Source organism: Staurois parvus, unplaced genomic scaffold (assembly GCF_062004578.1).
Source record: "Staurois parvus isolate SC_StPar_1 unplaced genomic scaffold, SC_StPar_1.0 ptg000017l, whole genome shotgun sequence".
Taxonomy (NCBI): domain Eukaryota; kingdom Metazoa; phylum Chordata; class Amphibia; order Anura; family Ranidae; genus Staurois; species Staurois parvus.
In genome coordinates this window covers 18,848,279-19,360,000 of record NW_028317813.1, presented here as the reverse complement: position 1 = coordinate 19,360,000, position 511,722 = coordinate 18,848,279, and the positions used below count along the sequence as shown (strand labels likewise).

The 511,722-nt window shown below is 40.8% G+C and overlaps 1 protein-coding gene across 2 annotated transcripts; it reads right to left on the bottom strand.

Annotated features, from left to right (window-relative positions):
• Window positions 1–25,565: 25,565 nt before the first annotated feature.
• LRP1 (LDL receptor related protein 1) lies at window positions 25,566–466,739 on the bottom strand. 2 transcript variants are annotated; one of them, XM_089681129.1, is made up of 89 exons: window positions 466,441–466,739; window positions 372,396–372,518; window positions 347,575–347,712; window positions 325,276–325,395; window positions 319,635–319,763; window positions 318,267–318,530; window positions 266,768–266,930; window positions 250,774–250,996; window positions 248,709–248,898; window positions 240,991–241,134; window positions 230,569–230,805; window positions 221,833–222,013; window positions 215,041–215,263; window positions 213,384–213,573; window positions 205,827–205,952; window positions 198,796–198,936; window positions 197,645–197,770; window positions 197,389–197,505; window positions 187,174–187,254; window positions 179,980–180,147; window positions 175,992–176,174; window positions 175,233–175,433; window positions 171,186–171,431; window positions 162,253–162,450; window positions 154,463–154,667; window positions 147,259–147,423; window positions 145,055–145,299; window positions 144,489–144,620; window positions 140,862–141,089; window positions 140,561–140,735; window positions 133,245–133,339; window positions 127,359–127,508; window positions 125,856–125,996; window positions 125,056–125,181; window positions 124,519–124,650; window positions 122,529–122,663; window positions 120,360–120,489; window positions 119,632–119,758; window positions 118,120–118,271; window positions 112,565–112,689; window positions 108,449–108,820; window positions 107,161–107,350; window positions 106,292–106,496; window positions 102,806–102,998; window positions 102,002–102,124; window positions 101,364–101,492; window positions 99,710–99,829; window positions 99,152–99,265; window positions 94,668–94,817; window positions 93,773–93,895; window positions 92,230–92,346; window positions 92,018–92,146; window positions 91,026–91,148; window positions 90,239–90,379; window positions 87,955–88,142; window positions 87,656–87,848; window positions 86,777–86,862; window positions 81,402–81,521; window positions 80,934–81,121; window positions 80,630–80,835; window positions 80,002–80,190; window positions 78,972–79,120; window positions 76,623–76,716; window positions 75,549–75,665; window positions 75,116–75,235; window positions 69,947–70,069; window positions 67,689–67,814; window positions 67,458–67,574; window positions 64,003–64,109; window positions 63,230–63,362; window positions 60,191–60,313; window positions 59,421–59,543; window positions 58,214–58,351; window positions 55,632–55,766; window positions 54,752–54,871; window positions 50,941–51,206; window positions 50,472–50,650; window positions 50,137–50,243; window positions 48,785–48,901; window positions 47,761–47,937; window positions 46,064–46,210; window positions 45,802–45,975; window positions 43,315–43,479; window positions 38,291–38,459; window positions 36,994–37,098; window positions 33,854–33,918; window positions 30,331–30,424; window positions 29,410–29,554; window positions 25,566–28,806 (listed from the first exon to the last, which is right to left on the bottom strand). In XM_089681129.1, exons 1-89 carry the CDS (start codon window positions 466,523–466,525, stop codon window positions 28,666–28,668), a joined length of 13,635 nt encoding a protein of 4,544 aa, XP_089537255.1. In that variant the 5' UTR covers window positions 466,526–466,739; the 3' UTR covers window positions 25,566–28,665. The 2 variants fall into 2 exon arrangements, with proteins under 2 accessions (XP_089537255.1, XP_089537266.1); XM_089681140.1 differs by having other exon boundaries at window positions 60,191–60,310.
• Between the last annotated feature and the right edge of the window lie 44,983 nt (window positions 466,740–511,722).

The window sequence follows — 511,722 nt, the reverse complement described above, 5'->3', positions numbered from 1 at the left end:
TTTAGGAGTACAATGAAAGAACAGGTAAAAAGTAAGCAACAATTATAAGCTTTGGAAGTCTTTTTGGATATAAACAATCCATATCAAAGATCCAAGTAAGGAACCACTGGAGAGGGAATAATTTGATTAGAGAAATTGCCAAGAAAGAAACCAAATGGATCTTTGATATGGATTGTTCATATCCAAAAGGACTTAAAGCAGAGTTGCACCCAAAAGTGAAAGCTGGAGCCAGAACTTTAAATGTTTATTTTGGTGGGGGAGGGGATTGGGGCCAGAACTCCACTTTAACATAGAACTGGATATAGAAGCCGTTTTATTAGTGAAACATAAATTACTTATTCTGTATTAAATACAATTTATTGTAGGTAATGCAGATTTTTTTTTGTTTATGCTAATGTTTGTTTGTGTTGTAATGTATATATACAGTGGATATAAAAAGTCTACACACCCCTGTTAAAATGTCTGTGATGTAAAAAAATGAGACAAAGATAAATCATTTCAGAACGTTTTCCACCTTTAATGTGACCTATAAACTGTACAAATCAATTGAGAAACAAATTGAAATCTTTTAGGTGGAAGGAAGTAAAAATAAAAACAAAAATAATATGGTTGCATAAGTGTGCACACCCTTAACCACTTGCCCTCCTGAGGATTTACCCCCCTTAATGACCAGGCCTCTTTTTGCTACTCGGCGCTGCACTAATTCAACTGATAATTGTGCGGTCATGCAATGCTGCACCCAAACGAAATTTACATCCTTTTTTTCACACAAATAGAGCTTTCTTTCGGTGGTATTTGATCACCTGTGCGCTTTTTATTTTTTGTGCTATAAACAAAAAAAGACCGAACATTTTGAAGAAAAACGATATTGTTTACTTTCAGCTATAAAAAATATATAGTAAACTCAAAGTTAGTTATAAATTTAGGCCAAAATGTATTCTTCTACATGTTTTTGGTAAAAAAAATCCCAATAAGTGTATATTGATTGCTTTGTGTGAAATTTATAGCGTCTACAAACTATGGTATAGATACTGCAATTTACGCCATTTTTTTGTTATACAGCACTACACTAGTTTAACTGACAATTGCGCGGTCATGCAATATGGTACATAAATTAAATTTATGTCCTTTTTTCACACAAATAGAGCTTTCTTTTGGTGGTATTTTATCACCTGTGCACTTTTTATTTTTGGTGCTATAAACGAAAAAAGTTTTGAGAAAATTTTTTTTTTTTTTTTTTTAAAAACAATATTTTCTCATTTATGTCATAAAAAATATCCAAAAAAACAAAAATGTAATCATAAATTTAGGCCAAAATGTATTCTGATACATGTGTTTGGTTAAAAAAAATCCCAGTAAGTGTATATTTATTGCTTTGTGTGAAAGTTATAGCGCCTACAAACTATGGTATACATAATGGAATTTACACAGCTTTTCCTTTCTGACTGCTCATCACATTTCTTGAGGTGCTAAAATACTAGGACAGTACAAACATCCCCAAATGACCCCTTTTTGGAAAGTAGACACCCTAAGCTATCTGCTGAGAGGCATACGTGGCTAGACTGCCAAAATGTCTCTCACGTGGTACCCCCATGCTCGGGAGAAGTAGCAGAATGCATTTTGGGGAGTAACTCCCCATATACCCATGGCATGTGTAAGCAATAAATCATTTAAGTGACAATTTTGTGTAAAAAAAGAAAACATTTTTTGTGTGTCATTTTCCAAAAATTTGTGGTAAAAAAAAAAATTCTTCTATTGATTCAACATGCCTCTCAGCAAATAGTTTGGGGTGTCTACTTTCCAAAAAGGGGTCATTTTGGTGGGTGGGGGCCAGGGGCGGACTGACCATTTGGAAACTCGGGCACTGCCCGAGGGCCCGGGGTCAGTAGGGGGCCCCAATGAGACCGGGGTCAGTAGGGGGCCCCATGAGATGCCCCTGGTACCTTTTTCATAGGCTTTTTTGAGTTTGGGCAAGGTCACAGGGGCCCCATGATCCCCTATTGTCCGGGGACCCCAATGATTTGTCAGTCCACCCCTGGAGGGTGTGCACACTTATGCGACCACATTATTTGAGTTTTTTTCTGTTTCCGTCACCCCCCTAAAAGATTTCACTTTGTGTTTCAATTGAGTTGCACGGTTTACAGGTTACATTAAAGGTGGAAAATGTCCTGAAATTATTTATCTTTGTCTCATTTTTTTTACATCACAGAAACCTGACATTTTAAAAGGGGTGTGTAGACTTTTTATATCCACTGTACATGAAATTATTACACATTGGTAAATTAATTTTATATACTGTACATTAATATGATCTAATTTTATGGATTGATGCCATTTTATGGCTTGTTTTTTATACTGTATATATTATGGACACAGGGATTAGAAATGTGTAATGATGATTCCCATTTCAGGGAGATAGTTGTTTACTTCCAGAACATGCCCTTGCCAAAGTCGTGCGATGATGAAATGTGTTGGGACAGAGACTGGCAGTATGCTGAGAACCCAGGTTGTATGAGGACACAAAGCAATGTTTGGTCAAAGAGCAGTCATCCCTGCTTCTGGTTAAAGCTGGAGATAGATTTGGGACAGCAGTGCTTGTTTATTAAGTGTTCTTACATGGCAGACCACTTACTGTTATCTCACATATATATTCTTATTATTACAGCCATATTTACCACCCTAACTCCTCCCACAGTTTTTACACTACATAGACAGTAATTTAACCGAAACATGCGGATTGTTCCCGATTGGTGTGCTATTACTTTGTGGAACGTTTCGCCGAATGGTTCACGAAATATCTGCGTTTTTGTGGTGAAATTCGTCCCATAGGAATGAATGGCAGAATGTTCAAAACTAGAGTGGGAGCTGACAAAAGCTAGGGTGTGAGATGAAAAATCAGAACATGATTTCTAAACTGCCATCACTCCCTCATTTTCAAGCCCACCTACACAAATCTTATATCAATACGTTCAGCTATCCCTGCTGCCACTAAAAATGTCCACGGCTAAGCCATAGTACTGATAGTTTTTACAATATGACCATTTGTTTGCAACTCACGCCGCCCATTGACATTCATTGAAACTCCACTCTAGCCACCTCAAATTTGAAGGGCAATTTCTAAACTGCGACTGTGCCTTCATTTTATTTCAGAGACATACTATGCATCAAAATGTAGGTCTGGGTCTTGTGATTCTTACAATATAAAGCTCTTCGGTGTAGGATTTATAATTTTTAAACTACAACCATTTGAAGATGGCAACTGCCAGTGAAGTGAGCAAGTTGGAGCAGTTTGTTACTCCAGCCACTCCAACCACACAACAGTTACTCAAGCCACTTCACCCAGTTGCTCCACCCACTCCAGTTGTAGACTACTGGTGGAGGCAAGAACACTTCACACAATTTCCCCAGAAATTGTAGCTTTTCTAGTTATTACGTGCTTTTCTTTGCATTGCCTCTGGTAAGTGCAATTTTTAAAATTGGCCCTGGATCGATTGGTGGGGCACCAAATCCAAATATTTGAAATGTTTAAAAAGGAAGAACTCAACACATGGACTTTTAAGGCACCCCAAAGAGTAATACACAAGATGTTAATTGTTAAAATAACAAGGGAGAATGCCTCCCCAATTGCCCTTTATTAATACAAAAGTTAAAAACAATACAAATATGTCCAAAATAAAATGCCTAAGCAGCAAATGTTATATAATAATTTGATCCGACATTACAATATTATTGGAGCAACAACTCTTAATATATTCAATTCAGTTATAATTGGCTGCAATTCCTCAGCATGTTTCACTAGAAATTTTGCCTCCTTCCTCAGAAGGATAAGAGCTGCTACTCTATATAAAACAACTATAAAACGTACATCAATATCTACAGAAGGTATATAAGGTATGCATAAAGAAGGTTACAGTCTGTGGTAAAACCTGATACATACAGTCAAGCTGTATGAAGACGAATATGACTACAATTTGCTCACGTGGTAAACATCGAATCAAACAAGATGGAAAGAGGGGGAAGAAGTGCAATTTTAACCTGGAAGGTTTTCATCTAGAAAAAATGTGTTATTGCCTGTCTTGAGAGAAGCTAAAAAAACAACGGGTGAGTGAATTTCCAATCAAGGGTGGAGCTGCTCACATTTACTGGATGAAGAACCTTTGTTTGTAAAAAAGAAAAAAATGAACACAATGAAGATCAGTTTACTCTAGTTTACGAAGATGAAAGATGTGTGTTAGTTTATGAGCCTGCGATTAACTGTTAACACATTGTTTAGTATTGTACTACATGGTTTCATTTTTTTTTCTTTTTCTATTTCTGTGGACGATTAGTTAGGCCTTGTTCACACAGGGCAATTAGCTGTGTGTCCCGTGCATGGCCATGTTTTAGCAGTATGGAGATGCACAGGTGTTGCATTGTTGTTTATTGGGACATGTGGCTGCATGGACACAGCTGCTGTGTCTCAATAATGAAATGCAGGTGCATGCGGGTTCCTGAATTTACTCTGTGTGCATTGAATCTGGGTTCACGCTATTCAGTGCAGGACACCACATGTAATTCGCCCAAGAACTATGCCACATTCCTGTGCGAATTACATGCAAATGTGTCTACAGTGCCATTTGAGCCATACATTTTGTATGGCTCAAATCGCATCCGCACCAAATAGGTGCAGGACCCTTTTTTAAATCTGCACCTGAATTGCATCGCATGGGTGTTCTCACCCATGCAAGGTGATTTCTGGCAATCGCATCGCGTTTTGCAATCTGTTTTGGGGTGCCATTAATTTATCATTGACCCCCACACCAGATCGAATGAACGTGATGCAACTGCAATGCAGTGCGGGAAATGCACAGGATTCGCAGTGTTTCCCGCACCGCATTGGTGTGAACCCAGGCTCAGAGACCCACACCAGTATGTCATATTGGAACCAACACAGTCCTACAACACCTGGTGTGATTTTACCCTCACAAATTGTAGCTTGTTAATTAAAAAAAAAAAGTCCAATTAGCAAATTTAAAGAGACATCAACACAAGCATGTGCCCAGAGTTAGAACTCCAAGTATTATTTTCCACCCTTTTTATAAATAATGTCTTAGCTACTAACTAGCTAGATGATTTGACATAAACAACCTATTGCTTCTCCACAACCTGTGCAACTACCTCCACTTTATATTTTTTGGTAGATCTAAATGAGATTGTACATTCAGATTGTAACATTTGTGGTGAGCTTTGTATGGAGCTCCATCAGGTTAGTTCTGGCCATGGAGAGCTTACAGGCAATGTAAAAGGTGCACATTCCTTTTCACTAATATCATTAGTATAACGTGTTTTTTTTTTTTGTTATGACAAATACTCTTGCAAGTTCTAAAGAATTGTTAGGATTTTGAACCAAGGAAAAAACATGGATCCTAATGTAGTGAGATCCCGGAAAAAAAGAAAATCCCACCTAATATTTTATCAAGGTTTTGGCCCCACCTACTGGTCAAACCTTTCTAACTCAAACAAAAGCTACCAATTACATGAATTAAATAAACACGACATGCTGCCCAAAATGACCTGAAGATTCGATCTCTCCGGGACTCCAGGATCTCCACTCCCCGTTAAAGCTTAGTGGTAGATCTCACCAAAAAGATACAAATCCTCTTTTAGACACTTGTCACCAGAACAAATGTCTTCACTGGAAGATGTTTCCCCTATTTCTGTTCTGGTGACCTCTCCAATTTTTTGTGATTTTCTGTTTTCACAACAGTGATCAGGAAAAAAAAAGAGAAAGAGAATTTACCCAATGGGAATATGCATCAATAAAAACCTGCCAGGGGTTTTAACCATTCCCTTCTCTGTCAAAAAAAATATGATTTTAGGTACACTTGGGCTGTATTTCCATTGGAGTACAGCATAACACATGCACAGTGCATGCACACTACACACATATACGAACCACTTGTGTGCTGTGATGCACTACAGGGAGGAAAATGTCTGCTAAAACCTTCATTGGGCTGCAGCATATTCAATGGGCTGTTTTACAAAAATGCATATGTAACACACTCACAATGGAATAAGTGTTACTAAACCCTGGACCCTGCATTCACTATATCTGGTCTCCCACAGTACACACAACATGGAAGTGCAATTATTTTAGTAAATATAAATTGCTAAATACCTTTTCTCATCAGCAGTATATAGTAGTCTTGTGACTTCTATCAGTGTCCAGCTGAGCACTGGTTAAAGCTTGTAGGAAGAGTTTCATTCTTCTCTCAATGCTCTATGAGATTGCATAACCCGTGACCCTCTGTGTGGACAGTGCTGATTGGCCCTGTGCTGATTACATGCACCAGCCCAAGAAAAAGAAAAAAAACTCTCTAGCAGTGCACACCAAACTGAGCATGTACAGAGTGTCCCCGAGGCTGTGTTCTATCAGGAGATACAATGGGGGACGTGGAAGAAGGGGAGGACCAGACAAGACAGGATCAAACATCCTTTTTACACAATGCAGAGGATTTCCCCCTTGAGTTCCACAGTGAGTATAACAAGCATGCTGTACTGCATATACAGACTGATTTTACCATTGTGGGTTTAGTAACACTCTAAGAGGAATTAAATGCAGCTATGCATACTTTCATATGCTTCAGTGATGCAATGTGTTTTAGTTAACCTAACTGACATCTTTGCCTGGGTTTCCTCCAGGTTTGGCACCATCATCTTGATGAACAACACAGGATGATGCACACAGGAGTTAATTTATCCTGGCACCCTGCAGATGCCACAATTGTACACTGAGCTGGGCAGGTTTCTGCTGCAGAAGAGACCTAGGGGGTGTATTTATAGAAAAAAAATGCATAGCTGTTCATCCTTTGAAACTGCATGTAAAGTTATAATCAAATGTTCTCAGGTTATATTCTCTGCAGACAGAATTCATGGAAAAAATCAGAGTGAATGGGGAAAATTCCACATTATGGCCACCAGATGGAGCTTAGGAGCACACTTATTTTCTAGCATGCTCAGTGCCATCTAGTGGCCATAATGTGGTATTTCCCCAAGTCACACTTTTTTTGAGCTGCAGAAGATATATTGTAAGCTAAGAACACTTGATTTTTGCCATGCAATTTGTTTTTTTTTCTACAGATACACCTCATAGTATGTCTCTTCTGCAATAAAAAGTCATCCTGCTTGCAATGTTAATATTTGACAAAGTTTCACTTCAAAATTTACTATAAATTGTGAAACAACAGGGCAGACCAGGCAGACCTGATTGGAAACTCTATGCAGGTCTATGGGGGCAGGTGGATGTAAATGGACTTGTGACCAGGGATTCTATCCAGGAACAGAAAAAAGTCCCGCACTTAAGCATGACAGGTCAGAAGTAGCCTGATGTACAGTAAATGGACACAAGTCTGGTTACATCCCATAAATCCAACATGGGCCCACCAATGTCCACTGTAAAAATGTATATTAAATGCCATACAAAGCATACAAAAAACTGAAAGGGCATGGATGTCACAAAACTGACAGATGCCCTGCTAAATGGAGCAGAGCCCACCCGTGTGAAAGGACCCTTCTTTAGATGAAAAGGACTATCCTGGATGCATTGCACAGACAACATAATCTATTTTTTCTTAACTCCAGAAGGGCTTTTTCAGATGGGCGTTTGGGGGCAGTAAAAACAGACAGTTGAGCCATGGTTTTATACTTACCCCCCTCCCGCCCACCCAAATTTTAATAATACAGCTGAACAGGGCTGTACAGATACCGCGGCCACAATGCTTTGCGCCATTTTTAACTCAATCGTTTGACAGGTACCACCTCTGGTCAGATTCACCTATTGAGTTCAATGGAGTCACACTGCAACCACAAGCTGAACACTTGGCTCAAGGTTGCAGCGCGGTCCCACAATGTAATATTGCAGTTCGACAATTTAAAACTAAAATACATTTAAAAAAACAAGCTTTCAGGAGACCAAAGTAGTTCCACCCAAATGCCTGTCAGTCAGTGCTATACTGCCACAAGTGTAGAAAGTGCAGCGCTAATAATAAGACTGGATAGGTAGCTGGATATTATCCAAATAAAGTGCTTAAAATGATGTGCCTGATGTCCAGATAAAGTGCTTAGTTAATAAACACCATATGGAATAATTAATTTTCAAATCAATGAATAAACATTAATAATGTCCAGATATATAATAAATAAATAAATAGAAACAGTCCCAATAGGTGCAGGAAATTCGGATGTGAACTAGTAAATCTTGTTATCCCAGTAGCATATAAACAGATATTCCGGTGACGTGCGGGCTATGGTAAAAATGCACACTCACCAGATGCGCATTTTAGTGTATTATTATGTTGTAGTCAGCCAGAGGTCCCCCTTAGGGTGGGATGAAATACAGCCCGGGCTGGATATCCCTCCTCTGGAGCCTGAGGTGGTTAGAAGTCAGCCAGAGGTCTCCTTTAGGTGGAATGGAATACAGCCTGGTGTGGATATCCCTTCATTAGCTATACCGCCATACAGCTAATGTGAAAGAAGCCAAAAGGTGAGATTTCTCCAACTATCACAGCCCCCTTTTCCACCACAGATTCTCACTCAGGGCTGGATCTAACCTGTCTGATCTGGAGGTGCAAACACTTTCATATTATCTTTGTGGCTATGTGCACCGCAATGGTTGGGCTAGGCTTCAGTGCCTCATTATAGAGTCCGCCCTGCTGAGGCCACTGATCTTGGTGGGGGCAAGACCAAAATCTGGGGGGGACACAGCCTACCCCAGCACCCTCCTAGATCCGGCCCTGTTCACACTCCTATTGTTGTATTTATTGTAATACTAAATAGCTGAAAAAAATCTGTCAATCAAAACCCTTTATTATCAGCCGCTGCCAGCGTGTGTCTTCTCCACTGACAACCACCTCTCCATAGGGAGCTATGAATGGTCCGATCAGGTCCACCTAAAAACTGACAGTGTTCCTAATTGAGACAAGTACACACTGTAGAGGGATATGCTTTATTCATATTTCATGTTTGAGGTTTAGGTGCAGACTCACACTAAGGCCACTCACACTCCTCTAGTAGATGATGCCAGTCTGAAAAGGAAGGGGCCACACTGCTGGTATCCTCCATAAGAAACTTTATTGGAGACTGTTCAGACAGAACATGGTTCTTCCATCTTAGCAGTCTCCAATAACTTTTCTTGTGGATGACACCAGCGGTGTGCCACCCTCCTTTTTAGCTGGCATAGATTTGTACTATTCTCATAATAGTTATAATCAGATGTCCAGGGCACCCTAATCCCTTTTATATCAAATGTCAAGAGCCCCCCCCCCCACCATCAGAATTCAAGGTTCCCCCTCCCTCCCTTACATCACAGTGCACCCCTACTTACCTTGTACTGCTGCTGGGAAGAAGCTGGGGGAGGAGCTGAAAGTGCAGGGTCTGGAGGATGACTGGAGGAGGGCTAGATTCAGCTGCCAGAGTCTGCTGAATGCTGAGACAAGAGGCGGTGGAGACAAGGGGGTGCTGCAGCTGCACAGAGAAGTGCAGGATCTGGTTCTGTCCTCTCTGCTGCTGACTGCTGAGACAGGGGGAGGGGGGTGGAGAAAAGGGGGGTGCTGAAGAAGAAGTGTCAGGGGCAACATAAAATGGTCTGGCCAGCTTAGATCTGGCCCATGGATCTTGTATTTTTGACGCATATATACCATAGATCCTGGTCAGTAAAATTTATGAAAACATTTGCTGCTAATCTTTAATATAAACAAATATATGACATTAAACTTGTCTATAGGGTTGCCATTTGGCACAACACTTTTCTTCGCACCTTTCATATGCAGTTCACTAGTTTTTTGGCCTATAGATCATTGTTTTATACATGCTTGGGAAACTGTTCCAGAACATCAAGAACTTTCAAGCCTGATTCAGTTTGAAGCCTCTTCATAAATAAGTCCTAAAGTGTTTCAGCAGTAAGATTGTCTTCTTCATTCTGCTGCACTGCAGAGGGAGAAACTGGGTATTTCCCAGTCATTTTAATAATGGAGCCTACAGTATTTATTCTGAATTTTAAAAAACCATAAATCTAGACTGAATGACACGTGTGCACACGTGCAATATTTTCAACGTGTTGCTATACACATTTGTTGTATAACATCTATGTCAATTGCCTCTCTAAACATGATCACTAATGAACAAGGCCCCAAGAGTCTCATTTCCATTAAGCCTTAAGTCTCTAATTTCTCTACGATCAATCAGGAAAGGGAGAATGATTAAAATCTGAATCAGGTATTGTATAAAGAAGGCCACTAATCAGTAGGGAAGATGCTAATTGTATTGCAAACTGCTAGAAATAAGGATTAAATACACATTAAATGCACCTAGTGTAACATAGCAGTTTCAATATGTCTTAAACCAAATACAAAAATGTAATATATTGCAATTTACTAGCCCTTAGATGTGGTGGCTGCATTAGTTTTATTTTTTTCAGGCTTTTTCATTGTTTTTAGCTGGCTATCCTGCCAGCAACGTTAAGACTAAAATGAAGACTAATCCTGATATGTAACCCTTAAAAGAGAATTCTAGGTTTCCTTGCACTTTAAAGAATTTGGGTCAGCTTGGACCATGCAAATTATTTACATGCCAGAACAGTAAGGCTTCTGCTTAGGCTGCAGTACACTTTAGTTGCTCAAGCTATATACAGTAAACACATGGTGTTCTGCTAGCAGTACAATAGACTTCCCCTCTTTTCCTGAATATAGAAAGAATCAGTGGTATCGTATCTTCACCATTTGGGAGAATCTTTGTTTTTTTTATCAATTAATATAAAGCTTCTTCTAATTGACCAAGGTGTACATCAATAATTATGCAGACCAACATGAGCCAAATATCCATCTCAAAAAAGAGGCTCAACGCAGTAGTGCAAGAAAAATAATGGAAGATAGATGAATCCCTCAGAATGGATCCAAGGTCTTGACATATGCTTTTGGACCAGCCAGAGAGAACAAGGCCTTGAAGAGAACTGCTATCTTTGAAAACAGTCCACCAGTGGGACAGCCCATTTCTACAGGAACTCTTCCTCAACAGTGCAATGCTGAGCAAAGGGCTTGGGAGGGCCCATAAAATTTTCCTTCTGGATGAAGTCAGTCACCATACATCACAGGTTCTAGGAGCGAGTGCTCAGGAAATGTTTTGACAGGCCATGTGACAGACGCAAGATCGCTGCCACCAATATGCGATGATCCCACGATCGCTGTCACCAATATGTGACGACAGCGGCGTCAGACCCCAGCCCTTCTCACTAAACTCGAGACCGAAGGACTAGCCAATCTAAAATCGCGATGTCACGTGTGTAACAATGCCACACCCAGCTGCACCCTGCACAATGATTTTCCAGCTAATTGGACCACAATCTATGTACCGGCAGCCTGAGCGATTGTTACTGGGTCAGGTTAATTACGCAATTAACCCTTCACACTGCCACCACCTCCTTTTTGTACAGAGAAAGAGGAAACTTGGCGATATCCATAATAACACTATAATTGTGGAGGTAATCGTCTGTATAACACGGTCACCGCAGGCCGGTTATACAGAGGGTTAAACAAACACAGTAGCGTTCTCTTTAGAGGCAGGAGTTCATAAATAGCAATAAGAGCTATAGAAACAGTTCAACACTTTCAGAAGTAAAGATTTATTACTGAAAAGTCAAAAGGGGGTGCAATAAAATATTTACAGAACAAAGATGTAACCTATATATATATATCTATATATATATATATATATATATACATAAATATACAGAGAACAGCAGCACAGCAAAGAGAGAACAGAGAGAGGTTAAAGGGTTAAAGTACTTGCCAAAGTCCTGGGTTAGCAAATCAAGTTTCAGAGCGAAAGGGTACGGATCTCCCCAGGTGATATTGGTGTTAAGAGGGAGAATTCTTCAACTTACTCTCTTAGGCCTGACAACCCATTTTGTAGTCCCCCAGCAGGGGGCGTCTCTAAAGCCAAGGACCAATGCCTCATTTAGGGAGGGGTGGTCTGGGCGGATACCTCAACTAGAGCCAAAATCTCTCATAACTCATATTTTGGCTCATAATTTTCCATATGCATAAGTGATACTCCACCTGCGGGTAGATTATTATGTGGTCACGTCTCAGGATTGATTAGATATGAATTATGAAATTCTACACTGAATGGTTCACGAGATCTACTTTTCTGCTTTCCTATGTATTCGAGACAAGGAGCGTGACCTACCAAACTGTTCGTCTCCTCTTGGCCAATCTGACGATATTCTGTTTTTTATGTAAGTCTCTCATATTCCAAGATATGAGACATAAGGGAAAAATGGATTTTTAAAAAGGTTATCTGGTTCAATGTCTTTTGAACTCCTGGGAAGGCTGCGTTATCTTTTTACGAGGTGTTAAATGGCACAGGTTCTTTGGACAGCGAGGCCCCAGCTCCCTTGGGGATTTTATAGCTCCTAGCCCCCTGCTGGGCTCTGGCCTCCTGTGACACTGCTAACACACACACACACACACACACACACACACACACACACACTGGCCAAATGTCACTGTGCCTCTCAGAGAGGGAAGGGGAAAGTATGAGGGGAGAAAATGGAGATTCTTAACAAAATAGAGGCTGCGTCCTGCCTCTGGTGCGCACGTTCGCGACAGGCCAAGGCATTTTTAATGAACCTAGGCTGATGACCCTTGGCCAGGACAGCACATGCTGTTCTAAGGCAAGAAATATATCTGTGCACTGAAACAATAAGAATAGAAATATAAGGAAAGTGAAAGTTATGACTTGCACTTCTAGATATTCTGGTACTAAAGAGTGATTGGTTCAAGAATAGTTTAATATAGAGGTCCTGCAGCCCCATACATAATAGGACAGGGAAGATCCATAATTCTAGTCAGAACAAATATATATACATTTACAAACAAGGCTCAGAGATTCAGATGTGGTTTAAAACAGTGTGCCTTTGAAAACATTAGTTGCATTTACAGGAGTGATGGAGTAGAATCAGCTTGTGATAAAACTTGTATGGGAACAGTATCTGATGGCTCCCTGTGACCAGTAATAGGACTTTGAGCTAAGGCAGGAGAGCAAATGTCCTGCCTCCCAGCTGAAGGATGGAAGCAGTGAAGCCAATGCTACCAGAGCTGGCCCCATGGCTCATGGCAAAGATTCTTCCAGGTTAGAGGAAGACAACTAGAGTTGTTAGGCAACACGTTTCAGAGGAACTCTTCTTTTGTCAAGCCTCTTATATATATTTTAATAGTCAGTCAAGCCAAAAGGCGCGAGACTGTGCTCTGCCACAGCTGGACAGCCAGGACTCAAAGGACATTCACTTACAGACTGTTCTACCATGAACTTTTAGCCAATTCAAACAAAACAAATGTATATATATATATACTGCTCAAAAAAATTAAAGGGACACTTTTTAATCAGAGTATAGCATCAAGCCAATTCAACTCCTGGGGTATTAATCTGGTCAGTTAAGTAGCAGAGAGGGTTGCTAATCAGTGTCAAGTACTTAATGAAATTAACAACAGGTGCACTAGATGGGCAACAATGAGATGACCCCCAAAACAGGAATGGTTTTATACTGACATTTTTTTTCCTACTCATCTTTTCTGACTGTTTTCACTGGTTTTGCATTTGGCTAGGGTCATTGTCCCTACTGGTAGCATGAGGCAATACCTGGACCATATAAAGGTTGCACAGGCAGTCCCACTTCTCCAAGATGGCACATCAATACGTGCCATTGGGGGTCATGGTCTCAACATGGCCACGAGAAGACGTGCTTCACCAGAGCTCCCGGCTGGTGGCTTCTCCAAAGCCAGCCTACCTAGATGGCACCAACCCGCCCTGTGACTGCAGCAGCACCCACGGCCCCTGTCCTGGCGGAGCAAGATACGCAGAAAGCGGACACATATCTACTACCTCCCTTCACTCGCCAAGCGATCTCTCCCCCTGTATCCCTGGCTTGTTCTCCCTGACACCTGAAAGGAATCTGTGCAAGCACAGCCCGGCACCATGTGGCTCTGATGAGGGCCTGGCCTCTCCAAGGGACTTTAGCCTCAGCCAGACAGCGACACCAGCCTGCATGGACCCAAGGTGTTCCCCTCAGGGCACTGTAAGTACTTTGATGCCCTCTATCTTTGAGCTACAACCTATGACTGAATTACCTACAACACAGGCTCTATGGTCTCTACTTCAACAACTATCTACCAGAGCTGACTTTGAGACACTTGCAAGCAGGGTAGAGACTGCATTGAGGGGTGAGGTACAGGGCATTAAACAAGAGGTATCTGCCCTGGACTCTCGGTTGTTGGTGGTAGAACACGATTGTGATGTTACGTCCCACTCTATCCAGTCCCTTCAATCCTCACAAGCAAACCTACCAGATAAAATTATTCACCTCCAACTATCACTGGATCATCTGGAGAATCGCAGCTGGCGACAAAACATCCAGCACCGCGGGATCCCTGAGTCGATAAAACCGGGAGAGCTTCGATCTACAGTAACAGCCATTTTCAACAGACCGTCAACAGGACACGTCAATTATTATTGACAGAGTACACAGGACCCTTGGGCCTCAACACCCTCTACCAAATAGGCCTAGAGATGGACTGTGCGGTTTACATTCTTATATCCTAAATGAGGAAATTCTGCAGAGTGCTTCACAATGCAGTTGTACATCTACTGCCTGATGTCTCGAGACAACCTCTGCTAATGCGCAGGATGATCAAACCCCTACTTGAATGGCTTGGTGAGTCGGGTCTAACCTACATGCGATATGTGATCGTTCGTAAGGAGAATCACATGTTCTCACTACGTTGACCTTCTGAGTTGCCAGATCTCTTTGCTTTTGCGGAATTGGATCCTTTCCATGTGCCAAACTGGCTAGCCACTGCTGCCTCAGCAGACCCTCTACCAAGAGCTCCTGGGAGCCAACCCCAAAGGGAAAGATCCAACCGACAGGCCCGTAGGGGTCGACAACGGAACTCTCAACGGCATGCATCCTGAAGACGTAGTCCTACACAGGAACTTTTTCATAGTTCATATGAGCCGTCTACCTTGCCTTATTTTTCCTCTTTGATAGTGTCCCCTGGTCCCTATAATTTCTCTGGTATCAATAGTTAATTTCAATTGTTCCCTATTGCCTTATCCGTTTCGGAGACCTCTCATCACTATGGTTCACTCCGAGGGGGTCCCTGAGAAAGGGATTCCTTCCAGAGTGCATGTGGTGGGGCTTTGCCCCATTGCCCTAGGGGGTCCCTAGGTGTAGTGCCAATTGGTGGGTGGAGACCACCCTCCTAACACATGTGCTAGGTACATGGTACTGCAATACTTGAATTTGATCTATGTTATTGGTTTATCCTGCTCAGTTTTGCCTGAAATACCAAAGCTCTCCTTCAAGGAGTTATTTGTTAATTCGTATTCTGAATGTTAATGTAATTTCATGTTAAGGTATACATTTGTTGGTTACCGATATATCTTTAACTAGGCTCCCCGGGATGACTTAGTTTGGCTCACAGAAACCCCCCATACATGCTGTGGGGTTTCATATGGCTGGGGCTCTGTAATTGTTAGTGCATTACCACCTCCCACTATAGGCCTTCTCTGCCCTGGTGGCAGTAGACTTTCTCTACGGAGACTGCATTTTAGGGTATCATTTTTCTGCATCTTGTGCTAATTTTTTATTTTTTTTTGTCTATTCTCTCCTTTCCCCTTCTTATCTGAATCCCTTGCCTTCTTCTTACCTGACTTTCCTCCCCCTCCCCCTTTTTTTTCTCTTCTTTTTCCACTTTCAGTAGAAAGGGGGTTGACGTGTTGTGCCTGGTGCTGCTATAGCATTGAAGATCCTATTTTGGAACATTAAGGGATTAAACTCTCCCAAGAAACGGACGAGCTACCTAGCAGAACTCTAGAGACAGAGTGCAAATAGTCTTTCTACAGGAAACCCATTTTAAAATTGACAAAATTCCCAAACTATATAACAAACGCCTTCCAACAGTTTATCGTAGCCCATCTCCATTCTCTAAATCCAAGGCCACCAGCATTCTAATATCGAACTCCCTTCCCTGGCAATTCCTCAATGTCCGCACGGATCCTGAGGGCAGGTTCCTGCATCTCAAATGTGGTATCTACACACATACATTTACCCTTGCAAACTTTCACTTGCCCCACTATGACCCGCTCCCAACCTTAGAGAAGTTTCTCTCTACCCTCGACTTCTTTTTGGAGGGGACATTGATCTTAGGGGGTGATTTCAATCTGACCCTAGACCCTCGCCGCGACTCTAAGGGTTTTCTCTTATATACTGAAGAAGGGTAGGGACTATCTTTTAGACCCTCTCCATTGCCATCAACTTGTAGACATCTGGAGGATATTACACCCACAGGAAAAAGAGTTTAGCTGCTATTCTTCCATGCATGGCTCCTATTCTAGACTCGACTTCTTCCTGCTCAAACACTCGACCATCCCTCAGGTCTCCAGGGCAGAAATCGGTAATATCGCCCTATGGTATCATGCGTCGTTCTTCTTGGAATTGTCGGTACATACGGCAGCCTAAATCTTTGTCTTGGCAACTCAATGAATCTCTTTTAAAGAATCCAAGCATAGCTGCAGATGTACTTCAAGAACTTACCACATTTTTTGCCAATAATGTGGGCTCTGTGGAAAACCTGCTCTCGGTATGGTCTGCCCATAAGTGCTTTATACGAGGAATTTTGATTAAGTATGGCCACTTGGCCAAGCAGAAAAGGGGCAAAAACATTGTCCGATCTCCTGACTCAGCTTCATGTCATCGAACGTGCGCATAAGAGGGGCTTGGATCATATGGTTGAAACTGACCTCGAGGGTCCGCAAATCTATTCACGAGCATTCCCTTTATGAAGCTAAACATGTCATAATAAATACACATAAATAAAATAATGGTAATAAAGGTATATCCTGTGCCGTAATTTAAAATAGCCAAAAAAACGGATGGAATAGCAATCCGTATTACATGGTATCAATATGTACTACACAAAATGACAAGAAAAAGTCCCATAAATAAATGCAGGATATGATGGTGATAAGGTGAAATCTCAGCAATAAATATGTGAGCAGTTCTAAAAATCAAGTGCACATCTTTATGGCCCCAGCGTGAAACAATAGAAATCCGGTGGTGTACGATGAGTAGTAAGATTGCAAACTCAGTGGTTCTACAACAGTGGTTCTCAACCTTCCTAATGCCGCAGTTCCTCATGTTGTGGTGACCCCCAACCATAAAATTATTTTCATTGCTACTTCATAACTGTAATTTTGCTACTATTATGAATCATAATGTAAATATCTGATATGCAGGATGTATTTTCATTGTTGCAAATTGAACATAATTAAAGCATAGTGATTAATCACAAAAACAATATGTAATTATATATTTACAGTACATGATTTTACATTTACCCAGTAATTATAATTCATGAAGTGTCGTTTTACCTCCAATACTGCTGCTTTCAACACAGTAGCTGCTTTTAACAGAGTATCTGCTTTCAACACAGCAGCTGCTTTCTACACAGTATCTGCTCTTTACACGTGTGACTGGTCCACATAAGTACATTATGGCGCCAACCCTGTCACATACACCTGTATTTGTACGGGGTATATGTGATGGGGTTGGCACGATGATGTCATCACGCCGGGTACTCGCCTGGAGACGGATAGAGGAGCGGTGTCTCGGTTACGAAGACCATCAGAAATACAAGATAGTGACACGGTGGTATAGAACTCTGTTGGTCCTTGCAAAATTGTACCCTCAACAGATTGATTGTTGTTGGAGATGTGGTTTGTCGGTTAGTACTCTAACATGTCTTTTGGGAATGCCCTAATTCACAAATTTATGGATATCTCACTGCAAGATAACCCTGCTGCGATTCTGCTTAAACTCACTCCTTTATTGAAGAAGCGATATCACAAATCTCTTCCGAAACACCTGTTAAATGCGGAGAGGGCCTGCATTCCTAGCCTATGGAAACAAAAATCTCCCCCGACAGTTGCCCATTGGCTTGCAAGGGTGAATGATATAGAGCAATTGGAAGACCTGACCTCAACCCTGCAAGACAAGCATGAGGAACATAAGACCAAGTGGTTTTATTGGAATCTCTTTTGTTTCTCCGATGAATACATGCAATACATATGAATATGACTAGCGTAGTCTCCTATAAGATTTTTCCTTGGAAAGAAGTTGAGACGCGCACCCTCCAGGTTCCTTCAGAGGCTTTCCTCTGCCCCCCCCCCCTCCTTGGTTTTTTTTTTCTCCTTTTCTCCCTTTATCATTTTTCTTCCTTTTTCTGTCTTGGTAAATTGTAAAAAAAAATTTTTGGTTGGGGATATGCACGCCCTTAGCTGTCTGCATCCGTATTTGACTCTAACATAGCAAACTTGTATCTGTTGCAAGAGCGGTCTTATATGATTTGATCTTGCAGTATGTGTCCGTTTATTATTATTATACAGTATTTATATAGCGCCAAAAAGTTTGCTCAGCGCTGTACATTAGAGTGGGAGACAGTACATGAGACAATACAGTAACAATACAATACACGAGGGGTTCGAGGGCCCTGCTCCTTGAAGCTTACAATCTAGGACGGAAGGGATAGTGGTACAGGAGGAAATGGCTGTGGGGGATGGAGTGGTAGGAAGATATCTGTGCATAATCGGTATTTACATGTTGCTGTTTCTATGTAGTTTCTACAATGTTCCTTGTAATATGTGAAATCTTACGCTGGGTATGTACATGGTAGTCAACATATTTTTCTTATGTTGGATGTTGCAATCCCTTAAATAAAGAATTAAAAAAAAAATAATAATATGTGCCATTGCCAGGTTTGCTGTGTCTCCCAGCACAGTCTCAAGAGCATGGAGGAGATTCCAGGGGACAGGCAGTTACTTTAGGAGAGCTGGACAGGGCCGTAGAAGGTCCTTAATCCATCAGCAGGACTGGTATCTGCTCCTTTGTGCAAGGAGGTACAGGATGAGCACTGTCATAGCCCTACAAAATGACCTTCAGCAGGCCACTGGTGTGAATGTCTCTGACCAATCAGAAATAGACTTTTTGAGGGAGGCCTGAGGACCTGACATCCTCTAGCAGGCCCTGTATTCACTGCCTGACACCATAGAGCTCGATTGGCATTTGCCACTGAACACCAGAATTGCCAGGTCTGCCACTGGCTCCCTGTGCTTTTCACAGATGAGAGCAGGTTCACCCTGAGCACATGTGACAGACATGAAAGGGTCTGGAGAAGCTGTGGAGAATGTTATGCTGCCTCTAACATTGTTCAGTATGACTATTTTGGTGGTGGGTCAGTGATGGTCTGGGGAGGCATATCCATGGAGGGATGCACAGAACTCTACAGGCTAGACAATGGCACCCTGACTGTCATTAGGTATTGGGATAAAATCCTTGGACCCATTGTCAGACCCTATGCTGGTGCAGAGGGTCATGGGTTCCTCCTTGTGCATGACAATGCCTGGTCTCATGTTGCAAGAGTATGCAGGCAGTTCCCGGAGGATGAAGGAATTGATACCATAGAATGGCCCCCATGCTCGCCTGACCTAAATCCAATAGAACACCGCCAGGTTGCATCTCACACAGTCCAGGAGCTCAGTGATGCCATGGTCCAGATCTGGGAGGAAATACGCCAGGACACCATCTGTTGTCTCATTAGGAGCATGCCCCGACATTGTCAGGCATGCATACAAGCACGTGGTGGCCATACAAACTACTGAGTACCATTGTGAATTGCTGCAATGAAATTTCAGCAAAATGGACTAGCCTGCTGCATCATTTTGTCACTTTAATTTTCGTGGGTATCTTTAAATTTAGTCCTCTGTAGGTTGATAATTTTCATTTCCATCAAACAATGGAGCATTCTTACGTTCCTAACACATTAGCCAGTCCTTACTTACTTAAAATGCATTATGTATTTATACATGGTGATCATATCCCCCCTTAAATACATCTTTTCATGGTAGAATACATTCAGTTCAGCCAATCCTTTCTGATACCTGAGGTCCTCCATGCCTCTGATCAGCTTAGTTGTCTTTTCCTGCACCAGTTTCCCAATATCTTTTTTGTGAATTGGTGCCCAAACCTGAATTGCATATTCCAAATAAAGGTCTTGCCAATTCTTGGCAAGATGTCTCTCTCTCTCATGTCTTTACCTCCAATACAGGAATAGCTCTAATACAGGAACATATTTTGCTTGATTTAGAAACTGCAATTTGGCATTTATGAAGTCTACAATGTACCAGAACTCCCAGATTCTTCTAAGTATTGACTTCCCAGTTATAGTCCCCTTAATATGGATGATGTATGCATGTTTTTCGCCGCTAAGCGCATCATTTTATTAAAAACCAAACCAATATGGCAATACACAGGGCTGCCAATAAATCAGTGCAGCTGGCCCTCCTGAAGGGGAGTAACAGGGGCAATCCCTGAAACCGTTGCCCTCTGTGGAGATCCACCCCAAACTGGCTCATTGTCATGTTTCACGACTGTCATATGCCTTTAAGTGTTCTTTGTATTTTGTCTCTACTCCTCCCTTTCCTTTGGTTTAGTTCATGCTGTATAGACAACTCCACCCCTTTGTTCATGTTCCCAGTAATGTGTCTGAGCTTCAAGCCTCATGTCTTATAGAGTAGATCACATTATGATCTTTTGACCTATCCACTGTTCATTGTTGCAAGATTCTCTCCGTTTATGGAATAAACTTCACAAGATCTACAAGGTGTCATCTGATCGAGTCACTGCCTGTCGTATTCAAAAACAATTGGAGTTATCGCTATCTCATCACACCTGAAAGTTACAGAGATCAGTTTCAAATGTATAGAGTGTGACAGTGATGACCATGTGCAAGCTCTTCATCAATATTCGCATAACTCTATTACGCTCACAAACAATTTTCCTAAGGCAAAGCAAGGCGGGGAGCGCCCTGATCAAGCAGCACTTACCACCTCAGTGTTCTCTACATGTACAGAGGTCTGTGGAGAAGGATTCTGTGACAAATCCTGTGCAAAGATCTGCTTGGTCCGTGTATACCCTAAAGGTCAACCTGAAAAGGCCATAAGACTGTATACTTTCTGGATGATCAGAGCAACAGATCTCTTGCAAGAACACAGTTTTTTGAACTGTTGAACATAACTGGAGGTGCTCTGCCTTATACTCTAAGCACTTGTTCCGGCACTACAGAAGTCTTAGGTAGGAGAGCCAGTGGTCTTGTAGTTGCTCCTCTGAATGTCAATGAGGAAATATCTTTGCCCACGATCACTGAGTGCAATCAGATTTCAAACATCAAAGAGGAGATCCCTACTCCTGAAGCTGCCTTTCACTATTCTCACCTAACCACTTGCCTACAGGGCACTTATACCCCCTTCCTGCCCAGGCCAATTTTCAGCTTTCAGCGCTGTCACACTTTGAATGACAATTGCGCGGTCATGAAACAACGTACCCATATGACATTTTTTTGCTTTTTTGAGACATATAGAACTTTCTTTTGGTGGTATTTATTCACCTCTGGGTTTTTTTATTTTTTGATAAACAAACCAAAAACAACTGAAAATTTAGAAAAATAAAGTTTTTTCTTAGTTTGTAATAAAATTTTGTCAATAAGTGATTTTTCTACTTCACTGATGTGCGCTAATGGGGCAGCAGTGATGGGCACTGAAAAGGAGGCACTGATGGGCATTGACAGGCATCACTGAGGGGCACTGAAAGGCATCACTCATATATGGCACTGTTAGGCGACACTGATAGGCGGCACTGATATGTGGCACTGAAAGGCAGTTCAGATGGGCACCGATATGTGGCACTGATGTGCACGGATATGTGGCACTGATGGGCACTGACAGGTGGCATTGATGGACACTTACAGGTGCCACTGATGGGATTACCGGCTCTCCTCTCCTCACAAGCTGTCAGCGTGACAACTCATGAGGAGAGAAATGCCGATAACCGGCATCTCCTTGTTTACATGTGATCAGCTGTGATTGGACATAGCTGATCATATGACAGAGCCGACGTCTTCAGCTCTGTTGATTGCTGATCCGCTGTGTCCCAGGGACACAGCGCACCACCACTCACCACGCACGTGCGGTTGGAGTGGGAGGACGTCATATGATGTCCTCCCAGAAGGAGTGAACCGCCTTGCACCCATCATTTCCTTATATGGTGGGTGGGAGGCAGTTAAAAGGACATAGCCAACCAAATACCAGCCCTTGACAAAAATGCTGACATCCTGCTGTTACTTGGTCGAGACATGCTAAGGGTGCACTAAGTTTGTCATCAAATCAACGGTCCAAACAATGCACCATATGCTCAGTGTCTGGATCTAGGATAGGTCATCATAGGCAAGGTCTGCCTAGACAAGGACAGAAGGTCCTACTCAGTCTCTTCCTTTAAAACAAAAGGCATGTCAAATGGGCGAACAACTTATTCTGAAACCGACCACATAAATATATCGTGAAAGAAAGACAGCAAGGTCTGGGTTCTCTATCCCATATTTATTGGGGCAGCCCACTACTTCGCCAAGGCAAAAGTACATAAAATAATGCGGCAACTCACTTCAATGGACTTAGGGAGTAACCCTATTTGCCATCTTCTGCAGATTACTGCTGTGCCACTGAAACGCTCCTTACTGAGGCTTGAGCATATGTTCTGGCCTTTTGGAAATCCACAACACCCCCCCTTTGATTTGGATGTGGCTCACTAGAGTTGATGAAATCTACAAGATAGAGCAGTTGACAGCCACTCTCCACAACCATGAATAAAAAATTTACAATATTTAATCCAGGAAAATAGGCAGTACTCTTGTTCTACTAATTGATATTACCAATATACTTGTACAGAGTTATGTCTTGGGCCCCCAATGGAGGATTCTGTCCTGTCCCTAGTGCACAGGTTTTTTTTAAATCTTTTTTTGTCTCTTTCCAGTCGGCAATTTTTTTCTTTTCTTTTGTTGTTTTTTTTTTTCTCTTCTCCTTTTTCTGTTTTGTTACTCTCAAAATTCTGGACATTCTACTTCCTACAGTTTAACCTCCTTATGTGGTAAGCAGGCTTCGGTCGGTCTTGTTCTGACTAAGATGGCATTTTTTTAAAATTTTTAATATGCTTGAGTTTATGTCAATACTACCTTACTGGCTGTATTTCAATTGGTTGTATCTTTTTTAAATCTTTTTCCTTCTTATGCAAGGGCATGCTTATCTGATATAAATAATTTGTGAAAAAAACAAATTAGCACAAACGCACATGACACTGCATTGAATTATAAGAACATTTAATACTTGCAGTAAACGCAAATGTCATCCAGATCATGTGGCATCATTATTGTAACCTGGAGAGTCATCTGGGATGGGAGTATTTTTATCTATTTTTAGCATCACTGACAGCCATAGTTTCCAGTGCGAGATGGCACCGGGACCCACAAAAGGTGCTAAATCTGGATGCCTTTTTTAAGGACACTGTTCCTGTGCCATTTTAAAATGGCAACCAGGACTCAAGTGGTAAACTCCAGGCAAACAGCTAAATACTCACTGAAATATATGTGTTTTACCTGCAGCCACTATTATGATCCAGCCACTCCTGCTAGGTCCAGGGCTTCAAACGCTCCTTCACCACTAATGCAGTTCCCAGTCCCGAACAACTTCCCAGTCTGTTAACTAGACAGTGAAAAAGTGAGAGTGTATACCCCTTCCAGACAGCATTGTCACTGCTAATACACACATCTGCAGAGCTGGATTGGCTCCTAGTGCTGGTTCTCTCTTGGTCTAAGTGTTATTGCAGAAGGATGATATGAAGACAAATTCAAAAACTTACATTAGCTGAGCTTAAAAATATATTTTTCAAATACAATGCTGATTTTTTTTTATACCTGGAATTCAGCTTTAAGAGGGCAAAAAAGTTTTAATATCGACATATTCACAAGGGTTAGAACATATTTATTGAGAACAGGAGGTAAACACCATATTATGCAAATGAGGGAGGCAGGCTAAAAACTGTATTTTTGTTACTCACCATAAAATCCCTTTCTTGGGAGTTCATTGATGGACACAGTTTCCTTATTCTGGATCACAGGGTTACAGCACCACCTACAGGAGTAGGACACTAGGCAGAAAATTAAACTCGGCTATGGGCCTATGGGTCCTAGCTGGTGTAAAACCCATCTCTGCTATAGGCCAACCAGTTAGTAACAAGCAGTACAACCACAGAGGGGTGGGTGCTGTGTCCATGAACTAACTCAGAGAAAGGGATCTTATGGTAACAAAAAAAAAAATCTAATTTTCTCTTTCGTTCATTGACGAACACAGATTCCTTATTCTCAGCAACAGGGATGTCCCAAAGCAGTGCCAATAGATGAGGGGTGAGAGAAACCAAAGCAAAAATAGTCTAACAGGAGTTCAAACAGGAGCCCAGACAAAAGGGCTACTCCCCCAAGAGGGAACAAAAAACCTCAAACAGCCACCTGCAATATCTTACTGCCTAAACAAGCATCTGAAGATGCCAAAACATCCACCTTGTAGAACTGAAAGCGAAGGTGTGCACAGATGACCAAAGTAGCCACCTTACAAATTTGGGACACAAACGCCTGATGTTGGAAGGCCCAAGAGGTACTAATCGACTTAGTAGTGGCCATTACGGAAGAGGAGAAACCTGACACTTATTGGTATAGGCCTAAATCAGCATTTGCCTAATACACCTAAAATGGTGGCAGAAAATGCCGCCAGACTCTCTCACAAAAAGAATCTTGACTTCTGAAAGGACTCTGTCGGGGACAAATTCTTCCAAATTGCCCGAACCACAACTAAGGCGTGCAACGCAAACTCCTTAGGATGCAAGGAATGACGTGTGGTTTGTCGCGGCCAACCCAGTGCTTGGCTAAAGGTCGGTGCGCTCTCATTGGCCAGACTGGGTTGACCACTGGATCTAGATTATTCAGCCTGGCTATTGACTGCATATCTCTGCAGGAAATCTCCCAGAAAAAGGAGAAAAGGTATACAAGCTATGAAACCAAAGGTCCTAGCAGGGAACTAGGTCCTTACTCCTGAAACATTAGGCAGAAAACAAATGGTTGGCCTATAGCAGAGAGGGTGTTTATACCCATAGGCATTGCTAAATTTCTTTTTCTGCCTAGTGTTTCCCTCCTGTAGGTGGCACTATAACCATATGGTCAAGTATAAGGAAGCTGTGTTCATCAATGAACAAAAGAGAAATCCTATTTCTGTGCAACAAAAAAGGTTTGGCAACAAGCAATCAAAGGATCAATAGTAAGTCACTGATCAGATAAAATGTGTTTGAAAAGGATTATTGTCTCCAAACAATCAATGGCAGAACCTGGATTTCCCATTGCAGAATTTGAGTGAATGGCAATGAACATTACCTGCACATATGCTTTATAAATGTCTCACATCCTCAGCATCTGGCAGCAAATACCTGGAAGTTAATGACCAATTAAGTGTGGAGTTGTAAATATGCCCCTTTGCTTACCTTCTGGTTTTCCACAAAATTCTATTCCAGAGTCATGCAAATGTTATGATAAAAAAGTAAAACAAACTTCAGTATAATTTTCAATTTTATTTATAACAATATTCTGTGTTATTTAAGTTGTAAAGTAATCCAGCAAAAATTATTAAAACTCTTTTTTTTGTAACCCTGCCTCCCTCAAATCAGCCCAATAAAACATTTTGAAATGAGTGCTTTCCAGATTTAACAAATAAAAAAATACTGTATGTGAACATAACATATCTTTTAGCACATCTGAGAAAATAAAATGAGAAAAAAAAATAGATTTCCTGGATGTGACTGAAAAAAAAGCATTTCTTACAAAGGCCATTGGCTGAGTTGAATTTGGAAGGGTGTGCTGGTGTATCACATGGAATGTGTTCCTGTTCTAAAAAAAATAAAAAAATTAAGCTTTTGTGCTAAAAATAATCTTGAACATTTCCATTCCATGAAGTATGATGAGCGACAACGGTGGAATATTACTTAACATTGTAAGGCTTATAGTGCAACATTGTTTTGAACAAAGAGAAACATGTTCTATGCTGTCCATGATCTAATATGGCTGGGTTTTTCATGGTCTAGAATTCAATGAAACTACAAAACCCATATTAACCATATATTTATTTAATATCAAATTCTGCTGAAGCACTCACTTGACTTTAGGTGTGCATTTTATTTTTATGTGTTTAGAGTAATAGCCTCTCTTTTTGAATATTACATTTTGTATTATGGAAATGGCTTATATTACTGTGTTTTCAGATTAGTGAAAAGCTTCTTGTTGTAATGGATTTTGCCCTCAAATACCTGACCCATCTTCTGTCTGGTGGTAGAAAAGGTGGAGAGCAACTACAGCATACTAATACACTAAACTATGTGTGCACAATGCCAAAGTGCTTTCTTATGAAGGGTTTATACCTTCATATACATAAATATCCATAGCACAATTTCTCCCTGTAATACTGTGCTGCTCTATGTGCAAATTCAACAACGTATAGTGAAGAATTAATTAGAACATTGTGCTAAAGCAGAATCACTTAAACGCGTCAGTATTAATGTGACCCTGTCCTCACACTGCCACCCAAACCTGACCAGGATATCTGTCCAATCTCCCATAACTTCCAGCAAGGCCAAGTTTTCAGAAGTAATATTCTGCTGTAGCTACAAAGGATAATATTTGTAGGGGAAATATGTAAAAAAAAAAAGAGGAAAGGTGATGTAAACTCATGACACAACAAGGCAGCTGAAGGCAGGTAAACCCCCTACACTGTCAGTACAACTTTGTGCTGCAAGGCCACAAGGCAGGAAAAAAAATAGTGATCACACAAATAACTAATAGACATTTACTTCTATCACACCTGCCATGCACACAGACAAAGTAGCCATTTTGTCAGCTGAAGGCAGCTATTTAATAAGGGCAACAGTAAGATGAGATGTAAAAATTTAATAAAACCTCACAGTGCTTCAGTTTAAAAAATACACATGGTGTATTATGATAAAAAGCGCTGTGATTTTCTGAATAAAGTTTTATTTCCAAGTTATTGTGCAAATTAGGCAATTTCCAAACCTCCCATTAGCTATTTTTTTTGTACCGTTGTTGTGTTTTTTGTTTTTTTTTTACTTCAGTGATAAAATGACTCTCCACCCAACCTAACTGACAGATACACTTAAAGGTTGCAACGCTACAGACACAAACTATTCTTAAAAATAATTTAAGATAACCTGTTAAGGTGCACCTACTTTGCTCCTGTGAGCTATCCATAACCAAAGTGTTCTATGTGAAGGCTTGTGGGCTTGAAATAAAGTCTTATATCACAATTAAGACATTAATAATAAAAAAAAAAATAAAAAAAATAAAAGGGGGTTTAGTGAGAAGAGTGTTACAAAGGTGAATGCATCATTGAAGATTGAAAAACAAAAACAGTCAGGTTTTCTTTAAACATTTTAGCTTGGGAAACATACATAAATGAAAATAAAAACACCTGGGCACATTCATTTTTGGAGATTACATAGCATTGCTTTAAAATACACAATCATTTCAATCTCCCCGTCATCCATCCCTCTTCTTTTCTGGATTCTGAGGGAAAAAAGCAAACATTTTCTTCTAGACTTGTATAGTACTGAAGATGACTGCAGCAGAACCAAAGTAACAGAATACAAAAGCCCTTAAACGCTATAAACTTGAAGCTACTGGAAGCAAAATACAGTTTTTTATGTTTTTTTTTAGCTAAAACACATTCATTGGATGGGGGAGTTGTTCCTCCAGCTAGAAAAGGGATTGTTTTTCTGGTTCTCCAGTAAGCAGGCACAGTAAGATTTGTAGAAGAAGCTCCTCAGGTGTTGGGGAAGATGCATGGACCCTGTTGCCCGTATTGGGAGTTTTTGTGGTTATGACTTCAGACGTGAGGCTTTCCAATTTCCTGCATGACATACATGTGGGTAACAGCTCCTGGTCCACTTGCGGCAGTGAAGGTGTTCAGAGTCACTTTGCACAAAACCAGTAACACCCAGGAATTATACTTCTCTCTCTCCAAAAGGCTCAGCCTGAAAAATGGCACTGCTCTCTCTTCTTCACATCGTTAAAAAAAAATTAAAATTTGTAAAATGATTGTTATTTACGGTATGCTGTAGCTAAAAACATAAAGCAAATAACGAAAAAAAAAAAAAAGAAAACAGAAAGTAATGGAAAGAGCTCGCCTGGCACGTTTTGCTCCATTTACTTTGTACCATTCTGATAATTCTTGAAGTGAATAAAATAACGTAACAGTCTTGTTTAAAAGGCCAGCCCTTGAAAATATAAAAGCACCCCCTCTTGTTGATGTATAATTTGTCTTCTTTGCTATACAAGCTGCCTTTCCTTTTTATCTTCTGTAGCATCTCTCTTCAACTCTCCTGTCTGCAGTGTGCCACTTTATGTTTATTGCAGAGCCCCATTACAGGCAGGTTCCGAGCATGTATGGGCAAGGAGCTGAAGGATTTCAGACAGGTTCCAGAAAATAATGGCAAGGAAAAAATATATTTATAATACTGAGATCAATATAAAAGTAGTCCTTCATTTATACACTTTATACACCGTTAGGTTGTGTGTGTGTTTTCGCCATAATTATTAAAAGTTTTTTTTATCTATTTTTTCTCTTTTTACTAAAATTTCATCCCTATGCCAGTGGGTCTGAGAAATCATCCTCTCCTCCACGAGGCAGCAGTTCTCGCTTCTCATCCGTGCTTGCTAGAGAATTTCGGCTGTTGTGTGCTCCCATGTACAATGTGGCATAGACTGGGTTAGTGAAGTTTGTTGGCTGGAAGGAGAGAAAGGGATTTTGAGAAAACATATTCTAGCAATCATTTATTTCTTGTCTAATCAGTCACGTAATACTCAGTGCTTTTCTGCTGGTAAATTGATTTAAAGAGATACTGTCACTTTGCCCATTCAGATCAAAGTAACAGTTTTTTCCAATATGCCACCCTACCCAGCAAGTTATTCAACCAAATCTGCACTCTTCTTGGTATAGGAGGGAGCATGAGACCTTCCCCATGTGACTGTGCTTGGGCCTAAGTGGCGCCACGGATGTAAAGTTACAATAAATGTTCAAGCAAATAAACCTAGATTGCTCATCAAAAGAACTTATTTCAACACAAAATCTAAATAATTTTGGCCAAAAAATGAAAAAACAAAACTTCCTGGAAAAGACTCTGAAGCTTTCAAAAGGAGAATGGGATGAGAGAGGCTAAGGAAAAGAAGCAGCATCAACAAAGCAATGAATCTAAGCCTGAAAGAGGTTAGAGGAGTTATGGACTAAGAGGCCTGACATATCAATCCATGAGGTCATGAAGATCTGACTAGCCAGCAATAGTTAATGTAGGAGCACTTAGACAGCCAACAAAATTTTGGGTAATTTTACCTTATCTGGGTCTAAAGTGAAGTCTGCATCGATCAATTCTCCCACATCATCGTCTGGCTCGCCTTCATACATTTTGTAGGTTGGGTTGCCGATCTCTACATTCATTGCTCCGTTGGTCATTCGCTGGTGCTGGAAACCTTTGGCCCTGTGAAAACATTTCCTATCACTAATTGAAGAGAAGTCTACAGAAATATTATAGCTGATGGTATATAGTAGACAATATAAGAGAGTCTCTAACAGCAGATTTTAAAGGTGGAACCTCTGCATAGTGGCCTCCTAGAAATATGCTCATAATGGGTATAAATATTACTTAGTTTACAGTACAGAGACTATACTGAGTTTTACTGTATCTGTAGTAAATATTGCATTCTTCACAAGAAAGGGGTAAATAAGAATACTACTGCTGTATACAAACATTACATACAGTACCTCACAATACAGGGAATACACAGTAGTATGATTGTAGCCAAGGTAAATAGTCTACTCCACAATACAGAGGTACCCAGCAGTGTTATTTTATCTGGAGTATATACTGCAAACCTTATAATATAGGGAAGTCTCCAAATATTACTGCAATGTGTGGGATATAAAACACATCCTTTGCAACACAGGTGTATCAAATGCTGATACTGTGGCAGCTCTAAATGCTGCACCACTCATAATACAATAATTCTCATAGTATTATAACGTCATTAAATACCATAAATTTGATCATACAAGAGGTGTCAAGAAATATTTTCACTAGTGTGATTAATACTTATCTTACACCACAAGGAGAATCACAAGTACTATTAATGTATTGTAGCTAATGGTACAAACAGTATGTAAGAAATATTTTATCACATTTATTTTTTACATTCACAAACATACACAGCCATTGCAGGAGATCACTAATGTCATTTATAAATTAGTTGTTTTTACCCGCTCATCCTGTGTCTGTACCAGGCAAATATTCCAATTCCAAGAAGGAGCAGTAACAGTATTACCACAATTGGAATTACAATGGAAGTAGCCTCTGCAGAAAATACAACAAATAGAGAAAGCATTAGTCACTGCATTAAGAATTAGGTGTAGATGAAATAAGATTTCTTTTTGTTTCTTACTTAAAGTGTTACTAAATTCAAATAAAAAAAAAATAAAAATAAAACAACAAAACATGTTATACTCACCTGCTTTGTGCAGTGGCATTGCACAGAGTGCCCCCTATCCTCCTCTTCTTGGGTCCCCTGAAGGCGTTCTTGGCTCCTCCTCCTCTTCGTGTGTTCCCATGGCAAGCTGTTTGCTATGGGGACACACAGTGTCTGCTCACTCTCGAGCTGTGTGTCTATGGAGCCACACCCCATAGACACACGCTGCGTGATGTAGCCCCACTTCCCACTCACTGCATTTGACTGATAGCAGCAGGAGTTAACAGCTCCCGATGCTGCTCAGGTGCTGTGTGAATAGGAAAAGAGGGGAGAGGAGATGGAGCCATGCACAGGGCTTATCTCTTCTCTCCTCTTATCCCCTTCACACAGGGAAGGGCGAGGACAGAGGAATATAAAACTTTTTTTTTCCTTAATGCAAAGAATGCATTAAGGTAAAAAAATGTTTTTTAGCTTTTCTATCACTTTAACTGTGTTTTTATGAGCAGACAATTAAGGGTGATTAAAGTGACCCTGTCACTACAGAGTTAAAGTAAAATAAAGCCAGCATGTAAATGAGGATGCTTACGTAGTTAAACTTCCAGAGGACAGTGTGTTAAAATTATGCCATGATGCTAATCATCCACTGCAGGTATATGGTACATCCAGGTGTGTTGAATGCCTGCTCCTTTGCTTCACACTATGATTCCTTCCACCCACTGGTAAGCATGAAGCAAGAGGAGCAGGTATTCACACACACTGAAGTATCAAATATCTACAGCGGCCAGAGATCATAAATGTGTGCATCTAAATTTTAACACACAGGCGGCTGGAAAGCCATGTATATGGCATCTTCTTTTACTGGCTAGCGTTATATTACTTTAGACTCTGTAGTGACTGGGTCACCTTAAAGATCACCACCTAAAATGTAGTGATCCCGAATCTGTGTTGTTATTACCATGATGACACAGTCTGTGTGGCTGCCATTCACTTGCCTCTAATTTTCCCAGTATTTCATGGGAGTCAGAATTAAACCAAAACAAAGGGTTGCTACAAAAAGATAGATTAAACTAACATATAAAGTGCAGAATCTGCTTTTTAACTTAATTTCACAAACTGCTTAAAACTACTAATAAGAGTGATGTTTTCAAAGATTATTTTATCTCATTGTGTAGACAATATCTCCCAATATACTGTATATGCACCTATAAATATCAACATGTAAGGCAAAGATTCACCAGAGCCATTATTAAAAATGACCCACCAGACCCATGCCTCTCTTAACCCAGCACAATCCTTACCACATACCCACCAGCTATGGAATGTTTGGAGGAATCACCATGCAAATATCAGAGTACACATTTTATTCCCACACTTACGAACACTATACACATATTAACTTTTTTCTTTAGTGAAACATGGTGATCTCAATTTCCCTAATACCCTATAGGAAACATAAAATTTTCATATCATGCCCCTGTATCCATAGATCTTTGTATCCCTCATATGCCCATCAGTGACAAACAGTGGAGTCTAAATGAATATTTTACAATAAACACTATTTCTGAAATGGACTCGATTACTGTGTGGACAGCACACAAACCTTTTGTAAGGAGACTTCTCATGGCTCCAGAGAAGAAACAAAAACTGACTAAAGTAAATGACCTCCACAGCAATATCCACACCCTAGAACTACCATATAAAACACAGACTCCTGCTTCTTTCTACTGATGCAGAGAAGGCCTTTGATTGTCTTGACTGGAGTTTCCTGGGTGAAGTTTTTAAGCATACAGGATTGTGAGTCAATGATTTCTCTTATTATGGCTATGTACTCAAAACCAACATAAGGCAAATGGTATTTTATGTGACTCCTTTCTGATACACAACTGTACCAGACATGGTTCCCCCCACCACCACCACTGACTTTGATCCTAACACTAGAACCCCTATTACATAGAATTAGTAAAAACCCAGGCAGCTAAGGCATGACAATGGGAGAGAATAATCATAAAATCCTGCCTATGTTTACTTATGTTAATTATTTTCATTACCAAAGCAATCTTCACTCTTTCCAGTGGGGCCAGCACATGCTGCAGCACATAGTGCGCAGAAGTCGCCAACTGTCTACAGAGTCAATAGCTAAAGACATCCAAACTTTGTGTGCCCTTCAGATTAGCACAGTGCGTAGAGAGCTTCATGGGTTTCCATGGCTGAGCAGCTGCATCAAAGCCTTACATCACCAAGTGCAATGCAAAGCATCTGATGCAGTGGTGTAAAGCGCACCGTCACTGGACTCTAGAACAGTGAAGACATGTTCCTTGGAGTGATGAATCCTGCTTCTCTGTCTCGCAATCAGATGGATGTGTCTGGGTTTGATGGTTTCCAGGAGAACAGTACTTTCCTAATTACATTTTGCCAAGTGTAAAGTTTGGTGGAGGGGGGATTATGGTGTGGGGTTGTTTTTCAGAGGTTGGGCTTGGCCCCTTAGTTCCACTGAAGAGAACTCTTAAGGCGTCGTCATACCAAGACATTTTGGACAATTTCATGCCCCCTTGTGGGAACAGTTTGGGGATGGCCCCTTCCTGTTCCAACATAACTGCGCACCAGTGCACAAAGCAAGGTCCATAAAGACATGGATGAGCAAGTTTGTGGTGGAGGAACTTGACTGGTCTGCACAGAGTCCTGACCTCAACCTGACAGAACACCTTTTGAATGAATTAGAGCGGAGACTGCAAGCCGGGCCTTCTCATCCGACATCAGTGCCTGACCTCACAAATGCACTTCTGGAAGAATGGTCAAACATTCCCATAGACACACTCCTAAACCTTGTGGACAGCCTTCCCAGAAGAGTTGAAGCTGTTATAGCTGCAAAGGGTGGGCCAACTCAATATTGATCCCTACAGACTAAGACTGCGATGCCATTAAAGTTCATGTGCATGTAAAGGCAGGTGTCCCAATACTTTTGGCAATGCAGTGTATATACTTCCTAATGTTGGTTATGGCTATCCTATAAAAAGTCCAAACGCTGGACCTCTTCTGTCAAAAAGGACACCTAGACGCATTGATACATTTTAAAACTCATTGCACTGAGAGAGGTTCCATGAGACATACATTATCTAAACTTTCTCCAGCACTGACAAACCCAGGCTTGGACTACTCTCAACCCTTCAATAAAAAGTGGGAAGATGACTTACAGACCACGTTATCACCAGACCAAATAGAAAAGCAAATTCACCTTACTCATAAATCCTGTACTAACCCAATAGTATTTGGCACAAAGCTTTGTGCACAGGCATAAAACCGCAAAGATATTCACTTACTTGATGTTGGTTGTGACTGTCCTACAAATTGTTCACATGTTGGACCAGTTCTGTCAGATGGACACCTAGAAAGACAATGTAAAGTTACATACAGGAAGATGTATTCTACACATAAAATTGTAAATATCAGCTGTATATCACATTAAAACTGATCATTACAGGATACATGTCTTCTTACGTGTCTGCATTATTATCACTACAGTAACGACGATCTTTTCTTGCAATATTATCTCAGTCCTATAGGTTTAATTTAAATCATGATCTTTAAATTCACTTTTTTGTGAACACTGTTTATTTTTTTTTAAGTGAATGTCTGGGTAAAATTAAAAGAAATGCAGCACATCTCCAAATTACATACACCATTTCCCTATGTTTTATCCCTTTAAAATGAAACTGATAATGAGCCAATAATGAAAGTTTTTTTCTGCCGTGCTATACATCCGTTTACAATGTGTATATATACTGTAAACTTGATTGTATATAATTACTGATATGACATTATTGTATTGTAGTATCATTATACCAGTAATTTCCCCTGAAGAAGGAACTCCATTCCGAAACATGTTGGGAACTATGGGAAGATTTTATTATCGCCAAGCAAGACATGTATCTATATCGTTGTATTTCTAAATACACTTGGGTATATGCTGGTTCAATTATTTGGTGTATCATATTGTATTTTACCTTTGTCCCATTGGCCATTTTTTTTGAATTAATAATAAACATTGATTACTTTTTTTAAATATATTTCATGTTTCATATCTTCTGCCTCTAAAATCCCCTGGGGAATCCTTTGACCTTACGGTCGCCTTTCTTTTATTCCTTTAAAATATTAAGGAAAAATACCTGTTGATCTGCCAGAAATACATTGAGTGGCTAATTTCCTGTTTAAGCTGGCAAAGATATCTCTGCTGCCCTGAAATCCCAAGCAGTGATGCCAGCCTTGCCCAGTTCTCTTCTCCTGGACTACAGAACATTTCCACCCTCAGCACCCTCTCTCTGTAACATAATGGTTGAGGAACTACTGCTTCTAAAACATAATTAAAAGTACTTTCTAATAAGGCAAGATTAGTTCTGTGAGTGTATGAATGAACCAGCCCCCTGCAATTATAGCCTACTAAAATGGTGTTACAGTGTATGTCTAGGCAAAAACTACAGTGGGGCAAAAAAGTATTTAGTCAGCCACCAATTGTGCAAGTTCTCCCACTTAAAAAGATGAGAGAAGCCTGTAATTGGCATCATAGGTAGACCTAAACTATGAGAGACAAAATGAGAAAAAAAATCCAGACAATCACATTGGCTGAATTGGAAAGAATTTATTTGCAAATTATGGTGGAAAATAAGTATTTGGTCAATATCAAAAGTTCATCTCAATGCTTTGTTATATATTCTTTGTTGGCAATGACAGAGGTCAGACGTTTCCTGTAAGTCTTCACAAGGTTGGCACACACTGTTGCTGGTATGTTGGCCCATTCCTCCATGCAGATCTCCTCTAGAGCAGTGATGTTTTGGGGCTGTTGCTCGGCAACACGGACTTTCAACTCCCTCCAAAGGTTTTCTATAGGGTTGAAATCTGGAGACTGGCTAGGCCACTCCAGGACCTTAAAATGCTTCTTATGAAGCCACTCCTTCGTTACCCGGGCGGTATGTTTGGGATCATTGTCATGTTGGGAGACTCAGCCACGTTTCATCTTCAATGCCCTTGCTGATGGAAGGAGGTTTGCACTCAAAATCTCACGATACATGGCCCCGTACATTCTGTCCTGTTCATGGATCAGTCGTCCTGGTCCCTTTGCGGAGAAACAGCCCCAAAGCATGATGTTGCCACCCCCATGCTTCACAGTAGGTATGGTGTTCTTTGGATGCAACTCAGCATTCTCTCTCCTCCAAACACGACGAGTTGTGTTTCTACCAGACAGTTCGGTTTCATCTGACCATATGACATTCTCCCAATCCTCTTCTCCATCATCCAAATGCTCTCTAGCAAACTTCAGACGGGCCCAGACATGTACTGGCTTAAGCAGGAGGACACGTCTGGCACTGCAGGATCTGAGTCCCTGGCGGCGTAGTGTGTTACTGATGGTAGCCTTTGTTACATTGGTCCCAGCTCTCTGCAGGTCATTCACTAGGTCCCCCCGTGTGGTCCTGGGATTTTTGCTCACCGTTCTTGTGATCATCTTGACCCCACGGGGTGAGATCTTGCGTGGAGCCCCAGATTATTATTATTATTATTATTACTACGAGTTTATATAGCGCCAAAGGGTTTGCTCAGCGCTGTACAATAGGGGGGACAATACATGGCACAGTACAACAACAACAAACAACGTACGAGGGGTAAGAGGGCCCTACTCTTACGAGCTTACAATCTAGGATCAAGGGAGATTATCAGTGGTCTTGTATGTCTTCCATTTTCTAATTATTGCTCCCACAGTTGATTTGTTCACACCAAGCTGCTTGCCTATTGCAGAAATCTTGCTTGTTTGTAGGTGACCAAATACTTATTTTCCACCATAATTTGCAAATAAATTCTTTCCAAATCAACCAATGTGATTGTCTGGATTTTTTTTCTCATTTTGTCTCTCATAGTTGAGGTCTACCTATGATGCCAATTACAGGCCTCTCTCATCTTTTTAAGTGGAAGAACTTGCACAATTGGTGGCTGACTAAATACTTTTTTGCCCCACTGTATATGTAATACATCTCTGCAATACATGCAAATTTCCTCGCATTTTGTCTCTTTAAAAATCTGTTAGCCTGCTCCTAATGTCCTGTACTTAGCTGACAATTCTGACTGCTGCACTGAATTCCAAGCAGTGTTATCCACCCTGCCCAGTTCTCTTCTGCTGGAGTACACAACACTCCCTCTACTCTACCAGTGAGAAATCATGCAAGACTGACAATACTGCTTGGAATTTCAGTACAATAGAGGCAGCTCACAGCTCATTACAGGAAGTTAGCATCTTGCTGGGTTTCTGATAAAATCAATAGGTATTTTCTGTACTTGTAGTGTTTCTGAAGAGACTACAAATGGGGATATGTGTAGAGATGTAATGCATATAACTGGTTTAATTTTGCCCTGACATACACTTTAACTGATGTTGGCTTTGAGCATAATTTCCCAATTCCCACTTGGTACTTACTGGCACTCTGGCATCTCAGTGTAACGGTTGATACTGCATATTCCTCCATTCAGACAGTAATTGTCACATGTCAAGCAAGACTTGGCTACCCGTCCATCAGTACACCTTTAAAAATATGAAATGTACATGGAAACAGTCAACCTTATATAAATTAAGAACAGTTTTGGTCTGACTATATGTCAAACAGCTGCAACACTAAACTTTACTTATTTATTTTATATGTAATCTTTCCCTTGCATACAAAAGAGGTATAAAGAATGGTTTCTGAAACTGCATTAAGTTTATATTATGGGGTCAATTTAAATGCAACTACTATTATAATACTATTTTACTTTTAATAATATTATTAGTATTAATACTTACACTTTTCTGTAAACAGTACAGCGCACAGCTATCTAACATAGCATCTTTGGAGTTACCCTACTTTGGAGCATACGTAACACAGAATTATTTTTTGGGGGATAGAGCTTTGGATAGCGTGGGGATGGATTAGAACACCTGTCAGGTTTTTCATGCTGTCTGTACTCCGGTTTGGGAGATTTACTCTTGCTGTTTTTCCTGTTTACCATTATCATCGAGTATGAAAGTGAAAGAAAATCCCAGATTTTGGGTTGTCACCATAACAGGAACAAAGGGAAAATCTTCCAATGGGAACACTAGTTTTGCCAACCCATGTGAAAACCAGGAATTCTCTCACTTTCACTCACCTTTTTGAGAGGGATTTCGTCTCATTTACTGCTTTGCTATGGAACAAGAAGTGAAGGGAAAGCTATTCAATGGGACTTATGTCAAAACTAAAACCCCAATAGGGGTTATAACCTTTCCTCACTCTGTCCAAAATGATTTTGCCTTTAGTTCTACTTTAGGTGAGTGTGCATTAAAGTGTTACTAAACCCACAACAGTAAAATCAGTCTGTATATGCAGTAAAGCATGCTTGTTATACTCACTGTGAAACCTAAGGGGTTAATCCTCTACATTGTGTAAAAAGGCTGTTTGATTCTTTCTGCTCTGTTCCTCCCCGTAGGTAGGCAGATGCTTAGTTTGGTATGTATTGCTAGAGAGGTTTTTTTTTTTTCTTGGGAGAGTGCATGTGATCAGCACAGGGCCAATTAACACTAGATATGTCTAGATAGAGGTCAGGGGATTTCCATCCTCTTCCATCTGATGCCATCAGGTTGCACCTCAGACTGTCCAGGAGCTCAGTGATGTCCTGGTCCAGATCTGGGAGGAAATACCCCAGGACACCATCCCTCATCTCATTAGGAGCATGCCCCGCCCATATTTTGCAAGACTTACACGCATAGAACATCTCCATTTTTCAAGCTGCATCTTCCATCCTTGCATCGGTCACATCTTTTTTTTTCACAGCGGCTGCCTTCAAACAGTGGTGTACAGCGGCACTGCCTGGTCCCGTTAGCACTGAGCTGGCAGATTCCACCATTATCGCAGTAACTGTAACATTTTCCTTTAAGACACACATTTTTGTTAGATTTTTAAGTACTCAAAATGTGACTAAAACAGAGTGAAAATCACAAAGCACTATTATATTTAGAGAAGAAAATTTAGGTTTCAGCACAAAAATGCAAACCCCTTCTACAGGTTACCCTCCAAGGCAAAGATGTAGGAATCTCCCTGCTCACAAACCTTAACAAGTAAAGATCAAAAAGGCATATACAAAATTGCAACATACAGTTCTGACTAAGCAACAGGTTTGTGAGATGCAATGGTGTATTGACAAAAATAGGCACCACTGAGTACAACAAAAGCAGCTGAACGCCTTTTCTAAAAGCAATTTATTGGTGGAGGTCCTGAGCCGAATACCCAACCTGCATGTATAAATTAATTTCTACTTTCTGAAAGCCTGTTTAATTCTCCCATTTTATACCGACTTCATACAGTAGGTATTTTGATTTTATTATTCTACAGTATCATATACTGAATAGTAAGCTGCCAGGATCTTGTAAACTGAATTTAATTTTTAGGTATAGGATGGAGAATTCAATCACCTAATGGCTTTAATGTACACTGCTCAAAAACATTAAAGGAACACTTTTTAATCAGAGTATAGCATCAAGTCAATTAAACTCCAGGGATATTGATCTGGTCAGTAAAGTAGCAGAGGGGGGTGGTTAATCAGTTTCAGCTGCTTTGGTGTTAATGAAATTAACAACAGGTGCACTAGATGAGCAACAATGAGACAACCCCCAAAACAGGAATGGCTTTACAGGTGGAGGCCACTGACATTTTTTTCTCTACTCATCTTTTCTGACTGTTTTTCACTAGGTTTGCATTTGGCTAGGGTCAGTGTCACTAGTGGTAGCGTGAGATACCTGGACCCTACAGGGGTTGCACAGGAAGTCCAACTCCTCCAGGATGGCACATCAATACGTGCCATTGCCAAAAGCTTTGCTGTGTGTCCTATCACAGTCTCAAGAGCATGGAGGAGATTCCAGGAGACAGGCAGTTACTCTAGGAGAGCTGGACAGGGCCGTAGAAGGCCCTTAACCCATCAGCAGGACCAGTATCTGTTTCTTTGTGAAAGGAGGAACAGGATGAGCACTGCCAGAGCCCTACAAAATGTCCTCCAGCAGCCACTGGTGTGAATGTCTCTGACCAAACAATCAGAAACAGACTTCATGAGGGTGGCCTGAGGGCCCGACATCCTCTAGTGTGCCCTGTGCTCCCTGCCTGACACTATAGAGCTTGATTGGCACTTGCCATTGAACACCAGAATTGGCAGAACACCACTGGCGCCCTGTGCTTTTCACAGATGAGAGCAGGTTCACCCTGAGCACATGTGACAGATGTGAAAGGGTCTGGAGAAGCCATGGATAACGTTATGCTGCCTATAACATTGTTCAGCATGACAGTTTTGGTGGTGGGTCATTGATGGTCTGCGGAGGCATATCCATGGAGGGACACACAGACCTCTACAGGCTACAAAATGGCACCCTGACTGCCATTAGGTATCGGGATGAAATCCTAGGACCCATTGTCAGATCCTATGCTGGTGCAGTGGGTCCCAGGTTCCCCCTGTGCACAACAATGCCCGGGTTCATGTGGCGAGAGTTCCTGGAGGATGAAGGAATTGATACCATTGACTGGCCCTCATGCTCGCCTGACATAAATCCAATAGAACCCCTCTGGGATATCATGTTTCGTTCCATCTGACGCCATCAGGTTGCACCTCAGACTGTCCAGGAGGCTCAGTGACGCTCTGGTTCAGATCTGGGAGGAAATACCCCAGGACACCATCCATCATCTCATTAGGAACATGCCCCAACGTTGTCAGGCATGCATACAAGCATGTGGGAGCCATTCACACTACTGATATCATTTTGAGTTGCTGCAATGAAATTTTAGTAAAAAGGACTAGCCTGTTGCATCATTTTTTCACTTTGATTTTTGGGATGTCTTTGAATTCAGTCCTCTGTAGGTTGATAATTTTCATTTCCATCAAACAATGGGACATCATTACGTTCCTAACACATTACCCAGTCCATATCAGTATAGATATCCAGCATGATATTTTTCCCCATTGACATCTGATGTGTTTTCGAAGTGTTCCTTTAATTTTTTTGAGCAGTGTATTTCAAAGACTTCAGTGGTGAGGTCTCCATGCTTTCACAGGTTCGATTACCTCCCCTTCCCATTATACTCCAGCTGGAGTTTCAATTTGTGGATCAGGTGGGTGTCAACAAAGCTAGCAATACTGCAAAAGAGGTCTGAAAAACCTGAGAGCTATAAGAAGCCAGCACCTGATGAAAATTACTATGTTCCGCCAAGAAATTATTTTAGATGCAAATGTGTCAGGGCTGGGCTCCTGCTACTTAACGAACAGCTCTTTTCTTTCAGTGTTCAAAAGCTGCTCAGCTGTTGGTTAATTACCAACCACTCATCTCCACAGTGACTCACCTGGTTATCATTACATGCCTCATTAGTCCATCCCACAGCCAACCCTTTTTCCTATTTTAGCAGCTTAGCTCATTTTTGCCTTGCCCTTGCGTTGTCTATGATCTCCTGTGTGTTCCTGCCTACAGCTCGGTCTGGCTGACATTTTGGCTCCTGAAGACACTGACGTCTGGTTTCCTGACTCTGGCATCTCATCTGATTACCTGTTTTGGCATCCAAACCCTAGTTTCTGTTTTGACTACATTCCTGATCTATGTTATATTTGCTATTTCAGGGGTTAAAATTTCGAGTCCAGACCTACTAGCTGGTCGCAAAACTTACTCTCCACCAGTTGCCCCACCCAACCTTGCCCAGGTCCGCCCCCAACCCCCCTGGCCCGCCCAAACCCCACCCCTGGCCCGCCCCCAACCACCCCCCCTCAAAGCTTATGAAATTACATTTTTCTTTAGAATAAAGAGTCCAAAATATAAAACTGTACACAGTAATGTGTATCCCAGCTCACCTGTACTCCATTATAGTGATATGACATGTATACAGTAATCATTACTGTATACATGTCATCACTATAATGGTGTACAGGGGAGCTGGGATATACATTACTGTATACATGTCATATCACTATAATGAGTACAGGGGAGCTGGGATATACATTACTGTGTACACGTCATATCACTATAATGAGTACAGGGGAGCTGGGATATACATTACTGTATACATGTCATATCACTATAATGGAGTACAGGGGAGCTGGGATATACATTACTGTATACATGTCATATCACTATAATGAGTACAGGGGAACTGGGATATACATTACTGAGTAATACACTGTTGTATACAGTACTTACTCCTAGTCCCTCCGAGTTCCCCGCGGCGGTGGAGAGGGTGTCTCCTGTCCCCTCAGCGGCGGTGCCGCAAAAGCCGGAAGTTGTAAACCAGAACTCGACTTCACAATGAGGCTTGGAGCGCAGGTGCAGTCGCTCCATGCTTCATCTGTGCTCGCTGCTCACCACAGAGGAATATCTCCTTGCATTTGGCGAGCGGGCGAGCGGCTTTTTCAAGCCCTGTGCTATTTCATTAAAGGTGTAATTTTAGATGCACTTTCTGTCTCTGCCTAGCTCAGGGTTCCTGACAAAATGAAACAGTGAAGAAAGACTGGCAAAATAAAGCTACTGCCAAAACTGACGGTAAAGAAAAAAATATCAGTTAAAAGAAATGTTCATGTTTTTCTGAAAACAAAAATAATATTTCTTTAGTCCTCTATCCTTTACCAAATACTTTTTTTCCCCCACAGCTGAAGAGAAAGCATCAACTGCAGTTTACACAGCAGGAACACAGCATGTGTGCCACTCAAGAGGAGAGCAGAATGCTTGCACTCACCTCGCCCTATCTCGCTAATATGCTCAAAGACATAACACATGAGACTATGCAGAAAATGTGTATTTGGACAAATCTGGCCACGGTATGTCACAGCAAAGCTGCCAATATACTGTACAGTATGTAGCAAATCAAAGGGACAGAAAGACACTCAAGCAGCTTCTCAACTCAAAACCGCTGAGCATATCTAATAAATCAGTCTAATCACAGACAGAAAAACTGATTCAAAACTGTAAAAATGCACAGATACCAATGACCAGACAAATGTGTTTTTTTTTCTTTTTTAAGTTACAATTTTTTTATGAGTATGTTTGTGGAAATAACCAATTAAACTGGTTAAACAATTGGTTTCTGGTCTGGTTGTTTGCACAAAGTTCCCAGCTTAGTACAAAACAATGAAAACAACATTGACATGAGGAATGAGGCAATAGAGGGGGAAAGTTGAAGGGGGAGTGCAATTTGTGCTCATGTAAAGCTAGCCATACATGTTCTTTCTTTCAATCACAGGTTGAAGGAAAGAAAATTACTTGATTCCCACATCAACACAGTCAGTGTTGATAAGGGAATCCCTCCAGCTGCATTATTGTATTCTACAATGCTTGACCTGTATCCTTGGACCTGTGCGCAAGACCAAAACATGCAAAAGTAAGTAGGGACATGGGGAAAGAATACGAACCCATTTTTGTATCTCAGAAAATATATCTTTCTCATGGACCAGATATCAAAAGCCAGCAATAGGTATATCTGTTGGGCAATGTACACTTCACCAACTTCTGCTGTGCTGATGAAATCTTACATGGATTTGGAGTTCTGTACACAGGAAGGATTAACCCTTACATCTCCACTGGTATATGTTACTTGGCCTAATAAGCTGGTGAGTTGTATTTTGTGACATTTTTTTTTTTTTAGAGTTTTTTTTTTGTTTTTTTTTAACAAAGAATTAGGCTAGCAGTAATAATAGTTTTAATACAAGCATTATTTTTGTTTTTAAGAAGCTTCACACATGACCATATAATGTATAAACTTCTTACGGTATTGACATTTGTCTCCAATGTAGTCAGCGAGGCAGCGGCAGTTGGGTTGGTTGCCCAGGTTCACAGAACAAGTAGCATTGTTTTGACAATAGTTTGGTGTGCACACTTGCTGCTCACATGTAGGACCAGTAAACCCAGTTGAGCAGCGGCATGTTGGTAAACCTAGAAACAAAAACAAAAAAAACAAAAAAAAGAGAAAGTTGAAATCCAAAAGCTGCTTAAAATCTATCACAAATCCTTATAGTTTGTAAGCATATCTGTAAGGTTAATCATATTCAACCATTATCTACATATGCTGTACTTACAGTCGCTTATAGGTCCTATCTCTCTTCAATTGACCATACATTTGGTCATTTCACCAAGCAAGGAAACTTTTAATTCCATATTGCAGAATAATTGGCGATGGGCTTTAATGGTCCAAAATGAGATGGAATCAAAGTGACCCAACTGCTTTCTTTAAAACAACTGTAGCTTTTTTCCTGTATTGATTCCACTGTAATTTTGGCTAAATGTTCTTACCATATTGAAAATGTCTGTAACTTACAGATTTTTCCTCACTTCCTTTATAGTAAAACCATTGTCTCAGTGACATTAAATGAGAGAAAATCTCTCCAATGGAGCCCAATATAGCAGGAAAAAGATAGAGGGGGTTGTTATCCCTCCTAAAACAAACAAAAAATTCTGAATGGAATTTTATATCGAATACAATTCACACCAATGATTGCACTATTGTTAAAGTTTCTGTCTGCATTGCTGTTAAAGATTTTTCCTCACTTTCTGTCTGAAGAAACCATTGTCACTGTGATAAAAATAATAGAAAATCACTCAAACAGAAATAACCATTGGTTTTAGACCTTCCCTATTCTATCCAAAAAAAAAGAAAGAAGAAAAAACATATTTTTGCTGGACATACTCTATCATTGCATGTTTTATAAGATGTGTGGAATTTAATTTGTGTGTGTACAAGCCCAATTCCAAAAAAGTTGGGACGCTGTGTAAAAGCTAATAAAAACATAATTTAATGATTTGCAAATCTCAAAAACCTATATTTTATTCAAGTAGAAAATAAAAAAACATCATAGAAAATGTACCATTTGAAAAAAAAAAGTGAATTCTGAGATTGATGGCATCAACACATCTTAAAGTTGGGACAGGGCCATGTTTACCATGCTGTAGCATTCCCTCGTCTTTTGACAACACTCTGGAAACATATGGGAACTGAGGAGACCAATTGCTGGAGTTGTGGGAGAGGAATGTTGTATCCTTCTTGCCTGATATAGGATTCTAATTGCTCAACAGTCCTGAGCCGTCTTTGTCATATTTTTTATTTGAAGGTGTGCCAAATATTTTCAATCAGTGAAAAGGTGCAGACTACAGGCAGGCCAGTTAAACACCCGGGCTCTTCTACTAAAAAGCCATGCTGTTCTCATAGATGCAGCATGTGGTTTAGCATTGTCCTGCTGAAATATGCAAAGGCTTCCATGAAAAATATATCATCTGGATGGTAGCATATCTAAAACCTGGATATATCTTTCAGCATTGATGGAGACTTTCCAGATGTGAAAGCTACCCATTCCATACAAACTAATGCACCCCCATACTATCAGAGATGCAGACTTTTGAACTGAGCTGATAACCAGACAGAAGTTCCCTCTCCTCTTTAGTGTGGAGGGTGCGGTGACCTTGGCTGCAAAAAGAATGTCAGATTTGAATTTGTCTGACCACAGAATAGTTTTCCACCTTTCAGCAGACGAGCTTTGGCCCAGAGAAAATGGCGGCATTTCTGGATCATGTTTAGCTACACTTCTTATTTGTATGATAGAGCTTTAACTTGCATTTTTGGATGGTATGGCAAACTGTGTTTACACACAGTGATTTGTGGAAGTATTCCTGAGTCCATGCAGTGATGTCCATCACAGAATCATGCTTGATTTTAATGCAGTGCTGTCTGAGGGCCTAAAGATCATGGACATCCAATATTGCGTTTCGGCCTTGTCCCTTGCACAAAGATTTCTCCAGATTCTCTGAATCGTTTGATAATATTACGTACTGTAGATGATATATTTAAAATTTTTGCAATTTTACAATGAGGAACATTATTCTGAAATTGTTCATTGGATGCAGCTTTTTACAGATTGACAAATCTTTGCCCATCTTTGCTTCTGAGACATTCTGACTCTGAAAGGTTCTTTTTATACACAGTCATGTTACTGACCTGTTGACAATTAACCTAATTAGTTGCAAAATGTTCTTCCAGCTCCTCCTTGTTCATACCAGTTGGTTTGCCAGCTTTTTGTTTCCCTGTCTCAACTTTTTTGGGACTTGTTGCTGCCATCAAATTCAAAATTACCTTTTTTCCCTAAAATGGTTAATTTTATCTGTTTAAATATTTGATATGTTTCTATTGTGAATAAAATATGGGTTTATGAGATTTGCTAATTTTTTGGAATTGGGGTTGTATTATCTAAAAATCAGTTGCATTACCTGTACGTGATGGTGCACAGTTTCCTCCATTTTTACAGTACTCCTTACACTGATCATTCTCACACCTCTCTCCACTGTAGCTGGGTGAGCAGCGACATTTGGCTTGTTTTCTTGCATTAAAGAAGCATTTTCCCCCGTTAAGACACTCTAGAGGGCAAGAATCAGGTATGGGTTCTAAAAAGACAGAAGCAAATATTAATTTCAGAAGATATTAATTCATAATGGAGAAAAATACAAGACCATTCCACCTTGTGCCTCTTACCATCAGGTGACTGGGTAGGGGATGGGATAAGGATACATGTTCCGTTGTCCAATCTTCTTCCATTAGGACATGTGCACACTGGTCCGCTGGGGCTAAGTAAACACAGCCACTCACATTTTTTGCGGTCACATGGATTGGTCACTAAAGCTACAACAAATATAAATTGTGATTAATGAGACACAGATTCTGTGAGAAAGAACTACTCTGCATGGTGATTAGTTTGGCAGTTCCTTCAAAGTTGGCAGAACTGATGCCTATTTGAGGTCTGACTTTCCAGCTGAGCTAGATGTAGAACTGCCCCTTACCCAATTTCATGAGCTCTATAGTACACAATTACTGGAATACAAAAGTAGAAATGTTTCACAAGGGTAAATGATCAGAAAAGAATTGCTGCACCAAAGAGCCCCCATCTCAGATAACAAATAGAACAGGAGTCAGAAGATCTGACTTATGGTGTGAAAATAGCTTTGCCTCTAAAGTTTAAAGTGGTTGTAAAGGGTAAAGGTTTTTTACATTCATGCATTCTATGCATGAAGGTAAAAAATCTTCAGTGTGCAGCTCCCCCCAGCAGCCCACCCAATTCTTACCTGAGCCTAATCTTCATCCAGCACTGTGCACGGGACACTCAGCTCTCCCGGGTCTCTCTCTCTACTCATTGGCCAAAACACAGCAGTGGGAGCCATTGGCTCCCACTGCCCGTCAATCCCAGCCAGTGAGGAAGGAGTGGGGGTGGGACTGAGTTACTCTTTGTGTGTTCCATAGACACACAGAGCTGGCTCAGTAGCGAGTACACACGCTGGGGGCGCTTAGCAAGGGGAGGGGGCACAAGAGCTGGCGGGGGACCCAAGAAGAGGGGTATTTGGGCTGCTCTGTGCAAAAGCATTGCACAGAGCAGGTAAGTATAACATGTTTGTAATTTTGAGAAAAATAACCTTTAGAACCACTTTAAAAAAAACATTATTTCTTCAGTTGCCAAGACCTGAAATACTTGGATGGGTGCAGATGACAACCACAGTGAGTGCCACTGATGCAAAGCTGAAAAAGTAGAACTCTTTGCAATGGTACAAAATGCACATTACTGGATCAGAGCTAGAGCTCTGTGATCAGCAGGGAGCATAAATGTTGTGAGTTTTAGCAAACTACAACTGGGCTTTAAGTACCATGAACCCACAATTGGACTGTTCATGTCAGGAACAAGGATAGTACCATATTAGCCATTACCAAAAGGCAGCCAAATGATTTCCTTATACATTATATAATATAAGCAGTGTAATATTTCTTACAGTTAGTTTAAAGCCATAAGCTGGCCTTAGATGGATCGAATTTCAGCCGGTTCAGTGACGTGCCAATATTAGATCCATCTATGGGCAGGCTGGTTGTACCCAAGTTGATCCATTGATCGACTTGGGTGCAACCAATCTGTCAGATTTTTCACATGTGATTACTGCTACTGGCTATAGCTGCTAGCAGTATTTAATGTGTTCTGCCAGCCGGGAAGGCTCCCAGCAGGCAGAACCCAATAGTGTTGCGGGAGGGTGTTGATGGGGGAATCAAGCGATTTTATTTCCTTCCACCACTAAATCAAAGCATCTACAGCTTGCCTTAACTGTCTTTAGTTACATTATGTGCTCCAGAGCTGAGCCAATTTTGCATACAATAAAACAGAGCTTGTTAACTTGTTAAATTAATGGCGTTACCTTCAGGCTGCTTGTACTGGTGATGAAGAACAACATCAGTGACATGGTTTATTCCCCAGGTAAGATTGGTAACAGGGCCATGTCCAAACTTGTGCACTTTAAATATAAGGTTGTTAACATATGTTACTCCATAGATGTAATCTTCAAAGATATCAATGCTGAACGGATGGGTGAGGCCTGGGAGTGGCAGAAAGAAAACAAAACAAAATAGTAATTGTAGGCTGGTGTGTAAAATTAAAACATAGGCGTTTTTAAAAGTGCATATTTGTCCTAAACAAAAGTGGCACATCAGCTACATCTACTATCAACAACTCTGAGAAAAGAGAAAAAAAAAAAAACAACCCAATGCTGTGGGACTCATTTACACATTACTGTGCTGTCAGCCCTTTAACTACCATAAAATATCACAGTATTTACTGCCCTTATAATGCTTTGTTTATGGAATGTGCAATGTCCCACCACAATTTCAATACATAAAGCAGCAGATCTCACACTGCGGAGAGGAGAATACACAAGCATAGCTCAGTTTACATTCCAGCTCAGTTCCTCTGTGATGGATGACTGATGTCATTCTGTACCCGACCAATAAAGAAGGCCACAGTCCAGCACCCAGAAGAAGCCTGGTAGAAGAAGCTAGCATGAAACACTGGACCACTGAAGGAGAGGTAACTATCAAGGACTTTAATTCCATGTCCTCTTTTTAAACTCTCTTGAACACCTGTCTGTATAGCTATTATATTGTAATAAAAATATTATTTAAAAATACAGGTCAAAGCCATCTATTTAGGAAATAAGAAGAATCATGATAACACACTGGCATCTACACAAGCTCGGACATGTGACACATATCCTTAGCTAAGGGTGCTGCTCTGACCAGCTTCTTACTTAGACACATTATCTATACCAGTTTTCTTCATGAACATTTTAAACAGCTGCATGATGATGAGGCAGAAAGAAGGGCTGAGCAGATATTGTTGGGGCACTCTGAGTGAGATATGAAGCGTATACAGCAAACATATATTACCATTCTTGCTATTGATCACCACAACTGGATCGGTCCCGTTAAGACGAATACTGCTAATGATGGATAACTTGGCATCAGCCCAGTAAAGGCGCTCATTATAGTAATCCACTGCTAAGCCTGAAAGAGCAATATATGTTACATCATAACACTGCTCCCTTTAAAGGGTTCATAGCTTACTGAATGTTAACGAGATTTCAAACTACTAGTTTAGACAAAAGAGACACAAAAGAAGATAAGCACAATGCTGAAAACACCCTTGGCTGGATAAAAACACAATCTGAAAATTGATCATCCTGTATAAAGCCAGCCATAGATGGAGCAATTTTCTTTCCTGCAACCGTGGGTTGCAGGAAAGAAAATCACTTGATTCTGCCATCAACACAGTCAATGTTGATGGGGGGAAACCTACCGCGGAGCCACTGTTTTGTCCTGGCGGGGGAGAGGGGAGCTGTTCCCACCAGGAAAACAGTGATTTCTGCTACCAGCTATAATAGCCATTAGCAATAATCCCATGTAAAATCCAACATGCTGGTTATACCCAAGTTGATTGATCGATCAACTTGGGTACATTCAGCCTGCCTAAATAGTTTGAATCTCGGCCAGTCCCTGCTGAACCGGCCGAGATTTGAACCGTATATGGCCAGCTTAAAATTTGCACTGACTTTAGTATAAACAGTTTATTTTTGTCATTTGCAACCACAATTAGTGTTTATAGGCACAGAAGTTTAACTGTTAAGTAGGGGATATTTTACAGAATGTTAATCAACATGGCATCTAGTGAATTCAAAATCAGGCTTTGCATGTCCTTTCTTATACTACAACTTTCTGGGCAGTGAAAATTAAACATTCACGTCATGCTATTAATCATTTTTATTGGCTTAAAATTCCTTGTACAGCTGTAAGATTTTATGGGACTTCTGCAGAAGTGCTGTGCTTTCTACTAATCATTAGTGATGTCTACTATCCTTATGGCTTATTGCAGGGTAATATTCTTCAGCCTGTACTTCACTCCCACATTTGATAACCAGTATAAGGTTTTCAGATGACTGCCTGGTAGAAGAGTATTTAACAGTAGTCGTTTAAATATTATATCCGTGAAAGGGTTTTTTTGTTTCCCACAATTTATGGTCCAATACATTTTTAAAATAATTTTTTGCATATTTGTACAAAAAAACAAGGATAATAAAGTGATAACATTGTATCTCAATACTATTATCCAGCAACAATTTGCTCTTGAGTGCGCAAGAACATAGTATAAAGAAACTAGAGATAGGTGGTAGGAGAACAGGTCATTTGAACCAGGCCTGTCAGTGATTAGAGGGTACTACTTAGCAGAACACTATTATATATACCCGTGGGCCACTGTATGTTGTTCTCTACAAGAGTCTCCCTCATGGTTCCATCCATAGCTGCCTTTTCAATCTTTGGGTGGTTACCCCAGTCAGACCAATACATAGTCCTATACATAACATAAATGAGAAAAATTGCTTTAATGCAGGTTTGTATTAGACAAATGATAGCTGTAGAGATACACATTTCAAAATAAGTAAAAAATCAAAGATCACATTGTAAAACAGAAGACTAAGAAATTAGAAAGTAACATTTTCACTTATCTTTATAGTGTGAGTGTATTTGTGGTCAACAATGACAACAGAAGAATAACTATTAAATGTAAAGCATTTCATACCCTCTTAAGGGATCCACAACTATGGCATGTGGTTCGTCAATCATGCCAGAGATCAATGTTTTTCTATGTTCTCCTTTCATCTGTGCCACCTCAATGACGTCACGGCCAGAATCAGTCCAATAAATATTTCCAGCCACCCAGTCAACAGCTATGCCTCTAGGCATCTTCAGGCCAGGTATCTGTACAAACGAATAGCAGAAATATATACTTCCTTAGAATAGACATTGTGAAGAGATGTGTGATGTTCCTGCCACAATATATTATATAAATGTTAGAAATGACCATTCCAAAAGGAGCACCAAGTGAGCACTTATCTGGTTGTATGGTTCAGCTAGTAGTAGTTAGTCACATTCCACTGAACATGTTCAGAAATGATGAAGACCTTTCACCATTCATCCAAGCTATACAGATCCAAGTATCTTCTGATATATCTAATAAAGTCTACAAACACAGTATTCCTTCCACTTACATTTAGGTCAGTTACTCCCTCATCAATCTGTCTCTTGTTACGGTTAGAAGTAGTAGAGGAGGTGGATGTAGGCAGTACTCGAAAAGAGATCTTCCCAGTGTGCCAGTTACTCCAGTAGATTTTGTTCTCTTTCACATAGACATCCATGGCATCAATGCGCACATTCTCATCACCTCTAAATGCTTGCTCATATGCAGAGTTGGGATTGAATGGATAAAGGCTTCTGATCTCATTATCATCAGCAATGTACAACACTTGATTAGCCTCTGTGAAAAACAAAGGAACAAACATGTACCAGCAGTTAACCAAGATAGCAAGACTGAGGAATCCATTACACTGTGGCACAGACATTAATTAAATGAGCACTAGGATGCCATTCATAAAAGGCAATATGTAAGCAATGGACCAGTTCAAGAATTTGTGATCTTCAGACCATGTTGGACATTTCTAAGCTCATTAACAAATTCTTCTGAATGTTTTTGGTGCTTGCTATTAGACAGAGATGATCTACAAATGTTGTAAAATTTGCAACAGCAGATGTCATCTGTTCCCCATTTGCAGGGATTGAGTATTTCCCTGGGCATGTGCTACCTTTGTTGGTAAAGTCAGAGTAAAAACCCAACAACAGTTATTTGCATCTCTTACACACTTGGGTAGTAAGATGTCCTTAGCGGAATCCCAGGCTTTAATGCGTGCTGCAACAATTACAGGGAATTGTACTTCCTTGTTTGGTTTTCCTTATTTAAAATTGCTTTCAAAAAGGTCAACATACGAGATACAAAGAATGAATTGCATAAATCAGGGCCAATTATGAAAAGGTTATACAAATGTGGTACAGACACTGCTGGTAAAAGTGCATTCAAAAGAATAATTGTTCAAGGATGCCTGAATGTGAAACATAATAGAGTGAAGGGCATATAGAAGAAAAAGATTTTCACAGCACTACATTTGTAGAGGAGTATTCAGCATTCTCTGGTCCTGGTGAGGGGATGGAGGGCACCCCATTCCCCATTACATTACATACACCAACCTGGCTATATGGTGTTTACAATGAGAACACCCCCCCCATAATGTGACACATACATAGGTCCAGTGATCTAGAATAGATCATAGTACAGATAGTGTTGAGACTCTCTTAAGGGGTCATAAATACTGTATATGTATGTTATCAAGGATGTGAGGGCATACAAAGAGCAATATACAAAGTGGAAGTTACAAAAGAAGTTGAGAGTATTTGTGTGGGCGTAGTAAGCAAGTAATATGCTAGTGGAATTGAAGTTATGAACGAAAGGGTAAGAAAGGGAGGGTAATGGAGAAAGGGGAAGGGAAGATGAAGAGAAGGAAGGTGAGGAGAGAAGAGAGTAGGAAAAGGGTTGAATCTCCCATCCATGGGGGTGGCTTAACCACTTCAGCTCCACAGGACATACCGGTGCATCAGGTTGAAATGGTTGTACTGGAATCATGGCTGCAGCTGTACCCATGATCCCGGTGCCAAAATTTTCTGGTAGCGATGGACTTTAACCACCTCAATACTGGGCACTTTTACCCCCTTTCTGCCCAGGCCAATTTTCAGCTTTCAGCACTGTCGCACTTTGAAAGACAATTGAGTGGTCATGCAACACTGTACCTATAAGAAATTTTTATAACGTTTTTCACACAAATAGAGATTTCTTTTGATGGTATTTATTCACCACTGGGTTTTTAATTTTTTGCGCTATAAATTAAAAAAAAACCAACAATTTGTGTTTTTCTTAATTTCTGTTATAAAATGTTGCAAATAAATAATCTTTCTTCAAAAACTCTAGGCCAAAATGTATGATTGCGTATATCAGTAAATTTCACTGATAAAAACAACCACTTTTACTAAATAAAACTGATTAATTCAGTAGGTATTGTTGTGATTAGTTGTGATTGGCCACAGCTGATCACATGGTACAGATAGGCTATGATTGGCCCTGTCTGTACCATGTGATCACTGTGACCAATCACAGCTAGCCACACAATTGTAAGAAATGAATGGCATGAAAGACATTCATTGTTTACAATTGTCATGTGATCTGCGGTGATTGGCCATCCATTGTTTTCAATTGTCATGTGATCTGCGGTAATTAGTCACAGCAATCACATGGTACTGGTAGCGGGTCGGTACAGTGATCAGCCTTTGGTTGTGTCCAGTGGACATAGCTGGTAACAGATCGCTCTGGAGTGTGGATCGTGGGGCACGCAATGCCTGATCCTGGGAGGATGTCATATGACCTCCTCCCAGGATAATAGGGATCCCGCCTGGCCTATTGTAATATGATTGCTGGGAGTGGCCCAACAGCCGCTTGGGCACTTCTACAGGGCGCAAAACCCACAGAGGCCACAGCACCATCAGTTCTAATCATTAGGATAAGAAAGTAAAATAACACCCCCATATAATGCCTTGATTAGCAATTAACAGTTAATATATAGACACAGAGCCAGGGGACAGCAATGCTCTGAGCATTGAGCTCCCTGAATCGATCAAGACAGCTATGGACAAAAGCTATAAAAAAAGGCGGGGGGGGAAAGGGGGGGGGAGGAGGGGAAGGGGAAAGGGGGGGAGGAGGGGAAGGGGAAAAAGGGGGAGGAGGGGAAGGGGAAAAAGGGGGAGGAGGGGAAGGGGAAAAAGGGGGAGGAGGGGGAAGGGGAAAAAGGGGGGGGCAGGAGAGGAGAAGGGTAAAAAAAAAAGAAAGGTGAGACCGTGGGACCAACAGAAAGGAAGAAAAAAGGAGGAGAAGGGAAGAGGAAAGAATGAAAGCAGAATCAGAAGAGAACCACTCCGTCCAAGAGTCCAGCACTCACCATTCCAGGAGTTAGTCCCATCCGAGTTTCAGTTTTATGTTTACAAGTAGTTATTATCTGCTCAATTGGATCTCAGTTTGATCAGATGCTTTTTAGGGCAGACCCCAAGACCCAAGATCTTTCAGTAGAGAGTACTTGTCAACGACCATGCTGTCACAAAGGATGTTGTACATTCTTTGTGATAGCAATAAAGTTAATTGGAAAAAATTGAAGGGGCAGTGTAAAAAAATGTTTATTCAAAATAAATAATAAAAAAAAAAATGTAAAGTGCCCCCATCCTCACATGCAAATGTAAACAATGATTGCAACACACATGTGAAGTATCGCCACTAATGTCAGAGTGAGAGCAATAATTCTAGCACCAGACCTCCTGGGTAACTCTAAACTGGTAACCCATAAAGGCTCTTAACGTGCAGCCTATGGAATTTTTTTGGTACCGTAGTTTGTCGGTGTTCCACTGGCATACCAAACTTTAAAGCATGACATGCTAGTTATCTATTTACTCAGTGTAACATCATCTTTAATATTTTATTCAAAAATTGGGTATTATATTGTGAAAAAATATATAATGTTTGTGGGTTTTAAGTAATTTTCTAGCAAAAAAAATGCTGATTTTTACATGTATGTAAAAAGTATCAGTATTGGCCCAGTGGTCAACAAATCACCTATCTTTATAGTTGTAAGGCTCTGGTATTGGGTTGGGAATATCCACAGAGTCCAAAATTTAGGGAAACTCTCATGGATATCGAGTTTAATAGCCTTTCATCACTTTGTCTTTGTGCCAATTGTCACCAGGTCAAATGGAGAGGGTGAAGCTCTCTAGTGGGGACAAAGCAATAAAAAAAAACTGATTGAAAGTCTGATCTCTCCTTACCTAAAACTAACACAAAAGGTTTTGGCTATACATGCACTTCAATAATTGGTGCTCAAAACATATAACCCTTTGTGTCACATGTAGAAGTGTAGAAGCCTCTCACACTCTTACCATCTGCCTTGCAAGTGTGATTATGCTTGATGAAGTTCTTTGCACAAGTGCACATGTAGGAGCCTTTGGTGTTGTTGCAGATCTGAGTGCATGTGCCAAATGCCAGACACTCATTGAGATCTATAAGAAAGAGGAGAATAATGATGGCATTGAAACTGAATGCAAGAGAATTGAATGCGGTCTCCCTGAATGTAAACCAAGGAAAAAAACAAAGCTATAAATATTGTCTACAAGCAAGATAACATAATAGAAACTATACTAACAAAAAACTACAGATGAAAAGTTTTTCAAAAGTAGCTTTTTAATACTGTTCCTGTACTTTGTTACTTTCACTTACATAAGTTACAATTATTGTGGACATACAGTAAACTGTGCAAGTTGGGCAATTCCTGTAATTTTCTCCAGTGTGTTCAAATAACTTATTTACAAATAAATAAAGATATACTTTGCACCACCTTAGGTGTGTCTTTCTAATGTTGCCTTTTCACAAGGAATAAAGCAGGCAATAGATGGTTCAAACCTTTGCCAGATCAGCAGGAACCGGTTAAGATTCAATCTATGTATGGGCAGGATAATTGTACCCAAGTCGACCCCGACAGGCGAACGCAACAGCTCTGTAGAAGGGATTTGAGCGATTTTCTTTCCTGCAACGACAGATTGCAGGAAAGAAAATTGTGTAGTCTATGGCCTGCTTAAGTATATCCACGGGTGTCTGAGCAAGGACCTTCATGGCAGGACTGCCAGATATTTTGTTAATGAAAGATGTAGTTTTAAAAATAGTGCACATGGCTTTGAGGTTATGTTAACTTGCACAGCTTATATGAGATATTAGTAAAATAGACCTTCATCGCAGTAAGACTGACTAAAATATAGGTGTTACCTCTGCAACCGTTCTCCCCTGGGATCTTCTGGAATCCTTCATTACATCTGCAGTACACACTGGTTGGAGTCTGGATACAATTCATCTCTTCTCCACAAATGGTGCTATTGGCATGACAGCCATAATGTTTTGCATCTGCAAAATTAAGAATCATAAATGGTGCAGGGTAACGGATCAATTTCCTTTTCATCATGTAGAGCTTCCAAGTATAATATTATGAGTAAAGCATTTTTGAGTAAGCAACACAGATTTATTTTTTATACAATAGCTGTCAGTTTGTCTGGACTTATTTTAAAGTGAAAATCTGAGAGTAACACAGAAATGAGCAAACAGGGTACAGCCATACACTGTTTGAATTTTTCCAGTTACTACTGAAACAGCTGAAATTTGCTTAGTGGGTGGCCCTGTTGCCTCCTCCCACCGTTTGATTCTTCAAAAAAGATGAATGCAGGCATAAATTTGTAGGCCAATTAGCTTTTGAACACTGCAGACTTGTGTGACACTGTGTGCTCAGAGTAAAAAAAGTAAGTGTACAGTTTGAACAAAACACTGGAAAAATGGTCAGTATTGGTGAACTTGAGGTTTGGAAAAATATACACTGTAATATAGTAACGTTGTAAGGTGTACTAAAACACATCTTTTGGTTGTAAGTCTATTATTGTATGTGTGTAGATTGCGCTGTAAGATCTTTTCAAGAATGTGTACTTTTTAGCTATTACCTGACTACATACACATATATTATGTCCTATCCACTTGTAAGAGTAGGTAAGCTCTCTCCTTTGGCTTAGGACAAACTCTGTTCCCCTCTTATGGTTGCTGTGAAATGACAACCATCTATCTGTAGGACTAAACCTGATACAAAAGGTTGTCCTGTGTTCTGGAGTCTATAGTCCACCAGGGTTTGATGATCTTATCTAAGACTTAGGTTAAAATGTTGAGAAATATTCTAGAAAATACATAGCGTCAAGTGTTTATAATGTAACAGTTTGTGATAAACATCAGAGGATGGTTGCACATGCAGACAGGATTGGGCTAAAAAAAAGATCTTTACTGCAAAGGGCCCCTCTGTTAATACACACAGGATGGGACTACCCAAGTACGAATGTTTATAGTTACAAAGAAGGAAGGGGGAAAGCAGAAAAACACCTCAAGTCTTACCTTTGCATGGCAAAAACAACAGTGAATGGTTGGTATGTACAATTATTATGTGACTTCAGACTGCTTAAAGGGTTAGTTCATCTTTACCAAAAAGCACCTATGAAGTTGCATAATGCCCTTGCTATAGGTGTACACTATTTACTTGCCTCACGAAGCCTGACCTGACAACTCCCAGGAAGCTGCTAGGATGTTAAGGCCTAGCTGTTACTGTTCAGTACTAGGGTCGTTGGTTCGAATCCCAGCCACGGCACCACCTGCCTGGAGTTTGCATGTTCTCCCTGTGCCTGTGTGGGTTTCCTCCGGGTACTCCGGTTTCCCCCCACACTCCAAAGACATGCTGGTAGGTTAATTGGCCCTAATATGTGTATGACTGTAAGTTAGGGACCTTAGACTGTACACCCCTTGAGTGTTAGGGACTGATGTGAATGTACTATATATATATATATATATATATAAAGCACTGTCTAAATTGACAGCGCTATATAAGTACCTGAAATAAATCATCACAAGAGTGAGCCTAAAACTCTGAGCTCAGAGCTACTGCATCAGGGGAGAAAAAGTGGATGTGAAAGGGCTTGAATAAGAGAAAGAGCTCACTCCTGTGATAGTGAAGGTGAATAGTAATAGCTGGGCCTTGCTAGCAACGTCCTAGCAACATGCTGGGAGTTTTCAGGTCAGGCTTCATGAGTGCTGTATGTAAATGGACAACACCTATAGCAAAGAGCATTTTTCAATTTGGTCAAAGCTGTACAGTTTGTTTATATCTACAAACACCCCTTACCTGCACAGGCAGTTTTAAGTAAAGGTAAACCAACCCTTTAAAAGAGATTCTTGTGGAAGTCTGCTTGTACCCATACACATAGGGATCATTGCCAAGTTTAGCAGAACACGCCAAGTCGCCTTACCTGGGTGACAATCATCTTATGTCTATGAAATCTGATAAATCATCTCTAAGTAGGGATTCTCCTATATAAATTATAATCCTATATCATAGCTATTATATAAAATTATTGCTTGTTCTTTTTATTTCTAAGTCTACTCTTCGTGGAGAGCCATTCCAATAAATTAAAATCCAGACAACAATCACACAAATACACACAAAAGCCAACTGAGGCAGAAGTCATTTACCCTGAAAGTGTTTTCAGGAGATGTGGAAGGAAATCTGTACTACATGTAAGAATAAATTACACTGAAATAAATAAGAAGACTACACAACAAAGTTGCAGTTTAATCCATAGAATGTGCAATTTATAGATGATATCTTTATCTACAATTTAAGGTCAGCTTTAAAACAACAACATTTAGCGGTGATGGAAGAGTTTGGATCGAATGTTTATTTGCAGGTTCACCTCAAATGTAATATTTTCCCAAGCATTTACTAAAAAGTGTCAGCACAGCATTCAATGCAGGTGACACACACTTACTGTGAGGACAGTTTTCTTCATCAGAACCATCTCCACAATCATCAAACAGGTTACATCTGAAATCGGAGTTAACGCATTTGCTGTTTTTACACTGGAATTCCTGTTTGTCCAGGTCACAGTTCTTCGGTTTGTGCAAGTCTGAATTGTAATAAAAATAAGAAAGCATGATTAGTGGCATGCAATCTCTACAAATATACATTACCTTGGATTGATTAACCTGAAGTGTTACTAAACCCACAACAATAAAATCAGTCTGTATATGCGGTAAAGCATGCTTGTTACACTCACTGTGGAACCTAAGGAGTCAATCCTCCACACTGTGTAAAAAGGATGTTTGATCCTGTCTTCTCTCATCCTCCCCTTCTTCTACTGTCCCTTAATCCATCTCCTAATAGAACAGAGCCTTGGAGGCAAGCTGCACATGCTCATTTTGGTGTGTATTTCTATAATTTCTTTTTTTCTTGGGAGAGTGCATGTAATCGGTAGAGGGCCAATCAGTGCTGTCCAGACAGAGGATCAGGGGCCATGCAGCCTCACAGGGGAGAATTAAAACTTCTCCTACAAGCTTTAACTAGTGCTCTGCTGTAAACTGCTAAAAGTTACAAGACTGCTATATACTGCTGATGAGAAAAGGGATTTAGCAGTTTATATTCACTAAAATAATTGCATTTCCATGTTGAGTATACTGTGGGAGACCGGATATAGTGAATCCAGAGTCCTGGGTTTAGTAACACATTAAAATATGTACATATCAAACATAGCTTATTATAACAAGTGACATTTAAAATAAGATATTTCAGAATTAAGTGGATTTTGACAAACTGAATCACATGATGGCTTCTTATCTCTCTTGGTGGTACTCTACTTTAAGATTAAACTGCCAGGGTAACCTAATTAAAGGATGCACTGCAAATCTTGCATTTTTTTTCAGGAAAGCTGCACTGCATTGCACCTTTCAATTAGGCCATTGACTCTCCATACATCTCATTAGGGATTGATGCCTAACAATAAAGGGATTATGTAAAACTGGATCATATTAAATAATGGACATTCTAAGGTGGACTATGTCCAAAAAGAATTTCAGGCTTTTATAAGTGCCAAGGGCAACAATGTGCTTAAACTCAAAGCAATCAAGCTTCCTTTAGCTCACATGGGTTTGGTTTGCTATAACCCTACATGTCTCTGGAAAGCTGGACTTCCCACTCACCACAATTCTCTTCATCTGTTCCATCTCCACAATTATCAATCCCATCACACACACGTGATGTGCTCAGACACACGCGGTCATTTCTGCAGCGGAACTGTCTGTATGGTGGACAGGAGAACTTCACTGGTGCAGACATCAACAAAAAACAGAGCAGAGTGTCAAAAACAATACACAATTAAAATACTATTTTATATCTAATTACTATTCAGGCAAAAGCATTTCTAAATGTTCCTTTCTTTTTAAATGATTCTATGAGGCCCATAGAGTGCATCCCGTGAATGCACTACATGTCAAGGCAACCATAAGACATAAGACTTTATTTTTGTAGATCCGATTGTGCAGCTTAAAGGAGAAGTACAGCCAGAGCTCTTTAGGCTATACTTCTTCTGTGGATCACAGGAGTGGGGGTACAGAACAGATAACAGTGACTGACGGTCACCGCTCTCTGCTCAGATTGGCTGTGAGAACTCAGCGACCAACAGCACTGTGATCGCTGGGTTCTCACACTTAGAGCCGGAGGGGCCAGATGCAGCATTCACTTAGGTAATTATAATTGGGGAAAAGCCCATACTTCTCTTTTAATGCATGGTTATATAACATCATTCTCTGTATCTAACCATTGTGTTACAAAGGCACAGAACAAACCTAAATGAAATTGGTATGACAAATGGCAGACACCTGGCAGCACTAGTTGTATTATTTCCCCATGCTCCATTTGCACGCTCACATTCTTGGGTACAGAATTCTGTTCAACACTAGTAAATACTCACAACAATCCTCTGGTCTCTCATCTGAATTGTCTCCACAGTCATCTTCTCCATCACATTTCCAAGCCAATGGTTTGCAGAGTGTGTTGTTACATTGAAACTCATCTAGAGGGCAGGTTCGGACTACTGAACAGATATAAACATGATAAGCATCACAACTAGAGCTGTAAAACCCTCAAACTTTTGCATTACTTAGACTCAAACTAGTGTGCAAGGGATGCCAGTTGTTGGGTTATTCTTAATCACAAGGAGACTATAATTGTTAGCATCTATCTATCTATAAATACATTTATCTACCCTTTACTGAAGAGAAGTCTTGTTTCCAACAATACTGCTTGCAACATCCCAGCTCTGAGTACATCCCACTGTACTGTGAAATTTCTACTCATTCAGCTTAAAGAGACCCTGTCATATTATGAAAAACTCTCCAGAGCATGTACCTCTAAACAGAATACTTACCTCTCCTGCTACCCATGCAGCTTATTTCTGCTTCGATTCTGAGAAAGCGTAGCCAGATGTCTGCTGGGGAACCAACACTTCTAGAAGGGTCAATCTCCTGGGTCCCCCACGCTCTCACTGGTTCCTTCTGTTGACCTTCACATCACCGCAGGAGACAGAATTGTGATAAGGTCAATAGAAAGAACCATTGAAAACTCTAGGGGACCCAGGAAAGTGACCTGCCACTGTGTTGTCCGCTCAAGCAGGAAACTCACTTGATTTCTGTTATTTTCCTATAATTGAAGGGATAAAACATGGAGAAATGTGTGTATTGCTAAGTGAAAACATAAAGTGCTTTATATTTTTACAAATATTATAAATATATGTACAAACAATCCCAAAATCATCAAAAAAGAAGAAAATGGGGAAAAACCATCCCCTAAACAGGATTATTGGTCAGTTGGTCTCTGTCCACACCCCCTTGATATCATAGAAAATGACTGACAGGACTTGTGACAAGGGAGCTCTCGTTTAACATCAATCAAGGAACATCTTAATGGACTTGAGAGCCAAGGCAACGTTTTTGCTCGGACAATTGGGCTCTGCTAAAACCAGGACTTTGCAAGTATTCTGCCTTCTTAACGCCTTTCTTTTATTTCTCTGTTGCTTTATTGTTCTCTTTATGTCTTTGTAATAACCCTTCCTATAAATATTGAAATTGCATCATTTTGACCTTTTTAGTAATAAACCCTATTTTGAAAAGGGTTAAAACTGTCTTAAAAGCTTTTATTGCAAACTAAAGAATCCCTGTCTCTTGAAGAGTGCTACTGTATGTAATAATCCTCTGAATACACTTGTCTGTGGTAACAGTGTGTGTTGCAGACATTTATTGACAACATTTGTTCTTGCTAACATTGTGAAGGGTTGATAGTCCCAAAACTATCTGGTGGCAGTTTGGTGTTTAAAGGGTTAACTGCGTAATCATTAACCCAGTGACAATCGCTCTCAGGCTGCTGGCACATAGATTGTGGTCTTGTGAGCTGGAAAATCTTTGTGCACCTGAGAGAGGCAGTGTTACGCAAATGATAGCACAGTGCGAGATCGGCTGGTCTTTTGCCATGAGTTTGTGAGAAGGACAGAGGTTGGGCACCGCTTTTGTCACACCTTCCTGCTGAGTTCCTACACTTTGTGCAAGTGTACCTAGAAGAACTGATGCTATTTTGAAGGCAAAGGGTGGTCACACCAAAATGCTGATTTGATTTTGATTTCTCTTCTATTCATGGACTTTCCATTTTGCTAGTTACTGAAAATAAACTACTGTATTAACACTTCTATTTTTGAAAGCATTTATGGAATTTATAACACGTCTAAAACTTTTTGCACAGTAGTGTGCATATAATATTTGTACACATATAAAGCAGCGCTGCATTTTATTTTTCTTAGCAACGTGAATTGGGTGTGGTACACTTGGTAGTGCAAACAGCAGCAAATAGGAGAGGTATACAAGAAGGCATATAAGCTATGATTGAGCAATAACTTATTGCAATATTCAAAGTGTGTATTGCAGAGATGTATTAATGTACTATTACTGAAACCCTAACTCATTATAATAGCATTATTTACACAGGATGTAAGGAGAAGTACAAATGCATCATCTTCTCTTTACACCTACCAAATATTTATCAAATAACATATCTGAAAAAGGAGACAGTGAAGGTGGTGATCTAAATGTAACTCTAAAGGATAAGTTCCCCTTTTGACAAAATATAATATATGCACATTTTTTGGTAGGTTAAAAAAAATGTTTATTTATTATTTTTTGTTGCAGGACCCTGGAAAGCATTGCACCAGCGATCAGCAGATCGCTGGGGCCATTCAGGACTCCGGCAGATCTGTCAGTATATCTGCTTGCCCTTACATCCCATGCAAGCAAGCTAATACACTCTGGCAGGAAGAATCAATGACTGCCACAGCACTCACAGCGCCGTGGTAGTTCATTGAGAACTACAAGCCGACAGCTGCTGAGGTAGTTTTCTCCCTAATTTTAAAATCTGGTAGCTAGCAGGAGGAGAAGATCCCCCACTAGCTGTCAAAGTGGGGTAGCAGGGAGGAGCTGGGGCAGGTCATTTCATAACATGTTACACGCTGCATATGGGTGTAATATATAACATGTTATGAAAGGTGAATTTATCCTTTAAGTATGTTATATATGGATAAAGAAGGTAGCTAATGTCAACTGAAGATCGTGTCATACTTAAAATATTTTAACCATTTTTAGCATAGGAAATACACAAGCAACGTAGGCAAAAAGAGTGACCACTTTGCAAGTGGATTGCTCCACATCTTAGTGAATGAGGTGAAGCTTTGCGGATTTCCATCATCCAGTCATGTGCAATCAAAAATGCTGTTTCTTTTTATTTTCCTTGTGATTGGGTATTCTTTGCAAAGTGAAGCTTCACCATACTCACTATGCTCTGAGGATAATTCCCTTGCAAAGTAATCCGTCTACTTGCCTTTAGTAAATTAACCCCAGTCTTTTATGCTGGGGAGGTCTACATATAAATCCATCACATACTGAACATCAACTAAAAAAGGCACACGTACCTCTAGTACTGCAATTCAGCTCATCACTTCCATCCATACAGTCAGCATCACCGTCACAGGCCCAGCGGTGTGGAATACAGTGGCCGTTTGTACACGGGAACTGGTCTGGGTCACACCTCAGCACGCAATCTTTCTGTTTTTAGACAGCAGAGGAAATACTCTTAATTTTCTAAGAAAATTTAGCTAATGCCTGATAATACAAGCATGCAAGATTGTCAGCAAGCATCCCAATAATGTCCAAAGCTCTGATGTTATAATGGCCTCTTGTCTACCTGGATACTTGTATATTTTTACTAAACTACTGAGCTCCAGGTCATCATTGAAAAAATGAAACAGAAGAACAAACTGAAGCATTATTTTAGGCAAAGATCCGAATCTTTACAGTAGTTGTGAGATAAATACCACAATAACAAGTTAGTAGAATATTACAATTCATTTTCATCATCATTTTTGTGACAGTTGCACCCTCTAGTGGCAGACTTACAGTACTTATCACGTTATTAAAAGATCCTGTACTAAGAGGCATTGCAGACTTGCAAATTTTTAGTCGGCTGTCTTTCTGGTCCTCTAGCTTCAGTACTTTCTCAGCCACTGACCAAGAACAATCCTTCAGCCTTAAATTCAGAATTCTTGACCAGCACATCAGGTCAGCGACTCAAAATATTGAAATCATTGCAACCAAATAACTAGCATTTTCAGAAGAAGAGATCCTAATGACAGCTTATATATTTCTGTCAGTATAGGTTTTTAGTGACAGCATAGTTGGTGCTCACCTCATCTGAGCCATCAATGCAATCATGATCGCCATCACACTTCCACCGACCAGCAATACAACGCCCATTGGCACAAGAAAATTCACTTTCTGAACATGGCCGCGGTGCTAAAAAAATAAATAGGTAGGAAATTGTGTAAGATGGCCTATAGCAATAAAAAAAAAACTGTGCTAAATGGTAAGACTCCACTTAAGTTTTCATCTATTAAAATGAAGTAAAGAGTAACTGTATTCTCCAACTGAAAAAACAAAGGATGCGGTATAGAAATGTGACAGGCTAGTACAGATTCAAAGCAACATTTTTGAGAAATATATAACTTAAGTTTCCTGTCTATTCAAACTGAAGGCCAGAGCAACCTACTGAAGTGTGGTTAGAAATGCGCTATGTTGCTCATTAAAATGCTTTGTGTTAAAACAGGCTATTTGTTTGAATGAGCTGCCAAATTCACAACAAAGGATCTAAAGCAGTACCTGCTGCATTTTTTCACGGCGCACAGCAACACATGGTGGCACACAGGGGTGCTGTGGAGGTGCATTAGGGTGCCACTCAAAATGATTGGCACTGCAGTTCACCAACGCACATAACCTGTATTACCACACACGTGACCGCTACACATTGGTGTGAACATTAAAGCTCAACTGCGTTTCCAGTTTAAATCAGCTAAACAGATTCCAGACGCAATTGTTTTTTTTCAGTAAAAGATCACAGCCTGTTAAAAAGTCTATCCCTTACCAGCATGATGCAGAAATGGATCCTTGCTCTCTATGTGTAAGTAATGGTATCTCTGCATAAGTCCCACATGCCCCCTATAGCTCTGCAATCAGAAAAGCTGAAGAATCTCGTTGACTGGAAAGCTTGGACTTAGCAAGGAGTGTGTTGGACCTCTGCAGAGGGATTACTGCTTCCACACAGAAAGCCAGGGTCTTTGCACACCATTTGTCTTGATCCACTAGGACTACATTTAGCAGATTTAAACAGAAATACTTTAAAACTGCATGTCTCTATGATGTTAATTATAACAAGACTAATAAGGGTGCTGAGGTTTCTCAAATATTGGAAACTGACAGGTGGTTTAAGTTTTCATCATCTAGCAAGGACTAAAATACAGTACAAGGTTCAGGTGAACTGACAATATAATGTTGATGCTGTATGTATACCTAAACTACTACTGCATTTTATATTAAAGAATAGGACTGCCTTAATGCCTGGTATTTCTCGCCATTTTATTCAAAGCTAGAAGGGCCTTCTATGTGGAAGAGTTGGAGGCTTTATTCATAGATATCAAAAATCCTAAAAGCTGGTCAACACTGTTTAATGCTGTCATCACCAAATTTTCTAGAAGAAAGCTCTTTACTCTATCGCATTACATTTCACATTTGCCAAATTAAAGCCAACCAATTCTTTTTATTTAGCCTTAGACAGGTCAGAAAAATGTTGCCTGATTTCTATTGCTATTGTGCATCAGTTGAGGAGATTTCTCCTCACATCCCGTAAGGACAGGAATTGATGAAAAATCTCCCCAATGCTAGAAGAGTGAGGAAGGGCTAGAACTTCCGACAATGGTTTTATGGCAGTCCATGTTTTTCCTGTCTTAGTGAACAGTGCCTGTTTTTTCTAAAGGCGGCATCGAAAATAACGGATAAATCTAATAAGGCTATAAAAAAAAAATGGCCGGAGGTATGTTTAAAAATGTGTCTTGAAATATGAGAAAAAAAAAATATGCAGTACATTACTTTCAATTATGCACATTTTCTTCTTTGTCTCTTTAAAACACTAAGAATAAAAAGTTGGATCTGGAGTTCTCTGCTGGATTGCAGAACATCTCCCATCACCTCACCAAAGTGTAAGCAGGTGGTCTGTAGTCCAACAAAGAAGACCTCAGGACTGACAGCACTAGAATTTCAGTGTAGCAGAGGCAGGCTTTTGTTTTCTATTCAGTATAGTAAGTTAGAAGCTACATATGTAGCTTGTAGCTTCTAACTTACTATACTGAATAGAAAACAAAAGCCTGCCTCTGCTACACTGAAATTCCAGTGCTGTCAGTCCTGAGGTCTTCTCTGTTGGACTACAGACCACCTGCTTACACTTTGGTGAGGTGATGGGAGATGTTCTGCAATCCAGCAGAGAACTCCAGTAGGGCTGCTTGAGAATCCATAGAGGCAAAATTGACTGTTCACTACAGGACGTTAGGAGCGTTTTTATCTGCAGGAACAACAGCTACTTTTCTGTAGAAATGTGCATGTACTGCAGAGATATACAGCATTTGTTTATATATTGTCCAGATCTATAGACTAGTCCTACTGAACACAAATCAGCATGTAAATTCAGATAGAAATCACACATTTGAATGCTTTAGTCTGTATACACAATCCATTCTTCCTGTCCTGGGTTTTTATGAGACATGCTTGGGTCACAATACACCAGGAGGAGAGAGCAAGCCAGGAAGCATATAGCAAGGAGATATAGAGGGAGCGGCATGGTTAGTCATGTTAAATGTAAAGACTGTTCTGCACCTACCTCTGGATGCCCCCAGGGACGACAGTGTTAAAATGGAGAAAAACATAACATGAGGTGAAATGGAACCAACACAAGTACACATGTGAGAACAAAAGGTGAGCTTCTATGCTGAAACAAAACTTGTACGCGCCCCAGACAGATGGTTAAGGAAAATGGTGTCAACAACAGGAGCATGTGATGCAGTGAGAAAGCAAGAGGACCTGAAATAACAGGAGGAAAATCGGACAAGTTTCTGGAAATCAGATCTCTGTTTCATGTATCATAATGACAGCAAAGAAATTAGAAGCATTAGTCATACCAGCCAGAATCCAACCGTTCTTATTATCTGAAAATCAAGGAAATCAAAAGGAGTGGACATGACTGGTTGATGCAGCCACACCTCCACTTCTACACACACAATTCAGGTTAATTATTTAGGCCCCTTGCACACGGACCTAATAATTGACAGATATATATATATATATATGCATGATCTCATTAGCAGAAAGATCCATAAAAAAAAAAAAAATCCATAATGACCTTGCATATACATGTAAATTCTTCTATATCTTCTTATAGCTACCAGTGTTGCAATCTACGCGTATACTCTCATATATATTTTACTGCACTTTTTTTTTTTTCCTTACTGGCTCTGAACACATCGCTGCATCTTTACACAGCTGTATGCACTGTCCCATAGACAACAATGCACCAGTGTTCAGATCTGTAAACAAACTCATGGCTACAAACACAGCTTATTTTTTTTACCCGTGTGTAAGAGGCCTTAGAGTGGGTCAGGTTAATTATTTAGAATAGAGTCAGGTTGATTATTTGGAAATGTATATTAAAAGAAGGCTATTCTATCTGCCAATAACTGATTTTTATTCATCCTTTTACAATGTGAATGACTGAGTTGGTCAGCAGTAAATGACAACTGAATGCAGGTAAGATGCACATACTGCAGGTCTCCTCATCAGAGTTGTCACCACAATCATTGTCGTAGTCACACTTCCAGCGGCCAGGGACGCAACGGTTGTTCTTGCAGCGGAACTGATAAGGTTCACATGTTCGCTCATCTGGGATTAAACAAAAACATCATCTCTATTTACAGTGTGTCACAAACTGGAATAAAATCACCATTGTAGAAAAAAATCTTATGAATCTGTTGGTGATTCAAAAGCGTATCATACCACATTCCTCTTTGGGTTCATCTGAGCTATCTCCGCAGTCATCTTCACCATCACATTTCCAGCGTGCGGGGATGCACCTTCCAGAGTCCTTACACCTGAACTCATCCACACCGCATGTCATTTGAGCTGCAGAGCAAAAGAACAGCAAGTGACTCAACAAAGATTGTGAAATACAGGTGACACAAACATCTGTATGTGTTCTAATGCCTGCTAGGGGCTGAAAGGGTGCTTTTAGCAAAATGGCTCAGAGGACCATTCAGGATAACAAAAAAAAAAAAAAAAAAAGCATCTGCCAGTTATGCAGGCTTTGGCACCACAGCTCAAGCTGTTATGATTGGCTGCCCTGGGAGAACCCCCTCCTGTTTGGAAGTATAATAAAATGGCATTTTGAAAAAACATGCACAGGATACATACACTCACTGTATGAGACATTGTAAGTATTGAAACTCCATTATCAAAAGTATTCACAAAATTGATATGAAAAAGTAGCAATTTTATATGAAAGGAACATGCTGAACACAGACAGACAAATCACTTACTGAGAACAATGAGCAGCAGTCACATAATTGCCAGACCCACTGCAGCTATTCCCCCCATGAGTGTCTGACTAAGGAAAGACGCATTGCATTTTCTACAGGGAGAAGAGATTTTCCAATATCCCTGTGAGAGATAACAAGCACTTCTGATACTCATTATTGCACAGAAGTTCACCGTACATGCTGACTATTGTAAGTGATGCTTGTAAAGCTTGTCGGTGTATGGCTGACTATATGCAAATACTATTTATCGGTGACTACTTTTCTTGAAGTTTACAGTTACCCAGAGTAAACCTGTGGTCTTCATGTACTTAAAGCCTTACTTCAGGATTTGTTCATTTGGGCCAAGCTGGCTCAAACAAATGATTTCCATTACTAAGAAATGCAGCTGCTGTCAGTGCTGTATGAACTCTATGTAGCTGATGCTACCTACAGCACTGTGTCCTTGCAGAGGTACAAGGACTTCCCATTTGCTGCTGGATCAAACTCGACTCGGGATGAGCAAGTTTGATAATTAAAGACAAAGCTTCCCCTGACTGACTGAGGTGAAAATTGTGACATTGTCTGCCCGCTTCTCCACCTCAGCCAATTACAGGAAGCCTTGTATTCATACAAGGCTTCCTGTGAGTAGCTGAGCAGCGGCTCAGCTTCACTCGATTTTGTTCCAGTAGCAGACATAGCGCTGTCAGAACACAGCGTTCTCTACTACATGTAGCGGGTACTATACACAAGGGGCTTCCAACCTTTTGACCTTCCTAGGCCACATTGGAAGAAGAGAAATGGTCTTGGGCCACACAAAAAATACACTAACAAAAGGGATAGCTGATGAGTAGTTCCTCCTGCGTCACTCAACGGGTAGGTGCGGCCACTGGGCCCATTCACTGTAAAGACAGGTCGCTGGCGGCTACACCTATTCGCTGTTTTCTGCACAGCCAGCGATTACCTGTGGTGATTGCTGCTGGACAAAAACAAAATGTGTCCAGCAGTGATAGGTAATCACTGGCTGTGTAGAGAGTCGCGAATAGGTGTGGCTGCTGGTGAACTGTCATTATACTGAATATGGCCGGCAGCTGCACCCACCCACTGAGAGCTGCAGGAGGAATTGCCACTATAATTCCCACTGGCCCTAATCACCGGGGTGAATGCAGCCAATGTATGTGCTATATGGGAAGCTGGGGGGGGGGGGGGGAGTTGTGGGCTGGGGGGTGTAAAATCTGAGGGGGGTGCATCCCAACCTAGCACCCCCCTAAATCTGCCCATGCAGCATTTTCTTATCTGGCATCCCTGCTGCCAGTTCTACTGCAAACATTGCAGCCCTGGCATTCCTCCAGTCATGCAATTGCCTGGCTTGCCAATGTTTGCATTGCATCCCTTCAAACGTGCATGGGCCAGGCTGTGTCGGCCGACATGGCTGCTGTGATTGCGCTGCATCCTCGGCGTCCCTCCAGGGCCAGGGCCGCATGCTAAACTATCTGGGGCTGCATGCGGCCCAAGGGTTAGATACTCTTGCTATACACAATGTGTACAGTGCTGACATCAAACATTTCTTGGAAGCTGTGAACAAACAAACAATTTAGAGTAACACAAAACCTGTTATGTTATGCTTTTTAAAAGCCCTGATGGGATGCTATGGACAAATGTTTGAACTTCGAACTGTGTAACCCCCTTCAGCACCCCCAGTAAATATTTTCAGGATTGTGTCACAAAAGCCAAGTTCCTTACTGCAGTTATGCGGCTCATCAGATGCATCCACACAGTCATTGTCCCTGTCACACACCCAGACACGGGGGATACACCGCTTGTTGATAGTGCACTGGAACTGATTTGGAGCACAGGTGACTTCGGCTGGAAAAAAGAGGGAATGGCAATATTTAGGCTGAAGCAGATTAAAGATGGTCATGCACACACAGATTTCTTTTGTTCAGCTTGCACACTGAATGAAAGACATTTAATAGATGACTCCATCCATGTAAAACAGCGCAGATAGACAAATCTGCCCAGCTGGCTATATATTCTGAAAGCTGGCACCCGCGGCTGTCAAAATACCAAATGGTGCTTGTTTGACAATTTTTTGCATGGCTCCTTCAGGCTCCATACACACTAGTGGGTTTTTTTCTGCTTCTACAAGCTAATAGTGTTATCCTATGTGTCCATGCACACTCTTTTAGGCTAGATGCGTTTTCCAAGCTTCAGATTGTAGAACCCAAAAAAAAAAAAAAAAAAAAAGAAAGCTTGTTTTTGCATTTTTAGGAGCAATATGTCAGCAGAAAAAAAAACGCTGACAGCTTCTAGAGCTCCTAAATGCTTTCAACCGCTGCTAAACACCGGTTTTCAGTGCTTTTCTGCCACAGCCAGCAGCCGTCGGCGTCCTTAACAACCAGTGTACAGCTGGTTGTTAAGCAGCGGGCCAGCAAGCCGGTCACCACGTCCTTAACAACAGATGACTCAGTACCTGTCTGCGGGGTTCCCTGCTGACAGCTGCATGTAATATAAACAATTGCCAGCAACAAAAAATAAGGAAAAAAAAAAAAAAAAAAAAAAAAAAAAAAAAAAAAGAAGAGTGCCCCCTCCTCCTCCTTCCCAAAATCCATACCAGACCCTTAGGTCTGGCATAGATTTTGAGGGGAACCCCACGCCAATTTAAAAAAAAAAAAAATGGCATTGGGTTGTTCCCCCAAAATCCATATCAGACTCTTATCTGAGTATGCAACCTGGCAGGTCTCAGCATGCCAATTAAAAAAAAAAAACACAATCCCCCCAAATCCATGCCAGACCCTTGGGTCAAAAAAAAAAATAGCGTTGGGTTGGCAGGGAGACAAGCAAGCAACTCTTGTCCTCACAACCCTGGCTAGTGGTTGTGTTGGACTGTGGGCTTATTGGAATCTGGAAGCCCCCCCCCCCCGCCTCTTTCCTGGCCTGTCAGGCTGCATGCTTGGATAAGGGTCTGGTATGGATTTTGGGTGGGGTGGGGGGATGGAACTCAATGCTATTTTTTTTTCCTGCAAGATTCCCCTAAAATCCATACCAGACCCGAAAGGGCCTGGTATGTATTTGGGGAGGGGGACCCCCACACTGCTTTTTTTCTCAATTTGTTACTGCAATTGTTTTTTTTTACATTCAGCTATCAGCAGGGAACCTTCTGTTGTTAAAGACGCAGCGGCCAGCTTCCCGGCCCACTCCTTAACAGCCAGGTATTCTCTAGTTGTTAGGGACGCCGGGCAGCCGCCTGCTTCTTAACAAAAGCACTATTGCTCCTAAACACTGAAAAAAACAGTACCAAAAAAAACCCACTAAATATTAGCATTTTTATCCAGTGTTATTTTCAGTGGTTTTTGAATGTCTAGTGCGCATGGAGACTCAATCTTCAGATCAAAGTTTGTCGAGACAGATGGTGCCAGAAAGGTCACTGATCAAATTTCAGCCGATTCAGAGGAAATTGACAAAATTTGATCAGTGCTTTAGCCAAGCAACAATAAAATTATACTGATAAAAATAACAAGGAATAAGAGAATATTCAGTGAATATAATACAGTGGGTATGATATATAACAATATACAGATTTAAATCAAGTAGAAAATAGAGAGGGAATCTTCAGGGCATATATTCTTACAATTCTTGTCCCTGCTTTGCATACTGTGGGAGAACCAGAATATCTAGGAGGCATTTTTTTTTAAATATTAGCTTATAATTCATTGTACATAAAGACAAAATTTCAGCCCAGCTTTATATTGGTAGTTTGGTATATATTAAAAGGTTTCACTCCTGTTCATGTAGTGCCTGTACTAAAAAAAGTTAGCAATCAGTTCCCATCATGAATAAATATTTGTCTGCGCCATGGATCTCAAAACACTACAATGTAGTTCCCATCATGTACTGTATATGAAGTCCTCCTGCATCAAAATAAATTGAAGGGATTTGGGAAGGGGGTAAAGCTACAACCACAGAGACCCATTCTGTCCCCTTGTTCTTCCAGTAAAAGATTTGCCCTAGGTCTTTACCAATCCTCTGATGGTAGTAAATGTTTTTGTGCTACTTTAAAGAACACTATTGGTTTAGCATGCATTTTTAGGGAGTACATGTATTATAGCTTGGTCTGTATTTTAGATTTCGGGTATTCACTTATCGTTATCAGTCTATTGCATTTTAAGCAGAAATTAACTCTCATAATCAGCATTAACTACTTTTAATCCTCATGCTTCTAGCATTTGTCAACAGATAGGTAGGTATACTATATCTACTTATTTTAACTTTTTTTTTCTTTAAATTTATTCAGTTACTTCCTGGCTTCCAGCCTAGACCAAAATGAAGTCATAAATGCCTGGATTCTTCATGGGCATTTTTTTTTATATCTAGAGGAGGGAAGGGGCTAAGCACACCCTCCTGCCTACATGCCTGAACTAAGGGCAGATGGACTCCAAGATTATTCATCTGAGCTTACCCAAGATGGTTGTAGCCAAAAATGCTAGGGTGGTGATTTCAAAGAGATTTCTCAACAAAATAAAGTATGAAGACATGGATGGATGGGTACGTTTGCTCTGAATATGAGACATGAATTGAATAGCGTTTTCAGTTTCTGGTGTTTAGAGTGTGTAGTTCTGTTTTATCATTTTTTTCCTATGATACAATTTTAGGATGTGTTTTTAACAGCTGCCCTGCTATTATCTGGGATACAACATGCTCGTAGTTTGGGTTTTGAGCACATGGTGTTTGCTGTGGCTTTATAAGTACTTTAGGAATACTTTTTTGTATTTGTATAGTTTCTGATATAGTCACATGATATTTTTGCACAGGTCCAGCTTGTCCCTCAAAGGAGTCAGAGCTCTCCATTTAGCAGGGAGCATGAACTTTACCAATTGTGGAGCTATAGGGCTGACTCAGTGAGCAGATGTTGGACCTCTGCAATGAGATCACTATTTCCAGCCAGCAGCAAGGGTCCCACTCTGCAGCTGCTGACAGGGGACATGTTTTTGTAATTGGAATGCGGCTACTGTAGAAAGAAAATTAACGTAAAACACTGAATATCTTTTTTTGTGCACCTGGAATTTATTCAGCTAATTTAGGCTAAAGGTTCACTTGGGCTTTAAAGAAGAAGGAAAGTGTATCTACTAAGTAAGCTTTGAAAGTTGCCTGCACTCTGCCTGTAATAATGTTGTTTAAATGCAATGTTATTGTAATATTAAGCAGTGTATATTCCTTTTTTTTTTCTTTTTAAAGTCAACCACGGATCAAATTTTGGCCGAACGGACAAAATTTCATCAGTGCTTCGCCAGTTTTAGTCAAGAAGAATTTGCTGATAAAATTAACAACAAAAAGGTAAAAATGCTTTTTTTGGTTTCTCAGAGGTCCCTTGACCACACAGCTCGGGCAGCTGATGCAAGAGCAGACAATGGTGAGGAATTCCCAGAGCAGTGACAACACCCCACCAGTGCCCATGCTCTGGGCATTGTCAGAGTCACCTCCCACTAGCCCCCCAAGGACTTGGAGCAGTCATTGGACCGCTAAGAGGAAACAGTTAAAAAAAGCAAACAAAAAAAAAAGAAAGCACTTCACACTGCATATTTTTGCAAACAATGTGCAACATCTGTTAAGGCAGAGTGCAGGCAAAATTTAAAGCTTACTTAGTAGATAGCCTTTCTTTAAAGGCATAGTTCACCATTAGCAAAAAAAATGTCTATGCATGTAAGGAGCATGTGTATCAAAAAATAAACTGTGCAGCTTTGACCAAAGCTGAATACTTACTATAGCTGTAGACCATTTACATACCTAATGAAGCCCAACTGATAGACTCTCAGACAAGACATAACCTTGTGCTGCCTTGTTGCTAGAAACTCACAGCTGCTATTGTTCACATCCACCACCACCACAGGAGCAAGCTCTCAAACGCTGAGCTCAGAGCTACTGCATCAGAGGAGAGAAAACACATGTGGGGGGGATTGAAGCAAAGAAAGTGCTTACTCCTGTGATGGTGGAGGTGAGTAGTAACAGTTGCGAGTTTCTTAGCAACATCATAGCAAATGGTAGGACAGAGGGATGCAATCTTTGGGAGTTTACCAGTCACGCTTCATGTAACTAAATGGCCTACACCTACTTTGACCAACGTTGGTTCAAGCTGAACAGTTTGGTTTTATCTACGTGCCCCTCCCCTGGCATATGCAGTTTTTTGATAAACTGGAAAAATATATGCACAATAATCCCACAATTTATATCAGTGCAGATCAGACACATTTAGAACACTTTTTATTAAATGTCTCTACAGTACATTTATTTATACAAGTAAAGCATTCATGGAAAAAGCAGACTCTAATTCACCACTGCATGGACTCATGTCCTTAAAGGAGAACTAAACTCTCTCAATCAACATCAAATATTTTGTATCCTTATACTGGTATCACCAGTAAATAGATAGGAAAGTATAATATATTTACTTGTCTAAAACTTTTTTTTTCTTAGATATTTTCAGTTGCTTCCTGGTTTCTGGCATAGGCCAAAATGAAGCCAATTCTTCCAGGAGTCTTCATGGAATTTTTTTTTTTGCTTTCATCTGGAGAAGGGGTGGAGGGAATTTTTCAGATAAGCACACCCTCCTGTCTGCATGGATGTGCCAAGGGCAGATGGATTCCAGGAAGTACAGTAAATGCTACATTAATCATCTGCCCATTTTCAAGATGGCCACGACCGGAAATTCTAGGGGGGTATTATTTAAAGGGATTGTTCAACAAATAAAGCATGCAGACATGGATAGGCAAGTTTGCTTTTTAAATTAAAAATGATTTAAATAGTGTTTACAGTTTGTTGTGTTCAGACAGTTGAGTTCTGCTTTACATTGTACAGCAATGATTTTTTACAGAACATGTGAGAATTGGACAAGGACACATTCTGTATGATACTTACGACAATCCTTTTCATCATCACCATCACCGCAGTTGTCTTGGCCATTGCAGCGGAAAATTCCTGGTATGCAGCGATTAGTATTGGTGCACTTGAACTGGCTGGGCAAACACACATGGATATCTACAGGGGACAAAAAACAAAAATACATAATGACAAAAAGAAAATGTATGTATCCAGATTAGGTGTAACAAAATGAGTGACTGTAAGAATTGCAGGAAAGAGAAATGTAGTAGTTTAATCCCACAGCAATCAACACTATTAGAGGCTATTTTATTTTTTTTGTAGCATGTCAGTAAATAAAGAATTTGTTGCTAAATCGGCTCCAATTATGCATAGAATCGACATGCTTAACACACAAAAATGCAACATTATTTTGCCAGTACGCGTAATTTGTGTAAAACTTCACATGCTGCAGCTGTGCTAACAGTCTCACCGCAGTTGGCTTCATCTGAGTTGTCCTGGCAGTCATTGTCTCCATCACAGATGAAGGCGGGATTGGTACAGATTCCAGTGGAGCACTGGAACTGCCCTGGGCGACATTTGAATTCCGCTGAAGAAAAACATAAAACACTTTAGAAACATAGCAAAAGATGTACATATTCCACTCTGTGGTAAAGCAGACCCCTGCTGAAGAGTCCTCTATCTTTCAACTCTCAAAGAAAGCTACTAACACAGCCATATCTCCCTAACAGCAATATGTTTAGTAATAACTAAAGGTGCTCTTTAAGGAATAACTCCTAAAAGGCAGATCTGTAGAGATGCTAATTGGTGAAATTTGATTAAAGATCCAGTTTTGATCAGTTTGTAAGTAGGTGAAGTCTGCTGTCCACTTTCCACTCTCTCCACTGTAGGTGGCACTCGACCAGAGCAGTATGACATGGAGAGGAAGTCATGAGATACCTGGTTTCTCCATGGTTTACTGGTCCCCTGAGGCAGTGTTACAGTGGACTACGCTGCATTCAGGTGAATGTTGGTGGCTATCTGGGGTCAGCAGAGTCTTTTTAAGTCCCTGCCCTCAGGTTTTGGCATGCATTTTGCAAAGTGGATAGGAGAGGGGAAAAGCATCCGTCTGTAAGGAAATCTGATAGTGGTAGGGAGAGGTTCCTAATGAGGAGGGACAGGCTAGGTATATGCCATTCTACTCCTGAGGCCTCCCCATTGGGACTGGGCTGGCCAGGCCGCACTCCATCCTCTGAGACAGAAGCTGTTGCTGCATCTGAACCTGCTGTGTACTCAATTCACACTGAATTGTGAGTGTTTCCTGTGATGGGGCTCTCCTGCTGGGTTGTCTGTTGAGTTGACTCTTTCCTCTAATACAAGTTCTTGTTCCTTCAACCAACTATGTGTAATTACTCCGTTGCATCACGCTGCACCGACCCACAAGTTATATAGTTTTTATGCGTCAACAAGCGGAAAATGAGCATCAGTTATATAAAGCAATAGAGTTTAATGAAGAAAAAAAAAAAAAAAAAATTACAAGGCAGAAAAAAAATGTAATTATACATACGACAGTCAGCAGGCTCATCTGATCGGTCTCCACAGTCATCCTCAGTGTCACACTTCCACCAGAATGGAATGCATTTATCATTTTTACATACAAACTGAAAAAGCAAAAGACATTGTTATTACCTCCCCTATATTAAGGGGATAGGAAGTGAAGGTTGCGGTTCTGTAGCCCCGCAGGGAAAACACACTACTTGGGGTGATTTCAGTGCAGAAGAGGCACAGTTAATAGCTCAAAAGCAGCTCACTGAATTTCTGTCAGATCAGGTATTTTTCTGCACTTTCAGCATTTATTAAGGGATAACACATAGGGAAATGTGCATGTATTGCAGAAATGTACTAAATGTGTTTTATATGTACTTAGATAACCACTCATAAAATACCAAAAGGTCTGCTTTGGTCAATGGTAACAGTACACTAAAATAGAGCAAGAATCCTGAAACTTATCAACATTGAAGATATTTATGGTCAAGTCTTCCTGCCTGCTTCCCCACAACGAAGACATTCTTCCTGTACAGGAATGCTACCAACTGCCACAGGTTAAACTTCCAAAGGTTAACCTGTAACACCTGTTTTCCTAAAACAGACTGGGCAGAAATCTGAAATACAAGATCATCTATCACTATCCCTATGTAGATATGGTAAGGTATACCTGTGAATGGTATTCATTGTTATTTAAGGCTTTCTGCAATAAAGAAATGAGGCAAACTAGCAGCTTTAGCAGACAAGTGACACCATACCAGGCAGTTTGTGCCTACTGCTTTATGGTATGTCTGTCCAGCTACAGCCAGTGCACTATTTGTATGCCAATTCATCATTCTTTGAACTGTCACCCTGTTCTAAGCTCTGGCCCGCTTATAGGTGGCTAGAAACCTATGCACCTAAATGTGGGTTACAGGAAGAGGTAGTGCCTATTCTGCTATTTGCCAAAGTAAATGCTATTCAGGAAAGTTCTGGAAAAAAAAAAAAAAAAAAAAGTATAAGCCAAGTTGCTAGCTTTCTTATTATTTCTCATAGGTTCATGGTAAGCTACAAATGCATCATGTAATCATAGATTGTAGAGGGTGGCTAAGTATAAGCTATTTGGCAGGCTGGTTTATCCACAGATGGTTCTTGTTCTACAAAGCTAACAATCAGGCTGAGACTAGTTCCTCAGTTCTTCTCCTAGATGCAGGAAACAAGACCTTCTAGCAACTACAAAAGTGGATCTCTCTATAAGTGTGCAGAAGGTAAGCTAGCAAGCCTTCCCCTAAACCCGCTTAGTTACCCACTTGGCACTGCCAAAGTCTTTATCAGGTGCATACAGTATTATAAAAAGACTGTATAAGTGTAACTGAAATGCAGTAAAATTAGGCAGCTTAAAGTGGTTGTAAAGGCTGAAGGATTTTTACCCTATGCATGAAGGTAAAAAAGCTTTTGTGTGCTGCTTCCCCCACAGCTCCCCCCTAATACCCACCTGAGCCCCTTCTTGATCCAGCGATGTGCACGAGAGCCTTGACTGTCCTGGATCTCTCTCTCATTTGCTGAGAAACAGCAGCGAGAGCCATTGACCAATGCGGAGAGAGCGGTGGGCAGGGACGCACCGCAGCTCTATGTGTCTCATGGATGCATAGAATGGGGGCTCAGGAGCGAGCACAAAACAGTGCCCCAATGGCAAGCAGCTGGCTAACTGGGGGCACTGGTTAAGGGAGAAGAGGCAGGAGCACCAGTTTGGGACCCAAGAATAAGTGGATTGGGGGCTGCTCTGTGCAAAACCACTGCACATAGTAGGTACGTATGACATGGATGTGATGGGTATATCTTGACTCCTAGTACCTAATTGGAGTGGCAGGGGAGTAAATGAAAGTTGAGTATATGCTGTTGTGGAGGGGTATTAATGCAAACCTGTTAGCCCTGGATAAGCAAAGCACAGGTTTGCTTTAAGCAAATACCTATTAAAGCTGGGAACACATTGACTTTTTTTTTCATTCAACTAGCAGGTTAAAAAACAGAAAATATTCACAGATCCCTGCATCCATACAAGCGATGTGGATACAGGGAGCTCCCCCACTGCACTATTGTATGCTGACTGCAGGGCCACCCCATCCTCCTTGTCAGAATACACTGAACAGAGCTGCAGCAGCTTATCGAATGCTGGTGGTCCAGCAGAACCGTTCGATAGAAGCTGAATGACTTCTGTTAAATATACAGGGCTACACACAGATCAAAACTGTGCCGGTTCCTGCTGAACTGGCCACATTTCGATACATGTGTACCCAACTTAAGTGATCAGCAGATAAGGCTTCTAATAACCCTCAATATTTATGATAAAAACCCTTTAACCCAAAGCATAACCACTCCCAAATATACTTACTTGACTGGCAGTACAGTTGGAGACACAAGTCTTCCCATCAGCCCCAAGGTAGAAGTTAGTTGGGCAAGCACATTTGTATACACCGCCAGGTGACAGAAGGCACAGATTACTGCATCCACCATTGTTGGATTTACAGGGATGATTGGGAACTAAAACAGGAAGAAAGACTCACTAACAGAAGACATTCTTATCAAAACAGACTGGTGGGATCATTACTAACATAATTAAATGTGCTGTTGTTGAGGCCTCTTGAATGAACTCTAACATGAGACCCATACAAAAACTCCCCAGGTTAGAAAAGTTTTGGTAAGTTACAGCTTTTCTTCAGCCCTTAGATTTACACATCAGCTTGTAATTAGTACACCGCAATAAAATAGTTTTTCTTGAGTATATATTCTTTCAAAGATTGAATTATATAAACAAACGACATTTGGTTCATGAAAGGACAGATCTGTTCATCCCAAAAGGAAGGCCACAACTGCAAAGTTAACCACCCTCAAGAGGATGGGCTACAGTAGCAGCAGACCATGGTGCATTCCATTCAGACAATAGGGTCAGAGATGGACCTACATGGAATTCTCCTACAGATCCACTTCCATTCTTATCAACTGTTTAGGCTGGTAGTGGTGAAATGGTGTGTGACAGTGTTCTTGTTATACAGGGGGCCGCAGCTAAGAGTCATTTAAATATTACAGCATATGTAGTTACTGACCAGGAGCATCCTTTTATGTGTATTGCATACTATACATAACAAGGTGGGCAGTGAGCAGGGGCGGACTGACAACTCATGGGGCCCCCGGGCAATAGGGGATCATGGGGCCCCTGTGTTCTTGCCCAAACTCAAAAAAGCCTATGAAAATGGTACCAGGGGCATCTCATGGGGCCCCCTACTGACCCCGGGCCCTCGGACAGTGCCCGAGTTTCCAAATGGTCAGTCCGCCACTGGCAGTAAGCATACATTCTTATGAATGCTATGTCAACTCCACATATATAAAGCGGGTATGAGGCATAAGCATCCTAGTATACACACCATCAGGCTGTCGGTAGAGATGGTAGATGTGTATGTCCATAGGTCGATGTAAAGTGCTGATCAACATGGTCTTGTTTACTCCAGTGGTCTTGTGTGCTCGGTTAATTGACTTGGTTTCCCAGTCTGTCCAATATATGTAATCTTCAAAAAGTGTCAGTGCAAAGATGTGTGGGATATCTTGGCTGAGCACTGTGAGGAAGAAAAAATTAACTTTATAAAAAACAAAGAGATAAACAATTACAGGTTTAATTTTGTGTTGATTTGTACAGATTCTTTAATTCTGTACTAGGCTGTACGGATTTGCGATTTTTTTTAGATGTGCCACCAATTTTTTTTTTTTTTACACAAAGTTTATATTCACTGCCACAGAAGGTTGTGAGGAGGGCAGTGGTAAAAGTGAAATTACATGTGGATTGGAGGTCTTCCTTACTTATAATGGCATTTTAATGACATTTGTTTTTCTCGATGAAATGATCAATTAAAATATGCTTCACTGCGATTTTTGATTTTGACAGGCTAGGAATGTTTCTACCTTATTTTGCTACTAAGATTGTAAATATATATCCTGAGACAATATTATTTATTGATCTGTTTCGTAACAAGTGTCAGATTTCAATGCAAATCTTACCTGTGTGCCGGTGGCTACCATCAAGGTTGGCAAACTGTATGTAATCCTCTCTTGCATCAGCCCAGTATATTCTGCTGTTGACATAGTCCAGTGTCAGGCCATTGGGCCAGGTTATCCTGCTTTCAACAATGACACTCCGATTGGTGCCATCCATACCAATCTTACCAATCAAAGAGTTGTCCCCCCAGTCTGTCCAATAGAGGTAGCTGGGAATACAAAGAAAGGCAGATACTGTATTGGCATATGCTGACCTCATAACATGATCTCATTAAAAAAATAAATAATAATTATAGGAGATCCTTACCCATGTTTTACATCCACCACCAGTGCACGTGGCTCTCTCAGACCAGAGTTCACCAATACTGTACGATATGCCCCATTTAGCTTTGAAACCTCAATAGTGTCCCTTCCTTTGTCACACCAGTACAGGTTACCTCCAACCCAGTCCACTGCCAGTCCATCAGGATTGCTGAGCCCAGTACGATGCAGAACCTGCAGTGAAGAGTTAATCTTTCTTATCAATCCTTAAAACTATGAGGCAAAAGATGAGTTCATAACCTATGCCATCAAAATAATTTAGATTTTTGACACACATTAAAAACAAGTGTCTATAAATATAAACTAGCAATATATTTTGAAGTATAATACACCAATTGTTATTGGGATTTTTAACCTAGAGTTATCAACACATTTTGTCAAAATAAGTTACCATGCTCACAGCTGACTTGCCCCTCATTCTTCATAATAACAACTGTTAGCAATTAGCAAATACCTGGACATTGCTGCCATTGATATGCATGCGGCGGATCATGCTTCCTTGAGTTGTGACATCAGTCCAGTATATCATCTCTTCTCGATAATCAAAATCTAATGCAACAGCATTATTCAAACCCTACAATCAGATCAGACAGTATAATCAATGTACACACTTAAGAGCAATCAGTACAGCACTTTAATAGCACAAAGAACAAATCTGAGTGAAATACAATATGTTTACCAGAAGGAGTGAGTTACCATAGGATAAAACATTTGATAACAAAAGGATAATGGAAGCACCAAATTTGAAGATTAACATTAGAAAAGGGTAATGGAGGCTCTAAATCTTTATATTTACAGTCTTGCAATGCAGAGTGGTGGAAACACTAGATGGGTAGCTATACGCTATACAATAAAGCTGCAAAAAATAATGTTGAGTAATAAATACAAGCCTGTAGGGTTACAGGATAACAGAAAATGGTAATAGAGTAAATAGATCAGTTACTCAAGGAAGTAGTGAGAAAAGTAATGGAGACATTAACTCTCTAGGCTTACAGGGTACCTAAAAGGGCATAGGAACAATGTCTTATGTTCAAGTGTAAGAAGACCAGTAATGAAGACTATGCTGACTTATGGAGCATCAGTGAAAGGTAATGAAGACACTAGCCCTGTAAGTTTATAGAGTGGCACAGAAGAACAGTAAAGATACAAATGATCATTTGTAAAGAAAATTGGATTTGCTGAAACAACACCCTATTATCAGTGCACATTTCTAAAGAGAGGGCGGTAGAGAGGGCAGTATTTATAACTGTGCTGTCTTCTAACAATCTGTGATATGTGTTTTTCGTGCCTTCCTTCACTGAAAACAGCAACAACAAAATTTCACCACCGTCTTAGCAGGCCTGACCACCTCTGTCTACAACAACTTACTCTCATCCTCCTTAGACACACTTGCTCCCCTCAATTTTTGTAGACCCAGGCCTCATCCACTACAACCCTGGCAAACAGATGACACTTGAAGTCTCAAGAGCCACAGCCATGCACTTGAGCAACTGTGGTGTAAAATTAAATCCCTTCACCCTAAGTAGAGCTGCTCTTCTGTCCCCTCACACCTACTACTCTGCTCCATTCTACACTTTCTAACTCACATCTTCTCAGTAACTTCACATCACTCTCAGTACTACTTAGACCTGAAGAAGGGGACATTCCCCGAAAGCTTTTCCTCAAAATTGTATGTTAGTGCAAATAAAAAAAGTATCACGGACAGTACTCAATTGTTCCTGTCGCAAATGCACTAATACGGCTACAATCACCTTAACTCACATCTTCAATCTCTCCCTCCCTTCTTAAACATGCACTGATCACCCCCCATACTTAAAAAAAACCCCACCAGTTAGAACAACATGGGACCCATCTCTCTTGCTACCTCACTGATAACCTTCTTGACCCCCTACAGTCTGGTCCCCTCCCACAACATTCCACTGATACTGCCAGACTCAAACTCATTAATGACTTACTAAATCCTAAATCCAATGGCCACTATTCCATAATCATACTCAGACCTTTTGGCTGCAACTGATACAGTTGACGACCAGTTCCTCCTCAGTACACTCCACTTCCTTGCCCTCCGCGAATCTGTTCGTTCCTGGTCCTCTTCCTATCCTTCCTCATCACACCTTTAGTGTCACCAACAACTTTATCTCTTCTTTCTTCTATTGGGGTACACTAAGGCTCTGTCCTTGGGCCCCTTCTATTTTCTCTCTATACCTCTTCCTTGGGTCAGTTGGTAACCTCCTACAGCTTCCAATACCACCTCTACCCGACAACACCCATATTTATCTCTTCATTCCTCAGTTCACCCCCTTGATCTCCTCACATATCACTAGTTTACTGAGTGACACCACTTCCTCTAACTCAATCTGTCTAAAACTGAGGTTGAAATTTTTCTTCCTTCCCAATCACCCCCTGTTGACTTTACCATTGAGATCAACAGCACAACTGTCAGCCCCTCCAGGTATGCCAGAGTGCTAGGTGCAATCCTAGACTCTGACCTCTCCTTTGGGCCCACATCAAATCACTGGCTAAATCTTGTCATCTTAAACTCCATACCATTTCCAAAACGTGCCCCTTCCTAACTAATGACACAACTAAACAACTCATTCACTCCCTGGTTAATTCCCACCTCAACTACTGCAACTCTCTTCTCACTGGCCTACCTCCATACAGGCCACGCCCCTTTCAGTCTGTCACGAATGCTGCTTCTAAACTTATCCACCTTACTATCTGATCAGTAGTTGCTACCTTTCTCTGTCAACTACTCCGCTAGTGTCCACTAACCTAACATGTAAAATTCATCCTCAACCTCATCTCGATATTTCACCTACATTGTCAACTTCTCTCCTCAAAGTACTCCTCTCTAGCTTCCTTATCACCTCCTCCCATGCTCACTTCCAGGACATCTCCAGAACACCCCCCCCATCCTCTGGAACTCCCTACCCTAATATGTATATCTACTACTCTGTCTGCTGTTAGGCCATTCCTGAAAACTAATCCTTCTGTATTGAACTGCATTGTAATTGTACAGTACAGTACTGTCTCTCTTTATATTGTAAAGTGCTGCACAAACTGTTGGCGATATATATATCCTTAAAGCTTCACCCAAAAGGGGAAGTTCCACTTAAAGGCCTCGTCCTCCACTCCCCGTTAAGGATTGGCACCTTTGGGGAGTGGGGGGAGCAGGTACAAGATTTTGACGGGTATCCCCTCCCACCTCTACTGTGATCGCCTAGGTGATCAAAAGCGGAAGTTGTCCTCCGTACTTCACCATATTCTTCTGGGACACGTGACTGGTCCCAGGAGACTATGGGACCATTCACAAGGTGCAGCACTGCTCGCGCATGTGCAGTGGGCACCCGTCTGTAAAGCCACAAGCTATCGCAGCCGGGTGCCCACACTTAAGATTCCGGCGCCGGTGAGAGAGGATGCCCAGTGAAATCGATTTCGATAAGGACACCACTGGATCGAGGGACAGGTGAGTGTCTGTTTTTTGTTTTTTTTTTAGTCAGTAGCTGCAGTTTTTGTAGCTGCTGATTGTTATTCTTTTTCCATTTTGACTGGAGCACCGCTTTAAGTCTAGGTTCACACCTATGCTTTTTCTGTTTTGCAGAAACGCACAGCAGTCAAGTTAACATGATTTCCTATGGGACAGGTTCACATCTCCACATTTTTTGGAAAGGGTCAGGGACTTTTTTAACCACTTCCCGACCGGCCGTTGTATATAAACGGCCGGACGGTGGCACTGCAGGGTCGGGTGGCCGTCTATAAACGGCCTCCCCGCACCCTGCTTGTGCGCGCTCCCTGGGAGCGCGCAGCACCGCGATCCGGTGCCCGCTGTGTCCTCCGGACACAGTGAAACACCGATCGTCGGACGGGACCTCTGTACGAGGTCCCGATCATGTGATCACTGATTGGCCTATCAGTGATCACATGCAAAGTAGTAAGCAAGATGTCACTTCTGACATCATTGCTTACTATGTGTGAAATCTGTGAATGATCACAGAGGTCACATGGTACAAGGCTATTCACAAAAGCCTTGTACCATGTGACAAGCTGTGACCAATCACAGCTCACTCAGTTCTTCTCAATGAGTGCAAGAATGCACACAGAGAGAAAGAGAAATGATTGCTTTTATATCCTATATGGGTGTAAAAGCAATCAGTGTAAAAAATAAAAAAAAAATCTTCATCACCCCTCACAAGTAGTACAGTGTCACCATGGTGACACTGTACTGCTAGGGTGACAGTATGTAAAAAAAAAAAAAAATAATAATAATATAAAAAAATAAAATAAAAATGTAAAAAAAATGTTTAAAAATTATAATTTTTGCTTATAAACTAATTTGGATTTTTTTTTTTTTACTAAAAAGATAACGGAATAAATTTTGGCTAAGATTTATGATGAAATATTATTTATTTGCAAAATTTTATAAAAAAAACACTTTTTTTCAAAATTTTTGGACATTTCATTTACATAGCAAAAAAAATACAAATCCCAGTGGTGAATAAATACCACCAAAATAAAGCTTTATCTATCTCAAAAAAATGGTAAAAAATTCATTTGGGTACAGTGTTGCATGACTGCGCAATTGTCATTCAAAGTGTGATAGCGCTAAAAGCTGAAAATTGCCCTGGTCAGGAAGGGGGTAAAAGTGTCCGGTCTGGAAGTGGTTAATCATGAAACATTGCGTTTTTGGTTGTATAGACATCAATGGAGATGCTGCAGAAAAGCATGTAGTGCATTTTGATGCATTTTAATCTGCCCAGCAACAAGTAGGACAAAAACACAAAATGCATCAAAAGTACAGCAGAAACGGATGAAACGCAAACTACATAGGTGTGAACCTAGCCTTAGGAAGGGTGCTTCAAAGCACATGTCAATATACTGCTCAGAGATACAATATTATGTTTACGGTGTGGCATCCCTTTGTTTTCTTGGAAAAACCAAGAAGAGGTACACTGGTACAGAGAAACTTGCCTGAATTCATTTGTATATCACCTCTACTGGATCTGAAAATTTATGATGCAGCAAACAATTAAAATTCTGCCATTCTGCTCTCTCTGCCACATAAGGTAAATAAATAGTCCCAAGAATATGGAAAAACGGAATATCTGTTAGCACAGTGACCCATCAGAACAGTCAATGTGTCCATCATACTTAAAGTCAACATTTACAAAGGCCATTCTTCAACACTCCTTGGCATTCAGAAAAGCCTTCCACCAGCAGTACACCAACATTGAAGCTTGAAGCACTGGAAGGAATCTGTGTCCTGCATGAATATAGTTATCCTTGATCCATTTTTTTTACCAGTAAAGTAGTGCTCATTATCCCTAGTGCTTGATCCAATAACGCTACTGTTAGAGGATCATTGCTGCAAAGTTCAGGTACCTACAGTTTAATATATATGAAAGAATTGAAGCTGCACACCATCGATCCCTTGCATACAAAACTCTTTTCTGTCAGCAGTAACAGAGACACTCCACCAATATATCTTAAAGTGTTTCACCTGTTGCTGGGCTCAGAGGGAGGACGTGAGTAAAGTGTCTTTTTTGTAAGCAAGTGATCAGTGGTGTGCAGGTTTACTTTCATCTATATATTGAATTGTAGGTTATTATTTTCATGTGTAAATAGTGTAGCAAAGTGATGAAATCCAGAGGTTGTTGGCACTCATGACTAAAGGAAGAGAAAGGACCTAAGGGTAGTGTTTTGGATATGTGCGTGTACAGTTCAAAAGTCATTAGAGTACATGTTTATCAGACAATATGTAATTAGTCATACTTCATAATCTGTTTTTTTTTTTTTTTTTGCCTCAAGATGTCTCTTCCTTGCTCTCACCTGCTTTAGTAGTGTGTAATTTGTGCCTCCCAAACTCAGTTTTCGCAAGTAGTAACGGTTGGCAAAAATGAGGAACGGTTCTTCAACTAAAGGAAATAAGAAGAAAGAAAGCCAATTAAAAATGTGCAAAAAAGGCAGGAAATATATTTTTGGCCATATACAGAAACAATTGCTTTCAAACTAGATCTTTGTGTTTCTACTGTTGAGGAACAAGTTCTGAATTTCTGGAGGTCCTATTAACTGAACACTGATAAGCAAAGTGAACCAGAAGCATCTAATTACTTCCTATGGTGCTATTTTGCTACTAACAAGAAATTGAGCCCAAGATGCAGAGTGAGGCTGCTGCTTTATTTTGACACAGAGTTGGGAGAATATTCTTGCGGACAGAGAGGGGCAGATGATTACGTACATGGAGAACAAAATGCACTGCAGAGAGAGGCATACGAGTAAAAATAGAGGCTAAATAGTGGAAAATAACTTGAAAATGTGTCATGAAGAAGAAGAGTACAATGTGGCCAAGCAGCACATGTACTAGCTCGCAGTGGCTAACCTGAGACTATCCATACTTCAACATGTGACCTGTACCAGCACTGGGACCCCAACAATTTCAACTGCCTGAGATTATTATCACCTTCCTGGAATGCAGAAATAGTATGCAGAAATGGCACACAATGCTTGAATTTGGGAACTTTGCATGCTTTTATCAAGCATTCTGTTGCCATAATGAAAATGTTACCCTGTATTTTTTAAACCTGCTCTCATAACATCTAGTGACCGAATAAGCAATTGAAAACATATTGTTCCTCTCCTATATACAGGACTTGGTATGAATAAGAACAAAAATATAAGAATAAAGATTTATTCTAATGACTGGCTCACCTCCGTCAGAACCAACTACCTTGCAGCTGGTAGAGTCATCAGGTCTCATTTCATAACCCTCCACGCAGAGACAGCGATAGCTACCAATTGTGTTGATACACTTCTGGCTGCAGGGGTAAGTGGTTGTGCATTCATCAATGTCCACACAAGTTTTACCATCATCCTTTAGCCAGAATCCAGGACGGCATCTGCACTGCACGGGTTACAGGAAACATCAACAGAATTAAGAAAATCACAATTGGTTAAATTGTACATAAAACAGTAAATTGCATCATAAAAACACATAATTGGATGTCTACCTTGTAACCCATTTTAAGATCTTCACACTCCTGGCTGCAGCCACTCATCCTCTTATTTAGACACTCATTGACAAAACAGTTCCGTTCATCTGAGCCATCACCACAGTCATTGTTAATGTCACACAGTAGATGTTCTGGGATACATTTGCCATTCTTACACTGGTAAAACGTCTCATTACATTTGCCCTCTGTAATGATAAAAATCAACCATAAAACAGAATCTCAAATTATGTAACTTCAGCACTTAAGGAACTGCATCTGTGTTAAAGCGGAACAATCAACACTGACTATTTTTAATCCTTATATAAAAAAGATAATACTTTATTGTGACTGTATACATACAACAAAATATATCTAGGTACTCTTTACATTTTACAACAGTAATATAAAATGCTGCTAGCATTAGTAAATAGATAGGAAAGTATATCATATTTACTTGTTTTAACCGGTTTTTACATTTCTTCAGTTACTTCCTGGTTCCCGGGCCTAGGCAAATGATGCCATACATCTCAGTTTTTTTTTCAGCTAAGCACACCCTCCTGCCTGCATGCCTGAGCTAAGGTCAGATGTATTCCAGGTCATGCTTCATAAATCATCTGCCCTTACTTAAGACAACCACGGCCAAAAATGCCAGGGGCTGTTTTTAAAAGTGATTTCTCAGCAAAATAAAGCATGGAAACATTGATGGATGAATAAGTTAGCTATGAATATTGAAACATCATATAATTATTAAATTATATAGCCTTTTTGGTTTGTGATGCTCAGATGAAGTAGTCTGCTTTAAGCGCCTCTTCCAAGATAAATGTAAGAATAAAATTAAAACAAACCTGCTGGAACATTTTAAACTGTTTTAATGTCCAGCCTAGTTTCACTTTGTAACTGAGGGTTCGACTTTGTGACTAGGCCCTGTGCAGCCAGAATTCTTCTGCCCAATGTGACTGCCAGATCTGTAAAACAGAAGGGCGCTAGCAGGGCTTAGCTGGAATTTAGGCAGTGCAAGCTGTACTAACAAACAGAGCTAACAGATGAGGAAAAAGAAATGTTCAGCTTTAGGTCATGGCCTTAGTAATCAAGAGAGACTGGTTTAAAAGGATAAGTTCACCTTTCTGAACAGGTTATATGTTACACCAGTATTTAGCGTGTAAAAATAAATTTAGTGTACTAAAGATTATGCGGCTGCAATAATTTGTGTCTTTTACATCTGCCTATAGTTCAGTTTTAAACATTTAACAAGGCTGAAAGATTTGCTTTAAAATCAAGAAATGGATTGTGTAAATTATTTTTTTAAATTGTAAGAGCTATACATGTATGAAAGGGAATATATCACAAGTAATAACAATATTAAATGGAAATATAAGACATAAACCACAATGGAACACATCCATTCTGTCAGTGGTGTATTATGCCCAGTATTAAGAGAAGGACTAAGCATGTTTATGAAAATAACCACTACGTACATGATTTACCATTTAAATCCTTAACATAACTTTCATGCCTGGCAGTAATCAGTGTAAAAGAAAAGAATCATCACCTGCAAATTGCAAGATCTTTTAAGGTCACAAGACTTCTGTGAGTGCCAAAATTATTTTGACTGGACATAGGTTATTCTGGAGGACTTGCTCATAGTCATCTATGAATGTGTCAATACCCAATACCCTACAGAACATGACGTAGGCACAGATGATATATTTATGCCAATACCGTGAAGGTAGCAGATGTATGTATCCTGAAAGGATTCTGCTCTGAATGGTGATCAGTCGCAGAAACAAAAGTATTTCTTACGCTTTGCAAACAGCAGTACAATGGCTGTATGACGTATAGCGGTGTTCCAGTGAAAATAAAAAAATAAGTTAGCAGCTACAAAAACTGTAGCTGCTGACTTTTAAAAAACGGACACTTACCTGTCCCTCGATCCCCCGCAACCTGTTTCACTGGCCGTCCGGTGATACCGGCGCCGGCATCTTCAGTGTGGGCACCTGGCTGTGACAGCTTGCAGCTTCACAGCCGGGTGCTCACTGCGCATGGGCGAGTAGTGCTGCACTTTGTGAATGGTCCGGTAGTCTTCTGGGGCCTCGGCGATTGCAGCACATATGGGAGTGGATACCTGTCAATTTCGGGTACCAGCTCCCCAAAGGTGTCAATCCTTAACGGGGAGCAGGAGACCAGTCCTTAAAGTGGAACTTCCCCTTTTAGGTGGAGGTCTGCTTTAAGCTGGGAAACGCTGCATATTGTATTATGCATACTGCATAATACCTGAATATTGGTTCTGTGTAATTTGTTTTACCTGTGCTGGTACAACGTGGATTTTTGGGAGCTTCATCTGATTTATCGTGACAATCAAACTCTCCATCACATTCCCATTGCTTGTTATGTAAACAGCGACCATTAGCACAACGGAATTCCTCAGGGCCACATGTGGGATATTCTGCACATAATATTAAAAATACAAAACCGAAGCATTAATAAAGAGACAGCACCTGAATAGCTTGAACTGATTCAATAAATGTGCATGTATCACAATGGCCTCGATACACTAGAATGTTCCTATGTGAGACTGTTTCTGGCTTGAAAACAAGCTGCCATTAAATGGATGCAAACTTCTCCCCCCTCTGTCTTGCAATGGCTCCATGCTGGTAATCAAATACTACCATATATGAAGGTTTTATAGGAAAATAGAGGGTGTCCATGAAGATATAACAAAGTGTGGGATGTCTGGTGCTCCTTTAATCTTACCATTACCTCTGAATAATAAATGTCTGGTTCTATGATAGTTTGTGCGTGGATGGATACCTTTATGTACCTTTATGTGCTGGTCATTATGTACATTATGTACCTTCCTAATGTACAGATTGAGACAAAGACTTGTTTTGTTTTTGGTTCACTGTTTTACTGCTTTTTTTTTTTTTTTTTTTCAAGTGCTGGTACACATTCCAGTTTGTAAGCTTTTTGTATGGTGACATACATTTCTGTAATTTGCTTACTCTTGCAATAAAAAGTGTTAAAAAATATCAGTAGCAATATCTCAAACATGGTCCCATACATGGTATACACAACAGTTAAAAATAACTCACCGCATTCAGGAGACTCATCAGAACCATCACTGCAGTCCGTATCGTGATCGCACACAAACTGTTTCGGGATACACTGCCGATTCTGACACATGAATTCCTTGGAGTCACAGGTGTTGTTGAAAACTAAATAAAGAATATGAATGTTTGTCAGCAAAAATACTAAATAGCATCAGATAGGCTAATCAGATATTAAGGTCATTTTTAATTCTAATAAAAATCACATTTTGATAAGGTAATGAATAAAGGACAATTTGATTTTTTTATATCTTGACATCTTATATATTTTGTTCTCCCTGGTTCCTACTTTTCCCCCATTAACATGCTAGGGAAATTTTTTTTAAAAAAAACCTGTTTTAATTGCATATACTATTTTAGACTCTGTGACGTCTCTGTGCTTTTCTATGCGATGCAGGTAATGCATCATGGCTGATGGGAAAGGCCGGCAGGGTGGTACACATAGATTTCTAAAAACAGGAAGCTGAAATAATTGATATCCATTAAATGAAAAGAATTGGCAAGAGACAGTAAGACTGGGAAGGAAGGGGCTAGATGATGTAGGACATTTTCCAGCCAGGAAATGAGGCAGGTTCTGTCTTGCCTCAGCTTCTAATGCACACTGTGAGAATCTTACTGTGTACAGTGAAGTCAGAGAAAGCAATTTCAGTACAGGAGAGGAGTCTGTACAACTGTGCAAGTTAGAAAGTTAATGCTGGAGTTCAGCTTTAAGACAGATTAAAAAGTAGCAGCCCTGCAAAATCGTGCATAAATCTCCTATATTAAAGGGAGACATATAAGAAAAGCTAATTTGGCTCTACTTCTCCTGTGGATCACAGGAGTACAGTTCATTTTGCACTTCTGTGACCCATCAGTCAGCTGGTTTAGGCTCAGGAAAGCTCCAGCAGCTGGTTCAGCCTCTCAGTGAGACTCAGAGCCTAAACCAGCTGCTCAGACATTACTGCCATTTAAAGTAATTTAAGCAAAGTGTCACTTACTACAACCAGCCTGGACACTTTCATCTGATCCATCTTGACAATCCTTATCTCCATCACAAAGCCAGCGTCGAGGGACACACACATTAGTACCAGGGCACTGGTAGGATTCAGGGCTACAAGTGGCAGATTCTAGAACACAAAATAAAGTGTTTCTATCAGATTCACAAATGTTTCTTACTAGAGTGGAAGCAAACTGAAAGTGGGTAACTTACGACAGCGGGCATCCTCATCTGATTTGTCCCCACAGTCATCTGAGCCATCACACACCCAGTGTTTAGAAATACAATGATGATTGTTGCATTCAAAGTGCATAGATGTACAGAACTTGTCTGGGAAGAGAAAGAAAAAATGGAAGGATTTTTTGCATTCTTACCCGATTTCTACTGCTCTTCCCTCCATGGAGATGGCATCCTCTAGCACAAAGGTCTCCAGACTTTTTAAGAAAAAGGGCCAGTTTACTGTCTTTCAGGCATTAAGGGGGAAGACTCTGATTTAAATATTCCCCAATAATTGGTTTTAATTGGAAGAACAGTGCCCCATTTATAGTGTCAGCGGAAGCAATAGTGAACCATCAATGGTGTCAGGTGGATTAGCTGTGCCTCATCATTGGCATCAGTGGGAGGAGTAGTGCTTCATTGTTGGTGTCATTGGGAGGAATAGCATCCCATCATTGGTTTCAGTGGGAAGAACAGTGCCCCATCATTGGTGTCAGTGGAAGGAATAGTGCGCCATCACTGGTGTCAGCGGAAGGAATAATGAGCCATCATTGGACAGTGGGAGGAATTCCTTCAGAGCACATGCGATGGCTTAAAAAAAGAGAGAATATCTCCTAAACAGTGCCGGTTTAGGAGATATTAATTTTGACTACAGGTAGGCTTTATTATGCGCATACCTGTAGGTAAAATAATAAAAAAAAAAAAAAAAAACAAGTTTACTACCACTTTAAAATGACATATTTAGACTTGGAATTTAGAAAGCTTCTATTATTCCTTCAAATGTATACCTAGAATCTATTGTGTAATTTAAATCTAAGATTTCCCAGCCTTCAGTTCATGGTCTTCTTCTTTCTAGGAGGAGCCTCTGCACGCCTTGACGTTACGCCACCGGATCAGGAGGTCCGGTGGCCATCATTTTTTACCCAGTGGTCAGTGCATTCTAAGAGCTCATTCACACTATATCTGTATAGGTACTTTAACCCTGTACGTGTATTATTTTATCATAATGATTTATACTTAATAAATACATTTCATAATACTACACCATGAGCATTTCCATCTTTATTACCTGGCACTGAGCCTTCACATCTCAGCCCAGCATTCTAGGAGTCCACCCGGGCAGGAGAAATTGGGGATATAGGTCCAGACCATCATCTCTGGCAGCCGTCACCCCATTTACCACCAGAGGGCACCTTTATCATCAGGCTGTACCTTCACGGGACTTCCGGCTTCATGGAATTTCTATGTGCACATTAAATTGCACTTCCGGTGAGTGGGCATTTTTTCTACACCTTCATGTTAGGATGTTGGAATATACCCATTTGGATTGAAGTCATTCACACTCCATCACTGGAATATACCTTTTTGGACTGATATCACATCACCTTGGACTGTATATTATTCAGTTTATAGGACTTTTTGTCATATTCTGTCATACTTGTGACAGTGTGTTTTATTTGTATAGCGCTGCACACCCCATTTTTATGTCTTCTTCTTTCCTGTTAATACATTCCTGTATGTAACATGATCAGACACTTACCACAGTGACTCTCATCCTCCCCATCATCGCAGTCATTCTCTTTATCACAAGTCCAGCTCATTGGTATGCAGCGCCCACTTGAACAGGCAAAGTAATTCACTGAGCACTTTGGCTTCCGAATACCTGTGTGGCAAAAGAGTCATTTGAAGCCTTCATAATCTTAATGTAAAACCACTTTGTAAAATAAATTATGTAAACCATTGGTACAGGTGTACTTGTATTGGGGTGTGCAGTAAATTGTCTCTGCAGATTAGAATTAAAGAAACACTGTCAACTCTAATCTGCAGAGACTATATTATATTCACCTCTCCAGCTCTAATTATTTTCTCCAAATGTCCAGCTGATCCAAATCCTCATACTCACCTCTCTAGCTCGCCTTGCACTCCATCCCTCCACATTCTCCTCAACAAATCACCTTTTACGCCAACTCTCCATACTCACGTTATCAGATCACCTCTCATCCCACCTCTCCAGCTAAACCTTTACACCAACTCTCATACTCACCTTTTTAGCTCACCTCTCTCCCCATCTCTCTATACTCAGCTCATGTTTTACTCTGTTTCATCTTCAGCTCCATCTCCAGCCAAGCTCACCTCCTGCTCTAACTATTCATATTCACCTTTCCAGAGCTCCCTTCAGTTTCATAATCATCACCAAAATACTCCAGCCCGTGCACAAGCGGACCATACCTGAAAACACCAGGTACTTTGCATTGAAGGCTACAGAAGATGAAGTGGAAAGGAGCACTGGGGAGGGGAGTATAAATTGATCGGTAGATGGGCTTTCCACAGACAGTCATGGTTAGATTGAATAATTGTGGCAAGTCAACTACTGATAACTGTCACTAAGTGCATTAGTATTACTACAATATGGCAGCGCAAAGTGCAAATATTACCTGGGCAGTTCATCTCATCTGTGAAGTCACCACAGTCATTGGATCCATCACAGACCCAGCTGGAGGCATAGCACAAAGAGGTCTTCTCACACTTCAGAAAGGTGGTTCCTATTACTCCCAGTTTGAAGAAACTACCGCAGTCAGTGATGTCTGGGGACATGGAAATGAGAAACAATTAGGAGGGCACAGGCTCGGGTTTTTGTGAGTACTGAGGAGTTTAAAAAGAAAGAAAAAAAATGTATCTAAAATAAAAAGAGCATGAAGGAAAGCATTTTTTTTGTGTATTCTATACGCTATACTATTATCATGACTACACAGTGTTACATGCCATATGACAGTGAATTTATCAAATACAGTTAGGTCCATATATGTTTGGACTCAGGCACAATTTTAGTTTTTTTTCAGGAATTTACCAAAACATATTCAAGTTATAGTTATATAATGGATATGGGCTGAAAGTGCACACGTCAGGTTTAATTTGAGGGTATCTACATCAAAATTGCAGGAAGGGTTTAGGAATTACAGCTCTTAAGAGTAGCCATCCCCCCTTTTTCAAGGGACCAAAAGTATTTTGAAAATTCAATATAATTATAAATAAAATGTTAATTTTAATATTTTGTTGAGAATCCTTTCCTGGAATTTGGACCTAACTGTATGTTCAAATCGGATGGAGAATGCTGTTGTCTTGCTGCAAAGACCACATACAAACAGGTCATGATTAGGAAACTAGTACTGGCAATGTATCCGAGTCCTTCCCACCTCCACTGGTTAAACATGAATGCTTGCCCAACCAGGGCATTCCTCTTTACAGCAAAAACAAGGCCAAAAGACAACACAACAGGTCTGTTCTCTTATTTGGGCAACACCTAGTGTTATCTTAATCAGTAACTCATTATAAAGAGCAGAGAGGAGGCTGGTTATCTCAAGCACTAGTGTAATAGAAAAAGAGTGATTTCTGCCAATACTGATTAGAACAGCTACAACATACTACATAAGATCATCTGCTGTCAGTAAGAACCACTAAAAATCGTTAGAAAACAGTATTACCTCACCTTAAAGGCTAAGAGCATCTGTGGCTGAACCTAGAGCTTAACTCTATATTAAAGAAATAACAGTTTTGTATTTCTGTAAAATACCATAAAATTAAAATTGTGACATCCCTTGCACAATAACAGATAAGGGTGCTCGGGGGCGGGGCCAGCAGTCAACCAGACTCTGCCAAATGCACATGTGCAGACAGCGAACACAAAAAAGAAAAAAAAAGTGCAGGGGGGCAGAGTAAGGCTGCTAATACAACTTTCTTGTACAATTTTCCTTTAGATTTAACAAAACCATATAATGTGAGGTTAAACCTAAACACTTTCAATTTGTATGCAATCAGGCGGGCCCTTGCACTACATAGTTGAAGGTAAATCTAAAGGAAATTGAAAAAGAAAATTGTATAATGTATGGCCAGCTATAATGATGACTTGTATGTTGCTGCCCCTTTATTGTCCGATCTGGAAGTGGGGAAGCAATATCACCAAAGATCACAACTTAAAGCAATATCACAGGCTCTGTTGTCATCTGGTAGAAGTGTATTTTTTGGCTGATAAGAGAGCTCTCATATGTTTATTCAAGCCTATAATTATCTGTTTTTATGGAATTATGCTTTGACCACTTGCCTACCAGGTACTTTTACCATTTTCTTTAAAAATGTTTTTTAACCACTTCCCGCCCGGCCCATAAAAAAATGACGGTCGGGCAGGACTCTCGTCGAACCAGGTGGGCGTCATACAACGCCCTTCCCAGATTGTGCCATACGCATGCCCGCAGGGCTGCACTGTGGCGAGATCTATCACTGACTGTGTACCTCTGACACAGCCGATGACAGATCTGTGTACCGGCCATTACCAGTACCATGTGACCTGCTGTGACCAATCACAACAGGTCAAATGACAGCTCTAAACAATGGATGGCTTCCTTTCATGCCATCCATTGTATACAAGTGTGTCTAGGTGTGAATGGTCACAGTGATCACATGCACAAGCTGGGCCAATCACAGGACACACATGTCATGTGATTAGCCATGGCCAATCACACCTAATCACAACAAAAAAATCTGAATTAATTGATTTAATACAGTTAAATGCTTGCTTATAGCAAATAAATTGTTTGCTATAAGCAAATTGTGTAAAAAATAAACAAATACTGATCACTTCCCCAAAATAGTACAATGTTACTATGGTAACATTATACTACTTTGGTCATAGTGTAATATGAAAAAAATCTTAAAAAAAGAGAAAAAAAAATGTAAAAGTTTTTTTTAAAAAATTTATTTTTTTTTGCGTACTGTCACCAGTGTCCCTGTCACACCAGTTATATGATGATGCTGTACTGCACTGGTATATGTAAAAAAAATTGTTAAAATAATTTTTTTAATATTTCTTCATTTTCCAAAAAATTATGACAAAAAATTACATATTAAAAAACTTGCCATGCCTCTTATGAAATACGCCGGACTGTCTACTTAGCAAAACAGAGATATTTGGGGGATTTCTGTACTGTTCTGACATTTTTGGGCCTCAAGAAATTAGATTGGCTGTCAGTACTTCAGGATTGATCAATTTTCAGATATATCCCATAGTTTGTGAACTCTATAACTTTCCTACAGACTAAATAATGAATACTGATTTGGGATATTTTCACAAAAAAAAGTAGCAGAATACATCTTGGCCTAAATTTATAAAGAACAAGTACTGGTACTTATTTGCAAACTTTTATAAAAGAAACAAAGAAAAACGTGTTTTTTTTTCCAGAATTTTCTTTTTTTGTTAATTTAGCAAAAAATAAAAACTCCAGTGATGATTAAATACCACCAAAAGAAAGCTCTAGTTGTGTGCACAAAATTATAAAAATGTAGTTTTGGTACAGTGTTGCATGACCGCGCAATTACCATTCAAAGTGTGAGAGCGCTGAAAACTGACCTGGGAAGGAAGTGGGTAAAAGTGCCCGGTATTGAAGTGGTTAAAAAAATAGAGCTTTCTTTTTGTAGTATTTAATTGCCACTGGGGATTTTATTTTTTGCACTATAAACAAAAAAAGAGCAAAACATTTGAAAAAATAAAACTTTTTCTTTGTTTATATTATAAAATTTTGCAAACAGGTAACTTTTCTCCTTCACTGATGTGCATTGATGAGGTTGCACTGATAGGCAGCACGGATGGGTACTGATAGGCAGCACTGATGAGGTGGCACGGATAGGCAGCACTGATGGGCAATGATAGGCTGCACTGATGAGGTGGCACTGCTGAGGCAGCACTGGTGGGCATTGAAGAGGAGGCACTGATAATGCTGCACTGATATGCAGCAATGATGGGCACTTGCTGGCAGCACTGATATGTGGCACTGACAGGTGGCACTTATGGACGACAATGACTGACAGCACTGACTGGCGATACTGACTGAAGGCACTGATGATTAGGGCGCTGGTAATCAGTGCCAGTGCGGGTGTCCTCTGACATTTGCCGGTTATCGGCAGTACTTTCCTCGCGAGGAAAGTGCTGCCGATAACTGGCAATTGTATTTACTTTGTGATTTGCTGTGTTGGACACACCAGATCACATGGTAAAAGCCGCTGTGATTGCCATTATACCATGTCAAGTGATCAGCTGTGTCCGCAGGACACAGCAATCACTGATAGCGCCAGGTGCACGCCGCTGGGGGAGCATTCTGGGAGGACGTCATATGACGCCTCCCAAAAACGGACAACCGCACTGTAGCCATCTTTCAGCTATAGCGCAGTTGTAAAGTTGTTAAAGAATAAATTGCACTTTTGCAGACAAAAATTAAAGTTCTTCTGCATGTAACTGGGCAGGCAGCACAAATAGGTCTGCATCTTTTCTTTCCTAATACCAAGGAATTAACTGCACAAAAAGATCAAATGCTGTATATTACACACTGAAAAGAATGTGTGCTTAATAATAATTTCAAAATATGGTTATTATGGAATAATCTTTGAAATAGCCACGTGATTTCAAACAGTTACACGGTAGCTGATGCTGCAAACAGTACGAACTCTTAGGCAGGCCATAGGTGGTGAACAAAATAGCTAGATTCCCCCATCAACACAGACTGTGTTGATGGGGGAATCCCTCCCATGGAGCTACTCTGTTCAGGCAGGGGGGCGTGGGGAGTAAACCCTGCCAGGAGGACACATGGATTACTGCATGTAAAACTCCAGCATGCTGGTTGTACCCAAGTCAATTGATGGATCGACTTGGGTACAATCAGCCTGCCCATAGATGGTTCGAATCTCAGGCCTGTCCGTGCTCAACTGGCTGAGATCTGAACCATCAATGGCAGCTTAAGTTTGCACATTTGAAAAGATGAACCAATTCTAGTCTCCTCTAGACCATCGAAAACAGTCATACTTGCCTGGAATGTTACCAGACTGTAATGTAAAAAAAATCTAATAGAACATATTCAACAACCAGTGTACTTACTGCAATTCATCTCATCAGAAGCGTCATCACAGTCAAGGAGCTGGTTACAATGGCTTGAGTTTCCGATACAGGTCCCATCTCGGCAACGAAACTCTGTAGGGGCACAGCTGGTTTCTGCAAGACACAGCAGGGTTAAACAGGCCTCATACTATTCACTGCCTAGTACAGGGACATGATGTCAGCCACAAGACCACCAAATGTCTGTATCTTTGATATGGATACAAGAAATGGCCAGCTTGAAGACACTTTTCTCTGCTCACATGCAGCTCTATGCAGACCTGCATAGAAGCCAATCAGCTTACAGTTTTTTTTGTCAAAGCTTAATTGAACAAGCTGAAGTTAGAAGCTGATTGTCTACCATGCAGAGCTGCACCAGATTTTGCACTCTCCAGTTTTATTAAATTACCCCCATATTGTCAGCTCCAACAGAGGCAAAAGCGTACACTAATATTCAAAAGAATGCATGCAATTTTTTGACGAGCTGTCCATAATTGCAGCTGTAGCTGAAGTAGATCATAAGCTATAGTCAGGACATTCCGGGTAGCTGGACATACTCACTGTTGCAAGATACCTCGTCCGAGTTGTCACCGCAATCATCCAAGCCATTGCACCAGTAAGCACTGGAAATGCATCGCCCATTCAAACAGTGACGGAAACCTTTCTTACATTGACGATTAGCTGTGGGGACACAGGAAACAAGTATTATTACATTTTTTTTTAGTCATGGTTAGGCATATGTCAATCATTAGTTTGTACACATAATGTACATTTTACAAATCTATTTAAAAAAATGAAAAACTGAATACCTCATTGCACAATCGTTCACTCTACCAAAAGGTATACTGGATATAGGTGATCAGTTCTCTTTTGAAAAAAAATGCAGTCCTCCCTAAAATTTTCTCACCACCAGCAGACACTACAATCACCCGAACCTTGTTATGAAATGCAGCAGACCACCGTCATTCACTGGACAAGCATGATGGCACAGGGGCTTGTACAAACGTGGTTTTCCTGCAACAACTATGTCTGCCAATGTGCTTCAACATGTTGGGAAAGCTACAGTTGTTTAAAATAGCCTAAATCTAGTTTCCGGCATTATTCCTGATGTCTGACTCTAATCTATTGACTTATCTTGCTGCCTTGCCAAAGGGCACAATGTCTGCTCACTGCTGCCTTAATCTGCTTTCAGTCCTACTCTCTCATCTAGCACATCTCTTGGTGCACATGCCACTCTACTCTACAGATGTTCTCCATTCCTTTTCAAACCTTTCTTTATAAGGTTCCCAAGCTACTACAGCAGCATGTCATTAGATCAATAGGAAAACATTCTCCCTTAACTTTCAGTCATACCATCATAGCTTATGTACCAAATTACAACACAAAAGCTTTGGAATTTCACTCAATGTATAAATAAATAATTTCTCATATCAGGTATTGAAATAGAAGGTTGCACAAGGATATTTCTATAAATATAAAGATATTACATTTAAAATGGAACTTCACTCTCTTGATCAACATTAACTATTTTGAATACTTATGCTGCTAACATTAGTAAATAAATAGCAAGGGATATTATATGTACTTGTTTTAAACATTACATTTCTTTAGTTACTTCCTGGTTTCCATGCCTAAGCAAATGATGTCATACATCCAGGAGTCTTCAGGAGGGGTTTTCTCAGCTAAACATAGCCTACTGCTTGTATGTCTGAGCTAAAGGCAGATGAATTCTAGGAAGTAAATGGTACATGAATCAGCTACCCTTACTCAAGATGGTCACGGCTAGAGTCTGCTTTGAATATTAAAAATGAATTAAATAGACCTTTTTTTCTGTGGTGCTCAGATACATTGTAGTTCCACTTTTAAGACCTATATGTTGTCAAGATTATGATATACTGTACAGTTGCTCCTCACCCTTTCTTACAAATACAGGTACAAAGGAGGCAAAAGTTGATTCATCGATTGTTTTTATGATAAAGCAAAGTTTAAGCAAAATTGGGGCATTTTGATGATTATTGTCAAGAAATAACTAGTAGCTGATGTCTTCAAATGTTGAAAATTCACTACATCAATGACTGCAAGTAACACCCTGAGCAACATAACATGCACAGCACAGTATCACCCATTTATTACAGATGTAGCGCTGTCCCTGATGTGGGAAAGTCTATCTGATCACTGCATGACCTGCTATCAGTCAGAACAGGGTTAAACTTACCACAGTAGGATTGCTTCTCATCTGCCTTGTCCTTACAGTGGGCCAATGTATCACATGTCAAGCTGTAGTTGATGCAGTCACCATTGCCACACTCAAATTCATCATGGGGATTGCAAGTAGAGTTGGGAGCTGATCAACAGAAGATACAAAAGAAACAACAAAAATGTTATAGTAGAAAAGCCTGCATTTAGTACCAGCGAATATTTGAAGAGCTGAAATTTCAGCTGTAGTTTTTATAAGGGTGCTTTTATGAAAAATGGTCATCTCGAGGCATTATCACCACTTAGTCAGTAGGCAGCACATAAAATAAAAAAACAAAACAAAACTCAGTTTTGAGCAGCAGCCATGGCTCTTCATGGGTTATAAACTTTTAAAATATAAAACTATTTTGCCTTCTCTTCTATTCCCATATTAGCTGCAGGAACTATTATAAAGAACTAACAAAAGAATGTTTTTAAAACAATAAATAATAGTAACACAATTCACATTGCTAGAACATTCTAAAATTTGATGACTGACCGCTTTACTCTGGAGGGGATTACATAAGCAGAGGCCCCTCCAATCTGAATCTCACTGCATGAATTTGCTGTATCCATCCAAATAATTGTATTCCCTATGATTCTGCAACCAAAAAATACCTTTGCATGTAAAGTCATCCTGTAGAATCCTATCTCCTCGGCAGGAGCAGTTCACCCTTCCATCAGCAGTGAGAAGACACAGGTCTTGACATAAACTGTTATTGTTGCATGGAGATAACTCGCCTAATACAGAGTAAAATAAAACATGTTAGCTTATCAGGCCGATTGGGTTATTATCTGTAATAATATTATTTGACATATGGTTTTTATATATTTCATCTTTAAATGCTGACCAAGCTGTCTAGCAAAGCTGATTGCTACTGTTGTTGGTAAAAACCACTTAACATTTTAGGCCATGGGTGCCTAAAATGGTCAACTTTTATCATATGGCTCAATCTTTTATTTTAACCTACTGTTGTTGCCCATTCATTCAGATATCAAATGCCTTGATCTCTTACGTGTGGCCATACCCCTATAAACCATCTGTAATGATAAAACAGGCAGCAGCTTAACTGATGTTCTGTTTCTACTTCTTCTAGAGCGCCAATGCCAGAATTTCTAGAATTTAAGTAAAAAAAAAAAAAAGTACATATAATTCCATACTGCAGCGAGTGACAGTGCCATCCATCCGGCAACATCTCAGGGAATGCTGAGTATACAGAATCTCATGAGATCTCATGGGATTTTGATGGGAATATAAAGACATTACCCTTGCGTACACACCATGTGTGGACAGAAGTTAGGAGTAAAGCAAGTAGATTTTTTTCGAAAACGTTAAAGCAGCTTTTAATTATACAGGAGGGGTCAAATATAAATTGCAGTTAGGAAACTTGTGAGGAATGTGACATAAAAGTTTCTACTTACAGCTGTTAGTATCATTTGCCACAGCAATAATTCCCATAGGTTGCTGAGGAATATCGCCTCTAAGAAGTTTCAGGTCTGAGCCATCATGTTTGTTTGCCCGCTGAACTGCCCGGCGCACCCAGTCTGTCCAAAAGATGTAGTCTCCATATACCGCTAACCCGAAGGGGTGCACAGGATCAGACTTTAAAATCCACTAAAAAAAAATCCATACAATGCTATATGAGCTTGACCTTATCCCACATCACACACACAGCAATAAACACACAATGTAGGGAAAATAAGATGAAGAAATAAATGGCGACAAAAGAAGAGAAGAAAGACAAAATACAAAGTACATCTAAGGCCATATATGTTTACCGCTGCTCAAGGTAGAGAGGCTCCCAGTCTCCAAGCACAAGTCATCCTGTAGGTGCTAGCCCAGCTCGTGTGCTGCATAGATGAGAACAAAGGAAGTCTAATTGCCTGAACTCCAAACAATCCACTTTATTGAACCAGGATAAAACCAATACAGATAGTGGAAATACAGTGGCAGACAGGCAGGTAAACACGTTTCACGCTAAAGACAGTGCTTATTCATTACCCCATGAATAGTAATGAATAAGTGCTGTCTTTAGTGTGAAACGCATTTACCTGCCAGTCCTCCACTGTATTTCCACTGTCTGTATTGGTTTTATCCTGGTTCAATAAAGTGGATTGTTTGGAGTGTCGCTGATCGGACTTCCTTTGTTCACATCTAAAGCCATACCTTTGGATCTTTTGCCAACTTTCTGTCCCAGTGACAATCATCACTGGGACAAAGAGAGAGGTTACTTGTCCCCATTGGGGATATGGACAACATTAAAAACTTCACAGGGGCTCTAACCCTGAACTGCTCTATACAAGGCTTTAGATATACTTTACAAGTTCTGGTTTTAGATAGTCTTTAAGTATTAATTTTTCATCTGCTAAAAATCTTATTACCTTCTTATTTCAAATAATTTAATTGGTAACACACTAATGAATGCATACACGCACCCGTTTTGAAACTAAGCTTCTTGGATTTGGTGTTAAACACAGTGTACAATTTCCCCTGGTGAAACGGTTAGGATATGGCCGTTTTCCATTTTTTTATGTTCTGTGTATGATTTTTGGACAGTGTATTTTATGTGATTCTTTAGTTCCTTTGTTAGAGGAATATAGTTCACAATTACTTATTTTTCTGGGGAACAACGGGAGGGCTTCATGTCTATGATACAAAACCAACAAAACTAAGTAACCCAGTCCACCAATGAGGCTGATACTTTTTGTTTTCAAATTACGTTGCCTTCTAGTAAAGAAAACTAATAGATTTTGGCATGAAAATTTTTTTGATAAAAATGTGGAAAAACAGGTGGTCCCTTGGACACTATGCATACAAATATTTCTGAATTTAAAGAAAATTGACCAACTACTTAAAGAGGATTGGGGAAAAAAAATTACATGATTGCTCATTTAAAATGTTGCAGATCCTGAGTGATCAATATGAGCAGCAACGGAAAAAGATTGATCAGAAGATCCAACAACTGTACCAGGAATAGACAGTTTTAACACCACTGCCACTTGGAGGTTGTGAGAAACAATTAAGGGAGCACCTGAAGAAGTTTACCTCGGATCTCCTGATCAAAAACAAAAAAGTTTGCAAAGGATAGTAGTGCATACAAGATAGGCCAGGCATAAAAATGGACTAATGCGGACTAACTGATGAAGCGCAAGAAACATATTGAAACCATCAATGATGATTGTTTATGCACAGGAATTATGACGGGAAACTTTATTATACAGCACTACATGCATTTATTTTGGGGAACAAATAGATAATTTTTATCCAACTATCATTGGTTTTAACAATGTCTGATTTGTAAATTCAACCGTTATGTAATGACAGTGATTTTATGTATGTTGTATTTGTGTTGTAAATTTTGCCACCTAACAAGTCCCCTTTATTATTGTTTTTTAATTAGCTACTGTATGCTTAAAAGGCACATGTCCAATAAAAAAAAAAAACTATCAACGTATAAATATAATACCCATTTCTATTTCAGGCTTTACAGAAACCAACCAACCCTTTTATGAAGAAATCAACTGAATCTTCTAGACAAAGTTCTTGTGTAGTATTATTGCACATATTCACAGCTCTTATTGTACAATAAAGAAGCCTTTCTGTATGCAGAGATTAAACCCCTTCCAGTCACAAGCATCCTCACATCTTTGTGGTGCCATTCAATTAAAAAAAAAAAGGTTTTACCTGAATTTTCTATATTGCTCATTTACTGCAATATACAGTAGTTATACAAGGTAATCATATCCCCTATTCACATCACTTATTCTTGGCTAATCTTTCACTGAATCTCCACCAAGCGACTTATTACATTTAGCTGCCCTTCTCTGAACTCCCTCCAGGACACAGTTTCTGTGAACTGGTACCTACAATTGAACTGTATATTTTGAATGAATCTAACTAATGCTTTGTAAAGGAGCAAAAATATTTCTTACACTTCCTCTCTGCTGAATATGGCTTTAGAAGCTGTGATATTTATTTTAAAAACCAAGAGAGCACAGAGGACCTCTCTCATCACTTAGGAACCGAATCTTATACCCATTAGATGGGCATGCTGCATACTTCGTTTTGGCCCAAATATATATTACATTTACCCTGGCAAAACCCCATTGATTGCCTAATTAGCCTAAGTGTCTAGGTCAGATTGTAAATTAGAATCATCTTGCAAGAAGGATATTCCACATTATATCTTTGTCTCATCTGCAAAAACAGATAGACTATTTTAATTGCAAGCCATTATAAAGGATAAGTTAAAAATAACAGTCCTAATACTGAACCTTGGTACACCACTAAAATTCTTGGACCATTCAGAGTGTGAATCACAGACCACAGATTAATGCGGTTTGTAAGCACTTTTTATATCCATTTACAAACTGAAATGATCAAACCAACAGATCTTAAATTACATATTGGCTGTCTATGAGGAATAAAGTCAAATCATTTTGAAAGTACAAATAAATTACAATCACAGCTATCTCTCATTCCTGTAGATTTCCTGCTCATAACTTATGACTATGACTTTTTTCTATTCTGTATGTACTTGTTTTCCGACCACCCAAGTATCTTTTCTACAATGGAAGTTAAACTTACAAACGAGGCCTTTTCTTGTTTAGTTCTATTGATCACTACGCATGCTATAGGATAAGGTTTCTCTATCTTATATTAAAGCACGTACAGAATATTATAGTAACAATCATACTAAAAAACTCTCATCCATACCACATTCACAGAATAATCTTTGCATCGAGTTACGTAAAAAAAAGGAATTACAAACCAATTCACTAGCTAAACCAATAACTGTTATTTTAAACCTGGCTTAACTTGTTGACCTTCCTTAAAGACGAAAATGAAGGTGTCACTCTCTTAAACGCTGGATCATGGTCTCAAGGTGTATACCGTAGAGGACTTACTTGTCTGTTGGTACCATCATATTCACATCTCTCAATTTTGTCGAGAGTAGCATCAGAAAAGTATAGTTTCTCAGCTCTGTGATCAATAGCAAGACCATTGGGTGAGCGGATGTCACGGTCAATAATGAAAAGCACATTACTGCCTGAGAGTGTTGCCCGCATAATGCTAGGATGTTTCTCATTCCAATTGGTCCAGAACATAAAGCTGTTGAAGACACAGATACATACATATTAAAAAGATGTCTGAGTAACATTCAGAAAAATGGGAAGGAATGTGATCTATGTACTGGACATGTAATATAGGTAAGGAACAAGGGTTAAACTCATTACAAATTGAAAGTAAAATAACAAAAACATGACCACGAGAGTTAGGACCACACATACCAGTTTCTCATATCAACCCCATCTGTATTAAAGTGTAAGTAAACCCAATCACTTAAATCTCAGACGCTTAACATGCCCATGTCAATGCAACCACCAAGCAAACAACCGTTTATTATACACAAAGCTTCAGCAAACTAAATGTCATTCAGTTATGGTGTACACAAACTTTAAGTGGTGTGTGCACTTTCTGCTGTACACATGGTAAACATATAAGATGTTGGGAACACTGCTTCCCAGCTATTGATCTATGTCAGTAGATAAACATAGCCCTATGTAAGAAACACAGCTCTATCAAAAAAATCTTTGTTCATTCAATACTGAATCTCATGTAGACCAACCGCTGTGCTGTTTTTCAATTTACAATAGAAAACCAAATTAAAAAATAACCTTTAAAATAAAGAGTTCAAGTAGAAGAAAAAAAAAAAAGAGAAATCAGCAAAGATAATATGTTTGCAGAACACAAAAGTAGAGGAACCAACACCCACTTTTTACACTCATCCAGAACAAAGGCCCGAGGATGGTCATCTCCAGACATAGTGACTACAGTCTCTCTTTCAAAGGCCCCAAAGCGGCTTTGGTCAACAGTATGGCGAGTAATTGTTGATGTAGTATAACTGGTCCAAAACAGGGTGTCCCATGCTCGATGATAGGCCAGGCCTTCCACTGATCCAACATCTGTGGTAATAAAAGGACAAGTTCCCAGTATGAAAAGTGTTTTTTAAGCAATACACAAAACCTCTATTTTAATTATGTATGGGCATGAACATTTTATGTGTTGTGCAGAAGACACAACTTTTATGGAAACAATAACTATTATTTTGCCTGGGTGACAGTTCTTGGAAATAGCAAAACATACTCAGGCTTTGTTTTTAGATTTTTAAAGTTCAACCAAAATTTTATTTATTTGTTTTACTTTGGATAGAATGGGGAAGGTTAGAACCCCTGTCAGGTTTTTGCAGCTCTTCAGGGCTCTGTTAGAGAGACTTCCCATTAGTTACTGTCATGGCTTAACCAGACAGAATGTGAGGAAAACTTTGCAACAAGGATATAGAAAGCAATACACAACTAATATGGGTTATAGCCTTTCTCTAGTCTACCAAATCTCTCTAACAGTGAAAGAAAAGTCTGATAAAAATGACATATGGACATGCCAAAGCTAAACTCATGACAAGCAAATTTAAAGTCATATGCATAGAAGATATCCTGGCTTCCCTGCAATGAAGATTTTTCAATGGAAGTGTTCTTGTAGATTTGATAAGAAAAGTGGATATTTGATCATGGGAAATAGTTTCTTCTAAGCAGCTTCCATCAACACCAGTCATTATTGCAACTTGTATATGCACACAGTGGTCTAATCCTGCTTGCTCACCAATATGCTGGCATCAATGCACAGTAGTGGAGAGCACTACTCAGCTTATCAAATTATGGATGCCACCACAGGGCTTCTAGTTCTATGTACAACAAAATAAAAGTAAAAGAAAAAAAAACAAGCTCTGGGGGCTCAGTCTGTATATTTATTTAAATTCTTAGGGTTTGGCTTTAACAGTAGCAAAATAGGCACTTCATGGTTGTTTCTGGCATATTTAATCAACCCTGGTTTCCCACAAAGCCAGTTGCTGCAGATTTAGACAACACTTTTTAGAAAGTTAACTACGGTTTGCATTGCAAAACGTACTGAAGATTTTTCTTTGTTTTTTTTTTATAGTAGTAAGATACAAAAAACAATACATGGTATCCAACTCTGAATTGTATTTAGTAGAACAAAAATCTTACTCTCCACCACTGTCTTGCGACCAGTCCCATCGTTGTTGATCTGCTGGATGTTACCAAAGTGGATGTCACTATAGAAGATGCGTGTTCCCCCTTTGTCACTTTCCCGATAATCAAATGCCAAAGCTATTACGTTCTTCATATGATCGTGATCTTCAAACGGTTTCACTGGGGCATTGAGGCTACTCTCATCCGATAAATGAATGCTTTTTAGGATTGTTCGTTCTGAATACAGGAGGTAACCATCATACTCTCTGCAGCTAAGGCCATTTTCTGCTAGCATGCCATGAGCACAAGCACATGTACGCTGACCTCCACCTCGATATAGACACAGCTGTTGACAACCACCATTATTTTCGGTACAGACATTGGTTCCTGTGAAATATAAAACAAACATGCTCCTGAACATATTTAATAAATTTGTTCAAAAAAAAAAAAAAAAATCCCAGCAATACCAATCTCTATTTGTTAAACACCTTTCAATCTTCAAACTTAAAGAAATTTCTAATGTAAGCTAGAAGAAACATAGCCCTTAACACAACCTGAGGCACTGAATCAATTCCTGCAAAACTGCACTTACCTTATGGAGCACTAGAAGCTCACAATCCTGTACGAAGAGCTCAGTCCTGAAAACAGCTTTACCATTTGTATGAATGGCCACCTCAATTTAAATTTGCAATGATAGAAGCTGGAGGCTTCCAGTGTTGTCATCCTCTGAAAATACTAGTTGACTAGTTGTTGTGCTTACCCACCAGCTACAACGTGTAGATATGTAAACAAAGTGCTAGGCGTGTCCCTTTTTGCCCAAATTACATAAAGTGCTGGTGCTATACACTGTGACATAACATCAGTACAAAATTAGAAAAAAATCGTAAAATCTTCATAACCATTTCCATTACACACAGTCCATGTTAAGCTCACGTGCAAACAGTGTTACGGTGCTTCTTCCATACAAAAGTGCTTGCAGTGCAATACTTTTTCCAGACAGTGCTTCAAATACTTAAAGCGATTGTACAAACCTCTTCACCCCACTCTCTGTGAGTTTCACTCACCAAAATGTTTGTGACCCCTTATGAAAATTAAGAAGGTCACTAGCACTTATGTGTAGGTTCTCTCTCATCCGAGTCTCCGCCTGCTACGGCTTCCTGGGATGCCTCCCAAACAGTTGCTTCCATCACCAAACCACTCCCAGGGATTAAGACAAGAAAAGAGACCAGCAATAGTGTAATACTATATATTTATTGCTTTTAAAAACACAAAATGTCCACACAAGATCAGCCTCATAACAGCCCATCTTTACTTCCTAGTTAAAATGGTCATGCATTGCAACACACCAGAGGTTATGCCATTGGATGTGATAAGCCTGGCTCTGCCCAATGCATTTCATCCGTATTGTATCTTCAGGGGATCGATCATCATCCGTATGGCGTCTTCAGGTGCTGATCTTGTATGGAGATTATGTAAGTGTTATGTGTTTTTAAAAGCGGCAAATAAAACAGAATTACACTATTGCTGGTCTCTCTTCTGGTCTTAGTCCCTGAGAGTGGTTGGTGGTGGAGACTGGGATAAGGGAGAACCTACACATAAGCACTAGTGACCTTCTTATTTCTCATAAGGGGTCACAAAATATTTAGTGAGTGAAACTCACAGAGGGTGAGGTGAAGAGGTGTATTGCACAAGCACTTTAAGTAATGTGAAGCACTGTCTGGAAGAAGTATTTCACTGCAAGCACTTCTGTATGGAAGAAGCACCGTAACGCTGTTTGCACACAAGTTTAATATGGACTGAGTGTTATGGACGATTATGAGGATTTTAAGATTTTTTGTACGTACTGTTATGTCACAGTTTCATAGCACTAGCACTTTATGCAATTTGGACTAAAAGGACCACATCTAACATTGCTTAATTTATTGAATTCATCTGAATATTTAATTTATTTATATTTAATTAGCACTACACCATTTCATGTATATTAATAGCAATATTTCCCCGGAGGGATTATAGGAGGTGCATAGCAATTTTGTAATAAGAGGAAACATACCATAATGGCAGAGTTTTGTTTTTCTGCTACAAATAATAGGTATACCTGCTCATGAAATAATGTGAACACTCATGATTATTAGAAGCAGTAATGAAGCAATTTTCCCTGCCGATCTGCTGGTTACAATGTCCGGCACAGAGGTTAAAGTGTTACTAAACCCACAACAGTAAAATCAGTCTGTATATGCAGTAAAGCATGCTTGTTATACTCACTGTGGAACCTAAGGGGTTAATCATCTGCATTGTGTAAAAAGCCATTTGATCCTGTTTTCTCTGCCCCTCCTCTTGTTCAAATGTCCACCTGATAAAACAGACTGAATCCGTAGCCACATGCACATGCTCAGTTTAGTGTGAATCGCTAGATAGGTTTTTTTTTTTCCTTTGGAGAGTGCATGTGATCAGCACTGTGCACACAGAGGTCAGGGCTTCTACATCCTCCTAGAGCAGAAACAAAACTCCTCCTACAAGCTTTAACCACTGCTCAGCTAGTCACAAGACTGCTCTAACTGCTGATGAGAAAAGGTATTTAGCAGTTTATATTTACAAAAATAATTGCACTTCCATGCTCTGTGTATTGTGGGAGACCAGATATAGTGAATGCAGGGTCCTGGTTTTAGTAACACTTTAAATAACTGATTTGTCATTCTGAATGCCGATGTGTGACCGACAAGCTCAGGGAGATAACTGGAAGAGCTACAAGCATTGTGACTGGAAGGAGAGTGCCTGAGATTGGTACAACAGGGATTTCTGCAGATCCTGACCTACACTGCAGAACAGGTACATGGCTCCTAGGGTTTCCAGCGAGCAGAAGCTAACAGGAAGAACTTGGCTGGGTAGCAATCAGCTCCTCAGGCTTTCTCCTTCCAGTTCTTGCGGCTCTCTAGACAGACATCTGTCAGCATTCCTCTCTGAGCCTGTTCATTCCCTTTGTGTGAAAGCTGACAGGCTCAGAGGTTAGGAAGCGAACAGGCTTGGAGAGGCTGTAATTTGCCCAGACCTGCTGTAAAACTTGGCCATCTGATATGAAAATTTAAAGGATAAGTTCACCTTTGGAACACGCTACATGTTCCACCCGTTTTTAGGATAGAACATGTAACATGTTCCCATAGCTGTAGCCTCACCCGCCGCCCCCCCTCCCTCTGACAGATAGTACGGGGAGACGTTTCCCCGTACTGTCAGATTTAAAAACAACGAGGATGTGCGGGGCTCTGCCCACACGGCCGCATCACTCATTCACAGTGTCCTGTGAATGAGTGCCTACAAGTCCTGACAACCTTAGTGGCTGTCGTTTTTTAGTTTTTAATGAACTACTACGGCGCTGTGGTAGTTCATTGAAGCTTCATGTCAGTATATCTGCTTGCTTGTACATCCCATACGGCAAGCAGAAACACTAACAGATCTGCAGGAGACCTGCATGGCATCAGCGATCTACTGATCCCTGGTGCAATGTTTCACAGACTCCTTTGGACAAATATAATAAATGCACATTTTTTTACCAGCAAAAAAAGGTGCATTTATTATTTTTGTCCAAAAGGTTAACTTATTCTTTAAGCATTCAGTTGAGATGGAACCTAGCCTGTCCATTTCCATGCACTCATATAATTTAGTGAAATCATCCATCACATGCCTTAACCAAAACTGAAATACAGCATACAGGAAGAGGTAGGACAAAGCATCAACATTCTAGCAAACAATAACTGAATATTACTAGGTTTAGGAGCTCCTGGGACATTTTAGAGAAGATCTGCAACTGCATGCAGGCACCTGCCTGCTAATAAATATAAGTAACCACTTAATGACATTTATACAAATGCAGGTACATTTAAATAGGTGGATTCTAGTTTTGTATCAGTTAATAATATTTTTGCTCTTTGCTTGGCAACATGGAATCTTTAAATACTGAAATTCTATACACAATGTTAAAATGTACAATGTAGTTATAAAAAAATGCTCTCTAGCTGAAAGAAATAGTACAGTTGTTTCACTAAAATAGGCAGTACTGTTCTTTATAATCTAATTATCTGCAATTGGAAGTAGGTTTTATATACTGTCAATTGCAATACTGTGCACCATATTTACCCTTCTGTCTGTTTTTGTTGAACACCTTGATGTCTTTGAGCTGGACTCCAATGCCTGTTCTTAGAGAGACAGAATCTGTGGCATTGTCCTTTTGCCCTCGCTTAATGGAGCCGTTAGCATGAGTCCTGCAAGGTAGCCAGAAGTTAATGTACACTAAAAAAATAAAATAATGAAGTAGAAAAAAATTATATACCAAATATGAAAAATACTGGAGAGATTTTGACCCTTTCAGCACTTTTATTAACAGGACTGCTATGTGGAATGGTCTACCTTCATTGTACCCAGCTGACCCATCCTAATAACTCTTAAAAGTATCTGACTAAAATGAAACTCCAAAAGCAGCAAAAACATGTAATTTGAATTTAATGACAGCCATACAAGCAGGAAATGAGATCGCCCATGTTTTCCCATGAGTTGCCATGCCTGCGAAAAAAAGCATTATTACAGTTTTAAAAAAATGTTGGTTAAAAAAAATTATAAACAGCCTTTGACTGAAATGGAAAGGCAACTCTTGCAAAACAGCCTGTGTGCCAATCAACTTTTAGATAAAAAGCCTTTTCTTTTAAAAGCGGTAATAACTTGAAACCCAAGTTTTTCCAAAATGCTGAATATTATGTCCTGTATTTGCTCTGAATGCTAAATGCAAATTGCTGCTCCAAGTTATAGGTTTCAGAGAGCCTTAGGTAATCCTGCAGTATCATTTATTGTGCAAATAGTCAATCATAAAGATTATGTATATACAGTTAGGTCCATATATATTTGGACACAGGTACAATTTGTTTTCAGGTATTTACCATAACATATTCAAGCTATAGTTATATAATGGATATGGGCTGAAAGTTTAATTTGAGGGTATGTACATCGAAATTGGAGGAAGGGTTAAGGAATTACAGATCTTAAGAATAGCCATCCCCCTTTTTCAAGGGACCAAAATTAACTGGACAAATTGAATCAAAAGCTGTTTCACGGCCATGCTACTCTTTCGTTATTTCTTCATCAATTAGGCAGGTAAAGGGTCTGCAGTTGATTTTAAGTGTGGTATTTGCATTTGGAATCTATTGCTGTGAACCTACATCATCAGGGATGTGCAATTCATATCGCCTGATGCCCAGGACATGTAGTTTTATTTTGCTTTTAGCCCTGCTGCGGGCAAGCAACATGGCTCATCTATCATGTGGAAGCATTCAGGCAGCAGCGCTATCACCCAACTGCTTCTACACAGCACACAGTGCCAGCTGACATCCTGCCCGCAATATGTCCCAGCCTCTACTTGCCCATCTGCAGGCCCAAGACTGGTTCAGTGGGTACCAGCGGTATGTCGTGATGTGGTATAGAGGAGAGCGGACATGTTCCGCTCCCCTCCCCTTCTTGTCCTGACCCAGAAGTGATGTGACATCACTTCCAGGTCCCCATTGACAGATTCCTGGCCATCGAGGCCGGGAAAGAATGTAATGCAGTGCAATGTGCACTTTATTACATTCAGTGTAGTAAAGGGGAGACATGCAGAGTCTTTTATACCCTGGATGTCTCAAAAAAAAAAAAGAGAACCTCTCACCAAAAAATTATCACATAGGGGACTTTTTGTCCCCTATGCGATTGATAAAAAAAAATTCAGTTACATTTTTTTTTTTTTTTTTTAAATGTAAGTTACACCCAAGCATATAACCCCCCACATTTTTCAAGGCCCCCCACCCCCACATACAGTCATGGCCGAAATTGTTGGCACCCTTGATATTTTTCCTGAAAATCAAGTATTTCACACAAAAAAGGTATTGCATTAACACATGTTTTGCTATACACATGTTTATTCCCTTTGTATGTATTGGAACAAATATAAAACAGAGGCAGAAAAGCAAATATGACATAATGTCACACAAAACCCCAAAAATGGGCTGGACAAAAGTATTGGCACCCTTAACTTAATATTTGGTTGCACACCCTTTGGAAAACATAACTGAAATCAGTCGCTTCCTATAACCATCAATAAGCTTCTGACACCTCTCACCCGGAATTTTGGACCACTCTTCCTTTGCAAACAGCTCCAGGTCTCTCTTATTGGAAGGACACCTTTTCCCAACAGCAATTTTAAGATCTCTCCACAGGTGTTCAATGGGATTTAGATCTGGGCTCATTGCTGGCCACTTCAGAACTCTCCAGCGCTTCTTTGCCATCCATTTCTGAGTGCTTTTTGACGTATGTTTGGGGTCATTGTCCTGCTGGAAGACCCAGGATCTTGGACGCAAACCCAGCTTTCTGACACTGGGCCCTACAGTGCGACCCAAAATCCTTTGGTAATCCTCAGATTTCATGATGCCTTGCACACAGTCAAGGCACCCAGTGCCAGAGGCAGCAAAACAACCCCAAAACATCATTGAACCTCCACCATATTTTACCGTAGGTACTGTGTTTTGTTCTTTGTAGGCCTCATTCCGTTTTCGGTAAACAGTAGAATGATGTGCTTTACCGAAAAGCTCTATCTTGGTCTCATCTGTCCACAAGACGTTTTCCCAGAAGGCTTTTGGCTTACTCAAGTACATTTTGGCAAACTGTAGTCTTGCTTTTTTATGTCTCTGTGTCAGCAGTGGGGTCCTCCTGGGTCTCCTGCCATAGCGTTTCATTTCATTTAAATGTCGACGGATAGTTCGCGCTGACACTGATGCTCCCTGAGCCTGCAGGACAGCTTGAATGTCTTTGGAACATGTTTGGGGCTGCTTATCCACCATCCGGACTATTCTGCGTTGCAATCTTTCATCAATTTTCCTCATCCGTCCACGACCAGGGAGATTAGCTACAGTGCCATGGGTTGCAAACTTCTTGATAATGTTGCGCACTGTGGACAAAGGCAAATCTAGTTCTCTGGAGATGGACTTGTAACCTTGAGATTGTTGATATTTTGCCACAATTTTGGTTCTCAGGTCCTCAGACAGTTCTCGTCTCCTCTTTCTGTTGTCCATGCTTAGTGTGGCACAGACAGACACACAATGCAAAGGTTAAGTGAACGTCTCTCCTTTTTATCTGCTTTCAGGTGTGATTTCTATATTGCCCACACCTGTTACTTGCCCCAGGTGAGTTTACAGGAGCATCACATGCTTGTAACATTCTTATTTATCCGCAGTTGTGAAAGGGTGCCAATACTTTTGTCCAGCCCATTTTTGGAGGTTTGTGTGACATTATGTCGAATTTGCTTTCTTTCCTCCCTTTTTTTGTTTTGTCCCAATACACACAAAGGGAATAAACATGTGTATAGCAAAACATGTGTTAATGCAATACGTTTCGTGAGAAATACATGATTTCCTGGAGAAATATCAAGGGTGCCAACAATTTCGGCCATGACTGTATGTACCCATGTACAAACTTAAAAGAACGTGCTGGGGCACCTACGCATGAAACGATGATTTTGATATATATCGCCGTGCACGCCAGAATGAGAGCAAAAATTCTAGCACCAGATCTCCTCTGTAACGCTAAACTGATGACCTATAACCGGCTTTAAAAATGTCACCTATAGAAAATATAGGGTACTAAAGTTTGTTGCCGTTTCACGAGCGCACGCAAATTTAACGTTTGACATGTTTGATATCTATTTACTTGATGCAACTCATCTTTTATATTTTACAAAAAAATTGGATTATTTATTGCTTTTTGTGCCCTAAATTTAAATTAAGTGCATTCTTTACTGAAATTTTGCATTTCCTAGCCCTTTGTGATAATATCGTGTGACATAAAAAATTTAAGCTACCGATATTTTATTCTCTAGGGTCTCTGATTTCAGAAAACATATAATGTTTTGGAGTTTTGTGTAATCTTCGGGCCTTAAATTACTATTTAAACGTGTGCAAAATATGCAAAAACAGCAGCGATAGGGATAAATAAGCCCGACTCCCCCCCTTTCCTGACGAGCACCCAATCAGTGCACATTACACTGCAAGGTCTCCCTCCCTGCTAGTCCCTGGGTGCAGTGCTGGAGACAGGCAGGGAGGGGAGGAGGAGATATACAGCGCAACATTAAAAACATTAAACATTTAAGTCGCCATAAAGCCCCTTTTGTTTTTAAAAGCCCCAGACATTACTTCAAGCAGATTTAAATACGGTTTTGGTTAAAGTGTATTCTTTTTTTATCAGGACAAGTAGATTGTCATGAGGGAGAAGTAGACTGGGACACAGATTTAGTCACTGAACAAGGAGTTTTTTAAATTTAAAAATTTCCACACCCCTGATCATGCGTTCAAAAGGAGCTGTCCATGCAAGAGAAACAGGCCATTGCAAGGCTTCAAAAACAAAACAAATCCAACAGAAATAGCAGCAACATTAGTAGTGGCCAAATCAACAGTTTGGTACATTCTGAGGAAAGAAGAATGCACTGGTGAGCTCAGCAACATAAAAAGGCATGGACGTCCATGGAAGGCAACAGTGGTGGATGATCGCAGGATCTTCTCTATGCTAAAAAAAAACCCATACACAGCATCCAGACAAATGAAGGACACTCTCCAGGAGGTAGGCACATCATTGTCAAAGTCTGCAATCAAGAGAAGACTTCACGAGAGCAAATACAGAGGGTTCACCACAAGGTGCAAACCATTCAAAAGCCTGAAGCCAGATTAGACTTTGCCAAAAAAAAATCTAAAAAAAAGCCAGGCCAGTTCTGGAAAAGCATTCTTTGGATAGACAAAAATAAGATTAATCTGTACCAGAATCACAGGAAGAAAAAAGTGTGGAGAAGGCTTGGAACAGCTCATGATCCAAAGCACACAAGGTCATCTTTAAAACATGGTGAAGGCAGTGTGATGGCATGGGCATACATGGCTTCCAGTGGCACTGGGTTATTAGTGTTTATTGATGATGTGACAGAAGACAGAAGCAGCCGGATGAATTCTCCAGTGTAAGTGAAATATACTGTCAGCTCAAATTCAGCCAAATGCAGCAAAGTTGATTGGACGGTGCTTCACAGTACAGATGAACAATGATCCAAATACACTGCAAAAGCAACCCAGGAGCTTTTGAAGGAAAAGAAGTGGAATATTCTGCAATGGCCAATCACCTAATCTCAACCAAATTGAGCATGCATTTCACTTGCTGAAGGCAAGCCTAAAGGCAGAAAGATCCACAAACAACAAGAACAACAACTGAAGACCCCTGCAATTAGAACCTGGCAAAGCATCAGAAAGGAGGAAATCCATTCTTTGGTAATGTCCATGGGTTCCAGACTTCAGGCAGTCTTTGCCAGTAAAGGATCCTCAACAAAATATTACAAATTAACAGTTTATTCATGATTATATTAATTTGTCCAATTACATTTGAGCCCCTGAAATTGGAGGGACTGTGTATAAAAATGGTTGCAGTTCCTAAAATTTGTACTTAATATTTATGTTCAACTCCCTGAATTAAAGCTGAAAGTCTGCACTTCAAAGTCATTTGGATTGTTTCGTTTTAATTTATTCTGGTGGCATACAGAGCCAAAAATATGAAAATTGCACCTGTAACCAAATATATATGTACCTAACTGTATAACTGCACAACACAAAGGAAAAGCGACTTGACAATGCCAAAGTCCTCACCTGTCACTCCAGTAGATGAAATCTTCGAAGACTGATACAGAGAACATGTCCATGTTGTTGTTAGACAGCACTACCTCTCTGTTCTTCCCTGTCTCCAGGTCAATCCTCTCAATTTTATCAGTGCGAGCATCGCACCAATACAGCTTTTCGTCCTGCAGAAGAAGCAGTGTTAACAGTGCCTGGCTGAATACAGATATTATGAGTAATATGTGATGTGACCATCCCATCTAAGCTAAAAAGTCTGAACTATAATATTTAGTGAGTGAAAAATGTAAAGTATACCCATGCACATTCAAATATTTACAATTTCTGAAGCAGTAAATGGGCATTAAAACAAACACTCACTGACCTCTGGAGCTGCAGACACTGTGGGTGATTTACTAAAGGGGTAAAACATGTCAATGATGAGGTAAAGCTGTGCTGACTTCTCATTTCAATGCAGGCAAAAATACATGTATTTTATTTTATTTTTATTTCGGGTACGCTTTGCATTGTGAATTTTTACAATATTTTCTAAGGTAAGTGAAAAATCCAATGCAAAGCAAAACTTCACTTTGCAAAGTGAACATGTTCAACTCCTTTAGTAAATCAGCCACACTGTGTAGAAATTCATCCTTAAAATTCTGTGCTGAAGACAACCTCCCCCCACTTCCATGCCAAAAGTATCTAGGCTGGCCATACATTATACAATTTTCTCATTCATTTTCAATTATGTAGTGCAAGGACATGCCTGATTGCATACTAATTGAAAGTGTTTAATTTTGATCTCATATGATATGGTTTTGGTAAATCAAAAGGAACGTTGTACAAGAAAATTGTATAATGTATGGCCAGCCTTAGAAACCTTAATGTAAACACAGAGCAAATGATCAAGGAGGAGAGGTGGTGGAGTGCTCAGATCCAAGTTCACCTTTTAGACAAAAATAATGAATGCACAATTTTTTGCAGGTAAAAAAATGTGCATTTATTATTTTTGTCTACAGAGATTTCAGATTTGACAGATAGTATGGGGAAACTTTTCATTGTATTATCTGTCAGAGGGAGGGGTGGGAGGGGAGTGTGTGGCTGAAAATGGGTGGAACATGTAATGTTCCCAAAGGTGAACTTATCCTTTAAATTACTTCACGTCTTCTGCTGAGAACTTTGAGGAATTATTATTGCTCCACAGTGTCAGCAGCTAAAGAGGTTAGTGATTACTTTTTTTTTTAAAGCATATTGCTTAGTAAAATACATGAATAATTGAATGTCCATAGACAGACAAGTTTCACTTTAAATAGATCATTTAATATAAAAAACATATTTTGAAAAGGAAAGCTAATATTTAAAATGGTGAGTAATATGCCCTAGTTTAGAATTTCAGCTGAGCCAAAAAAAGAAAAAGGGGGAAGTTGCACTTTACAGTAAGGTAAATATGCACGCACTAATGTACCCAGCATAATAATGAAGTCTGTTTTTCCTGTTTTAGCGTCTACCTTTACCTCTATATCAGATAAACTGTGATGGATTACATACCTCATAATCTATGGAGATCCCATTAGGCCAGCTGATACTGACATCTACCAGGATGATCCTCCCACTGCCATCAAGATAGGACCTCTCAATTCTAGGGAACTGACCCCATTCTGTCCAGAACAGATAACTGCAGGCAACAGATAAAAACATAGAAGAAGAGCAGGTAAGAAGGCAGACATAGAACTCCTGCTGTACCTCCGATAAAATGTAATTTCTATGCAAACCACCACAAGGCCATGATTTAATTTACCCTTTTCAACTGTTTCCTGTGCTTTTTCAGTCTACAGTGAATACATTAATTCACATATCTCTATTGCTTTTCACAGCTTTCTATTGATGCAAAGACACATACTAACATTAGATGGGCTATCTGAATTATTAGATTGGCCTTTGGAATTCCACCTGGGGAAGATAATTCAACTGAATCAGATTGCCTGTGTATGCATGCTAATGTTCAAGCAGGAGGGAGATTAGTCAAATTAAACCCACTAACAGCAGTATGTCAGAGAAAAATATTCGTCAGGTAAACATAAATTACACAAAATGCTAGTTTCCTCAGCAACGATTAGCCAGAGATGTTTGGATCCATCAACAGACATGTAGATATGGTCACTTGATCTGGACAAAATCATTACAAGAAAGAATTGTCCAATCTCTACAAGTACATTATGAAAACAATACAAATGGTACATCACAACAACACTTATGTGCTCATTCATGATTATTACCCTTTTGCAGGGTGAACAGTGATGGCTCTTGGCTTGTCCAGTCCCTTGGATATCACAACATAGCGGAAGGAGCCATTCAGACGAGCAACCTCAATGACATCAAAACCCTGATCAGTCCAATAGATATTACCTGAGAAGAGACCAATAGTAACAGGCAGATGAAAAAAACCCACAAAAACAGCAGTTGAAAAAGAAAAAAAAAAAAAAACCACACAAATCCACCAATGCATTTAAAATCAAACCTTTGGTGCTACTTTCGTTCATATGTATCCAGGCTCACCATAAAGGAAGATACAAATATAAAGGCTCTAACAGATTTTCCAATACTAAAACGAGTACAGGGAACAAAGCAAGGCATATATTTCTGTAATCTATCTTACAGGTTGGAAAAGAAAAAAATAGGCAAATCAATACTACAGAATCCAGGTTGCTGCCAAACATCCTGCCTGCTATTTGTATTGCTAGTAAATGATGTCACATCCGTAACACACACAGCAAGCCTGCTGCATCCAGCAAGCATTTGTTATTAGGATTTCGATGCACACTAGGATCCAATTCAGGTAAAGACAAAATACAAAAAGAAAATGCAGAAGTTATCTTCAGTGAAAATCATTTCATAATGAACAACAGATCCACAGATAAATGCAACTGAAGATGAAGACAAATTCTGAAACACAACCCTTTTACCTCTACTAGGAGCCCCTACTAAACAAAAAAGGGACTCTGTAACATTAAGCTCCCACTCACACTTGAGTGCATTTCTGCTTGTTTCTCTACACCTGACTATGTCTTACTACATCCAACGATGCAGAATCCCGTTCTAACTGTGCCTGTTCACAGTTGCACTGCGCTCTATGCCCTACGCTCAAAAATGTAAATGAGCTTTTTTTTTTAACCTATTCAGGCCTTTTTAATAACATATATTTTAATGGGAATGCCTGTAAATGTGATAAACACAAACTGTTGCATGCACTTTTACGCCTGAAGAGTTTTTCTCATTGGGTAGAACTGCTCTCCTCCCGTTGTGCAGCCCAGGAAACAAGCTCCTAACACTTGACACATGCAAAAATTACTACAAAGCTCCTATAATACACTTGAAATACATCTGTAAAATACCTGAAAAAAACTCTTCAAAATCACTAGGAACATTCAGGTATGAATACAGGCTATAAAGACAGGTTGAAAGGTTGAGAAGGTGGGCCAAGCTTATTCCTACATCTACTGATGACAATACTACAATCTGCCTTTCTCTGAACACTACCACTGCCCAGGTTTGTGTCGGAGTTTTATGCTTTTCCAGGCAATAAATAAAGTGCTATCCAGAAAACAATGTAGTGTTAAAGGCAGAAAGTCCACTCAGTTTACTTAACTTGTGTGCAATGTAATGCACTACAGCTACATGAACAGCTCACTAGGGGGACAGGAGGGTTCACTTCCTGAAACCTTCACCATGTAACTTTTCCAACACTGCCTGAAGTTTTTCAAAGGAAGTGACCAATTATATTCAAACATCCAAGAACAGTAAGTGTCAAAGAAATCAGGCTTTCTGTATGTGAGCGAGAGCAAGGGCCTCCAGTGGACATTTGGGGAATATTTCACCTATGTTACAAACAGGTTAGCAAAGGTGAACCCATTTACAGGTCTGATTTATAGTTCTATCTAGAGCAGTGGTTCTTAACCTGGGTTCGATCGAACCCCAGGGGTTCAGTGAGTCAGTCTCACGGGTTCGGCAGAGGTGAAGACCCACACCCGACTCATATGATTCGTGCAGTAAATATTCATTATTATGTTTTTGTTTTTGTGTGAAAATCATGTTTTAATGGTTTTGTTCTTTGTTCTTAACGGTTTTGTTCATTTTGTGCACCTATGTATAAATATATACCTATGTTTTGAATTTTAAAAATCATATTTTATTTTTCCAATTAAGAAGGGTTCGGTGAATGCGCATATGAAACTGGTGGGGTTCAGTACCTCCAACAAGGTTAAGAACCACTGATCTAGAGTGAACCTTTATTGCATGCTTCGCTTTTTATTTTCCTATTATGCACACTCATTTTCTATATACAGGTTACTATCTGAAATTCTACTAACGCCAACCTAAAAATGCAATGCAGAATTATACGAAACAAAATAATACAGTAAGTAGAAAAGCAGTCCCTTCAGTCTTACCAGCTATCCAGTCTACAGCAATGCCTTCAACTCTGCCAATGCCATTAGTAATAACATCTTCTCGCCAGGTCTGGTCTCGCTTGGCTCGACTGATGGTGCTGAGCCCCATGTCCACCCAGTAGATAGTGTCATTTTCTGGACAAATATCAGGGATAAATGTTTGCTGTTTTTTCATATGTTTTTATATTTATTACATGACAGATGATTCCCAGACAGATACAATGTGCCCAATTCATGAAGGAGAGTGGATATTGCAATCCACTCTTCTTTGGACACTGCAGATTTTACACTATAAAATGCATTTGATTAGCAATTTATCAAATTCAGCCATGGTGTGGAACCTGCAGTGTTTTACAGATTAACTGCTTATTGCTGTAAACACTAACTTGGCTCTCGGTCTCTTGGCTTTTTCTTTTCACATGTAAGCTCCAAGGAGCAGGGCCCTCCTTTCCCTCTTGTATTGAACTGTATTGTTGCTGTATTGTCTACCGTTATATTGTAAAGCGCTGAGCAAACTGTTGGCGCTATATAAATCCTGTATAATAATAAATGGCTCTCCACCCACTTTGAGGCACTGGTGCACTCTATAAGTGTGCATTTTATTTTCAAAGTAGTGGTATGGCAACAGTAAGGCAAACCCATTGTTTTTTTTAAATGGGGCACTAAAGAGGACATCAGTACCCTCCCTTTCAGGTAATGTTGTTTCTCTTGAAAACTCAGATAGAGAAGTTCTGGAGGAAGCAGAAATAAGAGGGAGGAGTAACTGCTTATTCCCATGTGGTAATTTCAATTTGAGCTATTGTGCTCGGTATCTAATTGGATTTTTAAAACAGAGGGGCAAAGGAGAGTACAAAGCATTAATATGTAATATTTCATATTTAGCTAAATACAAAATATGTATATGGTTATTGTTCAGGGATATGAAAAATACATGGTGTTGAATAAAACACTCCTCATGTAGAGTAGTGCAAAATTCTATACGTTCTTGCCACACTATACTTTTCAGAAAATTTGCTAGAAAGACATATTATTCAAAACCAGTGGGAGTGGTAAAGCTAAGCTTCAAGCCACATTAAAAATGACAGGAAATAGCCTAAATAGTGCCAACATTATTATATGAAAATACAACTACAATAAAACTTGTTTCTTCTTATTAAAAAGTATTTGTTTGAGCCTCAGCTGTTCAGGGACACATGGGGGGTGGTAAAGAAGGTGTTCAATTTGGTGGCAATTTGCATTAGCATTTGCTGCTTCTGTTATTGCTGATGAGTCACTCATAAGTAGAGAGCTAAGAACTGGGAGTGTTTCTCATACGAGTAACTTAAAGCAATGCATTTGGGAACTAGATATTCATAATGTAGCATAAGATAATATAAAAAGCAGTCACTCAGCTGCCACACCTACAAATAAGGACTGTTACTCTCAACAAAGTGCTGTTATTTTTCTGAACATAGTTGGCTTATAACAGCAACTCTTCTATGTACAGTATACTGGGAAACTCTTATTGCGGGTATGTTTTCTATAAGCATATAGAGTTTTGCTTTAAACACTGTTTGATTGCAGCTATCAAAATGATTTTATCACATAAATGACAGGAAGTCAGCAATGAGTTTTCATTTATTATAACAATTAACCCTATTTTACTGCGCCTGGCGTTGAGCCCGGTTGGTTGTACAGTTTGTAGGTTCAACGATTTACTGCTTTAGTGGATCAAGTTTAATATCTAACCTCTTAATATCATAGCTAGTGCTGTAACGATGACCAAGAATGGTTTATGGAGTGTTTCATCCAGTGCCCTGACTCCTAGGACAGGAATATAACTCACTGTCTATGCATTCTTACTTTTTGAACAAAAAACACTTTTGGTTGTTAAAAATGAGCCCTCTTTTGAAAGAAAATGCAATTGCAAATGATGTGGAGAGGTGAATGAGAAGCATGGTTAGAGAAATGTATTTAAAGTGTAGAACGTATGAAGGTAAGCCATTCTCACCTGCATGGAAATCCATTCCAACTGCCAGGGATGTGCCAGAAACAGGAACCAAAGCATCAGATTTGTCTTGTGGATCCAAAGGAATTCCTCGTATGCCTTCATGCACAGAGTACAGCAAGAAGGAACCAACACCTGCAAGAGACAAAGCACTATACATTACAGGGGGCTCACCACAAGACTAGAAACACAGGCAGTGGTAAAATGCAGACACACAGCAGCGGGTTTTGCAAATATGTAATGTACTCCACTTGCACTGGAGATCCAAGGAAGTGGCATCACATTGAAATGAATGAAGAAAACATGTTTGGAGGAGGAGAGCCTGGTTACATGACCTGTCAAAGTACTGTATTGTGACCAGCCCCTTCTTCAATCACAATGCTCTTTTGGCACTGTAAAGCAGGCACTTCATCGCAGTCTGGATTTTTTTAATGTAATGTAAAATGTAGGCTGCAAAGTAACATTTTGATGTTCAGTGAAGAGCAGTGTTTACTTTCTATAAATAAGGGCCTTTGAATACGACAGAAACAGGAGACTCACCCTCACAGGTCTGTTGCCCACTCCTAAGGCTGTATCCTGCAGTGCACATACATGATCTTGTGGTAGCAGAGGTTGGGAGGCATAGCTGAGAGCAATCTCCATTATTAACTGAACAATTGTTTGTGCCTAAAAAAAAAAAAAGTGAGTTTCTGAAACAGATTCATATTTTATTTTATTGCATTTCCAAATGGCAGCCCTAATAGCGGTTTTGATGTCATTTTATGAAATTATATTCCAAATTCCACTCTTCCATGTTACACTGGGTTGGGTGAATGGATGGGAAAGTGTATTTATCGTCAGCAAAGAGAACAGTTTCATAGTGGCAGTAAAAAAAACAAAAAAACACAAAAAAAAATAATTTGGCATATTTACATATTATTGTCAATTTACTAAAGCATATTGTATGTAGTATTTTGATTACCATGCTTTAGTCACTCATTTTAACAAAAGCACATTTTCAATTCACTGAGGGTTTAAATCTCATAAATCTGCTGAATTTACTGCATACAATTTAAAATATGTAAAACTCAATTGCACAGGTTGTTGCTCCTAAAACTAAAGATTCTTGTCAATGTTAGTATAAGCCACAAGTTTCTTTGAAGTGTTTCCTTCAAAGAACATATATACTCCAACGCAATACAAAAGAGGTTTTCAGATTTTCAATTTACAAGCTACATTGCTATTTTCTATAACAAAATTATCATGAACTAAAAAACAAAGGCACATAACTAATGTTTTTTGTGATGACATCATTGTTCTTTAACTTCAGTGAATACATTTACTTTTATAGGATCTCCTACCTTTCTGTATCTCTTCATCATACACCTTCATATGCATGACCTGGTTCGTGCTATATCGTAGAACTTTTGGATCTGACCCATCCTTTTTATTACATGTCCCCATTTTGTCATATGCATGGTCTGCCCACCACAGTTTGTCACCTAAGTGAAATAAAAAATATTCCATCAGCCTTGCTATGTAACTGACAGAACGCAGAATAAACAAAAGGTGAAAAAATGTCTGAATTTGACTTGTATCTCTGGGAAACATGTCCACTAAAGTTTGCTAAAATTTTTCCCTGACAACAGAATACAGGTCTACTACAAAGGAGATTAGACTTGTTTGACAGAATTGGTGTTAATGACAGTGGTTTTAGTGGCAATTATATCAGTCTATAAAATTCATACAGAAGGCAGGACAGAGACTAGATCCACTACCGTGTATTTTAATTCTTTAAGAAAGTTGTCCTTTCTGCAGTTAATATTTTTCTTTATAAATAACATTCAAGCATTGGCATTGTGCTTTGATAAAAAGTAACTAGCCAGGAGCTCAAAATCACTAGGGTATGCACATTAGAGGACACAAAGTAGAGTCAAATCTTTGCAAACCCTACAAAAAGAATTCCACCTTCCCATCCATGAAACCTTTCATAACTTACAGGTAAAACATATTCTGATGCATGCACCTAAAGTGTTGGACCTCCCATGCGCTCTCATATTTTGAACAGAGCTCCTTAAGAGACACAAACGTCAGGCTTCATTTCTTCACTGTACTCCATCATAATTATTAGCCTGTCTATATAACCTCCTTCATACACACATACAGTAAGTGAACAGCTGACCTCAATATCATTCATAAAGAAGACGATTGGGATCAAATTTGGGAAGCAACAAAATTCTAAGTGAAGCAACACTGGAAATGTACTACAAATCTAGTCTATCTAGTCGCTGCCAGGATACACAAGTTTGTCCCTAATTGCCTATCCTCTTGCTTTCAATGCTGCTCAAAACTTGTATTCCATGTGCATATGTGGTGGTCTAGTAGCTGAAGCTATTTGGAACAAAACATTTGAAGTCTTGACCAGCCGACCGGGCAAAAAGGTCCCAAAATGACCTCATGTTGGTGGTCTTTAATAAACAGCCTCCAGATATCCCCAATGAACAATGTAGACTTCAACTCTGAGCACTCACAGCATACATACTATAGTCAAGGCCAGAAAAAAAAACAAGCTTGTGCCTAGACAAAACTAAAACAGGATTACACATTCTAAAAATAGGACTCACAAAAAATTTAAGGCAACACTGGAGAATAAACCTTCCAGATATAACAATGTTTGGCAACTCTGGTTAGATAAATAAATACATGCCGTCAAGCCTCAATACAGCAACAAATACATTTACAATGATTATACTCTGTCACACTTATCATGTACCTAGCAAGTTGCTTTAACTATATAAATGTACTCTGTTATTGTACGCTTCCCTAAAATGGAGTAAAAACTTTGGAAAGAAAACATAATTTACCCATAATAGCCAGGGCTGTTGCCTTTCCCAAATAGGATTTCATGGTAAACAGATCATCCCGTCCTTTGCCATTGAGATTACATCTGTTAATTGTACCTGTGCCAGAATTGATCCAGTACAACTTTTTGTCAATATAATCAATGGATAAGCCTGCAGGGAAGCAATGAAAGCAATATAGAGTTAAAACAAATAACATTCACCACAAATGTACTCTACTCTCTAAAATGGTTAATTTTTTTTGCTCCACAAGGTGGTTTGTGCAATTGTTTAGCATTCAGGTGCATGAAGACAATCTGTGTAGTGGGTTAGAGCTTCACCTTAATGACAGCCCCCACAGCAGCTTATATGTAAGCATTTCTTCTCTACTCTGCTGCTTTGCTTGCTATCAGGAGCAGCGAGAGGAGGGCACTAGGAGTGTACACAGGACTGAGCCCTTTCTCCTCACCCCCATGTGACAGTGCTTGTCACTGATAAAAAAAAAAAAAAAAAAAGGAGTGAGTCACGTATCCCATGCCCCAAATACCTGGTATTTCTCTTCCTTTCATCAGCTAAACTCAGGAAATTCTGAATGTCTCCCTAGAGTCAGGGGAGTGTACATGACTTAGGCACAACAGATGCCATCAGCCCATTGTAATAGTGAATGCTATGCTCCTCAAAACCCTTCTACCCCAACTTATCTACAATAAGCAAACCAACACCAATTTGGAGTAATGTGTGGCCATTTATTAACAAATAACCAATACAAACATTCCTTAACTGCCTCCCACCCGCCATATAGTAAAATGACAGATGCAAGGCGGTTCTCTCATTCTGCGAGGACGTCATATGACGTCCTCCCATTCTAACCGCGCAGTGCGGCGATTGGCGGTGCGCTGCGTCCCTCGGACACAGCAGATCACCGATCCACGGAAAGAGATGAAGATGTCGGCTCGGTCATGTGATCAGCTGTGTCCAATCACAGCTGATCACATGTAAACGGGGAAATGCCAGTTATCGGCATTTCTCTCCTCACGAGCTGTCATGCTGACAGCTCGAGAGGAGAGGAGAGCCAGTAATTGGCATTCCTCAGAGGGGACATGTACACAGATCATCAGAGCACTGATGATCAGTGTGCCCTGATGATCTGTGTAGCCCCAGCAGTACCACCTGTCAGTGTCCATCACTGCCAGCTGTCAGTGCTCATCCATGCCACCTGCCAGTGCCCATCAGTGCCACATTTCAGTGTTCATCTGAGCTGCCTTTCAGTGTCACCCATCAGTGCCAGTCAGTGCCACCTATCAATGCCAGTCAGTGCCACCTATCAGTGCTGCCAATCAGTGCCAGTCAGTGCCGCCTATCAGTGTGCGTCAGTGCCACCTATCAGTGCCATATATGAGTGCTGCCTTTCAGTGCTCATCAGTGATGTCTGTCAATGCCCATCAGTGCCACCTACCAGTGCCTCCTCATCTGTGCCCATCAGTGCCACCTATCAGTGTCCATCACTACAGTCTCATTAGCGCACATCAGTGAAGGAGAAAAATCACTTATTTACAAAATTTTATAACAAAAACTAAGAAAAAACTTTTTTTTCAAAATTTTCAGTGGTTTTTGGTTTAAGAAAAAATAAAAAACGCAGAAGTGATTAAATACCACCAAAATAAAGCTCTATCTGTCACAAAAAAATTATAAAAATTTCATATGGTTACAGTGTTGCATGACCGCGCAATTGTCATTTAAAGTGTGACAGCACTGAGAGCTGGAAATTGTCCTGGGCAGGTAGGGGGTATAAGTGCCCTGTAGGCTAGTGGTTAAAACAGAAATAATAATAATAATAATAACCTTAAGGTTGCCGATCTTTGGAGGCACAAAAGTAACAAACAAGCACTTTATATCTGTGTAACTACCTAAACGTCCCCAGCCACACCACACCAGCTCAGGGACAATCCCATCTCTATGCAGATACCTCTCTGTTCAAATGCCCAGTTAACCCACCATTAACTGGTATTCCACAGGGGACGCCATACCTTGGATGGGTCCCTAATATGATACATATCCCAGCACATTTTAAATGCCTCTGAAGAACCCAACTGCCAGACCACTATAACCACCAAAGAGAATTAATCCAATGCAGGGTGGGAGAGGGGCACATTTTTCCTCATTGGCTGCTTCAAACTGCCTGGAACTTTCCAAATCCTATCTTGATGACCCCACCCCCTACAGCCCCTAATTTCTCCACAAATCACCAACCTCTGTAAGCGCCTCACATTTCTTGTTTTTAAAGTTAAATCTCTCTCTCTGATTCCCCTGTTTTCCTAGTCATGTTAGCTCTTCACTTATTTTATTTGTCCTTCAGGCTTGTCTGACAGAAAAAGAGTACAAACTGCTGCAGTAACTGTCATTAAAATAAAACTTTTTCTTTAAAGCAGCACAGTAGCTAAATGGTTAGCACTTCCACCTGGCAGTACTAGGGTTGTTGGTTCGAATCCCAACCACGGCATCACCTGCCTGGAGTTTGCATGTTCTCCCTGTGTCTGCGTGGGTTTCCTCAGGGTACTCTGGTTTCCTCCCACACTCCAAAAACATGCTGGTAGGTTAATTGGATCCTGTCTAAATTGGCCCTAGTATGTGTATGTATGAATGTGAGTTAGGGACCTTAGATTGTACGCCCCTTGAGGGTTAGGGACTGATGTGAATGTACAATATATATGTAAAGCGCTGCGTAAATTGACGGCGCTATATAAGCACCTGAAATAAATAAATAAAGCTTAATTCCACACAATCTGCTAAATACACAAAATAAATAAATATAAGGGACCTGGTTACGTGTCCAAGCATTTGTATATCAGTCCAGCAAGTCCTGATTTTCACACAGTCCTGCTGACAGCACAGGAAGGCTGGTGACATGCATTTTCCCTGCTGTAGTTAAGCAAAAAGCTATGTCACCACCTGACCCCAGCCTGCTATTGGACAGAGAAGGAGCAGAAATAGATCTCCTCCCTGTTCACTCTGCTTTCTCTTCCTGCCAGCATGTTTTAAATCATAACATGTTCATGAAAGACAGCCTGTTTATGTCATAGTGCTGCTCCTTCCTCTTCCAGCCTCAGTGTCACTGTACAAGGGAATACAAGAAGCTGATACAAAGGTAAATTCATGTACTTACACTAGCTGCACTTACAGTACATTTACAAACTGCATTTACAGGTATACTGTAGGTGTTTTTATATCTGCCTATTGCATATTTTCAATAAACTCTAACATGCTTCCAGTGCTGTATATTTTTTGCAAATGTGTAGGTCAGACAATTAACAATTTTGATGGAGACCCACAAGAAAGAACCGGATAAATCACCTCCTAGAGGGTATGGTGTTTTCACTAAAGTCTTTTGAGAGATTTTTCTTGAGATATAACAGCAGAAGCAGCACATCACTGTACAGCAATAATAAGCACTAATTAGTAAGGAACAAAGGCTTCCATGCAAATATGTAATTATGTCAGTATATAAACAGAAAAGGTGTTAAAGCCATTAACACTTTCTGCTGAATATATTTATATAAAGATCTTCACACTTAAAGCATTAAAATAAATAATACAGGCACCCTCTCAATATGACCATCAGTGATTGGTTTTCCAACTGCAATCTGACCATCAAAAGATCTTTCTATAACTATCCAAGTGTGCATACGGGGGTTGGACAAAAATATGGAAACACTACATGATTTGCAGGTGTGAAAGTGTTGACATGTTTTGCGTTGAAAGCGGAAGTGATGTAACATTCTTCTGCTTCTGCTGTTTGATGAGACACCTAGCTAACAGGTGGGAAGTTTCACTTGCGTCATTCACTGCATGCACTGCTAATAATTCAGAGTCATGTCAGGGCTTTACAAAGTTTCAAATTGGAAAGATTATTGGTGCTCACTTAGCTGGTGTCTCTGTGACTAAAGGTGCCGTGCGATGCACAGTGTGAAAGGTTATGACGGCATATATAGTTTCCAAGAAAACATCATCTGATAAACATAAGTGCGGTCAACATGGTCAACTGACTGAAAGAGACACAAAGTACATTGACCAGGATTGTGACCAGAAATAAGAAAACAATTGCTGCAAAAGTGACTGCACAGCTCAATCTCAGTTTTCCAAAGCCCCTGTCCACAAAAACTGTGTGGAGGGAACTCCATCAGCAAAACATTCATGGGCGAGCTACAACTGCCAAACCACTAGTGACTGATATTAATGCTCAAAAGAGGATAAAGTGGTGCAATGCCCATTTATCGTGGACTGTCAATCAAGGGAATACTGTAATATGGTCTGATGAATCGAGCTTCACACTCTTCCCCAGCACTGGACGTGTTTCCGTCTGGTAAACACTGTACCAAGCTTATGATTAGGACAGTCTTGTGCCAATGGTACAGTATGGTGGCAGTGCAATCTTGGTTTGGACAGCCATATCTTGGTATTCTGCAGGTCCCATCATCACCTTGAAAGGTAGAGTTACTGCCAGCGACTATGTACAAATTTTGGCTGGCCATGTGCACACCATGGTGCAGACATTGTTTCACAAAAACAGCACCATTTACCAAGATGATAATGCTCCCATTCACACAGCTGGTGATGTCAAATTGGGGTTTGACAAGCATTCAGACGAAGTCTTGCACCTTCCCATGGCGCTGTAATTGCAGGACCTCAATATCATAAAGCCACTATGGTCAATTTTGGAGAACAAGGCTAGTTTTCCACCTTTGGCATCTCTGCGAGAAAGTGAATGACTTTCGCATGAATAATGGTATCAAATTCCATTATCATCCATCCAAAACCTAGGTTTGTCAATTCCCAGGAGAATTCAGGCCATCTTGGATGCCAAAGGCAATCCAACACCATATTAGATAACGACTTTGTTCTTTTACCTGGTATTTCCATAATTTTGTCCAACCTCTGTATGTACGTCTTTACCAGCCAAACATTTCCAGCAACCAGACATTTTTTCATCTCAGGTACATACATCCAAAAGGTGTCTGATGTTGTTGAAGTGTTCATAGAAAGAAAATAATTTTAACTAACTGGATCACGTGATGTTCATCCTTTTGTCAAGGGACAAGAAATCACGTTTTCTAATACTGTTGGTGAAGTGCAGACAATTTGTGATGCCTTCAAGATTCTGCACTTATTTTCAACTCAGTTCCATCAAAGAGGATGCCTCCAAGTCAAGAACACCACCAACCTGCCTCCATTCAACAGTCTAATGCCTGAACATCAGTGGCCAGTAGAAGTTCTGGCTATGGACAGCTAAAGTGCATGTTAATCGAATCACGGAAATCTGCAACATGTTCAAGTCATTTTAAAAAGTTTAAATGTTTAATTTTCAGTAAAGTGATACTTGGTGATCCAGTCATGAAGGTCCTTGTGTGACTTTGCCCCAGCACATGCTTTCCTAACGGAGTACAAAAAGGGCTATGAAAAACTGCACAGGCAAGTTCCACATGCAGAAATTATCTGCATGAAAGTAGACAGGAAGTGACTGCAAATATGCATCAGGAGACCAGCAATGCTGATATGCACCACACAATGAAAAAAAAAAAAAGATAAAAACAGTATTGTATTTAAAAAAAAAGGCAATTGTTTATGATACACCATGCTTTACTCATACTGAATGCAATTTACCTAGAGTTACATGTACTTTTATGACAGGTTGCCTTAACACATCACAATGCTGTCAAAAGGCCCAAAATGTAATACAAAAAAGTAGCACAGACAAATATTTAAAAGCAGTTGTATGCTCTGGCCAGCTGTAAAATCTAAACCCATTCTAGTGAGAAGTTATGGCAGCAGATGTTGCATTAAATCTGACCACATGTGAGAGCAGAAAGCACACAAGCGTGGATAAGGTAGTTCTATTCGATGAAAATCTCTTACCAACTGGTTTCTTCTGATCAGTGAACAGGACTTGGCGCTCTGTGCCATCCATGTTTGCCATGCTGATATTGTCACCATCTGTCCAATACATCTTCCTAGAAAAAACAAACTGAATATTAAAGTTCTGACTAACTGTAGCATGTGCCCAGTGCAAGACGCGCTTCACCCCGAGGCAATCACCTCACATGAACCCATCACAAGTTAAAGCCACTGCTAAAAATTCAGGGATATGGGTATTCTTTACAGAACGATTGGAGGCAGCAAAATGATGCCTTCTTATATGAAGTTGATGAAACTACTAGGAAACAGAGATATGACTGAAGCTGTAGTATATGGCATTGTGGCTCATTATATTATTATAAGGGCACATTCAATAAATACATTGCATACAGCAATAAAAAAGTACAAACTGCAGTAACTGATATAAATGGTGCTGAGTGGCTGCTATACCTTGATCAACTCCTACCCTACCTGATTCATCTAACTATGGTTAAAGTATAACTAAAGAAAAAACTTTTTTTTTTTTAATTTTGGATAGAGTGGAGATGGATTAGAACACCTGTCAATTTTTACACACCCACCATTATCACTGAAAGTAGAAGTGAAAGAAAATACCAAATTTTGAGTTGATATGTAATAGAGGGTAAATCTGCAAATGGGGACACTAGCTCTGGTGACCTGGGGGGGTTAATTTTCAGGGATTCCTCTCACTTCCTGTTTGACTATGGGACAGGAAGTGACAGTAAATCTCCCCAATGGAACTCTATGCAAAATGAAAAAAAAAACGTTTTGCCTATAGTTTGACTTCAAACCTATGAAGTCTAAGATAAGCAAGTGTCAGGTTTAAGCTTTGTAGATAGGAAGACATTTCCCCATGCTGAACAAATGGGGAATACACATAATGCAGGTATGACAAGAGAAGCAACCAACCTGAGAACTGCCTTCAGCAACCACTCCATATATTTCAAGGGAGACCGGCTAAACTGGTGGTGGCAGCAATAAACCATACATAAAACAGAGACAGCCAGGAACAACGCAAGCGAGTTTATCCTGCATATTTATTCAGCAAGGCAGCAATTTCAATGCAGAAAGGTTTTATACAGCAACTCTGTAGCATAAAACAAATGCTCTGTTCACATAAGCCACAAACTAAACTTGGGTCAATTCCTGTCTAACAGGGTATCCCCTTAATAGGTTTCTTACAATAAGTAGCACATGTAGCTTTTCAGTCTTTTGTCAGAAGTCAGCCTTTTCACCCAGCAGCAGGCCCTCACAGCTGAGAGAGAATAAAAGAGAGACCTGAGCATCAGTCAGCTCACATATATAAAGGTCTGTGGATGGCTAAGACTAATAATAAGCTCCATCTAACAGGTAAAAAGTGGACCCAGGAATTGTGTTTTTTTCCCCACTCTGAGCTCTACAAAGCCTCCAGGCTCCAGGACTCAGGATGGAACTTATACTTATTAACGTGATAAGGGCAGTCACCATTTCAAAGTGCTGAAACAATGGGAGATGTTATACAGAATGATGCATCTAATGTTAGGTTCTCTTGTACATTTACCACATGGAATGTATTACAATTCAAGTGCAACAATTGCAGCAATACTCAGTACTTCTGACTATATCTGTGGTTAGACTAGATCATCCTTTCTCAACCAGGGTGCAGTCATGCTTTTTTGCCCAAAAAAACTGCCCAAAAATTGTATACTAGCCAGTGGGTGGATCACGCCTGCCTTTTAGTTACACAAAGCCATAGGTTTTCATTGTGCACTTTTACAACCTGCCAGTTGCCAGCATCATAACAACCAATTACATCATTAGTTGATAAGTAGGATGTCGGGTGCCTGCACAGCATCCTTGTTTGACACCTTTCCATCAGCACTGGAGTCAAATTAGCTGAGTGAGAGAGAGGAATTGAGGGAAAAAAGGTTGAGAAACACTGGACTAGATATTCTGTGGGGTATTCAGTTCTTTCAGCTGCATTCTAAGATAGAAGAGAGTCAACGTTGCTCTGCAATTTGCTAGTAAAACAATGTGTACTGATAAGTTTATAATCTATGGCTAAATACAGAGGGCCAGCACCATGACAGCAGTCACAAAGAGGTTTACTTGGTGACTTTCATGCATTAAACTACACATGCAGGAAAAAAAACCCAAAACATAAAACACCGATACAAATTGACCTTAGCCCTAATTCACAACAGAGGATTTAGTATCTTAAAGTTACAATCAAAATCTCATTCTCCCAGCCTAAATACACCTGAAAAAAACACACTAAGCACAGAAAAAGACACTTCAAAAGCAGTTGTGAATGCAGCCTTAGGTATTGGTCATAATTTAACCTACACACTCTTCACAATCAGAAAAAAAATGAAGAAGATACATGAAAATATACATATAATGTAAACAGAAAATTTTCTATGTGCATGTGTGATAGGTAAATTATGGGACATTGCTCTCAACATTTTTGGATATTTACAGTAACACTTTAGAGCTAATCTGGAGATTTAAAACACACTTAAAAACATTGTTCCTGAAAAGTCTCCCATCACACAGTGAATTGTGGTGTACTGTTTATATACATAATAATATACAAAAAGGTGCAGCGCTAAAACACAAATAAATAAATGTATATACATATACGTATAGTCATAGGGTTTTGGCTATGACTATGACTAAGAGCATTCGCTCGAAACGCGTCAGTGTCAGGCTGCAGCTGTTTGACGCTAATACCGCCGGCACCACGAGGGGTCCCGGCGGCAACTTTATATCGGGTCAGTACTTCATTTTATTCCTTGCTTTGTACCTATGAGTATCTGTTTGTGAGTGGGAATAAACATCCTAAGACATACTGCACTACTGGCCTCCTCTGTTTCTTCTGAGCTCCTGTGGGAGCCGGTTACATTTACAGAGTGGTCATCACCTAATGAGAAGGCTGAGTGCAAAGCGTGGGATAGCGAAGGGGACTTGACCAGACCTCTGATGAGATATTTGAAGTCTCTATATTATATAAAAGCGCACAAAGGTTGCGCATCTGGTGAGTGCGTAATCTGTACCCTAATTGTTTCACCGTGTGCACAGTCTGTGTCGTTTGGAAATCAACAGATCGGTTGAGATCTTGCTCACACTTTCACGTTGGACTTATTCTTGGATATAGCAATTTTCCTCACGTTATAACAGCCACAAATCTGGTGGCATATATATGAGTGCACAGTGTCACTTTATATCTTTGTATGATCTTATGTACGTGTATATACGTTTATTTATTTGTTTTTTAGCGCTGCACCTTTTTGTATATTATTGTCTATTAGAAGGTCTTATATGGTGCCTTTGGTGTACAGCTGCTGCTATCTAGAAGGCGCTTACTTATTTACACATTTTTAGTGTTTATATACATACTCATGCTTCAACACATGCTAGATGTGATACTAAACTGTGGCCATTAAAAGCCAAGTGATAATGATGCAGGGAGCAATCACCATCTCATCGGCACCGCTGAGTATTTATATCTAACTAGGTGAAGGAAATGTTACGGACAAACAGGTTGTACTGTCCCATTAGATAATAGATATTATTGTATGTTTTGTCTGCTCAGATACAGACTCAACATACTGTGTGCCACTGTGTGTATGCAAAATATCAACATTAATAAGTCCATAATGTCCAATTCTGTTACAAAGGAGGCTACATTTACTATAATGTAGGGATGTACAAGTACCGATACGTAAAGTCAAGTACTCACCGAAACAGAGTATCGATTGTTTGTGGTGTGATTTGAGTTAATGGATGGTGCTGACCAATCAGATGCTGTCTAGCCCGAACTGTCATCGTTGCAAGGAGAGGAAACAAAGTGGCAGGGATTTCAAATCCCCACCGCTTTCTCTCCTCTCATACCACTGACATTTAGCATGGGATGCCTGCAGGGAGGTTTCCTGCACTGCTCCTGTGTAAACTCGGGCTATAACAAGCAAATAATCGAACTACACAGTGTGCAGATAGGAGCTGTCTGTATAAGAATCGATCAGAAGGGCTACAGGGGAGAGTAGGAGTTAAGGGCTTAATTTAGGGTTAAATAAATGTGTCCACATTTATGGTAATTGCTAAAGTGTATATAAAGTCAAAACTTTATAAACTAGGGGTAAAATCTACGCCAGACTTATTTCTGTCAATGTCCACAATAGGGAGACATCTCTCTCCATGTGTGTTCTAGCGACTATTGTCACCAGCACTAAAAATAAGGCAATAGCCTATATTTTGAGTTATCACCAGGACAGGAATATTGGCAAAATCTGATGGGGGCATCTGTTCCAATTACAACTGACTAAGAAGTGATTTCCTTTATTTTGGAGAGATCTGGTCTTACTTCCTATTTTGCCTACAGGACATGAAATGAAGGTATTTCTCCCAAAGAGGGCAACAAACCCTGACAAGTGTTAACATTTCCCTACTCTATCAAAAACAAAAATGTTTTGGCTTTAGATATACTTTAAGGATACCTTTCACGTTAGTGAATGTTAGCAGAGCTTCACTTTCTCTTGAAATCAGAAATCCAGCACTTAAAACTACCAGCGCCAAGCTCCCAGTGCTAAGCACCCAAGGCCAATAAAAGCCAAAAGGTTCTTTATCCAATTGGTATGCTCCTGCCAACAACAGAATAGTCTTGCTTAGTTTTGTTTGTTACCTTCTTCTCTCTAATAGTCTGAGACAAGTTCACTGAGTTTGTGATCAATTACTCATAGCTTTGGAGAAAAAGAACATGAAATGGCATTGCTCATCACCCCCACTTTCGTATTTCTGCCACAATAAATAGCAGATTCTGTTATCAAGAATGCAGATTGCTGCCCATTCATACAAACCTTTCATTGTTTATCAATAAAAAAAAGCATTCTCTTTCCCCGCATGCCTAGTGTGCACACCTATTCAGCCATCCAATAAGCCCAGCAGCTGTACTGCATTAATATCAGGTTCCCGCACGTTAGCTGGTGGCATACATACAGTTTCTTGCATGTTTGTTCAACATATTTCAATGTACTATGAATGTAGGAGGGTTAGGAAAAAAGAAAGTCTAAACCTCTATACAAAAAAAAAAAAAAAAAAAAAAGCTTCTTAAGGGCAGCCAGAGAATTCTTGGATCTGTCCTGGGGTCTGCGTGACATTATCGCCATGTCTGATCCACCATTTCCTCACATTAAATTCCCGTAATGAACCCAACTCTCCCACACAGATGGCTTTGCTTATTTCTATATTACTGGAAACTGCTGTGGTCCACCCCCACGTGCAGGCCAGCCAGAGTGAAGAAAGAAAAAAAAAAGTCTGGACGGGAAGTTGTCACTTTCTCCTATATGCCACTACAGATATAAGTGTGTGTGTGTGTAAAAACAAAACTACTGGAACAGCCTCTGTGATCATTAACGTCATAAGAGCTTTACCCAGATTTTCTTTTTTAAATGACTGGAAAACTTACAATCCGGCAGTATCCAAACCACAAAATATGAGAGCTGTGCTCCAGATGCTCTTCTAGACTACTATGAATGGATGATGGAGACTGTAGTAAAAAACTGTAAGTCGACCAACTAATATCACTAAATAGATATCTAAATTTGCTACATAATTGTTATTATAGTTGCACTACAGTGGGATGAGGTGTTCAGGGTGGCTATTACTACTGTCACTACCAGTGCTTAAAAGAGAAGTATGGACTCTATATACAAAAAAAAATCAAATACTCACCTAGGTGGATGCAGCATCGATACAATGTTGCATCTGTCCACTCCTGGCTCTGCAATGTGAACTGAGCAATCAAACACCGCTGATCGCTCAGTTCTCCCCTCTGCTCGGAGCAGAGAGCTGTGACTGTCATTCTCAGGCTCTCTTCTCTGCCCTTCCACGCTCACTGGAGCACTGGGCTGTGGAGGGGGCAGGAGGGTCTGGCTCAGGCTCTCGGAGGATCGCTCTGAGACTGAGCCCGTTGCGGGTCCAGGCTTCTAGGTGGATCCCGACCAAATGGTCAGGATCTTTTAGGAGCCTGGACTGCCTCAGTGATGTCAGGTGACAACAGACAAGCACGCTGTCGGCTGGAAATGGGTCACAGAAGTGCAGAACAAACTGAACTCCTGTGATTCATAGGAGAAGTATTGCCAAAAAAAGCTTTGGCTATGCTTGTCCTTTAAGTCTTTAGCTTGTCAATCAGAACCTGGCAATACATAATCATTCCCACTGCGCTTTCTGGATTGACAACACTGCGTCTGTTCTTGAAACCCCCCCCCCTACTGTAGACTGTAGTGTCTGGAAGACGGAGCACAAAAGACACAAATAAGGGATTTGGCTCAGGCAGGGGAGGAAAAGGAACGTTTTTTTTTATTTACTTTATCAGACTTGTACATCACATAGTAAATGGATTTGGGATTTACACTTTCGATTGAGTGGCTAGAGGAAGAATTGCCTCATAACCCACTGTTCAGATACCAGACAGACACTGTTGCAGGAAAAAGTCTTTACATGGCAGCTGAATTAATAAAATGCAGCGGTAATGATGTTCATTATTCAATGTTCTCACCCCGCCCCCTCCACATGCGCACAGACACAAAGTAAATATCTGCAGGCTACAGATCTTGAAGTGTAGGAAAGTCCTTAAAAAAAATCACATAAGTGTAACATAAACAACTTCAAAATGTAGCCTGCACTACTCAGGGCTGTCATCTTTCAGCAGTTCTATGAGTTCAGCATTTCATAAAAGAGAGATTAAAATAACTGACAGAAGCAAGAAGAAACCTAGGCAAAGATCTTCGATTAAATTTGGGGACTATAAAGTAGACTGAGGTGAACAGACAAATTACTGCCCTTAAGGACTGCACTTCTACATGAAGTTCACATTTTAATATATCCTAAAGTACAACCAATAGCATTTTTTTTTAAATTTTGGATAGAGTAGAGAGAAATTAGAACACCTGTCAGTTTTTAATTATTGTTTGTGTCCCCGTCAGGAAATCACCCTATTTGCCAGATTACCATTATCATTGAAAGCAAAAGTAAAAGAAAATCCCAAATTTGGTTGTCCACACAAAAGTAATAGAGGGGAAATCTTCCAATGGGAACACTAATTCCCAAGTGATTCCGCTAATTTGCAGGTATTTCCTCTCGCTTTCTGTTTTAGCTATGGGACAGGAAGTGAAGGAAAAACCTTCCCAATGGGACACAGATGACAAAAAAAAAAACTGACAGGGTTTATAACCCTCCCTTATTCTATCCAGAATGAAAAAAAAGGTTTGCCTATTGTTCTACTTTAATGGATAGTATTAAGCAATGAAAAAGCATACCCTTCGAGTGGATTAACCACAAGGCAGTGTGGTTTATCCAAACCCTGAATGACTGCATTCTTGAATGATCCATCCAAACGAGCCACATTGATTTGCTTCTTATTGGCATCATAGCTTGTCCAGTAGAGATTACGGGACACCCAATCAACAGCCAGTCCATGGGCGTTAGGCAGATCTGAAAGTGTTATTCGAATAATAGATTTGTTAATTTGCGAGAAATTATTTAGCCATTACAAATATTCAACTTACAGCAAGCAAGCAGCTATCAAATTTACATTTAAACAAGGCTTGAAGTTCTTACCAGCAGACACAACAGTCTCCACGCCTGTGCCATTGATAAAAGCTCTCTTGATGGTCTGAGTACGGACGTCTGACCAGTAGATACGCTGTTCAAAGGCATCATAATCCACAACAGTGACATTGTCAATATCCGGGACAGTAAAAGAAATAATATAGTTGTAATATGGGTTGTCAATATCCACCCCTCGGATTTCCATCTGACGAGCATACAACAGGAACTTCCTAGACTCTGAAAAAGGTTAAAAAAATATATATATATCAAGTACACATTTCTATACAGGGCCATCTGGTTCTGTTGGTGAATTCTGCTAAACAATCCAAGTAGAAGCAGCATTTCCATTCTGCTAAGAAACAGATACTGTTTAGAATACCCTACCTGCAATATTTTTTTTTTAAAACATTGCCCAAAAGAAACAAGTCTACAATATCTCTTTGGACAAAAAGGTGGTTGTGCTATAATCAAAATTATTTTCAAAGCCCAACTAAAGTAACCTGTAAATACTGTAAGCGAATCAGCTCAGAATGTAGCCAAACAATAACTTATCAAAATATTACTGTTTGTTTCACTGGATCTCTAGCTACTTTAGGAAGAAATGAACCCGTTCCCAGCAATCAGCTACACAGAAGGACCCTTGCTCTCTATGTGGAAGCACTGGTCTCCCTGCATCAGTTCAGCTTAAAGTGTTACTGAACCCAGGACCCTGCACTCACTATATCTGGTCTCCCAGAGTACACAGAACATGGAAATGCAGTTATTTTAATACCTCTTCTCATCAGCAGTATACAGCAGTCTTGTGACTTCTATCAGTGTCCAGGTGAGCACTGGTTAAAGCTTGTAGGAGGAGTTTCCATTCTCCACTGACTGTCCTATGAGGCTGCATGACCCCTGACCCACTGTTTGGACAGTGTGGACAGCTTTTTTATGTGGGTTTAATAACACTTTAATTCCTGCTGAGTTAGAGTTACAGCTGCACACATGCTTTGATGATTGGGAAAATCCAGCGGTGATCAAACATGGGGTGTGTCAGACTGCTAAAGGAGAAACGCACTATTTCTACACAGCTGCTTCTGCAGCTGACTGCTGAGGGACAAACAGATGTCTTCCTTAATCAGCTCCAACCCTGCCCCCCCCCCCCCCAAACTGCCCCTGTAGTTTACCAAATGAAAACAAAGCAAAACCTATCCTACAAAAGAAGACGCTGAACACGCGTCTTTCAAAGAGAAGTTGCGGTTTGTTTGTTTTTTTAGAAATCATACTTACCTAAGTGGAAACAGCATCAGTCCAATGCTGCACCTGTCCCCCGCCGGCTCTAAGACTGGTAACTGAGCAATCAAAGACCGTTGATCAGTCAGTTCTCAGTGCTCCGTGAGAAGAGAGCTGGTGACTGTCAGTCACCGCTCTCTGCTTTTCCTTCCCCAGCACTCACTGGAGCGCTGGGCTGTGGAGTGGGGGAAGCAGCTGACTCAGGCTCTCAGGGGATCGCTGAGAGTCTGAGCTAGGTGCCAGTCCAGGCGTCTGGGTGGATCCTGACTTTAAAGTTGGGATCTTTCCCCAGCCTGGACCAGCTGAGTGATGTCAGCTGACAGCAGACATTAGCCCACTGTCGGCTGAAAACAGGCCACAGGAGTGCAGAATGAACTGCACTCCTGTGATCAATAGAAGAAGTACAGCCAAACGAGCTTTAAGCTGGACAGCATCTTGAAATTTTGCTCTAGTGAAAAAGGGGTTGACAGAAGGAACCCCAGTGGCCAACAAGGGACATGCTATCTGAAACTCTGGGCTGTTGGATAGTAGGGGTGCTCACAGCTCTCCCAGTGGAGTTTTCACACACTGCCCACTTCTCTAGCAGGGTACTTACTGTTTCTTGAGCAAGAAAACACTGGTGATGGAATCACTATTATTTTTTATTTATTTTTTTTTAAACAAAGCTTTTTAATTTATTATGATTATTGCTACAAGTACTTATATAGTGCCATCAATTTACGCAGCGTTTTACATATATATTGTACATTCACATCAGTCCCTAACCCTCAAGGGGTGTACAATCTAAGGTCCCTAACTTACATTCATACATACATATACTAGGAACAGAAACAAAACCTCCTGCATTCTAGGACTCAAAACAAGGGTGGAAAGGTGGAAGGAATCCTTGAAAAAAGTTCCACAAATGCATGGAAAGTTGTGCAGCACTAAAACAAGGCTGGGGAAACCCGAACAAAACTTTGAAATGAAGCAAAAAAGAGAGTGCAACCAACCTTGCACTTTACCTCAGTAAACTATGATTTTATTAAATAAAAAATATATATGCTCACAAACAAGGAAGTATAACAAGCAGGCCTTACTTTGAGAGTCTACCCTCATGATGTGACTCACTTTCAAGTTTCTTTGAGGATCGGTTTATGCTTGTTATAGTTCCTTATTTGTGAGCATATATATTTTTTATTCAATAAAATCATAGTTTACTGAGGTAATGCACAAGGTTGGTGCGCTCTCTTTTTGCTTCAATACATATACTAGGGCCAATTTTGACAGTTCTAACCTACCAGCATGTCTTTGGAGTGTGGGAAGAAACTGAAGCAGGCACAGGGAGAACATGCAAACTCCAGGCAGGTGGTGCCATAGTTGGCATTCAAACCCACGACCCTAGTACTGCCCGGTGGAAGTGCTAACAACTTAGCCACTGTGCTGCCCACAAATTTATTAAAAGAAACGAGGAGAAAAAAAAAAAACATAGTTGTCACCTGTGGCATGTTTTCTCCCCCCTCTTTTATTGTTAAGCTGGCTTACTTTTTGAATCCTTTGTTCTTAATGCTTACCTATAACCAAAAACCTTTTTTAGTATGGATAGAGTAGGAAATTCTTAAAACACCTGTCAACTTACTTTTTGCTCAGTCCATTGGGGAGACTTCCCCTTACTTTCTGTTCTGGAAATGCAGCAAGAAGGGAGAGAAAATGTCTCCAAAGTAAGGGAAAAAAACTACTTTTAGACAGCTGTCACCAGAGTTAGTGTCCTTACTGGAAGTTTTCCTCTCACCGCCTGTAAAACGTTGGATTTTCCATTGCATTTTATGCTAGTGCCAATAGTCACCAGAACAAAAAGTGAGAAAGGGAATCTTCCAACCACAGACACACACTTACAGGGGATCTTACCCTTCAAAAACAAAAAAACAAAACAAAAAAAAACAACATTCAGGTAGAGATACATGTTAAAGTCCAAATGAACTATCTAAAAATGATTACTATAATGCAGTCATTATGCAATAATAAATATGCCTTCGTTTTTAGCTTTTTTTTCTTCATCTGCTTAAAACACCCTGGCTGACAGCACAATGAGAGGTGTACTATTGCTCTCACACACAGCAAGGGCCCAGTCTATCTGCCTACCTGTCCATTGCTCTAATCAACAGCTCTACTCAGGAAGCAACAAGAATGTTGCTTAGAACATGTTTTAATGGGGCATGCTAGACTGCAGGAGAACTTGTGTGAGTTGTGGCCTGTGCTGACGGCACAGGGGTTTTTAACCCTTGCTGTGGCACTTACTTGATAAAATACATCACTACATATCCAGCCTGATTACACTATAGTTAAGATGGTTCTTTGGTTTGGACTTTACATACATAAGCTTACCAAGGCAGGTCTTTTTGTCTGGAGAGAGTTTCATAAGATGTGGACACGCACAGGCAAATGTCTGGTTGTAGTTAATGAGGCACAAATGGCTGCAGGGCCCTCTCCCATCATTTTCTGCACATGGATTAGGAGCTGATCGTTTAAAATAGAAGAAAAAATAGTCACATTTTCTGAAACAACAAATACTATACTATAGGGCAAATAAAATCTGGAAAAACATCTATATGACCTCCCAAGTAAAGCATACTAAAGAAATACAAAATTTCTCATGTTGGAGCTGCCAGGTATTTTGCTCGTCTCCATATATCATATGAACCAACACAGACTCTGCCAGTGCAGAATTTTATTCATGGTAATTAATTTTATGTCTGTGGTATGACCATCAGTGGGTTTATGCTGCAAATGTCACCCTTTCTTCAAAAGATTTATAGGAACTTGAGTTGGATGACTACTTATCCTTCTAGTCAAGCATCACATCCAACACACACACACCAGAACACCCATAGCATGTTGAAATATGGAATTTTTTTAATGTATTCTGAGACCAAAACGATGTATGAGTTTACCTAGTGGTTGTCTGGATGGATGATAAACCTGAAGGTCAAAGGGCTGAGTGTTTGTGCGCTGTACAACGGTCACATTGTGGCCAGTCCACTTGTTTGCCTTTGCCAAGGTGTTGGTCCTCCAGTCTGTCCAGTACACCTCTCCACCATACAGTGTGACAGCAAAAGGATGTGACAGATACTCATGGCCTTTCAGTACTTCAATGTGTCCACTGCCATCATACTTCGCTGAGTAAATTGCATCTGATCTGAGAATTAAAAAGAGCTATAACAACGTATCATGTGTAGAACACACAAAATCAAAATTTCATCCTCAGTTCAACATTTCCCACAATAACAAAAGTCTTGAAAATGTATATTCATTTATCCAGTCATTCCTTTATATATATGTTGAGAAAAAATAACATAAATCATTCATAAATAACAAAAAAAACTGTGAATCTAAAAACACAGCCATTCTGTAGAATATCCAAACTTTATTGATAACATTCTGGAATTTGTTGAGAGGTTTGTACCATACTAATGTACACAAGGAAAAACAAGATACTGAAAATTTACACATAAATTAAGGTGAATCTGTGGTCTGGCTACGGGCAGTCAAGTATTTACGCTTTCCTAACAAGCAGCAAAGAATCTCTAAAGTGTATATATACTGAAAACTTAACTTTTGGATGGAATGAGGAAAGTTTAGAACCCCCAATAGGATTTACTGCTATCTGGGGCTATGTAAAAGAGATTTTGCCTCACTGTGGAAACTCTGCAATAGGAAACCAGACAAGAATAAAAAAAACTGACATTGGTTCTATCATTCCCCTACATTTGTCTCTTTTGCCATAATTGAGTTTTCCCCTCACTTCTTGTTCTGGGGACAACCTTTTTTTCACCAGATAGGCAGTGAAGAAATCTCTCCAGCCAAGCCTCTGACTGCAGTAAAACCTGGCAGGCATTCTAATCCACTCCTGCTCTGTCCAAACGAAAAAAAAAGGTATATATACATTTTGAAACAAGCCTTTGCTGAACTTTGTAGTTGCAGGCACTCTGGAGTAATTAATCCAAAAATATAGAACATAGGCACTGTAATTTGATTCTGGTCAGTATCTCATCAGCTTTAGCTTACTCTGCTTCCTTTTTCAACAGTGACTTGAAAGTCTTCCAATTTTCCAATGTAAATAAAGAGCAGATGCTTGGAGGTGGAAGCACCTGTTGTGTTCACACTGGAGTGCTAGAAGGCTGCCCAGTCACTGCTGACAGGGGGTACCAAGGTAAGCTAAAGCTGTGGAGTAACAGATTAGACCTTGGCTACTATATCTTTGTTATGAGCTTTGAGGCTGAGCTCCTTCATAATTCCTGCAGCTACAGAGGTCAGTGAGTGCTTGTTTTAAAGCTTATTTACTGCTTGTTAAGAATATGTAAATACTTGAAAGTCTGTTGTCTGACCACACGTTTACTTTACATCAATATGGTGAAAGACACACAAGCACAAAAAATTTGATTTATAATGAAAAAAAAGCCATTTATTTTGATAATGATATAAACAGAAGACAGGATTACATAACTAGTGTAACAGAGATGTGTCTTTTTCTGCTTTCACTCTCAGGTGGGTGAAGTCGAGACATTGTTAACATTGGACTACATTTCTAATGCGTCAAAGCACTGCATTAGTTACACGCCCATGTCATCTGTTTTATCAAGCAGTATAAAGTCCATAGACAGTCTTCTACCATATAGGGCATAAGGCTTTCAAATATGTTACGATAACTTTCTTTTATGTCACAGCATGTCCATTGAAATTAGGGCCATCTATGAACGTATCCCTAAAACAATACCTACCACATAAGGCATCTACAGTAGATAATGCCTTGCACTCTAAAGTCTAGTACACAGGTGCATATATTAGACCTTACATCAATGAAAGAGTTCTTTCATCTCTAATGTGGTTTTAACTAGACTTAAACTAGATAAAAAAACACGGAAACATTTCTACATTTGTAAATTAATATAATAATTTCTCCATTAACTTACAACTTACCAAAAACTACTATTATGTACTTGACTTTTCGTCCTATATCAGGCACGATAAATGCAAAAGTCAGAAAATAATATTGTTTAGTCATGTCTACATTAAGGCAACCTAGGAGGTAAATATTGTTTTGGGTTTTTCAAGCTTTACTGTACAAGTGAATACTAGATAAGCATTGAAGTTGTACCTGGCATCAATCCAAAGAATACGTTCTTCCAGATAGTCCACAGTGAGGCCATTGGGCCAGCCTCCTGACCCAGTCTCTTTATGTATGATCCTTCGACCCTCCCCACTCATGGATGCAGCTTCAATACGTGGCATGCCTGAGTCCCAATCAGTCCAGAAGAGGATTCTATAAACAGAAGCACAAGCCAACAATCTAATGAAATAATATTTCTAGTTGCATACTAGCCCTAAGCAATGACCTGTTTTTGGCAATGACAAAAGACATGACAAAAGGCAAATGACCCAGACTGGGTTGATCAGCCATTATTAGCAATTATTAGCCAACCCATCAGGCCCAGTCAACTATTTTTCTCAGCACAAAAATAAATGTATACCACTGTTCCATAGTGTGTATTCTTTTTCATTTAAATGGTACCATATTTTTTCTTATTTAGCTTGTTTAACATTCGAATAAAAAACAATTTGTTTTTTTAAGCATTTCTTGCAATCTTTCTGGACTTTTCCTTTCAGATTTTTTTCTGTTGAATCTGATGAACAGATTCTCATTAGTAAAATTGTCAAGGGACTCCTAAAATGTAGTATAGAGGTTTCTAATATATCTGTATATATCCAATCCCACACTTTATCTTTTAATAAAACATATAATATATTAATTTGCAGAATGCTACTGTTCAGCCTACCCTTTCAGTGGGTACCCCCTTCACTGCATGGGTAAATAACCAATTTGGCTTGGATGGGGAAAAGGATGGGGAAAAGGATGGGGGGGGGGGGGGTTGGAGTGGGGCTTTAACACTCATCCTGCATGTAAGTGGGAGGGGCATTTTGTTTATATCTATTACAAAATTAAATCATCATCATAAAAAATGCTATTTTTAAAAAAAATAATAAATAATTTGGCACTTATTAACGTAGTCATATATGGTTCATTCATCACCACCTGACCTTTTAGCAAAGGCAACATAAACTAATTAGTAGTATTAATGATTATACCTTGTGTTGACTCAAATGGTATTTTTTCTTCTTGCTTCCTAGACAATACATTGTTTGGCAGCTGCAGGCAGACAGTATCGGATAATGGGGGCCTGTCAGCCCATCAAGCAGCCACATAATTATCATCCTTGCAAAGGTTCTAGTATACTTGTATAAGCTTTACCAATGAAAATATTTTGTTATGGTAGGTATAAAAAATGCAGCAATGTGCACCAGCAGTGCATACTAGTTATTAGCTTTGCTGTGTCTAGCACATGTTTAATAATGGCAACTTATTTTAGAGGCTCCAACAATGCCAGCTGATTATACTATTACATTAAATTATTCATTGCAATGGACAAAGCAGGATGTGAGATGGTGACCCCCATATTCTGCCAGAATTATAAGGCTGGTTGAGGTGCCGCTGGTTATGGAAATTTCTACCACTAAGCAAGGTGATAATCTCCCAAATGTCTTCTAGGGCTGGCATGAAATGAGACTCCAATCTGGTTCCTTTAGCTGTCTCCTGCTCTAGACGCCACAAGCCCTTTCCCTAGTGGCTATACATACAGATACAAAGGAAGTCAACGCTTGATGTTCTAGAATGGGTGGCACAAAGACACAAAATCGTTTTGCATTTATAGACTTCTAGACACACCTAAAATACCTCAAAATGCATTCAAGATGTTTGCAGTGGTCACCAATGGGTCTTTACTCCTGCATCCATTATATTAAATATCCTTCTGGCAGGCACTAGTATACAGTGTCCCTACTAGTTGCCAGGCGGCAGAGTGCCCATGTGAGATGTACTCATCAGACATGGTCACTGATAAGAAAAAGTGAGAGCATGTATGCAAAGGCAGCCAATACATCAGTCTTTTTTTTTTTTGTTCAACCCATCTACTCTATGTGGGAGGGTGAATCCTTCCCGTTGAATTATTGTATTCTGACAGCAGGGAGACTTCTCCACCATCAGAATACACTTATCACAGCACTGATCGATTTGGGAAAAACTTGATGGGGTAGTTATACTTTAGTCAATCGGTAGGTGGACTGCCACCAGCCTTCGCATACAAGGATCGAACATTTTGGTCCATGTATTCCAGGCGTAAAGTGTTACTAAACCCAGGACTCTGCATTCACTATATCTGGTCTCCCACAGTACACAGAACATGGAAGTGAAATTATTTTAATAGATATAAACTGCTAAATACCTTTTCTCATCAGCAGTTAGAACAGTCTTGTGACTTCTTTCAGTGTTCAGCAGAGCACATATTAAAGCTTGTAGGAGGAGTGTTAATTTTGCTCTAGGAGGATCCAGAACCCCTTGACCTCTGTCTGGACAGTGCTGATTGGCCCTGTGCTGATCACCTGCACTCTTCCAAGGGAAAAAAAAAAAAACCTCTCTAGCAATACATACCAATCTGAGCATGTGCAGAGTGACTCCACACAATATGCCTTATCAGGAGATAAGAGGGGGACACTGGAAGAAGGGGAGGATCAGAGAAGTCAGGCTCAATCAGCCTTTTTATACAATGCAGAGGATTAACCCCTTAGATTCCACAGTGAGTATAACAAGCATACTTTACTGTATATACAGACAGATTTTACTGTTGTGGGTTTAGTAACACTTTAAGGAATAATATATACAAATCAACAGTCTACACACACATTTACCTAAGAGCTAAACAAACACCCACCAAACTCATTATCACCATCCAGGAATGCTATGTTTAACAACTAAGTATCACTGCCATTATTACAGTCAATAGGTTCAATTCACAAAACTGTAACACATGGATAAGGAGCTTTATTTTAGCCCTGTGATTGGAATTTCCAAATCTCATTGGGCTTACTTAGACATATCTGTCACTTTTCTTAAGAAAAAAAATATGAATCATTATCCTGGTATGTTAGCTTTGTGAACTGAGCCTAGTGTCTGTATTGGAACCAGCTAAAATCTGTTTCAATTGAATTTGTAACAGTTGCAAGAAACTCCCATTGGACTGATCAGCAATATCATTTAAAAAAATCATTTTTTAAGACCTTGAATAGAGTGGAGAGGGATTAGAACTCTTGTCAGGCTTTGTTGTCTGTGCCTCTGTTAGGGAGGAATTCACTTTATTTGTCCTGTTTACCATAATCATCGAAAGTGAAATTTTGAGATAACATCAGACCAGGAATTTAGAATAAATTTTCTAATGGTGACATTAGTTCTGGTAACACCGTAAGATTCCCTCACTTTGGAGGAGTTTCCTCTCACTGTTTGCGACAGGAGGCGAAGGAAAATCTCTGCAAAGGGATAAAGATGGCAATCAAACTGACAGGAGTTATAACCCTCCTTTACTCTGACCAAAATGAAACAAATGCCTTTAGTGACACTTTGAAGTTCATAAAGCTTATTTTTGGAGTGGGCCATTGAAAACATGTCAGATATGCCAGTATTATGTATAATTCTAATGACTAAACTAAAACTGTAAAACCAAGGTTGTTCTGAGATCCATCCAAATAAAACAGAAAAACATGTTGTGCTTTCCTAAATCTGTTGAGCATTGCAAAATTAAGACTGCATTTTGCAATTAGTTTCCGTAAATGAACATTTAAACAAAAGAAACTTGAATTTTGGCATCATTCAGTCTTTTACTGGATTTGTGTTTACAATCAGTAAGCATAGTGAATAAGCACCTATTAACCAATACATGACCTTGGCATGAACATTAAACTTTTACATCCTTAACTGTAGTGATGGTAGGTATTAATTTAGAGAAGCTGTAATCATGTAATTGGTGAATTACAGAGCATACTAAGTATACATTATATGCCATTTGTCCCTTATAAAGTTTATCTTATTTTCAATTCTACACCATTTAAGCACACAGCACTGCCCTCTACTCAGAACAAAGCCCACACAGGTCTGAACTAAGCCCAAGATGCCATCGGTCTCTGAAACAGAATATAAAAGGCAGAGACCAGACCCAGCTGAAGGAAGAAGAGAATTTATGCCATACGGTCTGGGGTGAAGCCCCTAGACTCACATCAAGCTGTTAGTATCTTTGGAATCACAGAATCAGAGATGTCCTTGTTCCTCACAATCTGAGTTTCAACAGTAATGCCATTAAAGTCAGCAAATGTGAAGTGGGATGGCAGATCAGAAGATACAGATGATCTGGTAGAGCTCATAGAGCGTCTGCCATGAGTCTTACTAGGTTGGAGAACCACATTTCACCTTAGTGAATACAAGGTAATCAGTATGCCATCCAGCTTGACCTTTGAAGGAGAAGGGGAAGAGGGTTTAGAGAAGAAACGTGTAGATCAGGATATATTGAACCCACTGAACTACCAGAGCATCCACTGGTTCAGCTGGAGGTACCTGTACCTGGAGACAAATCTGTTCAGTTTTTCATTAAACCTGGGAGGCCAAAAGGTAAACATCTGACTTGTCCCACCTGGGATATGGCCTGGAACATCTCCAAGTGTAGGAACCACTCCCCGGGGTCCAGGCACTGAGGGCTGAGGAAAGCTGCCTGATAATTGTCTACGCCTGGATTGTACACAGCTGACAAGGCTGGAAGTTCTGCCCAGGGCAGGATCAGATCTACCTCTCTTGTCATGTCAAGACATCTGGCTTGCTCCTTGATCATTGAGGTATGCCAGCGCTGTGGAACTGTCTGACTGAATCTGGATCTGTTTACCCTTCATTATAATGGTCCAACACTGCAGAAACAACCAAACAGCCCAAAGTTCCAGGATGTTGTTGGGGAGATTCATTTTCTTTGACAACCATGTACCCTGCACTGACAGCATGCTCAGCTTGTCAGTGGGCAAATCAGGTAGAGAATATGCAGGAGAGGGCATGAAAGCATGTTTGTGCCCTCTGCAATCACAGTCATCAAATTACTAGGCTCATAAAATCTGGCATCACAATGGCAAAAACCTCAGCTGAAAGGAGAGAGGGCCCTGCCACACCTTATGAATTCTAAGAAGAATCTGAGCACACAACAGACTCTAAGATCAAAGGATAACAGGATACCAGGCTGCAGACATCTACACCATCAGAAGATGCGCTGCAAGCAGCCTTGGAGCCATTAGTAGCATGTGAGCTGGGGACATCAGATACAGTAAAACTCCCATATCTAGATTCAGACATGCTGGGACCACTGATTGTAAGAGGCATGATCTCAGGTACTCACTAAACCCAGAACAGCTGTCAAAGGTGAGGGAAGATGCCCCAAGCTTACCACAGTCATGGTAGGTGGGCAGCAGGAACAGACTGAAGACCAAAGAACAGCATGGCATTTTTCAAGCAGGAGAAGCAATGGAGAGATACTCACTCAATGATGTATGGCAGAACAGAGTGTGGAGCGTGCGTGACACTCCACTCAGTGGATGACCTAAGCAATCAGTCCCACAAGGTTAACCCCCTCCATGGAAGAACAATGGGAATAAGGGCACCCAGCAAATAACTGTTGTAGCTCCCAATGCTCAGTCTGAACAACCTACTCACTAAGTGAGTCTTCAGAGAGGGCAAGCACTAAGGAAATGTCAACAGCTCTGGACCTAAAACTTTTAGATAACTTTTAGCATATTCCCAAAATCTGGAAAGAGCCCTATGAGGAACCCAGTGATTGAATATAATTTCCATGCAATCCCTGCATGTCCAGTCAAGTGGGTTCCAAATGTGGTACCTTGAATGCCATGCTAAGGGCGAAGAGTCAAAGTTCCAGTAAAGATGTAGGAAAGAGTATTAATTGAAGAAAAAAAAGGAAAAAAAAAAAAGATGTTACAAAAGAAAAGTCAAGTCTTAACACAGCAGAGCTGTAAAAAAAAAAAAAAAGATCCATCCCTCCTAGGACACTGCCAAAAAAACAGGGATTGGGTAATCCTAAATTGGTCCAAAGTTTTTTGCTGCCAGTGTCCAATTGTATCCGAAGGTTTATAAGTTCTTGTGTCCATCAATGGATGATAAAGAAATCCATTTATTGCAAACAAATAAAATAAAAAGTACGTAGGTGCCAAAAAATTTTTTTTAAAACCATTTAAATTACAATTAAAGTGGTAAATATATATATTTTTTGCTACAGTTTGTAAGAACTTAACCTTTGTAGAAAGGCTGCTCCCACAGGATTAATTGCTCGTTTAGGTCTAGGGAACATGTCAAAGTACATTTACTTATCTGATACTCCATGCTGCTAGACTGGCCCCACAGCATTTTCTCCCCCTTTGCTCCAGCAGTCAAGATCCTGATGTCATCAAGAGCAATGCAGAGTCCATAGCCCTGTTCTGGACTTGCTGACACTGAGGGACAGTCCACTGCTGGAATGTGGGGAGCAGAGGACCAGGAAAGTAAAGGCAATTTTACTCTCCCCTACACTAACCAAGCAATTAACCCATGCAATGCAGGCACAGGCACACTGCAAGGAAAATGTTTAGGTTTCCTGGAGTTGGCCTTTAAAACATGGCCCATTTCCATATCTATTTTTATATAAGCATATATCCCTTTCATCATTAGTCTCTGCATGAATTATGCACACCTTACTTTGTATAGCAGATCCTTTTTGTGCTCATAAAACAATCCTCATTTACTCAAGTTGTCAGACATTATCCTACCACCAACACAGCCTGGTACAAGTACAAAAGGAGTCTTGAAAATATATCCTCCAGTATTCCTAACCAAGAGACTGGAAGTAAGTAGTTCACAGTTACACAGACCATCCAAGTAAGTAAAACAGTAATTGTTCCTACTGCAGCACTATGCAATGCGCTGGTGTAATGTATCAAGTTGACTGTAGAATAAAGAACAGGGCAACAAAGGGTGAGTGTATGAGGATTTCCTAATCTTCGCTGTTATAGTCCTTCCTCTGATACTGACTTTTCCTACGCTCTAAGGAGGATTGCACCCTATGATGTTTTCAGAAGTATTACTTGAGGCATGTTATGGGTAATATAGAATGCATACTTAAAAAATATCTTTTCTAGCAACACAATTTAAAAAACCGCCAGTAAACACTATCTGTATCTAAACTGTCTGCATGATAAAAGCAATGAAATGTCAGAGAAAAAATTCAAACACAAACTAATATTGTATCAATAAAACATGTTCAGTAAACAGCTTTACAATTAGGTTTGTGACTTAAAATTAAATTATAACTCAGGTGTAAATGTGCATGTCTGACTGTGCAAGTCATCTTTTCCATTTATTACGATTGTACAAAAAAAGAACCTTTACAAATACAAACCCATTTCGAGGATCCAAAGCAATGGCGCGAGGATGTTCAATGTCTCCAGCCAAGAGAGTTGTTCTCATAGTACCATTTAGCTTGGCCACTTCAATCTGGTCCAGATTACTCTCTACCCAGTAAATATTCCCAGCAATCCAATCCACAGCCAGACCCTCAGGAGTTGCAAGGCCATACTGGATAATGACTTCAAAACTGGTAAGCGCTACAAAAGCAAAACATTAGCAGATGGTACATAATGATGCACATAGAACTGCTACAATATAACATGATCATTTAAAGAGGAGCTCCACTAAGTGGTCTATCAATGCAATTCTTTATTAAGGGTTTGTTCACACTAGATGCAGTCCAGTGCATCTATAATCTGCATCAAAAATGCATGCACAGAATTCAACACTCTAAATTTAGTGTTTCAAAGTACCCTAACTCCAGACCCTAAACAATGCCTTTTGGGAATTTTAGATAATGTTACCCAAGATACATTTCTACTAGATGCCCTTTCTAAGGCCCTGTTTCAGGCACGCAAGACCATTCTTGTGCATTGGAAGTCGGAAATTCCCCAAACTATGGAATATTGGAGACAGAATATGGAAACCATTTTATGATATGATCGTTTAATTTACAAACATTATGGGTGCCCAGGTAAATTTGAGAAACTTTGGGAAGCATGCCTGGCCATTCTGGGTCTTGCCCCACTTGATTTGATAATACATAGGTTGCTGTAACTACCCTTTCATGATGTATTATGCCTGCTGCCTTTTTACAATCTGCCCAGGTTTACTTAGATCACTATGTAGGGAGATCTGTATACTCTATTCTATACGGTTTTAATGCTAAAGAGGAACCTCTGCTGCCCTATGCGTGGGATTCGTGTAGGACTCTGCTGCATAATGTCACTAATTTTTTGTTTCTATTTGTTTATTGGGTGGCTGGTAACACTGCAAATTTTCTAATTTTTGTTATTTTTATTAATGGATGTACCTTTCTGTTTTGTATTTGGTTATATGTACTGTCCTTTGTACGCCTTAAACACTAAAAAATAATACTTCTGATTTAAAAAAAAAAAAAAGCATGCACAGAGTTTTCCATGTATTCCAATGGTCCTAGTTCACACCAGTGCAGTGTGTTCTAGTTCAGTTAGCAAAAGCAGAACATGTTACACTTTTTCTGTATGGAACAAATCTGTAATGTGGCAAAATTAATAACGTGAAAAAGTTCATTTATTTCAGTAATGCAACTTAAAAGGTGAAACTAATATATGAGATAGACTCATTACATGCAAAGCAAGATAGTTCAAGCTGTGATTTGTCATAATTGTGATGATTATGGCTTACAGCTCATGAAAACCCCAAATCCACAATCTCAGAAAATTAGAATATTACATGCAATCAATAAAACAAGGATTGTACATAGAACAATATCGGACCTCTGAAAAGCATAAGAATGCATATGTACTCAGTACTTGGTTTGGGCCCCTTTTGCAGCAATGCGTGGCATGGAAGCTATTAGCCTGTGGCACTGCTGAGGTGTTATGGAAGACCAGGATGCTTCAATAGCGGCCTTCAGCTCTTCTGCATTGTTCGGTCTCATGTCTCTCATCTTTCTCTTGGCAATGCCCCATAGATTCTCTATGGGGTTCAGGTCAGGCGAGTTTGCTGGCCAATCAAGCACAGTAATCCCCCGGTCATTGAACCAGGTTTTGGTGCTTTTGGCAGTGTGGGCAGGTGCCAAGTCCTGCTGGAAAATGAAGTCAGCATCCCCATAAAGCTTGTCTGTGGAAGGAAGCATGAAGTGGTCCAAAATCTCCTGGTAGATGGCTGCATTGACCCTGGACTTGATGAAGCACAGTGGACCAACACCAGCAGATGACATGGCTCCCAAAATCAACACAGACTGTGGAAACTTCACACTGGACTTCAAGCATCTTGCAGTGTGCCTCTCCATTCTTCCTTCATACTCTGGGTCCTTGGTTTCCAAATGAGATGCAAAAGTTGCTCTCATCAGAAAAAAGGACTTTGGACCACTGAGCAACAGACCAGGTCTGTTTTTCTTTAGCCCAGGTAAGACGCTTCTGACGTTGTTTGTTGTTCAGGAGCGGCTTGACAAGAGGAATACGACATTTGAAGCCCATGTCCAGGATCCGTCTCTGTGTGGTGGCTCTTGATGCACTGACTCCAGCCTCAGTCCACTCCTTGTGAAAGTCCCCAACACTTTTAAATGGCCTTTTCCTGACAATCCTCTCCAGGCTGCGGTCATCCCTGCTGCTTGTGCACCTTTTTATTCCACAATTTTCCCTTCCACATAACATTCTATTAATGTGCTTTGATACAGCACTTTGGGAACATCCAACTTCTTTTGCAATTACCTTTTGAGGCTTTCCCTCCTTATGGAGGGTGTCAATGATGGTTTTCTGCACAACTGTTAGGTCAGTAGTCTTTCCCATCATTGTGATTCCTACTAAACCAGACTGAGAGACCATTTAAAGCAGTGGTTCTCAACCTTTCTAATGCCGCGACCCCTTAATACAGTTCCTCATGTTGTGGTGACCCCCAACCATAAAATTATTTTCGTTGCCACTTCATAACTGTAATTTTGCAGTGGGAGGACTAGCGCCCCATCATTGCTACAGTGGGAGGAATAGTGCCCCATCATTGATGTCAGTGGGAGGAATAGTGCCCCATCATTGGTATCAGTGGGAGGAATAGTGCCCCATCATTGGTGTCAGTGGGAGGACTAGCGCCCCATCATTGGTGTCAGTGGGAGCAATAGTGCCCCATCATTGGTGTCAGTGGGAGGAATAGTGCCCCATCGTTGGTGTCAGTAGGAGGAATAGTGCCCCATCGTTGGTGTCAGTGGGAGGAATAGTGTCCCATCGTTGGTGTCAGTGGGAGGAATAGTGTCCCATCGTTGGTGTCAGTGGGAGGAATAGTGTCCCATCGTTGGTGTCAGTGGGAGGAATAGTGTCCCATCGTTGGTGTCAGTGGGAGGAATAGTGTCCCATCGTTGGTTCAGTGGGAGGAATAGTGTCCCATCGTTGGTGTCAGTGGGAGGAATAGTGTCCCATCGTTGGTGTCAGTGGGAGGAATAGTGTCCCATCGTTGGTGTCAGTGGGAGGAATAGTGTCCCATCGTTGGTGTCAGTGGGAGGAATAGTGTCCCATCGTTGGTGTCAGTGGGAGGAATAGTGTCCCATCGTTGGTGTCAGTGGGAGGAATAGTGTCCCATCGTTGGTGTCAGTGGGAGGAATAGTGCCCCATCATTAGTATCAGTGGGAGGAATAGTGCCCCATCATTGGCATTAGTGGGAGGAATAGTGTCCCATCATTGGTGTCAGTGGGAGGAATAGTGCCCCATCATTGGTATCAGTGGGAGGAATAGTGCCCCATCATTGGTATCAGTGGGAGGAATAGTGCCCCATCATTGGTGTCAGTGGGAGGAATAGCGCCCCATCATTGGTATCAGTGGGAGGAATAGCGCCCCATCATTGGTATCAGTGGGAGGAATAGCGCCCCATCATTGGTGTCAGTGGGAGGAATAGTGCCCCATCATTGGTGTCAGTGGGAGGAATAGTGTCCCATCATTGGTGTCAGTGGGGGGAATAGTGTCCCATCGTTGGTGTCAGTGGGGGGAATAGTGCCCCATCATTGGTATCAGTGGGAGGAATAGTGCCCCATCATTGGTATCAGTGGGAGGAATAGTGCCCCATCATTGGTATCAGTGGGAGGAATAGTGTCCCATCATTGGTATCAGTGGGAGGAATAGTGCCCCATCGTTGGTGTCAGTGGGGGAATAGTGTCCCATCGTTGGTGTCAGTGGGGGGAATAGTGCCCCATCATTGGTATCAGTGGGAGGAATAGTGCCCCATCATTGGTATCAGTGGGAGGAATAGTGCCCCATCATTGGTATCAGTGGGAGGAATAGTGTCCCATCATTGGTATCAGTGGGAGGAATAGTGCCCCATCATTGGTATCAGTGGGAGGAATAGTGCCCCATCATTGGTGTCAGTGGGAGGAATAGTGCCCCATCATTGGCGTCAGTGGGAGGAATAGTGTCCCATCATTGGTGTCAGTGGGAGGAATAGGGCCCCATCATTGGTGTCAGCGGGAGGAATAGAGCCCCATCATTGGTGTCAGTGGGAGGAATAGAGCCCCATCATTGGTGTCAGTGAAGGAATAGTGTCCCATCGTTGGTGTCAGCGGGAGGAATAGAGCCACATCATTGGTGTCAGTGGGAGGAATAGTGCCCCATCATTGGTATCAGTGGGAGGAATAGTGCCCCATCATTGGTATCAGTGGGAGGAATAGTGCCCCATCATTGGTGTCAGCGGGAGGAATAGTGTACAATCATTGGTATCAGTGGGAGGAATAGTGTACAATCATTGGTATCAGTGGGAGGAATAGTGCCCCATCATTGGTGTCAGTGGGAGGAATAGTGTCCCATCATTGGTATCAGTGGGAGGAATAGTGTACAATCATTGGTATCAGTGGGAGGAATAGTGCCCCATCATTGGTGTCAGTGGGAGGAATAGTGCCCCATCATTGGTGTCAGTGGGGGGAATAGTGTCCCATCGTTGGTGTCAGTGGGGGGAATAGTGCCCCATCATTGGTATCAGTGGGAGGAATAGTGCCCCATCATTGGTGTCAGTGGGGGGAATAGTGCCCCATCGTTGGTGTCAGTGGGGGGAGGAATAGTGCCCCATCGTTGGTGTCAGTGGGGGGAGGAATAGTGCCCCATCGTTGGTGTCAGTGGGGGGAGGAATAGTGCCCCATCGTTGGTGTCAGTGGGGGGAGGAATAGTGCCCCATCGTTGGTGTCAGTGGGGGGAGGAATAGTGCTCCATCGTTGGTGTCAGTGGGAGGAGGAATAGTGCCCCATCGTTGGTGTCAGTGGGGGGAGGAATAGTGCCCCATCGTTGGTATTAGTGACACAAATGATGGGGCACTATCCCTCCCACTGACACCAATGATACTTACCTTGCTGACTCCTGCTCCAGCCTGGGCTCGCTCTCTCCCTCTCCCATCTACAGCCTGCATACCTGGCTGCAGCAGCAAAATTTGCACTTACCTGTCAGCTGTCTTCCTTCTCTGGCCTCTCTCTTCACTCGCTCCTGCAGCTCCCTCGATCTTCTTTGATCTCCTCGCGCTGCCGCTCGGCTCCTCCTCTCCAAGCTCCACCTCCTCGCCGGTGATTGGCCGCCTGTGTGCCTCTCCTGAGCTACAGTTCCGGTGGCCAATCAGCCGCGAGGAGGCGGAGCTGTTGAGTGATCCCGGAGGTGTGGCCAGGTTACAGGGGCAGCATATCATCCCGCCCACAGATCGCCTGAGACAGGAGCGGTGTCTCGGTTCCTAAGACCATCGGAAATATGTGTTTTCCGATGGTCTTAGGCGACCCCTGTGAAATGGTCATGCGACCCCCAGGTTGAGAACCGCTGATTTAAAGGCTCAGGAACCCTTTGCAGGTGTTATGGCTTAATTAGCTGATTAGAGTGGGACACTTTGAGCCGAGAATATTGCACCTTTTCACAATATTCTAATTTTCTGAGATTGTGGATTTGGGGTTTTCATGAGCTGTAAGGCTGGCCATACACTATACAATTTCTGCCCAATTTCCTTTAGATTTACCTTCAACTAAGTAGTGCAAGGCCCTGCCTAATTGGTATACAAGTGTTGTTAGTTTTTACCTCCCATTATATGGTTTTTGGTAAATCTAAACCAAAAATCTCAAGAAAATTGTATAATGTATGGCCAGGGTAAGCCATAATCATCACAATTATGACAAAGCATGGCTTGAACTATCTCGCTTTGGATGTAATGAGTCCATCTCATATATTAGTCTCACCTTTTAAGTTGCATTACTGAAATAAATGAACTTTTGCACGATATTCTAATTTTTCGAGTTTCACCTGTATATTGTGGTGTGAAGTGGCTCTTAAGCTGAATTCCATTATCTTATTACAATAATAGATGCTAAAATTAGGGCAAGGCCTTCAGAACTCCATATTAAGGCCCCTGAAACCACACCAAAGCCAAATAAAGTTTTGTTTTACACCATTGTATTTGAACTTTCCAATTGCTATTTTACAGAGGCAGTCTCATAACAGCTGCCAAATCACTGGTGGCTGCAAAGCAATAGTTCTCTCTAAACATCAATGTTCAACTCTGTTCTAGGTCACCTTTCCTGCCACCTCATTCTCCAACCTTCACTCGTCACCTTTCCTGCTGCCTCATTTTCCAACCTTGACAAAGATAGTTTTCAGTAAAAAACATGGAAGTCACCTACAGTCTAACTACCTAGTCATATACCTTTCCCAAGTGCTTTGTAGGAAAATAAAAACACAACATAAGTGAACTCTGCAGTAGACCTACTTGTACAGGGCTAAGGAAGAATTAGCATTTTGTTTTCCCTGTACCCTCCTCCTTGTAATTGCCATCAGACTATAATTAGCATTAACAGCAAGCTCTGAATGCTAATTAACTCTGGTATCATGATGAATGTTTTCCAGCTAGGAAGGGTATCATTAGGCAGATCATGATGTGCAGTCCGGACCAGACAACACTCTAAGCAGTGCTGAATTGTGGTAATAGACTCTGATGCTTAATTATCACTGCTGAGTAACTTTTAAACAGTCCTCCTATGTGTAACCCCCCAATTTTACCTAATACAGCCCGGTTGGAGACTCTGCTATACGCTAAATAAAGATAGTATGCATACAATATGTATATTAGAAGTCAAGGCTAAGGCACTGAGAATGGAGTTCCACTTTGCCATTCTCTAGTTGTGTGATTTTTTTCCTACACGGAAAACATTTTGGAATTCTGTATCAAATCAAGTGAAACTTGAACATAGAATGCCTCCATATGTTTCAAGTGACCAGTCCACTGGAAATTTGTTAAAAAAAATATGCCTTTGAACTGCAACTAAGTGGGTTTTGATGCATTTCCACGGGTATTTTAATAACTCGGTCACTTGAAACCAAGAAGAGTTAAACACCATGGGGTTGATTTACTAAAACTGGAGAGTGCAAAATCTAGTGCAGCTGTGCATAGAAACCAATCCGCTTCCAGGGTTTTTTTTTTCTTTTAAAAGCGTAACTGAATAAGCTGAAGTTAGAAGCTGATTGGCTACCATGCAGAGCTGCACCAGATTTTTCACTCTCCAGTTTTAGCAAATCACCTTCCATCAGTATTTAAATGAATGCACATGGCCAGCATCAGGGTTTGCCAGTTATATTTCACAGAACATTAACATATTAGAATTATAGCCCCGTAAATAATGAAAACCCAGATCTGTAACAACATGTAGCACTTGATCCTTTCCTTTAATCTTTTGGAGATTTTGCTTTAGATATAACACATTTCTTGGCATTACTTATTTTCAACTTGATGTTTTGCTGAAACTGACAATTGCATACCCATCACTTTCTATTTCCCAAGTGATAAGAGTGGAGTCTGTCTGCTATAATAAAATGCTCATCCCAGCAGAAAACCCGCTAAAAAGAAAAATCAGCCAATTGAGCAAAATGGCATTTTTTGGGGCAACAAAAAGTGTACAGAATGCCTCCATTCTGCAAAAAGCAAAATTACTTATTTCTGAATGCAGGCTACCACAGAAAATTATTATTTAATAGCATCAAGTACCCACAATGGCTTGAGTAACAAGTGCATATATTTTATACATTTTAGTGAAAGTGGATTGTTTACTTTGCTCTCTGGTTAGTGAAATGCCCCTAGATACTTTGGCGTACAAAATGCTATAAACTGCATTATGATGTCAGTAAGCTATATCACACTTACCTCCACTTTCAGACAGCTTCCCCCGATATATTTTGTCCTCAACCACATCTGTCCAGTAGAGGGTGCTCTGGTTCAAGTGGAAATCCAAAGCAATTGTGTTCCTTAGTCCTGGTACAAGAACACTGTAATCACCTTTATTTAAATCTATTCGGCGGATTTCATGGCGGTTTGAAAATATGATGAAAGGTTTAAAGGGATCTAAAATATAGAAGAAGAAGAAGATAAAAAAATAACATTCCTTTTTACATATGCTACTCCACAATGGCAGGACTGAGCCTTATAAAACAAGAAGGAAGTACCAAAGCTCTTATAAACTGTGATCATTTTTTTAAAATGTATATTTGTTGATTAATATGGTTCAGGTACTATTTCAGGTACTTTTCAATGGTGATAGATTAGTTAACTCTGGAATAATGTGCAACAAAATTATGAAACCATCTATTATTGCCTCTCAGCATTTTCTTCCAAAGGCTCAATACAGCGATATTTCAGTTATATATGGATTCTCATTAGCTAAGTACCTCCTGGATTTCTACAGGGAGGGATTTCAATGGTGGGAATTCTCCCTACCATTACACCTGGTGTTTTTTTTCCCATCCCTGATATATTCTTCATTTTACAAAGTAAATTAACCTACCTACTGTCTTATACCTAAGCAAAGTCTTAGGCCCCTTTGTAATTGTTTTGGTCGATGTGCAAACTCTACTACATAAGTTCCCCAAAACTATCAGTTGGTTTAACCTCCCTAGCGGTATGATTATTTCAGATTTTTGGTGCTGAAAGCGGTACCATTTTTTTGCATGGAAATATGTATTTTTTTTTATTGTAGGCCTGTAATTTAGGAATAACTCACTGAAATCTGTCCGAACAAGAGTCTAGTAAACATTCCGGACATGATAAAACTTGAAACACGAAATCATAAATTATAATTTAATAAATAATCATAAAAAATAATAAATTTAATTAAATAATATAATCAAACCAAAAACACTGAAATTTGAAATATAGCGCCAAGTTCGCACATCGCTGAGCAAAGTCGCAGAATCGTTTTCAGTGTCTGATGCCGAATTTCCCCACGAATCATCACTCAATACTGCAAGTGGTTCTGATTTACTATCGCTGTTTTCTAGCTGGTCTAAAACCGCTTTTGACATAAAGAGCCGCTTTTTGGACGCCATGGACTTTTCTAAGTTTCCAGGCAGAAAGAACAGTCAAAATACAGGCAGGGGACAGGACAAAGCAGTAGGGACAAAATGTATGTGAAATGTTTTGAAACAGCAAAGTTTTACTATGTAATAATCATTTTTTAAAAAAAATGAAATGTTTAAAAAAAAATTTCAAATTTGCCGCCGTACGTCCCAACGTCACAGGGACCGGAACACGGAAGCCGGATGCCGACATCGGCCGGAGGAGATGGCCGGGGACGCTGCAGGGGACGCATCGTGGGAGCGAAGGACAAGGTAAGCTCTGCAGGGAGTCCTTATGCAACGCTGCATGGTAAGCCAGAGTGTAGCTCGAGGTTACCGCTTTTGGTACTAAAACTCTACCTCGAGCTACACTCAGGAATACCGCCAGGGAGGATAACACTCAAACTAGTTCTGAGATCAGAAACATTAGAGTTGGTGTTTAATTTATATCTAAATATAAGTAAATGAAAGCAATACTAAATCCCCAAATAAAAATATTTTAAATCGCAGATCACCAAATCTTAGATGTGGTGGCCGCTTTAGTTTTTTAAGCTTTTTTCCTTTATTTTCAGCAAGTGATCCAGCCAGGGTGTTTTATTTTTCAACTTCCTTTAACAGATCAAACTGTCCAGACAAAGTAGCAGTTAAGCCCTTTCACACCTTTCTCCAGTGTTTTTGGAGGGACACTATTCAATTGAATGGACTGCCTTCAGCTCTGCTAACAGTTTGTCCCATTACAAAACACCTGTTTTTTGTCACATTTAGGGTGCAATTTAGAATGAATGTCACCCATCTGTGCATAGTGCACTTTGCCACAATTTTAGCGAGGTGCGGAATTATGGGCAAAATCACACGATTCTGCCTTATATTCTGAGTCACTCAGATGTGAACAGGGCGTTAGAGGATTTGTATAAACTGTTGAACACTGCAAAGTGTGCTTACATAGATCAGCTTTCATTCATTTATGTAAAACCTTTATCACAAAAGGAACAAACTGTTGCTGCTTAAAAAGTGTTAGTTGGTGTTCAGCTTCTGTTAGCCAAGTCCATCTAAATCTGCTAGTGTAACACTACACTGCGCCAATATGGACAATGCTGCCATAGTGAAATAAAGGAGAAAAAAAAGAATAAATTTAATGCAGACACCACATCTAAGGTAGACTGCAATATATTGCTGGCTTGTATTTGGGCTTAACACCACTTTAAATTAAATCTGGGTGTTTAACATACAGTATCTAAAAACCAAAGCTTTTTTAACCTGTTTTGCATAGAGTGGGAAATTGCCCAAATGTCCCCATTGGGTTCTAGTGCCCATGTCACTATTTAGATTTTTCAGCACTTTCTGTCCAGTAACATAATCAAGGACAATAAAAGAGGGTTAATCACCCCAGTGCGAAGAGCAATATAAAATGAAAGATACACACTTTAAGAAATTTTAGTAAATATGTTTAAATAGCTTGATATCTTATGAGAAATGTTTGAAACTGCCTCCTTTATATGAAGCAATTCTTAATATTGTAAGACAATAGCTTATTTTCAAACTTTGTACAACTGTTCACAGAACAAGCACCTACTCATTTTAAAAGAAAAATAAGATTGTCAAAGTTAAAAGGTATACAAAAAATTGCTGGAACTTCACCAAGTTATCTTGGACATTACAGCAACAGCTTATGCTTACTTCCAGCAGTATTGAGTAGTTACAGTCTGACATAAGAACCCCTATGTTAAACAAAGCACCAGTACTTCAAGCAAGCGAATGTAAATTAGATTTAATGATCACATAATTTCGTGCTGCTGAATCAAAACATGATGGTCATCGGCTGCACTAAAGTAAGGCCAGCTGAGTTCTGAGTTCTATGGAAAATATCTAAGCTATGTTGAAGTGGAGAAGGAATTAAGTCAGAAAACATACATATTGGCATTCATAGATCGCCGCAGTGCTTTGAAAAAGCAAGAGAGAATTCCAGATGCTTAATCACCTTCCAAAAGCAATAGTTTCAATACAATAATGGCTCGAGCTGGGCAGATTGCATCTTCCGTAACTCTCTTTCGCAAGGCACATGAACAGAAGACATGAATAGAGGGGTATGAGGACTTTACCAAATATGTAGATTAAGGTATGGCTTTAAGCTTTAGTAGATGGTACAACTGAGATGATGAAAGGGTTATACAGGCACGGACTGTTTGAATGCAAAAAAAAAAGAGAAAAAGTGCTTTGCACATCTTTTGAAAACCCTGATCTTGGCATCCATTCCTCAGCACAATGGGGCTATTATAAGGGCCTGTTAATATGCTGACTGCGCCTCTCTGAGGACGACAAGAACTGGATGAATGGCTGTGTCACTGTTTCCTTTGGCACACGTCTGGAGCACACTGAACTCATTTGGATAGTACCAGTGCTCCCAGGTCATGGGATAAACAAATTCCCCCATGTATAGAAACTGTAGTACAGCTTCAAATTGGGTCATTGCTGCTCTGGAAAATGTATTGGCAACACAGAGCTATAGCATGATGAGAAACGACAAAAATATGAACCAGGGTTGGGTTTGTTTACCCTCTGTTGGTGAAAATTCCAAAGTAGAAGCCCACGAAACTGGAAAGTTTGGCTGTCTAAAAAGGTCACCAACACATTAAATGAACAGCTGCAGTAGATTGTTTTGTACTTTGAGCCAATGTCTATGAAAACAACTCCTTGGATTTACCATCCTCAGTGCAATAATGCTAAACTTCCCAATTCAATAAATGTGTAAACATTGCAGACCCAAGCCAAAGAGTTACTTCATATGCCAACGTGTAATTGTAACATGAAAGAAGATAAAAAGCAAAAAAAAAAAAAAATGGTGGAATTTATTTTGAGATAATACAAAACATATTTAACTTTTACAGTGAGGCAAACTAGACTTTTGCCTTTACAGTATATTTAACAAGGACAATGTAAATGTATTTCATAGAAACACAAAATAATTAAGGTAGAAGAAGACCAAGTGGTTTATCAAGTTTATTCATTTTTTTACTTTTTTGTAGAGATTTGGGACTAGGTTTATCCAAAGCATGCTTAAATTTACTTACTATTGATTGACTTGACTGGGATTGATTTACTAAAGACAAATAGGTTATTCACTTTGCAAAGAAAGTTGCTCTTTGCAAGAAAAGTTACCTTAAAGCTTGGTGAATGAGGTGAACCTATGCTGACTTTGATCATCAAATCATGTGTAAGTAAAAGTATAACTTCATCTGCCTTGCATGTGATTGGGTACTCTTTGCGAAGGGAAATTTCACTACATTAATTTTGCTCTAATATAATAATTCCATTCCATTCCGGATAATTCCATTGAATAATACAAGTTTCCTGTTCAAAGTGCACAGCCCATTTGCCTTTGGTAAATCAAACCCTACTATCTCTGCTGAAAGTATGTTTTTAATATTAAAAATACTGCCCTCCTGAACTTTATTCACAGCTTTAAAGTATGTAAAGGTTTCAGACTTGTCAACCCTTTCCCTTCTTTTCTCAAACCTGTGCATATGAATTTACTGCAGCCTTTCCTGATATGTTTTATTCCTTAGACCTTTCTCTGTTTTATTTCCTATCTCTGAACGTGTACTATCTTACATAGATAAGCGGTTTAAAAAAAGGTACAAGTCCATCTAGTTCAACCAATAAAAGGAAAAAAAAATACAAATCTTATGTACACAATACTATACCCACAATTGATCCAGACTAAAAACCCCAATAAAGCATGAAACTATTTTCTACAGCAGGGGAAAAAAATCCCTTCCTGATCCCCCAAGAGGCAATCAGATATTCCCTGGATCAGCTTTACTTATAAATATTAGTATCCAGTTATATTATGTACATTTAGGAAGATTCCACGGCTATTTTTAAAACAATCTACTAGGCTGAGCAGAACCTCTTCTTGAGGGAGTCTATGCCACATTTTCACAGCTCTTACTGTGAAGAAGCTTTTCCATATTTGGAGATTAAATCTATTTTCCTCCAGACATAAAAAGTGCCCCCTTGTCCTCTGTGATGACTTTAAAGTGAGTAACTCTACTTCAAGTTCATTATATGTACCACCTATGTATTTATACATGTTGATCATATCCCCCCTTAATCTCCTCTTCTCAAGACAGAGGAAATTCAGTTCCTGTAATCTTTCCTCATAGCTGATCTCCTCCATGCCTCGTATCAGTTTTGTTCCCCTTCTCTGCACTTTCTCCAGTTCCCCGATATACTTTTTGTGAATGGGTGCCCAAAACAGAAATACATATTCCAAATGATGATTTGTACAGGGGCAAAATGATATCTCTCTATAGAGTCTATACCTCTCCATACAAGAAAGGATTTTGCTCACTTTGGAAAACGCTTTGGTTAAACCTCATATTTGCTCAATTAAACAGTGTATTGAGGTCAGCTTGTAAGTCAGAGACATCCTCTAAGGATGTTATTCGACTGCACAGCTTGGTGTCATCTGCAAAGACTGAAATGGTACTTTTAATTCCAGACCCTATATTATTTATAAACATATTAAAAAGTAAGGGTCCCAACATTGAACCTTGGGGTATACCACTGATAATCGTAGACCATTCAGAGTATGAATCATTAACCACTACTCTCTGAATATGGTCTTTAACTCTGAATATGGACATTAACTTATCAATGTCTCCGTGATAGTGAGGTCCCCAGAACTAGACATTGTTTTCTACATGAAACCTAACAAATATTCTATATAGGTGAATCAGGTTTAACTTCCTCCTGCTGGTGACCCCTGTAGCGATGCACTTTAGAATTCTATTCTCTTTCTCCAATGCCAAGCTTGTTTGCTCATTTTGCAATCATCTGAAATCAGCACCTCCAAATATTTTTCTCCTGTAGCTCTGGTCAACAGTGTATCCCCCAATATTGTACTCTGTCAGAGGATTGTAATAGGGCTGTTTTTATCTAAGTGCATTATTTTGCATTCAGAAATGTTAAACTGCACTTTCCACTGCTTTTTTGTTCCACGTTACAAAAACCTCCATGAATATCAGCATTATATTACACCTTGCCCACCAAACTCTCAGTTAATGTATATCCCTTTGTAATGCCTATGAAATGTGTTGGCCTTGGGCCCTTTGTTTCTTGGGTAATTTTTACAATAAAGCATTGTCGCCCAGATGCCAGGGGCATGAAAAGTGACTTGATGTCATTTCTTTAGCCAAAGGAACAGAGTCACAAGATATTCTGCTGAAAGCAAGATAAAAAACTTGTTTATGGAATGAACCGTGTTTATGACATCTAGTAACCACCTCACATTAGGAGCTAAAAACCTGTTTAAGGACATCTAAGTTAAAAATCCTTAAGTCTTGGGGAGATGAAAAGAGGTTTTAGGGTAGATAAGCAAAAGTGTAACTTTTCAGATAATGACTATGGTGGTTGAACATGACTGTTATCCTCGCGGAACCCTTATGCTAGCCCCTCCTGTGGTGGGTTTGGTGCCTCCCACTATTGGACCGCTTCCAGAAAAAGGGTTTATAAGGTGGTGGTCCGGGCAAGACCAGCAGAAGCTCCCCTAGTGGCCAGAGGACCTGATCTCTGATCAGATCTGATCTGATCAGAGCTCTGATGCTGGGATTTTTACCAAGGCTATATGGGCTCACCGACTGGTCGCGCCTATGGCTTCTCTGTGACCCCCTGAGCAGTTTGGTTCCGTTGGGATTTGTTCCTCCCAGCTTCCACATAGCTTTGGTAATGTATTATATTTATGCTGTGTCAAATGATGTGTCTATTTCAAGCTGTAATGCTCACATTATTATTGGTGTGTGTTATTATGCAGACTGTAATGACTATAAGTTATATCCTCCTGTGTGTCATGTGTTAATAAAAGTGAAGGTTTTGACAGTACAAAAATATTGCAGTTAGATTCTGTTATTTCTTGGAGTACCGGGTGAATGCTATGATGTGCCAGGGCAGGTATTCATTTGGTAGATGGTCTTTCACAATGCGTAGAACATGTAATGGTTTAAATGCTGATTAAAAGTACCAGCATGACTGCATGTTGATTGTGTGCATGTATAGGACTTGTTTTTAGTAATTGCACCCAGCATCACTATTACACCCTTCAATCAAGTTTTTCAAAATGCAGCTGAAAAAATTAGCAATAGAAGATGAATTAAAAGAAAAAATAACAAAAACAACAACAGGGCTGGATAAGACAGCAAGGTGTGAAACTGAGAAGGGTGCATCAGGGACACCAGGAATTGAGCCCTCTGGAGATTATGTGATTCAAAATTAGGAATATCTAGGCTCCAAACTCTGACCAGCTGTCTCCTACTACTCTTGCATGCTTATCAAAGAAATATCAAAGATGGAAAGTGAGCATCTATTGATACAGATGATTTACCACCACTCTTCCTGTCACCACAGAAATTTTGCCAGGAGTACTAACTCACAAAAGGAATTGAAATATCAAGTCCTATCAGCTTTACTGATTGTATGTGCATGCACCGTTTAAGGAGATCTGTATGTGAAACCATATTAAATGCTTTGATGAAAGCAAGACAGATTTTACCCACTGCCCCACCTTGATCCAAAACATTTGTGATGTAGTTAAAAAAAAAAAAAAAACCTGATTAGTCTAATCTTATCTGCCCTCAGTAAAGCCATATTGCTCTGGGATCAGCAAGTTGTCTCTTTTAAATGTACTAATCATTAATTTTAGGAGTAATTAATTGTGCTTCTACTGATGTTAAATTCATTCGCCTATAGTAGCCAGCTTCTTCCCTACTACCCATTTTGTGGATAGGTATAATGTTAGCTAGGTGCCAGTCATCTCCTTTATTATTCATGTACTATACTACTTTTGCTTCTATCACTTATAGTAACATTATTACATTTCCTTAATCCTAAATACATGGAAAGTAGTATACAACAAAAATCCCATTTCAACTAGTCTGCCCTTTTCTACATTTTGAGGAAGCCATCTTAGTCCCATTTAGTCTAGGTTACACTTTCTTATAGCTATTGTGGCTACTTGAGCCGTGTGTAGAAGGTGACAGAAAGTGAAGTTTTTGGTTTATTCTTTATTTCTTTCATGCTTCAGCGGACCAAGAAAATGGGAAAAAGGGACAATACTCAGAAGAGTAAACCTGAATAGCCTACAGCAGAATCAATAATACATTAAGTTCTGCATCCAAAAGAAAGAGGAAATGGATGGGACTTTGCAAGAGAAGGAATAAGTAGTTGTCACACAAATGACATACTTAGAGGTTCAGATGTCACGATTTTATTGAAGATGCCTAAATATATATCTTCACGATTCAATTTCCAAATGCATTTTAAAAGAAACACACATTGAGCTATTTAAGTCTATAGTTCTATAATCTCACCAAATTATCTTCAAGGAATGCAAAATTAATCTGTATTTGAAAGTATATATCTGGACCATTTCAATAGCAAAATAACTAAAATACTTTACTATAGGTGCTTGCATTTTATAATTTGAAACCTAAACAGAGAAAAAAATAAGCTCTGAAAACCATAATATGGTTATTCTGAAAAAGAATAAGAATCACCATGAAGCAAAATGTAACGGATAATGCAGTGAAATGCACTCTTTGGAAAACTGTATTATTGTAGTAATTGTATGATCAGTGCTGGCGAATATACAGTATACTGGTCAGTATACAGTAAGAATGAAAAATACATTTGCAGCAGTTGAAGCCATTTGCACACATACATATATATATACGGTATATGTTATGTACTCACCTAGACTTTTGCAGGTGTCATGGTCTGGATCTAAAACCCAGCCATCGTAACAGGAGCACTTCACTATAAACTTCTCCTGCTCACACCTCTGGCTGCAACCAATATGTTTAGGGCAATTGTTCTGGATCTGGCAGGTCTTGTTGTCAGGACCGGTTTCCATGCCTAGAGGACAGGAGCATACAATCCCTTCCCCAGGGGCAACTGTGCAGTTGTGGCTGCATCCACCATTGTTCAGTGAACACTGATCTGTACAAGAAAATGTAAAAGACAATAGGCACGCAAAGTGAAACAAAGAAAGCTCATGTAAATATATATATTAAAATTACTTAATTAATATTTCCTAGCAAGTAAAAGACAACAAATCAGAGAGAGAAAATGTTAAATAATAATTACAAATTCTTAATCTTCCCACTACCCAGAAACCGAGTAAAGGAATCTACCTAATGATTTTAATTCTGGTATTTATACCAAAGTGCTGATTTATCATAAAGCACCCAATAGAGTTTATAGATCCATTCAGCTCAGTCCCTGTTCCTCAAATGAGCTTGCACTTTTATATCCCTACCACACTCCCTGTCACACAGTTTTAGAAGAAGCTAATCCCCTACTACTATGTTTTTCACTTGTGTGAGGACGCCAGGGCACCTGACAGAAGCCCCAAGCAAACATGGTGAGAATATACAAATAGCATACAGAACACAACTGGAAGGAGATTAACAGATTTAAACAAAACGGCAGATAGGAACTCAACATTTGTTGACTCAGCATTACCTCAATGGTTTCATTGGATAATGTTATTGTTATGGCACATGATGCAATGTATCTGAATCAGTTAAAATGGGAAGGATAGGCACCATGACCATGAGAATATTCACTTTGCCTTAAACTGGGTGCTATATTTTCACCACTTTTTGTGTAATAAAGTTGGACAAGTGCGCTTGTGTCAGTTGGTAGCTTTATATCTCTTATATATGTTCTGCTGTTTTTTTGTCATTACGTGGTTATGGTGCTATCTGATATGGCAATGTAACGCTGCCACTTGATAATGTTGTTTATACTTTGTCTTTTGTAAAACACCTTTCAATAAAAATGATTAGAAATGGAAAGCCATTTGTTTCTTTTGCTGTGATTTTGTTGAAAGTATTTTTCTTATTGTTACATTCACCTATATACATCTGTGCAATGATTTTATTTGGACTTTTAGGTAATGTCTTATTATTATGCATTATTTATATCCCAAAAGTGGCATGTTATGCATCCAAAATATACATACAAGGCCAGTGAAATGCAGACATAGAAGACTGTCCTTTTCATAGACAGAATGTTTTAATAGTACAGGAAGGAGCGTATGATTGACAAGCTTGGAGGCAAGCAATTAAGCTATTTAAATAACTTTATGCAAAGGCAATATGTGAAAGAAAAAAAGACAGGGACCTGTGTTCTTCCCATATGGAAATCAAGAATACCAAATGTATGCATCATGTGACAATCTCAACAGACAGATGACAAGAAGGCAGAATTAACCCAATCTTTTTGCATGGAGATCCACATCTAATAGTTACTATTCTGCAACTGCATGTGTAAATCTTTAAGATCTTGAGAAGGAATTGTTCCCAAATACATTCTCCACTAAAGAGCAATATATACAATGTTTTACAAAAACATCCTTAAACATCTGAACTTAAAAAAAATAAAGATTTGCAGACACACAGTGCAGAATAAGTCAATGTAAGTTAGTAATCAGTAAGATCAGCTGCAGACCACAGGCAGAACTGGTAATAGTCATTTTCCTTCTGCATGGCATTTTGGGCAAAGCCTCAACAGATCAGGTCCTTGTTAATATAGATGAGTGTATATATACGAGTTTAATTCCGGATTTCTTGCTTACAAAAACTTAATGAGAATCACTGATGCATCCCTCCACAAACTGATAAAAATGTTCTTTGAATCTCTTATCTTTTTATGTGGGTACACTATCTGTATGAAGATTTCATTCCTAGAATGAATGCCCTCACTCACCAACTTCTGATGCCAAGTGATGATACCAATCTGATTTAACTGCAGAAGGCATAGGGTTTAAATAACCTCCCTTCCTCCTTACAAGAGTAAAACTGTTTAGTAATTCACTATATATTGAATATTACCTTCAACTCTACAGGTAATTTACCGGCAGAACTAAATATAAACACTAGGAACTGATATTCTTCAATAAAACTTGCTTCTCCGCTATATTTTGTTAGCTGACTGCATAGAGTGCCAAAGGCAGGACAGAGGAAGCTCTTGCTGGTTTATAGGGAAGAATATATTTTCTGATTCAGGTCAACTCAGCTATAGGGAATTGGTCTATTCTGAAACCTTATATTAGATGCAGATACTGCTTAAATCAGCCATAAATGGTTCAAATCTCTGCCAGTTCAGCAAGGACCAGATGAGATTGGAACCATGCATTGGCAGGCTAGTTGTACCCAAGTCGATCCATCAATCAACTTGGGTATAACCAGCATGTCAGATTTTTACATGCAATTGTTGCCAGTGGCTATAGTCCCTAGCAATAATCCCTGTGTTCTCCTGGCAGGGATGGCTCCTCACCCTGTAAGAACACAATAACTCTGCGGGAAGCATTCCACCATCAAGGCTGACTGAATGGAGTGAAAGGAAATTGCATCATCTATGGCCTGCCTCATCAGAGCCATTTTCTAAAGCCAACATTTTAATGGGATTAAAATGTTTGGGAATTTAACACCTTCCCGCCTGGCCTATAGCAGATTGACGACCGGGTGGGACACTCCTTCTTGTGACTGGGTGCCATATGGTGTCCTGTCAAAAAGGGTGGCGTGATCTGTCACCGGCTGTGTCCACAGGACAAAGCTGATGATATATTACAACATCGATAAATTGCCAGTGTCATGTGACCGCTGTGACCAATCACAGCAGATCACATGTCAACCGTATACAATGGATGGCTGTGATTGGTCAAAGCAGTCACATAGTACAGACAGGGCCCATCGCAGCCCATCTGTATAATGTGATGAGCTTTGCCCAATCACAGCAAATCATAACAAAAAACTGAATTAATCAGTTTAATTCAGTAACAATGATAGCGAATATCAATGAAATACATTGGTATTAGCAATCATAATGTGTAAAAAAAAAATCCTCATCACTTGCCCAGAGTAGTTCAATGTTACTATGGGAACATTATAGTGCTTTGATTATGATGTGTTGAATGAAAAAAAAATTGTAAAAAAAAGAAAAAAAATCATGTAATAAAAAAACATTTGAAAAAAAATTAATTTTTTTTTTTTTACATACTGTCATCAATCAGTGTCCCTGATCACTGACACACCAGTTATATATTAATGCTTTACTGGACTGCTGACAATATGTTAAAAATAAATAAATAGTGATTTTTTTTTTTTAATTTCTACATTTTCAAAAAAATAGTTACAAAAAATTACAACCTCCAAAAAACTCACCATGCCTCTTACTAGATACCTTGGACTGTCTATTTTCCAAAAATGGGTAATTAGGGGGGTACTTGTACTATCCAGGTGTTTTTGGGCCTCAAGAAATTAGATGGGCCGTCAGTACATCTGGATTGATTGATTGTCAGATACAGTATATATACCATGGTTTTTGGACTCTATAACTTTCCTACAGACTAAATAATACACACTAATTTGGGGTATTTTCACCAAAGAAATGCAGCAGAATACATTTTGACCTAAATTTATGAATAAATGTTATTTATTTGCAAAATGTTATAACAGAAACAAAGAAAAATGCTTTTGTTTTCAAAAGTTTCATTTTTTTTTGTTTATTTAGCAAAAAATAAAAAACTCAGTGGTAACTAAATACCACCAAAAGAAAGCTCCATTTGTTTGAAACAAATGATACAAAATTTCAATGGGTACAGTGTTGCATGACCAAGCAATTGTTATTCAAAGTGCAACAACACTGAAATCTGAAAATTGGCCTGGGCAGGAAGGGGGTAAAAGTGCCCGGTATTGAAGTGGTTAATATTAACGGGTTTCTTATCCCACTTACCACACAGTTCTCCCTCATCAGAATCATCTCCACAGTCATCATTGCCATCACACAGTTTCTCAGGAGGCAGACATATGGAGGTGTTGTTGGCACAGGTGTGAGATGGAGGTTTGCACACTAACATGTCGCAGTTCTCTTCATCGGAGTTGTCCTCGCAATCATTATCGCCATCACACACCCAAGCTTTACTAATGCACCTTGCTGTACAAAAAAAAAAAAAAAAAATAATGAATGATACATACATTAACAGCATTCATTAAAGTACAGTCAATAGTGCTCATTGTACTCTGCTATATTCCTTATACATTTTTTACATTGCCTGACTATATACTGCAAGTGATCTGAAGACTTATATTATATATAGGATAATTTAGAACCAGTTGCATTTCATAACAACCAATCAGAAATCAGCTTTTATTTTTCTGAATACTGTAGACTATAGGCCAACTTTTAATTTGTTGTCACACCACTGAATTACAATATGTAATTATAAAAACCCGTCAATTAAAAAAAAAAACCTTTGTATTTTCCTAAATAGTCTATGGCCTGTCTTGGAACAGGCACTGTAGAGAAACACAGATCATATTAGTTATAGCACAACTAGAATTCAACATGTATGTCCTTTGTCCCTGCTGTCCCTGAAGGACTGGAATATTGGCCAATATCTAATAGGTGTTAATAGTTCCACGGCAAATGATACTACAAAATACTGTTAGTAACACAGTGAGATTCCTTAGCGCCCTATGTAACTATCCTCACCAGAGTCCTTGCAGCCAAACTTGACATTTGGGTCACATGCGTGTGTTACACCGTCACAGTTCTTCTCATCACTAGTATCCATGCAATCTGTATCTCCATCACAACGCCAGCGGCTAGGAATGCACAGCCCATCCAGACGACACTGGAATTCATCAGTATGGCAACCACCAGGTGGACGAGTTGCTGTTCACATGGTGAAAGATGGAATTCAAAATTGTCCAATCACAGGAAAAATACACATGCACATTGTTCAAGATTTAATTTAAACATTTTAAAATGACATTAAAGGTGAAATTAAGACAAACAGTTACACAAATGAAATACATATATGGGGCTGTTTTACTTGCAAAGGATTTGTATTGTTGCCTATCCTCTCCTACGATTTACACAGCCTTACCACACAGCACAGCCAGAATGGTGGCCTGACTCTACTGCAGCTCAGAAATACAACTAGGTTCTTCGTCTTGCCCCCCAAAACGTGAATAGACAGTGAAGGAGAAGCAGCAGACTCATGAACTCATCCCTCTGTCATGCATTTCAGGAGGCTGATATAAAATCAATTTCAGGTACTCCATTATTGTTTAAGTAGCATTAATAAGATAGGGAAGTATATCATATTTACTTGTTTTAAACTTTTTTTTTTTTTTTAACATTTATTCATTTACTTTCTGGTTTGCAGGCATAGGCAAACAAAGTTGTACTTCCCAGGAGTCTTCAGGAGGGGAGGAGGGGCTCTCAGTTAAGCACACCCTCCTTCCTGTATGCCTCAGCTAGGGGCAGTTTGACTCTAGAAAGTAAATGTATCATCTGCCTTACTCAGGATAGTCATGGCCAAAAATGCTGGCGGGGGGTGTTAAAATGATTTCTCAGCAAAATAAAGCATGAACGCATAGATGGATAGGGGAGTTTGCTTTTAATAATAAAATATATTAAACAAAGTTTGTGGTTAGTGGTGCTTACAGTAGACACAGTGCAGGTCTGCATTAAGTTTTTAGTTAATTTCTCGGGTTTGTTTTTGTATCATCAGGCAGACAATCCTGACTCCACGATGGCATAATACCTCCAAGTAAGTCAGTGATAAAAACCCAAGTTTTAAAAAACATTCAATTGCAAATGACATTCCTCAGCAAATACAGATCATTAAACTAGAGCATTGAAAGCAGGTCAGGCACAACAATTATTTTTCAGATCTTTGCTGACACATTAAATAGTACTTCTGAAATACTTTGTTTCAGTAGTAGTGCTGGGTGTGCAAATGCATTGCCATTAGTGTCAAAAAGTAGTTGTAAAAAAACAAATTCCACATTTTCAGTGACAGAAATATTTAGGGTGCAACTTGTAACATGCTCCAGACCTGAACCCCGCACCTCAATTTTCTCCCTCTCTGTGAAAGGGGGTGGAAGATCCCTTCCCTACACCCACTGTCACATTTTTAAAACGGTGCAGCTGTGCAACAATCTTTGCATGAAAGTCCCATCTTCCACTGTGACAAACCGCTTTAGGTTTTCAATGGACCGCAAGCATGTGTCACCACCCCACCTCCATTCTTTTCATAAGTCTATGAATGAGCATTAAAACACTGCACTGAGTCTTCCCTGTGTGCTTTCCCCTTCTGTAATCCCAACAAAACACCTTTCCAGGCTACAAAGTCTGAATCGTTTTAGACTTGCTGCATTGTGCAACGTAGTAGTGCCTGATAGGATCAAAGTGCGCAACCTCCCATTTTCACCTTCTGCTGCATGAAGGATTATGGGAAGCTTATATAAAGATTAATGAATGTACTTAACTATCAATGTTGGAATGTATAGCTTTCCAAGCATATACAAAATCATTAAGCAATGCTGCTAAAAATCTCTCTTCCTTATTCCTTTTTCTTGATGGCTGTCATCGCAGGTTTCAGCCAGTGTAAACAATGTTTTGCTTAAATTCAGCATGTCTGCAGCCGAGTTCTCATCAATAGGATTCTGTGCAATTTTATGTCTTCTGTGCAAGCAGCCATACAGCAGGATTTCTATATTGCACAGCTGTAAACACTGGAAAGCAGACTGCCCACTGCTACTCAATTCCACTTAGTCTACTGAAATCAAAGGTTCCTTTATTGTTCTCAGTCTCCAAACCCTTTATTTAAAAGGACAACTATAGGCAATTTTATTTAAATTTTAGATTGAGCAAGGGAGGGTTATAAACCCTGTCAGATTTGTTTTTCCATTTTGGAGATTTCTGTTCACTTGCTGTCCCATAGCCAAAAAAGTGAGAGAAAATCCCTGCAAATTAACGGAATTCCTTGGGAACCCCAAGGTCATCAGAACTAGTATTCCCATTTCCCCCCTATCACTTTTCTGGGAACAACCCAAAACTTGGGATTTTCTTTCCTTTCAATGATACTGTTAAACCAAACAGAGAGGGTTAATCTTGATAACATGGGCACAGACAGCAAAGACTGACAGGGGTTCTAATCCATCTCCACAATACCCCTCCCCCCCAAAAAAAAGGTTTTGCCTCTAGATATACTTTAAGCCTTCCAACGTTGAAGACATTACATCAAACTGATAGTTGCTCTTACTATTAATGGGAGCAGAAAGCAGAGAGGCTCAATGTAATCAATGCTAAGTTTACACTGGCAAGGGCCTGTACGGACAGCTCTGAATGCACAAAGAAATGAAATGCCCCCCCGCAATATGTCATTACACTTGTGCTCCACTGAGAATTACAAGTCCCTCTGTCACGGTAGTTTCTATTCATTCACGGGTTTCTGAAAGGACCATGCCAATTTCATATCAGAGAGGAGCTAGCAGGGAGAAGAACCCTTGGATTCTGCAAGCAATTTGAGGGTGAGGGAGCTGTGCACATTAACTATATTTCATGTTACACCCAAAATTTGGTTGTAACATGAAAAATTCTCAGAAGACTGAATTTAGCTTTTAAAGTGTTACTAAACCCACAACAGTAAAATCAGTCTGTATATGCAGTAAAGCATGCTTGTTATACTTACTGTGGAGCCTCAGGGGTTAATCCACTGCATTGTGTAAAAACGTTGTTTGATCCTGGCTTCTCTGATCCTCCCCTTCTTCCAGTGCCCCCCTCTTATCTCCTGCTAAGACATATCATGTGGAGTCACTCTGCACATGCTCAGTTTGGTAAGTATTGCTAGAGAGGTTTTTTTTTTTTTTTCTTGGGAGAGTGCATGTGATCAGCACAGGGCCAATCAGCACTGTCCAGACAGATGTCGGGGGCCTGTATCCTCCTAGTGCAGAATGAAAACTCCTCCTACAAGCTTTTACATGTGCTTGGCTGGACACTGATAGAAGTTACAAGACTTCCTCAGTATACTGCTGACGACAAAATGTATTTAGCAGTTTATATTTACTAAAATAATTGCATTTCCCTGTTCTGTGTACTGTGGGAGACCAGATATAGTGAATGCAGGGTCCTGGGTTTAGTAACACTTTAAGGGTTTAAAAAAAAATACACAATTGAATTAAACTGTTTTCCAGCCTTGAGTAAAGATTTGTCTTTTAAAGATATGTTAGAATACTTTATTCCAACATTTCTCAGCTTTGTACAGTATGTTCATGTCTGTACTCAGCCAAAAAAGCCATTGTAATTCAATTGATCTAGTCCGTGAAACCATGACCTAAGTATGAGGATTCGTGATTATCTCTATTCCCCTTCAGCTGAAATTGTTTTTCTACTGGCAGCTAATCAGAAATTGAGGGATAATGTGATTGTATCTGCAAAGATTATGCAAAAGCCAACTTTAAAGCAAAATGTCTGATTTCCACTCGGAGTTTTCATAGATGCTATTTAGGAATTTTCAGAAAGTTATTTTATAAGAAAAGAAGCAACTAAAAGCAACTATATACAGGTACTATTAGGTAGGATAGCATGAGGAATGGCATGGTTAAGGCTAGACACTGCAACATAAATACTAACATATACAACAAAATATATGGGCTGTACAGGCATATTGCACAATGTGGTTTCTCACCTTGATTGGTGCAGTTGGCATGGGTTTCATCACTGTAGTCCCCACAGTCATTGTCCCCATCACATGTCCAGTGTTCTGGGATGCAACGGCCACTGTTGCATTTGAACTGGGTGCTGGAACAAGAGTGACTGCAGCCATCCTCGTCACTGTTGTCTCCGCAATCATTGTCTGAAGGTAAATATCAATAGTTAATTAACAAAGACAACCAAGGAATTCTTCAGGTAAGGGTAAAACAAAGCAAGCAAGCTGATTACAAATAAGGTTGCAAAGCACCATAGGCATAGGAAGCACTAATATTTTAATGAAGGAACGCTGTCCTAAATCATTCTTACAGTGTACCTGATTGATTTTCTGATAAAGATAATATACTTGTAAATAAACCAGATTTGCAGTGAGATGATATCATGAAAGACGTTTAGCAAAACTATTAATTTTGTTTTGACTTGACAGTAATGGGGTCCAGCTTAAATTAAAGCTCATGCCCATTTTAGATACAGTGCCACGAAGTTCCTCTGGAGGTCCCAAACCCATGCTACTCCCCTCATTTACAACCATTTGGAAGGCCAGAGAATACCATCTGAAAAATGAATGGGCCTATGCATTATTCCGACAAGGACATGGCCAAAGAAATTTCTTGGCAAATCTTGGAATAGCAGAGCTGAAAATGTCAGTATAGTTTAAATTGTATCCTGAACAGTAAAGGCAAAGCATGGAAAGCATGAATACCAGAAAATACTGACTTCTGCAGTGAATTTACATTTAAGTTGGAATTCAGCCAATTTTTTAGTAGAGTGAAGAAGAGTTGGAACCACTGCTATGTTTTCACTCCTCCCTCTCTCCCTCCATTTCTATGAAGAGGATTTGCCCTCACTTCCTGTTCAAGTGGTTGTGTTAATCAGGACAGGACTTGACAGGAAATCCCCAACAACAGTGATTTGAATACCAGTGGATACCAGAAATTAAATTTGTTAGCCTACTCTAGCCAAAACATTTTTTGCTGGAAATAAACATTATTTAAAATATTGGTTTCTAGTGTAGAATAATAGAATTACGAAAACTTAATGACATACAGGACAGAACATGCATTAAAACACAAACACTGCAAAGAATTTGAGGAAGAAATGAACTTTCTCAGAAGTCAAAATGCACAGGCAAAAAGTTAAAAGCAATAAGAGGTTATTCCCACCCTTATATCATATTACTAAAAATTTACTTTATTTAATACAGTAGGGAACCTGTCCCTACTACTGGTGACCATTCTCTTAGGCTGGACATACAGTATACAATTTTCTGTACAATTTCCTTTAAATTTACCCTCAATTATGTAGTGCAAGGGCCTGCCTAAATGGATACGCCTGAAAGTGTTGTTTAGGTTTGACCTCATATTATATGCTTTTTTGGTAAATCTAATGCAGGCCATACTGTACATGGGTTGAATTCCGAACAAATTTTCTTTAGAAAATCGGAAATTGTGTGCATTTTGTAATCCGATGGTGCCAACATTGATTTCGAAATTCAAACAACCAAGCCTTCAGTTTCACCATATGTTGTTACAGAAAATAATTTTCGTGGCCAAGAATTTTCTTTTCTTTCCAGGTCATGCTCATTTCTTTTTCGTTTATATTTCTCACACGATTCTCCCATCATTGATTTAAAATTCATCAATGTTTCAAAAAATTTCCAACATGCCCGATCACTCAAATTTGATGGCCACACAAATTCGGCCTTTTCTGTGACCCACTAATGGTGCAAAATTTGAGCGAACATTTTTAGAAAAGATTTTCAAAAGAAAATCTTTTGTAATTCGACCCGTGTATGGCCGGCTTAAAGGAACATTGTACAAGAATAAATGTAAAAAGCATATAATATGAGGTCAAACCTAAACAACACTTTCAGTTGCATCCAATTAGGCAGGCACTTGCACTACATAGTTGAAGGTAAATCTAAAGGAAATTGCACAGAAAATTGTATAATGGATGGCCAGCCTTACTTCGCACTGTCCCACCAAACCTCTAATCATTAGATACAGCTGGCACTATCCATGTCAGTAAAAAGCAGGCACCTGGGCTTAATTACAAGCCAAGGACACTCAAAGCTGATAGCTCAGTTTTCAGAAATTGTTGGCTTCAAATATCTCTAGGGAACACCAGAGATGACATACTGCCCAGACGTCATGGCCATTATAAATCCTTTGCATGTTGTTAAGTCTTACCCTCCTGTCCCCCAAATTAATCCCCCCTAGATTGTGGTTTCCAAAACATTTTTTCATGTGTTTACAACTATCACAGCCTTTGTAGTGTAATACTTAGATGCACATACAAACTGTTTCAGCATGCTCCGTGTGGTATCTTCCAATGGTAGCTGGCACTAAAATATATTTTTCTACAAGGCAATCCTGCAAAAACATTCTACACCCAACAGTGTCCCACCAATAGTAACGGAACATGTAACACCTGCACTTTATGTTCTTTTTGGGAAACACGAGTGTACAATAAACAGATATTTGGGAAGCACAACTTTTTTTGGCCTTGTTTGAGGGTGTTGAGCAAGAAACTATCATTAGAAAATCTCACCACTATAATCTGCAAGATGTAAGAATCCAAGGGGAGATCCAGAACTTAAATATCAGTTTTGGTTACATTTGACCTTTAATATTGGAATATTGGTGATGCAAGCAATGATGATGTACAATGTAGTTTTAAGCAGGGTGTAATGTCCTCTAACCTGTTGCTCCGAGTTCTGGCACATTGCCTTATTAAACTTAAACACTGATGCCACTAGGAAATCTTAGCTGCCTACAAAACAGCCAAAAAATTAGAAGTACCAATGGGCAGACTCCACAAATACCATTAGTAAGCAAGAGAATGGGTTTTCACCTGATCAAGGATCACTGATGGGAGCTTGTCATAACAGATAAATGAGCACTGCCATTGGTGAATTACATATATATAAGCAAGAGGCCCGGAATAAGCATGTATGCAGAAGAGTGAGCAACAAGGGATTAGCAAGTTCCAGAAAAATTATGCCATGACAGCTCCCATAGTTCTGTCATGCCAATAAAGCTAAATAAGCATTGAGAGACAGAGAAAAAACAAACTGTTGAAAAGCACAACAAAAGGCCACAAAGATAAAGCAATGTTCTTTGTAAAAGTATCAAGAAGGTAGCAATAGAGAGTGCAAGACAAGAAAAATATCAAATCACTTGATAGCAGATATCCCCAGTTATTTAATAGATAAAAAAAAAGCAAGGTTGACATGATGTGAAAGAGATGATTAACTGAAACAAAGGCTTAGAATTAGGTGTCAGTAGAGAGATCAGTCCCTGGTTCACAACCTCCACCCCATCTCAGCCAGAGCAGAAAGAGGCAGAGATATAGCAAGCTCTACCAACTACAGAGAAAGTGAATACAGATTGCATAGATCACTACATGCACCATATCAGATTGGAAGATATCTCATTTTATGCATGGGCAGGCCTTAATTACAAGCTATCTCGTCTACTGAGCACAGTATTTCCTCTGGATTTACAGCAAGCCGACTAATGAATAAGCCACTTCTTTCTCTAAGCTATTTCCATCACCAACAATGACTGATTTGCTCTCAATAATTCTAATTCCTCTTTGTAGTTTAAACTAATTCCTTCTCTAAAACAGGTCACTGGTTGCATTACATAATAACTGCAACAGCCATATGACTGTAGGAAATATAATTACCTGTAACAAGAACAAATTTGGAAAATGAAGGCCAGCATCCCCCAAAACAGATATTTAGGAATTGAATTATTGCCAGCAAGCTAAATCACATGCCGGCATCTTATGTTTTTCAGAAGTTTCAGTGGCAAGAAGTACCCACCAGAGTGACTAAAGCCGGTCTTGTTGAAGAAAAAACTGGGTAAACTGGGATGCCATAACTGCCTGGATGGTCATTGGAGCACAAAGTAATTTATAGGTTCAAACATCTACTAATCTAGCATAGTTAGCAAGCTTGCCGCAATGAGTAGGCAGCGTCCCTCAGCATTTACTATACTGAATGGTGAAGTGCAGCTATTGGAACTTACACACTAAAGAGTAAATAAAATAGAGATGAGCCTGTGTCCAGTTCAGACATCCAATTATGTGAAAGGGAATGGGATTGCAGGCCGTACCCCCCCCCCCCCAATACCAGAACATTCCCCAAATACGACCATTAAGAAAGAAACCATTAGGCCGATTGTGGTGAGAAATGGCCACGGCACTTTATTGGTGTTACACAAAATAAACCATTTACAAAACTACAATAATCGTTGATGAAATATAATAAAACACCTTCTTCTGGCTCAGTTATTGGAACTCGAGCCATCACATAAAACATCTGCACTTCTGAAAACGTCCCCCCTGACTCCAAGGTGACAGCACCACAGAAAGTGCGCGCGACAAAAAAAAAGGGGGGGGGGAGCTCTTCTGCTTGCAGGCTGGCCACTGACCCAAATGATCCAGGTGCCCCTTATATCCTGTCAGCCAATGCTCCAGACACTTCCGTGACTTCCGATTGGATCCCAGGAATTCTGCTTAACAAAATTTAAAGGGGCCAACACCAAACTTTCCCACACATAACAAACCCACCATTTACCACTACAAACAAGCCCATTTGAGAGGGGAGGGGGCAGGGGGCGGCTGCAATCCCACGAAAGTGGTCCCAAAGGTTTGTGCCCATCTTTGCCATTGTTTTCACATCAGTTTACATTTTAGCAAATTTAAGCTCAGGGAAGCTTCAGCCATTTTTTCCCTTTAGTAAATTAGGCTGTATTAGTGTTTATAAGCAACAAACATCGGCAGTGTCTGCTGAAGCAATTTTCTAGTATGCTGTAAGAAGCCTGTTGCTTAAATGTACAACCAGCTTGGAGAAACAGCAATTAACTCAAGTTGGTAGGGTGAGGCCATGGAGTTGTAATGTTACCCTAGATCCTTTAGATAAAATGCAGAAAAATGAATTGTTTGCATACAGAGCTGCTTGCATATGTGAAAAAACAACATCAATTTTATCAATGTCATCATCAGACAGCACACGAAAGATGAAAGCTGTATGATCAGCACAGCTAACACTGCCTGGGCCATAACTATATAAGAATATCATATAGATAATGAAGGTGCATGTTCATCAGTGACAAAATGGGACTGGTGACCAACTCTCACTTTTTTCCAAAAAGGTGTAACACCGAGCACTAAAACTGTCTACTTTGGATTCCTGGAATGGATGGCAGACCTATCAAACAAATTTACCAAAATCAATTTATTAAAATTACAGACAAATTGCCTAGTTACAACTGAAAGCCCAGCCCAAGAACCTTTCAATTTGCTTATCTTGGATCTACTCTAGATCCTAAATAAGCGCTGCAGCTGCTGCTATCCCTAGCTGGCTGTATGGTGCATGTTGACCTATGCACTAACCGGGAGACATTGGACAGTTCATTTCGTCAGAGCCATCCCCACAATCCTTTTCTGCAACAAAGAGAAACCAACCAAAGACAAGACATTCAAGACATTAAAGACACAGAACAGAAGAAATCATACAGAAACTATTACAAATAAAATACACTGTAAAAGTTGACACGTGGTTATTAATCTATTAAATGTAAGTTGTGTGAAAAAGAATATAAATAGTGTAAAGGAGCATGACGATGAGAAGGGACAATGAAATAACACAAAAAATGTCTACATATACATGCTGGATTTTGTCAACATTTTACCACATGAAAGCACACTTAAAGCCGACCATATGTATAGGCATATTTAAGCAAATCTGTTTTGTAGAGGAATATCTTGTGTTTATTAAGACATGTTCATAGTTGATTAGGGGCATATGGAAAACTTAAAATAACATTATAAAACGAGGTCAATCTGTCACCATGGCTACTAGCCTGGATTTTTTTCTAAAATGACTAGATAATTATACTTAGAAACATATATCCCTGATAAAATAATATACGACAAAATATATAGTGGGGAATGGCCTATGATCAATCAATATGATGTCTCGAATTTATAGCAAGACCCAATGTTTTACCATAAGCATTGTTAAGCACTGGTGAAGTGTAAGAGACAGACTGAAGAATGAAGACGCAATGGGGTTTATTTACTAAAGCTGGTTCACTCAGAATCTCATGCAGCTGTGCATGGTAGCCATTCAGCTTCTTACCTCAGCTTGTTTAATTAAGCTTTAGTAATAAAACCTGTAAGCAGATTGGTTTCTATGCAGAAGTGCACAAGATTCTGAGCGAAACCAGTTTTACTATATAAACCCAAATACCCTGTGTGTTTACTTAGAAGTCAAATTACATGGTCAGCTGAAACAAATTGACAAGTCTGCTTGTGGAAAATGTGGGTAAGATCACTTAGGCACTGACAACTTTGGTCTTATGGGACCCTGGTGATGAGACCTACCCCAGTCAACTTCTCTGGCCCTGCTGCTCCTACAGAACACAACGTAAATGAACAATCTAAGAAGAACATGTTTTAAATAATTCTTGTGACAGGGGAGCCAACCTGGAAACAAGTGGAGGCATCTCACCATTGGATCAGTAAACGAATTGGGAGAAATAATTCAACTAACCTGTATCTACCAAATACAATCTTTTGGGTTTATTGTCCCTTTATTTGACCTTCAGGCTTGTATCAGAAACTGCACCAATTGCAGGCTTCTTGGTAGGTTTCAAAGTTCTTATCGAGGAACCCTCTCTCTAATGTTTCAGCTGATTCAATTAAAAACTATTCCTCATAAAAAGCATGGGTAGGAATAATACTGAGAACAGAAAACAAGGCATTACTTAGCAAAGCAGTGTGGGGCTTAAGTCTGCTCAGATGTCTAAAAAAATAAAACATCTTGATTGACTTCCTAGCCATTAACGTCACATAAAAGTCAACATTTACCTTTGGGTAAAATTGTCCTACATGACAGGCAGTCATGGGAAGTCTGCACTTATCCTAAGTTTGTATATGACATAACAGACTTCACTTTTCATCAGTTTTTAGCAGTCAGAAAAATGAATGATTTTTGACTGCTTGCTGTGGGTCATTTTGCACATCACTTTTAGTCACATTGTGAAGGCCAAAATTAACAAAACAGATCTTATCATCAGAATGACAGGACAGTCTCAAGCCATTCTAAATGAGAAGAGATGATATGAAAAGCTGAAGGACAAACAACCATTCCACTTACCATTATCACAGCGCCAGTTTATGTTAATGCATCGGCCACTGTTACAGGTGAACTGAGTAAGAGGGAAGCAGGTTGGGTAAGCTGTAAAGAAACAAATGCTCACATAAATTAAAGGAGAAAAATAAAACAAGCTGGAAATATTGTAGATTTCCCTCAGACCTGTTGGAAAAAATGGAATGCTAGATAAAACTTCAACATGCACCAATAATTCACTCATGATAATACCTCAGTTAGGCAAGTCTTTACAGAGGCACTCTACTTGAAACTTGTATTTTTTTTAGTTTTTGTATGTGCAGAGCAGTTACCTTTTTTATACGATTTTTAATTGCTGTCTGTGTCCTCTTTTGTGATTTTTATTCTGTCAGTCAAAATGATTTTATTAAAATTTGGCAACTAATTTACTATTGTTAAACAACATTGCCACCAATTGGACATTTAGGTCTAATTCCCAGAATTGCATATTGGAATATAAATATATATATATATATATATATATATATATATATATCTCAATCACACATACATGGTAGAGGAGCAAATAACTTAGAGAAGAGATGAAAATGATTCTCTGATTCTCCATCCCGATGCAGGTATCTTCCTGGATGTATGAACTCCAGCCTTGCACAGGAATTTTGACTTTTCTTAGACTTTCATATGCTTTAAACATGTTCCAAACATGCAATCCAAAGTACTAAAGCCAGGAAACCAGTATTGTAAAAAGAAGGCTAGCAAGAGCAAACCTCAAATTTCTCTTATGACAGTTGATCACAGATTGACAATATCATGCTTATAAGGTCTGCTTGCTGTGAAATATATATTTAACAACCAAGCTCATCAACAAAAGTGATGGTGACAGGACTGGGAATTTAACTAGCAACACTAGCAGGGGGGGTTTAGCAGATACAGTGGTTTTTTAAGGTTTTTTTTTCTTTTTAATGAAAACTGAAAAAGGGACGACCAAGCTTGGCAGTCCTACAGTTTGTCACAAACCCGGTCACTGTCACTTTTGTATCTGGAACATATTGGTCTGCATGGTAATGTAGAGAAATACTTGAATAATACTATGGGAAAAAATTAGGAAATACATATACTGCACAATATCATTAAGTGCAGTAACCCAATACCGTGATCAAAATGTAATATTTTTCAACACTTAAAAGTAATTAAAAACTAACAAAATTGTAAATACAAGGCACAAAGTGAGCTGAGAGCATACCAGTGCTCACTAATACAACATCACACAGCAACTAAACAGAACACAGACAAGTTGAAAGGTTTTTTTTCTTATTAGACCTAAGTGTGGTCACCTAAATTTGGTCAACTACCACAAAATCTTTACTTTCAAACTTTTTTTTACATATTTATTGTAGGATATTTAGATTTTTGTACTCTTCAACATAAATTTTGTAGATTTTAACATAATGCCAGCTTTAGGTCTGACATATTCAACATCTCTGAACATCACTATCTCACTAAACCCTTCCCATAATAAACTGTAGATCAGCCATATGCAAAAAAGGTGGACCTTAAAAGGGAATGAACGGGGATAGGCTAAGTAGGCAGGATTAGTATTAACCTTCTAAAATACTCCAAAACATTTGGACTACAAGAAACAGATGCATGCCAGTCCCATATATCTGCAGTTTATTTTCTCGACCACTACTAATTGCTATTTTAGCTTTTTTAAAGCAAGACTAGAGTGACTGATAGACATGTGCCCCTTTACTGGTTCTGGAGCTATAAAGCAAGGTATATTCACCAACTAGAACTAGAATGTGAAATAAGGGGTGTTAACTTCTATTGGGGATTTCTAATTCCAATCTATGGCCTAATGACACAGCTCTTCTCAGATGCTTAGGAGACAAGTCAGTAAAAAGGAGAATAGAAAAATGTACCGTGAAGGTAAACTGCAAACTTAAAACATTCAATATGTCTGTGAATCAATCATTTATTCTGCTACTTCACATAAAGTCAATATAAACATTTTCAGTATGACATGTGGTACTGTAGTGCTTCTAAAAGTTAAAGATTTATGCACACAGGGTGGTTTTTGTAGCCACTTTTAGGGGCGTCAGGTATTTTCTTTTTACTGCTACCAAATGCCCCTCCATGTTATCCTATGTGTCCATGCACAGAAGCTTTTAGTGGCAGGGGCTTTTAGAGGCAGGAAAAAAAGCCACTGCCAGTGCACCCAGAAGCAGAAGAGTTTGGGCAGAAAAAACACTTGAGTGCTAAAAGCTGCTAAACGCGCCTAAACGCTAGACATGTTTAGTGCTTGAGCATTAATTCATTTCAATGGCCAGAATAAATTATTTATTCTGGCCAATGAAATTAATTAACAGCCAAGAGCTTGATGCCTGTAAAAGCTTTAAACACTTTTATACGCATCAGGCATTTTTCCTGCAAAAGCGCTGCTGGCTTTTAGGAGAGGTAAATAAACATCCTGTGTGCATGAGGCCTAATTATTTAAATGATCATTTTTTTCCAGTACTTTCTTTTTAAACTCTTGACAGTGTGGGGCGTAGTTCAATATCCCCGTGGGACTGAGCAGCAGGCAAATGGCTAAACACAGAGATGAAATACATATATGGATGCCATTTAACATTCCAAAGAACTTCTATTTCTGTTTCTTGGATGAGTTATGTATTTCTTAAAATTCATTCTTGAGATTTTAACACTATAGACTTGGCTTTTGTTCTACTGCAGTTAATGCAAAATAAACCATAGAATTTAAATTATCTTTTTTGCTACCTTTTGGACTGCAAAAACAGCGTTGTCACCCTAAGGCCTCATTCACATGAGGGTACCTATCTGCACCCCTTGTGTGAAGGGGCTATCTTCACTAGCGAGGGATGCACAGATGTTCCGTGCAGACCCTTGCAGGCAGCCTGTTCAAATCAACAACTGCCTACCTGGATCTACACAACTATCCATGTGCCAGGAGTGTGCAACGATGCAGGTCTAATGCATGAATCAGGACCTGGTAATCTTGCCAGTGACACACTTTCTGTCCAAGGCCTTATTCACATAGACATAGTGATCATCTATACCTCCTGTGAAGGGGCCCTCTAGACCCACATAGGACACCCAAATCATTGACAGATGACCAGCTGTGTGAAGCTGCACATATCTCTATGCACATCCCAGAGTGTTGAACTTTGCTTTTTGATCTGTGCATTAGACATGAACGGATGCACACTCTGGGATGTGCATAGACATATGTGCAGCTTCACACAGATGGTCATCTGTCAATGATTTGGGTGTCCTATGTGGGTTTAGAGGGCCCCTTCACACAAGGTATAGATCATCACTATGTCTATGTGAATAAGGCCTTGGACAGAAAGTGTGTCACTGGCAAGATCACCAGGTGAAAATAAAGGTTAAAAAAAGAGCCACTACATCTAAGGACTGGTATGCTGCAATAAAATGTATTTTTATTCTTGGCTCTAGTAATACAACTATGCCTTGTCCCTGTTCCCAGCTTGTGAATGGTCAATGAAGAAGCAGCACTAGACTAATGAATTCATCTCCGCCACTCTACGCTCTCCTCCTACCAGCAAACCCTTTGTTAGCACAGGAAAGTTTTAACTCAACTGCCTGCATCCCTTTTATGCTACTCTCTCTCTCAGTTTGAGAACAGCTGTACAGAGACAGCCAGAGGCCGATACCAAGTCAAATTCATACACTAGATGCCTATACAAATACACATTTTTTTGAGAACTTAAGTTTTTACCTACTTAACCTCCCTAGTGGTCTGCTTATGTCCATATTTCTGTGCTCAAAGTGGTACATTTTTTGCATGGAAATATGTATTTTTTTTTATTGTAGGCCTGTAATTTTTAGGAATAACTCACTGAAATCTGTCCGAACAAGAGTCTAGTAAATATCCCGGGTAGGATAAAACTTGAAACACAAAATCATAAATTATAATTTAATAAATAATCATAAAAAATAATAATATAATAATAAATTTAATTCAATAATATAATCAAACCAAAAACACTGAAATTTTAAATATAGCGCCAAGTTCGCACATCACTGAGCAAAGTAGCAAAATCGTTTTCAGTGTCTGATAATGAATTTCCCCACAAATCATTATCACTCAATTTTGCAAGTGGTTCTGATTTACTATCGCTGTTCTCTAGCTGGTCTAAAACCGCTTTTGACCTAAAGGGACGCTTTTTGGACGCCATGGACTTTTCTAAGTTTCCAGGCAGAAAGAACAGTCAAAATGCAGGCAGTGCACAGGACAAAGCACTAGGGACAAAATGTATGTGAAATGGTTTGATACAGTAATGTTTTACTATGTGATTTTAGTGTATTTAGTGAATGTCACGTTTTGCCATTTTCAAATTTCCCGCCAGTTCCATCCCCCGTACGTCCCGTCGCTCGCAGGGGACAAAACCCAGATGACAGATGCCGGCATCCGCCAGATTACATTGCCGGGGACACTGCAGGAGGGACATCGCGGGAGCGCAGGACAAGGTAAGTGATCGAGGGATCATGGAGCAGAGCCGCATGGTAAGCCCGAGAGTAGCTCGGGGTTACTGCTTGTGGTACTGAAACTTTACCCCGAGCTACACTCGGGAATACCACTAGGGAGGCTACACAGATAGAAAGATAGATTTTATTTATTTTATTACAGGTACTTATATAGCGCCATCAATTTACACAGTGGTTTACATATATTTCTTATTGCCCTACCCTCGAGGAGCTTACAGTCTAAGGTCCCTAACTCACATTCATACATACACATATTAGGGCCAACTTTGACAAATTAACCTATCAACATGTCTTTGGAGTGTGGGAGGAAACCAAAGTGCTTGGAGGAAACGTACGCAGGCACGGGGAGAGCATGCAAACTCCAGGCATGTAGGGTTGTGGTTGGGATTTGAACAGACAACCCTAGTGTTGCCAGATGAAAGTGCTAGCCACTGTGTTGCTGATAAACTAATATACAGATGAAGCATTCTGGTATGTAACTACATGTTTAGGCATGCTTTTCCAGCCCAATTGGAAATTGTAGTTCTGCTGGCTATCAATCTTTGGTATTACAATATATGCCTAATTAGTGATCTGGTGTGAAGTAGAAACTTCTTGAGAGAGGCATATAATAAGCAGAATTCAATGCAAAAACATGGTGCTTTCACCAATGCTCAGGATCATTGATAAATCTTTCCTGGATTTAATCCCTTTTAGCAGCTCAGACAAGATGAATAGATGGTTCCGAATCATGAAAAAATGAACAATAACGAATGCAGTATCTATTTTCTACTGTGAATAATGAACTACGCCTGCAGGAGACTGCCAGGATGTCCAATTCAACTGTGAGCCAAGCTGATTCTGGTAAACTTTCAAAGAGGCCCATTTCAGGGGATAACAAAAAATAACACAAATGTTAAACAAAAAACACATTAGCATTACAAAAGTCTCCCTCCAGCACTTAGTATTACAAAGAGGCAAGCAGGGCCATGTACAGCTAGATATAACCCTATCCCGGAAACTAGATCTACTTGCTCTGAAAAGGGTGCCGAACTGGTGGTCTGCTAGGCACTGTGACGCTAATTGCCATCTATACTAACACCCCTTCCCTCCTAATATTCACACATTCAAAGCCTGACTGGGATTAAAAACAATGCACATAGACAGTCCAGGGAAGGTTTTATGAAGGACAAAAAAAATGGCAGTCATGCTCTGCCCACCAAGAAAGCTAACTAACTAACTGTGTTTGCAACAGAGCTTAAAAGGAGAAGTCCTAAACACCTAATACCAAAGCACTCCAAACAATTTATGAAGACAAGTTCTCCCTATAATATAAAGTTCGTTGTCAGATTTTTACATTTATTCTGAGTTATCCTTATTTATGAAACTACAACAAAAATACACAACTAATTATGTTTAACTTAATTTAAAGCGAGATTTGATAGAAATGTACTAAAATGCTTTTATATTTTATAAAAATGGATTAAATACTTTAAATAATGTCCCAGGTGGTTTACGTTCATAAAGTTGCTGTACACCAGATAGCTATATATATATATATATATATATATATATATATATATATATATATATATATATATATATATTTATTTCTTTATATATATATATATATATATATATATACACACATATATACACATATATACATACATACATATACACACTGTATTGCCAAAAGTATTGGGACACACCTCCAGATCATTGGATTCAGGTTTTCAAATCACCTCCACAGCCACAGGTGTATAAAATCAAGCTTGGTACCGTGATAGGTTGCCACCTGTTCAATAAGTCCATCTGGGAAATATCCTTGCTAATAAATATTCCACGGTCAACTGTTAGTGGTATTATAACAAAGTGGAAACAACTTGGAACAACAGCAACTTGGGCCATGTAAAATGATAGGGTCAGAGCATGCTGAAGAGCACAGTGCACAGAAGTCACCAACTGTCTGCAGAGTCAATAGCTAAAGACCTCCGAAGGGAGGGGATCATGCTCTGCTTCAATATGTCACAGTAAATGTTGGAATTCATGGTTCCCTCTATGAATTGTAGCTCCCCAGTGTCGGCAGCACTCATGCTGCCCCAGACCATAACACTCCCACCACCATGCTTGACTGTAGGCAAGACACACTTGTCTTTGTACTCCTCACCTGGTTGCCGCCACACACGTTTGACACCATCTGAACCAAGTAAATTTATCTTGGTCTCATCAGACCACAGCACATGGTTCCAGTAACCCATGTCCTTAGTCTGCTTGTCTTCAGCAAACTGGTTGCAGGCTTTCTTGTGCATCATCTTTAGAAGAGCCATGCAGACCAATTTGATGCAGAGTGCGGCATATGGTCTTAGCTCTGACAGGCTGACCCCCCACCCCTTCAATCTCTGCAGAAATGCTGGCAGCACTCATACGTCTATTTCCCAGAGGCAACCTATGGATAGGACGCTGAGCAAGTGCACTCAACTGCTTTGGTCGACCATGGCGAGGCCTGGTCTGAGTAGAACCTGTCCTATTAAACCACTGTATGGTCTTGGGCACCATGCTGCAGCTCAGTTTCAGGGTCTTGGCAATCTTCTTATAGCCTAAGCCATCTTTATGTAGAGCAACATTTCTTTTTTTCATATCCTCAGAGAGTTCTTTGCCATGAGGTGCCATGTTGAACTTCCAGTGACCAGTATGTGAGAGCAATAACACCAAATTTAACACTGCTGCTCCCCATTCATACCTGAGACCTTGTAACACTAATGAGTCACATGACACCGGGGAGGGAAAATGGCTAATTGGGCCCAATTTGAACATTTTCACTTAGGGGTGTACTCACTTTTGTTGCCAGTGGTTTAGACATTAATGGCTTTGTGTTGAGTTATTTTGAGGGGACAGCAAATTTACACTGTTATACAAACTGTACACTCACTACTTTACATTGTAGCAAAGTGTAATTTATTCAGTGTTGTCACACACATGAAAAGATATAATAAAATATTTACAAAAATGTGAAGGGTGTACTCTGTGAGATTGTGTGTGTGTGTGTGTATGTATATATATATATATATATATATATATATATATATATATATATATATATATATATATATATACACACACACACATACATACATACATACACACACTAAGGGGCCAATGCCTGAACAGCTACCCCACACCATAATCTCCCCTCCACACAAACTTTACACTTGCAACAATGCAGTCTGGCGAGTATCGTTCTCCTGGAAACCGCCAAACCCAGACACATCCATGGGATTGCCAGACAGAAAAGGGTGATTGGTCACTCCAGAGAACATGTCTCCACTGTTCTAGAGTCCAGTGGCAACGTGCTTTACACCACTGCATCCGAAGCTTTGTATTGAACTTGACGATGTAAGGCTTGGATGCAGCTGCTCAGCCATGGAAACCCATTTCATGAAGCTCTCTATGCATTGTTGTTTTGCTAATCTCAAGGCCACACAAAGTTTGGAGTTCTTTAGCTATTGACTCTGCAAACAGTTGGCGACTTCTATGCACTGTGTGCTTCAGGATGCTCTGACCCCACTCTGTCATTTTACGTGGCCTACCACTTTGTGGCTGAGTTGCTGTTGTTCTCAGTTGCTTCCCCGTTGTTATAATACAACAGTTGACTGTGGAATATTTAGAAGCAAGGACATTTCACGGATGGACTTCTTGCACAGGCGGCAACCTAGCACAGTATCATGCTTGAATTCACTGAACCCCTGAGAGTGACCCATTCTTTCACAAATGTTTGTAGAAGCAGTCTGCATGCCTATGTGCTTGATTGTATACACCTGTGGCCACGTAGGAGATTGGAACACCTGAAACCAATCATTTGGAGGCGTGTCCCAATATTTTTGGCAATATAGTGTGTGTGTGTGTGTGTGTGTGTGTACATATACATACACATATACACACACACTGTAGATATCACTGCAAACTTGGTATGTGAAGAAACGCAATTAAAAACCATGCATTTATTCTAATGAAGTCTGACCGGTTCACAATTGTCCCTACAAGTCCATAAATACTGTTGTACATGCACATATGAATTTTGATTGGGTTTATAAACCCAAAAAGTCACCACTCCAGCCCTGTCTCTGGCTTCAGCACCACTCTCCTGTCACTGCAGAAACCAATGGCAGCAAAGCCATAGACTCCTACTGCCGCATTTTAAACTCCTTTGAAGGAGGGAGCAGAGACATGGCTTACCAGCATTGTATGCATCTATAAACACACACAGCCTGGCTCGGAAATGCTCATGCACAGGTGCCTCCTCAGAACCGGGTTTGCTAAACGAGGCGCCTGATGGAGGAGTAGCAGAAAGCCCCAGTGGGGACTCCCAGAAGATGAGGAAAGTGACCTTTCTCTGCAATATTGTTGCACAAAGCAGGGAAGTAAAAACTGTTTTTTATTGAAAAAATAACATTTAGTAATAAACAACAATTCCAAAATGCACTTCATTTATAACAAAACTATACACTATAAACCTTATTTAAAACCATGAGCTGAGTCCTTTTTCCATCAAATTGCTCTAATAATCTTGGTGTACCTAACGTGTCTTTGGACAGAAAAAAATCCAACAATAAGGTGCATCAGGAATGGACATGCGAATTCATAATCACTTGCTAGTAATAATGAATTGTAATCTACCCAGACATATTCCAATAGACTGATCTATCAAAATGATGGATTAAAATTAATCCATAAATGTATGAGTACCTATTCACCTTAGCATGCATATTAACCTAAATAGTACATGACAGAGGCTAACTGACTTGGCACAACAGAACTCCTGGAATTAAGAGCTGCCAAAATGTGTCCTTAATCCACCATATATAAATGAACTGTTCAGTGAACATGTGTGTTCAAGTAAAAGTGTAGATTGGTAAAAATCCAGAAGCAGCAATGAGGATAAACACACAGCTGTACCAACTGCAACTGCTGAATGCAAAACTATGCATAAGGTTAAAAATGGTAAAAGCTCACAAATTAAGTACAAAAAACACTGTCTGCAACCATGGGATAGATATCAATGTGGATAGAGTTACATTCAATCCAAACCAGCAATGACAAACAGGCAACTGCAGTCACTGAAGGCAAGATTATACATGTAACTTGGACTGCTCAGAATGTCTAGAAAAATTGCAGTTTTCTGTCTTGTAATAAGTCACCAACCTGCTAGTACTAAGTTCAGTGGTTTGTTAGCAAATCAACACAAATGTGCTTCAATCGCAAACATTTCAGTGTCTACTTCAAGGAAGATAGTTGGTGATATACTACTGGATTCATTGTGATTTAGACAGTGCCAACAGTCATTCATTCCAAACATCCCTCCATGGTCATACATTGTAAAACATGAAGAGACTATACATGGCATGAGTTCTATATCAGTCTAGACCTGCATGTGTCAGAGTGCAATGCCTGATATTGGTATATCTAAATACTTGACTTTGCGTTGACATGTTGATTGTATGTGTTAAAAAGGCAATTCAATATTATTTTTTTCTCTCAAAATTCTACTCTACTCTACTAATTTGTAACATCTATTTATTTTTGTTTATTTTTCTGGAAACGTTATCATGGATATACAGAGATATGATCCCTTGCACAGGTTGTAAAACTTAACTATTCAACCAGTTGTAATGGATGTTGGCTGTGAACTACAATCTCCTTAGTTGTCCATACAGAAAGGTAAGAACAACTTACCACAAGTAGAGGACTCATCTGAACGGTCACCACAGTCATCATCTAGGTCACAGGTCCATGAATTAGGAATGCATCGACCACTAGCACAAGAAAACTGATTTGGAGGACAAGTACGGGCTGTGGAAAAAGAAGGAGGGGGTCATCTATAGGAAAAGAAAAAAAATTACACACAAACAGAGTATAGGAGAAAGTGAAGTTTATCAGAAGTCAAATAATGGAAGTAGCACATGTTATTTAATACATAATGACATGTTACCTGAGCATGTAGAATTAGATTCATCCTCTCCGTTTCCACAGTCATTGTCACCATCGCAAAGCCACCGGTTAGGGATACATCTGTTGTTCTCACATTTGAATCGATCTGATGGGCATGTGTGCTGGTCTAAGCAAAAGGAAACCAATATGAACTGTGTACCAGCTCTGTGAAAGACAATACTAACTGCCTATTATAGAAGCAGAAGCACACAACTAATGAAAGCTTTCGCATAAAACACATCCAATGTTAAACAATATGTAGAGGCATTGATTGTTCTCACAAAGACTGCCCACTTTAGAAAATGAAGGGCACAACATAATCAAACTAGAGATATGTATTTCAGCAAAGCATGGAATTTAATTGCTAAAATGTGTAAGTTGTTTCGTGCCAGAACTGCAATAGTAATTACATCTTTAAAAATGTCTGTAAACTACCAGTTAAAGGAGTACCAATGCTCCACAGTAAAATAGAGATAGCTGTGCTTACAATCAAATTATCTGTTAAGTTCTATCACAAGGCACAGAGCCAGTCCGATCGTCTTACAAGTAGTAAATGGAGCACCATGTTAAAACTGTACTCCAGAATATCAAGGCCACCAGTTTGTTGTTTGAAAACATACAACATACTTCAGTAGGCAAGTTGTTATTCAAGAACTGATTGCTAGCCCTTGCAATTAACCAAGCAAACATGTGGCCTCCAGCAGGGTCCTAAAAGGGGAACTGGTCCTTACTGCATGAACCTCCAATTGCCTTTACAGGTTGGTTACATTATCTGGCAACTTGTGTCTCTGATACAATCCATTAGCCAGTTACCTGTGTTTTTGCCCCTTATCCCAAAGGCCATAACTCAAATGTTACTTTCACAGCTCGAAATGACAATTATTTATTTTACATTACAGAGAATCCATCAGAAAAGCATGACTTTGTAATGAATGATGTGGGAAACTGGGAACTATGGTCGAGATTAAGCATTTCTCACAACTGGAATCCCCAGAGGAAAATAAAAATACAGCATGTGATTCAATTTGCCAACAACCACATCAAACCAAACCATCCATTCCTGTTGGATTGGGTCCTTAATTATTCAAATTAAATGAAAAAAGGGAAGCCATTTACTTCTCAGAATTTTACTACAAGCAATAGGGCACTTACGACACAGATCTGGGGCTTCATCGCTATTATCCAAACAGTCATTGTCTCCATCGCACTTCCACCGTTCCTGAATGCAGCGGCTGTTCTTACATGCGAACTCCTCAGACTGGCATTGAGGGGGAGGGATGTATGATGGGTTGGCTGGGAGCAGAACAAAAGTACATGAATGCAAAGCTTGCAATGTGATATTTAAAGCAGATCCTAATTAAAGAGATCTTAAAAAACATTGGGGAATTCTATGTAGTCTATTTTTTTTAAAGTAAATGTCTTCTTTAGGGAATATATTAACATATTGAACATACCTGCCAAACAACAGGGCTGTGTTCTAAATAGAGTAATTCACTATAATATTTTACACTTTTGCTGTAAAGTAAATGTATAATCTGTTAAATGTTTTCGATAAATGTTCAAAATAAATTAGGTTGAACTAAATAATTGCATCATTATAGTGTGTTAAACCGTTTAGGTTTACATATGTAAATAGGGATAAACCTTATTTGTTTACACTCAGGCTCTACTTACCGTTCTGCAGTGCTACAAAATGGTGGTATTTGAATGGTACCCTACCATTCAAAAGTGGCCAAAAGAGGTCCTGCAATTTTGACATGGTAGGGCTTAATGTTAGCAGAAGTCAAGGCCCCATGTACATCCTGGGCTTAGTGTCCAAGGACACTCAACAAGGACTCAGAAGTTTAGAACATTAATGCAGGCAAATGTTAGATTTTTTATATGGGTGTAGAGTTGCAAGGCAAGGTACCTCTCTCTGCACACTAACCCTATGCAACCCATCAGAAATTACTCAGCTGAAGTTTTACTGACAGAGATGGATTCTGCTAGGTTGCTAAAATGTGCTTAAAAATGAGCAAACAGGAAGAAAAACTCTTTTTCTTTATCGTACATCACAGGACACAGAACAGGCTACTCATGACAATGTGGGTTATAAGCCACCCATAGGTGAATGGACACTGGCCGACCAAACGGAGATGAGGTCCTCCTCTATATAACCCCTCCTATACAGGAAGTACTTAAGATTTTAAGCCAGTGTCTGTAAAGTGAATGGTCACTGAAAGTGTTGCTGTGCTTTTGGAGCATACCTGAAGAATCCTCAAGGTTTTGCCTGTAATGCAGCCTTACCGCGCTGGACTCCGCGCAGATGGAACCCTGTGCAGTTTTAAATCTAACCAAGGAGTTTCCAGAGGGGTTCTATACGGGTCCAAGGCAGTGGCCGCTCAGCACAGGGACTAAATCCTTGAAGGTCTGTATGACAATGCCCGTCGTGATGGGTTAAGGTCGGTACCTGACAGAAGTCAGGGACCTGTGGTGGGATTGGTAAGAGACCTCCTTTTTTTCTCTCTGTAAAAAGAAACAAACAAAGCTCTAAACTGGAGGGAAAAGCAGAGGTGTTGTGACGGAGTTTCCACCAAGGGGAGTGCTCGCAATTATTCCCGAGATGTGCGGGCTCTTCTGTTTTTTGGCCACTAGAGGGAGTGCAGCCGCCGCCACGCACGTATTCACAGTAGTGACTGGAAATGGACATTGGCCATATTTGTTTAACTGAAGGCCAGGACACACATGGGCTGCTTCTGCTGGGGAATCTCCTGTGGTTGGGACACAGAGCGGGCTATTCTGCAGGGGCACGCGAGTACTCCCGAGGGGGAAGCGTGAACCAGTCAGTAAGGAGTGGCCCTAGGTGGCTCATAAGGCAGCATTTGCATTGAGTGTTTTTACTTCAGTACACTACTAGCATAGCTGTATCTTGAGATCTGTGTTTACTAGTGGAGGTGCACAGGTTTGCGCTATCTGAAGTGATGTCTTCCAGAAAACGGAGTGGGGGAGGTGCAGCAGGAAAGGGCACTAATGTACCACTGGCAGGTCCTAAGGAACCTAGCTGAAGGTTCGCTGCAATATCCTCTCCTGACAGGCCAGAAGCGACTGGGCAGTCTGTGCCGCTGCGTCTATCTTCCATTATGGCTGCTACTGGGGCTTCAGCCTCAGCATATGTAACCAAGGATAATCTTGTTTCAGCCTTAGTGGGTTTAGAAGATAGGATCACTAGGATGATTGCATCGGCTTCTTAGAGGACTAAGAAGAGGGATAGATCCCCGTCACTAGAACCACCAATCCTGGAGCAGGAATGGGTGGAGCCTGAGGAAAAGGAAGAGCTGGAGGAAGGTCAGGCAATAGAATTTCTGTCCGAGGAGTCACAGCCTGAGGAGAAGCAGGCGGTCTCTGCTTCCCAGTTTCAGAGATGTTTAGTCCAGGACATCACTTACATATGGTAAGGTCTGGATTCAGGCTACCTCCGATAGAAACCTCTGAGGTTACTTATTCTTCCCTGGGCTCTTTGAAGCCTTCACAGAGTACTCAGGCCTTCTCCTCTGGAGCAAATTATGTATGCCAACTGGGATAACCCAGTTTTTGTTCCACCAAAGAGGTTTTCTTTCTTGTACCCCACGGAACAAAAGTTTAAGCAATAAGGGTTGTCAGTGGGTGGATGCAGTGGTTTCATCCCAGAATAAATCTTTAACATGTCCTGTGGATAATGTACAGGTTTTCAAGGACCCAGTGGATAAGAAACTGGAGTCTCTCCTTAAGGCCTCCTTCTCCCTGGCAGGTTCTGTCGCACAGCCAGCTGTGGCAGCTATTGGCATTTCTTTTTGACCTTGTCAAGCAGCAGATTGGAGGACCATCAGTGCAGGGGGAATGCTAGGCGGAGGATTTGGAGGATGTTCTGCATGCTTTGTGTTTTGAAGTTGATGCTCTTAAGGACTCAATTCAGCAAATTTCCCACTTGGCCCTCTTATCAGTGCACATGTGCAGGGTTTTGTGGATGAAGAGTTGGTCGGCAGAACTATCATACAATAAATTATTGGCAGGTTTTCCCTTTCATGGGGATTGGATGTTTGGGGAAGATTTAGAGAAATCTATCCAAAAGATTTCAGGGGGTAAGAGTGCTCTTCTGCCCTCTAAGAGGAAATCCAAACGCCCTTCTTTTAAGGTGTCAGGGTCTATGGTTGCTTGGCCCTCATCTACCAAGTAGTCGTTTTGCCACACACATGTCCCAGCCTCCAGATGAATCGGTTCCCCCACCTGTTCAGGTTGGGGGGGAAGGAGAAGACTTTTGAATTTTGTGGATGCATTGAGGGCTCTAATCCAAGACAAATGGGTCATTACCAGAATTTCGCTGGGGTACAAGCTAGAATTTCGGAAATTTCCCTCTCCCTAGGTTCTAAGATCAAATTTACCAATAAATCCAGTGAAAAGAAGAGCTTTATTTCAGGCACTCGATTGTTTATTGTCTCAGGGAGTGATCATGAAGGTTCCAGCGGATGAAAGATTTCAGGGGTTTTATTCAAACCTGTTTACAGTCCCAAGACCAAATGGGGATGCAAGGCCCATTTTGGATCTCAAGGGGCTAAATCAGTTCCAAAATGTCTGATCCTTTCGTATAGAATTGGTTTGGTCTGTAGTGGCCTCCCTACAGGAGGGGGATTTTTTTGCCTCCATAGATAATCAAGGATGTGTACCTGCATGTACCGATATTCATTCCTCACCAATGATTTCTGCAATTTGCAGTAGAGGCTCAGCATTTCCAGTTCACAGCACTACCATTAGGGCTGGCCAGAGCCCCCAGAGTTTTCATAAAAATTCTTGCTCCAGTGTTGGGGATACTCAGAACTCGGGGAGTATCGGTCCCAGGTTATCTAGACTATCAATTGCTCAGAAATCGGTCCATGCCAGATCTGAAGCAGGATGTGGTCCTTTAGATGCAGATCCTCGAACAGCTGGGCTGACTCCTCAACCTCAAGAAGTTGGCCCTGGAACCAGTGCAGAGCCTGGAGTATTTGGGGATGGTCCTAGACATAGTTAAGGCAAAGGTATTTCTGCCTCCAGGGAAACGTTGCACCCTGAGGAACAAGGTTTGCAGTTTGAAGGCCAAGAGGTATCCTTCAATTCGCCTCTGTATGAGGTTGCTGGGGAAGATGGTGTCCTCATTCGAGGCTATTCCTTATGCTCAATCCCACTCCAGATATCGTATGTACTCTCCAGCGCTTCGGGAAATGGACAGCCAAAGGGAAGCCAAGGGAGCCAGGACAGAGATAACCAAAAGGAGATGCTTCAGGGGTGCAGCCCTCCTCAGACAGGGAGATCGCTGCAAAGGTACATTGTCTTTTTGAAGAGTAAATTGGTGGTTGATAACGCACAATTTTGAGAAGGGAAGATCCTTTCAGTCAATGGTGTGGAAGTTGTTAACCACCGATGCCAGCCTTTCACGCTGGGGGGCTGTTCTGGAGGAGGTCACAGTTCAGGGAACATGGCTTCCACGGGAAAGGGTTCTTCCCATCCATGTCCTGAAACTTCGAGCAGTGAGACTGGCTCTCAGGTATTGGACATCCAGGCTCCAGGGATGACCTGTAAGGATTCAGTCCGACAATGCCACAGCAGTCGCATACATCAATCACCAGGGCTGTACTAAGAGTCGAGGTGCTCAGTAGGAGGTGAGCTACATTCTGACCTGGGCAGAGAGATATTTTCTAAATCTGTCAACAGTGTTCATTCCAGGTGTAGAAATTTGGCAGGTGGATTATCTCAGTCCCTGGCAGTTGATTCCAGGGGAATGGGCTTTGCATCCCGATGTTTTCAGGGAAACCTTCCAGCGATGGGGTTGCCCAGATGTAGATCTATTGGCATCCAGGTTCAACAATGAGGTTGGTCTTTTTGTGTCCAGGGTAAGGGACAATGCAGGGCATGGGTAGACACCATATTGATTCCTTGGAACCTGTTCTCACCGATTTATGCCTTTCCTCTGATCCAGCTGCTGCCGTGTCTCTTACACAAGATTTGGGAGGATTCTATTCCGGTGATACCGATTGCTTTGTCCTGGCCCAGGAGGGTCTGGTACGCAGACATAGTGAAGATGTCAGTAGACGGGCTGTGGGCACTACCATATCGGCCAGATCTGTTGTCTCAAGGTCCTGTATTGCACCCAGCTTTACGGTCGCTAAATTTGACAGCGTGGCTATTGAAACCCAGTTCCTGAAGGATAGGGGAGTGTTGGATTCTGTCATCCCCATCATTTTGGGTGCTAGAAAGTAAGTTTCTAGGAACATTTAATAGAGAACCTGGAAGGCTTACATTGCCTGGTGTAAGGTTCACAAATTGCTGCCACAAAAGTATGTGATTGGCAGGATTCTGTTGCTTCTTCAAACAGGGTTGCAGAACAATTTGGCAGTTGGTACCATTTAAGGACCAGGTTTCAGCATTAGCTATTTTTTTTCCCAAGAGGCCCATTGCGTCTCACTCTTTGGTCCACACTTTTTTACAAGGAGTTATGCGTATGGCTCCTCCTGTCAGGTTGCCTTTGTGTCCTTGGGACCTGAACTTGGTTTTGGAGGTTTTGCAAAAGCCACCATTTGAACATATTGGAAAGATTTCACTGATCCTGTTAACTCATAAGGTGTTGTTTCTATTGGCAATTACTTCTGTGAGAAGGGAGTTGGAGCTGGCAGCTCTATCTAGCAGAGAACCATTTCTGGTTTTGCATCATGATAAGGTGGTGTTGCGACCTCATCTGTGCTTTTTACCAAAGGTGGTTTCTAGCTTTCATCTCAATCAGGACATAGTTCTGCCTTTGTTCTTTCCTAGGCCTCAGTAGCAAGAGAAAGATCTCTGCATACCTTGGATGTGGTATGTGGTGTAAGGGTCTTCTTGAAGACAACAGCACAGATCAGGAGTTCAGATGCTCTATTTGTGCTGCCAGAGGGGCCTAGTAAGGGGCAGGTGGCATCCAAGTCAACCACTTAAGCCTATGGTTTGTAAGGTAAAATCCCACCCTTTCAGGTGAAGGCACATCCTTCCAGGAGTGTGGGGGCATCTTGGGCAATCCACCATCAGGCGTCAGTGGCTCAGGTTTGCAAGGCCGCTACATGGTCTTTGGTTCACACATTCACAAGGTTCTACCAGGTGGATGTCAGAGCCTCAGAGGATTCTGCCTTTGGCAGTGTTTTACGGTTGGCTGAGAAGGTCAGGAGGGATTATGGATGGTGGCTATCATGGTATCATCCTCCCCTCAAATTTCTTATTGCTTTGGGACATCCCACACAGTCATGAATAGCCTGCTCTGTGTCTCGTGATGTACGATAAAGAAAATTGGATTTTTTCGACATACTTACCTGTAAAATCCATTCTTTGGATTTTACAGGCAAGTACATCACGGGACACAGAGGTCCCGTCCCTCTTTCTGGAATTTTCATTGCTTGCTACAAAAACTGAAGTACTTCCTGTACAGGAGGAGTTATATAGGGGAGGACCTCCTCTTATTGGTCGGACAGTGTCTATTCACCTATAGGTGGCCTAACACCCACATAGTTATGAATAGCCTGCTCTGTGTCCCATGATGTACTCCAAGAAATGTATTTTACATGTAAGTATGTAGAAAAAATCCAATTATCTCAGTATTGAGGAGGTAACACAATATTGCCTTATAAAATTTAAACAATCTACATTTCACTATTTTTCTCAAGTATCAACTTCATCAGTTTAAAGTCGGTCTATCTATCGAGCTTCCTTATGCAACTTCTCTGCTCCTTTTTTGTTTTGTTGGTTTCAACAAAAGTGAAAATACACTTGCTAATCTACAGACAGATTTAGTCAACTTAAAATACTTTATCGGATAATGCTGTACATACGGATAGTGATTTCATGCAACCTTAAATCAAATGTAATCTATTTTTTTAAATGGAGGGAATATCGAGAAGGATCCGTTTTTTTTTATGTTTTTATGTTTTCCCAATTGGACTACTTTCACTTTTTTACAAATAATTTCAACATCACAATTTTTTTTCATGTATGTGTTTCAAAGTTACTTAAAAAAAAACAAAAACAAATTGTAGCAGCCAAAGAGCATAATGTGTCAGTCTTATATAAACAGACCTAATATTTTACATAACAAGAAATCTGAGGGGTGTAAAAATCCACAAAAAAATTATATATAACTGTAAGGTCATAAAGCAAGTAACACGTATATTTACCTTTACAGGTGACACCATCCTCATCGAGAATCTGGTCTTCAGCACAAGCGCACTGCCTGCTTCCAGGTATGGCCAAGCACAGGCTGCTGCAGCCACCATTGTTTACACGACAAGCATTAGAACCCACTTTAAAGGCAAAATACAGAGGCATCAGAATTTAAAAAAAAAACAAAACAAAAAAAAAAACCCTACAAAACCCACATATAATGATCACTTTTGTCAAAACACATTTTTTATCTATAAATTGTAGCTTTTTGGGGAACAGAAAATAGTACATTAGGGGACCCTACATTGCAATTGCCTCAACAAGAGGTTTATAATAAAAAAAAAAAAATATTTAAAAACTCTGTGCGTCCACACATAGAAACATAAATGCATGTGGCAGGTGTGCCAATGTATGAAAAAATGTAAGGTATCATCACCAAAACGAGTGAGAGCAACAATTCTAGAGCCATCACTCATGCTTAACACCAAACTGAAAATCTGCAAAGCCTTTTAAACACCATCAATAATTTTGAGTATCAAAGTTTGTCGCTGTGTCACTGGCACGTAAAGCACAAAAGGGTTGACAATTTTGGTATTTACTCACTGAATCTTTTATATTTTACCAAAAAAGTGGGTCATATATTATGTGTGTGGTCTCACCAAACTTGTGTGCAGTTTAACATGTGTATAAAAACTGAAAATGGCTCTGGTAGCAACATGTTTACCACTACTCTAACTTCCCAAGTTAAAAAAAAAAAATCTTATTTCATTTCTACATCATAAATAATGATAAAATATTTTGGGAATTAAATAACCGTCGCTACTACATAAAAACTGCTTTACATAACAGTTTTTATTGTAGGACACCGTGGAACCAAAGCCTGCTGATCAGGGGCCTTTAAGAGCTCAGTATGACATGGGAGCAAAGCATGCTGAAAAGGAAGCTCTGAGAGCAGATCTGTTGAAAGATTTCTGGAGGGTTACCAAGCTGGAAATGTTTCTCTTACATTGTAGAAGGATATGAAGGGGAATGACTGTCAGAACGCATGGGGCCACTTGCTTTTTTTTTCATCATTTTACACCTTGAATGTACTCAAGTATGCAAATTATTTGTGAATGTTCTTTACCAATAATATTGCAACTGAATAATCTGAGTATATAATAACGTTTTTCTTTTAAGACTTCTAAATTTTTGATTTGTTGGATATAACAAAGAATAAAAAAGAATGAACAAAAATCTAAGAGATATGCTCCCAATATACCTACAGAGTACATTTTTATTTACTATAAAGAGAATGATAACTAGGTATATTTGTGCAAATAGAAAACCAAGAGTAAAGTATAACATTTATGTAAGGACAAAACAATTGGGGGGTTAAACGTTCCGGATTTTAAGAGGTACTATCATTCTGTGTTAATTTCACAAATAGTAGATTGGAAAAGTTGTGTAAAAATGCAAAAAGACACTACATAAATCACAATTAGATTAGGATTATTTGGATTCCACAGCAGTTTTGTAGAGTAGATGAAAATACGACACGTTATGTAATGAGGGTTCACGAAGGGGGTGGGAATATAACTCACTGTTAATTCTGTTGGTGGGTTCAGAGTTTTTCCCACCAAGGAAAGATAATATTGAAGGAAAATTGGGGCATTGGGGTGACAGAGGAATACACTGTGGGGAGTTCTCTTAGTGCTCTCAGGCCGGGTAACTGATTTACTTATTCTGGCCCCCAAAGTAATAGAACAGAAGTGGCATTAATCGCTAAAAATAAAAGAAAAAGAGCCTCTCCCTGGGGACAATTTTCTCTGTATTAAAATGGAAAACCCAGTGCAAGGATACACAGGTGATTACCTGTGGCAGTTATTGGAAGCTGAGATAATAGAAAAGTAACAGGAGAGTTGAACCAGGAATGAAGGGAAAATAAGCTAAAGGTGGGGGCTCGAAAACCTCCCAACCGAATACGAATGCCACTACAATTAAAAAATATATGCCCCTTCAGAAGAATAGTCCGGAGACTCGAACTCAGGAAAGTCAACAAGGAAGGGAACCAGACTAACAAATCAATAAGTTTGGGTAGTGTTATGGAACAAAGTGACACAGAACAACAAGGAGCCATGTCACAACACAAAAACAGATATGGCAGAAATGTTCGCGAAACTGGAGATGTCTTTGAAAAATGAGATGGGGGCACAACGCAATGTTTAGGTCAGATATTAACGCGTGTGGAAGAAGTAAAAGGGAGAATGGAGGCACAAGCTCAGTTAATCAATAAATTAGAAATGCGGAAGGAGGAGATGTGCAGAGAGCAGAGAAATTTCTCATTTAAATTGGAACATCAGGATAAATGTGACAGAAGAATCTAAGGATCCAGGGCTTACCAGAGGAAGAACAGGAAGAGGACTTAGTGGAGAAAATTAAGAGAGTGTGTAACTCAGTAATGGGAAGACCAAAATCTGAAAATTGAGAGAGTACATAGGATTTGACGGCTAAAAGGAGTAACGGCGGAAAACCCCAGAGACTTGATAGTTTGGTTTCATCATTACAAAGATAGAGAAAGAATATGGAAAAGCTTGCGGGACACTACTGAATTAAAATATGAGTAAACAAAGTTGTAAATTTTCGCTGACAATGCTCCAGAGACACTGGCTAGAAGAAGATTGCTGTAACCGTTGTTGGAGCACAAGAAAGAGAAAAAAGTTTGATATAATTAGGGCTTTCCAGCCTGCTTGATTGGATAGAAAGATGGAAAATTGGCAAGGCTGAAGTTACCAGAAGATCTCAGTAACGTTTGTGAGAAATTAGACTTACAGAAAAAAAGACCTTGAAGGGTGGTCAGAGGGGCTTAAAGAGAGAGGAGGGTCGGGGTCAGATAAATGGCAGCGGGTATCTAGGAAAAAGAAATAGGGAATCATGGTGTGGGGGGGATAGGCTTGGAGAGAGGGGGCTGTCCTTTTTTCTTTTTTTTTCTTCCCTCTCTCTTCTCTCCTCTCTCCGTTTGCTGATCCTCTGCCCGCCACATCCCTCCTTTCCCTGCGAGATGGCGGGGGGACAGATGGAGGAGTAGACAGGGCATGGATCTGGCGGGTGGCCTGGAGGTCAAGCACGCTGTCATCTCCAATCTGACGGATGTTATCAAGCAAGGGATTGGAGTGGGCATGAGTGTTCTAAGTCTCACCCCAAATTAGGAATCGCGAGTGGAAACAATCCATGTCAGATTCCAGGGCAATATGTAGACCATGAGGGTTTTAGGGGTAAGAAAAGTAGGGGGAAATGAAGGTGGGAATCGGGGTGGTGAGAGGGAGAATGGGGGGGGGGGAGGGGGGAGTCTTTGGTGGCGAAAGGGGAACATCCATATCTTAAATTGTCTATGTCTGTCTTCCTTCAATGGGAAATCTGGTAGAGTGGTGAATTAACAGTAGAAATGAGCCTAAGTTTATGACTTATGTGAAAGGGTTAAATTTTCCGACAAAGAGACATAAGATACTGAGGGAAATCCTTCATCCCTCCATAGATGTAGTGTTTCTTCCAGAGACACAACTCACGATACAAACGTCAAGTTATGCTTGAAGTTTTATCCATGGTGTTATTATGCTGATTCTCCAATTAAAAAGGCCAAAAGAAGTAGCAATTGGGTTTTCAAAAAATGTAGACTTCACCCTGGAAGGGAGATTAGAGGACCCAGAGGGTCAGTTTCTATTCCTGAGGGGAAAATTACAAGGATCTGATTACACATTAGTTAATATCTACTGTCCGAATAAAAGCCCAGTAACAAGTTAACAGCTTCACATTAAGACCTTTTTGCTGCTAACTATCCCCCAATGCTCACATCTGTATCTTCTTTAATGATTCGCTGGTCCTCGCTTCCAATTTACTGGATAGGTAGAACTAACGTTCTTAAGATGGTTATTTTACCAAAATTACTATATCTCTTTTGAGTCTTGCCGATCTCTGTCCTGGCCTACTTCCTTCGTATTTTGCAGAGGCGAGCCTTGTCTTATGTTTGGGGCACGAGAAAAAACGTGGATACCTAGCTCCACATTGTTTCTCCCCAAACCCTGTGGTGGGCTGGGTTTACCTCACTTTTCCTCCTACTACTATGCGGTGCAGCTAGCTCAATTGCCTAAGTATCATAATGTTGCTGAAACCCCTTTATGGGTTTCCATAGAGTCAGTTGATTGTGACCCCCTGATGGTAGCTAACCTGTTATGGCTTCGTCTGGCATATTGAACCGTTTTTCATAACCCGTCACAAAACATTCTCTGTCTACCTGGGATAGATTCAAGGCTACATACGGATTGCAATCCGATAACAATCCATTGCCCTCCTTTTTCAAAAACCCTGCTTTTCTTCCGGCTTGGGAAAGTCCTACCTCGTTTCATGTTTGGAATGCCATGGGCCTTATACACCTATATAAACTAGTCAATGCATCATCTTTTCTGTCCTTCCCCACTCTCTGCGACTCCTTTGGCCTTCCGCATTCTGAGATATTTCACTACCTACAGATAAAACACTTTTACTCCTCCGACAACACAAGTCCTGAAGGATTGACTCATCTTTCCCAATTTAAACGGACATGCCTTAAAGATCCACATGCCAGAGACCTTGTTTCCTCCTTTATAAACAGATTATTTTTAAACCTAATTGTGACACACCATCTTATGTTACAAAATGGGAGAGGGATTTGGGCCTCCTGTTGGACCCAGATGACTGGAGGGAGATCTGGCAGGTTGCCAAGTCCTCCTCCTCCAATGTAGTGGCATTGGAAGCCAATTATAAGGTTCTGACCAGGTGGTATCTTGTACCCAAAAGAATTGCTAAATTTGCTCTGAACAGTTTGGCGCTCTGTTTTCATGGCTGTCCCCACTTGGGCACATTTTTGGCACATTTGGTGGGAATTGCCAGTGGCTTGTTCGTTTTGGGCACAAATTGTTATTCTTGCCTCTATCCTGTTTGAGACGAACATTAACACCTGACCCGACTACTGCCCTTCTTAATTTCAAACCTGCTGCATTGACTCGCATACAATTTAAACTTCTTCAGCTTTTGACAGCCGCTAAACAGACTATAGCTCAGACATGGAGATCCCCCCACTTAACTATCATGCATCCACTGTTACCTTTTTGGATCTACAGGTTCACAAGGATCAGAATAACGGTTTAGCAACTACCCTTTTTTCGCAAAACTACAGCTGGCAACACAATTTTGTATGCAGCCAGTGCCCACCCCCCTGGCCTTAGTACAGAGTATTTCATATGCACAGTATGTCCATATTAGACACAATTGCACACATGACAGGGACTTTAAGATTCAGGCCAAACAACTGCCTCAACGTCTCCTGTTAAGAGGATATTCAAAATCACTGTTACGCAAAGCCTATAATAGAGCTTTAGGACAATCGAGGACCTCTCTTCTGTACCGGTCCACTAGACATGGCAGTTCCCAACATCAGATAAAAGTTATCACTAAGTTTTCGTCCCAACATCAGGCCCTATGTGGGGTCTTACAAAATCACTGGCATTTATTGTTGAAGGACCCGATTGCAAGAAAATATATCAACAATTACTAAATTGTATTTAGGAAAGCTACGTGACAAACTCACTAAGAGCCATTATATGCCTTATCCAACTTATACTAAAGTCCACTCTGCAGGGATGTATAAATGCAACCAATGTAATCTATGTTCTTTGATCAAATCAGGTAAAGTATTTACCTTACCAAACAAGGAATCTTCCACCACAAATTTTTGTGCGGATTGTGACGCCGAAGGTGTGATGTGTTTTATGAGCTGCAAATGTAAGGGGCCTTCTATGTGGGCAAAACTATTAAGAAATTATGGTCCAGAATAAGTGATCACATCTACTACTCTGCCAATGGCAAAATGATAATTGACTGGTTAAACAGAGTGGAAAATATTTATAGGATGGAGGAGCTATATCACATAGAGGAGGAAAAAAAAGAAAAAAATCAGGAAAACGTGTAGTTGGGTAAATTTTAAAATATCTAAAAGATACCTGGAGTTGGTCGGAGCTTAGGGGGTAAATTTAGAGATGGTCTATCGGATTACCCAAAAGAGAGAGAGGAGGTGGGTGAGAATGGATACGGATATAGATAGATAATTATGAGTGAAGATGGAAACTATGTATAAGGATGTGGATAGGGGTGGACGGAAGGGTGGGGAAGGGAGGTTGGGTGATGTAAAATGGAATTTATATACATGTGATGTGTTTGTATATCAGGTGTTTTTTTTGTTTTTGTACTGGAAAATTCAATAAATTAAAAAAAAAAAAAAAAAGATATGAATGCTGTAGAAATGAATTATACATTTACGGTTCGATGGTACATTACATCAAGTGTGGCTCATAAACAAAGGCCGGAGCTTTCACCTTTATGTTGGTGGGGATGTGGAAGTAAGGGAACAATGGTACATATATGGTGGGAGTGCCCTAAAATCCAGGAGTTTTGGTGAATAATAACCCAGTATATACAAGAACGGACATTAAAGTGAAGGATTATAACAATATGTTGATATTTCATTTAATAATTGCGGCAAAAGGACTTATCCCCAAATTTTGGCAGGTCCAGGAGACCCCAAAAAGAAGATTGGATAAAAAGAGTGGAGTATATATACAGGATGGAGGAACTATACCATATCGAAGAAGATAAAATGGAGAAATGTATAAAAACATGGGAAAGATGGTATGAATTTAAAATATCAAAAAGATACCTTGAACTGATTGGAGTATAAAAAAAATAGGGAGAGATAAAAGATAAGACGGAAGGTTTTGAGGAGTGATAGAATTGAGAAGAATAGAGAGGAGCGTGGCGAAGATAGATGGATAAATATGAGAGAAACAAGAAGTGGTGGAGGGGGTAGGATGTGGTGGGAACGGGGGGGGTGGGTGAAGGGGGTAGGATGTGGTGGGAATGGGGGGGGGGGGGAGGGTATTGGATTACATTTTGTGAGAAAGTTTTTGTTATGTAATGTTTTGAGATAAAGTGGTTTTGTAAAAAAAATTCATAAAGATAAAATATAAAAAAAAAAAAAGTCCAAGAGATAAAACCTTCACAGTTCTCATCACTGAATCTGTATTAAAGTGGTAGTGAAGTCAAAATTTAAAATGTCGCTGACATGCAGGGTCTATATAACAGAAGAGCCCCTAGGGGCCTCTTCTGTCATAAATCTCCCCTTTGACGGTTAGCGGTAATGTGATCTGAGCTTGTGCATGCACAGCTCAGACCACATTTACAGCCCTGCGTGCCACTGTAATGTGACTCCTGTGCACATGAGTGGGAGTGATGTCATCATGGCAAGGCCACTCAAGCGGCTAAACATAAGAGACCAAGAAGGAAGACCACGTGAATATGGAAGTGCCGGGGGAGCCATTACAGTGCTGAACTGGAGGACTCCGTTTGCAGGAAAGACTGTCATTATGTGCTAGTATTCAGTGCATACTAGTACATTATGAATTATACCTGCAGGGGCCCATATACAGTATTTAACATTTTTGTGGCAACTTTCCAAATTTTAAAGCAACAAATATTCTTGGGTTATTTTGTCAGATACTCACCTTGCTGCTGCTGTGCATCATACATTCGGATTTCAAAGATTGGTGGTCTTTCGTTTCTCAGAAGTGTAACAGTTTTTGAGACTTGATCCAGCCTATAGATGCTACCACTTCTGTATTCTGTCCAGAAAAGAAAGTTACCGTAGTGGCACAGACCAAATGCATGATTCAGCTCTGGACCTTCATATACCGCCTAACAAGACAAAAATAAATAAATTAAAATATTTAATCTCCTACACGCAGTAACTTAAAAAGATAGGCAATCTCTTCCATAAATATTAAATGTCTATCAATAAAAATGTCCCCTTAGTCTCACCTCCTTCCATATGTTATGGAGATAAAGAGAGGCGGAGGATGTCTGTACTAACACGCTATCCTGCGACAACTATGCTCCTCACTTTATTCAGTACAGTGAGCAAGCACTATCACCCTGGGAAAAGTAGTATGTTACTAGCAGGATTCACCGGGTGAAAAAAAACACATGCAGCCACCATTTCTCTGCCTGGTAAGCTGCAGTATATAACAACATATAAATTGTTTTCTAAACTGTAGACACGCTTTAAAATGCACTTATAAAAGACAGAAATATGGATTTTGCCATTACTAGCTGCATGTTTGTTACAGGTCAGCGGCTCACTATTTTTTTTTAAGGCCAAGGACAGGATGAATTTCCTTTAAAAAGTTTTTAAAAAAAGTTAAGAAATGACAACTCTTATACTTCTAATTTCACAGATTCCCTTTAAGAGTTAAAAAAAAATCATTCTGAAAAAAAAAATGCACAATTATAAAAGAGAAGCTTACATCTTTCATTTGATAGGGGGAAATCTGAAAGTGATGGGCTAGCCCAGCAATGGGCAAACTACGGCCCGGTGGACCTTTTAATCCGGCCCGCGGAGCTAAGCTCCCGCTAGGCTCCTCTCACAGTCCGCCCTGAAGACCGCTGTAGCATGAAAATCTGTCTCCTATGAGGATCTGTCCCCCTCGACGTATCTGCGCATGTGCCGGAGATCGCCGATCGGCTGCTAATGCCTGAAACTGGCACATGCGCAGATACGTCGAGGGGGACAGATCCTCATAGGAGACAGATTTTCATGCTACACCGGAACGGAACACGGCGAGAGGAACGCGCGGAGCAAAGGTATGAATTACTATGGGGGATGAATTACTATATGGGGGATGAATTACTATGGGGGATGAATTACTATGGGGGGGATGAATTACTACATGGGGGATGAATTACTATGGGGGATGAATTACTATATGGGGGATGAATTACTATGGGGGATGAATTACTATATGGGGGATTAATTACTATGCTTACTATGGGGGAATATTACTATACTTACTATGGATGACACATACACATCATTCATCTACTCTTGGTCCGGCCCCCGGGTCCAATATATGAACCCATTGCGGCCCTCAAGTCAAAAAGTTTGCCCACCCCTGGGCTAGCCCATAATAAGCAATTAAATTGATGTCCCAAAGGTGAGCACAACTGAAATGAAACCTGATTAGCTGCTGCAGACAACAAACCTATGTCCTTTACCTTGCTTTTCATAAGCTATTTCTACTAATATATGTAATTCCCTCAATATTCCCCTCTCAGGGGTCTGAAGAATTCAAATTACCATGTATATGCTACAAACATTTTTCTAACCTTGCGGGCAGTTCCGTTAAGGTAAACCATTTCAATGCGGTCATAAAAGGCATCTACCCAATAGAGAATCTTGTTTGGAATGTCAATACTTAGTCCATTGGGCCAAAGAACTGCTTTTGATGTGACAAAAATGTTGCGGTTGGAACCATCCATCCAGGCTCTTTCAATTTTTCCACGCTTGCTATCCTTGGGATCTTCCTCCCAGTCTGTCCAATACATCCACCTTGAAATATCAAGGAAATTAACATTGCAGAAAATCAGACACAGAAACATAAAGACAAGAAAAGAAAAATCCTAAAGCCTAGTAAAGACAAAACAACAAAACACATGTTTGCTGCAGTAAACTTTCACCCTCAGTAGTTTTTTTCTGCCACTACACGTCCTCAACATTCCTCTGATCCCAGGTCATCCTGGACCAGTGCCAGACTGTAACTAGACAGTGAAAGGAAAGACAGTACAGTATGTCACTCCACTCTCTCCTCCTATCAGCATGCTTTATGCCAGCTCAAATATGGATTTCTTTCCAGTACAAACGCTTCCTTTCACAATAAAGCCCTTTTATACAGGACTACATAAGGTTTATACCAAGTTGAATTCAGGTATTTTACAGTGCTTGCATTTTAAAATACACTAAGGTATGCATTTATGATTGCATTCAGTTGTGTCTTTTATTCAGTTTAAAAGCATAACAAAACTGTAATATACTGCAGCTTTCCATAAGCTTTCTCTAGATGTGGTGGCTGCATTATTTTTTCCCCTCAAGAATGTTTTTACAGCATATACCTGTTGATCTTTCCATTGTAGTTTTCTAGTTAAGATTTATATTTAGGGCTCTATAAACTCTATAAACAGATTATATTGCTTAAAATAGATGACAATGTATTAGGTGCACTAAATACAATGCAGAACCCACGCTTTAAGATATAAAAACCCTTTGTTAGGACAGAGTGTTTTCAAAGCTTATCTACAACTGAAAATCAGATCTGCCAGCAAAGTACAGACAGGGTTAATTATGGTAAACATAACTCCAAAGCTCCTCCCTAAATGTTACAAAGCAGGGAGAGCTAGATAGGATTTTTAAACAAAAAATAAATGAAAAAGCTAAGCAAGAATTGTGCAGAATACAGGTGAGTTTGCCATTAATCATAATCCAGTTAAGTTTTTTTTTTTAACATAATCAAGTTGAATGACCAATGTGTGGCTATAGTAATTCTCGCTGCCAGAAACATATATGAAATCAGTTATGGGAATTCTTGGTAGCATTACCTGGAAATTTGTGAAAGAACGCCATCTCCGAGGATCTGTGAATATTTATACCTGTCACTGTGTTCACCAAATTGAATATTCGAATCCAAAACCTAGTGACAAGCGGGCATTGCCACCAAATGTGAAACATAGACCCAACCTGGCCACAATGCCGGAAACACATCGCAGAAGCAGACAGATGCATCCTTGCAATGCAGGTGGAGACCAGATACCATCTCAACAAAGTTTTGTAATTTGCTTCAATTAATGTGGTATTGATAGAGATCTTGTGCACTGCTAAGGCAATAATTTGCCATTCTGATAAGTCATAATTCACAGTTAAATCTTTTTCCCAATGTTCCATATAAGGGAGTTTACAATTTGGGTCAGTGAGGAGAGCATATATTAGAGACCCGAGCTCTTGGAGAATCCCTATTTCTGCAGGAAAGTTCGAAGTTGGCGAGCAAGGGTGACTCATCCAATAAAGCGAGCTTCGAGCCAATCTGGTTGTATCTGAAGATTTCAGTAATAGGCATATGTAACTTGAAATATTGCAGAGAATGTATATGAATACCATTAAGATAGTCCCCTATCCGCCTTTATTGATCCACCAATGGTGGAGCCTTTATTGATCCACCATTGAAAGAGGGCCGGTGTTAAACCCGGCACAAATTCAGAGTTGCAGAAAATCGGAGCAATAGGGGCATGTGGGGATGCCAGTGACTTACGATGTCGTACCCTGTGTCAAATAAAACGACAAAGTGGGGCACAATCGATTATGGAGCCATAGTAATACACCATTAGCTAAAGGGTGACAGGAGAGAGCTTCGATAGAAACCCAATGGGGGGTATGTCCCCCAACCGTGGCATAAGCTGATTTGCACGGCTTGAAGTATGCATGGAGATTAGGGAGGCCAACACCACCCTGCGATCTGGAAACATACAGTGTTTTCTTGTTCATCCGAAGCAGTCTAATATTCCAAATAAAATGAAGAACCTCAGCTTGTAGGGGCCGTAAGTCTTGTCGCGGAATCGCCATCGGTAAGGTCCTAAAATATTATAGTAGTCGAGGCAAAAACCATAAGAAATTCTAAGATGTTGCTCTTCAGATACAGGCAAGGAAAGACTAAGGGGAATTGTTTTTTGGGAATTTGGGGAAAGCCCAGAAAGTGGAAAATTGGTGTAATAATGCAAGTAAATTGCGAATAGCTATAGAAGGGGGAGTAATATACATAAGAACGTCATCGGCAAATAGGGCATATTTATGTTCCTGTTGTCCGCAACGGATGCCATGGATTTGGGGATGAGACCGAACAGCCATAGCCAAGGGTTCGATGGCCAGCACAAAAAGCAGCGGGCAAAGTGGACAGCTCTGTCTAGTCCCTCTGCGGTCAGGAACATGGAAGATTTGCAACTTTTACTGGAAACCTGGGCCGAGGGATTAGCATATAACGAATGCAGCAGGGCAAGAAACATCGGGCCAAATCCAAAGGCCTGCAAGGTAATAAATATTCTCACGTCAGACTATCAAAGGCCTTGTGAAGGTCTAGAGAAAGAAGTAAGACGGCGCTAGAGAGAGGAGCATCACAATTGGAGCGGGCAGCCAATATCAAAGTAATAGATCTACAAATCTGGTCCAAGGTTTAATGTCCTGATATAAATCCCGACTGGTCTTTATGAATATATTGTGTCAAAAAGGAGTTAAGGCGTACAGCTAGGAGTTTCGTTAAAATTTTCAGGTCGCAATTAATTAATGAAATAAGACGATAATTATGAACATCAGTGGAATTCTTATTAGGTTTAGGAATGACACTGATATATGCTTTATTCTCATCTAAAGGGAACACCCCCTCCTCTCACAATGGGTTAAAGTATATTGTCATATGAGGAAGTAAGTGTTCACAAAAAAATTTGTAATACTGGTTGGGGAGGCCGCCAGGGCCTGGAGATTTATGTAACGGTGGTGATTTAATAATTTTAAGGAGCTCCTCAGAAGTTGTTCCATAAGCTTTCTATGGGCTTCAGTAAGCGAAGGGATAGGCAAGGACTCTAGGAAGGAATGAATAGAAGATGGTTCCGTTGGCTGCGGTGGACCATATAGAGATGCATAAAAATTATGAAATTCCGGAAGATTCTTCTGAGGATCCTGCGTAATAGTACCCCCTGTCTTCCGGAGATTAGGTAGTGTTGATTGAGTAAATTTAGGGGCAAACTTACATGCAAGGAGAGAACCTGGTCTATCTCTCCATGTGAAATATTTATGATTCATCCAATATAATTTTTTTCCGCCCTCGTAGTGAGGCAAAGATTAAGCTCCAGCCGGGCGTGTTCCATCTTACATAAAAGATCTGGGGTTGGGGTAATTTTATGGTGAGCAGTCAACGATTCGTATTCTCTAGATTTGGTAGAGATCAGCACTTTGCGGAATTTTTTAATTCTGGAGGACAGCTGGATATAGAAACCTCAAACCAAGGCTTTATGTGCAGCCCAGTCGTATCCTCCGCTTTGTTAATCACAAAATAGGATTTTAGATGTTCACACACGTCCAAGCAACAAGCTTTATCACTTAATAGGGATTCGTTTAATCGCCAGCGTGGTTTAACCATTTTAACCATCAAATTAGAAAGCATTAAGAGTAGAGGGTCGTGGTCCAACCAAGGTGTCGGTATAATTTTAGCTGAACGTAGCTTGGTAATCATGTTCAAGGGGAGGAAAACATGGTCTATACGAGAATAATGACTATGAGCCCTAGAAAAATGGGAATAGTCTCTCGGCGTGGGGTTGGCCTCCCTCAACGCATCAATTAGGTCATGGTGATGTACAAGCTGCGCACAATCGCAGCTTTGTTTAGAAAGTGATTTAAGTTTGGTCATATGGGATTTATCACGTATATGGTCTAACGCCAGGTTTGATTCTCCCGCTAAAAGAGAGAATGGAAAAAGGACACCTGGTTTATATTAGGAGCACAGTAAGTAAGAAAAGACACCATACTACCCTCTAAATGGCCTTTCACCAGAAGGTATCTTCCCTCCCTATCCCTGAGAACTTTAGTTTCAGTAAATGATAACCGTTTAGAGAAACAAAGTCGGAAAATCCCTATTAATATATCTGGGAGTAAAGTTAGGGGAGAAATGTGTTTCCTGTAGAACCACTATATCGGCCCCCAGAGACTTGTAATTGGAAAATATCTTGAGTCGCTTAGAAAGGGACCCCCAAGCCTTGGACATTATGAGAGAGCAATCGGATTATGGCAGAGTGTTGTTTTAGGGTAGATATGGGAAGCAAATAGCATGGTCATTATCGGACAAGCTCATCCATCAATATAGAGTATCAAGTATCCAGAGGTAGGTCAAAAGTCCCAAGGTGATCCTCAGGGGGAAAAAAAAAAAAAAAGAGTAGAAAAAATTAAGAAAATGAAAGCAACAAGAGGGAAACCAAGGACGCCAAGGCCGGTGAATGGCATCCAACCATTGATTAATTACCAATATACAACAAAAGATAATTAAATACCAATATCCTAGACACTAGGTCAAGGACCAAAAGAGTCTCCGCAAAGTCAAACAATGGGGAGTCTTTTAAATGAAGAGTGAGCATAGACTTTTTCCCGGTGTCCCAGGGTCTACATGTAATGTCCATCACACTTTTAAAGCCACCAGCGTATTTTAGCAAAATACATCAAACATAACTATAAACCAGTTCGTATAACCAGAGGCCAATGTCCCATAATAGGGCCACTGAGAGGCCTCCGTTAGAATTTAACAAATAGTAAAGCGGGATTTCACGGCACCAGGTGTGATGTTACAGCAGCAGATTTCTTCCTGGAGGCTGGTAACCACAGAGACGACAGAGTGTGTGTGTGTGGGGGGTCCATTATTTTAAGCTAAGTTCTGGGAGGAGGGACTAAGGGAAATAAAACCCAAATTCAGCAGAAGTCTTTCCCCCTCAGGGAATGTAGAGAAGGCATAGGATTTGCCATGATACAGAAATTGCAAGCAAAATGGATCGTTACAGCGATAATGAATATCCCTCTGGTTCAATGGTGAGAGTAGCGGTTTTAAAGCCCTTCTCTTTTGGATGGTAGCTTGATGTCTGCAAAGACTCGACTCCAGGGTCCCTCAACTTCTAGATCTGGATGTTCCCTAGCATAACGCATCACTGATTCTTTAACTTTGAAAAAATGTGGTTTCACGATTATGTCCCGAGAAGGGCCATCCGGCCACAAAAGGACCAAGACCCTGTCGATATGATCTATTTCCAGATGAATATCATCAATTGTCGGATCAGCTGCATGAATAAGGGAACGGGCAATGGGTTCAATATCTTTTACCATTTCGGGGAGCCCTCTAATTCTGAAATTGCCACGTTTGACCCAATTCTCAATATCATCTATTTTATTGTAAGCCTCATCTAAGCGATCCTGTAAATTGGCAATCATGCTAGAATTTTGAGTCACTCTGTGGACTGTATTATCATCTTTAGATTCAATCTTTTCGAGACCATCCCCCAATTCCCGAAAATCCTGTTTCAGGTCACAGGCCAATTTAGTGGTAGCTTTATCTAGTTCCCGCTGCAGTAAATAAGCAAAACGTGTGATAAGTATGGAATCTCCAGAATAAAGTGGAAGTGCAGGAGGAAAGACAGGAGAGTCCACTGGACCATCGTGAATCTTGAACCACTAGAATCTTGGCTGCATGACTGACTAATGAAAATGTTCACCATCTCCCTGTCTAGCATGGAGGAAGTGTGGGAGTCGTGGCCTGGAGAGAGGCTTGCAGCTTGTGAAGGCGACATAGGAGGACTAGGAAGAAAGCCAGAAAGTGCAGGAAGAACACTCACGTGTGCCACATCTGCAGAGGAGCTGTCATCCTGGTATCCAGGGTTAGATGAAGAAGGTGAAGGCCGAGAAAGCCTTGGAGCCAGAGCCGGGCACCAACTTGCCTCCCCTGCCTGCTCCTTTAAATGTAGTTTGGGAGCTGCCCACAAACTTTCCAGACAGTCAGATGGGCATGGAAAGAGCCCCCACCATCTCAACCAAAGGCTCAGGTACGTGTCCGGGGTGCTGGTGACCTGGGGTTGCTGTATTTTGCCCCTGAAGCGCCGGGATCGTGCGTAGCGGTCAACAGGACATCCGCTCCAGCCGCCCATGCATGCACACCTCTCATATTCATTTTAATGTAACAATGCACAACAGAAAGGGAAATGGCTGAGCTTTCATCTGAATGATCTAGTCAGCACAATATGCATCTTCTGTGCTGCCCCTGGGAGCACATGGGGTGCTTCAAGACTTAACAGTAAAAGCTCCCATTTTGGTGATTGTGTCTATGAAGACATAAGCCATCCAATTTACTAGTACGTGAAAAAGGCATTCCATTTGGAAATATCATTTGTGTTTGTTGCCCTGTAAATTATATATCACCACTTCTTTATTAATAACGATAAAAAGATAAAAGCTGTAAGAATGCAGTCATTGTCAGAGATCCCTGTAAATTTCTGTTTCGTGACATACAGTATTGATATCCAAAACAGATTGACATTACTATTTCTTACCCATTCAATGGATCCACTACAATGGCTCTAGGATGAGTCATCTTCCCTTCTATCAAGGTTTTTCTGGTCTGCGATGCCTTTTCTAAACGAGCCACACTGATGGTCTTCTTAGGCCCATCATCTGTCCAGTACAGGTTGTTTCCCATCCAGTCTACAGCAACACCTTCTACATTGTGTATACCTTTCAAGAATGGTTAAAAAAAGACATTTAAAAATGATGTTAATTAATATCAACAAAATATTGTAATATCATAAAAATAGGGAATTCTAACGCCAGCAACTTTGAAAAAGTATAAACTATTGTAAAATACTATGGTACTAAAAAATATTGTTTCAAGAAATAGTGTGTATTTTAGCAATTTAGGTTAACACCTGTCAATTACCATCTATACTTAGGAAAGGGAAAAAAAGGAAACTAAATCTAAAAACAAAGATATTACAATTAAGGTACATTGGTACCACTCCATACAAAGTTATACAGCAACTAGCCACAGGTACACAGGCTCTCAAGGATCTGCTTTCTCCCCTCCATACAAATACATAAACCACACACTGTTGTGTTTTTTTCTTTTTATTTACTGAGCTGAAACAAACTTTATTGGTACAAGAAAGATCAGACAGACATGCTTTCACTCATCAGATGTGACTCTGTTCTTGAAGTGATGGTCTTAATCAGAGGAGGTGGATAGGATGCTGCATCTTAAAGTGTTACTAAACCCATAACAGTAAAATCAATCTGCATATGCAGTAAAGCATGCTTGTTATACTCACTGTGGAACCTAAGGGGTTAATCCTCCACAATGTGTAAAAAGGCTATTTGATCCTCTCTCTTCTCTAATCTTCGCTACTTCTACTGTCCTTAATCCATCTGCTGATAGAACAAGGACTTGGGGGCAAGCTGCACATGCTCAGTTTGGTGTGTATTGCTAGAGAGGTTTTTTTCTTGGCAGAATGCATGTGATTTGCACATGGCCAATCTGCACTGTACAGACAGAGGGTCAGGGGTCATGCAGCCTCATAAGACAATCAGGGGAGAATAAAAACTTCTCCTACAAGCTTTAACCAGTGTTCTTCTGGACACTGTTAGAAGTCACAAGACTGCTCTAACTGCTTATGTGAGGTATTCAGCAGTTTATATTTACTAAAATAATTTCATTACCCTGTTCTGTGCACTGTGCAAGACCGGATATACGGAATTCAGGATCCTGGGTTTAGTAACACTTTAATTTCCACAATGCAATGTTACAATCTCAAAGCACTGATCTTAAAATATAAACACAAAGTGATATCCATCACCAAATCATATTACAATTCCTTAAATACTGCTGGGTAATAATCCTAAGAATGCTTTGCATAAATATAGTTTATGTTGCAACCTCTTATGAAAAAAATTGTCCATTATGACAAGGCCTTATCGCAATATATATATATATATATATATATATATATATATATATATATATATATATATATATATATATATATATACACACATATATATATATATATATATATATATATACACACACACACACACACACACACAGATAGATCGATCTAATCAAAGATTCCCCCTTGATATAAAACCAGTAATCATTAATAACATATACAAATTAACAAGAAAAATTAAATTTCTATTCACTTTCCCCACTTTAAAATTTGCATTAAGCACCTTCATATCTTTTTCCTCTGAAGTTCTGGCCAACATTGTACCCCAATTTTGAATCATTTTCGCTAAGTTCATTATTCTGCATTTAGAAACATTGAACAGCATCTTCCATTGTTTTGACAAATCTTTCATCAATGCTAAATCATGTTCCATGTTACAAACACCTCCAGCAATATTTACCCTTTGGCACACCTTTGGGTCACCAGTATCAAGATATACTATGTCCACAGCACCACCCTGCTTCAAAACATTAGTGATATAATCAAAAGATTGAATCAAAATAGAATGACATGATTTGCCCTTAGTAAAGCCATGCTGCTTTGGGTCCAGCACGTGTGTTTTTAAATAAACATTGATCCTTCTTTTTAGGAGAGTTTCCATTAGTTTTACTGTAACAGACATGTCAAACTTACTGGCCTGTAATTGCCAGCTTCTTCCTTTCTACCCTTCTTGTGGATAGCTACAATATTAGCTGTCTGCCAATCATGGGTAACTTCTTTAGAAGAGATTGATTATACAATGGTCCAATAACTATCCTCAAAGTTTGAACTTAGAACTCTGGGGTGAATACCAACCGCTACCATTTTTTTTATTAAGCTGGTTTATCTGCTACCTCAAAAAAAAAAACATGAAATTTAACCTTCACCACTGCAACCACCATGATCTCCAGCTTGATTTTGTTAGTGGAATTTACTTCTGAGAAGACTGAAGAGGAGCACTTGTATAAATGATCTGATACATTCAGATCTCTCTCAGACAGTTTTCATATTTGTGATCTTACAGTATTCTCAGTTGGGTGTTACCTGGGTTTCTCTGGTGCCAACATTTTTTGAATTGCAATAAACCTCAACAAACCAGTTAAAGGATCAAGTGTGCTGTCATTGGTTGTGTCCTAGCCACCAAGAGCAGACTTCAGCTCTTTTCAAACCTTTTACATATCTCGAGTGGGTCTCAGAGGAGAAGGGGAACGGAAAAATACACAGGAGTTTGCGCTTTCCATTCTACTAGATGCACAGTGATCTGCCTCCTGTGACTATCCCTATCCCTGCGGTTCCCTCTAATTACCTGCTGCTAATATTGCATCCTAATCACCATAGGGACATGTCTGAGCTCTGGAAAAGAGGGTTGGGGGAGTGTGAGCAGAACCACAGTGACAAAACAAGTGGAGCACTTTTATGTGTATGAGTGGCCTGGGGATGATGGAGACACTGGTTGTGATCATGTCCTTTTGTCTTTCTATGCCTGTCTCCATGAATCCATGTCGTTTTCATTGCCATTGCAACAATCAGTGGTTTATATAAGATTCAAAATTATTTACATTTGTCTGAATATACTGTAGGTATATTTTGTACATTAGTGTACTTTTGGTTTTGTGTTTATGAGTTTTTTTGTAGGATATCTGAAGCTCTTCCTACAGTGTTGCTTCCATTTTATATAGAATAGTTGATGCCTTGTGTGATTTTTGGTTGAAAAATGACCTACATTGAGCACACAGCATACCTTATCAATATCTTTAAAAAGTCCTTTATAATAGGTAGAGCTGAGTTTTTGAGAGTTAGTGTTGCAGATATTTGATTTGGATTGCAATCTGATATTCAAACATTTGAATGAAAATTCTCAGAACATTCAATGACTTGACAAGTACTTAAAAAATTTTGTATGCTTTTAACATTCAATTTTGAATGTAAACCCAAATGAAAACCACATTTACTATTAGAAATTAATTCCATTGAATGTTCTTGTCACAGTAGTTGGTCATGTGTCAAATTCACCCCACTAAGGATTAGAAATCCTTCTACTATTATATAGCCAGCTTTAGTCTCACTATTTCTCCAGCAAAATACAGACGGAAGAGCCTTAGATTTTGCATATTTTGAAAGGGTGCCTTGACTGAAAAAAATGATAAATTCTGTCTTTTCTATTCTTCTTCTCACTGATAAACCTACAAAAAGGTATTGTCTCCTCACCTAATGAATTTAATGATCTACTGATGTTTTCTCCTTTACGATCCTATGTTGGTAGCAAACCAAATATATATGATTTTCTATTCTGTTTACTCATACTAATTTGGCATACTAGTAAGGTCACGAAAACAAGACTGCAGAATATTTTGATTAAAAAAACTGAACAACATTGGCTGTTTTGATTCACATGTAAAATTGTTAATGCTCTTTGCTTATATATGTGTAAAATTAAGATGCACAGCACCTCATTCTAAAAAAAATGTATTACCTTTATCTTTCTTCCTTTAGCTTACTTTTATGCTTAAATCTAACATTTTCCTTGACTTGTTCTTGAAGCTATCAGTTGAAAGACAAGGTACATAAAGTCATATAAAAAAAACCATATGTATTACATAAGAATACATTTGGGTTCACGTAATTCTTCATGATGCCTTACAAGTTTTCTTGATGAATGTCTCTAGAAGCTACCAGAAGTACGGTTTTAATTTTTTCACTACTCTTTTTATTTAGTACATGGGTTTCTCTTCCTTGCTCTTACAAGAATAGTGATTGCATTTTATAAAATGGTCAGATCATGTACAATTGGTTACAAGTTTTGCTTATCAGCGCAGCCATCTTTTAGGGTGCCGTTCTATACAAGTTGTGACATCATTTATTAGCATTCTGGTTACTTTTTAGTGCATGATAGTAAATGCAATTCAGGGTATGATTTGTAAATGTACCACTCTAAATAGACTGTGATGTCTGTGTACACCCCTCCTCTTTCTTTTCTGCTTTTCCTTTTTAACAATATTCTTACTAATATGTAAGTATATGGTTGTATGCATCCTATTTATTCGTGGTGTATAACTGCAAGATTACTAAGGGAGAATCAATAAGGTTTACGGCTACAGAATGTAGCCAACCTAGCACATCTGCTGGATGGATATAGAAATTACAATAATGGAAATAAAATCATAACACCAGATGGAAACCCACTGAGTAAACAAGCCTGACACATGCTGCATCATAATATGGGTACTTGCTTTAAGCAAAACCAGTGTTATGTGCTTTGTAAATTATGTCGTCATGACAAACACTCGATTTTCGTATAGTTCAATGTACAAAGCAGTGTGCTCTCTGTTCATCCAACTCTTAGGAAAGCAACCCAGACATTGCGATGAAAGACCCCTACTGCAACTCCACTACTTATGCAAGTTACCATTATAGGAACTGGATAGAAAGTCGTGGGCTGAAAATAAGCAGCATGCTAGTTAATACCATTAGTCACCATACTAGTAAAGAAATTGAAAAATATTTCAAAATATTAGATGTTAACTGCATATCAAACACTTATAAGTATTTAACCAAATTATATACTGATATTTTGGTAGATTTTTTTAAATATCTAAAAACGTACCATACTTCTATGTTGGCATCAGAGTTCTTGCAGCTGTGTATCTGAAGATGTCACAATAGAACCCACTACAGAAATAGTACATTGCTAAAGTTTTTTGCTTTCTTCTTTTCAGATGTCCGTTTTACCAAACAATTACATCTTTATATATTTATGCTGCATTTGGAGTTAGGAACCTTAATCAAGAATTTCCATTGTAATGTGTAGATCAGTGGATCATAATATCTGTACATTGTCAAGCCAGCCATAGATGGTTTGACTGGATGGTTCTGATTCGAACCATGTATGAGCAGGCAGAATGTACCCAAATTGACTGATCAACATGGGTACAACCTGCCTGTCGGATTTTACATACGGTTATTGCTAGCGGCTATTATAGCCACTAGCAGTAATTCGTGTGTGTTCTATCGGTGGGGGAAGAACGCAATGTCTCAGAGGGAGGGATTCCCCCATCAACACTGACTGTGGTTGCAGGAAAGAAAATCACTCCATCTATGCCTGGCTTTAGAAAGGGAATATACTGTATTCCCAAGTAAAATGTAGTATATAGTGCTTTAAGATGAAAACCTGAAAATGAAAATAAGGATTGCTCAAATGGTAAGTGTGATTGTTGTTTTCTGTTGTACAGAGTATAGCAAAGCTAGCAAACAAAGCTACAAACCAACAATGTGACAGATGTCAGGCACTTTTAGATCTACTCTATCAGTAACTAGCTTGCGTTTGTAGAATGAACTAATCAAGGAACCCCTCCACAAAACTCTTGTCCACCCAAACACGTTGTCACATGTATGCAGATATCATGACACTGTCTCAAACTCTTGAGTCTGGAAGGGCAGCACAAATGGCAAGCATCCAGACTAAACAGATTTGGACAAACATACAGTGCATCCAGAAAGTATTCACAGTGCTTTGCTTTTGCCACATTTTATTATGTTACAGCATTATTCCAAAATGGATTAAATTCATTTTTTTCCTCAACATTCTACAAACAATATCCCATAATGACAATGTGAAAGAAGTTTGTTTTGCAATCTTTGCAATTTATTAAAAATAAATCTCTGAACATCTCTGGAGAGATCTGAAATTGGCTGTGCACCGTCGCTCCCCATCCAACCTGATGGAGCTTGAGAGGAACTGCAAAGAAGAATGGGAGAAATTGCCCAAAAATAGGTGTGCCAAGCTTGTAGCATCATACTCAAAACAATTTGAGGCTGTAATTGATGCTAAAGGTGCTTCAACAAAGCATTGAGCAAAGGCTTTGAATATGTATGTACATGTGTATTTTTTGTTTTTTATTTTTACTAAATTGCAAAGATTTCAAAATGAACTTCTTTCACATTGTCATTATGGAGTATTGTTTGTAGAATGTTGAGGAAAAAAATTAATTTAATCCATTTTGGAATAAGGCTGTAACATAACAAATTGTGGCAAAAGTTAAACGCTGTGAATACTTTCTGGATGCACTGTACGTATGGTCAATTCCGCCAAATTACATGACACCCAGACATGAGTGCATGTTGGCCTAACTAATGTGTACAACCAGCCTAAGGATTTACATAGTAAAAAATAAAGGGTGTCCTAGACTTTAATTCATGCTCTAACATAATATATATGGATCAGTGACATTTCCAGAAATAGTATGAACTTGATACCTTAAATCTGATAAAATAAAATTCTCCCTCATGGTGAGGCTTTCAGCACACTGCAAAAAAAATGCTTGTTTAGGCCTTGAGTACCGAAAAAAGCAGTTATACTTACCTAAATCGTAGCTCTTCTGACAACCAGCATTCCTTCCTTCTCCCTTACGCTCTGGCTTGTGAACTGTTCCTTGGTGACCCTATGTCCAATGCAAGGCCTAAAGGCTAAAGGCCTTGCATTGAAGGTGAAGACTTCAGAGGACCTGGGAAGCCAGAGCTTAGAAGGGAAAAAAGCTGCAGGGACTGGTCTAGCAGCGCAGAGAAATGAAACTGCTAGACCTAGCAGCATGGTTAAGTAAAACGGCTAGGCCTAGACCTAATAGGGAATTTAACTTTTGTAATGTGAGGGAGGCACCACTTCAAGGAAGGATTTTTGTTTTCTCCAGAGTTCAGCTTAAAAAAAAAAATATAAAAATTACAGAAACCCCACTAAAATGTAGAAAGCTTGAAACTTTAAGAACCTTAGCTATTCTAACCAGGGATAAAAAAAAAAAATTTTCATAAATACAATAATCTAGTGGAGCTATAAATAAATCAGCCATGAAAGCTCATTTCCCCATCTTTTTTTCCAAATCGGAGCTCTAAATTACATCTGAAATGTCAGAGAGACAGACATCTATGAACCATCACACCTAGTTAATTAGCTGGATTTTACCAACACAGACAGCTCATGTCACACACATAAAAGAGTGCATAAGCCTTTGGGATGTAATGGGGGAGGAGAGGGGGAATAATCTGGCATTGAGTGTGAGTCTATTCTGTAATTTCTCCACAACAATAAGACTCTATATACAACTCTGTAATGGCTACTCACACAGAAAGCTCTAATAAGACAAGCACATGTGAATAACCATTGCACAAAATACACAGATCTGTGCTGAGAATCATTCATGACACTGTGAATGCACGGATTAGCCAAATAAGCTCCTGTCCCATCATCACGTTCAATTCTACAATGTATGTTAATGTAAATCACAACCAACAGAATACTAAACACAAAGGTATTCATTTTCATGCAAAGAAGCTCATGTATAAATAGCATCTATGAATAAATCTGAAGCATTTCTCATTTTCAGAGAAACCCCAAAATTTGAATAAAACTTACTTAAAACCTAAATTTGCTGAATATAAAATGTCTGGATAGACAAATTTTAGAGAATATTATGTGTTATTTTAACTCTGTCTCCTGACTGCTATGGGCTCAAATCATGAAACTGTATTTACTTTAAGATAAGTGGTAAAATAGTGCGTAGCATTTTTCCAAAGCCATTCATCAAAAAATGCTTGTAAAATAAGGCAGATCTTATCCCTTTGAAATGTGCAGTACTTATCCCATGACACTGATCAGTATTTTATCGCATTATGTCACATCCAGCAGGCGTTACTTATTTTCTGGTGGACACTTCTGAGGAAGGAGCGATTGAAGAGAGTCCAGAGGAAGAGCCCAATGTAGCCCAAATATTGCATGCCTGGACGCATGCATTTATTTATGTACTTTAGTGAATTTTATGCAGTATTTACTGAGCATTTTTTGCTTTTTTTAGGTAAATAATGGATTAAGGGATAATGAATTGACATTTTCAATATAGCATATGATATTTGGAAAAAATCTGTCACATGACTCAAATACAATATTCTTTAGTCAGCTGAGTCCATTTTCAGTTAATGACACTTTACCTTTTCAAATAGAAACCTCTGTTGCATAAAAGAATAAATTAGAAACATGGCCAAGGGCACATTTCTTTTAAGAAAAACAATTAAAAAAAGACTACGATAAATTTGTCTCAGAAGTTCACTACTGTTTCCCGTGTTCATTTTCAAATATTTCAGTGCTGTGACAGCTTACAAGAGCCCTCTAGTACAATATGCATTCATGTGATTTGGCCCGTGGCATCCAATAGCATAAATCTGATCTGTGTGGTCAGAGTAACAAAGGTGATATAACCGGTTGCACAAATCTGCTATTTTCTTCATGTTTAAGGGCAGCTTTATAGTAACATGAAACCTCACCTTCTTGAAGAATGTTTTCTCGGCCAGTACCATCTATTTTCTGTCGCCCAATCAAGAAACTTGTGGTGTCTGCAAAGTACATGTAGCCATATTCAGCATGAAAGTCCAGAGCCCGAGGGTTCATGAGGTTTTCAATGGGTATCATGTGTTCATCAGGAATATTGGCTCCCATATCCATCCCTCGGATGATACCAGGACGTCCTCGACCATAAACTAAGAACAGCTCATGTTCAGGCTCTGAAATAGTAAATATTTGATTACTGTTTGCAGATATAAAATGTGTTGTCATATTACAATTTTAATCATGAAAATTAACTATTATACCTTAAAGGGGGATTTAAAAGAAAAAAATGAGGAGTTCCAATCTACTATATTAAATGGAAGTCTGGAATGCTTTCAGAAACTTACAATGGCATATAAAAAATAAATAAAAAATTTGATCAGCAAGTCAAAACTAACTGGTGCAACTACCTATCTTCCTCTGGTATTTGTTTCTGAGGCTACTCTGTTCCAGGAGAAGTCCTCCACATGTGGTGGACATGCCCTATGTTCTCTACGTTTTGGATAACAGTTCTTAAAGTGGTTCTCTAGCCTAGAAAACAATACATAAATGTCAGCAGCTACAAATACTATAGCGGCTTCCCAAAGTAAACATTCCATCTGCAGGTCCAGATGCCAGCATGTTTACTTTGGGGAACTGGCTGTGATGGCTTGAAGCCTCACTGTGCTATGTGAATGGTCCTGCAGCTTGCTGGGACCTGTGACTTGTCCCAGAAGGTGGGGGGGGGCAACTTCCACCTGGACTGCCACAGGGCATGGACCGGAAGAAGAAACTGGTACCTGTCAACCACCCCCCCCCCCCAAAAAAAAAAAAGTGCCAAAAGGGGGGTTGGCAGACTACTGGACATTACCCTTTCCCCTTCTGGGTGAAGCTCCGTTTTAAGCTCCTATGATCATTGCTGACTTGTCCCTTCACTATAGACTTGTGATACATCCTGTTACACTTGCAGCCTCCGGGCCTCAGAAGATCTCAATTTAAACTGGCAATGCACGCATTACTGGCAGCAAAACAAAGCATAGGAACAGCTTGGAAACTCTTTGTTCCCTTCACAGAAGTTCACCATCACTTTTTTTTAGCAATGAAAAGCTCACCAGCATTCTCCTAGACACATACACACACAAGAAATTTCTAAAAATATGGACCTCATGGATTCAGTATGCTTACCCTTCCATGTCCACAGCTAGATATGTGCTGTTATAAGCGCTGAGGCCCTATGACTCTGGCTGGGGTGTATCTGACTTCCTTCTCTCCTTGCCCTATTTCCTTTCCTTCCTACTCTTCTTGGTTCTCCCGCTATGAAGGTCCCGTTTTACATATTACTTTGCTCTCTGCAAGGCGGACCCAACACTACCACCAATCTTCTGAGTGTCTACTAACATGGTATTAGCGATCAGTCCATATTTCTGAATACATTTCTAAACCATATTAGAATGTTATCTGGAATACTTATTGTTCTACAGTTCAGTTACTCCCCCCCTTTGATGTTTGATGGATACTGTTTTTAAACTTACTGATATATGGGTCTCACTCATATATTTATATGAGGTTGTGCTCTGTATCCTTTAAAAATCTAAATAAAAAATGTATTGGAAGTGAAAACTAACTACTGCAATACATGAGCTGTAGGATATAGGAGGAATACTATGTCCCCAACCAATAATGGGAACTGAGAACAGATTTCTATTTTTTTTTCTTAGAAAGTGCCATTTAGTTCTTAAGCACACATGGGGAGGACAAGATTATATTCAAAGACATGTCTTTCAAATAGACCATGGTAATATATGCCAGCTTTTAAAAGGTGTCTATGAATGTCCTCATTTATGCAGTTCCTGGTATATCTAGCCGTAGTTAGTCACATTCAAATGATCTTGTTCTGTAATGCTGAAAATGTTTCATAGCTTGTCCAAGACATTTCTTTATTTCTAATTGGTGTCAGGAAACAAATGGCTATAAATGCTGGGGTATTTTCCTGACACTCATTAGAAATTAGGAAATGGCTTGAACAAGGTACAAAACATCTTCAACATTTCAGAACAAGTCCAGTTGAATGTGACTGTTTCTAGTTATACAATGACCTAAATAAATGAGCATTTTCACAGACATATTTAATATGTGACCAACTGGGGATGTGTGGCCGGCCGGCAGAAAAGATGGCTGCATGGCAACACAGCTCCTTCCCATGCTGGCTCACCAGAATGATTCCCAGACACACAGGGCTTCGGTTCATGCTGCAAACAACTCCCTGAGGGTCAGACAACATCAGACATGTAGTCCAGGAAGAACAAAGATAGAAGCAGACTGGGAAAAATGACTGACTTCTTTCCTCAGCCGCAGCGCTTCAGCAGCCAAGATAATGCCAGCGGCTCTCCAAGCTCCTCACACGGCCGCTCCCTGGAACACAGCTCTACATACAAATACCCTTCCAAACAAATGTCAGAGGCCGGCCTCAATCAAAGACCGCAATCTCAGTCATCCTCATCCACCTCAAGCACAGCGAAAGTGAGACCTAAGCTACAGGGCACAGTACAGGAAGTGAGTGCATTGGATTCTTCATTAGAAGATGCCATGGAACTACAGGACTTCATTTTGGAGCTCTCTACAACTAATCATCCAGTCCTTGATACAACTCTAAAAGGAAAAGCTAGTAATCTCTGCGCACTACTATTCACTCTGACATTATGTCACTGGCTCAACAGTTTAAAGCAGATGTGGAAGCTGTGACTAAGAGAGAGTGTCCCATATTGAAAGCAAAATGGGGGCATTTGCTTCCACTTTTAACGAACTGGTGGATTCCCATACTGAAAGAGGTGATGAGCAGCATTGGATCAGAGCAAAAATGTGCAGATCCAGATGATAAATTTTAAAAATTGTATTCCTGAGTTGGTGAATCCATCAGATCTGAAAGCTTACTTAAACATGGTGTTACAGGAAGCTCCTCCAGAAGCACCAACAGTGGAGCTACTAATTGATTGCATACATATGTTACCTAAACATCTCTCAAAGTATCTGCCAAGAGATACAATTACAAGAATTCACTTATTCAGTTATTAGCAGCGTTCAGAAATAAATAAGTGCTTCCGCAAAGCTTACAAGTGATCGCACTGTTTGCAAATCTCTCAGCATACACAATGCAACAAAAAAGGCAGTTGGCTACTATTAACAAACCATTGCACAACCACCATATTCCACATTTCTGGGTACATCCAGCAAAATTGTTAATAACAAAAGGAGAAGACACCCATGATATTACAACTGTGATGGATAGCCTTCTGCGTGCATGGAACAGCCTGGATCCACGACACCCCACTCAAGACGACTCTCCATCAAGGTTGTCTTACACTGAATCAGATACAGACACAGGTTTGCTCTGTGTGCTCTCTCACCGGACCATTGTCTCACCAGTGAGCCTCTGGAATTTGATTATTTCATTGCTTTTTGACCCCACTATTATAAGCGGGTTTATTTTTGCAGATTCAATTGTGAATAATCTAGCTTTTATGATACCTACACCTGCATAAGTTCTTGTTGTTGGTGTAGGATAGTGTCTGTTTCTGTTGTTGTTTTTCTAATCTAGCAGGATATTTAGCCATATAGCGCATTTTGCATTTTTCTACCAATTATCCAAGACTTAAAGGAGAACTTGCATTTTTTCCAATTCTGCAATGGTTCTGTTCAAAAGGGGACATTAATCTAATCCTGTTGAAAAAGACCACTATATAGAGACACTATTACTTTTTATCACTCTCTCTGCTAAATTTTCCCAATATGTCTTTCAATATCTCCTCATTCAATGTAAAAGGGCTTAATAGTCCTTTTAAGAGGAATATGACATGGAAGAAAGCTAAAAATGTTACAATGTGAAATTTTATGCTTACAGGAAACTCATTTTTCCTCTCTTAAATCGCATTTTCAGCACCGCAACTTTACAAATTTTTTTTACTAACGTTCATAGAAAAAAAAAAAAGAGGAGTAGCTGTTGCAGTAAGAGACAGTCTCCTTTAAGCAAACAGAAGTGCTTGCTGATGTGTCGGGTAGATATTTGATAGTGATTTGTGAAATCAATAAGGTTGTATATAGCCTTGTCAATATTTACCTGCCTAATGTAAAACAACTTTGTTTTTTAAACAAATTATGGAGGAAAGTTACCTCCATGCTTTGAGGTCATATGATCTTGTGTGGCGATTTTAATTCTATTCCAAATAGAGAATTTGATTTTTCTACATCCTCTAAGCTCAGAGTCTAGAGCTACACTTGCTCATTTTATTGCCACATCAAATAGATTTTACCTACTTTCTCATATCTATCACTTATACTCAAGAATGTATTTTTTTTGGTGGACAAATTTATGTTGCAAAACATTTGTAAATCTGATAAACACACTATCACATGGTCCGACCATGCCCCAATCTCTATCACAGTGGGAGAGGTTTGCATCGAAACAAGGGCTAACAGATGGCGCAATGACACTTACATACTATCACATCTGCAATATAAATCTGAAATTACCAAAGCCTTAAAAGAATTCTTTGATACTAATGCTCCTTCGATTGAGAACCCCTCCACTTTGTGGAATGCACACAAGGCCTTTATAGGCATTTCTAATATATATATATATATATATATATATATATATATATATATATATATATATATATATATATATATATATATATATTATAAGATATCTATGTCTCAAAAACTCTGCGATCAATTATACATTGCTAGACAAGATTTAAGGTCCCTACTAATACACCAATACAATCACCATATCAGAGCAATGAAAGCTAACAACTATAGATTTGGTAATAAGGCTGTTAAAATACTGGCAAATCAAATGAAAAAAAAATTTATTAGACAAAAGATTTCTTACATTCATGATCCGAATACTGATAAAAGGGTTTACAACCCCAAAGAAATTGTTGACGCCTTTAGCATCTACTGTAGCGCACTATAAAACCTCCAAAAGGAGTCTAAAACAGTTCAACCAACTCCAGAACTGATTACTGAATTTTTGCATCAATTTCTCCGCCTACCATCCAAGAAGCAGACTTGGATTTTCTCAATTCTCTGTATACTACCCTAGAAATTGAAACAATCATTCAGAATCTACCCCATAATAAATCTCCGGGCCCAGATGGATACAAGGAGTATTGTCAAATTTACAAATCCATTCTAGTACCACATTTGATTCCAATCAACACTTCTGTGACTAGTGCCTTGTTTCCCCCTGAAATGTTAACTGCCACCATTATTACGCTACCCAAACCTTGGAAACTACCAGACACACCTCAAAAATTTAGACCAAGCTTGCTACTAAATGTTGATGTGAAAACATATGCTAAACTGATAGCAAATAGGTTGGCTAAATTTTTACCATCTTTAGTGAAAAATGATCAGGTGGGTTTTGTGTCTGGTGGCCAAGCTCCTGACGCTACCTGGAGAATGATTAACCTCATTCACCTGCCAGAAAAACACAAAAAAACAGGAAAAGCTTTCTCTGTTCCTTGCTTTGGAAGCTTTTGACAGGATTCACTGGGGTTACCTCTCTAAAGCACTCAATAAATTTGGCCTTAATGAGCAAATACATGGATGTTTGTATTCTACTCCCTCAGCTGACATATTTACAGAAGGTATATACTCCACAGCATTTCAAATAACGAATGGTACGCGCCAGGGATGCCCTCTGTCACCATTGATATTTGTATTGCTTATGGAACCTTTGGCAGAGAAAATCTGAACTCATCCACATTTACAAGGCATAACATATCAAGATAAACAACACAGTATTACGTTGTGTGCAGATGACGCAATACTGTCCCTAACCAACCCACTCCAATCACTCCCAATAGAATATGACATTTTAGACCAATTAAAATTTCTTACTATAAAGTAAATACTTCCAAATTAAATATTCTAGGTTTATCTGTGGATGCAGCCACAAAAACACACATTAGAGAAGAAGTTTCCCTTTCAGTGGTTCACCAACTCTCTGCAGTATCTAGGCATTAAGCCAACAGCCTCTATAGCAGATCTATATAAAACAAATTTCTCTTATAACTGAATTGCAACAGGTACTCTTCCGACTACAAAAACAAAATTCTACCTCTCATGGTCAGGAAGATTAGCTGTATATAAAATGTTGGTATTGCCACAAATATTATATTACTTCAGAATGATACCTATTCACATACCAGCTTCCTTTTTTTCCACCATGCAAACACTAATGTCTAGATTCATATGGGTGGACAAGAAAGAACGTTGTTTCTGTCATATTTTGATAAAAACGGAAAAAAAAAAAACAGATCAGTATGGGGCATGGCCTTCCTAATCAAAAAGATTACTATACAGCATCCCCATTAGACCAAATCAGAAGTGTAGAAGAGGATGAAAGAAAGAGCGCACAAACCTTGCGCTTTACCTCAATAAATAATGACTAATTTTATTTAATTTAGGAAATATACTCACAAAGGTGACGGTAAAACAGGCAAAAGTAAACCATATCCACACAGGGTTACAGGTAAATCCAAAGGGAGCACCTTTCGAAACGTGTTATTTTTTATCCCCCCCTTTGGAGGTAATGTGCAAGGTTTCTGCGCTCTCTTTCATCCTCTTCTACAGTTTTATCAAGCTTCCCCAGCTTCATGATAGAGCTGCACAACCTCTGATCACCAGCGGATGAACACGCTGTTGTTACTAATGCCCGTTTGATCTGAGTCTTTGAGCGCAGGAGATAATGGTACTTTAGAAAGTGACTGGGCCCAACCAGGAAACCTTAGCTCACTATTATTGATCAGGAGTGCCATGAAATCAATGCATGTTGTAGATCATCCAATAATCTCAGGAACCATACATACCTGGCTAGATCCAAGTAGCCACTATGTCACATCTATTAAATGTGAATTGATCCCTATTGCACTAACCTCATTGAAATATATAACTCCAGATATTTCCTTTGCGAAATGGAATCATATAGGACTCATTAATTTCAACGTTGTAGTTAAAGATAAAGGTCTACTCACATCTGAGGAACTTACTAAAGTTTATTCTTTGCCTGAAGAGGAGTTTTACATTCATGTTAGACTATCTCATTTAATGACACGTTTAAAAACATTACAGGTGATTGTTCCATCTACTGAATGGACGTACTGGCATGTGGAAAATCCCAAACTTAGAGGTATTACCTTATTCTATATGTTAAGTGCCAAATCTTCATTTGTTAAAAACCCTCAATTACATAAGTGGGAAGGGGAGCTGGATTGCTCTTTTTCTGATTCACAATGGAAGGGAACAATTCAGTGCAATTGCAAATATTCAAAATGCTCAAACTATTGGGAGATGGCACAGAAACTTCATTTAATGTGGTACTACACTCCTTACAGGCTCACAAAATTTTCCCCTCAAGTTACCAACACTTGTTGAAGAGGATGCAGAAACACAGGTATATTACTTCATATAATCTGGTCGTGCCTTCATCTCCACAGTTTTTGGGCAAATATTTTTGGGTTAATTTCTCAATTTACAGGATTCTTAGTAAAACCGAATGTTGAACAAGCAGTTCTCACTATTAATATCTCAGATAACCCTAAGTCTATTAAGCCAATTTCTATGCAGGTGATATATGCAGCCAGAACAGCTATTCTGAGGAAGTGGAAAACAAACAAAACAAACAAGGTTCCTAATGTAAGAGAGGTAATCAAACAGATTAGTTATATATATATATATATATATATATATATATATACACACACACACACACACACACACACACACACACACATATATATATACATACATACATATGAGCAAATAATGGCTTATAGAGATGGAAGAATTTCTCAGCTTGAATCCCAACGGCTACTATGGCCCTCGTTCAGTAACATTAAATGAGTCATAGCTTCAGACTATAATACCATTATGACAATTGTTACTCACCTTTTTTGTTATCCTTATCTTTTTGCTGTTAACTGAATACTTTTCATATATAAGATATAACAGTGACAACTTTCAGAGATTGTTCCTGTTATATCCAAGAAGACTTCAAGTTGACACATACAAGCTTCAGTTGGCGGGACAAAACATATTACATACGAGTAGATATAATGGGTTACTATGGTACTGATCTCAACTATATCACTATAGTACATGTTTTCATACCTGTGAATACAGTTGTTATTTTATATCTGTACGACTTCCTTTTATTGAGTAGAACTTTTCTCAACCAACCAATGTGATGACTATTTTTCCATTTTGGAATGAATAATAAAATAAAAATAATTTGTAAGGAAAATGTGACAAACTACTGTTCTACTAGATATGCCAGCATTTAAAGCACTTAAGTCCGGTATGTGCCTTCTTGTCCAACTCTTCCCACAAACCAGCAGTGCCTATGCATCACTAAATTGTGGACCATGGTCCGGATTGGGACAATGTCACTTAGAGCTATGTGTCTTGGAATGATGGGCTAGAAAACATCTCTAATTTTGCTCACACTTTTCCATATAAAACTATTTTGTTGCCACTCTAAACTCTAGCCACATTTTCTAATTTTAGAAGGGTAGGAACCTCTATCAGGTTGGTTTTTTGTTTTGTTTTTTTATTACTGCTGTCTGCTTCTTCCGGATGAAACCAGGTAAGATCAATTCACTTTGGGACCATGAATGCCAGCATCACTAATTTAGGAGTTCAGGGCCCCATGGTGCTCTATAAATAAACCAAACATGTATCCAGTCACTTAATGCGGTATTAAAACCCAAAACATAAAAATAATATATTGTAGCTTACAATTCTCAAATGTGGTGACTGCATTAGGTTTCTCTTTTATTCTTTTTTCCTTTATTTTTACCTGTTGATCCAGCCAGTAGCACACTTCCTGTCTTAAAGTGACTCTTAAGGCTTATTTTATTATTCTTCTAAAATAACAAACATGTTATACTTACCTGCTTTGTGCAGTGGTATTACAAACAGCGGCCTTGAGCTTCTTCTTCTTGGGTTCCCCACCAGCACTCTCCGCTCCTCCTCTTCTGTGTCTGCCACTGCAAGCCACTTGCTATGGTCACAGGTGCAGACTCAATCTTGTGCTGGGCTGTGTGTGACTGCAGCCGGGCACAAGGATTGATCCAAGAGTGAGGCAAGTGTTTAGGGGTTGAGGGGGACACAGCAAGTCCTAACACACTTTTTACCCTAATGAAGGGAATGCATTAAGGTAAAAAAAATTGGTGTCTCCACTCTGAATGGAGGGGCAACAGAGACCTTTGGACAATCAGATTTGGAAAAACTTGACTAAACAAATGTATTATTTATTTCAGGTACTTATATAGCGCCATCAATTTACACAGCGCTGTACACATATATTGTACATTCACACCAGTCCCTAACCCTCAAGGGGTGTACAATCTAAGGTCCCTAATTCACATTCATACATCTACTAGAACCAATTTACATATAGAGGAGCTAATTCACCTACCAGCATGTCTTTGGAGTGTGGGAGGAAACTGGAGTACCCAGAGGAAACCCACGCAGGCACAGGGAGAACATGCAAACTCCAGGCAGGTGGTGCTGTGGTTGGGATTAGAACCAACGACCCTAGTACTGCCAGGCGGAAGTGCAAACCATTTAGCCACTGTGCTGCCCATTAACACTGCTTTCCAGCTAACACTTTTTAGGCAGTTACAGCACCTTTTTTCCCCCTTTTAGGTTTTCCAAAAATTAAGAAAAGCTGACCATTGTAAGCCCCCTTTTCATTGTAAAGTATTTTGTCTCAACTCAGTGACACTTTTGATGGACAACTTGGTCTGTTAAAGGAAATTGAAAAAGTAACCAATTTACCTAATCAGATTAAAACAAAGGAAGAGAAACCAAAAGGAAAATGAATGCAACCACCACATCTAAAAATAGGTTTCAAGATAATACATTCTTGCTTTTGGGTTCAATACCACTTTAAATATACATGTTTTAAATACCTGTGGCTACTACACGTGTTAAAGCCCACAGGTTAGCTTTAAGCTAGCAAGTGACAAATTATAAATCTATTCTGTAAAACTGTGTAGCTTTACAAACGCAAAATGTTCAGTTCCCTATTGTAGACAGATTTTTTTAATATGAATAAAGCAGCCCCACAATCCCCATTCTACTCATTTCTTGTTCAGTTGTCACAGGGATACAAAGTAAAGGGATATCTCCCCACTGAAGCAACAGAGAGCAATAAAACCCCAGCAGATTTTCAAATTCTTCCACACTCTATTAAAAACTTGACTTGGCTGAAATTTGTCTCTCAATGCAGTTTAGTTTTTGAAACACAGGAAAATGTGAGCATAAATGAAAAGTAAACAAATATTGCTGTAACACTGAAGTTCCATGCTTACTTTTGCATGATCTTCCATCACTACCCAGGCTGAATCCTGATCGGCAGCGACACGTTCGGGTTTTATGGTTGCTGCCAAGCAGACAAATATCTGAGCATCCTCCGGGCTTCTTGTACTGATCCAGTTCACAGGCATGGCTCCTCACTGCAGAAACACAGAACAATCAATGACAAAACTATAAAAAGACTGGAGATGAAAATATTAGAAAATGATGTAATAGCACATAGCACAGTTGCTCACTTCCAGTGGATGTTTCCCAAAGTCACCTGTTTGACCAAGCCAAATGTTACTAAACATGTTAGGATCACAGCTACAAACAATGTAATCCTTACGCCCATGGGTACCTTAAAAGGCGCTTTGTCAATAAAATGCAAGTATAAAATGCGATATATGTAAACTATGAGTTTCACTAGGTGATGAGAAGTTGAATGACACACAGTCTTCTTGGATTTCTAAGGGACTTAGACAGCATTTCTCATTTAGTCTATGTATGGAGGATGTGGCATAAGGTGACCGGTTATATTACACAAGAATCAATACTGGTTACTGCAATAATAAGATGTAAGAAACTAAAGCCTACAAAAGACAACTATAGATGGATCAAATCTCAGCCAGTTTCTGCTGAACTGGCCAAGATCCGATCCATCTATGAGCAGGGGGTTGCACTGAAATGAACCATCGACTTTGATCACTGTGTTGTGGGGGAAAGAAAGACTCCCCGCCGGAAAAACACAAGGGATCCCCCCTTCAGCACTGATTTTGTTGATTGGAGAATCAAGCAATTTTCTTTCTCTCCACCTGTGGTGGGAGGAAAGAAAAATTGCATAAACTGTGGGCTACATAACACAGCAGGAAGACCTTGACAATATTGTAAGAAGCTAGTCCCTTTAAACTGCACAGGACAACAACCCGACATTTAATTTTACTGCCAAATTGAAAATACACAGGGCACTATACAATGTTTATAAGATCTAAAACTTATACAAAGAAATGTTTGATCCTTTGTCAGAGATGTATTCCTATTACAGAGAACTAAATCTCCCTGTTGTGAAAATGAAAAGATAAAAAGAACCCATGCATTATTAAAAGCAATTGACCTGTAACTCCTACATATACAGTACAAGACGCTTTTTAACATTCATACACATGTTTAAGTATCTTTTCATTTGAAAAATTTAAGTTTTTCTTCTACAAAGAAAAGCTTGAAAAAGAACTAGATAAGAAAGCAATGGAAAATGTGGGAACAGAGAATCTAAATGGCAGCAGTTTAAAGGGTGAAGGTGCCTAAATGCTAGTGTTTCAATTCATTTCTTCACTTGGTGGAATGTGGTGTGAACCTTAAGGTCTAAAACAAAAAACAATGCATAGGCCCATGAAAGGTCCCAAAACATAGCCAGAAATGCAACAGACTGTATAGGAAAACTTTACATTGAGCCCCCATATATCATAGTCACAGTCTAGGTAGAGAATATCCCTTCCAATGCATCTTAGGGAAATTATGTCATCATGTTTTCTTCCTTTTTTCTACCTAGTACTTCTCCTTAGTTTCTCAGAAAACATTATTTCACAAAACTCTGTACCCCATAACCTCAATGTTCCTAATGTTTGAACTATTAGAATGTATGCATCCATTAGAAGAAACAATTGAAATGGTGCAAGTAATTAAGTATAAGCAGCAAAAAGGTATTTTCTCAACATCTAAGGTTGTATTATAATGGAGCATCTCTGCACAGTTACCTATCCTGGATTCCACTCCACTTTCATACAATCAATGTTGTCTAAAATGAAATACATGACTTTTGAAGATGGAAAATATCTCTGTTTAGCATTTTGAACACAGAGACCAGATGAGGCAGCTGTATGAAGCTGAACAGCAGAGGAAAGGAAGCACTAAGACTGGCCATAGATGATACGATTTTCTTCTATGCAACCACGAGCTGCAGTGTTGATGGGGGAATCCCTCCCATGGAGCTATTGTGTTCTCCAAGCTAGGGGTTGGGGGGAGTGCAAGGAGCTGTCCTTGTTGGGAGAACACAGTGATCACGGTTAGTGGCTAAAGTCGCTGGCAATAATTGCAGGTTAAAAATCCAACATGCTGGTTGTACCCAAATTGATCGATGGATCAACTTGGGTATAAATCATCCTGCCCATAACATGGATCGAATCTTGGTCGATCCCTGCTGAACCGGCCAAGATTTGAACCATCTATGGCTAGAAACAGACATTAATCACCCAAGATGCATCTAGATGGTAAGGAGCTGCCTAGACTGCTTATAACCAGAAGTGCTGGAAATATAGTATTTTTATACAAGATCTTCACAGAGCAAAGTTTTTCATGCATTTTTGGCTATGTAGTAAGCCAACCCAGAGATTGTGTATTGCTTACATCAAACATTACGTCCAGTTTTAACCTTATTCTAGCAACATACAGTATTCACATGTAATGTAAATAGAACCTAGACAAACTGGCAGTTCTCTGCAAAACTGCTGATGCAGTACATAGACACAAAGCACAATTTATATCTAGTGTGTAGTTCACAAAATATCAGTTTTAGTCGACTGCAGCTGTTTGATTATCCAAAGCCAAAAGAGGCACTAAATAACCAGTCCACAAAAGTCAAACAATGACAAAAGAAGCTGTCTGTCACAAAGGAACAAACAATCTTTATTGACTTTCATCTATATTACAGACTCTTAGCAATCCTGTAACTGGTTTGCTTACTAACTCCTCAACAAAAGCAATTTAATAGGTTACATAAATGGTAACACACAATATGCCATGTTAGATTTCATGGTGGTTGCTGTCCATCCATAAGCCACCCTGACATTGGTGAATCATGCTTGTTATTTTACAGACAGTAGTTAAATCCTTCTAAGGTAAGCACAAAGGAATACAGGAATCGTGTGAATCTAGCTCATACTGCCTCATACTGCTGCATGCACATGACTTTTCTGCATAACGGTCAATTCTCCCATTGTTTGCAATTAAATATATAAAACAGATATGCTGTTAAAGTGTATGTTACCCTAAATATTTTTTCTGTTTTAAAATATATGTGTTTATAAATCATAGTCTCTATCACTTTCATTTACTTCTTCCATCTAAAGCACCTGATTGATCCTACCAGTCACCTTTCTTCTTTGTTCTAAACTGACCACACAAATCAGAGAAGCTGATCTGTGTTAGCATGGTCAGTTTTCATCCTTTGGCTGGCCATCCAAAGGTACTGTGCAGACACACAGCAAGCCTGAATTTGGTAGTTTTTTCAGCCACCGCACCATGACCAATCACAGCCTGCCTCTGGCACACAGTCCCTACCAATCACAGCCTACTTTCTGAAAACGCCCCCTGGTCAAGCACAGCCTGCATCTTACCTCAAGCTGAACAGACTATGGAATACAGGTACACTGTGTGTCTGCACAGTGTCCTGTAACCCTGCCCCTACCATCAGAGAGAATAGATGCATGGTCACATGACAGAACTTTTTAACCTTGCAAAAAAGGTAAGAGATATAATTTTTAAAACTAAGGTTAAATTTTTTTTTAAAAAACTAAAGTTTTAAACTTTCAAAACCACAGTTATGGTTCCTGCATAGTTATAACTGTAGTAGCAAGTGTCTATAGCATTGTATGTTCACAACTACTTTAATAGCGTCTGCGGAAAAGGCACATTTTTCATCCATTTATATAGACCAATATCGTCAGCAGGGGCCAAAAAATTATTATAATAAACAGCAATTACATAAATACATTGCATTTTCTTTAAAAAGCTGCACTCCCAAAGCATACAAGAGCAAGTCCAGGTGATAAGAAAAACCATTCAGGCATTATTGGAATCTGTTATATGAATGGAAAATCAACATGCCATATTTAATTTTTTTTTACAATTTTTTTTCATTGACGTGCAAAAACATTTTGTTTATGCATATGATGATTTAGGCAAAAACAGAGACCTTGTACCATGCAATTGCTTTAAGTACTTCAAAGCACTTCTCCAGGCATCAGCTGCCCCCCTACTTCACCCTGAGCATCCAAATTGTTTTTTGTTTTTTTACACACCCTGTCTCATATTGTGTAGTTTCTCTTCATAGCCCCTTCAATTTCATCACAGGAGCTCAAACAATCCTTGTATTGGTGGAACCAGGAGGATAGATCCCAACACACAGGAGATATGCAGCAAAATTTCAGCTTTGACAAAGTTACAAAAAGAAGGGTACTGAGTGAGAAGTGCTTATATAAACTGCACCAGCTGACGCTCTTACACTCTGCCTACTGCAAGCAGCACTGGTATGATGCTGTCAGAACCTTTCAAGAATGGCAGAGGGAACGTTGAGAAGACTGGTCACCATGTTTACAGAAAGCAGGCAGTGGTGGCTGGTTTCTACCACAGGAAATGTGAAATTTAAATAATTTATTCTAACTTTTTGTGCCCAGAATTCAACTTTAAAGCTAAATTTCTGACCTCAACCATTATTACTATTTTTTTAATAAATCATATATTATCTATCCATTTATAGATCTATATTCTCTTTTTTGTCCTGATGTCTTTGGTCTGCTTTTGTGACACACAAAAGTCCTCACTCTACTCTTCTGTCCTCTTGCAATGGGTGGTCTTGCTGCAGGACTCAAATTTATGGCATGAGGTCTCTTATCTGCAGCATTCTCCCTGGGCTCACAGGAAGTGAGCTGAATAATCTTGGCACAATAAACCCAGAAGAAATCAGTGGTGCAGGACAGAGGATGATGCAGTGCCAGCGCTGGGGCTTGCCAGCTTTTACATTTTATAAATTGTGGCAGTGCAAGGCCATGCCACTGTGTGATTAGGCAGTTTACGCCAGATTTTGCAAGAGGGAAGCACACGAATGGCACAGCTGTTGTGTGGGCTCTCTCTAGTTTCTGGAACTCTAGATCAGAATATTCAATCCTGCGTCCGGGTTTTGCTAGACACCTGCAATCTGAAGTACACAGCTGTGAGGTGTTGTTATTTACTCAGGTCTGAGAATAGCTCAGGGCTCCCAATTGGAGACCACTTGCAAAGGGAGAGACGGATGGTCTCATTGAAGTGTCAAAGGACCCAGGCAGAAGCCAAAGGACAGAGGTCTCAGTTCCAGGAGTCAGGACGGCTCCTATCAGGGTATCAGATGAACCCCTATTCATAGGCCAGAGGTAGGCCTTACAGCAAGGCGCTGTGTCTAAAGGCTAGGGAGCAAAGTAGCCAAGTATCCAGGAGAGGTACAGCAAGTGAAACTGAGTGAGCTTATGAGCCAGGTGGCTCAGCATTTTCCAATGTATGAACTTCTGTTGGAAGATGGAGAAAATCTCCTGCTGGGAAAATCATTCCTTTGTGAACTTTTGCCTTCTTTTAAATCAAAGTGGGCTACCAAGCCCTTAAAAATAGTTCCTGTCTGCCGTGGAATCACTAAAACAATGCCTTTATCATGAGAACTAACAACCCCATGTCACAATATAATATATATATATATATATATATATATACACACACACACACAGTGGGGATCGAAAGTTTGGGCACCCCAGCTAAAAATTTGTATTAATGTGCATAAAGAAGCCAAGGAAAGATGGAAAAATCTCCAAAAGGCATCAAATTACAGATTAGACATTCTTATAATATGTCAACAAAAGTTAGATTTTATTTCCATCATTTACACTTTCAAAATAACAGAAAACAAAAAGATGGCGTCTGCAAAAGTTTGGGCACCCTGCAGAACTTATAGCATGCACTGCCCCTTTGCAAAGCTGAGACCTGCCAGTGTCATGGATTGTTCTCAATCATCGTCTGGGAAGACCAGGTTATGTCAATCTCAAAGGTTTTAAATGCCCAGACTCATCTGACCTTGCCCCAACAATCAGCACCATGGGTTCTTCTAAGCAGTTGTCTAGAAAACTGAAAATAGTCGACGCTCACAAAGCTTGAGAAGGCTTAAAGAAGATAGCAAAGCGTTTTCAGATGTCAATATCCTCTGTTCGGAATGTAATTAAGAAATGGCAGTCAGCAGGAACAGTGGAAGTTAAAGCAAGATCTGGAAGACCAAGAAAAATATCAGACAGAACAGCTCGCAGGATTGTGAGAAAAACAATTCAAAACCCACGTTTGACTGCACGATCCTTCCAGAAAGATCTGGCAGACACTGGAGTTGTGGTACACTATTCCACTATAAAGAGATACTTGTACAAATATGGTCTTCATGGAAGAGTCATCAGAAGAAAACCTCTTCTACGTCCTCACCACAAAAATCATCGTTTGAACTTTGCAAATGAACATATAGACAAGCCTGATGCATTTTGGAAACAAGTTCTGTGGACCGATGAGGTTAAAATTGAACTTTTTGGCCAGAATGAGCAAAGGTACGTTTGGAGAAGAAGGGGCACAGAATTTAATGAAAAGAACCTCTGTTCAACTGTTAAGCATGGGGTTGGATCAATCATGCTCTGGGGTTGTGTTGCAGCCAGTGGCCCAGGGAACATCTCACGAGTAGAAGGAAAAATGGATTCAATAAAATTTCAGCAATTTTTGGATGGTAACTTGATGCCATCTGTGAAAAAGCTGAAGTTAAAGAGAGGATGGCTTCTACAAATGGATAATGATCCTAAACACACCTCGAAATCCATGGGGGATTACATCAAGAGGCGTAACCTGAAGATTTTGACATGGCCTTCACAATCTCCTGACCTTAACATAATTGAAAATCTATGGATAGACCTTAAAAGAGCAGTGCGTGACAGACAGCCCAGAAATCTCAAAGAACTGGAAGACTTTTGTAAGGAAGAATGGGCAAAGATACCTCAAAAAAGAATTGAAAGACTCTTGGCTGGCTACAAAAAGCGTTTACAAGCTGTGATACTTGCCAAAGGGGGCAGTACAAGATATTAACTCTGCAGAGTGCCCAAACTTTTGCAGACGCCATTTTTTTGTTTTCTGTTATTTTGAAAGTGTAAATGATGGAAATAAAATCTAACTTTTGTTGAAATATTATAAGAATGTCTAATCTGTAATTTGATGCCTTTTGGAGATTTTTCCATCTTTCCTTGGCTTCTTTATGCACATTAATACAAATTTTTAGCTGGGGTGCCCAAACTTTCGATCCCCACTATATATATATATATATATATATATATATATATATATATATATATACATACATATACACACACATACACATAGGAGGGAAGTGGGGGCCGCATTTCAAAAAGATAAAAAAGTTTTAAAGTGATACTTCTTTGCTAATCAAATTTAACAGTACCTATGCATAGAGGTCATTGTTAGCCCTTTATTGCTCCCTTTCTCATGTTGCAACTCTCTAGCCATTCCAGAGTAGTGCAATTTTGTAAAAATTAATTTTACCCTTAAAGTATCCATGATGCCTGTGAACAGAAAGTTTGCACAGATACAATAACATAATACCTCCTTTCCTGATTGGCTGGATCTATTTTCTTTTTCTATTGGCAGACCTCAATATGACGCAGTCCATCAGCTCAATGAAGTTCACTTCAGAACTGCCTGTGCCAGCATAAGCTGGAAGAGGAGGTCACAAGCTGATGTGAGGTCAGTAGTGTGAGGCATACTCAGGATGGGGAAGTTAAGTGGAGAAAACTGGGTCAATGCTGTTTAATAGGCTAATTATCAGGTACACTGGAAATATATATTCAACAACTATATAGCTCATAGAACCACGAATCAGGCCTTTTACAAGTCTTACCAGTTGGCTGCCTGCGTTGATGGTAAATGTGTAAGGCTCCACCTTTGTCAACCCTGGTCACCACTTGATGCTCTGAACTGTTGAAGCGATTAACACGAATCACACTGGTTTTCTGCTGGGCGTTGGCATGATCAGTATTTGTAGCATATAAATAATTCTCAAAAACTGTAAGGCCATACAAATGTTCAATCTAGGAATAAGAAAAGGAAAGAAAATGAACGTCCTTAAAATTAAATAATAATAATATAATACCACTTTATCTGCACTTACTAGGACTCCGTTATCAATGTTTGAAACAATAACGCTTTGAAATGCCTTAGAGCAACCAATAACATTTAGGGCACACATTAGGCCATTGGAGTAACACACGTTACAAGTGCCGGCGTGCTGCAATGTCACTATGCATCTTCACAACACACATACCTTGCAGTGCACTGCCAAAACTATGCATGTTAGTGAGTTAAATGCACCACAACATGCTGCCATTGAGAGGACCCTTAATTGGTCATTCTTTAGTAGATATACAGGTGAACCTTGGTTTACAAACGCCTCGGTTAACAATTTTCGGTTTACAAATGAAAATCCATTGAAAATAATGCCTCAGTTTACAAATTTCGCAATACGATGTGTATGTTGGTGCCGATTTTTAAGTGCAATTGCCAGATCTTTTTTTCTTCACTATAGCTCACAGAATTAGCGGTTACTTTCCCCAGAGCTAAAGGATATTTTGTTTATTTTAACTCCGGGAAATAAACTAAAAGAAAACTTTCTTTCTTTTAGCTGGGGGGGAAAATGACAGTTGATTCTCTGAGCTATAGTGAAGAAAAAAAAAAAGCAGGTAATTACATTTAAAAACTGACACTGACATATAGTGACAGCGACTTTTTCTTTACTCTTTTCTGACCTCCGGAATGGATTAATTGGTTTTCAATGCATTCCTTTGGGAAACCGTGTTTCGGTTTACAAATTTTTCGCAATACGAAACGTCCCGGAGAACGCATTCGGTACACCTGTATATTCCAGTGCAGCACTGAGCCAGATTAATTCTTGAGACAACCCAAAACAATGGTATTTTATGGTAAAGAAGGTCCTGCATAAAATAAATAAATTATTATGCAGTGTGCGCGATATGAGCATGGACGTGCAGCATCACTACCCTCAGTGGTGAGGTCACAGCTTGATCATTAGCATTAATTAATGGGTCATTCCACTCAAAACCAATATTCAGTTTTCACTAGAAGATGAAGAGTTAAAAAAATGCAGTGACATATATCGTGGGGTTTTAGTCCTCCTAGGTTCCACCTATAACTATGTAACTTTGAGTGGACTGAATATGTTCTTAGATACACAATGCAATGTTTATCATTAGGTTACACTAGTTTATTTATTACAGGTACTTATATAGCGAAGTCAATTTACGCAGCGCTTTACATGTGTGTATGTATGTATATATATAGATATATATATATATATATCTATATATATATATATATATATATATTTATACATATTCATACTAGGGCCAATTTAGACAGGAACCAATTAACCTACCGGCATATCTTTGGAGTGTGGAAGGAAATGGGAGTAACCGTAGGAAACCCACGCAGGCAAAGGGAGCACATGCAAACTCCAGGCAGGTGGTGCCGTGGTTGGGATACGAACCAACGATCCTAGTACTGCCAGGTTGAAGTGCTAACCATTTAGCCACTGTATTGCCTCATTAGTTACAGATAATATAGAAAAAAGCAAAAACAAATTGTTGTAGTTCACTCTGGAAGCAGTATAAGAAAAGCTGAGTTCAGTAATAACAGGTTTAAAAAAAGGCAGCGAGGAGTATTAAACCATAGCAACCAAATCAACTTTCCGCAGCACAGAGTAGGCAAATTAATGAAAATTGATTTCTGAATGGTTGTTATGGGCTACTGCACACCAATTAATTTTGCTTGGTGAAATTAAAGAGCTGTACCCATTAGGAACAATTTTCTGCTGAAATTAATAGAATGAATCATACTTTAAAACCGTTAAATAATCAAAGACGCTCATGTACAAGTACATAGTTACTTACTAGCAACCCCTGGATGATGGTGTGTCTGTTCTTGCCTTCATAGTCTACCACTTCAATGTAGTCCAGGTAAGCGTCTGCCCAGTAAACCAAACGATTCACGAGATCCAAGGTGATCCCATGTGGGAATACAATTTTGCTGTCTACTAGCTTGGTCCTGTCCTGGCCGTCCATATCGCATCTTTCAACTTTTGGGATTTGCCCATAATCCGTGAAGAAAACTTTCCTGTAAAGAGGGGTTTTAAGGTTTCTTAAAAATTGTAAAGCTGGTTACAGATACTAAACAATTGTGTTAACCAATATCAATAGCATGAGGCATACAAAAAAGGGCAACAAAATTAATTGTGTGCACACTGAAAATTGATTTAGACCACTGGTTCTAAAACCAATGATACTAGGAAAAGAAACCAGCACCCGGGAGAGATCTACAAGTGCACTCTCCCACCATCCCATCTGCTCAGCTCCAAGTTTCCAGATGAAGGCCAATAAAAGGATGCCCCCCCCCACCAATTATTGTTTATGGTTTGACCCCCATCCTGCTCATCCCCAAGTTGTTCCAGATGACGGGCATACAAGGATGCTCCCCGACCAGGGGCGGACTGACAAATCATCGGGTCCTGGGCATTAGGGGATCATGCGGCCCTGTGTCCTAGCCCACACTCAAACCACACCCAGAACAGCCTATGAAAGGTACCAGGGTCATCTCATTGGGCATACAAAAAAGGGGGGGTTTGTGAAAAGAGATTCACAGAAAAGCGGCTACATAGTGAACAGAACGTGACACACAGGAAAAAATTTCCAAAAATTATGCTTTATTACACATATAAAAATATGACATATGGGCTTTCGCCCTGGTTTACCATCACCTCAGTTGAGACAATACACACAGACCTAAAAGCTTTTCTGTGAATCTCTTTTCACAAACCCCCCCTTTTTTGTATGCCTCTTTTGGCTACTGAATGGAGACCATACATTGGGTGACACGCTAATTTATTCAATAACCTCTTAAATAACTATCTTAATATATCATCTCATTGGGCCCCTACTGACCCCGGGCCCTTGGGCAGTGCCCGAGTGCCAGAATGGTCAGTCCGCGACTGTCGCCCACCCCCCTCATTAATGTTTAAGGTCTGACCAAGGAACAAGCAGGTACATGGGAGTGGATTGGTGCTTGGGCCCCCAAAAATGTTCAGCTTTCAAAAAGTCACAACTTTAAAGTGACAACACTTAACTCACATTTTTTTTTATCAATCAATCTAAAATATCAATTATACCACTGCTCCGATTACATTTTTTCCCCTAGACATTTTTGTCTTGTGCAGAGATTTACATTTAATTCTATTTTTTTTTTTTTCAAAAAATCATTAAATTACATTTAGCCCTGGTTAACACTGATGCAATTTCAGATGTGAATCGTATCGCACTGAATCGCATGACAAGGGAAAAAACATTGGTTCCTACGGAGCCTGCTCACATCAATGCAGCACAACTGTGATCTGACTTTGGGAAAGGGTCCTGTACTTCTTTGGTGCAATGCAGTGCGATTCTGTGGTCCACAGACTTCCATGGAAACACTTTCAAGTTACTTATCTGTCCTATGATTCCAGCAGGTTTTCTTTACCAGCACAGAAATTGCAGCCATACCAGAATCACACTGCAACTGCACTTGAAAATCAGATGAAAACCGCAATGCATCAGTGTGAACCTTGCCTTAGAAACGTAAGCAAATATTACATAACGTTGCAAAAAAGTCACATTTTAAATCATTAAAATGTAGAGGTCCAAGTCAGAAAGTACTAAAGAAAGTGCGGATTGGTACAGCAAGGCATTTTCAACAATGCTAATCCTTGAGATTCTCTCCAAACAACATGACTTTAAAAAAGCTGAGAAACCCTGGTTAACCACAAGATATCACTACCAGTTTGCACTCTTTATACCTTGTTAATTATTGATGAGCATGGAAAATGTCTTTGAGGAATCTTTATCATGCAGAAGACAAGGCATCATTTTTCTCAGCCGCTATTAATTACATGCACATTAGCGTAATTGCAATTCATCACAGAATCACTAACTCATTTTAAGTGAATAGTAATACATGATTTTAATAAAGGAGAAAACACCATGTCACACTGGTGACTGCACACCACACACAGACACAGCTGAAAGTCTAATACGCAGAGTACACCAGCTATAGAGGCAAGCAATGCTTTTTAGCAGCCACTTTTAGACACTGTGAGGCATCATTTATACTTGTGGCTGGAGAACGGTAAAAATACTTGATTGAGCTGCTTTTTTAGCACCCCAACTGCTCCCCCTGCCGGCTGTAAAGGCAGCGGAAGGGAGTGTTCACATAATGTGCCTGTGGTGATTTGCATTGTGGCTCAGCAAAAATTATATCCGCTAACATACTCGGTTGGAAGTGCTGCCCACTGAATATGGCCCATACAAATGATTGGGGCCACAATGCTACTTTAGTGCTGTGGGATTGTAGGGGTTAAAACAAGCTGTAAGGAGGCAACATAATGCCACCTCACTGTCTGTCAAACACCACAAGGGTAAACAAGCCCTAAGACTGTGTGCACCACATGCACACAGCCATAACATTGTGTGCACTACTTCCTACATCATCATATATGCAGGAAGTTAGCTGAGACACATGAATGTAAACATTACATGTAGGACCCCGCTGTAGCTTCTAATGGGGACAGGGTTAGCTTCTACTTAGGCTGGCCATAGCAATGAATCCTCCCCGCTGTGCTATTGTATTTTGACAATGGGACTCCTCATTGTTAGGATACACTGATCAGCGCTGCAGCCACTGATCATGCCAGGAACAGCCAATGGTACTTGGTGAACAGGCCAAATTGTGATCTATCTATGGCCAGCTTTAGACTCCTTTCACAGGGATGTTCCATTTGTCCACTTTTCATCCATACGTTGATGAATGAAAAACAGTCCTCAGTGCATCTCTATGGAAAAACGGATGTAAATGGATGATCATCCATTTACATCTGTCTACACCTGTATCCGTCAACTTCCTTTTTTTGGAACGGATCAAAGCCCTATTTTTGTTCTGTTAAAAAAAAAATGTAACGAATGAAAAATGAATGTAAACGGACAAATGGTCTTTTTGCATCGGTTTTTGCACTGGTAGTGGATGGAAAAACCAATGGAAAACTGATATGTTTTTTCTTTGAAAAAACGTGACTGAACTGATGGAAAAAATGGAATGCCAGAGTGAAAGGACCCTATGTTCCCCACTTTCTGTCTAGTTGGAAGGCAAGTATGAAAGGGGTGTGGAGTTCAGAAAGTCAGAGTGTGGAGCTGAGAAGTGAGGATTAATCAGTAAGATAGCCATGTGGACTTTAGACCTTGTGGAAATCTTGGGGCCCGATTCTTCTAGACATGTAGATTACCTATAATGGGCTTCTTCTCTGGGGAAATGCCACCTACGTCTGGCCTACTGGGTAGCCAGAAAGCTGTAGAACTCTATTAGACAAAGCCCAGGATTATGATCACTGCTGGGAAAAAGACAGTTGTTCTGCTGGTGGCATTCACAAGTCTCTTGTCTACATTATGCAACAGGAAAACCCGTGAACCTGTTGTATTTGGGCCAGATGGTTGGTGCAGCCAGGAGCTTACATCCCTTCGGCAGAAGCAGGCAACCCTAGAGAGAGATTTCTTGAAAGCTCAAAGGTGGAGCATGGTGGGTCCACAGGAGTGAAGGATTATTACCCGTATAACCTGTCCGGGGGGTGTGCTGAGGACCCTTCTCACTTTTCTTTCTGGAGCACCACTGAACTTTTTATTTGGAGTCATGCACCTGTGTGAACTATTGGATTTTTGTTACAAACACATTAATTTGAACATGTGGTGGTGAAGTTTTAAACCATATTTTTTCCTTATGTCCCTATTGAATTAGCCTACATGGTTCATTTATATTGTCACTCTTTGTATTGGTGTTTTTAGCGCTGCTTTGTTTAAAATATTGTTTTCATTTTTTACACATATAATGAGTTTAGGGTAGTTGCTGAAAAAATTGTTTCAAATATATTTAGATTTTTTTTTAGTTCTGGGTAAAGTGCTGCCTATTTTTCACTTTCAAAATAACAAATGTTGAGAGTGACGTTCCACTTTAAGTTATACATATACATTAAAATTAGCACGAAAAGAACTATACCCAAACAATACACATGCTCAGTATCTGGCTTGTCTTATGACCTTAGGAATGCAGTCATATTAACCAGACCACCATTTCCTCATCAGTATAATTATACATTAAATAATGTACAATACACTACCCAATCCTAGCTTAGCCGGGCTTACTAGTTCAAATACATTTTAAATTACAAGCATATTTAACTTTAATAAAAACACAAATCCCGAGATTTAATGAAGAGTTAGCAGATCTAACTAATTGCTGAAAGCATAAATAAAACCATTCTCCATCTGTGACTAAAGTGTATGACTGAAATCAATGAATATAAAAGAGGCTGTAATAATTGGTAAGGAGGCTGGAAAAAAAGGTCACAAACAATGCTCAGTCAAGTGAGAAATTTATCAGTGTGATGTGCAAGGCTGGTCTATCCCATCAGCAGTCAATTGGAGATGGCACTGTAATCCATTATTATTACTGGCCTTGACGTAGTCTTCCCCAGTCACTGAATGTCAGAGAGAAATACATCAAGGACGTCAGTGTAGTTATATTTATATGGTGAATAAAATATAACTGTATTTATAATTATGACAGAACCTCCTAAAAAAGTATCATAACTGTACGTGAAATAAAAATAAATCAAATTCAAACTCTCATATATGATTTAGATTGCCAATATCAATATGTCCACCCCTTAGATTTTGCTAACCCACCCTGTAATATCATGCAAATCCTTCCAGAAGGACCAGTAAACAGCCACTTCCTTATTAAAGTGACAATGTTCTGCTTATCTCAAAATCACAGAATCGTCACTTCTTTGTCTGCTAAAGGTACTTAGATGGTACCTTGGGATGTAAGGAGGTGTGGCTAATTGTGTTCTCTCTGCTGTTATTCTCTCACGGTATTATCTGTACTTGGACAGCCACACTTATCTTTCCCACAAAAACCCTGCTAGAAGCTTGTTGCCCTACACTTCTACCGAGATATGGAGATTTTGCAGAACTTTGTACTTCTTAGGTACTACAAAAGTAAATTACTATATTTTTCACTTGTAACAGGGTAGCTTGCAATGCAAAGAGCCTATTGATCCACGTACTGATATAGGAATAAATGGTAGGTTTTCAATGGGCTTTAAGAGATGATTATTCGGACATTGCTGCTGCCTGATGCATGACAACTGGTATCAGAGAAAACATCTGTAAATCATGTAGGACCTTTTTGGTTTATAGCCCCTTTACCCTTATAAAGGTGAAGTGAGTGTACACATCACAATGCATTTATGATAATGCCTACTGCCAAGCTACCACTATACAGACAATTTAGGAGGAACCATTATAATTATCTCATGCATGGGCCACAAGCAACTGAACTGAAGGAAATTAGAAGACAAAGTGGTTTATAAGGTTGGGAAGTTTCTAACGTGTTACTGGTGGAGATTTACAACAACTGAAGCACTCAGAACCTGATTCAGTTTTGCATGGTAGCCAATCAACTTCTAACTTCAGTTTGTTCAATAAAACTTTAAGAATGAAACCCGGAAGCTGATTGCTTTCTATTGGTTTCTATGCAGAGCTGCACCAGACATTTAATGCTACAAGATCCCCCTCCCCTCCTCATGTTTTAGGGCTTCTTCACACAAGCAGGTGCGTTATATCTTGGCTGCTATTGTGCACTGTAAAGGGAGCAGTGCCGATATGTTGTAAAGGTGCACTGAACTGCGGTGTACCTAGTGTTACTAAACCCAGGACCCTGCATTCACTATATCTGGTCTCCCACAGTACACAGAACATGGAAATGCAATTATTTTAGTAAATATAAACTGCTAAATACCTTTTCTCATCAGCAGTTAGAGCAGTCTGGAGACTTCAGCAGAGCACTCGTTAAAGCCTGAAGGAGGACAGTGTTGATTGGCCCTGTGCTGATCACGTGCACTCTCCCAAGAAAAAAAAAAACCTCTCTAGCAATACACATCAAACTGAGCATGTGAATGTGACCACAGATTCAGTCTGTATCAGGTAAGCATTTCAACAAGAGGAGGGCCAGAGAAGACAGGATCAAACAGCCTCTGTACACAATGAAGAGGATTAACCCCTTAGGTTCCACAGTGAGTATAACAAGAATGCTTTACTGCATATAAGGACTTTTTTTCTTTGAGGTAGCGCAGCATTTTTTTCTTCACTTTTTTATTATTTGCCCCACTGAGACATGGGTTGTGAGCACTAGCAGCTACAGTATTGATATTTATATATATATGTGTATTTTTTGCTTTCTATACACCATAGTAAGCACTTGAGTTATTTAATTTATATAGCACTTATTTTACTGTTGTAGGTTTAGTAACACTTTAATTTGTTTTCTATTTTTCAATTTTACTGAAATATGACAAAGTTACATTTCATTCATTTTTATGCACCACATTGCAATGGGTGCAGCAGGTCACAACATGCTACACTACGTATAAGTCCAGCATGTCCTACATTTTTTCAGCACAATGCTGTTAACTGAACTCATAAGACTCAAGACTAATTGCTTACCTAATTTTTTTTACTATTTCATTGAAATGTCACAAAGTGACATTTCATTTTTATACACCACACCACAATTTATTTACTATTATTTATTACAGGCACTTATATAGTGCCGTCAATTTATGCAGCACTTTACATATATATATACACATATATATATATATATATATATATATATATTGTACATTCACATCAGTCCCTAACCCTCAAGGAGCATACAATCTAAGGTCCCTAACTCAGATTCATACATACACATAATAGGGACAATTTTTAAATAAGAGCTAATTTACCTACAGCATATCTTTGGAGTGTGGGAGAAAACTGGTGTTCCAGTAGGAAAACCACACAGGCACAGGAAGAACATGCAAACTCCCCTAGTGCTGCCAGGTGGAAGTGCAAACCATTTGGCCACTGTGCTGCCCCAGTGGGAGGGCAACATGCTGCGCTGCATAAAGGTCCAGCATGTCCTACTTTTTTTCAGCTCACTGCTGTTGACTGAACTCATAGGAGTAGGGCAAATTGTCTTTTCTATGAATTGGGCAAAGCAACTCAACAAATGTAATTCATATTGTATGAAAGGGCCCTTACTGAATATTTTAAGACACAACTCCAACTATCTATCAAAATATTCCAATATTCAATATTTAGCTTAACCCCTCTGGGTTTCTAGTGCCTGAATGGTGAACCATGAGGACTACTGTACTGTTCTTGTTCCAGCTCATGAAAACAATAAAAAGTCCTGAGTTGGATTTTACATTTCGATCTTTACAATTCATAGCTAGTTATGGAAGATTTTGTTCATTTGCAAACTATTCTACCTGAAATTACTTCCTTAACTCAAGTACATATATAAGCCAAAGACTGCATAAGTTGTAACTCATGGCTTATCAGAAAAAATAAAATGACCAAGCTTACTTACGAGCTTAACATCCAAACTTGGTACATAGATGTTAATAGTGACACCATTCCTATCACATACTGTACACTATCTGAAAGTCATATAAAGTAGTAAAAGCTACAAGAGCTTGTCTACAATATGCGGCAGAGAGATTCCAGGCAGTAAGAGGCGTGTAGCAGATATAGCATATAGCCATCAAACACTCACTTCACATATATTTAGATCTGAAGAGCTCAGTTGACTAATGTTATATAGCTTACTAGTCCTTATTTCAGCATAACAGTTACCAAAACATGTATAATGGCCTATGTGTTTCAGACTAATCAGTAAACAAATAAAAAAAAAGTACCGCATGACTAAAAGAAAAAAAGAAATACGGGAATCTAAGAAATTGAATGACAAAACTGTTCATATGTATTCTGGATAATACACAGAAAACTAAACACATAACAAACAGCATGAAATGCAAACAGAAAAACTACTAAGATGCACAATACATAAAGTGGAAGGAACACTGACAAAAACTGCTAGGGGAATATTGGACCAAAAGGAACCAGATGTTTTTTGTTGAGAAATACTGTGACGCATCTCTAATTTATCCAGATTTGAGAAATTCAGGATGTTGTGACATGTTGTGGCTTTAGAAACCCAAATACCCTGTACTTTAAACTGTGCTCCAAGTAATTGAAGAAAACAAGAGGAAATTGAGCTATTTCACTAAATAATACAAAGATGTTCCTTGATAGCAGTTGTACTCTAACATTAGCAGGATTACATTCTGCTAGCGCCACATCTGACATTTAAAAAGAAAAACAATTCAGTAGTGGCTTACTAGCTCTTCTATGGTCCATTCACTTTAAAATAAATAGATATGTTAATCATTTTTAATGGCAGGACCATGCACTAAAAGTAGAACTATACGCAAACATTTTTTTTTTCACTTTGGATAGAGTAAGGGAGGGTTATACGCCCTTTAAGGTTTATTTTTTCCATCTTTGTCCCATTGGGGAGATTGGGGGAACTAGTGTCCCCATTGGAAGATTTCCCCTCTATTACTTTTTTGGCGACAACAGAAAATTTGGGATTTTCTTTCACTTTTAATGATAATGGTAAACAGGACAAATAGAGAGAGCGAATCTCCCTAACAGGGATACAGACAGCAAGTAAAACTGACAGGTGTTACACGCCATCTCCCCTTTATCCAAAATTTAAAAAAAAAGTTTTGCCTTTAGTTATACTTTACATTATAACTAAAGGTAAACTCTTTTAGTTTTGGAGAACAACTGTCAGTTCTTTTTTGTTGTCTGTGCCTCCTCTGCAGAGATTCACCCTATTTGTCCAGTTTACCATTATCACCAAGAGTAAATTTGAAAGAAAATGCCAAATTTTGGGTTGTCACCAGAACAGGAATAGAGGAGAAATCCTACACTGTGGACCTTGCTGACCACCAAACATTTCTTCACATTAGAGGGATTTCCCTCACACTTCATGTATTAGCTATGGGACAGGAAGTGAAATGCAATTTCCACAATGGTACACAGATGGTAAACAAAATGGACAGGGGTTATAACCCTCCCTTACTCTCGAATTATCAAAAATGGAAAAAAAAGGTTTTGCCTTTAGTTCTAAATTTTAAATTGTTCACTACTACTGCCTGGTGTTGTCCAGCCTTGACAACAATTCTGTCTTATGCATAGTTAAAGTAATCCTTTTGTTCCAAACAAGTAAAGTAACAGCCCAAATTTAGTAAGTGTACTTCCTCACCATGTACAGCCTTAACATCTCTTGAAACTCCCTATTGGAAAAGAAGGGTGATCATCAACTGAAATACAAAATATGAGTAGTGGGAGGCAGACATTTTCTCAGAAAAAATATTGTGATTTGCATAATAGAACACTGAGTTTAGGTGTCATGAGAACTTTCCTAAGGGTGGTAAGAGGTACATAAATGCACCAGAAGGTACATTGTTGTTACCAGGACAGAAACTAAGGTGATCCATAATTCTGCAGTTGAGTTCAGGGGTGAGGGGAAATATTCATATTCTGACACATTTTCCTATGACAACAAAGGTAGGAGATCCCTTGAATTTATTAAAAATTCCTGACTCCCTGTTGTGTCTCTAACCTTTTTTCTACTTTTTTAACCACTGGCACCACACAGCATAAAAGGTTAGTTGTACTATTTGGCACCCTGAGTATCACATATCCTGTAGTCCTTTAGCTTGAAAGAAGTGACCCAGCTTTCTTTGACAACAGTTTGGCCATGGTCCCCTCTATCCAGTCTTCTAAGCCTCAGAATTAGCTAGCAAGGATACCCATTGATGGCTCAACAGTAAGGCAGGTGGCAGTTGGGCCAAACTCTCAACCAGAGAAGCCAGGCAGATATTTTTATTAGACCACCTTAGGACTTTGGTGCCCGGGGTGCAGAACAGGACTATAAATCATAAGTGAGGGAAACTGGAGGTGACCACTAGTGCCAGTGGTGATCTAAGTTTTTTTTTTTTTACATTATAGATTCAATTTATTTATGTACAGCACACAACATAGGGAGTAAAATAATTAAAGACCAGAAACACCTCAGCATGTAGGATTCAGAATTCACACACAGGTATGATAACGTGCGTATTTTGGCGATGTTGCAGAGGTGGAGTCAGCATGAGTTTGTTAAAGATTGGACTTGGGGCTGGAAGGATAGGTTGGAGTCCAGAATGACACCAAGTACTCTGGCCTGTGGGGCGGGTTTGATGGTGGCATTGTTGGACATGATGGAGAAGTCAATGGGGGGTGGGGTCCGGGCTGGGGGGAAGACAAGAAACTCCGTTTTGGAGAGGTTCAGTTTAAGGAAGTGGAGCGACATCCAGTCTGATATGTCGCTCAGTAGGTGTGTGATTCGGGCAGAGACTGAGGGGGTGAGGTGGGGGGTTGAGAGATAGATTTGTGTGTCGGCGGCATATAGGTGGTAGTTGAAGCCGTGAAAGTGTATGAGTTGGCCAAGGGAGGAGGTGTAGATGGAGAAGAGAAGGGGCCTGAGGACGGAGCCTTGAGGGACCCCAACAGAGAGGGGGAGTGAGGGGAGGTGGTAGCATTATAGGTAACGCTGAAAGAGCGTTGTGAAAGGTAGGATGAGAGCCAGGAGAGAGCAGAATCTCTGAGGCCGAGGGAGTGTAGTTTTTTGAGGAGGAGGGGTTGGTCGACTGTGTCGAAGGCAGCAGCTACAGTTTTTATAGCTGCTGACTTTTATTTTTTGACAGGGTGACTGGAACTCCGCTTTAAATCTGAGCTCCTGTAGAGTGTGCACCAAGGAGTTCAGCTGTGTGTACTCTGTAAAAAGGTGTATAAATTTGTTAGCTCTTTACAAATATTGCATATACATAAATAATTGCAAATACAAAATAAAGGTAATATTAACGGTAAAGGTAAAAATACCTTCCGTATGCCAAAAGGTGGCTTCCAGTTACAAAAAATTCCAACAGCTCAACATTTCTGACTCTCATGTAGGTCATTCTTCTTTCACCTAAGGCAAGGTCTGACATCTCATCATATGGAACATTTCCTAAAACCACAGAGTTCTTGGCTGTGATCACTGACCAAACTTAACTACTCAGCACAACCGGGCCAACAAACTCAAACAAAAAATTGCTAGAGAAGGTCATTTGGCATTGTTGATCTAGGATTGCTTAATATATTTTAATTGCTCAATATCATTATAGGGAAATCAACATAAAAACGCACACTCACATATAAAGCTAATGATGTTCCAAGGCAGTAATCTTATTACTGATTTTTATTGCCCTATTTTAAGTTAAGTTATCAAGTTGTAAAGCTAGGAGTAGTAGGGGCATGTACCTAAACACAGCTGTGTCAATTTGTTTTGCTACATACTTGAGAACGATCTTATTAATTCAAATGCAATGGGAATCAGAGGGAGGGGTTCCAAACTTCAAAAGCACACCCTGGATTACGTGGATATTGTTTGTTATTTCCTAAAACTAGAAAATATTGGAGTAAGAAAAAAACACAGTTAAAATTATAGAAAAAGAATGTGCTCTTCCACTTCCCTGTGTGAGGTGTAAGAGAGGGAAGAAGAGATCCAGCATTGTGCACGGGCGCATCTCTTTTCCGCTCTCTTCCTCTTCACACAGGGACTCAGACAGCAGCAGGAGCTATTGACTCCTGCTGCTGTCAATCAAATGCAGTAAGGAGAAAGTGTGGGGTGGGCTAAGCCCTGATGTGTGTGCCTATGGAGTGCAGCATGCACTGTGTGCCCCCATGAAGTAGATAAGAAGCCAAGATCACGGGGGGGAATTCCCAGAAGAGGAGGTTCAGGGACACCCTGTGCAATACCATTACACAGAGTAGGCGAGTATAACATGTTTATTACTTTTATTTTTTTAAAAATTACCTTATTAACACTTTAAAGAAGAGCTGAACACTCTATATGGACACTCTGTTCTCAGTGCAGCCAAGCTTCCTCCTGCTGCAGCATCTGTCAAACAGTTTTGTTCAAACAGTAAACTTTTAATGGTGGAGCCTAATGGAGATTCACTGAGACTAATTCCCCATCAGGTCCACTCCCCTTGTGACTGAGAGGTGGTTCACATCAGATGCAGTCAGCATCAAAAACATATACACAGTGTTTCCATGTGTTCCACTAGCCCAATGGTCAGCAAGCCGCGGCTCGCGAGCCACATGCGGCTCTTTGCACACTTTAATGCGGCTCTTCTGTGTGCCGGGCGCCCGCTCTCCTCCCTCCTCTCGGGCGGCCGCCCCAAAAGTCAGGACTCTGCAGTTAGCCCAGCAATGGGCAAACTACGGCCCGGCGGACCTTTTAATCCGGCCCGCGGAGCGTGGCAAACATTGGCTGTCAGGATGTAGGCGGGGCAGCGTGACGAACTCCTCTCCTCTCACAGTCCGCCCTGAAGACCGGAACGGCGCGGGAACACGGCGAGAGGAACGCGCGGAGCAAAGGTAAGTGAATTGACACAATATGGGGAATGAATTACTATATGGGGGATGAATTACTATGGGGGATTAATTACTATATGGGGGATGAATTACTATGGGGGATGAATTACTATATGGGGGATGAATTACTATATGGGGGATGAATTACTATGGGGAATGAATTACTATATGGGGGATGAATTACTATGGGGGATTAATTACTATATGGGGGATTAATTACTATATGGGGGATTAATTACTATATGGGGGATGAATTACTATATGGGGGATGAATTACTATGGGGAATGAATTACTATATGGGGGATGAATTACTATGGGGGATTAATTACTATATGGGGGATTAATTACTATATGGGGGATTAATTACTATATGGGGGATTAATTACTATATGGGGGATGAATTACTATATGGGGGATGAATTACTATATGGGGGATGAATTACTATATGGGGGATGAATTACTATATGGGGGATGAATTACTATGGGGGATGTATTTTCAGTTTTAAAAATGTGGCTCTCAAAATAAATTTCAATCGTGGTTTTGGTGAGATTTGGCTCAGTTGAAAAGAAAGGTTGCCCACCACTGCACTAGCCCTAGTTCACATCAGTGCACTGTGTTCCAGTACAATCAACAAAAGTAGAAAATTTGTTCTGCATCTTCTCTGTACAAAATGCAGCAAAATGCATCAGAACACATCAAAAAATGTGTTTGCAGAAACGCATCTGGAACACAGAAATTGTGGTGTGAACAGGCCCCAACATCAAGAAGTGTGCAGATCCTTAGCCAATGGACAGTCTGCTATTGGCTATAGAATGCACCTACTGCCTGTTATCAATCACAAGGAGAGAGTGGACCTGATGGGTAATTAGTGTCTTCGCTTCCTTATCAGACTACATTGTCACTGCTTATTAGGAGGTGGGTGGCTGTGAAGTGGACAGCATTCTTAACAACAAGTGACAGGTGGGGAGTAGAAGGGTTGGTGGCGGCAAATATGCTGCTCTACTCCAGAGTGTACAGAGACACGCACTTTGCCTGTCTCTATATGCCAACTTAGAGTTGATGTTAATTACCTTCAGTTTCACGGTCTACAAACTAGAGGTAATTATGTTTTAATTTGGTGCATTAATGGCGCCACTTTATAAAAGTGGCACTATTAAGAACTACTGGAATTTGCAGCATGTGTCAGTAAAGCTACCAAAACAGGTGGTGTGAATTTGTGAATGTGGGGCAAGCCATTCATAGTACAAAAAAAGTTTCATAAGGGATTTATTGAATTCCCCCGTTCGTGTCTTGTGGCTTTCTTAGAGATTCTTTCAGCTGCTGTACAAGCACAGTGCAGGACCTAGGATCTTCAATGACATCCCAGCTTCAGCTCTGCTGGTTGCACAAAAGGTTGTAGACTTACACACTTCACTATTTAGTATGTCTTTAAGCTCCTATACTGGAAGGGTAGAGACTGTCACTGCATAGAACATTATGTATTTTCCCAGTCTTACCCTGTGTTCTCCCTTCTTACAGCATCGCATTTCATAACATGTTACACCCATATTAAGGGTGTAACATGTTACTGTAGCACCAGACCCCCCCCCAATCCCCTGTTGAGACAGCGAATGGTGATCTTCTCATCCGGCTCGCTGTCACAACGTAATAAAAACACGTTAATGCAGGGTTCCGCCTGCCCAGCAACTTCATTCATTCACTGAGTTCTGTCAATGTGAAAACTACAACTACCAACAGCCTTTATGGCTGGCGAGTTGTAGTTCTCAATGGACTACCATGGTGCCGTTGAACGCTCTGGTAGTTCATTGATTCTTGTCAGTGTGAAACTGTCTGCTCATATGATTTACGATGAGTCCTGCATGGCACCCGCGATCTGCTGATTATGGGAGCAATTCTTTCCAGGCTCCTACAAAAAAAAAATGCACATTTCTTCAGCTGCACAAAAATATGTTTATTTTTTTTTTTAAAGTAAACTTATCCTATAAGGCAGTTGTACTTTTAAAACAAGTAGGAAAGGGTGATAAAAAAAGAAGGGGATTACGGAGGGGTAGATCCATCCCATTACACACCAGATTTCTGTCAAAGAAGAAGAATAGATTATACAGAAAACGTCCTGTGAGAGAATGAGATCACTTCCCTCTGTGGTAGCAAGAACCTTATCACCTCCCTCAATGCAGAGGAATAGACTAGGAAAGACATACAGACAATATTAAAAATATAGATAATGCAAGGTACAGATTAGCAAGTATGCCTGCATGCTGGGGATCAGTTTTTAGAAACTAGTCCAACTCTCCCAGTAAAGGTTGCTGGACAGCATAAACGATTTTGCAGGGAAACAAATCTTTTCCCGTTGGATCGTTCCATTTTTGACATTTTGACAGTTAATTTTTAAATGGATTACAATATTTTTTATTAAACATATATGAAAATGAAAACATATTTAGATAAAACATGGTCTCTTTTAAAAAAGGCCTAAAATATTAAATATGATTATTTCATATATACCACTTGCAGACAGCAGGTTGTGAGCCTTCTATTATCTGACAGCATTCGTCCTAAAAATATACCTGAATCTACCCTCCCATTATATCCATCAGAGAGAGGACCATTTGAAAGGAAATGTATACTATATTTTCAGTGAGTTAATATTAAAGTTTGCCTAATTTTTGCGAAGACGTTCGCATTTCTACATGTTTAGTATTAAAGACTTATACTTTTTGTATTGAACATAGAGAATTAGGATTAGCCATTAAAGAAAATACCAGTGGCTCAGTTCTGTCAATTTTCCTCTGTTTAACAACTGTTTATATAAAAAAATAAGCCAAAGAGGAAGTGCATTGTTTTCAATGAGTAGACCAACTTCTAGGCTTGTGTTGGGAGAAAATGCAATAAAACGTAACAATTTTATAGCACTGTAAAGCAAGATGCATCGTCTGCATAAATAGAAAGAAAACATGACGGCACCTGTATACATACATAATTGCAAATAATGCACAGAATTGTTTTTAAACATTAACACATATTAATAGGATTACTTATATCAAGCTAATCTATCTTGCTATGTATTAAAAAAAAATTGTGAAAGAAATAAAAGACTATACATTCCTTTTAATACACCAATAAAGAAAAAGGTGGCCTTTACAAATAGAATATCAAGCATGCATTGCATATATACGCCCTATAACAAAATGTTTGTAAAAGAAAGATTTTCGAAAGGAAAAATGGTATAAAATATACAGTATGTTTTTCAATAACATATATACAAGTATATACATCTACACATACATACAAATACACAGACTGACCTTTCTTTCTAAAAAAATACTATTGAGAATGGTGTCATCATTTTTATAAAATTGCACGATACATTAATGTCACATTATTATGGGTAATAATTATAGAACATTTTACAAGATACCTTTTAATCTCTAATATGCCCTAGTCTTACCCCATGGTTGGATCCAAAGCAATTCCCTTGGGATTATACAGTTCTCTGTCAAGAAGAGTAACACAGGTGTCGCCATTTTTATTACAGACAAAGATCCGGTCATCAATGTCATCCACAAAGTAGAAGTTGCCCGTTAGCCAGTCTATGGCCATCTGTTCAACATCTGAAAGATGAAAGCAAAAATAGCTTGATGTCAAATATATAACTTTGCTAGCTTGCATGGCACACAAGCTAACACACTGTCCTTGGTATATAGTCAGAGAATCTGCAAAGAGTCATAAATCTTTCCTATAGCCTAATGTCAACTTGATGCTCACATCATTCTACACTGCAATCTGCCAATTCTCAGTCCTGCCACAAAGTATGCTCTGTTACAGGCATACCACAGGAAGATCAGGAAGGAAATACCAATTCCCATAAACACACAGGTTTAAAAAAGCCAGACATACATAAGGTCACAGAATAGGCATTAATATAGATTATATACAAATATATATCACACACAAAATAGACTTTTCACTATATGTGTTAATGCAAAAATAAGGGTTTAAATCGCACCCTGCAGTTTTATCTGTCAGCCCTTATGACACTACTGTCCTGTAGTGTCCTAGGGCTAGATTGTATACTACAGTCATTCTAACATGTTTCAGTTACTAAGGGCTATTTGGTTGTAATTAGGCTGGCATACAAGAGGACCATAGGGAGAAAACCAACTACACACACACCTACACAGTCACAAACTCCCCATACCAGTAAATACTGAGAAATGTACTTTATTCTTGAGGGCAGAATAGAGCACTGGAGAATAAAAGGAGGCAATCTCGTGCTACTGGTGGGGCTGGCATAAAAGTGAAACATTTGCTTTGCCCTGCATAGGTAAAGCACAGGCTCACTTTAATAGACGGTAGAATTATAGTACACAACACATGGACACCTTAGGGTTTATTTACTAAAGCTGGAGAGTCCAAAATCAGACTCCCTTCTGCATAGAAACCAATCAGCTTCCAGGTTTCATTGCCAAAGCTTCATTGAGCAAGCTGAGGTTAGAAGCGGATTGGTTTCTATGCAGAAGGGAGTCTGATTTTGGACTCTCCAGCTTCAGTAAATAAACCCCCTTGTGTCTGGAAGGATTAATCCCATAGTATAGAACACCATTGCATTTGCATTTTGAAAATGTTGTTTACGCCATATTTTTACCCTACCATCTGAAAGTTGCAGAAACCAATCTGCCTACTCACCTCCCACCAACAAAGCATTTTCGCCCACACAACTAAATATTTTATCTTTTTCGGACCATTCTCTGTAAACCCTAGATATGGTTGTGCGTGCAAATCCCAGTAGATCGGCAGTTTTTTTAAATACTCACACCAGCCCGTCTGGCACCAACAACCATGCCACATTCAAAGTCACTTTCCCATTCTGATGCTTGGTCTGAATTTCAGCAAGTCGTCTTCACAACGTCTACATGCCTAAATGCACCAAGTTGCTGTCATGTGATTGGTTGATAAGCAATTTGTGTTACCAAGTAATTGAACAGGTGTACCTAATAAAGTGGCCGGACGCAAAGACGCATATGTATAAATTGTTAATATCTGGTAATTATTATTTATTCTATTCCACGTTGCTCTACAGCAGTGGTGTCCAAACTGCGGCCCTTTGCTCGCTTTTATCTGGCCCTTGGGGCATTATTCCAACCACAGACAGCAACAATGGGGCATAGTTTCTGCCACTGATACCAATAGTGGAAGGGCACTGTTCCTCCCATTGACACCAATGATGGGGCACTATTTTTCCCACTGACACCAATGAGGGGGCACCATTTCTCCCACTGACACCAATGATGGGGCACTATTTCTCCCACTGACATCAATGATGGGGAACCATTTCTCCCCCTAATATTAAAGATGGGGCGTTGTTTACCCCCACTGACGCAAGGACATTTTCTACTCCCACAGACTCCAGTCCGGCCCACTTAAAGTCTGAAGAACAGTAAACTGGCCCTTTATTTGGAGATCCCATGCTATACTGTTTGGTATGAGACTTGTTAGGCTAAAACAGGCTATATGAAAAGTCAATTATTTGGGCTACTAAAAGCAAGTTAACCACATGCTCGAAAATATTGTTCCTCCGCTCCAAAGTGCTCTAGAAAGCTGTACAAATATACTGGTTGGTATAATCTTTCAAAACCACTCCAATACTTTTTTATTTATACCATTTAAAAAAAATCTGTATCTTTATTAGGAAAAGGACTTTTTTTAATTTTATAAGAAAAAAAAAGGAAAATGAAATAAGCAAAGCGACATAGCTGTAAATTTCACAACAGACAGAACAGATTGTCTGGTCCGCCCATGCTGACTCAGAGACACAAGATCATGGACAAACTGCCAATTGACCAGGGTAAAAAATAGGGAGGGGGGGAGGAGCAGGGACAGCCAAAATGTTAATAAAAAAAATGATTTCATATTGTTTGCACAGATTAATACAGTGTCTGCACAATCTGTACCAGTAAAACAGATTTCTTAACACTCTAGATGCTAATAATTTACATGTTGTTAGGGCAGGTCATACAAGATTTTGTAAAAATGACATCCACATTTGATAGGTGAAAACATTTTTTGGAGTGTCTAAGTCTAAGGCTCCAGTCACAATGGACACAAAGTTGCATGACAAATCGCAGCCCATTGTTTTAAATGCCACCCATTCAGATCTGTGCATCCTAAAGTAGCAGCGAATTTGAAAAGGTTCCTGCGCTACTTTAATGAGACTTAGTGTCAGAAAGTGTAAAGTTGGATCAAAGTTGCACTCCAAAGTCGCACTGGAAATAGCACGAATTTGGAGTTGCACAAGTGTGAATGGAGCCTAATAAAACTGACTTAGTGAAATCAAGAAATGAATCACGTAAAAATGCAGCGTGAAAGGGAGGATATCTGAAAGTACTGCACATTAGAAGGCTTTTGCGCTTCCTACAGGTTGACAATGCATGTATGCCAGAGGAAGTGCTGACATACCCACGCACCACTGTGACACAGAGGAGAGATGCTAGGGAATCTGAGCAGCAATTTTTCAGCACTGCCAGCCCCCTTGAGGAAGTGATATAGAATGAAAATAACTGTCAGGATTAATAGGTGAGAAGTTTTATTCTGAGGACAGCCTAAACATTAGAAAATTATGAGATGTATGGATACCATACAAAACTGTGCCACAACAGTGTGTGTGTGTATGTATTTTAACAACTGACACTCTATCACTGCGTAAAGATGCAGATACTGTCAGGGAAAGCCCTTGGTTCATGGTTCTCTGAGAGATGAGATGAGAGACTCATGGTCAAATGGGTGTTGCATATTAAAGGGAGTAGCTCCAGTTATGACGCCTATACACTAGATGAAATATCCCTTTTGAAAACGTGTACATTACACGAAACGCGTCAGAGAGGTGCCCCCCAGATATCTCTACATACCGCATGGCCATTGCTGGATGGCCGTCGTTAACCTTATTCAAATTGTAAGTGTGTTTTTGTATTTTTCTGTTTTTTGCATCAATAAACCTACTACACTATCAAAGCTTCTGGCCTGGGGCTCTTTTTTCTGAGGGAGCCCAGGCTTTTTTGAAGGTGCTCAGCATTTCCTACCCATCTGCTGTCTGATAATTTGGATAATCCCTCTTCTGTTTGATGTTGATATCCATGGAACCCTATCCCTCTGTCCTGGGATACATGACATCTAGTGGCAGGATTTCAGATGACAACCATCTTTCCAAGGTCCTACTTCCAGAGTACTAGGAGTAGGTCTTAATTACTCTATGCTTCATCTGCATATGCATCTGGTTAGTGCAATTTATACTCAGTATAATTTCCACAAGAGTCACGAGCATCCTACTTTATCGTCTGCTGATGCATCACGGAAGTCACGTTTTATCCTGTATGAACTTTATGCTGTGATCAGCTACATCTTTTACCTCATATCTGAGTGTTATTGAGTTTATAACTACTGAACTTATTTTACCTATGTATCCATTTATTTAATTTTGGCATTGAGCGCTGCATATTATTACTGTCTATTTACTACTTGAAGTTCCAGAGGTTTACTTCCTATGTCAGCTGCTAGCCCTTCTTCACCCCCCCCCCCCCTCAGTTCTCTAACAGACACCTAGCGCTTGGTTTTTATCTGTCTTCTTACTAGATGAAATATCGCTTGAAAATCTTTCATTTAAACAGTGCGTTTGTTTTACGTCCAGTTAATGGACACAAATTGAAAATTGGTAGTGACGTTTTTGAAGCAAAAAAAAAAACAAATCGAAGGAAAAGTTTGGAAAACATTTGTCGAACAAATTGAAAGGTTAATGTGTTCTTGCCCATTAAAAATTGAACTGTTGGTAATGCGCCTATGTGACCCAGAATCAAAAAATGGATGAAAAATTGATTATGTCCATTAAACGATTTATCATTTGAAATTCGGTCATTACATGATTGCAATATTGTTTGCTCTCACGACCAAGTGTTAGTTTATGAAAACCCGTTCAAATTATTAGTGTATGGCTAGCATTAGCCAGAGCTCCCTTCTCAGCAGACAGGTTAATGGAAAACATTTAAGATTCCTACAGCTATGCTACATAGCACAGATGGATGAATTGCCTACTGCAGCCATTGTATTTTGACAGCCGGCCCCACCACCAGTCAAAAATACCAAAACAGCATCCACTGTGGAACTAGCAATTTTCCGCTCAGCTCCTTCAATTTTTCAATGGAGGGTTGTTAGATGGGAGGAGGCTGACAGGGCCACCCACTAAGCAATTTTCAGCTAGTTCATCATAAATTGGACAACATTTGAATATTGTATGGCCAGCTTTAAAGACAGGCACTCTGACCTGGAGGATGTCTAAGGGGGTAATTCAGTCTACATTGAAGCAGGCTCGGGGTCTAGGAAAACCAACTAGCTATTGTATTTGTGTGATGCTAAAAACACCCAGCAAGGGTAACGCCTTAAGCAGAGTTTTGGATAAACAAAGATGGGAAAGAGTCCTAAAACAAATTTCATGGAGTGGATTGACTGTGAAAACTCCCTATTAATTACAAAATCTCAGTATAAATACATAAATAACGATCAGCCATAACATTATCACCACTGACAGGAAAAGTGAATAACATTGATTATCTTACAATGGCATCTGAAAATGGGTGGATATATTAGGCAGCAAGTGAACACATTGTTCCTTAAGTTGATGTGTTGAAAATAGAAAAAAAAAATGGGCACGTGTAAAATGTCAGTGACTTTGATATGGCCCAAATTGTAATGACTAGATGACTAGATCACAGCATCTTCAAAACTGCAGCCCTTGTGGGACTCTGCAGTGGTCAGGACCTACAAAATGTGGTCCAAGGAAGGAAAACTGACAAACCGGCGACAGGGTCATGAGCGACCAAGGCTCACTGGGTCCCTGTAGTCCAATCCAATAGATGAACTACTGTAGCTCATATATTTAGAAAAAAGAAAAAAAGATAATGTTGGTTCCCATAGAAAGGTGTCAGAACACACAGTGAATTTCAGTTGATTACGCATAGGGGCTGCATAGCCGCAAACCACTCGGGGTGCCCATGCTGACCGGTATCCACAGCCAAAAGCACCAGAAACAGGCATGTGAGCAGCAGAATTTGACCACAAGGCAATGGAAAAAGGTGGCCTTGTCTGATAAATTCAAGTATGGTTTGAAGAACACAAATTCTACAGATCTCAATTCAATCAAGCATCTGTAGGATATGCTGGAAAGACAAGTCCAATCCATGGAGGCCCCACCTTGCAACTTACAGGACTTAAAGTGGTTGTAAAGTCTGTTTTTTAACCTGTACCTACAAGTAAGCCTATAATAAGGATTACATGTTGGTAGTGTAAATATCTCCTAAACGTGCACTGTTTAAGAGATTTACCTGTGTAGAGCACCAGTGCGTTCGCTCTGAAGGAACGGCATGCTCGTACCAGAGCTGTGTGCCGTAAAAAGAGACTCCTGCGTGTATGCTAGTCATCTAGTAAAGTCATCATGGTTAGGCCATTTAAGCTGCCGAAGCCTGCGAATCGGAAGAAGGATTGAGTGAAGATGGAAGCCCTGTCATTGGTGACAGCGCGTCGCTGGAGGGCTTTGTTTTAAGGAAAGTTTCACATAATGTGCTAGTATGCGATGCATATTAGCACATTATGCCTTTGTCGTGCAGGAGAAAACTTTTTTCTTTTTTTTTTTAATGGAGTTTACTAAAGCTTTAAAGGATCTGCTATGGACAGCTTGATTACAAATACCACAACATACCTTCAGCCATCTAGTGGGGTTCAGGCCTTGACAGGTTATGGTGGATAGTCATAATGTTATGGCTAATTGGTGTATTTGACATAAACAGGCATGCCTGGATCCCATTGACCCACATTTCTAATTCAATGTAGGTAGATCAGAGCCAGACCTCTCTGGAACCAAAGAAAAACCAACAAAGCCAAATACACACATCATATTTAAATGCTATATCACCAAAATATCATTTAACTGAAGACATCTGGCTTAGTCTAGAAGCAACCATGGACGTAAGAATCATCAAAGGAATGGTGTGCTGATCCATTCATATCAGTGGGTACTTTTACATGGATTTTTCTAAGAATCTAAAAATATGCAGAATTCCAAAAAACACATGCCAATTACAACTTCTGCAGTAATAAATAAAAAATGGGACTAAAAGAATCTCCAGACCGTCTGTCATGGTTTACTTTCATCCTTCATAATTATGAATTCCTTCTGAATGCTGCTAACATTCCTGACAAGTTATTGATGCAGGTCCTGCAAATGGCAAAGACAATGTGGTTTAAAATCTCTGCCATAAGCAATCTATTTCCTGGCAGAACTTAAAGCTTTGTTTACATCAAGCCCTCATATGCTGCTGCAACGTATAAATTGTATGGAATACTTCTGAAATGTTCAAAATGGAAGAATGTAAGCAATACAAAATTTACCTTAAATAGAAAGCCTGAATCACTGAAAAGGAAAGGTGAAGTGCACCTGTGTTCATTGTGGTACAAGAGGCCAAGAATCGCCATTCTTCACGCTTTAGAAATTCAGAGTTAAAGATTTTACCTCTCCATTACAGCTGACTGTGTAAGGATATTCCATATTGTACACTAGATAACCCAGGCAGGAGTGCTTTCTGCCATCAGACATATTTTGCCAAAACTGGAGAAAAACTGCCATAAGGGTGCTAAGTGTTATTTCTAGCTACCAGGCCATTCCAGCATTAATAAAGTGTGAGAGACAGTGCAAGTACACTATATGATCTAAAGTTTGTGGACACCTGACCATCACACTTACAATATACTAGTTTGTTAAATATGCTATTCTAAAACCATGAGCATTGATACACAACTGAACAACACTTTGGGGCTATAATAGGTTCCACTGGAAAGCATGTCTGTGGGAATTTGGCCCATTTAGTAAAAAGAGCACTTTCAAGTTCTAGTACTGATGTTGAACAAGAAGATCTGGCAAGCAATAGGCATTTAACAATATCCTAAAGATTTTCAATAGGGCTGAGGTCAAAGCTCTGTGAAGGGAACTCAGGTCCTCCAAACCAAGCTCATCAAACCAACCATATAATTTTGGACCTGCCTTTTGGGCACAGTCACATCCTAAAACTGTCATTAAAAAGTTGGAAGCACACAGTTGTTTAATATTTCTTTGTATGCTGTGAAATTAACAAGAACCTTCATTGGACACACCAGCACTCAATAATTAGGAGGGGTGTCACATAGCGTTTGCCCTATACTGTAGTATGTGAGATTATCAGGTGTCCACAAACTTTTGATCACATAGTGTAGTTTGTTATCATACAATGAGATTTTCCAGCTTGTTTTAAATTGATGTGACTATAGCTATAGTGACATAAGCAATAGGATAGTGAAATGTATTTAAATTTCCCATGTGTGTGTGATCAAAATCAAGGATTTTCTTATTTCTGTAAAGGTGAGACTTACCTTTCTACACCCTGTTCCAAATTATTATGCAAATTCTATTTAAGTGTCACAAAGATGAAATATTTTGCTTTTCAGTTTAATTCATGGATGGCATTGTGTGTCAGGGCTCTTTTGATCACTGAAAACAATCTCGGACACCTCTGATAATTAGATTGGCTGGTGAGCCCAATTTAAGGAAAAACTACTAAAGGAGGGCGTTCCACATTATTAAGCAGAGCACCATTTTCAAGCAATATGGGGAAGAAAAAGGATCTCTCTGCTGCCGAAAAGAGTGAAATAGTTCAATGCCGTGGACGAGGTATGAAAATATTAGATATTTCATGAAAACTTAAGCGTGATCATCGCACTATTAAGAGATTTGTGGCTGATTCAGAGCACAGACGGGTTCGTGCAGATAAAGGCACATTGAGGAAGATTTCTGCCAGATCCATGCATCGGATGAAGAGAGCAGCTGCTAAAATACCATTACATAGCAGCAAACAGATATTTGAAGCTGCTGGTGCCTCTGGAGTCCCACGGACATCAAGGTGTAGAGTCCTCCAGAGTCTTGCAACTGTGCATAAACCTTCTATTCGGCCACCATTAACCAATGCTCACAAGCAGAAACAGCTGCATTGGGCAGAAAAATACATGAAGACTAATTTTCAAACAGTCCTGTTCACTGACGAGTGCTGTGAAACCCTGGATGGTCCAGACGGATAGAGTAGTGGATGGTTGGTGGACGGCCACCCTGTTCCAACAAGGCTGTGACATCAGCAAGGCGGTGGTGGAGTCATGTTTTGGGCCGGAATCATGGGAACAGAGCTGGTCGGGCCCTTTAGAGCCCCCAAAGGTGTAAAGATGACCTCTGCAAAGTATGTGGAGTTTATGACTGACCACTTTCTTCCCTGGTACAGAAGGAAGAACTATGCTTTCCATATTAAAATCATCTTCATGCATGACAATGCACCATCTCATGCTTCAAAGAATACCTCTGCATCAATGGCTGTTATGGGGATAAAAGGAGAGAAAGTCATGCTGTGGCCTCCATCCTCCCCTGACCTCAATCTTATTGAGAACCTTTGGAGCATCCTCAAGCAAAAGATCTAAGAGGGTGGGAGGCAGTTTACATCCAAGCAGCAGCTCTGGGAGACTATTCTGACATCTTGCAAACAAATTCAAGCAGCAACTGTCCAAAAAGTCACAAGTTCAATGGATGCAAGACTTGTGAAGCTGCTATCAAATAAGGGGTCCTATGTTAAAATGTAACGTAACCTGTTAAAATGTTGTTAATTGATTGAAATAGCTTTTGATTTCAATAAATATGCTGCAAACACAACAAATGACAATTTTCAGTTCTTTACAACCTATAAAGTGTTTTGAAACTTACGGTGCGTAATAATTTGGAACAGTGCATTGTAAGTGTTTTATGTTTAAAAAAAATACTGTTATCATTAGGAGGTTTGTTCAATAAAATTTGAATTGTACTCTTAATAGTTGATAACTTGAGAATTATGCTGACTGTTATTTACATCAATTATTTAGGTAAAGGAGAAAAATATCATTTGCATAATAATTTGGAACACGGTGTATTTGTTACGGAGTGCATTTACGTCCTTTTTCTTACTAAATGTACCAGCATTCTCTTTGTATCTCCAGTATTGTACCGGTGGTGGAAAGTGCATTCTGTTTGATATACAGTTTCTCTGTTTTGTTTTCTTGTGTAAACTTTGAAAACTCAATAAAACAGACAAAACACAAAAGATGAAGTTAGAAGCTGATTGGCTACCATGCACAGATGCACCAGATTTTGCACTCTCCCGTTTTAGTAAATCATCTCCTATGTTGGCAGTTCTGTAAGTTTTTGTTTTCTGGGGCTGGGCACAAGGTCAATTTCCTTATCAGGCCAGGACTTCACCAGTGCTGTTCGTGTCAAACCGGCTTTGTTTTTTTTTTCTTCTTAATAGAATTGCTGCTCATATTTGTAGGATGCTTCAAGCACAGAAAAATAGACTGCAGCCACTATGAAAGTTAATATGCTGTGTGGATTCCCACTATGAGAGGCAGTCTACCCCAAGGGACAGGGGAAGAGATTGGCTGCTATCAATACACTATAAATGGGGTATTTTGAATTTAAAGCTTATTTGCATGATTTGTGTTTTATTTTTCTTCCCCTCTCCCACTATAATTAATATGTATCTTGAATTGAAAAACATTTTGTATACCTTAATATGGAAATACACCCAAAAGGGGACGTTCCACTTGTTGGCATTCTCCCCCTCCACTGCCACACTTAGCACTTTTTGAGAGGGGGGGGTACCTGGTTTCGACAGGTACCAGCTCCCACGTATGGCTGAGTGTGTAATAGCGATCTTCCCCCTTTTCCTTCCCCTGCAACCTTCTGGGACACATCACAGGTCTCAGAAGACAGCGGGACCAATCACAAAGCACAGTGCTGTTCGCGCATGTGCAGAAGAAACCAGTTATGAAGCTCATAAAGGAATTTGGCTCCGGTCTGGACACCTGGACATGTAAGTGTCCTTATATTAAAAGTCAGCAGCTACAGTATTTGTGTCTCCTGGCTTTTAACTTTTTCAACTCTGCTTTAAGCATATGCGCACACCTTGTATCTTACTTTTGGTGCATACCGCTATTTCTCTATGTGAATGAAGTTCTGATTAGCTGTTGTGTGTGGGCTTTGGATAACAGATCAGTAATCAGATCTACCTAAATCTGAGACAGATGAAATAGTTCTGCCATGACAGATCTGATCAGCAGCCTAGATCTGTCAGATTTCTTGCACTGAGCATGTATGTAAGCAGGATGGGTTGTTGTGCGTGGGCAGATAAGTCATGCCAAGCTAGAGATATCAAAGCAAAAACTTACATCAAACAACTTCAGGGCACAGCTACTGCTTACATAAAACCATCAGAACTCTCAGACTCTAAATAAATTATTACAAGCTTTGTATCTTCAAAACTCTCACACTGCTTCATTTTTCCTACCCTATCAGGTACAAATAAGAGCAAGCTTCTTCTATACAGCTTTCAATGCTAACAGACAGCATGTATCTCTAGACAACAGTGTCTTTGTAAATGTGTCATTATATTTTTATCCAAGTTGGTCATTTTAGACTTAAGCTATCCGTATATAAATGAAATTCAAGCCGTGGGTGGCCTGGTCAGTACCACCTGGCTTAACAAACTGACTGAGAAAAGAAGGTTGGAAAATTATCAACTTAACAGGATTATAATTCTAACAGATTCAGTCACTGGTCGGGTATTCAGACAGCCGAGGGTGCAGAAGTTAGCGGACAACAAACCATTAGCATATAACTCTTGTTTTAGAATTACAGCAGTGCACTGCCTTCTGGAGAATCTAACCAGTTCAACAAAATGTGACTGTCAAAAAGTTGATAGTGTAGGAACATCCATCCCTTTCATTCCCCATGACAATGTCAGGTCTGCTGTTTGGTTAAAGTGATTGTGAACCCTTACATACAACCAGTGACTAACCTCAGGTGATACACAGAGAAAAAAAAACCCTCCTACATAAGGTGTACCTGTCTATCTGCACCCTTCTCTCCTCTACAGCCTTCTAAAGAACACATTTTTACAAAGCATCTCTGAGCTCCAGCAGGCAGGGGGTGGGATCTTATGTAACACGCTGCAGAGCACATAGCAGGGAACTGACTTTAACCTGAGATCTGAGTGGGAGGAATGGACACACACACCCTCACACACAAACGTGGAAACATGGAAACATGGACAGCTGAGGCTGTCAAATCACGGGCTGTGTGCTGAAGCTCCCTACTCCCCTGACACTTTTCCTTCCATTGTGTGTTGGGGTGATGAATTTCTAATGTTACAAGATGTAAAAAAAAAAAAATATCTGATGAAGATTATCTTTGATGTGACCATGTCCCTTATAAAGCCTGTTGCAAACCTGGGAAATTCAAATTTAGCATATAAACATAAAATCAGTAAACGGGGGTTACCTGTGGTGAAACCTGCATGTAAAAATGATCAACAGATTAAGGCATACAAACAGCTTCATTTATAAGCAAATCTAAAGCCGGCCACAGATTATGTGATTTTCTTTCCTGCAATTACGGGCTGCAGGAAAAACAATTGTTCAATTATCCCATCAACACAGTCAGTGTTGATGGGGGCATCTCTCCTGCGGAGCTATTATTTTCTCCAGCTTGTTGGACATGGTGAGTCATCTTTCCTGCCAGGAAAACACAGTGATTATTGCTAATGGCTATAGCTATAGCCGCTGGCAATAATCACGTGAAAAATCCAGGCTGGTTGTACCCAGCAATCAAATTGGGTACAATAATCAGCCTGCCCATAAATGGTTTGAATCTCAGCTGGTCCCTGCTAAACCGGTCAAGATTCGAACCATCTAAGGCCAGTTAATATTTCTTGTAAAACCTTGCTAGATTCTGTCCCTGCTCTGCTCATCATGAAATGGGCAGTAACATCACAGGTCAGTAAGGTGAAAGGAGATGGGACTACATCTTGGTCTTGAAAAAAGTAGATTGATTTCCTTTTCATATGACTGGGTAATTTAATTATATGAACATTCTCAAATCCTTTACTAAATTAGCTTCATTAGATTATTTCACACATTTTTGGGTGTTTAGGGAGTTTGCTACTTTGAATAAGTCCACCAACACTTCTGCTATAAAAACAAATGCACTCCTATTTGGTACCCTTCCAACAAAAAAAACAGAGCCATCAAATTTCTCAAAAATAACTTGAAAAGGACCAAAGTAAGTGGCAATTACAATTGTTTAGTCAATATTTAACGAAAATCAGACTTTGCTTTGGATTTTGATTCAACAGAATATTGTAAATAATAAAACAAACTAAGATGGCATGGTCCAAAATTAAGAGACCCTTAAACTAATATTTTGTTGCACAATCTTTAGAAGCAATCACTGCTAGCAAATGATTTCCATTGCTCTACATGAGAGTTCTGAACTTTCCAACAGCTAGTTTAGTCCATGCTTTTTAGAGAAAACTACTTCAGCTGTCTCAGATTTGAAAGACACCTTCTCCAGACTGCATGTTTCTGCTCTTTCCATAGATGTTTAATTGGATTTAGATTAGGATTCATAGGAGGCCACTTCACAAATATTTAATTGTTTTGTTCTTATCTATTCTTGGGTGCATTTAGCTGTGTGTTTTGGATCATTATCTTGTTGGAGAATCCATAACCTGAAAAAGACAGAACTTTCTGACATTGGGTACTACATTTCACTGTAGAATTCTTTAATAGTCTTGAGATTTCATTGTTCCCTGCACAGATTCAGTGCACCGCATGCCAGACTTAGTAAAGCAGTCCCAAAACATAACTAAGACTCCTCCATGTTTCACAGTAGGTACAGTGTTCATTTCTTTAAAAGCTAATTTTTTATTTGTGAATGTAGATTTGAGGTGACTTGCTAAAAAAGTATTTCCTTTGTCGCACCTGTGCAAATGACATTCTACCAGAAACACTGAAGTGTGTCAATATGCATTTTATCAAATTCCAGGCTGCTTTTCATTCAACAATAGAGTCCTCCTGGCTTCTGCTTCTTCCTTTGAATCCACTGGTGCTCAAAAAGCAACGGATGGTGTGATCAAGCACTGATGTACCTTAACCTTGAAGTTCAGCTTCTCTTTGGAAGTTTTCCTTGGCTCTTTGTATACCATTCACACTATCCTGTTTAATCTGTGGTTGATTTTCCTCTTGGGCCATGTCCAGGAAGGTTGGCTACACTCCCATGCACGTTAAACGTCTTAATTTCTGTAACTGCAGTCACAGAAACATCAAGCTGCTTGATGGTGTTCTTGTAGTCTTTACCCTTGACATGTTGGTCTTTTTTATCTCCTCAGGCTCGACTCTCTCCTTTACTTTATCTGGTCCATGATCAATGTGTTGCACGTGATGATATCAAACAGCAGAGTTACTACTTTTTCCTCTTTAAACAGGTTGACTGACTGATTACAAGATTGAGGACAAGATTGAGGTGTGTAATTACAGAAAACAGTTTGTTTGAGATCACATTGATTCAATTATGTATAACCTTTTCTAGGGGGACCCACAAACTTGTCCAGCCCAGTTTAAAATATATTTGTAGAATAAGCAATAACTCATCTCTTTTATAACTTTCTTTGCTTTACTCTATGACACAAGAAAGTTTATACTCTTCATGTTAATAATCGCCACTGGAAGCTCATGTCACTGGCTGAAAACACAGAAAAGTAACTGGAAGACAGGGCCAGGATTTAGTCACCCTAAACCAGGAAGTGCCTGACAGGGATCTCCATGGAAAGATTACCAGGTATTACTTTAATGAGGATTGTAGATTATGAAAACAAAAAATGAAAATTACATTTGCAATTACGTTAGCAGGGATTAAGCTTGTGTATGTTTTTAGTGATTGAGTTTACATCTTCATTAGGAGGTTCTGTGCGGTCACGTTTTATGAAGGGTTAGGCAAATGTGTTAGAAACAAATCTGCAGACATGACAAGCATATCAGCCTGTGTAGTATGTATTCTCCTGTGCCTAGTTTTCACCTAGTTTAATAAACAGTGCCAGCCTCCAGATTTCAGTTTTCCCGCTAAGCCGCTTTGCTGCACAAAACAGATTAGGGGGTCTAAAGGTGGAAAAACAAGAGCACCGTTATTGCAGACACATTTCAATGGTGTGGAGAGACTCCAAGATGGTTCTAATTACTTCTATAATTAGGTGTCTGCCGGAGCAGAAATGTTACAAATAGCATTTTCAGCATATGCAAACAAACATGGCTCAGCAAGGAAATTAAGCTATAGAAAGGTAGCTGGAGGATTTTTTTTCTTGTCCAAACATTAGGAGAGGTGAACACATACCTAAATTTTGTGTAATTTAGTAAGTCAGTTGCTTTGCCTCCTCTAACCCACACATATTTGGTTAAAAGTTCTCCTGTTCTTCTTCTTATCCAATATCATCTGTCCACAACCAGGATCATTCTTCATCCTCTCCGATAAAGATTTGACAGGGTTCAAAAACTCTTCCGCTCAATGACTGCTTCATAAAGTTTTAGATTTTCCATGGACCCCTAAATGTTTTTTATATAAAAATATACTAATACATACAACTTAATAAATAAAAATAATAAAATTACAAAGAATAATCTTCTATAAATACTGTCAAGCTTCCAAAATTGGAAGCTGCCATAATGGTTGTTACAATGTTAGTAAATGCACAGCAATCAGCTGTTTGGCCTCACTACTACTATGTGCACCCAATGGCTCTCCAACTAATTGAGGTTGATGTAATCGCTGGCTCTCCAACAGAGTTCGAGGTGGGAAAGTATGCTCAGTATAAGAAATGAACATGTGTGCATGTATGTATAGAATTCCCAGACACAGCTAATAAAGCCAACTCAAGGCCAGTTGCACTGGAAGCTGACAGACAGGACTAGGGGCCAGCAAAGAGGTGGCTCAGTATTATGTCAGCAGCTGCCTGCAGTTATAGTCTCTGTAAGTGATGAATGAGATAGTACAAAGGCCAGGAGAATGTAAATTATTCAGAGACAAAAGATAACATACAGATTTTATCTGCTATCCAACAGAACACCCCCTGGCTTTATTAGGTAAGAAACTTTGCATAAAGTATATAACCAGGCATTACCAAAATCATCTCCTAAACCTCTATCGCTCTTTCTAAAGAATACCTCTGCATCATTTTGTTCTTTTACCTTGTTCCTATAGCTAGTAGAAACTTTTATTACTCCCTGTAACATTATTATTCGGTTTATAAATCTCTTACCGAGAGTCCATTTTCTCTTGATGTAGGTACAACCTTAGGACTACTGTACATCGCCCCAAACCCTTTTCCTTGCACACACTGCGTGGGCAGGCACTAGACAGCACAACCACAGCACTGAAGCTTAGATCAACTGATATTTTCTGTACTTGCAGTATGCTTAAAGAGATAAAACATGGAGATTTGTGCATGTGTTACAGAGATGAACTGAATTTGTTCTTTATTTTTTTTTATATTTTGCCCCGATACATGCTTTACCTTAAAAATAATGTAGCTGTGCTCAACTGACAAGATACAGTCAAACAGAATAAATAACTTTAAATACAGAACCTATCACAAGATATAGGACTTGTATGTAAATAGAATACTGAAAAGTGCAGAGAAACCAGTAGCAGCGTCCTGAAGTGTAAGTATGATATGCCACCATAAAATAATTTGGGTAATTAAAGTGCTTGTAAAGGCTCAAGGTTTTTTACCTTTATGCCATCTATGCATGAAGGTAAAAAATCTTATGTGTGCAGCATCACCCCCAATACTTACCAGAGTGCCATCACGATCCAGCAATGTGCACGAGCGCCTTGGCTCTCCATGGTCTCCCCCTCCTCATTGGCAGAGACAGCAGTGAGAGCCATTGACTTCCACTGCTGTCAATCACAGCCAGTGAACAAATGAGAGAGAGAGAGGGACGGGGCCGAACCAAGGCTGTGTGTGTGAATGGAGACACAGAGCTGCGGCTAGGGAGCGAGCCTGCTTGGGTAGCCCATAGCAAGCTACTTGCTCTAGGAGCTGGAGGGGCCAGGAGCGCTAACGGGGGACCCAAGAAGAACTGGGGCTGCTCTGTGTAAAACTATTGCACAGAGCACATACAGTGGGGAAAATAGTTATTTGATCCCCTGCAGATTTTGTACATTTGCCCTCTTACAAAGAAATGAAGGATCTATCATTTTTATCATAGGTGTATTTTAAATGACAGACAGAATATCAACCACAAATCCAGAAAAAACACGATACAAATGTTATAAATTGAGTTGCAATTCAGTGAGTAAAATAAGTATTTGATCCTCAAGCAAAAGATGACTTAGTACTTGGTGGAGAAACCCTTGTTGACAAGCACAGAGGTAAAATGTTTCTTGCAGCCGGTTACCAGGTTTGCACACATCTCAGGAGGGATTTTGGTCCACTCTTCTTTACAGATCTTCTTTAAATCCTTAAAGTTTCTTGGCTGTCGCTTGGCAACTCGAAGTTTCAGCTCTCTCCATAAATTTGCTATACGATTAACGTCTGGAGACTGGCTAGGACACTCCATGACCTTAATGTGCTTTTTCTTGAGCCACTCCTTTGTTGCCTTGGCAGTATGTTTTCGGTCATTATCATGCTGGAAGACCCATCCACGACCCATCTTCAGTGTTCTGACTGAGGGAAGATTTTACAATACATGGCCCTGTCCATTGGTCCCTCAATGCGACAAAGTCGGCCTGTACCTGTAGCATAGAAACAGCCCCAAAACATAAGGTTTCCACCTCCATGCTTGAGTGTAGGGATGGTGTTCTTAGGGTCATAGTTAGCATTTTTCTTCCTCCAAACACAGCGAGTCGAGTTAATGCCAAAGAGCTCAATTTTGGTCTCATCTGACCACAACACTTTCTCCCAGTCCTTCTCTGAATCATTTAGATGTTCATTGGCAAACTTCTTGAGAAATGGAACCTTTTGGGTACTGCAGGATATCAGTCCATCATGGCGTCTTGTATTACCAATGGTTTGTTTGGTGACTGAGGTCTCAACTGCCTTAAGATCATTCACAAGCTCCTCCTGTGTAGTTCTGGGCTGATCCCTCACTTTTTTTCATGATTATACTTACATCATGAGGCAAAATCCTGCATGGAACTCCAGACCAAGGGCTAATGATGGCTATTTTGCATTTCATCTATGTGCGAATAATCGCTCCAACAGTTGTCTCCTTCTCACCAAACTTCTTGCTGATGGTCTTGTAGCCCATTCCAGCCTTGTGCAGATTTACAATCTTGTCTCTGATATCCTTTGACAGGAAGAATGAGATTCTGTGGACAGGTGTCTTTTATACACATAAAAGTTGTCGTTAGAAGCACCATCTTAAATTGACAGGACTAATCTGTATATTACATGTGCACATAGCCAGTCTGTGGGAGCAAGAATTATTATTGGTTGGTAGGGGATCAAATACTTATTTTACTCATTGAACTGCAACTCAATTTATACCATTTGTAACTTGTGTTTTTTCTGGATTTTTGGTTGATATTGTCTCTATCATTTAAAATACACCTATGATAAAAATGATAGACCCTTCATTTCTTTGTAAGTGGGCAAACTTACAAAATCTGCAGGGGATCAAATAATTTTTCTCCCCACTGCAAGTATGACATGTTTTTTTTTTTACAACTTATTATTATGACTACTACAACATCGAGTTTATATAGCACCAAAGGGTTTGCTCAGCGCTGTACAATGGGGGGGGGGGGGACAATACATGGCACAGTACAACAATAACAGACAACGTACGAGGGCCCTACTCTTTTGAGCTTACAATCTTGCCTTTAATATCACTTTAATCTCTTGATGCGTGACTGGATACACTTAGATCAAGTGGGATTTATTCCAGGTAGAGACGGTCGGGACAATGGACTAAGATCATTACTAATTCTGCAAAAAGTAAAGAGTTAAAAGATGCCAACGATAATTTTGTTGATTGATGCTGAAAAAGCATTTAATAGGGTGGACTGAGGATTTATGATAGATACATTAGAGGCATTAGATATTGGGCTTATCGTTGCTTAGTGCAGGACGGCCATCCGAAACAGTGTCCCACGACACTTCTCTGAATTTCATCACAAATCTATCCATGATCTTCAAGTATGGATCATCGACTTCATACACCACAGCTGAACGCTTTCAACGGATATGTAAACAAGAAATCTTTGGGATATATACCTTAAATACACTAGCTTCAAGGGGGTTAGATGAAGAAATTGAGGTCCACGCTGTTTTATGATTTTTGACTTCCTTTGGTTTATCAGTATTCCCAATTTTATTTCACCTTATTCATACCTGCACAGAACCCCAATTTATAGATACTTCCCTACCTGTGCAATTATTACACCGGTATTTGCATTTTTATCTATTTATAGATCTATTTACAATTTTTCTGTTTCTGTTTCAATATTTTTATTAAGAAAGTTTTGTTTTGATAATACAACAAGCTCAAGATACGCCCACGCAGGGGCAGAGCAGAACAATAACACAAACAGATACATCCTGCTGACTTGTATTAGCCAAATAACGGAATGCCCAATGACATCAAGGAGGGACAGCAAAAAGCCGAACCAAATAATAGCAGCAGCAATCCATCATATTACTGAAAAAAAGAAGAGAAAAAAATATAAAAACATATAAAAAAAAAAAATAAGAAAAAAAAGAAAGAATCAGAAAGAAAACATGGAGGAAAGGAAAACAAGAAGAATCACGGATCCAGGGCTAGCACAGGCAATGACTATAAGAGGCCATAACAAGTAGGAGGCAGGGATGGCAAGGAATCACGTATCCAAGGTTCCCAAACCCTAAGGAATCTTGGATGGGAATCTCGGATGAGAATCTTGAAGAATGCTAGACATCTGTTCATTGATCAACATAGCATTCATCTTGATCTTCACCCCCTGGAAGGCAACCGAAGGGGTTCTCCAAGCTTGAGCTATAGCACGTTTGGCCGAAATAAATAGGTAGGATGCCAATTTCTGCTGAGACCTAGACAGACCCAAAATTGGGCAATGCAGGAGGGCCACCCTTGCATCCCTATGGACCGTAATATGAAATAGTGTTTGCAGCAAAACAAAAACCCTAGAAGCCTATCGATCGCGGGCACGACCACCAAATTTGCAAGATGTCCCCACATAGACCACTGTTCCGGAAACACCTATCTCTGCCAGTCAGATTAAAGTGAACAGTCCGAGCCGGGGCCCAGTACCACCGCAAGAGAACTTTGTAGGCTGCCTCAAGAGTGACGTTATTGAAGAAACATTTCGCTACCATCCCCCAGGCCCTATGCCAATCCTCCACCACAATCGAGAAACCCAGATCTCGCTCCCATTGAGAGATATAAGACGGAGGTGGTGAGGAAGACCTACTGTTAAGAGATACATAAATTACAGAAATGAGACCAGGGGACCCTGGGGAATGCTGACAGACGTGTTCAAAGGGCGTTTTGCGATAAGGATATGTAGAGGTACGATGGAGGGATAGGACCCAGTGGCGCAATTGCAAATACCGATAATATTCCCGTGACGGAACCCCCCTTGATTCTCAAAGAGACTCCCATGATGGAAACGTACGATAACAAAGCCATGGGAGGTCCACCAAGAGAAAGAAGGGGGATGTTCTCGGCCTGGTGGAAATAAAGGATTATGCGTAATCGACAAAAGAGGTAGAAACGACTATATCAAATTACCCCAATATTTTACAGAATCCCAGGTTCGTTAACTGTGACGCATCTATTTACAATTTTTATTCTGTTTAGTTATCCGGTCCATACTTTCATCAAACTTCTTATTTATTCAGTGCTCTCTCACAGCCAAACATAGTACCACACATGACATTCTATATCCTTGTGGTTTACTTTAAATGGCTTAAAACACATTTTCTGCTATTACTGTCACATACAATTCTGTTGTATTGTATTGCTTTATGCTTTTATGTCCCATATATATTGTTGTAATCTGTAAACAGTGATTGCTTTTGTCCTATTAATTTGTCTGTGTATTGTGATGCTCCAATCTTGTCCTCTGATCCACGCCGTTAATCCCTTCTTGCAAAGTCTGCCCCATTCAGCCCTTCTTCCATAAGAGACGTCCCCCGCATCCAATCAGGTCTTAAGCAGAAGCAGTTGCTTCACGATGCATCACTTGACTTAGTCCTCGCCTTCCCACTGGATGCCCGCCGGGTCCGGACTTCCTTGTGTTCCACATTGGTTACAACGCTGGTCTCCAGCATCCCGCACCGCTGATGGCCTCCATCTCTGTCCATCCCGAGGGAGCAGGACCCTGATTGACCCCCCACTAGTCATGCTGAGGATTGTTTTACACGCCTTTCCTTGTGAGTAGCTACAAGCTACTGCTTTTTAATAACTGGTTTTAACCCACTGCACTTAGATTGGCGCCTCCTTGTGTCCTTTTAGATAAGAATAAAGAATGTCCTATAGGAGGGTAGGTGAGAGGAGATACAAGGCGTAGGGGGAGAAAATAGATTGAAAGAACACTTGAGGAACTAGAAGTAAAAGAAAATAGAAAGTAAAAAAGGGGAATAAAGTGGGGGCAGGAGGTGAAGGGTATTTATTGTGCAAAAATGTGTATGTTGAAATGTTGGTTGCAAAATGATTTTGCATTGAAAAAAACTTAATAAAATATACAATTAAAACAAATATCACTTTAATCTCTATCTTATAAAAATCTATTATAAAAATTTTAATTGAAACCCCTGAAGGCCTTAAACCCAGGAAGTCTTAAAGAATTTACTGATGAGAGTGGGCCAGCACAATCATCCGGAAGCAAAGGCTGAGGGTACAAGGAATGTGAGGAACTGCTGCTCAAGTAAACACATGCACTAGATGAACAGTATTTCTGCTTTCTTGAACCAGGTATAAGTCCATTAATTAAACATGTCACAAAGCTGGGCAATTCAAACCGACCATATGATGAATACATACGGAGGCTACCGTAGCTGAAAACTACATAACAAAAACAATCAGTAGATTCAAAGATACAGACAGCTGAATACATAGACACATCTTGAATTTTCATGGCTCTGCTTCTGGGCTTTTTGAGCAGAACCTTTTTTTTAGGATTTTATTACCATATATAATCTGGTCACTGGGCAGAAAATTAAAGGAACTGAAAAACATTTCAGTTGTCCTATATTACTTCAGTCCTATAAAAACTCTGCAATACTGTACAGGAAAGTAATTGTCTTTTCAACAAGCGCATACCTTTAACGAATTTTAAAATGCCTTTAAAGTGGAACTTCAGTCATAAAATGAGTTCTTGCTAGATCACTTCAGGATGGCCTCTTTTGCAGGTATAGCTACAGTGAAGGAAATGCATGTCTAAAAAATTATGCATTGATTTGCATGCTCATGAGTGAAATAACTATTTGATCCCCCTATCATTCAGCAGGATTTCTGGCTACCAGGTGTCTTTCATACAGGTAACAAGCTGAGATTAGTAGCAGTCTTTTAAAGGGAGTGCTGCTAATCTCATTTTGTTACCTGTATAAAAGACACCTGTCTACAGGAGCAATCAAACAATGAAATTCCAAACTCCCCACCATGGCAAAAACCAAAGAGCTGTCCAAGGATGTCAGGGACAAGATGGTAGACCTACACAAGGCTGGACTGGGCTACCAAACTATTGCCAAGCAGCTTGGTGAGAAGGTGACAACAGTTGGTGCAATCATTCACAAATAGAAGAAACACAAAACAACTGTCAGTCTCCCTAGGTCTGGTGCACCATGGAAGATCTCACCTCGTGGAGTGTCAATGATCATGAGAACAGTGAGGAATCATCCCAGAACTACACGTGAGAATCTTGTCAATGATCTCCAGGCAGCTAGGACCACAGTCACCGAGAAAACAAATGGTAACACTACGCTGACAAGGATTGAAATCCTGCAGTGCCCGCAAGGTCCCTCTGCTCAAGAAAGCACATGTCCAGGCCCATCTGAAGTTTGCCACTGAACATCTGAATGATGCAGAGAAGGACTGGTTGAAGGTGTTGTGGTCAGATGAGACCAAAATCGAGCTCTTTGGCATCAACTCAACTCGCCGTGTTTGGAGGAGGAGGAGGAATGCTGCCATCCCAATTGTCAAATATGGTGGTGGAAACATTCTGTTTTGGGGGTGTTTTTCTGCTAAGGGGACAGGACAACTGCAATTGGACAGGGCAATGCACTGTCAATTCTTGGGTGAGAACCTTCTTCCCTCAGCCAGGGCATTGAAAATGGGTCATGGATGGGTGTTCCAGCATGACAATGACCCAAAACACATAGCCAAGGCAACAAAGGAGTGGCTCAAGAAGAAGCACATTAAGATTCTGGAGTGGCCTAGTCAGTCTCCAGACCTTAATCTGATTGAAAATCTGTGGAAGGAGCTGAAAGTTCAAGTTGCCAAATGTCAGCCAAAAAACCTTAATGACTTGGAGAGGATCTGCCAAGAGGAGTGGGCCAAAATCCCTCCTGAGATGTGTGCAAACCTGGTTGCCAACTAGAGGAAACGTTTGACCTCTGTGATTGCCAACAAGGGATTTGCCACCAAGTACTAAGTTATGTTTTGTGAAGGGGATCAAATACTTATTTCCCTCATGAACATGCAAATCAGTGCATCATTTGTTAGACATGCATTTCTTTTGAAGTTTTTGTTGCTATTTTGTCTCTCAGTGTTACACCTATCATTCGATTTTTAGACAGATCATTTCTTTGTGAGTGGGCAAACATTCAAAATCAGCAGGGGATCAAATACTTATTTCCTTCACTGTATGTAAAACATAAAAATTGAAGGCTATACTGTTTAAAATCCAGTAATAACACGGTCTCACCCACCTCTGCACATGCTCAGTTGCTCTCTATTTTTAGACACTGTGCCAAAAATGTAGAGGCCGATCTACTGATAGCCTAAAGATTTACTGCTATTCAGGGGTCCTGGGCTTCAGCAAAATAGTAGCCACCAGCAAGAAGAAGCAGGAACAATGCTGGAGGCAATTTATAGCACACACTAATTCTGGCAACATAATTATTATTGTGGAATGCATATTCCCTGCTAAAGAACATTTTTTATCAAGTTATGGGTAAAGTTCTGCTTTATCATTTTTACAAGCTTGCATTTCCTTATTATTGGTCATAAATATAGAAATCTGTAGATTAGCCACGAGAAGAAACTTAAGTAGTTCAGTATAATTTCTCTATTAACATCTGAAATAAGAGATCAGTCACAATTCGTGTGTAACTTTTCAAGGAGTTGGTTGATTGCATGTTGGAAAATGGGAACTGCTAGAAGGAACAAGAAAGCAGTTTACATCAAACAGTTCTCCTTTAAATGTTTCTGTAAATGTAAATCAATGAACAGACTATGGCAGCCTGAAGCCTTAAAATTATTTTCAGATCTAGGGGCACCCCTGCTTATAGATCTACAGATCACAATACATTAACATGATCAGTAAGCGATAGATATAAAAAAGTAAAAAATGAGCAGAAAATAAAAAGACAGTATTGTGCCTTTACATTGGTAGTCAGTGGATACATGTCTCTTTGTATTGGTGGTTGTCAGTGTAATAATGCTTCTCGTACACTGAAAGTCAATGAGAAAATTAGTCCTTAACAGATGAGGTCAAGAAAAAAAAAAAAAAGTACACCTTTACTTTGGAAATCAGAGGTTTCCCATTACATTGGCAGTTAGTAGGAGAGGTCTCCCCTTACAATAGTGGCCATAGAGAGGCTCCTTATTACAATGGCAGTCAGTGGAAGCAACATCCTGTTACATTGGTGGTTCGTGTAGTGCCCCTTCTGAGTACTATTACTACTGGAACTATGAAGGCATCAGGTGGGAATTCAACCATATCACTGCTTAACATGTGACTTTACCTAAAAAAAAGTTCTGCTTATCCTCCTCCATGCCCCCCACCCTTCTTTCTCCATTTTGTAAACTTCATTTTCTGTGTGTATTTGTCGGCTGTTAAGTACTAAAATAACAGCACATTGCATAGATTTATACATTTAATTTCTACAGTAATTCTTGAGAACAATTTAATAAGAGCAAGACAACATACATACCGTGAATTTCCAGGACATGGGGGGGAGGTAATTAGCATCCATCTAACTTCTAAGCTGTCCGTTTCAGCACAGGCTTAAGTAAGTAGATTTGGTTACAGCGTGTGCCTGCTTTATAAAGCAAACCCTTTATTCCCCAGAGAGTGTTAAAGATGTTATCCCGGAAAGAATCTGATTTGGAAGTTACGTTAAAATTCCTAGAGTTTAGCACCATGATGGGCTAGGCATCATTTTATGAAATGCTTACACAAAATTAATAAGCTTAACCATACAGAGGATTTTAAAGGGGGAAGTTTGTGTGTAGTTTACAGCCAGTCAACATTTTCAAAATCCACAGTAGATACATAATCAAATTATGAATACAAACATTTGTTTATCTTTAAAAAAAAACAACTAGCCCAGTGTCTAAAGACTAGAGATGAGTTGCGTGTCCTCTGAACCCGAACACCTGCTTTTTTGCACTCCAATGAGCTGTGGACCTGGCGATTTCCTTCCCGGAGATCATGGATGCTGCTGCGGGATGGAGAATGACCTGGCCAGTGGCTCTTTGAAGTACAAAAAAATGGAGGAGTTTGGGTTAAAGAGGAGTTCAGAGTATGCTCAAGCTCATCTCTACTATAGACCTTCTCAACCATTTCCAGCAGGTCTTGTTTCACTGAAAGCATACAGTAATCGGAGTACTGCCACATGCAGGGGTTATATTAAAAAAAAAGTTAAAACACTGCGTGATTTTTAGATGTGAAAGCGCTGACATGTTTCGCATTGAAAGCAGAAGTGATGTAACATTCTTTTGCCTCCATTGTGTGATGAGGTACCTAGCTCACAGTTGGGAAGCCTCACTTTCGTCATTCATTGCATGTTCTGCTAGTGATACGGAGTCATATCAGAGGTTACTGAGCTTCAAAGAGGGCAAACTGTTGGTGCCCGCTTAGCTGGTGCATCAGTGACTTAAGATGCCAATTTATTTGCTGGGTCGCGAGGTACAGTATCAAAGATTATGACGGCATATTCAGTTTCCGGGAAAACATTGTCTGATAAGCATAAGCGTGGTCGACATGGTCAACTGAGCGAAAGAGACAAAAGGTCTTCATAGGACAGAGATAGAGCTCTGCAGTCACTTTTGCAGCAGGTGTTTTCTTGTTCCTGGTCACAATCCTGTGCAATGTCCTTTTGTCTCTTTTGGTTAGTTGACCATGTTGAACCAGCTAAGCGGGCACCAACAATTTGCCTTCTTTGAAACTCCATATGCTCTGACATGGGTCCATATTACTAGCAACAAAAGCAGTGAATTACAAAAGTAGGCTTCCTACCTGTTGGTTGGTGTCTCAACAGACAGTGGAAGCAAAAAAAAATGTTGCATCACGTCCACTTTCAGCGCAAAACATGTCGTCACTTTCACACCTCCAAATTATGTAGTGTTTTCATTTTTTTTGTCTAAACCCTATACATGAGTATTAATTGTAACATAATATTTTCTTTTTGTAAACGTTGCTCATGCTGTTAACTTTATATGGGCAAAACAACAGTCCAAAAACATGGCAATAATTTTTACTGCCTCTCACAGAATTTCCCTTAACAATACCTCCAAATGCTTTTCTTTCTAAATGGACAGAGCCGTCCTTGTTCAGCCACTATTCAGGATCAACATCTATTTAATGCACTGAGATGCTGGCTCACATATAATACAATCGTGCAAATCCAAGTGCCTAGGCTGCATTTGCAAATGGTTGACTCTATCACAATGTTGCAGTCTGATCACAAGGAGAGGGGAGACAAAGGAAATTTTCCTTCTCCCTGCATCAGACTGATGACAGCATCTTAGAACACTGCCCATGCACAACCAGGAATATTGTCTTGGCATGCTGTAGGTGTCTGGGCAAAGTAACTTCTGAGCACAAGTCTTCAGACATAGAAAAAGACCACTAGAAGATGGTGACAGAAAAAACAAAGCAACATGGGGTAGCACAGACAGTGCATTACTGGAGGTGGAGGCTTTGGGAGGCATTATCTCCAAACATGCCCAACATGTAAATACTTGAACTATATGAAAAGAGCCCTGGGGACCCCAAAAACCTTACTTCTGCTTTAAAGATTAAATGTACAGATTTTAATAAAAAAAAATATATATTTGCTCCACATTGTGACATATCAGGAATTTCATCATGTAGACTTTATTGAAAGATAAACTGCAAGATGACCATTGAGCAAAGCAAGCAGATTGAGTATCTGGACTATGAGAAACATGAGAAGATGCATTTTGTTTCCTACAAACACCAGGTACTTGAGCTAAAGAGTATGACCACATTAGAAAACCGAAAAACAATCATGATTTCATCTCATTACGCAGGGAAGTATTCTGGACACATAGATTAAATAAGAGTCTCACCTAGGTACTTGAATTTTTCATTATCCCTTTCATGTAACTTAATGAAAGTTAATAGATGGTACCAGGGGTTCTATTCTTGGTATCACATTATTTCCTTTTAGCAGAAGGATGCTTTGCAATCTTTTCCCTCTGCTTTTACCTAATAGAGCAGCTGTTATGCCTTTTTGTTGGCACCTTATAAGCATGTATTTACCTTTGATAATAGGCTTTATCTGAAATAAGGGTGTACAACTCTTTGATGTCAGCTATACCGCATTTTCTTCCTATGTCGGTCTATTTCATGGCAATCCATTTTTTTGCTTCCAAGGTTACTCCATGTGTTGTTTACCATTTATTACGTGATCTTTTTCAGTCTACCTCTTTCTTCTTGTGTTTCAAAAAGGAAGCTGTTTGTTTTTAACCCCCAATTTCTGGGGGTGCAAGCAGCCTTTCAGAAAAAAGCACATATTGGTGCATATTGTGTGGTGGTTTTCATTATTATTATACAGTATTTATAAAGCGCCGATAGTTCGCTCAGCACTGTACATTACAAAGGGGGACAGAACATGTGACAGAACAATACCAATATAATGCAAAACATGAGGGGATCGAGGGCCCTGCTCTTTCGAGCTTACAATCTAGAAATTAATGGCAGCACAGTTGGTGGACAGCTTTTCCAACCATTAGAAAAGAGACTGTTCAGGCTTTTTGTTCATATAGGATGGGGTTATCCTAATACTTCTCTATCTGCTTGTGGGTGTTGGATTTATCTGTGCAGTAATAACCATAACAGTAGCACACATTCTGTCGCTGGGACATGTGTTCTGTATATGTCAAATTTGTCTTGATGAAGAACCAAGGTGATTTTCAGTAGCTCTATACTATAAGCCATAAAATATGCTGCACTACATTCAAGATTAATCAAAAAAATTACACTAGTGTGTCAAATAGTATATTGAATAGTTATAAGCCACAACAATAAAAAATAAAAAATAGAAAATATCTCTTTTCTCTCAGTGGCAGCCATTGGCTCCTGCTGCTGTCAATCACAGCCAGTGAGCCAATGTCCATTCACAGGAGCACAGCTCAGGAGCGAGCCTGCTTGAGTGCCCTATAGCAACAGACTTGCTATTGCTGGCACTTGGCAGGAGGGAAGAGCCAGGACTGCCAGTAGGGGATCCAAAAAGAAGAGGATCGTGGCTGCTCTGTGCAAAATCATTTCACAGAGCAGGTAAGTATAACATATTTGGTATTAAAAAAAAATATATACATACCTTTAGAATGAATTTAAAGAAAATTTGCAACGTGTATATAATTTTACAGTGAACAGAATAATAGGATGTATAGTTGTCAATTTTTAAAGTAATTCTGAACACATAACAGACTACAATGATTTCTGGAACATGCCCATAGCTAAAGTTTACGTTGAACATTGTGGAATATTCATACTTAAGAAAAATGTAGTAAGTATGCATGCATTTACTTTTAATGTTGCACTGGGGGTCGTGCAAATGTCCTCTGCAACAGCAGTTGCTCTTAGAGCTTAGTAAATGTGCAGAAGTTCTGCTGACTTTCATTATCCAATCATGTGCATGCAAAAGGCTGTTTTTTTTTTTTTTTCCCATTTTCCTTTCACATGATTGGGTATTCTTTGCAAAGTGAAGCTTCATCTCATTCACTACTAACTCTGGAGCAACTGCACTCTACAAAGCGCACAGTCTACTTGCCTTTAGTATATCAACCCAATGTTCTTCGTAATTTTTTTATATATGGTACAGCATACACAAATATTGCTTCTATGACTATCTTGCTGGAAGATCATCACCATGTTTGATTTAATATGATAGACACTCTATTTTCAAGCGACTGCCAGTCAATCCATGTGATCCAGAATGCCAAGCCTGGGAAAAGCTGTTTTTTTTATTTAGAACGAAAAAACAAATACCTTATGATCAGTGAAATTACGTGATCTGGTAATGCTGATATGTGTTTAAGTGAAGTGATATGAAGTGTGACATTCTAACTTATGACAAAAAATGCATGTTTCTCACACAGGAACGTAGGACAACCTCAAATACTATGGAAAGCTGCTAAAAAGTGAACATAGTTTTTAGGAAAAAAAATGTTTTTATTGAAGAGATGGTCAATACTGAGAAATAGATATAAAACACAGATACATTATTACATTGAGGGGCTATTCCTAGAAATCAGGGACTGCTATCTGAGAAGAAGACTACACTCTGATCTTTAACAGCACAACATTTGCTGCAAATGCATGCAGGAAGATTACCATTTGGCAGCAGGGAAGCCTGCATTCCTTGCTAATCAACTGCAGATTGTCCCCAGCTAAACACTCACTAGTTACTGGTGTCACCATGATACACAGACAAAGGCTCAGCCATAGTGCTGGAGGTTGCTTTCCTCCACCTCCAATATTCAGCTAAATCAACACCACTATTGGACTTGTAAAGTCTTAATAGCTACAAATCTACAAGCAGGGTAGGCATACAGATGACATGCATTTATCTGTCAGATCTTTCTGCTGGCCATAAAAAAAAAAAAAAAAAAAACTACGCAGCTTTTTTTTTTACATGCTAGTCAATGCTAAAGTCAAATTCTGACTAACCCTTTCTGAAGCAATGCCCCGTTGGCAGCTCACTGACATCACTGTACATGAATCGTGCTCAACCATCAGCCACTGGTTCAAACTGATGCTTAGCAGCAAAATTAATGCAGATATATAAAATTGTTTCTGTCTTATAAATCAGCATGCCCTCCCAAAATATAATTTTGTTTTAAATTAGCAGATCATAAGAAGTATTAGGTTGTATGTTCTTATGAGCAGGGGCCGCTTAAGCCTCTGGTATTTTATTGTATTGTAACAGTACTGTCTCCCTTTAGACTGTAGAGTGCTGCGCAAACAGCTGGCACTATATAAATCATGTATAATAATAAACAGCAGCTGCATGCAAAAATCTACATATATTCCAGCAATTTTATGCACAGATAAAGTGCAATGCAAATAATCACATGTTGGCTTGAGGAAGGTGTGGTAATAACGTTAAACCCCAAGGTTCCATGCACACTAGCATTTTTTTAAAGGAGTACAGTCAAAGCTTTTTTGCCTGTACTTCTACTGTGGATAACAGAGTGCAGTTTGTTCTGCACTCCTTTGACCCATTTTCTGCTGACAGCAGACTGAAGCCGTCAGGATCCACACCAGAGTCTGGAGCGGCACCTGGCTCAGGCTCTCGCTGATTTGTCACCCTTAGAGCTGGCGGGGGACCAATGCTGCATCCACCAAGGCAAGTATACACTGGGGGGAAAAAAAGTCCATACTTTAAGCTCCCAGAAGTTATCAGCATTTTATTTCTCCTAAAAGCTAAATAGTGTTATGCTATGTGTCCAGGCACACTATTTTAGGCTAGTAACATTTTTCAAGCTTCAGCATTTAGGGGCAGAAAAAAAATAGTATTTGTAGGGTTAAAGGGAGCATTTTTCTGGCAGAAAAAAGTGAACGGCCCTAAACGCTACTAAAAGGCTCCTAACAGCTTTTTCCTAATAAAAAACTATCGCTTCTAAAGGTTTCTAAAACACTACTACATGTAGTAGTACATCAGCCCCACCCTGCAAGCCAAAGTACTAGGTGTCATTCTAGACTCCAATCTGTCTTTCCAGCCCCAGATCCAATCGCTGACAAATTCATGCAGACTCCACCTTCGCAACATCTCCGAAATACGCACGTTCCTAACTCCAGAAACTACAAAGCAACTCATTCACTCCCTTATCATATCACGACTTGACTACTGCAAATCCCTCCTCGCCAGCCTACCCCAACACAGGCTATCCCTGCTTCAGTCTATCCTGAATTCTGCGGCCAGACTCATCCACCTTACCAACTGCTCCGTATCCACTTCCCCCCTCTGCCAATCCCTCCACTGGCTTCCGATTGCCCAACGCATAAAATTCTAAATATTAACATTGATGTACAAAGCTGTTCATAACACTGCCCCAAACTACATCACCGACCTGATATCCAAATACCACCCAAAACGCACTCTCCGCTCCTCACAAGACCTCCTACTCTGCAGTTCCCTGGTCTCCTCCTCCCATGCCGTCTCCAGGACTTCTGCAGGGCTTCCCCAATCCTCTGGAACTCACTACCCCAATCCATCAGACTGTCACCTACCCTCCTCACCTTTAGGCGCACCCTAAAAACCCATCTCTTCAGAGAAGCCTACCCCGCCCTCACCTAATTGCTGATCTCCTCCGCTCTTCCCACCACTCCATCCCCCACAGCTATTTCCTCCTGTACCACTCTCCCCTCCCTTCTAGATTGTAAGCTCCAAGAAGCAGGGCCCTCGAACCCCTCGTGTATTGTATTGTTACTGTACTGTCTCGTGTACTGTCTCCCATTATAATGTACAGCGCTGAGCAAACTATTGGCGCTATATAAATACTGTATAATAATAATAATAATAATAATAATGTGTAGCAAAAGTGTAGTACTACAAGTCTAGTTTTTCATCCAGTTTTTTTTTTCTAGTGTTTGTTTGAGCTTATAAAAAATGCTAGTGTGCACAGAACCTAACAGGTAAAAAATATGTATATAAAAAATATGTATAGTTAAAAAAACTCATGGTAATATCTATTTTACCTTATTTTTGTTTTACTTTCAGATGAACTGTTTGTTTTTGGGATCTTATGTATTGCACATTTTCATTCAGTGTTAATCTCCCCTATTCATGCCATAAGCCTTATTTATCAATAAACAGTCCTTTAGACACAGTACAAAAAAAGGGGGGGGAACGGTCATGGGCATGATTAGATAAATTAATCACCACTGTGTCAAAACCAAGTCAAGTTTCATAAACTCTGACCCTGTAAACTCTGAAAATTGCATCTTCCCACCAACAAGAGGGAGGGGGTGCAGGAGGCACAGAATCTATTAACTGCCAGCAATGGCCTAATGAAATTACAATTAATCTCACTTTTAAGGCCCATTCACACCATTGCAATTTATATGCACTAAAATGCAGAGTCACAGCGTACTAATGAAAATGAGTTCCCATTATAATCTTTGAGCTTTTCAAATCAGCGGATTGTGTTAGAGGGCACTGCAATGCTGTTTCCATAAAGACTGCATACTGCATCTGTTGTGCATTTTTGAAAAAATTCAGGTCACATTTTAGTCAATAGCAACACATGCAAAATGCACTGAAAATGTACAATGGTGTTTTTCTTTACTGCATTTTTCAAGTCACGTGTCCATATTTCCCATGTGATGACAAAAGTAAACATGTGCAACACTCATGTAAAATGCATCTTGTATTTCATTATATTTGAACTCAATGCATTAGAAAAATAACTAAAACGTACTTTAATCCCTTCAAGCCTAAGGGTAAAACAAATCTAAATGCCTAAGCACAATTTTGCAACGTTGATATGTGTGATTAAAACCGTACATATCATTACAATTACTTTGTACATCCAAGTGAATTATACTTTGGTTTTTTTTCTTCAGGACAAATTGGGCTTTCATTTGGTGGTAAATGGTAATTTAGCTGTGTGCTTCTTGTTACTACCAAAACCTACCACCAAAGAACAACCCAAAATAAATTCTCCAGCTCTTGAGGAACGCAGCGACATCATATATGTGTATGTTATTTGTACCCATAGTACAGCCCAGAAACAATAGTGCGCATTTTGTTTTTTGTTTTTTTACCTAAAACATACTGACAAATACCTTTTTTTTTTTTTTTAAATCATGACCTTTGACCCTGACTCAAACACTAACCCTGGCACTGAACTAGATCAAACCTTGATCTAGGTATTTTTTCTTTATTTTTTAATATTTATCTTTTTTTTTTTTACAAACATTTTTTTTCCCTCTATGCGAGGAGTTAGAGAGATACAATGTATCTGTCTCCTCCATTCATAGAAAGATAAAAAAAACATAGGGGCTGGGCTATACATTGACTGATCACTGTGATAGCCAATTAGAGGCTATCACAGCGATCATGTGACCCGGAATCGGGAGTCCTGGGTCCTGATTGTTAGAACGGGACCTGGTGCTTTCAGTGACACCGCGGTCTTTGTGCTGGGAGCGCGCCATGCGGAGCGCTCCCAGCCTGCACAAAGACAGGTACGCAAAAAAGCGGCCTCACGGAAAAAAGTCCAGTTCTGTGAGGCCACATATTTGTGTAACGTTGGCATCAAAGGGTTAAGTAAAGTATATATGCATTTTTAAAAGAGAAGTATGAGTTTTTATTTTTGGACAAATTATACTTACCTAAGTGGATGCAGCATTGGTCCGATGCTGCACCTGTCCCCCGCCGTCTCTAATGGTAAGAACTCAGCAGTCACATGATCGCTAATCACCAAGTTCTCACCGCCGCTGTGAGCAGAGAGCTGTCTGCTCTCCTACCCCCCTACTTCCCCCCCCACCCCCTGCACTTACTGGAGTGCTGGGCTGTGGATGAGCAGGGAGCGGCTGTCTCAGGCTTTCAACAGCTTGCTGAGAGTCTGAGCCACGTGCCACTCCACACTCTGGGGCGGATCCTGACTTTAAAGTCAGGATATTTCCCCAGCCTGGTCCGGCTGAGTGACATCAGCCGACAGTGGGCTTCAGTCTGCTGTCAGCTGAAAACAAGTCACAGGAGTGTAGAATGAACAGCACTCCTCTGATCCACAGGACAAGTACAGCCAAAAGAGCTTTCACTGGACTTTTCCTTTAAACACAATGCTGTGAACAGGCTCTAACAGTGCCTTAGCTTGGTATCAGAAACATTCTAACTTAGAATAAGCTCTATCAAAGGTGTCAAACTGGCGCCCCTCCAGCTGTTGCCAAACTACAAGTCCCATGAAGCAAGATTGACGGTTACAAGCATGACTCCCAAAGGCAGAAGCATGATGGGACTTGTAGTTTCACAACAGCTGGAGGGCCGCCAGTTTGACACCCCTGCTCTACATTATCAGATGACAGTCCAGCATTGGCCATTTGGATTTTTGGAGATGGAGCAAGTACACAGATCAGTAAAAAGTCAAGGTAATTTCAGAAGTTCTGATCTCCATACCTGTCAGGCCAGTGGATCACTTGATACACGAAAAGGACAGTTCAGCAATGGCATCCTATGTACTTATTACTGGTTTCCTTTAATATAAACTCCAATAAAAAAAGTAGTAGCTACCCTAGTAATGACTTGGGCATAAGGGTAGGGCTGAGAAGTAGGCATACAGTATCTCAACCAAAACCCTCAAAAGATACACGTGAAGCTGGTGGCTGAAAACAGCCTTTTTGGTTAAACTGGACTTTTACACCAGGAAAGATGTTGAGGTTTGTGAATATCTTCGATTTTTTTCTTCCTAAAACAGGTATATTTGACATGCCTTCACTCTCTTGGTATTGTTCAGACCATGTACTAATTTAGGCACAGCTTTCTCAATTCGACAGTATGAATTAAAATAGCAAAGTTGATTTATTAGAAAGAAAAATTCAGACCGCAGTGGTATGAGACTGCACTTAATACCATCATTATCTGTGTTCAACTTCTCTTTCTCAAGTGTAGACATCCCTGGCTGTTGCTGTGACGGCTCTTTTCTACATGTCCTCCCATAGCCGACTTTGGCTGCGTTTGTGTGTAAAGCTCTGAAATATATTCTAAATGACTAAGCCTCAGTTTAAAGCATTGCCTAAGTCTTCGACTGCTGTCTGTACAGACTGTCTCTATACTGTGCCAGTAGCGCAGAGGCCAATGACACATCAGAACTGGCATTTAAACCCTCTTGCAGGAAGCACAGCTGGCGAGCCCTAGAGCCCTGTGCATTTAGCTCACTAATGCCTCTACTTTGTAACCTTGGCCCTTAGTAACAAAGCTGGAGTGCTATAAATAATTCTTCACTTGTACAGGCCCCACACAGGTCTGACAAATGCACAGAACACAATATGAACGAAAAAAAAAAGGAAAAAGAAAACGGAGGCTTTGTATTGGAATCCTGTTTAAGTTTGATGTTAAAACATACCCATGGTACTGGAGAAACAACATGCTGCAAAGAGATATTGTTTTACAGGATTTATTGAACAAATGTTTTAAGGGATTCTTGAAAAGCAATATTAAAGGTTAGGTTTGCTTCAAAATAGCCCCCCTCCCTAACTGGCACATGGGCAGCTGAACCCCTTTAATGTAAATGTGGGCATCTTTCCCCTGCCTGGGAAGCATGGGTGCAGTATACTGCCTCCAATAGGTAAGAATGGATGTGCGCTGCTGTACTCAAAGTTAACCTTTCAGCCCCATACCCATTAACCAAATCTTATCTGTGTCATTAAAGCATAATGTGTAAGCGCAGGGATGGGTAAGAATCTCTGTCAGACATTTATTGATGTACGTAGCAGGGTCGTCTTAACAGCATCGTGGGCCCTTGGGCAAAGTAATGCATTGGGGCCCTACCAGCATGCCCTAATTTAAGCCCATGGGGTGCCCATGCATTAGGACATCCCTGATATGTAGCCTTATTGGGAATATTTTCCTTCATATCCAGTCGTAATGACAATATTATGAGAGAAAAGGAAGTGGATAGAGGCTAGAAGCTCAATCTGCTATTTATTGCGGTGTATCTTTCCATTAAAGATTTTTCCTTACTTCCTGTCTCTGTGGCAATAAGACCATTGGGATAGAAAGCAAATTGAAAATATCTTCAATGTGACCATAAATACAAAACCTGACACAAGGTAGAATATTCCTCATTCTATCAAATAAAAGAGAGAAAAGCCAGTAACATGGGTGTAAACCCTTACATATACCCTGTGAAGTGACTGGTCTTAGGTGATACACAAATATTAAACAAATCCTCCTATGTAACTTGTACCTGTTAATCTGCAGTCTTCTCTTTTATAAATCCGTTCAAAGAAAACAGGGAGTGGGGAGCTGAAATTGCAAACCCCCTCCACACAGCAAACAAGAACAGAGATGAGGCTGTCAACCACAGGCTGTGTACTGAAGCTCCCTCCCCTGTCAACACTCTAGAGGGATATGCTTTGTTCATATTTCATGTCTGAGATTTACCACCACTTTAAAGACCAATTCAATCAAGGCATCATGTTCAAGCAATCAGTGATCTTCTAGTACTATGAAGTAAGCAACTGTGCTCACGTTTGAAAGTTCACTCAGTTTACCCTAATCCAAGTTCAGAGTAATTCTCTGAGGAATAAGCAATCTTGTGCTGTAACAACATCTCTCTCTTTTTCTGCCTATTCCATCACCAATCACATTTAGGCTCCATTCACAGTTATGTGACTTGTCATGTGATTTTGGACAAAGTCACATGACAAGTCGCAGCCCATTGTTTTCAATGGCTCCCCAATTCGGATCTGTGTGTAAGGGACCACCTGGCGGCACCTCTAGCAACCCACTGGTCAGGTTTCCCCAGAGCGCAGAGTCTAAGTCCCGGAGCACTTGTTCACCAGGGCCCCTGATGGTGGGGATGGACTTGGAGCACACAGAGTCCAGGTCGCGACTACTGGGTACACCCACCTGTGGTAGAGGAGTCCGCCAGAGGCTCCCGCAGGATGAGAGCCTGATGTGAGGAGACCGGGAGGTCCCGGTGGGATGGACGGATGAGCGAATGCAAAGTCAGACAAGCCGAGTCGGTAGCCGGGGGGTCGGTGCGGTACAAAGCAGCAGGCAAAGAATGGTCAGGTCACACGCCAGGTCAGTAACAGGAGGTCAGATCTATACAGGGGCATTCAGGAGCTAGGTCAGGCAAGCCAAGGGTCAGGACAGGAGAAATCAACAAGGCCAGGCAATCCGGGTCAGTAGTACTCACAACACAGGTTTCAAGGAAAAGGAATCACAGGAAGACCATACGGCAACCAGTGACAGCACAGGGGGATTTAAATACCGTGCCCTGCGCTGTCATTGGTGCCAGGCGCGCACCCGTGAACGCCAGTGCGCATGCGCGAACTCCGTCGCCGCGGCTGGCCAGGACCTAGCGCCCGCCTCCCCGCATGAGACGGCATAGTGCGCATGTGCCGGGACCAGCGCTGTGGCGATCCCTGACACTGTGCGACTTAAAGTTGTAGCGACTTTGAAAAGGTTCCTGCACTACTCTTATGTACACTCGAACATATATGTATAGCTTGAACACATCAGGCACACTAGAAATATGAAATGCCTTTATGTTGCATGGGCGAATACACTCATGTGCATGTAGCCGTAAAGCGGAAAGGAGCAAAATTAAAACAGAGGTAGTAAGGCAGTCAACAATAAGTGGCTTTAAACATGCTTGGCAAAAACAGATCTATACGCAGACAAAAAAAGTTACAAAAAAAAAAAAACAGGCAGAATTGATGGACCATTTGGTCTTTTTTGACATTTCCATATATGATGCCTATCAAAAGACCTGGCTTGTACTTCTGAGGCTCCCCTGTGTCATAGTTTCACAGCTTTATAAGCATGGGTTTAGACTTGAAAGTGTATCTAAACTGATGACCAAAAATGTAATATGTTGTAATTTAGCAGTCCCTAAATATGGCGGCTACATCGGTTTCTTTTTCAGTACATTTTACGCAAGTACAGAAATATACCTATTGATCCTGTCAGAACCCCTTGTAAAAATTACAAGTTACCGTATTTTCCGGCGTATAAGACGACTGGGCGTATAAGACGACCCCCTACTTTTCCTGTTAAAATATAGCGTTTGAGCTATACTTGCCGTATAAGACTACCCCTCTTCCAATGCACACCAAATAAAAATTAAAAAACATCAGATTTGATTTCAACATGGTATGGTATTTCAGTATGGTATTCCAATGATGGGGTGCTATTCCTCCCACTGACACCAATGATGGGGCACGATTCCTCGCTCTGACACCAATGATGGGGCACTATTCATCCCACTGATACCAATGATGGGACACTATTCCTCCCACTGACACCACTGATGGTGCCCCATCATTAGTGTCAGTGTGTGAGGAATAGCGTCCCATCATTGGTGTCAGTGGGAGGAATAGCATCCCATCATTGGTGTCAGTGGGAGGAATAGCGTCCCATCATTGGTGTCAGTGGGAGGAATAGCGTCCCATCATTGGTGTCAGTGGGAGGAATAGCACCCATCATTGGTGTCAGTGGGAGGAATAGCACCCCATCATTGGTGTCAGTGGGAGGAATAGCACCCCATCATTGGTGTCAGTGGGAGGACTAGCACCCCATCATTGGTGTCAGTGGGAGGACTAGCACCCCATCATTGGTGTCAGTGGCAGGAATCGTGCCCCATCATTGGTATCAGTGGCAGGAATCGTGCCCCATCATTGGTATCAGTGGCAGGAATAGTGCCCCATCATTGGTATCAGTGGGGGAAAGAATAGCGTTCCATCACTGGTGTCAGTGGGGGGGGGGGAGGAATAGTGCCCCATCGTCGGTGTCAGTGGGGGGGGGAATAGTGCCCCATCGTTGGTGTCAGTGGGGGGGGGGGAAGAATAGTGCCCCATCGTTGGTGTCAGTGGGGGTAGGAATAGTGCCCCATCGTTGGTGTCAGTGGGGGTAGGAATAGTGCCCCATCGTTGGTGTCAGTGGGGGTAGGAATAGTGCCCCATCGTTGGTGTCAGTGGGGGTAGGAATAGTGCCCCATCGTTGGTGTCAGTGGGGGTAGGAATAGTGCCCCATCGTTGGTGTCAGTGGGGGTAGGAATAGTGCCCCATCGTTGGTGTCAGTGGGGGTAGGAATAGTGCCCCATCGTTGGTGTCAGTGGGGGTAGGAATAGTGCCCCATCGTTGGTGTCAGTGGGGGTAGGAATAGTGCCCCATCGTTGGTGTCAGTGGGGGTAGGAATAGTGCCCCATCGTTGGTGTCAGTGGGGGTAGGAATAGTGCCCCATCGTTGGTGTCAGTGGGGGTAGGAATAGTGCCCCATCGTTGGTGTCAGTGGGGGTAGGAATAGTGCCCCATCGTTGGTGTCAGTGGGGGTAGGAATAGTGCCCCATCGTTGGTGTCAGTGGGGGTAGGAATAGTGCCCCATCGTTGGTGTCAGTGGGGGTAGGAATAGTGCCCCATCGTTGGTGTCAGTGGGGGTAGGAATAGTGCCCCATCGTTGGTGTCAGTGGGGGAGGAATAGTGCCCCATCGTTGGTGTCAGTGGGGGAGGAATAGTGCCCCATCGTTGGTGTCAGTGGGGGAGGAATAGTGCCCCATCGTTGGTGTCAGTGGGGGAGGAATAGTGCCCCATCGTTGGTGTCAGTGGGGGGGGGAATAGTGCCAATAGTGTTCCAGCATGGTGCTGCTGCACACTTACCGGCAGCTCCCTCACTCGATTTTCGCGGGGCCGCTCGGCTCCGCCTCTTCGCTGGTGATTGGCCCCCTGTGTGCCTTTCCTGAGCTACAGTTCTGGCGCCCAATCACCGGTGAGGAGGCGGAGCCCAGTGGCCACGCGAACATCGAGCGGCCGAACTGAATGAAGGAGCAGCCGCGCTTCCTGGACTGGATCGTCGTGGGACCGGAACCAGGTAAGAAACAGCAGCCCCCTGCCCACCCTTGTACTTAGTGTCCCTTCCATTGGAAGGGGGGGGAGGGGACGGCACCGCCCCCCCCCCCAAAACAGTGCTGCCCTGACACCGGCGCATAAGACGACCCCCGACTTTTCAGAAGATTTTCATGGGTTATAAATATAAACCATATAAATGCTGCGCTACATTCAAACTTATTTAAGTGAATGTGGAATCCAATAACTCAAATCAAAATAGTGACAATAATAATGAAAATAAATAATATGTGCTTAATGATAACAAAATTACCAAATAAACCACCCAAACTGATGAAAAAGCACAAACTTAAATCTATACGTATGTGCATGAGAAATACACATACATATATTACATCACACGTGCACAATGTGAAGTGAAATGATGACTAAATAATAAACGCAAACTCAAAGTCCAATAATGAAATGTTGAAGGTGAACAAAACTGTAAACGGTGTTTCCAATAATACTGTAAGGTGATCACAAGTGAAACAAATCGTGCAGATATCTGGGTGTAGATAGAGCTTATGAATCCAACCACCTTCTGGATTAGCCTCTCGCCTCATCACTTCGACCCTTGCGGGTCAAAGAGCAGTAATGGATCCCTCTCACAGATCCTCCAGGCACCACAGCACTCCAAAACCACTTTTCAGGATTTAGTATTCCCACTCAGGCTCTTCTCCAAGTATAGGTAAAATGTCAATTTCTCAGAACAAAAAAGAGGAATCCTCCCATAGTGTAGTATGTTTATTATACCATAGGAACATAAAATCTTTGGTAAAATTGCACTTACGTAGCAGCCAGTCCACATTAGGCTAATGTGGACTGGCTGCTACGTAAGTGCAATTTTACCAAAGATTTTATTTTCCTATGGTATAATAAACATACTACACTATGGGAGGATTCCTCTTTTTTGTTCTGAGAAATTGATATTTTACCTATACTTGGAGAAGAGCCTGAGTGGGAATACTAAATCCTGAAAAGTGGTTTTGGAGTGCTGTGGTGCCTGGAGGATCTGTGAGAGGGATCCATTACTGCTCTTTGACCCGCAAGGGTCGAAGTGATGAGGCGAGAGGCTAATCCAGAAGGTGGTTGGATTCATAAGCTCTATCTACACCCAGATATCTGCACGATTTGTTTCACTTGTGATCACCTTACAGTATTATTGGAAACACCGTTTACAGTTTTGTTCACCTTCAACATTTCATTATTGGACTTTGAGTTTGCGTTTATTATTTAGTCATCATTTCACTTCACATTGTGCACGTGTGATGTAATATATGTATGTGTATTTCTCATGCACATACGTATAGATTTAAGTTTGTGCTTTTTCATCAGTTTGGGTGGTTTATTTGGTAATTTTGTTATCATTAAGCACATATTATTTATTTTCATTATTATTGTCACTATTTTGATTTGAGTTATTGGATTCCACATTCACTTAAATAAGTTTGAATGTAGCGCAGCATTTATATGGTTTATATTTACTTGATCACTGGTATATGATTTAATGCTAGCAGCTGTTTGGGGTTCATATATTAATTTAGTTTGTTTTAAACACACATTTGGAGCGCAGGAGGGTCACACCACTATTGCTCATGGGTTATAAAGTCGTCTTATACGCCGGAGAATATGGTAATTTCAACTGGTGATCCTGTCAGTAGCACACTTCCTATCCTAAAGTGACGATGTTCAGCCACCGTACTGTATCTATGGAGAAGTGGACAGGAGGTGTTTTGGAATTACAGAACACCTCCCTATTTCCTCATCTCCATAACATAGTGGGGGAATGTTCTGCAACTGACAGAGAGAACTGGGAACAATAATAACTGACAACACTGCAGCACAGACAGAAAGCACAGGAAGTTACCAGCTCAAAAGATTTCTGGAAAAATCAACAGGTATTTTTTTGTACTTCTCAAACAGAAATAACAACATACGTCCAATGGTATATTAAACAGACCCAGAGGGAGCTAATACGAGAAGTGTACTGTTAGATTTTGCATACTTTAATCCTAGATCTATCATTTCATCTGCAGGACAACCCTTATTCCTTGTAGAATCTGATATTAATTTCAAGTGCTATGGTATGATATGGATATCATGTGATTTAATTTAATGCATTAAATATGAAGCTCTCCATTCATCAAAGAGGCCACATTTTTGCCAAGTACATTAAATAAACCTAATACTGATGTGTACACTAAAATGTTTCACCTCTATACAGATTAGAGCACAGCTGCACTTTTTTATTTACTTTTATGATCTTTACAGGATGTAACTAGAGTTCCATACTGGAAACTAATAAATGGTCAATTCACAGAGACACAGAAGCCCACAACGTTGTTGACTGCAGAATGAAGTGTTCTGTTTCATCCTTGGTCAGCGATCCTACCAGAAATGTGAATCAGCTCCCTTGGAGGGTAATGAAAAAAAATGAGAGCAAGCTTTTTCTATTTGCCATTCCTTCAAGAATACATCTGCATAGGTTTATGGTAGAAATATCTAATGTACTGTAAACCATTTTTGGGACCTTTTGGTAAAAAATAATAAATGCACATTTGTTTGCAGATAATAAAATGTGCATTTATTATTTTTTGCTGCAGGTGCCTGTAAAGCATTGCACCAACGGTCAGTAGACCGCTGTTGCCATGCAGGTATTCTGCAGATGTTAATATTTCTGCTTGCCATACAGGATGTACAAACAAGCAGATATACTGACAGGAAGATTCAATGAACTGCCATGGCACTTCACAGCTAGGGTTGCCACCTCATCCCTTTAAAACTAAACACATATTAATTACCCAGGTTCTGTGGCTGATTAAGGTGGTAATTAAACTCACCTAGTGCCTTATCCACATTAAATTAACCTCAGAACCTGTGAAATGTATATGCGTTTGGCTTTAAAGGGATGAGGTGGCAACCCTATACACAGCGCCGTGTTCGTTCACTGAGAACTGGAAGCCAACAGCCGTTAAGGCTTCTCATTCACAGAAGAGTGATGTGGCCGGGTGGGCAGAGCGCCGCACAGCCACGGTTCTGTACATTTTGACAGCTAGCAGGGGAGGGGAGAGATCCCCCACTAGCTGTCAAAGCGAGGGATCAGAACTCATTGGAGGGAAATAAGATGAGAGGATATGTAGTGTGTTGTTATAACATTTGGGGCGCAATATAGAAAAATACAAAGAATATTAGAAAGACATTGGCCCATTATTAATGGAAGATATCCAATAACTACTTGTTCAAAACCAAAAAATAATATGTAGGAAAGTTCCCAATTTTAAATAATTATTAGCTTTAAGAGCCTTCAAAACCCCAAGGATGAGGGAAACCTTATTTAATCAACATTGGAGGGGGACAAATATGAAAAATAAAAAAAAACAAAAATCGAAGAAAGAAATATATTTATCCACTGGTATATAAGCTTTAACTTGAAGACTCTCAGATATAGAGTTGGGACAACAGTATACAGAGGACTCTGTTGCCCCTTGAAAGATGTCCCATCGGACGAAGCATGCGTAGGACAGAGTTTGGCGGTGACATTGTCACAGCTGCTGGAAAGTCGATGGTACTGTGTAATATGCTTGTCATACTGTTTTCTGAGTACCCACTTGGTTTATTAATAAATGTTTTTAAATGGTAGTTCACTATTGGATTTCCTTGCTCTTTCATTGGTAAGTGTTTTTGCTGCTAAGATCGGTATATGAGAAGTGATCCAGTGACCACTTTTGGGGCATGCCATTCAAGAGAGAGTGAATTTTGAAGCTTGGGGAGGTGTGAGAGGAAAATAGCTGGAGTGAGCCATCCATCTTTTAAATGCGGATTTAGACCTCTTGAGTTATGGGGTCTAAGGATTTGGTAAGCGGTATTATAATCACTTGGTGGTTCGTGCACAGCTGCTACATGAAGATTTTGCACGCTTTTGGTGGACTTTCGTAGATATTTCATTTATAGGACTCTGCTATACACTATATACTATTTTATACACTATATATTGAATTAGATGTTTTCATGACAGCACAAAACTATTTTTTCTCAGTATACAGTGGAGCCTTGGTGAGACTGAAATTTTCACATATATTTTCAAGTGTGTGCAACTAAACCTTCTGTTTTTACTATGAATCTTTGGACATGGTCAATTAGTTTTTTGTTTCTTTTTAAGGCTAGCTGGTAAATGTGTTGGGAAAAGTATGTTTGTTTGCGATGTACAAAGCCCTTCCACGTGCACCTTACTGCAAGGACTAGATATAAATTAGGGTGGTTGCAATCTTTTTGTACAGCTTGTATAGGAAAGTTCCCAATTTTTAAAAATTATTACCATTCAGAGCCTTCAAAGCACCAATGATAAGTGAAACTACATTTACTCAACATTGGAGGGAGGTCAGAAATGAAAAATGAAATATCGAAGAAAGATGGCTGCTATGTAAGGTGAGAATTTTAGTTTCATTCATACCCCGAATAAAACTACGATTTTAGTTTTTCTTACACAGGACCGGACCTAGGATAAGTATCAATATAGGCAACTTGTTTGTACATGGCATAAAACTGAACATTTTTATTTCCTGGAGTTCTGCTTTAAGGTTTTAAACGATTTATTAATGTAACATTTTCCTAGGAAAGTATCCAATTTCCCTGACTTTTAGCACTGAGGCACTAGACTAGATAGATGATGTACCAACAAGTGAAGGAGGCTAGAAGCCAGACCACTTACAAATAGGACAGATGGAAGACCCCAATCTTGAAATCCAAGGATGCTTAATGCTGCCCATTTACTAGGTACATTGGGTATTGACCAGCTAAAGCTATTATGGCTATTTCTACCCAGGCTGGACACATTTAATAGCCTGTAATAACCTGTATTCAATTATATTAGGTCAACAACACTTGGTAGGTAGACCTGAACATATCTTGGATGAATTATAAGTGCTTCTATCAAGAGTGGAATATTGTTTGTTTGAACCTCGCTGGGCATCTGCTAGCTGTAGTAAGGTATGAAATCGATATATGCAAGGAATTGCTTTTCATTGATCGTTAGCTTTTCTATCACACTGCACCATATATTTCATCTTTTTGAGTTTCTGTTCAGAAGCTGTCCCTAGAATTTCACAAACGTAAAAGGTGCTTGCTTTGGAATTCACATGTATGTGATAAAGAGTGCATGTGTACTAGTAGCTTTTGAATAATCATTTCCACTATCACCTGCTACTTGGGTAGTAAGCACTGTAAAGGACTCTCCATATTTATCCTATATTAGATTTACCTCTGTATGCTTTTACCAGTAAATTGTAGTTACTTTAAGGCCTAATCATCAATTTAAAAATTTATCCAATCAGAATGTAAAAACAGGGAAACTATTCTATGTTTTTACATTTTTCTGCCCACTACACAAAAATGAGGAGTAAATGCATGTTTTTGGAAGTGATACCTTCTGCAGAAGATATATTATGCATTGTGTTTCATATTTTGCACTGTGGAGAACCAAATATGTCTGTAAACGTTGTATGCAAGTGGATACAAGTGACTCTGTTTAGGAAAGGTTGTGCCTGTGCCGAACAACAGTGGTTCTGGAGTACAGCACAGATACAACATAATTATAGAATTGTAATTACAGAAAAAGGATAAACTCACTAAGCTGTATGAATGTATTCTTTAACGTGACAACTGTTATTGGTTCTCACTGCTGAAAATAACAGTAATCAATGGCAAATAACAATCAGTACAGCTTAGTGAACTAAGCATACTGAAAAGGATTTGGATTTGTGTTGAAATTGATAACATGTAAAATACCTTTTGGTTTAGGAAGGCATACTAGCCATTCTAATTTAAAATCTAGCTCATTGCACACAATTAACAATATTTCATAATTTCAGTTATGCCTTCCATTCTTCTATATGCTTACTCCACAGCCAATTCCACAAAATGAAAGAACTCCTGGATATGCAAAAAAAAAATCACCCATTAGTACACCCCCTACACAAAACATTAAACAGTTAATACAATTTTGAAAATCCTTACCATTTAAGAGAAAAGTGTAATTGTATTTTCATGAACACATCTCTATAAATCAAAAGATAACAGCATCTGCTTTCCCAAGGAGGAAGGCGTAACAGCATGAATTACATCCCCCTCTCTCTCTGTAGCAAAAGGAAACTACAGTTCCCATCAACCACAGGGAATTGTAGTGAATATAGGCAGATACACCAGGCCTGTACAAGTTGAATGTGACTGAGAGTCTCAGTCCACCCAACACTGCAAGTGGGGCTAAATTACATCACTGCTTCCTGGAGAAAGAACTATAGAAGGGATGTGCCAGGACCAGTGGTTGGGGGAATAGGAGGCATAACAGCTGTAACGGAACCGCCCCAGCCTGCACTGAGTACTTCCGCTAGAATACTGCTTCCCCGTCCGAACACCAACAACAGACACCACAGACTTGAAGTAAGCCAGAAAGTAGACTAGTTTATTTGAACACAGATACAAGATATAGACACTCAAGGGACAAATCCCCACTCCCTGCATAATGTCACAGGGAGGGGCAATCTACATTTAGTAACCACAGATACACAGGTATTCAAACTTCACTCCAGCAGACAGTCCCATCAGGAGAGAGGGCTGTTGGAGACACCCCCCCACTAAGCTAATACAGAAACACATACATCCCATAATAGTTTGCTCCCAAGCAAGACAAACAATAGAACAATGGGATGCAACCACACAACACCAAACAATCCACAACCCCCACCCCACCTATCTCCCAGACATGTCTACACAACATTAGGACAGGCACAGGGTGACTTACACATAATAGGGATATGGGGAGCCGAGGCAGGGGTCTCCCCACCTCTCTAAAGTGAGCTGGGTTCCATGAGCCCCCCACCCAAAGTGACTCCTCTCACAACAGCTACTGGTCATACAAAGAGGAAACCAAAGAGAATTAACGGTTTGATTTGAAAATTAATTTTAAAATATTTTAGCGCAACTATTGAGTGAATCAGAAGACGGATGACATATCCAGTGAAGGTAGGAAATCAGCAACAAGGACATGTAAAGAAGCTTTTGCCTGGAGTTCTGCTTTAAGGAATGATTCCTATATACTAGAGTATTATTAGGTCACAAAAAAACGTGCGTGCTGAGACACAACTGTCACAAAAATCAAACAACTGAAATGGTCAAATACATACAAATGGTAAGTGTAAATTTGCAGTAAGTACCTTGGCCAACAGCAAGGCTTAACATAAATATAATATAAAGTCCCAGAAAACTGCAAGTTAGAAGAACTTAAATGAATAGCTCTATCAATATAACCAAGAAATGAACAGTTTGGAATTAAGCAAAATCAAATATATACAAAATAACTTTATTTTTTTTAAAAAAGAGACATTTTCTTATACACTTAGAACAATGACTGTCTACAATGATGTTTTTTTTCACATGTGAGAAGTAAAAGGATCTCTACATTTATTCAGGTACTTTGTATCAAACTGCTTAGAGCTTTAAAGTGGTTGTAAAGGCTCAATGTTTTGTACCTTCATGCACACTAATGCATGAAGGTAAAAAATGTTTTATATGCAGCAGCCCCCTGATACTTACCTGAACCCTATCTCGATCCAGCAATGTGCACGTGAGCCTTGGCTCTCCCGGGTCTCTTCCTCCATACTGGAGTTATTGGCTCCCAATACTGCCAATAACAGCCAGTGTGCCAATGAGGAGGGAGCGGGGGGGTGAGGTCAAGGTGCGCTCCATGTGTGAGTGGACACAAAGAGTAGTGGCTCGGGAGCGAGCCTGCTTGGGTGCCCTCATAGCAAGCTGCTTACAATAGCGGCACTCGGCAGCAAGAAGGGGCCAGGAGTGTCAGCGGGGGACCCGAGAAGAAGAGGATCAAGGGCTACTCTGTGCAAAACCACTGCACAGAGCAGGTAAGTATGACTGGTTTATTTTAAGAAGAAAAAAAAATCTACCTTTAATATCACATTAGGTGACCCTGTTGGCACATGGTATCATTCTTACTCAAAAACTAAACCTGCTGAAAGAAGAGGTAATAAAATGACCTTTGTGGTGGGCCACATCTTGAAATGCTGATGCTTCACTTCTCCCCACTGTATGAACTGGTGGTAGGAGGAATCACTGCACATGGTGGGGTTTTGAATACAAGTGATCCTGTACTGTCAGTGTCACTTTAAACATTTGCAGCACATTTCAGAATGCTTTGGTGGCAGTAAAGTCACTTTGTACATTTTTACCTACAGGTAAGCTTATAATAAAGCTTCCCTGTAGATAAAATGAATCTTTCCTAAAAGTTCACCATTTAGGAGATATTCTAGGAAGCAGCAGCTGGTGACAATACTAGCAGGGCTGCTCTGAAGAAACGGCATGCCCAGGAGTGATGTCATCAGCGGCTCTACCATTCAAGCAGTCGCAGCCCACAAACCCAAGAAGAAGACCGGGTAAAGATGGAAGCCTTCTGCAACTGTGACAGCGCACTGCTGGAGGGCTTCTTCCTAAGGCAAGTCTTTCATAATGTACTAGTATGCAATGCATAATAGCACATTATGATATTACCTTGCAGCAGGAAACTTTTTTTTTTTTTCAACGAGTTTACAACTTTAAAAGCCCCATTTTTTCATATGCATAAAGTATTATAATAAATGTTGAAAGTTTAACGTGATTGCTAAGAGCCACTTGGTTTGTAATGAATGCTGAGTTTTTCCATTGCCAGAAAAAAATTAAAATAAAAAAATTGCTCCAAAGCCAAGAAAATAGGTCATATATAAGCCAAATAAAATGTAGGTGTATGTTGATTTGGCTGCAAAAATGAAAATTTGCTTAAAACCAGTACATGGGTAAAGTAGACCGATAGGCAATTTTCTTTTCTTTTTTTTTTTCCCATTTTGGAAAGAGCAACAAAGGGTCATCTTTTTTTTTTGTTTGCCATCTGTGCCTCATTGCTGAGATTTCCCTTCACTTCCTGTTCCATACCCAAACAGGAAGTGAGGACATTTCTGCAGTTTCTAGGAATTCCTCAGAGACCCCTGTAGCAAATGTATATACAGAGATGGACGCGGTCATCCATCTTGCTACAGATCCTCCATCTTGTATCATTCTCTCTCCCTCCAATCCCCCTCCCTCAGGAATGTGGTCTGTATGTATGCTGAGATCACAGACATCAGGCACAGCAGGATAGCTGCATGGTTATAAACCCCAATTAGCCTGGGCCCAGTATGTCTGTGAGACTCTTGCTTGAAAGTGATCGTAAAGCTATAAACCAGTCCTTCACTGAACATGAAAGAGATTCCGAGATACCCGTGAAACAGACATCACATTTAAAACCCACTTTTCCATATAATTTCATATCTTAAGATAGGAAATAATTACAATGAAACAAAGCATATATTCGGATAGCTCAGTTTAATGTGAGTCGCCTGATATCTTACACCCCTAGTTAAAGTCTACAGGAGAGCAGAAAGCCAAATAGTTCTAGTTGAAATAGTAAGGTATGGCATATTTGATGTCTGGACATTCAGGATATCATTCTGCATATTAATTTACTAGTGGCTGGGCTGCTACATGTACCTAGGGAAGGTTATTGACCATGGTATAACTTGGGAGGGATTTGGTCATAGCCTAAGTTCCCCGCCTAAAACACCCCTCCCCAAATGAGGCGATTGGTTCTCTGCTTTAAGGAGACACCCTGCTGAGTTACTACAAAATAGGCTGTCAGACCTGAGAGAAGTTGAAGAGATCTCCCTTTTAACACCAGGTACCAACCTTGGGAGAAAAGGCATCCTTTTGCTCAGCTTGAATCTGCTTAAACCAAGGCTGATGGCAAGTTTTCTACCTCTCTAAATTTTTTTTTGTTATCTCCCTCTTGTGTTATTGCTCTCTGTATTTGTGTGTGTGTATATATATATATATATATATATATATATATACACACACACTACATCTTTGTAAATATTTTTATTGCACCCTGTTGACCTTTTTAGTAATAAATCCTATTATCTAAAAAGTGTTGAACTGTTTCTAAAGCTCTTTAATGCAAACTAAGAATCCCTGTCTCTGAAGAGTGCTACTGTGAGTTTGTAACCCTCTATATACATCTGTCTGCGGTGACAGTGGTATACAGACGATTATTCAAACATCATAGTGTTATTGCTAATATTGGCGAGATTCCTCCTTCTCTGTACAAAAAGGTGGAAGTGGCAGTGTGAAGAGTTAATTGTGTAATTAACCAGACCCAGTAACAATCGCTCTCAGGCTGCAGGTACATAGATTGTGGTCCATTAGCTGGAAAATCTTTGTGCAGGGTGCAGCTGAGCGTGGCATTGTTACGCACGTGACAACACAGTTTTAGATTGGCTAGTCCTTCGGTCATGAGTTGGTGAGAAGGGCTGGGGGTCTGACGCCGTGATCGTCACAACCCCCAGTTCACCAGAACTAGTGTTCCCATGTGAAGATTTCCCCTATATTACTTTACTGGGGACAACCCAAAATTTGGGACTTTATTTACGTTCACTTTCAATGATAATGGTAAACAGGACAAATAGAGAGGGTGACTCTCCTTAGCGGGGACACAAACAGCAATAAAAACTGACAGATGTTCTAATCCCTCTCCACTCTATCTAAAATTAAAAACAAAAAAAAAAATTTTTCCTCTAGATGTGCTTTAAAAGACATTTTTGTAGTTGTGTATTGATGATGGGGAGCAAGGGAAGGTATTAAAGCGGAGTTCCACTCAAAAGTGTAAGTTCCGCTTGTTTGCCTCTTCCCCTCCTCCGCTGCCATATTTGGCACCTTTTGGGGGGAAGCAGGTACCTGGTTTTGACAGGTACCCGCTCCCACTTCCGGCTCCGTTCGCAGCGGCGAAGTGAGCCAGAAGTATGCCCCCCTTCCTGTCCCAGAAGACTGCCGGACCAATCAGGAGGCGCAGCGTGACTCACGCATGCGCAGTGGGCACACGGCTGTGAAGCCGCAAGCTGTCACAGCCTGGTGCCCACAGTTGAGATGTCGGCGCTGTGGAGAGAAGAAGAGAAGGGATGGAGTGGGTGAGCACATTGCTCGACCCTGGGACAGGTAAGTGTGTGTATTAAAAGTCAGCAGATACAATTTTGTGTAGCTGCTGACTTTTAATAAACACAAAAATGGCTGGAACTCCGCTTTGGATGCAAACATCAACTTTAGCTGTAATGTCAGTTGTGGGCAGACTAACCCTTAAAAAATGGCTGATTTTTGCTAAAACTTTCTATTCTAACTTGGGCTGCTGTTCGCTTTTTTAGCATTGCTTTCATTTCAGCAAAGTCATGTTGTGAATTGCTGAATTTAAAATTAAGCGGTCACATAAAAGAAAGGGGAGTGAGACACAAGCTTGACCACACACAGCAGTATCCTTCAGACGCTGGCATTAATGTGAACCTGTTGGTTTTTCTTAAAGGAGAAGTAAAGCCAAAGTCCTTCGTTCTGCACTCCTGTGACCCGTTTTCATTCAACAGCGGGCTAAAGTCCACTGTTAACTGACATCACTGAGTCCATCTTTAACATTGGGATCCACCCAGATGCCTGGACAGGCAAGCTGGCTCAGCCTCTCAGCATGCCATTGGAAGCCTGAGCCAGCAGCTCCTTCCTCTTGTACAACCCTGAGCATCAGTGAGCGCTAGAAGGTCAGAGCAGAGAGCTCACTTTCTGCTTCTTGAAGACCAAACTGAGTGTCTTTGATTGCTTAGTTCTCGGGCTTTGAAGCGGCAGGGGACAGACGCAGCATTGCACCAATGCTGCATCCACCTAGGTCTGTTTGTTGTTTTTACATTCCCATACTTCTCTTTTAACAAGAAAAGCACAGATGCCTTTTCAGTAATGTTGAATTTAGATACTAATGAAAAAAATATGAATAAACTATAGCAGACACAGATAAGGTCACTCTGAAATGCAAAGTAAAATAGAGGCCTACTAGAAAGATTTCACAGCATGTATTAAAATTGCACAGAGCCGTTCACATATTAAACTAAAGGCATACTTACGGTGCAGGCTCAGGGAGATGTTAATGGTCCTCTCCTCTATAAATCCTTTCAGATTAGGGATCTTGGCGCAGTTCAGAGTGGTCTGAGAAGGGCTGTCTCCCATATGTATCCAGCATACAGTCTCCTCTGCATAGTTAAAATCCATAGCTGTAGTTTGTTTGGTGCTGGTTGGGTTGATAGTTGGCACAGGGGCTCCATTCAAATATGTGGCAAGGATGTTCTGAGTGCTTGCTATAAGAAGGACTGTAGGCCTGTCAACAGGTTCTAAAAGTAAAAAAATATAAGTGAATTGCAAATGTAGGAACAGATCCTATCAAAGCTAGACTGAATCAACTTTGCAGAAAAAAAAGCACTAACACTACTGTATGTACTGCATAAGACTGTCACATAGCTCAATTAAAATTAAAATGTATTAAAAGAAAGACATCACAGTACAGGTCTGAGCCCTGGAAAGGAACCCCTGGGTGTTAATGAGAGGCCTTTAACATGGTAAATGGAAATGTGAAAGTGAAGGGTAGCCTATTTCAATCAGGGTTTTGTGGAGCCCTAGGGTACCTCAAGGGGTTTCTAGGGGGTCCTCGAGCATTGAGCAACAGCAAATTGATACCCTACATATACTGTGCTCCAATGCAAGAGGGCACCACAATTTGTACTGTCTACATTTTTTTGCTATTGTTTATTTTATTTTAAGATTTTGTTTATAAAATTATTGTTGTGCAGAGCAAGAGTGAGTAGGGCGTCAAATATGATAATTATATATTCATGTATTTAAGCAGTGCTACAATTTAGTAAATGGAAATGGGCACTGACTCGAGTTTGTGAAAGTGAAGGGTAGCCTATTTCAATCAGGGTTTTTTGGAACCCTAGGGTACCTCCAGGGGTTTCTAGGGGATCCTTGAGCATTGAGCAACAGCAAATTGATACCCTACTTATACTGCGCTCCAATGCAAGAGGGCACCACAATTTTTACTGTCTATATTTTTTTTTGCTATTATTTATTTCAAGATTTTGTTTATAAAAATATTGTTGTGCAGCGTAGGAGTGAGTAGGGTGTTAAATATGATAATTAGTCTGTATTATATATTCATGTATTTAAGCAGTGCTACAATTTAGTGATCATGCTAATGTACCATGAACTGTAGGTATAATTCATGTTAGTTGGGGTTCCCTGATACCTGAAAAAAAAATTTTAAGAGTTCCTCAGGTGTAAAAAGGTCGAAAAAGGCTAGTGTAGGGTAATGAAAGGGGTGCATATATACATATTTACTGGTTAAAGTAAAACTCCAGCCAAAACATTTTACTTGATTTTTTTTTAAATCCAAACTGAAATGACCATAATACTAAAAAGAGTACGTTGCACATAATTACCATTCTTAGCTTTGCAGGACTTGTTGTCAGGCTGCAGCAGATAGCCTTCTACACATCTACAAAAATATGATCCTTCAGTGTTCTGGCATGTCTGACTGCAGGTTCCATACAAAGTGCATTCATCAAAGTCTGCAAAGAGAAATGTTACACATTTCACATGCTCTTACAGATACAACGTGCATATATCAAAAAAGGTGAACATGTAAGTTTATTGATAGTACACTGGTCATACTCAAACATGCTGTATATACACTTACTCAAGGTACTTGGCCAACGTTTTGAATTACTCTGATTTTATCCCTCTATTCATGTACAGTTGACTTTCCTGCCAGCTAAATGCAGATTCCCCATTCTCTGAATAGCTCTGACCCAAAAATGCAGAGCTAATTTAAGGTAAACCTATGTCACCCAGGTAGAGCAAAGCAGAAAGTTCAAGTTAAAGAACTGAACCCTCCTATCCTTTACAGCCAAGGAAGCTGCCATCTTAGTCTCTCTTTAAACTGCAGTTGCCATGTTGCTGCATGCTCCATGTTGATGATCAGTTATGACACCCGCAATTTGATGGCTTGACAGTTCAGGTGAGAACTAACAAAACACACTAGTAAATGTAATAGTGATTATTCAAGGCTTGCCTTTGTGAAACCATTAAATCAGTGCATTTAGTTCCACTTTAATGTCCTTCCCCAGCAACAATTTCCTTTGCTCTCCTGCAGCTCTGTTCTGCACTGTGAGTGAGGGAAAGCTCTAAGTAGCTCTAGTTGGAGTTTACACAGGGCTAAAGATGGTCTCTTTATGTAAATGTTGCAGCATGTGGGAGGGAAACAAAGCCAGCTTCATCAATTCTTTCCCCAAGATTAATCAACCAGAGCAGAATGCACATAGAGGTTTGCCGACTAAACCGCAACTTTATGCATATGGCAATAATTATCAAATATCAATGGGTCCTTTTGGTGTATATCCAGACAAAACTGTTGTTCTTAGTTTGCATACAGTAGGCAAAGCTTAGCACCCCGGCAGAGTGCAGAAAGGCTAGAACTCCTGCAGATATTTAATTTTGGTCTGTGCCCCTGCAGTTGATTTTGTCTCATTTCCTGTCTGGTAAAACAGCTGTTTGCAAGACAGAACAAGAGGGTAAATCTCTAGCAAAGTAATAGATAGCACTGAAAACATAAAGAGTGCTAATCATTTCCATCTTTATTCAAAGCTAGAAATATTATAATTTGACATAAGCTTTACGTATGGTTCACATATATGTGGCTGTGCGGGCCGCGTTTTGCGTGGGCTTGAGAGTCCATTCATTTGAATGGACGCCCGTGCCCCTTCGACAAGCAGGGAAGGAGTCCCTGCATTTCTTCCGAAAACTCAGCCTGCACGAAATCCTCGATTCCCAATATGGTTGCGTTTTCCAGTGCGGGCGGCGTGCCATTAGAACTAATGTCACCTGCCCGCGGGTCCGCATTTCACTGTGCGGGTCATGTGGCTGCACAGATTTTCATGCGGATCCGCACCGGCACCACCCGCACAGATGTGAACCTGGCCTTAAGGCCTCGTGCACGTAATTAAGCATAAAATAGGCTCAAAATATATGAAAGGATATGTTCACCTTTGAAAAAAATAATAAAAAATGCATATTTTTTTTGCAGGTAGAAAATTTTTTAGAGCCTGGAAAGCATTGCATCAGTGATCAGCAAATCGCTGGTGTCATGCAGGACTGGTACGGGCAGGCAGTTTCACACTGACAAGAAGAATCCATGAAGTACCATAGCAATCAACAGCACCGTGGTAGTTCATCGAGAACTACAAGCTGTCATCTGCAAAGGATGTCGGTACTTGTAATTTTCACATTCACAGAACGCTTTTCAAAAAGTGAAAGCTGGTATGGGGAACTTCTCCCCATACTGCTGTCACCCAGAGGCAGCAGATCGCAGAGGGGCTACAGGAGTGGGAACAGGTTGCATGTTCCGCCCTAAAACAGGTGGAATATGTAACATGTTTCCAAAGGTGAACTTATCCTTTAAAAAAATAAAAATAAAAATACTCAAAATATGCTAGCATGAGAAAAAAAAGCACAACACATATTCCCGCACCTGGAGAGTCGCAGAAGGGACATACAGTCGGCCGCAGAAGTGAATGAATATACGCCTCTATACTTGTTGAAACGTCAATGTATCTATGCCTGGGAACTTGCCTGTACACAAGTCAAAATTTCCTGAACGTTACATTTCCACATTTGGCAAAATACCTCGCTCTCATGTGAGAATAAATGCTGATGTGAAAAAGTATCAGCATTTACACAAAGTACAGGAGAGCACAGCCATTCACTTCTCCAGCTGAAGGAAAATTATGTATTTATTATTTTTGACATATTTAATGCCTAATTATGCCAGTGTGCATGAGGCCTTAAGGCTAACTAAATCAATATATTTATTATATTTCAGGTCACCAAGCAACTTTGAAGACATGACCTCTTACCTATTGCCTTTTCTTTCCCTGCATCATCTACATTCAGCATGTGTGATTTTGCACTATAACCGCAGACAAGAATTGAACATGAAATGCATCTAGATCACATACATATTTCATTAGCATCAGTAGGTACAAACTGTTTTTCAAACTTTGTTGCTCCCAGGAACAGGAGACCCCTGTATAAACGTATACAACTGCTACCCATTTCTACCACTAATGTGATTCCTGTCAACAAATTGTGAAAAACAAAATGTATCCAGGGGGATCCCGGATGTCCTTGTATGTTCCCAGTCCTAGTCTCAACATACCATATGTGCTCCTCAAACTGTAGCTAAGTGGAGAGCTGCCCTCTATTAGCAGATTATACTCTTCAACAGTTACATAAATGCGCTGCATCATGAAAATCATCATTTAAAAGGATAAGTTCACCTTTTAAAAAAAATAATAATAAATGCACATCTTTTCAAGGTAAAAAAGTGTGCATTTATTTTTTATTTATTTTATTTTTTTAGGAGCCTGTAAAGCATTGCACCCACCATCGGCAGATCTCAAATGCAATCTCAAGCTCCTGCAGACTATCAGTGTGGTGGTCTGCCTGTACCTCAGGGCAGGCAGTTACTGAATGACAGGAAGCATCAATGACTAACTAGAGCACTCATCAGAGCCCTGGTAGTTCATTGAGAATATGGCATTTTTTGCTGGCTGATAGCTAAAAAGAGTAGTAAATTTGAGTGGAGAGTGAAAAAGTGTTACTTTTGACTGCTGGTGATTGCTGGTGCTTGTAATTGTTTTATTTTTGGGTCTTGCTAAAAGCTTTTACTTGTTTAAATCACTTTTTTTTGTCACTTTTTAGATAGCATTTTTTTTTCTTCCTTTCCTTGTCTTCCTTCAGTCTGCTAATTAAGGGGAGGGATTAATTGTTCACAGGTAAAACAAGTCCTATATTACTAGGGGGGGTTACAATTGGGGGAATCAATGGTCGAAAAGGATCTGGTAGATCACAAGCTTAATAATGGTATAGACTCCAGAGAGAGAGATATCATTTTACCCCTGTACAAATCATTAATAAGACCTCATCTGGAATACGCAGTTCAGTTTTGGGCACCAATTCACAAAAAGAACATTGGGGAACTGGAGAAAGTACAGAAAAGGGCAACCAAGCTGATAAGAGGCATGGAGGAGCTCAGCTATGAGGAAAGATCAGAGGAACTGAAATTATTCTCTCTTGAGAAGAGGAGATTAAGGGGGGATATGATCAACATGTATAAATACATCAGTGGTTCATATAGTGAACTCGGCATAGAACTAATTAATCTCCAAAACATGGAAAGGTTTCTTGACAGTGAGAGCTATGAAAATGTGGAATAGACTCCCTCAAGAGTTGGTTCTGGCCAGCTCAGTGGATTGCTTTAAAAAAGGCCTGGATTGTTTCCTAGATACACAGAATATAACTGGGTACTAACATTTATAGGTAAAGTTGATCCAGGGAATATCCGATTGCCTCTCGGGGGATCAGGATGGAATTTTTCCCCTGCAGGAGCAAATTGGATCATGCTTTGCTGGTTTTTTTTCCTTCCTCTGGATCAACTGTGGGTATAGGATTATAACTTTTCTTTTTTTTTTTTTTTTTAAATGGTTGAACTGGATGGACTTTTGTCTTTTTTCAGCCAGACTAACTATGTAACAAGCCATCAGATGCAATGGCTGACAGTAGTTGAGGTTCTCCCATTCACAGAACTCTGTGAAAGAATAATGAACGGAGCTCTGTATGGCCGTGTTTTTAATTTTTTAATTGTGACAGCCGGATGCAGGGAGAACATCCCTAGCCCACAGTCTCAATGGGGCTCGGGGGGTGGGGGGTGCGAGGACTGCTCATTTACCCTAAATATGGGTGTAACATGTTACTAAAGGTGAGCTTATCCTTTAAGACTCCTGGCATTGAAAACATGAAATTTGACACTTGACTTTTACTTAGGTCTTGTCTGCAGGTATAGTGCAGCCGATTTCAAGAAAACAAAAGCCCATTTACACAGGTCCTCAAGCAATCATGTAAATTAGAAAACAAAAAAAAGAATGAAATATGCATATCTGTAAAATAAAATCATTTACACTTTCCTTTCCTGCTGCTTATGCTACCCCAATAAAGAAAAATCCTACACTTTAGTCTACTGGAATACCAACACTTCCAGTAGTGTCCATCTCTTCAGTCCCCCCTGCCCAACATTGGTTCCTCTTGCTGATTGTCACAACTGTGTCTTGTAATGGCATGGAAGTCAGTGGAATGATCCACTGGATGCATCAAGGGACTAGGAGACATGCTGGTTTCCCAGCAAAATTTAGGAGAATTTTTTGTGAATAGAGTGGTGTTCTGTCACCGTTGACAGCAGGAAAGGTATGTATTCAATCTGTTCATTTGCAGGTATACCTGTTTCTTGATTACTGCATGTTTAAATCTGTTTTACAAAACTTGTTTTTCAGTTTCTAAAAAAATTGGATTTCCATATTCTTGTTGAAGAATCTGCTGACATAATAAAGTCCTTGCACAATCCTATGACTGTTTCTCAAAACAGTTTGTACATTTTCAGTTCCACCTCAGCAACTCAGTTACTTTCTGGCCTCCCCTCATATGACTAACTGACTTTCTCACTTTAAAAAAGAGACAGTTTTCACAATTTGCTTTGCACATCATTTTACCCTTTCCTTGAAAAGCAGATCTCAGCACTGTGGTCTTTCGCCACAATTTGTCCTATTATGGGCTCACAGTGGCTAAATGATTAGCACTTCCGCCTGGCAGTACTAGGGTCATTGGTTCAATTCCCAACCACGGCACCACCTGCCTGGAGTTTGCATGTTCTCCCTGTGCCTGCGTGAGTTTCCTCTGGATACTTCGGTTTCCTCTCACACTCCAAAGACATGCTAGTAGGTTAATTGATTCTTGTCCAATTTTGCCCTAGTATGTATGAATGTAAGTTAGGGACCTTAGATTGTACGCCCCTTGAGGGTTAGGGACTTATATGTACAATATATATGTAAAGCGCTGCGTAAATTGACAGCGCTATACAAGTACCTAAACTAAATAACTAAAATAAATAAATAAATTATGCAGTTATTCCCCTATAGAGTAGACTCACTGTCTTCTTCTTTGGTACGTTGTGTAAACACAATGGCGACTAACCTTTGCAAGTCTTGCCATCTTCAGCGAGCTGAAAGGAGGTGTTGCAATAACATACCGGTCCAGTCACAGTACGAGCACAGTGATGCTGACACCCCACTATCGTACAGTTGTGTGCATATTCTAGAATTAAAGAAAAATAGGATGATAAAATGGCAGCAGCTATGAAGATAGTTTAAATGCTTTCTTGGAAATACTGAAAACATAATACTGTATATATAACCTACGATAAAAGTTGTTACCAAGAAGTCTGTAAAACAGTACAAATTAAGTGAGAGATGGAGAATTGACAGTTTAAATATCAAAAATCTAAATGTCAGAGTAAAATTTGGGTCACTTTAACCAAAACGGAATCACATGCTCTCCCTTTATACTTCTCCCTACTTGGGTCCTCAGTAGGGAGATTTTTCTCCTGGAATTATCACACCCATGGCCAAAAGAGGAGTTAAACTTAAGTGGTTGTAAAGGCTAAAATTTTTTTACCTTAATGCATTCTCTGCATTAAGATAAAAAATGTTTCAGTATGTATATTGACCCTTCGCCCCTTTTTATACTTAGCTGAGCCTGATCTCCATCTAACTCTGTGCCTATCTGTAGTGGCTTTCTCTTCTCCCCGCTCTCACAAGCTTCCTGAAAGCAGTGGGAGCCATTGGCTCCCACTGCTGTCAATCAAATCCTGTGATGATGGAGCAGAGGGTGGGGCCAAACCGGTTGTCTGTGTCTATAGATGCAGGCAGTGCAGCTCAGGATCAAGCCCGCAGGTGTGCCACTATAGGAAGAAGCTTTCTATGGTGGCAAACCAAGATGAGGAGCTACCTCGAGCACCTGCAGGGGACCCCAGATAAGGAGGTTCAGGGCTGCTCTGTGCAATATTGCGCAGAGCAGGTACGCATAATATGTTTGTTACTTTAAAAGAAAAATTAACGTTACAAATGCTTTAAAAGTACATATAGGCTTCAATTAACCCATCTATTGCACAGACAAAGCAGTACTTCAGGCAAATGCTATTCCAGATATCAAGTTTATGAAGATATCATTGCAGATAGTCAAATCAGTTTTTTGGCTGTACACTGCCTAGAATGAAAAATATAATCTGGAGATGTATAGGCATAATTTATGGGATTGTACTATGACTTCAAGATCACTGTAGACTTTCAGTAACAGTAATGAGTGAATAAGAGGTACAAGAAGGTTAAAGCTGAAATCCAGATACAATAAAACTACAATTCAAATTCCTCAATAGTGACAAAGGATATAAATCTACTTTGAGTGCACCAAATGATTTTTCAAACCCAGGTAATACCTTGTAAAAGTAGCACTCACACAGTTACTGTGTGATATATAACCTATGCAATGATCAGAGCTGTGGGAGGAAGCCATCAAGTCTTTCCCACCATAGGCTGCCTGCAGAAACTAAAAGAGGGGCGGAGACAAGACCAGTCACCCTGAACAAGGAGAGAGAGCAGCAATGACTGGTCTTTATTACAGGAAGCCCCTGCACAGAGGAAACTGTACACTGGATTACTGTACAGAGATGAAAGAAATACACAATGCACACCAAGATTCAAGGTAAAATCTCTTCTAATTAGATAATATGAGTTTATCCCAGAGTTTGGCTTTAAAGCAGATCCTTCCAAACCCCCAACAGAATAAATCAGTGTTACATGCATCTCTTTGTCCTGATGTTAAAGCATATTAGCTTCTATAGTGAAAAAAGGGCACTTGGATGTTCCTTACATTTAACTGCATTGCACTTCCTGTTCTCAGGAGGCAAAAATGATATAGCCAGGGCCTCACAGATGTATCCTGGGAAGGTTACCTCACCCAGTGCTTTTCTGCAAAGATTAAATGTATGCACTGCTAGATTTTTTTTCTTTATTCAGATGATGTCTAATGTCACACGCCAGGAAGTACATGGAGGTTGAATCTGCTAAGAACAGTTTTTAAAACTGAACTCTAGGCAGATATGAAAGACACAAATTAATTTAGCTCTGTAATCATGAATAATAATTACATTTATTTTTATAACCAAACAGTATAAATTATTGAATTTGATCTGGTATCAGCTAGTGGTGCACCGAAATGAAAATTCTGGTGCCGAAACAGATACCAAAAATTCAGAATGCATGTGGCCGAAAACCAAACTGAAATGTCTGCGTATGTGGGGGTGGGGAGGCTCCAAATTTTGTTTTCTACATTCATGTATATTTATATTTAGTTTTTTTAACTTATGATTTTATTGCTATCACATAGGGTGTATGTGTGGGAGGGGGGGGCAGTGTGTGCAAGGAGGGGGGCAGGAGAGAAGCAGTGTATACAGAGAGGCTTCCTCACTGGCTGTCACTATGTCAGTGCCAGTTTTTAAATGCAATTGCAGCCTTCGTCTTTTTTTTTTTTTCTTCTTCACTATAGCTCAGAGAAAAATGTTTCTTTTAGCTTGGGGAAAGAAACTAAGAAGAAACGGTTTCCTTTAGCTTGGGGAAAGTGACAGCTGACTCTGTGAGCTATAGTGAAGAAAAAAAAAAGCCAGTAATTACATTTAAAAACCGGCACTGACCTATAGTGACAGCCAGTGAGGAAGCCTCTTTTTTTTTGTCAAAGCTTAATTGAAGAAGCTGAAGCTAATTGGCTACCATGCACATCTGAATTTGATTTAGCACTCTACAGTTTCAGTAAATCTACTCCAATCAGTTCATGTTCTGATAAGAATAATGCAAATAGGAGGGGAGAGCAGAGTGACAGAGAGATGAGCTCATCTCTGTGCTGCTTCTCCTTTCACTGTCCAGTCAAAGGCTGGGGTGAGTTCAATGTAAGTGGGTTGAATGATGCTGGCCATCAGACAGAGGTCATCTAACAGCAGAAAAGAAGTACTTTGAGGGAAATCTCTGGATTGATGGAGAATATTGCAGCAAAAGCTGGTTATGTTATTTACATTTTGAACAGACTATTCATTTTTTCATTGTTATTTTTTTACTTTAGGTCTCTTTCCAATGGGTTTAGAGATGCTTCAAAACAAGCATTTTAGCTGCATTTTTAAAGCTCTCATACCACCTGCCAAAGTGCTAGGTAATTAAACAATGGCAGGAGGATGGGACAGTTTACACCTGCACAGTGTCACTTTACTTTGCGTTGCATCAAAAATGCAAGGCCATATTTTGTTCTCTAGGCTTTGCCACAACCTGCTGTCTCCATTGAATTCAATTGCAACACTTCACAACTGCACACTGAATCTGTTAAAGTCACTATGGCACATTTTTTAAGTGTTCAGCATGCATTTTTGAAGAGTTTACTGTGGTCAATTTCCTTCTAAAAACCAGAAGTGGTGTTTGGGCAGCATTTAGTAATGTGACATAACGAATATGGAATGCAATGAACATGGTTTAACACTACTGTCAAAGTGTATGTCATTTTGCTGCACAGCCTAGTCCATGTGAAAGAGGCCTTAGACTGTTACTGATGCTATCGGGCATGATGGAGCAGGATTACGCATGAAGTCTGGCAGTGCTGCAGGAAGAATCGCATGTTCACAACTCGCGGTAGGACAATCCCCTGGTATATAATGGTTTGCCGCGGACTTTAAAATCCACTTATTTAAGAGTCTGCATTTCTTCTCTAGTGGAATTAAAAAAGGCCTTTGCAAATCTAATACTCCTTCCAATTAATGTATGCAGTTAATGTCAAGTGTCACCTATATTGCTAGCTTGCGCAAAAATTGTTTGCCATTTTATGTCCAGGCCTCAGAGTTTATTTATCTTGTCCCTGGCAGGTAACCAGTCATAAATGAAGCAGTCACAAGCAGCAAAGGAGGAAATGGTTTCATCATGTCTAGCTCTCAGTGTACACAGAACATAAATCTCCCTTGGGTTTATATGCCTAGCATTCCACATGCAGAGAAGTTAATTGGACAGATTAATTATTATGTGCAATGATCCCATAAAGTGTGACTGTTCCGCGGCTAACTTACTGCCACACACAAAATAATTCCAAAATAGCACCTTTTACAATGGACAGTAAAAGCAGTATGGACCTTGCAAGAAATTTTGGGATAAGCGTAATATATCTGAACTAAAGTACTGTACCGCAGTACACATAAGCCCTTGTAAAGTTGAACATTATTGTCATTGCATAGGTGTTTTGCATGTGAACATGTAAAAAACTGACGTGAACAAGATTATGTGCTGGTGGTGGCGTAATTTGCTATCTTAGTTCAGTAAGTTTTGAAAACAATTTAACCAGAAAGTAACAACTTCTGCAGACTAGAAGGCTTAGATGTCAACAAAAAAATGCTGAATGAGAAGCTAAACTCCTGGCCACATGGTAGGAAATGTATTACCAGCATACAAATTTCTTATATTTTACTTCCTCTAGAATACCACAAATGTTACTGTATTTGGTTGTTTATAGGGACCTGACCTTCTCTTAGCACTATAAAATAACCGCATCAGCAAATAAGCAGTCACTATTCACATGAACCCTTTCCCACAAGCAGCCTTAAGCCCAATTATCCATTATATAACATTTTTAATTCCTCAATACACTTGAAGTGGACATTGCACCTCAATGACAGGGTCTAATTAGTCAAGGCCCCCCCTCCTCCAAGTGTACTGCATAAAAGTGCAAACATGAAAAAAAAAATCCTGTCGTGGGAAAAAGTTAGATAATATACATTATTTGGCCAAACATATTGGGAATCCTGCCTTTACACACACACAAACTTTAGTGGCATCCCAGTCTTAGTCCTTGGGGTTCATTATTGAGTTGGCCCACGCTTTGCAGCTATAAAAGCTTCAACTCTTCTGGGAAGGCTGTCCACAAGGTTCAGGAGTGTGTCTATGGGAACATTTAACCATTCTTCCAGAAGCGCATTTGTGATGTCAGGCACGGATGTCGGACGAGAAGGCTTGGGCTCGCAGTCTCCACTCTAATTCATCCCAAAGGTGTTCTAATGGGTTGAGGTCAGGACTCTGTGCAGGTCAGTCCAGTTAATCCACCTCAAACTCGCTCATCCATGTCTTTATGGACCTTGCTTTGTGCACTGGTGCGAAGTCATGTTGGAACAGGAAGGGGCCATCCCCAAACTGTTCCCACAAAGTTGGGAGCATGAATTGTTCAAAATGTCTTGGTATGCTGACACTGTAAGAGTTCCCTTCACTGGAACTAACGGGTCAAGCCCAACCCCACACCATAATCCCCCCTCCACCAAACTTTACACTTGGCACAATGCAGTCAGGCAAGTACCATTCTCCTGGCAACCGCCAAACCCAGAAACATCCATCGGATTGCCAGACAGGGAAACATGATTCGTCACTCCAGATAACACATCTTCACTGCTCCAGTGAGTGCATGCTTTACACCATTACACCCGACGCTTTACATTGCACTTGGAGATGTAAGGCTTGGATGCAGCTGCTCGGCCATGAAAAGCCATTCCATCAAGTTCTCTACGCACTGTTGTTGTGCTAATCTGAATGCCACATGAAGTTTGTAAGTCTTTAACTATTGACTGTGCAGACAGTTGGCGAATTCTGAGCACTGTGCCCTTCTGCATGCGCTGACCCCGCTCTGTCATTTTTTGTGGCCTACCTTTTCGTGGCTGAGTTGCGGTTGTTCCCAGTTACTTCCACTTTGTTATACCACTAACAGTTGACCATGGAATATTTAGTAGAATATCATGGTACAACACTTGAATTCACTGAGCTCCTGAGAGCGACCCATTCTTTCACAAATATTTGTAGAAGTAGTCTGCATGCCTAGGTGCTTGATTTTATACACCTGTGGCCATGGAGGTGATTGGAACACCTGAATACAATGGTTTGGAGGGGTGTCCCAACACGTTTGGAAATATATAGTGTACTTACCTTTTCCCAGTTTCTGCTCATGGCGCCAAGGCTATGGTGACATAATTCTCAAAGAGTATTAAGTAGTCCAAATCTCAGGTTCCTTCTGCAGCGCCTAGGTGAGGGTGATGCCATCCTCCTTTTGACCAAAAAGCAAACGATGTCGAGTAGCCTAAATCTCAACTTCCTTCTACAGCGCCAAAGCTAGGGTGATGTCATCCTCCTTATGGCTAGACCTCAGATTATGGAGTAGCACTTGACAACCCTGTGTTGTACTGCAGCATCTTCTCACAAGATATAAGCTACTGGATATTACTCTTAAGATTAATAATAGATTAATCTTGTCAGCAGAAAGATAACATCCCTGCTTGCACTACAGAAGTTGGGAAATGTGAGTTTTTTAATCTAACAATTTTTTTCTTAAACGGGCTCTTTTTCGCACTATTATGCAATGTTTAGGGAATGGGGGAGATGGTCATATTGAATAAGCAGACCTTAGCTGCTTTAATGAGCATTTAGGGCAGCATAGTGGCAAAGTGATTAGCACCTAGCAGCACTAGGGTCATCGGTTCGAATCCCAACCACAGTACTACCTGCCTAAAGTTTACATGTTCTCTTGGTGCCTGCTCTGGCTTCCTCCCACACTCCAAAGACATGCTGGTAGGTTAATTGGCTCCTGTCTAAATTGGCCCTAGTAGGTGTATGAATGTGAGTTAGAGACCTTAGATTGTAAGCTCCTTGAGGGCGGAGACTGATGTAAATGTACAATATATATGTAAGCACTGCATAAGTTGACAGTGCTATATAAGTACCTGTAATAAATAAATTAAATGAATAAATAAAATCAACTTTCAGAAAACATGAGGTAAACATGTATTGGCGTTATAGACACAATTTAAAACAGTGGTTTGCTAAAGTTACACATCCGCTTCTCACAAACGTGGAGATCAACATACAGTTGCTGGAGATCCCAAGTGGAAAGTCTCAGAAAGGAAAATAGCGAGTCTTTAGTTTTGAATGAAATGATTGTTGATGTTGTTCTCAGTCTGCCTGTTGTGAAGATGTACCCTTTCTTCCTGTCCGGAGGACAATTGTCATTGTGACAAAAAGTGGAGAAATCCAAAAGTTTACCATTCTAAGAGAACATGACAAGGGATAAACTCTCAATGAAGACACCTGTTCTAATGGGAAATATCCACCCACTTCTTGTAGTGTCTTCAGTGCAGGAAATTAAGTAAAAAAGTTAAAGTGACATAAATCCCAAAAGCAAACATTTATTATATTGCAGCTTACTAATTCTTAGATACAATGGCTGCATTAGTTTCCTTTTTTAAGCTTGCTTTCTTCTACGTTCATCTGTTGATCTGGACAGTACGTCTGTACTTTTTTGAAAGCACAATCTCTCCAGCAGAATGTATCAGTTTACATGGATTGTTGCTGTAACGGATTATAAAGTGCGTTCTGGAGTTCAGCTTCAATTTGTTATTGTATTTAAATCTTCAGGAAGCTTTCTTGTCCCCATCCATTCATTAACAATGTTACTAATTAGACAGAAAAGTGCTTATTTCAACTATTTAGGTGTATATTTATAAAAGTTAAATAGTTATATTTGCTTAACATAAAAAAATAATTGAAATGTTTTTATCCTCTACCCACATTATCGGATGACGTACTACGGTTGCCAAAGGCAGTTAGCGGGGTTTTTTTTCCAGTAGAGGTTTTTGAGATCATTATTGCCATTTTCCATAACAATTGCCATTCCTATAATTTTCCAATAATATTAAAACATGCATGGCAGGGTTGGGTCTCATACATGTGTGGCTCTTTTAGTAGATACAGCCAAGTTCAACTGAACTATGAATTCTCTATAATGCTACGTACCTTAAAACCTATGCAATAACGCAAGAGCAATGGCTATGTGAAAAGTGTGGAACCCATAACAACTACATCTCAGCCACTTTACAAAGTGAAGTGTTCAATCGGGGCAAAAGGAAGAAAAACAATTATACACAGTATATAATCCGCGCTAAATCCCTGGGCAGGTAAGTGTTCTATTATTAAAAGTCATTTTTGTGTTTTGTTATTTATTTTGCTTTATGGGTGAGGAACCACTTTAATAGGAGAACACCTTTCCCTTATGTTATGAAGATGAGGAGATAGTCATGTAGAAAAGAACTGGACAGAGGGACAACACTGGTTGGGATTTCAATACAGCAGAAGCAGTGTTGTCAGTTCAGTACAGGAAGTTAGGAGCTTGCTGCATTTCTGACAAATAAACTGTACTTGTTTGTACTTTGTCCTTATATAAACTATGATCATGGATAATGACAGAGTGCGAAGGTTAAAAACGTTGTACTTGCAGAGAGTTTAAAGGAACAAAAATTAGCATGTTTCTCAGATGAACAAAGTTGTTTTTCATTATGAACAGACAGAATTTTACTTCCAAAAACCAAAGATATGGAAAACTGATTTGAGTCTGTGCATATTGCACTACTATGCTCAATGTACTTAAATTTTTTTTTACAATGCTCTTCATCTTTTATAGAGGTACAGTTGAAGTGAGATATGTTCAGATTCTGCCGCTTAGCAAGAACACAGAAAATGCACATAACATTTTTAGGATCTAAATAGTGTGCAATTTTATCTAAACATGGTATATAATAATTAAAATAACTGCTGAAACAAATGCTTACCTAAGAATAACCACAGTGCTGGGGAAAGTGGAGAACAACTGCATCTCTATGGGACATCATTAAAGAGTAGAAAAAGAGGATGTTCTCCGAGAACACAAGATGCCCATTGTGGGAGAGCAGGCAGCTGAGTGCTTCTTGCACTTGTACTGTGTCAAATCAATTTAACAGGAGAGCCCTGATGAATCCTGATGAGTGTGTGCATGGCCAGGAATAATTTGCAACTCTTTGATTCTGCTTCCTCCTTGCTCACTCCACCATAAAAAATTAAGGCATGATCTTCGTCAGGAAGACCCATTTCCAGTGACCCATAGCAATAAATGGAGGACTAACCGGTTGTCTCAAGGAGAGCGTAAAATTTGAACATGTACAAAGCCACAAGGGTTCCCTAGTTCTTAGGGCACATAGATATTAATCCTCTACAGATATAAATTATTTAAAGACCACTGTTGACATAATATGAATACTGCATCCCCTAGAGTGAAGTAAGCAAACACAAAAAGCAATTGTAAATATGAATCTAGTTAGATATTACTGATAGGAAAGTATTTCAGTTGCTAAATCGTTTTTAGATTGTTAAATCCATACTAGTAAATATTACAATAAAACTAATGTTTTGATGTTGTTAAATGGCTGGTAAATTTAAACTAGAAATAGGTTTACAGAAAACACCTTTTATGTAATTTCCACATACACATTTCATAAGATTATAACAATCAAAGATGATTCTCCCAGCCCAAGGAAAAAAATTTTTAAATACAAATCGACCGCCTTCATAGATTTCTTTGGAGATTACAGGTAATGCTTGGTAAACTTCATTTAGCCTAAATTAGTTATTATAACAGAGCAAAATGAACATTTACCTTTAGATCACATGTAAATAAAGTGGGAAATCGCTATTTTGCTTTTTTAATCTTCTGAAGCCTAAAGAGATATTTCTCCATTCTAGTTTTGTTCTGTTTATATATATATATTAATTTCAATAGCAATAGGAAATAATTTCTACCTATACCAATTTTACCTTCAATCAACTGTGTGCTTCTTACTAACAGTTTCAAGGGAATCTCTGCCTACCATCTTCCACAGCTTTCAAAAAAGTCAAGCAGGGTGTTATGGAACTTGTTACCAAAAAAGTTGAATTTTATACCAGGTATGCTCAGTGACCTATGTGGAGGCAGGGAGGCTTGGGCGCTGTTCCAAATGCTCATGGAAGCATGTCCGGGCTTAAACCAAGTAAGCTGTGCCCCAGGCAAATGTTAAGCTCAGCCATCCCCAGCAATCTCTGAGAGTCTCCCTGCCGTCTCCTATCAGTAAAGAGGTAGTATTACTTGATTATCATTAGGTAGCGAGTTCCCAAAAACTATCACAGCCCTTCTGACGACCTCTGAAGATTACCAGCAGGTTGAGCCACAGGTGGGGATGTAAAACAGTTGCATTAAAGCTGAATACAGTTATGTATGTATTAAACCTCATGAAACGTATATTTCACTTATAATGAAAATAACTAAATTTGACTTGATGTCGACTTGTAACCTATTGCACAGCAGCACTGAGACTGGGAGAGGGAGGAACAGCCTTTATGTATTCAGGACACCTGATTGGCCCTATGTGCTGACACAGAATATGCCAATAGGAGGAGAGAGAAGAAATCATGACTTCATGAGTGTTTTGCTTAATTGCAGCAGACTAAAGCCAAGTCACCAGGCTGGCTGGCCATGCAATGTGGCATAGCTGTTTTAATCTCAGGACTGGATAAACAAAAATTACCTTAGCCAGATTAAAACCAGCCTCATATTTGCAATTTATTGGTGCATTTAGCTACTTGCCGGGAGTTTAGCTTTACTATATGAGATTCTGAATGTCATTATTCAGTATGTGTCACCTTGCAAAAGTATGGCAAAAGCCTTTTTGATCATACTTCTCTTCTGGGTCACAGGATTGCAGAGAAGGGCAGCAATGCCCACTTGTAAAAGCAAAATAGTCTTTATTAGTTTCTTCAAAACAAGCAAATACAAACAAATATTGAAATAGCTTCCTTCAGCAAAATAATAAAGTAAACAGTTCATAGCTCTAGTATACAACGAACCACACAACTGGCTCACCGCTGATCTCTTGGTCCCACATTGGGGTTAGGGGTTCCTCCATGCTTCAGAGTGCCGGACAGGCCACAAAGGTTCAGCAACAAGCGTCTCAGTTCCCAGAGCATTCACCGTGGTTCACAGGTAGAATTAATGAACTACCAGAGCGCTCAGCATCCCCCTTGGTAGTTCATTGACAACTACAAGCCCTCAACCACAAAGACTGGCAGTAGTTGTAGTTCTCCCATTCACAGAACTTTGAATGAATGAGAAGGCCAGGTGGGCAAAGCCCCACACAGAAGCGTTTAATTTTAAATTGTGACTGCGAGCACAAGGAGAAGATCCCCAGCCCACTGTCACAGGGAGGGGGGATAGGGGCTGAGAGCTGCAGGAGCGGGAACATGTTACATGTTACACAATAAAAACAGGAGGAACATATAACATGTTCCCAATGGTGAACCTATTCTTTAAAACTTACACAAATGCACAGTATAAATAACAATCAATAAAAGGAGACAGCTATATATGCATATTACATATACCATCTACTCCTGCTCCCTTTATCTCTTACAGTATAATAAAGTCTGTGGTCAGAACTCACTGATAATAATCCATTCTGTAGATGGATTATCATTTCTCACAGAAGGCACCCAGCAAAAATTGTAGACTTATCTGACACACAGAGAGCCACTCTAGGGAGAAGCTACAAATCCTTATATAAACTATGATCATGGATAATGACAGGATGCAGGGTTAAAAAGTGAACATATACGATTGTTCTGTATTCACATCATTGTGCTGAGTAGGGACCATCTATTGGGCATTCACTGCAATTGTAGTCTATTCTTTTCTGAAACAAAGTTTCACTCACAAATCAGTCCAGGTCCACTGCAGCTTCCATAAGAACACCCCAGTGAAGGCTTCCCTTCTCCTTTTGATACACATGTGCCTGTAAGTTCTTTCATTGTGTTTTTCAAAGTTAAATAGATAGCTAGATCGCATCTCAGTATATTTGATGTGATTTGTAGGTAGCTGTTTTTAAGAAATGTGTTCATTGTATGCATTTGAAAAAGACATGTTTACCAGCATATTGTAACTTCAGCTTATGTTATGTGAATGTGCCATTTCTCTTCCACAGCATGTCACAGCTGACCAAGACTACTGCTAAAAGGCAGGTTCATGGCCAGGTGAAGTAAAGTTATGTCTGGCTGAAAAGCAGAACATTTGAGCAGTGATTCCTGCATCTCCAGTCTATTACATAAAAGTAGATTATTTTCTGCAGTTTCTCTTCCCGATGGACCTCTCCAATACTCTGCAAAAACATCTCTTGACTTGTTTGTTTCCTTTCAGTGTTTATGGACATCTTACTTTTTCCCATCAGATTTTCTGACAAACCATCACGGGCATTGGAATTAATGTACTCTATGATTCAATTACCCACTGAATGCTGTTACAGACCTCTATACACTCTATAAATTCTGATGGGAAAAAGTAAGATGTCCATAAACACCGAAAGGAAACAAACAAGCCAAGAGATGTTTTTGCAGAGAAATGGAGAGGTCCATCAGGAAGACAAACTGCAGAAAATCTACTTTTGAATAGCGTGGAGATTCAGGAATCACTACTTAAATGTTCTTCTTTTCAGCCAGACATAACTTTACTTCACCTGGGCATGACACTACCTTTTAACAGTAGTCTACCAAACTGTGAATTAACTTTGCTTGCCCATTTGTAATTCAGGAGAGCTATTCCAGAACGCACTCACTTTAGGCCCCTTGCAGCTTTCCTCATATGGAAAGGCTGGCATATCATAGAATCAGAAATAAGTTCAGAGGTGTCACTTTTTCACAACCCAATTTCAAACCTTGATTTATTCTAAACTCAGATTGCAGAGCTTACTGGACAGCATTATGGATTCACTTATTGCCAGGAATGACAATATTACCAAGTAGACTGTGTAAAAACTCACCTTGGTGCATCAGCAGCTGTACATCTTTTATTGCATTATACTGCTAAAAAAATTACCATCAAAATACAAGTTTAAATAAAAATCTAACAGGATAATAAGTGCATTAACCATAAAACTTCAATACAGGATCAACTGATGATTCTTTATGTTGATATTAAGCCTGAACAGTACAGAAGAATTCCATCAAAATGATTTATGCCTGGCTTCCTCTCTTACTGCGCTTCCCCTCGTCATTAATCCCTCCCTAATAGTTTCTAGATGCCAACTCTCATTGCTCTCAAACATCTAGACTCTGTGCCAAACAAGAGGAATAACAACCTGCTCTAATGAAGTGGAGGTACTGTCCAAAACCACAAAACCCACAGGTAACACATGACAATTGAAATAAAGAATTGTCTTGAGATAAACTCAAACAGATTGGATAGATTGGACAGGATTCTTACATTCAAACCACCAGACTGACATATAAATAATTGGTTGTAAAACACTGAGCTTCATTAGCAACACTGACGCAAAAAAGTAAAAAATAAATAAATAAATAAAAAATTCTGTGGCCCATGGTAACCCAAGCAAGAACCCTAATTGAAGGGTAAACTGCATCGCTAGTTATATGCTTCAGAAAATATCGATCAAAGAATCCCACAGGATAGTTTAAAGAGGGTTAAAAATTATAACTAATAAGCAACAGGAAGAGGAATTCTCTATTATCTATCATATTAAACCTCAGCTAAGCTGGAAAACATTTCTCATTTAAAGTGACATTAAACATTTTTTTTTATTTAAATAACAATCATGTTATACTTACCTGCTCTGTGCAATGGTTTTGCCCAGAGCAACCCTGATCCTCCTCTTCTCTGGTCTCCTGCCGGCACTCCAAGCTCATCCTCTTTGGCAAGTGCCCCCAAGAAAAGCCACTTTCCATTGGGGCATCCATGCGGGTGACACAGAACGGGTGGCTCAGCCCCTCCTCCTGCTTCCTAGTGAGGAGGGAGACAGCCACTGCTCTAGTGCACATCGCTGGATCAAATTGAATAAGGGGGGGAGGGGTTTGCTTGGCAAGACCCTGTAGCACAGAAGGTTTTTTACCTTAAGGTTTCTCACCTTAATGCATTCTATACATTAAGGCTTTAGAACCATTTTAATGTTTAAAATTAAAAAATGGATTTGGTCTTGCATGTAAAATCCTGTTTTTGAAGTAAATTATGGGACACAGAAGAGTATTGTGAAACACTGGATCATACTGCCACCTTCAAGTGAATTAGACACTGGCAAAGCAAAGCTGTAAGTACAGCCCAGTATAACCTCTCCTGCTACCAGCATGCCTCAGTTTATTATCAAGCAATGATTGGAATGAATCAAAAGAACAGAGGAGGGCTGTAATGTACTTAAAGTATTTTACAGCCAAGACAAAAATCCTATTTTCTTAGTGGAACAGTAGAATATTCTGAAACACTGGGACCTCCAAAACGCAGTGTAATAGAGGGGCAGACAACAGCAAATAAAAGGCTAAGGGGTCCACAAAGTAAAAAAAAAACAGGTTAGCTTTGGTGGTTCAAGGTAACCCACTGCCTAAAGAACCTTACAACTAATGTCAACATCTGCTGGGGCCCGGGCATCCACTTGGTAAATGTTATCAATGGTGCGAACAGAAGACAAGGAGGCAACCTTGCAAACCTGAGAAATTAGTTCCTAATGTTGGAAAGCCCACAAAGCACTAACTGATCTAGTGTAGTGCACTTTGATGGGGAAAGGGAAAACCCTACTCCTGAGATCATAAGCATACACAATGAGCTGACGAATCTTAGGAAACCTTCCGAAACAACAAACAAAGCATTGGAGAGATAGTCGAACAGCATATATCACATCCAGCCAAAGGAGAGAAATTTCCTAAGGATGTTTAGGAGAGATCGTAGAATAATGTCCTGATTGAGATGAAATTAAGAAACCGTCGTAGGAAGAAAAAGAGGTCCTGGTCCTAAAGACAACCTCAGATTTGTGTAGTTTGTTTTTTTTTTTTTTTTTACAGGTTAAAGAGTATCTTTATTTTTGTTGAGAAAAAAAAATATTCTCCTCAGGGTGATCTATGTACATAACAAGGATTTTAACAAACTGTATTGCAGATTCCTACCTTTTGCTATCCTTAAGAAATAGCTGTTTATCTGTGTCCATGTGCAAAGTGAGTGTGAACGGAAGTGATTTTATAATTATCAGTCAGCTACTGCACTTACAGAGTTCTACTGAGGAAAGTGGCAGGGTCTGCATTCCTTTGGATGTGGTTTCCCTTTGGGAGTATTCTCACCAAAAGTAAATTATTTATGTTGCAGTGATGTCCAAAATCTGACTTGTTTCTTAGTGCAGACTTGTGGCAAAATGTGAAAGCTAATCACACAAGAAGGAAATTAGATATCCAAGGACGGGAGGGGGTTACATTTTGTACACCATACAGAAATCCTTCAGGTTGCCATATTGCATTTTACAGAAAATTACAGTGCAGAATACTGAAAACAAAAGGTCATTTTAATAACATTCAGTTACAATATGACTTGGGTAGAATTTGCATATACTATTTTCATTTTATTTATTTGCCATTTTTTCCCATGAGTGTGGCGTTACCCTTTACGGCTGCCAACTCAGAACTAAATTTGCAAAGCAAGTCAGGAGGAAAGGCACAAATCAGGTTGAACTGAACCCACAGAATCACCAGGGCATTCCACTGAGAAGGCCAGAGGATCCCTGGACCTGGCAGGAACATGACTTTCTGCACAAGCGAGAATCAGATCCGCTTCTCTTTGAGCTTCAAGACTTCTGGTTAATGTTGCCTGTGACTATCACTGAAGGCAGCAGGGATCCCAGAAGAGGCTTTACTTATGACCAGTATGCTCAACCCAGGAGGAGGTTGCGTAAGCTCAATAAGGGCACTCAGGCCAAAGTCTGGTAAGCAAAAATGGTGCCAGATTCTAAATTGAAAATGATCCCATTCCATTGCAACTGAATGTGCTGTAACTGATGCCCTGTCGTTATACCCCTAGGGTACCACAGCAGTACAACTGGGCTCCCATTTAAAAGGCAAGGACCCATACTTAGTGCAGATGTCCTCCATCCTGTGGCTCCCCCCCAACAGATTGGAACCATGTTAGGGACAAGCCTTATCCAATAGTCTTCACCCATTCAGGTCACACAGGGGCAGATGAAAGGAGCCACAAAGCACAGCAGGACAGTGCAGACCACATCAGGCATTAAAAACACCCAGAAATGTGCCAGATGTTGATTATCTTTCCACAAGCTTAAATCTTCAACCCAGGGGAGCTGAGCAGCCCGAACAAGTACTAGATGCTTGCAATGCAACAAAATTATCACCTGTCTTGTGAAAATGTCAAATTGTTCTTACTTTAATATGTTTATCTTTGTACCATTGATTACCATCTCAAACTAATAAAATGTTTGTAAAACAAATATACAGAAATAAATAAGAAATCCAATATTTTACAGTTATCACCAGAGCATATGAAACTCCTAAACAATCATTCAAAATGTACTGATGACTATGCAACGGACTCTGTACTTTTTGGGTTATGAATGAATAGTTATAGTGACAACGGGCCTGCCTGCAAATAATCAGCCTTGGATTTAATAATTTTCATAAACCTAAATTGTTCACTTAAACCCCATTTTGTTATATTGTTCTCAAAAGCCCAGCGACAAGGCTCAGATCGATTTTTCTAACCTCTTAGAATACTGCATTACCTTTAAATCTAAAAGTTAACGCTAGGCACAAATTCCAGAACAGACCAGCAAGCAGAGTTTATTATAACAGGTGTCAACATTTCCTTCCATCCCTGACAAAAGTCTATATTATAGAGTATAGTCTGCATTAATTTCTGTCACTTGACTTCCAGCATCTGCACTTTGTCACAGTAAGAATGCAAGAAAAAAAAATCTCTGCATTAGCCAGGTGGATTCTGCAAGATGGAAAATTGAACACATTCACTAGAACAATTCTGTTAACTATTTGATGTGTATATAAAAACAACTATTTTCCTTTCATTTTGGTGAAGGATTACGTTTTCTTGAAGCATGTGTCCACGTGAAGTGAAATAAAATCTCCAGCACGGAACACAGACAACAGAAAAAAAAAAAAAATAAGGTTTGCCTTTAAATATACTTTGATGCCAATTGTCCCTATTTGGGAAGCAAGTCATCTTGACTTTCTTCCCCCTCTCTTTATGCTGTCCATGTATTTATACTAAACTTTCTTCCAATATCTAACTTACTGCAATTGTGTTTTAAGACTTTAGGATTAAGGTGGAACTCAGTTTTGGATAGGGTAGGAAAAGTTTAAAACCTCCAGAAGGGTTTTATGTCCTCATTTGTCATAAATCTTCCTCGTACATGGAGACAAGTAAGCTTAAAAGAGAAATGATCTTTGACAGCTGTCACCATGATAGGTGATTTCCCCTTATCCCTTTTCCAGAGACAGCAGACAAATGTTTGATTTAGCCTTGCTTAAGCCAGCCATAGATGGTTCGAATCTCAGCTGATTCAGAAGGGACTGGCCAAGATTCAAACCATCTATGGGCAGGCTGATTGTTGATTGTTGTACGGCTCAGATACAACCAGCATGTTGCATTTCACATGCGATTATTGCTATTAGCTATCATAGCCGCTAGCAGTAATCACTGTGTTCTCACTCCCCCTGCCACCTCCTTGCCCTGCTGGGAGAATACAATAGCTCTGCCAGGGGCGGGGAATTCCCCCATCAACTGTGACTGTATTTATGGGGGAATTGAATGATATTCTGTCCAGCAACCCGTGGTTGCAGGAGAGAACATCACATGATGTGTGGTCTGCCTTACTGTCTCTGTTACAACGGCACAAGAATTTTCTATTGTAGCAATGGCTGTGTCTGTGGCAGGTGTTTATTGTGCCAATATATTCTGCACAAAAATGTAGAATATTGGGAGGTATGGGTTGCAAAACTCAAAAAATAACAGACTAGAAATGCTAGAGTCTTGCTAATATCAACCATTCTGGCAATAAAGGTTATAAGAAGATGAAGACAGCTAATACACATGTGATGCATATGATCTGATCTCATCCTAGCAATCTTAGACCACAGCACAATAACTGGACATAGTCATACATGCTTAACCGATTCTATACCGGGCACTTTTACCCCCTTCCTGCCCAGGCCATTTTTCAGGTTTCAGCACTCTCACACTTTGAATGACAATTGCGCGGTCATACAACATTGTACCCAAACTAAAATTGTATCATTTTCTTCACACAACTAGAGCTTTCTTTTGGTGGCATTTAATCACCGCTGGGGTTTTCATTTTTTGCTAAATTAACAAAAAAATACCAAAAATATTGAAAAAAAAAACCACGTTTTTCTTTGTTTCTGTTATAAACGTTTGCAAATAAATAATTGTTCTTCATAAATTTAGGCCGAGATGTATTCTGCTACATGTCTTTGGTGAAAATAACCCAAATTAGGATGTATTATTTAGTTTGTAGGAAAGTTATAGAGTTCACAAACTATGGTATATATCTGAATATTGAACAATCCTGAAGTACTGACAGCCAATCTAATTTCTTGAGGTCCAAGAATGTCAGAACAGTACAGATATCCCCCAAATGACCCCTTTTTGCAAAGTAGACAGTCCAAGGTATTTCAAAAGAGGCATGGCGAGTTTTTTAAAGTTGTAATTTTTTTGTCATAATTTTTCGGAAAGTGAAAAAATGAAAAAAAATATTTTCACAATTTTTTTTTTTTTTTACATACTGTCACCAATGCAGTACAGCATCATCATATAACTGGCATGGCAGTGATCAGGGACACTGACTGGTGACAGTATGAAAAAAAAATATAATTTTTTTCATTTTTTATTAGTTTTAATTTTTTATTACAATTGTTTTTCTTTTTTTTAAGATTTTTGTTTCATATTTCACTATGAACAAAGTAGTATAATGTTACCATAGTAACATTGTACTAGTTTGGGGAAGTGATCAGTATTTCTTTTTTTTTTTTTTTTTTTTTTTTACACAATTTGCTTATAGCAAAGAATTACTTTGCTATAAGCAAGCATTTACCTGAATGACATAGATTCATTCAGGGTTTTTTTTTGTGCTTAGCTGCGATTTGGCCACGGCTAATCACATGACACAGCTGGCCTGTGATTGGCCCAGCTTGTGCATGTGATCGCTGTGACCATTCACAGCTAGACACACTAGTATACAAAGGATGGCATGAAAGGAAGCCATCCATTGTATACAACTGTCATGTGACCTGCTGTGATTGGTCACAGCAGGTCACATGGTACCGGCAACAGGGCCAGTACTCAGATCTGTCATCGGCCCTGTACACAGCCAGTGACAGATCGCACCGCTGCGCGGCTCTGGGGGCATGCAAACTGTGCATGCCTGAAAGGACGCCATATGGTGTCCACCCGGAGGGATGAGGGGTTTTGCAGGCCACCATCTGGCTATAGGCTGGGCGGGAACCTGTTAAAGTAGTATTAAACCCAAAACCAAATATGTAATATAGTGCAGCTTACCAATCATCTGATGTGGTAGCTGCATCAGTTTTCTTTTTTTACCCACTCTGTTTTCTCCTGGTGATCTGGCCAGTAACACACGTCTTGTATTAGAGTGCCTCCACTCTGGATAAATGAGCACAGTGAGCACCTTTGGACAGCAGCATTGTCAATCTGGGGGGAGGGGAGTGTTTGATGTACTAGCAGATTTAGATACACTAACAAATTGAAGCTAAATTCCAGCTAATACCTTATACGCAGTTACAGCACAGTTTATTTCCTTTTTGGATAAAGGTTTTACATAAATAAATGTTGATCACTGTAGGCACCATGCTAGTGATAAATGGTTTGTCTCATCTCTGTAATGAAAACATTCTGCTGGAGAGCATCTTCTTTTGAGAAATAACAGAGTTGTTGGCTGGATCACCATATGAAACTAGAAGAAAGAAAGCCTCAAAAAAGGAAATGAATGCATCCATCACGTGTAAGACATAGTAAGCTGCAGTATTATAAAGGTTTGCTGTTGGTTTAATAGCACTTTAATAAGGGAGAGAAGCAAAGTGTATGCTGCTGGTTGTGCAAAGTGTTGTTAAACCGTAGTGACTAGATTCTATTATTCATCATTTAGTGCAATTAGAATTTAAAAAGCTGATTACTGAGTAAATGATGTAGGCTTCTGTATATCTCAGGGTTGCCAAGTCTGATGTGCTTAGCAAGCTTCTCACCTGTGTACTGTCCCTGACAGTGACTGCAAATATAGGTATGGCACCACAATTTAGAGTCTAAGTAATAAGGTGAGTGAAACAACGTAACATTTTTCAGTTACTTTCATTCATTAGTTAACTGAAAACATACACTCTAACACAGGGGTAGGCAACCTTTTGAGCACAGTGTGCCGAAAAACATTTTCAAAGAAATTGAGAAAGCCAATTTTATAAAAAAAAAATGTCAATTTCACACTGTCCCGAAAATTTTTTTTTATAAAGTAAATGTTGTAAACTGCTTTAATAATAGTGAAAATTTAACATCCTGCACTTTCACTCCTCAGATCTGTTCCAATTCCTGTACCTCCAGTCTTTGGTCAGCCCCAATCATGCACCTTTCACACCTCAGATCACTGTACCCCTCTGCAAATCTGGTCCACCACTATACCCCCCTGCTCATCTGTCCCACCACTGTAACCCCCTGCACATCTGCTCCACCACTGTATCCCCCCTGCACTTTTGCCCCACCACTGCATCCTCCCTGCACATCTGCCCCACCACTGTACCCCTCTGCTCACCTGCTCCACCACTGTACCACATTGCACATCTGCCCCCTTGCTCTTCTGTCTCACCATTGAACCCCTTTCTCATCCATCCTAACACTAACATTTGTCCCACCACTGTATCCCTCTGCTCATCTGCCCCACCACTGTAACCCCCTTTCTCATCTGTACCACCACTGTACCCTCCTGCACATCTGTCCCACCTCTGTACCCCCCTGCCCCACCACTGTAACCCCCTGCTCATTTGTCCCACCGATGTACCTCCGTTCCCAACTGCCCCACCACTGTACCCCCCCATGCACATCTGCCCACCCTCTGTATGCCCCTGCTCTTTTGTCCCACCCCTATAACTTTCTGCTCATCTGTTTCACCAATGTACCTCCTTTCTCATTTGCCCCACCACTGTACCCACCCCTGCCCATCTGAATGGGATCAGTTAAAACACTATACATTAAATTCATTTTGTTAATACTGCTTTGAATATATTCAAAAACTACAGAGAAACTGTGTCTGATGTAAAGTGTACCTGTGCGCAAAAATACAATGTAAACAGACACTAATTTTGTGTTTTGGGGTTACATTGACAAATAACAGATGTGTTAGGTTTTTTAAAACAAGAAAGTATGCATTTGATTATTTGGGGTGAGGGTGAAGGAGCGGCATTCTGCTCAAAAAGAGCAATCAGACAGTACAGATTTAACCTACGGCAGGGGTCCTCAACCTTTTAAACAGTAAGGCCACTTAAGTGATTTGGTAACCGATCGCGTGCCACAAAGAAAGTAAATGGTTCAGAATTTATAATAAATTTGTTTTATTTTGAATAGCACAATTAAAATTGTCCTCCTGCAGCCACTGAATGCCAGTGGGAGGTAGAGGAGGGGAAGCCAGCTTTCAGCAGTTGAAGGAGGAAAATTGAGAGGATTGGTTCCTGTACATGCTGCTTCCTCCGCCCCTCCTGTCCAAGTTTAAAACAGAATGTGACCAGGAGGCTGCACAGGCCCCCTGGAGCATGGGGCAGGATTGCCATTGTCACCCCTGATGCTACACCAGTGGTTAGGGATGTATGGTTCAAAACACATCTCAAATATGGGGTTTTATCGCCCCCCGAACCGTAAATGTAAACTTACTGGACTTTTGAGTTCTTACTCTCCCCAGTTCCTCCATAAGGCTGATTTCATACGGATACGCTACGGTTTACAATAGAAGTCTATGGCTCAGTGCAGCTAACCTGCAGGAAACCCACAGGTGCACTGTGCTGAGCCTGTGGTCAATGTAAAAGTAGCCTAATAGTTGTTAACCCTTATATAGGTACTAATATGCTCATTGAAAAAGTGCAGTGTACGAGTGGTTTAATAAACTAATCGACTTTTCCTCTTGAAGCTTTTGCTGGCATTGCTCTCCAGGCTGCTAGAACGGTCCCAAGCGAATTGTGCTTGGCATCACTTCACCTGGGACAGGAGTCGGAGCTACAGAGAAAGCATCAGCTTATGCTCCCTCTGTGGTCGCCTGCTTCCTCTGCTGCCGGCGTCAACTTGATGTTCCAGAATTGAGGATCAGCAAGCCCAGATCGCGATCAATGGATTGTCAACCCTGAGCATACACTTCCCTGGTGTGAAATTGTGAGTCACATCAGAGGGCTCATGTGGCCCACAAGCCACAGGTTTAGCACCCCTGCCCTACAGGGATGAAAATGGATGCTTGCTTTTACATATACCAGATTATTTTCTGTAATAAGGACATCCATCTGGATAAATATACAAATTTTACAGGAGGAGGTCTTTATACTTTGAAGAAAAGGGCATGATGTGGTATGGCCATGATAATAAAGACAATTATTTTATCTAGTGCTCATCATCAAACCAAACACTGATCATTATCTTTTCTGAAAACTCGCTTATAGCACATTCCGTGCACTGCTATCGGCTTACCTCGGCAAAAAGGGCCTTCATCTGAGCCATCGGAGCAGTCCGGATGAGCATTACACAGCCTACTCATGGGTATACACAGTTCTGTGCCCAGGCAGTTATGTTCATTTGGCTGACATTTGGAAACTTTGCTCTGTGGACCTGAAAATAAGAACAATAAAAATATTGGCATTGAGGTCTTGAGAAACACTGGCAGATTTACTACTCAAACATATTCAATGAAAATGTCACCAAGAAGTCCAATTATTTACTTATTTTTAAAAAGTATTAGTGTTAGTGAACCCTATCAACAAACGTCTGCTTTCTATTGGTCTTCTAAATTTACCAATGAAATTGGTTTGTTATATCTGTTCAGCAAGTGCAAAAAATACATGTTGATTCTGCCAGAAATCTTGTGACCGGATAACTTCCTGTGCTTTCTGTCTCTGCAAAAACAGGGGTTGAGGAGGAGGGGAGGAAAAAAGAAGTCTTGAGTTTTTTGTATTCCATCAGAATGAAGTAGGCAGAGCTGACACCCGGAGCTTAAAAATGCAAAAGCTTTGTTGCAATGTCAAAGAGAAAGGTAAGAGCACACTATATTGCTGGCAGATCAATTATTTTTTAGTATTTGCAGAAGGGCTCAAAGAGATAAAATATAGTACTGGGAAGTGTGAAAGTTTTCTAGAGAAAAAAAAATGATTTTTGTCTTTGAGAAACTCTTTTGTGCTTAAAGGGAAGTCAAAGACCTTTTCTAGACATAACTATAAATGAGATCAATTTAAAGTAAAAATGATTGTGCGTTACTGTACTAAAAAAAAAAAAACCTTATGCCTGCATACAGATGGCAATTGTCTATGAACATGCGTGCAGCCCTTTGGTCCATTTATCTTACTACTGATTAGTAATTAGAAGCTGCAGAGTATTAGGAGCTGGGGAGAAAAAATTTATGGCAAAAATTATTACTGTTGTGTGTCATACGCATTTGTATGAAGTGCAAATTTTAATGACAGGCTCACATTCATGGTTTCAGTAGCCAAGTGCAGTGCACCCATCACTCAAATTGTAAAACACCACATGGGTGGTTCTTCTCAGGAGGAACCCTTGACAAGGATGGGACCAACAGAGTCAAAACACATACTGTGCAGCAGACAATGTACTTTGGAGCCCGCAGCAAAATAAATCTTTCACTTACCACTCACCAAGCCACACTGCTCACCCTGCCAACACCAACATTTGTGTAAGCACTCAGAGGGCGTATGGAATGCACTGGAAGCCCCCATATAATGTTTATGTACTTGGCCTCTATTTATTGCTACAAACTTAAGTAAAATACTTTTGATAAAGCATTTTGGATTATTTAGAGTATACAAAACTATTTAGGTTAGTTCCTGCTCCAGTGAAGGGACCATTGAAATGTTCCTTCTACAATAAAACAAAGACTGATACACACTAACACTAGCAGGAGTTTGGTCATAAGCCAAAAAACCTACAGTAGATGTTTGGATTATGGGAAGATACTGGAGACCCCACAAAGCCCTAGAGCTACAAGGCAATAATTTTGAAACCAGATTGTGTGCCATCTAAGATGTTGCAAACAAAATTCTCCCAAGAATTCAAGTAAATATTACATGAAAAAAAAAAAAAACAGTCTGATCCAATCCCTCTCTAAAAATAGCACCGTATTCCAATGGGAACATAGCTGAAACTTGGGTCAGGTAGATATGAGGAAGCAAAAATGTTACTGAACAATAGGCAACAATGTGAAAGCATGAAACGGGCCTGCTGGTTCTCTGCATTTATCGTTCCGTGGATTGCGTTCAGGGGTGGAAATTTCATCATACCAGGTTTTCTTAATAAATCATAATAATGCTCTCACACAGTGAAGTTCATTTGTGCGATTTTGTTCAAAGGAAAGAAGGCCTGTTACCCACAGCAACCATCCACATGAAACCTGTCACTTTACAATTATAAAATGGCAAAATTGGAAGGTAAAACCTGACCAGTTTGCAACGTTTTTATTTTCTCTTGTTTTTATACAAAAGATTCAATATATCTCAATATGTGGTAGGCTGTAGTTGTACAGATTGTGAGTACATCAAGTGCTGACATACTGACAAAGCAGCAGTGTTTTAAATCCTAATGCTTCAGTTATAATTTATGTTAAATGTTAAGGAGGAAAACCAGTCCTGAGTGCATAACATATTAATTTCATAGCAGATAGGGGCCCTAACTAGATAAAACTAATGGGGGTTTGAAGGTACCATACCGAACAACAGAAAATCAAAATCTGTATAACAATTACCAACAATAAGTGGCAATTGTTATACAAATTTAGATTTTCTATTGTTCAGTATGGTACCTTCAAAACCCCATTAGTTTTTTCTAGTTCGGGCCCCTATCTTCAGTGTCTCATTAATAAGGGGTGTGGTACCAGTAAATCCTTCCAGCAAGGACTAGGAGACCATTTAGGTTTCCATCTCCCACTCCATTCTTTTCAATCATATTAATTTCATAGCCATTTACATCACATTTGGGAAAGAAAAATTTTAAATGGTTTTGGACTATCAGGTGACAGACATCATTCCTCTGCTCAGACTTCAAGCACAGGTCTACAGAGATAAAATGATGGAGGGACATAAAGGTACTGCTGGAGGTGATTGTGCACAGAATTCCCAGCTGAACAGCAATCGGCTACTTAGCATAGTTTCCAGACAACATCCCCCCATTCATATACTCGTCCCTCTCCCTCCCTCCAGATAGGATGCCTCATCTGTGAAAGCAAAAGCAAGAGGAAGATGTGCTATCCGACCTTCATAGATCCCTGATATTCTTCTGATTACAGGGCAATAGCAGAAGCTGGGAAGGCATAAAAAAAAATTTAACTTCTAAATATTTGAGGATCGGCTTTGCAGCAATGTAAAGAATTGATGAGGAAAATAAGGTCTTCACATGTATTTTTATTTATTTCTCACAAATACTGCACAGTTGCAATATAATCAAGAAGAGTATGACTGTGTATCATTGTGGTACACAAGTAAAGCAGTGTGTATAATCAGGACAAAATACTGTACACTATAGAATACCTACTGTTTATAATAAGGGGGGGGGGGGGAATCTAAAGTAATAATGGAGAAAAAGAAAAGAACAAAAGTAATTTACTCTTGGAATGGCAGAAAATATGCATATTTCATGTTTCCCACTTTAGCCTGCAGTTAATAAGCTATACTCTCCTCTTCTCCCCTCTTGCTTGTGGACTATCCCGTGTGCTCCTTACCGTGATATTAAGCCTTTAAATTAAAAAAAAAAAATGACAAACATGTTATACTTACATGCTCTATGCAATGATTTTGCACAGAGCAGCCATGATCCTGGTCTTCTGGGGTCCTTTGCTGGCACATAGGCTCCTCCCTCCTTCCAAGTACCCCACCAACAAGTCGCTTGCTAAGGGGGATACTTGTGTGGGCTCGCTCCCGAGCTTTGCTGCCTGTCTCTATTGACACAGGCAGCGGGGCTTTGCCCCACCCTCCACTCCCTTGTCATAGGATTTGATTGACAACAACAGTAGCCAATGGCCCCCGCTGTTAATCTTCACTGTGAGGAAGGAGAGAGACGCAACTATCGTGCATATTGCTAGATCACGATCAGGCTCCAGTAAGTATAAGGAGGGGTAGGTGGGTGGGGGATACTGCAGCACAGTTTTTTTACCTTAATGCAGAGAATGCATTAAAGTAAAAACCTTAAGTCATTAGAACCACTTTAATTTCCTTGGAGGGCCTTGTATTGTACTTGATGAAGTCAGAAGGCATGCCACCCTTTAAGCCTAGGGGAGAAGAGGCTGTGGGTGCCAGTCCTACAGCCTGGAGGGAGCCTGTGGGAGCTGGGAATTGGGCAAGAAAAAAGTGCTTTTTCCATGTACCCCAGCCCTATATGAGCATTTAAACCTTGCAGCTGAGTCACAGGATTTTTGATTTCCCAAAAAAAAAAAAAAAAAAAAGGAACGCAATACATGTTTGCTAATCTGAAGGATTTTTTGTAAACTATGTAAATTTCTGTTTCAATAATACAAACAATATGTGAAGGCAAAAAGATTCACCCAATAGGGAGCAATGTGCAAGATGCAGTAGCCCATAGCATCCAGTTACTTATTGTGGGCATTGGATTTGGTATTTTACACTTTACTCCTTGAGCTGTTTTCCTTGCTAGAATGGGCAACAATACCAAGAAGAAATGCTACTTTCAAAGCCAATATGAAAAACTTTGATTTCCGCCACATATTTCCTAATATAGCCTAATGGTTGGACTTGTTCTGTCTCATCTCTATTTATTTATTGAAATAATGGTTTACGACTTAAGTACTTAATGTTAAAATCACAAACTTTTCCACATTACACAAAAAAGACAAAAGCTATGGCGGATGTTTACACTCTCACAAAAATGTCCTGCCAACACTTTCTGTACACAGAGGGTGGGTGTCCATATTTACACAGCCATCATATGTGCATAGGTCAGAAGGTAACCTTTCCCCTCTCCTAACAGAAAGGGATCATGCAAGCGCAACCATCGCCAACATCTGGGTAATAATACATTTCACAGTTTGACAACCATGAATATTGAGTCATTAATCATAATTACACCCACACCAGGACCGCTACACAATTACCCTAGCCAACAAAATAAATAGAGCTGGAGTGAAGGATGTCGGCTTTCTTCTTGGAGAATATATATTATATATACATACACACACATACATACACACTTATTATCGTCACAGCACACGGCTTTGCTATAAACTGCTGTGTTCAAAAAGAGGCTAATGATTTTCATGGAAGAGGTGTGACATTTCCCTGATGGAGTGGTTTTCACCATTTTCAGAGGAATCATGACTATCTCATCTCTGTAGGTGCCTCTGAGCTGGCTACACATTGTGGGGGCTGTAGCTGATCAGGCATGTAAGAAAACCTGTCCTGATCATGGTTTCCCCCAGCTGATCAGTTGCACGTTTCTCCTGCTTCATCTCCTTTTCCCTGGAGGGAGCCAAACTTGCCCTTTGAATGCATCCTCAGCCATACTGTAAAGGCTTTAAGCACCCTAAGCTGAACTCAGTGAGAGTAATTATGTAGTTGCCATACCCATATATAGAAGCTCTTTCACCTGCAAAATGAATTGAGTCATCATGTTCTGCTCTCTCCTACTCTCAAATATGTGCTTTGCCATCTCATGTGCATTGCAGCATATTCAAATGCTGTCCTTCCTTAGCCGCTGTACTAGAAGACCGATACCAAGTCAAAATCAGATATACACAAGTCGCTTTTAAAAATATATTTTAGTATATTTTCTAATGAACACATAACTACTGTACCTGGTGTGTTTAATTTTGTCTTTCAGCTTTAAGAGTAGCCTTTTTACAGCCTGACAATGCACCAAATTTAAGCATCCCTTGACATAAGTGGGTACAGTCTGAGCCATGCAGATTTTTTTTCCAGAGGCCAATAAAAAGCACTGCTGTCCGTTAGAAGTTTTGTTCAGTGCATTCACAGATTTCCAAATGGTTGGGAAATCTCTGTGATTAGGCAACATGTGTCCCATTTCTATGTTAAAATGGGAATGGGTACTTTACCAAGCCTGCATTGCATTTGCTCATCAGCTACAAAAAAAAAAAAAAATAGGAGCACCTTTATTTCTAGCAGATTAAAGTGTTACTAAACCCACAAAAGTAAAAATAGGCTGTATATGCAGCAAAGTATGCCTGTTATACTTGCAGTGGAAGGGGTTAATCCTCCGCATTGTGTAAAAAGGCTGTTTGATCCTGTCTTCTCGGATTTCCCCTTCTACTGTCCCCAACTCATCTGCTGATAGTACAGAGCTCCAGGGGTCACTCTGCACATGCTCAGTTTAGTGCATATTAATAGAATGTTTTTTTTTTCTTTGGGAAGGTGCATGTGAGCAGAACCAGGCCAATTAGTGCTGTCCAGTCAGTGTGTCAGAGGTTATGCAATCTCATAGGGCAGTGAGAGGAGAATGAAAATTCCTCCTACGAGCATTAACCAGTGCTTGTTCAGATACTGATGTAAGTCACAAGACTGTGATATACTGCTGATGAGAGAAGGTTTTTAGCAGTTTGTATTTACTAAAATAATTGCATTTCCATGTTCTGTGTACTGTGGGAGACCAGATATAGTGGATGCAGGGTCCTTGGTTTAGTAACACCTTAAAAGGTATTTTGCTGTACTTGCAAGGTTTGTAAAGTAGGAAAGGAAAGGTACATGTGTTGTAGAGATGTAATACATGTGTATTTTTCTTTTTATGTTGCCCAGACATGCATTTCAAGTTCTCCCTTCTCATCAGTATAAATAATGTAGCACCCTCCTAAGAAAGCTAGGGGGAGCTAGATAATTATTTCTTTTAGACAGAGGCTGAATAGCAGCCTGGTGCAATTGTCAGAGGGTCAAAGTTGGGTCAGGGCTGTGAGGCTCAGAAGATCAGCTCTTTGAAACCTCCCTCTAATCTACAGACTTGGAGAAGTCTCTAGAACTCAGCATGCGGGGTGAGGAGTGGCTGGTCTGTTTGCCTAATGGATCTCAACTAATCCCCAAGCAGGAGGCTTGGCAAAGGGTTGGGACAGCCTTTAAGCATAGCTGAGCCTGCTCAGTAGCAGGAGAGTTTGGATGGAAGATGTAAGAGCAAAAACTGGATAGTGGAGCCTTGGAGGAGGCCCAGGGAAGGGGCCAGGCTCCAGGAGAGCTGCTGAAGGAAAACTGGACCTCACCGCCCCCCTGAGAGAGGCTCATCTGTGGAGCTAAGGAAGCAGACAGCCCAGCAGAAGGCCTGAAGGTTTGCAGAAGAGGGACAGTGAGTACTTCTACACCCCCTGGACGGAAATAGGGCATTTGGGTGGAAAACCTGACTATCTCCAGCTGGACTGTGCTTTTAAAGTGTCAGATTCTAGATCTCCTTGTCTAGGGATTTCTACACCAGGAGAGGCTGGATAGTGCTCCATAAAGAGGGGAGAACCATTCTGAGCACTTGTACATAGTTCCAGGAAGTTGTCCTCAGTTTAACAGTTCCTTAGGCATCCAGTGTATCCCTCATCCCCATCCAAGTTCAACACCCCTAATAAAACCCCCCAAAAACGTTTAAGGACTGTTTACAGTCTCTTGAGTCTGAAAGGAAACGCATATTGCCTGGCTGTGCAGGACTAAAGGGGAACCCAAATCTCTAGCTACTCCTAAGGGGGTAGTGCTACAATAATCTTGATAGTGGACAAGTTAAATAAAGTACAGAGTCCACATAGGGACAGACAGACTGAGGAGACCGCTCGAGGCCAAGAGAAAAGTTGAGCACTTTGTTTCATACATTTGAAAGAAAGGAGACACCAGAGACAAGATCTACTTTTGCCTTGAGACTGGATCAGGCTTGATCTTAATGCTTGTCTGGACGAAGCCAAATGCCATCTTTCTAAAACTGAAAACATAATGAAATACTACCATAATTGGAACAGTTTTAGATTTTACGGAGATTTTTCCTCCTCTCTGTGTGAGAACTGTTCTCTTGCCTGATACAAATGCCTGCTAACTTACAGACCAAGCTGACTGGCTCCTGAATTGCACAGTGATTCTATATATCCCTTCCAGGCAGTGTGTTTCATGCACTGTATTCCATCATAGTGTTTTACATTGGCCAAATATTCTCCCTCCAGGGCTTTTTAGACAGACAGAAAATAGCATACCTCTACAAAAAAAAATAGCAGTTGTCTTCTTTCTGCTCTAACTTGTGCACTGTCATGGTCAGTTTGGTTCCCGTACGATATAATGCCATTTCAAGGATATCTTACACAGCTGTGGAGAACATTTAGACAATGTGCTGCTTACTGCTGCTTGTTTGCTCTACAGTACAACAACTCTCTGTTGTCTAAGTCCTTCATGTGATGTAGGACACACTTTCTGAACGTGAGATTAGCCTTCAAGCATCAGCTGAGTGCTCAATCTGTCAGATTTGTGACCTTAATGCCAAGTGTAAACACAATATTTATAATCGTACAAAAAAAAACTTGCAAACTGACCTTTGTCCTAAAAATTTAAACACATCTAAAGCTTATGAATTCAAAGCACGAACATTATATTAAATAAGGAATATAGAATTGTTCATTTAGGTTGGATTAGGCACGTCATTCTTGTTTACCTCAAGCAGCTTTCATTTATGGAAACCTATGGCTCTGGCATGCTTCAACATGCTCCTGAGTCACATGACGAATCAGAACCAGCTCAGTATAGAACATTCAGCAGATTTTCATTCCTCTTCCCTTATGGCCAAGCACTGTAGCTCAAACAGCCTCATTCTGGATACTGTTTTGAAACCGCTTTGGTCAAACAGGTCAGCTTTAACCAGTTCGGCTCCAAAGCAATTTTTTTATTTTTCGATAAAAAAATATGAATTTTTGGCAATAAAATTACCTAAACCCCCAGAATATTATACATTTTCTGAAACCAGAGGCCCTGTAAAATAAAAAGGTGATAGTTGCAAATTTATATGTCACATGATATTTGCGCGACTGTTTATTTAATTAAAATTTTCAGGAAAAAAATAATAAAATTAATTTTAGTCCAAAAACACAATAGAATACCCATTTTGGTGAAAATATAAAAGACAGAGTTGCATCGAGTAAATAGATACCAAACGTTCCATACCTTAAAACTGTGTGTGCCCGCTATATTGCCAAAAATTATGGTGCCCACAAATCACCATAAGTAATGCTTTAAAAGCCTTTACAGCTCATCAGTTTAGAGTCAACTAGGAGCTCTTGTGCTAGAATTATTTCTGACTGACATTCGCGCTGATATGTCACACCTGTGGTACGACTGCAGTTTACATAGGTGTGCACACCTTGGGCTTGGGCTTGCACAAGTGTGCAGAGCAATGGTGGTTACAGCAATTTTTTTTATTTTAATATAATTTATTTTTTTAAACTTTTTTCTTTCTTGTATTTATTTATTTTCACACTGGGGTAATAAACTCATATGTGAAAGCATTGGGCAGGTGATGAGTATTCTTTATGAAGACATTAGGGGTCTAATAGACCCAATGTCTTCCTTGCCCCTCATACCATCTAACCAAGCACAGGTTGACTCCGTTAGATGTGTCCCTTGGCTGTACTGGCAGGCAATGGTGCATCTGAAACCGGAAGTGACATCACTTCTGCTTTCAAGTGTTTGCATGTAAGACTGAGGCATGGATTTGGCTTGGTCTCACAATGCTTTCCATCCCCTAGCCGGTGGTAGTTTTCCCAGGCTCTGGTAAGAGCGTGAGATCCCGTGGCTGCCGGCAGGGAGGTGTTGCATACTGTGCTGCCTGCTCTGTGACAGTGATCAGCAGCTATGGAGGTGGTGCAGCACTTTAGCTATCATCTGATGGCTTGTCAGTAACTTCAGCCTGGGTTCACACTGAAGCGGTTTGGGAAAACACGTGATTCGGATAGCAATAGCACCGAATTCCTGCTCACATCACATGCGATTCTTTGAAGTACGAGTTGAGCCTACACATTTTGTATGCGCTCAAATTGCACCACACGAACAAAAAAAAAAAAAAAAAAAAAAAAAAAAGGTATCAGTAATTGATATCAGTACTGTACTTGTATTTGCTCTGAAAAATACTGGCATCGGTGCATCCTGAATAAAAAGCAATCGAATATGAGAGGGAGAAGTGTACATTCAACCACCTGAGAACCCACCACAGAGCAACCAGGACAGGAATGCCCGAGGCATAGAGGGTGACCACACTCTCCTATACACTTGTACTGACCACAACTGTTAGTATTGCTAGTGCACGCTGGACAGAGGGAGCCATCAGAATGATGAATCGGAGATCCAAAAAGGATTCTGGACAAAAAGGTCACAGATTTAGTGCATCCAATTACATCCTTACTTCAGAGTATGTCCAGGTAAAAAAAAAGTAAAAGATCTGTGTAATCTGATGTAAATGGCCTCAAGTCTTGTCTAACCAAGCCTGAACATGATAGAGAAGAGGCAATCTGATGTCAGTTTACACCCGGTCACCCATGGAATTATTAATATGGTTCCAGAAACCTCCTACAGCAAAAAGCAAACAAAAGTGACATCCTGTTCTGTTCTGCTCTGATTTAGCAAGGGATCTGTTCATGGATCCCCTGCTGATCGGACAGGACATGACCTGTGTGAAAGGGACACAAATCCACTAATTGTAATTTCTACCCGTTGTTCACTTCCCTGTCCTACTGTCCTCATCATCTTACAGTATACATCGGTGTCACACAGACCTCATAATAACTTAGAAAATTTTCAGGTATTGAAATAGGTTAGTTACAGCTCATCTGTGACTTCGTAATTTGAATGACTACAATGCAGTCTCTCATTAAATAAATCCTTAACAATCAGATGTTGCATTCACCATTGAAGACTACACCATACATCATGCTAATTCACAGACCACCACTTTACTGCATTTGCTATAAAATGTTCATGTTTGTGAGAGTAGGAATTCAATTCAATGCAGGGTACAATCTCAATGAAGAAATGTACAGCTAAATGTAATAGTTTCTGTCTTGTTTAAGTCTGCATGAATATCATACTATCATTAGACTGAAGCTGCTAAGGAGAAAGGGCCTATTTGCATTATAACAACAGCAGCATAATATTACATATGCTGGCACTATGTAAATAATAAAATAATTGACTTGATAAAGCAATGAAGGAAATGGATATACAAAGCCTAAATGAGTTTGCTGCCTTGAGGTTATGTACCAGATATAAAAAGTTCCTCTGTAGAACTTTAATGAAAATCTTTTAATGCTGTAACTCGATGTTTATCATTGTTAGATTTATTCTATCCTCTAGTGCAGCAATGGGCAAACTACAGCCCGCGGGCCGTATACGGCCCGGCGGACCTTTTAATCCGGCCCGCGGAGCTAGGCTCCCGCTAGGCTCCTCTCACAGTCCGCCCTGAAGACCGGTGTAGCATGAAAATCTGTCTCCTATGAGGATCTGTCCCCCTCGACGTATCTGCGCATGTGCCGGAGATCACCGATCGGCTGCTAATGCCTGAAACTGGCACATACGCAGATACATTGAGGGGGACAGATCCTCATAGGAGACAGATTTTCATGCTACACCGGAACGGCGCGGGAATACGGCGAGAGGAACGCGCGGAGCAAAGGTAAGTGAATTGACACAGGGGGGACTTGGGGACTTAATATGGGGAATGAATTACTATGGGGGATGAATTACTATATGGGGGATGAATTACTATAGGGGGGATGAATTACTATAGGGGGGATGAATTACTATGGGGGATGAATTACTATGGGGGATGAATTACTATATGGGGGATGAATTACTATATGGGGGATGAATTACTATAGGGGGGATGAATTACTATAGGGGGGATGAATTACTATAGGGGGGATGAATTACTAGGGGGGATGAATTACTATATGGAGGATGAATTACTATATGGGGGATGAATTACTATAGGGGGGGATGAATTACTATGGGGGATTAATTACTATGGGGGATGAATTACTATATGGGGGATGAATTACTATAGGGGGGATGAATTACTATATGGGGGATGAATTACTATGGGGGATGAATTACTATATGAGGGATGAATTACTATATGGGGGATGAATTACTATATGGGGGATGAATTACTATATGGGGGATGAATTACTATGGGGGATGGATTACTATATGGGGGATGAATTACTATATGGGGGATGAATTACAATATGGGGGATGAATTACTATGGGGGATGAATTACTATGGGGGATGAATTACTATATGGGGGATTAATTACTATGCTTACTATGGGGGAATATTACTATACTTACTATGGATGACACATACACATCATTCATCTACTCTTGGTCCGGCCCCTGGGTCCAATATATGAACCCATTGCGGCCCTCAAGTCAAAAAGTTTGCCCACCCCTGCTCTAGTGGCTTAACATGGCTAGACAAATGTATGTAATGTATCAGATATTAGGAGACCTTTGTCAAACACCTGCTTCCCCTTACAAACACACAATGGTGCCTTCCCTCCAGCTTCTATGTCTTGTAATGATATGCAAGTCGGTGGAAGAAACCATTGTTTCTTGTGGATGGGTTTTTGTAAGTGTACTTTGGTGACAGGGTAACTGTAACAGGGGAGCTCTAGCCACATCAGCACGAGGGAAACCTTGCACACACAGAAAAAAAACAAATTGTGATCTGCTAGGTTTGCCAACTTGCCCAATCCTTTTGTTACCCAAAATGTTTGTTCAGGGCCATCACATGCTGCCCCATAGGCAGTAGGTCAACTACACAATAAGGAAATGAACTAATTCACAATATGTGGATATCTGTATTGCTGTTTTAATTTTTTTTTAACTTGCTGACTGGAGAGAAATCTGCACTGCATGCATTTCCCTGCATCCACAGTACTTCATCAATTGTGTGGATCTGTGCTTTCTGAACCCCTTTGCTGCATCTTAAATATTTTCTAACCAATTATCAGATTACCAGTCCTCGGGGCTACAGCTCTGACATGGGGAAAGAAAGCCTTACCAAGATGGCTTACCCATCTGTTGACTCTAAATTTATCACTGCAATAATCCAACAGCTTTCTATGTACAATTGGTCAAGGTAAAAAATGTATAAGCTGTTTCCAACTTAAAGAAGAATGAAACACTCACTAAAGAATACTCACGCTGCCCACAGATGAGTCTGATTTTTTTCTACAATTAGCGAGTTGAAGTAAAAAAAAAAAAAAAAACTTACCCAGTTCCTCCTTCTACACATTCAAGGTGGATGGCAGAATCCTCCGTGCTGAGCTATTGTATTCAGACAGTGGGGAGACTTGAATCGAGTGTCTAGAATCTGACAGGGCGAATGTTTAGAAACCATTCCGTAGATCGAATTCTGTTTAACCAGAGTGCCCATGCATGGATTAAAATTCAGCCGGTCCCTACTCAACCTGTCAAATTTTGATCCATGTATGGCCAGCTTTGTTTTATATGGCATAGTAAATAGGTAGGATAGCATTTTCTACAAATCAGTCGTCCCCTTTATTTTGTAGAAGTTTCTTTCAATGTACTGTGGGCTTCCTGTAGACCATTGCATCTTAAAGTATAGGTCCAAATTGGTTCACAGACATGTTTAGGATAGACCTAAATCCTATCCTTTAAAGTGGTAGTAAAGTCTTGTATGCCATTTTTACCTACATGTAAGCTTATAATAAAGCTTACCTGTAGGTAAAGTGAATATATCCTAAACGTTCATTGTTTAGAAGATATTAAAGCGAGCAGCTGCTGTTGATGTCACCGGTGCATGTGCTCTGAAGGAACGGCATTCCCGTGCCATTCCTTCAGAGCTCTGTGTGATGCCCGGGGCTCCCACATGCATGTGCGGGAGTGACTCGGCCAGCCAAAAGACCAGAACCCGTGAACCCGGAAAGAAGACCGGGTGAAGATGGAAGCTCTGTCAGTAGTAACAATGTGCAGCTGGAGGGCTTTGTTTTAAGGTAAGCATTTCATAATGTGCTAGTATGCTATGTATACTAACACGTTACGCCTTTACCTTGCAAGGGGAAACCTTTTTATTCAGAGACTTTACAATCGCTTTAACGTGTAGGTACAGCCAAAACAATTTTTATGAGCTTTGTGTAATGTTGAGAAGGTCTACTACCTCCTATGTTTTAATTACCATTTGTGTTCCTGCTGGGGAGATTCAACCTCACTAATACCGGTTTCAGGTGATGAGAAATTCAGCACTTCTGAGCTGTCACAGGAAAAGCAAATGAGTGGAAATCTGATTGGGACAGGCGCAAGTGACAGCTGTCTAAACCCTGGTTCACGCCATGCAGGCTGGTTACAGGTGAGGGAATCGCACCTGTTCCCGCACCCGCAACCAAATCGCCCTGTTCTTACAAGACACAAGGGGCTGCCATTCATTCTGAACACTGAAACTGCCCTAGTAAGACTCACTAACGACCTACTTACTGCTAAAACCAATGGCCATTACTCCATACTCATACTCCTAGACCTTTCTGCTGCCTTGGACACAGTCGATTACCTGCTCCTCCTCAGTAAACTCCACTCCATTGGCCTCCATGACTCTGCTCTCAGCGCACTTACAGTGTGACATACAACAACTCCTCCTCCACTCCTCTTCCTCTTTCCGTTGGGGTACCCCAAGGCTCTGTCCTTGGGCCCCTCCTTTTCTCTCTCTACACCTCCTCCCTGGGCCAATTGATAACCTCCCATGGCTTCCAATACCACCTCTATGCTGATGACACCCAGATCTAGCTCTCCAATCCCCAGCTCACCCCCTTATGTATCACAAATATACTAAGTGACATATCAGTATGGATGTCACACCACTCCCTCACCAATCCCCCACTCATGACTTTACCATTAAGATCAACAGCACAACCATTAGTCCTTCCCCTCATGCCAGGGTGCTAGGTGTAATCCTACACTCTGACCTTTCCTTCGGGCCCCACATTCAATCATTGGCTAAATCCTGCCACCTCAACCTTGGGAACATTTCCAAAATCCGCCCATTCCTGACCAATGACACTATAAAATAACTTATCCATGCCTTGGTTATATCCCACCTTGATTACTGCAACTCCCTCCTCACTGGTGTACAGGTTATCCCCCCTTCAGTCTATTATGAATGCTGCTGCTAGACTCATACATCTTACCAACTACCACTAACCCGAAGTATAAAATTCAAAATACTAACCACAACATACAAAGCCATCCACAACATCGCCCCTAGCTACATCACTAACCTCATCCGAAGATATCGTCCAAATCTCGCGCTCCGCTCCTCCCAAGACATCTTTCCTTCTAGCACCCTCGTCACCTCCACCCACGCTCACCTCCAGGACTTCTCCAAAGCCTCTCCCATCCTCTGGAACTCCCTACCACAGCATGTCCGGTCAGCCCCTACCCTGTCTGCCTTTAGGCAAGCTTTGAACTGTACTTGAGCCACCGTCATTAGATCATCCCCTGCAGCTATCACCTTTTGTACCACCTCCCCCTTCCTATAGATTGTAAGCTCCATGAGCAGGGCCCTCCTATTTCTTCTGTACTGAAATGTTTTATAATTGTACTGTCTCCCTTTATATTGTAAAGCGCTGCGCAAACTGTTGGCGCTATATAAATCTTGTATAACAATAATAATGGCACCTCCATGCATCTCAGCCCACAGGGAGTTTGCAGTTGCAGGAACCACAGACAAATCCACATTTTTAAAAAGGTGCATCCCCTTTTTTTTTTGCAGAGAACGCAGGCACAGCAGCCAATTCAAATGAATGGGCTGCCATGCCCGTGCAAACACGGGTCACATGGCCTGCACAGGTGTGAACCAAGCCTCTTGTTTTCTAGATGTTTACTCTCACTTCCTGCTGCGTCTCTAAGACAAAGTGAAGGTACATATTCCAAACAGGACACAGAGTAAAAAAATAAACAGACACAGATTTTATCCCTTCAATACCTTTATTCAAAACTGAAAAAAGAAAACTTTTGGCTTTACATGCACTTTAAAGTGGTTCTAAAGTGCAAACCTTCAGTATACAGCTCCCAGCCCTCCTTATACTTACCTGAGCCCACTCGCAATCCAGCTATGTGCACAAGAGCAGAAGTTCTCTTGGCTCTCTCCCACCTCATTGGCTCAGACACAGCAGCAGGACCCACAGCCAGTGAGGAGGGAGTAGGGGACAGGGCTGAGCCATGCTCTGTGTGCCTTACAGACACAGAGTAGGGCTCAGGAGCAAGCCTGCGCAAGTGCCCCTCATAGCAAGTGGGCACTCAGTGGGGCGGGGGACCGGAGATGTGGAGGATCAGGACTGCTCTGTGCAAAGCATTGCATGCAGCAGGTAAGTATAGCGTGTTTGTTATTTTATTAAAGAAAAAAAAAAATCAAACCTTTGCAACTGCCTTAAAACTTGTTGAAATAAGAAATCAGCCTCACAGGGAGTGCTTTGTTTTCACAGATTCAGTTGATTCAGATGTGTACTGTGGGGTGTGACCAGGGGCGGACTGACCATTTGGGAACTCGGGCACTGCCCGAGGGCCCGGGGTCAGTAGGGGGCCCCATGAGATGCCCCTGGTATCTTTCATAGGCTTTTTTGGGTGTGGTTTGAGTGTGGGCGAGGACACAGAGGCCCCATGATCCCCTATTGCCCGGGGGCCCCATGAGTTGTCAGTCCACCCCTGGGAGGAACATCAAAGCACAACAAATGTGTAGTAATTCAAATGAGAAGGCAGAACCTGCTTAAGAAATAGGGTCGATGGGTAAATGGGTTGATTTACTAAAACCGGAGAGTGCAAAATCTGATGCAAATCTGCATAGAACCCAATCAGCTTCCAGTTTTGTTTTTTTGTCAAAGCTTAAATGAACCAGATGAAGTTACAAGCGGATTGGCTACCATGCACAGTTGAACCAGATTTTGCATTCTCCAGTTGTAGCAAATCAACCCCCATGTATCTTAAATATTAAGACACGTTAATTCTTCTACATCTAAAAACAGAAAGATAATTCCGCCCCCCCCCCCCCCCCCCAAGATCTATAAATGCAGAAGTATTTATGGTTAGTTTTACTATAAATGGAGAGGTTATTTCGTACCAGCACGCACGCAAATTATGAAAGCCCTCCCCATCATATCTGTGGATCAAATTGCACGATTTCTATTGATAATGACTGCACCTTCCAACGACTACAACTTTTTTTTTTTTTTTAGAAAACATCTAAGAAAGCAGCTAGACATAAACTGCAGTGTTAGTCATGGATGTTTCACTTTTCCCAACAAGAAGCAAGCTATGTTTTTGCCTTCACTGTACACGAAGCTGATGTGTTTGTTTGTTGTCTCGTGTATTTATTTTTGACATAACAAGCAGTTCTCAGTCTGCATGCCTGCCTACACGTAGCACACAGCGGCTTTGTGCTCGATTCCCGGTCATGGGCTATGGCCCCTTGATTACTTGCACCAACATGAATAAGACACTGTCAGATGGAGCCTGTGAAGACTGGGTTTTCAGCAAGCTCTGAATGTTTGTACGGTGGGTACAGCCACCACCAAACCATCTTACTGATGGGCTTTTTGTCAGGACAGGAGTAGAAGGGGATATTAATAATGAATGACCCTATACACATTTAGCTTATTACTGTATCATTAAACAAATCACACAGTTCTTTATGTCCCCTAGTTGACTTGCTGTAACATTTTCCAAGGTCCTAAATGTTTATATTGTATAGTAGAATTTCTGCAAGATCAAAACAATTAGCACTACCATTTCATAATAAATCAAAAGTTATATTAAAAAAAACAAAAACACACAATTTATTTCAAATATGTAATAATTCAAAATATGTTTTTACATACAAAAAGCGAAAGAATTGGAGATCAGGCTACTGCAAAGCTGCATCCAGGCTTGGAGAAAGGGGCAATGCTCTGAGTGATGCCTTAAAAATACTCACAGGACCAGGAAACATAAGATTACAACATCAGTGTGTTGCTGCTTCTTCACTGCTAAATCACAGATAGTGTATAGATGTCCCTGCACATATCCTCAGCAAAACCCTGTATGTAAGACTAAATCCTGGACCTTTCTGACAGCCAGAACCACAACACTTAAGGGTAATAGTGACCAATAGAAATGTACATGAATAAGGGGGCAACCTTTGACCTTTTCAGAAAGTGCCAAGGGTGTCTAGGTATTCAGCCATAAGAATAGGGTGTTGGAAGCTGCAGCAGGCACTTCAACATTATATCTTCATCAGAAGCTGGGTTTGTCTCCTGACAGATTCATTTTCGATGTTGGGCTTTTCTTTTTTTTTTTTTTTTTTTTTGCACACATTAAAATGTGCTTCTATTGCAGCCGTGAGCTTGTTTTAGCCATTTAATTGCCAGCATGTCATTATTAGCAGTTAGTATTTCTCTGATTTCAGTGTCCCTGCTTGTGGTTTCCTGTACTGTCACCCAAAGGGTAGCAATAATAACTTAAGAGGTTCTAACCCTTGCCTTCTGTATCTAAAACTTACAAAATAAATACACTGACTATAAAAAAGGCTTTCAGTTTGCAAATAAGGACCTGATTCTGCTGTCCGGTGGGATGTTAGAATCTGGCAGAGCAAAATTATGCACCCTTTAGCTGGCAAAACATTATTCATAGAGATATTTGAACATTGTAGTAAGTGGACCACTGTCCTGTTTCTAAAAAAGAAAAAAAAAAATCGTAATAATAATAATATGATCACAGTCAATCAAAATATCATTGATTAATGACAACTTGGAGTCAGAGGGTTACTGCACTCTGCAAGGACTCATTTAGGAAGTCTGTATGTTTTTTTACTTCCATCCTCCTACAGTCATAAGTACTTTAACTGAAGCGTGATGACTGACATGCGTCATACACACTTGTTCATTGGATATACTGTATAACTTATTGGAGAAAGCATGGGGGAAAAAAAATCATCACAGCTATCAGACACTTAAGCAACAATTTAACACTAAGAAGAGCAAAATGTAAGAAACACTACACTAAGACCTTGTGAATTTTAAGCCATTCAGCTCAACACACCCACTTGAGCCCAGCATCTGGTGACACCTATATGTACAAGTCTAACAGTTAAGAAATTATATATTCAATAGCACGCCAAAGTTAAAAAAAATTGACTTGGAGCCTGGAACAGAAGATTTATGAGAGTGAAATCAGGATCCAGATGTTCTCAAGTCAAAGACACCTCATATAAAGCTCTTACAAGATGGTACTTCACTCCTATAGGCCACAAGTTCAAACCCAACATTTCTCCCTTGTGTTCTGTGGTTAGACCTTTCTCATGTGGTGGAAATGCCCAGGTGCCAGGGAATTGCATAGTACAGTGGAGCAATTAGTTAAGTGGTAAATTAGGAATAATTGTAAGACTCCCTAGTTGGATTTGCAAAACACCCCGATCAAAGGCATTAAAAAAGTGTAACAATTAAAAGGGACATATTTAGGACGCATATTATGAGCAACCAAATTAGTTATTTCCAGATAGTAAAGTATTATGTTCCATATTCCAAACATATACGCAAAGGGTAATTATGTAAATGGTATTTGTTTTTTCATACAGAAATAATATGTCTGGGATTAGAAGTATCTTGCCCCTTCTGCTACTATGCACATACACACACACCTAGCAAGTTCTGTACACATCAAAAATCTGCAAAAGGTAACTGGAACCTGTGGTCCAGCCCAATCCTTGCCCAAAATTAGAAACCAATACATGTCCCTACCACCTACACTGCCAGCATCCAGTAAGAACATTGCATTCATCAATACATACATACTGCCCAAATAGTCATTGACAGCAGTTTTAGAGTAGGCTACTCTGGAAACATAAAAAGCAGCATAAAAACTGGAGAGTTCAAATAGAAAAGAATCTGGGGATAATTGTCCTATTGGTAGCTCTGAACACTCCAATATATGTATTTTAGTGCCAAATCCTTGCTACTGTAGCCAGAAGTCGGCCACTCAAATGACCTTCGACAAAAAAGGTCAATTTAAAAAAAAAAAAACCCTCTTTTCAGCTCTCCTAAGGAAGACCTGTTTGAAATTCTCATGAGTAGCCACCCACATGGCATTTATTTCCATTGGAGGATCACCCTAACAGGCTTTAGTAGTGTGAACATTAAGTAAAGGAGGTTTCTCAACACTGTGTTGGTTTTGAAGGTTTTAATCTCTTGATGAGGACCCCTGGAATGTATACCTTAAAGCCATCCCAAGTTATGAGGGTATTGCCATTAACTTCATTGAAGGAAAGTGGAACTGGAATATATGCAGATGTGGATATAAAGAAGCTATAAAAGTCTTCTACCAGTAGGAATGGCAGACCTGGTTTTTGATGCAAATAAATGAAGCATTTTCCCCAGGTATGACTGTTACATGTAGACTGTAACAAGGAAACATGTTAACAAAAAAATATGACAATGACTGAAGATAAAACAACATCCCTTGTCAACCTGTTCATTAAAGTGTAACTAAAGGCATTTTTTTATTTTAGTTAGAGTGGAGAGGGTCTAGAACCCCTGTTAGTGCTGTCTGTTCCCCCATTAGTAGTCCTGTGTACCGTTCTCATCAAAAATTAAAGTAAAAAGAAAATCCCAAATTTTGGGTTGACATCAGAACAGTAATAAAGGGGGACATTTCCAATAGGGACACTAGCTCTGGTGACATAGAGGCTAGGGGAGAGGCTGTCTTCAGTTCCTGCTTGTTCTTGGGGCATTTTCCCTTCAGTTTTGTCTTCAGCAAGTGAAATGCATGCTCAATCGAATTCAGGTCATGTGATTGACTTGGCCATTGCATAACATTCCACTTCTTTCCCTTAACCATTAGCCGCCCGGCCAATGGCCGTTTGGCGGCTTGAAAAGCGCTGCAGCTTTCCGGGTGCACGCCATTTGGCGTGCTCCCGCACATGCGCGGTTTGTGCGGTTGCAGAGCGACGCAGCAGTGCGATCTGTCACCGCCCGTGCACCTTGGACACGGCCGATGACAGATCCGAGTACTGGCTCCCGTTGCCGGTACCATGTGACCTGCTGTGACCAATCACAGCAGGTCACATGACAGTTGTATACAATGGATGGCTTCATTCATGATGCCATCCATTGTATACTAGTGCCTAGCTGTGAATGGTCACAGCTAATCACATGCACATGTCATGTGATTAGCTGTGACCAAATCACAGCTAAGCACAAAAAAAAAAAAAAGCTGAATGAATCGATTTCATTCAGGTAAATGCTTGCTTATAGCAAAGTAATTCTTTGCTATAAGCAAATTGTGTAAAAAAAAAAAAAAAATACTGATCACTTCCCCAAAGTAGTACAGTGTTACTATGGTAACATTGTACTATTTTGGTCATAGTAAAATATGAAAAGAAATCTTAAAAAAAATAAAAAAAAATGTAATAAAAAATTAAATATAATAAAAAAATAAAAAAAAAATATATATATTTTTTTTTTCATACTGTCACCAGTCAGTGTCGCTGTTCACCGCCATGCCAGTTATATGATGACGCTGTACTGCACTGGTGACAGTATGTAAAAAAAAAAAATAGTGAAAATAATTTTTTTAATTTTTTAATTTTCCGAAAAATTATGACAAAAAAATACAACTTCAAAAAACTCGCCATGCCTCTTATGAAGTACGTCGGACTGTCTACTCTGCAAAAAGGGGTCATTTGGGGGATATCTGTACTGTTCTGACATTCTTGGACCTCAAGATTTTAGATTGGCTGTCAGTACTTCAGGATTGATCAATATTCAGATCTATACCATAGTCTGTGAACTCTATAACTTTCCTACAAACTAAAAAATACATCCTAATTTGGGTTATTTTCACCAAAGACATGTAGCAGAATACATCTTGGCCTAAATTTATGAAGAACAATTAGTTATTTGTAAACTTTTATAACAGAAACAAAGAAAAATGTGTTTTTTTTTCAAAATTTTTGGTCTTTTTTTGTTAATTTAGCAAAAAATAAAAACCCCAGCGGTGATTAAATACCACCAAAAGAAAGCTCTAGTTGTGTGAAGAAAATGATCAAATTTTAGTTTGTACAATGTTGTATGACCGCGCAATTGTCATTCAAAGTGTGAGAGCGCTGAAACCTGAAAACTGGCCTGGGCAGGAAGGTGTAAAATTGCACGGTATTGAAACAGTTAAAAAACTCTTTGGTTGCTTTTGCAGTATGCTTTGGGTCATTGTCCATCTGCACTGTGAAGCGACGTCCAATGAGTTCTGAAGCATTTGGCTGAATATGAGCAGATAATATTGCCCGAAACACTTCAGAATTCATCCTGCTGCTTTTGTCAGCAGTCACATCATCAATAAATACAAGAGAACCAGTTCCATTGGCAGCCATACATGCCCACCCCATGACACTACCACCACCATGGTTCACTGATGAGGTGGTATGCTTAGGATCATGAGCAGTTCCTTTCCTTCTCCATACTCTTCTCTTCCCATCACTCTGGTACAAGTTGACCTCGGTCTCATCTGTCCATAGGATGTTGTTCCAGAACTGTGAAGGCTTTTTTAGATGTCGTTTGGCAAACTCTAATCTGGCCTTCCTGTTTTTGAGGCTCACCAATGGTTTACATCTTGTGGTGACCCCTCTGTATTCACTCTGGTGAAGTCTTCTCTTGATTGTTGACTTTGACACACATACACCTACCTCCTGGAGAGTGTTCTTGATCTGGCCAAATGTTGTGAAGGGTGTTTTCTTCACCAGGGAAAGAATTCTTTGGTCATCCACCACAGTTGTTTTCCGTGGTCTTCCGGGTCTTTTGGTGTTGCTGAGCTCACCGATGCGTTCCTTCTTTTTAAGAATGTTCCAAACAGTTGTTATGGCCATGCCTAATGTTTTTGCTATCTCTCTGATGGGTTTGCTTTGTTTTTTCAGCCTAATGATGGCTTGCTTCACTGATAGTGACAGCTCTTTGGATCTCATCTTGAGAGTTGACAGCAACAGATTCCAAATGCAAATAGCACACTTGAAATTAACTCCGGACCTTTTATCTGCTCATTGTAATTGGGATAATGAGGGAACAGCACACACCTGGCCATGGAACAGCTGAGAAGCCAATTGTCCCATTACTTTTGGTCCCTTAACAAGTGGGAGGCACGTATGCAAACTGTTGTAATTCCTACACCGTTCACCTGATTTGGATGTAAATACCCTCAAATTAAAACTGACAGTCTACAGTTAAAGCACGTCTTGTTTGTTTCATTTCAAATCCATTGTGGTGGTGTATAGAGCCAAAAATGTTAGAATTGTGTTGATGTCCCAATATTTATGGACCTGACTGTATGTATAGAGATACATACAAAACACAAAGGAGCATTTTATCTGACAGTTAGGCCAGTCCTCTGATGACAGGCAGCATAAGCAGGTCCTGCAGTCCCTGTGTCCTTTTTGCAGACTGGAGTGCAGTGGTTCACAAAATAAAATAAATATTAAATAGTTTATATTATATGAATGGTTCACAAAATAAAATATTAAATATATACACACACACACCCACCCACAAACACACTGCGAAAAGGGGCACTGTGTTTCCACATTTTGTCATGTTACAACCAAAAACGTAAATGTATTTTATTGGGATTTTATGTGATAGACCAACACAAAGTGGCACATAATTGTAAAGTGGAAGGAAAATTATAAATGCTCTTCAAATGCTCTTTATTTTACAAATAAATATGTGAAAAGTGCGCCATGCATTTGTATACAGCCACCCTTAGTCAATACTTTGTAGAACCACCTTTCACTGCAATTACAGCTGCAAGTCTTTTTGGGGATGTCTCTACCAGCTTTGCACATCTACAGAGTGAATTTTTTGCCCATTCTTCTTTGCAAAATAGCTCAAGCTCTGTCAGATTGGATTGAGAGCATATATGATCAGGAACTTTCAGGTCTTGCTACAGATTCTCAATTGGATTTAGGTCTGGACTTTGACTGGGCCCTTCTAACACATGAATATGCTTTGATCTAAACCATTCCATTGTAGCTCTGGGTGTATGTTTAGGGTCATTGTCCTGCTAGAAGGTAAACCTCCATCCTAGTCTCAAGTCTTTTTCAGACTATCAGGTTTTCTTCTAAGATTGCCGTATATTTGAATCCATCCATCTTCCCATCAACTCTGACCAGCTTCCCTGTCCCTGCTGAAGAAAAGCATCCCCACACATGATGCTGCCACCACCATGTTTCACAGTGGGGATGGTGTGTTCAGGGTGATGTGCAGTGTTCGTTTTCCGCTACATATAACGTTTTGCTTTTAGGCCAAAAAGTTCAATTTTGGGCTCATCTGACCAGAGCACTTTCTTGTACATTTGCTGTGTACCCCACATGGCATTTCGCAAACTACAAACGGGACTTCTTATATTTTTTTTTTCAACAATGGTTTTCTTCTATAAAATGCCAGATTTGTGGAGTGCACGACTAATTGTTGTCCTTTGGACAGATTCTTCCACCTGAGCTGTGGATCTCTGCAGCTCCTCCAGAGTTACCATGGGTCTCTTGGCTGCTTCTCTGATTAATGCTCTCCTTGCCCAGCCTGTCAGTTTAGGTGGGCAGCCATATCTTGGTAGGTTTGCAGTTGTGCCATACTCTTTCCATTTTTGGATGATGGAGTAAACAGTTCTTCATGAGATGTTCAAAGCTTGGAATATGTTTTTATATCCTAACCCTGCTTTAAATGTCTCCACAACTTTATCCCTGACTTGTCTGGTGTGTCCCTTGGCCTCCATGATGCTGTTTGATCACTAATGTTCTCAAACCTCTGAGGGCTTCACAGAACAGCTGTATTTATACTGAGATGAAATTACACACAGGTGGACAATTTACTAATTAGGTGACTTCAAAAGGCTATGGATTCCACTAGATTTCAGTTAGGGGTCAGAGTAAAGGGAGCTAAATACAAATATTGGCCACACTGTTCAGATATGTATTTGTAAACAAAATTTGAAAACCATTTATAATTTTCCTTCCACCTCACAATTATGTGCCACATTGTATTGGTCTTTCACATAAAATACCAATAAAATACAGTTACGTTTTTGGTTGAATGAATATATATATATATATATATATATATATATATATATATATATACACACACACACACACACACACACTTTTTTTCCCAACAAATCTCAAATTTGATTAACATTTTTTTTCCATTACCAAGCATTCAGCTTTAAGTAATTGCTTAGGATTTTCTTTTTATATTTAATCTTGATTTTTGCATTACATGTTAAATAATAGGAGCCTAAAAAGCGACTTACATATTTCTGGAGCTTCATCAGATCCATCTGGACAATCCTTTTCACCATCACACCTCCAACCTTTCGATATGCATGTTACCTGGTCCTTGCAGGCAAAATGCTTAGGGCTACATGTTTTTGGAGCTAAAATACAAAAAAGAAATTATGCATTACTATTGTTGTGTGCTCAGGATTAAACAAAAACAACAAAACAAAACATAAAAACAGTCTAAGGTTATACAAGATAACACATTTAATTTTAGCATTTCCTGATTGGTTCCTGATTGGCAATTACAGCAATTTGTTACTTTAGTGTTGCCTGCCTATCATAGAATTTCTTGATTTTTGATTATTTGTGTTTTAGCCCTGCCAGATCAGAAGTGTCAGGCTGTAAGGCCTATCTCCTGTTTGTGCCTAAGTGTTTAACAGATGCTCAAAAGCTGTCAAGTATAAGCAACCAAGGATTACATGAAAGGAAACTTAAGGCTTTATTAGTTGACTAACCTCCATCAGCCAGGACAGAGTTTCAGTTATCAATCCTGAGCTCAGGCAGAAGACAGTACAGCCTCTGTGGAGGCCATACAGCAGGAATCTGGACTAACATTTCTGCTTGGAGATAAACAAAATACGTAGCAGCACATAGTAACAAAGTAAGAGTTGGAGATAAAGATTTTCAAATAATGCCCCGACTGGATCTCCTAGGCTTGGTCCACACTACTGCAACCTGAACGTTGCGCGATTTGCTATTGACTTGAGTACAACTTGAAACACAACTTTGCCAGGCGATTTTTATTTTTGACCAATTGGAAAATATCATTTTTTTTGTTAAATTTAATTTCATGTATTGAATTTTTAACGAAATCCTAAATTTTAGAATGAATGGAATTCGAATTCTTTGTAAAGAATAGCTGGTTGCTACAACTGATATCCTTTATTAAAACAAAAAAAGTCCCCTGACTGTCAGATGGCAGAGGGCTTAAATGGCGGGAGCCATCAGCAGGTGTGGAGCTCTTGTTTTGTTTTTTGTTTTTGGGGAGGATTGTCATCTGCAGCAGTGTTCATCGTTGTGGACTTTGGATCTACTTCTGTGGACTCTTTTTTGGGGGGGTTTTCTTAGACTCAACGGTCTACTGTTGGGCTCCACTACAGAACACGCATACCATCATACTACTTCTGGGTATATGTATGGAGACTGAAACTTAAGGCTGAAAAGTTCTGTTACCATGACAAGAGGGGCTCCATTTAACTACCCACTTGGCCTATACCCCTCTTTTGCAATGTTTGATGTAAGGGTCCATTCTAGATTTGAATGATCATGGTCGCTCGGTCGTTTCATGAACAACCAGATGCTATCTCCCGAGATGTGTGTTATATCTCCCTGAAGAAGGCTTTTTTCCTGCGAAACGCGGTGGAGAAAACTCTAAAGAAACTACATATGAGCTATATATACACACCTGTTGTATCATCTATGGAATTCTTGGAGCGATTTATAATAAGCTTGATGTTCTGAATAGCCACGATATGTAAAGGTTACATGTTTTTATCAACAGAGTGGTTTTGATGTTTAATCTTTGTACTACAATCATGTTTTTTTTAATGATGTTTAATAAAGCTTTGACTTTTTACAATATATGCAGTTTTCCTGGTATGGTGCTTACAAAGCCCCAGTAACTTTATTTCGGTTAGGGTTTTGATATTTTTTTAGTTTCGAAGGGAGCCTTGACCTATCTTTGAAAAACTTTGAAGACCCACATTTTCGTAAATAAAGATGCAGGGTATAACCACAACAGTAATACAATGACTGCATATAACCCACCAATGCAAGATTCAACCAAAGTAGTCATACAATGACCTTTTAATCACATCTATTCAATAGATAAGTCAGTACTGATGAGGAGGTAGAAATCATTTCTGTACCAGAGACAACAATCAACATGCAGGATCCAAAACTACCAAAATGAGAAGTAGGAGGACTGGAAGTAGTAGTCTTTACAGTTGACCAATTTTGCAGCACTTGCTGAAGTTTCATTTTTTTATGCATTTACAAATGACCTACTACTACTTTCACTTGTTAAAACACAGATCCTTCACTGACACAGTTTATAGGAAATGAGCACAGCTTGTCCATTACTCTGCAAGAGATAGTCTAACATAATGAACATTGACCTGAATTCAAACTAAAGCGTATTTGTTCCTTCTCTGACATTAGCATGCCGCTCTCACAGACACTATGATTCTCTGTTAGAAAACAAGAGACTGCAAGCATTCACAGAGTCACTTACCAGAAACCCATCACTCATCCATTCAGAGACACATATTCATATACAGCTTTATTTTAAATTCAGCAGTTTACAACATGACTTTGCTGAAATGAAAGCAACGCTGAAAAAGCGAGCAGTGGCCTAAGTTAAAATAGAAGGTTTTAGCAAAAATCAGCCATTTATTACAGGGTTAGCCTGCCCAAAACTGATATTACAGCTAAAGCTGGCGTATGCGTATAATACCTTCCCTTGCCTCCAATCATCAATACACAACTACACGCAAAACGCTTTCTTTTTAGTTTTGGATAGAGTGGAGAGGGATTAGAACACCTGTCAGGTATTTATTGCTGTCTGTGTCCCTGTTAAGGAGACTTTATTTGTTCTCTTTACCAGTATAAATGAAACTGAAAGTAAAAGAAAATCCCAAATTTTAGTTTGTCCCCAGAGAAGACATATAGGGGACATCTTCCTCTTTTGACCATAGGACAGGAAGTGAAGGGAAATCTCCCGAATGAAACACAGATGGTGAAAAATTAACTGACAGGGGTAATAACCCACCCTTACTTTATTAATAATGAATAAAAAGGTTTGCGCTATAGTTCTAATTTAAATCATTGTGTTTTCTTTTGAGACCCAGTGATGTCATCACTGGTTTTGTCTGCTAGTCTTTGTTCAAAGCCAGCAGGCTCCTGCAAATGTCACAACACCCTGCAATGGATCTTCTATCAAGAGTGTTGTATGACAGAACACAGCCCTGGCATCCCTTTAGCCATGCATGATTCAAGTTGTTAAAACAGAGAATAAAGGTGGTTCAAGATAGCTGCTGTAGCTTCACAGGGTTTTTTGTGGAGGATTTCATGGAATTGACAACAACCAGTTTCAACACAGGAAAAAAGGCTTGCCACAAGTGTGGAAAAAATAAGGTAAGGCTGGAGTTCAGCTTTAACTAAAGCCAAAACATTTTGTTTTGGGCAGAGTAGGAAATAGTGAAAATCTCTGTCAAGTTGTTAATTGTTATATCGGTCCTCTTTTTGAGAAATTTGCATTCACTTCCTGTTCTGTAGATACAACAGTAAGTGAGATGAAAACAAATCTCAGAGAGAAATGCTCTCTCAGGCAGCTGTCACTAGAACAAGCCTTTCAATTGGAAGATTTACTCTCTATTCCTGTTCTGGCGGCAACTCAAAATGGTGGGTTTTTTCCTCATTTTCAGTCCCAGTAACAGTGATCACCAGGACAAAATCAAGAGTGAATATCCCAAATGGGTACACAAAACAATAAAAACCCTACAGGGTTCTAGCTACGCATCAGTCAATCCAAAGCAAAAATAAAAGTTTTGGCTTCAGATACATTTTTAAGGGATATTAAAGGCTTAATTTTTAAATAAAAAAAAAAATAAACATGTCATACTTACCTGATCTGATTCTCCTCTTCTCAGGTTCTCTGCCAGTGGTGCTGGCCCCTCCCCCCTGCCGAGTGACCACCGAGCAAGCCACTTGATCTGGGGCACTAGTGCACTCCCAAGCCGTTGCTCTCTGTGTCCATAAGAACACACAGAATGGGGCTCAGCCCTGCTCCCTCCTCACTAGCTGTGATTGACAGCAGCAAGAGCCAATGGCTCCCGCTGCGGTCTCTGAGCCAATTTGGAGGCAGAGAGCCAGGACAGCAGCCACTCTTCTGCAGATCACTGGATCGGGATTGGACTCAGGTACTGTAAATATTGGTATAGGTTTACGTTCATGCACAGAAACCTTCAGGATAAGCCACCTGACCATTTCTTACAGCTATCATGGACTTTCACCAGGGTTTTTGGACCTGCATATATGCTTTTGCCATGAAGACTCTACCTGTTGGATTCTTTTCACCTCTGTCCTATTAGCAGGGAAATGACCCAAGAAGCAATAGAGTAATCTTTCTAGCTGTGCAGTGTGTAAATAAGACTGGCTGAACACAAATTCTTTGGCAGGTATTACAGTAAACGCATATTTCAATTACATATTTAGCTGTTGCCTAGAATTTTCTTTCACAGGATGATGGACATTACAGCTTGATCATGAGACATCTGTTTTTCAGAAAAGCTTTTCACCTAGAGAGCACAATCAATGTTTACATACAGAAAGTCAAAGGCTGTTTGGCTTCCATTTATTTACACAGAAAAATTGATCCATTTGTAGGTGTGTAGGGCAGGTGAATAGTGAACAAATGCCATTGTGATAAATCATCAAAAAACTGCGCTCTTCAGAAGAATTAAGCATATGCAAACCCCAACAATAAACTCTTTTTTGCTTCCTTTTGGTCTGTGAAATATACCATTGAATATGTATTTAATCTGCTGATCCTGTCAAGAATCAAGTGCTTTACAGTACTTTGAAAAAGTATTCATACCCTTTGAAATTTTCCACATTTTTCACGTTACAACCAAAAACATAAATTTATTTTATTGGGATTTTATGTGATAGACCAAAGTGGCACATAATTGTGAAGTGGAAGGAAAATGATAAATGGTTTTCAACATTTTTTACAAATAAATATCTGAAAAGTGTGGCGTGCATTTGTATTTAGCCCCCTTTACTGATACCCCTAACTAAAATCTAGTGGAAACAATTGCCTTCAGAAGTCGTCTAATTAGTAAATAGACACCACCTGTGTGTAATTTAATGTGTATAAATACAGCTGTTTTTTTCTCAAACCCTGAGAGGTTTGTTAGAAAACATTAGTGAACAAACAGCATCATGAAGGTCAAAAGGGACACACCAGACAGGTCAGGGATAAAGTTGAGAAGTTTAAAGCTGTGTTAGGTTTTAAAAAAAAATATCCCAAGCTTTAAACAGCTCATGGAGTACTATTCAATCCATCATCTGAAAATGAAGAGTATGGCACAACTGCAAAACTACCAAGACATGGCTGTCCATCTAAACCAGGGGTCTGCAAACTTTGGCCCTCCAGGTGTTGAGGAACTGCGAGTCCCATGAGGCCTTGCAAGACTCTGAAAGCCAGAGGCAAGACACCCAGAAGCAGAGGCATGATGGGACTTGTAGTACTTCCAACAGCTGGAGAGCCATAGTTTGGAGATCCATGATCTAAACTGACAGGCCAGGTAAAGAGAGCATTAATCAGAGAAGCAGCCAAGAGGCCCATGGTAACTCTGGAGGAGCTGTAAAGATCCACAGATCAGGTGGGAGAATCTGTCCACAGGACAACTATTAGTTGTGCACTCCACAAATCTGGCCTTTATGGAAGAGTGGCATGAAGAAAGCCATTGTTGAATAAAAGCTATAAGAAGTCCCGTTTGCAGTTTGTGAGAAGCATGTGGGGACACAGCAAACATGTGGAAGAAGGTGCTCTGGTCAGATGAGGCCAAAATTTAACTTTTTTGCCTAAAAGCAAAACGCTATATGTGGTGGAAAACTAACACTGCACATCACCCTATCCCCACCATGAAACAAGGTGGTGGCAGCATCATGTTGTGGGGACAGGGAAGCTGGTCAGAGTTGATGGGAAGATGGATGGAGCCAAACCTTAGAAGAAAACCTGTTCGAGTCTGCATAAGCCAGAGCTACAATGGAATGGTTTAGATCAAAACATATTCATGTGTTAGAATGGCCCAGTCAAAGTCCAGACCTAAATTCAATGGAGAATCTGTGGCAAGACTCAAAAATTGCTGTTAACAGATGCTCTGCATCCAATCTGCTCCAAGAGCTTGAGCTATTTTGCAAAGAAGAATGGGTAAAAATGTACTCTCTAGATGTGTAAAGCCCGTAGAGACATACTCAAAAAGATTTGCAGCTGTAATTGCAGCGAAAAGTGGTTCTACAATGTATTGACTCAGGGGAGCTGAATACAAATGCATGCCACACTTTTCACATATTCATGAATGATTGTGTTCACTGTTGAGAACCACCATGGCTGGGATCATCACTGATAGACATACGGCCATCTTTGAAACGTGTACACCATTTAAATGTCTTACTGTGGCTGAGAGTCTCATCACCGTTCTGTGCTTGAATTCTTCGGTAGATATCTGCTGGTTTTACGAAAGTTAGAAATTGATTGGCTACCATGCACAGATGTACCAGATTCTGAGTGTTCCAGTTTTAGTAAATATCCCCCAATGTCTGTGTTGGGAATATAGAACAACACCCCCCATTATGTTATTAAGAGGACAGAAGTATTTTGTAGCTCTTCCATAAGGTGACAACACTTCTCCTTAGATACAGGAAGTGTTATTGGCAGGATCACCAGGTAAACCTGGTAAACTGCAACATTCAAGTTCATGATCTTAGATTTACAGCTCTAAATGGAAGGTCCATTTCCAAGTGTGATATCTGCTGATATCTGTAATAGTAATGATAAACAGTGAAGCCAGCCATAAAAGGTGGTTGGGTATGATTAAAACAATCCTGTTGTCAAAAAGGTATTTCTGTCTACAACACTCAGACTAACCTGTCTGCAGATATGTCTGTAGCACATGAAGATGCAAGATTTTTGGCGCTGAAAATAAATGTGAATTTCAGCATATCCATGCTTCCAATTGTCGCCTGTCCCAAACAAGTATTCTCAACATAATGCTGAAAGCCAGAGGCAAGACTCCCAATGACATTTTAACTGTTGCTTACCTAGAAGGAGAAGTACAGCCAAAGTTCATTTGGCTCTAATTCACCTGAGGGTCACAGAAGTGCAGTTTGTTCTGCACTCTTATGCCCCGTTTTCAGCCGACAGCAGACTGAAGCCCAGTGTCAGCTGACATCACAAAGCCGGTCCAGGCTGGGGAAAGATCCCAACTTCAAAGTCGGGATCCACCCCAGAGTCTGGAGCAGTGAGCGCAGGAGGGGATGGGTGGCAGAAGACAGCGGTGACTAATGCAGGCCATAGACAGGTCGTAAGTGGCCGTTTTTTTTTGTTTTTTTTTTTTAAAAAGAAAAAAAAATTAAAAATCGGACGTTTAATAGGCCGACATTACCACCAACGGTAAAACAGAAAAAAAAAAATCGTCCGATTTTTATCCAGTCTACGGCCGGCATTTAATTACTTCTGGCCCTGCAGAGAGCTCCACTATTAAATTTGACATGAAAAAGTATTTCGGTTGCAACAATGTATCCATTTGTATCCATTTTGGATACAGATGTTTTTATTCGGATACAAATAGATACATTGTTGCAACCGCAATACTTTTTCATGTCAAATATAATAGCAGACTGGAATTCTTTTTCTTCTTGCAGGCCACGGCTCATGCGCAGATTTTTTATCGGTAAAAAGATCGACTGATTTGCCCATCATTGCCGACAAATTGGCTGATTTTTTTCCAACTTCACCGATAGAAAAAATGTGCCAAAACCCTGAAAAACGGCCAACCAATTAACCCATTAACGGTGCGAAAATCGGCAGATTTTTTTTCGTCCAAAAAAATGGACGATTTTCGACCCGTCTATGGCCTGCATAACAGTCACCGCTCTCTGCTCAGAACAGCTGTGAGAACTCAGCGATAAGTGGTCAAGTGATTGCTTTCTAACTGCATTTTGGCTGCAGAGCGAATGCAGCACAGTGTACCATGATTTTTGTACAGATTACTTTTTACCAAACATTTTCTATTAGAATGTAGTATGCAGGACTTCTGGGGCGCTTTCAGAAAACACACCAAAAACATGCAATCAAACAGAAGTCTATGGGAAAGTGCAAGTAACCTGCACAAAAGCCATAAATCCACAGTGCTGCACCTTAACCTACTCTCAAATGCTATCTAAACACTAAATGTTGCCCAAACACTGCTGAGGTGAGAGGTACAAGTACCAAAACATTGCTTATATGCAAGTCTGTGGGACATGCGGGACTTATCTCTACAATCAGAAGGGAAAACAGCAAAAACATTCTGCCGGCCAAACCTTTTCAACCACCCACTCTCCAAAAATACAAACTGGTCCAGAACAAAGTTCCCAAACCCATTTGTGTGCACCAAAAACAAAACCTCTGCCTTAAACAAAATGTATGATATGTTTAACCAATGTTTCTTTTTTGTTTGATAACCACCTTTTAAGAAAAGGCTTATCAATAGCATACTGTAAGGCATTCATTGTATGGTGATAAATTACTGCCAGAGTGAACTGCTTCTGCTGGGATTTCTAAAGCAGCTTCTATGCTATCAGCTGGAAATGATAAGCCGTACAAATGGGTGGACAGTTTGGAGTCCACAGATACAGGAGGCGCCATGTCCAAGTCCAGATTTACAAATTTCACTTTCTGAGCCATTGTATACTATGGAAGAAAAAAAATAACAAAAAATTAAAAAAAAAAAGTTTACAGCTTAACAGTGATTTCTGTATACATACTGACTGTAAATGAGCACTGACAACTTACAAGACATGTGATCATGCAGATTCCATTAAAACTGTTATTACATTTTATTTTGTTCGATATATTGAGTGTGTATTAGGCTCTCTGCAAACCGGGCTTAAAAAAAAAAAAAGCCCTTGGCAGAAATAAAATGCTGATATAGCGTATTTTTGTACACAGTTTAGGAGACTTTAGAGGTGTTTAGCATTTTTTCCGTCAGAAAGCTCCAAAAAACGCACATCAGAATGTTTTTTCTCCCTGCCTCTAAACGTTGAGCTTAATATATGCCTCTAATCGTCTTAATGTTTATGGACACATAGGATAACACTGAGCTGCTTCTACAGGTAAAACACAAAACTCCTGTAGAAGCAGCGATTTGTGAGCCAGTTTGCATAGAAGCCTTAGAAGCTGCAGCAAATCAGATTTCCTCCCCAGCCTTACAATCCCTGGCCTGCCCATTTTATTAATTCATTTGATTTTATTTCTTTCAATGATGGAGGCTCAGCATTGCATGTGGGAGCTGCCACAGTTTCCTGCTTTCAGGAAGCAATGTACACCTTCCTGCTGTGCCCTTTCACCAGTTTTAATCTACCAGCATTGCATAGAGAAGCACAGAGAGCTAGTGATGATTTTACTGGGTTTTAAGTTTTGTATTGAAAACAAAATTTAACCCCTTCCCACCCTGTGTACACATATACAGTATGCGGCTTCACACATGTGACTCTTCTGTGAGACCGCATATATGCATTCATTGTGTTTGTGCTGCACAGTCCCAGCACAGGGACTGGACTCTCACAGAGATCCTTGGGTTATGTACAAATGATCAGGAACCAGGAAGCTTGGTTCCCAATTACCTGATCACTGTGATAGCCTCTGACTGGCAATCCCTGTGATCAGTCACTGTGTAGGCCACCTCTGTGTTTTTTTACTCCTCTTTAATAGAGGAAAGATACATTGTATAATACATTGCATCTTTTTCTTTTGCTAGAGGAGAAAAATGTAAACAAAATTAAATTTGTGTAAAAAAATATAGAAATAAAAAATAAACAATAGGTAGAACAGGGCTTGATCTAGGTCAGTGTCCAGGTTAGGGTCAAGGTCAGTGTATTTTAGGTAGGGTAAAAAAAAAAAAAAAAATTAAAAGAAAAAAGCATTTTTAAAATTACTGTCAGCGTCTGTCTTTTTTCAACAGGATAAAAAAGCAAATGCGCACTATTGTTTCTCAGCCCTACTATGGGCACAAACAACAAATAACATACACATATTACAATATAAAGGGAGACAATACAGCAACGATACAGTTCAATACAAGAGGGTTAGGGGGGCCCTGCTCCATGGAGCTTACAATCTAAGAGGGAGGGGCTGGTGATACAAAAGGTAAAAACTGATAGGAGGAATGAAAGGTTCCGTTATTAGCTGAAGGCGCGATAGGCTTCCCTGAAGAGATAGGTTTTCAAAAGATTGCCTAAAAGTGAGAGCAGGAGGTCATGGGAGGAGCGGAGAGGATGGAGGTGATATTTGGAGACAAGGTTGGTGATGTAATTTGGGGCAGAGTTATAAATGGCTTTATATGTTATTGTTTTCAATTTTATTTGTTGGGCAATTGGAAGCCAGTGGAGGGATTGGCAGAGAGGGATGGCAGATATGGAACGGTTAGTAAGCTGGATGAGTCTGCAAGCCGCATTCATGATAGACTGAGGAGGGGATAGCCTGTGATGAGGTAGGCCAAGGAGGAGGGAGTTACAATAGTCAAGGCGAGAGATAACAAGGGAGTGAACACGTTTCTTAGTGGTTTCAGGTAAAGAACGGGCGTATCTTGGAGATGTTGCGGAGGTGAAGTCTGCAAGATTTGGACAGTGATTGGATTTGGGGCTGAAAGGACAGATGGGTGTCCAGGATTACACCTAGTACCCTGGCATGAGGGGAGGGACTAATGGTTGTATTATTGATCTTGATGGAGAAGTCAGGGGAGGGGGCACGGGCTGGAGGGAATAGTATGAGATCTGTTTTGGACAGATTTAGTTTGAGAAAGTGCAGTGACATCCATGCTGATATGTCACTTAGTAGGTTAGTAATGCGAGAGCAGACTGAAGGGGTGAGGTGAGGAGTAGAAAGATAGATTTGTGTGTCATCACCATAGAGATGGTACTTAAAGCCATGGAAGTTTATCGAGTGAAGAGGTGTAGATGGAGAAGAAAAGGGGTCCAAGGACAGAACCTTGAAGGACCCCTACAGAAAGAGGAAGTGGATAGGAGGAGTGTTGCGATAGCTAGGCAGAGAACCAGGAGAGAGCAGAGTCTCTGAGGCCAAGAGAATGGAGTTTTTGAGGAGGAGGGGATGGTCAACAGTATCAAAAGCCGCAGAGAGGTCAAGTAGTAAGAGTATGGAGTAGTGGCCATTGGTTTTAGCAGTTCGTAAATCATTAGTGAGTTTTAGTAGAGCTGTTTCAGTGGAGTGTAGTGAGCAAAAGCCAGACTGTAAAGAGTCAAGAAGGTTTTAGAGAGTCAAGAAGGTTGTTGTCAGTGAGGTAGGTGCTCAGGCGATTGTAGGCTAAGCGTTCTAAGAGTTTAGAGGGAAACGGGAGCAGGGAGATGGGTCTTAAGTTGTTCAGGTTGGTGGGGTCCAGAAAGGAGTTTTTAAGTATGGGAGTGATCTGTGCATGCTTTAGAGGGGTGGGGAACGCACCATTAGAGAGGGAGAGATTGAAGATGTGAGGGAGCATAGGACAGAAGAGGAGGGTGACCATAGTAGTTGAAAGGGGACAGGATCCAGGGGGCAGGTAGTGAGCCAGGCTTCTGAGAAAACTTTAGTGACCTCTTCAGTAGTAGCAAGGTCAAAAGAGGAAAGTGTTGAAGGAGGCTTAGTATAAGGTATGCTAAGTGGGATAGATGTCTGTGTAGCGGAAATTCCCCTACAAATTGCATCAATCTTGTTTTTGAAATGATTTGCAATCTTGTAAGCAGTGAATTAGTTACTGGGTGGAGGTGGAGTGGAGAAATAAAAGTAGAGAAGAGACGACGAGGACTGGATGATAAGGTATTAATAAGAGTGACAAAGGCGGCTTGTTATGCAGCATGGAGGGAGGAATTGTATGTTAAGAAAGCAGATTTATATAGCGTGAATGCTTGCCGAGATTTGGTTTTACTCCACAATCGCTCCAGTGGACGACTGTCGCTTAAGATTTCTGGTGTCGTCAGTCTGCCACGGTTGTAATAGTCGGGGCCTGATACTTCATGTAGATAAAGGCGCAAGTGAGTCTAGCATGGATGAAAGCGAATTGTTGTAGACAGCAGTGGCCAGGTCAGGGCAGGACAGGGGAGAGATTCTGTTGTAGAGGCGGTCAGTTGCAGAGTAGAAAAGAGAAGGGTTTAAGTTGTGAAGGTTTCTGTGGATAACTATTTGCTGCTTACAGGGATAAGAGTTGACACTGTGAAGGTGATGAGATTGTGATCAGAGAGAGAAAAGGGGGTGTTTGTGAGGTTGTAGGGAGTGCAAAGATGGGAGAAAACAGGTCTAATGTATTCCCATCAGAGTAAGTGGAGGACTGTATCCATCGTATTAGGGCAAAAGATGAGGTTAGGTTGAAAAGTTAGAATGTAGCTGGGTTGTTCACACTACTGGGGATGTTAAAATCTCCAAGAATGATAGTGAGTATTTCAGAGGAGAGAAAGTAGGGTAGCCAAGCAGAGAGGTCATCAAGAAAGTGCGACACCGGTCCAGGCGGCCAGTGGATCACTGCAATCCTCACAGAAATGGGAGAAAACAGCCGAATGCAGCGAGTCTTGAAAGAAGAGAAGGATAGAGAGGGAGGGTTAGGGAGGACTTGAAAGGTCCTCAGTGGGTATAGAAGCAAACCAACTCCACCTCCATTCTGACCACTGGGTCTGGGTGAGTGGGTACAGAGAAGGCCTCTATAGGAAAGTGCTGCAGAAGAAGCAGAATCTGATGCTTGAAGCCACATTCCTGTAATTGCTAGTAGGTTAAGGGAACGGGAGACAAAAAGGTCATGAACATAGGTGAGCTTATTACAGACAGAGCGGGCATTCCAGAATGCACATGAAAAAGGGAGGGTGGTTTTTAGGAGCATGGGGATTGAGATTAAGTTGAGTGGATTGCGGCTATTCCCAAAGGAAGGAGGGTGCCTAGTGTGTGGGGGTGAGATCCTGGAGGACCAGGGTTTGGGGAAATATCCCCAGAGGTTAGGAGAAAGAGGGTGAGGAAAGTAAGATGGGAGCGGGATGTATATGAGTGCACATGCCTTCCTGTCCTGGTGTCACAATCAGGGGTCAGGCTCAAAGACCAGTTGCTATAGCAGTGGAAAGGCTCACCTGAAAACAGCAGAACAGGTACACAGGCAGATCACCGTGGCAGAGGAGTGCGGTGTCTAAGTACCAACTGGTGTTCACGAGAGCTCCTGATGGTGGAGATGGATTTTGCTGCTTTTTAGTACCAGGACGCGATCCTCCAGACCACCCCACCAGGAAGTGAGCAAGCGGAGGTCCAGTAGCGTATAAGCAGGTAAGGATCAAACGGAAGCGTAGTCAGTAAACAAGCAAAGATCGTTAAGGAGCAGTCGCAGGTTGGGATCAGGCAGAAGCATAGTCGAGAACAAGCCAAGGGTCAATAACAAATGGTAGCAAAATATGGATAATAACAGAGACAATAAGGAGCAAGTTACTGGCTGGAGAGCACAATAATTTGGCAAACAGGAAGCGCAGAGACATGGCTTATATCAGGAGGTTCATGGGAGGAGCAAGGGGTTCAAGGTTCATGATAAACAAGGTCAAGGTAGGATCATCCAAATAATTGTCAAGAGAGCTGTCCAGCATTCCGGGTGGCTCAGCAGGAAGAAACATTGTCACTCACCGCAGAAGGCCAAGGTTCAGACCCAGGCTCTGACACCTGGTGTTTGGGTCAGCAGGTGAGTGAAGTATTAGCAGGAGGTGATGAGAGCAGTAGTAGGGAGATGGTAGAAGTGAGGGTGATATGTATAAGCTTTGGGCTGGAGCAGAGGGGAAAAGAAAGGAAATTTTGAGAGCAGAGGATAGTAATATGGAACGGAGGAGTAGAGGGGGTAGATGGAGTGGGAATCAAACTTGTAGAAGAGGTTTCTCAGGGTGTTTGCTTGCAGTCCACCCAGTGTGCAGTAGAGTTCTTTGTTGTATCCTCCTGCTGCTCCAGTTAAACTGCTGTGTTCAACTGCTGTTTTGCACTCCAGCAGAAAATGCACTCAAATAGGAGTTATCCATTACCATTTACTAAAAGAAAGCCAAATGTGTCCCAAAAAACAAGGTATAATTCACCTAGATACACCAAGTAGTTGTGATAATGTGTACAGTTTACTAACACTTCAAAGTTGCAAAATCTCCCTAATGAGACACAGTAAAAAAAAAAATACAGCAGTAGGGAGTAAGGGAGCATTATAACCCCTGTTTTTTGCCCTGTGTGTCCCATTGGGGAATTTTCCCTTCACTCCCTGTCCCATTGCCAAAACAGGAAGGGATAGGAAATTCCTTTAGAGATAAGGAATATAGTGTCCCTATTGGAATATTTCCTCTTTATTCCTGTTCTGGTGACAACTCTCTGTAATAACAGTAAACAGGACAAATAGGGTGAATTTCGTTAATGGAGACACAGCAATAAAATCTGACAGGTTTTCTAATCCCTCTTCACTCAAAGTGTTGTCTGTGTTATGTGTTAACCTTCCCCTACTCTTATCCAATCTGAAAAAAGGAAAAAAAAAGTTTTCAGTTCACATATACTTTAAAACTGAACTTTTTTTTCCAACTTTTTTATAACGTTTTATATAAAAGAGAGATACAAAACAGAGCCAATTGGGCATAGCCTGGTTCATAAAGTGGAACTTTACCCATAACAATTTGATAACAAGCAATGTTCTTAAAACATATACTCCACATTATTAATTATGCTACAAAATTTAGTGTGTGCTGTAAATTGCGTCCAGCATTGCTCCTATTTTTTCTTGCTAGAGAGTGCCATTTTGTTGAAGCCCAAAACCGTCAGTTTATTGGCTTAGTTAGAGAGGAAGCCTGATTATAGCTTTAAACTGGCCATACATGATCAAAATTCATCTTGTTCAGGGACTAGCAGAATTGTGTTCAGGGACAGGCAGGCTGGTTGTACTCAAGTTGAACTATTGTTCAGCTTGTATAAAACTAGCCTGTTGGAAAATATGCCCCTTGATTAATGCCACCAGCTATAGCCAGGGGTATTGATGGGTGTATTCTGACAGTGTGGAACTCTCACCTCTGTCAGAATACAATAGCTTAGCAAGAAGGATTCCCCACACTCGATGTGGAATAGGAGAATGGAATCATTTTCTTTTGTTCATCCAGTGGGCTGAATAAAAGAAAATTACTTGCGTATAGCCTGCCTTAAGCCCTGTAATCACGATGAGAATATCGGATGAATGATCGTCTTATTTTTTTTTTTGCATAATAGTCTTATGTCGAAAGTGAAGAGGTCACTACAGTTGAGAAAAAGCTTATATAACAGAATAAGAATTCAGAAGTGATGTAATGTATTTGTATTGTATTCTCCAATGAAAACTGTACTGATTAAATGAAAATCATACGATCTGACATCGTACGAAAAAATATTTTCATGCTTGTCCCTTCAAATAATTTTGGACAAATGCTGTGTACTCATCCAGGAGGTCATAAAAAGAACCCAGAACAACATCTACAGAACTGCCTCACTTACCTCAGTTAAGGTCAGTGTTCATGATTCAACAATAAGAAAGAGGCTAGGCAAAAATGATATCCACAGGAGAGTTCCAAGGCGAAAGCCACTGATGACCAAAAAGAACACAAAGGCTTGTCTCACATTTGCCAAAAAACATCTTGATTATCCCCAAGACTTTTGGGCAAATATTCTGTGGACTGCGACAAAAGTTTTTGGAAGGTGTGGGTCACGTTACATCTGGCGTAAAACACAGCATTTCATAAAAAGATCATACAAACGGTCAAACATGGTTGTGGTAGTGCGATGGTCTGGGCTGCTTTGCAGCTTCAGGACTTTAATGACTTGCCATAATTGATGGAACCTTGAATTCTGCACTCTACCAAAAAATCCTGAAGGAGATTGTCCAGCCATCAGTTTGTGACCTCAAGCTCAAGTGCACTAGGGTTATGCAGCAAGACAATGATCTGAAACACACCAGCAAGTCCACCTCTCAGTGGCTCAAAATTAAGGTTTTGGAGTGGCCTAGTCAAAGTCCAGACTTAAATCCGGCTGAGGTGCTGTGATGCTGTGATAAACAAGCCGTTCATGGTAGAAAGACCCTCCTATGTAGCTGAATTAAACCAATTCTGCAAACAAGAGTGCGCCAAAATTCCTGCACAGCAATGTGAAAGATATTACCAGTTATCGCAAACGCTTGATTGCAGTTGTTGCCGCAACCAGTTATTAGGTTTAAGGGCAATTGCGCTTTCATATAGGGCCAAGCAGGATTGGACAGCTTTTTCCCTTAATAAATGAAATCATTTAAAAACTGCATTTTGTATTTACTCAGGTCATCTCTGTGTAATATTAAAATTTGTTTTATGCTCAGAATCATGTAAGTGTAACAAATATGCAAAAAAAAGAAAAGAAAAAAAAATCAGGAAGGGGGCAAATACTTTTTCACAGCACTGTATGTATGTGCGTACGGTATGTACATGAGGAATTAAATAGAATTCTAACAAAATCCAGTTGAAGGTCATTTTAAATTCTCCCCATAGCACCTGAAATCCCAGTGTTCAGAAAACTAAATCAGCGGCACATTCATAAATAAAATGAGTTAATCTAGATTACTTTAAATGTTTGAAAAACAAGTTAAAAGTGCTATAAAATTGTTATAAACAAACTGTGGTAACTCATAATCATTTTAGGCAGAGTTTCAAAACCCACTTTTATATGTTTATATTGCACTACACTCTTGGATGAGATAACCATCCATTTCAATGTTACTGCAAGGCAACTGCATCAAACCGAGATACTGTGACACAAATGAACCTAGAAAAAAAAAGACATCAAATATCCTTAAACACCAAGGCTGGTATAAATGTATGCATTATACCGGGGCTCAAAAATATATCCAGCTCACTCAGTGATATGATGTATAAGCTTCCACAGCGAAAATAACAACAGATGCAGATCAAAACTAGTTGTAGCCATCACAGTCCAACAGTATAATATGCTAAATAAAATATTTAGAGGTTGCTTAAAAAAAAAAAAGTCATCTCACAGATTCTTATAAGTATAAGAAGTTCCAAAAGTGAGATCTCGCTGCTATAAATTCCCAACCTTGTTCCTGTCCGCCTGAGATATTTAGATGTTTACTCACCTTGCATTCAGTAAATCCTGGTTTTTGTGCAGTGATGTAAAATAAATCTTGCATATAAAATGCAGTAAATGCACAATTTTAAGCACCGATGTGTGCCTGTTTTGCTAATTATTTGGATTGGTATCGCTTGTGACAGTGATATACTATATCTTGGAAGGTCACACCAAACTTCATAATCATTAGGACAAAACCAATAAGAAACACCATGAGTAACATCTCAGCATTTTGTTGCCAAGTAGCGTTCTATATAAATGATGTACATGTGTTTCGCACAGGTTGTAGGGCTAGCAGGGCCAAGCTGTTAGCAGTTGACACGGCTGTTTTAATGAATACATTTTAATTACTTGTACTTTTTTTTACTTTCAATTAATAAAAACATTACTGCTGTGATGCAGAGTCATAAATTGGTCCCAATTAAACAGGTCTTCAGCAAATGTTAATATTTAGACAGCGAAAAAAGCCATGGTTTATTTACAAAGGGTTGACATGTCCTCTGACCCAGATGCTCTTAAAATCGATAAACGCATAAATTCGTCCCTGCAGCCATATACACCGCTCACCTAATCACGCTAATCATTCTCCTATTTTACCATACAAAGCTGATACCGTTCCTAAATGTATTCATTAATAAAGGGTCCAACACTTACAAGCAAGGGATCACAAAAAACTATGAAAAGAGTAAACTTAGCACTTGACATACACATAGATTTTCCAACATTTTCTGTAAAGGAAAGGGAACAAGACTTTTAGTAAGTGGAGGGGAGAAGATCTCGGTAGGTCCTGGCAATACAGTGATGCAGGGATGAGGATGGGTGAATGTATCACCACCAACCTTTTAGATATGCACAGGGAATCGCACAATTACCAGTTTACAGCTCTTGTCACGAGATGCACACACAGAAAACATTTGACTTACTGTTTTAATTGAGTTGTCATTTGATGTATGAAAATGTGCAATGAAAAAAAAAAAATAGAGGCCCTATATTGAGGGAAAAAGAAACTTTTGCAGACATAAAATAACAAAAGGCACATTGGACCACACATTTTAACATTCAAGCTGAACTGCAAGAGTTATTTGTTTTACATGCATTGATCCAGATTGGCACAATGCAGCTATGCATAGTTCATACCCAAAGGGCTGCTGTGGAAATCACTGCAATAGTTGGGAGCTACTACAGTGATAGGCATGATCTTCTAGGTCCCATATAGATTCTGTGTGGGCAAGTGGCTTTCCTCTTCCACACTGACCAAAAGGGGTCACTTACTCAGCACTGCCACCATTCACAGATGCCCTGTTTTTTTCTCAATAAACACAAGGCATTCTCTGACTGGACAAGGTAGATAATAGAGAAATTATTATTTGGGGCTCCAGGCACTGAAGTCAAGTAATCCAAAACACTATACCCCGCTCCGGGTCAGTCCCACAAACACAGGTGCCACTCTGGCTTGTACTGCAAAACATGAACAATTAGCAAATGAATATCTGCACACTGTTGTTGCCAAGATTCATAGGTTTATTGAAAAAAAAAAAAATCAAAAAAGTAAAAAAAAAAAAAAAAAAAATTGTGGATGCAGGCCAAGAACATACCCTCGATTCTTTGCCCCACACTATTCTTTTCTATGAGCCTATGGGCCAGATTAGCCACAAAACACAAATTCAGATCTGTCCATATGCTACTGGCTCCATTGCTGGAGAGCCCGGAATTCATGCCTGGTCTAACACCCCAGAATTTCCACTGGTGGGCCAACAAGGGTCTCCTGCTTATAGCAGATTTCTATGACCATCAAGGGGTTTTGTCCATGCAACCCCTACAAGAAAAATACAACCTACCACAATCGGAACAACATAGTTAGGGCTCGTTCACACTTGGCTGTTTTACCAACGCTTGCCAAATGCCCCTATAGCGTTTGGCAAGCATTGGTCCGGCGTTTGCGGAGTGTTTTTTAACGCTCGGCAAATGCTCCGCAAACGCATATGTGCGGTTTAGCTGCGGTAGCTAGGCGTTTGCACAGCGTTAATAACGCCCCACAAACGCCTATAATGCAGTTTGAGTGGTGTTACCGCCCCGCAACCGCACCGTAAACGCCGGCCGGGCGTTTGCGGAGCGGCACCATAGACGAGAATAGGAGGCTTCAAAGCCTCCTGACTTGACCAGAGGCATCCGTTTTGCCGCGACGCAAACGATCCCGTTAGAACAGCACCATGTGCTGTAATGTGCAGAATTGGCAGAGGAGTTTGGGAAACGGTAAAAACGCTTCTCAAACGCCTCTCTGCCGCCTGCACACAACGCTAGTGTGAACGTAGCCTTATGCTCAGATTACACACCTTAGATTGTATGCCCCTTGAGGGTTAGGGACTGATGTGATTGTACAATATACAGTGGAGTTCGAAAGTTTGGGCACCCCAGCTAAAAATTTGTATTAATGTGCATAAAGAAGCCAAGGAAAGATGGAAAAATCTCCAAGGAGGCATCAAATTCCAGATTAGACATTCTTATAATATGTCAACAAAAGTTAGATTTTATTTCCATCATTTACACTTTCAAAATAACAGAAAACAAAAAATGGCGTCTGCAAAAGTTTGGGCACCCTGCAGAATTTATAGCATGCACTGCCCCCTTTGCCAAGCTGAGACCTGCCAGTGTCATGGATTGTTCTCAATCATCGTCTGGGAAGACCAGGTTATGTCAATCTCAAAGGTTTTAAATGCCCAGACTCATCTGACCTTGCCCCAACAATCAGCACCATGGGTTCTTCTAAGCAGTTGTCTAGAAAACTGAAACTGAAAATAGCTGACGCTCACAAAGCTGGAGAAGGCTATAAGAAGATAGCAAAGCGTTTTCAGATGTCAATATCCTCTGTTCGGAATGTAATTAAGAAATGGCAGTCATCAGGAACAGTGGAAGTTAAAGCAAGATCTGGAAGACCAAGAAAAATATCAGACAGAACAGCTCGCAGGATTGTGAGAAAAACAATTCAAAACCCACGTATGACTGCACGATCCCTCCAGAAAGATCTGGCAGACACTGGAGTTGTGGTACACTATTCCACTATAAAGAGATACTTGTACAAATATGGTCTTCATGGAAGAGTCATCAGAAGAAAACCTCTTCTACGTCCTCACCACAAAAATCATCGTTTGAACTTTGCAAATGAACATATAGACAAGCCTGATGCATTTTGGAAACAAGTTCTGTGGACCGATGAGGTTAAAATTGAACTTTTTGGCAGGAATGAGCAAAGGTACGTTTGGAGAAGAAGGGGCACAGAATTTAATGAAAAGAACCTCTGTCCAACTGTTAAGCATGGGGTTGGATCAATCATGCTTTGGGGTTGTGTTGCAACCAGTGGCACATGGAACATCTCACGAGTAGAAGGAAAAATGGATTCAATAAAATTTCAGCAAATTTTGGATGGTAACTTGATGCCATCTGTGAAAAAGCTGAAGTTAAAGAGAGGATGGCTTCTACAAATGGATAATGATCCTAAACACACCTCGAAATCCACGGGGGATTACATCAAGAGGCGTAAACTGAAGGTTTTGCCATGGCCTTCACAATCTCCTGACCTCAACATAATTGAAAATCTATGGATAGACCTTAAAAGAGCAGTGCGTGACAGACAGCCCAGAAATCTCAAAGAACTGGAAGACTTTTGTAAGGAAGAATGGGCAAAGATACCTCAAACAAGAATTGAAAGACTCTTGGCTGGCTACAAAAAGCGTTTACAAGCTGTGATACTTGCCAAAGGGGGCAGTACAAGATATTAACTCTGCAGGGTGCCCAAACTTTTGCAGACGCCATTTTTTTGTTTTCTGTTATTTTGAAAGTGTAAATGATGGAAATAAAATCTCACTTTTGTTGACATATTATAAGAATGTCTAATCTGTAATTTGATGCCTTTTGGAGATTTTTCCATCTTTCCTTGGCTTCTTTATGCACATTAATACAAATTTTTAGCTGGGGTGCCCAAACTTTCGATCCCCACTGTATATGTAAAGTGCTGCGTAAATTGATGGCGCTATAGAAGTACCTGAAATAAATAAATATGTTTCCTGAGGAGAAAGTCGGACCTCTCCACTATAACACCGATGAAACATCTTTGTAGGGGCACTGACAAACACTCGGGATATCTCAACTCTATGCCCAGCTGTCCTCTATTGAGGTTAAGTCATCCTATATGAAGAGATGGGAGAGGGATACGGGGGGGGGACACCCTGGACCTGGCAGAATGGCATAAGTTGGCTCAGTATCCAGCAAAATCAATAATTAATACATCCTTAATTGAAGCCAATTACATCGTGCTTTTGAGGTGGGATATGGTCCCAGCTAGAGTGGCCAAGTGGGTCCTGGAAGATTCCTTCCTTTGTTTCAGGGGCTGTGGTCAAGAGGGCATGGCTTATAATATTTGGTGGACGTGCCCAAAAGTTAGGAGATTCTGGATCTGTACCTATAATTTCCTTTATTCACTTACCGGTGCAAACCTGACCAAGTCTCCATACCAAGCATTATTAGGCTGGTGTGGAACCTCCCAACGGAGGGAACCCCAAGGCCCACTCAATGCCTAACTGCATTCATTTTTGTGTCAGCAAGAATCTCCATAGCGAGATCATGGAAATCCCCTACAATACCTTTTGACCTCCTGAAGGCTAAAATATCCTGGATCACGATCAATGAACACCTTACCACAATTCTACAGGACAATATACATTAATTTGAAAAGACCTGGGATCCCTGTATAAAATATTTAATGGGTACAGCCACCTAAATATGTCCTGTGGCCAACTGAGGCAGTCAGGAGGCTAGCCGCTGCTAATTTCCTTTCTCCCTTCTTTTTCTTATCTTTACTATATCTCTTACTTTTCTATGCAGTTTCTCTGATTTACCAGAAGACTCGATTAAAAGATGGCCATCCTCGGTTACCCATCCCATGTGGGTTGGAAACAAAAAGAGTACCATATGTGAATTTAAATACCTGACATGCTGATCTTGCAGTGTTTTAGGGACCCACTTGGGTATACCCTGCACCTGGATGGTTTGTCATAGAAATGTTTAATACTAAACTCAGGGAATATTGCATTGTTAACAATCCTTCTGTTCTGAAGCACCTGAATGACTATGTGTATGATTGTCACTACCTTCTCATTTGGTGCCTTGTTTATCTCATTGTATTGTAAACTTTCAATAAATAACAATTGGAAAAGGAAAAAGGAAAAAAATAGCCCAAATAGCATGACACATAGTAAGAGCAAGTACTGACACATTTCACACCAGCAGGCCCTTAATCATAATGATTAGGCACCATTGGCATGAAACGCGTCGACCCTTGTTCTTACATGCCATTTGGACTTTTTTAAAAAAAATATTAAAAAACCCTATGGATCATAGCAACAACAATGTGCAGGCATCCATCTGCTAATTGTTCTCACTGAAGTCAAACAGGTATGTGGAACAAATGTGTCCCTTTGTTCTCAGTCCTTATCTGCATTTACAGTGCAGATGTAGACTGGCTGGCAGGCAAAGTTTAGATTGGTTTAAGCCTGTGATCACAGCTCCCAAAATACACAGAAAGTTAGAGTAAACAATTATATTTGTATAGTTGTATATTTGCCTACCTCACCGCAGGCTATCCCCTCCTCAGTCTATCATGAATGCTGCTGCCAGACTCATCCACCTTACTAACCGTTCCATATCTGCCACCCTTCTCTGCCAATCCCTCCACTGGCTTCCCATTGCCCAACGGATAAAATTCAAAACATTAACAATAATGTGTAAAGCCATTTATAACTCTGCCCCAAATTACATCACCGATCTTGTCTCTAAATATCACCCAAACTGTACTTTCCGCTCCTGGCAAGACCTCCTACTCTCTAGCTCCCTTGTCTCCTCCTCCCATGCTCGTCTCCAGGACTTCTCCAGAGCTTCCCCCATCCTCTGGAACTCTCTACCCCAATTTATCAGACTATCGCCTACTCTGCTCACTTTTAGGCAATCTCTGAAAACCTATCTCTTCAGGGAAGCCTATCCTGCCCTCAGCTAATAATGGAATCTTCTATTCTTCCTACCAGTCCATCCCCCACAGTTACTAACTTTTGTACCACTAGCCCTTCCCTCCTAGATTGTAAGCTCCAAGGAGCAGGGCCCTCAAATCCCTCTTGTATTGAACTGTATTGTTACTGTATTGTCTCCCGTTATATTGTAAAGCGCTGAGCAAACTCTTGGCGCTATATAAATCCTGTATTATAATAATAATAATAATAATAATAATAAAATAAACATATTTTACACTGACCTCCATTTTTTGTAATATATCGCTTTGGACTTGACTGCAGTACTTAGACTCATCCTGGAGCTACCCCTCTCATTTGTCTCTCATTATAAATGGCAGGCAGTGTCATTTAACCCACTTTCTGTGAGCCCAGGGGCATTATCCATTTACGTCTGAACTGAGCAGCTGTGATTCACTATAATGATTTCTGCACCTGTCACATAACAACCGTATTAGAATTTTAGATAAAGCTCAGCCATTTCTACAAGAACAACATATGGCTTTATCGGGTCCTTGTGCCTTTGTAAAGAAACATGTGAGAAGTTTAATGCCTGTGCTCCTGGGTTCAAAAACTGCTGACTGTTTTAAACCAGCAAAATAATGATCATGTCCAATGAAACAAAGCAAGTTATCAATGCTTTTCCCTGTGACTGAGCTGTAAATCAGAAAGAGACAGAGGAGGGGGTCGGCACAGGCACAGTGTTCAAGGGTGTCACTTGCTGGATGCAAATTAGCAGTTGCAAATAAAGAAAGTAAAAGTGTTACCGTATTATATTTAGTGATTTCAACAGCTCCAAAGCTCTACATTTTAATTAGACCTTAGTAGTGCTTTAATCATAGTCACATTTTGTATTATCCAAGTGGATAATTCCATCACCATGCACAAATGACTGACGCATGCAAAAAGAGCTCCAGCCAGGCCAGGTCAAATGAGAAAGTAGGCCTCACACTTCTGCAGCCCATTGTTGCTCCTCTGAGCTTACTGGCTGGAGTTGTTAGCAGACGTGACCAAAATGATAGGGCTTTGTTTAATATTTTGGTCACACACGCTGTGCTTCAAGCCTATTTGTGATGGCCAGTGAGATATAGAAGAGGCTCAACAAAGCGCAACGAAGCAATGACACTATTCTTTAAGGGAGCAGAATAATAAATAAAAAAAGCTTGGACTGGAAGAATGGACCCAAGAACTTGGCAGACAGGCCACAATTCATACATCCCCTGCCTGGACAGAAATCATTTGTTTTTATCTACTACATATTATACGGAGCTGAAGCAAATCTGCTTTCATCTCCGTCGTGGCTGAAACAGGTCCCACTTCACGAGGAGAATCAGCCTTACGGTAATGTGCAGCAGCAAAGAAATATAGACATGCATCTGCAATGCAAACAGCTAAGCATTTCCTGGAATTAAAAAAAAAAAAAAAAGGTCAATAAGTGCATCTAGTAAGATCATATTGTACCCACCCTTACTACTGACTGATATTGTATTTTCTTGGAAAATTTGAAACTTCCAGGAAGAAGCCCAGGTTTTTTTAGGAGTTGTCGCCAAATATTTGTTCGTGGTGGTCTATATCACTATAAATTAAACTTGCAGAAATGGATAGAATTTATGGTAATTTTGACCATATGTTAAAACAAAAAAACGTGCCGAGAGGAAAAAAAAAAAAAAAACCACAGGGAGAGCCACTGTTGAGCACTTAATGAAAATACTACTTGCCTGGCAGTCATGCTCATTTTTTTCCTTTAACAATTTCTTAAAGCAGAACTAAGCTGCATCTGAGCAATACAAACCAAAAACACAATTTAATTCACTTTTAATATTAAAAGCAAAGTCGTCCATCCATCTCTGTTTTCTTGCTTTATTTTGCTAGGAAATCACTTTGAAAATCATCCATTAGCATTTCGCTATGGCCATCATGAGTAAGGGCAGATGATTCATGTAGCATTTACTTCCAGGAATACATCTGCCCTTAGCTCAAGCATACAGGCAGGAGGGTGTGCTTAGCTGAGAAAACTCCTCATCCCCTCCTGAACACACCTGGCATGTATGACATCATTTGCTCGGGTCTAGAAATCAGGAAGTGACTAAAAAATGCAAAAGAAAAACAAAAAAGTTTAAAACAAGTAAATATGATATACTTTACAATCTATTTACTAATACTAGAAGCAGAATGATTAAAAATAGTCAATGCTGATTGAGAGAGAAGTTCTGCTTTAAACTGCTCATAGAAGGATCAACATTCAGCCAGTCAACCACTTCCCGTCTAGACCATGTAGATAAACGGTCGGAAGGGAGCAGTGCAGGGGCAGGTGGCCATTTATAAACATCCTACCGCTTCCCTGCTTGTGTGCGCACTTCCTGTGAGCGCGCAGCACCGCGATCCAGTGCCCGCTGTGTCCTTCGGACACAAAGGAACACCGATCGTTGTATGGGACCTCTGTGTGAGGTCCCGATCATGTGATCCCGGATTGGCCAATCAGTGATCACATGAAGAGTAGTAAGCAAGATGTCACTTCTGACATCCTTGCTTACTATGTGTGAAATCTGTGACTGATCACAGAGGTCACATGGTACAACAGCCTTGTACCATGTGACAAGCTGTGACCAATCACAGCTCTCACAGTATTTCTCAATGGTTGCAAGAATGCAGCTAGAGAGAAGGAGAAATGATTGCTTTTACAGCCTTTAAAAGCAATCAGTGTAAAAAAAAAAAAAATATTCATCACACCCCGCAATTAGTACAGTGTCAATATGGTGACACTGTAGTGCTAGGGTGACGGTATGTAAAAAAAAAAAAAATATATAAAAAAAATGTAAAAAATGTAAAAAAAAAATTGGAAAAATTATAATTTTTGGTTATAAATTAATTTGGGTTATTTTTTTTTTGTACTAAAAAGATAATACATTTTGGCCAAGATTTATGAAGAAAGATTATTTATTTGCAATTTATACGAAAAACACTCTTTCAAAATTTTTGGACATATATATATATATATATATATATCACTAAAAATAAAATCCCAGTGGTGAATAAATACCACCAAACTAAAGTTGTTTCTGTCTCAAAAAAATGCTAAAAAATTCATATGGGTACAGTGTTGCATGACGGCGCAAGTGTCATTCAAAGTGTGACAGCGCTGCAAGATCAAAATTGGCCTGGACAGGAAGAGGGTAAAAGTGTCCAGACTTGAAGGGGTTAAGCAGCTATTTAAGCAGGGACTGCCTGCATTTCAACTAATCTATGGATTGTTAGGAAATGTTTCTCAATCAGTCGGCTGCAGGGGAAGAGTCCCACTGTCAAAATACAATGTCACAGCAGAGGGGGTTTCCTCTATCCATTTGGGGATTCATCAGCCCTTTGGCTGATCAAAAATCTACGGCAGCCTTAATAACTCACCTGGAAAAAAAAAAAAAGCATGCAGTTTCCGAAGTTAAAACTGATCTGCATACCTGTTGTCATTGACTCAAATATTGAAGCCATTAAGAACAGCAGCAGAAGTGCCACCTCCACACTCTCTCTCAAATCTGTCCCATGGGCCCTACTCTTTCATATCTTTTACATTGACTGAAATCTGACCTTCCATAGAGGACAGTGTCACGTGTGTTTATAAAGGAGTTTTGAAGAATACAACCTTAAAAAGTTTATCCACAACCTTTAATCATATTACTTTTGACATACAAAAACCATATAGATGCTAAAATAAATAAGCATGTATGTGTAGAACACCACCCACTGGTAAGACAAATCAAACATTTAAAGGAACCTATATTTATGGCAGATACTCCTATCAATTGTACTCTTCACTTTTTAGGTAGAGGACTTGTACTTCAAGAAAACATGCCTGACTTAGTTACTGCAGTTACCGAATTTTTCAGCAAAAAGTCGATAGTGTTGATCTTTGTTGCCTCTATGACCACTCCCACTGCTGTGGAGATAACTGCTTAGTCCTGTTTACCGATTCTCTCTGCCTACAGTGTAGTCACGGCATAGAGAGCACAGTGGCTAAATGGTTAGCACTTCTGTCTGGCAGTACTAGGGTCGTTGGGTCGAATCCCAGCCACGCCACCACCTGCCTGGAACTTGAATGTTCTCCCTGTGCCTGAATGAGTTTCCTCCTACACTCCAAAGACATGCTGGAAGGTGAATTGGCTCCTGTCTAAACTGGCTCTTATATGTGTATGTATGAATTTGAGTTAGGGACCTTAGATTGTACACCCCTTGAGGGTTAGAGACGGATGTGAATGTACAATATATATGTAAAGCGCTGCGTAAATTGACAGCATTATAGAAGTACCTCTAATAAAAAAATAAATATAATGGAATGTATATGGATAATCCATACTACAGGGAATGATATGGAGCACAATCAAACAAATCCATGGATCTCAGGGTAAGAAGAGTCCTGTCCCTAATACGAGTCTGATCAGGAGTACAGGAGAACAGGTGTACCATGAAAAATAAGAGGTTTGGTCCAGTGAGCCTCAATCTTTGTTTGCGTCTACATTTGAAAGACCTAATAACAGGATCATTTCAGCCAATCTGCTGATTCACACACAATTTTAGTGTTCATCAGTAAAGACAATTCAGCATGTTCATATTTGCAGGTTTTTTATTTCAAAAACTCTGTAAGCAATTCTTCCTAAACCATACTCAACAATATTGTAGTAAGAGAAGGATGAATCTTCGTAAAGCCATCCAGAAAAAAGCCTTGCTTCTCTGGCTAGGGCCGAAAATTGTAAAGATTGCCATGACATGCTCTATCTTTTGCTATTAAGTGTATCACAATAAAATGAACATTTTACTTCACAAAAGGGCTCCATTCTCATATCTAGACTATATCTCTGTGCTGCTACCATCCGTTTTGTTAAAAAAAAAAAAATGATAGAAATGGATAGAAGGCGAATTATAATGCTGAGAGCATAGTAGACTGTTGGATAGAAATGAAACAGCATCTACATCGCTAGCCTGGCTAGAAAGAGCACTCACGTAAATGTCACATCATCACCAATTATTCTTTAATAAGTTTGCACATTGAAAACATCATAAATTCCAGACTAACAGCAGGGACCTGTGTCATTTGGAGAAAAATGTGTCAAAACATGTAGTGCTGTTTTATGACACCAAGAGTGACAATTATGAATAAATCCTTTGTGATGGGAAAGTAAAGAAGTTTGTGTTCCCACTGTGAGATTTTAAGAAAACTTTAGTGCTAAAGGGGAATAGCATCTTCTGGTTTAGACATAAGCAAAGAACCCTAAAAAGGTATCTACCTTGGTGGACATCTGCTAATTATGCACTTTAAGGACATAAAGAAATCAGCCAGATTACATTTCCATAACCAATCGCCATTATTTTCCCCAGAAAAAAGCCAACAATTGAGCGTGCAGCCTTCCTTCCCCCATAGGTGAAATGTTCATTGCTTGCCTGATATAAAAGTGGATGTTCGTAGAATAATCTTTCATATGAAAGACTACTCATAAGGTTTGATGACTGCTCATAGAGTCCATTTCAAACATTTAAAACCACTACAGAGCATTACCGCAGATCGTGTCACTTCGCCACCACACAAAGAACTAGTAAGTGGAATATATTTCATTTCTAGCTTTGGGTTTAGATACACTTTACCATTATATAAAATTTCACATACCAGAAAGTAGGGTGAACCTTTCCTTTTCCCATGCAGGACGAAAAAAAAAAATAAAAAAAAGGATCACGCCGTTCCCTTCCTCCCCAGCAGGATTTACTCAACCTGTTGAGTAAACATTAAACCGACCTGTTGGAGCTTACACAGGATAATGGACTTCCTCCTCAACACTATATGACAGCGTTGGGCAAATCATGAGGCACCTAGAATGTCACATGGGAGAGGGGGAGGGGGTCACAAGCGTATCCATATTCGCATTCACTGTTTGTATTGTACTTCTCCTTTGGCTGAATGGAGCACTGGGAGGATGAATATTTGCTGCTGGGGTGGGTTATGGCTAAGTAAGCCAAATGCACTGCATAGTAAATGGAAAAGTTCACTTTTAGGTTGGTGGATTAATTGCATCTTAACTTTCACATCACTACTAACTAGGGCTTAAAGTCTCAACTGATTTATTTAAACTAAAACATGTTTAATTTCTTTAGCTTTAATTATACAGTAAATGTGATCATTTTAATGTAAATAATGGAATAAACGTATATTAAGGTTTTAAAAGCACTAACTCTTGGTATAGGTTGTATTGTTGTATGTATATGTGGGCAGCCATATCTGCCAATTACAAGTGGCTTCATGCTTAGTAGTGTTGCACACGGTTTTGTCTTGTTGCTCCTGTGTCTCAGTACTAATACACCAGTAAGGTGTATTACTGGAAACCAAAATGTACTACTGTGCATCGAGGTAAGCTATCAGGAAAAAAATTTGCAGGTGCAATTGTAGGTCTGTTTTGGTATGTTGGCAGCCCAATCAAATGAATGGGATTCCATAATGCAACACACCACAAACTTTAAAGAGGATCTACAATGTATCTGAGCACCACAAAACCAAAAAAGGTAAATTATTTTTTGTATTCAAAGCAAACTCACACATCCATCAATTTCCCCATTCTTTATTTTGCCGAGAAACCACTTTGAAAAACACTCCCTAGCATTTCTTGCAATGGCCACCTTGAGTAAGGGCAGAAGATTTATGTACCCTTTACTTACTGGAATCCATCTGCCCTTAGCCCAGGGATACAGGCAGGAAGGTGTGCTTAGCTGGGAAAACTCCCCCCTGCAGAATCCTGGGATATATGACATAATTTGCCTAGGCATAGAAACCAGGGAGTACTGAAGAAACGGATAGAAAAAGAACAAGTAGATATAATGCTAGCAGCATAAGGATTAAAAATGGTCAATTTTGATGGAGAGACTGAAGTTCTGCTTTAATGAGGGGCACACATAAGAAGATATGTGAGGAGTCGTACTATCCTAGTTCTCCCCCCAGCCCGCGCGCGCCCCCCCCCCCAATCCTCTCAATCACGACCAATAACGCCACCATCAGTCCCACCCCGCAAGCCAAAGTTCTAGGCGTCACTCTAGACTCTTATCTGTCCTTCCAGCCCCATGTCCAATCTCTGGCAAACTCATGCAGGCTCCTCCTCCGCAACATCTCCAAAATATGTTCGTTCCTAACCCCAGACACTACTAAACAACTCATTCACTCCCTTATTATCTCACGACTCGACTACTGTAACTCCATCTTCACCGGCCTACGTCATCACAGACTATCCCTGCTTACCAACCGCTCCGTATCCGCCACCCCCCTCTGTCATTCCCTCTACTGGCTTCCGATTGCCCAACGCATAAAATTCAAGCTACTAACATTGACGTACAAAGCTGTTCATAACACTGCCCCAAACTACATCACCGACGTCATATCCAAATACCACCCAACACGTACTCTTCGCTCCTCACAAGACCTCCTACTCTCTAGCTCCCTGGTCTCCTCCTCCACTGCCTGACTACAGGACTTCTCCAGGTCTTCCCCCATCCTCTGGAACTCCCTACCCCAATCCATCAGACTGTCACCTGCCCTCCTCACCTTTAGGCGCACCCTGAAAACCCAGCTCTTCAGGGAAGCCTACCCCGCCCTCACCTAAGAGCCGATCTCCTCCACTCCTCCTACCACTCCATCCCCCACAGCCATTTGCTCCTGTACCACTCTCCCCTCCCTCCTAGATTGTAAGCTCCAAGGAGCAGGGCCCTCGAACCCCTCGTGTATTGTATTCTTACTGTATTGTCCCATATACTGTCCCCCACTATAATGTACAGCGCTGAGCAAACTTTTTGGCGCTATATAAATACTGTATAAGAATAATGGTGATACTACGGTAGAATGCAGACTCTGCTCTGCCATCACAGACATGCAGATAAAGTCACATATTACCTTACATGTATGGACGTTGTGTGTTTAGTGAATGCACTGCAGTGACATAACACAGCTTTTTTACTGCAGATTCCTCTCACTATAATCAGGACAGCTAAAGAAAAACAGTCATAAACAGGTCCCGAAATTGGCCTGATCCTAAAAACAGATGTTTTATTAAGAGAAAAGCAACAAGAGAAGGAGGGGGGAACACCAGGCGCATTCCACATCATTTCTGCTTGTTGTTTCTACATATGGTTACCTTCCAAATAAGTAGAACAGGAATACATATGAGGAAAACAAGCTTGTTTTTTAAAGAAAGGATTCTGGAAAGGGCAGATGTAAGACTGCAGCAATAAAGGTCAGACAAATGGACCCCTTTTCCAGTAAAGGGCAGAAAGTTTAATGGAAGGTTCTCTGTTCTTTCCTGAGATAGAACTTTCAAAACTCCAGAGAAGCTGGTAAGCCACACAGCTGTCAGTTCTGCTCCCCCTCTGGGGAACTGGGAATGGCAGCCATCAGGCTCCTTTCAAACACACTGTAGTGCAGCCACATCTGCAAGACAGAGTTCACAAAAATAAGCCTGCATTCTCCGTTGACCCATACGTGGGCGTTCAAAAATGACTTTTAAAGCCATTATAAGCATACATTCCAAGAGCTGATTTAACACTTTCTGTTTAAGGAAAACAATTACAAAAGATTTTCTGTGCTATACACACATCAGCCTATGTGTTATTTTCCAATTAAAGAAATATTTATCTAATCAAAATAATTACCAATCCACTTCAGAAAGAACGATGCACCTTTCACATCACCCCAGCCCTAAAATGTCTCATTGTACAATCCCCCTAACAGTCAGAAAGGATCACGACCACGGTAAAAGGTCTTAGATTGTAAGCTCCAAGGAGCAGGGCCCTCCTAACCCTCTTGTATTGAACTGTATTGTTGCTGTATTGTCTCCTGTTATATTGTAAAGTGGTGAGCAAACTGGTGGAGCTATATAAATCCTGTATAATAATAATAATAATAATAATAAAAGGTGACAATGCTAACCACTGAACAAGTACTATGCAAAACTTCAAAGTAAAGCCAAATGAAAGCAATATGTAGACAAATTAAAGAGTAAATATAAAAATCAAGGTTAGTGCATTAAGAGCAGAAACAAGATTACAAAAAATAATATGTGTCTACTACATTAAACTAACATTATCTGCATTCGACAGTTGCATGGCACTTTCACCAGATATTAACTTAATTTTCTGAATCTTTTCTTAAAAAAAATCTCTGTATATGGTCAGGTGACAACCTGCTCATGCTGCATATGGAAGAGACCATTGTGGGATAACAGAGCAAATCAATAGATTTCCATCAAGCTTTCACCATCAGCTTGAGTCCAGGTAAAGGTAACCTGATTTCTGCAAGCAATGAGCCTGATACAAACAACCCCAGCAATAATTGGATAATGATTGCCTTGAACTCTGCAACATTTCCAAAATATGCTTCCTTGCTAACCAGTAACACCATAAAGCTTGTAGTCCACTCCCTGCTCATCTCCCAGCTCAACTACTGCAACTCCCTCTTCACTAACTTACCTTTACACACGCTATGCCACCCTTAGTCCATCATGAATGCTGATGCCAGACTCATCCACCTTACCAACCATTTAGTATGTGCTACCCCTCTCTGCCAATCCCTCCACCTACTTCCACTGACCCAAGAAATTATATTAAAAATACTAACAACAACTTACAAAGCCATCTACATCACTAATCTAGTTTCTAAATACCAACCAAATTATTCTCATCGTTCCTCCCAAGACCTCCTGCTCTCTAGCTCCCTTGTTACTTCTTCCCATACTCGCCTCCAGGACTTCTCTCGAGCTTCTCCCATCCTCTGGAACTCCCAACCCCCAATCTGTCCGACTATCTCCAAGTCTGTCCACTTTTAGACGATCCCTGAAAACTCATCTCTTCAGAGAGGCCTACCTTGCCCCACCTAACAACTATACTTTTATGCTCTCCATCAGCTCATCCCCTACAGTTATTACTATTTGTATCTCTTGACCCTCCCTCTTACATTTTAAGCTCTACTGAGCGGGGCCCTCTGGTTCCTTCTGTATTAAATTGTATTGTAGTTGCACTGCCTGTCCTTATGTTGTAAAGCACAGCATAAACTGTTGGTGCTATAAAAAATCCTGTACAATAATAACAATATAGAGCTTCCTCAGCAGAGGACAACAGGCAGTTTAAACCATCAGCTTTACATATTATAAAACAGATATTTTAGCTTGACTATGTGCCAAATGTTCCATTTTGGGGTTTTTTTTATAAGAGAAAAGGAAAAAGGTATTCCACCATCAATGTATAATTAACACATAAGTTGAGTCATAGAGAAGATCATGCCTCACGACCTACTCGTATCTGGGAGACATTTGTTCATCTATGGCCAAATAAGATCTGACTACTAGTCAGCCAGTCATGCACAATGCAATTGGAAGAAACTACAGAAAGTGCAGATCATTCATATATTTCCAACAGAGGTGACAGTATCTTCAGACAAAAGTTGGCTTCTATGACAATGGAGTGATCTATAATTATTTTGTCTGGTCCTCGGCCTATACAAGTTTTACTGGATGGTCAGACTCCAGCATACATGGGAAGGTTATGAATACATCACTCATGGATTTTCAAGCTATTTGCCCTGAAAACATGAAACATAAAAGCTCCCCCATGTTGATTAATCTTAGCTCCCACAAAATACCATCTGTGCTTTCTTTCAAATTCAAACCAGCAGAACAGAATAGTTTACTCAAAGTGGAAAACCGTCCAGCAAACTGCAATGATGGACACAGCAGTAAACAGCAATGATGGACGTAGCTTAGAGACAAAGCTATCACAGAGCTGTCAATGTGTGTAAAAAACAGTTATGAGCCAGCAGGAGAGAAGTAAGTAAGAATTACAGAGTACGGCAGCCACGGGAGTTTAAGTTTATTAATATTTTTGTATTTAGTTTAGGAGATTTACGAATTTAAACCATGTAAGCCCCTGCAGGGGTGCTTAGATTTCATAACTAGACTGTATTACAGATATGATTATATTTGGCTCCCATCCATGGGGTAACATTAGAATTGTCAGTAGGCAGTATGACTGTGTCAGGCATTTATGCACTGAATACCAACTGTGTTAACACTACACAATCCAATCTGTGTCAATATCTGGACTATGTACAACAAACAAAAGACAAAACTCACTTTAGGCAAGCAGTCTCCTGGTCTGCTGCTTTTAGGGTCATGTTACCTATTGGATTTCCACTTGAATTTTAAGTATATGTAGAAATTTCAGTAGGTTTTGACTTGGCTATTCTAATAAACAATGGGGCTTGTATATTAAAACTGTGAAAAGCAGCAAGATTTTTGCACATATATTTTTTGTTCCTGACACAGTTGAGGGGCAGAACAAGCAGGTCAGAAAACCAATTGGGCTTACAAAATGATAAGACATCTCCATCCAAAATTGATTTTAGGTTTCTGTAGGTTTTTTCATCTCTTGGAATAAACTTCCAGCAGAGGTAGAGAATCAGTCAACTGTAAGAGGCTTTAAATATGCTTGGGACAAACATTGATCTATACTCAGACAAAAAAAAAAGTTAAAAATAAAATAAAAAGAAAAAAAAAAAAGAAAGAAAGGTGTGTAAATTAAAAATAGATACATAAAAACCAGGCAAACTTGATGGACCACTTTTTTCTGCCCTCACTTTTTTAGGTGTCTACCCTTTCCCTCAAGATAACAATACCATTCTCCTACCTAAAATCACCAATTTGTTTTACATTATGAAGAGTCCTTCAAGAAAGCATGATGCCATCATGTGGTTTTGCTATGACTGCTGCTTGTTGGTTAAACTAGGAAAAATGGTGAAAATATTTATTTTTGTAACTCCCGTAAATGACAGAGGATAACAGAGCAGATTTCTATCAAATTTTCACAATTCGCTTGAGTCCAGGTAAGGGTAACTCGATTTCTGCAAACAATGTGCCAGATATAAACAACCTAGCAGTGGATGAACGTGCTGCAATCACAAATAACTTAAATAATCGATAGAAATGAGCCTTTTTCTATCTGTATTATTATATACAGCATGCAACCAAGCACTGTGTTCGGAGTCTAAGAACAAGAGCAAAATGCCTTATGGGGTATAAATGATACCTAGCCAACCAACATCCAAGTACGAAATAAATTACTCTCACAGAAAATGAAATTGAATGGCTAATATCTTACTTCAGGAAAACAGTGAATTCAACTGAAGAAAACACAATATGGCCAGGTGCAATGGGCATAAATGAAAAGAAAAATGGGCTTATTGGCAATGACAAAACTTCAGCAGTTAATTAAAAGAAATCTGTAATTAAGAAAGATGAGGGCTGCCATTGCTGACCTTCTGAAATTTTAGCTGCCTCTTAGTCATATTGACTCTCTTGCTTTGATATGGTGGTCACTAACCTGCAACAAATATGCAGATAAGGGTTTCTGAGTGCTTTGACCTGCATGCTTGATCAGAACTGTTAAGGAAGGAAATAAACTAATGGGTCAGCATAACAACCAGAGAACTAACATTTTTAGTTCAGCAAAGGCATCACTACCAGTTCTGTCATAACAGGAGTGATATTAAAGGCAATTAAAAAAATAAATAACATGTCATACCTGCTCTGTGGAAAACAAGCCCCGATCCTCTTCTTCATGGGTCCCCTTCCTGCTCTCCTGGCCCCTCCCTCCTGCCTAGTGCAGCTACTATGGGGGCACCTAGGCAGGCTCACTCCAGAGCTGCTGTTCTGCATGTCCTTTAGCATACGGAGCTGCAACTCAGCCCCACACCCACTCTCTCCTCATTGGCTCACTGGTTGTGATTAACAGCAGCAGGAGCCAATGGCTCCCAATGCTGTATCAGCCAATAAGGAGGGAGAGTCCCCAAAGAGCTAGGGCTCTCGTGCACATCACTGGAATCAGGCAAGTATTAGGGGGGCTGGGGGGCTGCTGCACACAGAAGGGTTTTTGCCTTCATGCATGAAGGTAAAAAAATATTGACCCTTTACAACCACTTTAACTTTAAAACCACTCACTTTGCAAACCACCTATTAATTTAATGTAAAGGATAGACCTTCTTAACGTTTACTTCTTCAATGGAGGTGCTTGTGTTCAGCCTCACCCTGCCCCCTGCTATAGATACTTCATTTGTGTAATACATGACTTGATTTTTCTCATTTGATCCACAGGCTGAAAGAGAGAAAATCAATTGATTCTCCCATCAATGATAATCAGAATGGATAGCACAATATCCTCTGCCAACTATTGCATTCAGGCAGTCGTGGCATCCATGGCTGACTACATACAAAAGGTGCTGCTAAACAGTGACTGCATCTGATAGGATTCAGTCACCATTGGCTACTAATTTTCATCCGGCTCAGATGATTTTTAAACTGACCAGTTAATGATAATTTTATGTAGAAACTGAGCATTTGATGTTGCCATATGCTGTAACTAAAACACATTTAGGAAAAAGTTGATGTTGATATTAGTTAAAATGGTTGTAAATCTTAAGACATGAAAAATGAACAAAGCATATCCCTTTATAGTGTTTACTTGTCTCAATGAAAAGTACTAAGTGTAGTTTCTCTCTGCTGTTTCATTCTTCTATCAGCACAAGTCACTTCTGACATGTTTTCCTGACACCAAGAGAAAAAAGAAGATAAGGGAGTAAGCTCCAGCACACAGTCTGTGATTGACAGCCTCAGCTCTGTTCCTCTGAGCTTTGTGGAGGTACAACTTATGTAGTAGGACTTGTTTCATCGCTTACTGGGTATATGTAACTTAAACTGATAACACAAATGAAATATCAAACCCTAAAATTAAAAAAAAAAAAAAAAAAAAAGACATGATAGCTACTGCCCATAAACATATTATTCTTATAGCATAGCCCATGTGGGGAGTGTAGAAAGCTTTCACTGCTACCCGTGGGAAGCAAATGTTTAACTCTGCCCTTCTCGGCTATGATGCATTGAAGAAGGCCATACACTGTAATTAAAGAGAACATTTTTTGCACATCTACAGTACATGGAAAATCAGATGAAGCTCAAACGAAGAAAAGATTTTGGATGTTTATAAATCACACAGTAGATGTGGTAATCTATTCTTGATAACCAAACTGAACAGTAGAATTGGTGTCAGATGCATTCCTAAAGAGAAAATACTGTGTATGATATTTTGATATCAGAGGACACTGGCTATATTACACAGCTACATCTAAGAAAAATGTAGAAAATTCCAGAGTTGTTGCGATTTGCATCAGAAACATTGTAATCAGATGTCAGTTCGAGGAAAGAACTTTATCTCAAACATTCAGTTACATTGAGGATCAAGTTTACAACCACCAGACTAACAGGCCAGGCACTTGGCAGCTTTCCGATGTGCTCTTCACATGGACCACTGAGACTGAGTATTTTATCCTGCAAAGTTTTTTTTTGTAAAAAGTGTGTGTGTGTGTCTTCACTTTTATGACATTTCAGTGATTGGGTTTACATATACAAGAATTTACCTTCAGTTGTAATAAACAGGTACATATAGTTGTGAATTTTGAATATAAAAGTAATTTTATACTTGTATGTTTGCTTTTATATTTATGACATTTTACTTCGATTCATGACCTTTTTATTTGTACTTGTTTTGTAGCCCTAATGGAGGGTGAATGTATTTGACAAAACACATTGGCCTTATGCTGTCTCTCATGACAACTTTACTTTAACCCTAGTTAGGGGAAACTGACAAAAGCACCAGTGAGCATGCACCTCCACGTCTGAACTCTGCCTCGGACACAACTACAGCACCGTGAAACCCACAAACTTTGTACTGCAAATTGCCAAGCATCCTGGCCGATGGTACTGACTCTACTGTACATTTATCCTTTGAAATTTACACATTTATAACCTGAGAAAGCCCAGCACTGCCCACTTACTTTATCACTGGCTCACTCAAATCAAAAATTCACAAAGGTGTACCCACAGAAAAAGGTGGAGGGTTGTGTGCCCTTTCTCTGATTAATTGAGCTGTGTACAGTATATTATTTTGAGTGCCTGCTATTCAGATCTCGGGCACAATACGCAGAACAAATCCTTCCTTCCAAATTGCTTTAAAATAAACAAAGGTAATAACAATTCAGCTGTGATCTGATTTATGTATTTCTCACAGAAGACATGTATAGAACCCCCCACAAGAGCCAGGTATACATTTCTTTTTAATTGGGGCCTAAGCTATTTGGAATAGCCAGTAAATGAACCACCCATTGTCCCCATTGGGTGCTTTGCTGGTCATTTAATGTTAAAACAAACAAGTCACACAAAACCACAGAACCTTCCAAAACAACTTTTATTCAAGCTTTCCTGATCCTTTAATATGTCCTTGTAATTATAAGTCATAATGCCAAAATCTGTTTTTCAGTACTACAAGTTATTTTTCAGCAAATCAGTATGAATTCATGCCATTTGTTCTGAATAGACTGGTGACACATATGGAAATATGTAGCATTCCAAAAGGACAGTGTCATTCGCTAGTCTATAACAAAGAATTGGCTTTTGGCTCCAGGCTTGTTACTTTCTAGAAGGAAATTATAATGAAGTTAAATTTGAAAAACACAAGTTACACCAATAAGTTTCAGCACAAAGGAATAAATTATTCTAAATATTTGTTCACTCTGCCACATTCTCAGTATGCCAATGATCCACGCCATTGTTTTCACATATGATGCTGGGAGGATAGCCAATGGGGTTGTTAAAAGCATATCACACCACCACAAACATTAGGAAAATAGTAAATTAAAAACAACATGGAAGTTGAAAACTTATCTCCATGGCCTATTATGATTACATTTTATTATCTGAATTATTATAAACTGCAATTACTTTAGGATTCTACAAACTATTCAATACACAGAAAGGAAATGTATGGTAGACTACATGACACAGACTCTAGTTTGAAGGCTGCGATAGCTTGAATTCCTTCAGCAATATGCACATCTCACTGGTGGAGAGCCACACTGGACAGTATAATATTGTTCAGAGATTATTAATGGCCTGCAAAAAAATAATTAAAAGTGCCCATACAAATGCAGATAACCAGCAAAGGAGGTTCACTTAAGACCTTGCCTATTGATGGACGCATGGAGGGGCTGCTGAAATGTTCCTGTCTGACAGTAATGAAAAGAAAGATGTAAATATTTGATGGACATATTATGTAGCTCTCAGATGGCCATTTCTATTGGGCTCTCAACCCTCTGCAGAATGACTATATCATTCTGGCCATCACTGCTGATGGAAACATCTGCAGATCAAGACCCACCTCAAAAGAAGGAATCTTTGGTAGTTCAACATACAGGTGTATGAGCACTTTCAATCTCCTAGTGTTGGGAAGCGAAAATAATCAGAATGACTAAGAAGCCTAAGCTGGAGATATATGCTGGAACATGATGTAGGGAGCCCCAAGCATTTCGTTTAATAGCCCAAATTGTTCCAAAATAGAGAACAGCAGAGCAGAATCATAACTAAAAAACACACAATGACAACTGGCATACACTCTAAACAATAAGCTCTATGAAAGTTAATTTAAAGTGAATTTAAATAAATGGGTAAATACAAAACTTTAAACACATATCATGTAAGCCGCGTTAGCTGCCAAAGTTTTTCTTATTTCTGTGCACCCACCCCCAAGATTTAGACACCCCTTCCAAAAAGCATAGTCAGCCTTAGTGACCCAACTTTTCTCTACTTCAGGTAAATCTCAGCTACAGGAATTTAAAAAAAATCCACCCTTACAGTGGGGCCCTTCAGCACTGCAAGGGTTAACTGCTCATTTTGTCTAATGGATTACAGAAGAGGCTGTTTCTCTTCTGCAATAACACACTTAACGGTCTGCTCACAGTCTTCTATTGAATGCATACGTAAATCAAAACAGTGCAGCACATAAAACCACAATATATCCACAATACAATAATATCAATAATATGGGCACAATAACATCCACAATATATACAGTCAGGTCCATAAATATTGGGACATCAACACAATTTTAACATTTTTGGCTCTATACACCACCACAATGGACTCAATCTTAGTTAACACGTGGGAGGCACATATGCAAACTGTTGTAATCCCTGCACTGTTCACCTGATTTGGATGTAAATGTCCTCAAATTAAAGCTGACAGTCGGCAGTTAAAGCACATCTTGTTCGTTTCATTTCAAATCCAAATGTTAGAATTGTGTCGATGTCCCAATATTTATGGACCTGATTGTATGAAACGTAAGATGCAGCGCAATGGAATATTAATAACAGACAAAATTGCTAATGAAAGAGTGACAATAGTGAATACACAACGAAACAATATATGTGAGGCGCTGTGAAAATAGCGCTATAGTGAATCTTGGTCAATAAGTGTCACGCTGAATGACAGCTAAAAAAGTGATAAAAACACTGATAATGATGACAGTGGTGAAAAGTCAAAACATCGGAATAAAATCATTAAAATGAAATATCACAAAAAAGTCCAAATAGTATCCGTGATATCAGGTGAAAAGTGACTCTGTGATGAAATTGCTGCTCTTAAATGCACTCACCAGAAGCGCATATTAAATGCGCCTTATGATACAACACAGCTCCTCCGCAGGTAAGGAAACGTCACCAGATAAGTATTCAAGGTATGGAGATGAAACGGCACTGGCCTCACACCTGTATTAAGGAATGACTCCAGCAGAACACATTCCACCATAGGCAAAACCAGCAAAAACTCAGCCCACCTTGAAGGAAAAAGCTCACTCAACGAGAGAAAGATGGCCACCGGACCTCCGTGAGGACGCGGCGGCATAACGTCAGTATGACAGGCTCCTCCCTGGGAGTTTTTGCTGTTTTGCCTATGGTGGATGTGTTCTGCTGGAGTCATTCCTTAACACAGTGTGAGGCCAGTGCAGTTTCATCTCCATACCTTGAATACTTATTTGGTGACGTTTCCTTACCTGCGGAGGAGCTGTGTTGTATCATAATGCACATTTAATATGCGCTTCTTGTGAGTGCATTTAAGAGCAGCAACTTAATCATGGAGTCACTTTTCACCTGATATCACAGATACTATTTGGACTTTTTGTGATATTTCATTTTAATGATTTAATTTACACCGATGTTTGGACTTTTCACCATTATCAGTGTTTTGTATCACTTTTTTCGCTATCATTCAGCGTGACACTTATTGACCAAGATTTACTATAGCACTATTTTCAAAGCGCCTCACATGTATTGTCTCTTTGTGTATTCACTATTGTCACTCTTTCATTAGCAATTTTGTCTGTTATTAATATTCAATAGCGCTGAATCATACATTTCATATATATTCTTTGAGGATACAGAGGGTTGCCTTTTATGCAGGCTGCTTTTTTTCCTCTGTGTGCTCACTTTCCTATTTTTATCTCACTTCATATATCCACATTATACATATGTGACTATCAAAATCAATCAATAAATAAAATATTTGAAATCAATATTAGTATACGAAATTGTGCTAATTAAAAATGCCTAGTGTAGTGATATAACAAAAGGTCCTCCTAGTCACAGGCCAATAAAAATAATGGTAAAATAATTCCAAACAGTGCTAATCCAAAAGGTGCTCCTCTCCTATGCAGGGTCCTCCACCACCATGCACTCACCAGAAGTCCAGCTGATCAATAACCTGTAGTACAACAAATAGGGAGCCTCCATCTCTCACTCTTCCAAAACGCAGATAGTACAACCAGAAGTCTAAAGAGAAGTGCTCACCACACGGAGGCCAAAGGATCACGTATAGTGTAGTATTTAATGAGTATAAAAATCGGTACATTAAAACCAAGCATTAAACGCCTTCCACGTGGAAAATCAAACAAACAATTGTGGCCAGACCTACCAGGAAGGCCGCCATTCGGAAACAGCGGCGTGACATCAGCACGTAGGCTCCATCCGCCGCGTTTCATGAACACACATCCTCAGAGATACACCCAAACTGATTTTTATTGAATGTGCAAAGATCTGCACATGCATGGGATGATGTCATTTTCCACCGGCCAATCAAGAGACTGACAACACAACACCCAGAAGCAGCCTGGGGAGAAGATGACAGCGGCCAGCAAGGAATGAAGGTGAACATCTTCAGGAGTTTTAGTTTCACCTTAATTAAGACCTCATTTAAAATGTAAATGAACTCAAAAAGAAAAAAAAATGTGCTATATTTTTGGGAATCTTTAGAAATGTCAATTGTGGCTAAGAAGTTCCCTTAAAAAAAAAAAGTAAATTTTTTGGGAATACCTTCAGAAAATATAGTGGCGTAACATCCTGGTATGTAAGTATGTCTATTTCCTCTACCTACAGCTAAATAGTTGTGTATCTGCAAGGTGTGATTTTAGGCACTGCTGGCAGTCACGGCTAGTCTTAAAAGACATTGAGGAGTGATGTTTGGTGATGTCACTACTGTGCTGCAAACTGCTTTCCTTGCTGGAGTCACCAACATGAGGAAGCAAAGCCCTGCCAGTACCTAGATGGTGATCTTAACAGAAAGGAGCAGTGCAGAACAAGGCATGACAAGTAAGTAATGGGAAAAGGTCTGTTGCAGGGAGACCACAGACATTATTGTCGACCAGTCTGTTGCCGTCTTCCTGCATTTTTGAGGGGGGGGGGTACAGCTTCCAGAGTAAAGTTCCTCCTTAAAACACATAATTAGATGGGACTTTGTGGAGTGGGGCCTGCCTACATTTAGCAGGAAGAAAAATGTATCAAACTGGCAGGATTTTAATGCCGAAGAGACATACTAAGTCTCTATTGCCTTAAAGAAATACAAATACAATCGGCTCCAAAGGTGACGTAAGAAAATTTCCAATGTGAAGAAGCTTTTGGATGGATACAATCCACTCACTAAATCGATAATTCTAAGCGGCTTCATACAGGCTACTGTATGTAACCACTTTTTGCACTCACTCTTAGTTAAAAAAAAGTTTTAGCTCCCAAAATTATTGTAGAAGAGACATTCAAAGTCTCTTCTGCAATGAAGGATTCCTTACTTCTTCCTCACAAACTCTACACTGTACACAGAGCTGCACCGTCATCCCAGCATGGCTAATCTAAACGATTCATTGTTCTGAACCTAGAAGGAGGCAACAAGAAGAGATCAGCACCACTGAGGGAGCTCATGGGCATCCCAATGCTGGACCATGAATATACGTTTGCTTTAAAGTGTGCCCATTAGTAACTTAATAATACTGCAAGAATAAAATCTTACCATGTATACAGCTACTGCACAATTCTTCAAAACTATTCATTTACAGTTTTCATGGAGTTCCACTCCTCAAATAATTGTGTCAAGGCAGGAGTCTTTTAAGTGATGCCTGTGTAAGCATTGCATATAAGGAAGGGAAAGTATACCAAAGGAAATAATTTACCTTTAAGGGTATCATGCAAACAACAGGCAATGATTAGGTGTGGTGACTAACTCGCAACTGTTACTTACACACACGCACATCATTATACATACTGATGACAAAGAACATTGTCCGATTGATTCCCATATGATTGTCCATCCAGAACAAATGTTCAGATTGTTCACATATAATTGCCCAGCCAATGTGTTTCCTAAAAACAGTATTCACTTTATCAAGAATGTATGTGTACCTTAAAAATATATAAATTTAGTAATCCGGTTATATGTTTGTTAAAATATATTGCAAAATTACATTTAAGCCAAAATGTCATCAGCACTGTAAGACAAACCTCTTTTTATACTGATATCATATATGCATTGGACCCTTAATTCATCCTAAAGCCACGTAAAAATTTAGGCTTTTACTTGTTCACAAGCCTTAGCATAAGGTCACAGCAGTCTGCAGATATGGAGGGAGAAAAAGATGGAACAACAACACTATCAAATATATACGGCCACATGGCAAAGCCTAGCAAGATCATCATTTAGGAGATAATTCAGTTAGGGTTATTATTGCAAGGATGATGTGGTATACTTGCATCATGGCTGAACCCTTGTTTCTGTTTTATGAGGATACTGGTGAAACCAATTTTTAAATGTTTATGTATTACTAAAAAGATATGTATTTATATAGCAAAGCGTATAATCAAATGTGCCTGGAGAGAAGTCAGAGACACGCATTTCTAGCAAAGAGTAGCAAGATCCTTGTATGGGCTCCCTACAGCAAATGATATGCCAGGCCCATGTTATATAGTATAATGCCCTGGAGTATTTTCTTTTACACACTATGAACAGCCAGGCAAACTAGACTGAGGGGATGAGATGAGAAGAAGACTCCTTCCTGTAGATTTGCAATACATGGCTCAGAAATATAACTAAGATCCAATCTACATTTTCTAAAAAAAAAAAAATAAAATAAAAAAGTCAGGCAAACAAGAGTTACTTGTAATCTCAAATCAGAGCCTTGCAGACGAAGTGTGTCGTTCACAAGCAAGTGATTTTCTCTGGCATCCCTGGACTTGTGAAAAAGACTGAAGAGAAAACACTCTCCTTTCAGCAAACTGTGACTGTGCATATAGGAGCTGACCTGTCAGACAAGCTACTGTCACATTTCGCTGTAAGGCTACATCTTTCTCAGTATATTAGTACGGCTCATATTGGAAACCAGATGCTTCCACTCAGCAGAGCAGACAGAAAGCAGCGTTACAGTGTCAATAGACAGACATGACAGGATGGGTTCCGGACTAGCCAGGGATCTGTATAGGCAGCCAAATATCAGATGGCATGGATAACCACAAAGCTTCACATCTCTGGAAAACCCGTCTAGGCAACTCGGTTTCCCTTTAGGGGAGGACAGACTTGTCTGGCCCAGTCAGTAGAGACAAGGGGCACTCCACCTTTTCTTCTCCCTCAAAGGAACAATCAGTTACAAAATTACAGTTATCTAAAAGCCTGAAGTCTCCACTTAATTACTGTCCTTTTTCACTTCCAGCAACTTCTCAATTAGCCATACACAGAACTGTCTGCAAGTACAGCATATCGAGATCCTCTCTGTACTACCAAACTGCATACCCCACAGCCCAACTGCAAATGTTTTTAACTGATAAATAGACTGAAGAAAAGCCAAGCTGGCCATATAGTTGCTTTTTTTTTTTTGATCAGCCATCCACACAAAACTAGGAGGATGGTGGAATCCTCCCCATTGGTACATCGTATTATGACAGCATCATCTGCCACTGCCAGAATACACTGATATGTGGCTGTATCTGACTTGTCAGCTTTAGATCTTCTTATTTGATATTTACTGGAATGAGTTAAGACCTTCCATTGGATATTTTATAATGGATAAACTGGGAAATAGTTAGATCTTCTATTGGGTATTTTATGATGGATAGATTATGAATGAGGTAGACCGATTACATATTTTTTGATGGATAGACTGAGAGAGTTAGCCCTTTTGCCGGGTATTGATTGATGAAACGGGTGAGGAAGAGATAGACCTTCCACTGTATATTGTTTAATGAACAGACTTGGGAAGTGTTAGACCTTTTATTGGATATTTATTGATGAATAGACTGGGGAAGAACATTCGATTGATTCACCCAATCAACAAAGTCAGTGTGAATAGAGGAATCCCTCCCACAGAGCTATAGTGTGCCCCCGGTGGGATGGGGTGAGGGGAGCAATCCCCAATGCCCCATCCGGCAAACACACTAATTATTGCTAGCAGTTATAGCCGCTGGCAATAATCACATGTAAAAATCAGACATGCTGGTTGTTCCCAAGTCATACAACAACCAACTTGATTACAATCAGCCTGCCCATAGATGGTTTGAATCCTGGCCGGTCCCTGCTGAACCGGACAAGGATTTGAACTATCTATGGCCGCTGTTACACCTTCTACTGGGTATTGATTGATGAAACAAATAGGGAAGAGATCGACCTTCTACTGGGTATTGACTGATGAAAAAAAAATGGAGAAAAGTTAGACCTTCTACTGTGTATTTTTTGATAAATGGACTGGGAAAGAGTTAGACATTCTACTGGACATTTATTGATAGACTAGTGAACAGTTAAACCGGGTATACACATATCGAATTTAGTCCAGTTCAGCAGGAACAAGACTAATTTCAATCTGTAGGAACTGCTCTCTGTTCAACAGAAGCTGATCTATAGGTTTTTTACCTTAATGCATTCTCTGTATTAAGGTAAAAAAAACCTTCTGTAATCAGCCCCCCTAAATACTTACAGGGGTGTGCAATTTATATCGCCCGATGCCTGGGACATGTAGTTCCAGGCACCATGCAGGTAGGTTTTCTTTTGCCTTTAGCCCTGCTAAGGGCAAGTAGAAAAGCTCATCTGTCAGGTGGAAGCATTTGGGCGGCAGTACTGTCACCCCGATTGCTTCCACACAGCCCGCAGTGCCAGCTGCCGCCCCCTGCCCGCTATATGTCCTGGGCTTTACTTGCCCATTTTTGGGCCCGGGGGGACTGGTTTTGTGGGTGCCCATGGTATGTCGGGATGCGGGTATAGAGGAGGGAAGAGAGCAGACACATCCGCTCTGCTCCCCTCCCCCTCTTGTCCTGACCCGAGAGTAATGTGACATCACTTCCGGGTACCCATTGATAGACTCCCAGCCATCGAGGCCGGTAAAGAATGTAATGCAGTTTGATGTGCACTACATTACATTCAGGAGAGCACAGGGGAGACATTGGGAGTCTGGAGACCCTGGATGACTCAAAAAAAAAAGAGCCTGTAACCAAAAAAATCATCCCATAGGGGACTTTTTGTCTCCTATGTGATAAAAAAAAATTGAGTGAAAAAAAATATTTTGGTTTTATTTTTAAAAAATGTAAGTTACACCCAAGCATATAACCCCCTCCCCAGATTTTTCAAGGCCCCCCCACATAAGTACACACGCACAAACGTAAAAGGCACGCACTGGGACACCCACATATGAAGCCGATGATTGCAATACACGTTACATATCACCGCGCACGCCAGAATGAGAGCAATTACTTTAGCACCAGACCTCCTCCGTAACGCTAAACTGATGACCTATAAGAGGCATTAAAAGCGTTACCTATAGAAAATATAGGGTACTAAAGTTTATTGCCATTTCATGAGCGCATGCAAATTTAAGGTTTGACATGTTGAATATCTATTTACTCGATGCAACCTCGTCTTTTATATTTTACAAAAAAATTGGATAATTTATTGCATTTTGTGCTCTAAAATTAACTTAAGTGTATTTTTTACTGAAATATTGTGTTTCCTAGACCTTTGTGATAATATCGTGTGACATAATAAATTGGAACTACTGCTATTTTATTCTCTAGGGTCTCTGATTTCAGAAAATCGATCATGTTTTGGAGTTTTGTGTAATCTTCAGGTCTTAAATGATTTTCTAAACGTGTAAAAAATGCAAAGAAGGCTCTGGCAGTGAAAGAGATAAAGGATAAACTGGACACTCCCCTTTCCTGATGAGCAGCCAATCGGTGCTCATTACACTGCAAGGTCTCTCCCCTCCCTGTTAGTCCCCGGGTGCGGTGCTGGAGACAGACAGGGAGGGGAGGAGGAGGTAAACAGTGCAATGTTAAAAATATTAAATGTTTAAGTCGCCATAAAGCCCCTTTCGTTTTTAAAAGCCCCAGACATTCCATAAAGCACATCCGATTTAAATATTGTTTTGGTTAAAAAAAAATGTTATCAGGACAAGTAGATTGTCACGAGGGACGAATAGACTGGGACAGCAGTTTAGTCACTGGACAAGTAGTTTTTTCAAAAATTTCCACACCCCTGACTTACCTGAGCCTGATCTCTATCCAATGCTGTGCCCGAGAGCTGCAGCTCTCTCCACTTTCTCTCCTCCCGGGACAGAGAGGCAACAGTGGGAGCCATTGGCCTCTTCTGCTACCAATAAAATATTCTCATGAGGTAGTGGGGGGTGAGGCCAAGCAGCCCTACATGTGTCCATGGATGCAGGCAGCGGGACTGAGCCTGCAGGCAGCGGGACTGAGCCTGCAGAAGTGCCCCCATAGCAAGCGGTTTACTACAGAGGCATTCGCCAACGAGGAGGAGTGCCAGCAGGGGACCCCAGAGGAAGAGCTCTGGTACTGTTCTGTGTAATGGTTTTGTATGACATATTTATTATTGAAATAAAAAAAAATAAAGCCTTAGAATCACTTTAAGCTGGCCATACACTAGTAAAAGGTTTGTTAATTTTTTCCCCTTGATTTTCTAATCATTACTGGGGTCAAATTGACGTTCATTTTGACCGCAGTGCTGGGAAATGTTTTCTCAAACTCATATCTAAGTGTATGTAGCTTTCATTAGAGAAAGTTTATTTGTTATAAAATAGATTGTTAAAAGCAAACAAAATTTTGAAGTAATTTCAAAAATACATTTGTCAAGTCATCGAATGGACTGAAAATGAGAATGCCCGTACCAATGCTCATTCGAAAATCTACTAGTGTATGTCCAGGTTTAAAGGTCATGTCCCTCCCTCCAGACTGTGACTGGACAGTAAAAGGAGAAACAGCCTACTTATGAACTTTCCTTCCTGTCACTCTGTTCTCTCCTCTTTTCAACATGTTCCTTGATAGCGCATGAGCACTGCAGCACAACTGACTGGTTCCTTTGCTGTACAGGGACTGGAAGAGGCAGATAACACTGTTCAACAGGTAAAAAGTTTTGGGCATAAAATTAGCTAATCTTACATAATTTTGGGGTGCTGAAAACGAAAATGACCCTAAAAAATGTTGATTGGCTCTAGTTTCCATGATATATTCACCCATCTAATGACGTAAGCCATTCAAAATTATGATGCAACTTCAGCTGCATATTGCGCAATTGATACTGGTGACCAATAGAAAATTGCATGTATACTGAGATGATGCAATATTAGCCTTTAATTGCATCACTTCACTGCATAAAAGCTGCAGTATCTGTAGCTGATTGTAGTTCGACAGCGTCTTTACATTTCGTTTTATGCTTATATAGGCTACTCAGTAATGCCTCGAACTTGTGTGAATAAAGCAGATAATTTCTGCTATATCTGCGGTGAAATAACTTTTATCTCACAAAAAAGGAGGATAACAGGAATGATTAAGAAAGCCTACAACTTGTATTTTGGCTGCAAGATAGGAGACCAGGACAAGAGCTGGGCACCACATATATGCTGCAATTCTTGTGGGACGGCACTGGAGCAATGGTTGAATGGAAAAAAGGCATCTATGCCTTTCGCTGTGCCAATGATTTGGAGAGAGCCAACAGATCATGTTAGTAATTGTTACTTTTGTATGGTGCCTCCAATTGTAAAAGGGCTAAATAAGAAGAAAAAGTTATCTGTGCACTATCCAAATATTCCATCGGCAATACGTCCAGTTCCTCATGGAGAGGGGCTACCAATTCCTAAAGCACCAGAATCCTTCGTGGTTGAGTCAAGTGAGGAAGAACCTGAAGCGTGTAGTCACGTGCAGTTGTAAAAGATAGCCCTTTCCTCGAATACAAGAGAAAAGCCAAGAGAAGCAAAACCGACACAAACTGAAGACAAAATTAGTGAGAATCCTAAGTATTAAAATTATTCAACTTCGCTTATGGCTATCATTTTTCTTGGTAATCCTATGCAATATATTATGCCATTTAGGCTTTGTTATGTAGTCAATATCACTTGCTTTATATTTGTGGAAAGACATCTATCTATAGAATTATTGTGCATTATGTAGTCATTACGCCTATAGTAGAAAACTTTCCGTTTACAGAAAAACTAGAGCCAATTGACAAATTTCATTGTTATATTTGAACTCAGAATGTGAAATTCATTAAGAAATGGATCCTTTTGTTTCCAAAACTGGCAAAAAACAAAAATTTGTTGAACAGTGTATAATTGTTCAAATTCACATATTTCAACTTCTGGCATTTAAAAAATACATTCAGTGATGTATGTATGAATACAGAGCTTCATTAATCTGTGTATTTTACATCTGGAATTCAGCTTTAAGAGAACAGGAGTAAAAAAAGAACCATTACGTAAAAAACCTCAGAACACGTTCCAAACTTTCCCAGCTTTACCAGAAAAGAGTTTTTTTAATGCTGAAGTTATAAAAGTATATTTTATTTCTACAGATATCATCTAAGCACTGCAGAGTCCAGAACAGGAGCTTAAAAAGTACACATTACGCAAAATCCAAAAAAGGTTATTTAATGTAAAAAAAACTGCTAATAGCCATCACAATTATATTATTGAGAGCACCCTTAATCACAGAGAAAATGACATAAATGACAGTTACTCTGCAGCCCACTATTCAATGCCAACAGCTAAAGTCTCAACAGTAACAACTGACAGTGATCGCTTAATGTGGAACAATCAGCAAAATAATAAATGACATATGATATCATCTCCCACTAGCATTAACACAGCAGTTTTTCACCCTCTAACATTTTTATTACTTCAGTGACAGTTGTATTTCCAGTTGATCCTGCCAGCATATCCATTATTTTTCCACTGTCCTTAACAGAGTGACAACATTTGTTCTTCAGTAAAATTACATGTAATTACGACATGATATTTCACTGCATCTAGCTACATACAGATGAACATGTTGTTTTAAATGGAATTTAAAGTGGACCTCCTAAAAAACATTTTGCATATTTGCAAGCTTCCCCTTCTGAAATCCTAAAAGCCTTTTTTCCCTTTTTTTTTTTGTCCAATCCCTCCATTTTCCCATGACAAGAATGACATTTACTATGCTCCAGAAACATACTGGACATACAAGTCAGTTATTCCAAGAGGCACCAGCTTACTGAGAGCGGCTGGAGGAGAGCGAACCTTGCAGTGTGTCATCTGGAGCCGGCTGCAAGAGCCCAGAAGAGACAGCCAGCTCCTGATGAAGTATATTGCACATAAACCAAAGCCAAAACAACAAGCAAGTACAATGGAGAAAATTACCACTTCTAACATTTATTAGATGTTAAAGGAGTAGTCCAGCCAAAGTCTTTTTGCTATACTTGTCCTGTGTATCACACAAGTACACATAGTTCTGCACTCCTAAGACCCAGAATCAGTCGACAGTAAGCTAAAGCATGCTGATGTCACAGAGCCAGTGCAGACATTGGGGGGATCCTGACAAAATGTCAGAATTCACCCATATTCCTGACTGCCATCTGGCTCAGTCACTCAGCCTGAGCCAGCCACTCTTGTCCCCCTCCACAGTCCTGTATTCCAGTGAGCACTGGAGGAGCAGAGCACAGAGTTGGAGACTGAAAGCCACCCCTCTCTGCTTAGAGTAGACCTGAGAACTGAGTGATCAATGGCCTTTGCAAGAGTCAGGTTCAGTGCTGATGGGAGACACATGCAGCATCGGATCGATCGCTAGGTTTGTTATTTTGAAGCCCTGCGTTTTTCTTTTAATACAATATTTGGTGTCCTAAATAAACATTCAATACTAGAGCAGTATTGTGATCAAGGAGGGGCTTTTATTTCTTGCTCTCCATCTAATATCTGTGAGAATAGCTTCCATGGACACCAAATTCATGCGTACTTTGAATAAATCAATCCTTGAAGAAGAATGTGCAAAACTGAATAAACAATGTGATTTTCATCATGGATCATATCCTATTTCAGCAGCATTAGTAACTAGGTAAATGTCAGAAAACATGAACCCCTAACAGTACATTTACCAGGGCCCCACTGCAGCATAGCTGTCAAGCTTCATAACAATCATAGGCTTTGTTGCGCAGTCTAAAATAATGTATCCTAAGTTAACACTGCTTGACAAAACACACTACTGGGGCTGAACTTCATCTCTCACTACATCCTTTCCCTGCTGCTTCCATGTCCCTGTGGAATATCATTTAATATGATGGAATTTCCTCTGCATTCCTTTCAGAAAGTTTCCACCCATTTCTTATGCGGAACTGAGCTGCAAAGCAGCCCGTTCGTGGTCAGAGCAGGGTATAAATGTGTTCATAGTTCAAGAGGGCCAAGTATAAATCCTACTGCTGTTCTGCCAGCTTGTTTAGCACTAGAGACAAAATATCACAGTTCGATGTTAGAAGCTATATGCATCAAGGCTAAAAGCTAGTGCCGATACAGTAACTAACACCCAAGCAAACTAGGTACAATGGTTACCTGCAACTAATAATGACACAGCTTATAGCAAAAAAACTGCTTGTACATATTAAAAATGGAGGTGTTAAAACACTCAGTGGGCATCTCTGACTTCCCTAGGGGAAGAGACTCAGGATTGGACAGGAACAATCCAAATCCAGTCACCAATCTCCTCTCCCCTGAAAAGCAGAGGCAAGGGAAGTGGTCTGTTAGAACCTATTTACACACAAATGTTCTTCATTAAAGCTAAACCAAACCCATCAATCTAATGGTTTCAAGAAATCAGTTACATTCCCGGCATGCCTGGAAGGCTGTCACATTTGCTCATGCTTTCAACCAAACAGTCAAACCAAATGGCTGGTGTCATAACTGACCACATGTGCAGCACCAGGGCAGTTGCAGATCAAGATGGCAGCTTCCTTGGTTGAAAAGGATAGGCAGGTTTAGTTCCTCTTTAAGACTGTAAACAAGCTAACATAGTCAGATACCTGCTGGAGACTTCAAGAAAACCCGCAGTAAGAGCCACCCAATACAAGCATTCAGTAAAAACACAAGATCTCCATACTTGTTTTGTGCCAGTGACTCAAAGCATTGAAGCCATTGGATCACCGTTAATGTCAGGCAACAAGGATTTTCAAAATAGGTAAGCAATAGCAGCCTACAGATCTTCCAAATTTACTATACGTCTCCATCACATTTATTCTAAAAAAAAATAACTGCAGCTTTTCAACAGCAACAATATATGCCTAAAATAAGTGGCATTGCTAGCGTGAACACCGTGATTAAAATATAAACATTAAAGTGACCCATGACACTGTTCTTGCCAGCCCCTTGAACAGTACCTGTGTCACAGCTAATATTCCCCAGCTGTGAAAACTCACATATACCGATCATCTGAATTCTGTGTTCTGTCGCTTTAGATACAAGGACATCATCCTTTCTTTCAGAATTTGCCAGAATTATTTTCTACTCAAATCGCTTACAAACCTACATAGAGGTATCTAAGTGTAAATCAGATGGAGCTTGCAGGCTAAGTTGCACAATAATGCATAAAGTAGCACTTATTAAAGTATAACTAAAGGCATTTTTTTTGTTTTGGATAGAGTGGAGAGCTCTCTGTGCCCCCGTTAAGGAGATTCGCCCTCTTTATTTGTTCTGTTTACCATTATTATCGGAAATGAAAAAAGAAAATCCCACGTGTTGGGTTTTTCCCAGAAAAAGGGGAGATTTTCCAATGGGGGCACTAGTTCTGGTGACCTGGGCATCCCCAATGAATTCTCTTAATTTGCAGAAATTTTGTCTCACTTCCTGTTTTGTCTAATGGACGGGAAGTGAAGAAAAATCTCCACAATGGGACAAAGATGGTGAGAATAATCTGACAGGGGTTATAACCCTCCCTTACTCTATCCAAAATACCTATAATTCTACCTTAACGCAAAAATAATCCACCTACCATAGCCCCTAAACTAACCCAAAAACCCTCATTCAGTATGACATCCATGGCCTCCTCTAGAGTTTATCCACTATTAGCCAAAATCTCTTTCAGCGCTAGCTATCCTCATAAATTTGTATAAGACCATTCAGTCCAAGACCAAAAAGACACTTGGTGCCACTAAAAGCCTGATTCAAGTCTATGGGAGTACTATGTAGGCATTGCCAGCACTGAAAGAGGTTAATATGGAACTACACTGCCTCTGAGCACCATAAACCAAACACGCTCTCTCATTAATTTTTTATATTCTAAGCAAACTTGCCTATCCATCCATGTCTCTATGCTTTATTTTGCTGAGAAATCACTTTGAAAGCTAGCATTTCTGGCCATCTTGAGTAAGGGTAGATGATTCATGTACCATTTACTTCCCGGAATTCATCTGCCTTTAGCTCAGGCATGCAGGCAGGAGGGTGTACTTAGCTGAGAAAGCCCCTCCCCCCTCATGAACACTCCTGGGATGTATGAGATTTGCCTAGGCATGGAAACCAGAAAGTAACTGGAAAGTAAATATGATATACTTTCATATATAGTTACTAATGCTAGCAGCATAAGGATTACAAGCAGTCAAAGTTAAATGAGAGAGTACAGTTGAGGAGGTCATAGAAGTCATACTGAGATAAGTAAGCAGATAGGTGTGGGTCACTAAGGAGCAAAACAGACCAGAATCAAGCAAATAAGAGTGGTTTATGGTAAAGATTTACATACGCTTAAGGTTTGGAATGAATTATTTAGCAAACAGTTATCATCCATGCAAACTGGGAACGCAGAGGTTACACACAGCACCTGCTCCAATATCCATCAATATCCAGAAGATAAAGAGAAAAGAAAAGCAGAAGCATTCCATTAACAAATGCTTATCCCTGTACACTGAGAATCTCAGCAGCTCAGATCTATGCGTCTGTGAAATATATAGACCTTTTGCCTGACAGATGGCTATTTCAGGCAACAAGCGAATAATTGATTTCCGGATGGAGCTGTACCCCTTGCGAGCGCCAAGACTGGTGTAGTCATGTCTCACTTTACCTTCAAAATGAGACAGAAATGTGACGGCTTACTGTGCAATCATTTCCACCCTTGGCAAAAATAAGAGGATGTTTTCAACTTTTTCTGGCCTGCATGCCTAAGTGTGAGAGAATATGGATTGGGACAGAACTGGCATTTGCCATGGTCTACATTTCTCAAATGTTCCATTACTAGCGATAGTCACAAATTAAACAGGGCAAAATAAACACAAATCCACATTTCCAAGTATCATCAGAATGACCCTTCTTGCTCTCACACTATCAGTAGTGTAGAAAGAGGGGTTGCAAAGATCCTGGCTGTGAGAAGGCTATATGACAGCCTCAAAGTGTCAGCACAAGCCTGACTATTGAATTAGCTCCCAGCAAAGTTCTCATGTCTAGCGTGGTCAGTTTTTAACAGGAAAGCAGAGGGACTGGTAGGAATACCAGGGATTTCACACAAAGGAAGCAATACAAAGAGAACAGTATGCTGTTTCATACAAGTACATGGTACAGCAGGCACATATCAGGAATATGAAAGGTTGGGTTTACATATTCTTTAATACTTTATGACACCAAATAGGAAGATGTTGTCATGTGCCACCAAGGCTAGCTCACCAATCACATCTGATGAGAGCAAGATTTAGCTTGTACTCCCTTTCTTTTCATTCTCCTCAATATATAATAGAAATAACAAACATAAAAGGAACCCTCTAAGGCAGCGGTTCTCAACCTGGGGGTCGAACGACACTTTCCCAGTGGTCTCCTAAGACCATCGGAAAACACATATTTCCGATGGCCTTAGGAACCAAGACACCGCTCCTCTATCCGTCTCCAGGTGTGGGCGGGATGACATGCCGTCCCTGTCATCTGGACACACCCCCGGGATCAATCCTTCCTCGTCGGTGATTGGCCGCCGGAACTGTAGCTCAGGAGAGGCACACAGGCGGCCAATCACCGGCGAGGAGGTGAAGCTTGGAAAGGAGGAGCCGAGCGGCACCACGAAGATCGAGCGAGTGAAGAAGAGGAGAGCGGCCGGAGAAGGAAGACATCTGACCGGTAAGTGTCTGTACCATGGGAGAGGGAGGGAGCGAGCGAGCCCAGGCTGGAGCAGGGGTCAGCAAGGTAAGTATCATTGGTGTCAGTGGGAGGAATAGTGCCCAATCATTGGTGTCACTAATACCAACGATGGGGCACTATTCCTCCCCCCACTGACACCAACGATGGGGCACTATTCCTCCCACTGACACCAACGATGGGGCACTATTCCTCCCACTGACACCAACGATGGGGCACTATTCCTCCCACTGACACCAACGATGGGGCACTATTCCTCCCACTGACACCAACGATGGGGCACTATTCCTCCCACTGACACCAACGATGGGGCACTATTCCTCCCACTGACACCAACGATGGGGCACTATACTTCCCACTGATACCAACGATGGGGCACTATTCCTCCCACTGACACCAATGTTGGGGCACTATTGCTCCCCCTGATACCAATGATGGGGCACTATTCCTCCCACTGACACCAATGATGGGGGCACTATTCCTCCCCCTGATACCAATGATGGGGCACTATTTCTCCCACTGACACCAATGATGGGGGCACTATTCCTCCCACTGACACCAACGATGGGGCACTATTCCTCCCACTGACACCAACGATGGGGCACTATTCCTCCCACTGACACCAACGATGGGGCACTATTCCTCCCACTGATACCAACGATGGGGCACTATTCCTCCCACTGACACCAACGATGGGGCACTATTCCTCCCACTGACACCAACGATGGGGCACTATTCCTCCCACTGACACCAACGATGGGGCACTATACTTCCCACTGATACCAACGATGGGGCACTATTCCTCCCACTGATACCAATGATGGGGCACTATTCCTCCCACTGACACCAGTGTTGGGGCACTATTCCTCCCACTGATACCAGTGATGGGACACTATTCCTCCCACTGACACCAGTGATGGGGCACTATTCCTCCCACTGACACCAATGATGGGGCACTATTCCCCCTACTGACACCAATGATGGGGCACTATTCCCCCCACTGACACCAATGATGGGGCACTATTCCCCCCACTGACACCAATGATGTGGCACTATTCCCCCCACTGACACCAACGATGGGGCACTATTCCTCCCCCCACTGACACCAACGATGGGGCACTATTCCTCCCACTGACACCAATGATGGGGCACTATTCCTCCCACTGACACCAATGATGGGGCACTATTCCTCCCACTGACACCAATGATGGGGCACTATTCCTCCCACTGATACCAATAATGGGGCACTATTCCTCCCACTGACACCAGTGTTGGGGCACTATTCCTTCCACTGATACCAGTGATGGCACACTTTTCCTCCCACTGACACCAGTGATGGGGCACTATTCCTCCCACTGACAGCAGTGATGGGGCACTATTCCTCCCACTGACACCAATGATGGGGCACTATTCCCCCCACTGACACCAAATATGGGGCACTATTCCCCCCACTGACACCAATGATGGGGCACTATTCCTCCCACTGACACCAATGATGGGGCACTATTCCCCCCACTGACACCAATGATGGGGCACTATTCCTCCCACTGACACCAATGATGGGGCACTATTCCTACCACTGACACCAATGATGGGGCACTATTCCTCCCATTGACATCAGTGATGGGAAATTATTCCTCCCGCTGACAGCAATGACGTGGCACTATTCCTCCCACTGCAAAATTACAGTTATGAAGTAGCAACGAAAATAATTTTATGGTTGGGGGTCACCACAACATGAGGAACTGTATTAAGGGGTCGCGGCATTAGAAAGGTTGAGAACCACTGCTCTAAGGAATACCCAGGCTTTTTTTTTTTTTAAATGTGTACCTATCGGACTTTAAAACTAAAAAAAGATACGTTTTAAAAATGTTTTGTGGCACTGTGCTTTATTCCTTAAAATGTGTTTAAAGAAATACCAAGGGGTCATAAACACACACACCAAGGTAATAGGAGAGGCACCAAAACATGGGTTTTATGTTACTTTTGTGATCTCTCTCTGGCCTCCATGAAGAATAAGACAAGTTTGGTGGCGAGCAGGGATTGCTCAATGGAGTCTCAAGATTTTATGCAGCTTAGGTAATATGCAACAATGTCCTCTTTTACTTAAACCAATACTAAGAGTTTAATTTTTTATTTTTTTGTAAAATAACAAACATGTTATAATTACCTACTGTGTGCAGTGGTTTTGCACAGAGCAGCCTGGATCCTACTCTGCTCGGGTCCTCTGCCGACGCTGCTGGCTCCTCCTTTCTGTAGGGTGCCCCCATAGCAAGCAGCTTGCTATGGGGGCACCCAAGCAGGTGTGTTCCCAAGCCGCTGCTCCGTGTGTCTATTCACACATGGAAAAGCAGCTTGGCCCTGCCCCTCTCTCTCCTCATTGGATGACTGGTTGTGATTGACAGGAGTGGAAGCCAATGGCTCCCGCTTGCGGTCTCAGTCAATGAAAAGGCAGAGACCTAGGACAGCCAAGGCTGTCATGCACATTGCTGGAGCAAGATGGGACTCGGGTATGTATTGAGGGGGCTGGGGGCACTGCTGCATACAGATGGATTTGCAGAGAATGCATTAGGGTAAAAAACCTTGAGCCTTTACAACCGCTTTAATGTGAAATTCAAGTTTAGAACTAAACTTAAAACTGCTCCCATCCCCCTTCTAACTCCTATACCAACTATCTTGTGAAAAAGAAAGCTGAATATGCTTACCCTTTCTCCTGGTAGGAGAGCAGTTACTTAGAAGAGATGTAAAAGCCACCTATTGCACACACATTTATGAATGTTAAAGTGGTTCTTCACTCCGAAAAAATAAAAGTCAGCATCTACAAATCCAAATTTGTAGCTGCTGACTTTCAATAAAATGGACACTTACCTGTTCAGGGGTTAGCGCTGTCCTCACCCTGGGCTAGTTCTTTGCAAGCCTTTGGTTTCTCGATGGCATCCCAACTGTGGTCAGTTTTGAGGGGGGGGGAGAAGAACTCCATAGGAATGGGTATCTGTCAAAGCTAGGTACCCGCTCCTGCCCCCCCCCCCCCCCCCAAAATGATATGCCAAATATGGCAGAGGGGGAAAAGGATGGAAAGTGGAATGTATCCTTTTGGGTAAAGCTCCACTTATTAGCCAGCATTTTAATTTAATCTGGCTTTTGAAATGCTTCAATGAACAATAGTTTTTTCTGCTCAATAGCTCTCTCTTATGAATGCGCTGGTGATTTTTTTTTTCCAGCCTGTAAAAGCTCCTTTTCTAATACACCTGTAAATGCTTATGTGTGCATAGAGAGGTGTGTTTACAGGCATAAAAAAAACAGTCCGTAAAAGCCATGATTTTTTAAAGCCTGTGTACATGAACCCATATATTGCAGCTTACAGTCCTTAGATTTAGTAGCTGCATTATATTTCTTTTCATCACATTTCCCCTTTCTTTTAATCTGGTAATCAAGCAAACAATACACTTCCCTTCCTAAGGTGGCTACGTTCACTCCTCTACTATTCTTCATTTCAAGGACCAGATCAAATTAATATTCTGGCCAATTAAATAAAAATCGCCTAAGCACTTGATGCACCTAAATGCGTTTATAAAAACATGTTTTTTGTAGCTGCTTTCCTCCTGCCAGGAGGAAAGCATTTATAAAAGCCCAGATTGCTGAGGATCTCTAACCCAAGGTGTACAAGACATGTTTATATCTGGCAAGGTATAATACTGGGATGTGCAAATGTGCCAGAGAGCGCCAATAGGAAAAGAATAGCGCCAGAAAAATTACAAGCCCCAGTATTTTCTGTCCGCCAGATTCTCAATAGCTGAAGAGCCAGCGGTCTTAGTTATACAACTAAGGAAGATTTTAAAAAGCTATATAAAAAGTACAGACAATGCTGGCAATAAATTATTTAATCAGTGCTCTTCCAAAGGATGCGCTTTGATTTATTACATAAGCTGAATTGGTGCCATTTTTTTTTTCTTTTTTTTGTCAGTGATGGGAAGACATTCGCAAAATTCACATCCTGTGGCAGACGTACAAGCCTTTTAGAGCCACACTGCCTGAGGAAGTTATTGCATTGAGTATTTCCTTGTCAAAACAATAAAAACACTGCTAAATAGTTCAAACAAAGGCCATCCCCCTAAGATGGGTAATCCCTCGTATTTCCTCTGAGCTGGAAGACTCTGGGCACTGTGCCCAACACACAGTCTATATCCAAGAGCAACTGCTTTGCAAAGCTTTCCAGTGTAGCCTTCTAATACCAGAAAGATATGTCATTGCCTTCCAGAAAAGGACACAAGCACATTCATGATGACCAAAAAAAAAAAAAATTTCAAATTTTACAAAGGGCAGATGAAAAGGGGGGGGGGGGGTAAAATAATCAGATCCATGTGCATGAGCCCTATTAGTTTAATAATATTTATTTAATTGATCTTATATTATGAATATATGGAGGATTGGAATTAAAATGGAAATCAATGCTATAAATAAATTATAGCCTTTATGATAAGTAAAAACAAAAATCAACAGAAAGATATAAAAGTATGTGTTTTGGATGTTTGTTTTTCCTTTCTAAAAATAATAGCCATCTTTGAAAACCAAGGCAACCCACAAACATGATCATTAACTAATCTGTGCAATGAATCATAAGACGTTTCTGCCACAGATTTCAACATTACAGTGCACTGACAGGTGTCCATAAGTGTGTCTATTGCACAGCTATTTGACTCCCACTTGAACATGGGCAAACAACCAACCCCTCAGTTGGTAGCGTATAATACCATCAGGCTTTGTTAACACATAACAGGATTTAGCAAGTAATCCTTTATGATTCGATAAAAGCAAAGTCCAACCTAAATCTGGTTACTAATATAAGGGGTATATGTATAAAGAAGCAGCTGCTGGTGCCAAAGCCATGGTCATATGGGAGCATCTTACAAAAAGCCCTATACATACACTCCATTCACCTGCTGCTATAGGAAGATTGCATTTGCTGCAATTCTAAGGCAGGCACACTAGTTCTGTCTCTTCAGCAAAACATACGCCTGAAAATGCATACAGCTTCTGTAAAAATAATACCAAAAATCAAAACTAGCTATGTAAAATGTTAGAGGAGGCTGAGCAATGGTTAAGACATCAGTTGCTAGAACAAGAAATGAAACTTAGAAGTGTTGTTTATTATTTTCTTATATTCTAAAATGGCAGTTGGATTTCAATTAGTTGTTGAGAAGAGCTCACGGAAGCACTGTAAAAAGGTGGCAGAATCTAGAAGTAATAAGAGAAAAATAAGATTAAAGCTAAATCTTCCTGACTATAGAATAGCCACAGTATTTCTTATATAGCCACTAGCAGTCTGAAGTTTTTTCATCATTTGTATTACACAAGAGGTTTAATTATGTTTGAATTCATTTTTTAAAATTAGCTAGCAAGAACAAATTCAGCAGCACCTACAAACACCATACATAGGTCTGTAAAATGATGCCACAACCTACAGTTACTAAAAAGAACATTGCTAAATTATTTAAAGGCCTATTCAACTATTGAGGCCTATACACATTTATCTGTTTTGATGCAGCAAACTCATACATTTTGCTTTACAAAAAAGCATTTCAGGTGGAAATCCTATTATTTCTTATGTGGCTGCTTCACATTGCAGTTTGGTATGAGAGGGAAAGGGGAACTACCGGTATACGGGCTCATTCCCACCTTATACGTGTGTTACCATGCATGCTGCATATACATGGAACAGTGTGAAACCACAAATAATAATAACAACAATAATAAGACAATCATCTGGACTACATGGTGCCTCTCTGTATGTTATATGCTAGGTATTATTACAAAATGTATCAGCGTGATATGTTTTTTCTATTCTTATGTGTCACAACAGGCCATAACATCTCGCTCTACTTATTGCAACCTAGCGAATGTCCTTACAGGGCCAAAACAGAGGTGACCTCTCTGTTATATACAGTTTTAGTATGCTGTCTAAAAACAAAGCACAATAGTCTCCATCCATGTGTATGTTTTACCTTTTTCCCATTTTGTTTCTGTTTTTTCTTTTATACTATGGAAATGTAGGTCTAATTTCTCTTTTCCATTTTACTACAATAAAGACACAGTTAAAAAAAAAAAAACACATACACACGCACAACAAAAAAAATTGTCTAGGAAATATGAAATAAAAAAAAGATGCCACACAGTGGCTAAATGGTTCTTCTGCCTAGCAGCACTAGAGTAATTGGTTTGAATCCCAACCACTGCACTACCTGCCTGAAGTTTCAGAGGAAACCCACGCAAGCATAGGGAGAAAATGCACACTCCATGCTGGTAGGTTAATTGGCCCTAGTATGTAGGGACTGATGTGAATGTACTATATTATATACACACTCACCAGCCACTTTAGTAGGTACACCTTGCTAGTGCCAAGAAAATATCCCTAACACCATCACACAACCACCACCAGGATGAACCGTTGATACAAGGCAGGATGGATCCATGCTTTCATATTGTTTATGACAAATTCTGACCCTACCATCTGAATATCGCAGCAACCAGTCTGCCCATTCTCCTCTGACAAGGCATTTTCGTCTCTTTTTTGGACCACACTCTTTAAAACCCTAGAAATGGTTGTGTGTGAAAATCCCAGTAGATCAGCAGTTTCTGAAACACTGAGAACAGCCTGTCTAGCACCAACAACCATGCCACATTCAAAATCCCCTTCCTTCCAGATTCTGATGGTCGGTTTGAAATTCAGCAAGTCATCTTCACCACGTCTACATGCCTAAATGCATTGAGTTGCTGCCATGTGATTGGCTGATTAGCAATTTGTGTTGCCAAGCAATTGAACAGATGTACTTAATAAAGTGGCCGGTTAGTGTATAAATGTAAAGCGATGTGTAAAATTGACAGCACTATATAAGTACCTGTAATAAATAAAGAATAATAATGCAGCTCTGGCTATATTTTTACCAGTATGGTTTCCTGCAGACTCATTTAATTTACCCAGTGCTTGGGTCCTTTTTCAAACTGAAGGACGCCCAGGATCATTCCACGCACTTTCTGTAAATGTAGGGGGTCACGAGCCCGCCCCTTTTGGAGGGGGTATTACCATAGTGCCTTTCATTCCAAGTGCACTCACCCAGCTCCAGAGAAGAGGCAAAGAGGACCCTGCATGTCACATGACTGGTTTAGAATACTTCTGGGAAAAAAGTATGTAAAAAGAAAATTAAAAATGAATGTGGAGAGGTTGGAATTGGTTAAAGAAAGGGAATAGCAAGTATTTTTCCCAATCAGCAAACCATTGGACAATAGCTTTGTGAACTTCAGCAAGGATTTTGTTTCTTGGGGAAACAAATGAATCAGTTCATAAAATATTGATCATAGCAAGTGGCCATTATTTCCAAGAGCCAAACCTTGGGACACTGTTACTCTTTCAGACTGAACTTAGTGCTGCTCTACCACTCTTATCAGTAAAAATTTGGTTGTTTACAATGAACATCATTCTGTTTTTTTTCTTCATCTAATGGAATCCATGTCAGCACCTGGTTTGTGTTTTGTGGTTTCCTAAATTAAGTTTGTTGTTTCCTGTTTGAAGATATGTAACGATAAGAAGCAAGTGGAATGTACCATTTGGTTGGGGCTGAATCACTCCTGGGATTGTACTTTGATGTTGGCACATGTGGTATATACAGTTCCTCCATTACTCTATTCACTGTAGATTTCTTGTAGAAGCTGAAGGGTAATTCTAAGTCTGTTTTGTGTCCAGATGAATTTTTCTATGTGACAGGATCACTATTTCTAACATTGCAGAAGTCTTCAGATCATGATGCATTGCTATGCTAAACTCTCTTTTATTCTATCAATAGAATACTTAATTAACTCTACTCTTCCAAGCACCATACAGGTACAAAACAAACATTGTGCATTTAAAAAAAAAAACAGTTCTTTAAAAAAAAAATACTACTAAATTACCAAGCTTATGCTCTCCTACCAGAGCCCCAAGTACAAAATCCTGTGTAAGCTCTGTGTTGAATATAGGGATAAAGATTCATACCACAGACCCCATGTGACAGTTCTGCAGATATCTGCACAATGGCAACTCAGGTGACAAGCACTGCTTAGTGAGGGAGAGGAAACGTCACATGTTGTCTATTACCAAAAGTATCAGTTATTTTTCAGAGACCCGGCTGGCGAACTGATGATAGTCATACTACGGAGTTGATTATTATTATTATAATACAGGATGTATATAGCGCCAACAGTTTCTGCAGTGCTTTACAAAATGAAGGTAGATAGTTACAATACAATTTTGTACAAGAGGAAACAGAGGGCCCAGCTCCTGGCATTTTCTCTATTTCTGTATAGTTGCTGAATACATCTAAAGACCTCTAAATATGAAGAGTGCCCCTTGACCCAGCATGGTGCATCCACAGCAAAAGGCCCCATGTACACAGAACATTTTAAAAACGCAGCAGCGCTTTCGCAGACAAAATGCCTGACACTTGCAAAAGTGTACAAGGTACGTTTACAGGTGTCAAGAGCTTGGCGTTAATTTATTTCATTGGCCAGATTAGTAATTTACTCTGGCCATTGAAATTAATTAACGCTTAAGTGTTAATACATGTTTACACATGTCAAGCATTTTTTCTGCCAAAACACTGCTGCTCCTGGGCACATTGGCAGTGGGTTTTTTACAGCTCCTAAAAGCCCCTTCCACTAAAAGCTTCTAAAAGTCTATGTGTGCATGGACACATAGGATACCATGCAGGGGCGTTTGGAAGCTGTAAAAAATGCCTGATGACTCTAAAAGTAGCTGCAAAATCGCCCTGTGTGCATGATGAGGCCTAAAAAGGGAGACTCCTCAGAACAGACCTATAGTAAAAGGGGCAGGCGCCCTGGCCAGACGATGCCTGCTAAACCTGCTTGCAATGGCTTAAATTAAAAATATATACAGATCAGTGCTTCTGACCCTACCATAGTTACATTTTCTGGAAAGAAACAGCAGTTCACTGATTGACACTACTGCAGAGCTGGACACATTTCAGCTCTGTAAACCTGCCTGCTGGCTCATAGACTGGGAGGACTCGCTCCAGAATTCCTGTTAATTAATTTACCCATGCTTTACTGCTTGCAGGAGTCTTTCCCTATGAACACCTTTTCAATCACTTGCACATTTCTTGTTTCACCATTTGAATATTTTACAAAAACAGGCAGCTGATGATGTTCAAAATAAAACCTCAGCTATTAATATGTAAGAGGTGAGGAAGTTCTGGATTATCAAACTGATCTTAACATGACCTTGTGTTCACATGGCAATATATTCAAACTTGCCTGCACCCAGCCAATCAGCAAACAGCAGTTATTGCTATTTCAAAGGCCTTATCGCTCACGTTGTCTTGTACTGCCTTACTCTACTGAAACTTTCTGAAAAGCAAGGAGGTCACAAAGAGAAGCAAGCTTAGCACTGATACTTTGCAAAGGTTACATTATATAGTAGAAGAGTTAGCCAGCAGACCAGACTACCCTTTTAAGGGGGAGTCCGGGAAAAGCAGAGTCAGCATCTGGAAGAATGGCTGATGGAATTTTCCAAGGCAGAGGCAACTTCCTCCCATGATACATAATATATTCAATATGTTTAGGTTACATAACTACGGCAGACAAGAAAAAAAAAAAAAAAGAAATCATCCAGTCTACTGAATAACATTTACAAATCTCCTTCAAGTTTTTCCACACAACTAAGGGCCTGATCACACCAGGGGGAACACGTTATGCACACTGTGACGTGTTGTGACAACACATTGCAGCACAATTGCCTATTTTGTAATTTTTTCTTCTTCTTTCTTAATTTACTGAAATAACACATCATTGGATTCTTTGAACAACAGTGTATAAAAGTAACCATTGGGGTGGGTGTGGAATAATTAGATAGTCATCCCCCTAGCTTCCATAGTGTGGGGGGGTAGTGTCATCCTCCCACTAACAAGATCCCTGGGAATGTTGAGTATCCCAAATTCCATGAGAATACGCTGAAATACAATGCAGGATCATCCTCTCAGATTTGGGCTACTCTACTTTCCCTGAGATCTGTCCGAAAGAAGAACAGTGGGAAGAAGCTGTCAAAAGGTACATAAACACTACACTCCCCTCCTCTCCCCCCTGTTTTGTTGCACTTTCCTCCAACATTTTAGGAAGAGGTTACTTGAAGAAGTGGACTTTGTCACGAAATTGGAGGTCATGCAACATCCTCAGGTCTATCTAGAACTAAACCCAGCATACAAAAACTTTGTGAAATTAAAGGGTTTCTAAAGTCTCAACATTTTTTTACCTTCATACATTCTATGCATGAAGGTAAAAAAAACCTTCTGTGTGTAGCATCCCCTTAGCGCTTACCTGAGACCCTGCTTGTTCCAGTGATGTTCAGGAGAGCCTTGGTTCTCTGGGGACTCTCACTCCTGATTGGCTAAGGCAGCAGTGGGAGCCACAGCCGGTGAGCCAATCAGGAGGGGCAGGGGGTGGGGCTGAGCCACGGCTCTGTATGTGAATGGACACGCAGAGCCACATTACAGGACCGTGCCTGCTCAGGTGCTCCCATAGCAAGCTGTTTGCACCTGACAGGAGGGAGGGAACAGGAGTGTCGGCAAGAAACCAGAGAAGAGGAGTGTCCAGGCTGCTCTTTGCAAAACCACTGCACAGAGCAGGTAAGTATAGACATGTTTGTTATTTAGAAAAAACAAAACAAACAAGACTTTAGTATCACTGTCAAGATCGTATCCAATGAAAAAGTACAAGGGCAGTCAAAACCATTCACTATAACCAACTGACATTTTTACCTCCTTTTATACCAGGTCAAGACACCCTGAAGTATTTTCTGTTTTCAAACCATCCAACTACATCCCTATTCAAATGAACAGGGAAGATCCTATCGCATTAAATATATGCATAGGAACTGGAGAGGACACGCAAGAATTCTTCCAATTGGGTCTGACTAGGGTACCCTAGAAAAAGTATTTTCTTTACATTTACAGAAATTTGTTTCTTTTTCTAAAGTTATATGATGGAATGGTTTGTGGCTTGTAGCAAACAAATAAAGGTCTTATCTGAGCACACCTAAAGAAAAAAAAAAAATCCTGCAATAACATATATAATTGCATATTTAAATACATATTTCAACACAGCAGCTTCATACTAGTGAAGAAAACGAAAGAAAAAAAAAAAAAAATAAGTTATTTAAACAAATATGTCTGTAATCTAAAATGTGCCTATAGACAAGAGAAGACAGTCGGCAGATCATGCAAGGATCTCATGTCTGGGGTTGAAGCCAGACATCCATTGACCATCCACGGCTTAGAGAATACTGATAAGAAAAATCGAAAAGCTTCTCTGGGTCACTCTTGCCCTCCTCCCACAAGATAGGTAGCAATCATGAAAATGAAAGTTATGTGAATTAGATTGGACACATTAGCATACAAGTATTCATGTTCATGCAGTGGAGGACCCTTCCCCATACTATCCAAAAGAAAAAAAAAAAAAAAAGGATCAATAACAGAGAAATTTTTTTTGCCCTTCCTACGGTATTTTATTAACAGGCTAATAGTAGGAGATCCCAATAGCTGAAGTGTCTTTGCTTCATACATACAAGGTCACACTTGATCCAATATACTGCATTCCACATAGACTTGTTTTAATAACCCAAATTTTTATAAAAATAGTGACCTGTAATTGTCTGCACATTGGCATTATTAAACAACTACTGTACGACAGTTCTGTTTAGACAGAAGCAAGTATAAACATCCTTTTTTATGCAAGACAAGTTATCAGATCTGTTACAAATTTGATTACTGTGTGTATTGTAAATAAACGTTAAAGTATTCATTGTGTATAAACAGAGGTGTGGAAATTTTTTTTTAAAAACTACTTGTCCAAGGACTAAATCAGTGTCCCAAACTACTTGTCCCTCGGGACAATCTACTTGTCCAGATAGAAAGAAAAATTTTTTTTTTAACCAAAACTGTATTTAAAAATCAGAAGTGAATTAAGGAATGTTTAAAAAACAAAAAGGGGTTTTATGGCGACATAAACATGTAATAATTTTAACATTGCGTGGTTTGTAGTGTAATGAGCACCGATTGTCAGTTAAGGGAGGATCAGGGTTTATCCTTTATCCATTTCTCTGCCAGAGCCATTTTTTAATTTTTTGCAAAAGTTTAAAAAAATTATTTTAGGCTTGAAGATTACACAAAATCCCCAAACATTATATATTTTCTGAAAGAAGAGACCCTAGAGAATAAAACAGTGGTAGTTCCAATTTTGTATGTGGCATGATACTACCGCAAAATTTCAGTAAATACAAGTTAATTTTAGGGCACAAAAAAATAAAAAAAATTCTGCAATTTTTTTTTGTAAAATATAAAAGATGAGGTTGCAGCGAGTAAATGGATATTCAACATGTCAAACCTTAAATTTGCGTGCGCTCGTGAAATGGCAATGAACTTCAGTACCCTATATTTTCTACAGGTTTTAAAGCCCCTAATAGGTCATCAGTATAGTGTTACAGAGGTGGTCTAGTGCTAAAATTATTGCTCTCATTCCAGCGTGCGCGGCAATATGCGACATGTGTATCGCAATTGACTGTTTCATGCGTAGGCGCCCCACCGTGTGCTTTTACGTTTGTATGTACATATATGTGGGGGTGGGGAGCCTCAATTTTTTTTTTGGGGGGGTGATGTTATGTGCTTGCATGTAACCTTAATTTTTTACAATTAAAAAAACTTTTTTTTTTTTACTTAGCTGGGTTTTTTTTTCAATCACATAGGGGACAAAGTCCTCCATGTGATTATTTTTGGCGACAGGTTCTCTTTATTGAGATATCCCAGGTCTAGATGTCTCTCCTGTGCTCCACTGAATATAATGCAGTGCACATCGCACTACATTACATTCTTTTCCAGCCTCCATGGCCAAGAATCTGTCAACGGGGACCCGGAAGGGACATCATAACGTCACTTCCAGGTCAGGACATGAAGGGGAGGGGAGTGGACCTGTCTGCTCTCCTCCCTCCCCTCTGGATGATGGCACTGAGCCGGTCTCGGGCCCTCAGATGGGCAAACTGAGCCCAGGAGATAGTGGCCGGGAGGAGGTTCACACAGGCGGGGAGAGGCTGGCACTGTGTGGAAGCAATCAGCGGCAGCACTGCCGCCCAAATGCTTCCACCTCACAGATGAGCCCTGCTGCTTTTAGCAAGGCTAAAAGGTAAAAAAAAAAAAAAAAACTACCTGCCTGGCACCCAGAACTACATGTCCCAGGTGTCGGGCAATACAACATCAACATCCCTGGAATAAAGTAAGGGATTGTTATAGCTCCTGTCAGATTTTTTGGCCATCTGTGTCCCACTGGGGAGATTTACCTTCACATCCTGTCCCAAAACCAGGAAGTGAGAGGAAATCCCTCCAAATTAAAGGAATCCCTTGGGCCCCCCAGGTCACCAGAACTAGTGCCTCCATTGGAAGATTTCCACTCTATTACTTTTCTGGGGGCAACACAAAATTTGGGATTTTCTTTTACTTTGGGTGATAACAGTAAACAGGACAAATAGAGAGGGTGAATCTCTCTAACAGGGGCACAGACAGCCATGAAAATATATTTGGTGTTCTAATATAATCCATTTCCACTCCGTCCAAAAACTAAAAAAACAGGAAGTGACAAGGGCACTGCATTTGTGGACAGATCAGCTAATATTTTCTGTATTTGCCAAAAACATTCTTAGCCTGAAAACTAACGCAGCCACCAAAAATAAGGACTGATAAACTGCAATATATTCTTTTTTTTAGGTATAGTATGTACATTTATATAAAATATTTATACTTGTGAATATATAAAACCCTATCAACCGAGAAGTAGGTTTTCTGGCTCCTTGCCCGTTATCTAAGCAGAATGGACTGACTTCTGAATGCTGCATAATAAGTCCATCTGTTACAGAACATTCCTATAGGTTCAGATTGGACTCATTCACACTGCGGCTGTAAGTGGGATTGCTAGGGAATTTTGATTCCAGTTGGAAACCCACCAACGATTAAATGTTTGCTTTGAGTCTAAAGGCTCAGATCTCACATTTGGGGGACAGCAGGGCAGGTGGGGTTTTGTTTTGTGGTGTGAGCCCTACATGCAGCTTTCAGGCTGAGCCTGCCTATCCTATCTGTGGAGAGCGGGTCTTTTGGGGTAGAAGGTGCCTAAATAAATGCTGCTCATAGAGGCCTCTGAGATTAAGACCCAAAAAGGCAAACAGGAGCTGAAGCCATGTTTTATCCATCTCATTAAATTTAGCGTCCATGCACCCTGGGCTTAAAAATCTCCACTTCTACAGGAGTTTTGTGCTTTGCCTATAGAAGCAGCTCAATGTTATCCTATGTGTCCATCCACATAAGGACGTTTAGAGTTAATTTTATGCTCAGTGTTTAGAGGCAAAAAAAAAAAAAAATCCTTCTGGTTTGCATTTTTAAGAGTTTTCTGGCAAAAAAGAAGAAAACGCTAAAACACCTGTACAGAAACACTCTATATAAGCATTTTTATCTGTCAAGCGAAGTGGCGTTTTTTTTTTAAGTCCAGTGAGTATGGGCCCTATGCAACAGGTAGTCGGTGTCTGTGTCCAGACAGCCACCAATCAGCTTAAGGCTTTCATTTTTTCAACACAGCTTAGAAAATAAACATTTAAAAGCTGATTGGCTGCACTTCAGTTTAAACAATATAGTATGTTTTCTCTGTTGGTTGATTGGATAGAATTGTGTCTTTTTTTTTCAACCAGATTAACTATGCCAGCTACTCTTCAGCATCCAACACAGACGTGAGCATGTGCTTATACTCAAAGGTCAACCTATGATACCAACCATGATGGGAGCTGCCGCTGCCGACTTGTTTAGAAAAGGTATAGGCTGTGGAGCTATCATCATGATCCTAGTTTCCTGCAATATAATACATATGCAACCACTTAAAAGTGGAGCTCCACCCAAAAGGGGAAGTTCTGCTTTAAGCCTTTGTCCTCGACTCCCCATTAAGGATTGGCACCTTTGGGGAGCAGGGGGGAGCGGTTATCCGAATTTGGCAGGTATCTGCTCCCACTTTCGCTGCAATTGCCTAGGGCGATCAGAAGTGGAAGTTGTCCTCCTCCCTCCCCGTAGTCTTCTGGGACACGTGACAGGTCCCAGAAGACTACGGGGCCATTCACAAAGCGCAGCGGTTCTCGCGAATGCGCAGTGGGCACCCAGCTGTGAAGCCGCAAGCTGACACAGCTGGGTGCCCACACTGAAGATGCCGGCATCAGGGAGAGAAGACGGTCGGTGAAACCAGCGGTGGTGAAGACACCGCTGGACTGAGGGACAGGTAAGTGGCTGTATTTTAAAAGTCAGCAGCTACAGTTTTTGTAGGCCAGGAAACCAGTGACAACCCCAGGACATGCACCTTTAAAATAGGTCAGCAGTGAAAGCTTTTATATTGCTATCATCACAGACTACCTTTTAGGTTGCTTATATGCTAGCAGGAGTGATGCCTACGTGTCCCATTAGATAAAATCTACAGTACCCTGGGATCCCCAAACCCAGGGCATGCCTCCTCCCATCCTCCACGATTGGTCCTTCAATATAATGCATAGCCTCACTGATCAACATTGATGTAGTGAGAGATGAGTGGGAGCGCTGGAACCAAGCCTCTTCATATGAATGCTTACTGGGCTATAGTTCCTCAAAAAGTTACCAGCCACTGCTGGCTGAGCTATATTACATATGGAAGACTGATCTCTGCTGATAAAAGGAGTTTCACCAGCGATGTCTTTTGTACATGGATTTTGCTTCAGAGGTTTCAGCAATTCCTAGCGAGTACCTATTGCAGTTAATTTCCTTACTCCTACCATGTGCACTCTGCTTCCATTTGTAAATATGTGCCCAACAAAGGTATCCTTTTATCTAAAGGGTTGTTGTTCTAATTGCAAGGTTCTTTAATAGCAATTGTAGGCAGCTATGGACATTTCAGCTACTGAGATGGAAGTCTAATGACAATCTCCTATCTGTGTTGTTTCTGGTCAAGGTCATGAAATATAAATGTTATTTTTACATACAGTAAAAATGACTGAATATATTTATTGGATGTCTACACCTGAAGACCAACTTGCTTCTGTTTCTGGTCTCCAAAATGCGGCCCGAGGGCTGGATATTCATTCGGCCCTTGGGGCACTATTCCCTGTCAGTAACAGTGAGGCATAGTTCCTCCCTCTGACACCAACAATGAGGCCCTATTCCTCCCACTGACACCAATGATGGGGCACTATTCCTCCTACTGACACCAATGATGGGGCACTATTCCTCCCACTGACACCAATGATGGGGCACTATTCCTCCCACTGATACTAATAGTGTGACACTATTCCTCCCACTGCCACCAATCATGGGGCATTTTTTACTGCCACTGACACCCAGACTTTTTCTACTCCTGCTGGCCACAGTCCGGCCCCCCTAAAGATTGAAGGGCAGTAAACTGGCCCTTGTTTAGAAAGTTTGGAGACCCCTGGTTTTGCCCAACAAAACTATTATCAATTTAGGTATACACAAACCTTACACACAAAACGATAGATGAATTTGCCAGAGCCGTGTTTCATAGTATTTGTACAAAATAGTGGATTTCCTACAAAAGCTAATTTCAGGATGTCTAGTTGAAGCTCCTCGTGTCCTACCTTCCTGTTACAGTTAGAAGCTGCTGCATGTTCTACCTCCATGGTCACCTCCCATATCCTAGCCTGCCGATTTGATAATAAAGGAATAGCTGTACATGAGTGAGGTCATCTCAGTGCTCTCCCCTCCTATAGGCAAATTCCCAGTGTTAAGTAAGACCATTCACTGACCACTGAATGTAAAATAAAAACACACACACACACACACACACACACACACACACACACACAAACAAACAACACTGTCAGCAATAAAAAAAGAAAAAAAAGTGAAGAAAAAAAAGGGGGGGGGGGTTTAAGGGGAACTCCACGCCAAATTATGAAAGAAAAAAAAAAAGGGTGTGGGGTCCCCCCCAAAATCCTTAACAGACCCGTATCCGAGCATGCAGCCTGGCAGGCCAGGAAGGGGGGGGTGATAAGGGAGCGCCCCCCCCAAATCATACCAGATCACATGCCCTCAAAGCTCCCCCCCAAAGCACCTTGTCCCCATGTCAATGGGGAAAAGACCCTCTTCCCCACAACCCTGGATGGTGGTTGTAGGGGGTCTGCGGCCGGGGGGCTTATTGGTTCTGAAAGCCCCAACACCGCTTTTTTCACTTTTTTTTTATTGCAGGCAATGTTTTTTTTTTTTTTTAAATTCAGCAACAGCTGGTATGGGGAACTTCTGCCCATTCTTCTGACACTAAAAATGGGTGGAAGATGTAACATGTTCCCAAAAGGTGAACTTAACCATTAAGGATGCGGCAGCCTGCTTCCCGGCCCGCTCCTTAACAACCAGCTGTTCACTGGTTGTTAAGGACGCTGGGGGCCCCACTCCTTAATGCTGAAACTACTAAACATAGCTTACACACTAGGCTAAACACTGCTAAAAGCCGGCAAAAACATTTGAATTTTTTATCCAGTGTTTCTAAAGCAGTTTTTAGCTTTCTATTGTACAGGAAGCCTTAAAATTAAGTTTTGCATTTTTTGCCTTCAAGTTCAGCTTTAAAAGCACAATAATGATTTGAGCTTGCGCAGAGAGCTTGCAGGAAAGGAAGAGGTCACGCTTGTCAATAGATCTTAATTACAGATGAGTGAAACGGATAATAGTGACCTTGCTACTAAATCTGTGTATCACACAGGACAAAATAATACTAGACATAGGTACGTGTCAACATGCATCACATTTCTTAGAAAAAAATAAAAGTTTCAAAGAAAAACAAATAAAGATAACTATATGTATACTTGCACATTCATATACAGATGCCTCAAACAGCACACAGGCAGCAATGTTGATATGGAGCTCAAAACATACCTTCTCGGCATGCTTTGAGAACACAGTAGAAGTCCACATGAAAACATTGGTTTATAGTTTTTTCTTCACTTTTATTCTTCAAGCAAAAACAAAGTTTTTCCTGTGATTAAATTGAGAACACATACTTTTTTTAGCCTGCTTGCTAACAGTTCCGTTAACTCGCATATGGAACTTGCTGAGAAGAGAAGGGAGTTCAGTGAGCAAAGGGATGACCTTATCAGTGTGCTGCTGTCGCTTCTCTGACCAATCAGAAGGCTGGAGTAGTGTTATGACCAGTGTTCTTGTCTAATCCATGTTGCTGCAGGAAAGTTCTATGACTGTACTGTCAAAAGCAGGGTGCCTGCAATGTAGAACAGGTAGCACAGAATTTTGGACCATTAACTCATCAGTTAGTTCCCACATGCTGTGTGTATTTTGCACCATGTGTGTCGTTCAACTTTACCCTACTCGAGAGTTCACAGACTATGCCCAAGTGGCTGTCAGAAATAGAGTGAAGTTTGGGAGCAGATCTTCTGCCCTTTATGGAGTAAATCGTGTTGTCTAGTATATACAAATGCAAATGAAAAGAGATATATGGACTTTATTTATTTATAGTTATACTCCCCTAAGTGGATGCAGTATTGATCCAATGCTGCATCTGCCCCATGCTGTCTCTGCAGTGAGAACTGAGTGATCAAACACTGCTGATCACTCAAGTTTTCTCCTCTGCTCTGAGCAGAAAACCAGGACTGTCTGTATCCGGCTCTCTGCTCTGCCCCTCCAGGGCTCACTGGAGTCACAGAACAAACTGTACCACAGGAGAAGTATAGCCAAAATAGCTTGGCTATACTGCTCCTTTACATTCTCGCACACAGATACTACATATTTGAGGACACCTGGATCATTACATCTACAGTTTTAAATGTAGAGATGCCATCTGCAACCAATTACAGTTAACCCAGGCTAAGCCATTAGTGTTGTCCTCCTAATCAGACACGTAATAGAACTAAGGTTGTAGGTTCTGTCATTTTGCTGCAATACATAAAGCAAAGAAAAGCAAAAACTGCAGCATTAATAGTAACAATACAGCATTGAAAACTATACCTCACTCTGTGTTACTGGGGCCTCAAATAAAATACGAATATCAAAAAACATGATCTAACTTAAAAGGAAACCTAAAATGAAAACAGCGGTGGGACTATTGTCAGTGCGGATTCTCCCTTTAGGGACCAACACTAGAGCTAAAATGACTATGTATATAGATTACACTATTGTAGAAGAATTTCCTGGACTTGTAACAGTGTGTTCCGCCTTGTTCGTGCTGATTAAAGGCCAACAGATCTTCTCCATAACAGCCACCTTCCCACCCTCGCATTGACAGCTTTGTATTTTGCCTTAAAATCAAACTTAAGTGTATGGAAGTCAACATACCAAAAGGATTGTGACATAAATGCTGTAAATTACCCAAAGCTGGTAAAAAGAAGGGATTACGCAATATTCAAAGTAACATCTATCTTTCGAACATTGCACTTCTTGGGATGTTTGAGGTATGCTGGTGTAATAAACGTTCCCAGCAATAAAAAGAAAAAAAATATTAACAGGTGAAAGTAATATGCACCTGTACAGTAACTGGACTTCTGGGAGAAAAGGATTCAAACCGTCTATGCAGGATTAAATAACCCAAGGCTGCTGACCATGGTACAATTGCCAAAACGGATTAGAACAGAAAAATATGCAGGCAATTTACTTTAACTGCTGTATAAATCTAGATTTTTTCCTACTTCTCCATGTACTGGGCAAGATAAACTTGCCACTGGAAACCTAGAGGTTTGGGCAGAAATAGGAGGTAAAATTACAGGGTGTGGGGGTCATGTAGTTAGTGAGACTTTGTTGTGATGCAGTAAATGGGATACTCTGAGCCCTCATCAGAGGTTTGCAACATATAAAACACAGCTGTGCCCAAGTGGAAAACAGCTGGCACCAAGTTGTGGTAAGGCCAGCCTGGGCACGCGGATGAAATCATCGGCACACAAACACAGGTAGAGGAAGATGCATACTAATTTTCAAAAACAGGATTCATGTTTTGGCAAAAAGGTGAATATTGCAGATTAGAATTCCATTTATGAAACAGCTTGGAAACAAAACTACTAAATATCTATGTGAGCAAACCAATAAAAAGTCATTAATAAAACTGATTTTAGGGTTGTTAAATGCACTCAGCATTGTAACATGTACAGTGTATGTACCACTGCTAGGAGCAATGAAAATAAGGCAAGTGCAGAATCTACAGCAAACACAATTTTGTAGTCTGCTGAAATGAAATAAAAGTGATCAGATTGGCATCAGTGAGTTATACCAAAGGGCAGTCTTTCTCAACCAGGGTTTCTCCAGAGGTTGCTAGGGGTTCCTCGAGCTATCAGAAATTCCTGCCTCTCAGATAAGTAACCACAGACACCAATTCTCTTTTTTAGCCCAAAGGCCAACACTGTAAAGAGTATTCTCCCCACTGGCCACCACTGTAAGAAGTATTCTACCTATCCACCAATCTAAGAAGCATTATTCCTACTGACAACCCTGCTAATGTCCCATACACTGTAGATATAGTATTTATTGGCAGGGGTTCCTTGAGATATGAAGGTTATTTCAAGGGTTTCCAGATGTTGAAAAGCCTGCCATAAGGCACAGAAACAGAATTGCTTGATTGTTCCCCCACCCAGCAATATTTGGTTTTCTTCAATCCCCCACAAAAAGACTGTACAGAGTCTACCATAAGGGCTGCCAACAACACCATATAGAGACCTGATTATAGTGTAGGCATGATGATATTGGAGTGAGGGGTGGCAACAAGACCATACAGAGACCAGCATGAGGGGTAGCAATAAGAGTGTGCAATGACTAGCATGAGAAGCAGCAAAAATACTACATGGAGACCAGCATGAAAGGCAGCAATAAGACCATACTGAGATGAGAATGAGGGGTGGAAATAAAGCCATATGGAGACCAGCATAAGGGTCAGCAATAAGGCTGTGCAGAGACCAGCATGAGGGGCAGCAATAAGATCATATGGAGACCGGCATGAGGGGCATCAATAATACCATAAGGAGACCAGCATGAGAGGCAGCAATATGACCATAAGGAGACCAGCATGAGAGGCAGCAATATGACCATAAGGAGACCAGCATAAGGGTCAGCAATAAGGCTGTGCAGAGACCAGCATGAGGGGCAGCAATAAGGCTGTGCAGAGACCAGCATGAGGGGCAGCAATAAGGCTGTGCAGAGACCAGCATGAGGGGCAGCAATAAGATCATATGGAGACTGGCATGAGGGGCAGCAATATGACCATAAGGAGACCAGCATGAGGGGCAGCAATAAGATCATATGTAGACTGGCATGAGAGGCAGCAATAAGACCATAAGGAGACCAGCATGAGAGGCAGCAATAAGCTGTGCAGATACCGGCATGTGGGATGGCAATAAGGCCATACAGTGACCAGCATAAGGGGCAGCAATACGACCACATGAAGGTTGGCATTAGAGTTGGCAATAGGACTGTACAGAGACCGGCATGAGAGGCGCCAGAAAGTAAAGTGAAGCCTCTCACTTACAGTACTTCCAGTTGTCCTCCCATTTCAGAAAGCAGAGCACATAATTGATCCATTAAATTTATCAGTGCTCTTTACTGACATATGTTTGTAAAACATTCTCCAACTTATCTACCTAATCAATGCAAAAAAAAGTACAAAGCATAATGAGATCTACTTGGAGTAACTGATGGCAACCAGTCATCACTACTCTATTGACTAAGCTGACTACAGGAATGCAAAATCAGATTGGTTGTCATGGTTACTATGCTTTGCATAGTCTCTCTACCTTTTTCATGATTACTGAATACCAGTGATACAGAAGAACTGAGCCCCATAAAACACAGATTTTATTTTTCCTGCTAAAATTTTGGTTACATACAGATATAAAATGTGCACACTTTATTCATATTTTATCTCATAAGCATTAGAAATGTGGTAAAAATAACAGATAGAGAAAAATAAACACTATGATCTCAAGCAATAAGCTGGAGCATAAATGGTGCTGACCACACGTAAACTCTGGTCCTGCAGAGATTAAAAAACACTTTGAGCAAATGGTGATAAATTACTGAGAACAGCCATAAGCATGACATGTCCCACTCGTGTTCGGTAATATTTTCTCATGTAGCATGATACACTGAGGATATGCAGACAGTGGAAAAAAAACTGTTTGGTGGCAAAAGCCTAGCAATGAGATGGGTCAGCTTTGCATTACAGCTACATCATACTTGCCAAAAACCACAGAGGATGACCCAACCTGTTAGCAGAGTAGATGTTAGTCTTTGGATCTGAACTTTCACAGCCAGCTGTCTTGCCTTACCAGGCAATGACCAAGAACTCCTGTCCCAGTCCACCTTACATCTTCACACAAAGAATTCACTACATCCCCAACCTTCAGGCAGGAAAGAGAAATTACAAAGAGGCAAGCTAGGCTAAAGAAAATAGCAGTGAGTCATGGCTAAGTGAAGGAGCTTTAGCATAATCTGGTGACAACTTTCACCATAAGCAAAATGATTTTGTTGGAAGAATGATCTAAGTATATAGGAATCTACAGTACTCAAGACATTAACTACCTTTTCTCCTGTTCTCCCAAAATGACGCAATTACATTACATACGGACTCCAGATCAGAAGGAGCTCCACCTAGATAATATCAGAATGCTTAATCCAGAACATGAATGCTTGTCTCTTATGATCTTACCCCAATGGTGGCCTTTGCAGATTCTACTACAGGACTGTGTCATACATACAATCAGGGCTGATTCTTCCACTAGGCAAACTAGGCAGCCCCCTAGGGTGCACTGCCACCTTGGGGCGCCTGGGGGCAGCACAAGCCAGCTCTCCCTCTGTGTGGAACGCCGCTATGTCATGAATGATCCTTCAGCTAAAGGGAGGGGTGGCAGAGGGAAGTAAAAAAGGACAGAGCAAGATGCTGGGTGTCTGGGGCCAGTAGTTGAGCTGCGGCTCCTTCCAGGGTTCCTCTCAGACTCAGTCCCTTTCTGCAAGCCGGCTGGTGGCTGCTGATCACTGTGGAGTTCCAGCCCTTCTCTTCCCATTCATCAATGAAGGAGGAGCTGTGCCTGCAGAGGAAGGTAATGTCTGACTCTGATGTCTCGTGTCTGTGTGAGTGTGACCCGTCTGGCCATCCATCACATGTGCAATGTGTCAGTGAGTGATGATATCATCACGATCCCACAGACTGCTCTTCTAGTCCCTGCTGACCAGTGTCAGTGTTGGTGGTGGTGTGTTGTGTCAGATCTGTCACTGTGTGGGATCGCTCAGTTCAGGTGTTTTGTGTGTGTGTGTGAGCTGGGCTGCCTGCTGTCAGAATTTTATCGCCCCCCATTGCCTGGAGAATTCCATCCTGGGATCTGTCAGAGTGTGGATCCATCTTCCTCCACTCACTGCAACTGTCACCCTGCCACTGCCAGCCACGGATACAGTCCATCCATGACACTGATTTTGTCTTTAATATCAGTGCTGGTGGCATCTTATGGCACTTATTTTTGCAAATAAAAGAACTTTAGCAGTTTCATGTTTTGTGGATTTACTATCTTCTACTGTTTTTTAAAATTTCTATTTATTACTTTTTTAATTTTTGGGATGGGGTGGGGCCCACATATAGCTGGTCTTGCCTAGGGCGCAAAAAGGTCTGCATAAAATACTGTACAAATGTCAGTAGATTCAGGCTTCTTCTGTAATTAGCAGGTGTAATGAGCTACCTCAACAAAACCAGCCTCTATAGGTATCCCAATTTGCAGGAAAATGTTACGTTATGTCATCCCCTGCAGAAACATTCTGCCTAAAAATAAAATAGAGAACGTTGCTTTTTAGAAATATCCGCTTATGTTTTACATTCTTATTCCTGCTGTGGGAGCTACTTCCCATATTTTACCTAGTAACCAGAAGCCACAAAGAACCGTGGTGCTATGTAGTTGCTAGGGAATCTACCTTTGTCTGGAAACAGTGGCCATCTGATGACATGCTATTATTGTTGGCTGCAAGGCCGTCCTACACAGCTTTCCAATAAACTACTGGCTAGATAGCAATCCTTGCAGCACACAGTATATTTAAGGTCCAACCATCTGGAAATCAAGAAACCAATATTTTGGTCTTGTTTTTGGAAGCAAGAAGAATAAACTGAAGTTGTTTGTATTTATTATGCTAAACCTTTAAAATATTCACAATTTTAAAAAAGTAGTAATAAGTAATGTATCATAAGTATAACAAATGATATTGATATTTTCTCTTTAAAAAGGAATGCAAAGCTTATTTAATTGACTATAGCATGTTAAAACTCTAAGCCAGGCAGACAGGGGCCTATTTAAATGCAAGCCAAACAAAGCGCCTGCCTTGGGTGGCATTTGTTTTTTTTTTATTTTTTTTTTTAGGGGGGGCAGTACCCCCAATAAACACAATTTTTTGTGTTGCCTAGAGCAACACAAAACTTAATACACCAGTGCAGGCAGACTAAAAACTGCTCAAATGAAGGCTACTATGTATTCTTTAATACACCACTAAATGTATCTTTTACATACAAACAGTGTAAATACCTGAATTTGACTCGGAATCAGCCAATTGCAATTCCCCAGTACAGCAGAGCTCAGACTGGGAGAAGGAGAAGCAGCAAACAAGTTGAGCTCATCTCTGAGCAGTGCAGAACATACGTCTGTTGCTCATGCTGACACTGTCCAGTAACAGGCTGGGGGAGAGACCAGTTACAGGCTGCAAAAACATGCTGTGGTGCCATTTATTCTTAATCACAACCCAATGCACCACAACAAAAGATAACATACAGCACACTACAATGCATGGTAGTAATTAGAAAAAAAACAATATTTGCACCTTTTTGCTCTCAATATAGAAAAAGTGTAGCACAACTAAAATATGTATAATCCAATACAAATGTGCAATAAAAATGTTTATTTATAAAAAAGACAAACACATGTAAATGCATCAAACACAATTAGTGATATAAGTGAGTATATGAATATATAAAGTGCAATGAATAACCCAACATAAAATGTGCAAAAAAAAATTAAATAAGATAACAATATTTGCATCTTTTTGGTATCAATATAGAAAAAGTGTAGCGCAACTAAAATATGTATAATCCAATATAAATTTGTATTAAAAATTTTTGTATAATAAAAAATGGCAAACGCATGTAAATGTAGAAAACATTTATATCACAATTAGTGATATAACTGATGATATAAACAGATAAAGTGCAATGAATTCAAATCACCCATTTTGCAGCCAGGATCTTCGAAAAAAACTGCAAACGGGATCTCAAGTGTGCCTTGTGTCCAGGGGCAATCCCTAAATGCAGGTAATCATTCCATATGCGATTCCACATGAATACTAGAAAACAGCTGCAGCTGCTGTCATTCTGTCATTGCATTGTACAAGCTTCCTGGTTGAGGTTGTCAGCACACACGTGGGATCCCAGCCGCACAAGATACTTGCCTTAGTGTGCTAGGTAGCCCATTCAAATGAATATGCTGCCTTAACACAACACAAAGTAACTCACATGACTGAGCTTTGTGTGAATGCACTGCAAAGGTGTGAAGGTAGAATAAAGGCTAGAAAACTCTTTGCTACTGAGAGATTTGACTATTCAGCATCTTATTTGCAACACATTTAAATCACTGTGCTGGTAAAGCAGTAATGATTACCAAGTCATTAAAGAAGGACTCCGGCATCCCCCCCCCCCACACACACATACACACACAGTCCTGTGAATGGACTGTTCCTGACATCATCATGCCTATAGACCAGGTCAGTCCCACTGCATGGAATAATACACATTTGTTTTCCCCAGAGCTTTTTTTTTTAATCAGTCAGAAGTAGGGATACGCATATGGTTCAGTCTGAACCTTACTAGGCTGATGGGGCATTCAGATACCAGCGGGTGCATGCATTATCAAGTCCTTAAACAGTGACGTGACTTCACTGGCCTCATTCACGTATATGACCGGTGATGTAAGCAAAGGAATAGTTTAAAAAAAGAATGGCATGGGGGTTCATTCAATAATTCATCCCAGGCCCTATAAATCTCTGCTATTGAGATTTCACTATTCAGCATCTCTTTTTGTTAAAGCAATAATAGAGCAGTCCACTGTGATCGCTGTGCTTCAGACCCAACTGTCAAAGGCTGCAGGTAAGGAACATTCTTCAAGAAATAAGCAGCAGCTGCCAGTGGGGCACATGTCATTAGAGGGACCTTACTGGTACCTAGCTAGTGCCCTAATAAAGTGTTTGGCCACACTTTTGCTTTAATGTAATGGCCCTACCTGCAGGCCATTTGTGGCATACCGGAAGCCTGGTAAAAAAAAAAAAAACTCTCATACTCTTACCAATCCTTCATCCTGACTAGTTGCTGAGATGCATCTTACATTGAACGCTCGACCCCTGCATCACAGTAGCAATCCCTCACTCAAAAGCCATGCATGCGCAATGCACTCCCTACCCTATAGCAGCAGCAGCAGCTAAGCTCAGCGTTTTTCTGCCACGCTTTGGGTTTGCCTCAAGCTTATCTCTTATACATGTCTAAGGCTACGTTCACACTAGCGTTGTGTGCAGGCGGCAGAGAGGCGTTTGGGAAGCGTTTTTAACGCTTCCCAAACGCCTCTGCCAATTCTGCACATTACAGCACATGGTGCTGTTCTAACGGGAGTGTTTGTGTCGCATCGCGTTGCGGCAAAAAGGACGCCTCTGGTTGAGTCAGGAGGCGTTGAAGCCTCCTATTCTCGTCTATGGTGCCGCTCCGCAAACGCCTGGCCAGCGTTTGCAGTGCGGTTGTGGGGCGTTTGCGGAGCGGAGCATTATAGGCGTTTGTGGGGCGTTATTAATGCTCGGCAAACACCTAGCAACCGTCGCTAAACCGCGCATGCAGCATTTGCGGAGCGTTTGCCGAGCGTTAAAAAACGCTCCGCAAACGCCGGACCAACGCTTGCCAAACGCTATAGGGGCGTTTGGCAAGCGTTGGTAAAACAGCCAAGTGTGAACGAGCCCTAACACTGAAAAGACCACAGACTAGTTTTAACACAGCGATTCATAGTTTAGCTCACTAGTCTAATTATGAAGGGGGAGTGAAGCTTAGCCATAGTCTAGAGGTGCCGAGATAAGGACACTTACCTTATTTCTAGCTCTGGCAGAGTCCTCTAATCTATGCGCTTCAGGCCGCAGTCACCCCACCGTGCACAGTGCAGGGTTAATAGCCCTACAATGTGCATGATGAAGCTGAAAGAATGCCCACAGCCCAGAGCTTGAGGACAACACTGGAGCCTAACAGGGCAAGAATAAGGTAAGTAATTATTATACAGTATGTATAAAGCGCCAACAGTTCGCTCAGCGCTGTACATTACAATGGTGGACAATACATGAGACAGTACAATAATAATACAATGCGATAAACGAGGGGTTCGAGGGCCCTGCTCCTTGGAGCTTACAATCTAGGAGGGAGGAGATAGTGGTACAGGTGGAAAAGCTGTGGGGGATGGAGTGGCAGGAAGAGTGGAGGAAATCGGCAATTAGCAGGGGGTGGGGTAGGCTTCCCTCCCTGAAGAGGTGGGTTTTCAGGGTGCGCCTAAAGGAGAGGAGAGTAGGTGATAGTCTGATGGATTGGGGTAGGGAGTTCCAGAAGATGGGTGATGCCCTGGAGAAGTCCTGGAGGTGGGCATGGGAGGAGAGGACCAGGGAAGTAAAGAGAAGGAGGTCTTGTGAGGAGCGGAGAGTGCGTTTTGGGTGGTATTTGGATATTAGGTCAGTGATGTAGCATGGGGCAGTATGATGGACAGCTTTGTACCTCAGTGTTAGCATTCTGAATTTGATCCGTTGGGCAATCGGAAGCCAGTGGAGGGATTGGCAGAGGGGGGGTGGCGGAAACAGAGCGGTTGGAAAGGTGAATGAGTCTGGCTGCCGTATTCAGGATCTACTGAAGTGGGGATAGCCTGCGGTGAGGCAGGCCAGTGAGGAGGGAGTTGCAGTAATCGAGTCTTGATATGATGGAGTGGATGAGTAATAAAACTTATCCCTAGACTAAACAAGCATTTAACCCTTGAAGTGCAGGGTCAGAGTCTACTTTAAGGTTCCATGCACACTAGTGTTATTTTTAAGCTAAAAAAGCTGGGAAAAGGCTGGTTAAAAAAAACTGGTAGTAGCATTTCAGAGAAATAGCATGTTTTAGCATTTTTACAGTACATATAGGAAAGAACAAAAAAAAAAAAAACTAGAAAAAAAAAAAAAAAAAGCTGTTAGGAGCATTTTAGGAGAGTTTAGCGTTTTTTTTCTGCCAGAAAAATGCTCCTAAAAACAATATTTTTCTGCTCCTAAATGATGAAGCTTGAAAAACACTACTAGCCTAAAATATTGTGCATGGACACATAGGACAACACTATTTAGCTTCTAGGAGCAGAGAAAAAAATTCTGATAACAGCTTCTAGGTACCTAAGGGTACATTTTGTTTAATTCCCAGAGTTCAGCTTTATAAGCTTTCACAATATGCATTCTCTGTTAGCCAAGCTCGCCTCCTAGTACTCATGCTGCACGACACAGCCCCCTGGGGGGCCTCCACCACTACTGATATCATGCTGCAGTTTATGTAACAGGTTACAACAAGCAATTGATGAAAAACAGTAGTACGAAGAGAAACTCAGTCCAGGGTTAGACCTGCCCTTTGCTATGCCATTTTCCAACACTCTCCATTATTTGGCTTGTATACCTTGTACATACACACAATGGAAGTTGAAGCAGTCTCTGTTGCATGGCCAAAATTGTGATCTTGCTCTAATTCGGATATGTGTATGTATTTAGAACAACCATGGAAACCATTAAAGTGTTACTAAACCCACAACAGTAAAATTAGTCTGCATATGCAGTAAAGCATGCTTGTTATACTCATTGTGGAATGTAAGGGGTTAACACTCCGCATTGTTAAACAGGCTGTTTGATCCTGTCTTCTCTGATCCTCCCCTTCTACTTTCCCCAATCTATCTGCTGATAGTACAGAGCTCTAGGAGTCACTTTGCACATGCTCAGTTTAGTGTGTATTGTTAGAGAGCTTTTCTTTTTTCATTTGGAGGGTGCACAGGGCCAGACTGTCCAAACAGAGGGTCAGGGGTCATGCAGCCTCATAGGACAGTTAGAGCAGAATGAAACTTCTTCCTACAAGCTTTAACCAATGCTCAGCTGGACACTGGTAGAAGTCACAAGACTGCTATATACTGCTGATGAAAAAGGAATTTAGCAGTTGATATTTACTGCTAAAATTAAATTTCCATGTTCTGTGTACTTGATATTTACTACTAAAACTGCATTTCCATGTACTGTAGGAGACCAGATGAAGTGAATTCAGGGTCGTGGGTTTAGTAACACTTTAAAGTCAGAATTCCTCATCTACCTACCTGCTGGGGTGAGTTAATGAAACACTATCAAAACCAACAATTCAACATGGCAACTAGCATTTTCAGAAAGATAGGTTTCCTTAATTTCCTTTCAAGGGGACCCAAGCAAAGTGGAATTATGAGGGTTGCTATAGAGACCTTGCCTTGTGAAAATGCTAATTTCTCTACATGTCATTCTTGAACCGCTGCTTTCACTAAACCAGTGACTCAAAAAAGTGGACAGGTAAAGTGCCCCGACTTTGATTCTTGCATGCTTCTTCCAAGTCAGAAAGTTTTCCCGCTAGGGCAATCCAAGGAACTATTATGCTCAAAAGGAGATCAGTAAAGCCCTCTCAAAACAGGTATCCTTTAATTCCATCTGTAGAAGTCCCCATAGACAGCTCAAATGGAATTCAGGCCATAGGTGGCCCTTATAAACACACCCAGCTCAACAAAGGTGAATTTAAAAATGGACTGAGCCAGGTGGAAAATCATTGGCCAAGCAGTGACTGAATCCTACCAGGTGCAGTTACTGTTCAGGTATTCAGGCAGCTGAGGGTGCCATGGCTGCTTGAATACATTAACCTACAGTGGAGTGTGGGGAAACCATGGACTGAACAAAAGAAAACTGAATTGTGATGGTGGTGTAAAGTCACCTCCTCAATTATTTAGTGGTTCTCCTGACTTTCTATAGAAGACTGCTATAGCATCTGCTAAAGAACAGTTGAATGGGTATATTTATCAGATTAGGTAAAAGATGTTCATTGAGATTGAAATGTCAAGCTTCTAAAGTAGATGAGGCCTCCACAATGGCAGCAACTCCACTTTCCTTCTTATATTCTTTTCTCCAGTTAAAATGAATTAGCCCCAGCAAGTCGTTTGAATCTGATGGCTGGTTGGGAGAACAAAAAGGCTGTTCTTATACTGTATATCAGACACATTGAAACACACTGTGATGGATGAAAACAGTATTCCATACAGAAGATTTCCTAATCATTTAGGCCTCATACTCATGGGCCTACAATACAAGCGGATCTGTCATTTAGACAGCTCTGAACCCAGCAGAGTCACACTGCATCCTTTTGGTCCAAAGCATTTATTAAATCAGATCTGATGAGGATCATATTTTACGCTGTACACATGTAAACATTTGTGTGAATGTTAACATGTGTACAGCATATATGGACCCTGCGCCACCACCACTGCCTAGTTTTTAGGTCCAACAAGTAAACATCAACAATGTGTAGGCATGAAGGACTCATTGAGGGCCATCAATAGTGTGTAATCAGCAACACAGGTGGAGAATGTAAGCATTTCATCTCATACAGACATATGCAAGTTCAATCACAGTGTGGACAACTTTCTACATAGATTCTTGCTGCCAGAAAGTGAGACTCTCGTGGTCTGCTAAAATAGTCTGTTTTTTTTCCATCAGTGTCTCACTGGGGAGATTTACCTTTGCTTCCTGTTCTGAAGACACAACCAGAAGAGATAACTGAGGAAATGATTGGATGCAGGAACTGTTCGGCCAACAATTTTCCACCCTTCCACCAAAGTCAATTAAGCAATCGACTTTTGTGGAGCCAGGTGGTTCTGACAGGAGCACCCACAGCTCGAATGTTGGCCGATTCAGCAGGAATACGCTAAAATGCAAGCCGTGTATGGCAGCCTTTAGGAAAATGGAGATGCTTGAGGGTGGTCAACATGTATCTGTATGTGTGACCACCCTCTACTGTCTACAGCCATCACTTGATGATTCTCCCTTTATTAAACACATGCATTCTCTATTCTAGCTATTCTATGCAAATTCAATGTACTCCCTATTACTGGCTAGTAGAGATAAGAACCAGATTACCTAATTCCATGTAAAACATTTATTGTGTGGTTTAGATAGTGAAACAAAGAACTAAGCAATTTTTTTTCCATTTGACCAGTGATGTTAACGCTGGGATCTCTCCCCCTGACTACCTAGCAACAGGGCAAGTCTTTGGCTAGTGTCTGGTACCAAAAACAAGCACTCTCAATCAGGACTAATTAAATATTTGTTTCCTTGATATTTGCGTGGTCAGACAGTGGTGGGGGCAGTGGTGCACAGTTGGCCATCCTACCTCAGAAACAGGACCATCTAGGAAGACAGGAAAAAGTGCAATTTGTTGTCAGGGGACAGAAGCAAGAAATAAAATCTTTGGTGGGACTTCTTATTTAATCTATATTCCCTCAAAAAATGAAAACATCAGGGAATTAAAAAAGTCAAACCATTAAAATCTTTACAACACTAGCCTAAAAAATTGAAACAGGAGCAATATTTTAATGTGTATGGCTTGATTGTAAACACAACCATTGCCAGAATTAATACTAGGCAGGTAACAAGCATATAGTGTTCCTTTCCTGTGTCTATCAATTTCCAACAAGGCTTCCATGGAACCCTAGGGCTCTTACAGAGGTTGCTATGGGTTCCGGGAGCTGTGGCTAATCATCTGTTGGTGCCTGCATAGTTTTAGGTCCAACACCACTGGCAGCAGCACGACCCCAATGATTGTTTTAGCTGTCAGTAAAAGGGACATTCTTCCCGCTGGCCCCCCCCCCCCGAGAGCGAGGGACATTCTTCCCGCTGGCCCCCCCCCCGAGAGCGAGGGACATTCTTCCCGCTGGCCCCCCCCCCCCGAGAGCGAGGGACATTCTTCCCGCTGGCCCCCCCCCCGAGAGCGAGGGACATTCTTCCCGCTGGCCCCCCCGAGAGAGAGGGACATTCTTCCCGCTGGCCCCCCCGAGAGCGAGGGACATTCTTCCCGCTGGCCCCCCCCAGAGCGAGGGACATTCTTCCCGCTGGCCCCCCCAGAGCGAGGGACATTCTTCCCGCTGGCCCCCCCCAGAGCGAGGGACATTCTTCCCGCTGGCCCCCCCCAGAGCGAGGGACATTCTTCCCGCTGGCCCCCCCAGAGCGAGGGACATTCTTCCCGCTGGCCCCCCCAGAGCGAGGGACATTCTTCCCGCTGGCCCCCCCAGAGCGAGGGACATTCTTCCCGCTGGCCCCCCCAGAGCGAGGGACATTCTTCCCGCTGGCCCCCCCAGAGCGAGGGACATTCTTCCCGCTGGCCCCCCCAGAGCGAGGGACATTCTTCCCGCTGGCCCCCCCAGAGCGAGGGACATTCTTCCCGCTGGCCCCCCCAGAGCGAGGGACATTCTTCCCGCTGGCCCCCCCAGAGCGAGGGACATTCTTCCCGCTGGCCCCCCCAGAGCGAGGGACATTCTTCCCGCTGGCCCCCCCAGAGCAAGGGACATTCTTCCCGCTGGCCCCCCCGAGAGCGAGGGACATTCTTCCCGCTGGCCCCCCCAGAGCAAGGGACATTCTTCCCGCTGGCCCCCCCAGAGCAAGGGATATTCTTCCCGCTGGCCCCCCCAGAGCAAGGGACATTCTTCCCGCTGGCCCCCCCAGAGCAAGGGACATTCTTCCCGCTGGCCCCCCCAGAGCAAGGGACATTCTTCCCGCTGGCCCCCCCAGAGCAAGGGACATTCTTCCCGCTGGCCCCCCCAGAGCAAGGGACATTCTTCCTGCTGGCCCCCCCAGAGCAAGGGACATTCTTCCCGCTGGCCCCCTGAAGCAAGTGAGATTCTCCCGCTGGCCCCAGAAAGCCAGCTACATTCTCCCGCTTGCCCCAGAAAGCAAGGGACATTCCCACTCTGGCCCCTGGTGTAAGGAGCATTTTCCTCTGTCCCCCAGAGTTAGAGACATTCTTCCTCTGGCACCCAATATAAGGACAATTCTTGTCACTGCACCCCAATTCATTTCATTTTCACTGGGGCTTCCTGAAACCTAAATATTTTAAAGAGCTCCTTTGGGGTAGAAAGGTTGAGAAAGACTGCTATAAAGGCTGAGAAATGATATACCCAATGGCAACAGATCCAGCAGCTGAAGAAAGAAGCATGGAGTATGAACAGTAAGAATTAAGTAAGGATCACAATTAGGAGTAGGGATTTTAAGACTTGTCACAAGTGTCCTTAGAAGGGCACATTCAGATATTAATGGGCAGCCCCCTAGGGTTATAATAGGGGTCACATTTTGGAGATGTTACACCAACAACACTATTAGCTCTATATCATGAATGATATCCAGCTGTATCCTCAGCAGGTAACGTTCCCTTTGCCATCAGGGTTTACCAAATTCTAAAACTGAAACACTTGAACTTTATTTCATTTTCTACTCTTGCATATGGCCAATTCACTAATGAAATGAAAAACAAATAACACAAATTTGGACAAAGAGATAAAGGCAAACTAATGGTCAAAACAGTTCTACAATCCTTTCCTACGAAGTATGAGAGCGATTAGCAGCGGTTCCACTCACATCTGGTGTGCAAACACATCCAGCTCCCATGAATCTCCCTTTCTCTTCCTGCCAGTGTTAAATGCCATGTCACGCACTGAAAGCGCACTGCAGCCTCACTCTTCTGTGGAGGAAGCTGCTCTCTGCTTGCAGATGAAGCCTGAAATTGCAATGGAGATGCCTTCACAATGTCAGCCTTGTTTTCCTGGGCAGCAATCTCCGCTGCTTCGGAATAAATAATTCAATCCAGAAACAAAGAAAAAAAAATCCCAATATATGAATATTCATAGATTCCATAGAAGACAACATTGTGAGGGCAAACAGCTCCAATCCAGCCTGCATTTCCCTTCACTGCAGTGCAGAATCCAGCTCAGCTTCCCTGCTCACGATTACCAGGCCCATCCGTACCACGATGGAGAACATCTGAGAGCCTGGAGGTACCAATGGATGGGGTCTAGTTCTTAAATACACACCACACCAGGCCTTTCAACAAGGGACATCACCAAGACAGCACTGATGGAATAAAGGAGATCTCCATTTCCCATAGTCATTGTGCCAAATGTAACAAAGAGAATATGAACAATGTATCTACTGGGTATGAAAGTTCTCCCAATAAACAACAGGTCATCACGGCACAGACGTCATTGTGTATTACACGGCAATCACAGTGCCCATACCAGTGCATTCCCATACAGGAAAGGCTGATGATGGGCTCTGATGCATGTGATGGAAGATAGAAATTCAATATTTATAAAAATTCGTATTTATATTTCAAAAAAATCTATTATAGAATATCAATATTTATACCTATAGAAGATCAATATTTATACTTATAGAAAATCAATATTTCTATAACTGGTGACACAGTATTGGGTGTATTCGCTGGTTATATAGGCAGCTATTCCTGGACATCTCCTATCACATTTAGCTTTGACTACTGGGAGACAGGCACTTGAAAAGCAAATGACCCATCCCCCCTCCCTCCTCCTCAAAGGACACCTTTCTAAACAAATCACATCCCATTGTTACAACAAACACCACAATGGACTTGATGCCTTATCAGACACAAGGAGCAATTAAGCAGAGCTTGTTCCCAATCAGCACAAATCACATCTATGATGGTGGGGCCCTGAACCCCCCCCCCCCAGAGTGAGCCCTGTCCCTGATTAGGTGTATGGGGTGACAGGAAAGCACCAATGCATTCTGCACTGTAGTCTGCATACACTGTTCCATGCATCGGGATTGTGCTCTGCAGTTTTACCTACCTTCATTGTTGCATGGCGTAGACTTGTATTCTACATTTAGCCTGCCTATAGTGTTGCATTCTGCATTTTAGCCTGCTTATGTTATTGTGTGATTTTAGCCTGCCTGTACTATTGCATACCGTAGACTTGAATTCTAGCCTGCTAGTTCCATGCTGTAGGTGTGTGCCATTTAGCCTGCCTATAGGATTGAATTATGTAGACTTGCATTCTGCATGTTAGCCTGCCTACAGGGTTGCATTATGTAGACATGCATTCTGCATTTTAGCCTGCCTATACTGTTGCATACTGTAGTATTACACCCTGCATTTTAGCCTGCCTATACTGTTGCATACTGTAGTATTACACCCTGCATTTTAGCCTGCCTATACTGTTGCATACTGTAGTATTACACCCTGCATTTTAGCCTGCCTATACTGTTGCATACTGTAGTATTACACCCTGCATTTTAGCCTGCCTATTTCTGTTGTATACTGTAGTATTACATCCTGCATCTTAGCCTGCATATACTGTTGCATACGGTAGTATTACACCCTGCATTTTAGCCTGCCTATACTGTTGCATTCTGTATTATCACACATTGCATTTTAGCCTGCCTATATTATATGCTGTAGTACTGCATCCTGCATTTTAGCCTGCCTATATTGCCTGCTTTGGGATTGCTTCTTGCATTTTAGCCTGCCTATATTGCATGTTTTGGTATTGCACCCTGCATTTTAGCCTGCCTATGTTGTATGCTGTAGAATTGCACCCTGCCTATATTGTATGCTATAGAACTGCACCCTGCATTTTAGCCTGCCTATATTGTATGCTGTAGAACTGCACCCTGCATTTTAGCCTGCCTATATTGTATGCTGTAGAACTGCACCCTGCATTTTAGCCTGCCTGTGTTGTATGCTGTAGAACTGCACCCTGCATTTTAGCCTGCCTATGTTGTATGCTGTAGAACTGCACCCTGCATTTTAGCCTCCCTATGTTGTATGCTGTAGAACTGCACCCTGCATTTTAGCCTGCCTATGTTGTATGCTGTAGAACTGCACCCTGCATTTTAGCCTGCCTATGTTGTATGCTGTAGAACTGCACCCTGCATTTTAGCCTCCCTATGTTGTATGCTGTAGAACTGCACCCTGCATTTTAGCCTCCCTATGTTGTATGCTGTAGAATTGCACCCTGCATTTTAGCCTGCCTATGTTGTATGCTGTAGAATTGCACCCTGCATTTTAGCCTCCCTATGCTGTAGAATTGCACCCTGCATTCCAGCCTGCCTATGCTGTAGAATTGCACCCTGCATTTCAGCCTGCCTATATTGCATGCTGTAGGATTGCACCGTGCAGTTCAGCCTGCCTATGTTGTATGCTGTAGGATTTCAGCCTGCCTATGTTGTATGCTGTAGGATTTCAGCCTGCCTATATTGTATGCTGTAGAATTGCACCCTGCATTTCAGCCTGCCTATATTGTATGCTGTAGAATTGCACCCTGCATTTCAGCCTGCCTATATTGTATGCTGTAGAATTGCACCCTGCATTTTGCGCCTGCCTATATTGTATGCTGTAGAATTGCACCCTGCATTTTGCGCCTGCCTATATTGTATGCTGTAGAATTGCACCCTGCATTTCAGCCTGCCTATGTTGTATGCTGTAAGATTGCACCCTGCATGCATTTCAGCCTGCCTATGTTGTATGCATGTTGTATGCTGTAGGATTGCACCCTGCCTATTATGTATGCTGTAGAACTGCACCCTGCATTTTAGCCTGCCTATGTTGTATGCTGTAGAATTGCACCCTGCATTTTAGCCTGCCTATGTTGTATGCTGTAGAATTGCACCCTACATTTTAGCCTGCCTATGTTGTATGCTGTGGAACTGCACCCTGCATTTCAGCCTGCCTATGTTGTATGCTGTGGAACTGCACCCTGCATTTCAGCCTGCCTATGCTGTAGAAGTGAACCCTGCATTTCAGCCTGCCTATATTGCATGCTGTAGGATTGCACTGTGCAGTTCAGCCTGCCTATATTGTATGATGTAGGATTGCACCCTGCATGCATTTCAGCCTGCCTATGTTGTATGCTGTAGGATTGCACCCTGCATGCATTTCAGCCTGCCTATGTTGTACGATGTAGGATTGCACCCTGCATGCATTTCAGCCTGCCTATGTTGTATGATGTAGGACTGCACCCTGCCTATGTTGTATGATGTAGGACTGCACCCTGCCTATGTTGTATGATGTAGGATTGCACCCTGCCTATGTTGTATGATGTAGGATTGCACCCTGCCTATGTTGTATGATGTAGGATTGCACCCTGCCTATGTTGTATGATGTAGGATTGCACCCTGCCTATGTTATATGATGTAGGATTGCACCCTGCCTATGTTATATGATGTAGGATTGCACCCTGCCTATGTTGTATGATGTAGGATTGCACCCTGCCTATGTTATATGATTGCACCCTGCCTATGTTGTATGCTGTAGGATTGCACCCTGCCTATGTTGTATGCTGTAGGATTGCACCCTGCCTATGTTGTATGCTGTAGGATTGCACCCTGCCTATGTTGTATGCTGTAGGATTGCACCCTGCCTATGTTGTATGCTGTAGGATTGCACCCTGCCTATGTTGTAGGATTGCACCCTGCCTATGATGTAGGATTGCACCCTGCCTATGTTGTATGATGTAGGATTGCACCCTGCCTATGTTGTATGATGTAGGATTGCACCCTGCCTATGTTGTATGATGTAGGATTGCACCCTGCCTATGTTGTATGATGTAGGATTGCACCCTGCCTATGTTGTATGATGTAGATTTGCACCCTGCCTATGTTGTATGATGTAGGATTGCACCCTGCCTATGTTGTATGCTGTAGGATTGCACCCTGCCTATGTTGTATGCTGTAGGATTGCACCCTGCCTATGTTGTATGATGTAGGATTGCACCCTGCCTATGTTGTATGATGTAGGATTGCACCCTGCCTATGTTGTATGATGTAGATTTGCACCCTGCCTATGTTGTATGATGTAGGATTGCACCCTGCCTATGTTGTATGATGTAGGATTGCACCCTGCCTATGTTGTATGATGTAGGATTGCACCCTGCCTATGTTGTATGATGTAGGATTGCACCCTGCCTATGTTGTATGATGTAGGATTGCACCCTGCCTATGTTGTATGATGTAGGATTGCACCCTGCCTATGTTGTATGATGTAGGATTGCACCCTGCCTATGTTGTATGATGTAGGATTGCACCCTGCCTATGTTGTATGATGTAGGATTGCACCCTGCCTATGTTGTATGATGTAGGATTGCACCCTGCCTATGTTGCAGAGTAAGAAGCTCCATTGCTCGGTGTGTTGCCTGTGTGAGTGGACATGTGTGTTGCAGCCATGCTGGGTATGTCAGCTCCAGGGCCTGCAGAGGAAAGGTGCAATAAAAGAGAACGCATCCCCCCCCCCCCTCCCAGGATGGAAATGACACCATGGACTCACCATCGTTGACAGAGGTTGCATAGACATGCAGACAGAGGAATCCCAGGACGAGCACAGCTGGCACCTCTGTCCTGGTAGCCGGCATTGTGGGGGTGAAGCGGTCCCGGGGGGCTCCAGGAGGAGGAGGGGTGCCTTCTTTAGTCTTGGCCTCCGCCTGCCTTCTACTCAGGGAGGGGGTGCAGGTAAGAGGGGGGCATGCAGCCTCTGCTCTTCTCTTCCAGGGTGTCCCCCCTGACCAGGAGGGGTGAGGAGGAATCCAGCAATGTTATTAATGAGAGGGAATGGCTGGACACACAGTATGTGGGAGAGAAGGAGAGTGGGAGGGACTGGGCGGGACTGCCAGCCTCCCCGCCCCCTACACTGCTAAAGAGGGGCGACTCACCGCGCCTGGCATCCCCGGCATCCCTCTACTGTGTGAGAGCTGAGCGGGGCGCCCCCTACCGGTCATCGGAGGACACCCCACCGTGCGCTCTGCTCACCGCTCCACACCGGACTGGCCTGTGTACACTCCCCGTACACCGGGCTGTGATCTGTACACCGATCACACCGAGCGATGTGCTGCTATGTGCTCTCCCCGTACTGCTGCTATGTATACTCCTCACATTGTGCAATGTACACCGATTAGCCATAACATTATGACCAGTACTAAATACTATTATATTGCAGCTTACCAATAGAAGCTTTTTCAGAAGCTCAAGCTCTACAGCAGAATGCATCTGTCAGTGTAGATTGCCCCAAGCTTTCCAAAGGGCCAGGAAAGCCCGGAAAACTGGGGGGGAGCACTGTGGACAGTAGTGGACGTAGAAAATGCCCTGGCAGCAGTGGGAGCACAAAATGTCATCAGTGGCCAGTTGGACTCAAAACAAATACATCATTGGTGTCAGTGAGAGGAATAGTGTCCCATCAATGGTGTAAGTGAGAGGAATAGTGTCCCATCATTGGTATCAGTGAGAGAAATAGTGTCCCATCATTGGTGTCAGTGAGAGGAATAGTGCCCCATCATTGGTGTAAGTGAGAGGTATAGTTCCCCATCATTTGTGTCAGTGAGAGGAATAGTGTCCCATCATTGGTATCAGTGAGAGGAATAGTGTCTCATCATTGGTGCCAGTGAGAGGTATAGTTCCCCATCATTGGTGTCAGTAAAAGGTATAGTTCCCCATCATTGGTGTCAGTGAGAGGTATAGTTCCCCATCATTGGTGTCAGTGAGAGGTATAGTTCCCCATCTTTGGTGTCAGTGAGAGGTATAGTTCCCCATCACTGGTGTCAGTGAGAGGTATAGTTCCCCATCACTGGTGTCAGTGAGAGGTATAGTGCCCCATCACTGGTGTCAGTGAGAGGAATAGTGCCCCATCACTGGTGTCAGTGAGAAGAATAGTGCCCCATCACTGGTGTCAGTGAGGGGAATAGTGTCCCATCACTGGTGTCAGTGAGAGGTATAGTTCCCCATCACTGGTGTCAGTGAGAGGTATAGTTCTCCATCACTGGTGTCAGTGAGAGGAATAGTGTCCCATCATTGGTGTCAGTGAGAGGAATAGTGTCCCATCATTGGTGTCAGTGAGAGGTATAGTTCCCCATCATTGGTGCCATTGAAAGGTATAGTTCCCCATCATTGATGTTAGTGATAGGAATAGTGTTCCATCATTGGTGTCAGTGAGAGGAATAGTACCCCATCACTGGTGTCAGTGAGAGAAATAATGTCCCATCATTGGTGTCAGTGAGAGGTATAGTTCCCTATCATTGGTGCCAGTCAGAGGTATAGTTACCCATCATTGGTGTCAGTGAAAGGTATAGTTCCCTATCATTGGTGTCAGTGAGAGGAATAGTGTCCCATCATTGGTGTCAGTGAGAGGAATAGTTCCCCATCATTGGTGTCAGTGAGAGGTATAGTTCCCCATCATTGGTGTCAGTGAGAGGAATAGTGTCCCATCATTGGTGCCAGTGAGAGGTATAGTTCCCCATCATTGGTGCCAGTGAGAGGTATAGTTCCCCATCATTGGTGTCAATGAGAGGTATAGTTCCCCATCATTGGTGTCAGTGAGAGGAATAGTGTCCCATCATTGGTGTCAGTGAGAGGAATAGTGTCCCATCATTGGTGTCAGTGAGAGTTATAGTTCCCCATCGTTGGTGCCAGTGAGAGGTATAGCTCCCTATCATCGGTGCCAGTGAGAGGTATAGTTCCCTATCATTGGTGTCAGTGAAAGGTATAGTTTCCCATCATTGATGTCAGTGAGAGGTATAGTTCCCCATCATTGGTGTCAGTGAGAGGAATAGTGTTCTATCACTGGTGTCAGTGAGAGGAATAGTGTTCCATCACTGGTGTCAGTAAGAGGAATAGTACCCCATCAGTGGTGTCAGTGAGAGGTATAGTTCCCCATCATTGATGTCAGTGAGAGGTATAGTTCCCATCATTGGTGTCAGTGAGAGGAATAGTGTTCTATCACTGGTGTCAGTGAGAGGAATAGTGTTCTATCACTGGTGTCAGTGAGAGGAATAGTGTTCCATCATTGGTGTCAGTGAGAGGAATAGTACCCCATCACTGGTGTCAGTGAGAGAAATAATGTCCCATCATTGGTGTCAGTGAGAGGTATAGTTCCCTATCATTGGTGTCAGTCAGAGGTATAGTTACCCATCATTGGTGTCAGTGAAAGGTATAGTTCCCTATCATTGGTGTCAGTGAGAGGAATAGTATCCCATCATTGGTGTCAGTGAGAGGAATAGTTCCCCATCATTGGTGTCAGTGAGAGGTATAGTTCCCCATCATTGGTGTCAGTGAGAGGAATAGTGTCCCATCATTGGTGTCAGTGAGAGGAATAGTGTCCCATCATTGGTGTCAGTGAGAGTTATAGTTCCCCATCATTGGTGCCAGTGAGAGGTATAGCTCCCTATCATTGGTGCCAGTGAGAGGTATAGTTCCCTATCATTGGTGTCAGTGAAAGGTATAGTTTCCCATCATTGATGTCAGTGAGAGGTATAGTTCCCCATCATTGGTGTCAGTGAGAGGAATAGTGTTCTATCACTGGTGTCAGTGAGAGGAATAGTGTTCCATCACTGGTGTCAGTAAGAGGAATAGTGCCCCATCAGTGGTGTCAGTGAGAGGTATAGTTCCCCATCATTGATGTCAGTGAGAGGTATAGTTCCCATCATTGGTGTCAGTGAGAGGAATAGTGTTCTATCACTGGTGTCAGTGAGAGGAATAGTGTTCTATCACTGGTGTCAGTGAGAGGAATAGTGTTCCATCACTGGTGTCAGTAAGAGGAATAGTGCCCCATCAGTGGTGTCAGTGAGAGGTATAGTTCCCCATCATTGATGTCAGTGAGAGGTATAGTTCCCATCATTGGTGTCAGTGAGAGGAATAGTGTTCTATCACTGGTGTCAGTGAGAGGAATAGTGTTCCATCACTGGTGTCAGTAAGAGGAATAGTGCCCCATCATTGGTGTCAGTGAGAGTTATAGCTCCCCATCATTGATGTCAGTGAGAGGTATAGTTCCCATCATTGGTGTCAGTGAGAGGAATAGTGTTCCATCACTGGTGTCAGTAAGAGGAATAGTTCCCCATCATTGGTGTCAGTGAGAGGTATAGTTCCCCATCATTGGTGTCAGTGAGAGGAATAGTTCCCCATCATTGGTGCCAGTAGGAGGAATAGTGCCCCATCATTGGTGTCAGTGGGAGGAATCATGCCCCATCATTGGTGACAATTAGAGGAATAGTGCCCTATAGAACAGTGGGAGGAATAGTGCCCCATCACTGGTGTCAGTGGGGGAATAGTGGCCCATCACTGGTGTCAGTGGGAGGAATAGTGCCCCATCATTGGTGTCAGTGGGAGGACTAGTGCCCCAACTCTGGTGTCAATGGGAGGAATAGTACCCCAGTGTTGGGGGATCTACTGTATATTAGGCTGGTGGACATAAAGTTATGGCTGACTGGTATATACTGACCGTACACACACGTTGTACTAAGTATATTGCCCACCCTGTGTAGTGTGCTGATATTTATACTGACCATACTGTGCAAGCTGCTGTTGTGTACAGTGATGGTATACTAGTGCTGTGCTATGTTTACTGACTGTATTGTGCAATGTGCTGCTATGTATACTGACCATAGTGTGCAATGTCCAAAAAGGAAAAACTGCACTTGGTTCCCCCAAATTTTATACTAGACCCAAGTGTAGAGTCCCCCCAGAAATCCACCCCAGACCCTTATTCAAGCATACATGCAAATGCCTTGTTTGCATCTCGGTAGATATACCCCTGGCTATATGTAGATGTTCACCTGCAACCTGTCAGGAGCACTGTTGTTTGTAGTTTGTTTCCGTCTTTGTGATTGCCATGACACAAATCAAAATAGACACTTTGGTTAAAATAGACACAGCAACCGAGGAGCGCACGTGCGGCCGTGACTTGGAGTAAGAGAGAATAAAGGGGACTTAACTTTGAATATATATAAAACTGTATATAAGATCAGCCCTGACACACTTTCACAGCCCGCACTACCTTTGGCCACCACCAGATGGAGACTCCACTCCAACCCAGCTGGTCGACCACACACTGGCAGATACAAATCTTATATACAATCTGATGCACTGATTAGAGTTGAGGACCAGCTTAGTAATTACACACCCTTCTAAGGTCCCTCCAGCTACCTACAGCTTGAACCCCAGTGTTAATCACCCTTCCACTGTCCACACCCCCCCCACACACACACACACCACAAAAGGTAGTCTGCCACCACCCAACAGTTTATCCGCAGAACGGTCTGCTGGGACACCCCACACACACACAGATCTCCGTCTGGCCGATCTGTTGCCTTTTACAATCTGCACGCAATCTGCCCACACACAGTGCAGTTGCATACAGATTGGCAATGAGCTTGACCGAGCGTTTAAAGGCACTGAAATACAATAAAATTTAATCTAATCCAATCTAATCTCTCCAATCTAATCTCTCCGAAGATATGAGCACATTCTTAAATACACAGAAGTCACTAATTAGTGTTAAGATTTAATTTCCCGAAGTGGGCAGTGCATAAAATATGTACAAAATATGAAAAGTTACAGAAATACAAAAAATACAAGAAGACACACAAATGACTAATTACTATAAAATAAAAAAGGAATAAAAGACAGAAGTAAAACTTTACCAGGATTTACCCTGCGACTGGAGCAAGTCAAAGAATCAGCAATCCGATGGTCAATCGAACCAGCTCCATACGAATCGCAAATGTCCCAGTGTCCGGGTACCCCATTTATGGGGATATGGACGTAGGCGGGACATTAGTCCTCGGCCATTTGACCATGGGGGGGTGTTCCTGTACCTGCCCACAGGATGTTCTGGGTGTTGACCTGCCCAAATTCAGTCGGGCCAAGAACGGCTTGAAATACCAAGTCGGGGATTTGATTTCCGACACCAGCGCATCAGTCCGATCGCGACAGTACCAAATACCATTCGACTGTCGCCATCCAGCGCCACCTAACCATTTCCTGCATTTTTCTGGCCTTCTGTCTAAACCACAAATATGATTTTTAGTGCAGATGTAGCCTACAGAGTGCCCAAATAGAGGGGAGTATGTTCATCTCTCTGCAACTAATATTTTAGCTTTTATGAGGGATGAAACATATTTCATTGATGTATGTATATTCCTTTTAGAGCTTCCAATGTCAGGCAGACAACACGGCTTCAGTCATTTCCTCCAAACCAGTTTTCCCAGAGGGTGACAACTTTATTAACACAAAAGGTGTCCCATCCCGGAAAGCTGGGCTTTGCAGCCTAATTGATGCTAATTGTACCTCATTTCCCCAATGACAAGGACTGAATATACATCCTTAATGACAATGGAATGTCCCTACAGCCTATACATCCTTAATGACAATGGAATGTCCCTACAGACTATACATCCTTAATGACAATGGAATGTCCCTACAGTTACGATTACATATTGCTACTGATCACATCTCATCTACTCAAATCTGTATATTTATGTCACATGCACGTTACATCATTCACACGTACGTTACAGGGTGTATATACGGTAAATGAATCAACTGGGAACTGATAAACAAGCAACTCTTACAAGACAAAACAGACTAAGGCCATAAAGATGCCACCAGGATTATGATCAGAAAAAAAGCAGGAAAGTAAATTTATCTCAGGGTAAATATAAGTTAAAGGCTCCATGCACACTGGGTGTTTTAATAACACTGGTAGCGTTAGCTGTGTAAAGTCATGTTACAAACCAAGTTTCTTAGCATTTTTGAATTGGCGTTTAGCTGCATTTTCCGCGTTTGCGTTTTTTATCGGTTTTTACACACAAAAAAAACATTTCCACGTTTACCAGCGTTTGAGCGTTTTTACAGCTGAAAAACTAGTTCTGGGGGGCTTTTCTAGCAAAAAAATGCTGATTAAATCCTATGTGTGCATGGATACATAGAATAACATGCCGGGGAGTTTACTGGCTGTAGAAAAAAAGCCAAAAGCAGCAACTGTAAAAACGTCCAGTGTGCATGAGGATGAATAGTTTTCAGGTTAATTCATGTACCATGTTACAGATGAATTCCAGAAAAGCTTTGCACAAACATCCAGTAAAGAAGAGGAATGCTGCTCAGTAAAACGGCCATATACTGGCCGGGTACAATCTGCTGCTCACAATATTAACCATACATTGGATGTGTGTGTGTGTAGTCCTGGCTGCTGCACAGCTTGGGTACTATGATCTTCACAGCTATGTGGCATTTTGCATTCCTCAATGCTAGTGGCTGATAGGCTAGAGAGAGAGAGGTTGGGACATTAGTTCTGCCCACATGGCGGTAAGCAGAGTGTGCAGGGGTAGTGCTCTTCGTGGTATCCTTGGCTTTTGGAGGTGGTCTGTAGGCAGCTACAAACTCCAAAGAGAGATGTGTGATGATTTGAGGAGAGACCTCCAAGCATGGGAAAGGCAGTGCAGAGTAGAAAGGGAGAGCTCCCCTCCATGAAGTGCTTGGCCATTAGAGAGACAGCTGCAGTCAGAGTGGGCCTACCTTCCAACCCCCGTCACTCTTCCAGCATGGTGTGGCCTACCTAGTATCTACCTTCATACAGCCTAGGAGTGGCCATCAGTGGACATACTGCTTACTGGGAGGACAACTACACATCAGGCCTTCTTCAAACTGTTTGCACTGGGATTTGCTAAACCTGTAGAATATCCTGTCTATAAGGGACTGCATCACCCTTGTTTTACTTGTGGATTACAAATACCCATGCTTGGAGGGTGAGTGCATCATTGTACAGTCAAAGGGTTCCATGATTGTCACACTCTACTCATTAACCCTTGGTCCAGTGGTAAGATAGGGCCTAAGAACGGGTATTTAGTACTGTGTTTATTTATTACTAGTAGCAGGGTGGTTCCCCACTCACCCACCTAGTGCACTTTGACAATGCCATTCACAGGCAATCAAAAAGGGAACAAGTGGCCTATAACTTGTTGTAACTTTGTATCTGTGGTTGCTAACAATTTATTTTTGTCATTGCTAAAACAGATTAATCAGCACTTCCCTTACAGGGCTTATTCCTGCCTAAATAAAGTCAATTTTTATCACTAGTGCTGTGTTGGTGAGTTGTCAGGTTCAGTTAAAGGCAAGTCACCACTGTGAATGGCCATAGAACCCAACATTAATAAGGGTCTGGTATAGATTTGGAGAGAAACCCAAGGTAAAAAAAATAAGCTTAAAAACCAATATGGGTTACCTCCTAAATCTACACCAGCCTCTTCTCCAGGCATGCAGCCTAGTTGACCAGGGGAGAGGGAGGACAGCAAGTATGCATCGCCCCCTCCTGCACCATACCAGCCCATGAGGAAGGCACCTATGCTGAAGGGGACAAGGGTTTCATCCCTCACATCCCTGGCAGTGGATATGATGGGCTGCATGAAGGACATATCAGGATCCAAAAGCCTCCTTTAACATAAAGAGGCCCCCCAAACACCCCCCTTCCACGAATAAGTAATCTTATTACTCATTGACAAAAAAAGAAAATGTAAACAAACACACCCACCAAGACAAAGTCCGTATGTAAAAAAAAACAAAAAACCCCATGATATAATTCTATTTTCATCCTCCTCATCCAGCAATGTAGATCCATTATCGATCACAATGAATTGCTGACACAAACATGATGGCCTGTGTGTGACAATTATGCTGACAGATGCCTGCCACAAATGAGGCTTGCTGATGAATGTCACCAGGCCGTCTGATGGTATTGGTTGATGTCATTGACCAGATATCATCAGGACCATATTTGGTCAATGATTTCACCTGGAAAACCCATCCAGCCTGTATGTGAGAAATGCCAACTGGCAAATCATAATCTAGTGGAACTTTTTTGGTCTTGGTTGGCCCAGCATGGCATATTCCCATCTGCAAATGTCCTTTTCCTTTTATTTGTATTTTCTATTTTTTTGTTCTGTATTTTTGGTATTAATGTGGTGGCTGGGCTGCACACAGCATAGGTCAAGCATGCCTGTAATTCCTCTGCTTTGCCAGGATAATCTTTCTCCTCCCAGGCGCTCAGCAGCCGAATGTAATAAAAGAAATGAATTGTGGAAGCTTATGACCATAGGATACCTGTTCCTCCCCAAATCTGGATTTTTGTTTTTTCGGGGAGGTATAATTTATTTTCTTATGCAAGGGTCTTCTGTTTTATTTTGGGACAGCTCAATACACTTGTTGCTGACACAGGCAAAGTCATCCTTTGTTTTGAACATCATTTGAATGTCATTGCATAGTTGTGCGGTAAAGTAGTGTGCACTAAAGCACCACAAATTTACCTCCCCCCTCCTTCATTGCCATAGCTGCCAAAAATTCCCTTTATAGAAAAAAAAAATGTTAAGCAGGGTGAAAGTGAGGAGCAAAGGTTGTGCACAGCAATAGGAAAGCAGGTTTTTCGTTTAAAGTATAACTTCTGGCACAAAAAAAATTATCCTTTGCCACAAGGTTGTGCCTGCACTGCAATGGATAATTGCTTGTTTAGGTCTAGGGGAATATTATTATTATACACGATTTATATAGCACCGACAGATTACCATATACAGTAAAAGGGGACAGTACAATTATAATACAGTTCAATACAGAAGGAATATGCTCATGGAGCTTACAATCTAAAGGGAGGGAGAGGTGGTATAAAAGGTAATCGCTGCAGGGGATGATCCGATGGAGGCGACTCAAGTACAGTTCTTAGGTGCAGGTGGAGTAGGCTTCCTTTAGTAAATGAGTTTTCAAGGATCGACTAAAGGCGGACAGGATAGGAGCTGACCAGACATTTTGGGGCAGGGAGTTCCAGAGGATGGGAGAGGCTCTGGAGAAGTCCTGAAGGTGAGTGTGGGAGGTGGTAACAAAGGAACTGGAAATTGAGGTATGCACTGACTGATTGATATCACCCTTTGTATATACACTTTATATACAGACCTAGCCACTTCAGCTTCAGGTTTTATACAGTACCCTTCATGACCAGGCCATTGTTTTGCTATTCTGCACTGCGCTACTTTAACTGGCAATTGAGCGGTCATGCAATGCTGTAACCAAATTAAATTTATATCATTTTCGCACAAATAGAGCTTTATTTTGGTGGTATTTGATTATTATTGGGTTTTTTATTTTTTGTTATATAAATGGAAAAAAAATCTAACTTTTTTTTATATTTTTACTTTCTGCTATAAAAGATATCCAATAAAAAAAATAAAATTTCTTCATAAATTTAAGCCAAAATGCATTCTGCTACATGTCTTTAGTTAAAAAAAATCCCAATAAGTGTATATTATTTAGTTTGTGTGAACGTTATAACATCTACAAACTATGGTGTACTGTATATATACACTGAATTTTTTTTTATACTACTAATGGCAGTGATCAGCTACTTATTATTATTATTATACGGGATTTATATACTTAGGCTCCATTCCAAAGTCACACAATTTCTAGTGAGCCTTTGATGTGACTTTAAACTGACTTTACATTCACTGGACAAAAGTCGCTTCAAAAGTCGTACCAAATTAGTGCATGAACTACTTTCAAGTCGCTGTGACTTGAATTCACACAGATTTGAATGGTACTCATTGGGAAACATGGGGTGTAACTTGTCATGTGACTTTGTACCCCAAAGTCCCATGGCAAGTTCCACAAGTGTGAATGGACTCTTACAACCCAGTCACACAGCTCTGACTTTGAAATTGCGCAACTTCCAGTGAAGTCGCATGATTTCAAAGTCTGATGGTATTCCAACTTGAGGTGTGACTTGCAAGACATCTGCATAGGTATCTATGCAAGTCGCACCTAAAGTAGTGCATGCTCTACTTTAGAAATCGGTGCAGCTCCGACCAAGTCAGAATCGCACTTATATGACAGCTGTAATTGCGGACAATAGGGTGCAACGTGCCATGTGATTGCCATGCGGTTGCAAGACTGGGGTCTTATAGTGGGACTGTGAGGTGGGCAATGTGACACCAACGGACACTGGGTGGGAACTAACTGACATCAACAGTGACACTAATACCACTGCCACTGGCTGGGAATACTAATGCCACTGGCTGGGAAGGGGTTAACTTCTCGGTTAATGAAGGGTTAAGTGTGTGCCTAAAAATGTGTAATGCGTGTATTATGTGCTGCTTTTTACTAAATATCATTGTTCCTTCTCCCTGCTTTGCAAGGAGAAGAAACAAAGAGATCATTGACTCTGCACAGAGCCCTTTGTTGAATGTCAACACAGGGCTCTGGATTGTGATTGGACACAGCAAATCAGCAGGTCTCAGGCAAATGATTCATGGCCTTAGACCTGCTGACAAACTACCGCTGTGTACAATCACAGCGAGAGTTGACGAGCGGGGTAGCATGCACGTGCCCTATATCTGGAAGAGGTCAGAGAAGTACAGGTACGTCACTGTGCTTGTACTGACTGTCGGTCCACTGTTGGTCTACAGTGCACAATGCAATGGATATACTAGATCCTTTGTATGATCTATGTTGGGGGGCTCTTGGGATTGAAACCTGATCAGGTGTGGCAGTAGGGAAATTCATGTTCTAGGATGGGCCACAAGGAGCTTGCCCATTGAGGTTGACACGCTGTTTCTGTGAGGAGGACACACATGTTGTCCAACAAGCAGAATTCTAGGGCTCAAATATCACCTTTTTACTTACCTTCTTTGTGAAGCAGCTCCACTCTCTCAAGCAGAGCCGCTGGTGTTGCACACTCTCAGGAGAGTATATTGGGGGCCGTTGTGTGGAAGCAATCTAGCGTGTTACCCTGGCCAGGGATCCACTGTGACTCTCCAGAAGGGGTACTGAGATATAGGCCACATATTGTATGACCACAATGCTTCCAGTCACAGGACCACGCTGCTTGTAGCACTGATGTGTGGCATCTCATGTCCTGTAATGTGGATGTTATTGTGCTTTTGAATACTACTTTTTGTAGGTCAGCAATGACATTCTTCTTATTAACTTCAGTAAAGGTTTGCTTAAAGATAATAAAATAAACATAGGCGATACACATATGCACACTCCTTGTATCTGGAAGCATCATTTCCATATTATCTGCCTCCACCACTTATTTAATTTGCCAAGAGTATGCTGCTTCATTAGACACAATTAAAACTTCAAGCACTATGATTATTTATACAGGATTTATACAGCACCAACAGCACTATATACAATATAAGACTAGATTTCAAATTCATGAAAAATGCTTCACAAACATTCCAAAAGCAAAACACAAATGTCTGTGTACACTAACCCTTATGCATGATCCTTTTTTCTAGTAGTGGTGGTGGAGGTGGGGCATGCATTGAATATAGTCCATGCAATGAATAAAGAACAATTAAAGTGGTATTAAACCTAAAATCATCATATTGCAGCTTACTAATTCCTATGTAAGATGGCTGCATTTAGTTTTCTTTTCAGCTTTTTTTTCCTTTTTTTTCTTCAGTTCTTCAGAAACAGAATAAGCTGTCCTGCAAATGAAGCCGTTATAGAGTTGAGATAAACCATATACCACAGACAGGGGTTCTTACAATGATCAATATTTTTCTTTGTATTTATTTTTTTTCTTTATATTTATGGGATCTCTTTGCATTTATGTTGAATATTGCAACTGCAAACAGCCTCCATTATGTAAACCTTCCCAATTATCACTGTCCAGCTATTAAAGTCCATGAAACTGTCAATACATATAATGTATGTGTAGCACTGCCCCCTTAGGAGTCGCTGAGTTATTTTTGGGCTCTCTGTCTCTCTGGACCCCTCTCTGCTGACACCACAGAACTCTTCTGACCAGAGTGATTTATCACCAGATAATAGACTCGCAGACAGATTAGAGTGAATTAATATGATGTTTGTATTAAAGCGGAGCTCCCCCCGAAAGGGGAAGTTTCCCTTTAAGCCTTTGTCCCCTGCTCCCCGTTAAGGATTGGCACCTTTGGGGAGCAGGGGGGAGTTGGTACCTGAATTTGACAGGTACCCACTCCCAATCCCACTGTGATCACCTAAGGTGATCAGAAGCGGAAGTTGTCCTCCCTCCTCCCTTCCCAGTCTTCTGGAACACGTGACAGGTCCCAAACGACTGTGGGGAGAGAAGATGGCCATTGAAACTAGCCATAATGAGGATACCAAGGGACAGGTAAGTGTCTGTATTTTAAAAGTCAGCAGCTACAGTTTTTGTAGCTGCTGACTTTTATTGTTTTTTTTACTCAAATAGAACTCTGCTTTAAACTTGGCTGTAAGCTCAGTAAAACAGCATAAAGTGATATGTGTACGTAATGGCAATTACCACTCTTAGCAGCCCTAAGCAAAGAAACAACACATACAGCAAAATCTCAGTGCTGGCAGAACTGCTATTCAGATGTTAACCCAGAACTTCAAACCTGAGGTGTTTCTAGTCCCCAATGAGCAAGGAAAACTATCAAGCGTTGAACAAGCTCACTTTGCGCCCTCAGTACCTGATGGCAAGGTTTAAATCTGAAATAGAAAAGAGTTCTTTAATTAGAGTAGTCAACGTCCCTTTACATGCAGTGAGGAATCTTCTGCGTCCTCATTGGGGCCCAGTTGGTGCACTACAACGATCCAGACCTTTTGTTACGTACCTGACGGAGGCTGAGGTGATGAGAGAGCTCCCCTTACGGTTAAGTGCAATGCACCTGTTATGATCCGCCAGGTGGTGCCTCAGGCTGCCAACTGACAAACCTACCCAGAGCGTGGGGTCTAAGCCCGGGCTGTGCTTTCACCAGGGCCCCTGATGGTGGGGATGGACTTGAAACAGTCTCGGGCCAGGTCACGACCTCTGAGCAGGCCCACCAGTGGCTGAGAAGGCCTCCAGGGACGTATGCAGGTACCGGGAGAGCCAGATGTGAAGAGGATGGCGGCCCCAGCAGGGTGGTAACGGATCGTGGTCCTGTGGGGGTAAGCGGGGTACCGAATCGGCGGGCAAAGAGTAGTCAGGTCACACGCAGGATCAGCAGGGTAAGTCAGTCCGTAGAATGGTCAGGCAAGCCGGGGGTCAGAATAGGAGAAGGCAGAGTAGTCAGGGCAATCCGGGTCAATCACAGGAGCAGGCAGCGTAGTCAGGGCAATCCGGGTCAATCACAGGAGCAGACAGCGTAGTCAGGGCAATCCGGGTCAATCACAGGAGCAGGCAGCGTAGTCAGGGTCAATCAGGGTCACTAGACAGGTGCAGGAACTCAGGATCACAGATAGACCTTGCGGCAATCTGTGACAGTGCAGGGCATGTTTAAATAGTGCGCCCTGCACTGTCATTGGCCGGCTAGGACGCGCCCCTGGCTGTCATTGGACGCCTGAGGCGCGCCCGCGGCTCCTACTGCGCATGCGCGGCATCCTGCCAGCCACGGCTCGCCGGGACATAGTGCCTGTGTCCCGGCGTGATCTGCCGCCAGTGCGCCTGCGCGGGGGGAGACGCCGTGCTTCCTGATTCCGGAGCCGCAATCCCTGACATTGCCCCCCCCCCAATGGGCACCCTCCAGGAGCCCCACTGATCTCTCCACCGCGGGTGACTACGAAAAAATTCCCGGATGAGCCTGGGTGCGCGAACGTTCTGGGCGGGTTCCCATGAGTTCTCCTCAGGGCCATAACCCTTCCATTTTATCAGGAACTGTGTCTGGCCCCCCCTTTTTCGGCAACTGAGGATAGACTCCACTTCATATTCCTCCTGGTCACCTATGGTGACTGCCTCGGGAGGTCTGGATTCACGGTCCGGGAAGGGATCTGGTCTGGATGGCTTCAGGAGAGACACATGGAACACAGGATGTATCTTGAAGGTTCGCGGAAGCTCGAGTTCGTAGGCCACCTCGTTGACTACTCGTTTAACCGGAAATGGGCCAATGTACTTGGGTCCTAGCTTCCTCGAAGGACACAGCATCTTCAAGTTGGTCGTTGCCAGCCAAACCTGATCCCCTGGTTGAAGCAGTAACTCTCCTCTTCTTTTCCTGTCGAACGCCCTTTTACTGTCCTCTTGGGCTTTAGCGATGGCTTCCTGAATTGTTTTGTTATTGACAGAAAAGAAGTTCAAGATGTCTTGGGTACCGGGTTTTCAGGCATCAGATCAGGGAGGAATGTGGGATGATACCCGTAATTGGAAAAGAACGGGGATTGTCCCGTAGCTGAGTGATTCGAGTTGTTGTACGAAAATTCTGCGGAAGGCAACAACGTCAGCCAGTCATCCTGAAGGTAGGATGTGTAGCATCGTAAGTACTGTTCTAGCGTTTGGTTGGTCCTCTCGGTTTGGCCGTTGGTCTGAGGATGGTAAGCGGATGAAAGCGACAGCTTGATTCCCAGCGCTTTACGTAAGGCGTTCCAGAACCTGGAGGTGAATTGGACTCCCCGATCTGACACTATATCTTCGGGAACCCCATGAAGCCTCACAACTTCCTTAATGAAGATCCGTGCCGTTTCTGGTGCCGATGGGGTCTTTTCCAGAGGTACGAAATGTGCCATCTTTGAGAAGCGGTCGACAATCACCATTATTGCTGTGTAGCCTTGGGATGGTGGGAGTTCGACCACAAAATCCATGGCTATCATTTGCCAGGCCCGCTTGGGTATAGGCAATGGACGTAACCATCCCCCTGCCCTGCTCCTGGAGGGCTTGTTCCTTTGACAGGTGGGACAGGTCTGGACGTAACGCTCGCAATCCTTGATCATGTCCGGCCACCAGAACGAGCGCCGTAGTAGTTCCAGAGTTTTCGTAACCCCAAAGTGACCCGCCATTGGATGGTCGTGGCAGTGCCCCAGGACCAAGGTTTGCACTCCTTCTGGGACCATGATCCAGTCTTCCTTCCAAAACAGTCCACCGTGGTTCTGGAGAGGTGATCCAGATGGAACTGGTAGTCCTACAGAAGCATCGAGAAGTCGGGAGCGAAGTTCCGTTTGTAGAGCGAGGAAGCTTCCGGAAGGTAAGATGGTGTCAGGTGCCACTGCGTCGTCGGGGTCCTCAAACATGCGGGACAGAGCGTCTGGTTTTGTATTCTTAGTACCGGGTCGGTACGTTATATGGAATACAAATCGAGAAAAGAAAAGGGCCCATCTCGCCTGGCGCGGTCTCAGTCGTTTTGCCGTTCTCAAATATTCAAGGTTTTTGTGATCTGTGAATATTAGGATTGGGTGTGTGGCTCCTTCCAGTAAATACCTCAATTCTTCTAGAGCAGATTTAATGGCCAGGAGCTCCCGATCTCCAATGTCATAATTACGTTCCGCTGGCGTCAACTTCCTGGAGAAGAACGCCACAGGGTGCAGTAGTTCCTTGGTACCATTCCTTTGGGACAGAACAGCTCCTACCGCGTTTTCGGAGGCGTCCACTTCCAAAACATAGGGGAGAGAAGAATCCGGATGGCAGAGAATGGGAGCAGAGGTGAACAATTTCTTGAGCTTTTCGAATGCCGTCTGAGCTTCGGGAGTCCACTTAAAGCGGACCCCTTGTTTCGTCAGTTGCGTGATCGGGGAGACCAGACCGGAGAAGTTCCTAACAAACTTTCTATAAAAGTTAGAAAAGCCGATGAAACGCTGTACCCCCTTTTTGTCGGCGGGTATTGGTCAATCTAAGATCGCCGTGACTTTCTGGGGACCCATCGCGACCCCCGCGGAAGAGAGAACCAGTCCCAAGAACGTGATTTCGCGCTGTTCGAAACAGCACTTTTCTGCCTTAGCGTATAGCCCGTGTTGACGCAACCGTTCCAATACCCGTAACACGTGACCTCGATGAACCTCCAGTGAGGGGGAAAAAATTAGGATATCATCCAAATAAACCACCACAAAAACATCAAGGAAATCACGGAAGACATCGTTGATAAAATGTTGGAAGGTTGCTGGTGCGTTACAGAGCCCAACAGCATCACCAAATACTCATAGTGACCGAATCTCGTACGGAAAGCCGTCTTCCACTCATCCCCCTCCCTGATACGAACAAGGTTATATGCCCCCCGCAGGTCTAATTTAGTAAATATCATTGCTGATCTCAATCTCTGGACTAGAGGTAAGGGATAGCGATTCTTTACCGTTATTTTGTTCAGATCACGGTAGTCTATGCAGGGCCGTAACGATTTGTCCTTCTTTTCTATGAAGAACAACCCGGCCCCGGCTGGGGATGTGGATGGACGAATAAATCCCTTCCGAAGGTTTTCGTCAATATATTCCCTCAGTACTCCCGATTCCATTTCTGAAAAAGGAAAGATACGGCCGAACGAGATTTCAGATCCGGGTAGGAGGTCTATGGGGCAATCGTATGAACGGTGCGGAGGAAGAATGTCAGCTCCTCGCTTACTGAAAACGTCTAAGAAGTCATGGTGGGCCGGAGGAATAACCTGGGATAGATTGGTATCGCCATCCAAGCACAGGAGGAACCGGGGAACCACGGATCCTGTGACGTGGCAGTGACTCAAACAGTAAGGTGACCGAAATTGAACTGTTCCCTTTTCCCAGTCAATCTGGGGGTTATGGGCCCGCAGCCAAGGGAGCCCCAGAATGACTGGAAAAAGGGGAGATGCGATAGCATCCAAACGGAGGAACTCCTGGTGATGGTCTGCCATTGTGGTGAAAATGGGTGGTGTCTCCTGGTCCACCACCCCTGATTTTATACTGGACCCATCTGCCAAGAAGATGTTGAACCCCCTTTCTTTGGTCTGGAGAGGGATTTTTTGCCGGCTGGCAAAAGTCAGATCGATAAAACAACTACAGGCTGCGGTCACCGACAATGCGGTACGATTGCGGTCACCGACAATGTTCCTCCGGGGAGCTGTAAAGACACAGGTATGGCCAGGTAACTTGACTGATCATCCCTTCCTGCGGGTTAAGTAAAAGAAAAGGAAGCGGACTTACTCATTTTTGCAGGACAGGAGCGCACCTGGTGACCAGCTTCCCTGCAGTACAGACATAGGTTCTGTGATCATCTCCTCTGACGTTCCTCGACCGATAAGTGGGAACGGGCCAGTCCCAGTTGCATGGGTTCCGGGTTGTCCCCTGATTCCGCGCTTCGGGGATGGTTGCCTGGGGCTGGAGCTGTGTCTCTCGGTGGAATCCATGCCACCCTTTGACCCTGGCTGCTCCTTTCCAGCCGACGTTCCCTTAGTCTATGGTCAATTTGAATGACCAACTCAATCAGTTTTTCCAGGGAGTCAGGTAGGCCTACTCGTGCTAGTTCGTCTTTGAGAGACTCAGACAGCCCGATGCGGAACTGGTGACATAAGGCTGCATCGTTCCATCTGGTGTCTCCCATGCAACGCCTAAAATCGGACGCGTATTCTTTGGCTGTCCGGCGGCCTTGCCGTAGAGAGTATAGGGTAGCCTCTGCGGAAGCAGCCCGCTTAGGGTCGTCATACAAAACAGCCATGGCCTGAAAGAACTCGGTCACGGAGTCAAGATGGGGATCGTGCTTCTCCATCAGACGGTGAGCCCAATCCTGGGGCTCATCCTGAAGGAGAGAGACTATAAACCCCACCTTGACGGTCTCGGTGGTGAACGTGCGGGGCTGCAAGTCGAAATACAGGGTGCAAGCGTTCCGGAAGGCTCGGAAGCGGCTCCGGTCTCCACGGAATCGTTCCGGCAGGGGAAAGCGGGGTTCAGGAGCTAGGGGTGCGGCAACCGCTCCGGATGCCGGGGTAGCGGGAGGTTCTGCAGATGGAGGACTCTGAGCAGGGGGAGTCAGGGGGGCTAATGACTCCATGCAGTCCTCCAGTCGGGCGTAGCGACTGTGGAAATTCTGGAAAGCCTGGGTCAAAGTTGCCAGGTGCTGGCAAATATCCTCTAGGGACGCCGGTCCACTTCCTGGCTCTGTCATGGTCGCAAGATACTGTTATGATCCGCCAGGTGGTGCCTCAGGCTGCCAACTGACAGACCTACCCAGAGCGTGGGGTCTAAGCCCGGGCTGTGCTTTCACCAGGGCCCCTGATGGTGGGGATGGACTTGAAACAGTCCCGGGCCAGGTCACAACCTCTGAGCAGGCCCACCAGTGGCTGAGGAGGCCTCCGGGGACGTATGCAGGTACCGGGAGAGCCAGATGTGAAGAGGATGGCGGCCCCAGCAGGGTGGTAACGGATCGTGGTCCTGTGGGGGTAAGCGGGGTACCGAATCGGCGGGCAAAGAGTAGTCGGGTCACATGCAGGATCAGCAGGGTAAGTCAGTCCGTAGAATGGTCAGGCAAGCCGGGGGTCAGAATAGGAGAAGGCAGAGTAGTCAGGGCAATCTGGGTCAATCACAGGAGCAGGTAGCGTAGTCAGGGCAATCCGGGTCAATCACAGGAGCAGACAGCGTAGTCAGGGCACTCCGGGTCAATCACAGGAGCAGGCAGCGTAGTCAGGGTCAATCAGGGTCACTAGACAGGTGCAGGAACTCAGGATCACAGATAGACCTTGCGGCAATCTGTGACAGTGCAGGGCATCTTTAAATAGTGCGCCCTGCACTGTCATTGGCCGGCAAGGACGCGCCCCTGGCTGTCATTGGACGCCTGAGGCGCGCCCGCGGCTCCTACTGCGCATGCGCGGCGTCCTGTCAGCCGCGGCTCGCCGGGACCTAGTGCCTGTGTTCCGGCGTGATCTGCCGCCAGTGCGCCTGCGCGGGGGGAGACGCCGTGCTCCCTGATTCCGGAGCCGCGATCCCTGACAGCACCGCTGAAGGTAGTAACAGGTGCAGTGCCAAAAGAAGCATGGGTTGCCAGCGATATAGTTGCCTGGTGATACCTGATGAGATGACACCCGTGGGTGGACAGGATACAGGAGTGGGTTCTTCAGATGATTGGTGGATGGGCAGAACAGGAAGCGAAGTCAGAAGCCAGAGTCGGGGTCAAGTACAGAGCATCAATCAGGAGTAAAGACAGGAGCAAAGTCAGAAGCGGGCTGGGGCCATGCACAGGTCATCAATCAGGAATAGGCAGGAGCAGATCCGAAGAGCAAGCCGAGTTTTAAGAGCCAGGAGAGAAGCCAAAGCAGGTCATGGTCAAGCCAGGTCGGTAATCAGCAGGATAATACACACAGGAACAGGAGGCTGATGATAACCCAACAAATATTATGATGCGCTGCAGTCCTTATAAAGGCCATTGGGCACCAGCAATTATCACACCCTGCGTGTGCCGATGGGCCGTCGCGCACAAGGATACGCGATTGCGTGCCGTGCACACATTTTTGTGCAGGTTAGCGCAGTCATATTGGGCATTTGCCAGGGCTTCCTCATTTCCTTCCCTGACACCATTTTTTAATGGGGAGAGATAAAGGTGGCAGTCCTTCAAAGGATTAATACAAGAAAGAATGGAAGAGCAAGTAATGTTCCTTTAAGTGGCACCGTACTTGTGTGTGTCACTTCCCATCCGGCCGTTGTATATAAATGGCCGGACGGTAGCAGTGCATGGGTGGGTGGCCATTTATAAACGGGCTCCCCGCCCCCTGCTTCTGCGCACTCCCTAACCTTATGGTCCCTAACCCTCAAGGGGCATACAATCTAAGGTCCCTAACTTACATTCATACACATATGAGGGCTAATTTAGACAGGATCCAATTAACCTGCCAGCATGTCTTTGGAGTGTGGGAGGAAACCAGAGTACCCAGAGGAAACCCACGCAGGCACAGGGAGAACATGCAAACTCCAGGCAAGTGGTGCCAAGGTTGGGATTTGAACCAACGACCCTAGTACTGCCAGGCAGAAGTGCTAACCATTTAGCCACTGTGCTGCCCATATTTACATATCAATGTCACTCTATTTACATGTCCTGCAAAGTAGGGCTCAAAAGAGGTAGTGACAGACATAGGATGCATGCTGTCATCTCCGAACACAGCTCCAGACTCCGCCTTCAAGGAACAAGCAAGTAAATATCAGGACTGTCCAGGCAGACAAGTCAGGAACAGTTAGCAAGTACGGTACAAGTTAGCAGAAGCATGACATGCAGAGGGGGCAGTGATTGAACACACTTTACTTCTTTTGTTTCTCATCCAGTCCTTGGCAAAAGGCTGCTTATCTCTGCTCTGTGGAAATGGAAAGTAGGACACTCTGTCCTCACTCCCCAGCACTCTATGTACAGATACAGATGTTTTCAGTTGCTGTGGTCCTCTCTTCTGCCCACAGGATGGTACTGGAGTGGGGAGAGAGCAGACTCCTCCTCAAACACTTGCCCACACTCAAACCACACCCAAAAAAGCCTATGAAAGGTACCAGGGACATCTCATGGGGCCCCCTACTGACCCCGGGCCCTCGGGCAGTGCCCGAATTCCCCAATGGTCAGCCCACCCCTGCTTGTGCCTCAAAGCTGTGACTTTGCCATCGCTTCTGTCAGTGAGGCAGCTGCAAAACAGAGAGGCTTCTGTGCACCCCTTCCCCTTCACATAACAATGCGCCCAGGGCACTTTTCTCTTCTGCCCACCCCTTGTCCTGGCCCTGCATCATACAATCTAGGAGGAGTACAATTGAGGAGTCAATAGTGGAGAAGAATCTGGGTATTCTGGTAGATTATAGACTTAATAATAGCATGCAATACCAAGCTGCAGTTTCTAAAGTAAGCAATAAAAAACAAACTGGCCTACTTGTAAATGTTTTTTTGTTTTTCTATAGGTAGAAATGACAGAGCTTTTAAAAATTATTCCCATTTTTGGATGTGCAAAACCAAGGTGGAGCTATTTTTTTAATTAACTTATTTTATATTTAAGAAGGACATTTTCAAAATGTATTCGGTGCAAATAAAGATGTATAGAATTTAATGACCCTGACCAACAGATCGCAGTCTGTGCGTATTTCAGGTAATGTACAGTATGTTTTGTGTGTATATAGTTGTGCTCAAAAATTTGCATACCCTGGCAGAAATTGTGAAAATTGGCATTTATATTGAAAATATAAAACAAAAAAAAACCTGTCTTTTATTTAAGTGTAGAGATCATATGAAGCAATTTATTATCACATAGTTATTTGGCTCCTTTTTAAATCATAATGATAACATAAATCACCCACATGGCCATAATCAAAAGTTTACATACCCTGGAATGTTTGGCCTTGGTACAGACACACAAGGTAACACATATGGGTTAATATAGCAATTAAAGTTTAATTTCCTAAATCTGTGACTTTTTTAATTGCATTTAGTGTCTATGTATAGTCAGTGAGTTTGTTAGCTCTCATGTGGATACACTGAGCAGGCTAGATACTGAGCCATGGGGAGCTGAACAGAACTGTTAAAAGACCTGCGTAACAAGGTATTGGAACTTTATAGAGATAGAAAAGGATATACAGTTGTGGCCAAAATTATTCAACCCCCACTGAAATTGAGTGTTTTGGCCAGTTTGACATTGCTTTTGATCATTCAGTCATCTTGCTTACATTTACATTAAAGAGGCACTTGTAGGTCAGACAAATATAACATAACAGTTATAATGAAATAACCACAAATGTCTTTTCTGTGCTCACAGCATTATCAGTTTTATTCAACCCCCAAGTGACATTCAATCTTAGTACTTAGTACAGCATCCTTTTACAGTTATAACAGCTTTTAAACGTGAAGCATAGCTTGACACAAGTGTCTTGCAGCGATCTACGGGTATCTTCGCCCATTCTTCATGGGCAAAGGCCTCCAGTTCAGTCACATTCTTAGGCTTGCGCACTGCAACTGCTTTCTTTAAGTCCCACCAGAGGTTCTCAATCGGATTTAAGTCTGGTGACTGCGATGGCCACTCCAAAATGTTCCAGCCTTTCCTCTGCAACCATGCTCTAGTGGACTTGGAGGTATGCTTGGGATCATTGTCCTGTTGAAAGGTCCAACGTCTCCCAAGCCTCAGGTGTGTGACGGACTGCATCACGTTTCCATCCAATATCTCCTGGTACTGAAGAGAATTCATGGTACCTTGCACACGCTGAAGCTTCCCTGTACCTGCAGAAGCAAAACAGCCCCAAAGCATGATTGACCCTCCACCATGCTTCACAGTAGGCAAGGTGTTCTTTTCATCATAGGCCTTGTTCTTCCTCCTCCAAACATAGCGTTGATCCATGGGCCCAAACAGTTCTAATTTTGTTTCATCAGTCCACAGAACACTATCCCACAACTTTTGTGGTTTGTCCACATGGCTTTTGGCATACTGCAGTCGACTCTTCTTATTCTTTGGAGACAGCAAGGGGGTACGCCTGGGAGTTCTGGCACGGAGGCCTTCATTACGCAGTGTGCGTCTTATTGTCTGGGCTGAAACTTCTGTACCCACATCTGACAAATCTTTTCTCAGTTCCTCAGCAGTCACACGGGGACTTCTCTCCACTCTACGCTTCAGGTAGCGCACAGCAGTCGAAGTCAGCATCTTCTTTCTGCCACGACCAGGTAGCGTTTCAACAGTGCCCTTTGCCTTGAATTTGCGAATGATGCTTCCTAAGGTGTCTCTTGGTATGTTTAACATCTTTGCAATCTTCTTATAGCCATTGCCCTTCCTGTGAAGAGAAATCACCTCTTCTCTTGTCTTCCTGGACCATTCTCTTGCCTTCACCATGTTTGTAACCACACCAGTAAATGTCTAGAAGGAGCTGAGTATCACAGTCATTTTAAAGCTGCCTAATTGGTGCTTATTATGCTTGATTGCTGCTCGGTGACATCCACAGGTGTTTTCAATACCTGATGGAAAGCACCTGTATGAACCTCTGTTCTTCAGAGTGGTAGTCTTTAAGGGGTTGAATAATTGTGGCAATGAAGAAACCACATAAGAACCATTTACTACTGTATTACATAAACAATTGATGTCATTTTAGTTGCATTTGGGTAGTTACAACGTCCTTGTAGGATTTGATTCTGAATACAATTCCAAATGTACACTATAGTCCCTAAACCCCTTTACAGCATTGGGGGTTGAATAATTTTGGCCACAACTGTAATAAGATATCTAAAGCCTCAAATATGCCATTCAGTACTGTTAAATCACATATTAAGAAGTGGGAAGTATCTCTTAGGCTTAGTTCACACTAGCTTTGAAAGCAGGCATTTGAGAGGTGTTTTTAATGCTCCTCAAACGCCTATGATACTATGGGCAGCACACGGTGCTGTTCACATTAGCAAAACATGAAGGGAGTCAGGAGTTGAAGCCTTTCAACACCTCCCATTCAAGTCTATGGTGATGCTCCTCAAACGCCTGGCAGGCATTTGTGGGGAGTTAATACCATTAGAATCTGTTATAGGTGTTTGTAGCGGGGTTTAAACGCTTGTAAAACGCCTATAAAACTCCTCAAAACTACGTATAGGGTGTTTGGGGATACAAAGAAACTCACAGGTAACTAAATATTTCATTTTTTTTCCATATTCATCCATTTCCAGCCAGGAGGTTGAATTGTCGGCTTATTTGATGTATTGCAGACCTAAGTCCAAAGATATTCTTTCTAGTAAATGCATAGTTTAAAGGACTAAAATAATAAAAGGTGGCACATTTCTCAAGGAAAAGTACGGCTTTCTAGAGCAGAAGAATTTGAAATTCCCAATCTAGGCTTCTTAACTTGCAATTATTCTGATGGACTCCTTGTCCTGTTGGAGCTAAGGCTAATAGTTCAGTCAATGACATTATCAAACTCCACTACCAATGTCATATTGAAAACTGTCCATGATTGATGATACTATATATAGCAAATGATGTTTGTAGTAGGAAATACAATTTAGGAAAGAGTTGCCAACACGTTTTAATTAATGACATAAATTACACAGGTTCTGAATTTGATTTAATCCATATAATTTGCTTAATGAATAAAATCACCTATAAAATATAAATGACCCATAAATACTGTATATAAAGGTAAAGGGTACTCTTTGCAAGTCTTCGAAGCCTAGGGGTGCAGCAACCATGAACTGTAATTGGCAGTGGGAGAATGTTGGAGGTAGAGCTGGCATGCAGATAGATACTTTGTCTAGGAAGTTTGAGTGAGACTTAAGGAAACTGAATTTAGTATGCTGTCTCTGTGGTAAAGAGTTGCTGCTTGTTCCTTAACAAGCTGGTTTGCAGCACTACACAAGGGGTACAGATGTTAAACAGAGACACAGAGCCTATTGATATACCAAATGTTTTGGGTATCTAGGAAGGGATGATATGCAATGAAAAACAACTTTATGGGTGCAGTTTAAAAGGATTAGTGATCGGCTTTCTCTGCTTACCATTCATAAAGTATAAGAATTAGGGATGAGTGAAATAATCAGTTTTAACTTTTCTGAAATCTTGTGGAAACAATATTTTGGTGAAATTTTGCAATTTGGGCAAAATGATTTGGAGCGATGGAGAAGTCATAATTACGTTGTTATTTTGAGGCTCTAATTACCTTTAAAAGGAACAAAACACAGCTACAAAATGCACTAAATGAAACAAGCAAAAAAGATTATTAAACTTTTTTCTATACTGTTTGCACATGGATCTTTAATAGATTTTTCAAAAACAATCAAATCTGAAAAACTGGTCACTTGGTTCTTAATCCGAGTTTCCACAGAGGAAACAGTAAACACAGGCTGACAGTAACTGAACTAACTGACGCATATGTTTATTGCATAACTGAATATTTAATGCCATCTGAGCATATATTACCAGGCCAAGTGAATCATTTTCTCATTATACAGAAGGCCTTTTGGTAGACCTGATCTAAGGGTGCCTCTATACGGCATGGTTTTAATGAAGTGATTTGACAGATTCAAGGTGATCTGAGTAATTACATGGTTTTTATTAAGTGATTTGATGGATTCAAGGAGATCTACAGTTGCAAGAAAAAGTATGTGAACCCCTTGGGATTACGTGAAGTTTTGCATGAATTGGGCATAAAATGTGCTCTGAACGTCATCTAAGTCACAACAATAGAAGAACACAGTCTGCTGAACATAATACTACACAAACATTAGATGTTTCCATGGTTTAATTGCACATAACATGTAAACATTCATAGTGCAGGGAGGAAAAAGTATGTGAACCATTGGACTTAATAACTGGTTGACCCTCCTTTGGCAGCAATAACCTCAACCAAACGTTTCCTGTAGTTGCAGATCAGACCTGTATAACGATCTGGAGTAATTTTGGACCACTCCTCTTCACAAAACTGTTTCAGTGTAGCAATATTCTTGGGATGTCTGGTGTGAATCGCTCTCTTAAGGTCATGCCACAGCATTTCAATCGGGTTGAGGTCAGGACTCTGACTGGGCCACTCCAGAAGGCGTATTCTGTGCTGTTGCAGCCATTGTTTTGTTGAATTACTTGTATGCTTTGGGTCATTGTCCTGTTGCATCACCCATCCTCTGCGGAGCTTCAGTTGGTGGACAGATGGTCGTACGTTTTCCTGCAAAATGTCTTGATAAACTCTGGAATTCATTTTCCCATCAATGACAACAATCCGTCCAGGCCCTGAGGCAGCAAAGCAGCCCCAAACCATGATGCTCCCTCCGCCACGTTTTACAGTGGGGATGAGGTTTTGATGTTGGTGTGCTGTTCCTTTTTTTCTCCACACATAGTGTTGTGTGTTCTTCCCAAACAACTCAATCTTGGTTTCATCTGTCCACAGTATATTTTGCCAGTAGTGCTGTGGAACATCCAGGTGCTCTTTTGCAAACTTCAAACGTGCTGCAATATTCTTTTTGGACAGCAATGGCTTCCTCCGTGGTGTCCTCCCATGTACTCCATTCTTGTTTAATGTTTTCCTTATTGTAGATGTGTCAACAAAAATGTTAGCATGTGCCAGAGATTTCTGTAGGTCTTTAGCTGACACTCTGGGATTCTTCTTTACCTCATGCAGCATTCTGCGCTGTGCTCTTGTAGTCATTTTTACAGGACGACCATGCCTAGGGAGAGTAGCAACAGTGCTAAACTTTCTCCATTTGTAGACAGTCTGTCTTACCATGGACACATGAACATCAAGGCTTTTGGAGATACTTTTGTAACCCTTTCCAGCTTCATGCAAGTCAACAATTCTTGATCGTAGGTCTTCTGAGAGCTCTTTTCTGCGAGGCATGGTTCACATCAGACAGTGCTTCTTGAAACCAGTAAACCCAAAACAGGTGTGTGTTTTTTAAGGGCAGGACAGCTGTCAGCAACACATCCAATATCATCACACTGATTGGAGTCAAGGTTGGCTCACTCCTGGCTCCAGTTAGCTCTGGGAGAAGTCATTAAGCTAGGGCCTCACATACTTTTTCCTCCCTGCACTGTGAATGTTTACATGTTATGTGCAATTAAACCATGGCAACATCTAATGTTTGAGTAGTATTATGTTCAGCAGACTGTGTTCTTCTATTGTTGTGACTTAGATGACGTTCAGAGCACATTTTATGCCCAATTCATGCAAAACTCCACGTAATCCCAAGGGGTTCACATACTTTTTCTTGCAACTGTAAGTAAAGAAGAGATATAATTGAGTGATAGTGAGAACTCAATAGTGTCAGGTGTACCTGCTATTTTCCAGGATGCTAGCTGGCTAGTTCACTTTGCCTATAGAGAAGGGTTCAGTCCTTTCAGTTCCAATGTGTATAACTTTAATACTATTGAAAAGAATCCAGTGCTATTATTTTAATCATTCCACCCTGGCAAAATGGTTATTGCTCTCATGAATAGCATTCATGTGTATTAAGCCAGTCCCACCAACTCCACCCCTCCAAAAAAACAATGGCTATGGATTGAGAAAATTGGACACATTGCATATCAAACACTGTATCTCTAAACAACTCCTTTTCTTATCAAAAATTTTCTACTTGCCTCCATCTCATAAAAAGCAACATTATTAGAAAACGAAGCTACCTCTGCCATGGTAAACGTTTTCTTGTTATGCATTTGTAGTAAAACTTTTTTGGTACCCCTAAAAAATGAGGAAGTAATCAATATTTTCCTCTAGAAATCTAGATCTCAACAAATTATTATCACTATATTGGGTCTCTCTGTGTTTGGGAAAAATCCTTCATTTTTAGTAATTATAAATATTAGGTGAGATTGTGGAATATTAGAATAAGGTAATACTTTCTTTATGCTTCAAACTACACTTCCTGAATTCAATTAACCAAATTAACCAATGCTTTAGTAGGGTCATAATATTTATGATTAAATATATGTATTTTCGTCTGCCAAGAATCTCTGTATTTCTCTAATATAATCTTCTTTCTTGACACAAGCAGACAGCATACATGTATGGGTAGGCTCTGCCCCCCATGCCCAATCACAGAACCAGCTTTATTATATAAATGAGTCACCTCCCACAAGGCATCATTTTCCTTTTTTCCTCACTACTGAGCCAGTTATGGAACTGTTTAAAGCAAGAATTTTTACCCTCACCTTGCTGGATTCATCTGGCCTGTCCTTACAGGTTCAGCCTTTACTTGTGGCAAAGCTGCTACCATTCAGGTTGTAAATCTCCTATATGAAGAAAGCCTGCCCCTTGTCCAGGTACTGTGGTTGTAGGATGCTGGTCTCTAGTGGTTGTACAAGTGCCTCCTTCACCATGACTACATGGATGAACATCCATTGGACTTCCTGTTGGCTGTGGGATGTTCAGGTGGTAAGGCACCACTTGGTGCACAAGACAATAGTATTCAGCTGCTGTTATACCATGAAGATGTGAATCTTTGTGGGCTTTGTGGGCATAGTTTGTCGGTTTTGTCAAAGCCTCACAAGTTGTGGTTTGTGTCTGCAGTACTGTTAATGCATGGGCTGATAATACTGATGTTTGCTGTTGCAGAATTGAGTCTTTCCTGTTAATTCTGCAGGCTTGGCTTACTATGTATTAATGTTCTAATACAGTGGTTCTCAACCTGTGGGTCGCGACTCCTTTGGGGGTCGAACGACCCTTTCACAGGGGTCGCCTAAGACCATTGGAAAACATATTTCCGATGTGTAAAGAGCAGCTACTGTGTAGAAAGCAGCTGCTGTGTTGAAAGCAGCAGTATTGGAGGTAAAACACTTCATTAATTATAATTACGGGGTAATTAATTTTATGGTTGGGGGTCACCACAACACGAGGAACTGTATTAAAGGGTCTCGGCATTAGGAAGGTTGAGAACCACTGTTCTAATACTTGGTTTGTTTTCTCATTTTTTTGAGACATATAGAGCGCCGATGGACACAGCGATCACAGAGTGCGCCGGGTGTGCAACCCAGGGGGGCGCAGTTCTGGGAGGATGGCACATGACACCCTCCAAGAACTGGATGACTGCACTGTAGCCATTATTCGGCTATAGCACATGGTTAAAGGCCAGTTTTCATCAGACTAGACTAAAAAGGCAAGATGTTTTCACTCTGTTGAAACTGACTGGGTGGATCTCTAGTCGCTGTTGGTCAGGTACTATGCTAATCAAACAGCTAAGTTTGTTTAAAGGGTACCTCTGCCTCAGAAGCAACTGGCAAGGAGTCTTCATCAGACTAGCCAGATGTGTGTTCCTGTTAGTAGGGGATGCAATATCCTCTATGTAAAGCCCACCTTTACTTCAGAGGCAGTTAGCCAAGGAATTTTCATCAGACTAGACAGATGTGCCATTCTGCCAGCGGATGAAGCAATATACTTGCAGATGCCTTGGAACAGTAAAATGGAAATGAAGAACATCTATACTACCATTAAGTAGTGTTCTGTGGTCTGTGTTGAAGCTCACTTTAGTAGCCAAGGCTATTTTGATCTCGGCAGACAAGAGGAAGGCTGTCAAGGTCCTACCTTTCCTCAGGGTTTGTGCTGCTCCATGTGCTGGCATCCATCTTGGGTGTCTGCTAAGCATTGTGGGATCCTTTATGCTCTCAGTCCTCAGCAGCTCCTCCCAGGAGGGTGCGGCCTATCACATTTAAGTCTGTCGGTTGCAGCCGTTCTTTGCATTTGTGTCCTGTATGTTGCATTGCAGCAAGCTCTTGCTCAGCTCTCGTTGCTCTCCTGGAAACTGACTCGGCTTTGACAAAGACTCCTCTTGCTCTGACCCTTGGCCCATTCTGACCATTCTCTGCTTTATTCCATTACCTGACCTCCCGTTGCTGAACCCGGCCCGTGACCTGAGTATTCTTGCCTACCGTCTTGTACTGTCTGTTCCGCTGTTATCGACCTGGCCTGTCCGACCACACTATACATCTTTCCATCTGGCCCCTACCAGCTATACGCCATTGGCGGCAGCCATACCGCAGCTGGGGTTACTCGGGGGTCACGACCTGGTCTCAGGCTGCGTCAAGTCCATCCCCACCATCAGGGACCCTGGTGAAGGGCAGCCTGGGGCTTAGACTCCGCGCCCTGAGGGACTCCGGTCTGTGGGTCACCAGAGGCTGTCGCCAGTTGGTGCGTGACCTTACCATAAGGCCTGCCTGACCATTCCACCGCTCCAGCCCTGACAAAGGCAAAACTTTGGCCAGTAATGAAGTCTCTGTGGTCTTTGATCCCTGAGTGAAATTAAGTGGCCAGTGATGCAGTACATTCACTATAGATGCAATATGCTCTTCCTCTATAATCATGTAGTATTAATGTGTGGTCAGTGAAGCCTTATGGCTCAACCCACAGATTGCATATACCTCTTCTAAGTCAAATTGGTGGCTGTTCAAGTTGGATCCAGTGGTATCTAAGATAGGGAATAATGCCAATGCCTAGAGGGTAGGCAAAAGGCATGGAAACAAAGATTTGGTGATAGGGTACACCTGAGAAAAACTATAGAAGGGAAAGAAAGAACCAATAATCATCATTTTTTGCTTGCCTAAAGCTCCATAGGAGCAGCAAAGTTGCTCTTCAACCAAACTTGCTCAGTAGGTGTCAGATTGCAAGATTTTCTTTCCTCTCCTCCAACTCACTTCATTCCCGCCATGGTTCCTTAGAACAATCAAAGCATTAAGCAAATATGATCAAATCTTGTTTCAACAGTGAACCATCTGTCCAGAGAAGATGTCAAGGATTATTTTCTTAATTTTTTTTTCGAAGTTGAAAACCAGACTCCAGATCCAAATTTCATAAGAAGTCATTCCGATTAATCACTCAAGCCATCAAATAAGGCAGCTGTAGATTATCTCCTAATGTGTATATGCACATTTCTGCACATCTATGCTTCTGCAAATATCTTCATTTGGCTGTTTTGAGAGTTTCACTTTTAGTTCATTCAACAGCCTTTGGCCTTCCACATATCCAGGACATTTTCCAGAACATTACTTCCAGTAGTGGCCATCTTGTGTGAGAGAAGGGTTACAGGTGTTCCTTTATTTGGAAAACAGCCTGCTGGTGGCTCAACATCCTCCAGGTCCTGGCAAACTTCTGATTCAGACTCTGATCAAATTTGGATGGGTCATCAACTGCTAAAGGCCAACTAATCTCATTACACATAATGACATTCCTGGAAGCAGTTCTGGACACTCAGGAGAATACTGTAGAGTTGCCTCAGAGAAGACAATAGTATTAGTATATCACTTGGGACAAGTCATAGCTCTATGCCATCTGTTTGCATTCCATGGTCTCAAAGTGGTAGTGAAGTAGTCTGCAGTAATACATGTGGTGTGTTGGACAGGCTTTCTAAAGTAATGGGAGAATTGCTTCTTGCACTAGAGAAGGTGACCCCACATATGAGATGTCCCTTTGGTGGTGGCTAAAGCCAGTTAATCTTTTCAGCTCTCATCAGCTTCTTGATACACCAATTGTCACATCTGGAATCTATTCATTTTGTTGGGTACTCACCTCAATGACCTTCTAGTCCAAGATCAGTTATGTGTGCTAATGGAGGAAAAAGTGTCTAACATCAGAGTGGCTCCCAGGCATTGAAGTTGTTTTGGCTACACAGCCTAGGGAGCCTCAGTTATGTTCCAAATAGGCAACAGATTGTAATGTCCTATTTTTGCTGTCAAGAAGGAATGCAAGATTATTCAATTTATGTCAGAGGTATCTCCCATTCAGACTTGCCAACAGTGGAACTTGTCTCATCTCATCACTCTTTGTGTTCTGGCTTCTAAGAACTTCCTGTCAGACACTAAGATACAAAGCCTTGGATGTCAAGGGTTGGTCTACAAAACCAACAAGCAGTTCAATGGATCTACAGCAAATAATCTCAAGACAAGTAACCCCATCTATACAGCAGACCCAAGGGTCTCCAGGATCCGCAGTCGTCCAGTTGTGACTAGGGCAATGATTCCCTGGTGGCCTTGCAGGCCATGGTATCCTCAAGTACAGTTTCTGGTCTTGGAACCTCCTCCTTCCTCCCGAGATTCCAGACCTTACACAACGTGGTCAAGTGTATCATCCGAATTCAGCCAAGTTATATCTAGCTGCTGGGAGACCACAAGGTGAAAGCTCACCTGGGGGTCTCACCTTCAGTATTTGAAACCCTGTTGAAGCCAAGGCACCTGCTACAAACATCATGTATACTAGAACATGGGAAAACTTGCAGAATTTGAAAGGATTGAATTCTTTGTTCCCACTTTAAAGATTAAGTTTTCTGCGAGTAAGCCTAGATATAGGATTAAGTGGTAGTCGAGTCTTGGTCACGTCCTCACTTTCTGGGATCCAGTGACCGTCACATATCTTGGTAAACCAATTCTGAAAGGCCTGTACAGATTGTTCTTTCCCCTTGGGACTTGCAGTGAAAAGTCTCTCCATTCTTCTGAATAAGACTTCCTCAATATTGCCAGTAACACTGATGCAGCATTTCTTCCAGCTATCATGCCTGGAAGAAGGATCTCAGATATCCAAGCGTCAAGTTGTAAACTACTTTATTGCTATCATTATCAAACAGAATAGCTCTAGTGTCTTCTTCAGCGCCATACAAAGGTCTCCAAATCTTTGCATCTGGGTCAGAACATTGTCCTTTCAGCATGTCTAAACTGAAATGTCTGAGTCGCCACAAGCATTGGAAGTGGACTCGATGTTGAAGAAGTACATGGAAGTGACCCTTCTTTCAGAAGGTCAGACAATGGGCCTGGCAGTGTCAGAAGAGAACTTTCACTGTCCACTAGGACAATTCCATTATTGCTGATCAAGGTAGTCTGATGGGCTTATATGGCACAGATGAATCCATCAATTGAGTGCAGAGCCCACTTTACCAGATAGATTACGCGCTCAGAGGTCCAGATTAATCTGCATAACAGCAACCGAATAAATGTAGGGTGCATTTCTAGTCCATTACAAAGTTGATCAAGCAACACAGACAACAGGGGAGCTTAGCTCCTGTTTTAAACAAATCTAATGATATTTTGATTAAAATGCTTCAGCTTTACCCTCCCTTGTTTGTGCTTGGCACGCTACATCCCATACGTGTATGCTGTCATGCTTGTGTCAGGAAAATGGAAAATTGTATACTTACCTGACAGTCATTTTCCTTTCCTGGTTCATAAGTATGACAGCATACATGACCCTCCCTAGGGCTTCACATTGAGTACAGTTGTGAGAATGCTGCCTTGTGGGAAGTGACTCATTTATAGAGTATAGCCAGTCCTGTGATTGGGCAGGGGGGAGGAGCCTACCCATACGTATATGCTGTCATACGTACGTGGTAAGTATACAGTTTTCCATCTTGTTTAATAACATAACCTCCCCCCTTTGTCAAACAAGCAGAAGCCATCCACAGCAGTGTGCCCGAACTGACAGGGAGGAGAACTGTTAGTAAACAAAGCAGCCCTCCTCCCCTTTGGAGATCCTCGGTAATCACCGTGCTCCAGCGGGTAATCCCCATCCGGGAACCAGTGATTGACAGCCGTGGCCACAAATGGGGGTGCGAGCCCTACCCTGAAATACAAAATCATGTATATGATTACGTATACATCATGATCATGTATACATGATTTTGTGCACCCCTGCCGTCCTGTAGCAGTATATCTGCGGGGATGTGGTTAACATGTTCCCACCCGGCCTATAGCAGATTGACGGCCAGGAGGTCCTCTTCTCCCTGTGACTGGGCGTCATGTGATGTCACATGATGTCCTGTGCATCAGGGCGCGCAGAGCTGCTGTTGCTCTCAAGCTCTGTCCCTCGGACACAGTGCTTCCCCGCTGAAGGTAAAGAGCCAAAGAAATTGGCTTTTTACCACGTAATCATAAAGATAAACACACAGCAGGCACTCACTGTTGCTATCTTCTCCTCCTCATACACTGATCTTGTGTGAGGAGGAGAACCTAGGAACAGGGAGTTTTTCAAACCCTTTCACTACTGTGCACCACACTGACCCTAATAAAAAGAATCCCTGTCAGTGCCATTAGTGGATCTGTCAGATCAGCCAATCAGTCGATCTATCAGTGAATCTGTCAGTGGAGCCATTAGTTGACCCATCAATGGATTTGTCAGTGCTGCCATCAGTGGATCTGTCAGCGCCACCATTAGTACACAGCCCATCAGTGGATCTTTCAGTGCCGCCATCAGTGAATCTGTCAGTGCAGCCCATCAGTGGATCTTTCAGTGCCACCATCAGTGCATCTGTCAGTGCCACCATCAGTACACAGCCCATCCGTGGATCTGTCAGTGCCACCATCAGTGCATCTGTCAGTGCATCCCCATCAGTGGATCTGTCAGTATAGCCCATCAGTGCACAGCCCATCAGTGGATCTGTCAGTGCAGCCCATCAGTATACTTGTCAGTGTACCTGTCAGTGCAGCCCATCAGTACATCCATCAGTGCATTAATCAGTGCAGCCCATTGGTGTACCTGTCACTACAGCCATCAGTGCACCCTAATCAGTGTAGCCATCCATCAGCAGTTTACCCCTCATACAGCCACAATTACCAGAGCCCGAAAAATATTTTACTAGTGAGGAGGCGCTCAAAATCCTGAGCATGGCAGATAAGAGCAGTGGGGAGCTCTCACCATCCGATTCTGATTCAGAATAGGAGCCAGTAGAAAGTAGTCATGCCCTGTCATCATGATGGGTTGGTAGCTGCTTTCAGGTCTTTTGCTGGGCTGGCTCCTTCCCTGCTACTCAGGATATCCTCCCTAAGAGACTTTAGGCAGTGGAGATCCTCCTTTCCAGCATCCTGCCTGTAGGTAGGATGTAGGTCCCTATGGCCCCCTCCCAGGCTCCACACTTCAGCCTTCTCTCAATCCATCTTCTACCCAACTCCCCTTCTGCTTAGGCTCTACCACATTTAAGGGTTGTCCTTGGTCACCATGCCCGGCCTCAGCCTGGGGATTGGCCAAGTGCCCTCAAACACCAAGGAAATCTTCTCTGGGAATTTCATGCAGCAATAGAACAAAATGTATATGTCCAAGATGTCAACAAAAAACAGTTTTTTTATGATTTCATATAAAAATATTTTGTTGAATAAAACAAAAGACTTTGTTCTTTTTCTACAAGACTAAGATATTATGTGCAATTTATTCATTATGCTATTATAATCTGTCATCTGTTTAATATAATTTACATAGCACTTGTACATTCAATGAAACAGCATTGGAAATTATAGTGCAACATGACTTTCTCTAGTATAACTTTCCCAATGTGTTTCGACTATAAACAAGTCTTCATCAGGGAAAACTGGAGGAATGCCTGCATATATAAACAAAAAAAAACAAAATCAAAACTTCATAAATACACTTAACAGACAAACAAACACAATGAAAAAAGTATATAAAAAGAGCTTACAATTATCACTGAAAGTGTTACTAAACCCACAACAGTAAAATCAGTCTATATATGCAGTAAAGCATGCTTGTTATACTCACTGTGGAACCTAAGGGGTTAATCCTCGGCATTGTGTAAAAGGGCTGTTTGATCCTGTCTTCTCTGATTCTCCCCCTCTTCCAGTGTCCCCCTCTTATCTCCTGATAAGACATAGCGTGTGGAGATACTCTGCACATGCTCACTTTGATGTGTATTGCTAGAGAGGTTTTTTTTTCTTGGGAGGGTGCATGTGATCAGCACAGGGCAAATCAGCAATGTCCAGACAGAGGTGTTCTGCATCCTCCTAGAGCAAAATGAAAACTCCTCCTACAAGCTTTAACCAGTGCTCGGCTGGACATTGATAGAAGTCACAAGACTGCTCTAACTGCTGATGAGAAAAGGTGTTTAGCAGTTTATATTTACTAAAACAATTGCATTTCATGTGTACTGTGGGAGACCAGATATAGTGAATGCAGGTTCCTGGGTTTAGTAACACTTGAAGTATAGATGATAATTGTAAGCTATTTTGATATGCTTAGTTTTATATCATTGATTGTATTATGATTGTCATAAGTATGTGCTACTATTTTATGTTTTTGAAATTCTAGATACATAAAGTAATTTTGGCTGGTCAAAATGTGCCCTCTTGGTAGATTGTGAGGTTCAGCTCCTAGGATGTGGAAATCTAGGTGTCTACACATACACCGGAAAAAATACTTCCCTGCTGTAAAAGACTTTCAGGATGTTATGTGTTAATTTTAATGATAGAGTCTGTTTTACTGCCAATGACCTAACTCATTTTTCTGTGGATTGCAGTGATCTATCGGCCTCCTGGACCGATGTCAAGCTTTCTTGATGACTTCTCAGCTTGGCTACCCTACTTTCTCTCCTCTGAAATACCCACAATCATTCTTGGTGATTTTTAACATCTTCATTAATGTTAACAACCTAGCTACATCCCAACTCCTCAACCTAACCTCATCTTTTGCCCTAACATAATGAACACAGTCCTCCACTCACTTTAATGGGAATACCCTAGACCAGTGATGGCGAACCTTTTTGAGCCCGAGTGCCCAAACTGCAACCCAAAACCAACTTATTTCTTTAAAAGTGCCAACACTGCAATGAAACCTGAATATCGAGCTTTTGGTTTAGAAAAAACAACACGTACAGTAGTGCAAACTAATTAACAGTACAGGGATGACCAGAGACTGCGGACACAGTACAGGGATAACCAGAGACTGCGGACACAGTACAGGGATGACCAGAGACTGCGGACACAGTACAGGGATGACCAGAGACTGCGGACACAGTACAGGGATGACCAGAGACTGCGGACACAGTACAGGAGATGACCAGAGACTGCGGACACAGTACAGGGATGACCAGAGACTGCAGACACAGTACAGGGATGACCAGAGACTGTGGACACAGTACAGGAGATGACCAGAGACTGCGGACAGTACAGGAGATGACCAGAGACTGCGGACACAGTACAGGAGATGACCAGAGACTGCGGACACAGTACAGGAGATGACCAGAGACTGCGAACAGTACAGAAGATGACCAGAGACTGCGGACAGTACAGGGGATGACCAGAGACTGCGGACACAGTACAGGGATGACCAGAGACTGCGGACAGTACAGGGATGACCAGAGACTGCGGACACAGTACAGGAGATGACCAGAGACTGCGGACACAGTACAGGGATGACCAGTGACTGCGGACAGTACAGGGATGACCAGAGACTGCGGAAAGTACAGGAGATGACCAGAGACTGCAGACACAGTACAGGGATGACCAGAGACTGCAGACACAGTACAGGGATGACCAGAGACTGCAGACACAGTACAGGGATGACCAGAGACTGCGGACACAGTACAGGAGATGACCAGAGACTGCGGACACAGTACAGGGATGACCAGAGACTGCGGACACAGTACAGGGATGACCAGAGACTGCGGACACAGTACAGGGATGACCAAAGACTGCGGACACAGTACAGGAGATGACCAGAGACTGCGGACACAGTACAGGAGATGACCAGAGACTGCGGACACAGTACAGGAGATGACCAGAGACTGCGGACACAGTACAGGAGATGACCAGAGACTGCGGACAGTACAGGAGATGACCAGAGACTGCGGACAGTACAGGGATGACCAGAGACTGCGGACACAGTACAGGGATGACCAGAGACTGCGGACAGTACAGGGATGACCAGAGACTGCGGACACAGTACAGGAGATGACCAGAGACTGCGGACACAGTACAGGGATGACCAGAGACTGCGGAAAGTACAGGGATGACCAGAGACTGTGGAAAGTACAGGAGATGACCAGAGACTGCGGACAGTACAGGGATGACCAGAGACTGCGGACATAGTACAGGAGATGACCAGAGACTGCGGACACAGTACAGGAGATGACCAGAGACTGCGAACAGTACAGAAGATGACCAGAGACTGCGGACAGTACAGGAGATGACCAGAGACTGCGGACAGTACAGGGATGACCAGAGACTGCGGACACAGCACAGGGATGACCAGAGACTGCGGAAAGTACAGGAGATGACCAGAGACTGCGGACAGTACAGGAGATGACCAGAGACTGCGGACAGTACAGGAGATGACCAGAGACTGCGGACAGCACAGGGATGACCAGAGACTGCGGACAGCACAGGGATGACCAGAGACTGCGGACACAGTACAGGAGATGACCAGAGACTGCGGACACAGTACAGGAGATGACCAGAGACTGCGGACACAGTACAGGAGATGACCAGAGACTGCGGACACAGTACAGGAGATGACCAGAGACTGCGGACAGTACAGGAGATGACCAGAGACTGCGGACAGTACAGGGATGACCAGAGACTGCGGACAGTACAGGGATGACCAGAGACTGCGGACACAGTACAGGAGATGACCAGAGACTGCGGACACAGTACAGGGATGACCAGAGACTGCGGACAGTACAGGGATGACCAGAGACTGCGGAAAGTACAGGAGATGACCAGAGACTGCGGACAGTACAGGGATGACCAGAGACTGCGGACACAGTACAGGAGATGACCAGAGACTGCGGACACAGTATAGGAGATGACCAGAGACTGCGGACACAGTACAGGGATGACCAGAGACTGCGGACACAGTACAGGGATGACCAAAGACTGCGGACACAGTACAGGAGATGACCAGAGACTGCGGACACAGTACAGGAGATGACCAGAGACTGCGGACACAGTACAGGAGATGACCAGAGACTGCGGACAGTACAGGAGATGACCAGAGACTGCGGACACAGTACAGGGATGACCAGAGACTGCGGAAAGTACAGGAGATGACCAGAGACTGCGGACAGTACAGGAGATGACCAGAGACTGTGGACAGTACAGGAGATGACCAGAGACTGCGGACACAGTACAGGAGATGACCAGAGACTGCGGACACAGTACAGGAGATGACCAGAGACTGCGGACACAGTACAGGAGATGACCAGAGACTGCGAACAGTACAGGAGATGACCAGAGACTGCGGACAGTACAGGAGATGACCAGAGACTGCGGACAGTACAGGGATGACCAGAGACTGCGGAAAGTACAGGGATGACCAGAGACTGCGGACACAGTACAGGGATGACCAGAGACTGCGGACACAGTACAGGGATGACCAGAGACTGCGGACACAGTACAGGGATGACCAGAGACTGCGGACAGTACAGGGATGACCAGAGACTGCGGACACAGTACAGGAGATGACCAGAGACTGCGGACACAGTACAGGGATGACCAGTGACTGCGGACAGTACAGGGATGACCAGAGACTGCGGAAAGTACAGGAGATGACCAGAGACTGCGGACAGTACAGGGATGACCAGAGACTGCGGACATAGTACAGGGATGACCAGTGACTGCGGACAGTACAGGGATGACCAGAGACTGCGGACACAGTACAGGGATGACCAGAGACTGCGGACAGTACAGGGATGACCAGAGACTGCGGACACAGTACAGGGATGACCAGAGACTGCGGACATAGTACAGGGATGACCAGAGACTGCGGACACAGTACAGGAGATGACCAGAGACTGCGGACACAGTACAGGAGATGACCAGAGACTGCGGACAGTACAGGAGATGACCAGAGACTGCGGACAGTACAGGAGATGACCAGAGACTGCGGACAGCACAGGAGATGACCAGAGACTGCGGACAGCACAGGGATGACCAGAGACTGCGGACAGCACAGGGATGACCAGAGACTGCGGACAGTACAGGGATTACCAGAGACTGCGGACACAGTGCAGGGATGACCAGAGACTGCAGACATAGTACAGGGATGACCAGAGACTGCGGACACAGTACAGGAGATGACCAGAGACTGCGGACAGTACAGGAGATGACCAGAGACTGCGGACAGTACAGGAGATGACCAGAGACTGCGGACAGCACAGGAGATGACCAGAGACTGCGGACAGCACAGGGATGACCAGAGACTGCGGACAGCACAGGGATGACCAGAGACTGCGGACAGCACAGGGATGACCAGAGACTGCGGACAGCACAGGGATGACCAGAGACTGCGGACAGCACAGGGATGACTGCTGACCTTTGGGGAGGGAGGGGGAGCGGGTACCTGAATTTGACAGGTACCCGCTCTTACTTCCGCAGAGTTTTTTTTTTTATCTTACCTGTTCCTTTATCCAGCCGCGCGTTGTCTTCCCGGCTTCTGTAGTGTGAGCGGACAGCCGGATGCCCAGTGCGCATGCGCGAGAAGCGCTGCGCTTTGTGATTGGTCCGGCGGCTTCTGGGATCTGTCATGTGTCCCAGGTACCGCCTTACCATTCACAAAGAGCACTGCTTCTTGTTCATGCGCACTTGGGACCCGGCTGTCACACACACTACAGCCGGGAAGACAGCGCGCCGCTGGATTCTCCTGGCGTGCCCACAGATAAGGCTCGGCGTGCCGGCTGTGGCACGCGTGCCACGGGTTCGCCATCACTGCCCTAGACCTTATTTTCTCCCATTTTTGCACTCCCTACAACCTCACCAATAACCCATTTCCTCTCTCTGATCACAATCTCATCACCTTCACAGTGCTGTCATCTTCAAACACTTATCCCTCCAATCAGCTAACAATTACATGCAGAAACCTACACAACTTTAAAATTTCTCTTTTCTACTCTGCAACTGACCACCTCTATGACAGAATCTCTCCCCTGTCCTTCCCTGACCTGTCTACAACAGTTCGCTTTCATCCACACTAGACTCACCTGCTCCTCCAACTACACAAAGTATCAGGCCCCGACCATTACAACCTTGGCAGACTGACAACACCAGAAATGTTAAGTGACATAGCCGTGCACTGGACCTATTGTGGTGTAAAACCCAATCCCAGCAAGAATTCGCCCTATATTAATCTGCTTTCTTAAAATACAATTCCTCTCTCCATGCTGCCAAACAAGCAAACTTTGCCACTCTTATTAATACCTTGTCATCCAGTCCTCATTGTCTCTCCTCTACTTTTAACTCTCTACTTTCTCCACCGCCACCTCCACCCAGTAACTCACTCACTGCTTACAAGATCGCCAATCATTTCAAAAACAATATTGATACAATTCGTGAGGGCATCTCCACTGCACAGACATCTATTCCACTTAGCATGCCTTATACTAAACCTACCTCAACACTTTCCTCTTTTGACCTTGCTACTGCCGAAGAGGTCAGTAAAGTTTTCTCAGAAACCTGTCTCACCATCTGCCCCCTGGATCCTGTTCTCTCAGAACTACTATGGTCACCCTCTTCTGTCTTATGCTCCCTTACTATCTTCAATCTCTCCCTCTCTACTGGCACCTTCCCTTCCCCTCTAAAGCACGCACAGATCATTCCCAAAAAGCCCTCACGGGACCCCATCAACCTGAACAACTTAAGACCCATCTCCCTGCTCCTGTTTACCTTTAAACTCTTAGAACGCCTAGTCTACAATTGCCTGAGCTCCTACCTCACTGGAAACAACCTTCTTGACCCTTTGCAGTCTGGTTTTCGCTCACTCCACTCCACTGAAACTGCCTTACTAAAACGCGCTAATGATTTACTAACTGCTAAAACTAATGGCCACTACTCCATATTCTTACTACTTGACCTCTCTGCGGCGTTTGATACTGTTGACCATCCTCTTCCCCTCAAAAAAAAATTCCTCTTTTCGCCTCTGAGACTCTGCTCTCTCCTGGTTCTCCTCCTATTGCAGCGCTCCTTCAGTGTTACCTATAACTCTGTATCCTCCTCTCCACTTCCTCTCTATGTAGGGGTCCCTCGAGGTTCTGTCCTTGGACTCCTTCTCTTCTCCATCTACACCTCCACCCTTGGTCACTTGATAAACTACCATGGCTTCAAGTACCATCTCTATGCTGATGACACACAAATCTATCTTTCTACTCCTCACCTTAGCCCTTCAGTCTCCTCTCGCATTACTAACCTACTAAGTGACATATCAGCATGGATGTCACTCCACTTCCTCCAACTCAATCTTTCTAAAACTGAGCTCATAATATTCCCTCCAACCCGGGTTCCCTCTTCTGTCTTCTCCATCAAGATCAATAATACAACCATCAGTCCCTCCACTCATGCCAGGGTAAGGTGCTGCTGCCACACTCATCCATCTTACCAACCGTTCCATATATGCCATCCCTCTCTGCCAATTCCTCCACCGGCTTCCCATTGTCCAATGAATAAAATCCAAAACATTAACAATAACATATAAAGCCATTTATAACTCTGCCCCAAATTACATCACCAATCTTGTCTCCAAATATCACCCAAACCATCCTCTCCGCTCCTCCCACGACCTCCTGTGCTCTAGCTCCCTTATCTCCTCATCCCATGCTCATCTCTAGGACTTCTCCAGAGCCTCCCCCATCCTCTGGAACTACCCCAATCTATTTGACTTTTAGCTACTCTGCCCACTTTTGGGTGAACTCTGAAAACCTCTCTCTTCATGGAAGCCTATCCTGCTTTCAGCTAATAACCAAATCTTCTATTTCTCCTATCAGTTCATCCCCCACAGTTATTACCATCTGTACCACCAGCTCCTCCCTCTTATAATGTAAGCTCCAACCCTCTTGTATTGAACTGCATCGTTGCTGTTTTGTCTCCCTTTATATTGTAAAGCGCTGAGCAAACTGGTGGCGCTATATAAATCCTGTATAATAATAATACTGATACATGCGACAGCAAAGATTTGAGAGTTTTGTATTGTAGGAATATTCAGTGTAAGTCAAGGAAAATGCAGTAGTTCTCTGCAATACATGCACATTTCCCCATATTTCATCCGATTAAAGACCATGCAAGTACAAACAAATACCTGCTAAAATGCATGCAGCTCAGCTCCTTAGTACTGTTGTGGGCTGACAACGCACAAATACTTTTTGGGAACTTATTTATTGACAGTCCTGCCCAGTTTTTCTTGCCAAACTTCTTAGGCCCACCTACTCTTTCATCTCTACAATATAAATGTTAATCAAGCTGTAGCCCCAATATAAGTACTAACAGAGGTAAAACTAAGCCAGGACGCTGCATGAAATTGTATCTATGTTTTGGTTATGTATTTATCTTCTTGTGCAAAAGCAATTGAAAATTTATGGACCAACTGCTCATTTCAGACTGAACAAACTTTGTTATTCACTATTAGGATGTAACAGTGCTGGAAACCAAGATCCAATGCTTAGGTGCCATTATTTTATTTCTCTTAGCAGCTGTTGGTTGAAGCGGGGACTAAGTCCTATATAATACATGCGTACCTGATTCCAACAGGAGGCTAGACAAAGAGGGCTAGGACCTTCTGAGTTAAAGTGGTTCCAAAGTTATTTTTTTACCATCATGGTTAGCACTACCCCCTTAGGAGTTGCTGAAGTTTTGGATCCCCCTATAGTCCTGGACAGCCAGACAACACACATTCAGACATGCATCAGGAGACAATAACCAGTCCTTGGGCTTTGTTTTGAAGTTTTATAAGGGGATTTACCACTTAGATGGGGTAAAGGGTGTATGGGATGCTCAAGGGAATGGCAACAGAGGACAATCTTCCTGAACTATGTGCAAGTCTTCACAGCAAAATGTATCTTCTGGAGAGCTTGCCAGCATCTCCTGTAGTACTACCCCATACAGCAGATGACTCCTCTCCTCCCCCAGCTGTACTGGGTGAATCCCTGGGCAGGGAATCCAGTGCATGCCACTGCAGTGTGAATCTGTAACGGGTAAAATAGCAAATCCAGTTCCCCACTAGAGTTCTCCTTTTCCCCTTACTTGCCTAGGGGGTGCAGGTTTACGCACTTGGTCTCTCTCCTGTGCTGCCGGTGGGTTGGTGGCTGCTACAAGGCCTTCTAGCTGGGCTGCTCCTTCCCTGCCACACATGTCGTCCTCTTTTGGGAGGCAGGTGAAGTTCCAAGTTTCCAGCCTCCCAAGGTCTTATGCCTGCAGGTGAGCCCCTCTCCAGTTTGTGATGCTGTTAAGAGGAAAATAGGGCTGCAACTGTGTCAGTGGGGAAAAAAATGCCTCTGTGTCAGTAGTCTGCTTTGGCAGCTGTCAGTGGGATGATAGAAGTGAGGGTGCTGAGGGGTGGGCTCTGTGGGGGTGCATGAAACTGAAGGGATCCTCTCAGGGAGAGGACAAGGAAAGGTAGGAAGAAGAGCAAGATTCTCTCATCCCCAAGCAGTGCAGGGTGTGTTTTCAGCTGTCCACAGCTGCTATTGGAGAGAGAGAGAGCAGAATCTTCCCTTGAGCAGCTATCAAGACCCTGGTCCTTCTGACAGGAGTGATGCTGCAGTCACTCTAGCTAGCAAGGAATTGGAGAACAGAGCATCAGAGCCTCCCAGTGCACTCCCCCCTCAAATATTAACACTGCACCTGGTACATGTGCCATTTCTGCCAACCTCTTTGTCCTGGCTGTGGGTGTGTGCAAAAAACATCCAAGGTAGGTATAAAACCCCCCAAGTGCCAGCAGAGCACCTCTGGTAAGAAAACATGGTGGAAGGCTGCAGGGGTGAAAGAAAAAGTGAAATATGTAATGAATAAAGAACTGAAAATTAAATAATTTCTCAGACAAAATCTGAATTTTCACAGGTGTACTTTTCAGCTTGCAGTCATCTGGTATTTCATACTGTAATGTAGATGTTACAAACGTAACACGTTGTATATTCACCTGTATGGCGAGTTCAGCAGAGCATGTTGGTAGGCACAAGGTTGGCACTGATGTGCCGACTGGGATGCACTGCAGGTCTGTCCCATCCAACACCCGTATTGCAACCTGTGTTAATTATAGCATTAAATACTGCTATATTAAGCACTGCTATGTGCAATATTTGTATTAGCACATGTTATAAAGTATACTGTAAGCTGTGTTTCTGTAAGGATTTTTCTTTTACTTTCTCTCATGATGATGCATTAGGGAGCAAGAAGAAATCTCAACACCATGAAAGAAATCTGCTTCTTAGACTATTGTCACTGGAACAGTTGACTCCTGTTAGATTGGATTTCCTATTCTACACTACAGACAATAGTCACCAGGACAAAGCAAAATGAGTGAATCTACTGTACTTAGCAGGCACACAGATGGTAATACAGTATACAGTAAATTTGACAGGAGTTCTTACTCCTCCCTATTCTTGTCTGAACTAAAACAAATGGGCTATTCACAAACAAAAGGTGCCTGTCTGTGGCTAGGTTCACACTTGTCTGCAGTATGTGAGCTGGTTGCTGGTGCAGGAGATGCACATGTCCTGCAATTGCAACCACCCGCGGGCCAAATTGCGTTGCTCTTATGAGATGCTTGGGCCCACCATTCATTCAGAATAGCACCCCCAAGCAACTCAGCCCACAGCGCATTTGCGGGTGCAAGAACTGCAGGGAAATCACATGGTCAAGAAGACCATGCAGTTTCCCTGCAGCCACATTTTTAAAAGGGAAAAGACAGGCACAGCAGTCCATTCAAATTAATTGGCTGCCATGCCAGAGCAAACGTGGACCGCTTGGCCCACAATGGTGTGATCCTAGGCTTAAACAAGGAATTTCTGTTTTGTGCTAGTTTTACGGCAGAATAGCTGCTGATGGAAGGGTTAGAATTAGGAGCACACAGCACACATCACTGGCTGTTGTGTCATCGTTTCAGGCTGGCTGTGGTGTAGATGGTGTTGAAAATGTTTTCCCAGCACAAATTAGACTCCCTAATACTAACTATTATTAATATGCCTCAGGGTACTATGTGCACTGGAAAATATGTGTAGTGTTTTCTTGAGGCTATT

What these genes read in the sequence shown, in the direction of transcription:
- LRP1 (XM_089681129.1), bottom strand. Translation starts at nt 466,525, where the DNA reads ATGCCGGCTACCAGGACAGAGGTGCCAGCTGTGCTCGTCCTGGGATTC. An exon ending in AGACAAAAAGACCTGCCTTG is followed by an intron (nt 141,090 to 144,488) that starts GTAAGCTTATGT and finishes AACCTTTTTCAG; the next exon opens with AGTCTAGGAAGTTCCTGTTG. An exon ending in GTTCTGGATGAGTGTAAAAA is followed by an intron (nt 106,497 to 107,160) that starts GTGGGTGTTGGT and finishes TGTCTTCAACAG; the next exon opens with CTTTATGTTCTGGACCAATT.